Raw genomic sequence first — 567,404 nt, forward strand, 5'->3', positions numbered from 1 at the left:
TGAGCCTTCCTGGCATGCCCAATCAAAGTGCATCCTCCACAGTCTACATAGGTGCAGGGTCACTAGTACTACAACTGAGACAGTGTTCTGTCATTGGGAGGTCACCTGATGTGCTCGGCCAAATAAAATCAGAACCATAGGCAAGCTAAGGGGTACAATAAAATGCATCAGTTCAACCAATATTTTAGCAGCTATCATGTTAAGGGCAAATCATATAATTATATTTTTTAGTCAATAGAAATTATAACTTGAACTCCACATGAATTAAAGTCATGGATAGATGTTGGTTTTTACATTTCAATACTTCCCAAGCAGCAGTTTATAATTAGAAATTCTTAAAACATATCTTCTTTTCTAGAATGCACCCACTGAGAACCTACTAATCACAGAGCAATGCTCCCCAAGAATCAATCCCCCCAATTCTAGCCTCATTCAGGGAAGCCCTGAAGGCTGCAGCTTTCTATTGGACTTCAATCTAATACTCAGTAGGATAAGCAACTGGTATTTGAATTCACTACTAATGAATGTGAAAAAATGCAAAAAAGTGAATTTTGTTCTTTACAGGGAAATGAGACAACCCAGAGAGTTCTGTTTGATTATAGTGCAGGCATCTTTAAGAAGCTTTTTCTCCATAAGATCTGACAAATTTCCTAACAGTTTTTTCAAAAATATTATTTTAACTTTTAAACCAATTCAAGGCAGTAGAATGTTTTAAGTTAGATTTGTTTGATTTATGTGGTAGCTTAAGTCAGTCAAATAAAGAAGGGTTTAGCTTTGATTCCCACTTCCTTTCAAATAAGGCTATTCTCTCCTACAATCTTATTTTTGCTAGGTTGTTGATAAACTTGACATTTTTGGACATCTATTGCAAGTAAATAAATGTGAATGATTGCTGGAAAAGACTTTAAATCTGTTCAAATCACTTCAACAATTTAGACATAAATGGATCAGTAGCTATCTCTTCCTATATAAAAAGCAAAAATTATCACCATTGTCATTTCACTTATTCACACACAGCCTTCCTAGGTGATCTCATCTACACTCATGGCTGCAATGATTATCTTTGTGCAGAGGCTTCCAAATTACATCACCAACCCAGATTTACCACTAAGATCCAGATCTGTACACTGATGACTTCCTAAGTAGCTTCCTGCTATCTCAAAGGGGCCTCAAACTCAACTTGTCTAAAATCCAGTCCATGGTCTTCCACCATCATGCTTGCTGTCTTCCATTTCTGCTTGTTTCTGTTAAGGGTGCCACCACATAGTCATTTGTGTGAGTCACAAAGCTAGTGTTGACCCCACCTTCTTCCTCACTCTTTGTATCCTATCCAACTCCAGATTCCTTCGATTTTTGCTCCTAAATGTCTTTTGACATGCACTACTTCCACATTAGAGCAAAGCTCTCAAATGCTAGAATGCAAGAACCATCCAACTGGTCTGCCTATCTATCTGCTATCTCCTCTATAGAAACACTTCTTAGGAGCTTTCTATAGCTTTCAATTAACAAAGTACTTTAACAGAAACCCAGTCCCTGCCTACCTGGTCTTATCTGAAAATATTCTCCCCTGGACTTGTTCCCACTCATCCATTCCTCTTTACCACCCTCCTCAGCCCTCTCACTTTCTCTCAGTCATGTACTTGTCATGCTCTCACTACCTCCTTCCCCAGAGTTCTTTGCACATGTGTCTTCTCAGCCTTGTACCCCTTCTCATCTCATTTTGCCTGGTGAATTCCTGTTCTGCTTTTTTATCTCAATTCTGCTCTTGTTCCAGAAAGTCCTCCCTGAGCTCCTCTTCAAGTCCCTTGTTATAGGCTCTCACAGCAGAGACTGTCTTCCATAACTGAACTCTATGGTACCTGAGGACAGAAACCATATTAAGTTGAAGCTAATTTAAATTAGCTAGACATATCTCATTTCCTAGCATAGGGCTTGACAAATACTCAATAGACAATTGATCACTGAGAAAAATGAATGACCAGCCAGAATTTTTGCATAATCATTGCCTTTACATAAAAGCAGCTAAGACATTGACCTCTTAGCACATTCTATAGTATAAGATATTCTATGGTATGATAGGATTTGAACCCTAATCAAAGCTTTTGAAATTAATGTTGGCTCAACGACTTAAAATGCCATTACATTTCCTTGAGAAAGAACCATGTGAAACCCTGACATAAGCCTGACCTTTGGGAGATCTGTAATAATTTATGTTTAATTGTGTCTCCTAAAACCCTATGGAATCATCAGACACTGATGAACCTAGCAAATCCTTCCTGGGGCTTCTTAAAAAGAATCCATGCCATCCTGAAAGGAAAGTTTGAGAGCTTAGATCTGTGCGTCAACATGTCTGGCAGCTCTTACTTGAGTAATGCTTTCTCTGCACAACCACCCTCTCGTGTAAGACCGCCAAAGTGAGCACAGAAACCTTCCTGAGCCTTCTAAAGCATCCAGAGCAGGAATAGGTGGCCAGAGAATGACAACAAAGATAATAGACAGAGGATGATCTCAGGGTGAGAAGTTGCCAGTATTGATTTAAGCTTTCAGCATGAACTCACTGAGCCACATAAAAACAAATCCACTGTGCCGTACCATCACCTTGGCAACCTCACTCTAATATGAGAGCAGACATGGGGGAAGAAGACTATATTTATCTGTATCTAACTGCACAATCAAAAAAGAATATAAATTCACTGTCCCCATCCTTTTTGTAAAAAGTAGCTACTTTTTATTTCCTCTAAGTCTAAAAGTGTGCTTTGAGTAGCAAGAGGTTAGACACAGTGTGTGTGAATCTGCCTGTGTCTATGTATATGAGTGCATGTAATTTTACATGTGTCTATGTGCATGTGAAACATAATTAAGTACATCTAAATCTGAAGCATGCAGTTGAGGTTTAAAGTAAAATGTCAACAATCCTAGCAAATGAGACAGACCTCAGAAAGGAGGGTGGCAGCTGGCTGCCTCTGCAGCCACCAGAGCATCTTTACACGCTGAGTGCATTATCATGACTCAACTTTCCATAGAAGTCAGATGAGATTAAAATACTTATTTTCTAGCTTCATTGCACAATATCAAGTAGGAATGATCTATTACACCAAACAATTTATTCATATAGTTTAGGAATTAATTGAGCATCAGAGTGGAGATCTTTATCTCAGACACAGTAAAATTTTTAACTGATTTTAGAAGAAAGTTTGAGTGAATTACCGTAATCCATTAGATTTAAGAAAATATCCTTCCTGTGTGCTACGCTGAAGTCAATAACAGTGTATGCTAAAATCTATTATTTAAAGGATTATATTTATTTTTCAAGAATTAACGTCAGTTAAAAATAATATTGTACAAGCTTCACTCATCAAGAAACTATTTCAATTCTAATTTAGAACAGTTACAGAAAACCATGTTTCTAAAACAGTTTACATATAGTCTACTTGAGCTATAAAAAGCTCTAACTCTTAGCTCAATCCCCACTTCTTTTTGTTTATTTGTTTGCTTCCTGCTTTTTGTTTTGGAAATAGCGTCTCACTATATATCCCAGGCTGATCCCGAACTCATGATCTTCCTGGCTCTACCATCCATGTACTGAGATTACAAATACGCACCAATGTGCCTGGCCCTATTTCCTTGTGCCTAAACTGATAGCTACAAATGGCCCACCTAAATCCGGGTCTCTTCCTTCCAATCTAAACTATACAGGATTACCTGATAGCTCTTCCTAGAAAAATACTAATTTTATAGTCCCTTTCATAAGGATCACTAATGTTTCCCCACTGTCTTCAGTTTTTAAGAATTCAAGGCCTTCCAAGATTTAGTGCCAACATGTGACTTCCCTGCTCATTCATTAGTCTAATCACCCTCTATGCAAATCTGCTATCTGTGAACCTTCCTTCTTTTATAGTGTCTAATGTTCAAAGTGTTTTCACACCCATTTAGTCTTAATTCAAATGGTACCCTCCTATTCTACACTTAGTGGATTGTTCATGTCAGAAGTACCTTTGCTTTTCTGTGATCCTTTAGTATATTAAAACAGTAATAAACATTTATTGAGTGCCTAAATAAGTGAAAGACAAGATCCTTGTTCTTCTCAGAGATTAGTCAGGTAAAAGGTAAAAGACTAGAGGTCAATGTGCACAGTCTAGTGGGGTACATGTCATAGTAATAGTATTCAAGAAATACCAGCAGTGCACGAGGATTGAAGTCAGGTTTCAAGATAAGGAAAGGCTGGGTAGAGAAAAAGCCTAGCTAAATTTTATAGACAAGCTCTACTTTCCTAGGTGCAAAAGAGAAAAGATGATCTAGGAAGTGGGAAGGTGTGTAAAGCACAAAGGAGAACATGTGACTTTTTCATGAAGAGTTAAGCAGCTGGGCAGGACAGCACACAGTTGCCTTAAAAAGAGACGTGTGAGGCAGGAGCCACAGCACACATTTCCTAGGCGCTCAACAAGAAAGTTTGAACTTTCCTTTAAAGAAATCAGAACATGGTCGGGTGCTATGAGCTCATGCCTGTAATCCCAGCTACTCAGGAGGCAGAGATCAAGAGGATCACAGTTGAATGCCAGGTGGAGCAAGTAGTTCAAGAGACTCTATATCAAAAAACACCAACACAAAAAAGGGGTGGTGGACTGGCTCAAGTGTTAAAGCACCTGTCTAGAAAGCGTGAGGCCCTGAGTTCAAGCCCCAGTACACATAGGCTGCGTGAGGTAGCTCAAGCCTTTAAACCTATCTACTTGAGTGAAGATCAGGAAGACCATGGTTTGAGACCAACCCAGGCAAAAAGTTTTCAAAACCCCCATCTCTACCAGTGTCTGGGAATGTTGGTGCACACTTATCATCCCATCTTCATTGAGAAGCAAAAATAGGAGGATGGAGTCCAAACCAGCCTGTGCAGAAAGTGACACCTTTCTGTAACCAGAACAAAAAAGGGCTGAGGCATGGCTCAAGTGGTAGAGCACCTGCCTAGCATAAGGCCCTAAGTTCAACTCTAAGTACTGCAAAAAAAATCAGGACAAATTACAAGATGTAAAAATGGTATTTCTTAATTAAATTTTTATTTTACAAACATTGCTAGCAGCAAGCTGCAGAAAGACAAGCTGCAGCAGCGATTTGCAGGCAGTTCAACACAGGGATTTTGCCCCACTCTGGGGGTTTTGGCTATGCCTGGAAACTTTTTTTGGTTGTCACAACCAAAGGTAGCAGTACTATGGCCTCTAGTGGGTAAAGGTCAGAGAGGTTTCTGTACTCTGGTCAGTCCCATACATTAGCAAGCCAAACATGTCAACAGCACCAAGGTTGAGAAGCATCTAGCAGGAACCTGTGTATTTTCTAGGCAGGGAGAGCTGCTTGGTGGTAATGGCTGCCATGTGGAATACAGATTGAAGGCTGTAAGGATGGAGGGAAGGCTGCAGAGCTCAAAAACAAAAAATAAAACAGCAGAAACCATTTCTATGTATGACAGAGAAAAAGAGGAAAGAATGTATAGAAGAAAATTGAGGAAGATCTCACAGAGGACTAAAGAGATTGGATGGTATCAAAAACACTGTTGGAAAATGACACTGTACAAAGGAGAAAAGTGTCCCAGACAGACTGGAATGATTAACAGAGAAAAGGGCATGAATTTGTCACTATCTCTTGATTGCAAAGGAAGCTAGTATGGTGTCTATGACCCTTTGCCCTCAATTTTCTCCTTGAAGTCAAAAGCAAAGTCAACTGCGAAATGTATAAAATAAGGACAGAGGAGCATATTTTAAATTGTTACCACAGCAAGCAAGATAACGAGTTTGACCCATTTTTGTCATCAGTGACAGGCTAGGGCTGATACTCACTGTTTTCCTTACTTAAATCTTAACAGCATTTAATCCAGTTGTTAACTCCTCCTCCTCCTCAGTTTGCTTCTTCCCTAGGTTCCAGGATAGCATTCTTTAGGTTATCCCCTCCCTCAACAGCCACTGCTTCTATGTCCCTTTGCTGCTTCCTTCTCTTTCACACCTAGCCAATAGAGTTGGGATTCCCAGGGCTGAGTCTTAAGTCCTCTTTTCTATCCACACTTAGTACCATCCATATCAGAGGCCAGTGACACCCACTTTCATTATCCTGCCCAGAGCACTGTCTCACAAATTTGACCTCCACTCCCGATGGCCCACCACACACTCACTTGGGTGTCCAGTAGACATTTCAGACTTACCATGTTCAAGTCTGCAATCTTGAGTATCCCTTCATGACCCAGTTTACCTACAATGTCCCCGTCTCTGCTGATGGCAACACTTCCTTGTACTTGCTTAGGCCAAGAATCTTGATAACATCCTGACTTCTTTCTTTCTCCAATATCACATATCCAGATGGGTAATTTCAAAATAGAGCCAGAATGTGCACCCATCCAACACCTAAACTATTCCTCCCTAGGCAGGGACTCCACCAGCTCTGACCTATTTACAGCCCTAACTACTTTCTTGCTCACATCCTTGCCAGACCACAAGCTGTTGTCAACAGAACTCTTCTTGCTGAGATTAGATTTGAAATGTTCTCAACAATGCCCCCTCCTCTATACACACACAATAAAGGTGAGGAGCACTGCATTTATGAATCAGATTGATTTAGCCAGCCTAATGTCATACACTATAAATGCAGCTCTCCCTCATTATCAAAAGAGGATTTATTTTAGGACACCCCTACCAACAGATACCAAAATTGCAAATGTACAAGACATTTATCAACACTTATTTGTATATACCTATGCACATCTTTTTTGTACATTTTAAATCATCTCTAGATTACTTATATCTAACACAACGTAAATGCTAGGTAGATAGTTGTTACAGTATATGAAATAATGACAGGAAAAAAATCTCCATGTGTTCTGTACAGAAACAATTTTTTTTCAAAATATTTTTCATCTAGGGTTAGTTGGATACATGGATATGGAACCCACAAAGAGTGTTAACAGTATATATAGTTTTTATTTGGCAATTTTTAAAAACAAGTAACACTTTAAAGAAAATGTAGAAACCATCGTGATCACTTAAAAACCTGTCAGATCAGTGGTGTATTCTCTTCCTTCAAAACCCTCCAGTGTTCACTCAGAACAAAAAGCATGTCAGGCTCAAAGACACAGCTGCAATCTGTTCTTCTGAGCCATAAGGCCCTGTGCTGACTGGGTCTGTCCATGGCTTCAGCCACATAGGTGGTCACACTTCTCCTCTAATGAGCCCAACCCCCTCCTAAGTGGGGGGCCTCAGCCTCTGTACCCCTGATGCAATGTCCGTCCAGCACATCTACCTATACCTATGTGCCTCCCCCATCAATTCTTTGCTAAATGCCAGGTGCTCAATGAGCTGACCCTTCCTAGTTCAGGTTACAGCCACATTCCCACTTCCTGGCACTTCTCAATTCCACCATCCCTGCTTCTGCTCACACATATATATTTTTTAAGTCATTGCCAAAGTGTTCAGTTATTTATGAGTATGAATGCTTCTTTTCCCCATTAGACTGTAACTTTCTGAAGGACACAGATGTTAAATGTTAGTTTCACAGTACAGCCCAGCTCCCAAAACAGTTCTGGTAAGCAGAAGGCATCATGAAAGCTCCTGGAGAAAATCTGAAAACAGATAACATTAGCCACACTGCAGGACTATCGCAAGATCACAGAAAACACCTAAGACACCCTCAGCACAGCGTTTCAGAGAAATAGGAGGCAATGTCACCCAAGCAGAGGACAGAAGGCAGGAACAGTTGATCTAGGGAGAGGGACACACTGGAACAAGTCAGCAGAGTGAGGAGGAGGGGCTGTTCTCACTCTGCCATTGCTGAGTGCAGCCATATTCTGCTCTCACCTTCACTGACCCACTGGCAGCTCTGATCCCATGAGAAATTCATTGCTTCTAATTCTGAAACACCAGCGTCTGGTACATTTCCTACTGTCTAACACTAGTTTCCAAAAGATATCTGAATTAGTTGAGGATCTTTTTGAGATTAGAGATGGATTTGTTGTGATCCAAAAAAGTAAATTTATCAGCCAGGTGCGGGTGATTCACAACTGTAATCCTACCTACTCAGGAGGCAGATCAAGAGGTGTGATCAAGAGGATCATGGTTCAAGGCCAGTCCAGGAAATAGACCATAGCTCAAAAATATCCAACATAAAACAGGGCTAGTGGACTGTCTCAAGTGGTAGAGCGCCTGTCTAACCAGTGTGAGGCCGAGTTCAAACCCCAATGCCACCAAAAAATAAATAAATAAATTTATGAGTTGTGTACAGTGCCTCATGCTGTGGTCCTAACTACTTGGAAGACTGAGGTCAGGAGGACTGTGGTTTGCGACCAGCCAGGGCAAGATGTTCATGAGACCATCATCTCAAACAATAGCTGAGAATGGAGGTAGGCACCTATCATACCAAGCTATGTGGGAGGGAAAGATTAGGAGGATCTTGGATCCAGGCCAGCCTGGGCAAAAAAGTTTGTAATGCCCCATCTCAATAGAAAAAATCTGGATGTGGCAAGCAATTGTTACCCCAGCAATGGCAGGAAGGGCCAGGCTGTGCAAAATGTGAGACCCCATCTCCAAAGAACCAAAACAAAAAGGGCAGAAGATATGTCTTGAAGGATATAATGCCTGCATCACAAGTGCAAAGGCCTGAGTTCAAACTCCAGTACCACAAAAAGTACATTTATGTGATTTTGTGGTTTTTCCAACACAATGGATTGGAAAGTTGAAATACATTGAAACTGAGGTTGATTCATGTTTGAGTTAGAATAAGAAATACAACAGAAAGAAGTCATGGCTGCCTCTTGGTATAAATGGAGGATTGGCTCCAGACCTTCTGCAGATACCAAAATCCATGAGTGTTCAGATGACTTGGAAAAACGGTGTATTTGCATGAAACACATGCACATCTTCCTATAGACTTCAAATCATCTCTATATTACTTTGATACCTAATACACAGTAAATGGTATATACATAACTATCCTATTTCTTGGAAGCAAGGAGGAAGGAAAGGAGATACACAGGGGGAGAGGGAAGGAAAGAGATCTCATCCCACAATCCCTTTCAAAGGCATGGATCCAATGACCTAAAACCTCCTATTAGGCCTCATTTCTGAAAGGTTTCTACCAACTTAATAGCATCAAGCTAAGGACCAAGCCTTCAACACATGGGCCTTTTAGGACAATCAGATCCAAACTATAGCAGCCATACAAAGAATGAATTAAATTTGAAAGGAATGGATAGATTTGAGATAACAGTGAACTGCTGCATAAAGGAAGGAGAGATATGGCAGCTTATGGAAGTACAGGAAGTTGATCCACTGATGTCTTTGAATTAAAGATCCTAGGATTGGAGTAGCTGCAAAGCATAGCAAGTTCCAGCATGAGAAGATGGGAACACATGGATAAGGCCGAGTAGAGGCTAGATCTGAGGGCAATACAGAGACTAAAGACTATAAAACATCCCATCCTTCTCCTGAGGCAAGTTTTCCTTACCCTATACCAAGACCACACCATGTCTATTGAGTGATGGCTCAGAAAAAGTACTGTGTTGGGTACTGGGAAGATGAAGTGGTAATTAGCTGGAGAATACATAAAGTCCTTAAATGATAGGGAGATCTATGCCATGTAAGATACATCAAGTGCTAAAGGACTCAATGAAGCAAAAAAGGAAAAAATAGAACAAAAAAATCTTTATGGATAATTGGTGTTCTTGATGGCCCATGAAGAACAGAGAGGACTTCAACAATCCAAGTAAAGGAAGAACAGTGGACATAAGGGAAGGATGCAAACAATATAGATGAGTATAAAAGGAAAGAAAGGCATGAGTTTTTCAGCATATTTCAGCAGGATGAAAGAAGCAAAGAGAAATATTAAAAGTAGATGTAGGCTGTACTATGATTGCTTATGAAAGCTGAGATGGGTCAGGATTGGTTTGTATTATTTTAAGGAGTAATTAAAAGATTTAATGCTTTATGTGAGAATCAGTGTGACTAATGATGTAATTTAGGGGCACAATCTGGCTGAAGATAGCACAGTGGAACTGATCAAGAGATGAATCAGCTACAATGTTGCTATAGAGGTCTAAAAAAGAAGAAGTGGGGACCTGGATGAAACAGGAGCAGGTATAATATGATGCAGGTGCAATCCCAAGGGAAAGTGCAGAAATGGATCCCACAAGAACTGTAGAGGGTAGAATAGGTCATGGAAAGAGTGAAAGCTTTGGAGCCCAAGTACGGCTGCAGTCATCTCCTCGCTTGATTTGTCACACACTCTGTGATGTTGAGTTAATGATACCTCATGTCAGGGTAGTTGAGGATTGTACATCATACACGAAATCATCTAGTACCTCCCTGATAGGTGGAAGATATCATGGCATTTGCTTGGAAGTACAGAGCAGAGAAGGCTGTGAAAATCCATATGGTTTACAACTTTAGATGAGGCTTATAGTAGAGATATTTTGCCTGCCATCTTTTCTCTTCAGGGTTAGTACAACCCATCTGGGGGCTAACAGCAACAAATGTGTACCAGCACTCCACACCTACCAATGGAAGGTTCTGTGGAAGACTATAATGAGCAACTTAGTTTAGTCCTGAGGTCAAGCAGAGGCTCTCAGTGCCTACTTCCACCTCTAAATTATAGATCCTCCTTCAGAAGCTTATTTGCACAGACATGCCTGGGAGTAGTCAGCATACCCTAAAGTTACATAATGACTAGGTTTCATGGTTGCAGGGGGTGACAGGCAGACAGTACAGAGAGAGTGTGACTGGCTGACTATCCCTATCACCACAGAGTCAAAGTGATCTAGGAGAAGCAACCACCAAACAAAGTCACTCTCACCTCCCCTAAGGAAGTGCAAGGAAAAGGAGGAAGTGCAAGGAAAAGGGAGAAGTGCACACAATGGCAAATGGATTCTCCCCTCACGTGGATACAGTGTGCTTGAGAAGAAAAGTTAAAAAACACAGGAAAGGGAAAAGTAAACATTCCCTTTCCTAGAGTACTGTATTTGTTATCTGTCTTCTAGTCCCTGAACTCTTAAAAATCTTCCTCACCTAGCCAGGTTACTTGCTAAAAGACTTGAGTTGAATTTCAAACCAAGCGAAGAGCTACATGATCTTACATTTCCTTCAAGCACCATAATTTTATGACTTTGTGTCAGTGTACAATATTGATCGGGTCAGATGACTCCTCCTGAGGCCATTTCCATAAAAGTCTCCCAAGTGAGGAGTTACTCACAATTTATACGTATACTAAAACTTCGTACATGGAAAAAGTGAAGAGTGTTTCAGACAAAGGTAATATTGTGTAGAAATGTCAGTGCTCACTCATGCTGTGAAGAAAAGAGAGCAACAAAGTTAGACCCAGCAGAGGAAGAAATCTGCTGAAGAGTAAAGACTACACTACCAGACCGTGTGAACACAAAGCTAAGAATGTAATGGCATGTACACTGGGATTTCTAAGACATGGGATTTGAGAGGACTGCAATCAAAAAGAAAATATTTCAGTATGTCCCTGTCTTAGCCATAGTGGGCAGGTAGAACACAAATGTGGAGATATGCAGGAGTGATTCTAAGGAGACCAGTTGGGTGGGTCCACGCCTACATACTGTCGAATGATCCACCATTTTCTCAACCTCTGGAGTTTTTATACAAATATAATCAATTTTATATAGGCATCAGGAGGTTGAGACATGTTCAAATTGAATAGGATGCTAACTAGCAGGTGCAGTAAGGACCTGGATGGAAAGTGGTGGGGTCGGATGTGAAAGTGCTATAAACACAAGCTAACGTCCAGAGGGGACTTCTCTCCACATGAGCCTGTCTGCTTCCAGGATGGACCTTGGCAAAAGGGTCAGGTTGGCTGAAAGAAGACTCAAGGTAGGAAACAGTGAAGGAAGAAAAGGACCGGAGGCTAATATTCAGGTGCCTTGACCTGTGCCTTGTGCCTGAGCCCAGTAGGCAGAGACCACCAGGCCTATTCCACTAGTGAAGGTCACTTCCAACACTAAGCTGGGATGAACCAGAGGACGATGGCTTAGGGACCACATTTGAATAGCTGGGGTAACCGAGTCACGCTATCAGAGAAGCCCTTAGGTTATACACCAATGTGACCTTACTGCCTTCTTTCTGTGACTTCAGACAAACATGACACTTGTTTTTCTTCTCTCTCTCTCTCTCTCTCTCTCTCTCTGTCTCTGAGTGTGTGTGTGTGTGTGTGTGTGTGTGTGTGTGTGTGTGTGTGTGGTCTGGGGATGGAACATTCTAGGCCAGTCCTCTGTCTCTGAGCTACCCCCTAGCCCCAAGCTTGGCATTTGATTACTATATGAATATCAATAACTTTTAAATAGAAATCAGCATGAGGCTATAATGAAAGCTACACAAAACCTGTAAGTCACTAGGTGGCCAATATTTTAAAATTACTTCGTACATATTTTTCACAAGGAAAGAACAACATCCAATGAGCTGATATTTGTATGCATGTATGCCTACCTCCTTTTATTGAAAATCGTCTTCAGAAACTCAGGTTCGCATACATAGTAAAAGTTTAAGTTTACTCCACAAGATTCTTATATTCTCTAAAATTACATAACTCTCAAAATGTTCTGGACTGGAACATTCTCTCAATTGAACTCATAAATCCAATTTCTGGACATGGTTGATTGCCACCTGGGGATTTACATCTTAGAGAAAACTAGAAACAGCTTTGACCAGAGCTGCTCATAAGTGCATATTGTTTTTCTCTACATTCAGAAGTACAGTTTTATTTTATATTTCACTTCTGGCTTTGAGCCATGTACAGATTAGAAGAGGACTGTCAACCATGAATAGACCAGCTAATAATAATTGAAGAAGAGCACAGAGTTCCAGGCCTCACTGAGGAAGTTTGCTGCTGCATGAAACCTTGGGCGTATTAGCATTGCTTAGAGAATAAATTGCTTCCATCACAGCTGGAAGCATAAGAAATAAACTAACAGTACATAGGCTTTCAACATTAGAGACTATTAAGATGACAGAAGATATGAGAACAAAACATAATGATAGTTGTATGAAATGGCTAATGAATAAAATTGTCAAGAAGACTCAACTGTTTCAGTCAGCAAAAGTGACTTATTTACGAATTATAATCTTTGTTCTTTCTTTTTAAAGCAATAACTTCATATTTACTACAAAATGTCAAATTACTACATATGGAATTATCACTGAATGAAGTGTTACAAATGCAAAGTTTAGGTCTGTGAGAGCGCTTTACACTATATTATGACAGTTCACACAATCTGATAACTGAAGCATTTGTGATGCAATTATTTTTATACAGCAATCTTTCAGGTGCAATCTTCCAATACTTAACAGCTAACAAGGCAGATAAAATATAAGTCGTTTTGGGTTGTTGAACCTTTAACCGCTCAATACTTCAAACAAATGTCACCAACTTATACATGTCCATGTTCTGCGTACACTGTGTCACCCAAGTTCAGTCCAGAAAATGGACACCATGCAGTGTCTAGAGCCCCAGTGAACACTGTTCTAAGAGAAAGTTATATCCTTACTCTGATATCTTGAAGTTAATAGTAGTGAAGAGAAGAGCCAACGTTCTCTCTTTTCTTTCTTTAAATCATTGCTACTCTGGAAAAAATTTCTATTTCATAGCAAACACTTTGGAGAAGCTTTGGTCTGAAGCATCACCATAACATCATCTCAGGAACAGAAGAAACAGCAAAAAACCAACAAGGAAACCAGTTAGCCCTGAGGTCACGCTTGATTCTGAAACAACAGTGTGGATCCAGGAGGACACTGCCTCGCCAATCCCTCTGTCAGACTCCTTTCTCCTCATCCATCCCTCCAACAGCCTCACTTTCACACATTACCTATCCATTCCATCACGAACTTTGTCACCACTTCCTTTGGTATACAATGATGACCTGACCACATCTCAATACCTTGTCACCATCCTAATAAGCCAACCCACCACCATCTCTCATCTGATCATTGTAAATTACTCTCCTTCCAATAAGCTGCGAATCTAGTCTCCACACAGATACGAGTGATCTTTTAAACATGTGGACCAAATCTTGTTGCCACAATGCTCAAAACCTTCCAATGTCTTACCACTTGTCTATTCTGCCCATTCCAGTACAAAAACCCTGAAGGCGGTTTTAGAAGTACTATCTTACCCCAAGGGTGGGGAAATTCCTTTCCATCTCTCACCACTGCTGGCCAGGAGATCCAGAAAAGGATTCTTCAAAAATAATTGCCCTGATGATGCACACCTGTAATCCTAACATGAAGGAGGATGAGGCAGGATGATCACAAATTCAAGGACAGCCTGGGGTATAAAGAGAGACCCTGTTTCAAAAAGCCAAAAAAAAAAAAAAAAAATCTCTGTCCTAATTCCCACCTTCCAAATCTTTCACACGCCAAGTGGGTAAATGTTCCTTCATTGAATACTTTGGACTGTATTTTGGATGGTACCTCCCATGGGTGTATTCCTTAGCTTTAGTTCCATTTTTAAACATGGCAACTATGTCCTGGGTTTTTCTGTTTTCCCCAACTAACATCTTGAAGCCCTAGAGTTGTATATTGCAGAATAGTTACTAGAATAAAGCAAGTTCTCATCTTTGGATGGATGAATGGTTAGACAGATGGATGACTGGATGGGTAAACTTTCAGCTCTTCTCCATCTTCTCAGGAACAAACTGGGAATGGATGAGGTCAATTTGCTGAGCTGGCTGTGGAGTCTCATGCTCATTTCTCTACCTTTCCCTAGCCCTTGTCTTAGAACACCCTCCTATGAGGCTTCTGTCCTAGGTTCTCTATCTCCAGTGTTCCTCAGTTCCAGTGCTTCCTTCACATAGAAAGGAGAATTCTCTTTAAAAATGCAAATCTCATTATTCATTTGCTTAAAAACTTGAATGCCCAAACTTAAAGCTTACCGACAGTATCCTACACAACTTGACTCTCACTCTGGGTAATTCAGTCTGCAGAGAAATTCTTGAGGTTCTATAATTTAATGAGAGGATACCATGACTTTAGCTACATTTTTATGTATTTATTTATCTATTTTTATTGTTTTATTATTCATATGTGCATATAAGGCTTGGGTCATTTCTCCCCCCTGCCCCCACCCCCTCCCTTACCACCCACTCCACCCCCTCCCTCTCCCCCCCACCCCCTCAATACCCAGCAGAAACTATTTTGCCCTTATTTCTAATTTTGTTGTAGAGACAGTATAAGCAATAATAGGAAGGAACAAGGGTTTTTGCTGGTTGAGATAAGGATAGCTATACAGGGAGTTGACTCACGTTAATTTCCTGTGTGTGTGTGTTACCTTCTAGGTTAATTCTTTTTGATCTAACCTTTTCTCTAGTTCCTGGTCCCCTTGTCCTATTGGCCTCAGTTGCTTTAAGGTATCTGCTTTAGTTTCTCTGCGTTAAGGGCAACAAATGCTAGCTAGTTTTTTAGGTGTCTTACCTATCCTCACCCCTCCCTGTGTGCTCTCGCTTTTATCATGTGCTCAAAGTCCAATCCCATTGTTGTGTTTGCCCTTGATCTAATGTCCACATACAGGGAGAACAAATGATTTTTGGTCTTCTGGGCCAGGGTAACCTCACTCAGAATGATGTTCTCCAATTCCATCCATTTACCAGCGAATGATAACATTTCGTTCTTCTTCATGGCTGCATAAAATTCCATTGTGTATAGATACCATATTTTCTTAATCCATTCATCAGTGGTGGTGCATCTTGGCTGTTTCCATAACTTGGCTATTGTGAATAGTGCTGCAGTAAACATGGGTGTGCAGGTGCCTCTGGAGTAACCTGTGTCATAGTCTTTTGGGTATATCCCCAAGAGTGGTTTTGCTGGATCATATGGTAGATCAATGTTTAGCTTTTTAAGTGGCCTCCAAATTTTTTTCCAGAGTGGTTGTACTAGTTCACATTCCCACCAACAGTGTAAGAGGGTTCCTTTTTCCCTGCATCCTCGCCAACACCTGTTGTTCGTGGTGTTGCTGATGATGGCTTGCTAACAGGGGTGAGGTGGAATCTTAGTGTGGTTTTAATTTGCATTTCCTTTATGGCTAGAGATGGTGAGCATTTTTTCATGTGTTTTTTGGCCATTTGAATTTCTTCTTTTGAGAAAGCTCTGTTTATTTCACTTGCCCATTTCTTTATTGGTTCATTAGTTTTAGGAGAATTTAGTTTTATAAGTTCCCTATATATTCTGGTTATCAGTCCTTTGTCTGATGTGTAGCTGGCAAATATTTTCTCCCACTCTGTGGGTGTTCTCTTCAGTTTAGAGACCATTTCTTTTGATGAACAGAAGCTTTTTAGTTTTATGAGGTCCCATTTATCTATGCTATCTCTTAGTTGCTGTGCTGCTGGGGTTCCATTGAGAAAGTTCTTACCTATGCCTACTAACTCCAGAGTATTTCCTATTCTTTCCTGTATCGACTTTAGAGTTTGTTGTCTGATATTAAGATCCTTGATCCATTTTGAGTTAATATTGGTATAAGGTGATATACATGGATCTAGTTTCAGTTTTTTGCAGACTGCTAACCAGTTTTCCCAGCAGCTTTTGTTGAAGAGGCTGCTATTTCTCCATCGCATATTTTTAGCTCCTTTGTCAAAGACAAGTTGGTTATAGTTGTGTGGCTCATATCTGGGTCCTCTATTCTGTTCCACTGGTCTTCATGTCTGTGTTAGTGCCAGTATCATGCTGTTTTTATCATTATTACTTTGTAATATAGTTTGAAGTCAGGTATCATGACACCTCCAGCATTGTTCTTTTGACTGAGTATTGCCTTGGCTATTCGTGGCCTCTTGTGTTTCCATATAAATTTAACAGTAGATTTTTCAATCTCTTTAATAAATGTCATTGGAATTTTGATAGGAATTGCATTAAACATGTAGATTACTTTTGGGAGTGTAGACATTTTTACTATGTTGATTCTACCAATCCATGAGCATGGGAGATCTTTTGGGTCTTTAAAGTATAGGATCATGTCGTCTGCAAATAGGGATATTTTGACAGTTTCTTTACCTATTTGTATTCCTTTTATTCTTTCTTCTTGCCTAATTGCTCTGGCTAGGAATTCCAGTACTATGTTGAATAGGAGTGGAGATTGTGGGCATCCTTGTCTGGTTCCTGATTTTAGAGGGAATGGTTTCAGTTTTTCTCCGTTAAGTATAATGCTGGCTGTAGGTTTGTCATATATAGCTTTTATAATGTTGAGGTACTTTCCTTCTATTCCTAGTTTTCTTAGAGCTTTTATCATGAAATGGTGTTGGATCTTATCAAAGGCTTTTTCTGCATCTATTGAGATGATCAAGTGGTTTTTGTCTTTGCTTCTGTTAATGTGGTTTACTACGTTTATTGATTTTCGTAAGTTGAACCACCCCTGCATCCCTGGGATGAAGCCTACTTGGTCGTGTGAATAATCTTTTTGATGTGTTGTTGAATTCGGTTTGCCATTATTTTGTTGAGTATTTTTGCATCAATGTTCATTAAGGAGATTGGCCTATAGTTCTCCTTTTTGGAGGTGTCTTTGCTTGGTTTTGGAATAAGTGTAATACTGGCTTCATAAAATGTGTTAGGCAGTTTTCCTTCCCTTTCTATTTCATGCAACAGTTTAAGGAGGGTTGGTATCAGTTCTTCTTTAAAGGTCTGATAGAATTCAGCAGAGAATCCATCAGGTCCTGGACTTTTCTTTTTGGGGAGACTCTTGATTGCTGCTTCAATTTCATTTTGTGTTATAGATCTATTCAGGTGATTAATTTCCTCTTGGTTCAGTTTTGGATGATCATATGTATCTAGAAATATGTCCATTTCTTTAAGATTTTCAAATTTATTTGAATATAGGCTCTCAAAGTAGTCTCTGATGATTTCCTGGACTTCCATGATGTTTGTTGTTATCTCCCCTTTTTTAGCTACATTTTTAAAGTCATATCTATCACTTGACTCTCCTGTCATTCCTATGCCTTAGTCCTACAGATTAACCACCTTCATTTTTCTCTTATTACTGCCTTTTGTGAGGTACTGTGCCCTAGTTCTCTGCCTGAAAACTCTCTTCAGAGCCTTGAAGACCCAGTTAGCATTTTACTTGATTTCTGTAGACTTTTATCCCCAGCCCAGGCATAATCTGTGTCTTTATTCACACATTCATTCAGAACACATTCATTGGGTGCTAGTTTAGGGCATGTGTGATGATGCTACAGGTTGGTAATCCTCAAAGAAGAGATGTCCATTCATCTGCTAGTAGCTTATAGGCTAGTTGAGAAGAAAGAATGTAAATAAATAAAATGTAGTGAGGGCACATCACTAGGGAGACATGGGATTATGGAGTCACCTGATGAGGAATGAGAGATTAGGAAACATTTTGCAGAGGCATAATATTTGATTAATTTTTGAAGGCCAAATAAGAGTTCACCTCTAGGTAAACTAGGCATACTTGAAGAAATGGACATTTCAGGTAGGGGAAGGCAACCATGCACTGATTCAGAATGTGTCCAAGAAGTGGTAGGCTCCTAGGGACAGCCTGAGAGTTGTATAGGAGTAGGGGTGAGGTGGTCAGTGTTGTGAACATGTCCTGAAGATTCCAGGAAGCTGACTCAAAAACAAAAGGCCCAGAGCCAATGTTCTCATGGCACCTTATGCCCACCTCTAAATATGTGTACAATCAAGTCATGGGTGTTTCTTCAAATGCTTATCTTCCTTGTCCATGGCTAAAATCCTTGGAAGTTGTAAGGAAAATATCTTTTTGATTTTTGCTTTCTGGCTCAGCATTTGTGCACAACAGAATAAAGATAAGCTTTTTGCATGCCCTTCATGATGGCCAGCAAGAAACTGGCACTCCCTGGGGTCCAGTGTCCAAACTTGCCACATATGAAAATGACAATCTTTCAAAAGTTTAATGAAGGTGAGTAAAATTTTATTCATATACACAAACATATAAAGCAACTAGTACAGACTGTCACTTACTAATTGTGATAATCTGACATCATATTTCTATTTGTTTTTCTTTCTTTCCTTGTTTTAAATTTATGAAATTTTTCAGTACTCACTGATTCAAGTTTTCAAATTAATAAAAACATATAACAGTTTTTTTCAAACCCTCTAAGTAACTCTTTAAGCTACTGGAATGTGAAACTCAATTCAGAATCATAAGTAGAAACAAAATACGACATACTTTTTTCAATAATAAAACAATGGGAAGGATATACCTTTGGCTTTGGGTGGATTTTCTCTCTGTATGTTCCTGGCTCTGACAGGATGTCATTAAAGCTTCTTTTGAAGTGAAGTTATGAAAAGCAAATTTCATATACATAAAGATCTTTCTGAGATGAATAACAGTGTACATAACTTAAATCAAAGAAACATATTCAATCCCTTCTATTCAAATGATATAAAATGTGCCAGGTACAAAGAGGAACTCTATTGTGAAAATACAGCATAGCCACTTTTGATTAGAAATAAAAGTTCAAGTTAACTCTAGAAAGAAGTTAATTTTCACTTGGCCTATAGAATAGATAAACTGGCATTTAAGTCTGAGTCTCTGTGAGAATCTTGGCTTTGACAGACATAATTTGCAGTCTTTCCAAGAACACACTTTCATTTATATTTCTCCTTCAAAGTAAAAGGATTGATAGTCTGAAAATCTACCATGATAAATAATTAGAATTTCTTCATGCCTTTTCATTTTACTTTAAATTGACATTCTACCCAGTATATTTCTAGATAAAATTAGTTTTAAAATATTAGCATTCCCTGGAGAGTGCCATATTATTCTTATTTGCCAGAATGAGATGAGAAATACAAGGAAATGATATGACTGCCTCAAGTCATATAATCATTTGTACTCTTGCCATTGGCTATATCATAATTCACTCCTTAGCAATAAAATCCTGCCAGTTATTTTAACTATTTCTTGACACTAGGGAATGATGAAGCTGTAAATGTATGCATTAAATGCTCAGTGCCTTAAAAGAGTTAAAAATGCCTCTAAGGTCCTATTTTAACACCAAAGTCTGACAAAGAAAAGAATTAAAAAACATCAAAGTCAAAGCCATAGAGTTTTGCACTGTTATCTCTGATTAGTTCCAGTTATCCAAAGATTCTAATCATCTAGTTTTAATTTTGGTTCAAGATATTTTGCCTTCTCTCTTGAAGAGAAATTTCAGAAAGACAAATAAATAGCACAACACAAGGGATTCACTTCAATCTAATGTAACCTTTCATCACTGATTCTCAACACTGGCTGAATGTTACATTTGCCTGGAGGACCTTCTAAAGAAAAAAATGTAGACATCAGGTCCCCATTCTGAGAGATTCTGATTTAATTGGGTTGAATTGGATCCAGTCATTGTTATTTTCCACAAATTCTCCAGGTGATGCTTCTATGAAGCTCTGGTGGCAAAATCGTTAGTTTATAGCAAGAATATAGGATCCAATACCATGCCTTACTGAAATAAAGTACTTTCTGAAAACATTATAATTTTGTATTATACAAAGTACTTTTATTGTACTCTAAAAATCACCTCTAAAATCAACGAGAGATAGAGATAGATAGATAGAAAGAGAGAGAGAGAGAGAGAGAGAGAGAGATACACACATACATACATACACATACCCAGACATAAAATAATCCTACTCAGGGAGCTTGAGAAGTTAATAATTAAGCCCTTCCAAATCCATTTCATATAGAATTGACTATGGCTTGCTCTGGGTTTCTAGAGTGGTCTAATTCTATTCCCAGAGCAGACGATTTATTTTTAAAACGTTAACACAAAATAAAATTCATCATACTAGCTTTCTATGGCACATCAAAGACGAGTGGTAACACTATTATATGCATAATTTTTTCTTATATGTTTTATCAAAGGATACTTTTATATGAACTTGTTCTTTTTTCTAACTGATAACAAGCTTTCAACTAACTTCAGAGGAAAAGCTGAGATTAATTGCAGCCTAGTACACTGTAACTGTTGCTTTTAGCTTGTGAAGATCAGTATATAGTCAATAGATTATGAATTGTTTTTAGCCTTTCTAAATTACCATCTAAGGACATAGAGTTGTTTTTGTTCGCCACTCTACTCTTTTTTGAGTGTAAAATAAAAATTTTTTAAATACATAATATGGCTAAAAATATAGTAGTATTTGGGTGTAAAATAAAAAACTACATAACTCGGGTCTGATTAACGCTGACTTTAACAGATTGCTTATGTTTAGTATACTCAGTTCCTCAATTTATCTCCCTGTAATAGCATAGCTGTATCTCCAGGAGTCTCTTTAGGCTACTGTTTCTTAACAGTGCTCTCCTCGACTTCACAGTGGGTAGATCTAGTTTCGTTTCCCTCATGGGCTGTTTTAACATGCTAATCCTTTTTAAGTACAAATAAGGAAATATGGCCAAGTCTGCATTGTCAACTGGCCTCTAAGTGCTCCTGGAGCTCCTGCTGGCAGATGCCACTGATGCCAGGACCAAAGTCTGACAGTCAGTATTCTCAATTAGAATGACATTACTGATGAGAATCAAGACCTATGTCCATACTGGAGAACATCATTTTAAGTGAAGTTAACAAGGTACAGAAGGTCAGAAGTCACATTTTCTCTCATATGTAGAACATAGACCTGATACAAATGTAGTAATACTATGAAAAACAGGCCACACTAAGGGAGGTCACATATGAGAGGGAGAGGGCAAAAGAAGGAATTAAGAAGGTGAATGGTTGTGTGTTCTCTATATAAGAATGAATATTGAATTTTTAAACTGGTTGAAATCACCATAAGAAAGGGAGTAAGGTAGAAAGAAGAAAAATAGAGATGAACCAAATCAGATTATAATACATACAAACATGGAAGTGCCACAAGGGAAGACCCTGCGTAGCTATCTTAAACAACCAAAAATGTCATTTTTTTTCTTCTTTTCTTATACAAAATTAGAGAACAAGAGGATGGAACAGATCCTGCCTGAGGCTTTGGTACCAGTCGGAGCGGGGAGGAGGTGGGGAAACGGTGAAGGAGGGTGAATATGATATGGTGCAAATACCATGTTCATGTCTATGTAAATAGAAAAATGATACTTGTTGAAACTATCCCAGGAATCAGGAATTGGGGGAGGGAGGGATGAAGGTAAATGGTGGAGGGGATGAATTCAAGTACGATATATTTGATATATTCTAAGAACTCAGGTAAATGCCACAATGCACCCCCACCCAGCACAACAATAAAGAAGTTAAAAAAAATAAAGCTTACTATTTGATTTAAAAAAAAAATAAAAGACCTATGTCCATGAAACTATCACAGTATAAGACTACATCTAATATGCCTTAAACCACGAGCTAAAGCTAAGTGTTTTCACTGTAAAAAGTAACAGAGATTTTATGGACTGAAGTTATTAGGGAAGATGTGAATGTCATTTTGAGGAACTGAGAGAGGTTGATGATGGAAAAAGAGCATAAATCCCTGCAAGAAAAAAAAAAACTATACTCACCAGAAAAATTACATGCCTTATGGAAGTAAAAAGGAGTGGCTGACAGGTTAGACTCTATAGTACCTTAAGAATGAGATAGGAGAGTCTGGTGTCATCTCTACAGGAGAAATAAAGTGACTGAGGGTAAGCCTACAGAGACACAGAGAATGGGCCAGACAGGAGAATAATGGTGGAAGAAAACCCATTAGGTGGCAACTGCAGATGATGAAGAAAGGCATAGGAATTGGGAAGAAGAGAATTAAAGACTGATACAAAAGATTAAAGATACGAGTAATAAAAGATGACTCCTAGAGTTTGCTCAGAAAAATTTAAAAACAAACTGAGAACACTGGAAAAGAAAATTGATTCGACCATTAGAAAAGTAGAAATACTGAAATAAGATTTGATCCTTCTTTGAGTAGATGAGAAGAAAGTCAAGCAAAACTCATCATTGACAATTTTAATTCTGAGACTGTAGGAAAAATAAAGTAAAATGCAAAACTTTGGATTGCATACGAAGAATAATGGTGATATGAAAGTGATATTTAAGACCAAGAGTGACCAAGGATTTCCAGAAGTGGAAAGAAAAAACATAGGGAGAATAAAAGGAGAAGGGAGAAATGCTCCTAGTCATATGAAAGCGCTCATTCCAGAATGTCAATGTACAACTAGAGACTAAGTTCATTAACAAATGCAGACTAAGAGATTAACAGCAATAACAAATCCAGTAGTTGAATAAGTACTGAAATGATGAAATCTCTCGAGTGATAAGTAGTAGTGAGAGACCAGGACTTGCAAAGAAATTGAGTTTGGATTCCTGTTTTAGAATAAAAATGAACTCAATAAAATGAGAACCAGAAATTCATTTTCCCAAATCTGAAAAAACAGGCATCTCTAGTAGGATAAGGACCTGAGATTTGGGCTGGGCATTATGGCATACCTCTATAATCCCAGTTACTCCTTGGGAGGTGGAGGCAAGAGGATCATGAGTTTGAGTCCAGCATGGACAAAGTTAATAAGACCCTACCTCAGAAACAAAACAAAAACCAAATGAATGGAGGCGTGGGTCATGTGGTAGAGGGCTTTCCCAGCAAGTGTAAGGCCCTGGGTTCAATCCCCAGTACTGAAAAAGGGGAAAAAAGGAAAAGAGAAAGAAAAGAAAAGAGACCTAAGATTTGCTTACCTGGAGCAAAAGACCACAGCATGACACAAGTTGGCATGAGTACCAAGGTAGGAATTTTGAGGGTTTGCTGGAGGAAAGTGTGAGCTGCAATTACGGAATCCCCCACATACGCGTACTTTTGCAGGTTTTTTCCCAGGAACGCACTAGACCCCATGGGGAGGGTGGAGGAGCCTCTCAGCAGCTTACCAGGGAGCACATGGTAGTGGAAGGCAATCACGGTTGTGCCGTCTACCCAGCCCTTGCTCAACAGAGAATGGAAGTCTTAGCCTTGGGAAAGACATGGCCAGAGGACAAAATGCATCTCTCATCCCTCTTTACCCCTAGCTTCTGCTTCTGCCAGAAAAAATAAGTGAAAGAAAGCATCAATCTAGAAGACAGAGGGCTTCAAAGGTGTATACTGGACCTCTATAGGCAGGGAAAAGATTAGGAGGCAATCTGCAATTACTAGTGAAGGAGGAAGGACAGAGTCAGGTTTGAAGCCATATCTTTGACACATGAGTCAACTGTGCACCAGAAGACCAAACTTTAATGGAAAGGTGAGAGACTATCCACCCACCATGTTCCTTCATATATACTAATAATTCTCCAATCACAGCAACTAGATTCAAGAGAGAACAACTCTAAGAATCACTTAAAAGTCCCAAACCAGAAGAAGCAACAAAAATCAGGTGCACTAGAAGAAACTGAAGAGTCTCATGCCAACAGATCCAGCAAAACTCAAAAACATCCATTTCTGGACAGATTATCATAAATCATCACACTACAAGCTATTTGACCTTGGTATCTGCTGCCCTGTACAGTACTGCTGCTTCAACAACAAAGCCAAAGCCATAAATAAAACACATTCTCAAGAAACAAAGCATCCATCAATTGTGACCTCAGATCTCACCAAAATTTTGGAATCTATCATACAGGGAATTTAAAACTAACATCTTAAGACTCTACTGGGAAAAGCAGACAACTTGCAAGACAAAATCTCAGAGAGGTGGAAACTATTTAAAAATGAAAAGAAAATCATCAAAACAAAAAAAAATCTTTGACTTCCTCATAAGTAGACTCAACACAGTTGCAGAAAGAACAGACAAACTTGTTATAAGTCAATAGAAATTGACTCAAAGGGAAACTGAACACAAATTAATAATAAAGAATAGAACAGCCAATAAATGTAAATGTTTAAAGTTGTAATATTTGCATAATTAGAATATTAAAAGGGATAAAGAGATATACTGGAAAAAATAATGGCTGAAGAATTTCCAAAATTAGTTCCAAATCCAAGCATCCCAGAAGGCACCAAGAAGGATAAATATCAAAGACCTACATCTATGTATAACATAGTCCAAAAATAGAAAAGGAAAGACAAATAGAAATCCTTGAAATAATTTAAAGGAAAGAAAGAATAAGTTTATCTATAAAAGAACAAACGTTAAGATTTACATTGAACTTCTCACGAGAAACCATGCAACCAAGAAACAAATGGAAGAAATATCCAAAGTGCTAAAAAAGAAAAACTGGGATTTCCCAGTGAAGTTGCCTTCAAAATAAAAATGTTCTCAGACAAATAAAAACTGAGGCAAAATGAAAAGAAATGACAAAAGGGAGAACATTGGACTGGAGAAAATGTTTGGGATAGAGACGGAGATCTGCAGGAACAAAGAATGAGGTTCAGAAAAACCAATGAAATGAAAGTGTAATCTTTTCTTTTTCTTATTCTTAATTTCTCTAAAATAATGTTGAGAAAAGAAGACACGGTACAAACTTCAGAACTAATAAAGTCAATTGATGCTTACCTATGGATTAAGAGTAAAGTAGGAAGGAATCATCAATTCTAAATGATTCATTTAACAAAGAAAAGAAAAAAATTCAGTAAATATTAAAAGGTATTTTTATTCCTTCTTCCTGTTCTCTGTTTTAATGACCATGAGATCCAGCCTGTGCCAGTAGTTGTGAAATGAGTGTGAATATAAATGAGAAAGTTAATTTTCTGAGCATGAGGCCAACTGAGTCCTAGCATTGAAGAAAATATAGTGAAGTGTAAGGAATGAAAAAAATTCCTTCCAGATAATCCACTTTTCATTGGGAGACTTTCTTCTACTATTATTGACACCACACAGAATGCAATAGAAGTCTCTTCTTAGTGAATAAAATAATGTTTCTTGGCTGAAAACATATAAACTTATCTGTTTTAATCTTCTTATTGAGATATGGAATAACCTACAATATCTTTTTATATGACCATGCTTCATCATAAGAAGATATAATTATTGCACTGATAATTTGAAATTTTGTATGTGTGTGTGTGTGTGTGTGTGTGTATAAAGGCCTAGTATCCATTCTATTATGTATCTAAAGGAATGTTGTATCAATAAATTAAAGATGTTAGGATTTATGCATGATACACATTTCAACATAATCCTACATATGACAGAAAGTTGTGAAGCACCTGCAAGGTGCTACTTTTTACCCACACTGATTTTGATAACAAAAATTATAAACTATATTTTAAAAATGAAATGTTCTCAGTGCTGGGAGTGGAGGCTCACATCTGGAATCCCAGCTTCTTGAGGGGCCATGATAGGAGGATCATGGTTCAAGACCAGTAAGGCAAAAGCATGAAACCTTACCAGAAAAATTAAGCTGAAAGCAAAAAGCTAGGGGCATGGCTCAAGTGGTAGGGCACTTGCCTAGCAAGCCTGCAGCCCTGAGTTCAATCCCCAGTTCCACTAAAAAAAATAATAATAATTACTTAATTAATACAAACTTCTATCTTATACAAGTTGTATATAAGTTGTGTATGTCAAAAACATAGCCAAATATTAATGGCATATTGAAAGATACCTGGCTTAAAATCTAAAAACCTGGGTTATAACTTTGTTCTGCCATTATCTTATCTTGTGATTTTGATAAAGTCAATTAATTTACCTGGATTTTAAAAGCTAAAAAATAATTACAACTAAAAATTAAAATGCAAATGGAAGGATTGGCTTGGATGAGGCCCAAAGTTCACTGCAGCTCACAGGGGACAAGTTTTATGCAAACAGAAGCTCATATCATCCCAGGAATCCTATGTCACATCCCCCACTCCCTGTACAGCAGCAGTCAGATGTTAGCAGACATCTCTCATCCATGTTTTAAGGTCGACAGATGTGACCTTGACCCTTTGTATGGCGGTCCCTCAGGCCCAGAGGATAGCCTGAGCAACAAAAAAGGAAGAATTTTAATTGATTCAAGATGCAACTAAGCCAAGCTAGGTTTTTTTTAGCTTTTAATTCCTGAAAGAAATCAGAAAATTCTTTGATCTTCCAGAGATGAAATCAGAGCTGAAAACAGAAAATCTCAAAAAAGTTTCATTTTCTGAACCCCACAAGTTCAAACCCATCAATAAATGCTTTAAATATATACTACCATAACCTGATAATAGGGGTATTTGCTGTAGGATAAGATACACACAGATGCAGGTATGGTGCTACTGCCCCACAGCTGTATGTCATAAGGTTCCTCAGATTCTCAAGTGACAATGATTGGAATGAAAGCAATGGATCCGTGACTTTGCTTGAAATACAGCGCATTATTTTATGTTCTTACTCTCCTTTACATGACCTTTAAATGTTTTAGTTCTCTGAAAAGCTGTGATTTTATAATGATAAGCACATCCAGACATATAATAAATGTTAACTATTATTAAATCAGTTAAGATTGCATCCTTGCTGAGAAGTGGAATGTAGAACCTAGAAATTGTTTTAAATCTCTCTTGTATTATGGGCAGGTGGATCAGCTGCTTGTTCTTTTCTGGAGGGGCAAAGCAGGTAAAGTGTTACAATTTGAAAGATCACCACAACTGTCAACATGTAGGCACATCTTCCCACTTAATATGGAGTCAAGCATACCACAGAAATAGATAATGTAGTTTCATTTTCTCATGATGGCTGATGGATGAACTGAAAAAAAATAGTATAAAATGAATTTTTCTTTATTAATTCTTTACCTATCTTTCAAAGTTATCCTTTGAATAGTCTAGATGTGTTGGTAAAATGCTTCTTTTATTTTATCCTTGTGCCTAGTTATGGCACAAGAAATCATCAAACTGTATTCTTTCTACCTCCTGAAATAGAAACAGCACAATTTCAGATGAAATTGCTCTTGGGAGTTATCCAAACTAATACTACGATCGTGAGACTTCTGGAATCTTAGAGAAAGTTTAAGGTTAGAAACACAGCATCCTGAACCAGGCCAGTAAGCAGTGAGTGCGTCAAACTAAACAATCCTCCTTACTGAAACGAGTGTGTGAACTCTGCCCCAAATGGCTTCATCCCAGAGACAGAGAGCTAGAAAAAGGAAGAATGATTCTGAAGCAAACATGTGCTTGGTTCTTAAAAGTTGCTAGTAGGATTTCTGTGTCACCTGTCCAAAACAAACAAACAAAAAACTTCTAATAGGCCTCCCCAACTATCATGTCCCTCACAATACAAAACAGTGAGGAAACTCATTCTGTATTTTGTCTGACCAGCCTTACTTTTTAAAGCCATGATCACTTTTGTAAAAATCACATATTGCTTTAAATGGGGGGATTTTATGATATGTAAACAATGCCTCAATAAAGCTGTTAAAAATGATATAATACTTGAAGAGTGCTCAAACAATCCAGAAAAGTGCATTTTAAAAAACCCTAAAATTCCAATGACCCAGTAATTGCCCCATGTATCATTTTGTCACTGCCCTGCTTCTGCTTTTCTCTGTGTGTTACACATTCGGCAATGTGTATCTGATCTAATGGAACTTCCATTTCCACTCTACCACTTCATCAACCAGTATGTTCTAAATACAAGCCCTTGTAATATAAGGAGAATCAGGACCCAGCTGTAAGGATGAAAAACACACATAAAAGCCATGCCTCCCGGGTCAGGGAATTCTGACAGTCTATCTGACCTCTTTGCTAGGCATTTGCAGACCGCCAAAGAAGCCAGGGAAAGCCCTGTTCAGTAGTCACACACCTGACAAATGCATCACAAAGCTGGTGGACAGTCACATCACCTGGTAAAATATGCAGACCCCTGTGAAACTTCAAACTTCCCAACAGGTTTACCCTAAAAACCTTGGTCATACAGAAACAAATAAGAAACAGAACAACCCAAACCAGAATATTACACCATAGAAAAAAATGACATACTGGTTTGTTCAATTCTGAGTTGGGAGTTGTGCAGGGCCAGAAATCCACCTATTTGTCCACCTAAAATTTTATTTTTCCTCTTATCAAACTAAAAAATGTCACCAGAATATAATTATCACCCTCATTTTACTATAATCTGTCCTCTAAATTCTCCCAACATGCGTGTATCTGCCACAAGAGTCCTGGACAGGAAGAATTCTGGAAGAATTCCCATGGACATGTGCACGTTGGGACGTCCATACTGTGAGTTAACAGTGCCCCCTGCAGGTCAGAAAGAACATGACAGTGTCTGTGAGAAATTACCAAGAATGAGTAACTTGCCAGGACCACTGAGATTTTGATTCTAGGAGCACTTTTTTCATTTGTGAAACAGTCCACAGGCTCTGCATATATGCTGGTAATAGTTAGCCTGTTAACCCAATACTGTCTAAAGTTTTCTGTGGCAAATGGCAGCTTATAAATATATCTATAAGGGATATAAGGAAAAGTGACCACATGCTTAAAGAAAATTTCCATTTGGGAACAAACACTCAGAATATGTATATTAATCCCTCTCAATCCAACCTCCTCTTTCCTGTTCTATTCTTGACACACTCTGCATTTCCAGACACACCACATACACCCTTTATGGCATTCTCGCTGATATACAATGATTAATAGTGCTTGCTATTTAATCCCATATAAAGACACTGCTGCTAATTACAACTATGATCAACCTCTTCCACCCCCTCTCAGACTCCCACCAACTCTCCATGCAGATAACATTCCAGTTCATTCTTTAGGTCAGACTTGCATTGGCATCTGCCTGCCAGACATTTGGGGCTGAGTGTCCTGGAGCCACCAGTTCTTCAGGACATCCTGTTTGCTTTTCCCTCAAATACATCCTAGTAGACACATCTCTCCCACTCCTCCACCTCCTGGGCCACTAGTTTTCTTCCCTTCTCCCTACAGAATGGTTCAAAGAAGATAGAATGACCCTTCAAACTTAAATCAGATCTGCACTACTCAGCTCAACATCCTCAATATTGTTCTTATCTTGCTCTTTTACCAAGAAATGTTTGCTTGCTGGCTCTCACCAATCTGTTCTTCCTCCAGAGCTCTGAAGGATGGTGAATAACATGTTTGTTTGCCACCAGCTCCCGTGGGACCTCGCAACAGCAACTGTAGGCAACAGCAAAGTGGAGCATCCAGACCCCCCAGCCAGTGGCCGGAGTGAGAAGGGACTCCAGCTGGCCCCTGAGGGCAGGCAGGTGCTTGCCACAATAAATAAGGTGTGAACACAGGACAGAAGAAAGGAGGTGTTGTTCTGCCTCATTCAGAACACAGCCCTAATTTACACAGATAAATGGGCAGGGAGGAGATTAGTTACGGAAAGAAGAGAGGGACAAGATTACAGGCTTGGAAGTGAAAGAGGAAAAGGATGCATTCCCTGTCACACAGACCTGGGTAGATGACATACAATGTCAAGTATAGAAACAGGAGTTGGCCATTGCCAAACTCCAATCATAAAGTAATGGTAAAGGAGGCTGGCAGTGGGGCTGGGGCGGGGTGTAGCTCAGTAGCAGAGTACTTACTTGACTAGCATGTGTGAGGCCCTGAGTTCAATCACTATGCCAAAAAAAAAAAAAAAGATGTCCCGGAAGATTATAATTAGATAAAGCAATGATGAAGAGCCTCAGCAAGAGCACTAGCCCAAATCTGCAGTTTAATAGGAAACTACTTAGTAACCGTGTAATGTTCATGTTTAAAGTTGAACTTCTCTTGGCTAAATTTTGCTATGACACCTCGCAAATCTTTGCTATAGATTTGTGCTGACTGAGGTGCTCTGGTTATTGAGACCCTGGGGTGTGATCTGTGTAAGGTGCAAAATGCAGATAAGCTGGCCCAGTCCTGACCTATGGACAGACCTGCCTCTTAAGGGCTCTATAAATATCTTTGTTGTTACCACTTGAGAACCAATCAGAAAAAAAAAATATGCCTAAAACAGCAAATCCTATTATTTTGCACAAGATTATACAATGATATTCTCATGAACACCCAAAGTTCAGAATCAAAAGAGCTTAATTTTATTTTACTCTTCCCTTGTTAAATGTGACACGGTGTACTGATTACTCAACTTTCGGAGACTTTTTCTTTTTTAACTTTTTAAAAGGCATTATTTACCTCACAATTACCAGAGTAGCACCTAAATTGTACTACATAACTGTTACCAATGAAGCCTTGTGTTACCGGTACTATTAAGATTTCTGCTGTTTGATTATGAGTGATAGATCATCTTGATTTTTATGGTTTTGGGGTTTTAACTTCTTCTTTGGTAAGTCACTGGCATCGATGGTCAGGCTCAACTGAAAAGATGTAAGTAGAAGGTCAAAACTTCAGGCAATTTCTAATTGAAAGGGTGCTCTGTGGACAAGTGGCACCAGGAACTAGTTAGGATGATGGAAATTTGGCCACACCCTTGAACTTCTGAATGTGAATCTTCTTTTTTAAAGTACATTGTCTGTGGGTTCTGTGTGTGTAGATTCAACCAACTGCAGAACGAATAGTCCAAAAAAAATTGCATTTGTACCTGAGATGTACAGACTTCTGTTTTCTCATTATTCCCTAAACAACACGGTGCTACAATTATTTGCATAGCATGTACGTTGTATTAGGTATTATAAGTCGTCTAGAAATGATTTAAGGTTTGTGAGAGCATGTGCGTAAGTTACATCCAAATACTGCCCTCCATGCTGTTTTATATAAGGAATTTGAACATCTTTGGATTTTGGTATCTGTGGGCAGTGTTAGAACTAATCTAGGAATTGTTATCACCAAGTGACTCATTTGCTCCTTAAAGTTTGACAAGCTTTAATAGGGACTTCTCTTTCTTTTCTTCTTTGCTCCCATCTTTTCTCTCTTTCTTCCTCAAAACAAATAGTGACTGAGGATCTCACCAGGAAGGCAGAGCAGACATCGGCTGCCTCACCCTCCTGCATTCATTCTCTTTCTTGTGACTACAACTGCAATAGCATTTCAGCCCCTGTGATTTGCATAAAGCTGATGCCAGCCCTGGACTCAGGGAGGGATCTGGTGGTTGAGTTCAAACACCAGGCACACCAGAGTGTTCAGCTCCCTGGTCACAGCCAGAGAATCAGAGCGGGCATCTGACCAACAGGTCAATTCAGTCAGGACCAGAGAGTCTCAAGTCTTGGGATTTTCTTGGCTTTCAGTACCAGGATTTTTCTTAAAGAGCACAAATGGGAAAATAAAAGGATCCTGAGATGAAGCAACATACATTTTGTGCCATTGTAGAGCCTGAGAGGAAAGCTAACACCAAGGGTACTAGAAATGGAGAGAGAAACCTGTGAGGGTGGGAGTTGGGTCAGTCTTCAACTAAATTATCAATCCCTTACCCCCCGCTTTTTTCTTTTTTCTTGCTTAAGCCGGGTTGAGTTTTCTATCACTAAAAATAGAATGTGCTTCATGGTAGACCTAAAGGGTGAAAGAGAACATTGTCTAAATGAAAAGTTTGGCTCAAACTTGGGCATTGTCTAAAAGCAAATAGGTAATGAAGAAGGGAAGGGAGGCAAGGAGGAGGCCCAGGGAAAAAGCATCTGATGCAATCCAGAGCACAGAAGGCATGATGATAACTAGAATAATATTGACTCAGAGTTTATTAAATAGCCCAGGTCTTTTTTTGCAAATACATAAATGTATTTATTCTGTAGGCTTTTGAAATTATCTTTTTTAACAACCTATTACGAATTTTACAGCTGGTTTTCAAAGGCTCGTGCTGTCCAAACACGAATATTTGCTCAACACAAAAGGAATGAGGAATGTGGTCCCTCACCAGCTTCCGTGCAGTGATGTCCAGATGAGCACGTATAGGAGAAAGGGAGGGCAGCCACACAGGAGATCTGAGGCTTAGAGAAAAGTGTTAACAAGATGGCATTTTCATGATCTCTATCTCTTAGGTGCCAAAACAAAATGTTCATAAACACAAATCCATCTATAGCTGGGACCTATTTATTTGTCTGCTACCTGGCATAGCTTTTATGCCAGATCAAGGCAAACTTCAGATAGAAGGACATATAAACTGCGACAGTGGTTGTTAAGAGAGAGTTGTGGACAGAAAAGGAAACAGATAAAGCCAGATAACATTTGCATAAAACAATGTGAAACCTTTAAGGTAGATACAATCACTCTGACTGCACATTAGAATCCCTTGGGCACTTAGGAAAGAAGCCAGCAGCACACACCCTCCTCCCTAGAGTCTGATTTATCATGAGGGTGGAAGGCAGAGCTCTGTCTGAGCTTTTGGTTGAAAAGCCTCTGGCAGGAGAAACCACAGAGCACCATTTCAAGAGAAATGACAGTTTTGTTCTGCCACCTATCCTCTTAAAACATGAGTTAGAAAGAGAAATTCAATCAAAAATTCATGTGGAATAATTGATAGCACTTTGTTTACAGAATCACTTCAAAACATGGTCAGACCTATGAATTGTATTTTCCTCTCCAGCCATTTTCACAACAGTAGTGCATGAAGTAAGACATGACCCCCACCCCCACCTCCCCATCCCACCCCCACCCCCGCCACCGCTCCACCTCTGATCCCTGTCAGCCACAAGCACTGTGAGCCATCAAGCCACAGGGGAGTGAGGTACACTCAATCCCACCCAGCCTCTTTCTCAGTGTGAGTGTCTGGACCTTTTCATAGGAAACTGTGGAGAGCGCCAAAAGATATCAGTTCTGTTTTCAATATCCACTCTCCATTGAAGAACAAACTTGGTCGATTTCAAAGTCAGGATTACTCTTTGCACCATACAGATTTTGCCTCCAATTGTGCTGGAGAAGAGCAAAAGATCTTCAAACCTTGTTCAATTCATGTACTGCCCCAAAAGAGGATCTGTATCAGCGAAGAATAAGGAAGGAAAGGTAGGAAAAGCCACATCACTTCCACCCAGCCAAACACACAGGCAATCCTATCCCCAGAACGGGATGCTCTCAAGAGCAAACAATAGAAAATATTACATTGCTATTTTGTCATCAAATGTATCTCAAACGACTCCTCACAAAACCATTGGGAAGACTAAGTTATACAACATAAGAACAGAGCTATTCCTAGAAAGGTTCTTAGCAATGCACTTTTACTGATTCCCAGGAAAGACGGTCAAGTCCTGGCCCCTCCACTATGCCAGCCCTCAGGTGCCTCAGCTCCCAGGAAAGGTGCACAGCCACCCAAGATTTTCAGGAGGTTGCTCCAGCCCAAAACATGCCTTAACTTTACCCAACCATATAAGTGATTGCTGTTTCTGGTTTGGTATAATTCTCCCAAAAATTAACCCATCTCATTCCCTCTAATTTGAATGCATCTATAGTACATTTAATGACGGAAGTTCTAATTAATTGATTCACAAATTCAAGATAACTCCATTTGTATGCTTATGTCTAAGCATACAAATTTTTTTTCATACTTTCTAAGCAATATATTACACAGATCAAAAGTTTTTCATTTATCAATGTCTTCTCTTGTATTTCATACATTTGCAGTTATTTGCAGACAATTCTACCCCAGGCCTGGGCCCAGGGTACCACTGCCCACCTTTCTCTTAGCATGATTGTGCCTTTCTTAGAATTTCTTGCAAATGAAACCAGACAATAGAATAGAAAAGGGTTATCTGGATCTTTCACTGGATATAATGCATTCAAAATCCATCCATGTTGTGGTGGGCATCCTACTTTGTCTACATTTATTCCTGAGTAGCATCCCATGGCGTGGACACATCAGTATTTTTCCCTTCATCCACTGGTGGGAATAGCTGGGCTGTTACCAGTAGGGGGATATTATGAATAAAGGTACTGCAATCATTGAGAGGGAGTATTTGTGTGAAAATGTATTTTCATTTCTTTGGGGCAAGACATCTAAAAGCAGAATTCCTGTGTCTTGCTCTTCATGTTTAACTTTTAAGCCATTTTCAACTGATTATATCACTTTGAATTTCAACCAGCAATGTGTGAGAGAATTCCTGTTACTGCACAGCTTCCCCAACACTTGGTTGTTCTGTCTCTTTCAGTTACTCTAAGAGTTAGGCACTGAATGTGTTTCATAGTGGTTTTGATTTGCATTTCTCTAATGACTAATGACAGGGAGCATCTTCTCTTATGTTCTTTGCCATTCATATTTCTCTTTTGATGAAGTGTCTGTTCATACATTTTCCCCATTTTTAAGTGGACTTATTTTTCTTACTGTTGAGTGGTAGAAGTCTGGATTGTCGATTCAAGTCCATCACCCAATATGATACATGCTAGTCAAGTATTTTCACCCAGCTTGGAACCTGCCTTTTTCTACTTTCTAAGCAATATATTACACAGATCAAAAGTTTTTCATTTATCATTGTCTTCTCTTGTATTTCATATATTTTGTGCCCTTTCCAAACTACCTTTGCCCAACACAAACTTACAAGCATATTTTCTATATTGTGTCATATAAGCATCTTATAGTTACGCCTTCTAGTCATACTTTTTTTGTGTGAAATAGAAATATAAATCAGGTTCTTTTAAAAATTATTTTTGCATATCTATATTCAATTATTACAGCATCATTAGTTAAGAAGACTATCAATGACCTATGCATGTCATCTTATGTATAAAAGAGGTCTCTGAAGATGCAATTAATTTCAGGGTATTGAGATGAAGATATCATCCTGGATTATCCAATCAGACTCTAAAGTTAGTGGCAAGATTTATACACAGAAAAAAGATACAAAAAAGAGCAGACATGAATATGTAAAGATGAAGAGTGGAATTAGCGTCCAGGAAAATGTAGAGGCACCAGAGCTGGAAGGAGCAAACAAGGGAATCTCTCCTAGAGCTTCTGGAGGAAGCGTGAATCTGCCATCACCACCTAGGGCCCCCACAGCTGTAAACAAATACATCTCCACTGTTTTAAGCCACTCAGCAGCCCTAGGAAACCAACACAGAGTGCAGATCTTAGCCATACATCCTTAAACTTGTTACTAAGCGTATCCTTTTTGATTCTTTCATACATGGTACTAAATTAATATCAATTTCAATTTTCATTGCTACACTTGTAAATATAAAATACTTTCCCAGGTTGTTTTTAGAGCCTATGGCATTCCTAAACTCACAAGTTCTAGTTCATTTCCATAGCTCCATATGACTTTTTTTATGAAAGTGACTTATGCCTTTCTCCCCAGTCTGGTTGTCTTCCATTTATTTTCCTTTCTTTAGTACACTATTAGAATCGCAGTGAAAAGTCAAGCTGAAAACATATGAACCAACATTCTTGTCCTGTTCTCAACTTCAAGCATTACACAGACTCTCAACATTGACTGTGAAGTTAACCAAGGACATTTGCTAGATGACTTTTACCAGGCTGAGAAAGGTCCTAGTTATTCTTGATTTGATAAAAGCTTTTATTATGACAGAATGTTAGACTTTGCCCATGCCATTTCCGCATATATTGGGATGATGATCATCTGGTGGTCTTCTTCAACCTATAAATGTAATGAATTATGTGTTTGGTTTTTAATTGTTAAATAAACTGATGTTCCTAAAAGCAAACGTACTTGTGCATGATATGTTTATTATCCTTTTCATGTATTGCTGGATTCAATTTTCTAATATTTGATTAAGGAATTTTACATTAAATTAATGAGCCTATTGTTTCTTTTCTTGTAAGGCTTTGCTCAAACTTTGGTGTCATAAAATAAGTTCACCTCACAAAATGAGTTGGGAAGTGTCCCTCAATTATTTTATGAAAGAATTTGTGTATAATTGGGTTATTTCTTCCTTAAATGTTCATTATTATTCTTCAGTAAAAACATATGAGCCTATAGTTCTGATTTGTTTTGTTTTAATTGAAAATACTTCCACTACAAATATAATTTCTTTCATAGCTATACAGTAATGCAGTTTATCTTTCTTCCTGAGTAAACATCATAAGCTGTACATTTCATAATTTTTTTATTTCATTAATTTGTCAAATATGTTGACACAAAATGTTCATGATGTTCCCATCATATCTGTCTGATACCTGTAATATTTACAGTGCTGTGCTCTCTGCTCAGCTTTGATGCAGGTGTTGTGCTTTCCCTTCTTTTTCTGATAGCTTGGCTTGCGGTTTATTGATGTCATTGCTGTTCTCACAGTCAGATCTTGCTTTTTAGACTTCTCTTTCTGGGCAGTCCATTGACTTCAACTCCTATCTCCATTATTTTCTTTCTTCTGCTAACTTTGAATACAATTTGCCATTTTTTACAGATTCTTAGAATATTGGATCACTAACTTGAGATATTTATCCTTTTCAAATATAAGTATTGAATTCTATAAATTTTTATCTAATAGTTTAGATATATCACCTTACATTTCTATATATTGTATTTTCATTTTCATTCTGCTGAAAATATGTTTTCCTATTATTTCTTCTTTGTTAGTAGAGCTAACCATCTGGGGATTTTCATGGCATCTTTCTATTATCATCTTGTAGTTTTTATTTTAATCAGAAAAGATACTTAATATTCTAATCATTTTAAATTTATCAATATGTATTTTATAGTCCAGAATATGATTTGTCTTGGTGAATGTCCTGGTCCACTTGAAAAAGAATGTTTCTTCTGATTCTGCGTTATGCTATAGTAGTATCAGGTTAAGTTGGTTTATAGTATTATTCTAGTCTTCTGCATACTTGTTGACTTTGTCTATTTGTCCTATCAATTATTGAAAGGGAAGTGTTGAACTTGTTGATTTCACCTTTCAGTTCTGTCAGGTTTTGGCTTCTTCTATTTTGTAACTCTGGGTATGGTGAGTTATGAAGTATGTATTTTTATTGAATGATGGGAATTGTGAATTTTAATTTGTTGGGTGATTGATATCAGAATGTATTTTGTCACACAAATGATAGCAAGCTTTCTTTACTTGTGGATTTATTACATGCAGTTTTTTCCAAGTGCAGGCAATAAATAAAGAACTAAACAAAGAATCCAAAGAAATTTCAAAAACAAAAATTATTTCAAAAACAAATGTGGAGAAGCTCTCAGTCAGTCCTGCATTATTGTCAATTGTATTTCAATGGTTGCATGACCTGTTGAGTGCCTCTTTTCCCTTAATTTTGTGAAAATGTGCCTCCCCCAAAGCAAACTGTAACCCAAAAGTAAGGTAAAGATGAATTGCTTATTTGAAGTGAAAATTTTTAGATTGGTTGGAGGTATGTCTTTAGCAGAAGTTGGGTGGTATTATAGAAAAAATGAATAAAGCATCTGCAGATAGCACTGAACTCTATGCATCCTGAGGATCTATGGGAGTCTCCTTAGAACTATATGTCTTCAAATGCCAGGTGCCTACTGCCCATTACCTAGATAAATTTGATTCTTTCAGACTTGCTTTTATGCCACATACAGCAGGCCATAGAACTGTCTTCATCATGAGACAGACTCAGTGAATTCTTTAACTCTGTTAAGGTGACATGTTTCTGAGAACTCCATCCAAGACAATGAAGCATGAGGACTTTCCACACCAGCTAGTAGCAACTCAAATTCCTCCCAATCCTGTGTGATTTCTGATTTGTTGACTTTTCAACTCAGTGCTCTCTAGTATTTGTTGCCTTTTCTACATGTGTGGATTAGTATTCGGCAGAAGGTAGGATAAGCCTCTTCTAATCGAAGAACTTTCTCTATACCTGCTCTCTGATAACTGGTGAATTACCATGGCACCAATTTACCCTAAACTCCAGTCTCTGTCTCCTCAAATCAACATGCCTGACAGTGTCTTCCATGTTCCCCCACCTTGTACCTTGTCCTAGAAACTGCCCACAAGCATAAAGGACTATCACAGAGATGGCTGCCTTGTCCCTTTTCACCTTCCTCGCTTGCTGTCCTGTACCTAAAATCCCTGTTTCATATGTTTCACTTTGTTTTCTAGTTTTTGTTTGTTTGGTTGGTTTGTGTTTATTTTCTGTCAACCTTTTCCATTTTGCTTACAAGTCTGCAGAAGAACAGCTTAAGACCACTCATTGGTCTACCCCACTAGGCAGCAGGGCAGCAGATCAGTCTTCAGGGGCAGGTGGGAACTCCAGTCTTCAGTAGGGAACTGATTGGCAGGCACGGAGGCCCCTGTCCACCTTCACACCAGTCAGGAGCTGGTACAGTGCATTCACCCTGAAATTCCTCCTGGGTTACAGCCTTTGCAACAATGGCCTGCTCTTCCTTTTTTATTTCATAGGATCTCTGTAGCAGTAGAGATCAGGCATGATTACCCTTGGGTGTTCTCAGATGGTGTGCCTATTCACAGAACTTCCTAGACTAGCGTCCACCACATCAGACCCACCAAGTGAACTCCCTTATTGTTGCACAGGATAGCAAAGTCTACAGAATGCAAAGGAAAAACTGTGTTGCACAGAGCAATGGTAAGAAGGTTGATTCAGGACACCTCTGTGAGAGACTTGTGGTCAGGCCTGGGATCAGTCACCATCAGAAGAAGCTCTCAGAAGGCTGCCTGTATGTAGCTAGTGAAGGTTCCAGGAGGCAAGTGGCCAGCAAAAGGAGCAGAAACTCCAGCACTGGCATCTGCAAAGTTTCAATGGCAGCAATGGTATGAGCTGGCAACAGAAGTTTCACCCAGGTTTTCTTCAGATTTACAATGTAGATATTACCACCTTACTTATCTCACATGTGTTGTCAAGGTTGGTGCCACTGAAGTGGGCTCCTGCTGCAAGGACTCTTGAGTATTTCCTCCTCCTTCATCTGTAGGACCTCAAGGGCCCTGACATCATGAAAGTCTCCCTTTGAGTTATGAGGACAATCAAAAACTGGTATAGACCCCCTGGGTAGTGTGGAAAGCTGGTTTTTTTTTTTAAGTAAAACATAAGTCTGGTTTCTCATACTCCATCTTGATCAAAAATAGAAATTTGTCTCTTCTAATTAAGTGCAAACTCTCCTGGATGTTACGTAATAATGATGCTTTTTGTACCAATAGTAATTTACTAGTCATCACTCTGGAATGATTAAAGATATTTACTACCATAGTGCTTTATGTCTTATTCTGAATTTTGGACTCTATTTTGAGAAAGGAGAGTAAAGAACAACTTTAACATTCAGAAATTCATAAATAGTCCATGATAATTTTCCTGTGGAGGACAGTCTCACAGATTCCAACCTCTGACAATGTCATGCTGAGGCCATGATAAGTAATTAACAATGATTGATAATTTTGTCAAAGCATAGATGCAAATCAGGTTATTCTGTGTTAATGAATTAAATGTTTATATCCTTCCCCAAATTCATTTGCTGAAATTGTAAGCCCCAATGTGATAGTATCCAGAGATGGGGCCTTTGAGATGCCATCAGAATTAGGTAGGTCATGAAGGTGGGGCCCTTGTGGAGAAATTAATGTCCATATAAAAAGAGAAGAATAGGAGTTGTCTCTGTGGTCTCCACCATGTGGAAAACAGACATCCACAAACCAGCACTTGAGCCCTCACCAAGCTCCAGATCTGCCCACACCTTGGCCGTGGACTTATCAGCTTCTGGAATGTGAAAAGCATTTATTGTTTAGGCCATAGTTCCTTCACTCTCCAGACTAGAACAAATCTCTGCTTCCTCAGAGACTCTCCAAAGTCCAAGTTCTGTAACTTGTCCTCCTAAAGCCTCTGACACACTTGAGGTTCCCCATACCTGAGTTCTCCTCAGCTGCAGTGAGTGACAAACCTACCTACAGATGCATTCCTGGTGGTCTTTGGAAGAATGTCATTGACAAAATGCAAAAACCCAAAATGGCTCTAGTGCAGAACGTTCCAGCAATGAATGAGGAAATGTTTTAGACATATTTCTTTTGTTTTTATTCAGAATCCTTACATTTTTAAAGTGTTTAAAAATCCAAAAGTTTTATGATAGCTATTCCACTCCTTACAACTTTAGTTTCCTAAGAAATCAAAATTAGTTCTCTCAGAAAAAAAAAAACAAAAATGCTTTGGATAAAAACCTTTGAAACATTAATTTTATAACTTGGATATTTTTATGTTTAAAAAGATTAATTTTTTAAACATTTACATAGAGTTATGGCTTATATTAAGAAATAAAAATTAGAAGGTTCTTTAAAATAAATTACACAGATCAAGAAAGGTCAAAGAAATTAAGTAAAAGATACTTGGTATCACTGGCTAAATGTAAATTTATATTTGAAAACACATCATTTAAAATAGGGCATGTGCCGCCTAGATGACCAGAGGGCCAGTTTCAGTAATTTGTCAGGGCTTCGTGTGATGAAAAACAACAGTCAGTCAGTACTTAATCACCTAGTAACTAATGACAACAAAGAGCCTGATGAAGACTTCTTTGACATCCTTAAAAAAATAAATAAATAAATAAAGTAGGGCATGGCTCAAGTGATAGAGAGCTTGCCTAGCAAGCTCAAGGTCCTGAGTTCACCCCCTAGTACCATAAAACCAAAAAACCCAACAACAACAAAAAAGAGAAGGTACCTTTTAAAATAGCTATGTCTTTAAAGAAGTGCAGAAATAGAAAAAATATATTTAAAAAATTATAGGTATTCATTATTTCAGCATCTACTTTTGAGAAGTACTTCATATTTATCATCTCTAGATTTCCAAATCAGTATTGTTATCATGATTTTTAAAATGATAAAAGGAGGCATGACTCAAATAGTAGAGCACCTGCCTAGCAAGTACAAGACTCAAACCCAGTACTAACAAAAAGTAAATAAAAAATAGAGAAAGAAAAGAAAACCAAGGTTTGAGATTTTTAAAGTGAGATTCTCAAGAATAAATTAGCTAGCTGGACAGTGCTCTCAACCTCATTCCAGCTACTCAGGAGGTGTATTTAGAAGAATCAGAGTCTGAGGCCAGCCCTGGGTAAAAACACAAGACTCTATCTGAAAAATAGTTAAAGCAAAAAGGAGTGGGAGTGTGGTACAGCACCTGCCTAGCAAACTCAAGTTCAAATCCCTAAGTTCAAACCCCAGTATGGCAAATAAAAAGAAAAAAATAAGAACAAATAGCTAATAAGTGCCAAACTTTTTCACTCAGCTTCTACTAGACTGATGTCTCAGACCTTCTGCTCAGCAATATTACTTTGCCTTTTTCTATAATTATAGTGATGATGGAATAAGAAATTTATATTTAAGAGAAAGAGCCTGCTGTCATCTAACAAGGATGCTACTGATGAAACACACCATTGAGAAATCAGAAACATTAGCAAAGAAGGGAAAGTAAGACATATAAGATTGTACACTGAGGAGGGAATGTAGATTGAAACCGTGACTACAGCAGGTGATACACCTGCAGTTCAAGGATTCTGTGAGGAGCAGGACTAGATGACATGATCCTCACCAAGAGACAATTGGTGCCTATTAAGGACACAAGGAGGAAGAAAAACTGGTGAAGAAAAATGCAATCAATTAAAATATGTCAATTGTAGCAGTGGAATACAGGCAGAGGCCTTAGATGAAGAGGAATAACTGCAGTGATTAATTAATACTAGAATTGCTAAACTGCGTTCTAGAGTTATCTTTGTTCTGAAAAGTGGATCATTAAACAGTGCTCTGTCATTTGCAGGGCGAAAACTTGCTTTGGAATCATCATCCTCCTTAACAGTGGTGTTCAGCTAGCAGATGTGGGTGGATTAACAATAAGATTTACCCAAACAAAAAGTCTTTACAGTCGGTGAAATTCATTTTATCTTTACAAGTTTGTTCATTTTAATACATTCTCTCCGAATATGGGATTATTCTATTGTCATACATAAAAATTCACAGAAGTAGCTCACAGAGATGATTACTTCTCCCTACATCACCTGTCCCCTTCATACCATCATTCGCGTATTCAAATGAATAACTTGAAGAACAAGTTATTCTTCAGAAAGAACTAAGCCACATTAATACTTTATAGCACATTTGTGTTTTAGTCTACAACTTTATTGGCTTAAACACAAATTTTCTTTTGATGTAGCAACATCATGTAAAAACAATCTAATGCAACATCCAGTGTTTTATCCTTATAGCCGAATGTAATCTGACAAATTTTCAATCAACAAAAAGATTACAATAAGAATTAGGCTTACAAATCCTTCTCCAATATCCATGCCTCGCTTCTCACCCACATTTTAGGTGAGCAAAGGCCATTTCCTGATGTCTGTAAGAAAATGAAAAAATGTATTTTTCATACTGCCTGTGAACCATCTTATCAATAGCAGAATTGGCCTTGTTATGCTCTGCTGTTTTCAAAACCTGTATAAACATCTATTACGTAATTCTGCTTTCCTCAGAAAAAGAATTTAATCCCAAAAGATTCAGTGCAATAAGAATTATCCAAATAAATATGGCGTAAATAGACCTTCAAGAACAAATGGATCAGATACCTCAAGCTCTACTGTAGTTTTGAATAGATATACTAAAATGAAATTGGATTTCAGAGATAGGAATAAAGGTATGAAAAATCCCTAGAATTTATAGATTGTGTTTTTGAGTACCAAAAATTGTCTTTCACAAAAGTGTGGACTCATTCTTTAAAATAGAAAGCAGATGTGCTATTTATAAGCATTAGCATTCTTCAGGATTGGAAAGGTCAGTAATTATCATTATAAAGCGTGTACTGATGGAACACCTCAATGTAACACCTGAAACTTTGAAACTACGATGGGCAACCTCTCAAAGATATAGAAATAGGCAAGTATTTTCTGAATAGGACTTCAGCCACCAAGAAAGTAAGAATAAGCATTGACCAGATAGGCAGGATACCAGAGGCTCACATCTACAATCCTAGCTACTTGGAAGACTGAGATCAGGAGGATCACGATTTGAGGCCAACCCAGGCAAATAGTTCACAAGACCCCATCTCCAACATAACCAGACCAAAATGGACTGGAGGCATGGCTTAAGTGGTACAGCATCTGCTTTGCAAGTGCAAAGCTTTGTGTTCAAACCCCAGTCCCACCAAATAAAGAGAGACAGAGAATTGACTAAATTGGATTGCATCAAATTTAAAAGCTTCTGCACAACAAAAGTTTCATTGGATAAAGAATACCAGAATATACAAAAATAATATCCAGAACATACAAAAAGCTCAAAAAATTAAACATCAACAGGACAAATAATCCCACTAATAAATGGACAAATGATTTACAAAGGTAGTTTTCAAAAGAAGCAGTACAAATAACTATTAAATACATGAAGAAGTGTTCAGTATCCTCAGCCATAAGGAAATGCAAATCAAAACTACACTAAGATTCCATCTCACCCTAGTCAGAATGATTATCATCAATAGCACAAACAACAAGAAATGCTAGAGAGGATGCAGGGAAAAGGAAAGTCTCATGCACTTTTGGTGGGAATGTAAATTAGTCCAGTACTATGGAAATCAGTATGAAGGTCCACCAAAAAACTAAAAATAGACCTACCTCATTCATGACCCCATCACACCACTCTTGGGCATAGATCTGAAGGAATGTGAAACAACATACAAGAGGGACACCTGCACGCCTGGTTTATTTTAGCATTATTTGTAACAGCCAAGTGGTGGGATTCACTTAAGTGCCCAACAACCAATGAATGGATAAAGAAAATATGACATACATATACACAATGCAGTAGAATTCAGCCATAAAGAAATTGCACCATTTATAGGAAAATATGGAACTAGAGATTATTGGATGAAATAAGCCAAGCTCAAAAAATCCAAATAATGCATATTTTCACTCATATACAGAATCAAGGTCAAAAATCAAAAAATTAATAATGAAATGTGAGTGTGAAGAGACACTATGGAGAAGCATAAAGAAAAGATAAAGAAACACACTCTGGTACAAGGATAGCTTATTGGTCATGTAAAATTAAAGTAATAAAGAAATAGAAGGAATGTCAATTTTAAAGTATATTTAATTGGTTGATTGCATCTTAATACTATAGCCTAATACTTTTGGCCTTCTGGGAAAAAAAGATCCAAATATCTCTAAGCTTATTTATTATAGAAATTATTGCAAATAGAGTTTTTAAAGGATCTTTTCATTTTATTAGATTAAAAAGCACAAGGAAATCAGAAGAAACAAAGGAGAAAAGATGGGGTGAGAAATACAGAAGAGGACTGAACAAAGATCAGAAGCAAGAAAAGGAAAAATCAAGAGTCCCAGCTCAGGGCAGTGCAGATAGATTTTTTAAATTGAGAAACCACATTGAAGATGGAAACAAGTTGGGAGTTAAACACTTCTGATGTATAAAGATCCTATTAACATTGACAAATCAGAGCACATTCTACGAATCTGAGCTTCAAAATACCCCACAACTTCTCCCATGGGGAAAATCTCCTCAAACGTCTCATCAGAACTTGTGTTGCAGACATGTTTAACTGAGAGAAATCTCTGAATAAATCATCAATTTACAGTTCAGTAGCAATGTAACTATAACTTTTTGATATTGAGGAATTCATAATTCATACTAAAATTCTAACAGGTAAATCTGAGGTTTACCTAAACTATCAAATGTTGCTCTAAGATTATAATCAAGTCACAGACCTTGATTGAGAGCAAATCATTTAATTAACATTGGATTTGATTTTACCATTTATAAAATGAGAAGTTTAGATCTCTTGCTTTGGGCTTCCTTATATCAATTAAAACTCTGAAATAATTTCATGAATCAATATGAATTCCAGCTATAAATTGTCTTCCAGAAAATCCTTTGTGGCAAGTGATAAAACTAGTCCATTCGCATGCAAAGCTTACTCAAATCACAGCAGAAATAGCTGCACTTCAGAGATTTGGGAATGAAGCATAGGAAAGGTAACTTCCCCAAAGTCAGACAACAAATAAATGCAGGAGCTGAGATTCTAGATGAGTTCCATCTGTATTCCCATCTCTATGCTTGCTCAATCACGTCTTCTGATTTATGTCCAACTGCTGACCCAATATTCAGCCATTCAGTAACCATGCCAAAGATTAGAATAACTGTTCAACCATCACACATTCCTATTTTAAAATATGAATAGCCACCAGTGATTCAAAGAAGTTTCTATGACTTATAGCTGTTCCAAGGAGGTGAGTCCTTAAAATGTTTGCCTATTCAGTGCATGAATTTCATTCTTGTACAGGTACCTGAAAAACGCAAACATAAAAACCTGCTTAAATTAAAAATCATGTAGATATCACATGTCTTAGATCAGGAGTTTGTGGACACAAGGACTGTGGGGGTGGAGAGGGAGTTACAGATTCCAGAGACATGGATGCGGAAATGATTTTGTTCAAATGTGGTTAGTGATCTGGTAAGGGAGTTCCAAGAGTGTTGCAGGATTCACTGGTCCACAATATTAAGAAAGAAACTTGAGAGATTATGAAGGAACTCTGACTAATGAGTCATTTGTTGCTAATAGCAACTTCTCTAAGAAAAAGAAGTTTGATTATAAATGATTTTTAAATTCATTTATGGAAACTGAATAGATTCATCTAGGAGTTACACTTACACAGATGAAAACATCACCATAGGAGCATCTCAAGAGAGTAAAATGTCTTGACAGATCTGCAAAATGTGTTTTGTGGCTATCACTGAGAATCTATGGAAAAGCATACTTTCAGTGGATTTGCAAATATGATGATAAAACTAACCTTACTAAGGACTGGAGGAAAACCATGTATGTCAGATGCAAACACATCCCATGGCATTTTTTCAATCATAGGATAATGAGGTTTTTTTTTTCATTTCTGTGATCTTTGGGAATATCACAAAAATTGAAACTTTGTGTCTTTCATGCTTGTGCCTCTCAAGGTTTGAGGCAATCAGTTTCTGAAACCTTCCCTGGGATTTTCATGGAATGTGCCTGATGCATACAGTTTTTTAGAAGCACTCCTTCTTCATCCCACCCACAAACCTACTCACTCCAACTCTCTTAGCTTAGGTGATTCTAACGCAGCCAACTGCTGTCCTACTTGGCGTAGACACCAGAGAAACCATCATTCTCGATGAAGATGAGCAAGGGCTGGCTTTTGTAAAACCTGTTTAGCGAAGCTTTGCAGGCTCTCTCGCACGGGTTGGAAGCGGCATACTGTGGATTTATGCCTAAGTGGAGGTGATTTCCTTGGTGTTATTTGACACTATAAAATATCTGACAAAGACTCTAGCCAAACTTTAGTCAAGTTTCTAATTCTTCTTCTAGACCAGTGTGTACACTTCCTTATGAGTACAGTTTAGAAAATAACTCTGCCTTGGCAGTTTAGAAAAACTTCCCACACCCTATATCCTACCACATGAGACACCTGACAAACGTCTTTACTCCCCACTGTTGGAATCTGGTCTTCCAGGCCTGCCCTCAACAGGAATCCTGAGAGGTTGCTTCAGTCAGGATTCCCCCAACTTGACATCTCCTCTCAGCAGCTTTCCACCCACTGGCCTCCTCCTCCTTGCCTACAAATCTCTACGTACCTTTGGTATATTCAAAATGGGGCCCAGCACTAACCTGGGTGTCTCTTTTCCTATTGCAATAGTCTTGAATAAAATACTCTTCACAGCTTTCATTTGCATCTACTTCTAGTTTTCTTTGACAGATCCTGCTGTGACCCAAAGCCCCCATAATAGAGCTACATTAACATGGTAAAAAATAGATTTAGAAACTCAATTCTTCAAGTAAATTGTGAGACGCATTGAGTTGTGGTCGCTCTGGTCACTGTGAACCAATGGTTCACAGCTGTGGATGTCTGTGAATCAGGAGTGTCCCTAAGGCATTGTGTGGAGTTCTACCAATGCCTGGGTTTTTGCCTCCATTCTCATTTAATAATGACTCTGGGGTGTAGACAAGTCATTGGGATTCTTCAACACTTCACAGGGGATAATAATAAGCAGCAGGATGGAAAACCACAATTCCAGGGGCAGAGTCCGGGAACAGGCATTTTGTAAGTGTACCCAGAAGAGTCTGACAGACCTTCCTCGGAGAAATGGACCCACAGACTATCAGAATGAAAAGGAAACCCACAACTTTCACAGTTTCATATTCTAAGGCCTAAAGAAGTTGACCCAACTTCTACACAGATGTGCCTAAATCATTTTTGTTATTACTATTATTTGTTGTCAGTTTTCAATAATGATTATTTGCTTCAAAAAGATAAAATGAAAACATCAAGTATTTATAGAGATGTTCCAAAACTTAACACTAAAAACTGCTATTAGAACATTTTACCACAGATATACAGATGCATTTTTGGCTCTTGTATTATAGAAATGACCAAGTAACAGGGGAAAGAACATACAAGTTCTAAAGTTATGTCTCACACCTGGATTAAATCAATGAAGTTTAAGATGCGCTGCTGTGTATGCTAACACCAGGCCGGGAGTTGCCAGGGTCCTGTGAGACAGCAGGAACCACATGACCTCCAAAGTCATAAATCTCAACAAGAAACACAAGTTATGATATATCTAAACCCAGAACACAAGTTATGATATAACCAGGAAAAAAAGGAATTTTAGTGACTTCATTTTACAATTGAGTGTGGGAAACACTGAAGAACTAAAGACATCAAAACCAGCTGCAGCAGTCAGGTGGGAATTCAGGTGAGGATAGTGTGGCAGGGATCAAGAGGATGGGGCAGGAAATGGTGAGGGTGCCGCCCTGGTAAGAGCCTCTCTGGGATCTGGGATGTCCTAGCCTCTGGGACATACAGGGAACAGGCCAGGAAACTATTAGAAGGCACCTTACCAGGTGAGGAATCTCATGGAAGATAGATACCAAAAAGAAAGAACCAAAGTTAACACAAATCAGAACCAAGATTTTAAGTACCAAGATTAATAAGTATAATCAATGTAGTAAAAATTAAATACAAAAACTAAAAAGGAAAAACATCAACCTGATACTAAATTGGAACTGAAAATAAAAATATAAAATCATAACTTTAAAAAGCATTTCATAACTATTTAAATTATAACAGCTTAAAAAAGAATAAACTACCCAGGAATAAACTTAACCAAGGAAGTGACAAACATGTACACTGAAAACTACAAAATATTATTTGTTTGTTTGGTTTTTTTTCAGCAACACTGGAGTTTGAACTCAAGGTCTCATGCTTGCTAGGCTGGTGCTTTTGCCACTTGAGCCACTCAACCAGCCCCTACAAAATATTATTATAAGAAACAAAAGAAGTCAGGCATAGTGGTGCATGGCTGCAATCCCACCAAACCAGCCCAGGCAAAAAGTTAGGGAGATCCTATCTCAACAAACAAGTCAAAAGTAGTATATACCTTTGTAAACCCAGCTAGGTGAATGACAGAGATAGGCAGATTATATTCTGAGCCAAGTCCCAGGCAAGAAGCATGAGACCCTATCTGAAAAATAACTGAAGCAAAAGAACTGAGTGTGTGGCTCAAGTGGTGGAGCACCTGCTTAGCAAATGCTAAGCCATGAGTTCAAACTACAGTACTTCCACAAAAAACAATAACAAAAAAAATAAGAACCAATGGATGGGAAAACACTCCCGTTCATGAAGTAAAAGCCTTACTGTCATTAAAAGGTCAGTATTACTCAAACTAATCAACAGGTTTAATGCAATCCCTGTTGTAACCTAAAGGTATTTTTGCAGAAATGGAAAACCCCATTTTAAAATTCAGACGGCACCTCAAGGAACCCTGAATAGCCAAAAAAAACTTAAAACAAATATAGTTGGAGGTCTCACACCTCTTGATTTCCAAACTTACTACAAAGATACTATAATAAAAACAGAGTACTTCTAGAATAAAGATAGACATGTAGACAAACAGAATGAATTAGCCAGAAAATGAGAACTTGCATACATGTCAAATGACTTTGACACAGGTACCAAATACATCAGTGAGAAAAAGCAGTTCTTCAACAAATGCAGTTGGGAAAACTGGGTATCTACATACAAAAGAAGGAAGTTGGAACCTTACCTTTCACTGTATTTGAAATTAACCAAAAATTGATCAAAGACGTAAAGTTCAGAACTAAAACTAGAAAACTTTTAGGGAAAAGCTTCATGACATTAGATTTGGTAATAATTTCTTGATTATGACACCAAGAGTAAGAGCAACAAAAGTAGAAATAGATAAATCATCCTCATCAAAACTGAAAACTTTTGTGCATCAACAGGGTGGAAGTCAATCTATGGAATGGGAGAAATATTTGCAAGTCATATATCTGAAAAAGGGTTAATACTGAGAATAGTTCAAGAGCTTCTGTAACTCAATCACAAAAACCCCTAGGTTTTTAAAAATGGGCAAACATTTCTTCAGATATACGAATGGCTAACAAGAATATGAAAAGACACTTCCTGCAACTCATTAATCACTAATGAAAAACAAACCAAAACCACTGTGAGATACCACCTCACACATTAGGATGGTTACTTTCAAAAGAAATAATGTGCTCATAAGGATGAAGAGAAGTTGGAATCTTTATACACTGTTGGTAGGATGTAAAGTAATGTGATCACTATGAAATATAGTATAGACGGCCCTCAAAAATAAAAACTAGAACAAATCTGATCCAAAAATCACACTTCTAGGGATACATCCAAAAGAACTGAAAGCAAGATCCTGAAGAGATATTTGCACACATGTTCACACCAACACATAGCCAAAAGATGGAAGTAACCCAAGTGCCCATTGATGAAGGAATGGATAAACAAAATCCGCTGTGTATATCTAATGGACTGTGATCCTGCCTTAGAAAGGAAGAAAAGTCTGCCACCTGCTGTAACATGGATGAACCTTGAGGGCATTATACCAAACAAAATAAGTCAGCCACAAGAAGACTGCATGATTTCTCTTGTTGTAGTTCAGTATCCTAAAAGATCCTACATTTAATAACTTTGGGGGTGCTGTTAAAACTGGATATCTGCATGTAGAAGACTGAAACCTAGATCCTTGTGCTCCACCCTGTACAAGTATCAATTCACACTGGATCAAAGACCTTAATATAAGGCCTGAAATTGTGAAACTACTGCAGGAAAGAATAGGGAATACATTGAAACATATAGGCATAGACAATAACGTCGTAAATAGAACTCCAATAGTTTAGCAACTAAGAGACAAGATTGAAAAAATGGGACTACATGAAACTAAAAAGCTTCTGCACAGCAAAGGAAATGGTCACCAAACAGAAAAGGCAGCCCACAGAAGGAGAGAAAATCTTTGCCAGCTATACATCTGATAAGGAATTAATAACCAGAATTTATAAGAAGCTCAAAAATCTAAACTTCCAAAGAATCAATAACCCAATGAAGAAATGGGAAAGTGAACTGAACAGAAACTTTTCAAAGGAAGCAGTTCAAGTGGCCTAAAAACACATGAAGAGATGCTCGATATCCCTGGTCATAAAGGAAATGCACATCAAAACCACGTTAAGAATCCAGCTCACTCCTGTTAGAATGGTTATCATAAGAACACAGACAATAACAAATGTTGGTGAGGATGTGGGAAAAAGGAACCCTCATACACTGCTGGTAGGAATGTAAATTAATACAACCACTATGGAAAACAGTATGGAGGCTCCTCAAAAAACTAAAAATAGAACTGCCATATGATCCAGCAATTCTGCTCCTAGGGATATTCCCAACAGAATATAAGTCAGGTTACAATATAGACACCTGGACCCCTGTGTTTATTGCAGTATTATTCACAATAGCTAAGCTATGGAAACAGTCAAGATGCCCCACTACTGATGAATGGATTAAGAAAATGTGAAGGATGTGTGTATGCGTGTATGTGTGTTTGTGTGTGTGTGCATACATACAATGAAATATTATTCAGCCATAAAGAAAAGAGAATTTTTTTGCTGGCAGAGTGGCTCAAGCAGTAGGAGCACCTGCCTAGCAAGTGTAAGGCCTTGAGTTCAAACCCTAGTGCCACCAAAAAGAAGAGAGAAATTTTGTAAATGGATAGAACTGGAGAATATCATGTTAAGTGAAGTTAGCCAGGCTTAGAAAGACATAGGTCCCAGGTGTTCTCTCATATGTGGAAGACTGATCCAAATACAAATATAAGCATTATCATATATGCATATATATTTAAAGAACATGTTTCTAAAAATGAGACTGTTAGAGGAGAATAAGGGAAGAAGGAAAGAAGAAAAGAATGGTAGATAGTAATATTGAAATACATTACATATGTGTAGAAATAAAACATAATGAAATCGTAATGCTTTAAGTCAGGAAAATATTTAACTTGCTTTCATAAAACATACAGAAGAAATGAATTGTAAAAAACAGAACAAAAATAAATGAGAGCAAGCGCATGAAACACTAGAAAAATTAACAAAACAAAACGCTGGTTCTTAGAAAAGATTAATAAAGTGGATAAATTTCCAGCCAGGCTGGAAAAATCCAATAACTTGAAGTTTAATTTTTAAAAATTACCAACAGGAGGAGATATCTCCTAAACCTTTTCCTACTTTTCATATATATACTTATCCACTTAGAAGTAATGTATATTTATACTATAATAGTACATTTTATTCATTAGGTAATTCTAGTGTTCTAGCTAGAATTAATAAGGGTCAGGTTGATGATATAAATGAATAAAATTATGGTAAGAAATACATATGGAATCCTTACTCATAATTCAGTAAATTCAAAATGTATTATGTCAATTATAACTAAAACATGTTACGCAATAGTCTTTAAATGGGCAAAGCTTATGCAAAAGCCATTTTCATTCTCATTATAGTTGAGGGAAGTTCCCCTAATGCCCTAAAACTGTTCAACATAATTTCAGATTGTAATAATCCATTACTTTCTGAAGCAGTAATAAGAAACAGATGATCAAAAAGCCAGACTCATGTAGAGAAATAAGCCATATGGCATTCAAAGCCATAAAAAGCATAGCGCGCTTTCTTTCATTTGAAGAATCTGGATTTTTTTTTCAAAAAGGCATGAAAGTAGAAGGGGGCCTATTAGTCAAAAAGAACAGTGGAAGGGGGAACAAGAGAAATTAGTGGAGTCAAATATGATCAAAGTACATTATATGTGTGTATAAATATGCTATAATGAAATTTATTGATTTGTAGAATTAATATAGACTAATAAAATGTTTTAAATTATTTCACTAATCTCACTCCCTTTTCCAGATAATTTAATGCAATGAAAGTGAAATACTATTTATTTACTTATATTAAATATTCCAGAAATAGTTATACTTGATAAAAGAGTATAGTCTTCCAATAATAGATATATTTAATTTCTATAAAAATCAGTGCCAAGAACTTAAATCATCATTTTTGAGTCAATATTTATTCATTTTGGAAATGGGGTTTTGGATTATTGCCAAAGAGAAGTTTCCATGAATACAGTCACCAGCTAAGAAATATCCTTACAGAATCAAAAAAATATATTTTAAGTAACATATGTGTATGGAAAAATCAAAAAAATGGATAAAATTTATGTTGACACAATTCACCAAATATTTACACATCAAACTATGTATGTGATTGATAATGTCATTTCAGGAAATATTGTTCCCAAGAATAAAAGCAAGGCTTAAGCTAAAACAATGTCCAACTCTACCAAAAAACTCCTAAACATCATAAACACCTTCAGCAAAGTAGGAATAAAAAGTCAATTTACAAAAATCTATAGACTTTCTATGTACCAACAATAAACAGACTGAGAAAGAATATAGGAAAGTGATTCCATTTTGGAGAGCTCTAAAAAAAGTAATAAAATACCTAGGAATAAACTTAACAAAGAAGTGAAAGACCTCTACAATGAAAACTATAAACCATTGAAGAAAGAAATCAAAGAAGACTACAGAATATGGAAATATCTTCCATGTTCGTGGATTGGTAGAATCAACATAGTGAAAATGGCTATGTTACCAAAAGCAATCTACATATTCAATGCAATTCCATCAAAATTTCAATGACATTCATCACAGAGATTGAAAAATCAACCCTAAAGTTCATTAGGAAGCACAAAAGACTACAAGTAACCAAGGCAATGCTGAGCAAAAACAGCAATGCAGGAGGTATCTCACAATACCTGACTTCAAACTATGCTCTAGAGTCATGGCAATAAAAACAGCATGGTACTGGCACAAAAACAGACATGAAGACCAGTGGAACAGAAAAATACCCAGATATAAATCCATGCAGCTACGCCCACCTGACTTTTGACAAAGGTGCCAAAAACAAACAATGGAGAAAAGATGGCCTCTTCAACAAATGTTGCTGGGAAAACAGGATATCTGCATGCAGAAAACTCAAACTAGATCCATGTCTGTCACCCTGTACAAGTATAATTCAAAGCGTATTAAGGACCTTAATGTAAGACCTGAATCTATGAAGTTAGTCCAGGAAAGAGCAGGGAATACACCAGAATTAATAGGCATAGGCAATGACTTCGAAAATAGAACTCAAGTGGCTCAGCAACTAAGAGAAAGGATTGACAAATGGGACTACATGAAACTAAAAACTTCTGCACAACAAAAGAAATGGTCACCAGATTGAAGCAGCTTCTCACAGAATGGGAGAAAATGTTTGCCAGTTATACATCTTACAAGGGTTTGATAACCAGAACATACAAGGAGCTCAAAAAAACTAACCTCCCCAAAATTGAATGACACAATGAAGAAATAAGCGAAAGAACTGATCAGAGCTTTCTCAAAGGAAGAAGTCCAAATGGCTAAAAAACACATGAAGAAATGCTAAGCATCTCTGACCATAAAGAAAATGCAAATCTAAACCATGTTAAGATTCTACCTCCCTCCTTTAAAATGGCTACCATCAAGAACACAACAACAATGCTGGAAAGGATGTGGGGAAAAGAAAGCCTCTTACATTACATTGATGGGAATGTAAATTAGTACAAGCACTATGAGTAATTATGGAGGTTCCTCAAAAAACTAAAAATAGGACTGCCATATGATCCAGCAATCCCACTCCTAGGGATATTCCTGAAGGAATGTAAGTCAGGTTACAACAAAGGCACCTGTACATCCAATGGTTATTGCAGCACTATTCACAATAGCCAAGATGTGGAAACAACCAAAGGGATGCCCCACTACTGATGAATGGATTAAGAAAATGTGGTATTAATATACAACAGAATTTTATTCAGCCGTAAGAAGAATGAAATTTTGTCATTTGCAGGTAAACAGATGGAACTGAAGAACACCATCTTAAATGAAATTAGCCAGGCTCAGAAAGCCAAAGGCTGCATGCTTTCTCTAATATGTGGAATATAGGCCTAATATGAACACAAGCAATATTATGTAAAACAGGTCACACTAAGGACAGGTCACATACAAGAGAGGGAGGTAAGGAAGTTAAGATGTTCTTCCTAAACAAGGATGAATATAGAATTTTAAACCTGTTGAATTCACCATAAGAAGGGGACTATGGTAGAAAGGAGAAAAATAGAGGGGATGAACCAATTCAGGTTATAATACATATATACATAGAAATGTCACAAGGAAACTCCCTATACAGCTATCTTAAATAAACAAAAATGTCATATTTTTTTTTCACAGAAACAAAGAACAGGAGGGCAGAAAATGTCTTTTCTGAGGGGTTGGTACCTGAGGAAGTACCAACCAGTGGAGGAGGGAGGATGTGGGGAGAGGGTGTAGGAGAGTGAATATGGTGCAAATATTGTGTACACATGTATGGAAATGGAAAAACAAGAGCTTTTGAAACTATTCTAGGAATAGAGGTAGAGGGGATAAAGGAGAATGATGGAGGGGGTGAATTCAACCATGATATATTGTAAGAACTTTTGTAAATATTGCAAGGTACCCCTAGTACAACAATAATAAAAAAAGAAAAATGGAAAAAAAAATAAAAATAAAAATGCACTTCATAAACAAACAATAAATAAATAAATACAACAATTTCTAAATCTTAGAATATAGCTTAAAATAGTATATGAGACTATTTTTTATGGAAAAGTTTAGGAGCATTAGAACATTCTCTTCACATGATAATGTAAACATTGCTTAAATATTTCATGACTATTAACTGAAAGAGTGTTGAACTCAAAATTATAAGACAGAAATGTGACTCTGGATTCAGTTATGGAACTCCCAGAAAATTAAGCTTATAAGGATATTCTTCATTGTATAGTTTGGGGCCAGACAGAGCAAAGTAGTGAGTCCCTATCGCAAAACAAAAAAGTGGGGGAGGGTTGGCTTTGGTCCGACTCAAGTAAAGAAAATAAACCAGGTATTGTGCATACTTGCAATTTGAACACTCAGGGGGCTGAGGCAAAAGGGTAAAAAGTTGTTGGCCAGTCTAAGTTACATAGCAAGATCCTGTATCAAAAATAAAATAGTAATAATAATAAAAAAATGCTAGTAAGCATGCGGGATGGGGGGGACCCTTGTATACCATTGGTGGAAATCAGTACAGAGGTTCCTCAAAAGTCTAAAAATATAACTGCCATATAATCCAGCTATATTACTTTTAAGTGTAAACCCAAAGGAGTCAAAGACAGCATGCAGTAGAAATAATGCACACCATGCCCAGGTTTATTCTGCACCATTCACAATAGCCCAGTTACAGAATCATCCTAAGTGTCTGTCAGTGAATGACTGGATAATGAATGTGTGGTATACACAATGGAATATTATCTAGCATAAAGAAAATGGAATCCTGTATTTTGTGGGAAAATGGATGGAATTGGAGATCATCACGTTAAGCAAAAAGTCAAACTCAGAAAGACAATTACCATGTTTTCACTCATATGTGCATTCTTGAGAGAGAGAGAGAGCAGAAAGAGGGAGGGAGGAGAGTGGGAGAGGAAGGAGAACAGACCTAGGGGGCTATTAGAGGAGAGGAAGTGGATGCTGGAGAAGAACAAGGGAGGTAATGGAGATAGACATGATCAAAATATGTTGCATGCATGTATGAAGTTGTGACAATGAAACCCCTTACTCTATAATTAATATGTGCTAATAGAAAAGACATGTTGAATAAGTAAATGAACATATAAATTAATGAAAGTAATCAAGTACATGGTTTCATAAAAAAAATTTGTGATTCTACTTCTATTATTTACCCAAAGAATTGTAAACAGGCACTCAAACAGACAATTGCCCACCAATATACATAGTAGCACTGTTCATGATAGCCAAAAGATGGGAATCACCCATGTCCATAGGTGGGTGAATAGTTAAACAAAATGTAGTATATCAATGTAATAGATCATATTCAGCCTGAAAAAGAAATGAAATTCTGATATATTCTACAACATGGATGAATCTTGAGAATATTATGCTAAGTGAAATAATCTAGCCAGAAAAGGACAAGGGGATAGAGGGCAGGGAGGGAGGGGAGGGGAGGGGAGAGGGGGAGAGGAGAAAGGAAAGGAGAGAAGAGGAGAAAGGAGGGGGTGAGGAGAAAGAAGAGAGGGAAGAGTAGAAAGGAGAGGAGAGGGGAAAGGAGGAGGGGGAAGAGGGAAGAGGAGAGGAGAGGAAAAGAAAGGAAAAAGAACAAAGGAAAGGACAAAGGACAGAAAAGGATAAAGGACAAGAGAAAGGACAGGAAAGGAAAGGAGAGGAAAGAAAAGAAAAGAAAGGAAGAGTGAGAAGGAAGGAAGTGAGTGAGTGAGTGAGTGAGTGAGTGAGTGAAAATATGACTTACATAGTGAGACCCTGTCTCAAAATAACAAGGGTTGGGGAAGTGACTCAGTGGTAGAGCACTTAGTCAGTATGCACAAGGCACTGGATTTGATCCCCAGGAGTGCAAACAACAAAAAATTATTAAAACTTCTTCCTCTGGGAAGGTGAAGTTTCATTCACTCTCATACTTCTCCTGCTAAGGACAACTGGAAATCCTGAATATTACATATAAGGCAAACACAAAAAGACTCTGGAATATATACAGAAAGCAAATCTGTTTGGAAGCTCAGGACCTGAGGAATAGCACAGTGGTGAGTTTCTAGGATTTCTGTTTGCTCATTTATTCCAGATTTGGAACAGAATAAGCCAAAAATCCAAAAATAATAGTAAGTACAGATGACAAAAAAAAAAACCCTGAATAAATGAGGGACGAGGAAGTCTAGCAAGAGTAAACTTTTAGAAAATAATCACTTTATCCCAGTCAAACACCACAGGAAAAACTGACGCCAGCCCTCTCCAAAGTAACAAAAATCAGATGGGAATACTGGACTCCCACCTTGGGACACCCAATACTCTCAAAGCAATGATGTCACAGAAAGTAAAGTAGTGAGATGAAACTTTCCTTCCCAAAATAATAGATAACAACAAAGCCACCCTTGAAATCAATAGAGAAGACGTAGGCAGGCTTGATCTCACACCCAAAGCAGCAATGAAGAACTACATCTACTCCCCACTGGGGTGGAGTCAGAAGAGATGGGAAGCACTTCCCCCATGAGGCAGTAATGAAGCCACCTCCACCACACAGCACCAGTGAGGTTCAGTAGGGAGAGTAATGAAGCATCTGCCATGTCCATCAGGGAAATTATCAGTGGAGGACCAGCATACAGCCAGCACTCCCAACTCCATCTTTAAGTAACAAGGAGTCCCCACCACCACCACCTAGGTAACAGTGGAAGCCAACTGGGGAACTTGGAGTTCTTCCTCCACCTGATAATGATGAAGCAATGCCCCTTCCTCTAACAGAGCATTGTCAGAGGCAGACAGCTAAAACAGAAGTCTCAAACAAGATCAAGGATCTCATCATGTAATACCCAAAATGCCTATGTTCCAAACAAAAGCCATTCACTATAGAAAGAATCAGGAGGATCTGAAAATGAATCAAGAAAATCAAAAAAAAAATGCTGTTATGATTAAATTGTGCCTCTCCCTTAAAAATTTCATATTTTGAAGTCTTAATCCCCTATATATGAAGATAAGACATTTAAAGGGTAATTAAAGTAACTTGGCACTGTGTAAGTGGGCCCTCCTTCTATACAATTTATGTCCTTATGAGAGAAAATTAGGACACAGACACAGAGAAATGACTGTATGAAGGCATAGAGGGAGGACAGCCATCTACCAGATGAGGGGAGGGCCCTTAGAACAAATAACCTTGACAATACTCTGTTGTTGGATATCTAACTTCCAGAAATATAAGAAAATGAATTTCTGTTCTAGACATATTAATGCAGATGATAACAGTAAAATAACAGACATGTGTTAGAATATAATACATTTTTGTAAAGCCTCATAAAAATACTTCAGAAAGAAAGTTTAAAAAGGCTGTAAAGAAATTTACACAAGCAAAATGAGTATATGAGCAGCACATAAATTATCCATATGTATGTAATACCCAGATCAACCACTACAAAAACTGCATAAAGATAAACCCAAATAAACACTACAGATAAATCAAACTGAAACTCTAAAGAATGTTCAAATAATGAACAGAAAGACAGAAAAAGGGAAACACAGAAAAGAAAAATAGAGTGAAAAGAAAACAAAAATTAAAATGTCAGACTTAAGCATAACATATCAACATTTGCACTAATTCAAAAGATCTAAACACCAATTAAAAGACAGAGGTTGGCAGAATTAATTTAAAAATATGGCCCAGCTATGCACTTATCTATAAAAAAGTGACCTTAAGTAAAATGATATAACAAGTTGGAAATAAAAATGTGGAAAAGTTAGATCATGCAAACATCAATCCAAAGAAAGCAAGTGTGTAGAAATTTAAAAAATTAAAAAGAAAGCAAATCTGGCTTTCTTTTTTCTAGCCAAAGTGGAATCAATAGCAGAAAGAGAAATATCTAATCACTTGTGAATTAAACAACATACTTACAAATAATTCATGGGTCAGAGAAAATCTGGTGGAAAATAAAAAAACAAAACAAAACTCTGAACTAAATAAAAGCAAACACATGATATATCAAAATTAATGGTACATAGTTAAGGTAGTATAGGGAAAAAAATTTTACAACATGACATACTTACATTTTAAAAGAGGGAAATCATTAAATCAATAATCAACAGCAGCTGGGCACAGGTGGCTCATGCCTACAATACTAGCTACTTAGGAGACAGAGATAGGAAGGATCAAGGTTCAAAGCAGCCACAGGCAAATAGTTCACTAGACCTTGTCTCAAAAATACTCAACCAAAAAAGGACTGGTGGAGTGGCTCAAGCATTAAGAGTGACTGCCTAGGAAGTCTGAGGCCCAGAGTTCAAACTCCACTGCCACCACCACCACCACCACCAATAATAATAATAATAATAATAATAATAATAGTAATGACCAAACAGCTACCTCAAAAACCTAGAATAAAGAGTAAAATAAGCTGAAAATAAGAATGAAGGAAATAATAAAAACGGAGGAGATCAATGGAATTCAGGTCTAATGGAATAAAAAAAATCTGAGAACCAACAGAGAATTGATGGAAAATTTCAAGTAATACTGAGAAATGGAAGACAGAAGGGATCAAAGACAATATTAGAAATGAAAAGGATATTATTACAGACTCTACACTTATGAAAAGAACAGCAAAACCCTACAAACAACTCTACATTCTAACAAGTAAGATGAAATGGACCTCTTCCTCAGAAAACACAAACTACCCAAATTTCTCATACGAAAACACATGTGAAGAAGAAATAGAAGGAATGTACTTCAACACAGTAAAGGCTATACATGACAAATCATAGCCAGCATTGTACTACACAGGGAAAATCTAAAAGCATTCCCTTACAAATCAAGAGTAGATAAGGTTGTCTACTCTCTCAACTCTTATGCAATATAGTGCTTGAATTCTTAGCCAGAGCAATAAGACAAGATAAATAAATAAATGAGATGCAAATAAGAAAGGAAGAAGTCAAATTATCCCTATTTGCAGATGATATGATCCTATACTTTAAAAACCCTAAGAACTCCACCAGAAAACTCCTAGATCTCCTAAATGCTTTCAGCAAAGTTAGCAGGATACAAAATCAACATGAAAAACCAGTAACTTTCTACACACCAATAGCAGACATGCTGAGAAAGATATCAGGAAAGAAATCCCATTTACAATTACTTCAAAAAATACCTAGGAATAAACTTAACTAAGGAAGCAAAAGATCACTGCAATAAAAACTGTAAAATGCTGAGAAAGGAAATGGAAGAAGGCATTGGGAGACGGAAAGACTCCTAAGTTCATCAATCAGCAGAAGAAGTATTGCAAAAATAGCTATTCTACCTCACATCATCTACAGATTCAATGCAATCCCCCATCAAAGTTTTAATAACATTCTTCACAGAAATAGAAAAAACATTCCTAAAATTCATATGGAAGCAAAAAAAAAAAAAGAAAACCCTGCATAGCCAAAGCAATCCAGAGCAAAAGTAGTAACACTGTAGGTATCACAACACCTGACTTCAAACTATACTACAAAGCTATACTAACAAAAATGCATTGGACTGGCACAAAAGCAGACACAAAGACCAACAGAACAGCATAGAATACCCAGAAACAAGCCCAGGCAGGTACGAGCCCAAGCAGGTACAACCATCTGATTTTCAACAAAGGTGCCAAAAACATACATTGAAGAAAAGACATTATCAACAAATGATATCCACTGGATATCCACGTTGAGATGACTGAAACATCTGTCTTTCACCCTGTGCAAAAATCAATTCAAATGGATCAAAGGCTTAAAAGTAAGATCTGAAACTTGAGCTACTACAAGAAAGTACAAAGAAGACACCTGAAGACAAAGGCATTGGAAATGACATTCTGAACAGGACTCCAATAATTCAGGAAATAAGTGCAAGTACTGAAAAATGGGATTGTATCAAATTAAAAAGCTTCTGCACATCAAAAGAAACAATTGCTAGCATGAAGGGACAGTCTTCAAACTAGAATGGGAGAAAATCTTCATCTGTGATTGATAAGCAAAATATATAAAGAGGTAATAATCCAATTAATAAATGGGCAAATGAATTGAACAGACATGTCAAAGGAAGAAGTACAAATGGACAATAAATACATGAAGAAATGTTCAAAACCCCTAGCCAGAAGGGAAATACAAATCAAAACTATATTGAGAAAAAAAACCCTACATTGAGTTACATCGCACCACAGTCAAATGGCAGCCCTCAACACAACAAACAACAAATACCTTCAAGGATGCAAGGAGAAAGGAACCCTCATACACTGTGGGTGGGAATGTCAGTTAGTGCAGCCACAGTGCAATCAGTACAGAGGTTCCTCAAAAGGCTAAAAATAGAACTGCCATGTGATCCTGCTGGGCATATATCTGAACTAATGTTAAGTCAGCAGACATACAGGGACACCTGCACACCCATGTTTATTGCAGCACTATTCACAGTTGCCAAGTTATGGAAACAGCCAAGGTGTCCCACAACAGAAGAATGAAGAAAGAAAATGTGATACACACTCAACAGAGTATTATTCAGCCATAAAGAAGAATAAATTTATGTCATTTGTAGGAAAATGAATGAAACTGGAGATCACTGTTATTAGGTGAAATAAGCCAGGTTCAGAAGGACAAAATTATGTTTTTCTTTCATATGTGGAACCTAGACCTAATATAAATAATCTAAACCCAATATGTATGTATATATTTATACAAATGTGGGACTGCTCGGGAGAACCAGTGAAAGGAGAAGATAAAAAGGAGAGGGTGATGGAGGGATGAGTATGATCAAAGCATATTATAGCTACATGAAAATAGCACACTGAACCCACTAAAAATTGCAAAAGAGGAGTTAGAACAGATGAGAATAGGTAAGAGCAACAGAAGGAGTGAATTTGATCGAGTACAATTATCTACACATGGACATACCATAAAAAAAAAAACCCTTTTTGCAATTAATATATGCTAATAAAAATGGAAAGAGAAAAGGAAATTGAATTTATAATGTAGATCCTCTTGAAAATGAAATCTCCAGGACTAGAATATCTTACTGAAGACTTTTACCAAGCATTTAAAAAAGAATTCTGCACCAATTCCAAAAGAGGAGCACCTCTCAATTCACTTCATGAGAACAATGGTACCCACAAACATAGATGTACAAATTCTCAACAAGATATTGGAAAACTTACTTGAGCAATATATAAAGAGAAACTGTGCCCTGCAATTTAGTGAGATATTCTTCAGAGACACAAAAGCAGTTCAGTATTCAAAATTAATCAATAAAGCTGGGCATGGCGGTACCCCCCTGTAATGCCAGGACTTGGGAGTCAGAGGTAAGAAGATCACCAGTTGGACGGCGTATCTCAGAGACAAAATACAAAGGGTGGACCCTTCGCTCAAGTGGTCAAGTGCTTGCCTAGCAAGCGTAAGACCCTAGGTTCAATCCCCAGTACCACAAATAAAATAATAATCAATGGCATCCTCCACATCCCGTGTACAACAGTCTAAAGAAGAAAAGTCACATGGTCAGTGCAACCAATGCAGAAAAGAAAACCAGCTAGATTCTATATTGATTTGCGATAATAATTTTTTAACCACCCAAGGAAATACGAATGCAGGGGAACTGCCTCACCTTGGTAATGAGCTTGACAAAACCATTCGACTGATCATAATGGCTCCAGTCTGAATCCTCCCCCAACACCAGCAAGGAGTGTCTGCTCTCATCATTGCCATTATTAAACCTAGTGACTGAACATGCACCAGTGAAAACTTGGCAAGACAAACATACAGACCAGGAGGAGGAAAAAGTAATACTTCTCTTTACAAGTGATATCATTACCCATGTAGAAAATTCCAAAGACTCTATCAAAAAAATCCTCATAGAATTAAAACATGAGATCGGCAAGGTCACGGTACACAAAAGAATAAAAAAATCAATTATATTACCAGTTTCTGGCAATGGATATGTGAACACTAAAAGTAAAAAATGCAATATCCTTCAAAATCACTCAAAAAAAGAAACATGTAGGTATAAATCTTACAAAGCCAATGGAGGATGTTTATGCCAAAACTACAAAATGATCTTGAAAAAACCAAAACAGATCCAAATAAGTGACAAGACATGTGATGTTCATAGTTTAGAAATCTCAAAGAACAAATGTGCACTTACACATGTTTAAAACTATTCCATCAAAATCCAAATGAGGTTTTTACAGTACGGACGGACAAGATTATTTAATACATTTTAATGGAATGGTGGAACTACCTGGTTTTAGGATGTGTAACAGAGTCAGAGTAATTAAGACTCTGTGGCAAGGGGGTGGACATATAGACAAGAAGAATAAAATAAACCCTCAAAATATGGCCAACTTATTTTTGAGAAAATAGCAAGAGAAATTGAAAGAAAATATTTTCAATGAAGAAAAGCAAGTAGACACTTATAGCAAAAGAAAAGCACTCTTGGCGTAACTTGTAACCTCATACAAAAATTAAGTTGATCATAGAATTAAGCATAATTTACAGATTTAGAAATCTTTTAGGAAACACATCAAGAGAAAATCAGAATTTATTGCTACACAGTTGTAAGACTTGACATCAAAAGCATAACCTATGGAACAAAAATTAACTCTAAATTGTACTGAGTCAAAATGAGAAACTTTGCCCCCTTAAAGACTCTGTTTAAAAGATTTAAGAAAATGGCCTAGGGCTGTAGCTCAGTGATAGAGCAAATGCTTTCACACGCACAAGGCCCTGGGCTCCATTCCTAGCCCAGGAAAAAAAAAATTAAGAAAACAAGTTATAGACTCGGAGAAAATGTTTACAAGCCACATAGCTGATCATGGGCTTGTCGCTACATAAACTCCAAAATATAAGAACCAAAAAATGCAAACAATGTTATTAGAATGGAGCAAAAGACATGGCTAGACATTAGTCACTAGGAGAATATAAATTAAAACTCCACTGAAATGCTATGGGAGGGTCTGAATAGTTAAAATAAAACAGTGACAATGCAAAATGCTGGCAAAGATACAGAGAAACTCGATGAGAGAGTCTGTTGGGTGGGAATATAAAATGACACTGCTACTCTGGAAAATAATTTGACAGTTTCTTTAAAATCTAAACATGCAATAACCAAAATAACCTAACAATTGTACTCCAGATATATATATTCTAGAGAATAAAAAATTATGTTCATATAAAAACATGTATGCAGATTTTTTTAATTATCACTAACCCAAAACTAGAAATAGCTCAACTGTATCTCAATGAAGGAATGGCTGAACAAGCTGTGGTATATTACCATGAAATACTGTTCAGCAAGAAAAAGTAATAATTGATACTATACAATGACTTGGATGAATCATCTAAGAATTATGCTGAGTGACAAAAGGTAAGGCCAAGAGGTTATATATTATATATTTACATTTGTATAACATTCTTGAAATAACAAAATTATGAAATTGGAGAACAGATTAGAGGGCTCCAGGGTATAAAGAGAAAATAGGGCACAGGGAAATAGCTATGGCTATAAAAGGGCAACCTGGAGGATATTGGGTGGTAGAAGTAATCTACATATTGACTGTGTTATGCAAATGATACGTTTGTCATGCAAATGAAGTCCTGTTCTATACTATAGTTTTCTTGTATTTACTACTGGGAAAAAAAGTAGCTAACACCCCTCTATTGTGTTGTCTCTTACAATAAACAAATGTGAATCTTAATTATTTCATGATAAAAAATTTAATTTTAAAAAGTTTGTTGAATAAAATGAGCAAACAATCAAAATCATCCTCCCTGAAACTGTCTCAGTTCAAATTCTGTTCCCTGCAACTACCAAGGTTAATTAAATTCACTTGGATGTACAACCCAAATTTGGTCAACACTTCCATTCACCAATCTTTTATATACTATGTTCTATCAAAGTCAACCACTTTACAGATTAAAACACAGTTAATTTCAATAAAATTTTATTTTAAAACTCCTAAGTATCTGGGATTATTTTATGTTTGTTAAGAACAAAAGTGCTTAACAAATTCCATAATACCAAATAGTTTATCACTGTTATAGAATAGAAGAGTTCAACAGCTCTGTGACTAACCCAAATACTGAAATCAGAGGGAGAAGGAAGAGAAATGATGCTTCAGCAGTGAGCTGCACTTCTGGTCAGGGAAATCTGGAAGTTTCATGGGATATGTGAATGACTGCCTGTTCATGAAACAGATTTCTAACAGAAGGCAAACTCCAAAGACATTTTTTGCAAATCTTAACTCAAAGCAAAACTGAATCCATTCCTCCCTCCTTTTCCTCAAACCTGCAAAAGAGTCTCTCACTAGGGATCTTATCCTGGTAAGTGGGTGAGAGGCAGATGTGGTTATTAGAAGAACATGGTCTCAAGCAGCCTGAAATCAAAACAAAATCAGAAAGAAGAAAAGAGTGAGGGAAATCTCTGGAGAGAAAGAATTCCTGTGGCCTTGAGTCATTCTGGCCAGGGCAGCAATTTACTGACCCGATCCATCTGGAAGGTTGGGCTCGCTCATATCACCAAACAGCTTCATAAATGCCTATTCATCAGGAAAAACTGAAAAGTTATCTTCTTGGGAAACTCATACAAGCATACATGTAGGCATCAAAGAGTTCGAATCAACTTGAAACATTCATTTTCACCAGGGATATTGGCCTGAGTTCTTCTTTTCTTGTATCCTTGTCTAGCCTCTGTATTAGGGTAATACCGGCCTTGTAAGTGAGTTTGAAAGTATTTCCACCTCTTCAAGTTTTTGGAAGATTTTAAAGGGATTGACATTAGTTCTTTAAATGTTTGATAGAATTCAGCAGTAAAATCATCAGGTCTTGATTCTTTCTTTGATGAGAGACTTCGTGCTTTTTATTTGTCCAGAATTTCTATTTCTTCCTCATTCAGTCTTGATAGGTAGCATACTTCTAGTAGTTCATCCACTTCTTCATTATCCACTTTATTGGTATACAATTGTTCATAATAGTCTTATGATCCTTTGGGTTTTGGAGTATCAGTTTTAATGTCTCTTCTTTCCTCCTCAGGATTCCTAAACCTCATCCTGGACATCATTGACTCCAAATGTAGAAGACATGATAATCTACCATTAAAACATCAAGGTAGAAACAAATAATGTCCATCTGCTACATTAGTCCCTGAAAACCATAAAAACAAAAGTCATAACTTTTATGGCAGTTTTTTGTTATATGATTATTGGATGAATGAATAAATAGATAGATGGATGGAAGAATAGATAAATGTCAGAGAGATGAATTAATGGATGGATGGATGGGTGGGTGAAACTGAAATTTCTTAGACAAAATATGATGGCAAAGTGATTAGATGTCAGGACTACAAGGTAATGCTGGAATGGCATCACACAGGGGAAGATTTGCAAGCATAGAGAAAACAGACAGTTGTACAGGGAGGATGCATGAACCAAAACAGAAGCTCCCAGATGGCATCACCCTGGTCACCCAACTTAGTCTAGGAAATGAGTTTAGTCAGAGTATCAAAGACTAAGGATAATGTAAAATAGCATTTATTCTTTTTGGAAACTGATCCACCTTAGCCAAACTCATTTTAAAGATCTAGTCACTAAATCAAGTAATATATAAGAAATTTTACCCTCCTGAAGCTTAGACTTCTTAGTTAGTCAGCATCTTTTTTCCCTGACCCCAAATCTATTTGTGATTCAGATGACAATCAGAACACTTGATAAAAATGGGTTTGAGCTGGCTGCTAGTGTATGTTCCCTTGAGTTATGGTAGATGAATGCAGCTATGCATGAACCTGCTGAATGGACTGACCCCTCACTCAGTAAGTCAGGGCACTTTCTCCACAGGCTGAGCAGGAAACATGTGTTACTTCCATTTTGTCACCCCAGGTTCCTTGCTCCCCCTCTTTTCCACATTTGCTCATCAGAATACCCTGATATTTCCACATTTGTGTGCAGGTAAAATTAATTACTGTTCAGCTTTCCCATCTGTAAAACCATACCAGTTTGTTGCACAGTTTAGAGATAATGTGTATAGCTAATATAATTGCAGCTGATGATAGATGATAGTACTGTGATACGACCTGAGTTTCAGAGTCAGGGAGCAGAAAGGATTCGTGGGAAGACACAATATTCTAGCATAATCCAGTGACCAGGAGCACAAAGAAAGGTAGCCATTCAATAAGACACCAAATGCCATATGACAGGAACTTCACAGCAGAGTTGGAGGAAGTGATTATCAAGAATCTTTTATGTGGTATTGACAGGATTTTTACTTCATCCCAGAAGCAATGGGGAGCCTCTGAAGGTCTCTTAAGAAGAGTGGCAAGATTAAATCTTTGTTCGACAAAGATGGTGGGAAGGCTAGGCATGGTAGTTCCTATTTGTAATCCCACTACTGGGGAAACTGAGGCAGGAGGATCACAAGATTGAGGTTTGAGGCCAGTCTTGCCTACCCCAGTGAGAGAGAGAGAGAGAGAGATTGGGAGATATTTAGTAGAGGAAAGGGCAGAGAAATAAGGTTTTGTAATTTAAGGGTGATAGATAATGAGGATTAAGGGTAAGGCAGCAAAGCAGGTACAGATAGGAGGGAAAGAGATGACTGATGTCAACATGAAGCGTACAGGACTTGACAAGTAACTAGAAGCAGTGGGAGAGGAGATGGGAGGAAGTTAATATGATGAGTAGGAATTTATTTCAGATGGTTGTACGAGTCTGTCATAATTCCCAAAATAAGAAGCAAGTTTGAAGGAAACAAAAGGAGTGGGTTTGAGGGAGAAATATGAGCTACATGTGTCATGTTGAGTTTAAGCTCCCATGGGAAATGTCAGTGGAAATATTGAGTAAGCAAACATGTGTGTGTGTGTGTGTGTGTGTGTGTGTGTGTGTGTATTTGAAAATATAAAAAGCAATCTGAGCTAAAAATAAAGGTTTGAGAACCAGCAGCATCTAGATGATACCGTGGAAGCAGAAATGTTCAATCACAGAGAGGTGCAACAGTGCAGGAGAGACCTCTGGCAGGAGCACCAAAGGTGTTAAGGGTGAGTGGTCCACAAAAGAGACCATAGGCATAGTTAGACCTGGAGTGTAAGGGAATGCTTTCAATATATTTAATATTACAAGTGGCCTTTGTCAAAGAACTTTTAATGTGGTGGCAGGTGTAGAGGCTGGTCTGGAGTGAGCAGAAAAAATAAGAGGTAAATACAAAGAGACAGAGCCTAGCATGCTAACCTCACCCTTATTATTTGACTACTGTCAAATTTACCAGCCATATGAAGCATCATGTTCCATTCATGCTCTACAATTCAATTTTTCTAAGATACTTACCATCGCCCAAACATATCAGATCTTTTCTTACTGTTCTTATACAGCCTCCTTTCAAAATTAAGCCAAAGTGTTAATCCTTCCATCAAGTCTAACCTGCTCTACACCCTTGTATCTCCCCAAGTAGACATGGCCTCTTCTCCCTGGGTTCCACCATGGTAACTTAAGTCTACCCAGGGTGTGTGTGATTGTGATTGCAACCTAGACCTCAACTCTCAGAAGTTTCCAGCCCTTATGTGAATGTGGTAGATTTCAGAGATAGCCACAGATTTCTCCCATTCTTTTCTCAACCTTTTGCAGGTGATACTGCTGTTTCCTCCAATGTTAATCAGATTCTGGCCATGTGGCTTGATTGGGACACTTAGAAAGCATGACACAAGCAAGGCTAGAAAGCATTCACACCTGGCTCCATTAAGGATCAGATCACTGTGTAAGCCAACATGGTCCAGCTGCTGGGAAAAAGAGGCCATGTAGGGAGATGCACCTCCCCACTGATGCTGCATGACAGAATACAATCCAGACCAGATGTGGTAACTGCCAGATGTGTGCATGAAGCCATTCTGGACCAGATGATCTGAGCCAGTGCAGACCATTACTGCCCGGTCCACCCATGAATCAGTCATGAAAAGAGTAACTATTGTTTTAAGCCACTTAGTTCTGAGGTGATTTGTTACACAGCAAAAGCTGACAGGGTGAACAAAAAACCACGTGGAAATTTCACTCATTTTACAAGATTGTCACTAAAACTCAGGAAATGAGAATAGCCAGAAATGGTGAAAGTGGTATCCCTCAAGACTGCATTCTTATAGACCAGATTCTTCAATGGTACTTACTTTCCAAACTGCTCAAAGCAAAAGAAGTGAATTTTTTTATCTATAGGTTGCAAAAGAAATGAGGCAGTTTCCAAATAAATTTAAAGAAAATGGAAAGGGGAAAGATCAATGCTGAGAACACAATTGCAAGTGAAACACTGAGCTAATGATTCATAAGGCAGTTTGGGTGGAAGAAGTAGCATTCAGGAATAAGAATTCAAGGGGATAAAGATGCCCAGGCCCAGGGGGGAAGAAGAAGCCATAACTCCAAGAACAAACCAAATTTGGGGAATAGGAGCCACAGCTAGAAACAGAATCACAGATTTGAATGTGAAATAAATTTCCTCTTTAAACCTAGCAGATGGTACCCAATTTATCTCAAGCATGAAGAGATATGACAGTTTTGTCCCATGGGTAATTTTTTAAGCATGCTTAATTATCAGTACTCTTAAGTAACAAGATTATTATCACTGGTATGCCAAGATGTTTCAGAATAAATAGATTTTATTTTGGAGTTGATCATTAGATTAGCTCAAACTTAGTTAATGAATAACAAGAAAATATAGAGTTGATAATCTGCTGAAATAAAGAATAGTTATATATTGTCTCGAGATGCTAATGTATCTTAGCTCCGAAATTCAGCTAACCTCAAATGAACCACAGTTCCCAAGGATATTCTCAAGCAATCGTACTTTTTCTTGGGAATCTGAAAGCAAAATTTGTCCTAAGACATTTCCATTTGTTTTTACCCAAGGGAATCAATGATATGTTTTGTACCAAAATATACTAGAATTTAGAAATGCTTTTGTCTTAGAGAAGGTGATATGCTAACCTTTGTGTGCCACTTTCTGTGAGATAAACACTTGGGATAAATCCTTGGGAAAAGGCACAGTATAAATAATTGACAAATATAAATGTTCCTGAAAATGCAGAGGCATATGATAGTGTTATCATTCCTCTGTCTTAAGAATGATTAACTCAGCATAACTAAGAGTAACCATCATGAAGCATTTATCAAGAACCTCATGTTCTATGCAGACATTAGATTAAGGGCAAACACAACAAGGGGATCGGACTTTGATCACATGATAAAGTGAGAACACACAAGGAAGGTATGAGGATAGGTAAAACACCCAAAAAACTAGACAGCATTTGTTGCCCTCAACACAGAGAAACTAAGGCAGATATTTTAAAGCAACTGAGGCCAATAGGAGAAGGGGACCAGGAACTAGAGAAAAGGTTAGTTCAAGAAGAATTAACCTAGAAGGTAACACACATGCACAGGAAAGCAATGCGAGTCAACTCCCTGTATAGCTATCCTTATCTCAACCAGCAAAAACCCTTGGTCCTTCCTATTATTGCTTATACTCTCTCTTCAACAAAATTAGAGATAAGGGCAAAATAGTTTCTACCTAGTAGCAAGGGGCTTGGGGGGGGTAAGAGAGAGGGTAGGGGGAAGGAGGGAGAAATGACCCAAACATTGTAATGCACATATGAGTATAATAAAAAAGAAGAAAAAAAGAACCTCATGTTCATACATTCGTTCGACAAATATTTAATGAGCAATTACTTTGTTTTAGAGGCTGCCTTTAAATGCTACTCTACCATAGCAAGAAGGAAAGCATGACCACTCACCTTCCCAGAATCCAGTGGGGAGATCAAAAAATAAACACAGTACTAAGCAGGCGAGAAAATTTTTTTTATGATAAATGTGATAAATCAAAAAAACAAGACACCAGGATGGAAAAAAAAATGTTAACTAAGGTGTCTCTTCCTCAAGGACAGGACACTAACGCTGACATCAAGACAGATAGGGAAAAAGAGCGAGGGGGACAGCAATTAGGAGCCTGTGCTGGCTCTGAGAGCGGAAAATGGAGGGTGTGTGCTAACTGTGTAAAAGAACTATGGATCAAAATTTCTAAAAAGGATGATAGACCAAGGATAAAAAGCTTTTCCTAAGAGTATATGTTACAGAAGCCCAGAGACTTTCACCTTTCACTTCATACACAGAGAATCAACGGCAACTTTGTGAAATGCTTTTCTTGTTTGTAGAGTATAGAGAATACTGTGTTGATCCAAGCCTCGATATCATAGAACATTCAGCTTATTCAAAGTCAGTTTTCTACTAATAATTATCATTTTGCTACATTTCCTCATGGTATCAAGATTCCCTTTAAGCTATTATCAACAAAATCATAGAGGTGTGGGGTTTTGTTTATTAGTTTGTGTTACTGAAAGGGAATTACTCTTGATATGTCAGTAAGTAGAGAACCACAGGGCAGAACTGAGAAACTCAGAAGCTGAAGCTCGTTCACTAACCGGGAGCGACTTTCACATCTCCACCTGCCAAAAAGCCTGAAAGATGCTAAGCACTGTGTAAAGCATGGAAATCAAGACTGGCATACAAGAATGGACAGATTCCAAGAGGGAACCAGGATGTTAGGACTGAGTGATGCAAAGAATCACAGGAGGCTTGTGTGTTGGGCTGGGGTCTCTCAGTTTAATGCAAGACTCTGTAAGTCTCTTGAGCTGGAATGTAATAGGAATTCCAGGGCTTCCAGAAGATACGACAAATGTGCAAATTACATGAAAGCAAAGAATTGGGAAAGTATATTCTCTTTAAAAGACTGAACTTAACTTTTCAAACAGAGCACTTCATGAATTGATAAATGGGCGTACTGTATAAAAAAATTACTTATTTAGGATTTTTTTTTTTGCAATGGTGGGATCGAACCTATGGCCTTGCACGTGGTAAGCAAATGCTCTGCCACTGAGTGAAATCCCAACCATTTTTAACTTTTTTTTTTTGTAGTGCTAGAGAAGGAAGCAGGGCCTTGTGTATGCTAAGCAAGCCCTCTACCACTGAGCCACACCCCAGCCCACCTGCTTTAGCATTCTTTAACAAGAAAGCTGCTGCATTTGATCACACATGATACTAATGTCCTTGTGGTTTCTTCCTTCAGCCTCGCACATAAGCCTAATCAGTGGCTACCATCCCACCATCCAATATTCAATGCATCAGCCTGCGTTGGGTTTTGAGTCAAAACAAGCAGTGGTTTGAAATGTGTTTGTTCCACTTACCGCTCACACCAAAAGCATGACAATCGTCAATGGTCATATGTGTAAACTAATTTTCCCCAAATTTGGTTCTTACCCAAATTCTTTAAAATTCCTAATCATTTTGTGTTCACTGGCATTGGATGACTGAATTGTTAACATAAAGCTTCTTTTGAATTTATGGAGCTTTTTACAATTCCTACTTAATTAGATTTGAATGTAAAATATTGAATGAACTCTTTTGTTTTTATTTTTCCCCAATTTAGAATTTTTTGTGGTTAGGGGTGAGGGATGTTCATGAATACTGAAATGCTCTCAGATGTGTGATCTGTTGAAAGCAACAATTTTCTACTGTTAGGAATGTTCACATATGAGTTCTGTGTAAAGAACAGTGCTTCCCAGGAAAGCCAATAATTACTTCAGTTGAAACAAAGAAAAAGGCAAAAATAATCCATCAGCATAAGCCATTGCTGGCTTTTCTTACCACTTACAGCTAGAGCAAGCTTTCAAGTCCTTCAAAAGCAGTCCGGGAAATCTTTCTGATTTGATTGTTGTTCAGGAGACTAAACAAACACACAATCCAGAATGAGAAACAGGTTCTGCAAACAGAGCAGTTCTGCTAAATATAACACTTCACACAGTAGAAAGGCATTTACTGTCATGGTTCACTAAATGTAGAAATTTATAATCTTATAAAAGGCTGTATTAAAACATCACTTTGTCACAATAGTCTTTTCAAAAACAATTTAAATTTACTAAATTACCCCCAAAATGTCATTGAAAGAGCACTGAAAACCCAAAGACAAAATTTGTGTTTTCCTGAAGCCTGTCATCTGAAAGGATAATCATCCTCATTGTCACAATAACAATGGGACAAATTCCTAAACAAACAGATGAAGTGCTTCAAACACTCAGGCCTAAGCATCTTCCCTGGAAAAACAAATATCGCAGCTATTGGCACACAACAAACTCTCGTTGTATATTTGTTGAACTGTAAAACCCAGAGTCAATTACTCCACAGGATGAAAGGCTCTTATTATATAGTACTATCAAATGATCCAAAAACAACTTTAAAAAAAATCCAGGTATTAAACAACAGGTGGCAGAAATAAATTGGATTTGAACAGTAAAATTGCAACATTGATGATAGATTTGGAAAGAGTTCTCTGGCAAAAGAAAATTTTAGATTTGTTTCTGATAAATACACTTGACATTTCTTTTAAGTTTAAATTATTATGGCATGTTTAAATTCTTATGGTATAGGGAAAGCCTGCTCATTGTGTTGGTGCAATGACTATCCTGTAATATTTTAAATTCCCTTAACTTCTAAACAGCCACTGCCTCAGTCAAATGCTACAGGAGAAATGTACAGTGAATTGTACAACATTTATTTTGTGCTCTTTTTTCTTTTGTGTGCCTGATTAGCAAAACAGAAATGTTAGGGCCAGCGGAGCAGGTGATAATTTGAGTCCTTGTATACGATTTCACAGAAAGCCCAGATGCCCAATCTTGTGTGTTTCTAACCTGCTGACCACATTCCTCACGGGTAAATTCCCCAAATGCCTCTGAAGCCACTCTGACACCCCCTGCCACTTCTCAGCATTTGTGACTGCCTAATTTTCTGGCCATCAGGGAGGCAGAGCAATCAACCTGCAGTGCATGGTAGGGCTGATGCCATGCAGAGATAATGTCAACTTCTCAGCATCGTCACTAAGACTATAAGCTTTATAGTCCACCATGTGTTCAAGACCTTTTAAGCTCGGTGAAAACAACATGGTTGGTCATGCATAGTTAAACCCAGACATGCATTGATCTGGGAGAATTTGTCATTTAGTTCCTCTCTGCACACTCTAATTCTATTGTGCAATATCAATTAATATCCTTCTTTCGGGTCCCCCAAATATCACCATACAAATATTGTTGATTAATAATTAAATAAACACCCAATATATGTCCACCAAAGCATGTATATGTATGTAATTTGCACATCTGCTGTGATGCATGTGCGTGTGTGGCGTGTCTAATCAACACATAATCCCAGTCTCATCTCACAGACCACAGGAAGCAACCTGAGTGACTATTTTCTCAATTCTCCCAAGGATGTGGCAACAAGGACTGGGTTGGTGGGTTTTATTCAAAGGATGTTTTCAGGCCTCTGTCCTTAATTCTCTCTCAAAACCGCAATTGAGAAAGGGAAAAGATACCACATTCCATGATTAATCCTTCTTCAGTGTATAAAATGTGCTCAAATCCTAGGCCTCCATACATTCTTATATGATTATCAAAACTGCTGTAAAAATAAAACATGTAATTTTCAAAAACTGCACTGACGTTGCCTTTATATTTTTAACGGTGTAATTCACTCTGGATATGAAAAACCTCAAGTATGAGATCAAATAATTTAATTTACAGGTTTTCTTGGAAATACTTTTATTGCTGACAAAAACCAAATCCATTAAAATGGTTCACTGCTGAATGCATTTTCCAATACCAAGCACATAATTCTTGTCAAGCTTTATTCAAAGCAGTATATTTTCTTTCAAAACATCCTTATTAAAATTTTAATGAGTGGAATCCAATCCTAGAAATGTTTTGGTTAAGTGATTACAGAAACTGTCATTTTATTTTTGTTTTATTTTTCATAAAGGAAATGCATTTGAAATTTATGAGTAAGTTTATAGAAATCTAGAGCATAAAACAATGCCTAATGCCCTTTCACCAAAAATAAACACAATCTTAGGTAAATTTGTGGTTTATATCCTAAAACTGTGTTCTAATATTGCCTACAATATCCAGGGGTGAAGGGAGAAGCAAACAAAATGCCCAAAAAGAAAATATTACATCTTTATTGAGGAAATAAAAGAAAATAATTCCTATAGATAGGAAATCTGATTGCCCTAGTGATCAGACCCTTGGAGGAGGAGAAGAAGCAGCAAGAGACCAATGGCTTTTTGTATTAGCTTTACCTTTTTTTGCTGAAACACAAGGGACTTAACCACAGCACCAAAGGACTATAGCATACTGCTCACCTGCACATGCACTCAAACACATACTTGGTACTATACAAATGGTGTACTGTGTGGTAGGAAATATTTTGGTAAAAAGAAATAAGAAAAATAAAGCTTTTTGCAGAGTTATTCATCGAGGTGCAAAGTTTTTGTTTGTTTATTTTTGGTAATACTGGGATTTGAACTCAGGGCTTTGTGTTTGCTAGGCAGGTGTTTTACCACTTGAGCTATGCCTCCAGCCCCAAAGTAGAAAACTTTTAAAAGTAGAAATAAATAAAATTTAAAAAGTAAAATGGGTTATTCTTATTCTGTTGCTAGAGATGATCTGCTTTCTGTCTATTGAAAATGCATTGCTTTACAATAAACTTTACTATCATTTTCACTACAGAAAAAAAAAAACAAGCAAAACAGGGAGATGGCTGAATAGAGGCACCAGCACTTATCTCCTTCTCCACAAAGATGAATCAGACTAACAGGTTCACAGCTGCCTTCTGAAGTGAGGGACCATGAAAGAACACTGGGAATCAATAGCACAGAGACTGGAACTTTGTAAGATCCAGAGACCGGGGGGAGTGGCATAGTAAGAGACGAGATTCCTGGAGGAGAGGAGTGTCCCTTCTGCAAAGGTAAAAATGAAATAGAGTCCCAGCAAACTCCATAAGTGAGGGTGCTGCCAATCCTGGCTGCTGGAAACTTTCACAATCTTCATGTGGTTGCTGCCTAATTTGGTAAGTAACCCAAAATCTGCACAGTTGCTTGCCATGGAAAAGATCTCACATCATCTTCTAACAAGCAGCCAGCATGCTATCCATAGCCAGGTGCCATCTTGAGAAGCGAACTATTATCTGAGTTTGGGCTGCCCTAAGGGTCAGAAAACCCTAAATATTCCCATCTCTGGGGCCCCACAGACATTCCACTGTCCTGATTTGTAGGGATCTGCCTCAGGAAACCAATTTGGCTCTGCCGAGTGATTGGATGTAAGCCTACTGGGTGCTGTGTACCATAAGGGCAGGTGTTTTGACAAAGAGAGGAGTAGAGGGTGTCACCACTAAAATCCAGGAGCCCAGGACACTTGTACACTGAGAATAGGGGTGTGGCCACTCCTCTGTGAATGTGCCAGTGCCAGGACTAAAGGCAGATACCCACTTTTCCCGTTGCCCCATCACCCCCTGAACTGCGCTCAAATGCCTGCTAGTCACAGTTCCTAATGCCTCCCCTCATAGGCCCTACTTCATGGTGCTCAGGCAACTGTTACTGGCAAAGAAAGGAAGGAACATCATGGTTCCTGCTGCTGCCCTGCCCCCAGTACCCAGTAGTGTGCTGAGGGGTTTCAAGCAATTCCAAGGCCCTGGTTACTACTGAAAGATTAGGGGTGACTTAAAAAATATGCTGATCAAAAAAAAATACACAGATCTAAATCAAAATCACACTTAAGGTTCCACCTCACCCCTGTTAGAATAGCCATCATGAAAAACACCACTAACAACAGGTGTTGGAGAGGATGTGGGGAAAAAAGAACCCTCGTACACTGCTGGTGGGAATGCAAGCTAGTACAACCACTCTGGAAAAAAATTTGGAGGCTGCTTAAAAATCTAAACATTGTGCCATATGATCCAGCAATCCTACTCTTGGGGATATACCCAAAGGAACGTGACAATGGTTACTCCAAAGGCACCTGCACACTCATGTTTATTGCAGTGCTATTCACAATAGCCAAGATATGGAAACAACCAAGAAGCCCAATTACTGATGAATGGATCAAGAAAATGTGATATTTATACACAATGGAATTTTACTCAGCCATGAAGAAGAATGAAATCTTATCATTTGCAAGTGAATGGATGGAACTGGAGAACATCATCCTGAGCGAGGTTGGCCAGGCTCAGAAGACCAAAAATCCTATGTTCTCCCTCATATGCAGACTTTAGATCTATAGCAAGTGCAGCAATGTGGTTGGACTTGGGTCACATGCTAAGGGGAGAACATATATGGGAGGAATGGGGATAGGTAAGAAACCCAAAACATGAAAGTATTTGATGTCCCTACTATAGAGGAACTAATACAGGAACCTTAAAGCAGCAGAGGTCAACATGAGAAGGGATCAGGAACCAGTGTAAAGATCAGTTAGAGATGAATTAACTTGGGTTGTAACACATTTGTGCATGGAAGCAATGCTAGGAATCTCTGTATAGCTATTCTTACCTTAACTAGCAAAGACACTTTGTCTTTCTTATTATTGCTATGTCTTCTCTTCAACAAAATTAGAGATATGGGCAGAATAGATTCTGCCTGGAAATGAGGGGGGATGGGAGGAGAAGAAGGGGGCAGGGGGCAGGGGGGAGCAATGATCCAAACAATGCATGCACATGTGATTAAACAAATAATTTTTTTAAAAAGTATAAAAACTAAAGACAATAACCACCATTTTGAGACTTCACTCCCATTTTCTGTGAAGGGAAGAGGAAATGTTTCTCCTTTTCCCCCCACACCATTTCCCCCTACTTTTTCCTGCTACACTAAAATAAATCTTTGCTAAAACTTTAAAATAAATAAATAAGTAAATAAAAATTTAAAAATACGCAGATCTAGACATCACCCTGCACTTTGTATGGGTGTGAGTGCCACAGAAGGAGTGCTGTGTTCGCCACCCCTGTTTTTCTCCCATGCAGCATCTGGAATCACACAGGTCACTGTTTAGAAAGTAAGTTCTTCAAACCACTCCTCACTGTTGGGACTGCTGAAATTCAGAGACCTGTGCTAACAGCAGAGCCAGCATCAATAGCACCTAAAGAAATTCCCATCACCCAAAAAGGGGAACATAGTGATCTCCCCATTCCCACTGCTATCTGCACCACACCTGCCTGAACTGCTAGCATGTCCCACTCATGTGTAACCCACAGAGACAGTAGGTCTCTCCTACTCTGCCACTGTACACACAGTGCTCAAAGTTATTAATTACAACCAAAGAAGCTGTAGGCACATGACACTGTGGTTCCCAGCTGGAATAAAAGGCAATATTACATAACAAATCAACACCTCAAGACACATTGCCAGGCAAAAGCTGTTAGTAAGTAAGCTATCACATAAAAGTGGTAGAGATTCCTGATCCAGCAGATATGAAAATGTCAGTATAGGAACACAAGAACTATGAAAAAACAAAATATCCAACAGAACTTAATACCTTTCTCACAACAGATTCCAAAGAAATTGATATGAGTGAAATGCCTCACAAAGAATTTAAAAGAATGCTTATTAAAAAAAAGTTCAATGAGATCCAAGAGAATACAGATAAATGGTTAAATGAAACTAGAAAGACAATGCAGGATAGGAATGAGAAATTCTGCAAAGAAATAAGAGGTTTTGGAAAAGAACCAAACAAATGTCTTGGAAATGAAGAGCTTAATAAGGTAAATTTAAAAAAATTTAAGCCTTAATCATAGACTAGATCACACAGAAGAACATCTGAACTTAAGACAGTTCTTTTGAAACATCTCACTCAGTCAGAAAAGAAGTTAGAATGAGTGAAAAGAGCATTCAAGACCTACGGAACATCATTAAATGAACAAACATTGCATTCTGGAATACCCAAAGGGGAGCAGAAAAAGTTAATGGCACTGGAAGCTTATACAATTACCTAACAGTAGAAAACTTCCTCAATCCTGGGAAAGAGATTGACATCTATGTACAAAAAGCTTATAGTACCCCAAGCAGACATGACCAGAAAAGACCTTTCCCTCAGTATATTATAGTCACACTGCCAAATGTACAAGACAAATAAAAAAATTCCAAGATCTACAAGTAAAAAGCACCAAGTCACATTTAAAAGTTACCCCACTAGAATAACAGCAGAGTTCTCATAAGAAACACTACAGGCCAAGAAGGAATGGAATGATGTATTCTATGTCTTAAAAGAAAATTACCACTCAAGAATAGTGTGCACATCCAGGATGGCCTTCACAAAAGAAGGATAAATAAAAACCTTTCAAGATAATAACAAAGAGAATTCATAATACCCAGAATAGCCTTACAAAAGATACTTAAGAAGGTCATATATCCAGAAGTGAAAGAAAGACAACTACTATCACACAAGCACGCCAAAGAATCCCACTAAGAGTAGATATACCTAAAAGACAAACACACAACGCCAAGTACTGCATGTAGTCTCTCATATGTGGAAGCAAAAAAGTATCAATCTGAAGGAGGAAGGGTGGAAAGGGGAGGTTGAAGGTGGTCAGTGCACTTATGGAAATATCACACTGAAACCCATTAGTATGGACAATTAATAGATGTTAATAAAAACTTTAAATAAAAAATGGGGAACAAGGAAACAACATAGAACCTTCTTGTATCTCGCACAAAATTTGTACTCAGAGTAATGCCAAGATTTGCTTTGAAAGTAAATCATAAAGTCAGTATTGGTGAAATGCTGTTGTCAATACCACAAGAAAAAATACTTACCTTATTATAAGCACTACATAAATCATTCGCACCTCAAAACAGTAAAAAAAGTCATGCTGATTCAAGGAACACAAATTCATTGAGTGACTATATCAACTTTTTTCTTCAAGGATATTCTTCAAAGGAAAAGGCAGATTTACAGTGAAATCTTCCTATGAGTGACCTATTCTTTAAAAATTCAAATGAATTAGCTGTCTCTTCTGTTTTTTGAAATTCTGAGACTTTAAAATTAAAATATTCTGAAGCAAAAGATATAGTTACCCTGAAATTTTATGTCAATAGACACTTCTTTCTTTTTCTGTTAATTAATTAAATACATCTTTGGTCCCATATTCTTCTTCATTGTTTATCTTTACTTATTGATTTGTTAAGAAAAATTTGTGTATAAGAATTAACCTTTTGCTTATGATATGTGTCAGAAATTTTTTTTTATTTTTTATACACTGATGGTGGGAATGTAAGTTAGTGCAACTGCTATGGAAAGCAGTATGGAAACTCCTCAAAACACTAAAAGTAGAACTGCCATATGATCCAGCCATACCACTCCTAGACATCTACCCAAAGGAATATGCACACAGGATAGCCACTTGCAGATCCATGTTTATTGAAGCACTACTCACAATAGTCACAATTTGAAATCAGTTCAGATGGCCCACAACTGACAAATGGATAAAGAAAATGTGATATTTATACACAATGGAATTTTATGCAGCCATGAAGAAGAACAAAATGTTATCATTCACTGGTAAATGGATGGAATTGGAGAACATCATTCTGAATGAAGTTAGCCTGGCCCAGAAGACCAAAAATTGTATGTTCTCCCTCATATGCGGACATTAGATCAAGGGCAAACACAACAAGGGGATTGGACTTTGATCACATGATAAAGCAAGAGCACACAAGGGAGGGAGTACACCTAAAAAACTAGATAGCATTTGTTGCCCTCAACGCTTAGAAACTAAAGCAGATACTTTAAAGCAACTGAGGCCAATAGGAGAAGGGGACCAGGAACTAGAGAAAAGGTTAGATCAAGAAGAATTAACCTAGAAGGTAACACACATGCACAGGAAATTAATGTGAGTCAGCTCCCTGTATAGCTATCCTTATCTCAACAAGCAAAATCCCTTGTTCCTTCCTATTATTGCTTATACTCTCTCATCAACAAAATTAGAGATAAGGACAAAATAGTTTCTGCTGGGTAGCGAGGGGGTGGGGGGAAGAGGGAGGGGGTGAAGAGGGTAAGGGAGGGGGTGGAGGAAGGGGGGAGAAATGACCCAAACATTTTATGCACATATGAATAAAATAAAAATTAAAAAAAAGAAAATGTGGTATGTATACACAATGGAGTACTATTCAGCCACAAAGAAGAATGAAATTATATTGTTTGAAAGTAAATAGATGGAACTGGAAAACATCATGCTAAATAAAGTAAGCCAGGCTTAAATGGTCAAAGGTCACATATTTTCCATAAAAGCTAGACCTATAGAGATAAATTTACACATAAGTACATATATGACATTATATGGAGAGAGAGAGAGAGAGAAAACATCATTATATTAGTGGGTCTGTCTGAGGTGACTATGGGGAAGTAGGAGAAGGAAAGAAAATTTTAGTGAAAAATATTGAAACATCCTTATATTATGAAGAAATCAGACAAATAAGAAATTACAAATTTCTTAAGCATGTTTTTCATGAAAAAAGTGATAGGTTAAGTCAAATGCCCAAACCAAAGTTTGACAAGAGAAGTAAAAAAGGGAACGGGGAGCCCAGGGGAACAGTGGGTATCTCTTTGCAAATGTAAAAGGAGAGCATCCCTCCTGGAGAGTGAGGTGGAGAGGCTCCAGGGAGTAGTGCAAAGCTGTGGATCTGAATGATTGAGAGAGCCTCAGTGACATGTGATTATGGGACCAGGTGGGGCTGGGTGAAGCTACTGAAGTGAATTTGCAAATGGTGAAGGACATCGATGTCCTCCACAAGTTTCTTTACCAGCCTGAGTGCTAGGGACTCACTAGGGCCTTTGATCCAATGGAAGAACAGTGTATACAAATATGATCTGGCAATAGGGCAAAAATGGCAATGGTGGTGATTTGTTTGGGGTAGAGGGAGCAAGAGGAAGACAATGAAAGGAGTTAGGAATTAGAGAAAATATGTTGGAAAACTTGTTTGTCCTGGGATCCACTCCTCATCACCCTGCCCCCCGCTGTCCTCTGGGACCTGAAACTTGGTTTCAAATGTCTGTGGGCTTCAGGCAATGGGAAGCAATAGTGTGATGTCAAAGAGATATCACAGTAAGATTTAAGTTTCTCTCCCTAGCTTCCTCCACAGATTTGCAGAAAGCCAGCTATCTCCAACCAAAGATCACAGCATCTGTTGAGCATTTCCCCCCACACAGCTCTCTCTGCATCTCCAGGTCCAAGTCTGTCATTTGCTCCCTCCCTTTGTCCCTTCAGGGGTGGTAAGGTAGACTGCTCTTCCCCGTCCCATAGGCTGAAATCCTCACCCCAGGGCAAGGGTGCTAGGAAGTGCAGACTTTGGAAATGGATCTGGATAAGAGGATGGAGCCCTTACAATGGAATTAGCATCCTTGCTAAGAGGCCACAGAGAGGTCATTCCCCACTTCTGCCATGTAAGGTGACAGGGAAAAGTCAGCATTCTGTAGTTCAGAAGAAGGCCCTCATCAGAATCCGTCCATGGAAGACCTAGGACTTCTCCCCCCAGAACTGAGAGAAATTAATTTCTCTTATTTAGAAGCCACTCAATCTATGACACTGTTTTATGCATAAACTAAGACACACAAGATAATGTATTTTTTCCTGGCGTTTTTCTACACTAGGTTCAAATCTTTGTGATAGTCCCTTAACTAAACTATAAAAAGCCCAATGTATGTGCAGTTTGTTTCTGTCAGGACACAGAGAAACTGACATATGAGGTTTCCTTCATCAGTAAGCTAAGGGAGGCTTGGCTAGGACCCAAACTGAAGCCACGGTAGACAGAAAAGTGATGAGAAGGCTGAGAGGTAAAATCAATCGCGGTTGTTAAAAAATCAAACTTGGGGAGAAAGATCACCCCAGGTTTCAGATCTGAATTCCTGGGGGTTGAAATCTTCATTCTCCAAGAAAGAAATCTGACCCAAGAGATAGGGAGGTGTGAGTTGGGGTCGGTCATGAGTTTAGCTGGGGAGAGAATGTATTTGAGGAGCTCACAAGCATATACACTAGCTCAGGTCCCAAGACTGAGATGAGGTCTGAAGACATAAATCAGACTCACTGGTGTATAGACAGTGTCGGCAGCCAGGAAAGTGCCCGAGATCACCCAGGGATTTTAGAGAGAGGAGGGAGGGCCCAAGGCAATGCCAGAGCTTAGGAAGCAGGAGGAGAAACCAAGCTTGCAAAGAAAATTAAAGAAAACGCTGCAAGAAAGAGAGGGTTTCACAAGTGCATGTTCCTGACTACAAGATAAAACTGAGAAGTCCAGTCAGAGGGTAATTTGGTGCTCACAATGACTTAGCAACTCTTCATGGACAGCTGACACCCTTTTACTAAAATGCTCCCTCTTCAGGCTGTCCCTGCTTTTCTCTATTTTCTTCACAGAATTGATTGTAATACATACAGTAAGCCTCCTTATTTGCAGATCTATTCCACACAGTTTTGACCAAGCATGGACAAAAAAATAATAAATAGCTGGGCAAGGTGGTTCATGCCTATAATCCTAGCTACTTGGGAAGCAGAAATTGGGAGGATCCCAGTTTGAGGCCAAACCAGGTGAAAAGTTAGTGAGATCCCATCTCAACCAATGAAAGCTGGATGTGGTGATTCTCATAGGTCATCCCAGCTATGTGGGAAATATAAATAGGAGAATTGCAGCCCAGGCATAAATGAGAGACCCTGTCTCAAAAACAACAAACCGAGAGATTCCAAGATGGCGGCTAGAGGTAGGAAGCAGAAAGCGACCCTCCTATAGTGAAATCTTGGAGAGACGCTGGAGACACACTTTGCAGGCATAATCACCGAGAAAAGGCATAACTTTGACCCCTCCACATCTCCAGCCGGTGCAGAGAATCTCCACTTCACGTTAAACGGAGAAACGAGGAGGGTCCCCGGGGCCGCCAGTGGCCGGCGCCCATACGGCTTGGGAAGACGCGGACCAGGTGAGCTTCACGGTATTGTGGTAGCCCCACAGCCAAGCCTGGGCCAGAGCAGCATAGCCCCCTGGACAGACTGACCTCCACCCGGGAAAAAAAAAAGAGAAACTGAGTAATAAGAAATAGTTAAGACATGCTGGAAAGAGGGTGGGGCGCCCTGAGCGCTGAAGATTGGGGGAAGGGAATCCTTCCCGGGACTGTAAATAAACAAGCCGGGCGGGCCGGAGAGCCTCTGGCGGGAGCGGGGTGCGAGCCCAGCAACCAGGAGCAGGGAAGATTGTGAGAGGAGGGAAGACCCACCTTCCACATGAACTGTAAATAAACACGCAGGCCTGACAATGCGGGGCAGTGTCACCTTTCCCAGTGCTTAGAAAGGGGAAAGCCTGTGGCAGAGGCTCCTGCACAGGAGAACTCTGAGCAAACAAAGCCTGTGGGACCAGGTGAGTGCTAGCTCACCCAAGAGATCTGCATAAATAACGCCGCCAGCTACAGGCTGAGAGCAGCAGGCAAGCAAGCCACAGTTGCAGATACCACTCTCAGAACTGCCTCCAGATGCTTTTTTTCTTTTTCTCCCTACCTTTGATGAGAGAACAACCGAATTACACCTGCAAGCCGAAAAACTTACTGAAACTGTATTGCATTTGAACTGGGGACACTTGGTGGGGCTTTGTGTGTGTGTGTGTGTGTGTGTGTGTGTGTGTGTGTGTGTGTGTGTGTGAGTGTGTAGTTTTGTTCTACTTTATGCATACCCTTTGATGAGACAACTACAGAACAACATCTGAGGCACCAACTCCAGGACTAGAGATTGAGACGGACACCCAAATTATTAAGACTGAAACTGCATTGCATATAAACTTGGAAGTTTTTTTTGTTTTTTTTTTAATTTTCTATTTTCCATTTTATTTTAATTCATTTTTATATATAGATATTACTTTCATTTACTTATTTTTTATTTTTTTATCTTTGATTTTCAATCCTCTCTCTGTCTCTCTAATGTCTGTTCAGCTTACTGTCGATTAGTACACTAACACTCCCTGTTTATACCTTTGAAACTCTCTTGTCTGATACCTTGTTCTGCTTTCTCCCTCTAGTCTATATATTTGTTTTCCCCTTTTCTTTAACTTCTTGCTTTCCATCTCAGCTCACTCTTCCATTCTAAATATTACCATTGTTATTATTACAAGCTAGAAAATACTTAATTACACATAGTACAGGGACAGTAACAACACCAAGGACAATGACGGGAAGACAGAAAAAACAGGGAAACCAGTTTCCCCACAGCAAAAAATTAGTACAGGAACCAGAGGTGAATGAAGAGAACAGAAACTCAGATCCAGACTCCAACAAAATGAAGATAAACTATGCCAAAGGACCCAATGAAGCCCACAAGAATAATTTAAAAGAAGACATACTACAAGTACTCAATGAGAATTTTATAGAGATGATACTGGATAGGGTCAACCAAAATGTACAGGAGACACTCAAGAAATTCCAAGACAATAAAAATAGAGAATTTGAAAAAGCAAAAGAAGAAATAAAGGAAACCATAGAAGCACTGTATAAACACCAAAGTGAAAGAGAGAACACAATGAATAAATGGATAAATGAACTCAGGACAAAAATAGACAACAATAAAGAAGAAAACTGCCAGGATATGGAAAACCTCAGAAAAAAGAACGAAACAGAACTGCAAAACAAAATGGAAGGCCAATCCAGCAGAATAGAACAAACAGAAGACAGAATCTCAGAACTTGAAGATGAAATGGTAATTAAAGGAAAAACCGAAGAACTATTAATTAAACAACTCAAGACCTGTGAAAAGAAAATGCAAGAACTCACCAACTCCATCAAAAGACCAAACTTGAGAATCATGAGCATCGAAGAAGGAGAAGAGGTGCAAGCGAAGGGAATGCGTAATATATTTAACAAAATAATAACGGAAAAATTTCCAAATCTAGAGAAAAATATTCCCATACAGATGCAAGAGGCCTCCAGGACACCAAACAGACCAGATCAAAATAGAACTACTCCACGACATATCATCATTAAAACAACAAGTTCAGAAACTAAGGAAAGAATATTGAAGGCTGTAAGAGAGAAAAAACAAGTAACATACAAAGGTAAACCCATCAAAATCACAGCAGACTTCTCAACAGAAACATTAAAAATAAGAAGAGCGTGGGGTGAGACCTTCCGAGCACTGAATGAAAATAACTTCAACCCCAGGATACTCTACCCAGCAAAGCTATCATTCAAAATAGATGGAGCAATAAAAGTCTTCCATGATAAGCAGAAACTAAAACAATATGTGACCACAAAGCCACCATTACAAAAGATTCTGCAAGGGATCCTGCACACAGAAAGTGACACCCAACTTTACCATGAAAAGGCAGGCAGCACCAAACCACAGGATAAGAAAAGCAAGACAGAAGAGAGTAACATCAAGTTAGGCACACACAATCAAACCTTCAAATAACTAAGACAACTAAATGGCAGGAATCACCACATACCTATCAGTACTAATACTTAATGTTAATGGACTTAATTCACCCATCAAAATACACCGTTTGATAAAATGGATTAAAAAAGAAGATCCAACAACTTGTTGCTTACAGGAGACTCATATCACCGACAGAAATAAGCATATGCTTAGGATGAAAGGCTGGAAGAAGATTTACCAAGCCAATGGCCTCCAAAAACAAGCAGGAGTAGCAATACTTATCTCTGACAAAGTACACTTCAAAGCTACATTGATCAAATGAGATAAAGAAGGACATTCCATACTAATAAAAGGGGAAATAGACCAAAAGGAAATAATAATCATCAATCTGTATGCACCCAATGTCAACGCACCCAATTTCATCAAACATACCCTGAAAGACCTAAAAGCATATATAAACGCCAACACAGTGGTTGTGGGAGACTTTAACACTCCATTATCATCAATAGATACGTCATCCAAACAAAAACTCAATAAAGAAACACAAGATCTAAAATATGCAATAGATCAAGTGGACCTAGTAGATGTCTACAGAACATTTCATCCAACCTCTACACAATATACATTCTTCTCAGCAGCCCATGGAACCTTCTTCAAAATAGATCATATCCTAGGGCACAAAGCAAGCCTCAGCAAATATAAGAAAATAGAAATAATACCGTGCATACTATCTGACCACAATGCAGTAAAAGTAGAACTCAACAACAAAAGTAAAGACAAAAAACATGCAAACAGCTGGAAACTAAATAACTCATTACTTAATGAAGAGTGGATCATCGATGCAATAAAAGAGGAAATTAAAATGTTCCTGGAAGTCAATGAAAATGAAAACACAACCTACCGGAACCTATGGGAAACAGCTAAGGCAGTCCTGAGAGGAAAGTTTATAGCCATGAATGCATATATTAAAAAGATTGAAAGATCCCAAATCAATGACCTAATGATACATCTCAAACTCCTAGAAAAACAAGAACAAGCAAATCCCAAAACAAATAGAAGGAGAGAAATAATAAAAATAAGAGCTGAAATCAACGAAATAGAAACCAAAAAAACCATACAAAGAATTAATGAAACAAAAAGTTGGTTCTTTGAAAAAATAAACAAGATCGATAGACCCCTGGCAAACCTGACTAAAATGAGGAGAGAAAAAACCCAAAAAAGTAGAATTAGGAATGCAAAAGTGGAAATAACAACAAACACCATGGAAGTCCAGGAAATTATCAGAGACTACTTTGAGAACCTATATTCAAATAAATTTGAACATCTTAAAGAAATGGACAGATTTCTAGATACATATGATCATCCAAAACTGAACCAAGAGGAAATTAATCACCTGAATAGACCTATAACACAAAATGAAATTGAAGCAGCAATCAAGAGTCTCCCCAAAAAGAAAAGTCCAGGACTTGATGGATTCTCTGCTGAATTCTATCAGACCTTTAAAGAAGAACTGATACCAACCCTCCTTAAACTGTTCCATGAAATAGAAAGGGAAGGAAAACTGCCAAACACATTTTATGAAGCCAGTATTACACTTATCCCAAAACCAGGCAAAGACACCTCCAAAAAGGAGAACTATAGGCCAATCTCCTTAATGAACATTGATGCAAAAATCCTCAACAAAACAATGGCAAACCGAATTCAGCAACACATCAAAAAGATTATTCACCATGACCAAGTAGGCTTCATCCCAGGGATGCAGGGGTGGTTCAACATACGAAAATCAATAAACGTAATAAACCACATTAACAGAAGCAAAGACAAAAACCACTTGATCATCTCAATAGATGCAGAAAAAGCCTTTGATAAGATCCAACATCATTTCATGATAAAAGCTCTAAGAAAACTAGGAATAGAAGGAAAGTTCCTCAACATATAAAAGCTATATATGACAAACCTACAGCCAGCATTATACTTAACGGAGAAAAACTGAAACCATTCCCTCTAAAATCAGGAACCAGACAAGGGTGTCCACTATCTCCACTCCTATTCAACATAGTACTGGAATTCTTAGCCAGAGCAATTAGGCAAGAAGAAGGAATAAAAGGAATACAAATAGGTAAAGAAACTGTCAAAATATCCCTATTTGCAGATGACATGATCCTATACCTTAAACACCCAAAAAACTCTACTCAGAAGCTTCTAGACATCATCAATAGCTATAGCAAGGTAGCAGGATATAAAATCAACATAGAAAAATCATTAGCATTTCTATACACTAATAATGAACAAACTGAAAAAGAATATATGAAAACAATTCCATTTACAATAGCCTCAAAAAAAATCAAATACCTAGGTGTAAACCTAACAAAAGATGTGAATGACCTCTACAAGGAAAACTATACACTTCTGAAGAAAGAGATTGAGGAAGACTATAGAAAGTGGAGAGATCTCCCATGCTCATGGATTGGTAGAATCAACATAGTAAAAATGTCGATACTCCCCAAAGTAATCTACATGTTTAATGCAATTCCCATCAAAATTCCAATGACATTCATTAAAGAGATTGAAAAATCTACTGTTAAATTTATATGGAAACACAAGAGGCCATGAATAGCCAAGGCAATACTCAGTCAAAAGAACAATGCAGGAGGTATCACAATACCTGACTTCAAACTATATTACAAAGCAATAACAATAAAAACAGCATGGTACTGGCACAAAAACAGACATGAAGACCAGTGGAACAGAATAGAGGATCCAGATATGAAGCCACACAACTATAAGCAACTTATCTTTGACAAAGAAGCTAAAAATATACGATGGAGAAATAGCAGCCTCTTCAACAAAAACTGCTGGGAAAACTGGTTAGCAGTCTGCAAAAAACTGAAACTAGATCCATGTATATCACCCTATACCAAGATTAACTCAAAATGGATCAAGGATCTTGATATCAGACCCCAAACTCTTAAGTTGATACAAGAAAGAGTAGGAAATACTCTGGAGTTAGTAGGTATAGGTAAGAACTTTCTCAATGAAACCCCAGCAGCACAGCAATTAAGAGATAGCATAGATAAATGGGACCTCATAAAACTAAAAAGCTTCTGTTCATCAAAAGAAATGGTCTCTAAACTGAAGAGAACACCCACAGAGTGGGAGAAAATATTTGCCAACTACACATCAGACAAAGGACTGATAACCAGAATATACAGGGAACTTAAAAAACTAAATTCTCCCAAAACTAATGAACCAATAAAGAAATGGGCATGTGAACTAAACAGAACTTTCTCAAAAGAAGAAATTCAAATGGCCAGAAAACACATGAAAAAATGCTCACCATCTCTAGCAATAAAGGAAATGCAAATTAAAACCATGCTAAGATTCCACCTCACCCGTTAGAATAGCCATCATCAGCAACACCACCAACAACAGGTGTTGGCGAGGATGCGGGGAAAAAGGAACCCTCTTACACTGTTGGTGGGAATGTAGACTAGTACAACCACTCTGGAAAAAAATTTGGAGGCTACTTAAAAAGCTGGACATCGATCTACCATTTGATCCAGCAATACCACTCTTGGGGATATACCCAAAAGACTGTTACTCCAGAGGCACCTGCACATCCATGTTTATTATGGCACTATTCACAATAGCCAAGTTATGGAAACAGCCAAGATGTCCCACCACTGACGAATGGATTAAGAAAATGTGGTATCTATACACAATGGAATTTTATGCAGCCATGAAGAAGAATGAAATGTTATCATTTGCTGGTAAATGGATGGAATTGGAGAACATAATTCTGAGTGAGGTTAGCCTGGCCCAAAAGACCAAAAATCGTATGTTCTCCCTCATATGTGGACATTAGATCAAGGGCAAACATAACAATGGGATTGGACTTTGAGCACATGATAAAAGCTTTAGCACACAAGGGAGGGGTGAGGATAGGTAAGACACCTAAAAAACTAGCTAGCATTTTTTGCCCTTAATGCAGAGAAACTAAAGCAGATACCTTAAAGCAACTGAGGCCAATAGGAAAAGGGGACCAGGAACTAGAGAAAAGGTTAGATCAAAAAGAATTAACCTAGAAGGTAACACCCACGCACAGGAAATCAATGTGAGTCAATGCCCTGTATAGCTATCCTTATCTCAACCAGCAAAACCCCCTGTTCCTTCCTATTATTGCTTATACTCTCTCTACAACAAAATTAGAGATAAGGGCAAAATAGTTTCTGCTGGGTATTGAGGGGGGGAGAGGGAGGGGGCGGAGTGGGTGGTAAGGGAGGGGGTGGGGGCAGTGGGGAGAAATGAACCAGTCCTTGTATGCACATATGAATAATAGAAGAAAAATGAAAAGAAAAAAAAAAAAAAACAACCAAACCAAAATGGCCTTGGGATATGGCACAAAGTTGTAGAACTCCTACCTCATCAGCATGAAGCCCTGAGTTCAAATCCCAGTACTGTAAATAAATACAGAGAAATTCATAAATAAAAATTTTATATTTTCACACACAGCTTACTTTGGTAGGAAGAAGCTGTGTCATCCCGTCAGTTACAGATTATCATCAGTTGTGTTTAAGTCATTGTGTGATCTGCTGAGTGTCACTCTGTCCTTAATTTTGTGAAAACATGCCTCCCAGAGAGCAGATGGTGCCTCAAAAGGCATGACAAAAGCTAACATGCTTAATCTAAGCGATGAAGTGAAAATTTTGCACTTGTCTACGAGCAGCGCGTCTTTGGGGGGGGGTTGGGCAGCGTTATGGGGAGTGAGCCAAGCAGTCGAGTATTTGGGATTAAGAATATGAAATAAGATGCAGTGTTTGGTGCACAGTGCTAATGTGCACAACAGTCATTTTGTGACAGTAACATAGCCTACTCCATGCAGTTTCAAGCTATGGATGCTCAGACCTGCTGCGCATATGGTATTGATAAAGTTGAGTAATTCTAGAATAATGAACTCTAAAAATAACATGTGTGATTTTCTCCTCCACAACAGTCTCTCTGGAACCACAGACCTGTAAGTAATAAGGCTCTACTGTATTCATTCTACAATAAACTACTTCTGATTTGTCAGTCTCACCCCCATGAAAATGTAAAGTCTGGGATGTCAGAGTCTTAGTGACGTTTCAGGGGTTTAGCATGGTTAGTCACTGATGAAGTGAGCAAGGGACCAAAGGAGACCATGTTGTCATTGGTAGATTTTAATTCAAGCATCTTCCAAACTATTCAAATTATGAAGTGTCAGTCACCCCAGTCTCTCTGCCCTGGGTTATTGAACATTTTGCCAAAAGTGGGTACAATTACTGCATGTCAATTAACATTAAAAAATTTAAAAGAAATGATTTACTCTTTCAGGATCAGACAATCTAAGAGCCACAGAATATCAATACCAGCCAAGCATTCTCTAGTAATTTCCCTTCCATTGCCCCAACAATTGTTTTGACCATATCACTATATTATAAAGGCCAACTTCTAAATTCACTCAAATAATTTTTAAAAAATCAGTTTTAGAATTTCTCATCTTTAATATCTAGAAGATCATTGGACATAAGAATATTCTGCCTGTATCTTTTTCAAGAGTGATATAGTATAAGAATTTAAGAAAAACTTAAATGTGCCCAAAACAAGCAAACATACGACTCCTCAGTGGGCACAACAAACTGGAAATAGAAATAGCTCCACTTTTTTGGTAAAAGAAATTTTCCCAAAATAGAAACTAAAAATGTATGCGATGACAGAAGTATCTAGGCAAGTGAAATAATAATTTCTCTCATCATCACTCACCTTTGAATAAAAACAGACATTCAGTTGAATATTATCTATTCCTCATTCATTTTATAATTGAACTTCAGAAAGCTTAATAGTCTATTATTTTCATTGAAAATCAAATACATATTTCCATACCTTTTCTTGTGACCTCAATCAGACATGCTCAGTGGTGTTCTTGAGACTTGCAAATGAATCTCTATGTTGTTAACTGCATGAATTTCTATTAGCAGAACAAGAAAAGGCACGCCCGTGCTCACAGCTTCCTCTGGCTGATGATACTGTTTAGAATGCATAAGAACTCACTATTCCTATTTTTAAAAACTTACATTTCCCACTCCGCAGTCAACATAAGAAGCTGGCTTTTTCTAGTCAACAGCTTCTCCCTGCAAATTACATGAAACAGAAAACAGTGTCTCTGCAATTGGCTATAGCTACGGCAAGTATTCTGAGTATGAAAGCACTGAGTTCTGGGATGACAGACTGAACCACATTTTCTCTTGAACAATATATCTCAAGAATTAATCAGAGCAAAATTGATTCCTTTAGCATACTCTGGATAAAGAAGGGAGGAGAAAACTCAGGAATGGAGTCACAAAGACCTATACGACATGTGGGTGAACTTGCACCTAGAAATGGGAAATAGATTTGCAAGCATGTTAATTTCTCCTGCGTGAGATTTCATCACCTTCTCTCCTGTTTCAATCAGTGACAATTTTTAGGTATTAGTTATAACATAACCCCCTTGAAACAGACTACAATCATGAACATTCATTGGTTCACCTCATTTATAACCCATAATAAAGCAGAGATATAATTTAATCCATGGAAAGTCTCCATGCTTTTCATATCAGCCCTCTGTCTTTTTCCACAATGTTTTGCCCAGTCATTGCTTGATGGCAGAACATCATGGAGCAGCCATCCCTGCAGAAGCATGAACAAGATGCCTTCATGAGAGTGGGCATGAGTGTCACCCACGCCCCCTCAACCTCCCTAGTGGCTCTGCCCAGGGATTACCTTTCATGATCAAAGCAAAGGCCATCACATGCCTAACCACAGTGATTAGCTCCCATCCACACATGGGAGCATCCTGCAGGTGGGGTTTTCCCCTGTCTGAGCTGGATTACCCAGGAGCAGTTAAAGAGAATGTCACGATGTGCCACTGCATGTGCTACCCCTGCTCTGCCACAAACAGCCAGCTCACGTTGAATCTCCAAAATATCCAGGAAGTTATGGGCTCAAAACATTGGCACACTTGAACTCTGGTGCGTTTCTAAGATATCCATGTTTCAGCAGTTGCAAGTGTAGGGAGTAGAGTCATGTGTGGAGGGTGGTCTGAGAGACCTCCCGCAGAGGGAGCCCTGAGTCCAGCAGGATGTCACACCTGCTGTGACTTCTCTTCAAAAAATACCACTTCTTGGGGCTAGAAACTAAAAATGAACAAATTCTTTCTAGAGAAAAATACATGCACACTTATTTTTATCCATATCTATACTTATCTCTCTATATATGTATTCAACATAGTACTGGAATTCCTAGCCAGAGCAATTAGGCAAGAAGAAGGAATAAAAGGAATACAAATAGGTAAAGAAACTGTCAAAATATCCCTATTTGCAGATGACATGCTCCTATACCTTAAACACCCAAAAAACCGATGATGTCAGAAGCTTCTAGACATCATCAATAGCTACAGCAAGATAGCAGGATATAAAATCAACATAGAAAAATCATTAGCATTTCTATACACTAACAATGAGCAAACGGAAAAAGAATGTATGAAAACAATTCCGTTTACAATAGCCTCAAAAAAATCAAATACCTAGGTGTAAACCTAACAAAAGATGTGAATGACCTCTATAAGGAAAACTATACACTTCTGAAGAAAGAGATTGAGGAAGACTATAGAAAGTGGAGAGATCTCCCATGCTCATGGATTGGTAGAATCAACATAGTAAAAATGTCGATACTCCCCAAAGTAATCTACATGTTTAATGCAATTCCCATCAAAATTCCAATGACATTCATTAAAGAGATTGAAAAATCTACTGTTAAATTTATATGGAAACACAAGAGGCCACGAATAGCCAAGGCAATACTCAGTCAAAAGAACAATGCTGGAGGTATCACAATACCTGACTTCAAACTATATTACAAAGCAATAACAATAAAAACAGCATGGTACTGGCACAAAAACAGACATGAAGACCAGTGGAACAGAATACAGGACCCAGATATGAAGCCACACAACTATAACCAACTTGTCTTTGACAAAGGAGCTAATAATATACAATGCAGAAATAGCCTCTTCAACAAAAGCTGCTGGGAAAACTGGTTATCAGTCTACAAAAAACTGAAACTAGATCCATGTATATCACCCTATACCAATATTAACTCAAAATGGATCAAGGGTCTTAATATCAGACCACAAACTCTAAAGTCGATACAGGAAAGAGTAGGAAATACTCTGGAGTTAGTAGGTATAGGTAAGAACTTTCTCAACGAAACCCCAGCAGCACAGCAACTAAGAGATAGCATAGATAAATGGGACCTCATAAAACTAAAAAGCTAAAATGGTCTCTAAGCTGAAGAGAACACCCACAGAGTGGAAGAAAATATTTGCCAGCTACACATCAGACAAAGGACTGATAACCAGAATATATAGGGAACTTAAAAAACTAAATTCTCCCAAAACTAATGAGCAAATAAAGAAATGGGCAAGTGAATTAAACAGAACTTTCTCAAAAGAAGAAATTCAAATGGCCAAAAAACACATGAAAAAGTGCTCACCATTTCTAGCAATAAAGGAAATGCAAATTAAAACCACACTAAGATTCCACCTAACCCCTGTTAGAATAGCCATCATTAGCAACACCAACAACAACAGGTGTTGGCGAGGATGCAGGGAAAAAGGAGCCCTCTCACTGTTGGTGGGAATGTAGACTAGTACAACCACTCTGGAAAAAAATTTGGAGGCTACTTAAAAAGCTAAACATTGACCTACCATTTGATTCAGCAATACCACTCTTGGGGATATGCCCAAAAGACTGTGACACAGGTTACTCCAGAGGCACCTGCACACCCATGTTTATTTCGGCACTATTCACAATAGCCAAGTTATGGAAGCAGCCAAGATGCCTCACTACTGACCAATGGATCAAGAAAATGTGGTATCTGTCTCCCTCATATGTGGACATTAGATCAAGGGCAAACACAACAAGAGGATTGGACTTTGAGCACACGATAAAAGCGAGAGCACACAAGGGAGAGGTGAGGATAGGTAAGACACCTAAAAAATTAGCTAGCATTTGTTGCCCTTAACACAGAGAAACTAAAGCAGATACCTCAAAAGCAACTGAGGCCAATAGGAAAAGGGGACCAGGAGCTAGAGAAAAGGTGAGATCAAAAAGAATTAACCTAGAAGGTAACACACACGCACAGGAAATTAATGTGAGTCAAATCCCTGTATAGCTACCCTTATCTCAACCAGCAAAAACCCTTGTTCCTTCCTATTATTGCTTATACTGTCTCTACAACAAAATTAGAGATAAGGGCAAAATAGTTTCTGCTGGGTATTGAGGGGGTGGGGGGGAGAGGGAGGAGGTAGAGTGGGTGGTAAGGGAGGGGGTGGGGGCAGGGGGGAGAAATGACCCAAGCCTTGTATGCACATATGAATAACAAAACAATAAAAAAATAATAAAATTAAATTAAATTTAAAAAGAAAAAGAAAATGTGGTATCTATACACAATGGAATTTTATGAAGCCATGAAGAAGAACGAAATGTTACCATTCTCTGGTAAATGGATGACATTGGAGAACATAATTCTGAGTGAGGTTAGCCTGGCCCAAAAGACCAAAAATCGGATGTTCTCCCTCATATGCAGACACCAGATCAAGGGCAAACACAACAATGGGATTGGACTTTGAGCACATGATAAAAGCGAGAGCACACAGGGAGGGGTGAGGATAGGTAAGACACCTAAATAATTAACTAGCATTTGTTGCCCTTAACGCAGAGAAACTAAAGCAGATACCTTAAAAGCAATTGAGGCCAATAGGAAAAGGGGACCAGGAACTAGAGAAAAGGTGAGATCAAAAAGAATTAACCTAGAAGGTAACACACACGCACAGGAAATTAATGTGAGTCAACTCCCTGTATAGCTACCCTTATCTCAACCAGCAAAAACACTGTTCCTTCCCATTATTGCTTATACTCTCTCTTCAACAAAATTAGAGATAAGGGCAAAATAGTTTCTGCTGGGTATTGAGGGGGTGGGGGGGAGAGGGAGGGGGTGGAGTGGGTGGTAAGGGAGGGGGTGGGGGCAGGGGGGAGAAATGACCCAAGCCTTGTATGCACATATGAATAATAAAACAGTTAAAAAAAATATTTATTCAGCTACAAAGAAGAAAGAAATTCTGTCTTTTGCAGCAAAATGGATGGGACTGGAGGACATGGTGCTAATTAAAATAGGTCAGACAGAGAACAAAAAGTACTGCCTGTTCTCATTCACATGTGAAGTGAAAACATTACCTAGAATGCAGAGCAGTGATTACTACAGTTTGTAAGTTTACTCATAACACCAGCCATATCCAATCAGGTATTAACAATTCATTTTATGAAAACGTTAAGGAAGATTAGTGCTCTGTGATTCATTTTGGTAATGTTTTCTTTTAAATTTCTACTTTGGAAAAAGACAAATGTTTTCTTAAATATGCAGAATCCAGTTATATATCTGAACAGTAATATGAAACCTATTCTCAGACCTTACATGGTATCAAACTCAGAATGTTTGTACAATGATACATAGAAATAAAGTAATTAAACTTCTATGAGACTCTTAGAGAATATTTTTGTGATCTTAGAATAGGCAAAGTTCTCTCTAAAAGGAAATAAGAACACTAATGTACAGGAAAAAAGTTGAATTTTTGTGTTTCAAAAACAAAAAAAAAATAAAAATGAACAAATTCTCTCTAGAGAAAAATACATACACACTTATTTTTATCCATATCTATACTTATCTCTCTGTATAGATAGTTGTTCTTTGTATGCTTGAGGGAGGGTTCCAGGACCCTCCATCAAAATCTACTCAAGTCCGTGATACAAAATGGTGCACCCATACTCCCATACCCTTTAAATCATCTCTAGGTGATTTATAATACCTAACACAATGTAAATGGTATGTAAATAGTTGTTATACCATATTGTTTGGGGAGTAATGACAACAAAACGCCTGCAAATGTTCAGTACAAAAGCAAATAGTTTTTAGCATTTTCCATCAGCGGTCAGTTGAATCTGTGGATGTAGAGTCCATGGATACTAAGGACAAATGTACTTATGTAGAATATCTGAAAGGAAGAAAAGAAGGTCTGAAATTGGTTAGGAGATCGAATCTTTGACAGGAATAAATAAAAAACATAATTTGCCAATCTGACAGTTTGGCCAAAGATCATCTCAATCTTTATTTCTTTAAGCCAAATAACAAATGCACAGGAAATTTAAAAGCAGAATAATCTTAATTTACTCATTTCTTGAAATCAGATGACATTTAATACTGTATTATTTTAATTTTCAAAAAATTAGTAGGAGGTAGCCCCCCAAATAGTACAAATAAAACATAAAAACACTCTCTTTTAATTAACTTTTAGAATTAGATTTGTATTCTTTGAGTATGATGCTTTTCTGTTAAATACTACAAGTTTCTTGCTGCCATTGGAAGTATCGATACCAAAAAGAATACTATATTTCCATCTGCTTTTCACAGGAGAGCAGAGCAGTGGGAAGGTGAAAGAAGAACTAAAAATATCACTTCTGGATCAGTAAATACTGACTGGGAACATTCCAAATGTTAGGAAAACTGAGCTCTCTGAGTGTTGGGACTTTGTTTTAGATTTCATTGTTAATACTCAAATTTTCAGTGTTTTGTAAGATGTCTGTAGCAAGGGAAGGAAACCGAATGTCACCTTCTAAAAGGCCTCTTTGAAATAAATATTGTTGCACTGAAAGCATTTGAGGAGTGGTGCAGAAAGAGGCCTCTGAACTTCTCTCTCTTACCTGTAGCGAGGCATAAAACTTCCTGGGAGACAGATGCCTTTCCTGTACCAACAGAAGAAGATGGCTCCTGTCACCAGCAACTGACAACTGATGTAATGGATCCGTGCAAACCTACTAAAATAGCCGTCACCCTCCACGAGCTTTGTACCCTCCATAATCTTGTAGTGATGCTCCTGGAATTTACTGTTCCTAGCCCAGACCCCTTTGTCTTGTCATTTCTGTACAACATATATTTTTCTTCATCTAATAAGTCTAGAAGCTTCCTGTATTAGTCATTCTTTCAGTGTTCAGGCCCCCATAAACATGTTAAAATTAATAAAATGTATATACATATATATTTCTCCTGTAATATGTTTTGTGCTAATAGGACCCTAAACCCAGTGAAGATCCCAGTTGGAATTTATGGAAGCCCCTATACAAGTCACATCGATTTTAAATGAAACAAGACATAAAACATAAGATTACACATGAGTTTGACAAATGCCCAGAGATCCATTTTTCTCACTGACAATGGGAAGAAAAAAAGAAAGCCAAGAGGTTTTGGAAATTATCTTCTTCATTTTCCTCCTGAGTCTGGTGGAACTACACATAAGGATCCACACACATGTATACACGCACACACTCTAAGACGTCACCCATGACAGCCACGTTCAAATATAAACATGTCCAAATGGTTATGGAGTGCTGCTCTTTGGTTCAAGTTCAGCTGCCCATTGAGTCATTGTACAACAAAAATGGTCTGAGCCTTGGAGGCCGCCCCTCTACAGAAGCTGCCAGTCAGTCACCTGGGCCCTCCATACAGCAACAGCAGGACTGAAACTAAAGGGCAAAGACGCCAGTGATCACCAGAGCAGGGGACAGGCTAGAAATAGGAAAACAAGGCAAGTCTGTCTGAGAGGCAAGGGCCTGGAGCTCAGCAGGAGCTGGCATTCAGGAGAAAGTCCGTTTCTACTGGCCTCAGTAAAGTAAACTGAATAAAAACACACCTGATGGCTTGCCTAAGGGCAAAGTCAGGATGCAGTGGCAATCCAGGACCTGATACCCTAGAATTGTTACTATATATTTTTTTTTTTGGAAAACCTTATTTGTGCTTACAGCGTAAGGTACAGTAATCAAATTTCATCAACTATTTATATTTTTGTTCCTTTTTCTCAGCTCACTGTGAAGTGAGATCTCAGCTGGCAGCTCCCAAGGCTGCACATCCTTCCTAATGGGAGAATCCTTACAAACACCAGGCCTGGGCCTCCTCCAGGGGAAGGATCTGTAGAAGAGAAATCTGACCACACACAGATGCTAGGCAGATGGCAACTGGTAATTCATGCAGAGTCAGTCAAATGCATGCACTCCTGTGGAGGAATTTCAATCCCAGATCCTATCTTGCCCACAAGGTAAAAAAAACCCAACAATACCTTCTCCTTCACAATTGTTCTGAGGACTAGCACATTCAGAGTCTGGACCTCAGTGAGTCCTCAGTGAGTCCTCAAAAGGTGCTGGTACCCTCCTAAAAGAATGGCAAATCCCCTAACTGCCACCATCCCCCTACCATTCCAAGCCCTAGTATCTCTTGTATATTTCAGGAGATAGTTTTAGGTTTGGAAGCAGAGTTTGCTGCATGTAATCTGTAATATAGATCAGATTCTGATATAAAAACCTACTAGTATTCTTAAGGGAACACCTCAAAATGAAGTTTTAAACACAATGATGGTGTTACATTGAAAAAAACTGGATACAATTTGTCATTGAACTAAAAATAAAATATGACAAATAGTCATGTTTTTCAGAGCTATCCCCAGGAATTTTTTTTTTTTTCGAAAGTTTTACAAATGATTCCAATGCTGGAGAGGTAAAAAGTTCTCAGAGGTAGAAAATAAGGAATTTACCAAATTCCAAATTTGCTATACATAACAGTATAGTTTCTTCCTGGAGGGATTTAGGTAGCACCTGACAAACATTTTCCTTTAATTTCTTTTCTGATTCTGACTGTTTTCTTGGCATTCCAGACATGAGAAAAGCCTAACTCATTGGCTAACTTTGGCATTTGTGTATTTCCAGCTGAGGCTTTCTTTTTTTTTTTCTTTTATTCATATGTGCATACAATGTTTGGGTCATTTCCCTCCCTTTCCCCCACCCCCCTTGCTACCAGGCAGAAACTATTTTGGCCTTATGTCTAATTTTGTTGAAGACAGAGTATAAGCAATAATAGGAAGGACCATGGGTTTTTGCTAGCTGAGATAAGGATAGCTATACAGGGAGTTGACTCACATTGATTTCTTGTGCATGTGTGTTACCTTCTAAATTAAGTCTTTTCAAACTAACCTTTTCTCTAGTTCCTGGTCCCCTTCTCCTATTGGCCTCTGTTACTTTAACGTTTCTGCATTAGTTCCTTTGCATTGAGGACATCAAATGTTAGCTTTTTTTTTTTTTTTTTTGGGTTTCTTGCCTATCCTCATACCTCCCTTGTGTGCTCTTGCTTCATCATGTGCTCAAAGTTCAATCCCCTTGTTGTGTTTGCCCTTGATCTAATGTCCGCACATGAGGGAGAACATACGATTTTTGGTCTTCTAAGCCTGGCTAACTTCGCTCAGGATGATGTTCTCCAGTTCCATCCATTTACCTGCAAATGATAAGATTTCATTCTTCTTCATAGCTGAGTAGTATTCCATTGTGTATAAATACCACATTTTTTTAATCCATTCATTGACAGTGAGGCATATTGGCTGTTTCCATAACTTGGCTATTGTGAATAGTGATGCAATAAACATGGTGTGCAAGTTCCTTTGGAGTAACCTGTGTCATATTCCTTTGGGTATATTCCCCAGGAGTGGTATTGCTGGATCATAGTGACAGATCTACGTTTAGATTTTTAAGAAGCCCCAAATTTTTTTCCAGAGTGGTTGTACTAGTTTGCATTCCCACCAGCAGTGTACGAGGTTTCCTTTTTTCGCACATCCTCGACAACACCTGTTGTTGGTGGTGTTTTTGATGATGGCTATTCTAACAGGGGTGAGGTGGAATCTTAGTGTGGTTTTGATTTGCATTTCCTTTATTGCTAGAGATGGTGAGCATTTTTTCATGTATTTTTTGGCCACTTGAATTTCTTCTTTTGAGAAAGTTCTTTTAGTTCACTTGCCCATTTCTCTATTGGTTCATTAATTTTGGGAGAGTTTAGTTTTTTGAGTTCCCTATGTATTCTGGTTATCAGTCCTTTGTCTGATGTGTCCAGCTGAGGCTTTCTTACAACTCAATCATTTATGCTTAAAAAATGGTTTCTTTTGAAAACTAAATAAATTATTTTGTGCACTTCCTCAGAACAACATGCTGTCATTTTGTGAGCTGCAAAAGAAATAAAAATCAGATGTTAAATATAAACTTACCTTCAAGAGTTCAATAATAGACTGATAAAGGAGTTATACTTTTCGTGTATTACTGTTATACTGTGAAATAAAGAAAACTGTTTTTCTATCTTGCTAACTCCACCTTCTAAAAAAATATAGAACTATATGTTAAGTACTTCCATATTCAAATGGATTATACAAATATTACCCTGGAATTTTCTCTGCTTACATGTGTAAGGATACATTGTAAATATCCACACACCATAAAGTTAGTACGAACTTATAAGCTTTAAAACAAAATTTGATTGCTTTATTAAATGAACATATGTTATGTATAATATAATTTGTATATTATGTGTAATATTATGTATAATATAAATGGAATAATAACCGAAGTTGATATTTCAAAACTCTAGAGCACTTAAAAGTATTTCATTCATTGTCTACTAATAGTGGTAGTTAAAATGTAGACAAAAAGTGTGATGCATTTATATAAAAACACTGCAAAACGGTGTGCACACAAGTGTGCACATATATGTGTGTGTGAAATGAATAAAATAGTACAGCAGGTATTTAGGAGAACTCTAAGATCCCCTAGTCCAGGATTCATCCCACGAAGGATGGGATTTTGAATGTAATGAGATATCATGCCCTGACTGTGATACCTTACATAGGCAAAAGTAATTTTTCAGGTGTGTTTAGAATTACTAATCAGTTGAGTGAGTTAATTGAATATAGGTTTTATGGGTGATCCCGATTTAACACACAATTGGATTCCTCTGTCTCTTGCACCATCATTTTTACTCCTTTCCCATTTTGGAGGAAAAAAAGGTGGAGGGGGATGCCTGAGAAGATGCTCTCGGTATTTGAAACTTGGAATTAAGATAAATGCACACAAGAAAAATTGCTTCCCTTTTCCTTGCCAGAATATTGTCAGTCCCAGGAGCAAAAAGTCAGTGAGAAATGAGCCTGAAAATACTGTTGCCCAGACACTGAGTGAAAGAAAAGGAGACATCGTGTAGCAGCTGAGGTCCTCCAAACCCACAAGCTTTACCTCTCCAACAAGTGCTGGAACTGGGCCACTGACCCTCTGTGGTCTGATAAAATACAGGAGGTTTTTCCAATTTTCTTGTAGTTGATAAGATTTGCTTTATGTCCTAAAATATGGACTTGGAGAAAGTTACGTGGGCTTCTGAGAATCAGACTGTATTCTGTGGCTATTGGGTGGAATAGTCTGTAGGTGTCTGTTAAGTACACTGATTTATAGTGTTATTTAATTCTGAAGTTTCCTTATTGACTTTTTGTCTGGATGACCAAACAACAGGGAGAAAATACTTTAAATCAGGTGCCTTTCAGGTTTTTTCTTACTTTGGCCTTAAGGGAAGTATTTACTACCAAAAACATTTTGTTTTGGTATTAATGCCTTTGAATGTAGCATTTTCACACTACTGATAATAACAAGTATTCTTTTCGTGATCATTTTAGGGAAATGATCACAGAAAATACTTGTTTTGGTTCTCATAGTCTGTCATGGCTTTGCTGAATAGAAAATAGTATTTCCTTGTGTGTGTGTTTGTGTATGTGTCTTGCTGGAGATGGAACCCAAGGTTCTTCCACTGAATTATAACCCCAACCCCAGAAACAGCATTTTCTAAAACAAACTATCACAGGTCAGGAATGATGGCTCATTTCTGTAATCCAAGGTACTTGAGAGGTGGAGGTAGAAGGGCTTCAGTTCAAGGCCAGCCAGAGCCAAAAAAAAAAAAAAAAAAAAGTAACACCATATCACAAAGAACAAGCCAGGGATGGTGGTCCAATCCTGAAATTATTCTGGAGGCAGAGATAGAAGGATCATGGTCTGAGGAAAAAGTACAAGACACCATCTGAAAAATAACTGAAGCAAAAAGGAATGGAGGAATAGCTCACGTCAAGGCCCTCTGTTCAAACCCCCAGTACCAAAATAAATAAATCGATAGATAGATAGATAGATAGATGATAGATAAAACAGTTACATACTACATTAGGCTGTCATAAATACAATTGCCAATGTTAAAAAAAGAAATGAGATAATATATATATGTCCTGTTTTGTTTTTCACAAACTGGATTCAGCATTATTAAAATAAAATTCTGCCGAGGGAATCAAAGGGCTCTGGCCTTTCCAGTCTGCAAGTCAGGACTCAGGTACATTTCAAACAGGGGTCTGCAATTGGTCACAATGAAACAGCTATCTATACTTGGTAATCCTTACCCATCCATCCTTGTGCATGTTTTATTAATAAAACTTGCTTTTTTAAATCAAATTTTAAAATGAAATTATGAACTACTACACCATGAGTTTTAAATCATTTAAATGTATATAATTATCATGAAAAGTTATCTACCATACTCCAGACATTCCTAAGTCCTGACAGATATAACAAAAATAAGATTTTTCAGAAACCTGAAAAATCACCAAAGGTAGAAAAGGGCATTTACTTTGGAGGCAGAGTGACAAGTTCCAGGTTAGTGTGTTTACATAAATTGCCAACATCTGTTTCCAATGACAATACCCACTGTATTAAAAGCTATTAGAATTTTTAGAAACACAACAAGGGGATTGGACTTTGAGCACATGATAAAAGCGAGAGCACACAAGGGAGGGGTGAGGATAGGTAAGACACCTAAAAAACTAGCTAGCATTTGTTGCCCTTAATGCAGAGAAACTAAAGCAGATACCTTAAAGCAACTGAGGCCAATAGGAAAAGGGGAACAGGTACTAGAGAAAAGGTTAGATCAAAAAGAATTAACCTAGAAGGTAACACCCACGTACAGGAAATCAATGTGAGTCAATGCCCTGTATAGCTATCCTTATCTCAACCAGCAAAACCCCTTGTTCCTTCCTATTATTGCTTATACTCTCTCTACAACAAAATTAGAGATAAGGGCAAAATAGTTTCTGCTGGGTATTGAGGGGGGGAGCGGGAGGGGGTGGAGTGGGTGGTAAGGGAGGGGGTGGGGGCAGGGGGGAGAAATGAACCAAGCCTTGTATGCACATATGAATAATAAAAGAAAAATGAAAAAAAAAAAAAACAGAGTTGCAATTCTGCTAGGTGAAAGGAAAGAGTTCTGGAGATGGATGGTGGTGATGGTGGTACAATGTGGAAAATGCTCAATGTGATTTGAAGCGAATGCTTAAAATGCTTAAGATACAAAGTCTAATTGTGTTTACCACATTGGAGAAAAATTAAAAGCCCAAAATAGCCAAAGAAGAATCTACTCAAAAAGCCAAGGGTGGAAAGGAAAGCCAGCTGAGCCCAAGTCCAAGGTAATTTGAGAACAGGGCCAAGATCTTTTGGCTTTCTTGCTATATCAACCCTATGACTTAAATGACAGAAGCATGGCCTGGTGGTGTGTCTGCACTGAGCCCTCCAGTAATGATATCCCCAGCCAAATGCTGATGCTAAATGGAAACAAGAAAATAACCTGTATATCAGTAAACACTGCGTATACAGTTTAATCTGAACTTTATATTCCCGTGAGCCTCCCAAGAGGTGATAATCAGAGACCTACCAAGTTCATGGGGAATTAAGTTTAAGTAGTTGCTCAGGACCACACAGAAAGCCCAAAGCTTTGTTGACTTGCTTGGATTTCCAAGAAAATTTAGCACACACGAAGCTGTTATTGGGTCCTAGCCATCAGTTTCCCTGAAAGAAATGACTTTTGTGTGTGGGGGGGTGCCACTTCCATAAAAATCTGAGTGTATAAATGTAACACAGTTTAGTCTCTGTCAACAATGGAATTCCATACTAAAACAGAAGTGGCTAAAACTTTCCATAGTTGTCCTGTCCCTACCTTTTATAAGAAAAAAAACATCTAAAAATATATCACAACCTAGATTATAATGAGGGGAAAAAAAAAAAAAGATTTAGTGAGTGGGTTGATCCTCAAGCCAGCCCCATTGACACCATATGACACACCATATGACAATGACTCAGTCATTCTACAACCACCTGCACAGATTCCTTAAGTGTCCCTTAAACTGAAATCAGCATAAAATATAACCTACACAATAATTTCTTTCGTACGGAGAAAAATCTATTTATAGATACTATACCAAAATGTTAAGATGCAAATTTCATTTGTCTGGAACATTGGCCTGAAAGAGACCTGTCAGGACATGGTAATTCATAATTGGAATTGCTTAAGGAAAAAATCATTGATAATGTGGAAAGAACAAAGTTGCAAATTTTTACCATGCAATAGAAAAAGGGAAACAAAAAAAGGGAAGAAAAATCACACGGAAATGATTTCCTGGCTAAAGCAAAATAATTGCTTCTCTTTAGACTATTTATTAAAACTATGATTTTTGTACTCCGAAGAAAGAAATTGACCTGGAATTCTACTACTTTCTGTATAATCAGACTCACTAAAAAGCCAATCAAAGATTTAAAGATTTTCTTTGAACCTCCCGTAGTCTTTGAGTCTCCCCAAAATAATGAGCAAATTAGAATTTCATTGTACTGTGCCAGAAATGAGCCTTGACAGTCAGGTACCTGTCATGGGCAATACCTCTGAAGACACACAAAAAAAATTTAAAACCTACTTTTATTTTTTATACTAAAAAATCACCGCCATCAAATATCTTAAATTAAAGAAATATTAAAAACTATTTTTATCATGGATAATAACAAAAACAAATATATGTAGTGCTTACTATCAACTGGCCACTATTCTGATAATTACCTAACCCCCTATTCAGTATTTCTATCTGCATATCTGTACAACTATATGAACCAAGACACTCTTCAGTGACATTTTATCCTCTCTGTTTTATGGATATAAAAGCCAAGTTCTAGTCCTGTTAGCAGCCTCACTCTACCTCAACCCATTTTCTAACACCTCCAGTGAAGAGGGGGCTGCAGTGAGTGGCTCACACTCTGCTGTCCTGAGATCCCCTTCTCCCTGCCTGGTAATGGCCACTTCTTCCTTCCCTGTTCTCTCTGCATCCTTCACAAAACTGCTGCCTGCATTGTTCTCTTCTGATGATTTTCCCAGATAGACAGGTGCTCTGTTCAGAGCCTCCAGACAACTTCCAGCTTGCCAGGCTCGGTTTTTGCTCAATAGCACCTGGCAAGTTATGTTGACATCATTCCAAATAGAGGACCCAGGCAAATATAGATAGGAACTCTTTAAAAGCCAGTTTGTTACTGTGTACCAAAGGGGCAATCTCCATTTTGACAAGTATTCAAACATTTAAGCCAGTAAACCTAGTAAAATATAACTACAATTCCATATACAAGCCAATAAAGTTGTGAATATGAACCAGAGGCAATGCAGGAAGAATCAGAGCTGTCACTATCGAGGCTGCGTCCACCAAACTTAGGGCTTCTGCTGACATTAGCTGAGCTGCCATGAGGTTGCCTGTCACATACGTATTGAATCCATATTTCTCACAATGGAAATTCACAAACTTGCAACAGCACATTCAATAAAGTCTTTAACATCAACAAAGCATATATTTGAATATATACATTTATTTGTTTAATCATAAATGGCATATTCTCATGGAAAGCATTAATTGTAGACCGCATCTAAAATTTTAAGTTGGTTTACATGGAGGAGTTTTAACATATGGAATTTCTTCCTGACTTTTCTTCCAATGATTCTGGATAAATTTGAAGACTTACCAGGTCCCCACTGGTTACTGAGTTAAAGAGATGAATCTCAGAACAGATCCTCCAACAGATAAAACTAAGACATTTGGAAAATTTAATAAGTGAGAGTTAATGAGAAATGGCTCCTTTTAATTATTTATATTTTGATGATCCAATTTTTGTCAATTTGAAAATTTTCAAGCTACCTGCATTAGCCAATTATGTTCATGTAGTCAATTATGCATTGATATCAACTCGAACATTTCATTACATTGCCTAATACTTACATTATCGTAGGGAGAGGCAGGTGTCAAATAAGTAAAAATGTCAGTAATAAAAAATACAATGAGAAGAGAAATATTGAAAAATCTAGCAGTGACTGTCCCAGAACTCTGGGAAATAGTCTCAGGTTTTCAGCAAAGAGGTAAGTGCTCAATCAAGAGGTAAGCAGTGAGAAGGCTCTGAGCATTCTTACTTGCCTCTGCCACACTCCCTCCTGGGCTCAGAGGCAGTTTTGAAAACAGCAGCCCACCTTCCCAGTGTGAGATGCTGGACTCTAGTTCTGGAGAAGTTAGAGCAGACATTATTCCCAGAGACTTCTCAGTGATGGTCTCTTCTCACCTGTTAAAGGGGTGATCCAAAGGACACCAGGGGTATGCCTTTGTTTCACCTCCCTCAGAACTCAGGTTAGTGGTCACTCTCAAAATCATTCTACAGCCAATGAACAACCACAGCCCCCTAGGAACAAACAACAGGGCACCTGTAAGGAAAAGCTGGAAAGATGGTTTCTTTGGGAAATTAAGACATTAAAAAGTGACTGTTTAGGGCTGCCAGAGGGGCCCAAGTGGTAGAGCGCCTGCCTACCAAGTATGAAGCTCTGAGTTCAAATTTCAGGACCGCAATTTAGAAGGCCATAATGACAGGACCCAGGCTCAGAAAAGACCTGAGAAGCTGAATCTGCTCCTCTGGCTAATCTCTAGACTCAAACAGAAAGTGGAGCCTTAGGTAGAGATATAAATGGTCTAGTCAAGCACTGAAGCACCCCCAAATACAGCCAATCTACAAGAATTCAGACACCTTCCTTCCTTCCTTCCTTCCTTTCCTATCTCCTTCTTTGTTTCCTCCCACCTTGCTTTCTTCCTTTCTTTCTTTCCTGTCTTCTGTCTTTCTCTCCTCTCCTTGCTTTTCCTACCTACCTTCCTTCCTTTCTTTCATTCTGTCTGTTCTCTATCTACCTATCTCTCTATTTCTTTCCTTTTTCTCTTATTGGCACCTGACATTAAGAAAATCAGTAAAAACACAAGCTGAAGACAATCAAAAACAACAGTCTTCAGAAACTACACATAACAAAGAATAGCCTTTACAAAAATAGTTTAGAGATGTGACTAACAACTAACAAACAGCCACAGATAACAGAAAAGGAGAAAAACAAATCCTGAAGTGGAGGAATTTGACTTGCAGAGTTGTCACATTGTATATTCAAAATGTCCATGTTTCAACAAAAACTAGGAAGCATGAAAAAAAGCAAAAAGATTTGGCTAACTCACTGAAGGAATTAACAGAATCTGTCCCTGAGGAAACACAGACTTTGGGCTAACTAGAAAAAGACTTTCAAATCAGCTCTTAAGTATGCTAAAGAGCTAAAGGAAAGCATGGGAAAGCAGATAAAGGAAAGCTGAAGAACAGAGCATGAATATAACAGGCCTCAGGAACGGTTCTTGCTCAAAAGCATTGACTCCTTGCTTGGGCCCACAGGAGAAAAGCTTGTTATCCCTGCCTCCACTTTCTGTCTCCTTCATTCTGAGTCTCTCTCTCTCTCTTGCAGTCACTTGGGGTCCAGGAAGGACAGAACTAATTGATAACATCTTTACAAGGAAAGTTGAAATTACCGACCCCAAGGAAAAGATCAGCAGGACAGGACAGGACAAATCACCCCCCAGATACCTGGATCAGGAGTAATCACCTCATGGGAACCATATTGCTCCCCTCTGGTGATGACAGCAATAAAAATCTCTCTAGAATTGTGATCATGATAAACCAGGCCACACTTTCCCTGGTTCTGTTTATGCATACTGCTCACCCCTCCCCCAGTTCTTTCTCTATTTAAACCTAAAGTCCATGACTAGACCCCAAAAGTGGGCTAAGTGCTTACTTTGTCTCTCCCCATGGCATGTCCTGCTGCATTAATAAGTCTCTTTTCTCTGCCCTCCACCACTACTTGTCTCTTTATTTAGTGCAGTGGGACAAGTGGCAGGACCTGACATGTGGAGCCCTAGAGTGGGGCTGTGTAGCATATGGAAAGTATTAATAGAGAAATTATATAAAAGAACTAAGCAGACATATTGGAACTGAAAAACACAATAGAACAAATTAACAAGTCACCAGAGAGTTTTAATAGCACACTTGGATAGACAAAAGAAAGAAGACAGGCAAACTTGAAGATAAGTCAACTGAAATCATCCAGACTAAGGAGTAGAAAGGAAAAGAAATGAAAAAAAGTGAACAGAACCTGAGAGACTGGGGGACACCATCAAGCATGCCAAAATCTACATAGTGGGAATCCCAGAAGGAGAAGAAAGAATATGTGAAATGATGATCAAAAACTTCTCAAATCTTCCAAAAGACAAGAATCTAAGCTCTAAGAGACTGAACAATCTCCAGAAAAGATAAATGCAGAATGATCTACACTGAAACAAATTTTAATCAAATTTTTATGAGCCAAAGACAAAGAGATAATTTTTAAAACAGCCAGAGAAGCAACTCATCACATACAAGGAATCTACAATAATATTGACACCAGATTTCTCATCGGAATCCAGGAACCAGAAGGAAGTGAATGACTTTCCTTTGTTCAAAAAGAATTTTATGTCTAGCAGCACTATCCTTCAAAACTATCCTTCAAAAATGAAGAAGAAGCAAAGACATTCCATGTGAATAAAATAAGGGAGTTCACTTTTAGCAGATTTACCCTATTAGAAGTGCTAAAGGGAATTCTTCAGTTTGAAATGAAAGGACACTGGTCCTTAACTCAAAGCAATGCAAAGAAATAAAGAACTCCAGCAAAGATAACTATATAGGTAAATATGAAAGAGGATTTTAGAGGCCAGGCATGGTATTACATAGCTATAATCCAATCCCAGCTACTCAAGAGGCAGGGATCAGGAAGATTGCCATTTGGGACCAATCAGAGTAAAAAGTTACAAGAGCTCATCTCAACATACAAGTGCAGCATGGTGCTAGGCGCCAGTGGAGGAATAAGTAGGAGGATCATTGTCTGAGACTGGCCCAGGGAAAAAAAACAAGGCCTTATCCAGAAAAACAACTATGATACAAGAAAGGGCTGGGGGCATGGCTCAGGTGGTAGAACACTTGCCTAGAGCCTCAAGGCTCTAAGTTCAAATTCCTTACTACCAAAGAGAGAGACCAGAATTATATTTGGGGTTTAATTATTCTTTTTATTTCATGCATGTTTAAAATTAAAATGCATGAAATAATCGCTATAAACTTATGTTTGTGGACATGCAATGTACAAAGATGTATTTTGCAATAGTAACAACATAAACCAAGAGACAGATCAACTATATCATGATATACCTAAGATGTGAGTTGCAATTCCACAGAGACAAATAAAAAATTAACTAAAAATATAAACAAATAAAAATGGTACAATAAAAATCATTTAAATGGGAAATGACATAGAAGTCATGCATATAACAGATAACCAAATGACAGAAGTAAATCCCTTCTTCACAGTAATTACTTAATATGAATAGGTTGAGTCCACCAATCAAAAGGCAGAGACTGGCAGAACAGATTTACCCTTTTAAATGAATCAAAAGAATTATAACAGAGACTATGAACAACTGTGCACCTACAATCTATATAACCTAGATAAATGGACTGAATGCTAGTAAGACACAAATCACAAAGCTGCCTCAAAAGTAGAAATTCTAAAAGCAAAACAAAAAAAAGCACAAAAAGCCTGCAAGAAGAGATTGAGTCAGTAGTCAAAAGCCTCACGACAAAGAACCTGGTCATTTCACTGGCAAATGAAGCCAAATATTTAAAGATTTAACAGCACTCCTTTTCAAAAGCTTCCAGAAAATAGAGGAGGAGGGAGTCCTTCCTCACTCACTCCATGAGATCAGAACCAGCCTGCCAGGAACACAAAGCCACCACAAGAGCAGAAAACATCAGTCCAAAACCTTTATGAATACTGACGAAAATCTTCAAAAATATCAAAATGAAAAAAATAGCATAATAAAAGGGTTATTCACCATGATCAAGTGAGATCTATCCCAGGAATGCAAGGGCACTTCAGTATTTTTTTAAAAAAACAAACAAATAATATATACCACATTAATAGATTAAAGAAAAACAGCAGGATAATATCAAATGATACATAAAAAGCATTTACAAAATTCAATTCCGTTTTATGATGAAAAAAACCCTAGCAAACAAGTATTAGAAGGAAGTTTCCTGATACACTAAAAGGCAGTGCACTTGGTGGTAAAAGACTGGGACCCTGCAAAGACCCCTCTTTCCCCACTGTTCCCCAACACTGTACAGGAAGTGCTGGCCAAATTAATTGGCAAAAAAAAAAAAAAAAGAAAGATTAAAAGTCAGTCACAGTGGAAAGAAGAAAGAAGACTATTTCTACTCACAGATGGTATTATGTGGTTCTAGGAAACTCCACAGATTTCACAAAAACTACCCTTCTACAGCTATAAACCAATTCACCATTGCTGCAAGTACAAGGTGAACACTAAAAATATCAGTTCTGTTCTATACACGAGCAATAAATAATCTGAAAAGGGAAGTAAGAAAACAGTTACCTGTAATAGTACCTAAAATAATTAAAAGTCTAAGCTAAACTTAAGTAAAGGAATATACTTTGAAAACTATAGAAATTGCTGAAAGAATTAAGACCTAAATAAATGAAAAACAATCCATATTCATGACTTGAAAGCCTTAAGATATTGGAATTACAATATTTCCCCAGGTGAAATACAGATGCAATATAATCCCTATCAAATGCCCTATGGCAGTTTTTTGCAAAAATAGAAACCCCCATTCTAAATTTCATGTGGAATTTCAAGAGAACTCAAAAACAAAGAAGACATTATAAAAATAATATTTCAAATCTTATTACAGGGCTCCATTAGTTAAAATAATTTACATCTGCATGAACACAGGCAAATAGACTAATGGAACAGAGTACCAAACCCAAAATGCACAACCATATGAAGGTCAGCTGGAATTTCACATAGGTGCCAAGGTCATTACTATGAACTGAACTGTGTTCATCTGAATTCCAAATGTTGAAGCCCTAACCCTCAAAATTCATATTATAGTAGTTTTTATGTGACTGTATTTGGAGGTTGGGATTTTAGAAGTTAATTAAAATTAAATGACATTGAAGGGGGTTTCTAAGCCAATAAATTGATGGTATTATAAGAAGAGGAAGAGAAAATGAAAAAAAAGGAAAGTACATAGTATCACATAAGTGACAAGGCAGCCACCTGCAGGTCAGAAAGAGATCCCTTTTTGGTACCCAACCATGCAGGAACCCTGACCTCAGACTTCTAGCTTCAAGAGCTGTGAGAAAATAAATTCCTCTTCATGAAGCCTTATTAGAAGATCTTATCATGGTAGACTGAGCAGGCTAAGGCAACTGTACAATGGGAAAAAAAAGGTCTCTGGAACAAATGGTACAAGAACAACAGGATGTTCACATGTGAAAGAATGAATCTGGACACCCTATCTCCTACCATGTTACAAAAATTAAGTCAAACTGAATGAACCACATAAAAATATGTGCTAAAACTATAAAACTCTTAGAAGAAGGCATAGCACTGAATCTTCATGACCTTCAATTGGCAATGTATTCTGAGAAATGACATCAAGAGCATGACAAGGAAATGAAAAACTGAAAAAATAGACTTCCTAATAATTAAGTTTTGGAGCATCTGACATTGGGTAAAGGATCGTGTCAGAACAGAAGCAAATATTTCTAAGTCATGTATCTGATAAAGGTCTAGTATCTAAAATATATAAAGATCTCCCACAAATCAACAACATGCAAAACAAATTTTAAAATCGGCAAAGGACTTGAACAGGTCTTTCTCCAAAGAAGATATACAAACACATGAAATATTTTTATAGCTCAATATACCACTTCACTCTACCAGTATAATGGTAATAGGAAAGAAAGAAAGGGAGTGAGGAGGGGGAAGGGAGGGAAGGAGGAGGGAAAGAAGGGAGGGGCAAAGGAATGAGGGAGGAAGGGGGAAGGGAGGGAGGGAAGAAGAGGAAAGGAAGTTAAGAAGGAAAGATAGACCACAGGGTGAAAGTAATTGAGAACTTTCATATATTGCTGGTGAAAATGTAAAATGGTACAGCAACTGGGGAAAACAGTTTGATGATTCCTCAGAAAGTTAAACATATTTACCATGTAATCCAGAAATTTTACACACATAGATATATATAGATATATGTATATAGATATAGATATAGATATTTATATCTATCCCAAATAATTACTTAAGCATATGTTTACACAGAACTGTGCATAGCATGACTATTCACGATAGCAGCACTACTCTCTGAACATCCAAAATGTTCAGTGATGAACATAAGTGCAGTGGAATATGGCTAAGCCACAAAAAAGGAACAAAGCACTGACACATACAATACAAATGAACTTCAAACACACACATTGCACATTGTTATAAGTGCAAAAAGCCAGACACAAAAGGTACATAACACATCTACATGAGATATTCAGAATCAGTGACTCCATAGAGGCAGAAAACAGATTGGTGGGTGTCAGGATTTGAGCAGTAGTGGAGGGAAATGAGGGAGTGTGAGGTTTTCTTTGGGATGAAGAAATGTTTAGGAGCTATATAGAGATACTAGTTGCCAACATTATAAATGTTCTCAACACCACTGGATTATTTTTAAATGGCATACTTTGATACATGAATTTCACCTCAATAAAATGTGTGGTGAGTATAAGGCATACAAAGAACGTGCAGATTAAAGGGGAAGGGGGTTATTTTATGAATGGGGGACAAATAATGATTGATAAAATAACATAAGGCATGATGCACAGTGACTCACGCCTGTAATCCCAGCTATTCAAGAGGCAGAAATTGGAAAGATTATAGTTTGAGGCCAGCCAGCCAAAAGGTAGCAAAACTCCATCTCAACAAATAAACCAGACAATGGTGGCACAAACTGTAATCCCTGTAATCCACTGTAATCCCTGTAATACTGTGTAGAGTAGTCTACACAGGAGACATAGGTAGGAGGATCATGGTCCAAGGCTGACCCCAGGCAAAAATGCAAGACCCTACCTGAAAAATAACTAAGCACAAAAAGGACTAGGGGTGTGGTTCAATGGTAGACTACATACAGGACCCTGAACTCAAATCCTAGTACCACCACCAACTAAAAAATCATGTTTGAATATTTCAAGTGTGCATATGCCACATTTTCTTTATTCATGCATCATTCAATGGACACACAGATTGTCTCCATCTCTTAGCTGCTGTGCTGCTATGTAAAGATGGTCCTGTCAAATTCTAGAAGTAGAGTAGTCCAGGTTGCAGTCCGATAAGTAATGTGAGTCTTTAAACTCTGAAACAAAGGTATATTCTATGCATTTCAAAAAAGTAGGAGCCTGGAGTAGCACCAGCAGCATGGAAACAGCTGTTACTCTAGGACATGATGTCATAGAAGTATCAGATGATCGGATTCACCACACTGTGTAGACGATGGTAATGGCACTGTCATGCAGCTGAACGAGAAGTCATGGCACTAGTCAAAGGTCTCCAGAGAAACTGGACCAGTAGGAGATACATGTAAAAGCAGAGATTTATGCAGTGATTGGCTCACAAGGCTATGGATGCCGAGAAGTCCCATACTCTGCCCTCTGTCAGCTGGAGGCTCAGAAAAACAGTAGTGTGATTCAAAGACCTGAGAGCTTGTGAGCCTGAAGCTAATGGAGTGGATTCCAATCCAAGTGTGAAGGGCAGAAAATGAGGAGAGCCAAGGCAAGAAGTAGACATATGTCTCAGCTGAGCATTCAGATAAACTTCTACCTTCCTCTCCCTTTTGATCCACTTATGTCCTAAACCAACTAGGTGACAACCATACAGGGAAGGCCATCTGCTTCACTCAGTCCATGAACTCGAATGTTAATCTCTTAGAGAAACGGCCTCCCAAGACACACTCAGAAACAACATTTAACCAGTTATCTGGGCATCCAATAGACCAGTCAAGTTGGCACATAAACTCGTTGGTGTTGGACAGATGACTGAAATTAAATGAATTCTCTTTAAAGGATTAGAATAGCCACCTTGAGCAGAAATTGAAAAATGATATGGAGAAACAATTCAATTAGCTATGGCTTTGGTAAAAGGCAATGAAGACGGAGTAAAAGCTAAGACGGTGAACAGACCAGATTTGAAATATACAGTTGTGCACTCTTGTCCACAGGGGATACATTCCAAGACCCCAGGTGGACTCCAGAAAGTGCAGATAATATTGAAACTTATATCTACTAGGTGACTGGTGGGTGGGTAGGGTATACAGCATAGGTACACTGAACAAAGGGATGATTTATGATCTGGGCAGGATGGAGCAGGATGGTATAAATTTCATCACACTTCTCAGAGTAACAAGCAATTTATAACTTATGAATAATTTACTTCTGGAATTTTCCATTTAATCTTTTCAGCTCATGGTTGACTGTAGGTAACAGAAACTTTGGGAAGTGACACCACAGATAAAGGGGCACCTCTGTATTTAAAGACAGAATGAAGTGAACTTACTGAGAGATGTGGGTGTGGAGTAAAGAGAGGAGATAAGAATAACTGAAGTTATATATGCCAAGTAACTGAAAAACATAAAAATACTAGAGGCTGAAGCGAGAAACTTACAGGAGAAACAAACTCAGTAAAGTTATAAATAAAACGTCTGATTTTGTACATATTGAACTCAAGATGCCAATTACATGTTGCATAGAAAGTTACACAAAATTAAAGTTCGAAGAAGTCATAGTGAAGGTACAAAGTTGGGGGTGATGATGTTTAGAACCCAGAGACTGGATATGCTCACCTCAGAAATGAATGTGCACACAGTGAGGGCTGAGGGCTGAGCCATGAGGCTCTGCAAAGAGGAGAGAAAACCAGGCAAAGAAAACACGAAGAGCATCCAATGGGGTGGGGGAAATTAAGGAAGGAGCAGTGTTGTGGAATAAGTTGTGGCCCCTCCAAGTTCATGGGCTGAAGGCCTAACTCTGCATGGGACTATAATTGGAGATAGAGCTTTTCAGGAGACAATTAAGTGAAGTGACATCACAAAGGTGAGAACCTACCCAACAGGATGAGATTTTAAAAGAGGTAGAGATGAGAGAAAGTGTGCATACAGGGAAAAGGCCAAATAAGATGGAAGAAGGAAGCCATGTGAGGAAGTAGGGAGAGGCAGTCATCCACAAGCCCAGGGGAGAGGCCTTGGGAAAATCCAAACTTTCCTACGCCTTGATCTTTGCCTTCCAGCCTCCAGTGTAATAAGAACACCCCATCTGAGGTATTTTGTTATGACATCCCTAGCAAATTAATGCAGGTAGTAACTCAGGGCCCAGTTAAAGAAAGTATGTCAAAAGCAAGGAATTGATCACCTATCAACAATCATTGGCGTCAAGCAAGATAAACACGGAAGAGCGGCCACTGGATTGGACACAGATGTGAAGAACAGTCTTCAGTTTTCTCAAGTACAAACTAAAGATCATGAAAGTGTTTCATGGGGCTTATTAAATAGTACAATTGATGAAAAACACTAAGAAGTAGTATCTCTATAGCACTGACTTACATTTGTTTGTTTTCTAGGGGGCTTCATTGTTGTTTGTATGCTTATTTGTGGTTTTGAAGTGGAACTCATGGCCTCACCCATGCTAGGCACGTGCTCTACCACCCAGCTATGCCCTTGTCCCCCTCACCCTGAAAAGAACAACTTCAATGGACAGAAGTGTCACACACTGACTGGAGTGGGTTCAAAAGAGAACATGGTAGAAAACAGTAGGTCTCTAGAGGGCAACAGAGAATAGGGAGATGGCTGGAGAGTGAGAGGTGTTGAGCCAAGAGGAGTTCGCTTCTTAATATTGTAGAAATTGTGGAATGCCTCTATATTTGTGTGAAAGAACACTAGAAAAGGATAAATGAGTGGCTCAGGAGAGATAGGAAACAAGAGAAGAATGATGCCAGGACTTAGAAGGGCCGTGACCAGGGCACATGTGGTCTTAGAAAGGAGACCAGACAGTTCACTCCAGGTAGAAGGAAGGCAGATAGGCAGCTGACCTGGGAGTGCAAATGCATGTCAATATAGGCACACTGAGACACACAGAGAAAACACAGAGACACTGTACTTTGAAGACAATTGCCTATTTCTTGTCTTAGCATTGGGACGTTCCTATTTGGGAAGGTCAGAACACACCTTCCTGTAAGCAGTGACCCCAAGTTCAGAGTAGCATAAATTATGACCAAGGCAACAGGTAAGACTCTAAGGATATCGCCAAGTAGTAAGGTCAACATGTTAGAGCCAAGAAGGGCTTTGCTCTGTTCTTTGAAGCCACAGTTTCCTGATGCCCACCTAGAAATCCCTACTTTTAGCCAGTACCAAAATGCCACCTCATAACAGTAGCTGGGCAAAGGGCGTTCCCGAAAGAAGTGGGAACTCATCAGGGAGAGAGGGAAGTGCGGCGCCGTGCAACTGTACCAGTTTGTTCCAGGAACTCCCAGAACCAGAGTGAGAAGCTCCATTGTTCCACTGAGCAATTTTGCAAGACATTGGAAAGCATATAGTTCTAATTTGTCTGATATAGAAAAATGTAGCAGTCATCATTTTAGAGTTGCAGAAGTTAAATTTCCCCAAATTACATGGAGATCATAGTATCTGAGGGGCAATATGAAGGAGTGGTTGGATGCATAAACTCCTCAGGGCTTTTTGGTGGTACTGGGGTTTGAACTCAGGGCTTTGCACTTTCTAGGAAGGTGCTCTACCACATGAGCCACACCCCCAACCCTGAGAGTGTGAGCTCTGAAGTCAGGTCTCAGAAAGTTCTACTGCTTAGGTTCCCTACAACATCGGCCAAGCTAGCAACTTCTATGTGCTCCAATTTCCTCAGCTAAGGGCCATGAGAGTACTTCATAGAGCTTATTAAATGAGTAAATAGATGGAAAGCACTCAGAACAGTGTCTCCATAATAGTGATGTTATTATTTATAATTACATATTAGACATGCTAGATACAGAGAAAGGACTCAGTAGTACTAGTTCCTTTCTTTCCACCTTTTTGACTATTTTTAATATCAAGAAAAAACTCTCAAAACATTAATATTTTATTCTTAGATGGTGTGATGTGTTAGGCTTCATAAAAGGTTTCTTTTTATGGTGTTATTTTCCAAAGCCCATAAAGCATAGGCTTCTTCATGCATTATTCTTCCTTTTGCAGCTCAAAATTGGGATATCTTTAAACATATGCTACTTTTATAGTATAATTAATATCATGATCTCACTAAACTATTCCTGACACCACCAATAATAACTAATGATAATAATCAACTTTCCTTTATGCAGTAGATTGAATAATGGCCACCTAAAAATATCAGATCCTAATTCCTGTAATCTGTAAAAGGCATCTTTTGGTGGAAGGCTATCCTGCATTTTCTGAGGAGGCCCAATATCCAATAGCAAGTGTCCTTCTTACATGAGAGAGATAGAAAGAGATCAATAGACAGAGATGAGAAGGCAACTGAAGAGAGAGACTGAGGCAGACACTGGAGTGATGCAGCCACCAGAAAAGAGCTGGGGGATGCCAATAGCTATCAGATGCTAAATGAAGCAGAGCTGCTGGAAGAAATGCTGCCCTGCCAGCACTTTCGTTTCAGGCTTCTGGTCTGGAGAACTGTGAGAAAATTACTTTCATTTGATTTAAATAGAAGGTCTTGGTAGTTTTTGCAGCATCCCTAGAAAACTTTCCTTGAATTTCATGCACTATGTTTTACATGCATTATTTTGTTTAATTGTGATATTGACTCTTCGAACGAGGATTATCTTCTTTGATAGAAACAGAAACTAACAATATCACAGGGTTAATAAAAGTCAGAACTGGAGCTCTAACCCAAGTGGATGTTTCCAGAAGCTATCCTTACGCTCATAGTTGTATGGTCATAGTGACTTCATATGATTTTACTAAAATGATTTACTATGCCTAAAATCTAGGTCAAAATCACATTTAATAACATAATAAAAATTACAAATGAGTAGGGATTCCAGTTCTTTAGTGCTCATACACTTGGATATAAATAAGTTCTTCTTCCTTTTTTTTAATTTTTATTGTTTTATTATTCATATGTGCATACGTTCTATTTCCTTACACATTTTATTTCCTTTTTATTCTAGTAACTGGGATGACTAAGTAAAGAATAATTAATAAAGTAGAGAGTAAACAATTACAGTAAGTTCAACCTTCTCATCCACAATTTTTGAAAGATTTTTAAAGAGAAAAAACAACAGGATGCTGTTTATGTGTTCAGTTCTTCAGCCATGACACATTGAAGAAAAAATGACAGCAGGTGAGGAGCCAAGACAGAGCCAGCCTTGTTATGGTCATCACCTTCTCTTGACTCTGAAAGCAAGCAATTCAGCTGCAAAGAGGAGAGCTGGCCAAAGGTTACAGGACTTGAAAGTTTTCCATCAAGTGTTCAATATTTTTAACCTAGAACTTTAACAATTTTCCTTGTAAAGTTTTCCTGTTTCCACAGAAAATTAAGTGAACTTTTCTTACTTAGAAGGCACAGTCAATCCCTGAGCCTTCCAGATAAAGACACTATAACTCAAGATGTCAAACAATTTACTCTGTCCAGTCCCTGTAAAGCACTTATACAACACCTCACATACAGCATGTAGATGTAAGCAATCACTGGCTTTTAAATTTGTCAGTCTGTCTTTTAGGGTCTTCTTCTATCTGTAACATATTTAGTACTGTAACTTGGTGCACATTATGATTATTAATTTCTTTTTAAATTTTTTTACTTGACTTTTTTATTTTTGGTTAAACATAATGACCTATTGCACAGATGTGATTAAATTAAGGATCTTGTAGTAAAAGGTTATTCTACAGTATCTGACTGGACCCTAAATCCAATGACAAGTGTTCTTATACAAGAGAGACAGAAAGAGATTATACAGAGAGAGGAGAAGGCAACTAAAGAGGGAGAGACAGAGAGACTGAGGCAATCTTAGAGGATGAAACCCAATTTGTAACCGTGAACTCCTTCCATTTGACTGTTATTCTTAGATTCTAGTTCTTCATATAGAGCAAACTAGTGAGAGTCAAGTGATAGAAAACAGGATTCAAAATATGATCACATGTAGACATAGATTAAAAATAAAATTAAGATACTTTCACATAGCTCTGAGTAAATTATTTAATATTGGGAAGCTTTCTCTGTTCTTCCTGGATTCTTTCTACCAGTCCTATAATTACCCATAATCATTTCTGTTGTGACCTACAGCAAAGATTTGAAAAATAGAGCTAGCAAGCCACTTAACTCTGCTTTATTTTCCTTATGTTGTGATTTTCTTTTGTAGGAGAAAGAGGAAGAGCAATTCCTTAGGATGGGACCAGCCAGAGACAAGATGGGCCATCCCTTGGTTACCTTTCTGTGACAATTTTCCCATTGTCTACAAGTGCATTGAGTGCTCTGTCCCTAATGCAGGAGGACATTTCACTGAGAACCACATCAGAGGTCAGACAGGGTCAATAGGCAAAATAACTGTCCTCATGTTGAGGCCACTGAGTGCAATTTATGCTGCAGTGTCAAATCTGTGGAGACAAATTACTCGATTAACCACTAGTGATGAGGTTAATGATTGAACAACGAAAGTAAAAATAATGCATTTACTTTCTAACTCTGTAAGAGCAAAGACAAAGTGATCACTTATCATCAGTTTGCCACAAACCCATCACTAGCTCATTATCTGCCACTATCTTCTCAAAACAAACCTTTAAAAAAAAAATCTCCAGCTAGCATCCCAGCTGTCCCATGGAGCTACATGAGGATTAGAAAGAAAATGTTTTTATTTCCAAAGGGCATGATTGTGTACATGTGAAATCTAAAAATTTATAAGCAAACAATTAGAGCTTATAAGTATTCACTTAACAAGGTCACTGGATACAATATCAATATACAAACTCAATTTCGTTCTGTACACTAGAAAGAAACAAGAAGAAAAAAACTCAATGCCATTTAATAGCATAATATGTTAGAGAGATCTCCTCCAATACACTTGACCAGTGTTCCTCAAAAGTCAAATGCAGAGAAATTCTGAAAGACTGTCACAGCCAAAAGGAATTTAAAGAAATGACCCTGGCAGGATCACAGATCAAAAGAAAGCCTTCAGGTAAAAACTAAGAAAGTATATGGAGCAAGCCATGAGCTTTAGTTAGGAACAGTGTGTCAGTCCTGTTTCATTAATGCCCCATGCTAAAGTAAGATGTTTACAGTACTGTATCAAGTGCCAGTGCCACATCACTCACACACACAGAGACACCTCTCATAGAAGAATCTTGTGCAGGTCAGGGAAAAAGAAAGGTGGGAACTCTGTTCTATCCACCCAAATTTTCCATAATTTAAACCTGTTCTACAAACAGTCTATTAATGAAAATGGGAGAAGTTTGCAATTAACCAAAGTATATATGGAAATTTAGTATATGATAAAGGTGACATATTGAACAAGTGAAATTGTAAAATAAATGGTTTGGGGACAAATGTTAGCAACTTGGAGAAAGGTAAATTTTGATCCATACCACAAAAAAACTGAAAAAACTAGAAATGAATAAGAGTCCAAATGCAAAAACATGAAACTATACAACTATTAAAAGAAAATAGGGGTAAGATGGTGGATTAGAAGCTTCCTCCATGAACTAGAAGAGTCCAAGTAACAAAGGAGAGACTATATTCTTTTCTTTTTTCCTCGTAGCAGGGGTACTAGGGTTTTAACTCAAGGTCTTGAGCTTGCAAGGAAGGCACTCTACCACTTGAGCATACCTTCAGCCTCTTGATTCTTTAGTTAATGTTTGGATTGGGTCTTGTGTTTTTACCTGGGACGAGCCTCAGACCACAGTCCTCCTACCTATGCCTCAGGCATTATCTGGGATTACAAGCATGTAGCACCACATCTACAAAGACTATATTCTAGAGAGAATATAGCAAAGACTATATTCTAGAGAGAAAGTTTTGTGATGAGGAATCACAAAACTCAGGACAGCTGAAAAACACAGAGAACAAGAAAAGTCGAAAGCAGTCTGTATCTCCAATCTCAGATCCCCAGGGGTCAGGGAGAGCCAAAGCCACAAACACACAGTAAGCCATTCAAGCCTGGTGGCAACTGACTGGCAGATAGCCACAGGATAAGCCCATAGTTTCCACAAGACTTCAACCTATAAAGGGGGCACCAGTGGGCTTGGATGCTTAATGCCCCTGGAGCACAAAGTGGGGGCCTGTGGAATGAGTGGGAACCTGCAGCCCAGCAGGCTGCAGAGCTGGTTGAGAGTGCAGCCCTGAAGCCACCACTGACTCTGGACCAGCCAGCCCCAGCCAGCACAGCAAGGCCTGAGCAGCACGAACCACAGGAGGCATCAGCTGACTTCCCTCTCTCTGAGTGGTGCTGGGGATCAGGTCCCATGCCCTGGGCACATGGCCAGTGTTGGCTGCTGAGCTGCACTGCAGTCAGAAGAGAGCAACTGCACCTTGACCCTGCCACCACCCATGCCTGAATGAGCATTAAGAAACTTCACCTGAAAGAATACAGGTGACTAAACCACCAACCAACCACCTGGCCTCAGATGAATCCAACCACACAGCAGGCAGAGAGAGGAAACAATGTATTGCAGTACCTTAAGCACAGCACATTGTCTGCACTCTCTCAATGATACAAAAGGAGAAAAGAAAAACTTGCAAGCTATCTTGCACAATTTAGTATTTTTGTGATGCATTATTTGGTATCATATTGGTATAAATAGTTGTTAAGCAATTCAGTAGATACAGTAACTGAGTATGTACATTCCTATTGTTGGAAACCAAGTTCTCACACTGGGAGAACATGCACATATGGAATGGGGGGAAGCAGGGGGAAACATGTGATACTGGATTTGAGCTAAGAAGTACCAGTATAAACTCATGATTGACTGTGCGTGTGCACACACACAAGTGCACTTATATATTCAGTGGCCCAGAGTTTGGTTTCTAAATATTACTTCAAAAAACAGGATTTCTTGGCTAATTCCAGATTTATGGCAAAGAAAAGTCAAAGTATGTTTGGACTTTCTTGGACCAGAAAGCAAGGAAATGTTCAAAGACTAATGGGTATGTGACCAAAGGTCAAAGGGCAATTGAAAGGGTTCCTACGGTCAACTTTGGAACAATTCAAGCTTCAAAAATGAAGAATGAGTATCACAATGAAACCCCTTTTTACAATTAATATACACTCACAAAAAAGAACAAAGAATATAAGATCATATCTCATCTTTGCAAAAAGTTAAGAATAAAGCTCAGTCATTAAAATAAAAAATAATAATAATGACACAATTATACGACTCAGATCTTGAGTTTTAACATTTCTAACATGCATTAAGCTATAATACTGGTGAAATTTAACTGAACTATTCTGGACTAGAAACACTGATGTTTTGATGTTGTTGTTTGCCTTAGTTTTGGACATGCTGATATTTGAGAAAGGGAAGGGAAGAGGGTGTTATAATAATTTAAAAGAGGAAGTGAGCTCGTTCAAAGTACTCCACACACATCTACAGAATTATCACAATGAAACTCCCCATACCATTAATGTGTGCTAAAAAATGTTTTTTCTAAAAAAGTGTTAGCACATCACATAATTTTCCTTTAGATGATATGCAAAAAAAGAAAAGAGTAACTGAAGAAAAGCATTTGGATTACTGCAGTGCACAAATGACTTACACTGAGGGTAATTCAATAAAATAAAACACCATCACAGTAATCACATAGGAGACAGTGGTTACATCTGACATCAGACATGTTGCATGCCATGAAAAACAAGTATTGTACTGAATTTTGCCTTTCAGGAAAAAAATTAATTACCTTGTTGAAAAGTGATAATAATGACAATGGCAGATTAGAATGCACTGAACAGAAAAAAGAAAATCCATGACTGTATCTACTACTAAAATGAATGGATAAGAAACTCTTCATAAAGAAGAATGTTGATCAAAAAATGTAAAAGATTGCTATATTTAGAATATTGCTACATTGCAACCACCAGTATAGCAATAGATTAAGGCCGAGTTACCAATGGACTCTGAACTATTGAGTACCAACTGTTGGGAACAAGACACCAAGATGGCTAAGTATCACTGCTATAGTTTAGCTCTCGAATGTCCCCTCCCCCAAAGGCCCAGGTGTTAAAGGCTTAGTCCCTAGGGTGTCACTATTAGGTGGTGGTGGAACCTCACAGAAGAAAGGCCTAATGGAAGATCTTTAGGTCATGGGGGGTGCCCTTGAAGAAGACTGTGGAACCCCAGTCACTTCCCCCTCTTCCTTTTTTTGCTTCCTGGCTATGAGGTAAGCAGTTTTTCCCTATAACATGCTCCCTAGGATTCTCTTCCAACATCTTCATTAGAACTCTAAAAGCAATAGGTCTTCAAGATCATGGACTGTAGAACCTCTAAAACCTTGAGGACTGGAGGTGTGCTCAAGTGATAAAGCACTCTCATAGAAAGTGTGAGACCCTGAGTTCAAACCTGGATACTTCCAAAAAAAAAGAAAAAAGAGCAAATGCCTCTTCCAATGATAATCATAGGAAGAAATTAAACACATTCTAAAAGTGACAATTCTGATCTCAGTACATCTAGAACCTCTAAAACTTTGAGCTAAAATAGATCTTTTCTCTTTATAAGCTGATTATCTCAGGTATTTGTTATAAGAGAAGGTTGACTGCACAGTCACACACATATTATTACTATTCACAAAGTTAAAAAGTTCTTCACAATGGAAACATCTGGTGGATGTCACTTCAACCAATCGATCAAACATGACACCACTACAGCCAATCAAGAGGAAATAATGAGAAAAATCCAGATAATGCTCAGATCCTTTAAATCCATCAATGCTTTGAAAGACTAAAAAGTCAGGTGGCTGCTCTAGATTAAAGGATATTAAAGAGACAGGATAACTAACATGACCCTTATGACACCTGGTAGGAGGCAAAATTCATTTAAATGAAATTAGAGAGGCACTGAATGTGGGCTCTAAGTCAGATAATATTATTTAATCAGTATTAAATTTCTTATGTGTTTGCAGTTCTGAAAAAATATGTCTTCTTAGGAGATACATAATTATCTATGATGAAGTATCATGATATCTTCAAGTTATTTAGAAGTGGTTCCATCAAATTAGATAAAACATACATATACGTGCACATGTACACACTGTGTGTGTCTTAAGAGAGAGAGAAATGTCTTTGTGGCAAAATTAGTTAACAATTGGTGAATTTAGATAAAATGTAAAGTCATCATCCTACTATCATTTCATATTTTGGGTAGGCTTAAAATTTCAAAATAAATAGATGGGGAAAATATTAATAAACTTACACCTTGGAGAGGCAAATGACTTGTTAAAATTCACAAAATTATTTGGAAAACCAGAAATGCCACTCATTTCTGACTGCTCCCCAAGGTTCTCCTCGTAATGCCTTTAGTCAAATCTTTTTTGCAGGAGACCAAGGGTACCACCCTAGAGTAAGAGCTATGTTTCTAAACTTATTTAAATAACAGCATCCATTGCTCTTACTGCTGTAGCTAATCTAACCTTTTGCTCTTGGTGTCATAACTGAATTGTCCACCTAGAATCTGAGCCTACTTTCCAAACATACTACTCTTTTCAGTTTCATCCAGAAACTGGAGAGCTGATGCACCCTGGTGAGTCACCGAGCTCTGCCAAGCATCACTTGGTTGTACTTTTGAAGCAAAATTCAGGGTTTCTTCAGCTTGCCCTAGAGCTCTTAGGCTTCAGCAACATATAACACTTCCAGATCCTTAAAAATTAACCTCTTAGCAAGCTCTGGGTTTAATACATAAATGTCAGTTGTTCCAAAGAAGCCCTCCGTTTTATCACATAGGAGCCATGTGGCTGATGTTTGTTTTAAACAGAGAGAACAGGAGCATCAACGCAATTTAGCACAAAGGTAGCCCATGCCCTTACGATGTTAATGACAGGCCTCAGTAACATGGGAAATGGGAACACCACACTCTTGATTTTGCTTTGTACTATGTTGGTATAAGAGCCATATGGTCGTTTTTGTAAGATAATCTCTCATGACATTCTTAATTCTATTTTAAAATATTTTTTTTTCATTTTTCTTTTATTATTCATATGTGCATACAAGGCTTGGTTTATTTCTCTCCCCTGCCCCCACCCCCTCCCTTACCACCTCCTCCACCCCCTCCCGCTCCCCCCCTCAATACCCAGCAGAAACTATTTTGCCCTTATCTCTAATTTTGTTGTAGAGAGAGTATAAGCAATAATAGGAAGGAAAAGGGGTTTTGCTGGTTGAGATAAGGATAGCTATACAGGGCATTGACTCACATTGATTTCCTGTGCGTGGGTGTTACCTTCTAGGTTAATTCTTTTTAATCTAACCTTTTCTCTCCTATTCAACATAGTACTGGAATTCCTAGCCAGAGCAATTAGGCAAGAAGAAGGAATAAAAGGAATACAAATAGGTAAAGAAACTGTCAAAATATCCCTATTTGCAGACGACATGATCCTATACCTTAAAGACCCAAAAAACTCTACTCAGAAGCTTCTAGACATCATCAATAGCTATAGCAAGGTAGCAGGATATAAAATCAACATAGAAAAATCATTAGCATTTCTATACACTAACAATGAGCAAACAGAAAAAGAATGTATGAAAACAATTCCATTTACAATAGCCTCAAAAAAAATCAAATACCTAGGTGTAAACCTAACAAAAGATGTGAAAGACCTCTACAAGGAAAACTATACACTTCTGAAGAAAGAGATTGAGGAAGACTATAGAAAGTGGAGAGATCTCCCATGCTCATGGATTGGTAGAATCAACATAGTAAAAATGTCTATTTTAAAATATTTCACCCATATTTTCATTTCCCTTAACAACAAATTAGTAAAGACCCTTGGGTCTTCACTAGCTTGGTCTCTACAGTCTCAGTTTTCACTGTGTCATTTCTCAGCTATTTTCCTCCTCACCACACACACAGCTTACTATTTAGATGGTCTACCATATGTTATTCCCAAGAAGTAGCTCTCCTCAGTGTTATCATGAGAAATCATATAGCCCAGACTTCTTAGATCAAAATGTAGGTGAATATTGACTATGCCTCTGTGATTGTATGAGCCTCAGTCCCTTCACCTATAAAATTGGAAATAATAACACTTACCATAGAGCACAATAGCAAGGAATGGAGATAATACACACTACATAAAGCTAACTAGTATAAAATGAGACTTATCAGTAACATCATAATTGCTATTCTATTATGGTATTATACTAGAAATATCTATACACAAATTAGTAATAAGCAAATGAACTACCAAATGAAGACCTGGAGTGTTCATTAATCACTAATGTATCATGTACTACACTCACAAAAAGTGGCCAGACTCAAATAGAAATCATCAGTTTGCCATACTCCTCAAAAAAAATCAAAGAAAAATGAAGTTATGTCCTTTTCAAGAAAATGGATGGAACTGGAGATCATCACATTGAGCGAGACAAGCCAAGCTCAAAAAGTCAAATATCACGTTTTCACACATATGTGGAATCTAGACCTAAAATGGTGATGATGATGATGAGTCTTAAGTGTAAATGAGGGGGCGTGAATCAGTAGGAGGGGAGAAGGAGAAAGGGGAAACACTAGAGGTAAAGAGAATCAAAGTACATTTTCTATATATATATACATATATGTAGAGAGAGGGAGCGAACAGATAGCCTAATGAAACCCATCAAACATTGTTTGAAAAAGGCGGAGATAATAGAGGGAGGGAACTTGTTCAAAATACACTGTACAGATCTATGGAATTATCGTAATGAAATTACATAATAAAACTAGTAAAAAGTGGCAGATATCACTAATGAAGAGATTTGGTAGCATTTGATAATATTAGCAGGTTGATGAGTGAATATTTGGGTTTCTATCATTGATATGTTCCAGTAGACAATGATAGAAGGCACCAGTGCTGGTGCTCCTTAAGAATCAGACACCCTGTAGCACAGATGGTCATCAGAATGCAAATCTTTGGGCTTCCATAAGAGGCCCTGAAACAGTATCTCATCTCAGGGAGAGGGCTGGGAATTTACAATTCCACAAGCATTCTGGGAAATTTTTTCACATTATACTTTGGTAACAATTGCTTTCTTGTTAAACAGCCCGTACTTTCTTATGCTCTTATCTAATCCCAGCATAAATAAAATGTGTGTGTTCTGGCATCAGTTATTAGAAAGAAACCAGATGGAAAAAAGTCTAAGTGTGAAGTCATCCTCTCAAGTTAGAAAGGCTAGCTTGGCTGGAACATGGTAAGAAGTTTAGCCATGCTGATAAGTTTGCAAACTCTGAGAATATTGTCACAAAAAGACAAATGTGGGCTAAGGAGAGTGGCTTAAGGGGTAGAGCACCTGCCTAGCAAGTGCAAGGCCCTGAGTTCAAACCCCCGTACCAGCAGACTTCAGCCTCTTGTCATCACCTCTCACAGCACTCTTCTCTTTTCTTTATCACACTTCTGGCGCTTTTTAAATTACATATTGCATAACCTAATGTATTGCTCTTGATTACTGACTGCTCCCTAAGCTCAGACTATCATCTACACATACTAGGTTAGAATGTATTTGGGTCTAGTTCCAAAGCCAACAAACTGCTAAACACACAACAGATTAATAGATACCTGTTGAGTGAATAAAAGAAATGTTTTTAAACACTGAAAATTTTTATCAGTGCTTACCAACAAAATTGTTGTTTATCCTCTACATGATTTGGTAGGGTTTTCTTGTAATATCATAGATAAGAAGACCCAGAAGTGTACTAGGGAAATCATGACCTTTGGAGGCAAAGTCATGAGTTTTAATTCCAGTTCTGTGGCTTTCTTGCTAGGGGACCCATAGACAAGTTATTCAGCCACTCACTCTCTCAGTTTCTTCATCCTGGAAGCTTTTCTAAGCAGATAGGCTATAAATGACAGTTGGATAAATAGGATTATCTCTCAAATCCAGAAGGTAGGAAAAATATTGGCAGTGCAAAGGAGCAAGTGAGTTATGCTGATTGTAAGATCCCCGACAAGGTTTCATTCTTCTACTGGCTGTTCTTGCCTGCTAAAATAAGCTTTCATGCTAAATGGCAAACCAACTAGCTCATGATTTTAGAAATCCCACAGATTAGCAATAGGTACTCACAGAGTGTTCAGATTCTTGACTTTCTTAAAGGCACCCCCTGGAATTTCTCTGATTCTGTTGAATCTCAAGTCTCTGGGAACATAAAAAGGGAGGAAAAGACTATAATATGTTGGTTCCCGTCCTGTTCTGATTTTCAGAAGCTTGCAGGACAATTCTCCTTTTATTACCAATATAGAGCACAAAAGCACTTAACTGTGTTAAAGCAGATTCAGTGCACATCCCATACTGCTCATAGGTAGGTACACTGTTTTTGGCATATTACTTACTTATATACAGTGCCCTATGCTAATCCAAGGACACCAGATGTTTAAATGTAGTTAGTTAGGCAGCTTGTCAAAGTGCTGAAGACAGTTAAACCATTCACTTTAGGCTGTATTCATCTGACACCAAATAGTGCCAACATGCAATAAAGAAAGGCAATGCCCTGTACCCAGGTGTGCCTTGAAACCAAATTTAATCCTTGACTTTTCAGATAAATGAGAACATCAGTTTATAAGCTTATTTTAGCTGAATTTTTGTTATTAATGCAGGGAGCATAGAAGAGAGAGGAAATAATTTGTTTGGAAATGTGAGCCCTAAGGGAAAACATGTCAGTGAAGTTTTATAGGGTGTTAGGGTGCCACTAAAAGCCTAACACATAAACCATCATTCTACTATGGTTGAAAATTACCTCTACTTCCACTCAATTAATTTCTCAAAATAAAATTCTTTACCACCATAAAAAGTTATTTCATCTTAGAACTCTTGATTCACAAATCTTTACAAGATTACCTTTAAATCCTTTCATTTTATGCTTCTTTTGAGTTGACTTTGGCAGAATATGCAGTTTCATAGGAGCTATTATTTTCAAATAAAGTCATTAAGTAACTCAGTGACTACATCTCCTCCTTTGATGGAATGCACACTTAAAACAGCATATTGATGTTTGCTATGTCTATACTATATTTTTAAGGAAACATATAAGTTATAAGAGATGCTTCTCATAATATACAAAACATAAAGTTATATGGACCTCTACACCATAGAACCAGTAGTTTCCCTTAAGAATAGAAGCTTTAATAGTTGCAGAAAAGACTTTTTCTCTCACATTAACCATTAATCCTAATAATCCCTTTAAAGTGAGACTCCAACAACACAAGGAAACAAATATAAAAGGTGAAACCATTTTTCTCTCTTTAGATTTTGAAATTTTTTTAAAATTCACAAAAGTACCAATGAGAAAATAATAATAAACCTTATGGTATACAACCAGAACTAACTACTGTTTACATTTTTATATAGTTGCTTCTATTTTTACTGCACAAATTATATAAAAACACATTACAGATAAAGTAAACATCTTTTCAAGCACCATCTTAATGTTGGCTCTGTCTCCCTTTCTCAGATGTAACAGTTCTTATGAGTGTGAATAAATATAAGATAAAATGTAAACATAAACAAATATGCTAATAAATAATATATACAATACATAAAATGTTAAAGGTTTTTTAAATTATTTTAAAGCACTGTGTTTTATATGGTTGTCCAAACCTCTTCTTTCCCTTCCTATATCTTTTCCATGTCACTCATTATCCATACCAAAGGTCTGTGTATTTTTTTCCTAACTCCTCCACAGTGCTCCACAATGCAGAGAAAACAGTTTTTACATGGTCCCTTAAGGTCAGACATTTGGGTTGCTTCACACTTTTTGCAACATTATTTACAAACAATATTGCAATAAGCAATGTCTCCTGGTGCACAAGAAGAAACGTTTCTTTAGGGTAAACATTCAGAAGTGGAACATGCTTGGATCACAGGCATGCCTATTTTCAAATTTGCAATTTGCCAATTGCAAATTTGTTCTCAACCCGATATATTAAAGCAGTAATATAATTAATTGAAAATAATGTAAAACAATGCTGGAACTAATCGCCAAATTATAAATTTAAATTTGCCACTGAATTGATTTGAAAGTCAAGGTGCTAAGAGAGCTTCTTATCAGAATTCCCTCTTGGTCCCTTTTTACAACTATGCAGAAATAAGCTCTCCTGTCTTGAGAACAAAGCCTTGATGCTATAGCAAGTCTCCATGATCCCAAGGGTCACGGAGTGGACTGGGGCCACCCCTTGTTCTCACCTCCTGTGTACACCCGGGGAGTCTCTTCCTGAGAAGCCAAGTGCAACTGAATACCAGAGATTTTCTCCAACAAATTCCAATGCAGAGAAAACAGTTTTTGGTGCATTCTCACATGCACCAAAATTAGTGTGTTAACCCTTGGTCCTCTTTAACTAACATATTCTGCCACATAAACTTTTATAGTTAAGTACATTACAAACTGAATTCTAGGGAAACTGAAATTCATAATTTTAATTTCTATACTTTAGGATGGCAAACAAGACATGGTACAATTATTACTCTATTATCATAGAGTAAATACAAGCCATGTCATCAAATCAAAAATTAGATCATTTGAGTTCAAATGACCACCCAATTTGTATCATGCTTCTTTCTGTGTAAATTGTACCCCAAATAGAACAAATTTTCACACATACTATCTCTTATTCAAGATGGGTCACTGACAACTTCACTTATACAAAATTTGTCATTTTCATAAAACTTCCCTTACTCTAATAATGTAGCACTGTGTTTACATAATTAGAGTGTGCTATTGTTTGTATCTTGAATGTCTCCCAAAGGCCCTGAATAAAGGCTTTGCCCTCAGCTTATGGCGCGAGTAGGAGGTGGTGGAGGCTCTAGGATGTGAGACTTATTGGAAGGAAGTCCTCTGGGGCATGAAGACAAAGGGGATTGGGACCCTGGCCCTTCTTATCTCTCTCTCTCTCTCTCTCTCTCTCTCTCTCTCTCCCTCTCTCTCTCTCTCTCTCTCCCTCTCTCTCTCTCCCCCTCCACCACATGCTCTCACCATGTTGTTCTGCCTTGCCACTTGCCCAAAGCAGCAAGGCCAATCAACCATGGACTAAATCCTCTGAAACCATGAGCCAAAATAAACCTTTCCTCCTTTAAGTTGTTTATCTATCTGAGGTATATTGTCACCATGGTGGGAAGGTGACAGAGTAAAAATTGAACTATTATGTATCTTTCACAATTGCTTCCACTGTGATAGGTTTATGATGTTGACACCACACTATCGTTTATAACGGTGCTGGGGCTGTGCAAGTACACTCTACCACTTGAGCTACCTCCCCAGCCATTTTGTTTTTACTTTGTTTTTGAGATAAGGTCTGACAACTACCTTTCTGGGAGCTGGTCTCCAACTCGGAGACCCTCCTGCTTCCTGCTTGTGCCTTCCAAGTGCCTGGGATCAACTATATGCACCACCACACCCAGCTAACCACTAGTATTTAAGACAATTTCCATCCCATCCATTGTTCATTGCTACTCAATGCAGAAGCAGTTCTGGTCCTTGCACCGGGATGAAAGTTGAACACATAGAGTTTACAGGGATTATTGGAACAAGAGTCAGTCCTCTTATCTGTCTGTTTTTCTGTCTATCTCTCCTGCTTTCCCTCAGCCCAAGCTGATAAAGTTGAGGTCAGAATGTTTAAATGCTATTCAGAGTAAGCAATTTGGAATCAGTATTTCTAATAAATAGGGGTTTCTAGCTCAAACTCAATCCAGAAGGTTCTTCTCCTAAAAGTTTAAAATGGCTCCTCATTGTAGACTGAAGGTAAAGAAGAAGCATGGACAGAGAGCAACATGAACTGACTCCAAATGAATTAGCTCAGGTCAAGGTGCTCAAGGTCACGCCATGTGGTTTCTTAAGTAACAGTGCACACTAGGCACACACATGTGCATTCTAGAGAGGTATGTGGAGTCACACCACATCGATGTCTGAGCAAGGCCTGCCGAGATAGCAGCCAGGACCTATCAGGTCCTGAGCAAGGGTCCCCATGTGTTGTACAAATGCCAAAACCTCAGACATATTTTACATCAACATTAAGCAAATAGATACTTAATATACAAAAGAAATACGATTGCCTCTAGCTCTCCATGTCACAAAACAACTGCAAAATTCATTTTTAAGATTATATGAAATGACATATGTCATATATTGTGTACATTTTATTAGCAATGCAAATGGCCACAGTACAATGCCTGTAAGCCCTTAAAATACTAGTAGCCTAACCTAACCCAGGACCAAAGGCATGCTACTGAGAGAAAAAAATGGACTGTTTAAACTTGAGCCACTTCTTCACAGTGACACCCAGGTCTAATGCAAACCTCTTACTACTCTTCTGGGTTGAACACAGCCTCCAGACTTACTACCAGTGGGGGGCCTGCTCCTGACAGAATTATTATAAGAATTAATAAGAATCAAACTCATAGAGCAAAAGCAATGACCTGGAACGTCCTGCACCAGTCCCGACAGCCCCTTTCTGTTGGCATGCACTGGCTGTTTCTCACATAACTGAGAAGGAATCATTCTGGCAGAAAGCCTATCCTCATGAAAGAAAGACCGAGGTTCATTCTTGAGCCAAAGGCATTCAGCCTAAGGCAGGGTGGGGTTAGGTCACAGCAGAAGGCACACATGGAGAGAAGTGGGGGCGCTTTCCTCCTCTGCCCAGGGTGGAGGGCACAAGAGGACTCCAAGGCCCGGCCAGCGTTCATTGCCAAGGGCACACCTTGGCATGGCAGCTCTGCTCCCTCTGCCCAGCCCTGCTCAGCCATCTGACCCCAGCCCCACTGCCCCAGCCCACCATTCCCTTCTTCAGCTGCTGTCCTGATGCCCGGCCTCCTGGTCTAAGGTGTCAGGACACTGCCATTCCTGCTTCTGCCCCAGCTTTGAAGTCACAGAAAAAACTGTAGAGGTCTCTCCACACCTCTGCCTACTGCCTTTTTCAGTTTTGCAGCTCACTGGAAGACCCTCTTGGAGCTTGTTTTGCCTGATCCCCAGTACTATTCTTAGCTGGGGAATGCTCCCAGGTTTCCTTCAATCTGCGGACATGGCCTGCCTACCAAGTGCCACTCCTCCAGAGCTCAGGTCTCTTCTGCTGCTGTACGGTCCAGTACTAACCCTCAGTGATGGTTAATTTCATCTATCAATTCGGCAAGGCCAGGATACTCATGGTACCCCAGTTGGGCCAAACACAAGAGTAAATGTTGTTGCAAAGATCTTATTTCAGTATTATTAACATGTAAGTCATTTGGTTTCCAGTGAAGCAGATTATCCTCTATAATGAGGGTGGATCTTATCCCATAAGTTGAGGGCCTTAAAAGCAAAAGACTGAGGTGTACAAGAAAAAGGGATTCTGGTCCTAGGCTGGCCTTGGACTTGAGTTGCAACATCAACACACTTACCTGGGTCTCTAGTCTGCTGGTCTGCCTTGCAATATCAGACTTGCCAGCCCCACAATTGCGTGACCTAATTCCTTAAAATCTCTCTTCTACACACACACACACACACACACACACACACACACACACACACACACACACTGTGGTCCTTGGTCTAGCAAAGTCTGTGCAGAAACCACGGAGTGAAGAGAGCCCAAGAAAGGAAGCCACACTCCATGGGAACTGTTAGACTGAAAAGCACAGAGAGACAAAGAGACCGCTCACCAACACCACAAGTTTACTCAGGAGAAGAAACCTGCAGAGGCAGTCTCTAGCAAGAGACCCAGAACTCACTGCCACTTACAGACTGGGGGTTTTATAGGACAGGAAGGACCTGGTAAGGGTTAGGGGAGTTTTTCCATTGTGGCTTGTCCATTGTCCATTGCTAGTGGTAGTCAAGGAACCAGATCTTGTGTTCTAGCACAAGTGCTGGGAAACAAGAGTTTTCCTTGGGAAGACCATCTTTACTGGAACCAAAGATCTCTAGGGTCAAGCAGAGTTTAAGATGATGTAAGTGATATTAAGTTGGGACCTAATGGGAACCTTGCCTGCAGTTAGTGTAGGACAGATGCCAGCAGGCTTATGTTTTCTTTTCCTTCCCTTTTTTCTACATATTTGATACTTACCTGAATATCTCCAATAATAGCTAAAGTGCTTGTACAAAAATAAGAATTCTACACAGGCTCAAAGATTGCACTAGAACAACTTTCTAACAGTTCTCCCATGGGGTGTCTCCATTTTGTTCCTCAGTGAGATTCTTTTCAAAAAGAAAGCCAGTCAACAGATGTATTGGTCCAACCTAAGACTTCACATATGTGAGAAGAGAGAAAAGGAAGAGGAGAATGGAGAACCAGAAGAACTCATACCTCAAGTCAACTGGAGCGCAACACCACGGTTTCAAAAGCAAGTGTTAATGCGCTGATTTTAGAGCTGAGAAAACCAAGGCCCAGAACATTCCATTTCACTCAGAGCAAGTGGCCAAAGCAGGTTCTGTTTCCAATGTCCCACGTAACTTTATTCTCACTGTGAGGAAACTGAGGCCCCAATCACAGGGAGGCACACCCACCATCAGCCAACCACCACAGGCTAGAGACCACATCAGTAAACACGTCTCCTAATTCTGACATTAGTACAATTTCCACTTTGTTGGAGCCAACATGGCTATTTTTCTGGGATTTACTGTGTGTCTAGAATTTACCTTGAATTCCCTACTCTGGGGACTAAAGCAGCTTTCTGCAAGCTCAAAAGTGTCACAGACCTTCAGCTAGGCTCTGCGAGATTTCCTGTGACTGTGACCACAGTCTGTAGGGGGTAAAGGGGAAACTCTGTAACTAAGTTGTTCCTCTGTAACTGACTTGTCTCTCTGACCACCTGGGAACCAAATACTACAAAAAAAACCCTGGTTACATAAACAACCTGGGGGTATATAACTCCTCTCTCAACTCTGATCGGGGGTCAGGGCTTTGAGAAATTATCTCCCCTGAGTCTGCTAGCATAATAAAAATTCCTGCTTCCTGCAAAGTGGTCTTGATGACTTTCTTTCCCTCACCATTTTCCACAACAACCTCACTATCCTAAATGGAATTCTCACTGTCTCAGGTAGAGCAAGGAGTGTTCCATGCTAAATTCCTTCTCTATCCAAGATGACCTGCTTATAACTAGCACTCTGAGCTGACAGTGAGGCAGTCAATGGAATTATTAACCTGTCCAAAGCAAGCCAGTTTTGTCACAACTGTGCAGCTGCCTTCTTCAGGGAGTTCAGCATATCTGATGTAAAGAGAGAGTTTTAATTTAGAACATGGAGTCCTGTGCTTGGAATCACCGTCCTTTCCAGGCCTCTTCCTGGTCCTTCCAGCAGGTGTCACTAACAGGTGGCTCTCTCTTCCAGGTCAGAGAAATGATTTCAAGGGAGACATAGTTTAAATTAGTCCTCAATGTCACAGTGAGGGAAGGACAAGGCTGCAGGCTGAATGGGAGTCACCTTCACATGTGTGTGAAAATAGCCAGCATCAAAGCCTCACTAGCAGGTAATACTACACACTTACATAAAATAAGGTCTTTTACTTGTGCATAAGATGCACTAAGTGAATTTTCATACAAAACCAAAGTGCCTTGATTTTTAAGACATTGCTACCTTTGTCGTTCTCGTGAAAGCGTGTTTCAAAATGGTATTTAACTTTTCAAAGGGATTACTTAACATAATACACAGTTTTATGTTCATTATTGTCCTGATTCCCTTTCTGCATGTGGTATGTGGGTTTTCTGAATGCCTACTAGACTATCCTGGCCCATTTGTACCTGAGCCTGTAAACATCATCTGAAGTTGGAAAGATGATTATAGGATTGCTGAAGGTATGCTTTGTTAGATTTCTATCTTGCATTACATTTAACCTGATATCCTTTCTGTTTCCTATTGCTAGGTTGCTGCTCTGTTCTGAGGGAGTCAGAAACATCCCCACAACCTGCTTCTCAACCATATGCATGGTGACATTGACTAGCCAGCAGTGAGATGCACTCCTTCATACTCTGTGGACCCACCTGGGGATAAATCTGAACATGCTTATATGGCTCTCAGCCACCTTAAAGGTCTCACCTAGTCTACAGGGCATCTTAAGCTGAGCTTTTCCAACACTCTGTTTACAATGCCACACATGTGCACATGATATTCCTCCTCTGGAATGCCCTTCCGTTTCTTTTCTTCTCTTCTTCTTCTTCTTCTTTCTCCTCTTCGAGTTATTCTCCTCTTTTTTTTCTCTATCTCTCCCTACCTCATCCCCTTTCTCTCTCTCCTTGCTTCCTCTCCCTTACTCCCTCCCATGAAGATGACAAGGGGGCATGCTTGAATGAAGCACAGTCAGTGACAGCACCTCTGTGTCTGAGCCATCTGCTTGGACTCCTCTCACTGTCAGAACAGGACAGTGAGCCTCCACATCCATCTGCAAGCTGCCTCATGCTTTTGCAATGGCAGGCAGTATAGCACAGTGGCTAGAAAAGCACACGTGGATTGCCTCTCATTCAGCCACCGCTAGTCATGCCTGCCCTCTCTCAAAAGTTCATCGTCAGGGGATTCCAAGATGGCAGCTAGAGGGAGGAAGCAGAAAGCAAGCCTCCTATAGTGAAATCTTGGAGAGACGCTGGAGACACACATTGCAGGCATAATCACTGAGAAGAGGCATAACTTTGACCCTTCCACACCTCCAGCCGGTGCAGAGAATCTCCACTTCACATTAAACAGAGAAACCAGGAAGACGCAGACCAGCTTACTGTCAATTAGTACACTAAAGCTCCCTGTTTATACCTTTGAAACCTTCTTGTCTGATACCTTGTTCTGTTTTCGCCCTCCAGTCTGTGTATTTGTTTTTCCCATTTCTTTAACTTCTTGCTTTCCATCTCAGCTCACCCTTCCATTCTAAATATTACCATTGTTATTATTACAAGCTAGAAAATACTTAATTGCACACAGTACAGGGACAGTAACAACACCAGAGACAATGACGGGAAGACACAAAAAACCAGTTTCCCCACAGCAAAAAATTAGTACAGGAACCAGAGGGGAACGAAGAAAACATGTACTCAGATCCAGATTCCAACAAAATGAAGATAAACTATGCCAAAGGACCCAATGAAGGCCACAAGATTAATTTAAAAGAAGACATACTACAGGTACTCAATGAGAATTTTATAGAGATGATACTGGATAGGGTCAACCAAAATGTACAGGAGACACTCAAGAAATTCCAAGACAACAAAAATAGAGAATTTGAAAAAGCAAAAGAAGAAATAAAGGAAACCATAGAAGCACTGTATAAACACCAAAGTGAAAGAGAGAACATGATGAATAAACAGATAAATGAACTCAGGACAAAAACAGACAACATTAAAAAGGAAACCAGCCAGGATATGGAAAATCTCAGAAAAAAGAATGAAACAGAACTGCAAAATAAAACGGAAGGCCAATCCAGCAGAATAGAACAAACAGAAGACAGAATCTCAGAACTTGAAGATGAAATGGTAATTAAAGGAAAAACCAAAGAACTATTAATCAAACAACTCAAGACCTGTGAAAAGAAAATGCAAGAACTCACCGACTCCATCAAAACACCAAACTTGAGAATCACGGGCATCGAAGAAGGAGAAGAGGTGCAAGCGAAGGGAAAGCGTAATATATTTAACAAAATAATAACAGAAAAATTTCCAAATCTAGAGAAAAATATTCCCATACAGATGCAAGAGGCCTCCAGGACACCAAACAGACCACATCAAAATAGAACTACCCCACAACATATCATCATTAAAGCAACAAGTTCAGAAACTAAGGAAAGAATATTGAAGGCTGTAAGAGAGAAAAAACAAGTAACATACAAAGGTAAACCCATCAAAATCACAGCAGACTTCTCAACAGAAACATTAAAAATAAGAAGAGCGTGGGGTGAGACCTTCCGAGCACTGAATGAAAATAACTTCAACCCCAGGATACTCTACCCAGCAAAACTATCATTCAAAATAGATGGAGCAATAAAAGTCTTCCATGATAAGCAGAAACTGAAACAATATGTGACCACAAAGCCACCACTACAAAGGATTCTTCAAGGGATTCTGCACACAGAAAGTGAAACCCAACTTAACTATGAAAAGGCAGGCAGCACCAAACCACAGGATAAGAAAAAGCAAGACAGTAGAGAGTAACCTCAATTTAGGTACACACAATCAAACCTTCAAACAACTAAGACAACTAAACGCCAGGAATCACCACATACCTATCAGTACTAACGCTTAATGTTAACGGACTTAATTCACCCATCAAAAGGCACCGCTTGACGAAATTGATTAAAAAGGAAGATCCAACAATTTGTTGCTTACAGGAGACCCATGTCACTGACAGAAATAAGCATAGGCTTAGGATGAAAGGCTGGAAGAAGATTTACCAAGCCAATGGCCTCCGAAAACAGGCAGGAGTAGCAATACTTATCTTTGACAAAGTAGACTTCAAACCTTCATTGATCAAATGAGATAAAGGACATTCCATACTAATAAAAGGGGAAATAGACCAAAAGGAAATAATAATTATCAATCTGTATGCACCCAATGTCAATGCACCCAATTTCATCAAACATACCCTGAAAGACATAAAAGCATATATAAACGCCAGCACAGTGGTTGTGGGAGACTTTAACACCCCATTATCATCAAAAGATAGGTCATCCAAACAAAAAAATCAATAAAGAAATCCAAGATCTAAAATATGCAATCGATCAAATGGACCTAGTTGATGTCTACAGAACATTTCATCCAACTTCTACACAATATACATTCTTCTCAGCAGCCCATGGAACCTTCTCCAAAACAGATCATATCCTAGGGCACAAAGCAAGTCTCAGCAAATATAAGAAAATAGAAATTATACCGTGCATACTATCTGATCACAAGGCAGTAAAAGTAGAACTCAACAACAAAAGTAAAAACAAAAAATATGCAAACAGCTGGAAACTAAATAACTCATTACTTAATGAAGAATGGATCATCGATGAAATAAAAGAAGAAATTAAAAAGTTCCTTGAAAGAAATTCAAATGGCCAAAAAACACATGAAAAAATGCTCACCATCCCTAGCAATAAAGGAAATGCAAATTAAAACCACGCTAAGATTCCACCTCACCCCTGTTAGAATAGCCATCATCAGCAACACCACCAACAACAGGTGTTGGCAAGGATGTGGGGAAAAAGGAACACTTATACACTGTTGGTGGGAATGTAAACTAGTACAACCACTCTGGAAAAAAATTTGGAGGCTATTTAAAAAGCTAGACATTGATCTACCATTTGATCCAGCAATACCACTCTTGGGGATATACCCAAAACACTGTGACACAGGTTACTCCAGAGGCACCTGCACACCCATGTTTTTGCGGCACTATTCACAATAGCCAAGTTATGGAAACAGCCAAGATGCCCCACCACTGACGAATGGATTAAGAAAATGTGGTATCTATACACAATGGAATTTTATGCAGCCATGAAGAAGAACAAAATGTTATCATTCACTGGTAAATGGATGGAATTGGAGAACATTATTCTGAGTGAAGTTAGCCTGGCCCAAAAGACCAAAAATCGTATGTTCTCCCTCATATGCGGACACCAGATCAAGGGCAAACACAACAAGGGGATTCGACTTTGAGCACATGATAAAAGCGAGAGCACACAAAGGAGGGGTGAGGATAGGTAAGACACCTAAAAAATTAGTTAGCATTTGTTGCCCTTAACGCAGAGAAACTAAAGCAGATACCTTAAAAGCAACTGAGGCCAATAGGAAAAGGGGACCAGGAACTAGAGAAAAGGTTAGATCAAAAAGAATTAACATAGAAGGTAACACACACACACAGGAAATTAATGTGGGTCAACTCCCTGTATAGCTATCCTTATCTCAACCAGCAAAAACCCTTGTTCCTTCCTATTATGGCTTATACTCTCTCTACAACAAAATTAGAAATAAGGGCAAAATAGTTTCTGCTGCGTATTGAGGGGGTAGGGGGGAGAGGGAGGGGACAGAGTGGGTGGTAAGGGAGGGGTGGGGGCAGGGGGGAGAAATGACCCAAGCCTTGTATGCACATATGAATAAAAAAAAAAAGGTTCATCATCACAAACCAAGGATAATGACAGCCAATATTACTATTTTTCACATATTCTAATGAAATTCTATTTAAGGAACTTCATCTGAATTTTATATCATTTTCTCATATCAAGAAATATTTCTCTTCTTTTGAGTTTTTTCTCAACCATTTGTAAATGGTTGGAAGAAGCTGAGTGCCAGTGACTCATATCTATAATCTTAGCTACTTGGAGGCTGAGATTGGGAGGATCACAGTTCAAGGCAAGCCTGGGCAAATAACTGCAAGACCCCATCTCCACAATAACTGGAGCAAAATAGACTGGAGGTGTGGGTCAAGAAGTAGAAAGGCTACTTAGCAGTGGCAAAGCCCCTATTTCAAAACTCAGTCCCACCAAAAAAAGATGTTTGGAAGAGACCATTGTTATGTCACAGACTGAATAAAAATGGTGGCAGGACTGGGGCTGTGTTTTCTGTTTTTCACATTCCAATGTGTCTTAGAGAATGTTCCTTACCGATTTGTGGAGCTGCTTATTTCCAGGACACCTTACTCCATTCTGTGGATGGATCCCAGTTTGTTTAATCCTATACTGAAGTACACTTGAGTTGCTTCTATTCTGTACAAAAGATTCTGCTATTTCAAAATAGCTCTGCTATGAATAATCTTAAGTCATCATTTTAGACATCTACGAGCGTCTTAGGTCAAGTTCGCTAGAGGTGGGTATGTGATTTATTGGGGGAATGCTAATGACGAGAGGAAGCAGAGGGACATAGTGGAGAGAGTTAACCAAGGATGGAGTTCCCAGGAAATTGAGCTTTAGCTAATTCAAAAGTTGTCCCATCTTGAAACAAAGGAGCTGGGGCCTTTGATCTTCTATTTTGGACAGTCCTTGACTACATGGTCATAGTGGTGGGCAGAGCTTCTATGAATGAAGGTGGCTCCGATTAGGCAAGAGCAGGACTCAGAAGTCACAGGTATACACATTTGGCCACCATCCTTGCAGCTGCTGGGGCTGCACCAACAGCAAAGGGGGCCCAGGCATGGTAACAGCAGTGCCAACCACAGTTGGTTTACCTGTGGGATGGTCTTGGAGATGGGGTCGGCACTCATGCATCATGCTGTGGAAACTCACTAGTAAATATGAGAATTTATGCAAAGATCTTTAGAATAGTGGCTAACATGCTGAAATGTAGCGAAAACATTGCCAACATCAATAACATTTTAAATACTGTACTGTCATTGTCTAATTACAGCGTCCGTGCCCTCCACCCAGTACAACCAGTCAGGGAGCTCCTCAAGAGCAGGGAGTTTGTCTAAGTAGCTTTACATATGCAACAGAAAGTTTGTGTCCCTAGGATAACATTGACCAAAATAATAGCGATAATAATACTAGCACTGAACACCTGATCTTTGTAATTGGAAAAATAAGAAATACTAGACAGGTAAGCAAATAGAGTTAGTTTCTATTTAGCTGCATACAAGACACCTATATTAGCATCAGTAAAGAAAAATTGACTTTTGTAAGTGATAGTGAAAACATACTCTTTTAAAAAAACGTATTCTTTCCTTCTAATTTAAAATTAATTGCCCAGGAGAAAAGAAACACAGAGTTACCAGAATGTACATTCCTTTATGCACTACCCATGCTGGACACCATCATCTGCAGTTCTGAGCATGGGTGTCACAGAGCAGATGGGCCTGGGTGTTGGGAAATGTATCCAGTGTGATGCAGATAACTGCTGGGAATCAGGTCTCTATTCGGCCCCACTTCATTCCTGGAAACGTGCAAGGGGACTGGCAGACACTGGGTTTTGCAATAGTCTGGGCTTGTCAGCTATGTGGTGTCCTTTTTAAGAACTATATTTCTGTCTTTCAAAAGTATTAGTGAATTATTCAACATTTTTGTTTTATCCCTTATACTGCTATTTGGATGCCAGTGATAACAACTGAAAAAAACACAGTTCTCTGTTTAGCAATTTGGTTGCATTCCTTCTTTAACCACCACAAGCTGACGCTGACTTCCCCTTTTCCCACTTCATGCATGTAGCCCTGGCCTACATCGTCTTCCTTGCTTTTTTGGTGGCAATTGAAATGTTCACTCCCTCCCTGCTTCATCTCTCCTTAGTCTTCTCCTATTGCTCTGAACAGTCTGTATGGGCCTCCTTTTCTAGATGATGCTCTCTTGCCTGCCTCTGAAATGTGAGCATTCCTTCGGGCTCTGTCTTGATCCCCCTTCTCTCCTCCTTTCACCTTCTTGAGCAATTCCATCCACTTTTTTGTTTTCCAAGAAATTATAAGAAAGCAAGTAAGTGGAAAGCGTGTTAAGGGTAAAGAATCATAAGTGTTTCTAAATACATATGAACAGATATATTATATACACACACAGAGAGAGAGAAAGAGATGGAGATATTTTTGTATATACACGAATATACTAAACCTCTACCTTTCTCTTAGATTTTGTGAAAGACGTCAGATTCAAAATGGAGTGTCTCGTGTCAAGTCTAACAAAAAATAAATGAACCCAGGAGGTTATGAAGGAATCATTCTCATGCACAGTTGTCTGATAATAACTCTCATAGAAGACTGCCAGAGCCACTACCTTCCACAGAGGCAACAAAGATACCTGCCCAGCAACTGTCTGTCCAAACTGGTAATCAAGCTGCTCCTGTTATTAATCATTGCAGCCAAGGATCCTTTTAAAATGTTTCAGGCAATTTTTCTAATCTTTGCCTCTTAAAACTGCCCTTTGCCCCAACCTCTTTGGATATGCTCACAGTTCACTATGGCATATGTATCCTATTGCAATGCTCTGATTATTTTTTTAGATTGACAATATCTACCTCATCTTTTCTGTCTGGTGCTCATCTACCCATTTGACCTCAAAGTCTGAAGTAGTGTCCTTTCCCCTTTTTCCTATTCTCCACCTAGACCCAAAATTGGAATCCTTGGAACAACTTCCTCTTCCTGATCCTACACATCCACACAACTACCAGGTCCTCTGCACTGTCTCCCACCCCTTCGCCACCCAGATGAGTTCTCTGCTCACATCATGGCTACCCTGACTGCCTATTCCCTTGCACTCCTTCTGCCCCTGTCCCTCTTCCATGCAGCTCTTGGAGGGAGTACAGAAGAGCAACCATTTCTTGCATTGTTACTGATTCATTTCCAAACCCTCACAGTGGCTCTCCATTGCCAGCAGAGCCCTCTGAGATGCCATGTGATCTATAAGACCCACCTTGATTTCTTCTGCTTTCCTCCCTTCCACTCACCAACACTTCTGACCCCCTCGTTTAGCCTTGCCAGAGTGCTTCCAACTTCAGAGTACATCATGTGTTTCATTTTGCTGTCCTTTCTTGTTAGAATTCCTCTCACATCCTAGTCTAGAAAATACCCACTTGCCTTAAAAAAATTCTGCTGGATAACTATCTCTTCTACAAAACCCTGCACCTGACCAAAGAACCAGACCACACCCTGGTGTGTCTGTCCCTCCCTGGGCTGCTATTCTGTAAGCACCGTGCAGAGAGCTGGTGGCTGTGTGTCAGACACCATGCATGAGCGCTGAGCTAGGGTGTTGGCTCAACAAAAAGACAACGAGTGAGTGTGTTACGTTCTTTGGAGTTCTGATGAAACACACCTTTTCAAAAAAAAACAGTGATTTTTTTTCAACCTGCTCTTCATTTTGCCCTACTAAATACACACAGTGACAACAACACAAAGTGCATTTACATGTAACTTACACGATAAGGCTGCTCTCTTTCCTTTACCAACCTGTTACCTTTGTGCTTGCTTTTCTATAACAGTATTTTGTAACATAATTTACTCCACAGTGAAGCAGCAATGTCTTCTTATCCAAAGACCTATGGATACTAAATAGTTTTCTACAACCCCATCCATTATAGAATAATGGAGCAGGACAGAGAAATCAACAAGAATGTGACCCTAAGAGTTAAGGGATGTTCACAATAGAACTGTTTAGAGGCCCACCCTTGAATTCCTCTTGCTAAAATCACAGAAAAAGAAGGAGCTTCTTTTTCTAAATCCATTTTTACTGGAGACATGCTTAGAACTAGCATCTAGCACGTGGTTACATGACTTACACATTTGCTCATTCCATAGCAAAACCTGTTGTTTAGAGTCAGAAGCGGATTTTCACAAAACTGCTTCCCTTTGCATTCTGTGCCTGAAAACAGTCTTGTGTGTGTGAAACACCAGCCCCACACCGAATTTGCCTGCAACACGACAGCCTCACACAGAGAAATCATGCTACTGTCCCAATTCTGATGCCAGCCCCAGAAAGATTACCAGTGTTGTAGCAGCTTAAAAGAGGAACCAACCAGCTGAGTATTGGGGCCATGTTAGCTCTCATCCTCCACCTGTTTTATCATAAAAGAAGGCTTAGTTCTAATGAAGTAATCATCAAAATAATAGATAAAACAAGCTGAAGAAAGGAGAGGCCTCTTATAGGACGAAGCTTGCTCAACCTGTGTCTATAATGGTTTGGGTAACTTGTTTGCATAAGCTTACAGGACAGCTGGAGGTACACTTCACTGCAGAGCACACAAACATAATCCATGTCCCACAAAATTCCCATATTCTCACAATTCTAACATCATTAGCACAACCAATCTCATGAAAAATTCAAATCATATATTAAACAATATTATCTTCTGTTAAAAATGCTTCCTTTGAGTGGTATGTGAGGCAAGGATTTTAATATTTTTTGTCAAATGGCCCAGATATATTTAGAAATATTACCTGCTCAGAAACTCCATAAACTCCTACATGCTTTTGCATACCAGAAGCAATTAATAAACATTTGTTGACAAATGATGGGTAGATGAATGGATGGATCATCTACCCAAATGGAAAGAGGAAGAGATATGGGCTCTTTCAAGAAGAAAATACCCATTAATTAGTTAAAATAAATATAATTTGAAAATAAATAATACAGTAGCTTGTACCATGAAGTCACTAAGAAACTGTATGATAAGTAAATCAGTGAATTAATGAAGAATAATAAATGAATATATAAAAATATCATCTAATTTTTCCTCTCAGGTTAACCTAAAACCTTGCAATCATAGGAGGAGATTTTTTCAACCATGCATTTTAACTCAGATTTAAAGAATGAAGAAACATGGTTAGGAAACATTTATAGAATGAACTGTGATACGAACTGGGAATCTAGTCCTCCTGATCACAGATTCAGATCTCTGACTTTGATTAAAGTGATTTTCTATTAGGGTACATTATTGTTTGTTCTAAAACTAGAAAAAAAAGTGTTCTGTGCTGAGTTGTGTTCAGAGGAAATGCTTTCTAACAAGCAAGGGAACCCTGCACAAGCTATTGGCCAGCTATTTTATTGTAAGACTGAGATGGCAGAATGACACTAATTGCTTGATTGGGTTTGGGATGCATTTCCAGCTTCCCAACTAATTTGTAATTTCTGGCATCTAGTCTGTGCCTGGACAGACTGCAGGGTAACTCCAGGGTTTCATTTAGACTACAAATTGCATGAACTTAACACACACACACACAGAGGCAAAAAGTAAATTCCTGCTACAGTTAACCAAGAATTGAAAAATAACCATCAAGAGCAAAATGGCCATAATGAGCAAAATTAAATTTAGGCAAAGTTCTCTGAACCTCCATGTCCAGAACAAAGACACACTAATGTGGACTTCTCAACCATTTATTAAATGGTACTTTTGGCACATGCACACAAAAACATGATAGCTCCATGAACACCTTAAGAAAACAGAATTTACTGTATCTTTTCCTATCTTCCCTAATTCAACAAATATGATTGTGAACAACAAACTAATACTTCACTGTGAAGATTTCTTGCTTTAGTTGGAAGAAAGACATAAAGAGAAGCATTTATCACCAAATTTCTTATTCATCAATTTTAAATTGCCCTTTGCTGATAAAGTATGGTGCAATAGAATGAAGACTGAATTAAAAATTAAGACCTGCTGTTAACCAGTGGAATGACTTTGGCAAATCTCTTTAACTTCTGCCTACTGAAGTGTTCCCATCAGAGAAAAGATCAGCTATATCTGCAAACAATTATCTATAAAATTGTCATCAATGTGCACTAAGTTAATAATTATTATTACCAACATATTTTCATTATCATAAGGAATGTAATTATTGAACATTCTATGGAGGTATCATAGAATTTCAAGGTAAAATAAGACTAAGAAAAATAGGACTTAAGCCAAGTACTGAGTCCAAAGAATAAGCAATAAAGCCTTTGTAAAAATTATGTATATTCCTAGCCAAGAAAGTCATTGAGTGATTCACTTTTCTAGTACAAATTTCATTGTACGTTCTTATTTTGAAGAGATTGTTAGATATAATCCCATTCTACTGTAATTGAATACCCTGACCACAAATCGTCTGAAAAGATGAAGAGGATCAAGGGAAGTGGTGTTGAAAGGGTCAACTGTTTCCAAATAACTTATCTGTGTCCCAGAAAAAAACTCATGAGGATGTATGGAAATATAAAATCATTCAATACCCATGAAGGTATAATTCATGATGTTAGACTTCCAGTCAAAGATATTACTAGGTACACAAAGAGGTAAGAAATCAAAAATATGCCTCATAACAAGGAGAAAAATCAACCAATTAAAACTGACTCAGAACTGATGCTGATATCAAAACTAGTAGATAAGGACATTAAATCACTATTTCATAGATCTACAATGTAGTATGAAGACACTGATATCAGGCCAGGCGTGATTTCCAGGCTGGGAGTGTCCACCCAGCTACAACAGGAAGGACAGGTAGGCAGATCACAGTCTGAGATTGGCCCAGTCAAAAATACAATATCCTATCTGAAAAACAACTAGATCAAAAAAGGTCTGTGATATAGTATCAAGCTCAAGGTCCTGAGTTCAAACCTCAGATCATCACCACCAAAAAAAAAAACAATATTAAAATCAAATTTCTAGAAATCAAAATTATGTTTATGATAAAATGCATTGGATATATCTTGGATATATACAGCATAGTAAACATTGTAGAAAAAAAGATTAGTGTACTTGAAAGTATAGCACTAGAAATTATCCAAAATGAAACACAGAAAGAAGATGATAACTTTTAAAATTGATGAAAACCTAAGTATCTTAAGAGTCTTACTTGAAGAATAAATGAATCTGACTTGAATCTTTGAAAAATTTAAAGTGATTATTTGTAGAATTAGCATTAGTGAGGATTACCACGACTTAGCATTGTTTCACCAAAAATTAATTATTTCAAGTTAAAGAGTTTTCTCTTTAATAGAATTTGGAAATCTGACTACTGCTGTAAACATAAAATAAGTGATTTTAAGTAAATTCCCTCTCAAACATCAGGTGAAAATTCAGTCAAAAGGTGGCCAGTAGCTACAGATAAATGGATTGACTTCAAACTAGAATGTTTTGCAAGAGCTCTGGAATAGGTGGCTTCATTTCTGTCTAGCTCAAAACTCGTACTAATGAAATGGAGAACAGTGGAGAAAAAAACGTCAGATTTACAAAACCTGAAGCTTTGCAGGAAAGCTCATACTTTGCCTTTCATCGTCGTATTCTAAGTGGTCCTTGAAATCATGGCGCAAATGTAAGTATAAAAGAAGCAAATGTCCTTCCCAGTACAAATATCAACTTGTGCAAGTCTAGGATAAAAGGAAACAGCTTCAGGGCTTTATTTCAATTTTAATTAGTGTTTAATGAGGACTATGTACCAGATACTCTGTGATGTTCAGTAAAGTAAAAATAGTTGATAAAATATAAAGATAGTGAGTCAGTACCTGCCAATGAGCAATCCTACTGAGATATCATATTCCGTTATTAAATTACATTATTATTAGACTATAAAAGAAGACTCATCAACTATAGGAAAATACATTCCTGATTCGATCTGAAATGCTCGTATGTCAATAGAAGTATTGTGTTTGGTTAGGGGGAAAGGTACAAGCAAACAGGATGAAATTCAGGAGAAAAAGATTCAGAAGGTGAAAGGCAGAGAAGCCATGAGAGAGGAGAAATAATTGGAAGAAATACTGAAGGTTGTTTAACTATGAAAAGACTAGACACATACATACACACTCTTCTCAAATATTTGAAAGTAATTCTGTTTTCTGTTTGAGTGTTTATCTGAACTGCGTGGCCAACAAGTGAAAGGTATGATAAATACAGTCATCCTCTGTATCCCTGAGGACTGACTCCAGGACACCTGCAGATTCCAAAATCCACGGATGTCCAAGCCTCTCACAAAAAAATGGTGTAGTGTTTGCATATGACCTATAAACCTCCTCCCTTATATGTTAAATCACGTTTAGATTACTTAAAATACCTAAAGAAATGTAAATGCTATGTGAATAGTTATGAAAGGCGTAATGTCAAGGGAAAAAAATTTGTTCGAGTCAGTACAAATGCAATTTTTTCCAAGTATTTTCAATCTGCAGTTGGTTGAATCCTAGAATGTAGAGCCCATGGATGCAGAAGGCCTACTATAGATTATGGCCCCACAAAATTCCAGTGAAACCTTTAAATAAGCATACTTTGAAACATATTTAATGGCATGGGTAAATGTTCACAACATAACAGGCAGTTCTGAGGATGGTGTATAAAGCCACAGTTCAATTCCAATTTTGTAACTGGACATGATTACAAGCATTCTTGGGAAAACCTGTAAGAAAAGATACTAAATGCTAATAGTGGATTCTCTACAGAGCAGATATATAGCCGAATTTCGTTTTCTTTTTTATCATTTGTTATACTTTGGACAGTTTCTTCCATAAGCAGATTCTCATTGTACAACTTGAACAATGGTGTTACAATAAAAAATATGCTATGGGTTCCTCACAAAAGACAAGAAGAAAGATCAGCAGCTTTAAAGCGACAGAGTTCAGTCTAACAAACATCCTGCACTTCCACACCACAGTTGTCCAAGGAGATGAATGACCTTGGGAAGCAAGCAGTGCCGGTGGCTGTAGGGACTCCAGCAAAGACCAGAGGATAACTCAATTGGTACGTTGTAAAGAAGGGTCAATCAGTAGATGTTCTTAGGTTTAGGTTTTGGGCTTTAGCGGGGGATTGGACAATACTGGAATTTGAACTCAGTATCTCACACTTGTTAGGCAGGCAGTCTACCACTTGGGTCACTCCACCAGACCTCGTGTGTGTGTGTGTGTGTGTGTGTGTGTGTGTGTCTGTTGGATACTTTTGAGATAGGATCTCAAGAATTTTTTTTTTTTTTTTTGCCCAGGCTGACATTGAACCTTGATCCTCCTGATCTCTGCCTTATGAGCAGGTAGGATTATAGGTGTGAGTCACTGGTACCTGATCAGAAAATGTTTTCACCTTTTACAATCCTTTTAACCCAAAGAATCTATGGCCCCTTATATAGTATAACCAGGATTTGAAGCCCAAGAATCCCAAAGTCCATCTTCCCTAAATAGCTGAGTTAAGCACAGAGATGATACAAAAAAAGACATCAGCCCTATAACAATTGAGGCTTAAAAGCTGTTTGGACTTCTATAGGTTTTCTGATGGGGTACAACTTTTTCCATATTTAATTAGAATACATCAACAAATCACAGACACCAAATAAAAAAAACTCTGAGAACTTAAGTTATTTTAAAATGCAGTGGCTAAAACCCCAAAGGTATGTTAAATTGATAGATCTGATGTTTCTTGCTTTTAACAGTTTTCAGCCATTTAATTTTTTAAAATGCCTTGTCATGTCTTTGAAAGCTACAAAGTATACTCAGTGCCTATGAATTACACACATTTTTCTACTCTGTTACACACGCTGGGAGCAGGGTTTGGAGCATTACCTACTGAGGCCACACACTCTCCTACGTTCTAAGAGGACAAAAGACTGCATTGCAGCCAGTGAGTCTGTGTAGTGACATGTAGAACTTGGGCTGACTGGTGCTGAGATGGATTCAGTGACTAAAGCTGAAGTTGCCTTGGGAGTTGGATTCCCTCCACACTAGCTCACGTGGAGGAAATAAAGGCAACTTGGCTGTCTTGAACTGAGCATAAAGGAGGACCCGTGAAATTACTGAAGTCTTGACCTTAGAAAGACAAACTTATTACAGTCTTGTTCCTTCAGAAACCTAGAGTCAGAGTTTTCTGTGGTTCACTTAACATAAGTGCCCCTTACTAAATGGCATGTTCTCCGGGGAAAGTAGCACAGTTAAATGAGTTGTATCAGGAGGTTAGTCTGACTAAAAGTCTTCCCAAGGCTACAAGTATGGCTCAGTGGTAGAGCCCAGACTAGCACACTGAGGCCCTGGAATCCATTCTGGGAATCAGTGGTATTTGGTATGCATTCTGGAGGTACTTGCTGGACTAAAGCAGCATCTACCCTTCTATGCACCTCCGGGAGTTTGGCTCATTAGTCCTGATGTGTCAGCCATGACAACAGTAGCCACCATATCAACAGTGCAGCAAAAGCCCTGTTTACACTTTGCAAATACCTTGTTAGATTTGCAAGCTGCCCTACTTTACATGTGAAATAGCTCAGTAACTTGCCCAAGTACTTCCAACTTGCTCAGGCAGAAAATAGCAGAGCCAGGTTTTAAATCCAGATTGGGTTCCTTCCAAAGTTTCTACACAGCAGCTCTGTTATGCCTCCTTAGATTGTGGACAGTTTTCACTTTTTCCCTAGGCTTAGATTTCTGGGCTGTGAAGGTGTAAATCCAATGGTCTACAGGGCTTCTCCTTGGGTGAGTTCCTGGGGAGCTGACAGCCAGCTTTGGGCTTACATTGGTCATTGATTCTATATAACCTAGTTTAATAAATACTCTCATACTTCCCCAAACTTATTTCATACTCTTGGAACTCCCTCTGTCATTCCCCTTGATGGTCCCTACTATAGTCAGCTGTACTTTTGATCAATACAGAAGATTGTCTAAAAGTCATTTATTTAGAATCTTTCTCTTTTTTGAAGGTACAGGGAATTGCACTCAGTCTCACACTTAATAGGCAAGTGCTCTACTACTTGAGCCATGCCCCTAGTTTTATTTGTTTTTCCGATAGAGTCTCAAGGTAACTTTTGCTAAGCTGCCTCAAACTGCGATCATTCTACCTCTACCTCCCTGAGTAGCTGGAATTACAAGAGTGCCCTACCATGCTCAGTCCTTATTTAGATTCTTAACCCATTATAGCTTATAATTTTTCTACAGTCATCTTTTGCATAACATTCAATAATACATGTTATTCTGGGCAAGAATAACAATGCTAAGTCTTTATTCCTCCATGAAACTGGGTTGAGATCATTAAATAGGTGTTGTTGATTAAAACCTCAATAAAAATATTTGTACTCTGATTACTGTTGACTTTATTAGTGATGGTATCTTTACCTCCTTTGAATGCTCTGCTTGTGTCTTCTAAACTTATTGTTTCCTTGGCCTGTCGTGGTCTTTGCTCTCTGACAAGTGTCTGTTTCTTTTGTGAGCCCCAGGATAGAATTGCCTTTGACCCTAGACCTCCTTCTCCCATTCCTATCCCAAGGCTGGTCAGTTCCCCATCCAGAGTCAACTAGACTCCTGTTTTGTTGAGAATTGATAAATCGTGCAGGGATAACACATTGTTTGCCAAATACCTCTATCTCATCTATCTAAATTAGTTTTTCAAACTGTTAGGACAGGCTTATTTTCTGTCTCATCACTATGTATTATCTGATAAATATTCTCTGATGAATGAGAAAAAAAGAGCGAAAGTCCACAAGTAATCCTGTCCTTTTCTTCCCACAGTCAGGTGGGGACCTGTTCCTGAGGCAGAAAGGTGAGCGGACAAAAGCAGCAGAGAGAGCAGAGCTAAGTCTCTCCCAGAGTCAGGAAGCGGAAGCAGTTACTGTTGCGTGGGACAGGATGCGAGCATGATTGTTTACTTGCTGCTCTAATTTAGACAGAGAGCCAGCTGCCAAAGCCTCTGCTTTGCTTCTAATTACTTTTCCCATTTGTTTTGCTGATGAATTGGAGGAAAATACTTGGTAAGCATTTCTGATGCCAGACAGCTGAATGGCTTTCCATTGTTCAGAGGCAGGCATTGCCCTACATATTTCTTTGCTCATTAGTACTCGATCTCCCAATTATTGTGTTATATAAACAGAAAATCTGTTTAATATATTACATACATTTCTTAAATTCAGCCAAGTCGTTATTCTCTGCCACTTAAAGCAAATGTGGGGAGGGGTATTGGTCCAATCCATTTAAGAGAAGAAAAGGAAGTTTCTCAAATAGTTAGAAGGGGATGAGAGAGGAGTAATTTAGTTAAAAATCATAAAGATATTCAGGGTCACACCCCAAGTCACCAATTCCAGTGTGCCAAACAAGGAATCAGAGTTATCTGAGCACCTCACTTGTAAATCTCATCTCAAACCACATTTCTGGTATACAGTAGAACTGTTAGCTCCTGTATTAATGGGCTTACATGTGAATGGCCATTAAAAATAAAAGAGTAAATAGAAAAGTATAAAGTCAACATTTATTTCCAAAACAGATGGCTTTTGTTTGGGAAATACTGTGTTAAAAATTAATATAGATGAACTGACAGTATAGTTTAAGTAGCAGAGCACCTGCCTAGCAAGCGCGAGTCCCTCAGTTCAAACCAGTACCAGAAAAAAAATTAAAGTGGAATATTAGTTCCAAATTCTAAATAAATATGTACTACTTCTTCACATAAAATCTTTGCCCAAAATTAAGTGGGATTTAAATACATAGTCACCGTTTTCCAAACCCTCACCAATTTATTCATGATTCCACAGTGAGAGAAAACATGGAACCTACAGTTTCGTAAGTATTCAAGTGTTTGATGGCTGGATTAGGATAACTGGAGGGTGTAGCTCAGTGGTGGAGCACTTGCCTAGCATGCACTGCAGAAGGCTCTGAGTTCTACCCCAGGTACTGCAAAAATAAACAAATGAGTCTTAAGGAGAGTTAGTGTAAGGCCAACACCTGTGCCGGGAACAGGGCCTCCTTCAGCAGGATGGCCGGCCGTGGTGCCCATAGAGAATTGCTGAGTGGCAACATAAGAGCTACAGCTTTATAATCACAGAACCACGGAGGCTGTCTTATAAAACCCCTTGGTTAAGTGAGGACAATGAGAGCAGAGAAGGCATGCTGCTCACGGAACATCACGTCGGGGGAAGGAGAACCGCGGGTCTCCATTGAGGGTTACTACATTGTTCTTTCAGCTTTTGTTCTAATAAAGCTCTTATAGTCTCTGAGGACAGGGAAGAGTAGGAAGTGCATGGTGAGTCTCCAGGGATCTCACTTCGCGCTGACTAAACCATGATTTACCACACACCAAAGAGCAAGCCCACTGTCTCCACCTGAAAGATGAAGGACCCACGCTTCGTGATGCCTCCTCTCATTCTCTACAAACCACAAGCCTGCCACTTGACACGTCCTAATCACCAGTACACAGCTTTCCCTCATTTGTAAGCCGCAAATCTCCTCATTAAATCCTCAGCGAGAAAATGCCAGGCTGGATTCACCTGCAGGATGGAGTAGCGCTCAAACCAAAATGAGTTTCACACCTCTCTGCTCCACGCTCTGATAGTCCCTGGAGAGCTCCATCATGTCTGCCTAAAGGCTCAGTTTGGCATTTCATCTCAGGAATAACATTCATGTATGACATTATCAGTCCTCAGAATTAATTCTTCAATGAAGATCACAGAGAGGCATGGTCCCTGCTTATCATATTGAGGGGGTGGTTACTGATGTGTTTACTCAGGGACTGCAGAGGCTCCTGACAAGCAAGGAGGTTACTTCCACATAAACCCACTGTAAGTTGAAAATGTCATAAATCAAAATTGCACTGAATCTGCCTCACCTACCGGCCACCCTGGCTTAGCAACACAGAGGAGTGTGGATTGTGGGTTTTTCCCTCATGATCACATGGCCCACAGGAACTGCAGCTTGCTCTGCTGTGCAGCCTCACAAATAGCACGTCGCTAACTCCAAGAAAGAGCAAAACTCAAAATTCAAACAACAGCTTCTGCTGGATGCATGTGGCTCTTGTGCCACCATAAAGCCAAAAAGTCAACCCATCGTAAGTCAGAGACTGTATTTTCGTGTGTCTGCCTGCTACAAAGGTACTATGTAGAATATCTGTATAAAATAGTCTGGTAATGACATTTAACAATTATCTCTTTAAAAGAAAAAAAAAGGGTCTCATTATATTGCACAGATTGGTTTTGAACTTTAAAGCCCAAGTGATCCTCCTACCTCAACTTCCTGTAGCTGGGAAGACAGGTGCACACCATTGTACCTGGGTAACAATTATCTCACACAACCCCTTGAAAACAAGGCCTCCTGAGACTCTGGCTTGGGAGACAGAACATGTCAGCAAATAGTACAAGAAATCGGGTAGACTCGATGATATGATCGGGCCCAGGAAGAAGTATAGCCTTCTGCCCACTCTGCTGTTATGAGCATCTGATTTTTTGTTGCCTCTTACTTTAGAAGTTATTTTAGGCTAGACAGTGCTTCCTCCTTATTTTGGACCCTGGGAAACAGGCTATAAATGATGGAAACATCACATCTGTATTGGGCACAGAGACCAAGTCAGACGCTTAGACCTTGACCTTTCTGGCATTGTGACATAAGGTAATTTGTATAAATCAACTAAGCCACACTTTTCTCAACTATAAAAAGGGAGTCAGAGGGAAGGGATATCATGATGTATATAGATCACCTAAAACACCCTACATCAGAGTCTTAGACCTCATGCAACCTGGGAAAAATATTTAATATCTTATCCAAAAACAGGAGTAGGAGTTGAAGAGTTGGAGAAAATAAATTGAGGTGGTTGGTATAAACTGACTGGCATATTGTAATCAATAAGTTGTATCTACTATTAGTAGCATTACTTCAGCCTATCCCTGGGTCCTCAGGCATTCATTTTATTTATTTAACATGGTCATTCCTGAGAAACCAGGGACTGAATATTGTTTGGTGCATTAGAGCTTCAGGTCTGAGCTTCTGGAGAGACATTGAACAGGTGGCGCACATTGTATGCACTTTGGTAGACTTCAAAGGCTGGTAACAGAATTCCTATTCATTGCATAGCAATGGCCTGACTAGTGCCTGGTTCATGAATACAAGTGACCTTCAGGGAACCAAACACAAGCCGTGGTACTCATCTGGCAGAACAATTTCACCAAAGTCAGAATGCCTAATGAAAGGGCAAAAGATGTCCCTGTAAATAGCTCATGACTTTCTCCCTGGACAAAGAAGCCCATTAGCTACAAATAATCGCTCCATTTGCTTTTAAGTTATCATTCTCTGAAATTTGGAAATGAACAATACACTATAAAATTCACGGCTATCTCTGTCACCATCACTCACTTGATTTATGCTTGAAAATATTCATTTCATCATCACTTGTGATAAGCTTTGATGGTTTCCCTTCTGGCTGTTATGATGGAGCATTGAATTCTCTCCAGACTTGTGCTTACGATTTAACACTGTGCTTCCTTAACACATTGCCCATGGTGGACAGCCATGCTGCACACATAAATGGCTTCACCAGAGGTGGATGTCTGTGGGCAACATAAACATAGTGTGCATGCACTTGATAGAAGATGCTGGGCTGTAAAACAGGATTGCCTTCTTCAGAAAACTCAGGGTAGTACTTTTTACTTGGCTGTTCTTGAATTTTCCCAGAGTTTTCAGGAGTGGTTTACCAACAAAGGTAAAAGCTAATAGTGTATAGGAATCTTCCATTTTGTGAGTCAAAGTATATTTGTGGGAGGAAAAATCTTGTTGGTGTATATAACATTCTGTGTGTCTGTGTGTGCATGTATAATAAACTTGTTTACAAAAGTAATGCCTTTTGGCACTATTTGTGAAACCAAATCCCAGTGGCAAAGTGGGAAAAAATGCTATCGATCTTGGAACCCTCCAATACTCTCACCAACCATGCTCTCTGCTCCTGCCCTGTAGAGGCCACCATGATACAACAGGGAGTGCATGCACTTTCCAGTCCAACCGCCTTGCTCCTACTTAGGATAGCTACTTACAGTTATGTGATCTTGGGCTGGTTATTAATCACTCTGTGCTGCAATTTTCTCATGTATCAAATGAAAAAGGAGTTTTTTTAATAAAGAAAAATTCCAGCCAGTGAAGAGTTTTTTAAAGAACAACCAAAAATAATTGGCATTTTCTGGGTATTTTTGCTAGTGAAGACCAGTGTCTACCATTGCACTGGCTAAAACTGAGAGGCAGAGGGAGGGAAGAGAAGTGAAGGGAGAGGGAGGATCAGGGAGAGAGAGAGAGAGAGTGAGAGAGGGAGAGAGAGGAGAGAGACTAGGTTTTCTCCTCCTCACTGGGGCAGATCCATGGATGCTTTTATGCATCTCTGCACACACACAGCTCTAGCCTTGACCTGTTTGTTGTTGAACAGCTGTGCTGCACATCTGTGCCAGCCCTGTGCCACTTTTCTCCAAACTTCCTCCTCATCAGCCGTACTCAAGATTACCTTTGTTAACCTAAATATGCTAGTTTGGAAGGAAATGTACGTAATATTTATTATCTCCTGCCTTTCAAGAACAAGGAACCCAGGGACAGTTAGAAATAAATGATAGAGATCGTCTAATACCCTTACATATATGGGTATTATGAGAGAGAGAGATAAGGCTAGATAATTTGACTAGACAGTGGTTCTCAAAGTAGAGCACTCAGCAGAATCCCCTGCCTTCTTAGACACACACTGCCCAACCTCTCCAAAGAGGTTTGGTAAATTAACTGTGAAGCAGGGACCAAGAGTTTCCATTTCTAACAAGTTCCCAGGCACTCTCAATACTACTTCAGCTTTAAGAACCATGAGGAAACTAATATCTCTCGGAGATCCTGATTTCAGTTCTTTTGGCTAAATCTGCAGCAGTGGGATTTCTGGATCACCTGGCAGGTCTATACATTTCTTGTCTTTTGTCTTTTTAATAACAGCTTTCTACCGGGGATGAGGTGATATTTCCCTATGCTTTTGCTTCAAACTTCCCAGATGTGTAGTGACATTGCACATCTTTTCATATATTTTTGGAAATTTGTATTTCCTCTTTGGAAAAATGTCTACTCATGACTTTAATCTGCTTTTTAATCAGGTGATTGGTTTTTGCTATAGAGTTGTAGGAGCAAATTATGCAGTTTGGAAATTAACTCCATATCTGATACTGCCCAGAGCTGGGGAGAGGGGTAAATGAGGATTGCTAATGAACAAGCATAAACCTTTAATTATGCACCATGAGAATTTTCCAGAGATCTGCTATATGACATTGTCCCTATGCAGAGCAATATTGTATTGGACAAACCATATGTCTAAACTATTCTGTTTGTGTTCTCTTCCTCTCCTACTCTGTTTATAGGTCTCACCATTCTCTCTGTCAACCTTGTGTGAAACTGGAACTGGCTTCTAGGCTCAGAAATTTTTCACCTAGATTAATGTCTTCTGGGAAGGCGGAAGCTGAGTATTTGGGAAAAGTCCTTTATTGATTAGGCCAGCCCTAGAAAACACAGGTTGTCCAATAATTGAATCTTCACTCCTCAAACACCAGGAAGTGTTCTCCAGTTACCATGGCCACCAAAATTGCAGCCCCCAGAGAAACGAGCCACTTCCCAGCACCATTGATATAGCTGCACAGGAGTGCTCTCTCTTGGTCTCACCTCCGCCTGCCTACTGTCTCTGAGAACTTGCTTGCCTCTTAATCTCTGAACACACTGAATATTTCCTGTCTCATGAATATTCCCACTGCTCTTCTAACTTTGCCCACTTTGAATTTGTCCCCATCAACAACTTCATCTCTTCTTTTACTTACACACACACACACACACACACACACAGTGCAGGGCTGGGGGAAAAGAGAGCACTCACTGCAGGGTTTAATCCAAATGTCATGCTTTCTCTCTGAAGCCTTCAAACCTCTTCTCTCTTACACACACAAATGAGCATGTGTCTCCCAACTCCTTTAATCCAGTTTATACTTTCTATTATACTGGTATATTTGGTATTGTATTTCTGTGTGCTTCTATGATCTCTCTTATTATCTTTTAAAAGGAGTCCCCATAGCAACAAGTATTTAAAGAATTAATATTACCCAAAGAGTTTAAGTAACATGTTATATTTTAGCTTCTATTCAGACATTGGCATTTTGGAAGCTCAGCCCATTGAACAAATATAAATATTCTTCCACACTCCTAGGGGGCATGCCTGAAGATTGGCTTTCTTTGCCATTCATTTTCCCATTCTTTCTAACAAGTCATAGGAAATCATGTGTGATATCTCTCCAATTCTTCCCAATGGAGTGCATGGTTGATCAATTTGAAAATTGGTCCATTTTGTGGCCATGTAACCATGAAGTTGATTTTAAACAATTTTGTAAAACTTTATTGATAATGTGTTACCAATCTACAGTAATGGTTTGACACCTCCTTTTCCCAGCAGATGATTCAAGATAAGGAACCACAGGATGCTAGCTTCCCAGCCTGGAGCAATTCACAGTGGCCATAGCTAACAGTTGGGGTAAGTCAAACTTGGAAGCCTGTGCCATCCATTGCCTTGTGCACTGAAATACAGTAGGGGAGCAGCAGTAACTGCTAGGGGTCCTTCTGTTTCTCCATCAGGAGCTCTGATTTAATGGATCCCACTTAACTATCAGGCTTTGAGACCAGTATTTTTACCACTGATTAAGCAGGATTGATGGAGACAACTATAATTTTTATAATGATGGAGATTTACATGCAGGAGACTTTACCAAGAATTAATGGGAAAAAGTTAAATTAAGTCCTTGTCTCATACAAAATATCACAATAATGTCTAGATGGATAAAAAGTTAAAGCTAATTCAAAAAAAGTCTAAGAAAATCTCTAAGTTTTAAATGGTAAAATGCTTTATAGGCATAAAGAAATTTTTAAAACGATAAAACATTACATTAAAAGACATGTATAACATTTTAAAATGTTATACCTCACAACAAAAAAATTATAAAAAGCTAACAATCTAAGAAATGATTGTAATATATCAGAAAAGGTAAGTATTCTTAATATTTGTCTTTTATGAGATAAACATTAAAACCCAACACTCAGTTTTCCATTACTATAACAAATACTTGAGATAATCAACTCACAGAGAGAAAAGGTTTATTTTGGCTCACTGTTGTGGAGGTTTCAGTCCATGGTGGATTGGCTGTGTTGCTTCGGGCCCTGTCACAAGGCAGCACCTCATGGCAAGGAACATGTGACAAAGAAAAACATTCACCTCATGGCCAGGAATAAAAAAGGAAGGGAATCCCACTATTCCCTTTAAGAGCACACTCTTGAAGACCACCCATGAGGCCCTACCACCTCCCAACAGCTCCAAGCTGGGGACCAAGCCTTTAACACATGGGACTTGGGGTGCATTCCAGATCTAAACTGTAACAAAGGCCAAGAATGAGACATCTCACGGTAAAATAAATACAAATTAGTACTACAGAAAACCCAATATTCTCTTTAATAACCAAAAAATGCAAATACAACTTTTCATTTTGTGACGAACTATAATAAATGGCAAAACTATTTTAAGATTTTTTCTTAGTGTGTATTAATTATACAAAGGGGTTCCATTGTGATATGACTATCCATGCATGTAGTGTACTTTGATCAAATTCACTGCTCTGTTACTCTTTCTTATTCCCTCTTCCCTTTTTTAAACAATTTGAATGGGTTTCATTATTTTTATAAACATTTATAGAGTGCTTTGATCATATTCACCTCCCCTCCACCCTTTCCTGTCACCTCCCCCTTGCACAGGTCCCCATTTTGATATTGTGAAACTTTAACTAATAAATTTACTAGAAGTAAATCTAGCAGGGAATATGATAAAATGTGAACTATTACTTTTTGGTCTGTTTGGTGTTACCATAACAAAATACTGAGGCTGAGTACTTTATAAAGTTAAGACTTACTTATCTCACAGATTTTGAAAAGTTTAAAATCAGGCAGCCTCATTTAGTCACCCTCTGATGAAAGCTGTCTGACTGTGTCAAACATGGCAGTTGGAGACCAAGAAAGATCACAAAGTAAGAGAGGTGAGGTGAGACCTGGACTACTTTTTGTGACAGTCTACCTTAGTGAGTACTATACGCCCCTTGCAAGAGCTATAGTAATCCCTTCAAGAGCGGTTCTCATGACCTAATTACCTCCCATTCAGTTCTATGTCTTAAAGATCTCCCACTTGTCAGGACATAATCCTTTGGGGGACAAATCATAACCACACAATAGCAATAACCATCTCTGGCTTGAAAATCTGAAATTTGCTGCCTTTCTTTTCCAAGTTTTTTACATGAGCTTGTATAAGTAGAATATCCAAAAAGGCTTACTAAATAGAATGAGTGAAATTATATGACAAAGTCAACTTATCCAACAGTTTTATTCAACTCTTTCCACATGTCATGCCAGGTTTAACCACTAAGGATTAAAGTTTGGGGTTCATGGAATTTGTGGTCCAGTAAAGAACAGACTTCCAGAAAAGTAGTCCTTGTGGCCCAGTGCTGTGGCTCATGCCTGTAATCCTACCTACTTGGGAGAAGAAGACAGGGAAGATGAAGTGAAGAGTCAACATCAGCTTAGTCAAAAAGTTTCCAAGACCCCATCTCAACAAAAAAAACACTAAGTGTGGTGGCTCACACCTGTATGGGAAGCACAAAAAGGAGTATCATAGTCCAGCCTGGCCCAGGCATAAAATGAGACCCTATCCCAAAAATAACTAAAGCAGGACTTGGAGGAATGGCTCAAGCAATAGAACACCTGCTTTGCAAGTGGGAAGCTGAGTTCAAATCCCAGACCCACCAAAAAATAGATAGATAGATGATAGATAGATAGATAGACAGACAGACAGATAGATAAAACAAAAAGGGCTTGGGAGCATGGCTCAAGTGGTAAATCATCTGCCTGGCAAACACAAGGCCCTGAGTTCAAACCTCAGCACTGCAAAAAAAAAAAAAACAGGAGGGAAGGGAAGGGAAGGGGAGGGGAGGGAAAGAAAGTAGACGGAAAAGGAAAAGGGAGACACAAGGGAAGGCAAAGGAAAAGGAAAGGAAAGGAACAGTCTTGTAATGGCCTTGCTATGATTGATAAGAGCATGGAGGCATCATAGGAATTAAGCCAAAGGCTTTCAATGAGAAAGGAGGAGAGGGAAGGCCTCAGGCTCAGAAGCTGTAATGAGCAAACCATGGCCTGTGGGCCAAACACAGTTTAAATACCTTCCCTCTGGACCTCTCAGCCTACTTTGAGAATGAAGGATCAGAACACTCAATATGCTTCTTGCTACTTTTAAAACACCACAGATATTGATAGTTCTGTTTCTACATACTTCCAGTGGTCTTGATGATCGTTTTCTGTTTGATGAACTAGGAAATTTAGGCTATAAGAAAACATATACAGTGTTTTCTTAATCAAAAGAAAATTATTTTCCTTTGGAATGAAGCATTTTGATCAGTAAACATTTTTTCCTAATGTTTCTTAATGTAACAAACATCACTGCACAAATGCTGCAGCAGACAGGATGGCCAGAGATGGAGCCGACTCAGCAGTGAAGGAAGGGGCAGGTGGCCATGGAAGGGACAGAGCCAGGAGCACAGGCACAGCATGTAGTTATACAGAAGGATTGTGAGCTCGGTTCTCAGGTATTTAGAATTCATTTAAGAGTTTTACGTGAGAGAATAACAATCTTATTTGTGTTTTAGAAAGAGCATTCTGTTGGAATCTTTGGGGGAATTCACAAACTATACAGAACAGAAAATGAGGTCAAAGTGATGTAGGCAGGTCTGGCTTAAACAGGACGAAGTTCAAGAAAACACAATTTGGTGACCCTTTGGATTGTGGCCAATTGGAGAAAGAGGTGGAATATCGGATGACCCTAAGTTTTTTGGCATGGGTGATAGCAGTGACAACATCAAATGGTAATATATACATCTTTTTATTTGATTAACCCTTATATCCAAACTTCTAACGTTTACAGTCCCTGTCAAACAGTGGCGGGGCACCACAAACAGGTCACTACTGGTTTTTAATGAAATTAAACACTAGCCAAAGGGAAGACTTAGAAATTGGCCTGGGGTGAACAGATGTTTCCAAACATTTTCTAAAAGAATTATCAAATTTAAAAAGCTATCTTTATTCTTACTGGTAGAAAACCAGACAGGATTTAACTCCAGGATAAGAACCATCTTTATCCTTGGCTCAAGGACTTGCCTTGGGAAGAGACAAGCCATTTTCGTTAATCAAGAGGTTCAGAGACCAGCCACAGTGTGGCTCCTTAGCTATACAGTCAGGGAATCCAGCTTTTAGACATTCCTGACTGAGAGTCATCCTGGGCTGTCTATACTTGGACCCATCTGTAGGTTGCTTGGAGCCCAGCTACAAGTCAAAGATGGAAACCAAGCCATGATTTCATTGGCCTCTAATGAAAGGCAGGGGCCATACTCTGTCAGGTTCTTCATGGTTTCTTTCAACTCTTTGCACTCAGCTCCAAACATCTCAGACATCCAGATTTTATGCTTCCTTTTAGGAAGGAATTAATATATGAATCAACAGAAGAACTTCTTTACATATTTATGACCTGAAGCACATAACCTTTCTTTTGATCAAATCAATGTGTGGCAAATCTTTCTCAATCATTTGAATCACGAGCTCCCCTTCTCTGAGGAAATATCTGCCCCTTTTGATCCCATGCAAGTTAATATTATGAACCCTATGCTAAGTGCTGATGTATTAAAAAGCCATTATCAAATGCATTGTTTTTCTAATAAGGTAACTCTTAATTTCCCACCCCAGTGAGCCCTAAAAAAAAGATAGAACATGGATATATTTATAAGAAAACTAAACTATCAACAATGAACTGTCTAGAAAGTTACCAATACCTTTCATTCTGCAACCAAGGAAAAATAAAGAAGAGACTGTTCTAGGAAAACACATTTAACTGTTCTTAAAAGAGTGACACCCCCACTGAGGCCCCCCACATGGTTCTGTATACCATGCTAACTTAGCATAGATTTAGAATTTAAAATCTCTAATAAATACAAGCATCCACCAAGTTTCACAATCACAAAGACGCCTTCTTAGAGTTCATAGATTGCACTTGTAATTTCCTTCCAAACAGCTAGTGGAGAAAGTCTAATAAAAGAATGTATCAGACTCTGTGTGTTAATCAATAAATTATAGAGGCAGCCATGCCCTCCTAACCTGTCTGGTAATAAAAGTCAGCTCTAATTTTTCTCTTCTGCACAGACCAACCTAACACAACTGCATATGAGTTATCAAAAGCACAATGAGCTAATCACAAATGTAGAAAAAGTATTGCCCCTCTGGAGAAAATAGCTATTCAATTAGAGTTAAGTATTTCTAAGTCAGCTTGACTTTAGGTGGGTAACTGAACAGAAAAAAAAATCCCAAATATAAAATAAAGTATAAAGTTGAGCAAAACCATCTAAGGAGGTCATCAAAAGTACAACTAATTAGCAGTGTCACTGAGCAATGCACCTCAATCTCTCTTCCTGCCTGCAGGCTCTGCCTTGGCCCCACCCAGCAGAGGGATAAAGGCAGCTGTGAATCCTTTCATAGAGTAGCTTCAAAGGATGGATTTCAAATCCCCATAGTACACATGACTCAAACCACTCTCTTAACTTAAATCTCCATTGGATTACAACTTAAATTTAAGCTTGTTCATAGGTAGAATCAAAATAGCCAAAGGAGGCCAGGCTTCAGTGACTCACATCTGTAATCCTAATTACTTGGGAGACTGGGTTTAGAAGGATTGCAGTTCCAGGCCACCCTGGGCAAAAAGTTCGTGAGATCCCATCTTAACCAATTGCTGGGCACAGTGGCATGTACCTAGCATCCAAGCTACTTGGGAGGCTTGGATGGAGAGGATCCAGTTCCAAGCCAGCCCAGGCAAAAATGTTTGGGAGACTCCACCTAGGGTGTGTGTGTGTGTGTGTGTGTGTGTGTGTGTGTGTGTGTGTGTGTGTGTGTTGGGGGGTGGGGGAGACTGGCATTGTCTGAGCACCTGTCCAGCAATGGCAGGAAGAGTAAAATGGGAGGATCATGGTCCCATCCTGGTCAAAAAGTGAGACTCTATCTCCAAATAATGGAGCAAAAAAGTCTAGAGTTGTGAATCAAAACATAGAGCACCTGATGAACAAGCATGAAGCCCTGAGTTCAAAGCCTAGTTCTGCTAAAAAAAAAAAAAAAAAAAAGTAGCAAAGGGAACCAAAGCCAAAGCAGACATAGTCTTCTTCAAATGGAAGCAAAGGCCTCTGTATATGTTCTTTAGTTTTTTGTTTTTTGGGTTTTTTGTGGTGGAACCAGGGTTTGAACTTGGCCTCATGCTTGTGAGACAGGTGCTCTACCACTTAAGCCACTCTGCCAGCCCTGTAAGTTCTTTAGTATAGCCATCTGTGTTAGTTGTCTTTCTGTTATGCAACAAATACCTAAGATTATTAAATTATTAAGACACAAAATTTGTTTTTAGCTCACAGTTTAGAGTTTCAGTCCACCTTTGGTTGGTCCTTCTGCTTTTGGGCCTGTGGTGAGGCATACATCATGGCAAGTAATATGTGGTGAAGCAAAAACCTCACCTATGGCCAGAAAACAAAAAAGGGAAAGAGGAACAAACCAGGATCTCACAGTCCCCTTCAAGGGCACTCTCCTGATGACCTAATACTGCATACTAGGCCCCACATCTTAAAGTTTCCACCTCCCCACAATAAGACCACAGTCTGGAGACCAAGATATCAACACATAGACTTTTGGGGAACATTCTAGATCCAAACTATGGTCCCATTCCTGTGTTTACACCCCATCTTGACCAAAGTCAGCCCATTTGGATGATGGTCCTAATAGCAGCACCTGAAGAATTTTTATGACTCAGTTCTTTCCATGAACACATGTGATATGTTACAAAGCTATCGGGATTTGACTGGCAAGTATGCACACTTTTCAATACCAATTACTCCTGCCTATTATTATTTGTTCTCAAATGTCTCTTTCCAAAAGCCACAAAAAGAAAGCCAAGACAAGGGGAAAAACAGATACTAAACTATCTGAATCTGAACCACTTTACTATCTTCAGTAAAGATTCAAGTGGGAATTTGGAGTAGAAAATGTAGTAAGTTTATGAGAGAATAAGTAAAACAGAAGAATTAAGTCTTAAGTGAAGAAGGTCAATGACAGTCTAAAACATTTTTTGCCTTGGTGTAATTATGAAATGTCCCCCACAAGCTCACTCATGATTTGAACATTTGGTTCCCAGCTGCTGGCACTATTTTGAGAGGTTCTGTAAAATGTAAGAGGAGAGGCCTAGCTGAAGGAAGTAAGTCACTGGGAGTAGGTCCTTTGCAGATGTATCTGACCCTGCCTCCTCTCACCTTCCCTTTTCTCTTTCTCTCTTCTCTCTCCTCTCTCCTCTCTCTCTCTCTCTCTCTCTCTCTGCTGCCTATCATAATGTGAGCTGCTCCACTCTGCTTTCTAGATGTCATGAATTGAATATCTCTACTCCACCATGCCTTCCTTACCATGATGGACAAAACTTCTAAAACCATGAGCTTGAATAAATCCTTCCTCCTTGTTTCTGTCAGGTCACAGTAATGACAAAAGTAACACACTTGGCCACCAAACCTCCACATATAAATATAGTCATGGGCTCCATAAGGACATTTTGATTGTCAATGGGCAATAATGAAGCTGAAAAATCCCACCACCTAATATTTTTACTGTACCTTTTCTGTATTTTGATAGATTTAGATACACAAATACTTGCCATTGTGTTATAATTGCCTATATTCAGTACAAAACCCTGCAGGTTTATAGTCTATTGCTATAGGCTACCCTCAGGACACAGACATATAGTATACTATTGCACCTAAGTTTGAATAAGTATACTCTATGATGTTCACACAATGATGAAATCACTTAACACATTCCTCAGAAGATGCCTTTTGTCATTACATGACACGTCACTCTATTTGAAAATTTAGTAATTAATCAAAAAGTTAAAGAAATGAAGGCAGGAGAGTGGAAAAGGGCAAACTTATTGGAGCACGGCCCCAGAGAAAACCAGGGAAGAAGTCATAGAGGATGGGAAGAAGCTCCCAGATGGACACACCTTCCCAACTTCATGCAACACAGGATTCTAAGGCTCAACCTGAAAAGGATTCACTGTGATTAAACCATGGCTCACTAGTGTGTGGTCTAAAATGATCAGCATTCCCCCTCCAAAACCACGCTTTGTCTTAACAAAGAAGTAAAAGTTCTCATCTTCCTCATGAAAACAGACTCTAAAAGAGTTGCATAAGTCTGTTTCAACTCACCCAAATTTAAACACACAAAAATACAAGAGGTAAATATATTTTCCAGGTTATATCTCTATTTAAGTTCACATCAAAAGTCACAATGTTATGACATTTGTCATTATTCTAGTAGAAAATTCCAAATTTATTTTCAGGCAGACTCTCCAGGCTTTCACACAATTGTTGTCTTTTAAAGAAATCAAAGCCTTTATCCATTTAAATAATATTACTCAATTATCCCAATATATCTTAAACGTAGCTGGAATTGGTCTGGGAGAGTGGCTCAGTGGTACAGTTACCTGCTTACATCCATGAGGACCTGGGTTAGATCCCCACACAGCAAAAATAAATAACTAATGAATTAAAATAAAAATAACTGGAATTGTTTGTGTCAATTATAACAAAAAATAAATGCCACAAAATTTGCGACAGTATGAAAATCATTTCCACACAGTACAGGAGGGCATTCCAAAGAGGAAAGAATCCAGTTTACTTGGAACACAAGTAAAGCTAATGTGATAAATAACATGCCAAAAATTTGTATGTTATAGATCAAGACTATTAACCTATGCTATCACTGCCTTGGACTCAGAAGAACACAAGGTACTTATTTCTTGCCAATGGCTGGGTTTGTGCTGTTCCATATTCTGCTCATTTCATACAAGATAAAGTCTTAAGTTTCCTGCTTGACTTCACCAGCTCAACATTTAAAATTCTTACAAGAATGTGAAACCAGAGCTGCTATCTCTTTGATTCAGATTCTTAATACCCAGAAGAACATCTTTCATTGTCAACAGGTATTTTATCAAATTATATGGTACATGTTGAATCTAGAATGCCCGCCCACCCCCCCAAGGCCTGTGTGTTAAAGTCTTAGTCCCCAGCAGAAACCAGAAACTTTAAGGGGCGGGTTCTAGTGGGAGACCTTTTGGTCATTGAGGATGGGCCCTTGAAGGGCACAGTGAAACCCCACCTCATTCTCTCTTTCATGCCCACCATGGGGCGATCTACTTCCTCCACCACACACTTCAGCCATGATGTGCTGCCTCACCATAGGCAGAGATATAAATTCTGGACTGAAACCTACAAAACTGTGGGCCAAAATAAATGTTTACTCTTGATAAATTGATCATTTTGGGAATGTGTTACAGTAATGAAAAACTGACTAGCACATGTTGTTTTGAGGAAATCTCTACAAACTAAGAAATTATCCTAATATAGATGATAATGTGCTCTGAGTTGCCAAAACCCTAATAATATCCACAAACATCATTCTCCTTTTAGGAAACACACCCACTTTCTCTTCAGTGCCCTCCATTCCATCAACAGGAAGCATTAGCAATGTATGTTAGCCTTGTATCCTGCAGAGAAATACTTTGCCAACCATGATTTTTGTGACATGACTGAAGATGCACATACACTCAAGGTCATGTTAAATAGACTAGCAGGAAGCAAGGGGCCCATGTTCTCACATTTGCAGGAACCCTTCATCAAAGACAGCTGCCAATATATTAAATCTTGATTAGTATGCTGTCTGACACAAAATAAAACCATGAGATTCCTAAACTATAGAAAGGGTAGACTTTCTCATTCAGGCAGGGAACTGAATTTGGAGGAGGGACTCTGGGGTTTGCCCTGATTTTACTAGTACTGAGCTGTGTGACCTTAAACAAGGCATTTAACCTTTTTGTTCTCCAGCTTTCTGTTTGTAAAATAACAAGGCCAGTAGACTTAATTTTATCTAAATTCAAGGAACAGGTATTAGTTATAGAGTAGACATTAGGACTGTCTACATGTACTTTCTGGCCCAAAATGTTGTGAAATCTACGTGCTTCCAAATATTTTGTCTGAAGAATTGTTTAAAGTATATCTTTTATTTGTGAGCTATTTTCAGAAGTCTAAGCTGAGTGTAGTGGCTCACACCTATAATCCTAGCTACTTGGGAAGCAGAGGAAGATTATGATTCAGAACTAATCCAGGCAAGAAGTTGGAGATACCATCTCAACCAATAAAATCTAGGTATGGTGGTACAAGCCTGTCTTTTCAGCTCTGAGGGAAGTGTGTATAGGAGGATCCCAGTCCATACTGACTGGAGCATAAACACAAGACCCTATCTGAAAAATAACTGAAACAAAAAGGGCTGAGAGCACAGCTCAAGTGGTAAGGAGCCTGTCTAGCAAGTACAAGGTCTTGAGTTCAAACTCCATACCTCTAAAACCAAAAAAATGAAAAAGAAGAAAAGTCTTCTATTCTCCTTTTTTGACATCATGGATATTGAAACCAAGAAATCGTTCATTGTGGTTCTCCCTAAGAGGGTTCAGAGCCTCTCTGAAGGTTGGGCAAGCAATTGAGGACATACTCATAACCAAGTTTATTAGAAATAGAAAATGGGTGCTCTTGGTGGTAACCTCACAGGTTGGATCAGGAGAACCTGGGCTGCTGTCTGCATGTGGTGGGGTTCCGTGGGTCACCCTAATTGTAGCACCATTATTTACTCATACAATTTCCTTTACACATACCCCTCTGTTTAAATTTTTTTTCTTAAAAATGAAGGGAAAGGTGAAAACAAATGCACTATCATTTCCTGATAAAATGTTTCTATCAGTTCTCATTTAGTATCTTGTCATAGGATGTTTGTAAGAATGAATTGAGTTGGCCTGGCTTGGTAATCTCAGCTACTCAAGAGGTGGAGGCAGGAGGAAGGTGAGTTGGAGGCAAGTGGGGACAAACTTAGTAAGACCCTATCTTGAAAACAAAATACAAACCAAAGGCCTGGGGTGTGACTCAAGTGGAGAGAGCAAGTTCAAGGCCTTGGGTTCAATCTCCAGTACCACCAAAAACAAGGAGCAAAAAGAAAGAATTAAGGTTACACATTAAGATTTAGCATATGATTTGGCACATAGTAGGTTATAGTAGGGTTCCACTTTACATATTATTACCAACTATATCCAAAAGGCATATGCGAGTAGTAAATCCTAGGCCACCACACATGCACCAGGCTTTGTTCTTGACATCATTATGCCTTGTATGTGTTTTGGTTCAGGTGTCACTTGGTTATCCAGTAAAAGTGATGGACCAGTGAGATGCTCAGAGACAATAATCTATAGGCCACAGAGTAGGCGTGCTCATTAGCTGTTGACTCCTGAAGTAAGTAACACAGCCATTTTTACCTCTAATAGGTTTTCTTCCCCTTCTCTTTCACATTAAAAGATTTGCTTCATTATTTAAGGAAATGTACGCTTTCTTCTGGCAAAGAGAAGCAAAGGCAGAGCTGAAACCAAGTGAATGTGTGCTGAAAAGCTTCAAGGCCTAAGCCTATCCCCTGCCTCCTACTTAGTATCCTTCACAGGCCAATGGTCTGGACAACCTCTCTCACCCTTTCCTCAGGGAACAGAACTGATATAAAGAAGTGCATTTAGAGGTGAATAAAATTTCAACTCCCAGATTCTTAAAATGCAGCACAAAGTTACAGATTCGGGCATGCCATTGTCTGAAATAAATGCCATGCGTTTTGTTTCCCCATGATCTACAGCACTTCTTGGCATGACATTATATACTTGCTAGAGCAATGAAAACCACACTGGTCTCAGCTTATGTAAGAGATTCTGCTTGCTGTGAACTAAATTGTGTCCCTCCGAAATTCACATGTGGAAGCCCTACACCCCGAGTCACTGAACTGGAGATGGGGCCTTGAAGAAGGTGGCTAAGTTTAACCAAAGTCATATGATGGAGCCCTGATCTTATGAACTCGTGCCCTTAAGGGAACAGGAAGAGGCACCAGAGCATTCTCTCGGGCAGCACACCAGTGCTCAGGGAGAAGGCAAGCCAGGAAAGAGACTTTCACCAGAACCTGACTGTGGGAAATAAATTTCCGTCATTCAGCCCATCTGTGTCTTTGTTATGACAGCCCTCACTAGCTAATTCAGTTCGGGTATGAAGAACTCCTGGACAGAGCAGGATACTGGAGCCTGGTCCTCCCTTGGATGTGGCTCGAGGCTCATTACCTTCTCTGTGATGACAGAAAAGACATGTATAGGTATACACATATGGACATCAAGACATGCACATGTATGAACACAAATGCACTCATGTGCATTCTACTTTACAACATGCTTGGCTGATCATTGCTGTTTCAAAGCAGAAACCAACAAACAAGAATCGATGCACAAAGGAGAGTTATGGATGAAAAAAAGTTGTTTAGATTTTCATTTCAACATGGAGGAATATACTCAGAACTAAACAAAGAAATAGAAAAGGTGCTTGTTGTCTTTCTAAAAACATTCACTAAAGTGTTTATGGCTTAAAGATACTTAACAGCATATTGTGGTATGTTTGTGGAGAGAGAAAGAGGATTGTAATTCAATGCATGCTATAAAGATGCTTACTATCCAGAAAGGTTCCTAACATTGATTGATGCTTAATTTTTTTTCTCAAAATTATAGGATTACAAGTACATTCAGGAAATAATGTTCTACATAAGATGTTCTAAATTCATATGAATTGTCATTAACAATGTAGTTACAATTATCAGTGTACTTACATAGGCCATTTTAATCTTCATCATATTTAGATAAGGCTAGGCTTATATTGTAGAGAGAATAAAATAAAAGTGTGTGAATGCAGGTAAATTCCACACAGCAAGTCACCAATTTCCTTCACCCCATCTGTATTATAAACTCCTCTTTCATACTCAGTATGTCTTTAGATATTGCTTTGAATAATTTGTTGACAACTAGCATTCCAAAACAGATTCAATGCATTATTCAATTGTTATCCATTTTCTCCTTGTTTTAGGGAAGATAAGTTAGAAACGCCAATGTTAAGCTTTCAGGCCAAAAACTGGCACACTGGTTCTTCCATTCCACGTTGCCAAGAATAAACAATCCTTTTCACAAATAGTCCTTGGTGGCTAATTAAAGCAATTAGCACCAACTCTGCAGTCATCTATTTCACACCACACTCGACATGGTGGTAAACAGATTACCAACATATTCGATTTACATTAACAATGATCCTCTTTTCCATTAACTGTCTCTAACTCTAGGAAAACAATTTCAACTGTTTGAATATCTAATCGTTTTTCCATCAAAGGTTGGAGTTGAGGTACTCTATTACATCTTGATTAAAAACAAGGACAAGAATTTTCAGGTACAACAGTTAAATGCAGCCCCTTTAACTGTTTAGACCCAAATCTGATGGCTCTTGGATGGAAATCTTAACCCAGTTTTCACCTAGGGTAACCAGTGGAGTCACCTGGACAAATTTGAAAACTCCTGGTTCCCAAAAATCTCCCATTAATCAACTAATGCGTTGTTAACATATTGCAAGTGAAAATATTGTGTTAATAAAGAATAGTCTTCTAAATATTTTTATAGTACTAGAAAAACTCATATTTCTCATCCAGGCTCACTTTAAAACCATTTATTCTGCAATTCTCCTCCAACTTTTCAAGCAAAGTATGGTCAACTTTTGTAACGGATGTAATATTGCAGTGCCTTGCCCTGTATTTTATCCATCTATCTTCTACTGCAAGCTAGATGAAGAAAGGCTGACTTTCAGGCTGACTTCAGAATGACTGATGTGCTTTTCAGCATTTACTTAGCTGCTTATGTGACTGCTGGTGCTTCAGACCCACAGCTGTCACAGAAACATGATCCTGGCACATTGTGGCTCTGGAAATTTTAGGGGGAGGATTGATAAGAGTAGTGGCAGGGGAGTGAGAAATAAACTTCTAAAATATGATATGGGGAAAAAAGCTGATTTTAAACTCAAGTTCATAGTCATACCAATAAATCTCCATCTTTGACTAGAACATACAGGTCAGAATGAACCAGTGCCCTCCCTTCATGCACAAGCTGCTTTGAAAGATGTCTGCAGAGTAGGTGGGCATGAATTTCAATCCTGTGGTTTAATAACTGTAGGACATTGGACAAGATCTTCAAGCTTTCCTGCTTCAATTCCCCCATCTATCAAATGGATGAATCATGGTACCTATGCTATAGGCCTGGTAGGCAGATTGAATAAAATTGCCAAACTTCAGGAATCAATGTGAGCAATTACCATGTCTCCAAAACCCTACTTGGATATCAGTATCCAAGCCAGCCCTCACTTGTTCAGTCATTATTAAACTTATCCTACCAATCCAGAAATGCACTGAACTCCATGGCTCTTGCTTTCTGTGTCAGTATAATCCAGTTCACTCCAAAGAGGGATCTGGGAATCTGAAAACTCAGACAGACCATGTATTTTTCATTAGCTCATTCTTAGCAGCTTACAGTTCCTACTTTCACAGTTATCATTTTCAGAAATATTTTTTCCTACACTAATAACACTCCTGTAAACTCAACTCTTCATTAATCAGTCATGGTTAAATGCACATCCAGCACCAGATGTGCTGTGTCCAGAGCTGCTGAACCTGTGGTATTTCACCATTAATCTTTTAGCTCTTGGGGAACTTCTTCTAATTTTCCATACCATCTAAGTAACTTAATTGAATGCATTAATCAAACTTATTCTACCACACGTGTAATTTAATAGCACAACAAAGATTCTTCAATTTGAGGCTCTTTCCATATAAAAGATGATAACGGGGTTCCCCACTTACAGCTATTTGCAGCTTGCAGCCAAAGAAAACTTCTCAGATTGTGTCCCCTCTGGTTACATGTTCCATAAATAAGTTATATGTTCATTTCAATGCATTTTTTTTCAAATAAACTAGCAACTATGTCTTTGCCAAAAATAAATAAATAAACCCTCAGGATTTGGTTTGTTCTCGTTTTTTATCTTCTATCTTTTATTTGTCAGTGTTTGCAAGCTATTAATTCCAGCGTTTCTCAGACTGTGGTCCCAAGAATGTCTGTATCTGATACGCTTGATGACAGCACTGGGACCCCTCTTAGCTATCCAATCAGAAACTGGGGGAACGACATTGCCTCACCCTAACATTAACTTCTAGTGTCCATCCACAATCTCTGTCAAAGTGTCTATTTAATCGAGTTTGCTCAACTCATCATCTTGTTAGCGCTATACATTTTTAAACAGTCGGGGTTTAAATGCACCATGATTAAGAACCTTCTTGTGTTTTGAGTATCCTGTAGATGTATTATACTAAAATATTTTCTTGGCCAACTAGTTAGTATATTTGCTTATATTTCTTCTAATATTTTCCAGAACAACATTGTCTACAATTGTGGTAATGCTTTCATTTTTATCTAGCTTTTTTCTCATAAGAAAAAAACAACCTATTATCCTAAGTCTTTCCCATTTGGCAAATTACAAAACTCATTCCAGATACCCACACATTTATGACATGGCTTATTAAATAGGAAACTAGGAGAATTCTCACATCTATAGGTGCCCTTTTCTGGTCTCATGCTCCCCATGAGAGGTAACCTCTAGCCTCCATTTATTCTCTTTGTCCCTCCTTTGTTTTTCTTTCAAGTCACCACCCATAGAGAAGCGATCAGTGAACTGTGTATGTGTTTGAGCACTCTAAGGTAGGATCATTTGCACATACTCTGTAACTTGTTTTTTTTAACTTACTGTGATGTTTTCTAGAATCAGATGCTGTGTGTTCAGCAGCAGCTCATTCATATTTACTGCTCAATAGTATTTCATTTTGCAACTATACTATTTATCTATCAAGAGAATTTTTGGTTGTTCACCCAACAATATAAAATGCCTTTTGCATTGTGGCCTCCTCTCTCCTGTTCTTATTGATTTGTGGAACGCATGTATTCTGGATCCTCATCATCAATCCACTCTATGGCACACATATGCACTTTCTTTATTGGATAATAAAGAACAGCACCCGCCCAGAAAGACTTTAAATTCTCACCTCAGAGATTTGGGAGCTATCCATAAGGCAAATTTATGCCCCAAACCCACATGTGGTTAGCAATTCTCTGGACAAAATATTTTCCCTTGGTTCACTCGGTGACAAAAGAGAGACCAACAAGGATTCATACTGCCTTCGTTTAACCTTTGACCAATTCTCGGGGAGAGGGATCTCCACATAGCCGCCAGGGACCTGAGCAACCAGGGATGTGAGCAACCCAGAGAGGTGAGATCTCCACCCCAGCGCTCACTCACCTCTCAAGATCCACACTTTCTCCACTTGACATTTGAGAATAGTCCTCTTTTTTTTTTTTTTGCCACTTATACTGTAAAATTAAAGGGAAGCTTATTTTCTATGATATAAATCTTATGATGAAATTGATTCTTATGTTACAATGTCTGGCGTAATGCTTATAAAATTAAATTAATTACTAATACCACAAGGAAAATAATATGATTCACTGTGCCTCATGGGGAGCAGAGAGGGCATATAAACGATAATTTCATAGGCTAATTCTGAAGAGCTTGAAGAAGAAAGATGAAGAAAAGGGAGGGGAAGAACAAGGAGATTTCTCTATCAGAGTTCACATCCAGTTACCTAAGCAAGGTCATTTATCACAGTAAAGTAATACATGTAAGAGAGAATATTTTCCATGCTAGGAATTCCTTGCTTTACTTAGAGTTTTAGTACGTGTAAAATAAAATGGTAGGTGCACTTTTTCTCTCAGTCAATAAACAATTTCTTTAATGTCAGGCTTGTGCCCATCTAACATTATGTAAGATAATGTTCAAACATGGTGTTCCGATCCTGGCAAAAGCAGATCTAATGGTTCAAGAAAAACCCAGGGGTCTGTTTACACATACACACATGTAGTTTATATGCGTAAACACTTACATAAGCAGATAAGCATATATCTACATATATTTTAATTGAGCATTTGGACAATGAAAAGAATAATTCAGAAGCAATATTGAAAAGGATGATGGCTGAGAATTTTCTAAAACTGAAGAAAGACACCAAGATGAATTAGGCAGGGCTCCATCCCTCTGAGAACTCATAGTCTGTTTAGATCAGTGAGTAAACCTATAGCTAACTCACCTTACTTTGCAACACAACACCAAACTTCTTGCTCCTGCCCAACTGCAGCTTATACCCATTGATCAGTCTCTCCCCACCTCTCCACCACCACTTTATTCCCAACTTCCATGAGATCAACTTTTTTACATTCTACATATGGTTAAGTTGTGCAGTACGTGTCTTTCTGTGCCTGGCTGATTTCACTTCACATAGTGATCTCCAGTTCCATCCATGTTCTCCCAAATGATAAAAAGACTTCATTTTTATTTTTGAGACAGGGTCTTTCTGTGTAGCCCAGGCTGACCTTGAACTCTCAATCCTCCTGCTTCAGGCTCTCCAGTGCTGGAATTATGGGTGTGTACTACCATGCCTGGCTCTGGACTTTACCTTTCTATTATTTTTAGTGTAATTATGCACATTATGCAAATAAAGGAACAACAGCATTGAAATTCTAAGCAGTGCTTCCAAACTGAACTCTGCAGAAGCAAGTACAGGTGACCATTTATTTAAATTGCATCAGTTGGAATTTCAAAGCTTCCCTCAGAAAAGGCTACATTTGTCAAGAATTTGAAGTAATGTCATTGTGAAATCGGAATTCAATGTGAGATTCCTTGTGTTCCTCTTGCCTGGAGTTGGTTTTCCCCAAACCTGTGAATTTCTCAACAAGACATCACACATTTCTGTAGTACTTTTGCAGTTCTGGCAGTGGAACGAAGGGGTATTCAGGTTCAAAGGCAATCATCAGGTCCTTAGGTGGCGGCTCCCTGGGAAGCTGCTCTCAAGAGTAAGGCTCCCATTTCACTGCATTTTGCTTTGTGTAGGATTTTGAAGAGGGTTGAACCATTATGGAATTTACATAGACTGTTTTGCTGCATATGATAATCTGAAATTTAATCTAGTTCTCATAACTAATTTTTTCTCATAAATATTAAATAAGCTATTTTAATAATTTGTTATATGTTGTGCCATTTCCCATATAACTGAGCTTCTCTGAGATTTTGAGAGGTTTCTCTCTCTGTCTCTCTCTCTCTCTCTGGCTCATTGAAATCCTTTAATAAAAATAAAAACAACAGAGGCAGATACATGACAGTGAATTCATCATGTAAAGAAATTCATATTTAGCTTATTCTCCTGTCAAATACAGACACTCCTCTTTTGTCTTTGGGGGAAGAATTTTTAAGCTTTATCGAGCTATAATTGATATATAAACATTACAAATATAATGCATGTATTCTGATGAATTTGGATATATGCATCTACCCAGAATACCACAAACAAGGCTTAAATCATATGCATCACCTTAAAATTCTGTTTGTGTTTTTTTGTGCTTGTGCTTGTGTTTTATTTGTGATAAGAACACAAACATAAGTTCTATCCTCCCAATGTATTCAAAGCGTGCAGTATGATGTTGCTCACTGTAAGTACTATGTGGTAAAATAGATCTGTACAACTTTGTCATCATGCATTACTGAAACTCTACTCCCACTGAACAATTTCCTGCTTTCTCCTCCCCCAGACACTGATAACCACCATTCTACACATCACTTGCACAATCATGCAGTGTTTGTCCCTCTGAGACTAGTTTGTTTCATGTAACACAGAGTCTTCTGGGTCTACGTTGTTGCAAATGGTAGGATTTCCTCCTCCTTTAAACCTAAATAACACCAAAGGATGGCCACATTTGTGTGCCCATTCAAATAGCCCTGGGCATATGGTGTGACTAAGGTCAACAAGCAATTTGCAAAGAAAGAACTACATTTAAATTAAAATCTTTATATTCACTCACTTGTGTATTGATAAATCAATGAATATTGACAAATGTCCCACTTTGTGTCAGTCTTCTGTACTAACTCCTAAGAATACACGGCCAACAAAGACAAACTCCTGTGCTCTCAACATTCAGTCTGAAGGGAGAAAATAGGCAAGTCAGAGAACAGTGGACACCATGATTGTTATCTTGTGGAGTGACTGGAGCAGAGAAGAGCCCTCAAGTCCCCAGGAAGCAGGAAGGAAGTGTCCCAGAGCTGGCCTCTCAACAGGACAAGAAGCTGCAGTCTGAGTGCTATTTGTCCTCTATCTTCTAAAAGTATCATATCTATACAGTATAGAAAGAAAATGGAGCTAAGTAGGTAGACTACAAGGGAAAGACCTGACTGAGAGAAGAAAAACAAAGGAAATAAAACTCTTATGAAATTAAAACTGCACGAGAAGTTGTAAAGAACAGAACTCCTACTGTAGAAAAGTAGATCAGTAATGTGGAGTGCAATGAATTCAAAGGAAAAGAACAATGATATAAAAGTAATACAAGAAATCATAGATATGGAACAAAAAATAATGGAGGCCCTTGAAAGAAATAACCAGAATCCTTGAAGGAGAGAACAGAATCTATGGGAAAGAATGTTCAAAAACATAATAGTCTGTGTGTGGTGGTGCACAACTGTAATCCCAGACTTTAGGAGGCTGAAACAGGAAGATTGTAACTTCAAGCTTATTAATTTACATGATAAATTCACAATATATTTTATTAAAAATACTGTTTATAGAACTATATGACACAAAATTGATAATGCAAAGTTGTTATAATTTTATAATCTATATGAAACTTCAGTAAATATCCAAATACCTTTACATACTAGTTCAGAAAGGTACACTTCAAATGTTAACGTGGACCTGAGGACTAGAATTGTGGTGATTTGGGGTTTGATGTTTTTATTATTCCATAAGTATTTTTATAATAACAATACACAGGTCAAGTATCCCTGATCCAAAAATCCAAAATGCTCCACAATCCAAATCTTTTTGAGCACCAACATGATGCCAGAAGTAGAAAATTTCACACCTGACCTCAGGTGATAGGTCACAGTCAAAACACAGTTGCACTGAAAATACTGTATAAAATAAGCTTCAGCTTACAGTACAAGGTGTTAGTCATCTTTCCATTACTATAATGAAATGCCTGGACTAGTCAACACAAGAAGAGAAGCATTTATTTTAGCTCACAGTTTTGAAGGCTTCAGTCCATGGTTTCTGTGGTGCCTGTAGCCAGGCACCACATTGTGCTGAGCGCCATGCTAGAGGACGCCAGTGCTTGAGTCATGGCAGCCAGGAAGCAAAGACAATGGAGGGGACCAGTGTTCCACAATCCTCTTCAAGGGCACTCCCACAGTGCCCTAATCTAACACCTCCTGTCTCTTACAAGTTCCACTACTTCCCTAGCCCATGGTGCTTTGACCATACAGGGCTTTAACTAACATTCCAGATCCAAACTGTAGTAAGTACACATGATACATAAATGAATTTCTTGTTTAGACTTCCATCCCCTGCCCCTAAAGATATCTCATTATGCATATACAAATACTGAAAAATCTGAAATACATATGGTCCCAAGCATTTAAAATAAAGAATACACAGCTTTTATTGCTTTTTTAACCAAAGGAAGCAATCAAAGCATTTTAACATAGAAAAAGGAAAAGTGAGCAACAAATGCTTTCTGCAAAGCTGACTCTGGGCGTCCTGTCTGGCAAGACCACACATCAGGATTTGGTGATGCAGGAAATAGACAAGCCAAAGAAGCTATGAAGAGGCTCAGGCTTGGGGCTGTTTGCTTGTTTGCAAAATTCCTGATGTTTCTAGATAAAAAAAGCATAGTACAGTTCCTTCATAGCTCTTGACGGTGATTATCCAAAATCATTTTTTGCAGAGTTCCATTTTCATCCAAGCGTGTGTTGCTGGGAGCCTGGTGAGCTCAAAACCTCTGCCTCTGAGCTCCCCAAGCCCTCTGTCCCAGTTTCAGGAACATGCTTATCTGAGTGTCTCCTGCCTCAACTTGACTAGGAACACCTGGAGAGGGAGACTATCTTGTTTTCCATATATGAGCCCCACCGCAGAGAATTACCTGTATCAGATCAGTAAAGACTTGGAGAGAGAATAATTGAATGCTCTTAAAAGACACTCAAAATTGAAACGTGTACAAGTGACACTTGCAATTTCTCAAATTGTAAAGGAGTTTGTTAGCAACTATGCACAGAGGGACAGAGTCTGTACTATTGAGAACCAGAACGACAATCTGGGATCCACCTGCAATTGAAATACAAATTTCTCAAACACTTGAACCTAAGGAGAATGGATAGTTTAAATAACAAGAACTTGTGTTTTAATATTTGCTTCACTCAGTGGTTTCATTATCCTTTTTGAGATAAAACCTCTGTGTGAACCAAGATAAGCTACTGTTCTGCTATGGATAGTTTTGCTTTACAAATAATAGTATGCTTAATACATTAACTGCAATTTTTAGCTCATTCAGATAATAGATAATTCTTTCTTAATTTAATTTATTGTTTGAATTATGATTTAACAAAGCTACAATTTTTGAGCTTTAAAAGTCTAACAGTAGACACGACCTAGAGGATTTTTTAACTTTGTTTTCTGGGACATGTATAATTTTGGTAACACCCCACTCTCATCCAGCCCTCACCAAAATTCAAAGTTAAAAAAGACAAAATCTATCTTATTTTAAATTTCAAATTGATTTAAAAAAAAGCATTGTAGAAACAAATTGCTTTCTCCTTCCATTTCAAATAAGCATGAAATTTTCCCCTTTTAAATTTTTTACTTGTTTAACTAACAAAAATGAATATATTTACAATGTACAACATGATGTTTTCACATATGTATATGTTGCAAAATGTCTAAATTAAGATAATTACCAAATTACTTATTACTTCACACACACATCGTTTTTGTAGTGAGAACCTACTGTCTTAGCAATTTTCACATGCACAATACACAGTTACTAACTACAGAAACCAGACTGTTTGGTAGATCCCTGAACTTATACCTCCTGGCAGACATTTCCTGCCCTCTTACCAACAACTTCCCAGTCCAGTCCTCCCCCACAGGATACCTGATTACTACATTCTATTCTTTGCTACTATGAGTTCAACTGCTTTAGATTCTACATGTAAATGAGTAAAGTGCAGAATTTCACTTTGCATAATGTCTTTCAGGCTCATCCACATTGTGACAAAAGACAAAAGTCATGTGATCATATCCACAGATACAGAAAAGGCATTTGACAAAATTTAATGTTCTTTCATGATAAAAAAGATGTCTCAACAAGTTAGGTACAGAAGGAATGCACCTCAACATAATAAAGGCTATCTATGACAGGAAATCTACAACTCTCACATTCCAGGTGAAAAGTTGAAAGCTTTTCTTCTAAGGTCAGGAACAAGATAAGGACATCCATTCTCACCCCATCTATTCAACACAATCCTAAAAGTCCTAGCCAGAGCAATTAGGTAAGAAAAATAAACAGAAAACATAAAAATTGGAGATGAGGAGGTTAAATCATCACTGTTTGCAGATAATATGTCATATATGGAAAACCCTACAGACTCCAACAAAAAAACTATTAGATCTATGAAACAGTCTCTCAATGACATCAGTGCATTGTGATCTTTTTCTTCAAAGTTATACATATGGCTTGTCCTCAGATGATAAAATTTAGATATCTAATATAGTTGATAGTTTGTCATGAAGCTCCAGAATTGTGAAAAAGAACTAATACATCGTTGGTTGTAAGCCAGAGAGCCACAAGTTTTAGAATATAGATTTTTTTCTATACTGTAATTATTGTTGTCAATTTGCTTCTGTTAAATGATTTGTTCTTTTAAAGGACAATTGTGTTCTACAACTTCCAAATGGAGATGCCAAGCAAGAACCATACTTTCCATGGGTTTGTGGTACACAGTTGATTTCATGATGTGTCAACAAAAACTACTTGTAGCTATGCAATTCTTCTTAGGCACACTTGACTGCGTTTACTCTAACTTTCTTTCTTCTGCAGAACTCATTATCATCTAAAATACTATAATACTTAATACATTTCTTCTTTCTCTCTTTCTCTTATAAATTCTGAGCCTCTGAGGGCAGGAGTTTCTCCTCTGTTTAATTCACTGACACATCTCAAGCACCTGGAATGATTTCTGGGGGTATTGAGCTCATTTAATAAACATTTGTTGAGCAGTGTTTGGACATTGGTAGCATGTATCAACTTTAATGTAGAGAAACAGGCAACTCTACTTCATACAGCACAGGAAGGTAAAAATGGCTTTAGCTCCTATAAGTACAAATGAAATAGAATTCACAATGTAGGGTAAATTTTATAAACAAATCTAGGTTAAGCACAATGCTCAGGAAACTTATAATCTGGTTTATTAACTCCTAGCTACTAAAATATTCCTTTCAAACATCTGTTAAGAATTTTTCTAACAATTTATGACTAGTAGGAATAAAATATAAAATTTCTTTAATTATTCCCAATCCTGCAGGATCTCAAAGCATTCATTCAGAACATTATTTCTCACTTGGCAAAATAAAGAAAATGGTAGACTGAGCTGAATGAGTACTGGCCACAATTAAATCACTGCTGTGAATTAATTTAAAGTCATTTTTATCTTTCTCCTGAAATGTGAGTGAGCAAAAATTCTGCTTAACTAATATTTGGGGTTCAAGTCTATCTGGACTTTTCTAAATGACTTACTATGAAAAACATTACCCTAAACCAGCATACATTCCTTATCTTTAGGAGATCTTGCTACATGAACTTAAACTTTAGAAAGTACTTAGAATACCACCTTGCTGCTGTGCAAAGGCAAAGCTACCCTCCGGCTAAGCACATGAAAACCTCCACTGGAAAGAGACAGTGCCACAAGGCATTTTTTATCACAGGTTTGACTGGCCTGCCACTTTTCAATAAAGAAACTGTAAGTTCCCAAGCATTCTTATCAGAAGCAGCAGTCAGCTAAAAATGGAGTGATGATGTAACTTGGCATCCAAACTAGGACATGAAATGAAATCCTTTCACCGTCACCTTGAGGCGGCAGCTCCATGTTTCCCACACTGGGATAGGCAAAGTTGGCCAATGTCGCCTCTCTCTGGAGTCAGTTTATATCAAGTAATCTGAAGATAAAATAACAGGAGTGTCTACTGAAGACCAATTGTCTAACCAGGAAAAATTCATAAGTGTAAACTAACATGCTAAAAGATCTGTTTAGTCAGAATGGGTTTTGCCATTAAAGTAGAAAAAATATCAATGAAAAAATAAAGTATTTGCCATGAAGATAAATACATTGTTCTGAGAAATTATTTGTAGTATAAGAATAGCTAATTAACAAAGTCTGAATTTCCCATTGAGGACAGGTATCTTAATAGGGTTGAAATGTATTGCCAGTGTTGCCAGTGTACATCAGAAATAAGATCTAAGCAAAACAGTCATTTGTTTAATTATAGTAAAAGTAAAGTTAGGGCTGATGGCATGGCTGCCTAGCAAACACCAGGCGCTGAACTCATCCCCACCCCCCGTACCACAAATAAAAAGCTTAATAAAAGTGAATGATAAAAATAAATTACCTTTTTTTCTGTATCATTCTCTCTCTAATTATGCGTGCAAATTACATGTAAGAAAGCCTACTTTGTTTTCTTAGAGTTTTCAAATAAAGGAAATTGCAAAAAAATAGCAAGATCCAGTCATTTGTATCACACCAAAATGTCTCAAAGCTATTCAAAAGAGATCCTACATTGATTTCAACACCTTTTCAGTATTACAAAGTTGTGATTGGTGAAATTAAGCCACCCCTACCAATCAGTGTATAAATTCGTTACATTTTATACAATAGTATCCTCTAGGCCTCTGTTTCGATTCAGTAGAAATGCCTGAACTTACTTTGTGCCTGGGATTGTCTCTTTTGCTGCCTCAATGACAGCTTATCACTGACCACATCACACTGTCGAGGAATACAGGACTTCACTTCGCTGTCACCCACCATCGTCACTGTACAGGGCTGAGAAATCCCAAGTAGCATCCATTACCACGAGACCATCTAAACATATCTATAGTGAGCAGATATTTCAGCCATTCTGGGAAGATTTCTGAGCATTTTTTTAATGCCTCAAGGATAAAAAGAAATTTTGAGACAAATGTGAGGAAATGATTCAAGTTTAAATATTAAGGTGGTTAAATATGAGCTCTGGAAGCATTTGAATGTCAAGAAAGAGTAACATGTTCACAATAATTCAAGAGAGAGCAGTTGAGAGAATACAGCAGTCTGCAGGGAAAAACAATTAGCAAGCAGGGATGAAAATGATCTCTAGATCTTTGCTCCATTGCAGCGTTCTGCAAAACTAAAGTAAATCTCCCAATAAACAAATTGAGATGAAATATTTTTCCATTCAGGTACCTTTTTGCTTTGGTGGTATATGCTCTTTTCCCACACTCACCCAGCCTCTCCAGAGCCCAGGAAAGCCCTTCCTAAGCTCACAGGGTCTGCAGTGTTTGCAGACACTTTGCCAAACTCCACTGATATTTCCTGAAAAGGAAGAAATCCTTTCCAGACCTTTATATCTTATGTCACAATGATGTCAATAACTCACTGATTTTCTTTTCCAGGAGTACTGGGGTTTGAACTCAGGGCCTTGCAGTTGCTAGGAAGGAGGTTTATCACTTGAACCATGCCTCTAGCTCTTTTTGCTTCGGTTATTTGGTTATTTTGGAAATAGGGTCTCACTTGTTCCCCAGCTGGCTGGACTGTGATCCTCCTATTTTAAGCTTCCCAGCATTGCTGAGATGACCAAAGTGCACCCACACCCCCGCTTTTATATGCTGAAATAGGGTCTTGAAAACTTTTTTCCCTCTTCGGCCATGGCTGGCCTCAAGCCACAATCCTCTGGATCTCAGTCTCTTGAGTAGCTAGAATTCCAAGTACCTGGGAGCCACTGGTACCTGGTTGACATTTTGTTTTTGAAAACCAAAATATTTACTTGGAGTTTTCCCAGTAGTCTCCAGCACCTGTCCACTCCTAATGGTCACATCTGGTAGGCTCTGTGAGCCAGCAGACACTGTCACCTGTGTAGTTCATGCTCATTCCCACTTCTTTTTTTTCTCATCCTATCATTGTTCTTTGGACAAACTCTACTTTCAAATTTTTTAAATATAGTGTCTGCTTCTCTTAGAGTTGCCACCTCATTCTGCCCTCTATAAAGTGCAAGATCAGGTACTGGGTGTTATAAAAATTATAAATAAAAAAGACTCAACATAAATGGCCTTCAAATGCAACATTTGTTGACAGTAACAAAAAAACAACTTTTTAGGAAGTTTGCTTTACTAAAGGAGATGGTTTCTTGACTTACTCATACAAGATAAAGAAGCTGGGTGTGGAGCATGGTGATAAGTGTCTGTGATCCCAGCACTGAAAGGTGGAGACAGGAGGATCTCAGGTTCCCAGGTTTGATGCCAGCCTGGGATACATAATGAGACTGTCTCTGAAAACAAATGAACAAGAAAGATAAAAAAAAGAAGACAAAAGTTTTTTTGTTGTTATTTTCTAATTTTATGAATGAGGAAACCAAAACTTTGAGGGACTTAAGTGATGAGTGTGAAGCCATGTGTCCGATAAGTGGAAGGGAGGAACATGTCTCAGGTCCTCTGAAATGTCACAAAGCTCCTGAGCCAGACTCCAGCACCATCCCTGAACAGCACACTCAACTTTGAACTCTTACTAGCTCAGGGAATTATTTAACCCATTAGAAAGGAGACAAGTGAGCACCTTTATTCATTTGAGCATTGAAAAACATTTCCTTTAGCAAATTCTTCCTATTTCTACAAATCAGTATTGTCTCTAAATAAACAGAAATCTCACAATACCCCAATGATATTCATAACATGCAGGCCTTCAATTTCCTGAACAGTTCCCAGTGACTTAGCCAATGTTTTCCTGTATCTCTTACTATAAGAACTTTTTGGACAGGCATGATGGCACACACCTGCACTTCTAGCTACTCAGGAGACAGAGATGGTAAAGATCAATTCCAAGCCAGCCTGAATTAAAAAAAACAAAAAAATTTTAAAAACTTCGTGAGAACCTTTCTCAACAAAAAAGCCAGGCATGGTGTTCAGACTTGTAATCCCAGCTATAAGGATGATGGAAAGTGAGAGGATCACAGTTTGAGTCCAGTCTGGGCAAAAACAAAAGGTTAATGAGAGTTATCAACTAATAAGTTGGTGTAATAGTACACGCCTGCAATCCCAAGTTTGTCGGAGGCGTAAGCAGGTGAATCAGAGTCCAAGGACTGCCCCACTCTTACCACTAAACCTGTGAGGTGCTGCCCTCATTGGTAGAGCAAAGACTTTCCCGGGAATTAAAAGGTGTGGGTGCATTGTCCCTAGGAAGGGCCTCTTTGTAAGTGTGTGTTTTATACTCTCCCTTATTCCAGAAGGGATTTAATTTAGCTTACAGCACTAAATAAAATAAAATGCACTTGCATATATTATAAGATGAATGCAAAAGAAATAGAATCCAGATTGTCGACACAGCCAAGAGCAAGGCTCAAATCTTTTTTGCAGTAAATGAATACAGGTGACAGGAGCAACACACCGTTACCAGTGACAGCAGTCAGGGTCACAGTGTTGAGAGGCAGGTGCTAAGCACTACACAAACTTCTGGATCTGAATAAAATTGTCTCCTCCATCCAACAATATTGGGGAAGGTATTGTTTTGTAGCTGTTTCTTGTTATTGCTATTCTTTTAAGAATTTTTACTGTAGTAACACTTTACATGAGATCCATCCTGAGAGCAAGTTTTAGATGCACAGTGCAGTATTTCTCACTATAGTACAAGATTGCACAGCAGCTCACCCTGCAGAGCTGAGCCTTCCTATCACCCACCAGTGACTCCTGTCCCTCTCGTCCCTGGCACCTGCCCTTCTACTTTGCCTCTGTGCACTGGTTTTCCATACCTCACAAATGTGAGCATATCATGCAGCATTTGTCCCTCTGCGGCTGGTTTACTTCACTTAGCATAATGTCCTCATGTGTGGTGTGTGACAGGACTTCCTTTTTTAAGAGTGATGATACTGCATATGTACATGCCATATTTCCAGGAGGATGAGCACCTGGATTGACTCTGTGTCTCATCTATGGAAGAACTTGGCAATGTGGACTTCTCTTTCTGCCCCTGCTTGCCAGCTCCTGTATATGGAAGGAGACTGCTTATAAAGGTGGGGTTGAAACACAAAAAAAGGGCTGGAGGAGTGACTCAAGCAGTAGATTGTCTGGCTGGCAAATGTGAGGTGCTGAGGTTAAAGCAATACCATTAAAAAAAGGTGAGGTTGTTATATTACACAGTAATTCTAATTTTGATGTTATGAAAAGTCTTTATTCAGGTGACTTGAGCACAAAGTCCTTTCTTTGGACTGCTTGGGAATGTGGCGAGAAGGGTCCAAAAAGTTTGGGGCTCATGAGGCCTGGAGAAGCCAAGCCCAGGGGATGCCCCTGGCAGATATGATGGTGGCTCAGAAGAATGGGGAGAGAGATCCCCTTCCCCACCTTGCTGGGGCCAGTTCCAGTCTGGGGAAGATGGCAGTGCATTAAGAGGAACGGAGGTTGTGTTTTTGCCTCCTGGTTATCCTCAGTGGGTGGAAATCACACTCTGTACCTAATCTGCCTCTCTGTGGGTACACCTGGACCCAACTTCTTCTTGAAAAATCTGCCTTGACATTAAAAGCAGTTCCATGCTTTCCAGAGGCTGAACCTGGGGTGCAGGAGTGAATCAGGAATGAGGGAAATTACAGGAACTCCAAACCTCAAGGAGCTGCCCTCAGGAGGAAAGATGCTGTTGTCTGGAGGGACATGCAGAGTCCCCAGTCCTCAACTCCGTGGCCTGATTCCTTCATGAGAGAAGAGAACTCTCTGTCTTCCTGATCTCCAAGGTCCAGCATTTGGCCTACCTGGAAGAAGTCTCTGGTATACCATCAAACCCTCTCCTCGTGGCCTCTCCCTGCTGACCACCAAGCCCATCTTTGGCTCCCTAACCAGCCACACAGTCATTCATTCAGCACACCATCCCAGGCCTTACTCCCAAGGCCTGAGGGCATGAAAAAGAGTTGAGCCTGGCCTCCAGCCCTCACTCTGCTTTAGTCCTTCAGTGCGACCCTAGCCAAGACCCTGTTCCACTCCAGACCATAGTTTCCTCATCTGAAATTGGGAGATTTTTTTCTTTTTCTGTTTTTTTTAATCTTAGTGTGTGTGTGTGTGTGTGTGTGTGTGTGTGTGTGTGTGTATGTTTACAAGTTCTCACTATGTAGCCCAAATTGGCCTCCAACTCACTCACAATCCTCCTGCCTCAGTCTCCCAAGTGCTTGGATTACAGGTGTGGACCACCAAGCCTGGAAAGAGATTTTTCTTGGGCAGTGGTTCTCAAAGTGTGGTCCTGGGGCCAGCAGCATCAACAAGACTGCTCAGGGCAGCCTCTATCTCATACTGGCTTTTGGCCTCTGGCTATCAGTTGACTAGCAGACTATTCCAAACCTGATCTGACCTATGCCCAGAGGGAGTCCAATATGTCTGTGTGGACATTGGCTGGCATCCTGTTTTCAGCCGGGCCACATGCCCAGTGCAGGATGAAGCCTAGGGCCATCCCAGTGGCCACATCAAGGCCACACTGGCACCGCAGCAAGGGCCCTCTTGGTCTGGCTGTGTAGTACTACTTCTTGCAGGCCTTTCTGGACAATGCCCCCTCCCCAATTCTTTATGACCCAGAGTTCCTAAGGATCCCACAGCTGGGATCGGGGGAAGGCTGGATTCCCCAGCAATATCTAATTATCCCCCAGGCCTGGCCAGCTCCTGCCTTCCTTTAACAGTTTAAGGAAATTCCATTCTGAATTTTGCATTCCCACCACAAAACTACACCATTTTCTGTTCCCATCAACAGTGTTCAAGAAGTCTGTGTTTTTCCATATCCTTATCAACTCTTGGTTATGATGCAAAGTAATAGCTTGTAATGGTTTTGAACAAAATAACAATTAAAAAATGGGCAAAGAAATTGGATAGACATTTCTTCAGGGAAAACATACAAATGGCTAAAAAGAATATAAAAGGAATTACTCACACAAAAGTGCAAATCAAACTACAACGCGCTGCTTTCTGGAAGACAAATCAAAGGCAGTGGGGGTTGAGTTACTTTCCAGAGGATGGAGCCAGTCCACATTTAAAGCTTGGATTTGAACTCAGCTCTGACAGCACCATTTTAATTACTAAACACTATGGCAGAGTGAAAAAATGGCTTTTGAGTTAGACAAATTTAAGTTTGCATTTCTATTGAGCCATGTACAAAATGGCCAAGGAAAATCATTGACTTCTCTTTCTCCAAATATATATTCCTCATAGTTCTCATAATGATGGTTTGATCCCCAGTGGACCACACACAGTGATAGGCCCATGTGATTATAACCAAGTGAGTTTCCCACAGTCTTCCACTGCAGCACGGCCCACTCCTTACGTGTTTGTGGTGATGCCATGGTTAGCCATATTTTTCACAGTGTATTTTACTGTACCTTTTGAGATTTTGCTGTGTTAGAAACACAAATACTTCCTTCCCAGTTTACTACCTTTTGTACTCCAATTATATTGCTGTAGGATCACCCATAAAAAATTCACTTTCCCTCTGTTTTATGGGGTCTTCATACCTGAAAACTCCTTGTCAAGCGTAACTTACATAAAATCAATGATACACTTTATTCCTTTGCCCGCGTAAGGGAACATGCAGTACAGGTTCATAGCCTAAGCCCAATAAGCCACACTGTGTGGGGAGAGGATCATGAGAAGCCTATGAGAGCTTGACATAAACACAGTTGTGCCTAATAATCGGCAGCCTGAGTTTGGCACAGCCCCAGCTGCAGAAGAGTGCAAAAATGCAGCTCAGCTGCTTTTCCTAAGTTGTTTAACACAGGTTTATCCTGTTGCAATGTCACGCCCCTCCCTGAGAACTGTTGCTCCACCTCCTTGTTTACCACTGGATATAAAAGACTTGCTGAAGGAGGATGAGAGATTTTTTGATGGGGGATTGATGGAAGGTTTTTTGATGGGGGATGGATTGATTGGTGGGATACTTGAGAGAATGATGCTGTGGGTGGGTTGCTGAGTACACTGTATCCTGGGCGTGTGGTGGGCTGTGCCACACTCTGTGATGTTTGCTCAATGATGAAATTGACGGTCAATGCATGACTACACATAGCTACATCCTTGACTTCCTAAGACACAATGCAACACAAGAGAAACAGCACAGCCTCTGCCATATAAGAGGCTCTACCAATGCTAAACTGTAAACTAGTTTCTTCAGGGAAGGATTTCTAGCCAAGTTCATGGATGTCAGATGTTTCAAAGCCAGGTGACTTGTGCAGGTAGTGTGACCTGCATCAGACCAGACTACTTCCTAGTGTCTCTTTGTTCCTATGATTCGTAGCCCCAGGATGCACCCTCACTGCCTGCACTCAGTGTCAAGGGCAGTAAGTCACTGAACCTCTCCTGTGGTTTCTACACCATGGCCTGACTTGACACTCTTTGATCTCTGTATGAACAAAAGTGTGGCCATTGAAACTGTGTAGTGAAACATCATCTTGGGAGTCAGACAGTCATTCATCAATGTCAGAAACAAAATTCCATGTATGTGCCTGCCCTGAAAATGGTGAATTTCCATCTGGCAAGACGCTAATGAACAAAGGAAAGTTGTATGTTTAATGAAGCAATTTCCTTTGGGAAATTGACAGCCATGCCTTAGGGCCATTGCAGTTCTGGCTGCATTGTTGTGCCTTCCAAAAAAGACAAAATCCCCAAACAAACAAGTATTCAAGTGCTCAAATGCACAAAGCACAACTGTTCCTCTTCCTTTTGCTGATTCCACAGAATGGAATTGAGTTTCAATCAGACAAGATAGCTACACTGAGGTGTAGCTATCTAATTGCTCTTTATCTTGTTCTTTTTTGCAAACTACTGCACTCTTGCTGCCAAAGAAAGCAAAGTAAATGAAAGGCAGACCTATTAGTGAGGGAAAAGTCTTGTGAAAAATAAAACACATTTCAGAATCATTAAGGACAATGGTGTAAGAACACTGAATGGAGTGCCAATATTTTTTTCTAGGTCACATTTATGTGTGCCTAATTTGTATTACAGAAAACAAACGGTAACATGGGAAAGTAAGAAAATGAGAAAAACACCGGGTAGACCCAAGAGCAGGTAGAGAACCATCGCCCTACAGTGGCTGAGGTCACTGTGAAGAGGATAGAAGGCTCCCTCGGGCTCCGTAGGCCTGAGTGGGGATGAAATGCAGGATTTCTTTTTTGTAACAATATTTTAATCAATATCCTAAGATTTGTAAATCCAGTTGCTCTTCTTTTTCTACTTTATCAATGCATTGATTTTGGCTATTAGTAACGGACAATCCAAACCATTCTCATGCAGGTAAGAAATGATTTAGTCCTACAAGGAGCACAGGGTGGCCGTCCACGAGCAGCAGCCAATGTGCATTCTCATCCTCAGCTTGTGGCCTTCACAGTCATCGGGACAAAAATGGTTTTTGTTTTTTCATTACCAGAAGGAATGAGGAAGAAGAAATGTGACAGCTGAATCTGTCTCTGCCTTCTAAAAATATGTCCTTGATCCCTGCTCTTCCATGACGTCTCCTAATTGTGTTTTTTCCCTGAAAGCAGAGCTGGAGGCAAAGACGTGGCTGCAGGGAGTTTGGTTGGGAATGTGGTGATCCCAGGAATCAGGGTGAGGAGTGAGGTGAGCTGGGAAGGAGGAAACGCCCTGGACTTCTGAGGAGGCCCCCCACTGTGTCTCAGAACTGTGCACCTGGTGACTACAGAAGCCAGCTTCACCCCCTGGCTCTTGTCCCACTTAGTCACAGGTTTCTCATGAGTATTAAATTCTGGGGGTTCAGCTTCCAACACATGAACTTTGGGGGATGCATTCAAACCATAGTACAGACTTTGCTAAGTCTCCCCCCACCCTCCCCGCCCAGTTTGCTACCATGAGATCATGGTACTCCAGTCATATTGCTGCAGGACCACCCATAAAAAATACATTTTCTCCCTGTTTTATGGGGTCTTCATACATGAAAGTTCCTTGTCAAGTGTAACTTACATGAACTTAATGCTACACTTCATCCTGTTACTCTCTTTGTTTTAGGGGTCTCAGACTTGAACCTTGCGATGAGTAAGGAAAGGAATTACATTGACTCCTCTATACTGCTGGCTAAACTCTCTAACCAAGGGAAAGCAAAGTGCTATCAGCAATTCTCTTACGTGCATTGCTTTTGATATGTGACAGAGGAAGAACGACCTGCTTAAAAGGAGCAGGGGTATTGAAGAGTTGGTGCGTGGGAAGAGAAACAAGTCCTGGGATTCTCTCAAGCAGACCCCAACACCGCAGCCACAGGCAGCCCTGTGGGGCCAGAAGAAGGGTGACCACCTGGGAACTCAGTCAGGGAAGGAGGGGTGGAGTGCAAGAGTTCCATTCTGGCCCTGGACCCAGCAGCAGTGCTCTCTGTGTGAGTGAAAGGTTGGAGGAGCCAGAGTTACAGTTCACATTGGAGGTTGGGTGAAAGACGTAGAAGCTATCCACAACTCAACTACTTGCTTTCCAGCATTTTTTTCTTTTCTTTTCTAAAAAGATGGCAGCCACCCACAGGGAACCAAGAAATACCAACTGTAGCTAAAATTTAATAGTTTCTCTTTTCATGGATTTTCATATATTGTCCTAAAAGGGCACATTTTTCCCTTGCTTACCAGTCACATTTGTTTCAGTTATACTCTTTAATAGAAAGAATTCTTCCGAAAAATATGTCAAATATCTCCTTTATGTGTTGTAAAACTCCAATAGAGACGCATCTGCTTGAGGTATCTTCCTTTATAGCTTTCACTGTAACAACTTATTAGACCCCAAGGACTGTGGATTTCTACTTCTTTGTAAATGTCTTTGGATATTCCTCCATTGGCCATTTGCTTGAACGCTGACATTGATGCTATAACTTTAAAAACTGGATGGTTTTAAATCTTTAGGACCATGAACTTGTCAGTAAAGTTAAAAAGCTCACAGACTACAGATAAACTTTTTCTGAATTTGGGGGAATGTTCCTGAAAAAACCAATTTTTCCTATAAATCAGTTTCTTTGTATGACTTTTTTGCAGATACAACTTGGATGTATGACAGATATATTGTGAACAGAATATAATTGTTTTTAAGCTACTTTAATGCTATGTTTATGTGTAATACTCAGTAAATTTTATGATATTCTAAAAATGGCTTTGTAAAGTGAGGTTTCCTTTCATTTCTATTTTCCTAATCTTACTTCTGGCTGCTATTTGTAAAATAGGTGTGATTTATAAATCAGACTTATTTGGTATAATCATGCTACAAATCACATGAGAATAAATGTATCTTTTTTGAGAATGTCTACATAACATTTTATTTATTCTTATTAGCTGAAAATTTTTTAATGTGTATCCTGACATTTTATAAATATTCTGGATATTTTGTGAGCAGAATATTAAATAATCCTTAAATTCAAAGAAATTAATTTAGTTAGCAACTACGGAAAACAGAGTCTAATTTTTACTTGCCAGTTGACTATTTGGAGGAGAGAGTTCAGACACCAAACACCCCCCTTACCACAGAATAAGGTGCAAATTCAGACAGTACACTCTCTGTCCTCTTGCTGCCAGCTCCCCTCTGATGCTAAAGAACTTCTTACTCCCTCCCACGGACATGAGATAAGACCAAGTGTCCCATACAGCCAAACCAACAAAGAGAACTCTGCAGTCAGCAGACACTGGTGCCAGGGTGAACCTCCTCCAGCAGCTATCCTACCACAGCCCCTGGACAGATATGCTGAACAGAAGCACTGGGGTGACAGGGGGAGCCAAGGTCACAAAGCCAGCAGTAACAAGGAAAGAGGTAGGATTGGATTTACAGTTACAGAAAGTTTATTTTTTCTGATAACTAGAGAAATAGGTTGGAAAATAAAATGAAATTGGTAGCAGGAAGTAAAGTAAGAGACCCCTGGAATAAGGCAGGAGAAAAATGTCCCCAAACATATCAGCAAGGAGGCACAAAGAGGGTGAGATGGAAGAATTCTGTGCTTGAATTGAATGGGGCGGGGTGCAGAGAAGAGAAGTGGGAAGGACCAAGTGGGGTGGTCCTCTCACAGCCCACGGCTGCATGGTGGGACTTCACAAGCTGGAAGTATCTGCCGTGGGATGTGCAGGCTGCTCTCCACTGGCCTGCCCCATCACAGAACAAGGCCTGCTGCGACACCATATCTGTTAGGTAAAGTAGCTAATCGTGAGCACAGGACAGGCAGAAGGCCAGAAGAAAGCCTGTCTCAGGAAGGAGAGGAGCAGTTCCAAGGCAGCCTGCTGTCATGTCACCGGTAGAGGGTGTGCAGCCCTTGGAGAGCAGGCCACAGGCCCACAGCTGCTGTGAATGCACTTTGCAGCCAATGAGATGTCATAGTCACTGCTAATAATGTGCACAGTAGGCAGAGGTGAGTGGCTGGCTTTGTATGGGCTTGCCTGAGCCCTACAGAAGCCCATTTAGACCACAGGAGACTTGAGAAATCTTTGTCTGAAAGCTCGTGGTTTCCCCATCAATTCTTCTTCTCATGTGGACGCCCATCCTATCCTGTGAGTGCTCTTAGCTCTCTGCCATCCTCCACAATAGATCGATCACCTTCCGCATAGCTCCTTCTCTGTGAGCCTCTTCCAACTCGCTCATCTCCTGGAGGGGCCACTCCTCTAACTCTTGCAGGCTCCACCTCTACTCACCAGACAAACTCCGCTATTACTAATCTCTGGGCGTTTGATATCTTTTGTATCCAACCATTTACAGATCTTCCTCAACTTATGATGAGATTACTTCTGGATCAACTCATGGTGTGTTAAAAATATTGCAAGTCAAAAATGCATGCAATACATCTAACCTACCAAACATCACAGCTTATCAACATGAAACCCCATATCTTCTTGGTGGTTTCTTTTGTGATCCTGTGGCTGACGGGGAACTGTGGTTCCTGATGGCTCTCAGCATGCAAGAGCAGTGGACCACATATCACTAAGCCTAGGAAACAATCAGAACTCTAAATTCGAAGTACAGTTTCTACTAGACCTAGGGGCTCATGCCTGTACTCCCAACACTCAGGAGGCTGAAGCAGGAAGACTGCAAGTACGAGGCCAGTTTGGGCTACACAGTGACAGCCTGTGTCAAGAAAAAAAGTATGATTTCTACCAAAAGTACATCACACTTACACCATAATAAAGTTGAAAAATCTCAAACTGAGCCTTTATGTCAGGGACTGTCTATAAAATGGTGAACTTTTTTAAGGCTTTTCTGCACCAAGATGCTTACAGCAGTGCCTTGAAAATATCAGGCCTCCCATACATACTTGATGGACTGGCAACATTCTCGTCACTCACATTGTACTCTGCTAGTCAGTCACAAAAAGTACAGGACATGTGCCACACTAGCATGTCATTGTGTTTACCATTCTCATTGATGAGAAATGCCAGAGCTAGAAGAAAAAGCTGTGTTCTTATTAGTAATGCTTGGAGAATAAGTACACTAAGTAAACTTATTGAAAATCCTAATTATTTTGGTAATCTTGTATTTCTAACATTACTCATACAAGTAGCACTTATAGAATGGAGGAGCATATTCAAAGGCTCAGAGCTCCCTTCACTATCCAGCACCTGATCACTGAAGTAAGGGAACATTTTCTACTTCACATTCCTGGGCGCCACATCTCATCAGCTGCAGAGTGGTCAGAATGTCGTGCTACCCAGCACTTCCCAGCATGAATTATGAGTCCTGGGAGAGATGGGACAACTGAAGAACACCTTGATTGGCATACAGTCCAGGTTTCTTTAATAATGCACTTTAAGAACATTTGCCTTTTGCAAGTATGGATGGTACTCAAACAAAACTAATCAGCAGGCAAATTTCAAACATAGGTAAATCATAGATCATTTTCTAGGTATTAGCTTACTTTATGGGCTTTTATTTCCCCCAAAATAAGGCTTCAGTGGAGCCACTAAACATTTAAACAACCTTGGAGTCTGTTACTTAGTTCAGTCAGTAACTAATGGCACAGCATTGACGTAGTCACTTCAATCTATGAGCTTTAGCCTTGGCTGTAAAAGAAGGATTGTCTAAAATTACCACAAATCTCTTAAAAATCTAAAATGGATCCTGTGACTTAAAAATTGCATAAGGAAACATGGGATTTTGATAGCCCATGCGTATCTCAACTGTAGCTCTAACTCCAATGTCCAATCAAATAAGTGCCTTAATGTCCATTCCTCCCACTTAGAAAAGCTCCAGGCCAGCAGGGCTAAGTCCCATCATCTCTGTGGCCCCAGGGAGAGTGAACAGCTGTCTGTACATATAGACTCACACACCTGGCTCTTTTATCTTTCTTCCTTGCCTTTTTGTGTAGCTATAACAAAATACCAAGGTTGAATACTTTATAAAGCAAAAAAAGTATGCTTAGCTCATAGTCCTGGAGATTCAGAAGGCTGGATCTGGCCTCAGCTATGCTCTGGTAAGAGCCTCAGAGTGGATGGCAGCATAGTGGAAGTATTTGCAGAAAAAGAAAACTGCTCATGCTGAGATGGGTTTGGGGGGTTGCAGGTCACAACAGCACATTTCTCAGGCTGCTCTCGTGAGTGAAAGCATAGAAGGAGATTGTACTTCCTCAACAAATGTCTTAAATGTGGGCGCAGGTGGCTCATGCCTGTAATCCTGCCTACTCAGGAGGCAGAGATTAGGAGGATCTCGGTTCAAACGTAGACTGGCAAATAGTTCATGAGACCCTATCTCAAAAAAAACCCATCACTAAAAAGGGGCTGCTGGAGTGGCTCAAGGTGCAGGCCCTGAGTTCAAATCCCAGTTACACACACACACACACATAAAAGAAAAGATACATCTTAATCTCTCTTGCAGACTTAGTTGCCTCTCACCAGGCCCTACTTCTTAGTTTCCCCAACTCTCCCAGCCACACTGGGGACCAAGCCTCCAGCACATGAACCTTTGAGAAACAAACCATATCCCAACCATGGCACTTCTCCAACCTGGTCATGTCCCATTTCGGATCAGGGCTTGTTGAACCCCAGAAAAATGCAATTCATTGAAATGTCCTTGACACCTGCCCTCACCTCCCACTCTTATGCCTCCACGTCCTCAAGGAAATCACTGGGGAGCAGGAAAACACGGGTGTGACTGTGCAAAGAGAGGTGGAAGGGGAGGAAGACAGGTCCACACACCACACATAAAGCCTTTTTTTATTAATCCTTAGTCTTTGTTATTCTCCTGAGCCATTCATTAACTCACAGTCTAGCTTCTAAAACAGCAGATTCATGGGATGCTAAATAATACTTTAAAACACAATAAGGCTTACCCTAAAATAAACAAACCTTGAAGTAATCTACAAAGCTAATGAATCTGGTGTGGTATCTTCCAACATTTTTATTGCATTGAGCTGTTAAAGGAAACTAGGACTTTTTGGGAAAGGAAAAGGACTGTATTGGAAGTGTTTCCATTTGTCATCCTTTCAGAATGCTTCACCAGAAATAAGTTAGAAAGTACTACTAGATTTTTAGAACCATGAAATAGCTCATAGTTTTATTGGGGATTTTTAGCTATTTTCCTATAGTTCAAGCAGAATTCTGTCACCCTCATGAATGGCACAATGACCATGATCTTTGACTGGCCTCTCTCCATGCCAAAGAATATTAAATACATTTTGAATGAGACACTAACTAGACTAGAACTTTCATACTTATAAGACAGCACCATTGTAATATAGATTGGAGGAAATGTTTTTTATCAAGAAAGAAACTGTTAGTGAGATACTAGAAAACAAGTATTTACAATAAGCACAGAGTAGGAACAAGACAGGGTTTGCCTGAGAATTCTAAACACTGTCCCCAAATACCTTATAGTGCTGCTTGTGCCAAAGAATATGGTATTTTTCTTTGCAGGCTTGTTTTAAATTCATGGATCATTTTACAACTGAATACACTAAAACTGAGCAAACTAAAAGCACATTAAAAATCATTGGATAGCACTGGTCCACTGCAGGATCCAGAAACATTTGTATCACAACTCATGGTAACAGAGAAATGAATGAATATTAAACAATATCACTAATGCAAGATACTACATATATGCTTCTCTTCATGGCAATTCTTAAAATTGTCTCCTACTGCAGAGTGGCTTGCTTACAAGAATATAAAATCCAAGGATTTATTTGAAGAATATAGTTTGTAAACCAAATAAGGAGGACACCATTAGTCTGAAGTTGTTTGTGTATGAAGGGCTCTTACGTAGCACACTGAAACTTGGAAACATTTCTTATAACTGACTTACAAAAAAAGGACTCCATCACAAAGGCCACAAGACCTCCCATCAGAATACTCATAACCGGTAGAGAGCCAATCAGGTGCTCTCTCCACGTTGCTCACGGGAGAGCAACACTCCCTAGATCTCTCCCAGTTGTGCTACCCAATTCACGGATTGTTCTTTGCTCCAATAAATTTTATTAAACAGATACTGTCTAAAGTTTTTCTTTTAACAGAGTAAGGTGAAAAGAGAGCGCGTGTCATCCCTAAGTAGGGCCTAGGGAGGATGGGTGCAGGTTATATGCAAATACCACAACATTGTATGCAAGAAACTTGATTATTCATGAATTTTGGTAAATGTGGAGGTGTCCTGTACAAATGCAGAGGGACCACTGTATTTTATTTGGTCCTCAAAAAAGATCTATGATGTAGGCACCTAAGATATTTTACTTAATGTACATAAAACCAGATTTCTATATGAGGATTTTATATTTGATAACTATTTCAAAATGTAGAACAAATCTTCGAATGGGTGATAACTGGTTAACAGAGTCTTAAAGAAGGAAAAAGAATTTGTCAGTACTGGGCTTGAACTCAGGGCTTTGCACTTGCTCCACAGGTGCTCTACTGCTGAGCCATGCTTCCAGCTCTCATTATTTTGGAGATAGTGTCTCAGCCAGGACCAAAATATTCCTATTTATGCTTCCCACCATAGTTGGGATAACAGGCACACACCACCATGCCCACGCTATAAGTGGAGATGTGGTCTCACAAACTTTTTGCCTGAGCTGACCTCAAACCACGATCCTCCCAATTTTAGTCTCTCAAGTAACTAGCATTACAGGGTTGGGCCACCAGGCCTGGCTTTGTTTTGGATTTTTGAAACAAGATCTCACTATATAGTTCAGGCTTGCCTCAACCAGCCTTAGACCAAGTCAGCCTCGAACTCAAGGTCCTTCTGACTTAGCCTCTCAGGTGCTTGGGATTACAGGCATGTACCACAATACCCAGCTAAAATTTGGCATTCCTAAGAGTCAAAAATAAAAGCTATGCCTTGTACCATGCAATAAGTATATTTGTAGAAGGATTTTCAATGATGGAGCACTTAGTTAATTTAAAATAAAATTCTCCATGCAAGCAAGAAGGTTTCTCTAACATTCATTTAAAAATCAACAAAGGAGAGCTAGTGGAATGGCCCAAGCAGTAAAGCACCTGCCTAGCAAGCATGAGGTACTGAGTTCAATCCCCAGTATCACCAAAAAAATTAACACAGGAGCCAGGGGTAGTGGTACGTGCCTATACTCCCAGCCACTTGAGCGTATGAGGCAGGAGGATTGCAAGTTCAAAACCAGCTTGGGATCTTGTTTCCAAAAGAGAAAATAATAAGGCAAGGATGTAGCTCAGTGGTAAAGTGTCTGCCTAGTATGTACAAGACACTGGTTTGAATCCCTAGCAATGCCAAAAATAAATGCGTAAACAAATAAATTTTTAAAAATCAGCACAATTGTAGATGACATCACTGTCTATGCAAAAAAAAATGGAAGCGTGAATCACAGTGTTCCTGAGGCCAACAACAATTATAACAAGTTTCAGAATATGAGGATAATATACAAAATTGATTCCTATATACCAGAAATGGACAAGTGGAATTTAAAATAAAAACAGTACCATTGACACTAGTACCTCCCAAAAAAGAAATCCTCAGCTTAACTTTAATAGCGTGTGTGTGTGTGTGTGTGTGTGTGTGTGTGTGTGTATGATATCTACATGAGAAAAACCATAAAACTCTGAAGAAGAAAACCAAGGAACTAAATAAGTGGAGAGATATCTGTGTTCATGGAGAGAAAGGCGCAAAATTGTCAAGATGTCAGTTCCTTCCAGCATGTTCTATTGAGTCAACACAATCTCAATCAAAGTCACAGGAAGTTATTTTGTGGATGTTAATTAACTGACGCTAAAGACCACATGGAAAAATAGGAGTCCTGGAATAATCAGCACAATATGAAAGCAGAAGGAACAGGTTACAGTACTAACACTATATAGAGATTTAAAATTTACTACAGTTACAGTAGTCAAGTCAGAGTGATATTGTTAAAAATGAGAGACAAAAAGATCAAAAAAATATAATAGAGATCTTAGAAATGACTGACACAAATCTAGTCAACTTATCTTTGACAATGGGGTGAAGGCAGCATAACAGAAAAGATAGTGTTTTCAACGAAGCAGGCTGGAACAACTAGCTATCCACATGCTAAGAAAAATCTAGAACTCAGAGGGCCACATGAACATGAAATGAAATGAAAGCCTATGAAAAAAAAAAAAAACTCCTAGCGAGTAATATCTCTTCTCAGAGAAGATATGGATGACTTCGAGTCTGGCAATGACTTTTTAGATAGAACACCAGAGGAAATATCAATGAAAGGAAGAGTTGATAAACTGGATTTCACTAACATTAAGAACATCTAATTTTGGAAGATACTGTCGATAGAATGAAAGACACAAATTAGAAGAAATATTTGCAATAGATATTTCTGATAAAGGATTCAAAATATACAAAATACATTTCAAATTCAACAATAAAAAATGCACAAAGGACCTGAACAGACATCTCAGCAGAGATAATATACAGACGTCAAATAAGTATATGAAAAGATGTCAATGCCGTGTCCTTAAGTAACTCACGTTAAAACAATGAGATGCCACTCTATCCCTAGTAGAATGCCCAAGTCCAAAACACTGACAACACTGAAAGTCCCAGAAAATATCGAGTAGCAGGAGCTCATTCATTGCTAGTGGGAATGCGAAATGGTAGATGGACTTGGGGTGGTTTGATAATTTCTTGCAAATTCTTACCATTCAATCAACAGTCCTACTCCTTAATATTTAGCAAAATGAGTTGAAAACTCGCATTCACAAGAAAATCTGATCCAATTGTTTATAGAAGGCTTATTCATAAAATGACTAAACTTGGAAGCAACCAAGGTGTTCAAGTCAACGAACATTGACAATAATCCAGACAATGGAATACTGATATGGAAATGAGCTCTCAAGCCACAAAAGGCATGAGGGAAATTTAAATGTGTATTACTCAGTGGAAGAAGCCAATCTAGCAAGCCAATGGACTGTTATTCCAACTTCATTAGAGTCTGCAAAACGCAAAAAGACGCAGTAAAAAAGTCAGCAGTTGCCAAGGATTAGGGGAAAGGAAGAACCAATGGGGGAGGCACAGAGACTTTCCTGGCAGTGAAACTAGTCTGTGTGATAGCATTGGTGTGGGGTCATGTCATACCAAGGGTTCAAAACCCAGAGGATGTACAGCACCAAGGTCAGGCTCTGATTTAAGCAATGGAGTTTGGTTAAGGATGGTGTGCAACGCAGGCTCATCACTTGTAACCAGTGCATCACCCTGGTAAGGTTGTTGACAGTGGAGAGGTTCTGCAGGAGAACATGTGTGATGTAAGGCACCTGCAGTTTCCATTCAATTTCAAACCTAAAACCACTTTAAATTATAAAGTCCATTTAAAAAGTCAACCTAATCAAATAAATTTCCTGAATTTTATTTATTTTTCTTAATTATGCATTCCAGACTTTACACCAATTTCTGGTTATAATGTGTTCGATAAATTATTACTTTACTTTCATAATCTGTGTTTAGTAAAACTATGATAACTTATTTTGTAGTGGTGGGGAAAATCCCTAAGTAGTCAATGAACAGTTTATCAGCTGTCTACTGTGTACTACTGATGTGTGTATGTGCTGTGGATACAAAGATGACCAGGATAAGATCTCTGTCCTGAAGGATTTATCCTCTAGTGGAAAAAGACAGAAAAGTAATCATGAATAATAAATGTTTATGTATAAATAAATAAATAAGCACTGGCATAATAACAAATGTGTTTCAAGAATCCTTTCTTCTGTGTTCACTACAACCCTCCAATACCTTGTGGCTAGTTTTAGAGCAATTGTCTCCTCCAGTGATAATCTAGATCCCGTCCTCTACTTTGTTCTGGAACAGTGCCAGTCACTTAGTAGGTACTCAGTCATTATCTGTGTCATGAGGGTGACAAGTGCTTTAGAATCAAATCTGGGAGGAAGTCTAAGACTGAGAAGGGAAGCTCCCATTATAGTCTTTCTTGGTACCTAAAACATATTCACCAACATTCTGAAGAATGCAGGTAAATAGCATATTTTTTCTTCTCTTTTCCTGTCTGTCCCACCCCAAAGGAGCCCTGTAAAGCAGTTGAAAGCTAAGGACCCTCACTTAGCTACCTATAATAGACAAGGAACAGAAAGATTTTTTACTGAAATGTACCTGAATATACTAAGTTGGATGGGTATTGTTTTAGGAAAATAAGAACCAAGTAAAAGATTGGCACATCATGGTGTTTATCATAAATAGAAATCCAGTTTAATGGCACTTCATTTTCAGAAAAGGAGGAACATGAATGAGGAAGGAACAAAGTGCAGTGGAATAAAAATAAAGGAAGAAACAAAAGAAGGAATACAGAGAGTTTGCTGAGCTACATCAAAATTTAAGTACATACCTGCCAAGGAATATTTCATTTGATGTTTGTAAGTATCTTGAACACCTATGTCATGGTTAAATCAAACGGCCTTGACCAACAGTGTATCTTTCAGGCTAAGGAAACCAACAGGGCTGGTTAATTCTCATCATTGTATGATATTTCACTACTGGTACACTTCTGGGCAACAGAATGTCCTCTTTCTGAATAGGCAACAGAATTTCTTCTCTGTAAGTTTTTCACTATTGGGATTACTTTAGAATATAAAGCTCCTAGATTTTTTATTCTAAAAATAGAAGTTTGTTAGGGAAGAGTAGAGTTAAGCAGATAAATGAGTCCAGATCAATCAGGTTTTAAATCAATTACTAAGAATAAGAATTGAAGAAAATCAAAGTAAATATAGAGGACATAACTGAAAATATGCTGTTCTTCCAACACCCTAAATTCATTCTTGTGTATGGCCTAAATAAATTGGCATTTTTGTCCTTTCAAAATGATGGAAATAATTTGGTTACCATGGGTAGGGCCTAAGGAGGGAGTCTGAGGGTTGGGTTAACAATCTGTAATTCTGTAGGGATTAGTAGCTCGACAAAATCAATACGTAATATTTGTGTGGTTATCTGAACATTTTAATGAGAGAGAGTCAAAAAACAAAAGGCAACAACCTTAGGCATTTTGCCAAGAAATTTTAAGCAAGTATTCTTCCCAAATAGAAGACAAAAATTCCAGACAAAACCCTCTGGTATTTTCAAGGTTGACACCTAATAAATCAAGCAGAAATAGTATTTTCTACTCTGATCATTAAATCCTCCCAGGGAAATTTAGAGACAGTGTTAATTCAAGCATGCAGTTGTGGAGGCTCAAAATTATATTAGTTGGCAAATTAGAACTGTAGAACTCTGGGAATATAAAAGGCAAATATCAGAACCTCCCAGAAAGCCCACGTTAAAAGCACTGAAGTAAAAGAAGCATAATGTGGGTATTAGGAGAGGTTGGTCAAAGGATACAAAATTCCAGTTCAGTGAGTTAAGAGAGCTGTCATAAAACCGGGGGACGATAGTTAACCATGATGGATTGTAGTCTTGAAAATTACTAAGAGAGTACAGTTTAAGTGTCCTGTCACACACAGAAAGAATGTCTGTGAGATATGCATATGTTAATTAGCTCTATTTAGCCATTTCACAATGTCCACACACATCATGTATGTGGAATGACTATTTTATGGGTAAGACATAAGCAGTTGCTCTCTAAGTTTCAAGGAGAATAGAAAAAACAGTAAATGATTTTAAAATAAGGCAAAAGAGTATCTGTTTTCAATTGATACATCGAGAAGAATTTCTTTTCCTCTGGAAGGCAGGTTCAGCAATCCTTGCTCAGTCATGAGCCTGGGAAGACTCGCCCACCCCAGTGTGGGTGCAACTCCCACCACCCATATATATGGACTGCAGGCCTGGGACCCTTTCGCTTGGGCTCCGTCCTCCAGGCACACGGGTGACAGGGACCCCAGCAAAGGCCATAATGCTAGCTTCAGAGTTTGCATTGTGCAGTGGGCAAATGCACCCAGGCCTGTGAGGGCCCCTGGGCCATCTCTACCCACAGGGCTTTCCAGCTGTGTTGCTGCACACTGGGAGCACATGAGCTTTGTAAAGCTCGGCTCACTCATCTTGTCACTAAGTCTATATGGGTCCTCTCATTGCCTTTAAATTCCTGTAGAGCAGAAATTATTTCCTGTGACTCTGCCCCTCCCACCAGACTCCTCTCTGTTAGAACATCTTTAAGATATTGGGGTGTCACAAGAGATATGGCACAACTCAGAAACCAATAGGCAAGGCAAAATTTACATCTGCAGAAGGGTGTGTGCACCCAACAAAGAGTCTGGTAAGCAAGCACACCACACACTGGGCGGGAAGTCCACTGGGGTTTTACCTCTAATGCAATGCGGCCCCTCGTGTGGACTATGCAGATTTTGGGTTCACAGTCTGTGCAGTCGGCTATTTGGACAGGGAACAGGTTGGGAGCAGGCTTTGAAGCAAAGAAGTTTAAAAGTTCAGGGAAGCAATAACTGCTTTAGGTTATCAGAACCAGGGCATCTAGCAGAATTTTACCCAGCTGAGGATAACAACCCTTTGTTCTTAATAGACAGTTTTATCAGGTTAAGCAGAGCCCATGAAGCAAGCATATGGAAGTGAGTTAGTGAAATGGTTGTCACTGATTATATCCTTTGACAGGAAAGACCCAACTTAAGCTGATTCTCACATCTCCATGGAGGCTCGGCTCAGTGGCCCCTTCAGCCAAAGCACCTGTCCTCCACAGTCTAGCAAGTGCCACCTTCCACTGCACACTACATCTGCTGCATCCTCACAAGAGCATAGCAACCACCCTCCCAACCTGCTTATTCCTCTTGACTCTTCAATGGCGTAAAAGTCACTTCCTCAGACAAGCCTTTTTAGGTCCCCCCGACTGAAACAGTCCACCCTGTAATGCATTCTGTAACAGAATGGCTTGGTGCTGCAAGGGTTGTGTGCAGCTAGATAATAGATAGATGACTTAGTGATTGCTAGATGATGATAGATAGATAGACAGATAGATAGATAGATGATAAATAGATGATGGTATGTATTTTGTACATAAAATACATACAATGTGGTGAGCATCTCTTCTTGCCTGAATACTGAAGTCCACAGAGGTGGGAACAGAACTTGTCTTAGCCACCTTTGTGTGGCAACATCAGCACTGTGCCATCAGGAGAACTACAGAAACTTCAAGCTCATAAATATGCCAATATAAAAGAAATGGGAGACTTCCTCAAAAGCCACACTGAAATGCAGCTGAAATGAAATAAGCAAGTCAAATAGGCCTATAACCACGTAAGAAATCAAATTTGTAATTTAGAAATTCCCCAGAAGGAAATTTCCAGGCCCTGTGGTTTCACAGGAGAATTCTAGCAACATTTTTAAAAGAATATAGCTAGGTGCCAATAGTTCACACCTGTAATCCTAGCTACACAAGAGTCAGAGATCAGGAACATCACGGTTCGAAAACAGCCAGGAAAATAGTTCAGAAGACCCTATCCTGAAAAAACAAAAATAAAAAAGGGCTGGAGGAGTGGCTCAAGTGGTAGAGCACCAGCCTAGAAAGTGTGTGGTCCTGAGTTCAAACTCCAGCACTGCTAAAAAAAAGAAAAGAAACACTAACATTATATAATCTCTTCCAGTAAAAATAAAACTAGAGAACACATCCCAACTCATTCTATGAGGCATTTCCTGATAACAAACTACACAAAGATAGTACAAAAAGAGGAAACTGCATATCTATATATCTCATTAACTTAGACAAACACCGAAAATAATGTTAAGACATAGTCTTCACTATGTAGCCAGCCCCCAAGCACTAGGATCACAGGCATGCACAACCACACCTAGAAAACGTTCTTTTTTAGTCATTTAATTTTTTAAATGTTTTAAACTCATGTGACATGTTAAACATAAAAAAAAGATGCATCATTTTTTAATTCTAGGACTCAACTATGATCAGAGCTCATATTTTTATTATAATCTTCCAGATGCTTTTCTATGAGCACAAACTTTTTTGGGACAGTACAAAGGTTTGAACTCAGGGCCTTCACTTGCTAGGCAAGCACTCTGCCACTTAAGATATACACTAGCCCATAACATTTAAAAAGCCAAAATTCTCAATGCAATATACTTTAAATGGTTGGATTCTGAAAAGAAGAAAGGACATTAGTGAAAAAACTAGTGAAACCCAGATTCAGAGTAATGGGTCATTGTTTATCTCTTAGTTTTGATGATTGTACTGTTATTATGTAAGATGTCAACATTAGGGAAAACTGGGCAAGTGTAGATAAGCTTTTGCACCCTTCTGTAAACTTAATATTATTCCAAAATAACAAAAAAACTTTTTAAAATTGATCATTCTGGCTGGGCATGCTGCTGAAGCTTATAAAGGTCAGCCTAGGCTTTAGAGCAAGTTCAAGGCCAGCCTATGAAGATTCTGTATCAAAAAGCCACAAAAGGAAAAAAGGGACTATTCTGTATTGTATTATTGTTTTATAACCTTTATCATTTACTCAATAGTTTATCCAGAAATTTTTCTATTTCCTAAAACAAATTATTTTGTGATTGCATCACATTGATTTGTTTTATGAATGAATCACAGCAGGCTCTCCTGTTGGAGATTTGCGGTGTTTCTGATTCTTACCCTGTTATGAGATGCTTACTTCATGCACTTGTTCATTTCCCTGGGACACATGAGCAAACTGGAGGCTGGGCAAAGCTGCTGGCAAGGGAACAGGTCCAGAGAAGTGCACGTGTCACTGTTCCAAAGCACCTGCTAAGTGTGAATTTGTCCTGCCCATCACACCAGGAGATGGTATTGACTGTTTTCAATCCCTTATTTTCAAAGGTTTTCAAAACTTGCGGCAACAAATTCTCACTAAAGACTCTTAGGCCCACTCCAGCTCCTCCCTGATGTTAAGTACAACTGAAGCACATGTGTGTGTGTGTGTGTGTGTCTCAGCATGCTTTTCCAACAGAAAAAAAGCTTGGCAAAATATTAACAAATCAAGTCCTCCAAAGTCCTTTTGATGAGTGACCCACAAAGGTCTGTATGAAAGGCTTAGACCCCAGGGTGGTGTTACTGAAAGGTGCTATGGGCCTTTAAGAGGCAAAGCCTTATGGGAGGACCTTCTGAAGTAACTGCCTCAGGCATTCTGTTGTAGTAACACTGGCTAACTGACACATACACCATGAACAAATGAGATTTATTTCAAGCATACAGAGCTGGTTTAGCATTCAGAATCAACCATTATAACCAATCACCTTAACACACTAAAGAAAGAAAATTATATGTGTAATCATTTGACTCCAAAAAAGCATTGGACAAAATCCAATACTTATTCCTGATATAAACTCTAAAGCAAACTACAATAGAAAGAAACTTCCTCAAGCTAACAAGGAACATGTACAAAAATCCTCTCCTCGACACTATGGCTAAAAGAAGCCTGGATGATTCCTCCTGAGATCTAGAAGGAAGTGATTTACCCTGAGACAGTAAGCAAGAGCACCACAACTCACTCAACGTGGTACCAGAAGCTCTAGCCAGTGCAATAAAGTAGGAAAAGAAACAAAATGAGTGCAGATTGGAGAGAAAAAGTAAATCTGTCCTGTGTGTAAGTAACATGATTGTCTACTTAGAAAATCCCAAAGAATGGTCAAAGAGAAAACTCCCTACAGTAATATTCCCTCAGCAAGCCCAAAGTATACAAGACAGGCAAACATACATTCATTGTGTTTCTATATGTTGACAACTTGTGGAAACCAAAATTAAAAACACAATTGCATTTATACCATTTATGATCACACTAAAGAAAATGAAGTACTTACCCCCACCCAGCACAACAATATGAAAAAGAAAGCTAAAGCAAAAAAAAAACAGAAGAAGAAAATTAATTTATACTTAAGTATAAATCTGACAAAATACATGCAGGATCAGAATCTTGAAAATTATAAAATGTTGATGGAATAAGTCAGTCAATCCCTAAATAAATGAAAGACGTGCCATGTTGTGAACTGGAGGACTCAGCATAATGAGAATCTCTTTTCCCCAAGTTGATCTAAAAGCTGAACGCAGCTCCATCAAAACTTGGCAGATATAGAGAAGTTTATTCTAGATTTTATGTGCAAAGATACAGAACTTAAACACCTTTTTAAAAGAGAATAAAGTAAAAAGAAAGAAGCTATGTGGTGGCTCACGCCTATAATCACAGCTACTCAGGGGGCAGAGATTTAGAGGATAATGGTTCGAGGCCAGCCTGGACAAAAAGTTAGCAAGACCCCATTTCAACCAAAAAGCCAATCATGGTGGTGTGCATCTGTCATTCCAGTTAGGCAGGAAGCCAAAGGTAGGAGGATCATGGTCTTAGGCCAACCCAGGGAAAAACTCAACAGCCTACCTGAAAAACAGCTAAAAACAAAAAAGGGCTGGTGTTGTCTGAGTGGTAGTGTGTCAGGCTCTGAGTGCACAATCCAAGTACCACCAAGAAGGAGGAGGAAGAGGAGGGAGAAGGGGAAGAGGAAGAGGAAGAAGAAGAACCAGTTAGGTATCAATTATCAAAACCGTGTGGTTTTGGACAAGGGACAAACATACAGGCAAATGAAACAGAATGTAGAAATAAAAAATAGTCCCATACAAATGTATCCAAATGACTTTTTTTCTTTTCTTCTTTATTTTATCGTTTTTACATTTACTTACATGTTTATACATTGTTTGTCCCACCTCCTTCCTCAGTGCCCCACCCCGCCCCCCGCTTCTGGGCCCAAATGACTGTTTATATTCTAATAATTTTGTAATGAGGTGGTACACGCCTATAATCCCAGTTCTTGGAAGGTTGAGGCAGAATGATCTCAAGTTCAAGGCCATCCAGGGCTACATAGCAAGACTCTGTCTCAAAATAAACAAAAAGAATAAGAAGTCGTGGTAACATTAAATGTCAGTTATATGGGTGAGCTGTATCCTCTATAGTTGCATTGTTGATGAGAATATAAAATATTACAATTCTGGAGGGTGTGGTTTTTTTCACAAAACACTCTCTACTTACTACTTATCATTGGCCTGGCAACTGTTCTATTTGGCATTTATGCTAGAGAAATGAAAATGGATACACACAAAAATACTTGCACATAAGTATTTACTTTAGTCGCTTTATTCATCATACCCCAAACGGGTAACAGACAACTGCACTTCAGTGACTAGATGATGAAACAAACTGTCTTACAGCCATACCGTGGAATACTACTCAGCAATGAAAAGAAACAAGGTACTGATCCATGCCACAACTTGGCTGGATCTTAAGGGAAATCCACTAAGTAGAAGTGTCCATGTAAAAATGTTACATGCTGTGAGATTCCATTCATAAGACTTTCTTGAAGGTGAATAACAGATTAACACTTGCTAGAAGTTGGGGAGGAGGGGTGCCTATGGCTATAATAGGTAAGCATAATGAGTCCTACTTGGAAAATCTCCCCATCTCAAAATCCTGAAATTAATTATACCTCCCTTTTTAAAATATAAAAACATTCACGGGTTGCACTTTTTTCTAACAATAAAAGGTGAGATTGTGTTTAAATCACCTTAATCCAAAATATCAAGAAGAAGGATAAGAACCAGGGGATGTCTGCCTAGGGGTCTGACCTCAGCCTCCACCGGAGTTATTTAGCCTCCTCTGAACTGGAGACAGTAACAGCAGCTTTGTAAGCATCCTCTTGCTGCCAGTACAGAGTGTATTGAGAAGGAGCAGCGAGGTGATTCCCAGCATGAGTATTTTGTTCACGGAGGGCTCAGACAGCAGCTCCTACCTCAGGGGCTCCTCAAGCCCCATGATAGTGTCTGCTAAACTACTATGTGACAAGTAACAAGACACACGTAGGAGTCTCACATGCATGCTGTCAGAGTGCAGCAGTGAGTCTTACAGGAACATTTGCCTCTTTTTTCTGAATCTTGCCCCGTAAAGAACACTGAAATAGAATGAAGACTGAAGAAGTTGCATTTTCTTTCTTCTAGTCCATGGTTCAGAGATGGAGAATTAAAAGGGGTTGCCTTAAGTGAGTCTGTCTGGTCACGGACCTGAGCCCTGGCAGTGAAAGCTGGGATTGCTCCAATCGGGCTTGGGCAGGCTGTGGGCTGACACCTGAACCCTGGGGTGCCATTCCATCCAGTGTCCATCCGGTCCCAGCAGAGCACAGCATCACTGCCTGGGGCCATGGTTCCCTCTCCCACAGTAGCAAAAAGAGCTGAAAAGTTTGCGTGAGGATCGGGTGAAGCGTGGATTATAGGTAACTATGACCAAGTAGCCACAGATTTCACAAGGAATCGAGGCTCTAGGCAAAGAACATGGAGAGCTGTGACCTTGAGCCCCTCCTAGGGTCCCTTCCTCAAGCAGCAGCATCTGTCATTGTAGCTTGGTTCACACAACAAAAACTTGGGCTTTTAAAAGCTTGTCAGTCCAAATTAACCTCCCTAAAACTACCTGGGAAAGGGTGGGGCTTGTTTTCATAATTATGACATAAAAGTAAGCAGAATCTATTTTATTTAAGAATTTCAGTTGATTTAAAACTACCTGTGGTCTCTTTCAAGTTCATCCATATTTCATTATAAATTCAAAGACTTAACTAGTTTAAAGACAATAGATATAGTTAGCCAAAAGACTGAAAAAAATCACAATTTTAAAAAAATCATGAATACTTTTGAAATAGTTTTAAATTTTTTGTACCAGTATTAATTATATCTAGCTACACACTGTAGTTTATTTGGATACTAGTTCTGCAATACAAGGGGATAAATTACTTCAAGGAATGTCTGATTTATAGTATTTACACAAAGGAAATCTTTCAAGTTATGTCCTGTGACATTCTGGGCAGGTTTGAGATTTAAGCACATTACAGTGTACTTGAGGAAAGTGAGCTATCGGACAATTATTTTAAGCTCAAGAGAACATTTAGCCATGCTGTTTCCTAGCTGCCATGAGTTGAACAGCTCAACTCCACCACACCCTTCTGCCTTGATGGACTGCCTCACCAAGGCTAGAGACATGGAACAGCCTTCCTCGAACAAAATCCCCTGAAACTCTGCAGAACTTTTTGGCAATTCAAGGGTTTGAACTCAGGGCCTCCAGCTTGCTATGCAGGTGCTCTACCACTTGAGCCATGCTCGCAACTCTCTTTTGCTTTAGATATTTTTCAGTTAGGGTCTCATGTTTTTGTCCAAGGCTGGTCTCAAATCTGGATCTTCTTAACTACTCCTCCCACATAGCTGAATTTGGATATCTGCCACCACACTCAGTTTATTTGATTGTGATGGGGTCTTGCTAACTTTTTGCCTGGGCTTGTCTTAAACTGCAATCCTCCTAATCTCTGCCTCCCAAGTAGCAAAGATTACAGGTATGAACCACTACACCTTGCCTAGAATTTTAAATTTAAGCAAAAACCATCTCCCATCTTTCAAACAATTGCCAAAGATACCTCAGATACAGAATTTAGTTGAACACTACATCCAGACCCTGGCTGGACCCTGGCAGTACTCTCAATTAAAATCTTTCATACTCCAGAGGAAGCCTTGTGAGTTTCACCAAAACTACAGAAAATGCTCCTGCAATACAAAGATGACACAATTCCAGAGAGAGGACTTAGTGGTAAAGCTAATGATGGTGCTTCTCTATTTGCCAGACCTAGCATGCTAGATGAGATCTTGAAGCTATGAGAAGATCGCTCATCCCAGAACCCAGTATTCTTTTAAAACTATATATTGTAGCCTAATGCAGTCTGCATAGAAAGAAAACAGTCACCACTACTGGTAAAAGCTAATAAACACAGCAAATGCATGAATAAGTATTATAGTTCAATAGTTTTTTTCTGTCTGTCTAAATCATGGTAGGAAAACATTTTCTGCAAGGACCATAAAAATTTTAGGTTTTATTGGCCATTTTGTCTCTGTCACAACTATTTAACTCAGTCACTGTGGTGCAAAAGCAGCAACAGACAATATGCAAAAGTTGGATGTCAATATGTTCCAATAAACTTTATTTACAAAAAAAGACAGCATTTAAGCAGTGCTGTTTGTAAATCTTATTTACTTACCCTGCTAGTTAACTAACTCCATGTCTATGAGCTCTGATTCCAATTGTGCATGGAAAATATTTAAAAAGGAAAATTCTTAAATGTTCCAAAAATCAAAACTTGAATTTGCCACACCCTAAGCGCTATGCTGCAGTCACAAGAATGAAGTAATGTGCAGGCATAAAAACCATGTCATGGTCTCCTATTGCACAGATCCTCACTGCGTCTCCAGTACGCAGTGTTTAATCATTGTTCACAGTTAGGTCTATGATGGTTGGGTCTGTACTGAACACATACAGACTTTTATTTTCTAGCATTATTCTCTAAACAATGCAATATAACTATTTCCTTGGCATTTACATTGTATTAGCTATTATGAGTAATCAGGGATAAAGTTTATGGGAGGACATAGATATGAAGATGTTATACCTTTTTTTATAAGGGACAAGAATATTCACAGATTTCTGGTATTTGTGAGGATCCTGAAATCAATCTGCAGATACTGACAGATACATACCTGTGAGCACTTCTCTTCAAGTCAGTTCCCAAGACTCCAAGATATTTGAGGAATGATGGCATACCTCAACAGAATTTAAGTTTTACCACTGAACAGGCATTAGGACATGTGGTTCCTCAACTGACCCAAGGCGGGGTATTTGTAAAGAGTGGAGGCAGCCGTAAGAGAATGAATGGAGTGTCACCTATTGGCACCCAGGCATGACAGCACAGCACCCCAGTGGCCTCTTCAGGACTAAGTCATCCCCCAGCTGGCAGGAGCCTTCCTTGTCACTGTGCTTCCTGCCCTGACTGATATCCGGACCTTTCCATATAAGATGTCCTCAAGGCCCTGTTTACAAGAGTTCCACCCAGGAGGACTCAGGAATTACGTGTTTCTTTTTCTAAAGCTTTGGATAAAAGTGGGGATTGAATTGGGAACCGCAGGCAGAACTGTGTCACCTGGTCACATCCCTGGTCAGATCTTTTTCAGGAGCTCCTGTTTCCTCTCATGTTGAGTACTGACTTACCCTAGGAAATATGGAGGCTGATAATGTGTGTTGAATTTAGCTATGAAAATGCTTTAGAAAAACCTGACATAGAACAAACTTGCTTTATCAGCTCAAGGTCAACTGCACTGATACCAATGTACCTGTCTCTCCTATGCCCTCCCTTACGTCCCTTCTTCTCTCAGAGAACTATTGTCAGGTCAAGACAGGTAGTACAGTTCACACTTATTAAAAATAGTCCAGACCCTGCTTAGAATAACATAAAGTATTTCCTTCAGCATAACTCATCCATTGCAATTTACACACAGTAACCACAACTTTCCAGCGGTGTAAAATAGAAGACATAGCAACATCTTCCTGATTATGAACCGTGTAGATATTTATACTCATAATTTACTCAAGAATTTTGAGCATAATTGGAGGCCACAAGTGTACTAAAGCACAGAGATCCAGCTGAGCACATTAGCTTCCCAGCAAACATGGCGGAAGAACCAAAGTTTCTTCTTCCTGTACTGTCTACACAGATGCCCTTCTTTAAAAAAAAAAACAGGCCCTGGAATACACAATTTGTCTTTGCTGATAAATGGGCAACTTACACAGAAAACTATTTCTTGGCTGGGGACGAGAGCTGCAATCATTTGGCAGTTTTTAACTTTTTGCTGTGGCAGAGGAAAAAATGCAAAGTCTATACAGAGGAAATGCCAGAATTAGTACACACAAAGAGACACACGCTCACACACACACATGGAAAGCTTTAATCTTTGTAGAAGAAAAGGGTTTGGAACAGTTGCAAAGATTTTCATACAAAAGTACCATTGGTCTTATTTTGCCAAGGAATATTGAGAAAAACACCCTAGGTCACATAGTATTCTCTGGGTGATAAAATGCCTCAAACAGACTGTGATAAAAATGTAAACAGATCTGCTCTGTCTTAATTACTTGAAAGAAGAAAGTTACTGACAAAATAGCTAACAGTGATAGCAGACACTGTGTATATACACCACAACAACACTCTTAAAATCTTTTAACCTTTAGCTGGGTACTGATGGCTCACACCTGTAATCCTAGTTCTCAGGAGGCAGACATCAGGAGTACTGCAGTTCAAAGCCACCCCAGGCAAATAGTTCGTGAGACCCTATCTCAAAAAACCCATCACGAAAATGGTTGGTGGAGTGGCTCCAGGTGTAGGCCCCAAGTTAAAACCCTAATACCACACACACACAAAAAAACTTAACTTTCTAAGAAATTCTTTATAGACTCTGTCCTTGTCAAAGTATTTTTAAATTTTCTTTCTAAATTTTAACCACTATTTCCAATGGATTACTTCTCTACAACATACAAATAAATCACTTTGTCTACACAAGCTGGAGCTCATGTTTTCTCTGAGTACATATTAGATGATCCTGTCTGACCCAAGTTACCATGGATCCTCAAAGTCTGATAAGAGAAAAGCAATTTGCATTTAGAATATTCAACCTAAGCACACCAAATTCTCCAGCCGTGCCTCAGATCCTGCCCAGCTTCAGCAAAGAACAAGCCATAGGAGAAAGATGCTAAATCTAGGATGGAGAGGTTTACTTTTACAATATTTTTCTGCTTTCCTCATTATTTTATACAGTCTTGAAAATCTCAAAAACAAAGTAAAAGATCAGAAGGTCCAGGCCTGGTGGCTCCCACCTATAACCCTAGCTACTTGGGAAACATTGATAGGGAGATCAAAGTCCAAAAATGGCCCCAGGCAAAAATTTGAGACACAACCTGAAAAATAATTAAAGCAAAAAAGGGCATGGCTCAAGTGGTAGAGTGCTTGCATAGAAAGCACATGGCCCTGAGTTCAAACCCCAGCATTGCAGTCAGAGGAAGAGGAAGAGGAGAAAGAAGGAGATTAGAAGAATAGATTCTTATAATCTTGACTATATTTTCCCTCCAATTTCCCCTCTTTACACCAGAAATAAGTACAGCACTTCTGTATTTCAACTCAGCTAAGACAGGCTGTTGTATACACAACACCATCAAGAACCCAACCCTCATAACTCCACCCACAATCTCATGCCAGCTGGGTTCTTTAGAGGCACCCACACCTCCTCAGTGAGGATCACTGTCCTCCCCCTTCATTTTCTCAATGCTGCCACTTCATTGTAAATGACTGTTCCTGCCGTCAGTAATACTCACGCTGTAACAAAGCACTAAGGCATGGGTCCTGTTTACAGGGAGGGGGAAACCTTGACTTGGATTGCAGATGGAAGTTACTGTGATGATCACGTCTACATTCCCAACAGATACTTTCCACTTTACAAAGGCTGCCCACAAACAGTGGAAAAACAAGATGAGAGACAGAGCAGTCCGCAAACTGGGTAGCTGAGGTGCTTCAGAAAGACCAATGTGCCTGCTGAGCTCTGGAGAAACATGGCATGGTGTCTGCCAACATTTGCTGCCTCTAGCCAGGGCCTTTAGCCCTTCCCAGCAGGGAGCATTTGACCACATACTACTGAACAGTAAACAGGAATGGTACAATCATTAATCAGAGCACAGATTTATCCTGCAAAGGGATTTCTCCTGACCATGTAAAATCTAACAGAGAATGGTTTCCAGAAAAATCAAATTCCTCTTTCCATTGTCCCTTTAAGTTTATCTGAAGCCACCATATTAGTCAACGCTCTCTAAAGGAATAAAAGCAATGGAATTTCTTGGATGGGCTCATATAATTGAAGCTGGGTAATCCAACACTTTCCATCAGCATGCCCAAGAGGCAGAGAACCTGTGGCAGACTAGAAGCTGGAAAGTTAGGGGCTCATATAGGTTGCCCAGAGATGGCCCAGACCACCCTCAACTGGCTGGGAACTGCCCATGCTCCTCCTCACTCATTCATTAGTGGGTAGGAATCTCCTGGGTCTGCCCTCTCCATGGGTTAGTGTAGGTTTGTTAGGACCCGGAATCCTATTCCCCCGAGAGACAGAGAGCCAGGCGTGAATGCAATCAACAAAGCAGAGTTTATTGGACTGGCTAGCCAGGGTCGAGCTCCCACACGGACACGCAGGACCGGTTAGGAAAGCAAGACCCTGAGCCTCTTAGGGGGAAATCTTATATAGACTGCAGTGGCGTGCATATTTTTGTTATCAACATTAGACAAGCAGGCAGAGCACATCCTGCACGTACTTCACATCTTGCTCGTACCTCACATCTTGCTCGTATCTCACATCTTGCTCGTATCTCACATCTTGCATTCCTCACATTCTATATGCCCTAACTGAGCCCTGCCTCATTGCTTATCTTATCTACATGGGATGTTTGGTACTGGTTTCTCCAACAAGGGGGTTGGGGCCCGCTGAGACCTCATATTCCTTTCATTCCCCCCTTTCTTATGGCCTAAATTGAGGAATCATCCTCGAGAGGATGAAGAGCCTGATATTGTTGGCGGAGGACCAGAAGTTGGATAGTATTAATTCGACTTTTGACAAAAGTCATAAGTCGGTTTAGAATCCAGGGTCCTATGGTAACAAGCAGTAGGATGATTATTATTGGCCCTGCCAGTGCAGATAAAAGGGTAGCCAACCATGGGGACTGGTTAAACCAAGACTCGAACCAGCTTTCCCCTGCCTCTTTTTCTCGTTTTCTTTGTTCCAGGCTCTTTCGGAGTTTAGACATGGAGTCACGAACAACTCCGGTATGGTCAGCGTAAAAACAACATTCTTCCCCTAGAGCAACACATAGTCCCCCTTTTTGGAGGAACAACAAGTCCAGACCTCGTCGGTTTTGAAGTACTACCTCAGACAGAGAAGTGAGGGATTTTTCTAGGTGGCTAATGGAGGTTTCTATTCTCTCTATATCTTCGTCTATGGCTGCGCGCAGCGAAGACATCCCTTTATGTTGAGTAGCCAGGGAGGCTATGCCGGTCCCTGCCCCAGCCACCCCTAGGCTAAGTAGGGTAGCAATGGTTAGTGTAGAAATAGGCTCTCTCTTCTTTCTCTCACCTGTTCCTATATTCCAGTATGAATATAGACTTTCCTCCGAATGATAGAGGATGCGGGGCAGCACAACCACTATAACACAGAATTCTTTAGAGCTGTTAAACACCTTAGTTGATAGGCATGGGGTGAGTCCGGACCGCGAGCATAGCCACCACCCATTGTCCTTTGGAATTACCCATTTAATAGCATTTCCCCAGGTAGAACTGGCGTTAATAACAGTACATAAGTCCCGTCTGTTCTTTGGCACTTTTCCTAAGCAGGTTCCTTGGCCGTTTACCTGCTGTATGGTCAGACCTCTCTTACGGTCTCCCCAGGAACATTGAGTAGGGTTTTCCTCAGATGAGGTATCGTGAGTGGTGTTTAGCCCTATTGCCTCATAGAATGGGGGCCTCACATCATAACATAACCAACAGGAGTTAGTCATGTTAGGGTTGGTGTGGTTTAACGTCAGGAAGGCAGCACCCACTAGCTCCCAGAGGGGGTCTTTAGATGCGGTCATGAGACTGGGCCTCACCAGGGGAGGGCTGGTTTCTGATGGTCTTGGAGTTGTAACATTAGCCCGAGCTATGGTTGAGGGAAGGTAGTGAGTTGTGGAAGGTTGGGGAGATGGCTTTACATTGGGCGGCCTAAGTACCTTATTGGGGCCTACTGCTGTGGACGGTGGCCCTATGGGCTCAATTTTTAATCTGACCACTATGGTCGAGCCAGCATGTCCACCATATTTATAAAATACAAGTCCCCATACCTTACCTTGTATCCACCCAGGGGTGTCCTTCTTGCCAGTTTCAGTGAAAGTGACCTTGATTCTATCTAGATCCGTGGGCTGGCATTTATGGGTGGGTATTGGAATTCTGTGCCCCCTTAATATCCCATTTACAAAGGCAAATTTGACTAGGTCTGATTTTGATATCCCCCATTTCCATTCACTATCATTGGATGTGACACATGCCCATGACCTACAGAAGGAGTATTGTATCCCCCCACATTCCTGGTTCTTTTTGTGGCCGGGGCAGGCATAAAACCCATAACGTCGGGCTGACTCCGGGGCAGTAGACTTGTAGGCAGGATTGATGTCTCTGAAGCAGAACTGAAGCTCCGGCCACCAAGTTCCTATGGGGGCAGTGCGAGTAGTCTCGTTGAGGGTGGTATGAGTCTCCCCATCGGTGAGTATCCAGGTTTGCTTATAGGGCTGGTGAGGGTTGGTTTCTGCGAGGCTCCCGCTCTGGGCATTGAGCAAGATCAGAGCGATCAGCCACCCCATCCGTGGCTGCTCCTGAAGGCTCTGCATGTTCCCGGGGCCACAAAAGCTTTAGCTTTAATGGGTTGTCTGGGTGCCGCCGTACAGTCCACTCCTTGACCCCTTCTTGTTTTTGATGATTGGCTCGACGCACGTGGGAGTGGTGGATCCAAGGTCCGATGCCATCAACCTTGAGGGCGGTAGGGGTAGTAAACAGTACAACATAAGGTCCTTTCCATCTAGGCTCTAGGGTTTTGGACTGATGCCTTTTAACCCATACCATGTCACCCGGGACTATGCCATGTTCCGGAGCCGGGTCCCTCTTAACAGCATGGTATGCTTGAATTAAGGGCCAAATCCGTTGTTGCACTTTAGCTAAAGCCTGCAACATGGTCAGGTAATTTGGGGCCAGATCACCTAGTTCTGGGCTTAAGGTCCTCTGAATGATGGGGGGTGGAGCCCCATACAGGATCTCAAAGGGAGTTAGCCCATGGACATAGGGGGAGTTCCGGACTCGGAAGATGGCCAAGGGAAGGAGCGTCACCCAATCACCGCCAGTCTCCAGGGCCAATTTGGCTAAAGTCTCCTTTAGTGTCCTATTCATCCTTTCTACTTGCCCTGAGCTCTGGGGGTTATATTCACAATGTAGCTTCCAATTGGCCCCCATAGTCTGGGCTAGTCCCTGCAGGACCTTACTAACAAAAGCCGGACCGTTATCTGACCCAATTGCCTCGGGCACCCCATATCTGGGTATGATTTCCTCTAGCAAAGCCTTTGCCACTACCTGACTCGTCTCCTTCTTTGTAGGAAAAGCCTCCACCCAGCCTGAAAAGGTATCTATGAATACCAGCAAATATTTGTACCCAAACTTTCCCGGTTTTACCTCAGTAAAATCCACTTCCCAACTTCTTCCCGGAGCCCTCCCCCGTTCCCGAGTACCTGTATGGTGCCCCTCCCTTCGTCCTGGTTTCATGATTGTGCAGCTGGCACAATCTTCCACAATTTGGCGGACTGCTATGGTCTGGTTCGGAAATCGGAGCTGCGCAGATGTCAACAAGTCTAGTAATTTTCTCCGCCCCAAATGGGTGGACTTATGTAAGTTAGCCAACAGGAATCGTCCGAGTTTTTCAGGCAGAATTAACTTGCCTTCCAAGTCGCTTTTCCATCCGTCTTCCCCTTCTCTAAAGGGGGAGTGGGCTCTCATCCAAGTGAAATCCTCTGTGGAGTATTCTGGTCGGGGGGGGTAGCGGAGGGAGCTCTGGGACCGGTACGTCTATCGCCGCAACCGTGGAAGGTTGCCCTGTCTCCATGGGAGGACTCACCATTGCTACTCTCTTTGCTTCTTGATCTGCTCTGTTGTTACCGACAGCTTCCGGCGTCTTGGCAGACTGGTGGCCTGGGACATACATCACTGCCACTGCCTTCGGTTTTTCCACTGCCATTAATAGACGCTGGACTTCGGCTAGGTTCTTTAGATGTTTTCCTTCTGCTGTGCGGAATCCTCTTTCGCGATAGATGGCCCCGTGGACATGGATGGTACCGAAAGCATAGCGGCTATCGGTGTAGATATTGACTCGCTTTCCTTTTGCCCTCTCCAGGGCCTCTGCCAAGGCAATTAATTCCGCTTTTTGGGCTGATGTTCCGGGTGGGAGGGCGCTGCTCCATACCGTATTTCCTTCTTGGTCGACTACAGCTGCCCCTGCCCTTCGGGCTCCATCTTGGAAAAAACTGCTTCCATCCGTGTACCAGTTTAATTTGCAGCCGGACAGGGGGGTATCCTTTAGGTCAGCCCGTACCTGTGTAACTTTGGAGAGGAATTCTTTGCAGTTATGGACAGGTGTCTGCAGTTCCGGGTTAGGCAACAAGGTGGCAGGGTTCAGGATTACGGGATCTGTGAATGTGATCCGAGGGGAATCCAACAAGAGCCCCTGGTAGTGGGTGAGCCTGGCATTCGTCATCCATTTCCCAGGGGGTTGTTTAAGGATTCCCTCCACCGGGTGAGGGGCCGTTACCCAGAGGGCCTGTCCAAAGGTTAGTTTATCGGCTTCTCTCACCAGCACGGCAATGGCCGCTATGATGCGGAGGCAGGGGGGCCATCCTGCCGCTACTGCGTCTAATTTCTTGGAAAAGTATGCCACTGGTCTCTTCCAGGGACCTAGCTGTTGGGTCAAGACTCCTTTGGCTACCCCCTTTTTCTCATCTACAAACAGAGTGAATGGTCTTGTAGGATCTGGCAAGGCTAAGGCAGGGGCCTGCAAAAGAGCGTCTTTTAGCTGATCAAAGGCCTGTTGTTCTCTCTCTCCCCAACTCCAATCTGGAGCTTCTTTGGTGGCCTCATATAGGGGTCTGGCTATTTCCGCAAATCCTGGAATCCAGAGTCTACAGAACCCCGCGGAGCCCAGGAATTCTCTCACCCCCCTAGTGGATGTCGGGGATGGGATAGCCAGAATAGTCTGTTTCATGGCATCAGTCAGCCATCTTGCCCCATCTGCAATCCGATAACCCAAATATGTCACTGACCTTTTACAGATGTGAGTTTTCTTGGCACTTGCCCGATACCCCAGCTCACCTAATTCCGTTAGCAGGTGTTCAGTAGCCTTGATGCACTCCTCTCGGGTTTCTGCCGCTAACAGTAAGTCATCAACATACTGTAATAGAGTGACTCGTGGGTGGCTCCGACGAAAAGGTTCCAGGTCCTGGCTCAGGGCCTCATTAAACAGGGTGGGAGAGTTTTTAAATCCTTGCGGCAGTCTGGTCCAAGTGAGCTGTCCGGATTGGCCCCCATCTTCTTGCCATTCGAAAGCAAATAGCGGCTGACTAATTTCTGACAATGGAATGCTGAAGAAAGCATCTTTCAAATCAAGGGTTGTATACCATACTTGCGAGGGGGGTAGGTGGCTGAGCAAGGTATAGGGATTCGGAACGGTGGGATGAATGTCCTCCGTCCGCTCGTTTACCTTTCGTAGGTCTTGCACAGGCCTATAGTCCCCGCTTCCCGGCTTTCGGACGGGGAGCAGAGGAGTATTCCAGGCAGACTGACAAGGTCGCAGTACTCCTTCCTTTATTAGCCTGTGGATATGAGGGGCTATGCCTCTTCGGGCCTCCTCAGGCATAGGATACTGTTTCACCCGAATGGGGAGAGCAGAAGCCTTCAATTGTATAACTACGGGCGGGAGGTGTTTGGCGAGGCCGGTTCCCGCAGTCTCCGCCCAGGCCGTGGGAAATCTTTTTACCCAATGAGTCATGTCCCCTCCTGGTTCCTGTTGACTCTCAAACAGACGATGCTCGTCAGCCAATGATAGGGACAAGACATGAATCGGGCTCCCTTCTCGATCAGTCACAATTATTCCATCTGGTTCAAAATGGATATGGGCCCCTATTTTGGTGAGTAGGTCCCGTCCGAGCAGGGGAGCGGGGCTCTCAGGGACGACCAAGAAGGAGTGTGTGACCTGGTGTTTTCCTAAGTTCACCTTTCTTTTGGTAGTCCATGTACATAACTGCGTACCGGTGGCCCCCTGAACAACACTTGTTCGTGCCTTGTTCAAAGGTCCATGTGCCTTGTTTAAAACCGAATATTGGGCGCCGGTATCCACCATGAACCCCATCGGCTTCCCCTCCACATGCATTGTTACCCAGGACTCGGGGAGGGGGTCTGAGCCCCGTCTCCTTCAGTCCTCTTCTCCGGCTAGGAGGACTCTGGCCTGCTCTACTGCTCGTTCCCTTTCCCTGTTTTCCCCCGGTCTCCTTCCAAACCCTCTTCTTCCCTTTAACTTAGGACATTCTCTCTTCCAATGCCCCGTTTCCTTACAGTAAAAACAGTGTTCCTTATCCGGGGTCCTGGCGTGGCCCCCTCCTCTGGGTTGGTCCCGGACACCAGCTAGGAAAATACGAGCCATTTCTCTCTGTTGCTTTCGGTTTTCCTTAGCCTGGAACTCCCGGTCCTCCTTTCTCAATTTCTCCTGGGCTTCCCTGTCTTCCTTTCTCTGTCTTTCCTCCCTTTCTTCTGGAGTTTCCCTAGCGGTAAAGACCTTTTCTGCTACCTGTAGCATTTCCCTTATAGTCATCTCCCCTAAGTTTTCCTGTTTATTGAGTTTTCTCCTAATGTCTGGGGCTGCCTGATTAATGAATGAGAGTACCACAGCAGACCGGTGGAGGTCCGCCTCAGGGTCAATCGGGGTGTACTGACGGTATGCCTCATGGAGGCGCTCTAAGAAACCGGCTGGGCTTTCGTTTTCCCCTTGAATGACTGCTTTTACTTTTGCAAAATTGGTGGGCCTTCTAGCGGCCGCTCGGAGACCGGCCATAAGAGTCTGGCGGTAGATCCGAAGACGCTCCCTACCTTCTGCGGTCCCGAAATCCCAATCAGGGCGGCGTAGGGGAAAAGCCTCGTCTATGGCCGGTTGGAGAGTTGTGGGTCTCCCATTATCCCCCAAGACGTTCTTCCTCGCTTCGTTGAGGATGCGCTCTCGTTCCTCCGTCGTAAAAAGAGTATTGAGCAGCTGATGACAATCATCCCAAGTGGGGCGGTGTGTATGCATGATGGACTCCAGGAGATCTATGAGACACTTGGGGTCTTCAGAAAAGGGCGGGTTCTGCGTCCTCCAGTTATATAGATCACTGGAGGAGAAGGGCCAGTACTGAAACTGTTGCCCTCCTCCCGGTCCCCCTTGGCCCACCATCCGGACTGGAAGTGTAGGGACAGTTTCCTCCCCCTGTGTTGATGAGGGGGGCCCGTCTTCCCCCTCCCTTTCCCGGATCCCTCGGGGGCGAAGTCTTTGACCCATTCCTCCTCCTGCTGCCAGTCCTGTTGAGGAGGATGAGGAAATTTCCTCCTCCGGGGCACTGGCTTGGCCAGGGGGAGTCACGTATGGAGGCGGCCGATCTTCCTCTGCCCCTGCGAGGGATGGGTAAAGGGGGGAACTCTCTGGTAAGACCGGAGATGGTGAAGGAGATGCCCTAATTTGAGGACCGGTCAAGGTGGGAAGAGGAAGTTTTTCCTCCTCCTTTATGACCAAGGCGGGCGTGACTGGGGTTTTAGCCCCGGGGGCCGAACTGGAGGGGTGGGTCAGAAAAACTGTTAACCAAGGGGGAGGGTTCCTCACCAGATCCTCCCAAACCAAAATGTAAGGAACTTGGTCTGGATGGCCTCGATTGTCTGGCTGAAAAATGACTGCTTTAACCTTAGTGATCAGGTCTAGGGAGAGGGAACCTTGAATGGGCCACCCGACTCCAAAGGTGGGCCACTCTGCAGAACAAAAGGTGTCGAACTTACCTTTCTTGATGACCAGACCCGCATTTAAGGCCCTTTCTTTAACTTCTGGAAAGTGAGAAAGGATCAGAGACTTTGGGGTTGTTTGTCCCTGTCCCATTGTGGAAGGAGACTCAAACACCAAGAGAGATAGAACAAAAAGGGTAAAGGCAACAATAATTCCACACACACACAACACTCTCCAGCACTCGCTCGGACCGGTCCTTCTCTCACACTGGTGCGCACCCCATTCAACCTCCTCACCGTCCAACTGGGATATCAGGCCGAAAGGCGTCCACTTGACGGGTGGTCGGTCGACTAGCTCAATTAGTTCTTCACCTGGCGCCAGGGTTCCTAAAATGCTCGAGCCCAAATGAGAGGAAAGCGTCTCCCAATAGGACCCTGTGGTCCTCCTTGCAAGATTCCCAGAATGAATCTCCCTGGGGATTGGCCGAATCCCCGCCACGGCCCAAATGGAACACTCAAGTTCCTCCAAATGAGGGTCTGGGATCCCCTCCCAACGCCTAGGACTTGGGATCGCCCCTGCTTTCTCGCAGGCAGGTTCTGTCTCTCGAGAAAATGAAATCTCGGTGGGACCTCCAAATGTTAGGACCCGGAATCCTATTCCCCCGAGAGACAGAGAGCCAGGCGTGAATGCAATCAACAAAGCAGAGTTTATTGGACTGGCTAGCCAGGGTCGAGCTCCCACACGGACACGCAGGACCGGTTAGGAAAGCAAGACCCTGAGCCTCTTAGGGGGAAATCTTATATAGACTGCAGTGGCGTGCATATTTTTGTTATCAACATTAGACAAGCAGGCAGAGCACATCCTGCACGTACTTCACATCTTGCTCGTACCTCACATCTTGCTCGTATCTCACATCTTGCTCGTATCTCACATCTTGCATTCCTCACATTCTATATGCCCTAACTGAGCCCTGCCTCATTGCTTATCTTATCTACATGGGATGTTTGGTACTGGTTTCTCCAACAAGGGGGTTGGGGCCCGCTGAGACCTCATATTCCTTTCAGGTTTTAAAAGCAACTGAAAAAGGAAAGCATGCTTTCTCTTCCAGCGGACTCTACCTGTGCCCCACCATGCTGCCTTTGTATTTCCCTTTCCTTAACTTTTAATAAACCCCATTTACACCCACATACTCTGCTTGGATTTTTCCACACTGGAATGCAAGAACCAAGGTCTTCTGAAAACACTGTTTTGTCATCAACAAACCCAGTAGCTCAGTCCAAGAAGCTGGAAGCCTCAGAACAAGAGCGACTGAGCATGCAGCCCCGTCTGACGTTCTCTGGAGAGTAGCTGGTGTGAGTCTCTGTTGAACATCTGATGTCCACAGGGGATTCAGTAGCAATAGAGTCCACGCACTTGCTCAGGAAGAATGGCATGTGCCCTGGTTGGCTGACATCCTCCTCCCTTTGCTCCATCTGGACCCCCAGGCTGTTAGGTGGCACCCACATCCAGAGAATGTTTTCCCCCTCAGTTGGGGTCTTATATGCCAATTGTCTCTGGAAACACCCAGACAGACACATCCAGTGTGGGACTTATTTTCTCCTAGGCAACTCTCAATCCAATCAGGTTAGCAATCAAGATTAACCTTTGCAGCCATGAAGTGCTATCAGTATTTTTTTGGCTCTTTATTTGCTTTTATAGAAGGTTATTTTGAATAGTGATCACTCATTTTCCTCTTGAATTACACATGATTTCCCAAGTGGGAGACAACAGATACCAGGCAGGAAACTTAACAAAGTATGTCCTTAAGGAAGGAGAAAAGATCCAGGAAATGCAATAATCCCTCTATTCCTATCAAGTAGTTGGAAAAGGAGAATGCATTTCAAATGTTTACACACTGATATAATTTCATTTGGAACTGCTTTTTAATTACAAAAGAAGGTGTCTTTTGGTGTTTCCATTGTGATCCATAGCTTCACACAATCATCCTTAAATTCAATGAAGTCTTGGAGCCTACATGCCTCACACTAAAAGGTCTGTTAGTAATCTTCCTTTTTGCCTGAAGCAACCCAAATAAAAAGAAGAGAAGAAGAGAGAACAATCCAGCTGTGGTCAAGTTAGGAGGATTCTTTTTGTGTGTGTGTGTGGTACTGGGGTTTGAACTCAGTTTCACCTGGAGCCAAGGGTTTTTCGAAATAGGGTCTCCCCAACTTTTTTTCCCAGGCTTGCTTCGATCAGTGATCAGGAGGATTCTTTTTAAAGGAAGGGAAAATGGAAAAGTGCCTAAAGGAAAATAAAACTTGCTAAGAAAATTTTAACAGCTAAAGCACAGCAAAGGTGATTCCAAAAGCATATATGCAATTAGTTAGCAACGCAGAATACAATTCAGTGTCACCACCTGTCATCCTCTTATTCCACATTGGCTCTCCAGGCTTGTTCATGCTGCATACCTGCTCTTTTGTGTCCTTTGACCTTCACCTCATCATTCCAACTGCCGACCTCCCCACCTCCTCCCAGGCAACCACAGGTTCATTCTCTGTTTTTGAGTATTTGAGCTTATCATTTTATTGTATTAGGTCTGGCTCATTTCACTTAACATAATGTCCTAGGTCTGTCCGTGTTTTGGCTAATGGCTACAGGATTTCTCCCCCTTTTCTTTTTCACTATTTACTTCATTTATTGCAGTTCTGGGGATCAAATCCTGAGCCTTGTGTGTGCTAAGCAAGCACTCTTCCACTAAGCTACGTCCCTAGCCCTTCCCTTTCTATTATGCTGTGGAGGAGGGGAGAGAATGGGTAGCTATGTAAGAAGATGATGCTAAAATGGTAGTAACCATTTTCCCATACATGTATCTTATGATATCATGTTGCATACCTTAAATATGCACAATAAAATTTATTTTAAAAAACAAACAAGGCTGAAAGCTTATGATCCAAAGCTTCTCTGTATTTCAGCCCTGCTCCCACACACACAGATGACTAGCATGAATTCCCTTTATTTGACTTTACAAAAATCACTCTCAACCTGTTGCAGCATGCAGCACAGATGTGACAGAGGAATGGAGCAAGGCCCACTTCCCTGACAATGAGCTGGCTCATCCAGGCCTTCAAAGTCATGTCTTCTGACAAGTCATTTTTGGGGAATGTGTTGAAGGAAGTAAGGGAAGGCAATTTCCGTTCATTCAGCAAACTTTTATGAAGTGCTTACTCAGCACAAGTTCCCAGAGAACACAAGAATACAAAACACTGAGTGATGGAAGTGCCTCCAGAAAGAATCTAAGGACTGTCACCCCGAAATGTGGCACCCTGATGTGCTGGTTATTTTTCATTCAAGGAACCTAGAGACAGCAGATACTGGAAGAGGCTTTACTCTGATATCTCCTTGACTGCTTAAAGCCTGGACCCTCCATCACAGAAAACAATTATCCCTACCCCACATGCAGCAAGAATTAATGACCCAGTTTTCAGCAGTTGAAGAACCATAACCCAGTTTTCCAGAATGCCTATACCCATGTCCAAAGAGGCCAAAAACTGCTTGAGGTTCTTAGATTCATGCAGCTACTCTTGAGCCTGCCACTCTCCCAGTTTTAGAGTGTACTTTCACTTTGCTTTGCATTAATAACCTGCTGTTGCTTAAGTCTCTTCTGTTTCAACTTCAAATTCTTTCTCTGATGAGACCAAGAACCTTCCAGCCGCTGAGCTAGTAAACTGGATCTCTTGCACATGCATGTAATGAATCTATGTATCTTTTCCCTTATTTAATCTGACTATTGTCAGTCAATTCATTCTAGCAAGACTGCTGAGAGAGAGGGAAGTCGCTGCCTTCGAGCTCACTCCTAACATGTGCAAAGTCTGAACCAAACCAAACTGCTAAGTGAAATATATTCTGTCCTCCTATGTTGACAATTATAGCTCCATACAATGAGATGGGAAAGCAGTAGAGTCGTGAAGATGATGGACTAGCATGGCATTCTCCAACTGTTCCATGATTGTGGGCTAGAGTGACAATGTGCTGATGTGCTGATGGTGGTGATTGTGTAAGAAAATGAAGGCAGGCATAACTCATAACTGTTACTATGTTTATTCCATGAAATTTGTGTTGCCTTCCTGTCAATAAAATCACAAACTAAGTGTTCACCATCAAAATATTCCATATGATTTTGCTCTATTGAGAGTCATGCCAAATTAGGTCATCTTCTCAGTCTCTGGTTCTTAGGAAGTTGTTTTCGGTTTGGAGAAATTTTGTTCTGCTTAGGTAGCAGCAACTGTCAATATAATTCGTCAGGGCAACATTTAGATTCACTGAAATTAGCTTATCTGTATAAAATTCTAAGGACATGTTACAAATGAAAAATTATCATTATCCTAGAAAATGCTATATTTTAAAATTCATCATATGAATTGGTATTACATCTATTATAAATCTCACCATCTCTTAAATACCTGGATCCATTCAATATTTCTTAATATTTTTCAAATTTTTCTTTACTGGACTATTTCATAGTCTCAAAAAAGAACAGTATGTTACTGAGTTTATCAAAATAATCTCTATATAATTAAAAAACATCAGTAATATTCAGAAAATAGTTTTTAGAGGAAGAGGAGCAGAAGCTTTCTCCATTGGAACCCATGAATAAAAATTGGGATAACAAAGAGACTACATAGAAGAGAGCAAAAGAGAAGAAGAGCACTGAGAACCACAAAAGAGGGACAGGACACCTGAAAAATACACTGAAAAAGTGCTGTGACAGTAAATTAAGAGTTTGTGTTTTCAGTTCAAGCTCTCCTAGGGGAAGGGGAAGCCAAAGCCTCTACCTAAAGGTAAGCCACGCAGAGCTTTAGGACTGGCAGATCTAGCTGTGGGACAAAAACTACAAACCCTAGTGCCAGTGCAGGTATTTGATGGGACAGTGATTTCCCCAGCATGATATGCCACCATCGGACAAGACAACCTTTCATTCCCCATACCTCAGAGAGCTGTGGCAAGGTACCATCTTGACATTGGGGGGGGGGGGCGGTAATCTTGAGAAAAAGGAGCAATTGTTTCTCAGGTTTCTTGAGACACCTGGCTGCATGAATGAGAGGGGATGGCCATGAGAGGCTAGTAGAGAGGGAAAGGCTTTGACTTGGGGTGATCTGAGAAGTCAAAGGGAGCTGGGGAAAGGAACAGTGAAATATTGGTGATTCCACTTCATTATCTATGGAAAATTTCCAAAACAAACCACCTAGCCTTCACCAGCAGACAGATCAAATTTCTGAAGTTTATTGTAGGCAGGTGAGTTTTGAGACTGAGCAATCCAGGGAATTTGAAAATTCACAGCTCAGAGAGCTCTAGGATTCCCAGCCACAGTGTCCGTACAGGAGTCTGCAACCAGAAGTGGCCATAGAGAGGGAGAGGGTTGTATGAAGACAATCTGATGGTATCCAATTCTGCCACAGCAGTTCCATTGCATAAGATCAATTTCAAAAGCAAAGCACCAAGACCCCTCTGACTGAGAGCTCAAGTTAGAGCAGCTGCCTGCCTGCCTGCAAGCTGCCAATGGGCAGACTATCAAACTTTTGAGACTGTGGAACCCTGGGGACTTATAGATCACAGCTCAAGGAGTTCCAGGTTTCTGAACAACAGTGTCTGTATAGGAGACTACCACCAGAGGCAGATGTACAAAGGGAGATATTTTGACCGGAGAAATATGAAAAGTAGCCAAAGACCCAAAGGTCGACAGCCTCGCCTTTTGCAGCTCCAGTAGCTCCAGTAACTGAGGCCCTGCTCACTAAGGACACACTCCTAGAACGAGTGGCTCCTGCCTGCACCACTAGCTAAAGGTGTAACTCCACCCTCCTGAAGCTTCTCCCAAAACAATCTGGGCAAGAAGAACTAACTCCAACAAAGCCTAGGGAATGCCAATACTTCTCTCCGAAGAAAAATTGAAGCTTTTTTTCTTTTTCTTTTTTCTCTTCATTAAATTTGTTTTTCTTTGGTGGAAATGTCAGAAATGAAAACCTTAATAAACCAAATAAAATCTACAGTGAATAGTATTATCAGCAGGCAAGATCAAACAAACAAAAAAAAAGAATATCAGAGATAGAGGACAAGATTGAGGAGTTAGTGCAAGTGAACAATCACAAAGAAAAGAAATGAATACATGTGATTACAACATACACAAATTCTGGGACATAAAAAAAGACCAAACCTAAGAATTCACAGTGTGGACGGAGCTGGAAGACCAAAGTAAAGGCATGGGAAACCAATTCAATGAAATTATAGCAGACAATTTACCAACTCTGTGTAATGATATAAATACCCATGTACAGGAGGCATCTCAAACCCCAAATAGACATGACCTTAAAAGATCAACCACAGTCATATTATAACAAAAATGCCAAAACTAGAGACAAAGAAAGGATACTGAAAGCTGAAGGGAAAAAATGCCAACTTATATACAGAGGTAAACACATAAGAATCACCTCAGACCTCTCAGCACAAACTCTAAAAGCCAGGAAACCATGGAGCAATAAAATTCAAGCTCTGAGAGAGAATAACTGCCAATCAAGAACAAATATACTCAGTAAAGCCATCCTTCATTCTTGATGGAGAAATAAAGACCTTTTATTTTTCTTTCCCTTTTTTAATTTTCATTTTCCTTCTAACCCCTCCTTTAAAAAAATTAAAAATTAAATTAAATAATTAAAAATTAAATCAATTTCAACAGGTTTCATTCTTCTATTTTCATATATGAATACAAAATATATCTACCATATTCACCTTCATTCAACTTTTCCTTATGCCTACCCCATCCCACTGATATCCATCTCAGGAAAATACCTTTTTTAATCCTCCTTCCCTTGATTTTTTTAAGTGTATATTGATAGTCCAAGGGGGTTTTACCTTGATACTTCAGACCTGTATGTATCATGCTTTCATCAAATTAACCCCTATTAGTTACTCATTCTCTATCATCATGCTCCACTAATATTCAACAGTTTATAGTACAGTACCTTATATTCATGTATAGATGGGTTGTTTCACTTTGTTTCATTCTCTAACATTTTCTTTTCCTCTCCTATCTCCCTTAGCCCCGTCAGACAGACTCACTGTAAAATTTTGTTCTCTCTATATATATATGTGTGTAAGCCTGGCTTACTTTGCTTACATGAAGTTCTCCAGTTCCATCCATTTACTTGCAAACAACATAATTTCATTCTTCTTTCTAGATGAATAAAACTCCATTATGTATAAATACCACATTTTCTCAATCCATTCATCAGTCATGGGTTATCAGGGCTGTTTCCAAAGCTTGGCCATTGTGAATAGTGGTGCAATAAACATGGGTATGCAAGTGACGTTATCATATCCTGGAGCACATTTCTCTGGATATATGTCCAGGAATGTATCACTGAATCATATGCTAGCTCTATTTTTAGTTTTTTGAGGGACCTCCATATTGCTTTTCATAGCAGTTGCACTAATTTACATTCCCACCGACAGTGTAGAAGTGTTCCTTTTCCCTACATCCTTGCCAGCATTCATTGTTGTTATTGTTATTGAAGATATCATTCTGGCTGGGTAGAGGTGGAATCTCAATGTAGTTTTGATTTACATTCCCTTTATGGCCAAGAATGTTGAGCATTTCTTCAAATGTTTATTGGCATTTTTATTTGTTCTTTTGAGAATTGTCTGTTCAGTTCATTTGCCCATTTATTCAGTGGGTTATTGATTCTTTAAGAAGTTAATCACTCCCTCCCATTCTTTAGGCTATCTCTCCAAGTCTGGTGACCATTTACTTTGCTGTGCAGAAGCTTTTTAGTTTCATGTAGTCCCATTTGTCAATACTTTCTCTTAATTGCTGAGCTATTGAAGTCCTGTTACTAAAGTTATCACCTATACCTACATGGTCCAGTGTGTTCCCTATGTTTTCCTGGATTGATTTCACCATTTCAGATTTTATGGTAAGATCTTTAATCCACTTTGAATTGATGCCAGTACAAGGTGAGAGAAAGGGATCTAGTTTCAGTCTTCTACAGGTGGTAATCCAGTATTCCCAGGACCATTTGTTGAAGAGGCTATCTTTTCTCCATTGCACATTTTGGGCACCTTTGTAAAAAATCAAATGGCTATAGTTGTATGGGTTTGTGTCAGAGTCCTCTATTCTATTTCATTGGTCTTCATGTCTGTTTTTGTACAATAGTGTACTGTTTTTATTGCTATTGCTCTGTAGTATAGTTTGAAGTTCAAGTATTGTGATACTTCCAATATTGCTCTTTTGACTTAGGACTTCATTGGCTATTCCAGGTCTTTTGTGTTTCCATATGAACTTTAACATTGACTTTTCTATCTTGGTGAAGAATGTTATTGGAATTTTTTACAGTGATTGCACTGAACATATAGAATACCTTGGGTAGTACAGTCATTTTCATAATATTGATTCTGCTAATCCATGAGCATGGGATATCCTCCTATCTTCTGATGTCTTCATTGATTTCTTTCTGTAATGACTTGTAATTTTCATTGTATAGGTCAGTCACCTTCTATTCATTACTAGATATTTTTAATTTTTGAAGCTATTCTGAATGGTATTGTTTTCCTGATTTCTTTCTAACTGTTCATTGTTTGTCTCTAGAAAGGCTACTGATTTTTACGTATTGATTTTGTATCCTGCTACTTTACTGAACATGTTCATGAGATCCAAGAGTATTTTGGTTGGGTGTTTAGGGTCAAGAAATAAGGACCTTCCTGGATAAGAACAAGCTAAAGTGGTTCATATCCACCAAGTCTGTATTATAAAAGATACTTACAAGAATAAAAAGAGGAAGAACAATCACAAGTAAGAAGTCAGAAGAAAGAGTTTTATTGATGAATCTATGAGAGTTAGGAAAGCATCAAAATATCAAGTATTATCAATTCAGTATACCAGCAAAACCTAAAGAACAATCAACACAAGACTCAACCTGGTTTAAAAAAAAGCAATAGAAACCCAGGAATCAGTAAATATCTCTCAATCATAATCCTTAATGTAAATAGACTTAACTCTCCAATCAAAAGATACAAATTGTCTGATTAGATCAAAAAGAAAGATCCAACAATATGTTGTCTACATACACAAAACACATCTCACAACCAAAGACACATATAAACTAAAAGTGAAAGGTTGAAAAAAGATATACTAGGCATGGGGAAACCAAAAGCAAGCAGAAATAACCATTTTCATATCAGACAAAGCAGATTTTAAGCAAAAATCAGTCAGAAGAAATAAAGGTTATTACATACTAATAAAGGGAACAATACAATAAGAAGATATAACAAGTTTAAAGTGCCCCCAAGTTCATAAAACAAGCACTTCTGAGCTTAAATGAACCGATAGGTCCAGATACAATAATAGTGGGAAATCTCAACCTATACACTGTCATCAATAGACAGAACATCAAGACAAACATTTAACAAAGATATCTACCATGGACAAAATGGATTTAAAAGACATGCTCAGAGTATTCCATTCTATAGCAGCAGATTGCACATTTTTCTCAGCAATACATAAGACTTTCTCCAAAATAAATCACATTCTGTGTCATAAAGCAAATCTCAACAATACAAAAAGTTGAAATAATTCCTTACATCCTAAAAGACCACAATGGAATAAAATTAGAAATCATGGCAATGAAAATCACAAAAACCATCAAACTCATGGAAATTGGACAACACGCTTTTGTACAATCAATGGTTCATTACGGAAATTAGGAAAGAAATTTAAAAATTCCTAGATTCAAATGAAAATGAGGACAGGACTTACCAGAACCTGCAGGACACAACAAAGGCAGTCTTAAGAAAGAAATTTATAGCCATGAGTGCCTGCATCAGAAAATCAGTGATCCCAAATAAATAATCTGATTGCACCTCAGAATCTTAGAAAAATAAGAACAAGGCAATCCCAAAAGAAGTAGACAGAAATAAATTATAAAAATTAGGGTATAAATCAGTGAACTGGAGACCAAAAGAAGGAATCAATGAAACAAAAAGTTGGTTCTTTGAAAAAATAAACAAGATCGACAAACCTTTAGCCAAATTAACCAAAAGAAGAAAAGAGAAGACCCCAGTAAATAAAATCAGAGATGACAAGGAGGATATTTCAAGACATCAATGAAATTCAGAAGGTCTTATGGGAATACTTTGAAAACCTATACTCCATCGGATTGGAAAACTGAGAAGAAATAGACAAATTTCTTGACATATATGGCCCACCAAAACTGAGTCAAGAGGATCTAAACAACATAACCAGATGTATAACAAGTAATGAGATTGAGACAATTATAAAGAACTTTCCAACAAGGAAAAGTTCAGGTCCAGATGAATTCACTGCTGAGTTATACCAGACTTTTAAAGAAGAACTAATACCAATCCTCCTCAAACTATTCCATAAAACACAAAAAAAGGAATACTACCAAACTCATCCTACAAAGCCACTATTATCCTAATACCAAAACCAGACAAAGTCACATTAAAACAAAGCAAGTTATAGGCCAATATCCCTGATGAGCATCGATGTGAAATCCTCAGTGAAATGCTTGCTAACACAATCCAATGACACATTGAAAAAATCATAAGCCATGGTAAAGCAGTTTCATCCCACTGATGCAAGGATAGTACAACATACTCAAATCAATAAATGTAATAAAACACATAAACAGAATCAAGAACAAAAACCACATCATGATATCAATAGATGCAGGAAAACCCTTTCATGATAAAAGTGCTGAAGAAACTAAGAATAGTAGAAACATTCTTCAATATTATAATCACTATATATGATAAACCATATAGCCAACATCATACTAAATAGGAAAAACTGACACCATTTCCTCTAAAATCAGAAATGAGACAAGGGTGTCAACTTTCCCTAATCTTATCAATATAGTGCTGGAGTTCCTAGCCAGAGTAATAAGACAGGAGAAAGAAAAAGAGATTTGAATAGGGAAGGAAAAAGTGAAGTTGTCCCTATTTGCAGATGAAATGACCTTTGACCTGAAAGACCCTAAAATCTCCACCAAAAACTTAGACCTCGTAAACACATCAGCAAAGCAGCAGGATACAAAATCAGTAATCAAAAATCAGTAACCAGTTACTCTGGACACAGAAATCAGGAAGATAGTGGTTTGAGGCCACCCTGGGCAAAAAAGTTAGTGAAACCCCATCTCAATCAACAAGCCTGTAGTGGTGGTGTGCACCTGTGATCCCAGCTATGTGGGATGCTGTAGGTAGAAGATCACAGTCTGAGGCCAGACCTGAGCAAAAACATAAGCAAGGTCCCACCTGAAAAAAATAACAAAATCAAGGGACTGGGGACAAGGCTCAAGTGGTAGACCACTAACCTAGAATACACGAGTTAAAACCCCAGTACTGCCCCGACCTCCAAAAAAAGAAATTAGTTTTGGAATCATTTGCATATAAACTTTGATAGTCCTTTTTCTAATTTCTTATATTTTCACATGTTACTCTAGATGCATTGCATAAAATGTATGTCAACTTAGATAAAAATCTTTAAGGAGGTATAGGTTTTTTATGTGTAGTTTCTTTTCTTCATTATGAACAGAAAAGTATTTTCATCTTTGATTCTCCCTCCTCTCAGCTTTTTTGTACTGCTGGAGACCATTCTAATTTGTTTTATCTTTTAAATCTATCATGCATGTTCAGACATTTTGGCCTCAAATTTCAAAATCATTTTTTCTATACTATGAAACTCTCCATTTTCTACAAACGTGTGATGGCTAACATCAAAAAGCATCATTATGTTTGGCTGAGTAGTGAGTATTTGTATTTTTAGAGTATCATATCAGTGTTGTATATTGGATATAACATCTATTAGAACAAATTATTATTGTTCAGTGTTTTCAATTCTAGTAATTATATCATACGTACTTTTCTTTGTTATCTTTTATATTCTTTTCAGTCAATCAAGAACCTAAGTGTTTTCCTCAGAAATGACCTTACTGCCCATAACTAGTCTTGAAGGTTGTCTATAAAACATGTGATAGTGGTAACAAGCGTACATTATGATTGAACTTAAAATAAGGTCTAGCTTCTATAGGTTTGCTTTTCACCCAATGAAAATTGGCAGTCGTTAATCCAATCAGCTTGTTTTCTGGAAGCAAGCTTCCTGACTTCAGGGAAGGAAAGTCTCCCTCTGGGGTCAGCTCCCCAGCTCTGTTCATCTTAGCAGTTGATTCTGGGAATCAATGTTTATCATCCTCTGACAGCTTCCAGAGCTGTATTTGCTGCTTCTGAGTTAGGAATTTGATGTGAGTGCTTTTGTCGTTTGTTCTCATTAGTTTGATCAGTATTTCAACCTGTCAAACTAAATAACAATCAGAGACCTCCAAAGAACAATGGCATTTATTTGGTAACAACAGAACCTAGCAATGGAAACACACACGCTGTGTGTGTGTTCAAGGAGTTTGAAGCAAAAAGGAGGTTTTATTAACAAATAAAAAGAAGACTTACTTAAGCTACTTAGATACAAAATTCATTGGTCTTGCACACCTGAAGCAGGAATTGACTCCAGCCCTTTGGTAAAGGTGTTCTTGCTGGGCTTGGGTTCTAGTGATTGTATATTATCTGAATTGTTTCAGTCATAAGGAATGTGACAGATAAATGTTGTTGTAGAAATCTGTGCCCATTTGAGTGAAGGCATGCAAAACATGGGTGCATGTGAAATGAGAAACAATTTTTTTGTATGGTTTTAGAAAGTCTGAGAAATTACTTATGTCAGACAGATAGACATGACCTTTCCCCCTTCATAACTTCCCATCTCTAATTTTGTGTGGATTAGTTCATCTTAGTATTAGCAACTTTCACAAACCTTCATTTAGTAAAGAATATAGTCCTGTGGGTCTCATCAGACCAGATCGAATTGTGAATTTCATGAAAAAAAATTTTGTTCATTTTCATTGTTAAACTACTAGTAAAAATCTAAATAAATTGCAATATTCAATTGATTTTTTGTTATTTTGATCAGTAATTAAATTTTACAAATGTGTAAATACACTCTTTGAAAAATTCTTTAGTCTCTCTTCTTTCATTTCTTTCTTCTTTTCTTGGGGGGAGGTGCTGGAGATTAAAAACCAGGGCCTTTAGGATGGTAAGCGCTGGCTTTCTCACTCAGCTGCACCTCTAGCTCCTTCTTATCTTTCTGAGGAAAAATGTTTTTTTTTTAACAATTTAAACCATCTATTAAAATTAAACTTGAATTCCAGTTATAATCAATTTCAAATTTATTAAAATTAAACTGAAATCTTTTACTACCCATGAACATTTGATTAAATCTTAAACACATCCATGTTTGTGATTGCATATTTACCTATGAAAACAATCTGTATCATACTTCAGACATATGGCTAAATGCACATATGAAAACACAAATATTGTGAATTTAAAGATAAACTGAGTTGTCTAAGATTCCCTAGTCACCATGTGTTAACTATCACAAATGTCATGCTAATTCATGAGTACTCCCAGATCGTGGATTGGTTCATGAAGAGAAGCCAAAAAATGGTTGTCCAGGAATTCTGAGAACTAATACCTTGCAAGAGTGAGGATGGCTTTCCTGCTATCTGAGTGGAGGGATGTGACGAATTCATGCAGTTTGTTTTCCCTTCCCTGCTATTTCCACAGTTCAAATCTTCCGTTAGCTTCCAAGCAGAGTTATCAGGGGTGTAATCCACAAATCTTGGCAACATGTGGGGAGAATGTCATCTTTTGAGGACAAACAGCAAGTGAGCACTTCCTAGAGTGGGGACAGAGTGGGCAATGAGAGAAAATGTTAGGGTGACCAGATCCCAGGGACGGAGGCACCCCTGGTTGTTGTTTTTGTGTGCCCAGCATTGTTTGAGGGAGGCACCCCATCTACCCAAGGTCTTATGATTCTCTCCCCTTAGCCTCTAAGATCCAAAAACAACTCCACCGCCCATCTTTCTGTTTCTCGTGACGTACACTTCACATCTCTCCTTGGAAATTCTTCTAAATGGCTGCCTCCTCATTCTGGGGATACAGTTTAAACGTCCTTTTCTCGGCAGGCTGGTGCTGATGATGCTCCTTGTTTTGGGACTTACTTAGCCCTTCCAACATTACCCATGTGCCCTCATGCACCATTTCCTCAGAATCTGCACCCTGTATTTGCTTATTCATTCTTTATTAGCCACGCTCTCATGTCGAGAATAGAAACCATGGGGAAGGGCCATGAAACACCTGGACTAGTACAAAATTGCAGCCATGAATATTGGAGGGAAGGAAATAAAGGAAACTGAAAAACTCTCCACAGGCAAGAGTTATTAACAGATCAATTCTCCATTTAAAAATATGTCTTGAGATGACCATTCATTAGTTTGACATTTTTAATAGCTATTATTCTGCCAGAAACTAAAAAGGATAGAAAAGGAAAGCAGTAACAACACAAAATTATATTGTGCTGGTAATTATAGTGGACTGAACGTCAAAAGAGCGAAATTCCCCACCCACTTCTGTTTTCTAGACAGACATCTGAGCACTGGATTTAACCTGGTCTCCATTCCCTGCCCTGTGGAATGTGAATTAGCTAACGTACATGTGCCTGGGGGGCCTAACAGATCTTAGTAAATCCTGCTAAAGTCAGCCACTTCCAAACACTCAGAGGTGCTGCAGCTTGACAGTCTATCTAAGACTTCACACACATTTCTCAAACCTCTCTACCAACCATTTTTCTCTAGGAAAAGGAGAAAGCTCAAATTTTTTAACAATTAGTGTAGAATTTGGCCACCCTTGTTGGTATTCATATTTTATAAATAAAATGCTCTGTTATATATCAAAATTTATCAAAAGCTGAGTCCTTGTCAGGAATCTTTTGCCACTGACAAGTGTAAGGTGTATAAGTTTACACAGTCAGCTCTAAATCTGTGTGTCCTGCAACTCTAGTTGTCACCAACCACAGAAATAATCCGGAAAAAACTGCAAAATATGCATAGCTTTTTCTTGTCATTCTTCCCTAAACAATATGGTACAGCATCTCTCCCACAGCGTTAGAGTTCTATTACATATGGTAAGTCATCAAGAGACGTCTTGCACTATACCATGAAATGTGCATGGATTATATGCAAATACAATCTTTGGACTTTGGTATCTGCAGGCATCCTTAAATCATTCCCTGGAAGATACAGAGGGACGACTTACTTACACCAGCAATAAGTTAATTTTAACTTTCATTTCCTGGCCCCACATTGCTGCTTCTGATTTAGTCTAACAAGACGATAGACCAGTAGGAAGAATACAAAATTGACCATAGCTCATAGTTGATTTGGTTTACAGACCTTCAAGAAAAAAGAAGTATGATGAAAGTGCAGTAAATAGTATTTGTTCTAACCACAAATAATGTTTGATGTGCTCTTCAGAGCACACAAATAAAATTAATTCTTCCCTTAGAAATTTGTCACAGAGGGATGAGACAAATGTACACTGACTTATTCATATATTCAAATGACACCCTTGCTGTATGATACAGTGCTTGAACTTTCTACTCCGTGTAATACTAACATGTTGTGATAAGATTTAAGTCACCTTCAATTTGAAGATTTATAGCATGTTGCTTATAAAAGTTTTTTGTTTGTTTGTTCTTTTACAAAATGACTTGTTGCTTGCAAATTTCAAAGTCTGGGTATTGGATAAGCCTGGGCTTGAAGCCAGCATGATGATCAAGAGTAGTTTTGAAGCACCCTAACGCTGAGTGCTTTAGGTCACTGTCCTCAGCCAACATCCACTGTTATTCTGTAGGAAAAGACTTAAACACCTCAGCAGCCACTTCCTGCATTGAGACAGAGATATTACTTGATATTTACAGATGGCAGTGTTCTGTCATGGCTCCAGGTACTCCAGAATGTGTGGTGAAGAGCATTTCCTGGAAGCTGAGAGTTCTGTCTGCTGCTTCCTAACCTTGTGACTTTGGTTTTACTCATCTATAAAATGGAACAAAGAATAATTCTTATCATAAGGGTCCTTTTGAGGTTTAAATGAGACTGTTCATGAATGCTTCACACACCATAGCTAGTGATCAATAAATGTCAGCTGCTATTTTTATTGCTACCTCTGATAAATATTAAGGGTATGCCACAGAGTAATTGTATATGTATAAATGTACACCTATAGATACTTAAACATACATAAATGTGCATAAGTATATATGTGTGTGTATGTATGCATATGTTTATTGTGGATTTACAATAAAAAGCTAAGATTTCAAGGTTGGCAGTGGACTTGCCCACATCAGAGTTGAAATAAAAGCTGAGGTTTCTGGTGTACCATTTCCAGTGCTCTTGTATCTACACTTGATGAATGTACCTAAATTATTGTCACCTACACAGGCACCTACTGAGTTTACTGGCTGACAAGAGATGCTCCAAAAATGCTTACTGAAAAGAAATTTAGTATATTACAAAAAAAGAAACATAAGTCACATCTCTTGCTGGGTTACAATGGCTTCTTTTATACCTAACATTTGAAGTGTGTTGATGCACACACTCTCAGTTAGTATTCATTTTGGAAGCCTTGACATGTTTATGCGCTCCACAGAGCAAGAGGAGGCTAGAGAATCTTGGATGACAGGATTAGCTGGGAACAAGGGAAACAAAGGCAGAGCCTCTCTGAGAACAAGACACCGAGTAACTAGGGCCCTGCTTTTAAAAGTTCAGTTTCTAGACTGGAGGTCATAGCGTGCATGAGGTGCTGGTTTCATTCCCCAATGCTGTAAAAAAAAAAAGTGCAAATTCAAAAAAAGTTCAATTTGTATACAAACTCAAAGGCTTATGCCCATTGAATGAAATGAGCTGGAAGAAGCTAATGAGATCAAACCTTGTCACCCCAACCTTCTCATTTCTCAAATGAGAAAATGAAGGCCAGGAGGAAAACAAAACAGGATTGACATATAATTTGAGTACCCAAAAATTTACTCATTGAAAATGTCCAATAAAATGGTTTCTAACATTGACATCATTGTGAAACCATGGACACAATCTAGTTTTAGAATACTTTTACCACCCGAAAAAGAACATCCAAGTTCATTAGCAGCCATTCCTCATTGTCCATTTCCTCTCACCTCTGACAATCACTAACCTTCCTTGTTACTTGGTCGTCTATTCCGGTCATTTACATAAACGAAACAGCACAGCATGTGGTGGTTTGTGACTGACTTCTTTCACTTAGCAAATGTTTCCAAGGATAATTCATGTGGTTGTTTACCACATAAGATTTCCTCTTCTCCTCTAGGTTTTTAGAAAGCTTTGTGAAGAATTATTATTAATTATTCTTTGAATGTGTAGTAGAATTCTCCAGAGAAACCAACTGGGCCTGGAGTATAACTATGGGAATTTAAAAATATTACTAATTTAATCTCTTTACTGGCTGTATACCTACTCAGATTTTTTTCTTCCTTTCTTTTCTTTCTTCCCATCTTTTTTTGTTCCTTTTCTGATTGGTGGTGCTGGGGATCCAACTCAAGGCTATACCCCCAGCTCTTATTTATATTGTCTAATTCTACTTCTGTTTCAGAAGTTTATGTCTTTCTAGGAATTCATCCATTTCTAATTTGCTCAAAGTATTTCCTTAGAATACTTTTCATTTCTGTGGTCAGAAGAAAAGTAACATCCCCTCTATCATTCCTGAATTTAGTAGCTCCTCTCTACCCTTTTCTCTTGGTTAGTCTAGTAAAGCGTTATCAATTTCATTGATCTTTTGCTTTTATTCATTTTCCCTGCTTTTCTATTCTCAATGTCATTTACTTCAGCTCCACACTTTATTACTTCCTTTCTTCTGCTACTTTGGGTTTAGTTTGCTCTTTCGTTTCTAGTTATTAAAAGTGTAAGTTCAGGCTATTGATTTAAGATCTTTACTCTTTTTTAGTATAGGCATTTACAACTCCACATGTTCTTCTAACCATGACTAGACCTCCATATTGTCTGTGTTCCTTTGTTAACATTTCACTTTCATTCATTTCAAAGTATTTTCTAACATCTACTGGGATTTCTTCTTTGGCGTATTACTTATTTAGGTGTATTTTGTTCAACTTCCACAGAATTTTCTTCTATTATGGATTCCAAATTCCATTCCAGATGGTACTCTGCACTATTTAAATAACTTATTGAGGCTTGTTTTGTAGACTAACATATGGCTATCCCCATGCTATAGTTTGGATCTAAGTGACTCCCAAAGGTCACGTGTCAAAGGCTTGCTCCTCAGGATGTCATTTTGGTCCAAACTCAGTGCCACCAAAAAAAAAAAATATATATATATATATATATATAATAAAATATAAATATATATACTAAAATATTATATATAATAAAAATATATAATATATTATATATAATATGCAATATTATATATAGATTAATATATTATATTATATATATAGATATATATATTATATATAGCTGTATGGAAGGATTATTCTCTTCTTAGGGGGTAGTACTGGGATTTGACCTTATGGCTTCATACCTGCTAGGTAGGCATTCTACCACTTGAGTCATGCCTCCAGCCCTAAGGCAGGATTTGCAGCTGCAATTTTACTTTTGTTTCTTTGTGTGTCTGATATCTTTTTTCCTTCCTCTGTTCCACCAAACTGCTTTCTTTTTTGTTAAATCAAAATTCTGTGGTGTGCCATTTTAATTCCCTTGTTGGTTCATTTGCTACATTTTTTGGAGCTATTTTCTTAGTAGTTACTCTGGGAGTTACAGTTTATATCTCAAGGTGAAACAAACCAGTTTCAATGGTATGCAAAAGTGTTTCCCCTAGACCTCTGGTCCTCTGTATTACTGTTGACATCTCTACACATTATATGCCCATCAGCATAGCTGGATAATTTCTGTTTTATCTAATCTTTTAAATTGAACAAGATCACCCGAAAGCAGGTTATAAAGACACGAGATGTTGCTAGTCAAGCCATAAAATGGGTCTAGAGCCAAGATAAGTGGCCCCACTTGGAGATTACCATCCATTCCTGCCTTTCTTTGTCTTCTACTGTAAACAGACTTCCTGACACAGGTCCCGTGCTGCTCCCACCTAAACAGCCTCAATCCCTAACCCCCAGTGTGAGTTCACCTATTAGCAACCAGCACATTCACTATAACCCAATTCCCTGCTCTGCCATGTAAGAATCCTATAATTTTACTGTTTGAGGCCCAAAATTTTGAGTGTGAACTCATCTGAGACTGCCAGTGTCAAATAAAATCCAAGTCATCCTGCTTCTCTGAGTGTCACTTGATTTCTCATCAGACAATTTTTCTACAACATTTCTGGAGGCCACAGCAAGATTCCAACCATTCTGGCCCCTTGAGCCACCTGCTGGCAGCTGGGCTGCACCAGAGTAAGAAGGAACTCAGGAATGAACAAGGCAGTGCATCACCCAAACGTATTCCAGGTCCTCCTTCACCCTGGAGTTCCAGCCCTCTGAGTGGTCTTGCCCCAACTGGGCTCCAAAGAGAAGTGGACCAACTCACCCAGCAATTTCATCCAGACATGGTAAGCCCCTGGGGGGGAAGTCAGCCCTCAGTCAGGTCCCATCCCACTGGGCAGAAGGGGAGTCTGATCAACTCCCAGAAACCTCTGAAAGGAATTCCTCAGTTCAGCAACTTCCCCAAAAGGAATTGAGGAGGAAAAACTGTAATAACTTCTGGTGTGAAATTGTATGAATGAGTGGCCTGATTCATCCTTGCTTCAAGCTCAAGTTTCTGGTTCCATCGCTGAAAAGCTATGGAGTCCGAGTGGGTCGGACCTGCGGTTCCGTGGTGATCCTCATATAGCTTAGGGTGTCGTCAGGGTAACCTGATTCAGAGTCACAAGGCTGACCCCACCATTGATGCTAAGAGGCACCTAAGTTCCTTCAGGACATGGCCAGGCAGATATCTGAGTGATCTCTTCTCTTGAAGGGTCACCCATCCTTGTCTTTGTGCCACCAATGCAGGGTGGGGAATACATAGGGTGGAAATAGAGGACACCTCTAACTTCCATGGGAGGAAGTTCCTCAAAACCCACACTCCAGAGTGTGTGCTTAAACATTTTAAGAATGGATTCTTAGGAGATTATGGGATCAAAATGTCTCCCATAAAGCTGTGCACACTGTGTGAGTTGGAGTGGCCCACTTTTGGGATCAACTGGCTCCCTGAAGGTACCCTAGAATTGCCCACTGTTAGGGCCATTTATCTGGTCATAATAGGAACCCCAGGACTTCCAGATCAGTTCCCCTATATCAACTCCTGGCTTTAGGTGTCTCAGACCATGCCCTCTTGGGTCTGATTCTGTGCCAACAAAAAGGGACAGTTTTTGTGGCCCAGGTAATGAAGCCCAAAGATCAAAACTGACCAAACCTGTTCTGCAAGGAGATCTAGAATATGAACCACCTGTGCCCCCATTGTACCTTCCCAGCACACCACCACTATCAGAGCAGCCAGTGCCACCTCTCCCATCCCAGGCAGTCCCCCACCTTCAGTGAGTCCCCCTCAGCCCCGTCAGCAGTCTTCCAGTCCCAACAATGTCTAACATTCATCCCCGGCCTGGAGTCTGAGTCCACAACCCCTGAGCCTCTTCCTCCACTCGTCTAGATGCCAGCCCCTCAGGCCAGAGCCCTCCAAATGCTGCTCTGTGAGACACAAGGGCCCCAGCAGATTGGCGCCGATGGCACAGTCCAGCCCTGATGCTTTATCCTATTACCAACCTTTCGGTACAACTGATCTCTTAAATTGAAAGACCCACACACCACCATATTCAGAAAAGCCCAGGCCATGTTCAACCTCCTAGAATCCATATTTCAGACCCATCAACTCACTTGGCAAGACTGCCAACAGATCCTCCTGACAATTTTCAACACAGAAGAGGGACAGTGAATTCTGACATAAACTCACAGCTGGCTCCAAGGGCAGGCCCCAGCAGGAACCCTAGATGCAGAAGCTTGAGCAAGAGAGGCAGCCCATGATGTTCGGCCTACCTGGGACTTCAATACAGCAGAAGGGTGAGGAGTCCTCACTCAGTATTGCACCACCATCCTACACAGGCTCAGGACTGGAGCTAAGATACCTACCAACATGACCAAAACTGCAGCAGTTATCCAGAGCCAGAGGAAACCCTCATTTTTATGAGAGACTCTGTGAGGCCTTCTGGGTATGCACCCTCTTTGATCCAGAAATGCCAGAAAATCAGCATTCATGGTTTCCTGTGCTGACATTCACAGGAAACTTCAGAAACGTGAAGGTCTCACTGGAATGAACGCAACCCAGCTGTTAGAAGTGGCAAATAAAGTCTTTGTAAACCAGGAACATGAGGAAAAACAAGAAATTGATAAAAGAATGAAAGCCAAGGTGTCCTTATTGTCTCCAGCACTGGGGAAGCCAGACCCAACCAAGCAGTCAGCTCCACTGTGGAAGGGGAGACCCAATGGGAGAACCCGACTCTGATGAGACCAATGTGCCTATTGCAAGGAGATTGGCCACTGGAAGAATGAATGCTCCCACCACAAGGGACCAACTTCAGAGCCTAACAAAATTACTCCAGGAAAGAAGACAGGATGACAACCCAAACCAGAGGCATAGGACCTCATTGGTCTAGCAGAAATTGAGTCAGACTAGGGAAGACCGGGTTCCTTACTACTAGGCCCCTGAGAGCCCATGGTCAAAATGAAAGTTGGAGGTCAACCAATTATCTTCATGGTGGATACCAGAGCTGAGCATTCTGTGGTCACTAAACCTGAGGCCCCACTCAGGGACACAATAGTCAGATCCACCAGTACTCAAACTGCCCAACAGTTCTGTTGACCCCAGACATGCCACCTAGAAGGGCATGTGGTGACTCACAAATTCCTGTACCTGCCAGAATGCCCAATTCCTCTGCTGGGAAGGGGTTTACTATCAAATCTTGGAGTACAAATCACCTTCACCCAGGGAGGACCCACAAGGCTTACAGTGAGATAACCAAACACCCTCATCATAGCAGTGACTATACATACCTACAGAAGGTGAATGGCAGCTATACTACCAGGAAAAGGGGGACCCAACAAAGCCCACCTGCCTGCTGGAGGAGTTTCCTGATGTCTGGGCTGAAAAAGGGCCTCCCGTCCTGGCTCACAACCCTGCTCCCATAATGGTAGATTTCAAACCTGGGACTCTCCCTATTAGAGGCAATATCCAATGCCATGGAATTCAGACCCACCTACAGTGGCTGAAGGATGCAGGGATATTGATCAAATGCCAATCGCCATGGAACACCCCACTGTTACCCATCAAGAAGGCAGAGGGAAATGTCCAGGACCTATGGGCAGTCAACAATGCTTTTACCACATTGCACCTGGTAGTTCCTAACCCTATACTCTCCCGAGCCTTCTACCACTGCAAGCAAGTTGGTTCACCTGTCTGGACCTAAAGGATGCTTTCTTCTGCCTCTGCCTGGCCCCAGTTAGTCATCCTCTGTTAGCCTTTGAATGGGCAGACCCCCATATTGAAAAAAGACAAAAATGGCCTGGACCAGGGATTCAAAAACTCACCTACCTTGTTCGGGGAAGCCCTAATTGCAGATTTACTGACTTTCCTGGAAGAAAACCCAAGCAGCACCTTGCTCCAATACATGGATGATCTGTTCCTGGCAAGCCACAATCGAGAGAAATGCTGGGAAGGTACAAAGACATTGCTAACCTGACTCTCTGAGGCAGGCTACAAAGTTTCCTGGAAAAAAGCCCAAGTTTGCCAGCTAGAGGTCCAGTACCTCTGCTTTGTCATTTCAGAAGTACAACACACTCTAGGTCTGGAGAGGAAACAGGCCATCTGCTCTATTCCACAGCCAAAGACCCAACAGGAAGTCCAAGAATTCTTGGGAGCAGCAGGATTCTGTTGCATCTGGATACCTAGATATTCAAACCACTTTATGAGGCCACAGCAGGCTCCAGAAAGGACCCTCTAAACTGGGGACCAGACCAAGAAAGGGCCATCCAGGAGATAAAGAGACTTTTAACCAGTGCCCCTGCACTAGGGTTACCAGATATGACACGACCACTCAATCTCTTCATCTGTGAGAAAAATCACACAGCTCTGGGGGTCCTCACCCAAATGGTGGGTCTATGGCAGTGGCCTGTGGCATACCTGTCAGAGCACCTAGACCCAGAGGCCTCAGGGTGGCCTCTGTGTCTTCAGGCCTGATCAGTAACCCTAATCAGGGAGGCTGACAAGCTCACCCTGGAACAGGACATTAATGTTGAGGTCCTCCATGCAGTCGTGGCCCTAATGAATGGGCAGGGACATAAATGGCAGACCAATGGCCCATTACCAAGGACTACTATGTAAGAATCCTAGAGTCAGAGGATTGAAACTGTATGAACTTTAAATCCTGCCACTTTCCTGCCAGCAGAGGAAGGGCCCCCAGGTCGTGACTGTGAAGAGGTGATGGATGAAGTGTACCCCAGCAGACCGGACCTAATGGACGCCCCCATCTCGGATCCAGAGCTGGACTCTTTATGGATGGAAGTAGCTTTGTCCGGGGAGGACAGCAAAAGGCAGGTTTGCAGTCACCACTGCTAATGTCATCATACAGGCTGAAGCCCTACCACAAGGATGGTCCTCACAATGAGCTGAACTTTGCGCACCGGTCCAGGTGTTACGATATGAAAAGGGAAAGCAGGTGAACATCTGCACTGATTCAAAGTATGCTTTCGCCACCTTACACATGTATGGAACAATGTACAATGAAAGAGGACTGCTGACAGCAGGGGGAAAAGAGATTTTTAAAAAAAGAAGAAATCCTCCAACTGCTGGAAGCAGTCTGGGACAATCTCAGGCGGCTGTTATCCACTTCGGAGACCACCAGAGGGGCACAGACTACATCAGCAGAGGAAAGTACCTCGCTGGCCAGGCCGCAAAGAGAGCAGCAGAAGAGCTAAGCTCCCCTGGAGTGCTGGCGCAAACCACCCAACTTCTGCTGGCTCCAGAGTTACCTCCCACCCCAAATTAAACCAAGGAGGAAGAACCATGGGCAAAAAAGAAAAAAGGAATGAAAGAAAAGGGAGGCTGGTGGAAGTTGCCTGACCAGAGACTTTTTGTCTCCAGTGCTGTAGCAGCCCCTCTGGTAAAACAACAATGTGAGCTAATGCACTTGGGGAAAATGGCCCCGGAAAAACTGCTGGACAAATACTATTTCATTCCCAAGCACCCCACCCCGTGTGCCCAAATAAGTGTTAGTTGCATTATATGTGCACAAAACAATGCAAGCTAAGGACCTAAGCCAAGCCCTGGGATACAAGCAACAGGCACCATCCCTTTAAAGGACCTGGAAGTGAACTTTACAGAGGTCAAGCCCTTCCGAGGATACTGGTACTCCCAGTTCTTGTCTGCCCTTACTCAGGGTGGGTTCCCAAACACACACAGAAAAGGCACGAGAGGTAATAAAGGTCCTCTTGAGAGAAATTATCCCCAGATATGCGTTTCCCCTTTCTATCAGATCAGACAACAGACCAGCCTTTGTGGCAGAAATAGTCCAGGGTTTGGCTTAAATTTTGAAAATAAAATGGATGGTCCACACAGCACACAGGCCTCAGAGTTCAGGGAAAGTAGAGAATCAAGACCACCTGAGCCAAACTCTGCCAAGAAACACAATCCCCCTGGATAAACGTGCTACCATTGGCCCTGCTCGGGGCATGCTGTACCCCTAGACCCTCCAGTTACTCACCCTTTGAGATTCTCTATTGCAGACCCCTCCCATATTATAAACAGCCTTCGAGGGGACCTCAGGCAAATCAGAAATCTAGACATGTCCCGGTGTCTCCAGGCCAGGAAAAAACCTATGCCACGTCTCCTGGGAAGTCTTAGAAAGGACCGCAATCCCCATGGGTAACTGGGCCCATCCCCACCAACCCTGGGATATGATATGTGTAAAAGATTGGGAAAAAAGAACCACTTCAACCCAATTGGACAGGTCCCCATCTAGTGATATTAGCAACTCCCATGCTGTTAAAGTTGCAGGTATCACTCCCAGGACTCATCACTCCCAGATAAAGAAGGCAGCAGCCCCCACAGACCCTAATGACTGGCAGGTTCTCCATGATCTGGCTAACCCCCTCAAATTGAGGTTCCAGAGGACGTCACAACAGCCCGCAATCACCTGAGAAAGCTCCAGCCCTGCTCCAGCCACCTCCCAGAAGCTGGTTGGTCAACACACAGTGGAAGACTGAGGATTCATCCACCAAGACACAAATGTATTCCCCTTTCTGCCACCCTTACCCCATCTTGCTGATTAGCATTGTTGCAACACTGTTCACACTAGGACTTGCTGTCACTGCTCCCCAGGATTGGAATGTAGGCCAGAAATTACTGCTGGCCTCCTGTTATCTCCTTATAGTAGGAAGCCTTACTGCTGTTTGGCACTATCTATAGCCCAGACCCCAGTCTCAGGCATGAGGTCTCTGATGTGCTTTTGCTTCTGACTATATTACATTTTAAGGTTGTCCCATCTAGAGGCCAGGATAACTGCTCAGCTTGCATAAAACTTCTCTCCTTCCAGGGAAAACTGCAGTATGCCTTCACCTATTACCATACCTGTCACCTGCATGCAGCACATCAATTTCTGAATGTACCACAGGAAGGACAACTTACTATAAAGGAAAACTGACAGGCCTGGCAGGGTCCTGCAAGAACAGAGGCACTATAGGGCAGACAGTTTGCTGGAAGAAAGGCAGGAACCTCTTAAAGGCATGGAACAATGAAATGACAGGAAGAGGAAATAAACATCACTATGTCTGGGCACCCTCTCTGACCACCCCATCCCCATGTCAGTCTACAAAGGGAAAAGCCACAGATACAGAGAGGCCATCCAAGGACAATTACCTAAACAGCTGTGAGCTTATAACAGACATTGATCTGCTACCACCATGACCCCCATTAAGGCTTCCTTCCAGGACAGAGAACCTTAACTTGGAACCCAAACTGTTAACAGGCTGTTAAATGCAACTCACCACCTCCTTAATCTTCAAAGCCACCATTGGCAGGTGATTGTTGGCTCTGCCTGTCCTCAGGTCCCCTCCATTATGTAGTGGCCTCAGTAAGTCCCCTTAACCAGAACATGAATGATGCTACTGCCAACTCTACTAGCACAAAACCCAAAGTAAACAATATATAGCTATCTCAGAGGGCCCCTACTTGTATCTACAACTCAGGAGGAAATTATCCAGTGGGGAACCTGGCTGCTAGCCAAGTGCCCAAATCTAAAACTGCCATTAGATGTACAGTTGACAGACCATGGTGCAGCAGACCAGGAACTTTCTTTGTATGCAGGACCTTTGCTTATCAGTGCTTACCAGCTAACAGGAAGGGCATTTGCACTTTAGCATTCCTCATCCCCCAGATAAACACAGTGTCTAACAATCAGACCCTCCCTGTACCTTTGACAGCCCACACACGGACAAAGAGAGCTATCCAATTCATACCTTTACTAATTGTATTAGGGATAATGGCTGGAATGGGAACAGGCATAGGAGGAATTGCCTCATTAGCCTCCTATTACAATCAATTATCTGTGGACCTAACAAATGACATAGAACAAGTAGCTAGGTCCATAGCAGCCATGCAAGACCAACTGGACTCCCTAGCATCAGTGGTCCTCCAAAATCGGAGAGGGTTGGACTTACTCACTGCTGAAAAGGGGGACTCTGCCTCTTTCTAAATGAAAAATGTTGCTTTTATGTGAATCAGTTGAGAAAATTCAGAGACATGGCCCAAGAGTTACAGGACTGAGTTGCACATAGGAGACAGAAATTAGCAAATTCCTGGAACAGATGAGTAGCATCAGGAATTGGGCCTCATGGCTTCTCCCCTTGACTGGTCCTCTTTTGGCTTCTAATGCCCATTTTATTTGGCCCTTGCATTCTCAATGCCATTACTTGCTTCATTAGCTCACAAATGGAGGCAATAAAGTTACAGCTCCCAGTGACCCAATACAGACCCTTGGGACAAGAGGAATCTGACAGAATCCCAGGAACCTAGGGATGATGCTTGTCCACAAGTAGGAAAAGCATCTAAAGGGGGGAATGAACAGGAAGATCACCTAAAGCACCCTAAATGACATGAGCAGTTGCTAGTTAAGCCATAAAATGGGTCCAGGGCCAAGATAAAAGGCCCCACGTGGAGATAACTGCACATTCCTGCCTTTCTTTGTCTCTTTCTGTAAACAGACTTCCCAACACAGGTCCCCCACTGCTCCCACCTAAACAGCCCCAATTCTTAACCCCCAATGTGAGCCCACCTATTAGCAACCAGCACGTTCACCATAACCTGATTCCCTGCACTGCCCTATAAGAACCCTATAATTTCACCACTTGGGGCCCAGAATTTTGAGTGTGAGCTCATCTGGAACCATGGGCATAAAATAAAGTCTGAGTTCTCCTACTTCTCTGAGTGTTGCTTGGTTTCTCATCAGACAATATTTCCTCATCAAAATCAGATGGAAGAAGAAAGAAGTTACAGACAGAAATATACTTAAGTTTTTACCTATGTAATGTGCTTCACATAGATCTGAGTCACTGGTTAGTATCCTTTCATTCAGCCAGAAAAGCATCCCTGTAGCATATCTAGAGAGCAGGTCTGTAGTGCTGAATCCTTTCAGTGTTTGTCTCCCTGGAAATGTCTTAATTTGTCTCACTTTCAAAGGCTAATTTTGTAGCACAGAATTCTTGGCTGTCTTTTTTTCTTTCCCCACTTTGGACATGCTGTCCCACTGCCTTTTGGCTTCCATAGTTTCCAATGATAAAACAGCTGAAATTCTTGTTGAGGCTCCTTTGTATGTGATTCTTTCTGTTTAAGATTCTTTACTGGTGGCTTTTCATAGTTGTGTTGTGGTGTGTCTACAGGTAGATCTCTTTGAGTTTATCCTCTTTAACATTGATGAACTTACTCAGTTTATTTAATTGTCTCAATCAAATTTTGGAAGTTGGCAACCACTATTTATTTATTATTTCTATCTCTTTTTTTGTCACTCTCCTTTAAGGACCCCCATCATCTGTATGTGGGATGTTTGTGTGTATTCCTTAGTTTTAGGCTATATTCATTTCTTTTCCTTTCTGCTTCTCAAACTAATTTAGATAATTTCCATTGATTTGTCTTCAAATTCATTTTTCATTTCAATGCTATATGTTTCAACTCCAGAAATTCTATCTAGTTCTTTAAAATAACTGTTATCTCTATTGCTATTCTCACTATTTGCTAATACACCATTCCTAAACTAATTCTTTAGGCATGGTTTCCTTTAGTTCTTTGAACAGATTTGTAATACCTAATTTAAAGTCTTTATCTAGGTGGTCCAACATCTGAGCTTCCTTATAGACAGCTTCTACCAATTGCTCTTTGTTCCTCCTTAAATGAGCCATACTTTTATGTTTCTCTCTCTCTCTCCCTCTCTCTCTTTCCCCTTTCCTCATCTACTCTCTCTTTGTGAAAATGGCAAATCTGTAAATCAAAAACCCATTTGGTTTTCCTATTGTTTCTGTTTGTATATTTAGTGATATTCTTAGACTAATTTTGAAAATCTATACTCTTTATTGTATGAGAACTGAGCTTTCTGCTCAGTTGACTTATCATTAGCTAATCAGTAGTCAGGACTCCCTTAAATGCCTGGAGCCAATAAATCTCAGGGGCTATGAGTATGTGTGTGTTTGTATGTGTGCATGTGTGTGCGTGCGTGCATGTGTGTGTGTGTGTCCTGAGGCATGCCTTTAGTACTGAGCTTTTGTTGTGCCTTTGCTTTCACTTTCTATGTTACAGGACCTCAAAGTCGCCTATAATTGAACTTTTCAGTATTTCCTGACATGTGCATGCTTCTAGATTCCTTAGGACTTGTCAAGTTCTCAACCCCTGCTATAGACAGCTCAATTCCCAAATTTTCCTTTTAAGTTTTTTTGACCAGTCTCTTAAGTGTCCTAACTGGTATCTGGGCCTTGGGAAGCTTTGACATTAACTAATTTCTGTCCATCATTTTCAACCATGTCCTGGAGATAATACTTCAGACCTGTGAATGAGAATGTTCCAGAGTTTCCAGGTAAGTCAAATGGTGACAAAGACTGGTCTTTATAGCCTATCCAAACCTTTTCTTTCCTCTGTTTGTGTCTCTGGTTGTGAGGCTGCTAGTTTTTCAGGCTACTGTGGAGCTAGGAAGAAAGGACAAGGAACTGAGCAAACCACATCATCAGGAAGCTCACTGTTCTCACTGAGAGTCAGACCTGCTTATTGTGTAGATGTTCCTTGGATTGCTACAAGTCTTTGGTTAATTCCCAGATTTCTGGGGGAAAATGGATTTTGTCAGTTTTTCAGTTTTTATGGAGATGTGGATTTTTGGAAGTCCTTTCTCTGACATTCCAAAAGTGCTGCCTCTGGCCATAAGAATTTAACTGAGTTGTTCAAGATCATAAAGCTAGTTGATAATTGACTTTTTATAAGTTTTATAAGCTTGATGTCAGGTTTGGTGACATTTCTGCTATATTTGGAGTAAATAAATTATAAAACGTTAACTCCATTATGTTTGACTTAATATATAAATGAAACTTCTGGAGAAAAGAGAACTCATGAGAAAATTCATAATGTCAATAAAAACCAAGCTCTGAATTTTCAGATAATAACAGCTTCCTCAGCATTCAAAATAAGCCATGAAGAATTAAAAAGAGAAAAGAAAAAGGAACCTTTGATTACAAGATAGGATTGACCTTTCATATGTGGATATGTGTACACAAACACACACACTAACTACAAAACACAGAATTGCAGCACAGGCAGCAACCTCCATTGTGTATGTGTTATTCGTCTGACCAAAACAGTGAATGGGAACACATACAACTGGCATTAAATGTACATTTCCTGGTGGAGTCATATCAAAGCTCTGATACGTTACTCCCTTCATTCATCCCACCAAACATCTATGAATGGTTTTCTCCATGCCAAGAGTTCACACAGGAAGAAACGCTTACTGCTCTTCAGGATTTGTGCTGGACACACAGAAGCAGATGAGGGTTCCTGGCCAACCATACATCATTGCTAATAAAACACATGCAGTAGTTACCATTGCTCCAAAAAGCAGCTCAAAGGCTGGCAAAGCTTTCTGATGTCACAGCCCTGCACTAGCATTTGGCTCCTGCTAGTGCATCAACTCTCATTCCATCTCATGACTGGATTGTCCTACAGGTAACATCCCCTCTGTGGCTTTGTTACTTAGCGGACTTTATCCTGGTTTGAGGGTTCTGTTATTTTGTTATATCTGCTCAGATTGAAGTTCCATCCTCTGGGCAGCCTTCTCCTCCCCATCTATCCAAGAAATATGAGCCTCCATGCCAGTCACCATGCCTAGCTTCTTCCAGGATGCCTCTTTGCCCCCAAGATACATGTTTCAACATTTAAGTACAGATATTTTATACTAAAAAAAACTTACCACTGCCACACTTTCATTCTTTCAACAAGCTTTAATTGAATAGCCATTGTCAATATGACAGAGTCTTTGCCTTCCTAGAGCTAATCATACAAGAAAATGGAGGCTTCAAGGATCTGGCTTGGCTGCAGGGATCTCCACACAGAACCCCAGGTCCTGACTTCCATTTCAAGGGAGAGCTTCTTCTCATGTTTCTGCTTGTTGTGGAATGTGCCTGGCTTTCTCCCTTGCACTGGTCACTGAATCTACCAAACAGCTTGTTATAATCTCCATCTCTTCATCAGGTCATGACGGGCCCTCAGCAGGCTCTGAGGAAGAACCTTGCTTAGTTTAAAATGAAGGTGGACTTTTTTTGGCTGGGGGCGGTGATACAACTCTTTTACATCTTGACTGTGGTTGTGATCACAAGACAGCATGCACTTATTAGCATTCATAGAATGTACCTTTAAAATGGAGGATTTAATGGATGCAAATTATACCACAATAAGCTTTTTAAAATAAATAAATGAAATCAAGGTGGCCACACATTTCTGACCCAGCACTCATGCCTTTAGTGAGACAGATACCTTCACAGTAAATTAAAGTGGAGCAGATGAGTGTGTTACAGTTAGAGACTGTGGTGTCTTGGGCAGTGTCTTGCTCGCTGCTGGCAGATGGAGCTGACCAAGAGGGCAGCTCTGTATGAGCAAGACATAAAAATTTAACAATGACCCCTGTTGCACACCACACCATCTTCCCATGAAAGGAAGGAGCCTGTTCCCACCGCAGTGACACCAGCAGCCAGCCTGACAACAGAAACTTGGAACACTGTAGACAATGACACACACTGACTATCATGCTGCTATCAGTCTCAGTCTGGAAGCCAAAACCAACAGCAGAACTGAAGAGTGTTGTAAAACCATAGGCTTTCAAAAATATGCCTGAAGTAAAGATGTGTCTAGCCAAATCCATAAAGTGATACTAGAAACACTGTGTTCCTGATAAATCTCCATACCACAGAGAATGAATGCTAGGAAAAACTTCAAAACAAAGTCATCTGTAGCAGTGCAAGACCACAGATTCTGAGGGACAGAGTCACACTAATTTGTGTGTTCACAGGCAGTCATCCAATCAGGACCATTATAAAGAATACACTTTCCTAGTTGCACAACTGGTAATAAACACGTAAGTAAGGAATAATGACACAGTCTACTTTGTGCATTATGATCCTTACAAGGCCTGTGTTGGGGACATATGACATGCAAAGGCCCTGAGGACACCAGGTCAGGTCAGGAACTGTCCCTCAGACTGTTGCTAAATCATCCTGGGAACAGGGATGGGAAAAAAATCCATTAAGTATGTCTCTCACTTTGAGGGCCATCCTAGAGCATACAGGGGGGACAAAGAGACAGAGAGAAACCCAGAGTGACAGAGACAGAGAGATAGAGACACAGAAAGAGAGAAACCCAGGGAAAGACAGAGAGACTGAGATCCACATGGAGAGAGAGACAGAAAGAAAGAAACAGACACAGGAAGAGAGACTGAAACAGAGAGATAAGGAGAAAGAGAAACAGAGACAGAGAGATACACAGCAAGACAGGAAGGGGGAAACAGAAGGTATGAGAGAGAAACAGAAAGAGAGAGAGAAACCCAGGATGAAGTGACAGAGAAGCTGGAGAAACGGCCATGGGGCAGGAGCAAGAAAAGAAGGAGGACCAGGAGGTGAGCAGGAAAGCGAGGCCACATGATGGGTGAGGAAGAGGAGAGCATGGGGTGGAGGAAAAGGAGAGGAAGACAAGGCTCTAGAGGGCTTCCTCCTGGGCCACCCTTCCTTCCTGCTGGCTTTCTGAGAAAGCTTGGGTGTCAGAGAGCCTGCTGACTATTTCAGGATGGGATTTGCTTTTTCAGGAGGAAGGTCTTGGTACAGAATATAGGATGGGAGAGCCTGGAAGGCTGGGAGCCTGGGGACCAGGGCAGAGCTGCTGGGGGGTGCTGGCACAGTGGGCACAGTGGACAGCAGTGGGAAGTGGCAGAAACCATGGTGTCCAGTTCAGCCCTAAGGACTCCAGGTCTCTCTAGGAGGGGTCAGCTCATAGTAGGAGAGGCTGAGGAATATAAACTGTGGATTGATCTTACTTTGCTGCCAGGCTATATGACCTGGCAACTTCAAGGCCATGTGAAGTCTGTGTAGAAGACTGACCATGGGACTGGGACATGGTGATGTCTCTCTGTCATACAACATGAAGTGCCAGTTACAAATTTAGAATCACTACAGCACCAGGTAGATCAGGGAGGCAACTAGAAGGGACACCACAAGAGTGCCTGGACAGCTGAATATGGTGGCACACACCTGTAATCCCAACTCTTGGGAAGCTAATGCAAAAGGATCTCAAGTTCAAGGTCAGCCTGGGCTATATATAGCAAGACTCTGCCTTAAAGAGAAAAAAATAAGGGAGAGGTCAAAAGTGGAAGGTTTCGAGGACCAGTAGTAGAGAAATTTGACACTGCATTTACTGCACACAAATGCACCTGCTGTGACCTGTGTAATTTACATATATTTACCTATAGGTTTCACATCCACAGATTCAACCAACCATGGTTAGCAGTTTAAAAATATTAAAAGTAAAATTGTGTCTCTACTAAAACTAAACATGTACAGACTCTTCTCTTATCATTATTCCCTAAACAAGACAGCCCAGCAACTTCTTCATAGCACTGATATCGAATGATGTTTTCTAAGTAATCTGGAGGTGATTTAAAGAGTACAGGAGGAGCAGCATAGATTATATGAAAATAATACACCATTTTATCTAAGGGACTTGAGCATGTGTAGATTTTGGTATTTACTGGGAGTCCAGGAGCCAATCCCCCTCCATACTGAGGGATGGCTGTATCTATTCTTAAATTTTACAACATAGTGATGCTATAGAATTCCGAAGATGAGATGTATCCTAGAATGTGAAGAGAATGGGCTAAAATAGCTTGGAGTAATGATTATTGTAAAGTTCAGGATGCAAGTTTGGCAGTAGAGACATGCAAACTCACATACTTAAAAACAAACTGCAGCCGACATTTGATTACTCACTACACTCAGACACTGTCCTACACCTCCATACATCCTGTGTTTAACCCTCACAGCACAGAGGTCAGTGTGGTAGTCCCTCCTTGTCCACAGGGTAATGTTCTAGACCCTAGAGGGTACCTCATATCACAAATAGCGCCAAATTCTATGCTACTATGTTTTTTTTCCTATATCTACATACTTATGGTAACGTTTCATTTATAAATTAAGCACAGTAAGAGATTAACAATGAGGCAGAATAGATCAGGGAAATTGAGGCACAGGAAATAGCAGCCAGAAATTTACAAATAAGCACTATAACTGATGAATAGCTCGATTCATAACATATAGATACTGCTTTCTCTGCTTCAAGCCTTATATTTCCTAAACAAACTGCAACAATTAGTAAAAAAAGGGGGAGGGGGAAAAAGAGCAGTTCTCTCTTTCTGACCTTGCCCACTTGCCCAAAAATAATTAGTGCGCTGTGAGAATAAAGTAAGGACATCTTAAAGAAAGACACTTCTTCTGGGAAAGAACTCTTGGGAAAATGACTCCTATGGACATAAAGTGTCTACAAAGAAATACTTATTGCAAGATGCTCAAGGGAGCATCTGGCAGGACCTACCCTTTGCTTATGTGACACCCGTGTCACAGTGACCCAAATTTAATGGGCAGGCCAATCTTTGAATCTTTGGGCCCAACTGATAAGACAGTGTAACAGCAAAAGCAACTAATTATGCCAGGTGTCAGAACAAAGGGAAACACTTTTCCTAAGGTGAATTCAAGCCAAACGCCCAACCCACTTTTTCACCATAAATACCCCTGATGTTAGAGCACGCATTGCACCTATTATCAGATGTGCCTGCACCCATGTCTGGGCTCTGTATATATTTCCATTTTTCTTTTGCTTAGCTTTACTAAGCATCAATGTGGTGTCTACCTCAATGTGTCCTAAAATGCTTTTTTGAAACATCACAAACTCAGTACCCAAGGCCAGGTAGAGGCCTTCTCCCTTTTGAAGACCTCCTCCATGGAGTGTCACTGGTTCTGGTAACAACACTAATGAATAATCAAATAGAACAATGATAACAACATACTATAATTAAAAGTTACCAGATGACAGTGGTCTTTCTCAAATTTTCTTTTTTAAAATTGACATACATTAATAGCACAAGGGAGTTTCATTGTGGTAATTCCATAGACACACACAGAGTACTTGGAACAAGTTCACCCCCCCTATTATATCTCCTTAGTTCCTCCTGTCTCCTCCCTGCCTTGTTTGCTGGGTTTCATTATGCTGTCAGTCTGTCTGTCTAGCTCTCTATGTAATGAACTTTGCTCCTCTTCACCCCCAGTACCCTCTCCTTCCTCTCATCCCCCCAGACTGTTCCCTTGTACACTCAAGTCCCATCTTGTTTATTATTGTTGTTGTTATTAGTACGAGGGGATGTAGCTGGCTAGGTAGGTGGTGTCACCTTTCTCCCCTCACGGCTCAGTGTGCATCCACCTGGCTGTGTACTGGGTCAAAGAGGACTAGACGGTCCCAGCATCTGTGGTCAAGGGCACCGCTCCCCTCCAGAGCCTCCACATAAGCTGTCATGCTCTTCCCGGGATGGCGTGGGATGATGCCATGCTTCTGTGGTGGGAGGAAGTGAGGCTGATGAGGTGGGCGTGACACATATCAGCATGAGGACCAGCTGAACACAAGCTCCGCAGTACTGCAAAGGTCAATCTGATAACTCAGATGGTCTGTAAGTGACCAGGCAGCGTGTTACAGTGTGGATTCCCAGGCCCATGTCAGTGTGTCTGTGACCACCATGTAGGGCAAAACAAATATGGGGCTGAGGCCCATCAGCTGCTTCATCTGGGGACCCTCTGGGAGAAGAGAGTCACTGCATTAAGCTTCCCAAGGTAGGAAGATTAAAATATTTACAACTTTAGATTGATTAGACTTTTAAAGAACGATGTACACCTTCTCATGTAAATTAAAAGAGATTAAAAAAGATAACTTAAAAGTCTGTGAATTGGGCTAGGCAGAGTAACTCAGGCCCATCCTTGTTAGTTAAGATCATTCAGGCAAAAAGTTATTGAGACACCATCTTGACAAATAAGCCAAACACAGTAGTACACACCTGTGATCTCAACTATTCAGGAGGCAGTAGGTAGGAGGATGGCAGTCTGAGGCCAACCCTGGGCAAAAGCAAGACTATTCAAAAAATAACTACAGCAAAAAAAGGACTGAGCTGTGGTTCAAGTGGTAGAGGGCCTGCCTGGCAAGTGCAATGCCTTGAGTTCAAAAATCACGTACTGCCAAAAGTAAGAGCAAGTCTGAATAGAGTAGATGCAAGAGAATGGACCTTGGTTATTCTCAGAATCACCTTGACAAAAAAAAAAAAAAAGTTGGCTATTAATACTATTTTACCCCCATATTGTTTTAAAAAGTTTACACAAAATGTCAAAAAATTATTCATTATTGTAATACATCTTCACACCCAAGAGTAAGATACACAATGTATTGTTTAAGACATGGTGAAAGATCACTTTGCATGGAATTCATTCAAGCAAAAGGTTTCTGCGTCATTGGTTTCAAAGTGATTTATTTCCTTCCTGAATTAAATATGTTCCTAAGAATAATGTCAGTTTTGATGGGTTATTCCCCTACTCGTGACACTGGACATGTGTTTGTGCATAGTTAGTTATTTAGGTAGCCTGCTTACTAATTGGTATCCATACTTTCACAAAGACATTGGTGTAAATTCCCAGGCTGAGCTGATAACTCAAATAACAAGGCTCAGCAATTTAAGGTGAAAACAAAACTAATAAAATTGTGTGTCCTCATTAGAGAAAAAGATATACAGAGAATAAAGTCAGTGGATCTAAAATTTATTAATTTTATCACGAAATTAATCAGCCAAGAAAAATACCCAAACTGACAACACACTGTCCCATTTGTTGCTGTTCAAATGGATAACATCATCCCTATTTTCAAATCCCTGTGCAACAGTGTCCCCTGACAAAGACTCTTCTTGACATATTTTAGTCAGGATCTCCTAAGTTCTCTTCTTGAAGAGTCTTGTCTTTGGCCTGCCAGTCCAGTTGTAGTAAGAATCTTGCTAAGTCAACTTAACAAGAGTCCTCCACCCTTGGTATCTGATTTCCCTGCCCTGGCAAGAATCCTGTCCTCACCAAGTTGATTTAGAAAGAATCACCTATTTCTAATGTCTCCTCTCGTAACTTTCCATCCACCAACCTCTCCCTCTGCTCATCAGCTATAAATTTCCAGCTGCACCTGCTGTTTTCAGAATTGAGACCAATCTCTTTCACCTGTTGCAATCATCGTGCCAATGATTAAAAAGTCCTGTCCTGAATAAAATCTTCCTTGTCATTTTCACAAGTGTCAGAATCATTTTTTCTTAACACGCCTCAGCCGTGTTTGGATAAGTGTCACCCCAACGCCCATATTTTAAGGGTTTGAGCCTCAGTCTGTGGCACTATTCATAGGTGATAGAATATTTAAGAAAAGGAGCAGAGGTGAAGGTCTTAGGGCATGGGGGTGTGATCCTGAAGGGGGAAGTGGGAATCCAGCTCCTTCTTATCTCTCTTTCACTTCTCAGCTTCCATGAGGTAAATGTTTTTGTTCCACCACATGCTCCCACCATGGAGTGCTGCCTCATTGCATGCCCAAAAGCAACAGGGCCAACCAACTATGGACTGAAAGCTCAAAAATGTAAGGCAAAATAAACTCCTCCTCTTCTTAAGTTGATTATCTCAGATAACAGAAAGCTAGCACTCCCCTTTTTATTTCATTCTGGTTTTAATATTGTTGATTAACCCAAGAAGAAATACAGACATAAACATAATATGTGACCACTTTACACCTTCTAGCTTGCAACTTAAAGTATTTCACTACGAGTTTACACAAGTTCTGACCAAACCTTTACCGTTTTCACGTTAAAGTAAGTGTATGCAGTAATATATGCATGAAGTACTTGATTCCTTTATGACATCTTACAGCCATTGACCCATTATTTACATATGTATTGAAACATACGCCTCCATGTACATATCCATATCTATTGAACCACAGTCTCTGAAACCTGGGTGAAATAGCACTGCTTCTGGGCTGGGGACATGGTAGAACACTAGTTTAAAATTCGATCCCCAGAATGGTAAACAAACAAGAATCACTGCTTCCTCTCAAAGTGGAAAAACAGTTTGGATTTTTCAGCATTTCCTCAATACAGTGACCATCAGCTAGCCACTTAATCACTCTGAGCCTGCTTACACATTCTTAAGATAGTGATAACATCATAATCTACCTATACGATCACTGGGAGGCTTCAAAGTGTTGGTTCATGTACCTGGGATGACATTTGGAACACAAAAATTCCCAAAAAAAAATTATCATCCACTAACACAAAGAAGTGTTCACATATATCTTCCCACTTTACATTCTGGTCTCGAGTTTCTGATTGACTTTTATCCCATCAATTTAGCCTTTAGCAAATGCAGAGGGTTCTTAGTGTCTGCTTAGATAGGTCAAAGTTATTCTTTAGCATGTTTGGGGAAAAACACAAAAGGAACAGAAATCTAGAACCAGAGATGACAGCCATCAAGGTGGGTGCTTTGGGAGGGTGGCCTTGAGGCTGCTCTGCCCAGCAACTGGAGGGCTGCATTCCAGCCCTGAATGAGACTTGGCTCTGCAGAATCCCTGTATCACACTACGGACCTGGTATCCAAATCCTCCTAGCTCTCCTCTATCCATTAAAGAGAGAAAGGCTGACAGTGTACAACTGAGCAGTTACTAAGAATGGGTCCTCCTCCAGGCACTTATGCAGACTGTGTGCTTCACACTCACAGCTTCTCAAGTTAGACATTCTTGTTAAAGGGGGAGAAACAAATTCCAGGATAGTGAGTGTCTTTCCTGAGACAGCAGAGCTGGAAAGCCCAGGAGCTGAGATCCAGACTCGGGCCTGGGAGTCTTCAAAATCCAGCTGTCCTTTTCTGCTCTGCAGTCTCCCATGCTTTCACTTGCAAATGAAATAAAATGATAATTCTTAAAATAGCTCTTAGATCTTCTTTTTGCATTCCAATTGCTGCCAGAAGCTATATTCTATTTATGATTCAGGTCTTGCAAGAATCTTTTACCAGCAGTATGTTGTCTTACTTGCTAAGGGACATACTGGATTTTGTTAGTACCAGTTCTAAGATTTTGGAGCAGTAAAACCCAACAACCTTAGAAAAACATTTCTATTGCTGACTAGTTTTTGCTGCATCTGGACTGTATTTTCCATTTCAGGGATATCACCCAGCCCTGGCTCTGATATGATTCTAAAAGATGATATCCACTTGTAACAGAAAACAAAGGAAAATACTAAAATAAATAACCACTAATAAAAGAGAGGCAGACAAAAAAGATACTTCTGTAATTAGACTATAGAGAAAGATGAACGTTTTCTGTTTCTATGGTATAGTGTCTCACCAGTACACCTATCTAGGTGATGAATTCCCACCCCGCTTCTCCTCCACATCTTTCAGAGATGAACATAGATGTTTTAGAAAAAGAGGCCATCGATAGCCAAAGGCAAATGACTTATGTAAGGAAACTTCTGTGAGTTTCCAGGGAGTCTGGGAAGAAGCTGTCATCTAATCCAACCAGGCAGGGAAGGGGGAGGGGGTGGTGTTAAACAGCGAGGAAATCAAAACGAGTACAGTAATGGGGGAGCCTAGTGAACTTGAAGCCAGCAGTGGCAACCTGCCCATTCTCTGGAGAAAGCCATGTACCCCAAGAAGGCAGTCCTGGCAGCAGAAATAAAGGAGTAGCAGAAACAGAGCAATGATGGCCCTGACAAATACATGTGCCAATGAATTCTGTCTCTTGCACTCTTCTTTACAAGGCATTTGTCATTGGCAACCAGAGGTTACCGAATAATAGCTGTCAGCATCCTTTGTTCACATGAGACAAGTGGCAATGCAACTTGGATCAACCATGATCACACACAAACACAAGGCAGGGGTGACATCACTCGGCAGTTGTGGGGTGGAAAGTGGCATCTTCACCCTTGCCTTTCCCAACATTGTCCCTATCACATTGTTATCACTAGGGAGTTTGTTAGAAATGCAGAATCTCAGGCCCTCCTGTGGCTTATGGACACAAAAGGTGATTTTTTAACAAGCTCCTCCAATGATTTGCATGCACAGTATATCTCTGAGACAATTACCTTAGTACATAATTTAGAGTGTCATTAAAATGAAAATAGTGGGAGGCTGGGCTGTTACTCAGCACAGAACAATTGCCTAGCATGCGTGAGACCCTGAACTCCATCCCTAGATCTGCCAAAAAAAAAAAATAATAAAAGAAAAACAAGAAAGGAAGAGAGGAAGGGAAAGAGGGAGGGAAAGAAAGAGTGACAATCTTGTTCTAGGGGAACACGTGCATAACTACTAGTTTGGGCTGCCTTTGTAAAGTACTGAAGACTGAGTACTTATAAGCAACATAAAAGTACTCCCTGTGTCTACACATAGTGGAAGCCTGAGGGTCTCGTTTATAAGGACACTAATCTCATTTATGAGGCCTTTCCCTCATGACCTAATCACCTCCCATCACATGGCAGGTTAGAATTTCAACACAGGAATTAGGGAAATGGGAGGGAAGATAGCAAACATTCAGTCTCTAGCCCACTGATTAAATAAAATGCTTATGTTATACATGTATGGTCTGGAAAGCAGTCCTTTATAAACAAGGGGTTTCCTTTTGTGGTGAAAGCTGTAGGACAGGGGAAAGAGGGAGAGGAAGATGACTCATCTTGTTAGGCGTGCTTTGTGTGACTTGTGCAAATGCTTGGGCACGTGAGTATGTATAGACTCATGCTGTATTCAACACGGCAAGTGCATTAAAGAATGAGTGCATTTGTGGCTGTCACAGAAGGATCATGGACTCAAGTGACCTTGGCTGGAAAGTCACAGCCAGTTGGGACCTCAAAACACATCCAGACACAGCAGTATTTTCAGGTGCATCAGTTTCTCTATGACTACCTATTGGTGCACTTTAAATATTTTTCTGATCCTCGCTTTTCTTCTACTCCTCCTTACTTATAAGTGGAAAGCATCACCTCTGCTCAGTGGCATATAATCACCTTCACACAAAACATGTTTCTTAGGAACTTCTTCCTCCAGAGAAAAGAAAAGGGCCAAGGAAGTTGTTATCAAAGGGGAAAAAACGATGGCCCTGTCTGCTGCTCTCATGTGGGCTTAGAAACTCTTTGTTCCTGGCTACTAAATTGGCTTTTTAGATATTGTCCTCTGGCATCATGATCCACTCCAGACCATCCACTGTCGACCTTTGCAAGGCCGTTTCTGCCAGGTCACCTGCCCCTTCCCCTCCCTGTCCCATTCCACGCATCTTTAGCCATCCCCTCTTTCAACTAGTTCCAGTCATCAGTTAGTGCCCAACTCACCACAATGTGCTGCAGAGCACAGCAGGGTGGGCTCATCTCTGCCCACTCATATCTGGGGTCTCAGGAAGACAGAGAGGCTGAGCTCACAGGACTGCCTACCTATGACCTCAGGGGTCTGCAGTCTTACAAGGGGCCCAGGACAGGAACCAGTGTTCCAGGAAGGAACAGAACTTCTGTCTGTGGGCCACCTTGGACTTCCCTCTTATTCTAGGGTTAAAGTGGTCACAGCACCCAGGTTCCTAAGGAAGGGTTTAGTTCCAGTGTTCAAGAGTACCAAAAAATCAGCCACCATGTTTCAAAGTCACCAAGAAAGAGAAGGAGGCTGAACCCTGACAATGTCTGCATGTCTTCTTTATTCCCTTTCCTCTGCCTCAGGTTTCACACCCTTTTTAGGGGGTTGACCCACATTCTCCATGGATTACCAGCTCCTCACAGAGCCTAATTCTGTTCCTCACCCTCACTCTCCCTATAGTGCCAGGATCATAGTAGTCAAATGTTTGTTGAATACATTGTCCCCCGAAAGAATATTGACAGATGATTCAAATATTTGTTGAATAAATTGTCCCTCACAAGACTGTTGACAGATGCTCCTCAATCTTTTCTTGTACATATTGAATTCTGCTGTACAATCTATCTAGTGCCCAAAAACTCCTTTACAGCATGTTAAATAAAAGGAAGAATTGCAGTCTATAAGGCATACATAAGTTCTAGCTGACGTCTCCATCTATACTACCTATCATTAGCCAGGACTACCCAACAACAACTTTCTGGAGCTAGAGTAATGTTACCCCAGAAAACCCACTGTAATGGTTGATGGATGCCCTGATTATGTCAGACAAATTCCCTCCTGAGCATTCCCTCTGTATTCAGTTTAAGATGGACAACCTGAGGTTTTAATATTAATAAAGCAAATTGACTTACAAAAAGGGTACAGAACTCTTCGGTCTGTGCCTGATGGTTCCAGCAATAGACAACATGCCTGCAAAATTTGCATTTAAAGTGCAGAATTGCATGATTATGGTTGTGTTAGTCAGATTTCCATCACTGTGACAAAGTGCCAAAGCAATCAACTTATAACGAGGTATCATTTATTTTGGCTCATGGTTTCTGAAACCATGGTTTTATTCCATGGTCTTTTGGCCCCATTGCTCTGGGCCTGTGGCATCACACTACATCATGGTGGGAGCACAGTACATCAGGATGGTGCTCACTTCATGGCAGCCAGGCAGCAAAGAGAGAAGAGAAGGTACCAAGGTCCCAATATCTCCTTCAAGATGACACCCCCGTGACCTAACTGTCTCCGGCTCCTAAAGGTCCACCACCTCGAAACAGCACCATCAGCTGAGAACCAACCTTCAACACAAGGGCCTTTGGGAGACATTTAGCATTCAAACCATAACAATAGGTCTAGTTTATCCTTGCGTTAAAAGGTGTCAGGATAGTTTTAAAATTAGTGTAGTTTAATTGAAGATCAACTGGAGTTTGATTCCAATTTCTTTTTCCAAAAAAATGAGTTTTTCAGCCACAGGCAGTTGGTGCTCAGGATGAGCTGGCATCATAGGCTGTGCACAGTTCCAACACCACAGAGCAAAGTGCTTCCTTATGCTCACGTTGATGTATGCACAGCCAGTAACTACCGGACATGGCAGAACATCTCTAGGTGGCTGAGTCCAATAACACTTAATGCCTTTTCTAATAGAAAGTGAAGTGGCTCAGAATATCTGTCCCTAGGGAGGAAACAGAACAGAAGCTGAATAACTTGTCCTGGTTATGTGATTTTGCTTAAGCCTTTAGAGTGTTCACATGATCCCTATAAAACTGTACAGAGTGCACCTCCACTGTGTGGAGTCAGCAGTCAAAAAGATAACACCTGGTAATCCAGGTGTTTCCTACATATGCATTACCATAACTAAAGCATATAGAAATAATGCCTGACTGTCTTTGACAGAGGACAGAGGATAAACTAATAGAATGCCATTACTGAAATGCAATGTACGTCTGAATTTTGGCAAAGGCAATATCTATGCATCAGAAGAAATTCCACAGGGAATAGGAATTCTGAACCAAAATGGCTTAAGTAACTGGCTAGCCATGCTCCTGCTACTACCTCACTAGGAAACAGTTGATTTTAGAAAGGTTTAGAAGTGATCTTATGAGAAAAGAATTGGTCAAATGGAATCAAAACATTTAAAATTATGTTCTGTAGACAAATTAGGAGGCTCAATTCTTGAAATCTCAAGATAGTGATGGTCCATTTCTTCTGGAAGATACATAGGTTGTGATTATTTTCTCTCTCAAAAAAATCAAATTGGAAAATGTGAATTAAAAAATTAAGTAATTTTGCTTTTTCTGTCAACTCTTGAAAAGACATTTCAATGAGATAGCACTTTCATATTTGTTAAATTGTGAAAACTCCATGTAAAACTACTAAACAATCAAATTACATATGCTACAAGTCAAAATTGAATTACTTCTTGACAAATATGCTTTTTTATTGTTTTTGTGAATTTCTGATCAGCTCAACATAATTTCAGAATCTCATTTGTGGATTTTGTATGCTTTAGTTCACATTTGCTCCAAGGACAATGAAAAAGTCATTGTGAGAAGCAAAATAACCCAAGGACCTCTTCACAGATTCATAAGCACTAAGTAGAAAGCAGAACAGTCAGTCAGCCCAGCTCAGAGACCCCAGCACAGTCAGTCAGCCCTTCCATCTCCTTGCACGTTAGTGTCACTCCTAATTGCATCAACTTTACATGGAAACCATGATATTGGCGTCTAGTAATAAAAGATGAAGAAATGCCTGAGCATGCAATGAACATTATGCTGGCTCATCAGAAGTGACTTATTAGGAAGCAAAGAAAGTTTGTTTTCTTTTTCCCTGTAGTTGAAGCCATCAGTCTGCATTGCTATAAATTTCAGAACATAGAATGATGCATTGGGAAAAGCCATATAATATTTCCTACCTGAAACAATTGAAAAATCAAAATGACCCCCTTTTAGGAAGAAAAGTATGTTACTATTAAAATTTAAATATATTCATATATACCTGTCTCTTTGAAATTATTTAAGTGCCCTTTAATCCAAGGTTTCCATGATCACAGAATTACAAGTGAACAACCAAGACACATTTCAAACATCAGCAGCTATCATTTCTCCCAGGAAAATGGTCTCCAGTGAAAGCCCTGGTTTCACCATGAAGACCTGTCATGGAATTAAACATTTGAAATAGCACAAGCTGCTTTCACTTATGCCATGCCCTTGATCATGGCACTTCACACTCTCTAACACTTGTTCTCATGCTAACCCCAGATTCTACTGTTTTGGTTTTCTTCAAACAATACAATGCTCTTTGTTTGTACCAACCAAAGGAGGAGAATGACCAACCAGCACACTTAATGAGGACATGCAAGTTTAATGCCTAATTCAAAAGTACAAAATGAGGTATGATTATAATTTGATTCATACAAAAGCTGTTATAATAAATGAATGTAAATTATACCACATTTCTTTGAACATGGAGCTATCTGCCCATCACTTTTAGATTAATCACCCTTAACACTTTCCTACCCTCCCTGTCCAGTAATATAAATTTGAGGAACTCAATAATCACATGAAAATGGTTTTTCATCTACACTGGACTCAGTACTTCTTTATATCACTCACATAGTGATATTTTCGTTCACTCAATGTAGGAGGCTTATTCTTGATTGATACATATGTTGATTTTTCTAGATTTGTCCCACTCTGGATCTCCAGCTTTTCTGTTTTCCAGGAAAGGTAATATTGAGATTAAAAGCACAGCTTTTTTTTTTTTTTTGAAAGTGAGAACAAGTTTTATTTCCACCATTTTTTTATTATTTTATTATTCATATGTGCATACAAGGCTTGGGTCATTTCTCCCCCCTGCCCCAACCCCCTCCCTTACCACCCACTCCGCCCCTTCCCTCTCCCCCCCACCCCCTCAATACCCAGCAGAAACTATTTTGCCCTTATCTCTAATTTTGTTGTAGAGAGAGTATAAGCAATAATAGGAAGGAACAAGTGTTTTTGCTGGTTGAGATAAGGGTAGCTATACAGGGAGTTGACTCATTAATTTCCTGTGCGCATGTTACCTTCTAGGTTAATTCTTTTTGATGTAACCTTTTCTCTAGTTCCTGGTCCCCTTTTCCTATTGGCCTCAGTTGAAAGGCACAGCTTATGAGCAAAATGAGATGGGGCACAGCACAAGTCTTCAAGGTCAGTAGTGCCAGGGTGAACACTGGATAAAGTCGACATTTATAGATTGATAAAATAAAAAATAAAAAAAAAGGAAACCCAGAAGCTTGGTTTGGTCTCAGATGATTTACCCAAAATCAGATGTCTTGGTAGAATGAGAATAATACAGGTTACATACTCTGATTTGTGGCCACCCATGATACCATGCTGTATAACTGACAATGCCTCTAATAAATAAATAAGACTGAGCTGGGGTGTCCTTCAGTAACAAAGCACAGTCTACTATGCCAAGGCCCTGGTTCATCCCCAGCACCACAAAATAAATAAGCTAATAAACAATAATAAATAAGACAAAGGAAGCTATGAGTATTATCTTCTATTTTGTACTCTCTTTGCTTCCATGTGTCCTAGATTTCCCACCAAACACATACCAGACTGAAATGGCAAGGAATACCTTTAGGAAAAAGAACACATAAAGCAGTTGGGAGTTTAGAAGGAAGAACAAGTATTGAGAACCTAAAGGGAATTTGTGTTTATTTACCTTTGGATTCAATCATCATATTCATTACTCTTTGTAGGGATTTAGCTTGACATGACTGCAACCATCTTGAGTCATAGTCATCATGATTTGATTACCTCAGAGTCAGCCTGGTCAGGTTTTACTGCCTAGCTTCCCAGCAAACTATAAACATACAAAACCATTGGAGAGGTAGGTGTAGCTTCACAGCCAGAGATGTGCCTGACTCTTTTATAATAGCTTATTAAAACCAGACACACTCCAGTCAGGATGAAGTCACTTTTGTCACTTTATGGATTACATAAATACACCCCTCCTTCTAACCCAGATTTTGGGGTCCACATACTCTTGTTTCCATCAGTAAGTCACCCAGTAACTTGTGCTGTGTGCAATCCTAGATCTGTCTGCCTCTTTCCTTGGTCTCATAATACGGGTCCTCAGACAGTAGGACTGGGTTGTTCCAGGGCATTTGTATTGCCTGAAATTTCATATATTTGTAAAATACTCTCCTAGCAAATTCTTTAATTTTTTTTTGTGACAAAGTCTTGCTATTGAGCCCAGGCTGGCCTCCTGCCTTAGCCTTTTGCTTTTTCAAACTGTCTCTAATGCATTGAAATCTATGATATTATTCAAGGATAATTAAATGTAATATTTTTAAAGAAGAAACAGTACAACTGTATGAGTAAAGAAAACAAAATGGTTCAATTAGACAAAAGTGGGAACAGCTCACAAGTTAAACTTTTTCATGCTAATTTTTATTAATAGATATATTTGGACAAACTCCATTTTGAAAGAAAAACAAAAGGAAATGTGTATAGACAAACTGGAGAGGGAAGATACAGAAAGGGGATTCTTTACCAACTAACTGCACTTGGAATTAAATAACAAGTATGGTATTTAACTGTACTATGTGGTTTGTGGAGGTAAAGCTTGCCCTAGATCTCAAAGGATAGATATTCAAGGAAACATTAAAGCTACTTTTAAAAACTGCCTTTAAATTCTTATTTCATTTGCTATTGCTTGGGTGGAAAGTTCTACCATGTTTAGAGGGAAAGGAGAAAGCCGTTCTTTTCCAAGGCCTGGTTCTGAGCACCAGTCTTTTTTAAATCACCTCTCCTTACCCAGTACCGAATGGTGGCACCATTATCTTTTTTCTTTCTTTCTTTTTTTCTTTTTAGGGGGCAAGGAGGGCTTCACACAACCACTCTACCACTTGATTCATGCACCCAGTCCTTTTTGCTTTAGTTTGAAATAAGGTTATACTTTTTGCCAGTCTGGCCTCCAGTGGAGATCCTCCCATCTCCACCTCCTGAGTAGCTGGGATTACAGGTATGAACCATTGTGCCTGGCTCCACTGTTATTTTTTCTGTGAGGCAAAGGGACTCTCAGATTCTTCTCTTGCTTTACCTATGGATCAAATATGAGTTAAGGTTCTATTCTGTTTGATGTGTCCTGGGCCTCAAAGTTTAGAACAGGTGTCAAGGTGAGGGCTTGGAGCACTGGTAGGGAGCTCTTCCTCCTGCTACAGTGCTGAGAACCAACTTTCCAGGGGCCCAGGGTAAAGAAGCCACCAACAAGTGACTACAGGGAAGCAGGTGACCTTGGACAGTGCTGGATGCCAGGAATGCTCCAGGAAGAGTGAGAGCATGTGTGGGTCAGAGGAGCTCCAGCCCCACTTTGATCATGGCCACCTACAGAACTTTGGGCCTCAGGTGTCTCAGCACCACCCCCTTGGGCAGGATCTCTGGGTCGCTTGGTCACCAAATCCTGCTGGATCTACACAGCCTCTTGCACTTAGAATGTAACTGATTTTGCCTTGCTTCTGGTGGGCAGACTCCTACCTCTCCTCTCTTCTCAACTGCTCTGCCTGTCCAGCCTTCTAAGCCCACTCTAACTTGATCCCACCTTGAGTCTCAGTGAGGCCCTCCTCAGCCCAGATCTTAGCAGTGCTGCTCCTGCTTGTCATTCAGACATGATGGCCATTACTGTTGCCTCAGTGGGCCAGGGGACCACCCTACCCAAATAGACCAATCCTCCCACTCTGACCATGTTCTCACAGCCTACCACACCACCACAGCCTGTCCCACTACCTGTCTCTGCCTTAGAGTGGAAGCTCTGCTGAGCCCAGCAAGGAACAGGTGCAAAGCAGAGTCAGTGAAATGTCACAATAAAGATAACACCTGCCTCCTGCAGGAGGGTGGTGGAGAGAGCTGCTGAGGAGCTATGCAGGTGTCTTACTGTACTTAGTCAACTACCAGTTGCACAAGAAACACCTGCTAAGGGAAGCTATGATCTCTTTTCTTCTGAGAAGGGGGGGGTCTCCCCTATAGCCCAGGCCAGCCTAGAGCCTCAGGCTGCTGCGTGCTGGGATTCCAGGTGCCCACTGTGTCACGTTATCAAAGGAGTGTTTGGAGTTCCTTCACCTGATAAATGCTTAGAGTGCCTCCTATATTCCCAGTTCTGTCATGAGCAGGGGATAGTTAACTAAGACAGAATGTTCTTTATTTCCAGAAGCTTATAATGTGACAGGGAAATATTAAGTAAGTAAACACAGGTGATTAAAGTTGTCAAAGAGCAAGCACACATTACATCTTAATAACTGGATAACAATCCTGTAAAATTTTGCAAGGACCTTTTAAAAAAGTAAAACATTGTATCAAGAGCAAGTACAGCATGCTTTGAAACAGAGCAGAAGGACCTAGGACCTAACCTTTTTTGGAGGGAGAGGGGGACGTTTGACAAGGTCTCACTAAGTAGCCCTGGCTGACCTTGAACAGATGATTCTCCTCCCTCAGCTTCCTGACTGCTGGGATTGTAGGTGTGTACCACATACCAAGCTTCAAGACCTGACCTGTTAAAACAGATTTATATACCCCTCCCTGATGTCTCAGATCCTGAGGGTGGCCTGCTCAGATGTATAAACAGACTCCCAGCAGGACGCCTGGCTTCTTCTCGGTTCATCTGCAATAGCTCGCTGTGCATTGACCCTGGCTTTTCTTCTCTGCTGTTCCCAAGAGATCGTAGCTCACAAGTGGCTTCCTTTCCCAACTTGCTTCTGTGTATTTTCCAGATCTCCATGCTTCCTGGTCCTTTCTAGACCAGTGCTTGTACCTCCCCAGGGATCTCGGGCTCCTACAGCTGTGCATGCTCAAAATAAAAGAGACCCTTCAAGTTTCCCTTCTTCCCCACACATATCTCCCAAGGGAAAGAGGAGAACATTCCTGCAGTGCTTAGCTCAGGTTCCCGAGAATCACAAGCTAGACTCTGAAAACAATTTAGAATTGATACGCTATGGTTTTTGTTTTTTGATTTTTTAAATTGTGCTGGGTAAGGGTACGTTGTGGCATTTGTAAAGGTTCTTACAATGTATCGAACATATCATACTTGAATTCATCCCTTCTACCATTCTTCTTCATCCCCCTCCCCATTCAAGAAATAGTTTCAACAGCTATCTTTTTTCCATTTACATTCATCTGTACGCAGTATTTCCACCATACTCACCCTCTTACATACTTTTCCCACCTCCTCCCCTTTCCTACTGGTATGACTTCCCTAACGCCCTGACAAGGCAGGACCTGTTCCTCCCTCCTGTTGTCAAATTTTGTAAAAGAAAGGAAAAACAAATGACATTTTTGCTTGTTTAATTTAGTTACATAGGGAATTGCTTTGTGACACTTCCAGGTATATATGTATGATCACCTGATTTGGTTATTTCCTCTATTTTTCTTCTTTCTACTTTAGTACCTTTCTTATGGTTGTTTCAACCAGTTTAAAAGTTCTATATTCACTCTTGTATAGGAAGTACTTCAACCATATTCACCTTAACTTCCATTACCCTCCTCCTCTCGTGTGTGACCTCCCCTTGGCTGTCCTGTGTTTCATAAAATTGCTACATTCGTATTAGGTCTACATTCCACATATGAGAGAACATGCAGCCTTTGGCTTTCTAAACCTGGCTAACTTCACTTAACTTCACTTAAGATGAAGTTCATCCATTTACCTGCAAATGACAAAATTTCATCCTTCATTGTAGCTAAATAGAATTCCATTGTGTATAGATACCACATTTTCTTAATCCATTCATCAGTAGTGGGGCATCTTAGCTGTTTCCATAGCTTGGCTATTGTGAATAATGTTGCTATTTTTAGTTTTTTGAGGAGCCCCCATACTGTTTTCTATAGTGGTTGTTCTAATTTACATTCCTACCAGAAGTATATGAGGGTTCCTTACCCCCCCACATCCTCACCAACATTTTTTGTTGGTGGTGTTCTTAATGCTAGCTATTCTAACAGGAGTGAGGTGGAATCTTAGTGTGGTTTTGATTTGCATTTCCTTTATGGCCAGGGATGTTGAGCATTTCTTCATGTGTTTTTTAGCCATTTGGATTTCTTCCATTGAGAAAGTTCTGTTCGATTCTTTTGCCCATTTTTTCACTGGGTCATTGATTTTTGGGGAGTTTAGTTTTTGAACTCCCTATGTATTCTGATTATCAATTCCTTGTCAGAGTATAGCTAGAAAAGATTTTTCTCCCATTCTGTGGGTGACTTCTTCAATTTAGGGACCATTTCTTTTGTTGTGCAGAAGCTTTTTAGTTTCATGCAGTCCCATTTATCAATTCTCTCTCTTAGTTGCTGAGCCATTGAGTTGAATTGAGGAAGTCATTGCCTATGCCTATTAATTCCAGTGTATTCCTTACTCTTTCCTGTACTAGGATGAGTTATGGTTTTCATGGGTATGAAACTTGGTTCAGAACCATGATATTTGTAGCTAGGAGAACTAGGGACTGTTCCTGCATTGCAATCAGCAGGAACTTGAAAGAATATCCCTCTGTCTATTACCAAAGCTGCTTTCTAACACACAGTTATGGCTTTGGGCCACAGCTAGATCTCAGTAGGAAAACCATGACATCAAAATGTGTATATGCCCTGTACTGGAAAAACCACAGGTAAGAACATTGTCACAACATCTACCAACCCTACCCAGCAGGTGAATGGTTTGATCCCTGTATATCTATTCCACCCCATAAAAACTTGAGGTTGAGGAAAAAAAAGATTTTCTCAACAAAAGCAGCTCTTTAGCCTTGAGAGAAACTAATTGAACATTTTTGTAACTATGCTTGAGAGAGACAGAGAGAGAGAAAAAAATCTTAAAATTGAGCATTTACACCTCCAGGCTTTAACTGATAGAATAATATTGGTACTAATAGCAATGGCTAATGTTGAAATAGTTCTTAGCACATGGTAAGCACTGTTTTATAAACCATAACAATCATGCCAGAGGATTGAAGTTGGTGCCCCAAGGACAGGCAACTGGTGAATGGGAAAAGGTGAATCAAGAGCAGGCAGTGTGGCCTGTGGCAGGAATCCTGCCTGCCAGCCTCTGCTCTGTCTCAGCTAGATTCCTGAACCCTAAAGACATTTTAGACACAACTCAAACTTGCCAAGATGCTTTCTCTTAGACAGAGAAGTACTCAGACGTCATATTCACAACTGTAAGGTCCAAACTGGCCAGCGCTATGGGGGAGAGGGCCATGAAATCCTTCAGGACGGCACCCTGTGCAAACAACTGCTCAGAGCTTAAAGGTCATAAAAGCAAAAGTCATACTGCAATGGTGGGAGAAAGCCAGGGGCTGTGACAGACAATCCAATGTGCCTGTGATGACTCTGGCCTTTCTGCCGCCCTGGCCAGATCTTGCTTTTTCAAATCCATCAGAAGACAAAAAGTAGAAAAGGTACACAAGAAGTTTGGCATCACGTCTCACCCTGTAAGGGTGGACAACTCTCAAAGTGGAGTGTGTGTGTAGATTCCCCCTTGCAGGGTCAGCCAGTTTCCTGATTTCTGCACAGCTTACTTAGTACTGACCTTGTTCTACTCAACAATGACAAATGGAAATGTAACAGACAATATAAAGCCCTCCAGTGCTTAATAATCATCATGGCTGATCTTAGGCATCAGATTTCTTCTCTTTTCTCTTTTTGCAGTGTTAGGGATTGAACCCAGGGTCTCATGCCTGCTAAGCAAGTGAGCTGCACCCTTAACTCCATAGATTGCTTTGGATAACTTCCATTCTCACTATAATCTCACAGACGCCCAAGTGACCAGGGTTCAGCAATACTTTGTAAATCTGCTTTGTCACTGTTAGAAGGAAGAATATTCTTTTTACCAAGTTTCATTTTCTCTTCTTTCATGCTCAAAAAGTACAGAGAGTAATGTTAAAAGAAAAATGTGATGAGAAATAAAACATATACAAAAAGGGAAGTAAGAATTTTGAAAAAATAGATTAGAAACATTGATTTCTACTTTAACCTTTAATTGAGAATAGCAATCAGCCACTTGAGCTCCTTAATGAATAAAAGTAAGATATAAATAAATAAAATAATTTTTACTACAATTAATACTGGGCAGTTTAAAAGTAAAAGAATTGATGGCACCATTTTCTTGGACTAGAGATGTGAAAGCACACATTAAGGATTCTCATGGAAGCTGAATGAAATCCCTATGTCTTTAGCTGTCTTGGAACATTTTTAAAGTAAATTCTCAAAATGACAACAGATTTAAAACTTCGCTGTCTTTATAGAGATGGCCAGAATTAGACCATGGATCCATCTTCTTCTTTTTGACAGGACAAGGTGGCCAGGAAGGGGACTGTTCCTGTGGAAACTGTCCTGATCCTGATCCAGGTAAGCCATCTCACTGTGTGGCCAGCCCTGCCGACACCAAGGCATCCATCAAGAGATCTGTGTGTTTCTTCTGCCCTCATAGCCTCATGGGTCACGCACCCCATCACCATGCAGGGATCTCAGGTCTTTCCTTTCTCCCTTACCTCATTTTCCCTGGAGATTTCTGCTAGGGATCTATTTTCCTGTGTAAGCCTACAGGTACATGTCGCACACCCTTTCTAGAAGAGTGACCCTCAGCATAGGGGAGGCAGTAAGTGAGTCACATTTAACACAGGTGACACTGCAGCTCAGAATGGAAGGTGCTGATTGGCTTGTTTCTGCATTCACCATGCCTTCTGTGGGTGAGCCCTAAGATGCTGCTTGTCTTCTGTCCCATGGGGACTCAGTCTGTCAAGAAGACAATTACTACTCCTAACTCCATGTGGTACATTCCCTGACTTGGATGAGGCAGGAAAGGCATCTCATGCTGACTGGGATAGAGAAAGGAGATGGGAAGGCTTCCAGGAGGGGAGCCCCAGCTGACTTTGCAGCATAAGTGGGACGGCCAAGTGTGTGGGAAACTGAGGTGGACCATTCCAGGTAGGAAGAGGGGTGTACATAGCTCTAGTCCTCCTACTGGATCTTCAGAAACACCACCACTTACATTCTGATTGTACCAGGCACTGGACTCCCATAGGTGTTGATTTAATAAGAGAATTAGGTCAGCGCTGTGTGCCTGGAAGGATGAAATGGATACCCTTCATTAGAGCCTTAGCTGATCAACGCCAAAGGCAACTCATGGCAAAGGCCAGGAAGTGGGAAGCTGTTGGGGAATCTCTCCTTGGAGGCCTCTAGGGTTCTCTGCAAACCATGCAAGTAGGCAGTTGCCTCATCTGAGTAGTCATCAGCCTCACACTACAGCTGACCTGAGTATATGGCCTTGAGATCTTGCCCTGGGCTGGGGTGGGGCTCAGTGGTAGAACACTTGCCTAGTGTGCAGGAGACCCTGGGTATGAGGAAAGAAAGAAGGAAGGAAGAAATGAAGAAAGAAAGAAAGGAAGGAAGGAAGGAAGGAAGAAAGAAAGAAAAGGAGGGGGAGTGGGCGAGAGGAAGGGAAAGACAAGGACAAAAAAAAAGAAGAGAACAGAAAAGAAATAAACATGTATGTCCTTATACTTAGAAGTTCTTTGCACAGAATCTCACAGGCATCTAACACACTCTGTGACCATTAGCACTTTGAAGCACTGAGGTTAGATAAGGGCTTTGGGTTCTAGTTAGCGGACTTGGGAATTTTTTAAAGATATCTTTCCCTTGAATCATGTTCACATTTTTGTTTTTTTTTTCCAAATCTAAACATAAAACAGAATTGCATAGTTTCAGATTTATTATTATTATTTTATAATCATCATTATTATTCCTCAGATGAAGAATCACTGTAGAGGACCAACAATGTTATTCAAATCCACAGAAGGAGTGGGAGGACAAGATGTGTTGTAAACATGACAGATTTTCAGGGCAGAGTCAGAAGTCTAGAGCTTAGCAATAGAACCCTGGGTATTTGTGTCGTCCTCAGTTGCCTGAAAGAAATGTACACTTAAATGCTATCATTAGCTGGTACAGTGGCTGTATCTGAAGTCCCAGCCACTCAGGAGGCTGAGGCAGGGGAATGCTTGAGCCTAGAGTTCAAGGTCAGCCTGGGCAGCACACTGATACCCTTTCTCAAAAACAAAATCAATTAAATAAGTAAATAATGAATGAATGCTTTCATTTGCATGTGAAAGGTCCTTGGTCACTCACACATGAGCAGGGCTGAGCAGTAATGAGGACTGTGTGTTATGATCCTCCATGTGTCCCCAGAAGCAGTTTCTGGGACTCCAAAGCAGAAAAGACAGAACACACTGGGGTGAGTAAGTCAGATAGGCACCTGTTAGTTTTTATAAACATTTAAATAACTCAAACATGACTCACATCAATAAATTTAACATCTCCTGAATAAAACAAACTTTATAAAAACCGTTTGTGAAAAATGCCATTAAATTACAGGAAAAACTTTTCAAAAACCTGTAGTGGCTTAACACCCAACATCTTCACACTGTCCCAATGTTCCTCTCTCCCTTTGGAGCCGAAGCTCGTCCTTTCCTGACTGAGGACCTCTGGACAGCAGCCACTGGCTCCAGGTGCCTCAGTGGGGTCACCTCGGCACCAGCTCCAGGCTGCTAGCTAAAACTACTGGTGACCTCTCCTCCCCTCCCCTTCCCTCCCCTCCCCTTTCCTTCTTCTTCCTATACTACTTTTATTCCCTCTGCTACACAGAAGACACACTCCCTCTTAGAGTTCTAATATGGTGTTCCCTTAAAAGTTCACATGTTGAATGAAGGATTGGTCCCCTGCTGGTGGACCCAATCCATGAGAGGTGATTGGTTCATGAGGGCTCTGACCTAGTCAACAGATCAACCCACTGCTGGGTTCACAATTGAATACGTGACTGGGAGGTGGTGGGAACTTTGAAGGTAGGGCCTGACTGGAGGAAGTGGATTGCTGCGGTGTGCCTTTGAAGGGCATATCTTGTCCCAGGTCTCTCTCTGTCTCTGTCTGTCTGTCTGTTTCTCTCTGTCTGCCCCCTTCCACCATGAGCTCTTTATCCTGACGCTCTGCCTCACCACAGGCCCAGAAGCAATGGACTGGAACCTCTGAAGGCATGAGCCAAAATAAATCCTTCCTGAAGTTGTTTTCTCAGGCATTTTGTCACAGTGAAGGAAAACAACTAGTACACTGAAGATAAGCATACAAAAATCAAGTTCTTGGAGGCGAAATTTGCTCTCTACTACATCACCTTCTGCGAGATTTAAGCACTCTCTTGAAGTACAGGAGATACTCTTTTCCAGTACTACTCCCAGTTCCTTGGTAGATGCTCTTCTCTGTCTTTTTTTTCTTTATTCTCCAGGATCACCATGTTGCACAGTTGCATGGAGCCACCACTCCAGCACACTTTGGAATTGTACAGTGCTCAGCCTACACAACTGTACATGTCTATACTGTCTCTTGTTCTTGCTTTTGTTTCCTTGACTGTGGGGCTTTCCAGAGTTCTAGTCTATGCAACCTTTTCTGTTTGTAAGGAAGTCTCACTTCTTTGACTTAATTAACACACACTCTTTCTCCAAGGTCTCTCAGAACTGCATCTCCTGCCTCTGTCTCCCTCCTCAGCTTGCCATATTTCTGAGCCTCTAACCTCTCCAGAGAAAACTCAAAAAATTTCCTCTACTCTTTTTTTCTTTTTCTTCCTCCCCTGTCACTTAATTTCTCCACCTACATTACTCATCCAGCTGACAAGCATCTCTTTCTACTCCATAAAGGAAAACCAGAATTGGTTCTTCTTACACCACACTCTACAGCAGGGATTGCAATACCATTTAGTGCAGGAAATGCTGTCCATTTCTACTCATTTGCTCAGCTTCTTCCATCAGGGTGTCAGGAAGCTCTGAGGTCACCAACAACAGCCCTGGCTTCATTGAGCCCCCCAAATGTGCAGTTCCCCTGCACGTTTGCTCCTGAAAGGAAGGTTCCCATACCTCCACATGCATCACATCTGCCCGTTGACCTTAGCTGCTGCTTTCCCCTCCCTGTGCTTACATTCCATCCTACCTGGGCTCCTCCTTCTAGCCCACCCCAGTGCCTCTCTCGGACAGTCAGTCAGACAGACAGACATATGCACTGGCCAGCCTACAGGGCCCAGGCTGCAGTGGCTCAAGGCAGGTGCTTGCTGTAGTCCACGCTGACTTACTACTGAGGTCACTCAATTGCAGTAAAGGCAGCCAGTCTTCTGATTCCCTTTCTTCCCCTGACAGGACAGGTACCACTCAGTCTGAACTTGGATGGAGCTCAGTGGGGATCCGCAGTCTCTTCTTTAAGGCCACAGTTCAGGAGAAGATGAGTGTGGAGGGGTTGTTCAAAGCCAGGGAACCACATCCATTGTAAAAAAGTCATAAGAAAGTCTGTTTCAAAGATCAAAGTAACTTCTGGGGGTCAGCTTTACAAGCAGAAATCCAGCTGAAAGAATGGCAGGAGTCCTATTGCCTTCAAAACAACATGAAACTTTTTATCAGCCTCAGTTTTTCACAACTGGGCCAGTCATTTCCCACCTGCCACTTCACTCTCTCCCTGAGTTTTGTACTATGGGAGGGCAGGGAAAGCCTTGTGCTTGCTAGGCTGGTGCTCACCTTTGAGCTGTATCCCCAGTCCCACATACTTCTGGGTTTAAAATTTTGGGGGAGCAGGGCATGGTGGCTCAAATCTATAATCCCAGATACTCAGGAGAAGAGACTGAGATCAGGAGGATGGAGTTTCCAGGCTAGCTCCATCAAAAAGCTCACAGGATCCCAGGTTAACAGAAAAAGCTGGGCAGGTGGACACACCTGTCACCCCAGCTACTGCAAGAACCATAATTAGACGGACCCTGGTCCAGGTAGCTCCAGCGAAAAGTGAGGCTGTATCTCAAAATAACCAGAGCAAAAAGGGCTGGAGTCATAGCTCAAGTGGTAGAGCACCTGTTTAGCAAGCATGAGGCCCTGAATTCAAATGCCAGTACCACAAAAAAGAGAAAAAAAAAAACCAAACTTGGTGAAATCCTTAATCATTAAAATAGCCCTGCTGAGTGTGGTGGTACACATGTGCAATGCAGGCACTTGTTGGTGAAGACAGGAGGATAGACAGTTTAAGTCTGGGCTACATAGCAAGACCCTGTCTCCAAAACAAAAAATATGTATATATATATATATATATATATATGTATATAGATAGATACATACATATATAAAAACCTGGGGTAATTAGCATAAACATTTCCTTAAACATTTATCATTTCTTTGTGTTGGGAACCTTTGAACTCTTCTAATTCTGTATAAAATACATAATAAATTGTTGGAAACCATAGCCTCCCACTGTGCTACAAACACTAGAACCTATTCCGCCTGTGTAACTGTACTTTGGGACCCATTATCCAACTATCCAACCTCTTTTCCTTCCTCCTCCTCCCTCCCTTTCCTATCTTCTAATGACCACTAGTCTACTCTCAGCTTTCATGAAATGAAGTTAGATTTCATGTATGAAACATGAACATGGGCTACTTTCTGTGCCTGGCTTACTTCACTCAACATAATATTGTCCAGTTCCTTCTATGTTGCCGCAAGTCACAGGACTTCTTTCCTTTTTGTGGTTGAATAGTACTCCATTGTGTGCACGAACCACATGGGTGCATCCATTCTCTTGTGACATACACTGCAGTTGACTCCACATCTTGGGCACTGAGAGCATCGCATTTGTCAGTCAGGGACTGACATTTGGAAAGTACAACCTAACGGCCCCAAGTAAAGTGGGACAAATCACAGCCAGCTCAGCACTGCTGCTTCTGCTCCTGATTGTTAAAGTAAAATAGTCTTCCTTACAGAAATTTGCAGTTTGTAATTTCTCATTCTGAAAGGTGTTTTTTACTATACACAGCATGAAGAGTAAGGTTTTTCTACATGGTAGAATCTATTAGATAAATCTTGGTTGATATCTTTATAGAAGAAATCAAATTAAAATTTGGGGGGGGTGGAGATAGTTTTGCATTTTTCTAAACTTAAAACCCTGAACAACCACAATCGGGCTTTCAAAACACTGAAGTTTTCTTGTCCATGGTTTAGGAAAATATTTTCTGTATTCAGGATAAGATTTGAAAAACAGATCAAGACAAAGGAAATCAAGGAAACTATAAAACACTACTTGTTGCATTTACTAAGCACTCTGGCCATTTGCAGAGCTAAGTGCGATTTACATTGTCCCCATGTTATGGTGACAAGAACCATACACTGAAGCGTGGCTGACCAAAAGCGACAGATGCTGCTGTTCAGAAGCAAGGCGCCCAGCCCTGCTCACCTTAGCGTTCAAGGGTCAATGGGCTTTCTCTTTGTCAGAGCTCTCATCTTAATGAGGTCAGTTGTGGTCTTTCTTGAAATTGCTTACATAAAAATAAAATCCTTTGTCAAAGATATTTAGCCCCAAAGGCGCAGAGGACCAATTTTTTTAAGCTTAACATCTATTTCTCAGTTTTGACACCATTTCTCAAATAGAGGTCACAAACTAAAAGTCCTGAGCTAAAAGCAACATACAAATAGGCATGGTTAGAATTGGATATTTTTGCTTTTCTGGGTTTTTTTTCTTTTTTAATTTTTTGGTGAGACTGAGGTTTGAACTCAGGGCTTAGCACTCGCAAAGCAGGTGGCTCTATCACTTAAGCCATGCCTCCAATCCACTGTGCACTAGGTTATTTTGGAGATGAGGTCTCACAAACTATTTGCCCAGGCTGCCCTCAAATCACAATCCTCCCAAACTCAGTCTCCCAAGTAGCTAGGTTTACAGGCATGAGCTGCCAGTGCCTGACTTGCCTTTCCATTTTTAAAAACTTGCTGCTAATATTTAAAGGAATTTCATTTGGGACGTCCACATTTTCTTGAAAACTACGCCAACGTCATTGACAATAGGCCTAGGTTCCCAGGCATCTATCAGCTAAATAGCTGGTGGCCTCACTTGTGAGACACATCTCTGTCTTCATCACCATCCTCCACACTCCCAGCAGCCCTCACACACTCCACGTTCAAGGCCAGCGGCTCCCCATCACTCTACTCACTTGGGGCTTTGTCACAAGTGAGACGTCCCTCCGATACCAACCAGGTTCCTCACGGTGTTTGAGTTTGTAACTCATTGCACACATGATAGTGGCAGCTAAAACTTCATAGTGCTTACCAAGGCTAGATAATTTCTCATGTATTTACAATGCATTAACTCATTTAATCTTTATACTAACCAGAGAATGAAGCCTATCAGAGTGCCCATTTCACAGATTAATAAACTGAGACAGTACAACCTTGACCACTTGCCAAGGCAACAGTGATTTGGAGTGTGGTGACACCCAACTGTCAGGCAGACGTGTCTCAGAGCCCAAGAATGCAATCGTGAAGCTTTATTTTTGCACAAAGGGAAAGGATCATCCCAAGAGACTGTGTCTTTTCAATACTTTCATTACCTTCAGAAGTATGTGCCTAATGCTTCTTTAAATACCTAGAAAGCAAAAATTTGGATTAAGACCAGGCCACAGGTAGCATTTTGTTTCACTTTGTGGTGCTTGGAGACACAAGCTGTCCTTTCTCTAAAGCTTTGCTGCTTTCTGCCAGAAAATTGTCACCATAAAACAACAAACAGTGGGTCTGAATTTGAAGGCACCTCAAGAGCTGTCTGCATAGCCATGAACATTGGGCTCAAGAATCTGTCCTTTCAGTTTTTTTAAAGTAAGACTTGATATTTGCATACACATAAAATTAACCAATTGCTTTGCAATGATGAAAATGTATGGACCACATATGCCATTTTTCTGCAAGGTGGGCTTTTCATTTCCAAGCTACATCGTGATTCTATGTCTAGGACCGAAAACTCTTTAGTGACGATTGCCTCACACACTGGTATCACCAAGCTCTAGAAGAGGTGAGAACTATTTCCCTTTACCCAAGAATAACTAGGAAGCTCGGAGGGCCATTCTGCCTCCCACAACCAGGGGATCCCTCAAATCTTCATCACCTTTCAGCACTTTCCTTTTATTCCTCTTGAGGAATAAAGCTTGCAAATTATAATAAAAGATTTGCTCTTCTAGGTCTCTAGTTATCTAACAGTTAATATATAACTTAATTTAAAGATTAAATTATATGGGTTACTTTCCTCATATTAAAGACAAGGAGCTCAAATGTGAACTCGGGTTGGTTTGACTCCCAAATTCTGGTTTATGCTATATTCCATAATACCTCCTAGATGCTGATTAGTTTAAGCAGTTGCTCCACAAGGCTTTTAAGCACCAAGAGCCATTTGCTGGTCTGTTTTGGGGACAGACAATGCCTCAAGAGCTGAGGATGAGGACATCTCACTCCTAGGCCAGTACATAACCAATCAACTTAAATTCATTCATTCCAAATATGGACACACACTGACCCAATTAAGAGTCCCAAGAATTTGGGAGAACAGGATAAAAAGGAGTAAGTTGAGAGCCTATTGCAGGAAAATTAGTGAGGAAGAATGAAAATACAGATTCTCAAGGACACCAGAAAAAACAGTGATGCCAGCTCATCATGGCTCACACTTTCAAAGCTAACAGAGCAGAAGCATGAAGTTGATTGCAAAGTGAAAAACCTCTTCCCAGTAGACAAGCAGAGAGAGCATCCAGACTCCTAAGTTAGAAGAAGAGTGCTCGGGCCCAGCCAAGAAGCAACAGTACAAAGCTGAACAGGGTTTGGGGGAGCCTTGTGAACTTACAGGACCGTGGTCTGCTGTGGTACCTGAGGAAGGAACGTGCTCCAGCATCAAGTGCATGCAGCGGGTGGTTCTCTTAGGGCAAAGACACCGGCTGGGGCAGGGCAGCACCAGCAGGCACCAGCTGGCCAGGAGAAAGCAAGTGGTCCAGCAAAGCAGGCTGTGTTCCATCGCTCCATCCACTGCTGGACAGGCAAAGCCACAGGCAGCACGCAGCAACTGCAGCAATACAGCCTGGTGATGTTGGTGATTGTAATGGCTAAGCTGGGTTGAGCTGAGCTTGGGAACCCTGGTTGAAAGAGGCTCCCAGGGAGCCAGCACCCCTGGGCCAATCCAGGAGGAGGGAGATCACATTACAGGGTTGAGGGCAGGGCACTTCTAGCAGGGCCTGGACTCCCAGTGACAGGACAAGCTTATGATTACAAAAGTTTCTGTAGGCAGCAAAAGGCAAATAAAAACTTTCCCAAAGTTGCTTCCACTGCACTTTTATGTAAGCCCCGGCCTCTTAGCCCCTAGCTGTCCTTTTGAAGCTCAAGTTGATTAATTATTTATTGAATCCATGCAGAACAGCTTTTCTCCTTTTTATCTGGTAAGACTATGGACGCCTAAAGGGCAGCCCGTTATAATTAGTTGATCTAAGTGTACATATTTCTCCCTTACCCTAAACCATGCTATGGTTTTGTTTCTTTCTCTATCTGCTACTACTGAACCCCAACACGTTTCACTCACATTGGATTCAAACCGGTTACTTCTCATTTCTTCTTTAACTACTTATGGTTTAAAATCAGATGCTTAAAACCATGAGCTCATGTCCTTGCTTGTGGAGGAGACGACTGATGGGCTCACACCGTGCAAGTATGTGAAGGAGAACAGATGCAGTCTCCGCTGGCCAGGTATGGAAGTGTGTGAAAACAGCAGACCATGATCAAATATGCCTTGCAGTTACACCCCTACATTTTGATCTTTCTGTAATCAGGTACTGTTTTTTGTTCTTTTTTTTTTAATCTTTAAAGACTGTTTTCAAACAATTCTCTTTTAAACAATATAAAAGTACTACAAAAACAAATTAAAACTTGGGTGGACAATCCCAGATGACCAGATTGAGAAACGCTTCTAGTGAATGGATGGCTGGTTTTGTCAAATTTTATCAACTTTATGCGGAAAAATAAATTCCTCCTTCTTTCTGCAGTGGTTTTTCAGGCTCTTTACACTCTACTGTGGGTGCATACTGCCCTCTTTTGGCAAAATGTTCACTTTTGGAAATTAAGAAAAATTTGAAGAAACAAATTAATCTTTGTGAATAGAATGATTTTAAAATAAACTTTGCTTAACATAATTCACATCTTTTGCTGCCTAAGTATTCCAATAACCCAAACCACAAACTTCATCCTATCAGTTCCATGCTCACAACTCCTGCACTCTTGCCAGTGTCTGATTGGGAGAACTTGGAGCAGACCTGCAGGTTTGAGCCTTTTGTTTTCAGTTCAAAGTACAAAAAAAAAAAATTATCTGTATTCACAAAGCCCCTTTCCAGAAGGAAAGATGAAAATCTTTCCACTTTAGAAACCTAAATGGATGTTCAATAAAAACCATGCTGACTACTGGCAGAGAGCACAGGACTAAGAGCCACAGGGCCCAAGCCAGCATACACCCACAGCAAGGCTGCTGTGACCTGTGTGTTCTCAGAGTGCCTTAGACAACTCTGGCTGAGAAGCACTACATGCTCTAGATAAGATATTCCAAACATTTTTTAAATGCATGCATGTGCTCTGACTGAGGAAATAATAAGAAGTGTACAAGGGTCTGAAAAGCAAAGGGAAAAGAGTAGGCCACAGGCTCAGCCTGGGGAAATAGGGAAGGCTGGTCAGCTGGAGAGGACTTGTGTAAGGAAGAGAAATTAACTTCAGTGGTTGGAGTCACAGAGGTACAGAAAGAGAAGCAGCCCTTTCCCAATCCAACTGGTGAATCTTCACTGGAAATCTCCAGCATAAACCCAGAGCTGTAGCTTAAGGAGAAAGAAATAATCCCCACTCCTAGCAATGCCCACTCTACTCACCCTAGAAAATGCAAGGAAAACTGCCTTCAAAATTTGCTCTGGGAAGGCAGAGAGTAAAATTTCCCTGGAAGTGTGACATCTACATGTTTTCAAAATGGCCTTCACATGGATTTTCAGACCACTTCACTTAGATGGTCCTAGAGGCTTTTTTGGGTTTTGTGGTAGTGGAGGTTGAACTCAGGACCTCACACTTGCTAGGAAGGCACTGAACCACTTGAACTACTCTACCAGTCCTTTTACGCACTGGTTATTTTTTATAGGGTCTGCTTTATGCCCCACTGGCTTGAACCATGATCCTCCTATCTGTGCTTCTCCATATAGCTGGGATGACAGGAACACACCACTGTATCCAGCCATTGGTTGAGATGGGGGTCTTCCAAACTTTTTGTCTGAGCTGACCTTGAACTGTGATCCTCCTGAACTTTGCCTCCCAACTAGCTAGTATTAGAGACTTGAGTCACAGTGCCCAGCCTTGAAAACCTTAAGCAGAGGATTTAAAAGCAGTCACAATGGGGAACAACCCAGGCAAATGATAATCCTTATGGATCAAGTTTTACAATATAGGCTCAGTCCAAACTCACAAAATACAAAAGAAATAGTTAAAAATGCCACTCATCAGAAACATCGTGAGCAGAAGCCTTCCTTAGAGTTCAGATAATGGAATCAGACACGAGAATAAAATAATTTGGTTCACTTTTCATAGAGAATTGAACATTTTTAATAAAAGCAAACACTTAAAAACAACCAGGCCAGTCTTAAAAGGCAGAACTTGAGATGAAAATGGAACAGATGGTAAAACTCAACGTAAGGGTTTAACACATTTAAAGCAAACTTAGAGAGAATGAGTGATCAGAAGATACATTTGAAGAAATTAATCTAAACTTCAATGCTGAGATAAAAGTTGAGACAGTATTTGTAAGAAAAAAGAAGTGGCCAAGAATTTCCAGAATTGGCAGATCAACTCACACAGCTGTAAGATCAATAAATGCCAGGTAGGAAAAAATGAAAAGAAATCAACTCCTAGGCATGTTATATGAAACTAAAAAGGATTAACAATGCCAAGACAAAAGTTTAAAGCAGAGATAAAAGGCAGCTGACCTTCAAAGGAATGGCTGCCAGTTCCTGTAGTAGCTACAATGAAAGCCAGAATTAGAGAAATCATAATCCCTTTAGAGAAAATATCGCCAACCAAAAATTAATATAATCTATGAACTATCTTTCAAGAACAAAGACAAAATAAAATATTTTCAGTCAGACAAAACTAAGAGTTAGCAACCTATATAGTCTTTCACAAAAAGAAATTCAGACTGATGCACTTTAGGGAAAAGAATATTGTGATGGTCTAAGATGAAGGAAGGACTAATGATCAAAAGCAAGTACAATTGAGAGTAGATCTAATTTAGCATTGGTCAGACAAGTAATGGCCATGGTGCAGTACATAGGAGCTTAAATTTTTAGAATTGAGAACACACAATATGCTAGCGTATTATTTTAACATGTTAACTTCAGAGTTGAAAGTTTTTTTTCTATTTTATCATTTTTACATTTACTTACATGTTTATACATTGTGCTCTCTCCCTGCCCCCACTTAGAGGCAGAACCTGTTCTGCCCTCTTGTTCTCTGATTTTGTTGAAGAGAAAGCATAGGAGATAATAAGAAAGGCATATTGTTTTTGCTAGTTTGAGATAAAGATAGCTACATAGATTCCTAGTGTTGCTTCTATGAACATGTGTATTGCAACCCACATTGGTTAATCTCTACCAGACCTCTTCTCTGCTTCCTGGTCCCCTTCCCACAGTGACCTCTACCAGTTTAAGATTATTTTATTTGCTCCTCTACAGTGAGCACATCAACCACATTCAAATTTCAAATTTCCTTTCCTTTCCCTATTTCTCCTGTGTGCATTCTCCCCTTAGTATGAGACCATTGTCCAATAACATCACTGCATTTGTTTTGGGTCTATAATCCACATTATGAGGGAGAACATGCAATTTTTGGCCTTCTGAGTCTGGCTAACTTCGCTTAAGATGATGTTTTCTAGTTCTATCCATTTACTTGTGAATGGCAAAATTCCATTGTGTATAAATACATTTTGTCAATAGTGGGGCATCCTGGCTGTTTCCATAGCTTGGCTATTATAAATAGTGCTGCAATAAACATGGGTGTACAAGTACTTTTGTAATAACCTGAGTCGCATTCCTTAGATATATCCCTAGGAGGGGTATTGCTGGATCATATGGCAGATCTATGTTTAGTTTTTTAAGGAGCCTCCATATTGTTTTCCAAAGTGGTTGTACTAGCTTACTTACATTCCCACAAGCAGTGTATGAGGATTCCTTTTTCCCTGCATCCTCACCAACATTTGTTGGTGGTGGTGTTTTTGATGATAGCCACTCCAACAGGGGTGAGGTAGAATCTTAATGTGGTTTTGATTTGCATTTCCTTTATGGCCAGGAATGGTGAGCATTTTTTCATATATATATATATATATATATATGGTTTTTTTTTTTTTTTGGCCATTTGGATTTCTTCCTTTGAAAAAGTTGTTTAATTCAGTTGCCCACTTCTTTATGGGTTCATTGACTTTGGGGGTGTTTAGTTTTTTGAGCACCCTGTATATTCTGGTTATCAGTCCTTTGATGTATAGCTAGTAAATATTTTCTCCCATTCTCTGGGTGGTCTCTTCAACTTAGAGACCATTTCTTTTGTTGTGCAGAAGCTTTTAATTTCATGTAGTCCATTTGTCCATCCTTTTTTAGTTGCTGGGCTGCTAAAGTACTACTGAGGAAGTCCTTCCCTATACCTACTGCTTCCAAGGTATTCCCTGCTCTTTTCTATACTAACTGCAAGGTTTCGGGTCTGATATTAAGGTTCTTAATCCACTTTGAGTTTATACTAGTACAAGGTGACAGGCATGGACCTAGTTTCAGTTTTCTGCAAGCAGTTAGCCACTTTTCCCAGCAACATTTGTTAATGAGGCTGTCTTTTCTCCATCATATGTTTTTGGCGCCTTTTGTCAAAAATAAGGTGGGCATAGCTGTGTAGATTTATATCTGGGTCCTCTATTCTGTTTCACTGGTCTTCATATCTGTTTTACTGGTCTTCATATCTGTTTTTGGGCCAGTACCACGTTGTTTTAATTACTATGGCTCTGTAATATAGTTTGAAGTTGGGTATTGTGCTACCTTCAGCATTGCACTTTTTGCTCAGTATTTTCTTGGCTATTCGCAATCTTTTGTGTTTCCAAATGACCTTTAGTGTAGATTTTTCAATCTCTGTAATGAATGTCATTGGGATTTTGATGGCCATTGTGTCGAACATGTAGATTGCTTTTGGTAGTATAGCCATTTTTACTATGTTGATTCTGCCAATCCATGAGCGTGGGAGATCTTTTCACCTTCTGTAGTCTTCTTCGATCTCTTTCTTCAGTGGTTTGTAGTTCTCCTTGTAGAGGTCATATACATCTATCATTAAGTTTACTCCTAGGTATTTGATTTTTTTTGAGGCTGTTGTAAGTGGAATTGTTTTCATATATTCTTTCTCAATTTGTTCATTGCTAGGGTATAGAAAGGCTACTGATCTTTGTAAGTTAATTTTGTGTAATGCTATATTGCTGAAGCTGTTTATGGTGTCTAGAAGTCTTGGGGTGGAGGTTTTTGGGTCTTTGAGGTATAGGATGTTGTCTGCAAATAGGGATATGTTGACTATTTCTTTACCTATTTATATTCCTTTTATTTCTTCTTCTTGTCTTATTGCTTTGGCTAGGATTTCCAGGACTATGTTGAACAGGAATGGGGAGAGTGGGCACCCTTCTCTCTCCTGAGTTTAGGGGAAATGGTTTCAGTTTTTCCCCAGTATGATGTTGGTTATAGGTTTGTCATATATTGCCTTTACAATGTTGAAGCACATTCCTTTTATTCCTAGTTTTCTTACAGCTTTTATCATGAAGTGGTGTTGAATCTTATCAAAGGCTTTTTCTGCATCTATTGAGATGGTCATGTGGTTTTTGTCTTTGCTTCTATTAATGTGCTGTATTACATTTATTGATTTGCATATATTGAACCATCCTGCATCCCTGGGATGAAGCTGACTTGGTCATGGTGAGTGATCATTCTGATATGTTATTGGATTTGGCTTGCCATTATTTTATTGAGGATTTTTACATCAATGTTCATTAAGGAGATTGGCCTATAGTTCTCCTTTTTGGATGTGTCTTTGTCTGGTTTTGGGATGAGTGGAATGCTGGTTTCATAAAATGAGTTAGGCAGTGCTCCTCCCCTTTCTACTTTGTGGTAAAGTATAAGGAGAGTTGATATTAGTTCTTCATTGAAGGTCTTGTAGAATTCGGCTGAGAAGTCATCAGGTCCTGGACTTTTCTTTTTTGGGAGACTTTATTGCTGCTTCAATTTCATTACATGTTATAGATTTGTTTAGGTGGTTAAGATCCTGTTGATTCAGTTTTTGATGGTCATAATTATCTAGAAATTTGTCCATTTCTTCGAGATTTTCCAATTTATTGGAATATAGGCTCTCAAAGTAGTCTCTGATGACTCCCTGCATTTCCTCGGCATTTGTTATTATCTCCCCTTTTGTGTTTCTGATTTTACTAATCTGGGTCTTTTCTCTCCTTATTATAATCAAGATTTGCCAGGGTGTTTTCGATCTTGTTTATTTTTTCAAAACCAGCTTTTTGTTTCATTGATTCTTTGCATGGTTTTTTTGGTCTCTATTTCATTAATTTTGGCCCTTATTTTTATTACTTCTCTCCTTCTGATTGCTTTGAGTTTTGCTTGTTTTTGTTTTTCTAGGAGTTTGAGATGTAGCATTAGGTTGTTTATTTGAGATCTTTCTGTCCTTTTAATATATGCTCTCATTGCTATAAACTTTCCTCTTAGGACTGCCTTTGCTGTGTCCCATAGGTTCTGGTATGTGGTGTTTTCATTTTCATTAGCTTCCTCTCTTATTTCTAGTATGACCCACTGATCTTTGAGCAATGTGTTATTCAGCCTCCAATTATCTGTGTTTTCTGCTGTTGTTTTTTGTTGTTGAGTTCTAGTTTTAATGCAGTGATCAAATAGAATGCAGGGGGTTATTTCTATTTTCTTATATTTGCTGAGACTTGCTTTGTGCCCTAAGGTATGATCTATTTTGGAGAAAGTCCCATGGGCTGCTGAGAAGAATGTATATTGTGGTGTTGTTAGATGAATTATTCTCTAGATATCAGTTTGGTCCATTTTCTTTATGGTGTCATTTAGTTCTAGGATTTGTATTTTTTTGTTTGGATGACCTATCTTTAAATGATAGAGGGATATTAAAGTCTCCCACCACCACTGTATTGGAGTCTACATGTGTTTTTAAGTCCTTTACTGTATGTTTGATGAAACTGAGTGCACTAACACTGGGTACATATAGGTTGGTAATTGTTATTTCCTTTTGATGCACTGCACCTTTTAGTAATATAAAGTGTCCTTCTTTATCTCGTTTCACTAATAGAAGTTTGAAGTCTACTTTGTCTGATTTAAGTATTGCTATTCCTGCCTGTTTTGGGGGGTCATTGGCTTGGTAAATCTTCCAGCCTTTTACCCTGAGCCAGTGTTTATTTCTGTCAATAAGACAGGTCCCTTGTAAGCAACAGATTGTCAGATCTTCCTTTTTAAACCAGTTTGCCAAACGATGTCTTTTCATTGGGGAGTTGAGCCCATTGACGTTAAGTGTTAATATTGATAGGTATATGGTGATTCCTGCCATTTAGTTGTTTAAGAATTTGTGTGCAGTCACATCAAGACTACTCTGACTGCTTGTCTTTTCTTCTCCTGTGGTTTGATGCTTCCTATCCTCCCATGGTTTTGTTTGCTTTTATCTTGTGTGCAAAATTCCTTGCAGAATCTTCTGTAGTGGTGGCTTGGTGGTCATACACTGTTTTAGTTTCTGTTTATCGTGGAAGATTTTTATTGCTCTGTCAATTTTGAATGATAGTTTTGCTGAGCAGTTTCCTAGGGCTGAATTTATTTCATTCAGTGCCCAAAATACCTCACTCCATGCCCTCCATGCCTTCTTGAGAAATTTGCTGTTACTATGATGGGTTTACCTTTATATATTATTTTTCTCTCTTATATCCTTCAATAAACTTTCTCTGTTTTCTGTACTTGTTTTAATGATAGTATGCCATGGGGAGGTTCTATTTTGGTCAAGGTCTCTTTGTTGTCCTGGAGGCTTCCTCCAGTCACAGGTTTGATGCCAGACCAGTTGTTTACATATTGTAGAGAAAACACCTTGATGATAATATTTATAAACAGTTAAGAGTTGGGGGGGTAATGGTTATTAGGCTAGTTACAGATTTTGGGGAATTGATAAAGGTGGCACTAAAAAGGGGCATGGGAAAAGGGGTGGGGAGGAAAGAGATATAGGGGCTGCTGGGTTTTGTGGCACTTATGTGTGTTTGGGTGTATTTCTGTTGCTGTAGTGAAGGGTGTTTGTGTCAGGGATTGTAGGGGGCTGGGATTGTGTACAGTTGTACAGTACGCTATTCAGAAGGTGGTGAGTGTGTAGGAAGGAAGGGTAGTGTAGTGACAGGTTGGGGAAAGATAGGAGGGGAAAGGGGAGGTGAGGACAGGAGGAGAGAGTGGATGAGAAGAGGCAGAAAGAGTAGTTGGGAGGGAGAACAAGAGATTCTAGTACAGGAGGAGGGAAAGTGAAGAGGATAAGAATAGGGATAAGAGAATAGTGATGATGAAGTTAATAATACAGGAATAAAAAAGAAAAAAAAAACAGGTTCAGGAACCACAAAATTTCAGGCTATTGGTAAAAGTTCTGGAGTTATTCCTTAGGTGTCCAATCCTGGTACTGACATACAAGCGGAAGCTCTGATGTGGTTCCACCAGGTTACAGGCATGTGAATGGTATTTTGTCCTTCTGTCCACAAGATTAGTTGGAATTGTGAGGTGAGGTAAGGCTGCCAGCTTGTGCAGGGTGGTCAGAACTGTTGTTTTCACCAGGCTGCAGCTGTCTTGCCCTTCAGCTGAAGCTGTTTTGTCAGCTCCTCCCCCCAGCAAGGTGGGGCAATTCAGTTTTGAATGCTGCCCTCTATCCCAGAGAACAGCTCCAGGATCCACCTCTTGCCCCACTTTGGGAGGCTAGCCTGTCGCCCCACACCTGCTCTCAGCTTTTGTGCTTTTTCTGATGTCTGCTGAGTGCTGGTGGCTCCTTTGAGAGGTTGGTTTGTCACCTCACTCCCTCTCTCAGCCTTTATGCCTCTCCTGATCTCTGCTGGGAGCTGGTGGCTCCTTTGGGAACTTGTTGCACCGCCCTGCTCTCGGCCTTTGCTGCTTTGTGCATGAGCAACTGAGAGTTTGACACTGAGAGTTCAGCTCCTTGCCCCATCCCTGTTCCCCAGGGAAGGTTCAGCATTCCACCCTTACCTCCACTGTCAGTGTTACAGTTTGCTATTTATGTTTTCCAGTTTTTCTTGGGGGGAGGTGTCAGTCTGCCCAGGGCCTGCACTGGATTATTTTCTAGGGAGGGAGTAATGCATGGTGCATGATGCTCACCTGTTCCCTCTGCAGTTTCACACAGGCATCTTTGGAGCCAGCTGGTGGAAATAAATGGTGCTGCCTTTCTCAGTGCAGCACAATGTAGGTAGGGAGGCTTTCCACAAGCTAGGGGTCCAGGATATCACTGAGTTTGATTCTGATTGATGCTCTGTCTTCTGATTGTTGGGAGAAGAAAAGAAGAAAAAAAAGAGAGAAGCAGCAGGGGACTTTTTTCCCAGGGCTGGAGACTAGACACACTTTGATGGCTGTGCTAGGCAGGATTTTCACAGCTGTTAGGTGCAATAAAAGGCTGATTTAAGGGTCAGTCTGAATTTTATCTGCACCTAATGTGATGGCAGTTATTATTTTGGCTAGGAGCAATCACAATTACTGAAGTATAGCTCCAGTATCTCAAGGAGGTTTCTGGTGTCATGGGGTGGTTATTTTGGCTAGGAGCAATCAGAATGACCCAAGTGTAGCTCCAATATCTGGAGGAGGTTTCTGGTGTCATGGGGCTTAGAAGTTCTGATTCCCTACCTTAGCTGCCATTTTTCTGAAGGGTTTTTAAGTGTTTTGTATCTCATGTAAGAGGACAGAAAGTAACTAACTTTAAACTTTGATAAATTAGGTGAATGCATAAAAATGTCCAGAATAATCACTGAGAGTAGCAAAAATATGTATAACTTCTAAACTAACAGTAGAAAGAAACCAGGGACACAATAATCAATTCAAAAAAGGGAAAATATATTATAGCCCAAAATGTCACTTAATAGTAATATTTAAAACAATGTACATCAATGGAATGCATCAAGTAAAATTGAGAGATTAAATTCTGAAGAAACTCAGCTATGTGCTGTTTATATGAAACATATCCAAAACATAAGGATATAAGAAAGGTTGTAAATACAAACATACATTAGGTGACATTAACCAAAAAGAAACTTCTATGTGACAAAGTTGACTTGAGGCAAAGAACTTCACCTGAGGATAAAGATGACTCCTACGTAATGTTGAAGGTTCAAGTCACCTAATGGATACAGCAATCCTAAGACTACCACATCAAAATACGGAGCAAAAACTTGAAGAACTACAAGAAAGAGTTGACATTCCTTCATCAAACTGATTTTGCCAAATCTCTTTCAGCAACTCATGTACGTGATCATACACACAAAAGTTTACTTAAGCTATGAGAGATTTGAGCAACACAATTTAAAAACATTAATACATCACAATGAATAATTGCAGATCAATTGCTTTTAAGCATATATGATCTTAATGTATCTTTTAAGATACACTAAACCATTTATGAAAAATGGCCATATGAGCTGATAAAATAAAAAATGCTGCTCTTTCCTCATCATTTCTATTCAGCATTATCCTGGAGGTCCCAACCTCATCTGGCAAAATAAAAGATTAAATCCAAAAGAAAAAAAGTAAAACTGTCTAAAATTTATTTAAAGATGTGATTCTCTATGTAGAAAACCTAGACAAATTGTAAGAGACAGTGTTGGATACAAGTAATGCAAAAAGCAACAAAAAAGTAAAATATAAGTTTAATAAATGGAATATAACAGCATTGAAAACCTGAAAATAACTATCATTAAACTAACAAAAGATGTTACATCTCAGAGCCATTTTGTATTAACCACTAGTACATTTAATAATACTTAAAAGGAGAAAAGTTCTGTATTCATGGATTCATACCATAAGCATGGTAATTCCTGAACAAAATAACCTGTAAATTTAATGTGATGCCTGAGGAAAAACCAAAAGGGTTGTGTGTGTGCAACCCTGATACTAAAATACTGATAATAAAACTTACATGAATGTCTACAGGCCCAAGAAGAGCAAAGAAATGCCTGGACTGTAAATTGAACACATTTATGTTAGTAGGTCAAGAATTACTGTAAATCTACAGTAAATAAAACTAGTTTTAGCACAGGGATGTATACACTGACTAATAAAATAGAAAAGGAATCTAGAATCAGAGCACAAATATATAAAAGCTTGGTTTTTGACAACAGCAACAAACATTACAGAAGAAAAAAAGACTGCTCAAAACTTCCGAAACAAGTAACAAAATTTAAAAATTTTGTTTTTTAAATATAGCACAACCACAATTTCTCACCATTCACAATGACCAATCCCGTATGTTGCAGATTCAAATGTGAAAGACAAAAATCATGGAAATTCTGTAAGAAAACATTATTTTCATGTAGGAAGGTAAGATGAATTTGAAAACTGAAATTAAAAATGGCAATTTGTTAAAAGATATCCTACCAACAAAAGCCACAAGCTGAGAAGATATTTGCAACACATATTATCGACAATGGATCAGTATTAATATATAGGAACACCTATAATTGACCTTTAAAATGAAACTACCGAGGGCTGAGGATGTGGCTCAGTGGTAGAGCACAGTCTTAGGTTTGATCCTCAGTAACATAAAAAAAAAATAAATTTACAAAATACTTAAAATAAGCCTCTTTTACAGAAAATCTAAAACCAAGTAACACTTGAAAAGATTAAAAAGAAAACTTCAAACAAGTAACAAAGTCCCTAGCAGATAGCTTACATTACCAAACAGGGAAAAATCACTGTCAAGTGCATACATGTGAGAAAGTGAGGCATCTGGAACACTGCATCTTCAGCATTGCTGAATGGAACACACTGTTCACTATCTTATGAAACAAATCTGCATCATCTAGGTGAATATAACTCTGCTCCCAGATGTACACTCTTAAAAAAAAAACTTTCACACATGGAGTATTCACAAAGGACTACAGTAAGTCCACCTTATTCATGGATTTATTACATGCGATTTTGGTCAAGCGCACTAAGAAAAAGAAGGAAAAAGGAAGGGAGGGAGGGGAAGTAAAAATCAAAAGGAAAAGTTTTAATTCCTGCACACACCTTACACAGCTCAGTGGATGAACTCCGTCAGTCCAACATACAGATAATAACATTATCTGTCATCAGTTGTATTTAAATTGTGTGTATCTACTAAGTGTGTCCCTGCCCTTAATTTTGTGTAAATCTGCCTCTCAAAACCCAAATAGTGCCCTCAAAATCCAGATAGAAATGAATGTGCTTAACTGGAGTGATAAAGTGAACATTTTAGATTTGTTGGAAGGTGGAGTGTGTTTAGCAGAAATGGCACCCACAGAACAGAACTGAATGTGATTGGGTTTTTCTCAACAGTGGGCTCCTTGGACCCAGATAGCCATGGTTATCAAGGCTGTACTGTACTTTAAGGAATAAAAACATGTCCATCAGAGAATAAACTGTAACTGTGACTGTAACATTATGTACAATATGATCAATTTGGGGAAGACATGAACAAGTGAGCTGCAGAAGCTCACTTGATCTCAGCAAGTATGAAGTCAAATAGTATGTGGCTGTATAAACAGAAACATGTAGTAAAACAGCAGCAAAAAAGCAAGATCATAATACACACAGAAAGGTGACAGAGAGGAGGGACTAAATGACATTGAGAAGGGGCACACAGGTACATACATGTGTGATATTTCTATTTTACTTAATTTTATAAATACAGTTCATATTAACTGAATATCAAAATAATTTTCATAGAAAATTCTGTATCCTTCACAAATGACAAGAGTCAAAAGGAACTGAGATGTTCAAACACAAACAACTGTGTCTCAGCACATATATGTACTGAGATTGTGTTCATTTAAAACTAAGAGAGAAAGAAAAGGCAGGCCACTACATGATGCTCAATTACATGTGACTGTTTATTTTAAATGATTTACCAATGATTTAACAGGCTTTGCTTCACTTTCATCTCAAACAGCTAGAAATCAACACACTTGTCATATCTTATTTTAACCACTGTGTATGCTATTTTGATAACATTTTTCTTTATTAATATCAGAACCAAATATATTGACCAAAACGTATAGATTTAAATTAGCTTCTTGGTAGCCATATGACAGATTCTTGGGATTTATCTGATGTTAGATGATATTTCAGGCCTATTACCAGCTATATGCATGACAGGCAAAATACACCACTCTAGACCTGCTTTCTTCTCTACAGATTAAAGACCTAGATTAGATGATAACTAATGTTTTATCTGTCTATACAATTCCATGATGATACTCCTCCTCATCACTTTCATTTACTTTTAATTCATTTGCTACTTTTCTACCTATAGACCATAATTTTCCATATCCAAGAATGGAAATTCATTAAAAAATAGACACAAACAAAAATATTCTTATTCCAATATATCTGCATTAACAGATAAGAAGGCTTTCACTTGAGTTTCCATTTAATTCTACCTCTTTATTTAAAATCAGTGATAAAGTCACACTTATAAAATAAAAGCATTTAAGAACACAAAAGATACATTTTGATGACAAAAAAAATATGCAATGATCATAAAATCTACCGTACACTTTGCCAAGGTGAATAGAATGAAAGACAATATGAAAATGTCAATCTTCAAATGCATCCCTAACAAAGGCTCCTAAATAGTAAGGCCATCACTGAAGAATATATATTTCTACAAATCTGGATATAGTGTCAAAAAATTAGGGGTGAGGAGGCAGATAAGATTAAAACTGATCCTAGGTTTAACATGAAAATATGTGGGTGCCAGGAATTCAAGATTAAACTTAATTCATAACAAAATGAATACTTATAACAAATGACAAAGGTATGGAACTATTTTCTTAGAAACAAAATGGTCATATCTTAATAATAGTTTAATGGTCGCATAGAAAAATTGTAGACATCCACATTATGCCTCCCACCCTGGCCACAGGTGTAAAACAAACACCTTCCATGAAATTATCTTTCACATTACTAAAATATCCTCAATTATTTGGGAAATTTTTATGTTTAGACTATTCCAAACAATTGCTTTGTATGTGTGAAATTATTAGAACTGAGATATCTGAAACAATATTTGAATCTTCAAGAGACAAAAATCCCTCTCACTATACAATGATTAAAGGAGTTTCCTTAAGCAAACCTGAGCAACTACTGTAATGGTAATGCTGGTGGGAATAAGTGATACTTTAAAAATATATAATCCATCTAACACTAAGCAGCAAGTATGTTACATTGTACACTTTCTTAACAAGGAATGACTGTTTTCAGGCCTTACTAAGGAAGGATAAAACTAATAGTGGCATTTACTACCTGTTTTATTACTGAGAAGCTACATAGCGTAAGTATGTAATAGTAAGCAAAAAATGAAAACCGTCATAATTTTACCAAAGAAACAGAAAAACAGAGGAAGAAGTTAAATGAGCATGGTGTCGGTCCCAAAGATTGCACTATGACTCTGAACCAGATTTCAATACAAAGGAATCTACATACAGTTTCAGTGATTACCTATGTATCTAGAAAGATCCAAAGCAAATGTAGGCAAGCTCAGCCCTACCTTGTCAAAGATAAATATTCAGATAGAGCAGAAGTCCCATTTGCTAAAGTGCATCAGCTGATCATATCGCTTTGGCCCTGCTACTTAGAGCTATCCAAGCAAGTGGTGGTCATTTGCGCTTATCCATTCACTCACTGTCTGTGGTCAGAGACAGAAAGGACAATGGACTTCTTTTTAAATCAAATACTTTCTACAGTGAACTATAGAAAAAAAACAGCCCTAAATACACTAACTTTTGAGTTCTAGAGAGTTAAGACAGTCTCATGATTTTTAAATACTGAAAATGTAAAGGGTCCATACAAATTAGGAGTTGTATTAAGTATATTATACTTTTCTACTTTAATATTTGCTTGCTGTGCTCTTAAAATCTCTATGAGAGAAGCAGGTATTTTCCCCATATCTTTTGGCAATAAATTCAACAGCAAAAGTTGCAGGGTTGTAAAATTTCATGAAATCTGTGTTTTAAAGCTAAATTATTCAATTTTTTGTATTATTATTGCACTCATATATTGCCCGGAATATATCTACAGCAACTCAGCAATAGTGATGGCAACAAAAAATAAGGTAAATAAGCCTACAAAGCATTTGATTTCCTTATTAGATAATAAAGTTCTCATAAAGGAAATACAAAGAACTGCAGTTCAAATCAGATTGTATTTGCTTAACAATTTTTTAAACCTTATACAAAATTAAATCTAACCTTTACCACTACAAATCTGTAAGGAACCAGAAAGGGACTTACTGTACACAAAGTCTTAACTATTGCTGCTTTCCACTTTGAAATCACTCTGAGTTAAAACAGTGTTTTCCCAATAGTTAAAGAAAAATAGATTTTAAAAAAGAGATTCTTTTTAATCACTAAATACATCATTTTTGTTACTAATGGAAACAGGTTATACTTTTTTCTACTATAATTCACTCTGATGAAAGAAATAATTCTCTCTTTTAATTCCTAGTAAACGCTACATTTTCAAGACTAAAGGAACTATCAGTAGGCATCCTTTCTTCTTGATTTAAATTATTTGTCTCTAAAATACGTCAAGTAAGCTTTTAAAGATTCAGGGAGGGGCAGCTTCATGATTTTCTCCCTCAGTAAGTTTTGAGGAGGCTCGTCTGACTTCAAGGCTTCACTGTGATCTTTCTCTTCCTCTTCTTTGCTATCTTCTTCCATTTTTTCATCCTCCTCACTGTCTAGGGGCTGAGGAATAAGCTGGTTACCCACAAATACGTAAGTGTTAATTCTCTGTTTAACTCTCTTTCTTCTTCTCTTGGGTGGCGCCCGTTGAGGAATCCCCTTGGCCTGCATCTCATCATTTATGAAATTTCTAAGTGTGCGTCGAATGTAGATTCGAGCCAAGTCCTGTAGATTCCTGACAGCACACGGGGCTAAAACAGACAGACACACACACACACCAAAAAGGAAATATTATACAACATTCATGTCATTACAAATATGTTTCTCAGTGAATTTTAGAAAACACACAAACTATAAAAACTGACTTTTGGGGTACTTTTTACATGATAAGCACCATTGTAGGTACTGAGGAGACCGGACAGCACAGAAGTTAAAAGGTACAGGTTTGTGTTGCTAGGTATCTGCATAAAGATTTTCTAGAAGAACAAGTGAAAAAAAAAAAGATCTAGCTCAAGTTAGATGTCTTAGAGATATTTTGGTTATTAACTAATTAATTAATTCAATGATTAATAATTGACCCTCTAGCAAGTATTGAGCCCTGGGTTATAGACATGAAGACATATTTTTTCCCTACCTCAACTCACCCTGATCTTTATTTTCCCAATTTTGACTTCATGTAGCATCATGATTACTACAAAATTTCAACATTGGTCTCTAAATTTTCCCAGTTGTAAATTCCGTCTTTAAAATGAAATGGTGTATTTCTTGTGAACAAAAACTCTGTGAGGCCACTTCCTTAATCCACCTGTTGGCCAGCAGTGTTTAATGGCATAAAATTGATATGCCGCAAATACCCACTGATTAAGTGATAGGCAGATCAGTGGAGGGATGGATTAATTTGTTGCCAATCCCCTTCCCATGTAAGAGAATTGTCAAAGAGGATGGTGGTCTGGCTTCCGTTGCTTTGCTGTCACTTTTTATTATTCCATTGGATTATTTCTAATCTGTTATGCATCTGTCATGCCTGAATTGATTTAAACTCCTTGGAACATACTGATATTTTGGCTTGATTTCTTACTAAGAATGATTTCTCTATTATAACTTTAAGGTTTTATTTGTAATTTATAATAAATTACTCTTGTAGTCAAGCAAAAAAAAATGAATTTAGGGTAAGTAAGGATGACATGATTAGAGACAAAAACAGGAGAATGAATTTACCCTGCACATCCTTTTATACTGATTGACGCTTAATTCATTTGAAAAGGACTATTTTTAAAAACTCAAAAAGCAGCCCTTGAACAGCTACCTGACTGAACTCTAAAGCTATTACAACACACACATACACACACCCCTTCTTTTTTTGCCATAAAACTACAAGTAGCACTGATTCGTGGCAAAGGGCCACACCAGAGGGCTGGTTCTGTTTTTTTTTTTTTTTTCCTGTACTGGGGTTTGAACTCAGGGCTTTGTGCTTGCTAGTTCCACTGCTTGTGCCACACCTCCACCTCCAGCCCTTTTTTTGCTTTGGCTATTTTGGAGACAGCATCTTGCTTTTTTGCCTGGGCAGGCCTGGATGATGATTCCTCTTTTGTGCTTCCCCACATAGCTGGGATCACTACATCCAGCTTTTGGTTGAGATGGGGGTCTCGTGAACATTTTGCCCAGGCTGGCCCTGACCCACGATGCTCCCAATCTCAGTCTCCCAAGCAGGATTACAGGTGTGGGCCACTGGTGCCCAGCTATCATGGGATTTTAAAAAAATTACTTATGTTTACTTACATCAAATATATCTGAAAGAGTTGGGTTATATCTCCTGTTTGCTTCGCTCCTGTCTCCCACAGACATATAAACACATACAAACTCTAGAACCACATACTCTCCCTTGTAGCCTTATCCCAATATTTCACCCATAGAGAAATAAATTTTCATTGTTCCACCTGAAATTGATTTTACCTAGTTTTCATTCCTGTGAAAATAGAACTATTATAAAGGATCCTTCTCAATTTTTTTTTAAAAAGCAAAATAACCCTGTTCAAGTTTTTCATTTACATTTTTTTAAATCTCTTCATTCTTGGTATTCTTTTTTGGATGTCCCCTTTCTAAACACTGTGATTGTAACATCTACAATTCTACCTTCTTTAGTTATTTGCATATGATCCATCTCTGCCTTTAGACTGTGAGCTCCTCAAAGGAAGGGCAGAAGGAGCATTGTAGGGATGGTCCATGTGTAGTGTGCATCAACTACCCCAGACCCATGGTTTCTTGGGCTTTTCTCAACAACCACAGTGGTCAGAGCTATGACCAGTCACCTATGAGACACACCTTGCAGTAGCAGACAAGGTTTTTCATTTAACTTTAGGGTATGAGAGTTTTAAGCCTAATTCAATGATCTTTTAGCACATACCAGGCAACCCACTACAAAACCTTTGCCTTACGTTTTCTTTTTCCAATCCTCTACTGAAACAGAAAAAACTCCAAAGATCCACATTGGGCATGTTCAGCTACAAACCATTTTTACTACTGGTCTGAACCTGTCTCCCAACTACATGGAGTACAAATTCAAACAAAAAAGAATTTGAGTTCAAATCCTGCTTCAACCACTGATTAGTTTTGTGAACAAGGCTCTCTAACAACAAATGTGAGATACTGTTCCTTATATATTAAAAGATGCAAAATGCTGCTTCCTCTGCCTCCTTGTAAAGTTGTTCACTTAGTGGCTTAACATGCATACAATATTGATTAAGCAACAGGCTGGGCACTTAAGAACCCATTTAGTTACATGAGTGATTTAAGTCTGCACTCAGGAAGCTGACTTTTGGAGAGGGGGCAGGAAAATAAAAAACACGAAGAAAAATGGGATATGAAAAAAAAACATCAATTACATAATAGAGACTATGGGGGTACAGTTCCTTTCATTTGGGTTGATCACAAAGGTTTCCCAGAGGAGGCCATATCTAAATCACAGTCTAATGAGATGAGGTAGCAGCCATGAAAATCTCTTGAGCCAGGCCTAGCATGTAAATGAGCTTTGCATGTTCAAGACTAAAAGAAAGCTGAAATCTGGAGAAGCAGGTCATATGAGACATGACCACATCCACAAGGGAAAAACAGGACATATGGAGAGAAACAGACAACTTTCACATATACTTTGAAGACAGGATAGATATGAATTGGCTTTGAAGCATGAGGAGAAAGAAAAAGTGCCTGGCTTGAGCAACTGGGCAGGTGCTGGTGTTAGTTACTGATATGACAAAGATGGGGGGGGGGAGAAGACACGATGAAAAAATGAACAAAAGAAACTTTGAAAACTGTGTTTTGTATGTGTTAATTCTGAGGTGTTCATTACTATCCAAAATTTCAGGAATAAGGACAACTGCAGTGTTATGCTAGGGACCATTTGCAATGTTTTATACATGTTTCTCTCTTGATGCTTAGAGGTTATATAAATTGCTTAGTCGTAAGTGACCCACATGGAGCCTGAATGCTGCCATTGGCTGCAGAATTTATGATTTCTTTTCAACCATGAGGATCATGACTCTGGGGCACAAAGTACAAGGTGCCTGTGGTGACATGCAATGACCAGGAAATGGAGAAGAGTGAGTGACAGGGAGTACAGACAGAGGAAGGAGGGGCCTAAGCCTGAGAGAGTTCTGCAAAGGCAGAGGGTAGAGAATATATGTATAAAAAATAGTGCTGGAAATTATAAAGGACCTAAGAGATAGAAACTATATTAGTCTTTTATCTGGCTTTGTTCTTGACTTTCTCTTTCTATACTAATATTCTGTCAATAACTCAATTATGCTCTCCCATGGTCAACACTGTCTGCTATTCCAGGGATGAATCTTTCAAACCTACACCATCAGAACTTCATCAAAGCCAACAGGATCCATCATGGAAAAAGATTCAGACTTGACTTTAAAGGCTTAAAGCACTGAGAAGTCTTAAAATAACTTGCCCATGAGCCTCATTTAAAAGTTCTTTTGAATGACACAAACATTCAGTTAATTCTCAGCCTTCCTACTCAAATATCCCTTATATTCTCTATTGCTCAGCACTCCCTTGTTTATGATACTTTGAGCTATGAGATACGGATTTAGTGGATTAGACAATACTAATCCTGACTGCTGTAAAATTTATTTTACATTTCAAGTTTTCACCTCATAATATAGTTAAGGTTATCTCTAACATACACATTTAAGCTCCATTGTTTTCCAAAAAGTACTATGAGGTTTTATAGTAACCTAGGTGTCAGGAATTTCATTTTTATTAATAAACATTCAAAGGAATGTTTTATTTAGGTTGAGCCATATAAAAGTAATGTTTTTGGCTTGATGTATAAAAGGACTAATTTTGTATAGATCAATGTGATATATTTCCACTATTTATGAAGTCTCTTCTGCACTTGAATTTAAACATTTCCTTTATTTTTAGAATTTTGTCTACACACATACATAAATACTTTTAAGTTGAATAAAAATGAGAGAAAAAATTATTAACTCCATTTTAATGAGCTGCTTAATATGAGCTATTTTATTGCTGCAACATACACTTGGCATAGAATTTACATGATGTATTATTTCTTTAGGGTGTTTTGTACTAGCATTCTTTTCTAGTTTAACTTCCTATAATTGATAGCATCACATCCTCTGAACGGAAAGCTATTTGACGTACTTTAACAGAAAAGGAAACTCGTTCTTATTCTCTATACATTGCATAAAATTTCAGCAAATACCAATTCTCTGAATGTGATTTGGTTTTTAGAAACTCTCAGAATCCCTAACTCACTTTTAAAAACTGCTGCTTGCAATTGATGATGTTTTTCTTTTTATTATAGAAACTTCAAGTATACAGAGTCAATAGCAAAATGAACCCTATACACGTGGCATTCAACTTCAAAAAGTATCTTTCATGATTAATCCCACTTCATTAGTGCCCCCCCATCCTCTTCCCACCCCCATTCCAAAGTTATTTTAATGAAAACTATGTAAGTATTTCAGGGGTATGGTGGACTTGTTTTGTTAATTTGGCCATCAACACCCCATTTTATCCTATTTCACTGACTTTATTTCTATTTTAAATTCACACTTAAAAATATTCAACCCACTTGAAGCATGACTCAAGTGGTGGAGCGCCTGCTTAGTAAGCATGAAGCCCTGAGTTCAAACTCTAGTCTGGTGGAAATAAAAGGAAAACACTCAACCCAATCAATGACGGTCTTACTGTCTACTATGGATCTATCTGTGTTGATATTGTTAAAATAGAAATTGCTTCTTTATACACAACCATCCATGTCATTCATAAATTATATTATGAAATCGTACCTCTGAGACTCTTGGCAGAAATTATACTAGGAAAACAGTCAGATTTTTTTTTAAAAGCGTAACTACTAATGGAATTCTAAAGCTTTTAACAGTATCAGTTATAAAGTAAAACACTTAAATGGATATTGCATAAAAATCCATATACACACGTACCCAAAAAAAAAAACAAAGAAGAAGCAAACAAACCAAAACCCAAAAAAATCCACAGTTTACTCTGGAAGTGTGTTTGTAAATTATACACATGATCCTTATGATTAAGACCACTGTCAAAGTCAAACTTTGTCAAAAGGCTTTTTCACTGCATCTTGTTATCCTTTCTGGTTATGATAAGTTAAACAAAAGTGTCATCAACTCTAATTGTAATGTTTGAAAAACAGGAGGGGCCTGGGGGAGTGGCTCAAGTGGTAGAGCACCTGCCTATCAAGCATGAGGCCTTGAGTTCAAACCCCAGCACTGCAAAAAAAGAAAAATAGGAGGGAAAAAGTACTTTCACTTTGCTATTTATTTTTCCTTCTCTTAGCAAGGAATTTAAGTGGGTAGCCAATAACTGTAGTATACCATGGTCTTTATAATACACAACATATATGGAATAAATAGGAACAGTCTACTGAGAGCAGACTCCATGTAGACAATCATAATGTACATAGATACAAGTGACGGCCACTTGACTCTGGTGCTATCCCAGAGCAGTCAGCACACATCCCTTTTATGACTGTTCTAGAAAGAAGTTTAAATTTAACTTTTCAGCCCAGTAACTTCACACTTCTAACAGAATGAGTCTCCCTTTTGATAATTTTTTTATCATTCTTATTTTATTTGTAGTTTTCCCATTGTATGTGGATTTTTTTTTGCTTTGACTCAAATACTTTTGGTTAAGCAGTATAAGTATACAAAAAGCATATTTTTAAAAATGGTTGAGAATATTTCCTAAATTACTAAGTATGAATTCAAAACTTAAGTATTTAAATTTAAGTATACAAAAATTTTAAAGTATGGTTCAAAATGTTTCTATCTAAGTGCTTAATCTCTTTCTAAATAGGATGCAAAGAAAAGTATGAAGTCAGAATTTATGAACTGTACAAATCCTTAAGAGCAGTCACCCCATCTCCTTAGTACCCTCCAGGTTTCAGGTGAGGAAACCTTCAAGTCACTGGCACTACCAGAGAAGAACACTCACCACAGAGTTACCAGGGCCTCTTTGCAATGCCTTGCTCATTCCTTCCCAAAGCAGGGCATGGCTGTATGGTATGAGTGTATAAGCAGCAGCCAGTCACCTGGCATATCTCCCTGATTCATGCAGGTTGACTAGACTCACCACATATTTAAAGAGTAGGTCCCCATGAACAGAGGTTGGCCAGTGCTACCTGTAATTAGGTGGGTAAGTTTAAATGGTGTAGAACTAAACTTTTTCCCTTCCATTAACTTTGCTTGGCAATAAAGCTGGTATTTTCAACCCTAGCTGGCTGACCTCCAACTCCATCTCTCATTTGGTAAGAACTTGGACAAGGAAAAACCTGATATAATTTACTGACCTTCCCAAAACTTCAAAACCACTTTTTATTATGCAATTATTACAGGCCACACATTAAGCCAAAAGCACTTAACAAATATTATTTCATATAATTTTTCAAAGCCATTTCAAATGGTCCCAAAGTTACACAGCTCAAAAAGAGGATAAAATGAATACTGATGAGTAATTTCTTTGTAAGGCCAGATTCCAATAAAGTAAAAGCAAACAACATCAAAATCAAAATTCTTGGCAAAGAATTTTACTTAATAGTTAACTTAACGATTAATACACTATGTTATATTACAAACTTACTCTCTCTTCAAAAACCTACTCACTCTACAACTATTACTTTCTCCTCTTCCTTCTCAAGGTCTGATTAGCCCCAATAAGGTGACCACTTCCTTCTCGTGGGTCCTCAACACCCCGTAGACCTTGGTTGTCTTCCTCTGTTTTATCTCCAAATTTGGTGGCTCCCACAGGTGTAACCCTAACACTTCTTCTCTATCTCCACTGTCCCCCTATGTGGTCCTATCCATTCTCATCTGAGCATAGCTTAAAGTGCCATCAATACATTGGCAATTCTCAATTCATACTTCTGCTGTGTAACAGGTTTGCTCTCACATGAACATCTGACATTTATATGCTAACAGGCAACTCAAACATGTCCAAAAGAAAGTACCTGCTCTTTCTACACCTATTTCCCAATTATGCCACAACCATCTTACAAACAAAAGTAATGGTACCACCACTCAACTAGTAACTCTAGTAGAAACTGATTCCTCTTTTTCTTCTACACACTCACATTCCCTACAAAGTCTGTTTTACTTTCTTCAATTAATTTTCTCTCTACCAACATCAGCTTGCTCCCTGACTATAAAAAATGGCTCATAACTGGCCTATTTCACCTTTTTCCCAATGATAATCCATTCTCCACAGCCCAGTCAATGAACTTCCACCACACGGTGACTTATTCTTGGTCTAAAAACATCAAACTCTTTTTTAGTCTACAGCCTCTTATATTGACTACCTGTGTGTGGAAAATGCTACCACTAAATCGTGATGTGGCGAGTTCTCTTACAGCACTTCAGTCATAATTCAGATGCTGTCTCAGAAGAAATGCAGATGCTCATCCCCACGACCAGTTACTCTCTACCACATCACAAATTGTAATTACTAAATTCTGTTTGCATTTGTCACCCCTTCTGTTTCCATGAAGGAAGCTTTATTTTTTTTAATAGTGAATAAATCCATAATGAATCCATACTTAGTATATTACTGCCTATTTGTTTAATTGCTCCTAATTATATAGCCTATTAAAGCCCAAGTAGATGAGTTAAACACTGTAAGTGACAATCCAATTAGAAAAGTTCAAAGACCTACTTACGGAGTCCCACAGAATCTGGTTTCCCATTATCATTCTTACTTGGCTGTACAAGTGGAGCAAATGAAACAGCAAGGATATTTTTACTCTCCCAAGTGTTTTGTCCAGTTCGCATAATCTGTGTTAACTACAATGAAAAAAGAGGTAATGTGATTACCTTACAGTTAAAATTTTGTCAAGGGAGTAACTGCCAATGAGAGGTATATTCATACTACTTATACTTAAATGTAACCAAATTACATTAAGATTTATTATAAATTAATATAGAAGGATTAAAAAATATCTGCCATTTAAGATGGATATTTCAGTTCCTGCCTAGCAAGCATGAAGCCCTAAGTTCAAACCCCAGTATTGTCAAAAAAAAAAAAAAAAAAGATAAGATATTTAATGCAAATGGGTCAGTCAAATGTGGCCAGCAAGTCTCCATGTTAGCTTTGAGGTCTGATCGCTTCTACAGGTACAATCCATCCATGCCATTGCCTCACCAAATAAATGTCTGAAATAGGGTCAGTCATCTGGTTAGAGCACTGTACTAACAAAACAGTACTGGAGTTTAAGCTCAGGGCCTCACACTTACTAGGCAGGTGCTCTACCACTATGAGGCACGCCACCGGTTCTTTTTGCTTTTGTTATTATTCAACTAGGTTTGGTGTATTTTTGCCAGGCTGGCCTGGACCACAGTCTTCCTATTTACACCTCCAGCATAGCTGGGTATGGCACATATATGTCACCATGCCTAGCTTCATTGGTTGAGATGGGAGTTCCACTAACTTTTTGCCTGGGCTAGCATCAAACCACAATCCTCCCAATCACCACCTCCCAAGTCAATGCACCCAGCCAACAAAGCCATATTTTAATAATTATACCAAGAAGTTGACTTTATACTCTTCCATGATAGTAGATTCTAACTCTAAGCCCAACTTGGTATTTCACAAACAAATATAGCCACAAAAAGACCAAGAGTTTTATCAACTCAGCAAACACCCATCAATAGTTGTAGGGGAAAAAAAATTAGTTCAGTACACAATTTGTTCAAGATTAATTAATACCCACAATTCATGTTATAAAAAGCAGTTCATTATTGTATCTGACATTTGTATAATTATATAGCGTAAATTTTTTATAAAATATTGATACAAGAAATAGGCCAGGCTAAGTGGTACACACCTATGATCCCAGTACTCAAGAAAATGAGGCAGGAGGATGGGGAGTTCAACAACAGCCTGAGCTATACAGCAGTACCTGATCCCCCCCAAAAACAAAATTAAATTAAAAAATGGGAAACATATCATTGAAGAAAAATAAAAGAACAAAAAATATTGTTTAACTGAAGTTTTAAGTTGGAGATTTTTTTCTTTTTTTTTTGGTGATACTGGGATTTGAAGTCAGAGCCTCACACGTGCTAGGCAGGCACTCTACACTTGAGCCACTCCACCAGGCTTTTATGTTGGGTATTTTCAAGATAGGGTCTCCAGAACTATTTGCCTGGGGTCAACACTATCTTCCTGATCTCTGCCTCCTGAGTAGCTAGGATTACAGGCGCGAGGCACCAGAGCGCAGCTTTAAATGGAAATTTAAACCTTGGAAGTATTCAAGATAACATTTTTCTAGGAACTTTTTTTTATGATGTGGGGGCTCATACATGCTAGGAAAGACTCTACCACTGAGCTACATCCCCAACCCTTGCAGGAATTTTATTTTATTTATTTATTTTTTTTTTTGCAGTACTGGGGCTTGAACTCAGGATCTACACCTTGAGCCACTCTACCAGCCCTTTTTTGTGAAGGGTTTTTTCGAGATAGGGTCTCATGGAACTATTTGCCCTGGCTGTCTTCAAACTGCAATCCTCCTCATTTCTGCCTCCTGAGTAGCTAGGATTACAGGCATGAGCCACTGGCGCTGCTGCAGGAATACTTTTTAATGGATATTTCTATATTCTGTCTTTAAGGTAACTGATAAACAATTTGCTGCAAAGTTCATGGTGATATTCACTTAACCACAAATGACATGTTGTTATGTTAAAGGCTTCCTGAGACATAAACTCCGTAACTATCGTGGTAGGTCCCAGTGGTCTTAGATAATCTAACTCTATTGCACAAACCAGAAGGTGTTTTAAACAGCTCAGACTTAGGTTAATGTGAAGATTAAAGGTATTTCTCTGAGATGCATTTTTATAACTACTAAAGGTAATCTGCCTTTGAAAGGTTCTCCTTTGAGAAATTCATATTCATATATTTATACCTAATAATTCCAAAAAAGATAAATTTAATAATGCTTACAAATAAGCTGAAGAATATTTTCCAGTGTGTCTAGATAGTACTGAATGGAGATTTTAAGATTCACTTATTTTATTAATGGAGTTAAACAGCTCAAAAAAGTACAAAGCAGATTTCTCTTCAGTATGTTCAAAGAACTGAAGAATACTGCAAAATCACTAGCACAGGCAGTCACAATTAGCTGAACACCTTCCAGGTGAGGAAGCAAGGGAGCAGCTTGCAGGAGGCTTCACACAGAGTAGCTGACCATGACTGAATGCCTTAGTCTTCTCTAATCACTGTAGGATTGTTTCTTCATCTGCTTTGCTTAAATAATTAGGAGTCTATTTCACCAGGTGCTGGTGACTCATATCTATATAATCCTAGCTACTTGGGAGGCTGAAATCGAGAGAATGGTGGTTCAAGGCCACCCTGGCAAATTGTTCTCGAGACTCCACCTCCAAAATTACCAGAGCAAAATGGACTGGAGGTGTGGCTCAATCAAGCAGTAGAAGCGCTTGCTTTGCAAGTGCTAAGCCCTGAGTTCATACTTCGGTTCCACTATAAACAAAACAAAACAAAACAAAAAAATACCCCTTTGTTTCATGTTTTCTCTATACCCATCATTGTGAAGAGTGTTTCTTCTTTAAAAATAAAAATATTACCTTTCGCTTTCACTGAATAACAATTCCTGTTGTTAAAATTATGGGCTTCCTTCCTATGATTCTAAGTGAAAGGACAGTAGAAGGTACCTGATCCTCTATAGGCATAACCAGTATGCCTCCAACTTTTAGTAAGATTTTCATGTAGTTTTCATGGTCTTTCTGGACTCCAGCACCACAATAAATTCGATCATACTGATGGCTGTCAGACGCTATCTGGAGGCAATTACCAACCACAAATGCAGGTTCACAGAACTCAAATCTGTATAGAAAAACAAACATTTTTATTCCTTTAAACAAAATGCTAAATCTAAAAAAATTACCATAATCTAGTCCTTGAAATAGTGATGCTACCAAAACTCATTATAAGGATAAAAGTGATTATGAAATTTGATTTAAATATATGTATGAAGTTTAACACTGATCAAATGTATTGTTTTTCATCAGTGATACGGGGTACATGCTTTTAAAATGACCTATTTTGGGTCATACTGAAACCTCACTTATGGCATAAAGAAATGAACATGATCAAAAGCCCTTCCTAACACCAATTTTGTGATGTCCCCAAAATGATGGATAATGATAAGAATCATAAGCGTCAACTATAAGAAATGGCTTCACTTTCCACTTGGTTTCTCCAAAAAAGTTGAGGGCCCAACAGAAATGAGAAGGCCTCATGCAAATACTGTGCTTTGTGACATTTGTGCTGAGAATAACTGTAGCAGAGCTTTGTCAAGAGGTAATAGTGTCCTGACCATAAACTCTGCAATCACTAAGATAGGAGGTTTTCCTAATAAATTTTGGCTGAGCAACATTGTAGGATTGGGACAGAGAACAGAATGAATACTGTTTTTAATTACAACTGCTTTGGCCTCTGTGATCACCCTAAGCAACAGAGAAGCGATGTGCTTTCAAAGTTTATCCAGGCCACTTATTCCTGGTTACAGGTTTGGCTCATGATACACACTTAGGCTTCCACAAACTATTCTATTTAGACTTCTATTTTATTTTTTAAATTTTATAAACAAAACTGAAGATAGACTAATACATAACATATAACTAAACTCCAATGTACATGTAATCTTTTAAACTAAGTTTTGTCCTTTAAGTTGATTATAGTCAATATGATCACAGAAAAATCATGCTATTACTTGAGAATAAAGTAATTTACACTAAAAGTTTTGGCATGCAGTAAAAAATAACAGATTTGAATCACATCATTTTTACCTTGCATAACATATCCTGTCCTTTAGTAATTAACAGTGGACTTATTACACAGTAAGTTTCCATTAAAAAATCACTAAAACACAAATACATTATGAACACATATTCAAAGAAGAGTTCACCAGAACTGTGCCCTGTCCTTATTATATTTCTGGTAGAGGGGAGTCAGGGAAGTGGGAAGGGTTGAGGGATCTGGGAGGAATAAGCAGTGTAAGCTCTCATCTACATCCTTACGCTTCTTTTACTATAATGGCCATCTCACTGCTCACATTTTGCTCCTTACTGCAGAGAATAAGTTCAAACTTCCAGTCATGCCATATGGGGTCTTTATAATTGCTATGATTTGGATATGGTGTGGATGTGTCCCCCCAAAGGTTCATGTCCTGCAAGTTTGGACCCTATCTGGCAATGTTAAGAAGTGGTGAAAACGTTAAGAGGTGGGCCATGGAGGGAGGGGATCAGATCATGGGGAAACCACCCTCAGAAGGGACCAATGTCCATCGCAGGGGGTGGGTTCGGGACCAAAGGACTACATCAGTGTTATAAAGCAAGGCTGCTCCATGTCTGGCCTCTTCCAGACGTACTAACCGCTCTCCAACAAGCTCCTACCTTGTGATGCCACCTGCTATGTTAGGATGCAGCCTAAGGCCCCCATCAGATGTTGCTGCACAAGCTTAAAGTTTCAGCTTCCAAAACTGTGAGCCATAATAAACCTCTCTTCCTTATAAATTATCCAGTCTCAGGTATTCTGTTGTGGCAACACACAATAGACTAATTACCCATTTAGACATTTCCTTACTTTACCCCAACCTGTACAGACTATGCTGTAGTCAGTTTGAAATACTTCCTTCTAATTCCCTATGGGAACCATCACAAATTGTTTTGAAAGCCTGTGTCTGTGTATGTGCTGAAATACCCTTTCCTAGCCTTCTTCCCTTAATAAATTTATGCTAACCCTCAAGATACAGTTCAAATATCAATGTCACAATGAAATCTTAACTCTTTTAATAAAAGTATAAACTTACCTAAGTTAGTAGTCATACTGAATTTCTCATACAACACTATGGCACAATCTCTATTGTCTCAAATATACTGAAAATACTATCTTTTGCTTTTAAGTAATTAGATACCTCTACCAAATGCTTATTACATTTTATTATTAAGCCATGTGATTCCTGGTTCAATAATTTTATCAAATTTGCAATAGGCACTCTTAAAAAAAATTATTGCAGGGGGTTTGGGGGTGGGATGTAGCTCTGTGGTAGAGTGCTTGCCTAGCAAGTACAGGTCCTTGAGTTCGATTCCCAGCACTGCCCAAACAAAAATTGAGTTATTTTCAGTAAATTCTATCTAAAAACTTCATTCTTATCTATGTTCATTTTTAATGTATTAATTTTATAATAATTTAAATTAGTCTCATAATATTCAGGATGAATTTGAGAAGGGAATTTAAGCAATCAAAAAATCTGAATTACCAACTTTCTTTTATCATCAAATCTGTTGAATGAACGCAAAAATATATTTACAGTTTTTTGTTTGTTTGTTTGTTTTTGATACTGGAGATTGAAACCAGGGCCTCCTGGTTCCACTCTACCACTTGAGATCTGCCCTCAGCCCTTTCGTTTGTATGTTGTTTTTAACATTGCCTAAACTAGCCTACAACTCTCAATGATCCTCCAGTCCCTGCTTTTCCTGGTAACAGGGATTTCAGGCATGTGCCACCATCCAGCTTATTTACAGATTTAAAAGCTTCCTACTGACTAAAATACAAGGTAGCTAGCTTACAGAACTATTGCCAAGGAAAACACCATTACAGGCAAACAACTGACAATTAAAACTGCATCTCGTATTAATGATTTTTATATATTTTCATTACAATAAAATAAATTAGAAAGAACTTAGTGCCTAACTTTAAGTTCAAATGTGTCTCTCTACATAAGTTACCTATCAGTAGTAACTACATATTCATTCAGCCAAATACTATTTTCTGAGCATCAGCTTTTGGTACCGAATGGAAATTAAATCGGAAATAATCATGTCTACATCCAGTGGAAGAGACATGCATCAAATAATCACATTCAAAAAAGTATAACTTACAACTGTGATAAGTGCTTTAAAGGAAAGGAATATGACTCCTTAAGATTAAGGATAAAAAGAAACGGAAAGACCTGGGGATCAGAGTAAGCTATGTTGAGAAATCACAACCTGTGATTGAAAGGTAAGAACCGCACTATCCAAGATGGTGGCCACATGAGAATATTAAACCTTTAAAATATGGGTAGTCCAAAGTGAGCTGTGTTCCAAGCATAAAATTCACTTAAGTTTTCGAAAACTTAAGTACAAAAAAATGCAAAATATCTAAATATTTATTTTATATTTTTAAATTAATATATGTACATACTGTTTTGAGGCAGGATAGATCAGGAAAAAAGGCATGGAAAATAGGAGCCAGGAATTCAGAGGTAAACATTGCATTAGTGAATAGCTTGATTAAAAACACAAAGGTACTATTTTCTTTGCTATAAGCACCACAATTCCTCACTAAACTGCAACACATAGTTTAAAAAAAAAAAAAGCATCTCTCTCTCTATGCTACTCTGGGGACTGAACAATATTATCTTAAAAGAAAACAAACAAACAAACAAAAAACCACTTATCTTGGGAACAAAAACTTGGTAAAATGACTCCTTCACTCACAGAAGTGTTTGCTAAGGAAAAATATTTATCTTAAGGTTCATTTATCTAATGAACCCATCCTTTGTTTAAAGGGATGCTCAAGAGGAACACATCTGTGTCACCATGACCCATATTTAGTAAACTGATCAGACTTGTTATCTGGACACAACTGATAATGTCAAAACAGTGTAACACCAAGACTGACTAAAGCAGACCCCGTGCTCTAAACAAAGACAAGTACTTAAACTAAGGGGAGTTTAACCAAACTCCAACTCACTTTCTCACCATAAATATCACTGGTGATTAGAGCACTTGGCATGCCTCTTCTCAGGTGCCCACACCCACATCTGGGTGTGTGCTGTCCTTTTGTTTGCTTACAACTTCCTTGGTCTCTACCTAAATGTGTCCTAAAATTCTTTTTGGGACAACATCACAAACTGGTACCCAAGGGCCAGGTAGAAGCCTCCTCCCTTTGGAGACCTCTTTGGTTCCAGTAATAGTATCAACAGTTACATAAAAGGAAAATACTAAACAACTGCCCTTCTATTTATTATAGATAAATAAGTGCTTCAAATACTCTCTCTTTAACACACTCTTCCCTTTAAAACATTTTCCTGGTGTTTCTGCTATCCCTTTGAATATTTCTTTTGAATTTGATTGTATGTCCATCACCTATAATGGTCCTTAAAATGAACTTATTAAGTAAACCATAAAAGAACCATAAATGCTTGTCTTAACTTTTGTACCTACCAATTTTGAGTATGAACTCAAATTTAACACATTAAACCTGATAATCAAAAAAACTCAAGGCTAGAAAACAAATTTTCCCAGGAATAAAATAACAGAAGAATTACAGGTCTATGGCATTCTCTACAGCAGTATGATGGTTCATGTTTTACTAAATTGATTAGTATTAACGACTATAGCTTCTTGTTACAAAATTCAGAATTTTCAACATGCCAAAAAAAGGCAAAACTCAAATAATGAAAAATACAAAACCCTTGCCTTTAAAGAATAAACCATCATATATTTAAAGATCCCAAATAAAACACCCTTACTGTTCTAGTAAACAACTTGAATGTTTTGCTTTCGAATGGAGATCTAAAAAAGTATTTCAACCTGAAGAGTATTATAAGGATCACTGCAGAGAAAAATCAAACCACCAATAAATAATTTCTACTAATACAAATGAAATACATACTTCTAACAAATGCATATAGCTTTTTGGGGAAGGGGGTAGTGGACTGATCCAAGCCTCAAGCTTGCTAAGCCAAAGCTTACAAGCCAAGCCCCATGCCACAAATGCACATAGTTTTCACACTTCTATTTTTGTTACACTTTCATTTTACATATCAATTTCCTTCAATAGAATACACAGATGTGAAAGCTTACTTGAAATTAAGACAACATTCCAAAATGACCAGACTATTTCTAAATATGAAAATCACAAAAACTGAAAGACATATAACTGGGAGAAAATGTTGGCACTAAAAATATCTAAGAGAAGTTCTATGCCAAATTATACTACCAAAACACTGTAACACTAGTAGTGTAAGAAAAACTTCTACATCTAGGGATTATTTATTATACTTATAACTATGGCTTAATCTTTTCTACCCATAATCCATGGTTCTTTCACAATTAAGAAAAAAGTTCTCAAATTCCAGTTACATTTTTTAAATCTATAAATGGACTATAAGTTTTCCTAACAAAGTAGTTATACATGAGCTTTAGACTTCTTGACTAGGTACACATTTGTGAATCTTAAATGTTTTGTATTCTAATACTGCTACAGCTTATTTTTGTGACAGCATTTAATGTCAATAAATTCACACCAATTAGGTTACAAATGACCAAAATTCTACTGCTGATATTCTTTCAAAAAGTATGCAATTATATTATTTCAGGTAAATGTTTACAAATATGCCAATTCACATGCATAATGAATAAACGATTCATTCAAGACACAAATGACAGCTAGTAATATTATCAGAGTGAATTGTAACTCCTATTGATCCTTCCAAGGAGAGTAGAAAATAAAGCATAATTCTTCCTTAGATTTTTACTATCTTACTTAAGTTTCTATAGTACTATAGAGATAAAGGATATATTTTAAACCACAATACAATTCTGTATAATCTGGAAGACTGTAGAAAAAAAAAATCTAGGACTTCTCAGTTTACAAAATGTTACTATAGTATTTATAAATTTACAAATAAATCAAGTTTAAAAAGTGAAAAAGGAGGTCCAAATTCCATTTTGTTTCACATAAGTCACATACTAAGTGAAACCTGAGAAGGAAAAAAACGGTAGTAAGTCTACCAAAATGGTAATTCACATGTGGTTATTTCAGAATGGTTCAGATATTCTCTCCTAGTTTTTAGACTTAAACTGGGTATTAATTAAATTTTTATGTTTGTAGGTAAGATGAAAATTTGTGCTAACTTTTATTTAGAATAATTCCAAAACCAAAAATAAAATCCTAAAATGTGTGTAATATCCTCAAATTCATTAAGCTTATATACTTCTATTGATTTAAACCTGAAAATCCAATGACTGTTTTTCAGATACTTATGAGGAGGGAAAAATGTCTGGCATACTCTTATTAAAATGTACACTGAAAATCATTTATGAGACAATACAGAGCACACAGATGTCTTGGCTTAGAACATGAACACTTGCCCAAAGAAAGACCAGGATTCTAATCACTTACCTTAGCAGTAGTTTTCTTTACAGCTGCATGTTGCAATGTCTTCATCTTGAGACGTACAGATGATTTCGTTCACAGCAGGGACCTTGCCAACTTGCCCATATAATTCTTTTGATAAGCTGCTAGGAGATCAGGGTGACCTAGCCTTGCCCTGTAGCTTCCCTCTTAGACGGATAGTCTAGGTCTAGGAGCTGACTGAGAGTAGAAAAAACAACATTCCCCTTCAATACACTGTGAAGTGGGGGCTGACAATCTGCACACCTAGTTTATCAGGTGCCACAGGACACTGTCATTGAAATCTTAGACAATTATTCCAATGGAATAAAAGGAATTTCAGGGACATGGGAATGAATCCTACCTTGTTCTCACACCTCCATCCAAAACAACCTGCCAAATGAATCACAAAGCCTTCTTTTTCTTAAAACACTCAGTCTTCACTTTTAAGAGCTATAATAACTAAAACAAAACTTCAGACCTTTCCTTTGGGGGAAAAGACCAAGGGAAATGTTAAACTCTTGATCTCCAAATGTTTATTAGCACCATTCAAAACACCCTGACAATCGATAATTAAGTTACTGAATTAAAATAAAGACTTTTACCTTTTCCAGTGTTTTCTCTTCCAATAGCAAACTCATTTCAGAATAATTTAAACATTATTCAAAGCAGTGTTGAGAGTAAATGCAGTAATTCTTCATTTAAGAAAGCACTAGAGAAATCCACAGGATCAAAAACATTCTCTACATATACTCTAGGAAATGTTACAGGGAAGTCACATATAGGCAAGACTTCAAATATTTCAACAATAATTTCTTCTAAAATGTGTGTGAAGCCATCAAATATTCTCCCATGTCATTTCTTATGGATGTTAATATATACAACTGATAACCCTGATGATTATTTGTAAGGATTCTCCATCCCAATATTTGAGTATTTGTCATGATTAAAAATGTGTTTATCGACTGGGTTTACAGGCTCAAGCCTATAATCCTGGCTACTTAGAAGGCAGAGATCAGGAGGATCGTGGCTGGAGGCCAACCAGAGCAAAAAGCTCATGAGACCCCCAATCTCAACAAATGGCTGGGCGTGGTGGCTCACACCTGTCATCCCAGCTAGTCAAGGAAGCACAAATGGGAAGGACTGAGGTTCAGGCTGCCCCAGGCATAAAGCAATTCTATCTCAAAAATAACCAATGCAGCTGGCTCCAGTGGTTCACACCTGTAATCTGAGACTGCGAGGGCTGCAGCTTGAGACCAACCTGAACAAATACTTTGCGAAACCACCACCTCCAAAATAACCAGAGAAAACAGATTACAGCTGTGGCTCAAGCAATAGCATACCTGCTCTGCCTCAGCCTGTTTTACAAGTGCAAAACCTTGAGTTCAAACCCCAGTCCCACCAAAAATAGTAATAATACCAAGAACAACCACCAATGCAAAAAGGGCTGATGGAATGGCTCAAGTGGTAGAGTACCTGCGTAGCAAGCATGAGGCTCTGAGTTCAAACTCCAGTACTACCAAAAAATAAGATGTGTTTATGGGCTATGGGGTGTTGTGGCTCAGTGGTAGAATGTTTGCCTGGCAAGCACAGACCCTGGGTTCTATTCCCGGCATCAAAAACTACAAATTTACAACTTGCAACAATTTTCATCAAGTTTCTTCTAAACATTATTAGAATGTCAAAATGTACATCTGAAAAATATTTTGAAATAATAATGAATGTATAATGAATCATATATAGCAAAACTTCAAGTATGTCATCATTTTCTTAGCGATGAAACAGCGGACTACTATAGTGATAAAAGTTGGCAGAATACAGAAGCACTGAATTTTCAAATGCAAATCACATGTGGAAAACATACCCTTAACTTAAGATAAAATTAAAATACAAGCTGCTGACATAAGCAAGTATAGTCTATAAAAACATAAAAAATGAGGAGTGTACTCTTTCATTCATCCTCACCCCCAATAGCAATTCAAGCCACACTGTCATTAATGATGAGGATAGGTGTGCTCTTTGATGTAATAAACACCAAAGTGCATTTAGCCACATGAACAGCATTCCTTAACTCTAATCTGAAGAAAATAAAAGATAAAAACACAAAAGTACTCCTTCAGATTTCCTTATTAGGCTAAATTGCTAGGCTGTAATTCATTATTAGCAGCTTATTACTTAGGAACAAATATTAGAATAAATCAATTTTACATAGTTAAGAGTCAAACCAGAACTAAGAAAAAAACTTGTAGACTCAGCCTCTGTATCGAACCCTCATGTTCCCACCTGGGAAATGTAAATACAAATATTGTCTCTAGGATTATGAATAAAGCATTATGAACAAACAGTTAATAATATTTAATGAGTAGACAATGTACATTAGGAATTTCTTCTTCAGCTCACTACTGTCTTCATTACTATATCATGACTAATTTACATGGCCAACTATATACAAACAGTGGTCCTCCATGCATACTACATACATGTATATATAAACTACATACAGGTATGTATATATATATAGAAGCTACTACATCCATACTCCTATAAATAAATGCTTTACTATATACTAGCTTATTTTGCAAATATTTACAGGATGAAAGTTTGTAATTAAAGTTCCTTCAGGTCAAGTAACTACAGCTGGACAGATTACTTTGTTTACTGCCCATGCACAAATATTAATTCATATAATCTGAGCCTCCCAATCTCCTCCTTCCCTCACAAAAGCTAGACATCTAAAATCCTGGAAATCCTCAAAAAAATAAATCCCAAAGACTTAACCAGATCAGAGTGAGCTTTAGAAAAGGATGTTTGGGAGACTATGTGTGAAGAGTATCACAGAGATCAGCAAATGAGGGTTAGCAGCCAAAACTCATCACAGCTTGTTTATGTTGTTGTAAATCAAGTATTACAGGAACACCTCCATGTCCACTCATTTTCTTGGGAGACTATGGCCACTTTTTTACTAAAAGGCAAAATCTATGGTTTCAACAGAAATCTTTTAGCCCAAGAAGCCTAAAAGATTTACTATCTGGTCATTTACAGAAAACATTTGTCAATTTTTTAGAGGATCTTGAAATCAGGTCAGTTTTATTTTATAAAATAATTTCAGTGGATTGAAGAATGTCATAAGTACCAAAGGAATAAATCATACATAAGAGATCTACCTTCTTCCATTTCCCAGTATAGTGAATTCAGAGTAGCAACTCTAGAGTATTTAATTTGCTGATATAGGACTAAGACAGAGACAACTGACAAGTACATTCATTGTAATGATTCTTTTATCTAGAATACTTTCTAGACACAAGACCCAAGCTCTCTACACAAGAATGCATTCGTATTTTAAAAGACCATCTTACATTACATAGACAGTAATGATCTGATTATAGACTACTCAACTCCATCTACCGTACTAGGGGGTTCACTTTGATCTCCAATAGGTGATATATGTAAGAAAACTTTTAAAGTGCATTTTAAATTACAACATGACAATACCTTTGAAAGAAGGACTGATTAAAGAGATCCAAATCAAGGGATAAATAAGACCAGACAAACATTAGGTTTAAGCTACTTATTTTTTCCATCTTAATCAAGAAAAATCTAATAGTAAGGAATACTTAAATTAACAATTAATTTTCTTCAGTTATACTTTATATTTTATTGGTAAAATATATATTTCTATGATCTATACACAAATATGTTGAAACTACTTAGATGAAATATAATGAAACTATTCAGGGGATTTTTAACATTTTGCACAGAAAATTTTCAAGAATTTTTAACTTTAAGAATTAACCTAGAAGGTAACAAACATACACAGGAAATTAATGTGAGTCAACTCCCTGTATAGCTATTGTTATCTCAACTAGCAAAAACCCTTGTTCCTTCCTATTATTGCTTATACTCTCTCTTCACCAAAATTAGAGATAAGGGCAAAATAGTTTCTGCCGGGTATCGAGGGGATGGGGGGGAAAGGGAGGAGGCAGAGTGGGTGGTAAGGGAGGGGGTGGGGGCAGGGGGAAGAAATGACCCAAGCATTATATGCACATATGAATAATAAAACAATAAAAATTTAAAAAAATTATTCCAAGGAAAAAAAAATTTTTAACTTTAATAAGTAGAAATATTATCCCCAAATATCAAGAAAAATTGTAAAGGAGTTATCAAAACACAAGTATGACAGAAAGAAAAATATATCTTTATAGTTTGTTACTACATCCAAATTATGTAAAAAGGAACAAAAAAGAGCCCACTAAATGCCACCACATCCACTTTGATTACTTAACTTCCAACCACTACTTTATGCAAAATGAAACATTTTCCTAGTATCTCATACTCTTTGTATACAATAAATGTTTGTAATCTGAAAACATAACAGTAATATTTCACACCACTGCTTAAAAATTAGGATAAAAATTTTCCTGAATTGTCTTCAGACCAGTTTAATATAATAATCTGTTTCAAAAATAAGTGGTAACACTTCAAAAGTAACTGTGTTATAAGGGCTGGTTAATTATTGTAGCTAAGGTTAAGAAGACCATTAAAAATTACAAAGAAACATTTAGTTCAGTCATACCACTGTATTTTATGAATCATCATTTCATGAATTAAATAATCTTTATAACACCATAAAATAAAACTCAAGAAATACAAGGCAAGGACATTTGATTTTATAATTATAGGAAACAATTGAAAATTTTTATTATTGCATATTAGCTATACAAAGTGAGGGGTTTCATTGTGCTATTTCTGTAAAGCATATAATGTACTTTGATCCTATTCATCCTCTTAAATTTTAGTTGAGACAATATATAGTCTTCAAACTTCTGTTATACAGTAATATTTAAATTATATTGACATAGAATCCTTCAAATCATGCCATATTTTACTGTTTCCCAGAATTATATCCACTTGTCAGCTATAAACTTGAATACTTGCTCCAGTGACTAAAGGCTCTTCCTAAACTGTTCTGCCTCACTAATGATCCAAAACTGAATTACCTGTCTTCGTGTATTAATAGAAGAAATGCATTAATAATATATAACAGATCTTAAATACTTGCTTTTATTAATACATTTATATTTTCTAAGTTCAAATGTATTCAAAAAGCCCTTATCTGTATATTAAGTTTCAAACAAAAAAGGACATATTTCACAGAAATTCAATAAATTTAACAAAATTCCAATAATTAAAAATGTTCACATCTTAAACACCATGGGACAGAAAGAAATGATAAAAAACAAAAAAGGATACTAAAACTGAATCCCAATTTCCATCTAATAATTTGGAATAAAAAGTCTGTCAATTGTGTTTTTCTTAGAAATAGAATATGAACACAGTAAACAAATGAAAATGATTAAAATGGGAATTAAATGTTAGTTGTTCATAAAAACAAGTACAAATAAAGCAAAGGAAGTTGTTCAATAATTGATGCAGAAAATTCAAGTGGCTTACTTAACTCTAATGAGTCAATTACAGATAAATGTAAAACCTGAGCATTTCCCACTTCAATCCTCACCTTGCCTGCAACTGAGGATTTTGTTGCAGGACATCAGTTTTCAGTTCTTCATTCAGTTCAATGCTGCCCGCCAGAGGACCCATACAAAATGGCAACAGCAGAGGGAAATGAAAAAGTGCAAAGTGAAGGAAAAGAGGAATCAAGAAACGGAGGAAAAAGGAAAATATCCCCTCTAAGATATTTACAAGTCTTCTCAGCTGCCCTCTTGGCACTGTTCTCCAAGGCAGTTTTCCCTAGAAGAAAGCCTCCAATTTTAGTCTAGACTCTCTCGCAAGGTAAGTGAGGGCCCATTCCCAACAAGCCAAGCTGGAAATCTGAATGCTTTTGTACTGAAGTCAACTCTGCTGTAAATTTGTTTCCTATCTTTTTTTTTTTTTTGAAAAGGCTTTTTCTCTGTGAAAATATGACAAGCTGTGCAGAAAAACAAGAGATGTCAAAGACTTAGAAATTTTATATGATTTCACATTTCATGGACTATAAGCTAAGAGTCCTTGCTCTATGGTATTAGCAGGGAAGATTTTTAGTGAGATTAAATACCAAACTGACTTGCCCTGCCAGCCCAAGATCAAAGCCCATGTAATATTTCTTCTAAGGGGAAGTAGGCATTCAAAATGATGGCTCCATAAAACAAGTTTCTCAAACCAAATCCCACATTGATATACCAACATATTTCTGTAAGAATTTCTTCTGGATACATTACAAAGTAATTGAATACAAATTATGGTACAAATAAAGAGGATAGAACTACAACATTACTATCCAAAAGATTTAAAACCAGTTCCAGAAAAGTACTGTGATCACAAGTATCTTTCTATTTTATGTCCAGAAAAAGATACTTATCTGTGCAATGAATGGAACATTGCTAATAAAATGAGTAGCACAAAATTACTAAATAAATGTTATTTATAATTTACCGTAGAATTACATGGATAAAAAATAGCATAATGTTAAGTTTTTCTCATTTTATAGCACATGAATTTTTGCTGCATTCAACTGAGTAAAAGAGTATCAATAAGAAACTAAGTGTTCAAGAACAGACATATTTCACTTATCTATTTATTAAGCACATCAAACCAAAACTACAAGATATGAATACTTACTTATCAAAGCTATCACTATTTTTGATGAAGCTCTCCAGCTTTTCCTTGGCATATTCCACCACATCTGAATGAAGCTCAATTCCATGATTTATTCCAAAAGGACCTGCAATCGTAGCAGCATTTTAATAAAAGTATTAATGGTGCCCTTGTATGAGCTCTTCTAATTTCTGCTTGGTTATCTATCATAGAAGTACTTAAAGAGGGCTGGAAATATGGAAACATCTGCTAGCTATGGATTGTAAAGTTGGTGGAAGTCTACTTATATTGTTTTAATGTTAAGAAAGGGAAAACACAAAACTGAAAACGGTTCACCTGCATTTTATCTTTTTTTAAAAAAAAGCTATTGTATAAAAGATTGAAGGTTTCCAAAGAGAGTCAAAAAAGAATCATATACCACATGAAATTTAAGTGTTTTTGTTTTTTTTTTCCTTTGGAAGCACTAGGGTTTGAACTCAGGGTCTTACACTTGCTGCGCAGGCGCTCTACTGCATGAGCCATTCCACCAGCCCTAAGTTCTTTGTCATTATTTTCATTTATTACTTGCTCATAGTTTGGTAATCCTCAGATGCCTAAAATCATGGGCTGAGGTAGAAACCATAAAAATGTTTCAGAACATCCTTTCAACAGGTAAATGCTAAATTCTTCCAGGGTCAAGGCTGCATCCTGTGCATTTTGGAGTTTCCCATATCTAACAGACTGTGACCACCAGCCACTCACTGCAGAACCAGTGCTCCAGCATACTTCCCATTCCCACAGGGTATTTCTTTTTATATGTGACCACGGATGGAGTGGCCTCTCAGGACAAGGGCAAGAGAGGAGGGTTTTCCTGGCCCCCTCTGACCACCATTTGGTATCGGCATGGTACTTTCCCCACTCTGGTACCTGCTCACTGAGAATATAAGGACTCACCATATCCTAGGCCTTCCTACAACCTGCCTGTGCTCCACATAAAAATAACACATGCACATCTAGTTATGCTAGATCCTTTTCAACTTCTAAAATTGAGCCAAATGGATTTTTTTTTTCACTGTAATTTGATATCGGGCTCCTAGAAAAGTGTGTATGCCTTACCTATTTTCTGTATCTTTAGGAAATACTTGACTGGGGGTGCCCCCTACTAAATGACATTAAAAATACAGTGCATATTGGAGTTGTTTCTACTAACTACTAATAAAGTAACAAAAAAAAAGTCACAAATTCTCATGTTTGGATGTTCAAAAGGTAGATGGAAAAGGAAACAGCCATGCAGGAAATACCCAACTATGAAAATTTAAACAAAATGTTCAGATACAATCTTCAACCCAAATTAGATAAGGATATACTTTAAACTACTATGCTGCCATAACTTTCTATTTGGTCTTATTTTTTGTGAGTTTAAAAATATATTCAGACTAGAAGATTAAACAAACAGGTATTTGATTCATCAAATCACAAGGATAATTAGCTTCCTCTGAAATGTTTTAATATTTTAAAAATGAAACAATCTTAAATGTGTTGGGTTTTGGGGGGGGGTTTGTTTTGTTTTGTTTTGTGGTACTGGGGCTTGAACTCAGAGCCTCACATTTGCTAGACAGGCACCCTAACACTTGGGCCACTAACTCCACCTTCCCAGTGTGCTTCTTTTTTGTTACCTGACTTACAAACTGGTAAGCCTTCATAAGAAAACTGGAACAACAGTCCAAAATCATGTAAGACCTCATATAATTCCTTATTACTAGTACAGATAAACAACATAACTAAATATTCACTTAAAAGAAGTACCAAATATATTAAACTTAGAAAAACATACATACTGTTTAAGATGATATTGAATCTGAGTATTCTGGAAACTTGAATTTCCATAGGGGTCAGCACATACAATGTTAGAAAAAATACCAAAATTTTCCTCATTTAAAAAAGTTCAAAATAAACTAAATCACTTAAAAACAAGAACACAGTAGGAAAATACTGTTCTATGAAATGAATCTGATTTTCTTTTATCCTTTTAAGGTATTCCACTGAATGTCAAATGTAACAGAGACTTTTATATTTTCATTATCCATTAATAATTTAGTTATACTATCAACCATTTTTATAAAAAAAAAAGAAGCCAGGCACAGGCGGCTCACATCTGTATTCCTGAGTCGGAGGTCAGGAGGATCATGGTTCAAGGACAGCCTGGGCAAATAGTTCTCAAGTCCCTATCTCGAAACTAACCAACACAAAAAAGAGGCTGGCAGAGTGACTCAAGTGGTAGAGTCCCTGCCTAAGCAAGTGTGAGGCCCTGAGGTCAAACCCCAGTACCACCCCCACACACACCAAAAAAAAAAAAAAAAAATTAGGGCTTCATAGGCAGATCAATAAGAAAGGTCAATATTGCTAGCATTTCATAATTCCTCGAGGTCCAAATACACCAAGTAAGAACCTGAACCATCAAGGCTTCCATCCCGTATTTCAAACAGCCTTATTTACAGTGGGCATCTGATGAATCTCAGAGTTCCAGATCAAATGGAACCAGACAGGCTATTCCTCACTCAAAGATGCCACTGGTCTCTTTTTCCTGTTTATTGTATAAAGTGTCAACTTTTAGAAATAAGGTTTAAAGTTTAAGAAAATTTCTTAATGCTTTTTCACATAACTTGTTTTATCGTATCTCCTTGACACAAGATGGTTAATAACAAAAGATAAAAAATTTCAGTAACATCAGGTAGAAAGATCACAAGTTTCAGGCTGGCTGGGGCTAAATAGCAAGACTTTGACTCCAAAAAATTTTTTTCAGTAATACACAAAGGACTTGTTTCATAAACAATATAAACAGACAAAGAGAACACATTATTATGTAGTGTACATTATCATTTATGTTTTCTTAAATGGATGGAATTATTTAATTTTAAAATAACATGGAGGAATATCTTTAATTACCATTAATTACTTAATAATGTGGACTCATTTAACATGTTGAAAATAAATTAAAAATATAAAGTGCATTAATAAAAGGCAGAATTTAAATAGCAATGTCACTAGTATCTCATTTATTTAGAATATGATATACAACTAGAACACATCAAGTATACCATAAAATATAGTGCAGTGTTGATTATTACAACTCAAATTTGACATGTGAATAAAATAGAACAATAAGAACATAAGACACAGAAAACTGAAAAAGCATACATAGCTGCTTCTGAAGAAGGGGAGTGAGCAGTCTACAGTGGAAAAGAACATTTTTATCATTGTACACTACCAGAAGTATGTTGTAACCATATGCAATCAAAAATCAATAGGCTACTGAAAATGAAAAAGAGCATGAATATTTAGATAGACAAAGTAAACAAGCTGAAAAGTATAAATTGTCCACGGAAAAAAATGAAACAGTATTCAAAAAATGACGTTAACACGTCAGATGAAGCAGAAATTTGACTTTGTATTCAACAGAATCCAATGTTATTTTATATTCACCAATGAAGATTTTTCTATGAAATAATAAAAGTTTAGTTTTTATACCATGTACTTTAAAGAAGAAAATGCTAATGGTTAAACCGTTAACAGCTAAACATTACAGAGAAAACAGAAACAAAGAAGTTAATGTTTATTAAAACAAATACAGTTATTAAGAAAGCCTACTTATTGTGAGCAATAAATATAATAAAGTCTAGAGACTTTATCTTTTGTAATAATTGAATCTAATCTAGCTTCTTTATTCACCAGTCAGCAACTAAAGCTTACATATAAAGGACAGTAACTAGTAGGCTCACTTATAAATTGTTTATGTAATTAACAGTATTTACTTATATTTACATCAACTTCATGTGACATCCAACAGTTTGACAATGTGACATGGATGGATGAAGCCTCCTGGCACAGACTAAGAAAACCTGAAAGCTTCACAGTATACCTGAATGCAATTCCCTATGCCTTTAATATTTTGTGTAAAGCTAATTCATAGAACACAGGCAACATAACTGGAAGAACTCAGAAGAGAAAATAATTCAAGATCTATTATTTTAGTTGAGGGCTCTAAAGCCAAAACACTATGATGTGTGGTAAGAAGGAGGATCTAAGGTGAGATGTCCTAATTTCCAATCCTGTTTCTCCCTCTTTACTGGCATAATCTAAGACTAATAGGTCCCTGTCTGAAAACTTTCTTACTATAAAAGGAACCCTTGAGAAGACCACATGTATTATGTAAAAGTGTTTCATGCAATAATGAGTATAAGAAAGGTAACAAACTATTGTTAGAAATGATGATGTGCCCTCTCCCCACAAAAAGAACTGGTTATTTACAGGTTAAACTTTTATCTGATCAAAACTATCAATGTCTGGGTCCTATTGCAGATGGGCTAAAGGAAATCTCTGGGGTGTGGCCCAGGCACAAGAAGGTAAATCCACCCTGAGCTGAGGTTCACAGCATTACCACAGCCTCCTAATTATTATGCAAAAAGTCAAGCTAAATGATTTTTAAAATCTGTTTTTGAGTATCCAAATCTCTGTTGTCACTGGTAAAGTAATTTCTACAGTTAGCCTATATATAAGTTAGCAGCACTTTGTCTAACCTTAAGTATTTACCACAAGGGGGAGTAGGTGAATCAGTTATTTATTGTCTATGAAACTAGTATAAAACCAATGGGATTAAAACATACATGTAAAAACATCTTTCAATAAACTTCAATGATACTTTATTACTTTTTAGTCATATACAACAGGTTTCTTTTGGAATATTTTTAAGTAACAAAGTATTCATGGACAATAATGGATAAAAAGCAGACAAATTTCATTCTTTCCATGAATACCCTGTAGTATAATGGAGAACATAAAATAGTTCAAAGATAGACAAAGGAAAGAAAAAAAAATCAGCAAAAAGCTAAGCAATTATTAACTAGGCAATTGAGAGAAATTGCTATAATGCATTGCCACTTATTAAAATACATTTAATTTCGTACGGCTTCCCACATTCTATATAACACTGAAAAAAAGCAGACAAATTATCGGGCCAGGAGTGGTGGCTCACATCTGTAATTTCAGTCACCTGAGAGGTAGAGATAGGAGAATGGCAGTCCCAGGCCAGAGTCAAAAGCAGGAGATCGAAAAAATAAGCTACAGCAGAAAATGGGTGGGGGCATGGCTCATGTAGTAGAGTACTCGCCCAGCAAACCTGAGGTCCTGAGTTTTAAAAAAATTCCAACTTTTCCAGAGTCTTGCCATTTTACCTTAACTGTTCTGAAGTTAACAAGGTTAGAGATTTGCTCTCTGCTCTCTAGGTTTGGAAAAGGCCTCATTCAAACAAGTCCCAGAATTTACCAAAGCAAACTACAATGCCTCAGGCCCCTTTCAGTCCATGCATAAATAAGTACTAACTCTTTTATTACACGTAATTCTCAAAACTGCGTTTACAAAAGATCCAAAAGTATTGTTTCAAACAGTTACAGAGAATGGACCTACAGCCCTAAGTAAACTGTGTGTGAAGTGTCAAGTATCAAGAGCAGATGAGACAACAGTTCATTTACATATTTTTACTTAAGGGCCAATACTATTTGAGTCTAGTATGTCCAGAGCAACTTACACTCTACCTCATATATATACAGGAATGTTACAGTGGAAAGTTAGTTTCTCCAAGGCAAATTCAATAAACAGGAAAAAAAGTATTCAATTGTAATACAGATGGTATAAAAGCTAACTTAAGCAGCTTCAGATCTTGGTCCAAATTCTTTTTTAATGAAATCATTTTCCCCAGAAGCCATTTTCATTGGCTTTTACTTCAATTCGTATTTACTTTTGAAATACCTAAAGATATCTAGGGCCAGCATAGTGATTCACATGGATTCTCAGTATTTATTGAACTAAATAAAGAACAGCAACAAGAGCAACAGTATGTTTCTATCGCTAGTTTATAAATACCACACACAATTTACAGGGTAGGGAATGTATCTTATGCACTGCTGTATCCTCAGCAACTGGCACAGGTCTAAGATAATAAATACTTCTTTAAAGAATGACAAAGCACATAAATTTAGCTACGGTTTCAAATTTAAAATGTTCACAACTAAGACTGAGGCAAGTGACATATACAAAGCATAAAAGGCATATTTTATTTTAAAATAAAATACATTAGCAAAACAATCTATGTTACAACTATTTTAACTGATTATTAAGGGATAAGGACTTCCACAGAAATAAACCTTATAAATAAATACATTCCACTCAAAATGAATTTGTTATTTTCAGCTATTTGATAAAAAAATGCAATAAATGTTTTTCTATTATTGCTAAAGAAATTTTTCTTCTGCCTTCAGGCCAACACTCATTTCTATAAACATCCATCTTGTGTGTATTAAAAACCGAGGTGTCCTCAGAGCTCTAAAAACTGGGGAACAACTTGTGGGAATAGCAGGGGAGGCAACTAGGTAAGATGGAAGATAGGAAAGAAGGAAAATATTTTTGAAGTGTGTCTTGTGATACTTTGGGAATTTTGAGTGCTATGAATGTATGTTACCTATTCCACAATATAAAAGACTAACATTCAAGTTTCTATGTTAAGTAATACAGAAGAAAACTGTACCTTTCACTAGGTAAGGAAATACAAGAGAAAGAAGAGAATTTGTTGAAATTTTTGTCTTATGTGGAACAGAAGATTGGATTAGGGACAAAATAAACTTTTGGGATGTGCACACTAATGAAGAATTATGGCATAAGCATAATAAAAACATTCAGAAAGGTTTAATAATTTTCTGAAAATAACATACAGCCAATTCTCATTATTTGTGGTAGTTACGTTCTGTAAAGTCCAGTAAACACTAGTTAGCAAACACTTGAACCACTGTAGCTAGGGAAAACATGTATCTCAGATTATAATCTTAAATCCTAAAAACTCATCCTCGTAGTCTATTTTACAAAGAGAAAATGAACTGAAAAGTTAATGACTTGCCTGAGGCAGCCTCATAAACTGGTGTCAGATGTGAGATTCAAGCCCTGTCAGTGGTCCCAGTACAATATGGAGCTTCTTTTGTAGTGCTCTGGCTTCCTTGGTTTTCCACCCTCTGCTCACTCTGTATGACAGCTGAGCCAAAAAGGCAGAAAGCTTGACCTTGTCCTCCTTCAGCTAGAAACACACAGAGCAGGAGACTGGATTGTTTTGCTCCTCTCCACAAGGTCTGCAAATGATCTCAAAAACAATGCAGTAATTTGGGGATTACAAATGAACTTAGTCAAATAGGCAAATTCCAAAACAGAATTTGCAAATAATACTAAGGATCAGCTGTATTTTCTGTATAGATGATCCAGGTTGGAGAGACATTAATCACAAAGATAAAAAGTAAAGATGCTCAGCAAATCTAGAACACTTACAATGCTGAAGGAATTTCCTCAGACTGACTCAGAGTGGAAGGAAATATAACCAGAAAAAATTACTTTGAAAACTCTGCAAAACTTCTAAACCCCACATTACTTCCTAAAATTTATTTTATTGCTATTTGTTACTACTGTTACTGTAATAATCAGCAGTAATATTATCCATAAACAAAGAGGTAGTAGAAGTACAAAATGGTTGAGAGTAATGGCTTCTACCTTACCACCACCAGTGGAAAGTCAGGGGGAAAAAAGAATTCTAAAAAGAACAGAACAATGGTAACAACTCAAAACTGGATAAAAGGATGGAAAAACAGATGCACAACAGCCTAAGGAGGACTAAAAAATAGTTTAAATGGTTGGGAGCCTTACTGATCCTAGGACGTGATTAGCCTAAAAGAAAATGTTTTCAAAAAAGATTTATCAGAGCCCAACATAAATTACATATGAAGAACTTTATAATTCCTAGAAAGAAAATGACAAAATCTTTTTTTAAAAAAAATTGAAAAGTAGAACAGAGGACAGAAGGAAAATTCAAGTTAGGCTTGAATTTGACTCAGAGAGAAACTTGACACCAGCAGAATATATTTTATCTCACCAAGAAAGTAGGAGGGAGCCAAGAGATCACATCACTTTAAAAGACCTTATAAAAGGGACGGTGGTGTGACTCAAGTGATAGAGCACATGCATACCTGTCTAGCAAGAGAAGACCTGAGTTCAATCTCCAAGATCAACACCCAAAACAAAGCAAAGGTTCTAGCATGCAGAACCTTGAAAATATATAGCTAAGTAAAAGAAGCTAATGCAAAAGAACCCACATATTACATGACTCCATTTATATGAAAGGTCCAGAAAAGGCAAATCTACAGAAACAAAAAAACAAAAAAACAAAAAAAAAAAGAAAAAAAAACCCACCCTTTAAAGAGCCTAAAAGAAAATCCTATGTCTAATGAAGGCTTACATCCAAAATATATAAAGAATATTTACCACTTAAAAGTCTCAATAACCCAATTAAAAAATAGGGAAAAGATTTGCACAGACATTTCACCCAAGTTATACAGAAGGCCAAGATGATCCACTTTATTAATTAAGGAAGTACCAAATTAAAACTACAATGAGGTTAACAGTTCACATCCACCTAGATAGCTATTAAAAACCAAACAGAGTTGGGGCCACAGTGTATGCATGCTTAGCAAACACAAGGCAGGGAGTGGGGACCACCAACTGTTAGTGAGGATGTGGAAAACTGGAACTTCATACACACAATGTTGGTGGGAATGTAAAACAGTGCAGTAACTATAGAAAACAGTTTGTCAACTTCTTAAAAATTTAAATACAAGGCTAAAGGCATGGCTCAAGTGGTAGAAAGACTGCCTAGCATACATGAAGCCCTGAGTTCAAACACCAGTACTATTAAAAAAAAAAAAAAAAGTAAATGCAAATTTACCATATAGCTCAGCAATTCTAATCCAACCAAGAGAAAAAAAATGTATGTCCACACAAGGATTTGTACTTTAATACTCACAGCGGCATTATTAATAGCCACAAAAATGATAAATCAACATACCCATTAACTGATGAATGGATAAACAAAACATGGTTTATCTACCCAATGAGATATTATTCCACCATTAAAAAAAAGTTCTTACACATGGTCTAGCACACAGTACCTTGAAAATATATAGCTGAGTGAAAGAAGCTAATGCAAAAGAACCCACATATTACATGACTCCATTTATGTGAAAGGTCCAGAAAAGGCAAATCTATAGAGACAAGGCAGCATATAATTGGTTGCTAGGGACTAGGGTGGGAAAAGAGAGTGGATGCAATTGGGCATGAGGAATCTTTTTGTTTTAGTGTAACTATTTTCAAATTGGAATGTGGTAATGTTCACACAGCTCTACAAATTTATTCAAAATCACTTTATTGTACATTTAAGATGGATAAACTTTATGGTAGATAAATCACACCACATTAAAGCAAGAGGGAGAGAGAAGGGGAGTGTGTGAATGCACACGAAATCAAGCGAAAGAGAAAGCATAAGTACCTGAAGTCAACAAGCAATATAGGGTAGCTGTGGTAAGAGAAAAAAGAAAGAAAAAGAGTGTAGCTACCAAACAGGATGGTAGCACATAGCTTAACTAATCAGATACTTTGGACAATTCAGCAGCTAGAGGTATCTATGCAAGTTGGCAGTAAGTTTCCTGCTTGTCAACTATTTCACCTTTAGAACTGAATGTTGTAGCACCAAGGCACTGACATCCACAGTGCTGGAATGATTCTGGAAGTCTCCTCACAGAAAGTAGAGAATTCAGCAAGAGACTGAGAAAGTATTAAGTTGGATCAATCTACATATCATAGGTTTTATAAAGAACCTGTAATTTTTATATTATGGATTATAACAAAACAAAATGGAGATGAATCCCTAAGCACAAAGGAACAAAACAGAGAAGAATCATCACTACCTACATCAGAAAGAGATTATCAGAATAACTTGTCTTCATGCTTCTGATATTTAATTCAATTCTGGGTAGTGAAGTACAGAACTTGACAGGCCACTTCTCTTGCACACTATTTTTCAACAGATTCCCTAAGAATGAGAAAACAGGACTAACAGAGAAGAATCAATTAAGTATTAGACTCTTTGTGAAAATGCTTAGTTCTGGGAAGATACCTAATGAGAAGTCAGTGGAACACTAAGAATTTATCTTCAATTTGAAACTCAAAATGAGGTCTCCAATGAGACATTTTAGGATTTATAGTGATATATTCTCCATGTTTGGGGTAAAATTAAATTTATGGATGATTGTTTCAAGTGTACTTTAACCATAAGTAATTTCTTGAAGGAACACTCACCTTCCCCTCCCTGAGCAACAGCACTGATTATGGCCCATCCTCTACATTTGTGTTTGTGCAGTGAAGCGCTAATTCTCCAAGGCACATCCTCCTTAACTGTGTTGCCCAAACCAGAGATGCCCTGCTTTCAGCCTGGGTTCCTCCAGTGTACTTTTGAGTATGTCCTTAGATAGGACCCACTGCCTACAGTGAGCACTTGACATCCCCACCTTAGGACTAAGAGAAAAAAGGCTGAGAGTTATGATGCTATAGTTTCTTAATAAGGAGAGGCCTTCTGTTAATAAGATAACTGTGAGACAGTGGAGCCAAACTGGATTCACCGTACTCACATAATGTATGTATCATTCTTTGGATTCGGTTCTAAGTGATTTTTACGGATGTGTTCCCTACCCCTTTTGATTTAAAACACAAACCAAAAGTGAAGAGAGGGGAAAAAAGATCAAGCTTCCTCAGAAACTTGACTCAAGACTAGATATAATCATAGTATTACAGATTGCTTTTTCTGCCTTTCCTTTTTAAAAGTATTTTGATCTTTCTCACCAAATCAGAAGAAGAATTTATATCTTGGTCTTAACTGTGCTGGATCTCATGTAAATAAATCTTGAAATAGTATCCAGGAGCCATAGTCACATATTTAAACTATAGATCCGTGAATCCCTGGACTGTAACAGAAGGAAAATACATAGTGCATTGTGGATCATTTACACAAGAGTCTGTTTCTGCCACATACATGCTGCCCTTTGGTTTTGGATTAAAAGATAAAATACTTGAGTCTGCCTAAAAGTGGCATCTGGCCATAGGAATCTAATTTCTTAAGAGACTGGGATGAGGCAATAGTCTTTCAAGGTTGCTTATTATAACACATACCTTACGCTGCCTTTGGCTAGACTGACCTCCCTCCACAACAGTCAGCTGACAGGTGCTGAAGAAGTAGATGACAGGATAAACAAGCCCTCTGAGAATGGCCAGACATGGTAATAAGACCTGGACTCCAGCCTAAGGTTGCCTTAACTGGTCAAGAAATGTACCAGTTCAAGGACAGCAACTTCCAATTTTAAAAGGCAGTAGCTCGCTCTCCCTACTCATCCCTTTATGCTTCTTAGGTTTGGAGACTGTCTCAAACCCTTGAGATTCTCTTTCCAATGAGACCATGGTAACAGAAGTGGTAAGTATGAGGAAGCTCCAACTTGCTGAGAAAATCCTATGTGAGGATGGTAAAGAGCACCAAATTTAAATGCAAGGCTCTAAATTTCTCATTATTAATAAAAGTTAATAACTTAACACCATTTTGAATAGTTATATATCAAGGACTAATCCAGTTGTGGAATGATACCCTAATATTTTTTATGAAATGTGACACAGGTTACATGATTATGAGAGTAAGGAGTAAGCTAGTATATGGGGAAAAAGGGGATTTCAGGGCTGAAAATCACAAAATGTGACCCCACAGTTAACTGTCCACAATGGGATGTAGTCATCTACTAGAGGACAAGTCATTCTCTATTTAAAATCCTTCAATGATTCCCCAATACTTTAGAATGAATTTAAAAGCAGTCTTATCCATATAACTGGCACATACCTCGACTATAGCACCTATTACACTAGATGAGGGCAAGAATTTATGTCATGCACCATAATGTTTTACTTTAATGCTCCCACACAGAAGTTTTAGGGGTTGAACTTAGTATAACTTCATGATGGTTCATCTCACATCCAACATGTCTTATAGAACAGGATTCCTCCATCCATGCAATTCCCACCTATATTCCATTATTTCCAGATGTTACTTCCTAGCTATGTAACTTCAGGTAAGTTATTTTAACCTCTTTTTGCCTTAGTTTACTCATCTATATAACAAGATTAATAATGACATGTACAGTGCCTTAAACAATGCCTAGCACTCACCCTAAACACCTATGAAAATCTTCAAGGGAAGTAATCTTGGTTCCTTTTGATCACTGTTGTATGCACATACCAAGAACAATGCCTGGCAGAGCAGAGGGAGAATAAATATGCTGAAATCTTAATGAACATAGACCTTTCTGTGTTTTTCTCCATCTCTTCCTATGCCTCACCCTCTCAATCCCACATTCCTGTGCCTCTAACAAAAACTGGCACAATTTTCTTCCCACTTAAAATGGGACACTGAGAACTGGAGATGTGGCTCAAATGGTAAAGAGCGTGCCTAGCACACCCAAGGCCCTACATTCAATCCCCCATAGTGCAAAAATAATAAAGTAGGTAAATAAATAAATAAATAAATAGATGGGACACTGACATAACTATCAAACATTATACGCCAGCAGACAAAACACTTTCCCTGAAATTGATTAAATAATAATTAAATAACAATCCTAGGTTTCTTGCCTACCAGTTGCTCAATTTTAAGTACAGACAATGACCAAGAGTTGGAGGACTAGAACTATTATAAGTTGAGAATTGTGCTGGAGCTAACTGTCAGCATCACAGCCAGGAATATGAAGATTACTACCACTTTGTACTTTCAAATTTAAGAAAGAAAGATAACTACATCCAAATATACTATGCACAGAATTTCAAACCTTGTAAATCATGAACAGCAATACAAACTCAGCTTACTTTTCAAAATAGAATTTTACAAAAATAAAATTACCTAAAATTAAGCCCACCATTGTACTTAAATATCCGGTTCCACTTCCCAGGTTAAGAAAAGATAATCCTGGTTGAAGTTTCAATGCTTCCATAACTTCTGAATAAATGCACGGTGCTGACAAGTGTATGTTTCCATGCTTCCAGGCTAAGTCTTTGTAAGCATTGTCTCTGTAGCCTTCCAAATAGTAATCTCCACGATCAATCGCTCTGAAGGCTTGCTCTACTCTTTCAGTGCGGATATACTGAGCTTCTTTAAGGTTATCAATTAAGTCATCATTATCTTCCCCAGCACTCACAGCTCCTCCCATGATAGTATTCAAATCAAATCATCAATTTTTAAATGTAATAAAATTAGCAGAAATGGCATCCAATAATGTAGTGTGGTTAACTTTCTTTTTAATATTGCACTTGATTTCCAAAAATAAATTAAACCTGGAAGGAAAGAATAAAAATAAATAAGTTTAACGCTCAAGAGGAAGTAATTCCAGCTTATCAAATATGTCATTATAATTAACTACCATTCATTTCAAGAATGCATTCCAATCCAAGCATAATATTAAATGACTTAGCATAGTATAATTCTTACAATAACCACAAAAAGTAGCTTACATATGATCTCATCTACACAATGAGAAAACTAGGAGATGTTAAGTTCTCTCACTGGAAACTGGAAGAAGTTCAGTTGCCTAGTATTATAGGCCTATTAGTGACCTACATCTCCATTAATTGCAATTAAATGCAATTTAAAATCCAATCATTCAACTTAGCCACATTTCAAGTGCGTAACATGGCTGCCATGTTGGACAATGCTGGTCTCAAAAGTGCCAGTTCTTAGTCCCAGGTCCTTCAGATTCAGAAACCATACTCTTAATCACTAACCCCCATGACTTCTGTATAGTACAGTACCTTACTGATGTAAAATTCCTGAGCTTAACTTTTTAACGTTAACAATTCTAAAATGTACTATATAAATTTAAAATGTTAACATAGAGGGCTTGAGGTGTAGTTCAAGTGGTAGCACTCCTGCCTCACAAGTACAAAGCTAAGTTCAAACCCTAGTACCAACAACAACAAAAAAAGTTAATACAGAATAATATACTGCCTAAACACTAATTACAAAATGCAAAAAAAAAAAAAAAAAAACCAGCCAGGGGTAGTGGTACAAGCCTGTAATCCCAGCACTTGGGAGGATGAAGCAGGAAGATGGGGAGTTTGAAGCCAATCAAGGCTTCATAGCAAGATCCCTGTTTTAAAACAAAGTAAAGCAAAGAAAAACAAATAAAAACCCAATAAATAAAAATAGTAAATAAACTCAGAATTTAATACATACACACACACACACTACTTTATTTGGTAAACTCTGTCTTAATAATGAGGCCACAAGCTTTATTAAGAACTTTGACAGTGTAAGCCTAAAACAAATATTATATACATATAGACACAAACAATATACTTCTTTAACAGATAAAATTCAGCATCTTTGAATGGAAACCTAAGTAGGTCTTGATAAACTAACAAATTTCAAAACACTCACTATACAATTTAAGCCTTAAACAGCCAATATGTAAGTTCACATATCAATTTCTGAATTAATAATCAGGAGAGGAAGGAATTGAGTAATGAAATACTCATGGCCAATACAAGAGTTATGACAGCCAACTGTGGGCAAGGATACACCCCATTCTTAGTTTTAAAGAAGAACAGCAATCAGGGCCTGTAGTGTCCTCAGACCCCAGGCACCACGCTGCTCCAGTGTAGCTGAGGCAGCTCCTCACCAAAGCCTGTGGCATTATCATGTGTGGCCTTAGTTTTATACTATGATCTCCTAGGGGAATTTTAATGGAGTAGAGGAAATACTGTGAACTCACATTTCATTCATACGTAATTTATTGAAGTTTACTTACAAGATTGGATGGCTTTGCTCTACTCCCCACCTCCAACACAAAAAGAAATAAAAAATATAAGGGCTTACAGGAGCCTTCTCTGAAACCAGTGTATTTTGTCCAATGAAGAGATGTTTAATCCACTATTCCTTCAACATATCTTAGCTTTGGTAACCTTTTTGACTTGCTGAGTGTAATTCTGGCACTGCAACATTTTTAAATGACATGATCTCATTGTGAGATTTTTTAATGATAAGCCTTCTAAGCATAAGTCAATTTCTCATCTGGTCTTCAAAGAATGAATCTCTTCCCAAAATGGAAATAAATATGGCTATATTAGTCTGGGAACAGTCTCTCAGTATCCAGTGTGGGACTTGTCAAATGATTTTTTAAATGAATAATTCTGATTACACATAAATGGCTTTACTGTAAATGTCACAATTTATGAGTTTGAAAAGTTATTTCCCCTGTGTTGGTTCTAAGGCATAAAAAGAACCTGACCCTTCTTAGTTCCTCTTGAAATATGTCCTGTTCAAAATTATAACAAAACTAACAGTGTTCTTACTACACAGCTGACATTCTTGGTGAGAAAGAGGCAACAGGAACAATCAAATACATAAGAACTACCAATTTACAAAATATGCTGGCTATACGTAATATCACTGAAATAATCACAGTAAGCCTGTGAGGAAGGAAGGTACCAGCATGCCCACTTCTAACTGTGTGAAAGGGTGGGCCACTATACTGCACAGAATACCTGAGGAACCCAGAGTGAGATGTGGATTGAGGGATAGAAGACAGCTTCCTTGAAGACATACATTGTATGAGTTAGCTAAGGAGTGAGGGAAGGAATTGTAGCCTGAGGATACAGTTGGCACTGAAGCACAAAAGCAAATGATACTCTTGAGAAATTACCTGTAGTTGGGTATTTGCCAGAACATAATAACTTTTACACTGTAGGACAGAAATTTTCAGTATTTTTTATCTCTCATTCCCCCTCCCCGCTACACCCTTTGAGAGTTTCACCAAACTTATAGACCCTACTAATAAAAAACTGAAGCCTGGTGCTGGTGGCTCGCACCTGTAATCCTAGTTATTCAAAGAGACAGAGATCAGGAGGATCATGGTTTGAAGCAGCCCAGGCAAATAGTTTGTGAGGCCCTATCTCAAAAATACCTAACACAAAAGGGCTGGTGGAGTGGCTCAAGGTGTAGGCCCTGAGTTCAAACCCTAGTATCAGAAAAAAAAAAACCCTGAAAAAATCAGAAAGTTTGCATGCAACTTCAGAAGCCTTCTGAGTTCCTAGAGATCCCAGGAGTCCACTCTAATGTAAGAACTATTGAGGGGGGATTATGGAGGGGGTGAATCTAATTAAGATACAGTGTAAGCACAAATGTAGATATCAAGATGAAATCCCCTGTACAACTTTTAAATGCTAATAAAAATTATTTTTTTTAAAAAAGAACATCTACTATAAGCAATAGTTCATTGGAAAGAACAACAAAAGGACGGCTTCTGTAATCTGTAAACGAAAGACCTGCTTTAGACTTAGAGCAACAGGCCTGAGTCCAAGTACTTAGAAGGCTGGAAAAGGCATTATACAAGAAGCAGTGCAAGAAGGTGAAACCTGACATGCCAGATTTCTTTTTCTATGAACTAGAAGATAGACCGCTAATGCCATCTGAATAGAAAAGAAAGCTACAAAGATACCCAGGAGAGAAGCAGTTGAGGAACAGTTTCCTGGAACTGGAGCACAGAAGTCCACATATGTGGTCACAATTTCACAGTCAACCATGGTCTGAAAATATTAAATTGAGAATTCCGAAAATAAATAATTCGTAAGTTTGAAATTGCATGCCTTTCCAAATAGCACAATGAAATCTCACACCATCACGGCCCATCCCACCTGGGATGTGAATCATCCCTCTGTCCAGCATATTCCACACTGCATATGCAACCTGCTCATCAATCTCTTAGTAACCATGCTAGTTATCAGGTCAACTGTTGCCCCATGGGCAGTACTTGTGTTGTAGGAACCCTAATATATTAGCCTAAGACTATGTCACAATGCCCACATCATTCACCTCCTTCATCATAGATACTGTATCATCTCACATAAGGCTACATACAGTATAAAAAGATAATTTAAGAAAACAATGCCAGAACATCATTATAACTGGTCTAAATTATTATTGTTGTTAATATCTTGCTATACCTAATTTATTAAGTTGAAATTTATCCTAAGTATGTATGTGCAACAAAAATATAGTATATAAATAGGGTGAACATTCTTATTCAAAATCCTTAAGAGCCAGGAAGTGTTTCACATTGCAGATTTTTTCATATTTTGGAATATTTGCATATACACAGAGATACTGGGGATGGGTTCCAAGTCTAAACATGAAATTCATTTTGTTTATATGCACCTAGTACATTTAACCTGAAGGTAATTTTATACAATATTTTTAGTGTGCCGACTTTTTTAAGATAAGAGTCTTGTTATATAACCCAGGCTGTCCTCAAACTCTTGATCCTTCTGTCTCAACCTCCTGAGTGCTGGGATTATAGTCATATTCCACTATATCTAGCATATGTGTGCCTGCTTTTTGACTGTGACCCATCACATGAGGTCATGTTTGGAATTTTTCACTTGTAGTACTATACTGATAATCAAAGCACTTCAGATTTTGGAACATTTTGAATTTCAGATTTTTTTGTTTAAAGACACTCAGTGTATAGGGTTCAGTACTATCCAAAGTTCCAGGTATCCTCAGTCTTGGATAAGGAAGGACTATTAAACAATCTACTAAAATGAGTGCTTATATGATACAAATTAGCTCTTACACTTGGTATACAGGGAAATGATAGGAAAATAATGAAATGTGGTTCACACTACACATTCATATTTTGAAGTGATCAGGAAGGAGCAAGCTTCATATTAAAGAAATATCCTCAGCAATTTACACAGACTTTAAGCAACAGCTAAAACTATACAGAGTGCTTTCCTAGAAAGCAATCAGTACTGGTACAGTGGCTTCACAAGATTTGGGGACAAGCTGTGAATGCAAATTAATAACGAAGTCTATATCAAGATTCAGATTTTTTTAATTTTTGATTAAAAAAAAGTAGAGCCACATGGAATGAATTGTCCTCCAGAGCCTAAACCTTGATGTTCTAAGATGAATGCTAGGATTTAAGGCTGAGAAGACCTAAGTGTGATGCTACGTGCAAACCCAGTAGAAATTTAGCTGTCCTAGAGATTTTATGAGAATTGCTACTGGTTTTGTGCCACACTGGTTATAGGTTTTGAGTAGTAAACCTAACCCTGACTTTTGTAAATCATGAGATGTTTTCAGGTATTATAGTAGAAAAACCCAAACTTCTGAGAGCCTTCAAAATATCTTAGGGGAGGGCTGAAGGTGTGGCTCCAGAGGTACAGGGCTTGCATCATAAGTGCAAAGTCCTGAGTTCGAACTCCAATACCACCAAAAAAAAAAGTTCGTAGAGGATCCCAGACTGCATCTGAAGAAGAGCTGGCATAAACAAACAATTATAAAATCAGACAAGTTAACTATGGTAAACTAATAAAAGGACACCTATCTTAAACACGTTGGTAGGGATGAAGAGACTAGATTTTCCTAGAGAGGAAGCCTTGCTATAAATATAGGAAGCAGAAGAAAAGGCATTCAGTGATGTGGAAATGTACAAAGACAAGGAGAAAAGAGGCAATACACCCACTCAGGGCACCACAAACTGTACAGCAGAACTAAAGTACAGAGATATAAAGTAGCCCATGGTGAGCTCATGAACAAAAAGGAGGCAGGTAGAATCACAGGCCATAAACACTGAGCTTGGATTTCCTCCTGAAGTCAATGGAAGCCAGTGAAGGCATTTAAATAATGAAAACGTGCATTCCTAATCCTAGACTCACTGATTCTGCTTCTGGGTTCATATCCACAAATGGCCCTGTTCCATGAAGGGCTTGGCTGCCGCCTAATTTGGCCTGGAGCCTGCTACCAAAACCATTTGCCAAGGGGTCCAGGAAGAATCATGCTTAGTAGTCTCAGCAGTAGTCCTCAAAGTTATACTCTTAACTGGGTTCTAGCCCTCTCAGTTGTGGTCCCAGCCTAGTACTGCTCCTACAAAGACAGAGTGAAACTTGTACCACCTGTGCCACCAGGACAGGCTTGTCAGTCTTTATCCCAAAAAGATTTTTGAGGGAATGTTGTCTTAGCTCTAGCCCCTCTGCCATAGCCTGGGGAATTACCCTGCCTGTGCAGGGCACACTGGGAGATACCCAAACATGCTTGCCTGTCCCACAGCAGTTCCTGAAAGGGCCCCCAAATGTCAGTTCTAGTTCCTCTCAGCTGTAGTCTTGGGACAATCCTACCCATACAGGGACCTGCTTAGAGTCTGGCCCACTGGAGCCCCCAGGCTAAGCCTACCAATCAGTATCACAGCAGATTCTAATTAGCCCTAAGGCTCAGTTTCAGCCCTTCCCCGCTGTGGTTTGGGAGCAGTTCTACCCAGTCTAGAGAATGAATCCCTGTGGCAGGCTTCTCATCCTCTGTCCTTCAGTGTATCTTTAAAAGGCCCTGGATCTTACTCCTGGTCCTTCTTGACAATGAACTGAGAGCAATTCTGCCTGCCTGGAGACCCAGAGGGAGACACAGCCAGTAGTACCCCTGAAAGCTGATGCTCTGAAATTGTGGATCTTGAAACAACCCTATAAATTGACTCCAGTCCTCAAATACAGTCTGAGAGCAAGAACCCACTGGAAGGCATACCTGTCAGTGATCCCAGAGACAGCCCATCTTGGTCTTGGCTGTAGACCTGTAGACCTGAATAATCATGTCTCAGTTCCAGCCCATCTCAGGCATATACTGTGTAGCAAATGACCTCCATCCAGTGATCCAATGGGAGCCACCCAAAGGAAGGCACACTCATAAGTGCTCCTATTAACAGGCCCATTGTCTGCAAACCCTGAAGCAGACCTCTTAGTGCCAGCCTCATATACCAAGTTCCTGAAGATAGTCCAGTCCACCCATGGACCAGATAGGACCAATGCCCACTAGAGCCCTGGAATAGGTCCACCAACTGTGGTCTCCAGCAACAACCACATGACCAGGATCCAACCCCACTCAACCATGATTCCAGAGGCAATTCCATTAGCCCAGACAAAACTGAAAAACCTCAATACATAGTTTCAATAGCAGATCTGATCTTACAGAATTAAGAATTATCAAACTTAAAGAAATTAGCCAATTAGAGGAACAAAATGGAAAAAGAATAAAGAAACCTTAAAAGATCTACGTGGCACCATCAAACATACTAATATACAAATTATGGGAGTGCGGGAAACAGAAAAAAAAGATAAAACGTTTCACAGAAAACTTAGAGAAATAATGTCTGAAAATTCCCCCGATCTTGGGAATGACATGACCATACACATTCAAGACACTCAATGGACCCCAAGCAAGATCAGCTTAAAAAACAAAGACTAGAGACACATTAAAGTCAAGTCATCCAGTCAAAGACAGAATCTTGAAAGTACCAAGAGAGAAGAAAATACATATAAAAGATCACCCATAAGGCTATCATGGACTTCAACAGAAATCTTTCAAGTCAGGAGGGAGTGAATGATATATTAAAAGTGCTTAAAAAAGAAAACTGCCAACTAAGAATACTATGCTCTGCAAAGCTTTCCTTCAAAAAATAATTAGGAGACAAGTATATCATGTTTTTGATCATGGGCAAAACTGAGAAAGGAAAAAAAGGACATAAAAATAATCAAGAGGGGTCTATTAAAGATACAGAAGGGGATATAGTGATGAAAAAAGGAGGGATAACAGAGGGTAAGAGGGGGTGAATATGATCCAAGTATATTTCATTAATATATGAAAATGTCACCATGAAACCCATTACTTTGTACAATTAATATATGCTAATAAAAAACAGATAAAAGCATTCTAAGACAAAGTTTGAGAGACTTAATCTCAAGACTAAACTAAAAGAAATTCTAAAGGTAGTTAAACTTGAAACAAAACAAACATAAGTAACAATATGAAAACATGAAAGTATACAGCTCACTGGTAAAGGTAAATATACAGTCAAATTCGGAATACTCTACTGTTGTAAAGGTGGTGTGTAAATCACTCAACTGTACTGTAAGAGTTCAAAGATGAATGCATTAAGAACAATTACAGATATAAACCAAAGGTTAACAGATACAAAATATAAATAGATAACAACAGCAAAATGTGGGGAGAAGGAATGAAATTATAGTCTTTATATACATCTGAAGTTAAGGGACTACTGGCTTAAATTAGAACATTATTAATTTAACCATAAAGGTTTTTTTGCTTTTGTTTTTAAGCCATACTGGGGTTTGAACTCAAGTCCTCACACTTGCTAGGCAGGTGCTCTTCTACTCAAGAAACTTACTCTAGTTTTTGCTTTAGTCATTTTCAGGTGGAGTCTCTTGGTTTTTGCCTAGGCCAGCCTAGACCACAATCCTCCTACTTCACACCTTCCAAGTAGCTGGGATAACGGGCTCACCCACCACATCCAGATTTTTTGAGATGTGGTCTCACTGCCAATTTTTTGCCATGGCTGGCCTGGAACCATAATCCTACTAATCTCTGCCTCCCAAATTGCTGGGATTACAAGCATGAGTCTGTAAGATGTTTTTCCTAAGCCTCATGGTAACCAAAGAAAAACCTCTAATAGGTTCATAAAAGATCCGAAGGAAACCACTAAAAACTACATACCACAAAGACAGCAAGATTGGAAGAGTACTACAAAACAAGTTTTTTAAAAAGCACAATTGTCAATAGCAAGTTCTTACCTACCAGTAATTACTTTAAATGTAAATAGATTAAATCCTCCAATCAGAAGTGGATAAAAAACAAGAGTAGCTGAACAGATCCCACTCCAGGCCCTGGGATGGAACTTGGGTCCTACTCAAGTACTAGGCAAGCTCTCTACCACTGAGTTACACCCTCAGCCAGACTAAATGGATTTAAAAACTAAAATCCAACAATAGAAGATTCACGTTCCTTAAGGACACACAGTTTGAAGAGATGGAAAAGATATTGCAGGCAAATGGTAACCAAAAGAGCAAAGATACACATACCTTTAGAGAAAATAAATTTAAAGCTAAAAACTGTATTTAAGAAAGGGGCGGAGGATAGAAAAGGTAAATTAAATTATGATAAAGGGATCAATTCATCAAGAGAACAGTGTAAAATACATATACACTCAATATTAAAGCACCTAAATATACACAGGAAATATTATATATAATAAGGAACTTCAACATTTCAATTTCAACAATGAACAGATCATCCAAACAGAAAATTAAAAGAAAATTAGTGAATCTTCCACCTCACCCCTGTTAGAATAGCCATCATCAGCAACACCACCAACAACAGGTGTTGGCGAGGATGCGGGGAAAAAGGAACCCTCTTACACTGTTGGTGGGAATGTAGACTAGTACAACCACTCTGGAAAAAAATTTGGAGGCTACTTAAAAAGCTGGACATCGATCTACCATTTGATCCAGCAATACCACTCTTGGGGATATACCCAAAAGACTGTTACTCCAGAGGCACCTGCACATCCATGTTTATTGCGGCACTATTCACAATAGCCAAGTTATGGAAACAGCCAAGATGCCCCAGCACTGACGAATGGATTAAGAAAATGTGGTATCTATACACAATGGAATTTTATGCAGCCATGAAGAAGAACGAAATGTTATCATTTGCTGGTAAATGGATGGAATTGGAGAACATCATTCTGAGTGAGGTTAGCCTGGCTCAAAAAACCAAAAATCGTATGTTCTCCCTCATATGTGGACATTAGATCAAGGGCAAACACAACAAGGGGATTGGACTATGAGCACATGATAAAAGCGAGAGCACACAAGGGAGGGGTGAGGATAGGTAAGACACCTAAAAAACTAGCTAGCATTTGTTGCCCTTAATGCAGAGAAACTAAAGCAGATACCTTAAAGCAACTGAGGCCAATAGGAAAAGGGGACCAGGAACTAGAGAAAAGGTTAGATCAAAAAGAATTAACCTAGAAGGTAACACCCACGCACAGGAAATCAATGTGAGTCAATGCCCTGTATAGCTATCCTTATCTCAACCAGCAAAACCCCTTGTTCCTTCCTATTATTGCTTATACTCTCTCTACAACAAAATTAGAGATAAGGGCAAAATAGTTTCTGCTGGGTATTGAGGGGGGGAGCGGGAGGGGGTGGAGTGGGTGGTAAGGGAGGGGGTGGGGGCAGGGGGGAGAAATGAACCAAGCCTTGTATGCACATATGAATAATAAAAGAAAAATGAAAAAAAAAAAATTAGTGAATCTTAGCCCAAATGGACTTAACAAATGTATGTGGAATATTCCACCCAACAGCACTAGATTACACATTCTTCTCAAACATACACGGAACACTCTTCAGGATATATCACGCTAGTCCACAAATAAGTCTTACAAGTTTAAGGAGTGTGAAATCATACCAAGTATCTTTTCTGAGCATAAGGAATGAAAGCAGAAATCAACAGGGGAAATTTTGAAAACTGACAAGTACTTGTAAGATAAACAATATGCTCCTGAACAACAAAGAGGTCGAAGAAGAAATTAAAAGGGAAATTTAAAAACTATCTTAAAACATATGAAACTGGAACTATAACAAATCAAAACCTATGGAATGTATCAAAAGTAGTTTAAAGAGGGAACTTTACAGTAATAAATGCCTTCATCAGGAAAGAGGACTGCAAATAAACAACATTATACCTTAAAGTTGAACTAGGAAAAGAATAAACTAGGCTCAGAATTAACATAAGGAAGGAAATAATAAAGATCAGAGGAAAATAAAGAACAGAAAAGCAACTGAAGCCAGGCATGGTGTTACACACCTGTAATCCCAGTACTTAGAAAGTTGAGGAAAAAGGATTATGCAAGATTAAGGCTAGCATGGACTATATGGCAAGACCCTGAGTCCCACAAAAAAACAAACAAAAACTATCACTTCACATCTGCTAAAATGATTGTTAATTATCAAAAATGACAAAAGGATAGTAAGTATTAACAGAGTGTGAAGAAAAAGAAACCCATGTGCATTGTTGGTAGAAATGTAAAATAATATTGCCACTATAGAAAAAAGTGTAAAGGATCTTCAGAAAACTAAAAATAAAATTACAGTATGATCCACTAATACCACTTATGGGTATATAATCAAAGAAAACGGACTCAATATGCTGAAGAGTTTTCTGTACCCTCCTACTCACTGCAGTATTATGCACACACAGGTAAGATACAGAATCAACTTAGGTGTACACAATCAGATGAACAAAGAAAAGGTAATGTACATACAAAGAAATACTATTCAGCTTTAAAAAAGGGTATCATCTGCAACCTGGAGGAACCTGGAGAACATTATGAGACAGGAGAAGAAATGGGGAAGTATGGAAATGAACACCTCATCTATGATGACAAAAGGTAAACTTTGTCAAAAAGAATGAATACAAAAAGAACTAGCTAGGAGTATATTAAGCAATATGGAGGCAACTACCTTACAAAATAGCTAAAGTATTAAGTTATCTCTAGAGTAGAAGAATGAGGATGGAACCAGGTAAAAGGAGAAACTGCTGTCCTTTGGACTCCAGGCTCATGGTATTCTTAGTTTCTGAACTAAACTATGTGCGTGAACTGTTGGAACAAAACTGGTAAGTGAAGGTGAAAATAAAGACTGTAGATAGACTACATGAAGTCTTATCAAGATAATATGGAGAATCACTTCCTAAAGAATAAAAATACATTTAACAAAATAAGATAGTCTAGGGCAGAAAAATCAAGGAACAAATAGAAAGTTGTCATATAAATAGTAATTTACATCACAGAGGTTCAAAGATACAGTTCATTTTATAATAATCATTATTACTGAAATTAGGTGGGAACAATTACTATAAATTAATTTCATAATATTGGTTGATTATAAAAATATGTTCCTTTGTAGAAAATTTGAAAAAAAATAAAAATTTTCATAATGCTAGCCATTTTTATTAACTTCCTAAGCATTACATACCTTTTTAAAACACAATATGGGATCATACTGTACATATTGTTAAGGACATTCTCTTAATAAATCTCAAGCACTTTTTCATACCATTAAATTACTTTTCTAAAACCCGGAGGCATGACATTCCATCACACAGATAAGTGGTCAGGATGCAACAACTGCCAAACTACAAGATAATGGAACTTTGAACTGATTATATAGTCAATGTATACTTGAGGGGCTTGTAAATGAAAGTCTATATTAAAGTGGCTATTTTGATAATTCAATAATAATCCTCTAACTTGAAATATACATATTTTATAAACATAAAGCAACCAGTATTTAAAAATCAGCACCATGAAAGTGCCATGTTAATTGTGAAATAATTCCATCACAATCAAGGTAAAGTGCCAAACACATATGAAGACACCTTGTTTCCACAGATAACTTTGCTGGATGGTTCTGCACAAAATCTCCAGAATGTTATTTCCTCATCTGTGAAATGAAGAGGCAATTTTACATTCTATATTTCCTAAGTGTTCTAAGTCTCTCGATACTCTAATTTCCCTGCTATTTCAGCATAGTCAAATCTGCATTTGAGAACGTCAAGATTCAGTTGCCTACAATTGGCTGCCCATGCCTCAGCATTTCTGTTACTTTGATAACAATTTTTACTGCCCTACTCCTGCCATTTTCTCTTCTAGAAGAAAATAACTTAGGAATGTTCAAGTCCTACATTACACATTAATGCAAAAAAGGAATATGAGAAAACAGGTAAAGAGGAAAAGAAAAAGTGGCAAAATAAAGGACTGAAATAAGCATGTAGGTCTGTTTGAAAAGAAAGTCATATTTACTAACACAACACAATCTCAATTCTTGGTATTTTCACTCTGTTGGGGAGTGGCTAAAAACAAAACAAAACAAAGAATGCATTCACATATGCACACCTGAAAGATCTGTGAAATGTTCCAAATGTTTCTTGCATTATGACAATTTTTATTTGTAGGTTAAACTCAGGCCCCCTTCAATATCACAGGGTCTTTTACACTGTTTATGAATGCCTTGTGGAGGGTAAAGTGCTCACAAGTCAAAGGAGCTGGGAAGTAGACAGATGGCAGACAGATGTCCCAAGGTGAGTGGGAGGACAGCAGACTAAATGCTGACTCACTCTCCTTCCCTCCAAGCACCCAGGGAGGCAGCCAATAGCTCTCTGCTGCTCCTTTCCCCACAAAAGGGCAGGAAAAGCTCACCCAAGCTTTTCTGGGGCAAAGGAGACAGTGATCCAAAGGAGAATACTATTGAAATGAACAAGAATGGTCCTCATGTCTAGAAAGCCCTTGTCATGGGAGTCAAAGACCAAGACTATTTTGAGTATGGAGAAGGCTGGAGGAGTGGGGGGAAGAATCTCAATGAGAAGGAAGACACAAAAAATACATAGATAAAAAATTATGAAAGAAAGAATAGGCTATTTCTGTACTCTCTTGCCAAAAACTGCCAAAAACACCCACTTATTCTACGATAAATACAAACTTTTTTTTTTCTGTAGTATCATGTAGGAGTTATTTCCTATGCACCTCCTACACTACCTAGCACTGGGCTCTAAACTTTACTGTAGCCTATGAAGAGACACTAACCCCACTTTAGTGATAGGAGGACACCACAGCTGAGGAGCTCCTCATGAGCAGCTCACAGCTCTTACACGACTGCACAACTCCAGTCTGCCAAGCTATGAAACTCTTCAGTAAAGCAAGACATATTCCTATAATTCAAAGCTGAACTTTTCACTAACTTTCAGCTGTGACATGTTCAATTCTGATCTTTCGTCCCTTGAAATCTACCATTTCCTATTTTTAGTACTCTTAGCTAGAAAGGAAGAATGAAATGGCAGGGGTGGGGAGGGCAGTAATCTGATGTCATTTACTTGCCAGGCATCCTCAAAGTTTTCCTCAAAGTTATTTAATCTGTGATTTTCCATTTTCTTATTTGCAAAATGGGATTAATAATCACATCACAAATTGAAGATTAAACAGTATCCTGCATATAAAGCTACCATACAAATGTCCAATACATATAAACTTTACTTCTGTGACAAACATGGCACATTCTGAACTTTTATGCTAAGCACAAAAGACAAAAAAGCACTAGCTCTCAAATCTATTGAGGTTGTCACCTAATGACCTCAAGAAGAAATTACAGAGCAGAGATACAAATCCTGAAGTTAGAAGTAACAAGATGAAAAGACAACAAAGTAGATAGAAGAGCCAGTGGAATACACACGTTCACACTAAATTGACTGAAAAGGACAATGCAGAATCTCTTGCCATGTTCTGGGTCATAAACTAGACTGAGGGACTAAATTAGGAATAGATGCCCTTTTGTGTTCACTAGGAGTCTTGGAAGAATGGAGTAATCAAAAACTTGATCATCTCTGACAGTTTAAGTTTCATCTCACTAGCTAACTTTTGCTCTTGCTATTTTTTTCCCTCTAACAGAACACTTGTTATGTAATTTAGCAAAACATAACTGTCTGGTACAGTTTTCTCTGGTTCTACAGATATTTTCCTTCTAAATTGTAAACTCTCTGAACACAAAAATAACATATATATTACAGTCAAGGGCAGAGATGTAGGAGCTCAGTGGTACAGCACTTATCTATCATGGGCAAGGCCCTGAATTCCAATTCCAGCACCACAAAAGTGGTAACAATTCATCACAGTCATATGGTCTTGGCAAGCATTTAAGAATAACAGTTGACTACTGCCAGGTGCTGGTGAGTCACGCCTATAGTCCTAGCTACTCAGGAGTCAGAGATCAGAGGATCGAGGTTCAAAGCCAGTCCAGCCAAACAATTGATCAGACCCTATCTGGAAAAAACACATCACAAAAAAGGGCTGGTGGAATGACTCAAGATGTAGGCCCTGAGTTCAAGCCCTTAGTACCACAAAGAAAAAAAAAAGTTAACTGTTAGAATAAGGTCTAGTTTGTACTTTGGGAAGTCCCTTCAAATATGAATATGCCCAACAGCTAAAACAAAGAGAAGCACATTTTTTTCCTCTCTATTGCCTTAAACTCTAGTCTTCTCTCATCAGACAACTGACAAGTCACTATCTCAAAATAATTCCAGACTGTCTCCTTCCTCTACCCTCGAATTCAATACTACAAATGATTTAAAGAAAAGAAAGTTCTCTTGGAAGCATCCACATTACACATTTTGATATCTGGCAGATTTTAAGACATTTCTATTCACAGATGCAGCCTCCACCTTCCCCCTCATCCTTTCAATTTTCCTGTTCTTGTTGGCTTGAGAACAGTGTGAACACAAAAATGAGAGAAACAGTAGGCAGCAGCTCTTTGGCAGTTTAAGGTATAGGACTTGAGCTGATGAAGGAATCCAAAACTATACAGGGCAAAATGACAGTTCAAGCTGTAGTTTATTATTCTGAAAGTTATAGGACTTTCAGTACCTCCCAAAAGTATCTCTTTCTCTTCCTTTTACTCCAATATTTCATATATGGCCTCTTCAAACCTGTATTAGTACATATTTATATCGCTAAACACAACTCTTAATAGCATACTACAAACACTCTGTATATGGTACACTACAGTTTTGTTTCAACTAACAAAATCAATCCTCAGATGATAACTGCCTCAGATTAGAGGATACTTGTTTAACAATCTCTTAATTTTTCAAGGAATATAAGAAATACTATATTAACCACTCTGAACCCGTTTTTTTAAAATATCATTATAGCTGCTGCCAAAAAAAAACCTTCAAAAAACAAAATAGTTGTTTAAGTTTTCTAACTCAGTAAATGTCTAAACCAAAATAGGTCCAATAAGTGACAATGTTAAGACACATTGAGCTCAACAGGGAAGTATGAAATAAAAACAATTTCAGCTTCTGGGGCAGGTTTTTGTTTTGTTTTGTTTTTTTGTTTTGTGTGTGTCTGTGTGTGTGTGTGTGTGAGTGAGTGATTTATTTTTCGCAATACTGGGATCTGAACTCAGAACCTAGCACTTGTAGGCAGGTGATCTACCATCTGAGCCATGCCTCCAGCCCAGGGTCAGGCTTTTATGAAGTGGGGTTTGTTTTATTTGAAATGCTATGAATTCACAAAGAACACTCAATGTCTAAAAATAGTCCAAAACAAAAATGTATAATTGGGATTCATCACTTCAGATGATCTGTATCCGTGTCTTTCCACTGGTATGTAATAAAATAAACCAAAACATGAGCCAAAACCAAAAATATTCTCTCCATACAGTAACACAGTGTAGAACACAGTGAATGGCACTGTTGTGTATATAAGTATGAATATATATATATGTTTTGTTTTGCTTTTTAAAGACAGGGTCCAGGGTGGTCTCAAACTTGAGATCCTCCTGCCTCAGCTTCCTGAATTGCATGGGCCACCACACTAATTTCACATTATATGCTTTTGCAGCTTTTTACTTAACTTGCAAAATAAGATCATTAAACTATGTGTGGTGGGTCACACACCTAATAATCCAACTGCTTTGTAATCCAAGCACTGAGGGAGTAAGGGAGGAGGGCTGAGACAGGAGGACCTTGAGTTCCAGGTCAGCCTAGGCTATCAAGTTGTAGGCAAGCCTGGGCTGCATAGTGAGACCCTATTTCAAACAAACAAATGAAAAATAATGATGAAATAATTTAGTCAAATTATCTTGATGACTCCAACTTCAAAAAAATAACCTAAATTTAGCATGGTAGTACAGGCCTGGAATCCCAGCACTCAGGAGGCTGAGGCAGGAGGACTGTAAATGCAATGACAGCCTGGGCTACATAGTAAATCTGAAGTAAGGCCCAGTCTCCAAAAGCAAAAAAAAAAAACAAAAAATCTAAGTTTATTTACTATCCTATAAATATGATAATTACAATGATTTGGACCTTATATAATGGCATCTTTCCCAAGACCAGGATGTTAATTTTATCTATGGATGAACACAAATAAAAATCATATACAACAAAATACCTGGTTATGTACCATCCTTAAATTATTAAAGTGCTTTAATACCTACCCATATTATTTCATAAACACCACAGAAATAGAGGCAGCATGGTATTATCTGTACCACAAAAAATGAAGAAAATACTTGATCTAGATTTTTCTGTGTAATATGAAAATATTTCAAAGTTACTCATAGATTTTATGTCATGTATTACTAATATTCACATTATCAGAAATTAGAAACCATAACAATTAGAAATCTGAGACCTCTGAGCAAAGTACATTAAGTAAACAGTAATACAGATTCATTTCATGACTGGAACAAAATTAATAATTCTATCTTTAGTTTTGCTGATGATTCAAAGAAAGTTTAAGAAGTTCTGAAAAATGAACTGTCATTATCAGATCATAATGCTTTAGGCTCTAAAGTATGTGCTAAGAGGGTCACTTTAAATTTAAATGAATAATCTGTTTTCAGTGGTTTATGGGATCCAGACAGTAAAACGCATCTGGTGAACACTATCCAAAATAAATAACCAAAATTTTTATCAAAGCTTTTTAAACTCTAGCTCAGTACCTCTCACCAGGCTGCATTAACAACTTCTTTACCACTAAATTGAGAAGGAGGACACTGGCTCACTAACATCAAAAACTTTGAAGGATGCTTTCAATTCACAGAGATAGTCTTTGTTCTAGAAAATTAGTATCTTAAATAGTGCTGTATTTTTAGGAAAAATGTTGAAAATTTACTTTCAATTTTGTTAAAATGATTTCATAAAACCATCTTGGTAACATAAGGAATTATTTCATATTAATTGGTCTTCAAATTAATAGTAGCCAAAGTATGTGACTATAACTGTTTAATAGTATGTTTTAAAATACTAAATGTGCTTTCACAAAAACGTTACTTAACAATAGTAAGTGTCACCAGGCGCTGGTGACTCATGCCTGTAATTCTAGCTACTCAGGAGACAGATCAGGAGGATCTCGGTTTGAAGCCAGCCCAGGCATGCAGTTTGAGGGACTGTATCTGAAAAATATCCAACACAAGAAAGGATTGGCCTAGTGGCTCAGGTGGTAGCATGTGTTGTGGTCCTGAGTTCAAACTCTAGCATTGCCAAAACAAAACAAAAAGTATTGCTTTACATTTGGATAAATTTTTAAGTGTTCTGCATAAAGACTTGATTTGATGATTTCCTCATTCAATAAACAAAACTGGTCTATTTATGTCTTAGGAAATGTTAAGTACAAAGAATTCAGAGACCATACTGCAAACTCTCAATTTAAAGAACTTTCCTATAATGTGCAAAAGAAATCACTACATCTCATAAATTAAGAGACTGGGAGCATGGCTCAAGTAGTAGAGTGCTTTCCTACCAAACATGAGGCTCTGAGTTCAAACCCCAGTACTGTAAAAAAAAAAAAAAAAAAAAAAAAGGGGGGGGAAGAAAAGGAGAAAGAAGGAAAAAGAAAGAAAAAGGAAAATCACGTTGTAAGGGCTGGGTACATGGCTCAGGTGTAGAGTACCTAGCAAGCATGAGTTCAAACTCCAATAATGCCAAAAAAAACCACCTAAAACTAAAATAAAGAAATTGAGCACCAAGAGCCTCATTCAAAATCACTTTGAAGTAAGGAGAGAAAGTCAACTATAAAATATAAAACTCAAATTTTGCCAAGTAATTATACATGACATTCCAGGATAAGAAAAAACATTAAAACACCAGAACATATGAATATAAGGCCAAAAAGACCTAATGTCCTCCTTTGTTTAATTTCTTAAAATTAAGTGGCCTATAACACTTCTATTAAATAAAAGAATTTTTTATATTTTCACTTCAATTATTCATAGCAACTAATATTACTGAAACCTGTTATGACAGCTTATTGAAAAGTGTAAGGAAAAAAATACCAAAAGAAAAGCAGGGAAGGAAGAGACAGAGGGAAGGAGAAAGGAAGGGAGGAGGGAAGGAAAGAAAGGAGGCAGGGAAAAAAAGAAAAGGACAAGACAAGAGAAGAGAAGGGAGGGGAGTGGAGGGGAGGGGAGAAAAGAAGGTGGGAAATTGGAAGGATCAAGTTCGAGACCAACCTGGACAAATAGTTCATGAGACCTTATCTCTAAAATAACCAGAGAAAAATAATGAACTGGATGTGGGACTCAAGTGGTAGAGCATCTGCTTTGCAACAACCACCAAAAAAAAAGGAAAAGAGAAGAAAATTCACTATGGAAATAAATACACTTTGCAGGTAAAAAAGTGGTATGACTAAAATAAGATGAAGGTGGAAGTACAGCAACAGGAAACTTAAAAAAGCCAAAAACACTACTGAGAAGGCACTTCAGTCAACAGGAGCAAACTACAACAAATCAAAAGTTTCCAAAGAAATGCCAAATTAAACCTAAACCAACAAATTCATTTATATGATTATTCCAAACAAGTTATTGTTTAAGGATCTTATGTAGTCTTATAAAAAGTATAAAGTGAAGAAAAATACAGATTAACAGGAAATTTAGATTAAATAAAAACTAAGTACACATAATGTATCAGTCAGCAGGCTCTATTCAATTAAAACTCAAGTCACCCACCTGTCTCTAAGCAACCAAAACAATACAAAAATAACTGTCTCATTTGAGGCAGTCAGACATTCTAAACAGAAAGCAAAGGGTTAACACATGAATGATACACTGAGAAATTTGACAACATAAAAGTAAGTATTCTATCTGGCAAAGCACATGATAAAAATGAGATTACAACCAATTAACCATCTGTGGGAGGGGGGAAGCTACAGTATGTGGTAGAGGGTTAATAACCTCATTTATAAGAAGTACTTACAAATAAACATTCCTTCACTAAAAAAAAACAGCAGAGACCACAAATGAGAGTAGTTGCAACACACATTTGTCTAACCTCAGTAGCAATTTAAAATACATAAAATTAGATCATTTTTGGCCTATGTTTCAAAAACTGGGCTTTTTTTTGAAACACTGGAGGTGTGGCTCAAGTGATACCGTACCTGCTTTGCAAGCATGAAGCAGAGTTCAAACCCTAGTCCCACCAAAAAAAAAGTATGAAAACTTATTGAAAAACATACTTCGCATTTTTATTAAATTACTGTTAACAATAATCTCCCTACCTCCTGTACCAAAGTATCAACTCTTCCACTTTCATTGCAGACTCTGGCATCTCTACAGCAGCTCTCCCACTCTTACCATCATCAGTTATCTTCAATGTCCGGGAAACAATCTATGCAATCCCCAAAGATAACAACCATGACTTCTTTAGTTCTGAGGACCCACTCATCCAATTGTCTGGTCTCTATAAATCCTTACTTTCTTCTCCAAGCTTCTTACATCTAGCTGCTCACTTTTTTCTATCACTAAATTCAGTGTGGCTACTACTCTAGCTAAAGATTACCAAACACTTCCTGTAAAAGGCCAGACAGTAAATATTTTAGAATTTGCAGGCAACACGTTTTCTGTCACAACTACTGAACCCTACTAATGAAAGGGCAAAAATAGTCACAGACAGCATGCAATTAAAAAGCATGGCTGTGTTCCAGTAACATGTCTTATGGATATGGAAATTGGAGTTTGATATAATTTTTATGCCATAAAGTATTTTCCTTTGTTATTTTTTCCAAACATTTAAAACCAAAACCACCAATCTTAGTTCACAGACTATAGAAAAACAGGTAGCAGGCCACATGGCCTGTAGGTCACAATTAGTTACTACATACAAACGTCACTTTGCTTCCAAACCCATAATCCCATGAATACTGCTTCACTTACTATTGCATTACCCTCAACCCCTCGTTCTAACTTCCTGTTCTCACTCATCTTCCAAACGCCTGATCCTAGAACAACCCCAATCACCTCTCTTCTCTATGAGGTATTACTGAAGAAAATCTATTGCTGACCCTGGGACCCCTCGAGATTCATTTTCAAGTGTTCCACAATGCCTCTATGCCTTTAGATTCACCTCTGACTACCAGAATCAGCAAGCTCATCACCTCCTCAACCACTCAAGATGCATTTCTCTCACTTCACAAAAGGTCTTGCTTCATCCTCCACATAAAAACAGATCAGGAGACAAAAAGCAACTTCCTAGGCAGTAACACTAACCCCACCCCACTTGAAAACATCACAACATGGCTACATCTATATTCATATCCTCTGAAGTATACTGAGTTCAACCTTTGGTTGGAATTCATCAAACCAATTCTGTGTACCTTTTAACGATATATTTATTAGATGCCTGGCACTCAACCAAATGTTTTACAATTATCACTTAATTATTCCTCACAAAAAGTCTAGAAGGCGTGTTGCGGGGGGTAGCAGTTATACTCAGTGGTACAGTGCTTGCCTAGTATTATGTATTAGGCCTTGGATTCAATCACCAGCACCACGAAAAAAACTACAAAGTAGGTTTTATTTCTTTCCCAAAGAAAGAAATTCAAAATTGGGCTTAAACTCTGATCTAATTCCAAAGCCACACAATTCCACTCATAGCTGTTATTTCATTTTTTCCCATTTTCAATGCTTCACTGTCTAATGTAAGCCCTGCATACCATTTCAAAAGCCCCTCCAACCACCTTTCTTCCCACAGCCTTTGCTGAAGATCCCTGGACCACATTATACTTTCTCATGCCTCCATACCTTTGCAAACACAGTAAGTCTCCTCCTGCATACTCTTCATTCATTAAGATACCATAATGAGTCCCCTCCTTTGTAAGCCCACTCTCAGAATTCTTATTGCCCTGTCTACTCAGGCTGCCATAACAAAATACCACAGATTGGTTGGCTTAAACAACATACTTTCTGGCAGTTCTGACAGCTAGAAATCCAAGATGAAGCTGCAAGCGTGGTCAGTTTTTGACGAGGCCTTTCTTACTGGCTTATAGGTGGCACTATCTTGTCGTGTCATTTGTACCCATGCACATGAAAGCATGAGTGAGCTCTCTGATGTTTCTCCATTTAAAGATGACACTAACCATTGAGTCAAGGCCCCAACTTTATGGCCTCATTTAACCTTACTTACTTCCTTAGAAGCTCTCTCTCCAAAGACTGCCACACTAGGAGTCAAGGTTTCAATATAACAATTTAGGAGAGACACAATTCAGTCTCTAACTATGCTTTCAATGATCACAAACATTTTGAGTGTATCTCTGTATCACCTCTCCACACATTCTATTTCCTACTCACTAGACCCTGGCTTCTTCTAGGTAAGGCTCTACATGTTATTTCCCTGTTTTCTGGCAGTTAGCAGAAGGCATAGAGAGACCATTCAAGACCCCTGCTAATGAGCAATTTGATTTAAAATATAGAAAGGACCAGAAGATATTTCAATGGAGAAGAGAAAAATACTCTTAAGGAGCTTACAATATGATTAGTGGTAAGAAAAAATAGAAGGGGGGAAAAGGCTTCAAGGGTTCAAAATCAGAGGAAATTAAGGAATGTAAAAGCCAGACAGGATAACTTTGTAATACAAAGCATTACTGAATTACAGATTAAACTTTTAAGTAATTTTCAGTAGTATGGATAATACTGTATTCTAAGTTGGGAAGCAAAGAAGACAGCAGTGGATATACTAGAGTACCTGGTAAAGGCTGGAAGAGTTGATACTTCAGTGCCCTCAGGCTATCAAGTGGGGAGATCATTATTGTACACACATAAACACATAACAGAAGCAAAGAAATTCAACAGATTTTCTTCTGAATTATTCACCCAATATTAAACCACAGTAAATTTCACAGAGCAAATATTTTAAAGATTTTTTTATAAATTCTGTAAGTATAAAGAATATACAAACTTTATTTTATTTTTTTTTTTGCAGTACTGGGGCTCAAACCCAAAGCCTCATGGATGCTAGGCAAACACTTAACCACTGAGCTACATCCCCAACCACCAAGAGCACATTTTAATGTGCTCTAAAAGTCAGCCAGAAAACCTAGGCTGTATAATTGTAGCCAACCTTGGTATGTATACTACAGTTTCTAAATCATTCCCTTGACCTATAAATTTAGCATGAAATTACATCTTTAAAGGAAGTCAAGAAAAATAATCATAAAGAAAAACACCCAACCCATGCTTAGTTGTGCGTGCCTCTAATCCCAGCTACTGAGGAGACTGGGAGAATCAGTTTGAAGTCAACCAGGGCAAAAAGTTAGTGAGACCCCCCATCTCAATCAATTACCTGAACATGGTGTTGTGTGCCTGTCATCCCAGCTACACCAGAGGATGCAGGCAGGAAGATTACAGTTCATGGTCGCCCCCTCTCCCTCCACAAGAAAAGGGGGGGTACTAGGGGAGTGGCTCAAGTGAGAGTACCTGCTTAGTAAGTGTGAAGCCATAAATTCAAACCCCTGTGTGGCAAAAAAAAAAAAAAAAAAATCCTAAAATTATCTAGTTTTCCCTATAATACAAAACTATTCTTTCAGGGCATACTGACAGAATTCATGGCTTTAGCATCTTGATTATCTTTTCAATGTATCATAAAATAAATGCCACAAAAACTGGCATTTGCTGATATAAAATGCCTTCTTTTTTGACTGCTGTTTAATAACAGAACAACAAAAATCTTATATTAAAGTAAGTCATGAGAAGCTGGATATGGTGGCAGGAGTCTATAAGCCCAGTACTGGGAAGACTGAGGCAGGAAGAGGCTGAAGCCAGCCAGGGCTACACAATGAGACTTGTCTCAAAACACCAAATAAATAAATAAACAAACAAGTAAATAAGCTGGGAAACTGTATAGTACTCTCTAAAGCTATAGACATTGTAGTTTAAAACAATGTCCAAATATTCAATGCAGGATTGATTCCATTTTTACATTTGAATGTGAGGAACAGGAGGCAAACAGAAAATAGCTGTGATTGGCTGAATGGGAACAATCAATACAATGGTAGAAACTAGCCTCTAAATCAAAAGGAGACTATTGTGATTTCACCAAGATACAAGTTTCTTCGTGGCAAAGAATACAAAAGCTATGGGGATATGCTTCAAGAAATGCCTCGATAGCAGGTCTGCAAACTCAAGGTCAGCCTGGATTATACAGAAAGTTCCAGGACAGCATAGTCTACAAAGGCAAGAGCCTGTCTTAAAGTGATTTAAAAGAAACCTAGAACAGCACTATGCTACCCCAATTTCACCTGTATCAATTTCAATTAGTGGTAATATTTAGCAGATTATGCTGGAGAGACGGGAATGAGGTTGCTTCCTGATCTATAGTACTGCTTGGTTTCACTAGTACCAGATACTCCTTTTTCTTTTTTAGCTTAAGTTAGGGGGATTACCTTACCATCTGTCAAAATTTTAAATACTTGTCTCCCACATTTCCGTGTTAAGAGAGCTGCCCATTCTGTTCTCAGAAAAGTTAGATGCCCACAGTGACTAAGAGTACTGAGGGCAGCAGCTACCAATTCTGCATTTTCAAATTCTTGCCAGAAAACTCATCCTATACTCAAACTTCTAGACAAGAAGAAACCTTAAAAGGGTTTTGTCTGCTCAAAGACAGCTTGAACAGGGCCTGTTAAATGAAGCACATGTTCTTTCTGGTGCCTTTGGTTTTCCCCTTTGGACCTCTATAATTATTAACACACCTGCAAGGGGGGAAATAAAACCATTAACAAACTCCATAAATTCATGCAGGCATGAGAGGCAGGCCAAAAATAGAAATCCACAAAGGAGTAAAGTGGCTGGGAAACTGGCAAAGACAACCTTTTGAAACAAATGCCAGGGATAAACAAGAGTAATGGTTAGTTTTTTCTTGTCCATGACATTTCAAGTTGAAAGAGGAAAATGTCAAAAAAGCATGTTGGAAAAAAAAAAAAAGCAAGAGAGAGGAGAGACCCCACTGAGAATACAGAGAGAAAAATCAAAACAAACAGGCACTAAGGAATTCAATAAGCCTACTTAGAAGAAAAACAATTTTGGAATAAACCAACAGTAAATGAACCACATACATGCTACTGAGGGAGGCTAGAAGTAGGAAAAGTTGGGGGCTCATGTAGGTTGCCTGGGGATGGGTCAAACCACCCTCACCTGGCTGGGAGCTGCCCATGCCCTCGACTTGTTCATTATCAGGTGGGAACCTCCTGCACCTGCCCTCCAATGAGGTAGTGTAGGTTTTAAAGGCACCTGAAAAAGAAAAGCGCTCTCTCTCTGCCAGAGTACTCCACCTGCACCCATTGTGTCCCCTTCTTCTTCCGTTCCCTCACCTGGCAGAATGGGTGACTCCCCTTCTCAATAAAGGTATTCCACCTCACCCCATCCATGTGTTCTCTTGGATTCTTCCATTTGGAGCACAAAAACCAAGATCTTCTGATAACAGACTGCACCAGCACTATTAACACTACTATACTAAAACCTAGTACAATGAACACCAAGGAAGAGTGGAGAGTGCCAGAAGACAGAGAGAGAGAGAGAGAGAGAGAGAGAGAGAGAGAGAGAGAGAGAGAGAGAGTGTGTGTGTGTGTGTGTGTGTGTGTGTGTGTGTGTGTGTGTATGTGTATGTTACTGGCCCTTTTTTGTCTTGGGTATTCTTGAGATAGGGTCTCTCAAACTATTTGCCAAGACAGGCTTGGAAACTTGATCCTTCTGAGCTCTGCCTCCTGAGTGGCTAGGACAGGCGCCTGGCACTAGAAGGCAGTCTGTCACATTCATAGATGTGTTTGATTTTAGTGCATGCTGAGTGGGAACATACATGTTTTAAAGGAACATTTAAAGATAAAACACATTTAAAGATAGCAGTTTTAGCCAAGAGCCGGTGCCTCACACCTGTAATCCTACCTACATGGGAAGCTGAGATGGGGAGGATCAAGATACCAGGCGAGCCTGGGGGAAATAGTTCCCCAAACTACATCTCCAAAAAAAATAATAAAAGCAAAATGGACTAGAGGTGTGGCTCAAGTGGCAGAGCGACTGCTACGCAAGTGCAAAGCCCTGAGTTGAAACACCAGTCCCACCAAAAAAAAAAAGCAGTTTTTAGGAATTAGTGTTATCTAATGACATTACTGTAACCTCTTTTTCTTTTACAAGTAGGCAAGCCTAAGGTAGAAATACATTATTACATACTTCAGTGATCTCAGAGATGGTCCTTTCCTACCAAGAACAATGAATCTGTAACTTCAAGTACAAAGCTCTTTCCCTAAAACTGGAAACACTTCTTGTACAAACCAAAAAGAATTCTGGCTTCCATCTACCAGAACAGCAATTTAAAACAGCTAGTAAGGGTGGGCATGGTTGAGCTACTGGGGAGGTTGGACTCAAGAGGGAGCATCATTTTCAAAATAAGATTTAAAATTCCCCTATGGGTAGTATTTTTTTGGGTTTTTTTTTTTTTTTTGGCAGTACTGGGGTTTAAATTCAGGGCCTCAGACTTGCTAGGCAGGTACTCTACCACTTGACCCACTCTGACAGCCCTTCTTTATATTGGGTATTTTCAAGGTAGGGTCTCTCGAACTATCTCCCCAGGCTGGCCTCAAACCACGATCCTCCCGATCTCTGCCTCCTGAGAACCTAGGATTATAGGCATGAGCCAATGGTACACAGCTTTTTTTCTTTTACATTTTCTAAAAATGAATGGGAAGATGCAGTAGCCAAAACAAATACTAAGGCATTTAGAAACAGGACTTGATTTTAGTAATGTTCCTTATTAAGAGAAAGCACTAAAAAGTATGAAAACAAACAAGCTGATGGTGACCCATGACAAATAAACTTTGGGGTAACAATGAGAAAAAGGCCTAGAATCAAACATACTTATTGGAAGAGGTTGAACAGACCAAAGTACATTGTGGACACACATTGAGACACCCCTCTGAACATCAACTTAAATATTAATAATGAAAACTAGGACTGTAAGATAGGTACATTGTGGGGGGATATTACTGGGGGGGGAGGGTGAAGAGATTTAAGGTGACAGTATATGGTAGATGGACTTCATATACCTGTATGAAACAGAACTAAGAAACCTCTTGCAATGGCTTTAAGTGGGGCTGGAAGGGGTTGAGGGAGAAGAGATGATGAGACAATGTAAATAATGTACAATATAAGGGTAATCAGAATGGTCACTATGAATTTCCCCCCATATAATGAATATATCCTAATAAAAAATTTATTTAAAAAAACATATTTATTAAGGTCTGAACTTAAAGCCTTGGCGATTGGGCCAATAACTGTACTAGTAACTTAACTTGGTTCTAAGAATCAAATGAAATATGCAAAACAAAAAGAAACTGTTATACCTATCTGAAAAATGCCTCTTTAAACACCAAATATTGGAAACCAAATAATGAAAGCCTGCAGTATCCCAGTTCTACAGTCTTACAGAATATCCACCATAATTCAACACTTTTTTTTTTTTCTTTTTGCAGTACTGGGGCTTGAACTCTGAACTTTCACCTTGGGCCACTCTGCCAGCCCTTTTCTGTGGTGGGTATTTTTGAGGTAGGGTCTCATGAACTATTTGCCCAGGCTGGCTTCAAACCATGATCCTCCTAATCTCTGCCTCCTGAGTAACTAGGATTACAGATGTGAGCCACCAGCACCCAGCTCAACCGTTTCTTAATGACTCAAAGAGTCATCATAAAGAACAGGAGTATGTTAGGAATACCTTAGGGACCACAGACAGTATAAATATTCCAAAATTTAGAACTTTGTCTTGCTCCAGTCATTTCTTTTTGATATAACCAGATGGTTCAAATCTTCTTTATTTTTCATAGTACTATGTTGGGCCTAACAGCCTGCCTATAGCAGTTACTTTCCTTGTTATTCCTGGGGTTGGTTTTTTAAGATCAAGTCTTGCTATGCTCCAGACTGTCCTCAACTCACCATGTAGTCCAGGCTAACAAACTTCTGATGTTCCTACCTCAAATGGACAACCTGAGTTAGGTCTCTCACTTTCAACCAAATAACTAGTCTCATAATCTCTGAAAAGTAGTATACAGCTTACAATATTACCTTTATTATTATTAGTACAACTATCACTAATTGTGTACTTGCTGCATATAAAGCAGCAACCTGAGTTAGGTCTCTCACTTTCAACTAAATAACTGGTCTCATAATCTCTGAAAAGTAGTATACAGCTCACAATATTACCTTTATTATTATTAGTACAACTATCACTAATTGTGTACTTGCTGCATATAAAGCTCTAGTGTTTTAAGTACAATAACTCATTTAAATCGTTTTAAATGAGCATACCTCATATCAAATCCTATATCCTTCAATACCATATTCCACTGAGTCCAGTGTCATTTTACAGTAGAGAAAGCGGATTCAGGAAAATGCAGTCACTCTGAGTCTCAGTTCCTGTATCTATAAAATAGGCACAAAAAATGCCTGCCTGTTTGACGGGATGAAAGTTAGATGACAATGTTACAGCACTGAAGGGTCTCAGTGTGCTGAGTGCACAATTCTAGGACGCACTACTCACACAGAAGCAGAGAGAATTCTCCAGAAACAGGGAACACCACAAATGTCTGTATGTATGTGTGTGCCTCTGTAACTATATACACACACAGATAATTAGTGTGAAGTACATTCATTTTATTAAGTGCTATCAAGATACAATAAAACCAGTAGAAACAGAAGTCCTTAACAGGAAAAAGCAAGTAATTTTTTTGCCATAAACAACAGTTCAACTAATAAGCCCATGTTGGGCGTAACAGCCTGAAATCAACTTCATGACTGGTTAAAATACACAAATAATTACAAAAATCACCATAGAAACACCTAAACATTTACATTTCTAATTTCTCTGCTTCATGAAAGAATAAAGGATTCAAATCACTATTTCCAGGGGAAAAAAATCAATTCCATCAAAATGGCTGAGAAGTATTTCTTTCAGGATGTGATTTACAGTATTTACTAATTCATCAGACCACTGCAGGCATTTTGAAACTAAAATTTAAAGACTACTTGTATGTGTTCCCAAATTTTTCCTTATATTTGTGTATGAAGACTGACTAGGATTAAAATCCACTCTAGTCAACAAGAGATAGTGAATAATGAGCTGGGCATGGTGGTACATGCCCATAATCCCAGCACTCAGGCTGTGTCAAGAGGATGGAGAGTTTGAGGCCAGCAAGACTCTCAAACACACACACACACACACACACACACACACACACACACACGAGACAAGGAAAACATGAGAATTGAGAGTACCAAGATTTAGGAGTCACAGGCATAAACCAAACCCTCCTTCCAAATATAAAGCAAAGACTTTGGCATTTGGTTTTGAACTACAGCGTTTCTTCATATTTTCTTCAACTAAACTTAAGGCCCAGTATTTTGAAGATGAACTACCAAAATACAACACCTATCCCAAGAAAGCTCTGCACATATCCACTTCAATGACAGTAATGCATTGACTGACTCATTGATCCATCCACCAGCATGCCTCTTTCCATGATGAATCCTTACTACCATTCTGGAGGGTTGGGGGGTGATAGCAAAGACAAATAAATGACCTTTTATCTATTATGTTTACAATGTCTATTAAAGTATAAATGATCAAAAGAGAATCACAGTGGTTCAGAAAGGGGTCGGTATTTAAGGACCAAATATAGGCAGCATACACATACCACTACAAAAAGAAACTGGTATAACCAGCAAACACTTAAAACCTAACTTTTGATGGCTATCAAAAAAGATTCACAAACTCTATGCATGATAAAATGACTAGAAAATGATAAAGCTAATACATCACTATTCAACAAATTATACATTACTAATTAATTTAAAAGACATTAGATGTAATCTTATAAACCAGACACAGAAGCTAAGTAGCTTCTGTTAGAGTTTACACAATAACATTCTGTATTTATAACATATTGGTCTGAAGGAATCAAAGCACTATTTCATTACCTTTGTCCCATCTTCACTGTATTCACTTGCTATTCAATAATATTCTTTCACCATTCTTCCCATTTACTAGTTATTCAAGAGCATTCTGACATTCTTATGATGCATAAATATTGTTTTTATTTATACATAAAACTCTGAAAAACTGTCAAAAAAACAATTACTCAAACAACATGTGAAGAGCAGACATGGATGGGATAGGCCTGTTGAAAGAGGAGGAATTTGTTTAACTTCATTTATTTCAGTAGTTTAAATCTTACCTTTGAACATCATTAACTAAAATGACAAAACAGATTGTATTTTAGGTCATGCCATTTTCTTCCAGATGATACCCAGGGACACCAGCTCATCTCATATAGGCTGAATAAGTCAGTTTTTCATTACCATGTAACAAAATATCACAGGCAGACTAATTTTAAAAAGAACAAAACTTTATTTAGCTCTGTTTTGGAGATTCAAGTGCCTGACACTAGCATTACTCAGTTCTAATAAGAACCCTCTTGGTTGTATCTCATAATGGAGAACAGCAAAGAAGGGAGCCGCCAGTGTTAGAGTAATTACATCCCCCAAACAGGAAGTCTGAATGCTGGGTGGGTCAGGCTCACTTTCATAACATCTTCTTGCAAAAACTACCCTTTTTGAGAACTACCATGGAGTCACATGAAAACTACCATAGCGCTTTTCCAGTGCCTGCCCCATTTGACCCAAGGACTTCCCACTAGGCACCTCTTAAAAACTCTATCATCTCCCACATTGTTACACTAGAGACCAAGCTTCCAACACATGGACCTTGACAATTTTCCACATACTGTTTCATTTCTAAGCAGAGAGGACCCTGCAACCCAGCATCACTACCCTCCCTTCTCTTCTAATTCAATTGTCAACTATAAATTCTAGCAAGTGTCTTCAGATGACTGCATACTTTTCTCCATTTATTTACCCATTAATCATCAGGTAAGAAAAGGAAAGAAGAAACATCTGCTAAGGTTCAGAAACCCATATCCCTAGTATGGTACTTGCACCTGCTGAATACTTTGAACCGATGATAAACACACTGGAAGAACCTCAGAAGCAAAAGCAGTTTTTTCTGAACCTCCTATCCTCTTTTCTCCAGCCCCCTTTTTTCCCCCAGGCAGGTCAAAGAAACAAGTATTCTTCTTCGGCCATGAAGAAATTCTGACCTGCCTCATCTAATAGTAGATCAAAGCCCCTCATTCCAGATGAGCAAGTCAGAAGCAGGGCAGAGAGGCCAAGAAGAATCTGAACAAACAGGTTTTGCTAGGTTTGAGAATAAGAGGTCAGAAGGAAACTTTGTCTCTGAAGCTCTTCCAGTGTCTTATCAATTCAACTAATCAATATTAGAACATACCTTTTTTTTCTGGCCTAGTAACACTTCGACATAGCTGTCTATTCTTCATCAAACATAACATAAAAATACTTTTCCCTGGGTCTTTGGGTCTTCGTTTCCGAAGCCTCCTGTGTAACATAAACTTTTGATTAAATGAATCTGCTATGCTTTTCTCCTATTAACTTGTCTTTATTATATGTAAAGAAAGGTATCACACTTTTTCCCCCCTACACATCCATTCAGTTTTCAATCTGGATTCTTCCCTACAGAGACAGATCATCTACTTCTTTTTCCTTTTTTTTTTTTCTTGGAGGTACTAAGAATTGATCCTAGGGCCTCACTCATGGATCATCTACTTTTATTTCTCTTCAATACACTGTCTCAATGGTTGTAACAGTAAAAAGAAATACATAAACTATAGTTGTAGCTATATAGGACATATTTTTGAGAATGCAAATATTAGTAAAAGAAAAAAGTAGTTATTTATCCATTGATATGGAGTATTAGTGATATTCTTTCAGGTGAAAAATGCCAGTGACAAGCTGCAGTGTGTCTTGCCTTTTGCTAAATGGAAAGAAAAATTTATTCACATTTACTTTTATGTGTACAAAATGATAGTTTCAGCAATTTTCTTTTTGGGGGATGGTACTGGGGTTTGAACTCAAGGCCTCAAGTTTTCTAGGCTGCTGCTCTACCACTTGAACCACTCTACCAACACAACAGTTTCTTTTAGATCATTCTAGACATTAGTGGTTAACTGCCAGCACTGCCAGGTTAACTGCCAGGAGACTGAGGAAGAGACTATGTTACCTACTTTTTAAAATCAATTAATTAATTTAAACTTGATTAAAACTTCAAAGATGTATTTGTGATTGCTTTAAACTAAAAGTTGAGGGCAGGTGGAGTGACAAAATGATTAGTTTGAGAACCCGTCTCACTCTATGATAATAAATTTTAACAAAAAAGCAAATGTCTTTTGCATTACCAACCTATCGCATTGTATTTTAATTAATAAATATTTATTAAGTAGCTTAACTGTAACACAATATAGGATGCATGCAAAGGCAGATATGAGAAATACAAAATTGTAACTCCTGCATGTTAACTATTAACACTGACAGCCCATCAAAATATGTCTGAAACTTCCTATGACCTCTTCAGGCATAGGAGAGTTAATATATAATGTGTGTGAGGGCTTCCTGATATCACCGAAAGGAATAAAACAATGCAGTACAGATGTGATTTTACTCCATGTTTCACATCTATATAAACACTGAAGAAACTGTAATTTCAGTTTATGAGAATATTGCAGTTCATTGGGAAGCTTCCAACTTAACTGCATGGAAAAGAATTCAAATGCTAAAACATTAAGTTAAAAAAAATCTTATATACAATACCAAGAAATCAGCTGCATGCATAAACTGATTTTATATGAACTTACCATAATTACCTAATAATCTAAAAATAAAAGAACTCACAAGATAGCCTAGAAGAAAATCCGTTTGTTAGAGACACAATTAAACCAAACAGATCTGAGAGAGAGAGTATACAGAGAGAAAGCAAGAGAGAGACCTTGCAGCTAAAATGAAATGCTACTTAAATGCCACCAAATGGGGCAGTTTAGCGGTGATGGTTTCTAAACTCACTCACCCATATTTCATTCATTGAGAAACAAAAGAAACAGTATATGGCTTCTGCTTCTAAGCATCTTATAATCCAACTGAAACTGTTAAGAGTACAAAAGCATTTTACACAGAGGACTTACTCTTAAAGTCAGAGCTGAAAGAAGGAAAAAAGTCCATGCAAAATAAAAAAAAAGTAAGATAAAATTTAAGTTTACATTCTTCTGGGGACAAATGCTGAAGCTTAAGTTTTGACCACAACATAAAAAAAGTTTTTAAAAGGGCACTGGGTCCAATTTATGCAGACACAATGCAGAGGAAGTGAAATACTATTCCAGTCAATGAGGAAACACTGGACAGAGGCACAGTGGTCAAGAACACAGACTTCCAAGAAGAATGCTTAAAACTCAAATCCTAGTGCTTCCAACTACTAGCAACTCCTCCAAGCTCAAGAAGTCTCAACTTCTTCACCAATCTGCCAACATAAATTATGAGGACCAAATGAGAATGAAGCATTCAGACAGTTACTGACATTAGAAACAGCAAGTGTTTTGCACTTTTTGTTTTGTCATTAGGCAGAGAAGATGACCAGGGCTGCATTTAGGACAATTAATAGCAGTATGATAATGAATGGCAAAACCTAGCGATTAAAGAGGTCTCAGTTGTGTACAGTTAATGGAAGAATGAAAAGGAAGGAAGGAGAATCAGGAACTACAAAGCAATAATGTTTGTGTTTTTTGTTTTGTTTTGTTTTTTTGAGGTACTTCTGAGAAAAGTAGAGTGAAAAACCAAGGATGACTTTTAGACTTTGAGCCTAGGTAACTAAGAAAATGTTAAGATCATTAATATAAACAAGCAAATGAGGAAGAATAAGTCTGCAAAGGTACTGATTCAAAATAACAAAATACAGCATGTAAGAGAGTTTATCAAGGAGAACAACAGCTAAAAAAGCAAATCTGAAGATAAGGAAAGAAAATGAGGCTGGTAATCCAGAAAAGGAGAGTGGGGGAGACCAGTTGAAAACCCTGGTCTGTAGGGGATCAAGAAAAGAGAAAGCACAATCCTAAAAGGAAGATCAGAACCAAACCTAAGGTAACACCTAAAATTAAGGAAGTGAGAGCATAAACAACAGCTGTAAGATAGAAGGCTCAGAGAAAATAGATCTTCACAACACTTCACATTCTAGTTCTTCAAATGTTCATTATAACTTCAAATTATGAACTGAACTGACTTATAATAATGAGTTTATTGTAAAGTTTTACTGAAAATTGTTAATTATTCCAACTCAATCCCCAGTAGGACACAGCTAAAACAGGATAATTAGATTATTTTTCAGTATCTCAAAGCTGAAAGAATTCTAAGTTAATTTCTCTTCTTTGCTTTCAATCCACACATGTGATTCTAGTGATTGCCCACTCTTTAAATCAATTCCTCTCCCTTCCTTTACTCTGACAGCCAATTTTCAGGTTTCCCTCACCCCTTTATTTTGCCTTCTTTTTTTTTTTTAATGGCAGTTTAATCTCTCCCTAGAAAAACAGGTCCTTTTTATGCAATTCCAAAAACACTGCTGTATACAAATTAGTTTTCAAAGCCCCAAACATAACCAAGTACTTCCATACTTTAGGCATGTAAAAAGTTTTCTGTGTTTTTAAACTCCAGATCATCCCTGGTTTTTTGGTTGTTTTTTAACCACAGGACCAAAATAGCTGATTTATTTCTGGATACTCATGACTATATGGCCCCAAAAGGATTTTCTGGTTAAATTGGAAAATAAGTTTCTATTTTTTTCCACCAGCAATAAGACCATTCTTAATAAGAATACACACACACATACACACAGCCTATTACCCAGACCCTCTACCCTTAGTAACTAAAAGTTAACAGTCCTTAACATATTCTATTAAAGAGATCTTTCTGAGGCTAAGATATTTTTGTGTCACACAACTATAAAATTCACATTCTGTGCTGTCCGGGAGATAATCAAAGAGATACACCACTAAGATATAACTCCAATTATCATCCTTAATGGCCAATAAAAGTGCAAATTTTTTGCTATATATGGGTGGCTTCTCAAATACATAGTATAAGTAATTGTTAACTTCAGTACTTGCCCTGTTTCTTTAAACTACATAGTTGTCACATCTTCTAAGATTAATATGGCATATTATGACACATACCCTACTGATAACATTTTTAAAAGACAAAATACCAAAAATGAAATAAAGAAGCAAAGTTTAATCTTTTTTAGACTTTTTAAAAGCCCTTTTCATATTCTTTTTCAGTTTACAAAACGTTCAACTAGGTACATAAAAATAATGTTTAATAAAAAAGCAATACAATCCCCCCACTTTCTTGGTTAAGGGCAAGATCAAGGACTGCAATATTTTAATATACCATCAGAAACCTCATCTAAAACATTGTTTCTGACGATTAATCCTGTGGACTGTTTTCAATGCCTGCAATCATTTCACATTGCTACTTTATAGTGAATATTTCAAAGAAAGAAAATTATCTATGATCAACAATTTTGTAAGGCAGTTTGCATTAATGGAAAGCAGCAAGGCAGAGCAAAAAAAACACAGTTCTTGGATTAATAAGCACATGTGAGTTTAAGCATTCACCACTACCAAAAAAGCAGTGGTCTCTCGGCATTTTAATCTCTCAGATCCTCTGTTTATTAATCTATAGAATGGGGAGAATGCTACTCATGTTATTATGTGAAATCTGTAAGAGCATATTATTACTGGAAACAATAACTAAAATGCCACGGATGCTTGTGATCCTTTTTTAAACCCAGTTCCCAAATAAAATGCTAAACAATTTAGCTTAAGATGTCAGTCTATTGAAGTTTAGAACCAGACGGTTGCTTGTGATTAATTTACTGGGTTCAGTTTTCCCTGGAAGCAAGCACCAAGATGAGCACAACAGTACATTTTTAATAAACACAAGTTAGTTATTAAATCAACAAAGCCTCCAGCTCTTCTGAACACAAAAAATACAAGGGGTAACAAGGATCTGCTACCTTTCTGATTTAATCCTCGTCCTTCCACTTCCCACTTAACTCCCTATGGTTCACTTATCAAAATACTTAATCCCTGTACTGTTTTTTCTGTCTTAACAAATTTCCTGGACCACTGGTTATCTACCTTACCTCTTTTTCATAAGTCGGCCACTTCATATTTAAGGAACTGTTTTCATCAGACCATATGGTATTTACATCACTCAAAAATAAAAAGTAAATTGTTTAACGATTTTAGTAACCTCCTTTATGAAGTCATCCAGCCTCATGTAAACTACTATTAAGCTCTGTGTAAACACATTACTCAACCTGTTTCATATGAAAGTATCACATCTGGCCTTGGACATTCTGAAAGTTTCACCAAATAAAGTTACAAAATATTGGCTTGCAGACCTTTTCAAAAGCGATTGCTGATTGAAAAACTGAAAACCATGTTCAGCAGTAAAGAAATACATAGCTATGCAGTTTTCTTAAATGAATGAGGTAATTTTTAAAAAAATAATGGATATCCATGGATTATTGGCCAATAAAACAATATGCTATATATGATCCCAATTTTGTTTCTGAAGCATACTCCTCAAAAAAAACGCACAGAAAAGCATCCTCACACAGAAGTCTGGCTGCCCTGGGGTAGTAAAAGGAGCAAATCTTGGGGCCGAGGGGCAGGGAGGAAAGAGGGCAGGCGTCCTCATTGTTTGGCAGCTTCGTGTTTTCTGAAAGAGCACGCAGTACTTTTGTAACTAAAAAGATAGTATTAAAAGTATACCTCCTCCTCCTCCGGAGGTAAATTCTTCTGAGTTTTAAAAACACAGTATGACTCCTCAATTTAAAAGAAGAGCACGTAGGGAAACAAAGTAAGTTGAAGACCACCGTGGATTTGCAGCCTTACTCCCCCTGCTTCTGCCCGTAGGTCCTCCGCCGGTACAAAAGGCGACAGGACGGCCACCGCACTTACCAACACAGGAGCAGACGCTCAAACAACAACAAAGAAAGTAAGACATGTCAGCGTCTGCTCCCGCTCCCGAATCCCTCCCAGCCCCCAAGGATTCCCCAGCCTAGGTCGCCTTCTGCCTCCAAAACCAAAACACAAAGTCAGCGGACGCGTCGGAAAAGGGCCCAAAGTGCCCGCGGGGTCTGACGACACTGGCGTCGGGCACTCTGCGGTCCCCAAAGCCCAGGGGCGAGCCGCAGGACCCGCCTCCTGGGGGACCCCGGCCCAGCCGCCCCTTAGTTCCCCGGCTCGCGACCTTCAGGCCCCGGCGGGCTCCCTTCCACTCCCCTCCGCCGGTCCTCCAGACCCCAACCCCAAATGCAGCCCCAGACACGCCGATCCCACCACCCCGAACCCGCGGCCGGCGGCGTTACCTGTGGCGCGGCGGTCGGTCCGGCCCGCCTCAGCGACGCGGGAGCCAGGCACTAGGACTCGGCTAGCTCCGCGGCAGCCGGCCGCCGCCACCACCACCACAACACCGCCAACGCCGCTGCTGAGGGGAGGGGCGGGGCCCGACCCGCGACTGGAGCAGCAGGACGGTCCCGGCCTCCAGAACCGCCTGGGGGCCGAGCATGCGCAGAGCGCCTCAGGAGAGCCAGACACTTGGCTAGGACGCCGAAGTCAACAAGACTTGGGGACGCCCCCATTTGGCTCCGCCTGTGTCGTGCTCGCTCCGCCCCAAGCCCAAACAACGCGAGATTTTACTAGGCCTGGGAAGACTACAGTAGAAAGAGATCCCGCGAGAGTGAGACCTTTGCCGCCCCGCCCCCTTCCCCACGTTTGGGCGCTACGTAGTGCGCTGGCCGCTCTGTGGTTCCGGAGATGTTGAGGGCAGGGGCCTCGTGTCTCCACGTCTCCGCCGTGTTCAGGACTAGGGCCTGCGGGGTAGCCGAGCATTTTCCACGGTGCCTTCTTGGACTTGGAAACGATCCCCCGAGGGTAACTCTGCTGAGGCTTTTGTAGAGGGTTGCACTGCTGTTTAAAAATGTCCACTGTTGCCGTGGGCGATGGACAGCTACTGGAGGCTGAAGCAGAAGAATGGCGAGTTGGAGGCCAACCTGGACTACATAGGGAGACCCTGTCGCAAGGGCAATAAGTGTCCACTTAATGTCCAGAATGACCTCCTCCCCCCTACCCCGCTCCCGCCGCCATAAGGCGGTAGTAAACGCTTCCCGGGCCTATGCGCTCAGGTTTGAGCCCAGAGCCCGGCGTGCGGCGCCTAACCCGGGACACCAGCTTGTAACATTGCACGGTGAAATGTGCGCCGCCTTCAACAGATGGAAGACACTGCCGACCAAGTTTCTCTTGGCGTGTTTAAACATTCCTACTTACCGGTAGGAAAGTTCGTTGAGGAGAGGGGAACGACTAGGGGTCAGACAGGGACGGAAAGTACCACCACTAACCATCCTAAGAAGTAAACCTGTCATTGGTACTTTTAAGACCCTTAGTAAGCTATACAATTTGCATTTGCGGGTTGTAGTCTACATAAGAGGCATCATGTGTTTCCGAAATGCTGTCATTTTTGCCCCGTTGTAATGCTTTCCAACTCACTAAGTCTGTGTTCCCCGTCAAATCACTAGTAAGTTGAAGCATGATTGTTTTGCGTTGCCTGAATTGGTACTCGGTTTTGATTTTCAGCTTCGTTAACAATGATGGAAGGCTGCCTTTACTGGTTCCCTAAAGTAAATTAGAATTCGAACACACACACACACACACACACACGTTCTGTGTGTATTCAAACTCTATTATAATATATATATATGCTACATATATGCGCGGAACTGGGGATCAAAAAATTAGAACACCTTTCATACCCACTTTACTCCTTCCCACCACAACTGGTTGTGTGCAATAGTATTTAGAAAGAACATGCTAGCAAGGTCAAAGCTTCAAGTCATGAAATAACCAAAACAAAATTGGCCTGCCACAATTTAACAACTTCACTTTATTTGGGTTTAAAGTGTGAGCGCATATACAGTGGAATTTCAGCTATGAACTGTGCACGATCTATTCATCTGCCTTCTGGAAGTAGAACTACTGGCCACAGATTATCCCCATCTTTGGCTCTCTTGCCTGGGCCCAGGGAACTCCTGTGTTGGGATCATATAACAGTTTTACAGGATAGTTTTCTGCTATTCCAAGCAGAAATTTTCATACAGGAAATACATCCTACAATAAATAATTACAAATGATAATCTAAGTTAGGAGACTGGTTTTTGTTTCTTAAAAAACAAGGTCTTGGCTGAGGTGTAGCTCAGTAGTAGAGTGCTTGTCTAGCATGCGAGGCCCTGGGTTCAACCCCAACACCAAAAAGAAAAGTCATAAATAAAAAAAATAAAAGACAAGTCTTATCCCTGTAGTCCAGGCAAACTTGGACACTGCAGCCTCAGCCTCCTGAGTGCTGGAAGTGCCACCACACCTGACCTAAATTAGGAAGGTAGCTAAAATCATTAAGGATGTTTTGGTTTTCCGATTTTCTCGCCTTTATTTCTTCATATATTTACTTTCTCCTTTCTGCTATAGAAATTTTTCAGAACTAGACTTTTTTTCTCATGAATTTAAGTTGAGCATAGGTCATTTTTTCAGTAAGACTCTTGTGTGAGTAGTTGAAATACACATCACACTAGCAATTCTGTGTCCTGTGATGGTGCCACCCACTTCCACATTCAGACCACCTGATTATGTCTCCATTTAGCACCATTTACTCCTTGTAGATTTGTAATCCAAGAAGGCTGGGTACATCCTCCATGTGTTCACTATTTCCACAGCCTTGTTCAGTGTCTGCTACAGTGTTAACCCTGTATTTGTTGAATGGGTAATTTAGAATGTACATTATTCCACCATGTAGAATTATTTAGAGGTTCATTTAGACTTTAATTTGGATAGCCAGAAGATAATTTATTTCTAGAGTTCTTGGTCTATTGTTGCAGCAAGATCCTGGCAACAGAACAATGGTAACACTTGCTATAATAATTCTTCATACTAAGTTACTTGAATTCTTTTATTAAGTAGAAAACAGCCAAAGTGTAATATAGCTGTTTGGCAGTCTGTTAAAAATACTGTGTAGGCAGAAGCCTTGTTATATCATAAATGCTCCATTACTTAAATGCATAAGGCATTCAACAAACGTTTATTAAACTGATCATCATCCTAGGAGTTCACATTTCCCACAGGCATGACGTTTGGTATTGTTGCCAGGTTTTCTTCAGCTTCAGAATTGGAGGTCTCCGTGTGTTGCCTGGATTATCTTAAAACATCTAGCTCTCATCCTGGGCACTGGTGGCTCACGCCTGTAATCCTAGCTACTTGGGAGCCTGATTGTGGTTTGAGGCCAGCCCAGGCAAATAGTTCATGAGATCCCCATCCCATCTTCAAAATAGCCAGAGCAAAATGAACTGCAGGTATGGCTTAAGTCATAGAGCCCCTGCTTTACAAGTGCAAAGCCATGAGTTTAAACCCCTAGCCCCACCAGAAAAAGAAAAAAATCATCTAGCTCTTTGCTAACACTTATGTTCCCTTGGTTATATTTGATGGAACCAAGTCTAGTCTGTGAGGCCTAAAAGAACTTCCTCCTTATGTATCTCACTCAATCTGCAATGTCTGGGCAAACCCCAGAACTAAAATCCTACTAAATATGGAACGGGTTTATTCCACAATTTTATTTCTTTACACGAGTTCAGTTAAGTTTGTCACTTCTACCTCTCTCACACACACACAGACATACACACAAATACTTCTTTGAAAGTTGCCTTCATTATACTTAATATTCTGCATTAGAAAAAAAAATAAGTCAGAAGCCTGTGGCTCACGTCTATAATCCTAGCTACCCAGGAGGCAGAGATTAGGAGGATCATGGTTAGAAGCCAGCCCTGGGCAAATAGTTCTGGAGACCCTACCTCAAAAATACCCAACACAAAACAGGGCTGGCAGAGTAGCTCAAGTAGTAGAGCACCTGCCTAGCAATGGTGAGGCCCTGAGTTTTTAAGCCCCAGTACTCCAAAAAAAGAAAAACAAGTCAGCATTTCCTTGTTGATTTTAAGAAAGAAATTTAGAGCTGGAGGTGTAGCTCAAGCCTCAGAGCGCCTACCTAGCAAGCATGAAGCCCTGAGTTCAAAAAAGAGAAAAACAAATCAAGTTTGTTGGGAAGACAGATGGTAATTATCTTAGTCCATTAGGGCTTGTCCAAGAAACTACTGGAAACTAGGTAGCTTGTGAAGAAGAAATTTATTTTTCATGGTTTTGGAGACTGGGCAGTCCAAGATCAAGGCAGATTTGGCCACTGGTGAGGGCTTATTTTCTGGTTCATAGGTGGCAGCTTCTTGCTGTGTCTCCACACAATGGAAAGGGGCAGAATAGCTTTCCCCTAAAGACTTCTCAATGGACCTACCTCCTTCCTAATACCAGCACATTGGTGATTAGGTTTTAACATAGGAGTTTAAGGGGGCACAGACATTCAGACCATAGCAGTGACATTTGCTGCCCTACAACTAGTTTGAAAATGAAGGAGAAAGCTTAAGATCCTGGATTCCAGAAAAGTAATAACTGTTACATCTATTTATAACGTGAGGAAATTAACAGAAGTCTTGTAGCTGACAAAAACAAAAGGGGATCTTCTAATTTACGGATAATCTTTGTCTGTTACATTTTTTTATTACAAATATCTCTTTGGTACTGTGTTCCACTGTTGTCATTTACTTGATTACTTCACGTATTGAGAAAACTTGTAGTCAAAACTCCAGATCAAGAGCTCTGTTCTCAAGAAGTGAAAAAAACAGCAAAGACTTTTAAACCAGTGGTTCTCAAAGTATGGTCTGGTATCAGGGCACATTCTTGGGACTGCATGCCCATGTCAACAAGCCCTCTAGGTGATTGTTACATGCTAAAGGTTAAGAACCATTGGTTCAAACATACATGTCAGCTATATTCCTATTTTTAAATAAAATACACAATTCACAGATAGGAAAACAGGTAGAAAAATAAGCTTCCTTTGCAAAAATGCCCATTGTAAGTAATGTCAATGTCTATAATAGTTCTTGTCTCAGGAAATTGCAGACATTGTTCATGGGCCTACTCCAGAATTTATATGAGCCTTTCCTAATTCATTGAGCCACAATGTGTTGCTGCATTGCTACTGTTCTGGTTCAGAATCAACAATGCTATTTGTGCTTTTGGATACAACCAAAAGGACTGTGCAAGCAGTCCTTTCTTAGTGGAAGATTATCCTAAATTCTGCACCACTGCTGCTATAGTGGGCCTTAACCTTTAGAAGCTCTTCTTAATTTTGTCTTTTGAAACTGCTCCACCAGAATACCAAGTTAATAGTAGATTCAGTAAGTTTCATAGCATTTTATAGCTCTTCTTTATTACCTAAAACTTCGTAATACTTTCAGAAATGGACAAACTTTATGTAAAGTTGTTCTAAATAGTCTTTAAAACGACTGGACTCTCAATGTCACTTATGAGACACTAACAAATGAGCATGCACATACTTCTCTGTGTTTTTCTGTGGCCTACCACTTCCCTCCACAGCAAATTAAGAAAAACATGAAAGTTAATTTTTAGCGTTGTTTTTAGCTTCTTAAATTCAGTACTATTGAAATCTAAGTAGTGGACGGTATGTCCAATTGAGAAGAAAATTATACTTTCCCAAAGCCATTTGATCCTATTAAGCAAATACTTCAGAAATTCCTGCCCTGTTTAATATTAAAAATGAAACTTGTTTGTATCCAAATAAAAATTAATCCAAATATAAACTATACAATAACTTGGAACGTGATAAATATACATAATATATTCCTCTTTAGTCATCTAACAATCTATAAAAGTATTAAAGACATTTAAATAATTAGCTGTCTTAGGCCTTATTTCTCACTTGGTAAAGATTGACTTAAAATACCATTTTTTATAAAGGACCATAGCTGCTACAGATCCTACATCAATTCTTTCCTTTTCTTCTGAGAATACGTTATGCTAAAAAAATATATACAGAATAACCCCTTTGCTCACCTAACATTAGAAGGCGTTTGCCTAGTATTATACATACAATGTGATATTAAATTAGCCAAGTGATAGTTAAAATGATGTATAATATCCATTCTCTTAATAAGATATCAATGTGGGTTCTGTGAAGATTAAGAAAGAAAAGTACCAGCCTTATTAAGGAAAAGGTTTCACTAATAAAATGACCTGGGAAGGGTGGTGCATGTCTTTAGTCTCAGTAATGATTCAGTGTTTGGATTATCTAACATGCTATATTTATGTTTGCGAATTTTGATACTGTAAATCTAAGAAGTTCATGAATATATGTTAAATTCATCTCTGATACAGCTCCCGGCTTAATGATCTTATATGCAAGTGATGCAAGGAAGAAAGTTGCCTATGGTGTATAGTAAGGGTACAAATAAATGCTCAGGCTTCATAGAAGTGCTCCATAGCAGAAGTCAAATGTGAGTCAAGATTTGAAATTTAGAACTTTTGAATTACAGGGATGAGGAGAGTGTTCATTTTAGTGACAGAGAACATGGAAGAATAATGCTAACAGATAATTCACACACTTCAAAGTGCAGATATTAGTCTGATTTAGTTAAAACATAGAATTCAAAAAGGAGAATGTACCTTTTGTAGAATGCTTGCTTCGCATGTGTGAAGCCCTGGGGTCATTTATCCCTAGCACTGAAAAAAGAAAAAAGGATAAATAGGAGCTATGCCTATAAAAGTAGAAAGGTAGATTGTGACTAGATTTTGAAGGTCATTAAATTGGATACAGCAGGCAACAATAAAACTTTTATGTAGGTATATCTGATTCTATTGCCTTATATTAGAAACTAAAAATTATGCTGTATGTAACTAATATTGAGATCAAACCATTTCAGCGTCTGCCTCAGTGATTCATAGTATAATTGAAGTTACTGTGTGTATATATTCATATTTTTAAATGATGAAATGAAGATGGCAAATTCCTTGGTCAGTAAGTCTGTCTTTCTTGGTCAGATACTGACCAGACACTGAAACAATCACTCATATTTATACATTTGTCCTGCTCTAAAGAGGTTAGTGAACAAAATAGCTATAAAGAATTGAGTAAAACAAACTGATATTCAAATAGATTGCTTTTAAAAATTCCACTGGATTGAATAGTTTGGTAAGTAGTGTTAAAAATAGGAACATGACAGCAAGTCCAGTATTAGAGCAGAAGAGAGACTTAAATAAAAAATCGTAATATAAAACCTCAGCCTAAATAATCAACAGCATTTGTTTTAGCAAAAAAAGTGCTAGATAAACCAAAATATAATTTAAATTCTGTATCCTTTCAAGCAAAGTTTTATAGTCTGGTCCAAACCAAATTTTCCAGAACAATGTTTAGTGTTAATTCAATTTGAAGGTCATGGCTAAGTGACAGTTGCAGTCCAGAAGCACCAGTGTTTGGATCTCACTGCTTCTACTGCCTTACTGTCAAGACTAGCTATAAATCAGTGTGTAACAGAGTAACTTGTATGTTAACTTTTCTTATAACCTCAGTAACTGGTGCCCTCAAGCTGTGTAGGTGCCCTCTGTGGTGTCATCCAGGCCTTTTCCATCTGCAAGGTCCTATGACACAGCCTTTACTTTATCTGCAATGTTGGTACCATGTCAGAAAGACCCTATGATCAAGGAAATCATAAGATGCTTCGTATATGAAGTCAGCTTGACTTTAGGAATATTTTTATTTAGACAGTTCTTTAAAATTCAGTCTAGGCCTGGAAGTGTGATTCATGTGGTAGAGCATAAGCATGAGGCCCTCAGTTCAAGTATGCAAAAAAAAATACTTGCAAGTGAATTAAGTAATGATGTTCTGTTATTAGAGACAATTTGGATCTTCAGGTAGGGAATAGCATGATTGTCTTAGGCAGGACTTTTGTTTTTGTTTTTAGCTTCCCTCAGTTTCTAATTAAAAGGCTGAAGAATATCTCTGAAATATTCGTTCCTATTTTTATTCTATACCTTTTACTTTTCCCTTAATGTATTTTTGTAGGATGGAAAGTGTTTCATTTTTAAGCCTCTAAAATTTTAAAACAAGATCACCTAAGTAAAATGATAGTTTTTCAAAGCTGTATGTGCTCATTTGGAGCTCAGTTTTTCTGCCAGAAGTACAAAAACAACTATAAAACTCCTAGGTGGGAGCATTCCTGTTTTGATGCTCTACAATTACAAGTACTGATCAATCTCGGTAACCCCCTTTTTTACTTGGTAAGGCTCTAAAACTCTTTAGTCCCATTGTTCTAGTCTTAAACTGACAATTTCATTACAAATGGCTCCTAGGTGGCATGCAACATATACTGCAATCCTTCTCCCTCTCACACAGTTTGGACATGGCATGGATATGCTCACCACGCTGTGTCCCTTCGCCAAGAGGAACAAGGCTTTGTTAGTGTGGAGCCTTCCAGTTGTCCTGATACACTTGCTCATGTTAATGTGGTCAAGCAGCCACCAGTCCTTGATAAAGCCAGGTTCCTTATTAAGGACTGGTGGCTGCTTCTCACCCTTACATAGTTCTTTTGCCATTGGAATCTTAGTGGGATGCTACCCTTGAATGAGTCAGACTCTTTGTTAGAGGTCCTATGCTGCTTGAAGACTTTCCCAAGCCATCCTGCAGAAGAAGGGGGTTGTAACTTCCCTTGTGCCTCCTCAGCCAGCATTGGAGTCAGGTGACCTGCTGGGGTGAGGCCAGGACCAGCAGTGCCACAGCAAGTGACAAGACCTCAGAAATGGATGCATGGTTCACCTAGGAGGCAGGACTTTTAGATTTTGGGTTTCTAACTTCATTTCCTCATGCCCCAAATAGAGAATAGAACATTCTGGTCACAGCCTTTGGCACATGACTAGCAGTACCTCCTCAGTGATCTGACAGTATGTAGGTCCCCAATCATCCAGGAGATAGGAGATCTGACAGCGTAACACAAATTAAAATTTCTCATTGGCTCCATAGAATATAAGTCTAAGGTCAAAAGTAATTTACTATGAAAAGTAGGATATTCTTAGATTCTCAAATTTTCTAAGGTAAGATTTATACCCTCTATAAACAAGCTATATGATCTTATCTAAAATTGCCTGATCTGCTGAGGTTTTTGATCTGTCACTCACAAATACTCTTGGGAAGCTTTCTGTTGGTCAGATGTTCGCAACACCTGTGCGAATTAGGATATAATCTTTATGGGGGGGATATTGTAGTGTCAGTTCTGATTAGACTTAATGTTGTATATTATTTACATTGCTCCTGTCATCTCTCCCCGTCAATCCCCTGCCCACCCCACTTAAAGCAATTGAAAGAGGTTTCTTAGTTCTTTTTATATAGGTATATAAAGTCTATCTACCATATATTATCACCTTAAACTCCTTCCTTCACCCTCCCCCCTCTCACTAGTAATCTCTCCACACACACTGTACCTATTTTACAGTACTGGTTTTCATTATTAATATTTAAGTTAATGTTCAAAGGGGATGTCTAAACATATGGTCCATTCAACACCTTCCTTTACTCTCCTTACCCCTTTACTTCACACACCCCATCTTTCAACAGCTTTGAATACATAGCCATATATCCTCTACCTTCACATCTTATGTTATGTGATATTACTGATGCTGTATCATTCTCTTCTTTCTCTTTCTCCGAGTTCTATAGAGTAGTTACAAACATGTTCTACATCTGAGTTTGTATATGATCATGCTGTGTTTGTATATATGTTTATCTTTGGATCTATTTTCCACATATGAGAGAATACATGTGACTTTTGTGTTTCTGATTCTGGCTTACTTCACTTAACATGATATACTCCAATTGCATCAATTTACCTTCAAACAACATATCATTATTCATTATGACTGAGTAATATTCCCATTGTGTATATATACCACAATTTCTTGATCCATTCATCAGTTGTAGGGCATCTGGGTTGTTTCCAGAGCTTGGCTATTGTGAATAGTGTTGCAATGAACATCAGTGTGCAGCTATCTCTACTGTATCCTGTCTTACATTCCATTGGATAGATGCCCTGGAGTGATATCACTGGATTCTATGGCAGTTCTTTCTCTAGTTCTTTGAGGAATGTCCATACTGCTTTCTATAGTGGTTGTACTAGCTTGCATTCCTACCAGCATTGTATAAGGGTTCCTGTTTCACCACATCCTATCCAGTATTTGTTGCTGTTATTGCCCTTGATTATGACCATTCTAACTGGGGTGAGATGAAATCTAAGTGTTGTTTTGATTTGCATCTCTTTTATAACCAGGAACATTGAATACTTCTTCATGTATTTACTGGCCATTTGTACCTCTACCTTTGAGAATTCCCTGTTTAATTCATGTGCCCATTTCTTCATGGGGGAGGGGATTCTTTGGGGGCTTAGTTTTTTGAGTTCCCTGTAGATTCTGGATGTTAGTCCCTTATTGGATGAGTAACTGGCAAAGATTTTCTCCCAGTCTGTGAGCTGTCTCTTGAGTCTGGTGACTGTTTCCTTTGCTGTGCAGAAGCTCTTTAGTTTGATGCAGTCCATTTGTTCATTGTTTAGATGCTGAGCCTTTATGAGTTCTGTTTAGGAAGTCATTCCCTAAACCTGTCTGTTCCAGTGTATTTCCTACTGCTTCCAGGAATTGTTTCAAAGTTTCAGGCCTATATTAAGGTCTTTGATCCACTTTGAGTTGATTTTGGTACAGGGTGAAAGACAGGGATCTAGTTTCAGTCTTCTACATGTGGATATCCAATTTTCCCAGCAGCATTTGTTGAAGAGGCTGTCTTTTCTCCATCATGTGTTTTGGGCTCCTTTGTCAAAGATCAGTTGGCTAGAGATGCATGGGTTTATGTCTGGATCTTGTATTCTGATCCATTTGTCTTCCTGCCTGTTTTTGTGCCAATACCATGCTGTTTTTATCGTTATGGCTTTGTAGTATAGTTTGAAGTCGGGTATTGTGATGCCTGTAGCATTGGACTTTTTGCTCAGAATTCCTTTGGCTATTCGAGATCTTTTGTGTTTCCATGTATTTCACAATTTATTTTGCTTTTTTTTTTTTTTTGGTTGTACTCAGGCTTGAACTCAGGGCCTTCACCTGGAGCCACCCCACTAGCCCTATTTTTGTAAAGGGTCTTTCAAGATAGGATCTCCTGGAACTATTTGCCTGGAATGGCTTCAAACTGCAATCCTCCTGATTTCTGCCTCCTGTGTATCCAGGATTACAGACGTGACCCTCTGGTGCCTGGTATGATTGCTTTTTCTATTTCTGCGCAGAATGTCATCGAATTTTTATAGGGATTGCATTAAACATGTAGATTGCTTTTGGTAATATGGCCATTTTCACAATGTTGATTCTACCAGTCCATGAGCATGGAAGGTCTTTCCATCTTCTGATATCTTCTTTGATTTCTCTTTTCAGTGGGTTTTAGTTCTCATTTAAAAAGTCTTTGGTTTCTTTTGTTAAATTTATTCCAAGGTACTTTATTGTTGATGAGGCTATTGTAAATAGGATTATGTCCCTGAATTCTTTCTCAGTCTGTGTGTTGTGGGTATATAGGAAAGCTACTGATTTCTGTATGTTAATTTTGTATCCTGATGCATGGGTTTATGTTGCCAAAAGAGTGTATGATTTCTAGTAGTTTTTTGGCAGAGTTTTTGGGGTCTCTTAAGTACAGGTTCATGTCATCTGCAAATAGGGATAGTTTGACTTCTTCCTTCCCCATTTAAATCCCTTTTGTTTCTTGCTATTGTCTTATTGCCCTGGCTAGGAATTCCAAAATGATATTGAGTAGGAGTGGAGAAAGTGGACAACCCTGTCTTGTTGCTGACTTTAAGGGGAACAGTTTCAATTGTTCTCCATTTAGTACGATGTTGGTTCTAGGTTTGTCATATATACACTTATGTTGAGGAATATTCCTTCTAGTCCTAGTTTCTGCAGAGCTTTTAACCTGAGTTTTGGATTTTATCAAAGGCTTTTTCTGCGTCTGTTGAGAGAATCATGTGGTTTTTGTCCTTTCTGTTATAGGATAATTTTGCTGGGTAGACTAGTCTAGGTTGACTGTTGCTTTCTTTTAAGGCCTGAATTATGTCTTTCCATGACCTTTTTACATTTATATTGGTCTCAGCCCACAGGAAGGGAGCATGAGATCTCCCAGAGCTGGAACCGCCTTGAGGCCCAAATTGGCAAGGAGTGGCTTGCTTAACTCCATGACAGGGAAAGTTTTTCAGGAAGATAGGAGGAGATAGGTATGGTAAGCAGTGCAAGAAGTCTGCTTACGTAGGGAAGGAGGAGGTTTGGGAGAGGAATTGGCTGATTTAGAAACTGGTTTACAGGCTGATAGAATCTGCGCAGGGGAACAGAAAGTACAGAGGGAGGGTTCAAGGGCAAGAAGCACATGTTTTGGCTTGCAAGTGGTTCAGAGAGCCAGATTTAGATGGACATATGAAAAGCTTGGATATAATGGAATCTCTCCCCATTGTCCCGATTGCTCACAGTAGTTATATGTCCCATAAAAGGTTGGGATCTAAAGACCCGAAAAGGGGCCAGTGACCTTGGTTGTCTAAAGGATAAGTGGGCCAGATTTGAATGCAAAAGCAGATCAAATTTTTGGTTTTATATCTGGGGTCAAACCCAAGGTGTCTAAATTATTGAGGAGGCATCTCAGTGGGGAGTCAGATGGCAAAGAGGATGTAGAGGCACCCATTGTGAGGGATCTGGTCCTGTAATGGGGGAGGAGGGTATTATGAATCATGGGGCACCCCTGTGCAACTCAAATACCCGACAACAACACAAGGCCCACGAGAATCAGTCGTCACTGAGTTCTAGTGGCGTGCTGGGCTGAATGGCCTAGGGCTTTGGGTCACCTGGGCCCAGGCTTTTTGAAGAGGGGTCTCTGAGACCCACGACAAAATGGATCCAAGCCCAACAAGGAAGGGAATCCCTCTGCCACCTGAGCCACCCAGAGATGCCAAACAGGGGGAGTGTTGAAAGCCCGGAGAGACCACAAAGGGAGCCTGAGAAGGGTATGTGGACTCACCAAAGAATGTCCGATGTTGGATGCAAGCAGAGCGATTGGGAGGATGAGTCCTGGCCAGTCATGTCCTCAGGGTGGTCGTGGGATGAGTTGGAATGGGGGGCCCACCAGGATTAGTGGGGAGCCCCCATCTGAGTCATGGCACCAAAATGTTGGAAATGTAGGCCCCAAAAGTGACCATGTGGAGGGAGTGATCTGGCCAAGAGATTCTTTATTGTCGGGTGGGAGAGGGAGAGAGCCGAGAGAGAGAGAGAGAGAGAGAGAGAGAGAGAGAGAGAGAGAGTGGGGCAGGGGCTTAAATACCCCTCAGTGAGACTCAGCATGATCTGATTGGTTAGGATCTTATGGTTCATGCTGATTGGAGGTTGGGGCAGAAGGAGAATTCAAGCTAGACTTGAGGCACGACCGTGACCCAGGAAAACAGAAGTTTAAGGGTGCAGTAAGAACCGAAACCTATCAGCGCCATTATTGCCAACAAAAACTGCTGTTCCAATGGGTTTGCCTTCATATGTGACTTGTCTTTTCTCTTTTGCAGCTTTCAGAATTCTTTCTTTGTTCTGTGTGCTGAGTGTTTTGATTATGATGTGTCTGAGGTATTTCTTTTTTGGTCCTGGAGGTTTGGTGTTCTGTAAGCTTTCTGCATCTGTGTGGCTCTCTCTTCAGGTAAGGAAAGGTTTCAGCTATTCTATGAATAGGTTGTCAATGCCTTTAGTTTGTATCTCCTCTCCTTCTTCTATACCCATGATTCATAGGTTTGGTCTTTTCATGGTGTCCCAGATATATGTTCTATTCATATTTTCTTAGCACTCTTTCATGATCTTTTACTGTTTGGTCTAATTCCTCTACTTTGTCTTCCTTTCCCGATACTGTTATTGTCAACTTGCTCCACTCTGCCAATCTTTTGATTAAGATTTTTATTTGGGATATTTATTTGTTTATTTTGGATTGATTATTTTTCAGGGTTTCCAAATCTTTATTGATTTCCTCTTTCATATCCTGGATAATCTTAATTTCATTCATCTGTTGTATTCTCTTTGGGCTCATTTAATTGTTTATTCACATCCTCTTTGAGGTCTAATAGGAGCCTTTGTGTTTCTTCTTTGAGGTCGATAATCATTTTTACTTTTTGTTTTTGAATTCATTATTTAATAACTTTTCCTTTCTGCAGGTGTTTAGATCCTTTGTGATGGAATTGACTTTTGAGCGAGTGTGGTTGTCTTACTGTTTCACTCTGCATTGAGATTTACACATCTAGAGTTGGTTTTGATTAGGGTTTTAATCCCTTGTGCCCTTGTGGTTGGGGTTTTGAGTTTTTTCCCCTGGAGCTCCAGCAGTTTTCCTCAGAGAGGGATATGCTGGAAACGTTACCTCTTGCAAGGTCCTTGTTGTGGTGCAGATTACCTCTTTTCTCCCCTCAGGGAGGGGGCTGGAATTCCTGTTCTTTGATGGCAGTGAAGGGACTTTCCTACAATCACAGTGAGGAGTGCTGGGTCTCAAACATATACTTAAGGTTACCATCCATCCTGTTTTTCTAAAGGTAGTCCCAGTTTATGAATGGTTATCCTGATGTAACTATTAGGTGTGTCCCTTTTCATTCCCAAAAGTATCTAGGTTTAGATGATAAATTATTTGGTCTCCTGATATATAACTCATTCAACTGTATCAGTCTGCATAAGCTAGATTATACTGCTCCTAACAAATAACACATAATTGCAGTAACTTTGCACTGTAATTGCTTATCAGGTAACATTCTAGGGCAACTGTACTCCATGGATTGGCTAGCATTTCAGATGGTGCAGTATTGACACAGGTTTTCTACATTTGTTATAACAGAGAGCTCATGCATTTTTATTCCAGAAGACAAATGAGCCAGCCTGGAGGAAGCACACAGCACTTCTGCCCACAACTGGCTACCCATATTATCCAGTGGCTCAGTCTGTCTACAAGAGGACAGGGAATTTTCCCATTTCCTGGGAAGAATAATATGAGCATAAAAATCTCAATGCTAGATACTCAAACAAGAAGCTAAGTACTGCTGGGTCTGGAGACCTAAGGCAGGTGAGGGGTATCCCATCCCCCATGGAGGGCAATATCATTCCTGCATCCTGAGGAGATGGAGGCCTGCATTTCTGCATCCAAAAGGAGAGATACAGATCTGCCACAGGGCTGATGAGCAAAATGCTCTCAAGATTGTTCCCTTCCCCCAATAAAGGTGCTAACCAAACCAGTTCACCTGAGACAGCCCAAGAATCCATGGCCAATGAGAAAAACCTGCCTAACCCAGAGTTAAAACGTCCATAAAAACCCCAGCCTTCACCTGTGCAGTGAGCTACCGGCTTCTGGGCTCCGCTGCAGTACCTTAGCTGTAGCCTTTCCTTTCTCTCTACTAAATCCTACTTTATATACCGGCTTTGACATTCAGCTGCCTCATGAGCCAGTTCTCTGGCCTGTGAAGGCAAGGACCCTCAACACCAGCACGTAACAGTACCAAATGGATGATTTATTATTTGGCTTATGAAACAAAAATTTACTTCTGATAGAGTAATAATATTGCCATTTTGTGAATCAGCGGCAAAATGGCAGCCCTGCCCCTTAACACAAATTCCTGCACTCTAAGACTGCCCCACCCCTACCAGAGGCTACCATGCATGCGCTAACTTCCCTAACCTCTCCCTTCTATAAAAGCCACACCTGGCCCAGAGTCTGTGCTGCACCATCTTTCCCCGGCCAGCCTGGTGGTTCGAGCCTGCCATTAAACTGCTCTTGGACATGAGACTTTTCTCGTGAGCTTTCTTTGTGAGCTGCATTTTTCCTAACAACTCCTATATGGGCAGAAAAGTTCTTTGCCTCTCACTAGCTTCATGTTTAGTCACAATCATGGTACAAGTGTAAGGACTCTCACTTAAAAACTGTTCTTAATCAAGATGAAGAGTGGGGCTGTTGGAGTGGCTCAAATGGTAGAGCTCCTGCTTAGCAAGCCTGAGGCTGAGTTCAAACCCCCGCACTGCCCCCCCAAAAGATAATAGTAAAAGTTTAGTTTTTCTTGGTTTTGTTTTGTTTTTTGTGACAGGGTCTCACAGTATAGCCCAGAATGGCATTGAACTCATGATCTTCCTGCCTCATCACTCCCAGGTGTTGGGATTATAGATGTGCACCACCATGCTTAGCTAAGACTTTAAAGTTTTGTCACTAAACAAGAAGAAAATCAATAGCCGACAAGAAGACAAAATTCAAAATATGTTTCAGGATCCTTTTAATCTATTAACATTAACAATTAAAAGTAGAAGTTACAGGCTGAGGCTGTAGCTCAGTGGTAGAGTGCCTGCCTAGCATACATAAAGCCCTGGTCTCAATCCCTAGCACTGGAAAAAATTATAAAACACATATTTCACAAATATACATATATTTTACAGCCCAAGAGCTAAAATATTTTTCAGGAATAAAAAATGAAAAAGTTAGGCATGATGAGACTCACCTCTAATCCCAAAACTTGAAAGGCAGAGGCAGGAGGATCTTGAGTTCAAAGACAGTCTGAACTACATGACAACACTTAATCAAAAATCAAGAGCTCCCCAGTACCATCAAAAACAAAACAAAACAAAATAAAAGCCCAGGGGCTGATGACCTTTCTACAAAGGTCAGAGACCAGTTTCATTAGATAGCAACATACCATTAAAAAAAATAACACTGTGAATGTAGCTTAATGGTATAGCACTTGCCTAACATGTGTGAGCCTCTGGGTTTAAAATCCAACACCAAAAAAAAATTTAAAAAGTATAGTCAGGTGCCAGTGGCTCACTCCTGTAATCCTAGCTACTCAGGAGGCAGAGATCAGGAGGATCAAGTTTCAAAGCTAGACTGACCAAATAGTTCAAGAGACCTTATCTTAATACCCAATGCACACACAGAAAAAAATAATGGTAGAGTGACTCAAGTGTAGAGCGCCTGCCTAGCATGTGTGAGGCTCTGATTCCAAACCCCAATACCACCAAAAAAAAAAAACTATATTTAATTTCTTAGCATATGTTGTGAAAATTAACCATTTGTGTGACTGTAGAAAGCTTATGTTTCTATAGAGAACTACAGCATGCCCTTGTAGATTAGTAGATTCTAGTCTTGTTCATTGTCTTCTAGCTATTTTTCACCTGTGCAACCTGTGTGGTTTTGTTGCCTATCTGCAAATTGAACTAGATTTTGCTGTTCCATTTTGTCAATCCTTACCAAATTTTAAATTCTGCCTTCCTTTCATGTCTGGCTACAACTCTTCAAGCTAACATTTCTAAATTTTTTTCTGCCATTATCTTGACCTAATTAAAACCTGATTGTCCACATTCCTACTGTGACCCTAGGTTTTCCTGAAGTTGGCTTTTCCCTTAAACCTAAAGAATCCCTGGGAGCTTGTGGAATAAATTTATTTCAATTTCAAAGGACTTATCCCAGAAGATCTGCTATGATAGACACCTACAAAGTTCACTGGAAATACAGATCTGCCTTGCTCTGCATCAAGAAATAGTCATGGAAAAGTCTTACCAAAACCCCTGATGCCTGTGTCATCACCACAACATTCAGCCTACACTCCAAGAATTGGTTTGCAATGGCATTTGGATTTTCACTCTTAGCTTTATATGTCCTCTGAAGACACTTCAAACCCCATATCTATACTCACAAAGTGGACTGACAGGCAGCCTCTCTGTGCCCATGCTCTGGCTCCCACACATTGCCCTTTGCCTCTAAAGCCCTACCTGTCCTGTTGTATTGGAATTGGATTCAGTCTCTCTCCGTTATTGCCAGAGTCTTGAATTTGTTTAACTTGTCTGCTGCATTTTTTCTTTGGCCACCCCTAACTTAAACAATACCTATGAGAAAATCCATAAACTCATGCAGTTTCATTAATGTTCTATTAGCATACATTTTGTGAAAATTAACCATTTGTTGGTTTCCTTAAATAGTGAACTAAGATATCAGTATGTAAAAGAATATGCCTAAACTCTTTTCTCTGGGATGAAATTTAATATGTTTGGAATTATAACAAACTTATGAAATGCAAACTTAAAGGATTGTCCAATGACTATCTGTTATAATATAACAAAAGAAAATAATTTAGTCATTGTCTACACCAAGTACTTACTAAACACTGGAATAATTGGAGCTATAAAGAAGACAAGAACACATATCACAAAGAAGCCTTAGCTCAAATGGCACTTCAGAGTGCCTGAAAATGCATGTCTAAAATCTTCCCACTGGGTGTGGTGGTGTATGCCTATAATCTCAGGCAGTTCAAGGACATCCTGGGGCTACACTGGGAGACCATGTCTCAAAAACAAAAACTTCAAACAAAAAGAAACACTTCCTATCTGTATGTGGTAAAATAAAATAGCAAATAACAAAATTTTATTGGCATATCAAGATACTTAAAAGTTTTCTACCTTGCTATTAAGAAAAATACGGAGAAGCCTGGCATGATGGTGCCTGTAATCCCAGTACTCAGGAAACAGAGACAGGGTAGAATTCCAGGCCAGCATGAACTATTTAGCAAGTTCAGGCCAGCCTGGGCTACATAGACAGACACTGCCTCAAAAAAAAAGAAAAGCAGGTTTAAAGAGAGTAAGTGTCCCTTTTTAAGCCATTTTGTAATATGGGCAGAATCATGTTAATCATGTAAAACCAAACTAAGAGGACTTAAGAAAGAAATTAATATTCACTGTGACAAACTCAAAAGAAATTTTGCCAAAGGTGTCACCTTTGTCGAGGGGTCAACTGGAGTGGAAGAGTCCACAATCTGTCCCTTATTCACTTTACTCACAATTCATTTCTCTTTTTTTGGTGGAGACAGCAGAAACCCAAGCAGGAGAGGAGTCATGATACCCAGTTCTGAAACAGAGTGGCAAAATTTGCAATGAATAAGAAGTGTCTTATTGTTGGGTTTGGAGACATAAAGAGCAGGTGAGTGAGTATCCCATCCCCCAGGGAGAGCACTACGATCCCTGCATCCTGAGAAGGAGTTGTAAATCTGAACCCTGAAGAGGAGATACAGGGTCTTACAGATCTGCCACAGGGCTGATGAGCAAAAATGCTCTCAAGATTATTCCCCTCCCCCAATAAGGGGCAAGCAGACCAGTTCATCTAAGAAAGGCCACAAATCCATGGCCAATGAGAAGAGCCCACCTAACCCTTACCCAAACCCAGAGTTTAAATGTCCATAAAATCCCAGCCTTCACCTGACCAGGGACCACCAGTTTCTGGGGTCCACTGCACTGCTCTAGCTGTAGCCTTTGCTTTCTCTCTAATAAATCCTACTTCGTATACCGGCTTTGGCTCACAAGTCAACCAGCTGCCTCACCAACTAGTTCTCTGGCCTGTGAAGGCAAGAACCCTCCACACCAGCCCACATTTCACATTGGCTCCTAACATTATGGCTGTTATCAGGAGTAAATCTCCCCAGGGAAATGAGGGTAGAATATGAAATGTGGGCTTTGAGGAGGCCATTCATGAAATAACAGGTCTAGATTGCAAAAGGAATATAGAGGATTTGGAAGATTATTTTTTCAACCAAAGAATGAAACCATCCTAGTGTCTGACGTGGTGAGCTTTTGTGTCCCTTTATGCAACAAGGAGATAACACCCTTCATAACTGAGGAGCACTTAATTCTTAATGAATTACTTTACTTAAATCTCCATCAGAAATCACTGTATATTTGCTTTGGTAACAAAGGCAGCAATGTCTCATCCCTGTCACAATCAACAGTGTGAAGACATTCCTTGCTAGGAGAAATGGATGAACTCAAATCTTGTCAGTACACACCCAAAGCTTAAATATGCAGCAGCTGGAAACGAACTGTACAAAGGAATTAGAAGCAGCCACCTTCTTATCATTATAATAATATAAGCATGTGGTACAGGACCTAAAAAGAATATAATAGTCCTGTTTGAATCTACCCCATCCGTATGTCCTCGCCCCAGACTCAACAACTTTTTTTGTGTTTGTATTGGACTGGGGTTTGAACTCAAGATTTTGCTCTTGCAAAGCAAGTGCTTTACCACTTGAGCCACTTCTCCAGTCCATTTTGCTTTTGTTATTTTGGAGATGGGGATCTCAGGAAGTATTTGCCAGGGCTGGCCTCGAACCTTAATCCTCCCAATCTCAGCTTCCCAAGTAGCTAGGATTACAGGTGTAAGGCACCAGTGCCCAGTGTTTTTTAAATTTATTATCTGTTTGTTGTTTATTTTGGAGACAGAGTCTTACTGTGTTACCCAGGCTGACCTTGAACTTGTAATCCTCAGATGTCAGCCTCCCGAGAACTGGAACTACAGTTATATACCACCTTACCCTTCTAGAATCAACAACTTTTGTCATTTATGCTTTTAGGTCATATGATTACATATATATGTACAAATATGGTACTTGTGCCATTATTGACTTACCTACTTGATTTATCAACTTTTAAAAATTAACTTCAGGCTGTTAGATTTAATGCCCCTACCAGTTTAATCAGCATTTTGATTTCTTATTTTTAATTTGGTAACTTTAGTATTTACCATTGCAACTCAAAATCATATCCCAAAATGTTCTTTTTAAGTAATATTCACTAAGACTCTTCTGACTGTACACTTTGAAAATTGAAAATTCATACTCCTTTCTTCACTTTGTTCTCCCTTTCCATCTCCCATTTTATTTTATCATTTTTACATTTACTTACATGTATATAGATTATTTGACCACTTTTGTAAGCTGTGATTTCATTTTTGTGTATCAGAGTTGATCACATTTTAGCTCTAAAATATAGAGCTGAAGGGTTCCGATCTGTGTATCTTCATTTCCTTTTCTTATTTTTTTATACTGCCAAAAACTTCCCAGACTGTGTTGATTACAAGTGGTTAAAGTGCATATCCTTATGACTTTGAGTCTAAAGTTATCTATAGGACTTCTTGTTAATTTTCTATTAAATCAAACACTTCTCAAAAGAGAAAATTCTCTTGACAGTTTTCATCATGAATTCTGTTGAAGGCCATTTTTGCATCTAATGATATAATCACATGCTTTTTCTTTCTTTTCTTTTATCTTGGTGGCAGTTCTGGGTATTGAACTTAGGGTCTCACAACTTGCTAGGCAAGTACTCTACCACTTGAGCCATGCCTCCAGTCCCGATTTTTTCTTTTTTAGCCTGTTAATATTATGAATTATATTAGTTGGGCTTAAAATATTGAGCCAGTTTTGTACTCTGGAATAAACACAGTTTAGCTATGGTGCATAAGTTGCTGAGTTCTCTTTACTGATATTTTAAGAAATTTTATGTATATCTCTGTGAAAGATCTTGGTCTGTAGATTTCTTTTTTGTGATGCCTTTGTCTGGTTTTGGTTTTGGTATTGGGTAATTGGCTTTGTAGAATGAGTTAGAATACATTTCCTCCTCTTTGACCTTTTGAAAAAGTTTGTGTACAATTGGTATTAAATCTTTAAACCAAAACTTAGTAAAAATTCTTCAATGAAACCATCCGGGTCTAGAGATTTTATTTTGTAGGTTTTAATTGATGATTCAATTTAGCTAATAATTATAGAGCTATTCAGTTAATCTGTTTCATGTTAGGTGAGTTGTGTGAGTTTGTGCCACCAAAAAAACCAAAAAACCCAAAACACCACACTTTTGTTTCACTTTTCTCAATTTTTGCTTTCAATTTCATTGATTTCCATCCATAAGTCTTTATTTCATTCTGCTTCCTTTGAATTTATTTTGCTCTTTTTCTAGTAGTTGGAGATGTGAGCTTAGATTATTATTTGGAACTTGCCAAGCACTTTATTCCTGAAAGTTTCCTTGATAGAGCTATATCTCAGATTTTTTGTGGGGGGTGATGAGAATGGGTTTGAACTCAGGGCTTTGCTCTTGCAAAGCCACAACACTTGAGCCATAATTTCAGTCCATTTTGCTCTAGTTATTTTGCAGATGGGGTCTTGTACGCTGTTTGCCCCTGCTGGCCTCAACCACAATCCTGATCTCAACCTTGCAAGTACTGAGGATTACAGGAAAGAGCCACTGGCAGCACTCCCACAAATTTTGATATACAGTTATTCCTGCTATCTGCAGAGGACTGTTTCTAGGACCCTCTGAATACCAAATCCACAGATACATAAGGTCTGCATATAAAATTGTGTTATTTGCATCTAAACTACATTCATTGTCTCACATACCTTAAATCTTCTTTAGACTACTTATAAAGCTCAATACAATATAAATATGATGTAAGTAGCCATTGTACTGTACTGTTTAATAAACAATAGCAAGAAAAAGTCTGTATTACAAATTTCCTTCCATGATTGCATGAATTCATGGGTGCAAAATGCACAGATACAAAGGGATGAGTATTTTTCTTGTTTTGTTTTGTTTTGGATGGGACTGGGGTTTGAACTCAGGGCTTTGAGCTTGCAAAGCAGGAGCTCTACCTCTGGAGTCATATTCCTCCAGTAGATTAGTTTCATTTTCTTCAGTTTAAGGTATTTTTTAATTGCTTCTTTATGTTTCCTCCTTGATCTGTAGAATATTTTGAAGTGAATTGTTTACCTTCTAAGTTTGGAGAATTTTCCTGTTATCCTTCTGCTATTCATTTCTAGTTTTAGAAATGAATAGCATTTGTACTTAGAGAATATATTCTCTGTATGATTTCTGTGTGTTAAATTTATATAATCCACTCTTGAGGGGAAATCCTTGTCTGTGGACCTGTGAAACTTTAACGAATTATCTGTTCTGAAAATACAATGATATAAAATGTCAGTTAATGAAATTCCTATTCCAAATGGGAGAAAATGAAAACAAAAAAGGAGTTGTCTTCTAGCAGCAATTTTGAAATCCAAACAGGCAAACTCCATTAGGTTTGGGAATAATGGGAAGTGTTCACTAACTCACCCTGTGGATTCCCAGCTCTGCCCTCTGGGCTCCTAGTTCAGCATTCTGAACTCCTGGGTCACTCCTAGAGTCACCCTCTCCTTTTTCATGTAAGACAGTAGATCTTCTCAGCTTGTTTCCTGCTTATAGAACTTTGAGAGTATGGCAGCCTTGAGAGTTTTTCTTCATTTGTTCTGCCCTGTCGGTTCAGTGCAGTGTTGCTGATGAAATAACATTTTTCAGAGACTTGTGGGTCTCCCATGTATGGTTTGGGGATTCACTCCACTAGATGCTTCTTCACAGATATTTCCTGAATAACCGCACATCTTCTTAGTTTATGTTTCCGTGGCTAAGGACATCCCTGAGTCAAAAGCCTAATCTCTTTGAAGAGCCATATATGATTAAAAACTCTAACATATAGATCCATTGAGGCACTTAGAATGGTTGGTCAGCTACACTGTTGGCTTTCTCTCAGAGTATATGTTACTAACAGTGAATCTCCCAATTTTAGCATCTTTTTATCAAACATAGATACAATGAGAATTTCCCAAATCAAAAAGCCCTGATTCCTTTTTGCTTAACAATTCTTCCTTCAGTTTATCTTTTTTCTTATGTATTTTACTTACAAGTAGAAAGAAGAAACCAGGCATCACCTTGAAAAGCTCCTCAATTTAAATATCCGAGTTTTTGTTGTTTGCTTTTTGCTTTTTTGTGTGTGTATGTGTGCTGGGAATGGAACCCAGGGCCTTACACATGCTAGGCAAAAACACTCCATCACTGAACTACATTCTCAGCCCTCATTTCTTACAAGTTCTACTTTTCACATAATGCTAAAAGACAACTGAGCTAAGCTTACTATCAGTATAGAACAAAAATCCCTTTCCTTCTGAACCCTCACAGCTGTGCCTTTTACATCTTTTTTTTTAGTCTGTTACCACTGAGTATGATATTAGTGGTGGGTTTGTCACAAATGCCCTTTATCACATTGAGGAAGTTCTCTTCTAATTTTCTGGGGTTTTTTTAACAAGTAAAGTGTTGGATTTTTGTAAATTTTTTTTCTGTATAAAATATGATGCATACGTGGCTTTCTTTGCTTTAACCTGCTAATGTGGCATATTAGAGTGATGGATTTTCTTAGATGACCACACTTGCATTCCAGGGATAAATCTCTCCTTGTCCTCTTGTATAATCCTTTTACTATATTGGAGAATTCTGTTTGAGACATTTTTGTTGAGGATTTTTACATCTTTATTCATAAAAGATATTTGTGCCTAGTTTTATTTTCTTGTGGTATGGTGTCTTTGCTTGACATTGGTGTCTGTGCAATACTGGCCTCATAAAATAAGTTTGGAAGTATTTCCTCTTTTTTTGGAGGGGGGAGTTTGAGAAGGATTGGTGTTAGTACTTTAAACATTTTGTAAAATTCAACAATGAGACCATCTCCTCTTGAGCCTTCTTTATTTGGAGGTTTTTAATTACTAGCTCAACCTACTTACTTGTTATAGGTCTACTTGTAGTTTTTTGGGGGCATGGGATGATGAGGAGCAAAGCCAAGGCATCATCTATGCTGGGCAAGTGTTCTGCCACTGAGCTATATCCCCAATTCTATTCAGATTTTTTATTTCTCTTGAGTCAGCTTAGGTAATTTGTGTATTTCTAGGAAATTTTCCACTTTATTGAGGTTATCTAGTTTATTAGTGTGTAATTGTTCATAGTGTTCTCTTATAATCCTTTTTTATTTTTATAAAATCATAGGAATGTTTCTGATTTCATTTCTTATTTTAGTTGTTTGCATCTTCTTGCTTTTTAAATTATAATTCTGCTAATGCTTTCCAATTACATTGATCACTTCAAAGAACAAACTTTTGGTTTTGTTGATTCTATTGTTTTCTGTTCTCAACTTATTGTTGCTAAAGTCTTTTTGTTGTGTTTTGGGTATTTTTGGTGGGACTAGGGTTTGAATTCAGGGCTTCACACTAAGCAGGTGCTTTACTGCTGAGTCATACCTCTAGTCCATTTTGCTATGGCTATTTGGAGATGGGGTCTTGAGAACTGTTTGCTTGGGCCGGCCTTAAACCATGATCTTCCCAATCTCAGCCTCCCAAGTAGCTAAGATTATGGGCATGAGCCACTGGTGCCTGGCATTAAAATCTTTATTATTCCCCTTTTTCTTTGAGATTTGGGTTTAACTTGTTTATTGTATCAGTCGGAGACTCCAGAATAATAGAATGTATGTATGTATCTATCTATCTATATAGAGATATATATCCTATTTTATATAACATATCTCCTATTCTGTGCATACATAGCTCCTATCATATACATGATAAACCACACACACACACACACACACACACATATATATATATATATATATATATATATATCCATTTATATATATAGAGAAAGAAAGGGTGGGGTAGAGACAGAGAGGAATTAACTCATAGTGATGAGCGCTATAACAAAGGCAGGCAGACAGTCTGAATCCTCAGGGAGGATTCTGTGTTATAGTCTTATTCCTTCTCTTCTAAGAAACCTAAATTATTTTCCTTCAGGTCTTCAACTGGTAAAATGTGATCTACCTCCATGACCAAGGATTATCTATCTTCTTTACTTCAAGTCAACTGATGACACCCTCACATTAACATCTCAGTTAGTGTTTACTTGAGTAAATAAAATTGATACAGAACATTAACAATCACTTGGTTCCATATACATCTCCTTACATTACTTGATTTCTAAATAAAGATAATAACAAAGTCATACTTCTGTCTAACATGACACAATTATTCATGTCGCCAAAATCACACTAACCCTCTTCTAAGACAAGGATGCAGAGTTCTTAGGTGATGTTTGCTCTTCTTGATATGCTATAACTTAGACACTGTGGAGTTGTTAACAATAGTTAAGTAAAATTATATAGAGCAAATACATCTTGTATTACATGATAAGGGAATAAGAATGGGAAAGACGAAGAAAATGTTTGCAGTACTATAAATGAATTATTATAAATGAATGTATACACATATTCATTTATAAGAAAACAGTGGCTTATACCTGTAATCCTAGCTACTCAGAAGACAGAGATCAGGAGGATCTCAGTTTGAAGCAAGCAGAGGCAGATAGTTCATGAGACCCTACCTTGAAAATACCCAACACAAAACAGGCTGATAGAATGGCTCAAGCAGTAGAGCACTGGCCTTGCAAGCATGAGGCCCTGAGTTCAAACCCTACTACTGCCAAAAATTAAAATTTAAAAAAAGTAAAAGGACTATTATTGTACTTGTTTCTATAATTGGTCACATGGTCATAGCTGGTATTTCCTACCACCCATTCCATGTTTCCTTTGCCCTCAGCAAGTACCTAGGCTGGCCACGTTCTTTGTCAGGTGAAGTGACCCCCAGCCTTCATTTCTGCAAAGTCTAAGCTATTTGTAGTTCTGCTAATTGTTGTTTTTTTGTTTTGTTTTATTTGGTTTGGTTTTTGCAGTGCTGGGGTTTGAACTCAGGGCCTACACCTTGAGCCACTCCACCAGAATTGTTTTTGTGATCATTTTTTTCAAGGTAGGGTTTAGCAAACTATTTGCCTAGGCTGGCTTCGAACTTCAATCCTCCTGATCTTTCCCTCCTGAGTAGCTAGGATTACTGGCATGAGCCACCGGTGCCTGGCTGGGTTGTTGTTTTTTTTTTTTGCAGTGCATGGTGGTGCTAAACAATGCCTAAGGGATCTCCTGTGTTGCAGCCACACTGTTCCCTACCTCTTTGTGCAGGTGCAACTTAGTTTCTCCTGGGTGATAATGATAGTCACTGCAGCCAGCACAGCAGCTCCCTGGTTTACCTGGCAATCTAGAAACATGAGAAACCCACAGTGGCTGAGGAAAGTCTTACTATTCATTTTCATTTAATTTATTGTACTCTTCAGAACCAGAATTTCTGTTTGTTTTCCTTTAAAAATAACTTCTCTTTGTTAACATTCTCTGTCCATATATCATTCTTTTGGTTTCCTTTGGTTCTTTAGCATATTTAAGAAGTTGACTTAAAATTATTATCTATTAAGTCCAAATCTGTACTTCCTCAAGGACCATTTCTTTTACTTTCTTCTGTGAATGGGTGTTACTTCTTTGTTTCTGAATATGCTCAGATTTCTTATTGAAATCTAGACATTTTAGCTGGGGATGTATGTAGCTCAGTGGTGAGTGTTTGCCTAGCATGCATGAGGCCCTCGGGTGAGTCAAGAGCAAATGAAAATGCTACCTAGCTTTCCCACCATTTTAAAAGTTTTAAAGTTGCCTTTTCCATCATTTAATGTTCACTTGGGTACAACTTGGTACCCAAGTTTACTTGGTAAAGTTGATTCTGACAATTTCTGCTTGATTTTTTGTTTTTTGTGGATGTGTAAGGGGAGTAATAACAGCAGTAACTCCATTTTGGGTGAGGGAGGCACTTTAGAAGCAGCCATGTAAAGCGGCATGGGAAACAAGAGTCTTCTCAAGAGAAATGAAACAACAGGCTTCTCAGAGAAGTAACAAGTCCCTTACCAAGATAACAGAATGCAGCTGCAAAATATGATGGTGGGCCCCAAGGCCATGACAAGCTGACCAGACCAGAACAGAACATTCTATTCAATAAAGGAGGAGATGAGCAGGTGGCCACTGCTTACTACAAGCCACCTTTTGTCTACAGGCAGGTGGCCAGGTTCAGTGGGACATTAATTAGGCACTAACCAATCACAAATGCAGTGTCAAGAAAGACAGTTGAACCTAAGCCAGGAAGAGCCCTATATGTCTTCTTAGAGTTCAGCTATGTTATGGCTTTAGCCTTCCTAAGTCCCTCCCATATTAGGAGCATTTAATGTCCTATCAATGAACTTTGCACTTGCTTTACTCTTAACTCCTGGTCTTCAGTCATCGACTTTACCAGAATGTGAACTTGGGATCAACAATCCAGTATCAGAGGGAAAGGCACTTGGAGCTACCTCTTCTGCCATTTTTTCTGACCTATAGCTATTAAAAAAAAAAGTTTCAGGATCACAAACAGGTTGGCAAACTACTCTGTAACCAACAGCCTATATTTGTAAATAAAGTTAAAAGGAAAAAATGTTTATGTCATTGGTTGTAGTGAACAGCCCAGGGAAAGCCACTGAAGCCACCACTTCCTTCTTTACTGTCCTTTGTCACCACAGCACCTCCACTTATATCACACTGCTTGTAGTTGCAGACATGTATGATGGTGAATTCTTTACCATCTTTGAACTTTCTATAAAAAGAATACTACCTTTTCTGACTCTTTTTGGACTGCTTCTTCACCACTTTCACAATCATTTGTTTACTTTCTTAACTGAATTGAATTTTTTGTGGGCATACATTTTCTTATTCACCTTTCATGTCATAATGTCAAACACATCATCAACAAATGTCAAGTGAACCACAAACTGTGTTTAATAAGTACTTGTGAAAAATATATATATGAATTAAAAATAGTTTCTGGGTCTGGGTCTGAAAAACACTGACAATCTGCTGCTTTCTCTTTGAAAAACTGTTTTTTTAGGCAGCATCAGTCCCAGGAAGGGTAAATAAAGACCATGAGCAAAAAATAATCATGGCTAGAAAAACAGTCCTTTGTCCCACCAGTTCAGTAAGTAGAGGCCCAAAGTCATTTCCAAATATATTCCTGGGGTAGGTGTCACTGAGATCACCTTCTGCCACTCTGGACCACTCTGTTCTGTTCTCTTGACCTTAGCCATAGCCACTCCTCTTGCTCCTACAGATTAGAGATGTGTCACTTCTCCCTGTCACTATCTATGTTGTCCCAAGAGTCCATGCTTCCCATTAATTGCTAACCCAGACACTCTGGTGGCTATGGATTCAGGCACCTAATAGATCTTGTGTCTTAGTCTGTCCAAGTTGCTGTAGCAGAATATTAAAGACCACCTAGCTTCTAAATGAAAATTCACTTCTCGAGGTTCTGGAGGCTAGAACATCTGAGATGAAGGCACCAGTAGATAGTCTTAGTGAGATCCACTTCCTATTCATACAGCTGTCCTCCCACTCTCTCCTCACATGGTGGAAGGGACCAGGGAGCTCTCTGGAGATCCTTTATAAGGACACTAATCCCATTCATTGGAGCTCTGTTCCCACACCTAATCACCTCCCAAAGGCCCCACTTCTGAACACCATCACATGAAATTGTAGCAGGGAGGAGGGACAGAAAACAAGCAAGCAAGTCTGTGTTATGATAATGTAGTAAGGGGGAAGAGGATGGCATAACAGGGAGACAAAACTTAAAGAATCTAAATGTGAAGAAGGTCACATAGCACTGGGAGTGAAGTAGACAATAGAGTTGCATACAACTATATATGGGTTAAACTTTTCTTTTTGCTTCTGTAACCTGCTTTCAAGGGTATATAAGGTGAGACCCCTTTGTTCTTGGGGCTCAGCCTTTGGATGTGAATCTGCTGAGCTGCTGCCCACAAGCTAATAAATATTGGTTCCTGAAAAGCCTTGGTGTCCCATTTCCCTGCTTGAATATCCCATAACATTTCTGGGGGCCCTTCCAGGATTCGGAGTTGGTGTTTTCACCTCCTTATCACCAGGACTCAACATCCCTGGCTCACCGGGAGAGTGTTCCACCAGGTGCCAGCAGACCTGTTGATATGACATAGGGACTTGCCTCTCCCAGCACTCCAGAGAGCAAGTCTCAGTTGCACAAAGGAACCTGGAGAAGGCTCAGGAACCAACTGGGAGTCCCACCCATCAGACTGGTAAGAACCAGGGTTTAAATAATAGACCTGCCTTTGGTAGGCAGAAGGGGAGCCTGATCACTTCCCAGAGACCCCCCAAGTATCCCTGTCTGGGGTGAAACTGGATCTCTTAGGTTTAGGGAGCAGGGCAAAAGTGTGTGAGACACCTCCGGGAATTAGGGAAGTTAAACATCTACCGGGTTTTCTCACCAGCAAGATAGACCAGGATGGGGAACAACACAAGTAAAAGTAAAGAACTTTAGGTAAAATGCAAGAAACCTCCAGTACTGGGGGGGAGGGGTTTTGAGCTTTTCCTGGGAAATAGCCACAACCTAGGTTAAGAGATGGGTAATGAAAATTCAGTTCCAAAGAGGGAGACTCACAAGAGAACAGATGCATCATCCACCATTCCACCGGATAGCCCTCTGGGTATGGTTTTAAAAGGTTTTTTTTTTTTTTTTTTTGAGAATGCACTCTAATTGTGTGTGTGTGTGTGTGTGTGTGTGTGTGTGTGTGTGTGTGTAAACATCCTCAAAATGGTTCTTAAACTTCTGTTATAAGGTTAATATGATATTCACGGTAACAAAAAACCAGAGTGTTTGTGTTAAAGATCTCTGTTATTAATTGCTTAAGCTTTTTACATATGAATATATAAACATCTTGAGGATGGTTCTTATTACAGAGTCAATGTAAAAATTGTTACTTTTACTCTGTTCTACTGCTACTTTAAAGAAAACCAGTTTTCAAACTTATTTCAATCAAGTCTTATTAGGATGCAGGCATTCAGGGGTTAACACTCTGTCTCAGACCAAAGGAGAAAAAAAAAAAAAACGAAAGAAAAGGTGTCTACAGCCTGCAGCAGGAATCTTGAAATTTAGGTAGTTAAAAAATGACCTTAGACTGTTACATTCTGTCATAAATAAAATATGGGATTTAATTCTCTCTTATAATACATGGATCTATTAACAAATGGGCTTTCTATAAATTGTTTTTATACAAAAATAATTATAAGGTTGCTTTTTTTCTGGTTGTTTTCAGGCAAATATAAGGCTCTACATGAAAAAGTTTTATGAGTTATTTTCAACAAGTAACAAAAAATATATAAAAGGTATTAAGGATATGTTTTTTAAAAATAAAAGCTTAAGAAAAAACTTTTAAATGTTTTTTAAAAAAAGGATAAAGACAAACTCCCCCAGGGGATACAAAATAAGTTGTCATAAAGGTATGCAGTAAGTTGTCATAAAAAGATGGAGCTTATAAATGCTTATGAAAGTGATTAAGTTGACTAAAATCTAAAAATTACAGTAAAAGTTTTGTGAGGTCAAAATTTAATGTATTGATGTTAAACTAAAAATTCTCTAAGCTCATAACAATAAGGCTATCTTAAAAATATTATATTATTCCTGATAACATTTAAAAATGTCTTTAAAAAGGTTTTTGTTTTATCAAGATAACTGTCAGGAATTTTTGGTGCTACAGGTTAATCCAAAAATTTATCAAGACAACAAGAGTTTATTAAAACACAGAAAGGCAATAGACAGCTGAGCACCAGTAGTGCTGCTGCACTGATATGAGGGTTGAGACAGATTTACTTATGTAAAGGAAAGAAAAGAAAAACAAGAAAACTCAAAAAGGCACATTACACTGGAGGTCAAGGCCTCCAGTTTTTATTGGAGTCAACAGAGTAGAGAGGTTAATCCTACTTCTTATACATGTCAGGCAGAGGGAATTTTTGGCCTGGGATGGCTAGATTGGGCCTGTTATTTTAGGGGGGCTCCATTGACTACAGGTTGATGGGATCCTACTGTATGTCATCAACCATCTGTTAATGTCAACAGTCTGGGATGTGATGCCTTAACAACCTCTGAGCCATGATCTTTGGCCATTAGGTTTCCTAACTCCACTTAGTGCCCATAAGTATTTACCTGTGTTCCCTTGTGATTCTTGTCAGGGTTTTGACTACTGAGGTAACTGAGTCATAACTAAATAAAAGTTCATTTAAAAGTTGGTTTATGTAAAACTTTCTAGATGACCTCATCATTATGTTAAACAACTATTGTCTTGGGTGATTCTAATACAGTCGGTACCCTGTATGTGTCTGTGACTGGGCTATTTGGTGTTACTGACACTGTTCTCCCCTCCCCTCCAACTGGTGAGAAAATCTAAGGTTTTACTTCAAGAGCAACAACTAAACTAATATGTAGATATAGCCTCTATAGAGTTGTGATGCTGTTGCTTGTTTCTGTATATTAAATATATTTATGTTTTTCAAGTATATCAAGCCTTCTAAAATAAAAAATTTAGGTAAACACGATAACAAAAAGTTAATGGTATTGGTACACTCTCTGTTAGTTACTAAATTGTCCATCAAAATTTTAATCATGGTTCTTTAAGTTTTTGTCATTACAGTTCTGATCCTTCTGGGACATTTACAATCAAGGGTCAGGTCTGGTTAGTACTTGGATGGGAGAAAGATCTTCAGAGGAGACTGCTCAGAGACAAGCAGTTTGGAGACAAGGGGGGCATGTCATCAAAGTTCAAATGGAGTCACTGGTGCCAGACCTCTCAAAAATAACCAGACTCAGAGGATTGAGGAAATGGTTCTTGTGGCTATCTGATATTAAAGCCCTTCCAAGCACAAACTCATATTTTTTTAGATAGGGTCTTCTACTTATATAAAGACAAAATGACTATTTTTACTGGCTCTAGACATGTCTTTTGATGCTCAAAGATGGTGTTTTAAACTTTTTTTTTAAGCAATGTGTTTTCTTGGGCATATATACTGATAATATATTGTTGCATGGTAATTCTACTCAGTAAAAAAAAAAAAAAAACACAAAACCCAGGAGATACTCTCTGAGTAAAAGAATGAAGTGTCCAACCAAGAAAACCCCTTTGGAAGGGACCTTTTGTTTTTATTTTGTCTATACCCACTACAGTTAAAGTAGCAGAAATTGCTTCCTGGATCTACCACAACCAAGTAAAGCCAGCCTCTCCTGAGTGGAAGTGCATCCCTGACCCAACCTCACCATGCAAGATTACCCTCTGGACTCTTACCTTTTGGGTTGCCCCTTGCAAAATTTCCCCCATATACTAAATGTTATGAGAGCCATTGTTGGGACATCCGCACAGCCATACTTTGTATCATACAACATCCAACAGGTCAGGTGTCACAACGGCTCTTCAACACTCCAGGTTTGCGACGTTGCCAGTAAGTGATACTGGAAGTCCCAGAGTAAGGGAACAATGCAGGCTACATTTGTAATGAAAAGTGGGACAAAGAGTCTTGTCTTGGGAGCATACTTCATGTTACCCTGCCTGATTCCCTTGGTATTGTGGTCCATTAGGACCATTATGGAGGCCACTATAGAAAGAAAAACTGCCATGTAGTGATGCTATGAAAATACAAACCCTTAAATCAAGATGATCCTCTTTGACCCTAGGTGGGTCCAAGCATCAAAGGGGAGGAAAATGTAGCTGGGAGGAGGGCCAGAAAAGAAGCAAGCAAGTCTGTGTTCTGATAATGTAGTAGAGGGGAGAGGATAGCATAGCAGGGAGATAAAACTTAAAGAATCTAAATGTGAAGAAGGTCACGTAGCACTGGGGGTGAAGTAGACAATAGAATTGCATGTAACCATAGATGGGTTAGACCTTGCTTTTTGCTTCTGCAACCTGCTTGCAAGGGTATATAAGGTGTGACCCCTTTGTTCTCGGGGCTCAGCCTTTGGATGTGAATCTGCTGAGCCACTGCCAGCACCCTAATAAATATTGCTTCCTGAAAAGCGTTGGTGTCCCTTTTCCCCACTTGAATATTCCATAACAAAATTACAAGATTTCAACATACAAGGTTTAGGAGGACACATACACACAGTGTATTGCATGTGGACTGAGGTATTAACTCTAGTCCATGCATTTTATAGAATGTGCTAGCTTAAGAAGTGTTATTGAATCCAAGTGGAAATGGTCTTGACAGCTCAGATTTTTATGGAATCTAGCATTTAAAATGCTCTCTAGTGTTCTAACTCTTGAATGTGAGAAGACTTGAGTCTACTGGTATACCCACTCTTACAGCTGGCAGTTTCAACAAAACCAGCAGTTCTTTCAACAAAACCAGCAGTTCTTTCAACCATTCTTCACCCCCTGGCTCACTGGCCAAAGAACACACCACAATCAATAATTGCTTTTCTGATTCTTGTGGTACTTATTTTCTTACTCTAAAATTAGGTTAACTATCTGCTGTGCTTTGGGTATGGTTTGTCCCCACCAAAACTCATGGTGAAATTTGATTGCCAATGTAATGGTATTGAGAGGCAGTGTCCTTAAGAGGTGTCTGGGTCACAGGAGCTTTGTCCTTAGAAAGATTTAATGTAGTTACCCCAAGAGTGGGTTAGTTATCATAAAAGTGGTTGTTGCAAACTAACTCACTCACTGGGCACTGGTGGCTCAAGCTTGTAATCCTAGTTACTTAGGAGGGTCACAGTTCAAAGCCAGCCCTGGGCTCAAAAAAACTCAATGCAAAACAGGGCTGGCAGAATTGTTCAAGTGGTAGAGTACCTTCCTAGCAAGCATGAGGCCCTAAATTCAAACCCCAGTATTGCCAGAAAAAAAAAAAAAGTGACTTGTTCCATTGTTCCTTCCTCTCTTTATCTTACCTGCTGTGCTTGTCCTTCCATTTTTTCCACCATACAAGAACATGAAGCCCTGACCAGTGGCCACCCAATCTTGAACTTCTCAGCTTCCAAAATGATGAGCTAAATAAACCTCTTTAATTTGTAAATTACTCAGTCTCAGGTGTTCTATGTAGCAAAATAAAATGGACTAGGCCACTGCAATTTATTAATTATCATCTTTTGACCTTGTCATTCTCTTCCAATAATGGATATAGAGACCATTCACTTAGGTCACTATTGCTGCTCTCCTATTTTTATTCCTTTGTATCTATTTTTTTCTAATATTTCTTCTCCTCCCTCCCCTCCTTCCTCTTCTTCTCCTTGTTCTTCTTTTAGGTGGGAGGAACTGAGGTTTGAACTGAGGGCTTCACACCTGCAAAGGAGGCACTCTACCTCTTGAGCCACATCTCTAGTCCATTTTGCTGTGATTACTTTGGAGGTGGGGTCCTGAGAACTATTTCCCTGGGCTGGCCTCAACCTTTATCCTTCTTATCTCTGCTTCCCAAATAGCTAGGGTCACAGGTATGAGCCACCAGTGCCCAGTTTTCTCTTATTCTTGACAGGGTTTGCTATGCAGTGCAGGCTGGCCTTGAACTCCTAATCTTGCCTCAAATCTCTTAAACGCTGGGATTATAGGCAGGTACCACTAGCCTGTCTGTCTTATCTTCAGAAAAATCTGCATATGCCTACATTTCCTATTCTATCAAGCATGTCTACTCTTTTAATTTTTTTTTTTTGGCTTTGTACTTTGTTGGGCAGGTGCTCTATGCCTTGAGCCACTTCACCACCAAATATATCCTCTCTTGATTCCCACGCTGTAAGATGATGGCATTTACTTCCCTACCTTCTCTCCACCTGTCTCTTCCCACTCTCCAATCTCTATAAGCTTTCAAAGTCAATGTCATTTTATTATTTAGAATAAAAATTGTGATTAAATAAGAAGGGTTCTTCAACCTGAGACTTCAGACAATAAAAAGTACCTAATGAGAAGGATTACTATGGAACGAGAATATGTAGTTTATGGTGGCAAGTCTGCATAACTTTATGCAACAAATTATGTATAACATACTAATGTACTTATATGGTCTTTCCTAAATTAACTCTCCGTGTTTATTTAGAACTAGTGAAAATGTTAGCCAGCTAGGTTTATCTGGTATAGATTTTCATTCTGTAGAGGCTCTGTTGACCTTCTGCTGGGTTTTTGTCTCATGTGTATCTGCCATATTCTTGTAGGTGAACCTTGAGTGCTTACAGAAAGTAGTTCCCAGGTTCTGCCTCTCTTTTGGCCCCAGATTTCAGTTTCTATGCTAGATTCCATTCGATCTGTGTGAATGTCTTGCTTCCACAGGGGAGTGGATAAACTACTGGATTTATACAATCCAGGAGGGATTATATTATGTGTAGGTGCTCTCCTGAATTTTAATTCTTACAATTCTGGTAGACATACAGCCTAATACATGTTATGTACTTTACATTTTACTATTCCTTATTCCCTCTTCTCATCTGAAACAGTACTTTCTCAAAGAGGTTTTCTTTCTTGTCCCAGCCCCAGGCCCATTTCATTTTCTTCATAGCTGTCATCATTATGTGAAATGATGTTACATAGGTGTTTGTGATTCTCATTCCATTGGATTGCAAGCTCCATGTGACCTCTCTCTCTCTCTCTTTCTCTCTCCCTCTCTCTCTTTCAGACTCTCCCTCCAGCCCTGTTAGAATCTAAACCCCGATTCTAAGTATGCTTCATGAGTACCCCGAGATCAAGGTCCGAGCCCTTCACCATCTTGTTGTATAAGGATTCCTAGTTGTCCACCCTGACCTGTGAAAATGCCTGCAGAAGTGCAGTTAGGGACTCTAGTGACATTGGGAATGGGCAAGGAGACAAATTCAGTATTACAATTTAGCATTTTTGCACTAAAAATTAAGTGAACAAGGCAAAATACTTTGTTTTCCATTCAACCTTAAATTTAAAGTTGAGCCATAGATACAATTTTTACTGTTATCTAGTTTTTGTAGAGAACTCAAAAGGGAAAGAAGTATAAAATATGCATCAGATATGTTCAGATTCTCAATGTGGATAGAACTAGAGGACACTTTATGCTAAGTGAAATGAGCCAGGCATACATAGGAAGACAAACGCTGCATGATCTCACTCACATGTGGCATCTAAAAAAGTCAAACTTAGAAGTAGAGAGTAGAATGGGGGCTGTGGAGGGCTGGGAGAAGGAGGTGGAAAGCTGATGTTCCAAGGGTAGAGTTTTAGTTATGTAAGATAAGTAAGTTCTGAAGATCTAATTACTGCAAAGTCTCTGTAGTTAACAATTGTATATTGTATACTTGAATTTGCTAAGAGGGTAGATCTTATGTTAATTATTCTTATTCCATACATGAAAACATAATAATAATAATAATAATAATAATAATAATAATAACAGGGGTAGGAGGAAACTCTGAAAGATGATGGATATATCTATGACCTTGATGGTGGTGATGGTTTCATGGGTATGTTCTTGTCTCCAAATTCATCATGTTGTACACATACTTTACTAAGTTGTTCTAAAATAATAAAAGTCTTATTGGGCATAGTGGCACAAGCCTGTAATTCTAGTACATGGGGGACAGAAACAGGGGGACTCTAAGTTTGAGACCAGCCTGGGCTACATAGTGAAATCCTATCTCAAACAACAACAACAATAATAAAGATTTTGATACTGAGAAGATAAACCAAATTTATTAAGGATTATATTTGGAAAATAAAAACAGAATGTACAAAAAATGATCCCCCCATACACACCTGTGACTGCATTCATGATTCATGGGTGTGTGCTCTAGGGACCCAATGAGGTCACTTCCTCCACTCAAGAGGTATAATAAAGTTTTTAAAAATTAAATGGTATTGTCATATTCTAAAAGTAAAAGACCAGAGCACTTCTATAAGGAAAGCTAAGAGGTTATGAAATAGTTTCTCCCAACTTTAAGAAAAAAAGACAAAAATATATCAAGTTGCAAGCTTACTGAGCACTAGAGCAAGATGCGAAGCCCAAACAACATCTCAAGCTTTTGTTTTTGTTCTCTCCTTTGGAATTCATGAGACCGGAATACTAGTACCACATGTTCCCTGGCAGTTCAAGACCAGATTTGCAGAGGTAAAGGAAGTATTGTCATGTGACCCAAGCTGTAGGGTTCAAGGGTATCTAGGGGTTTCCTGGCACACTTAGGAAATGGTATTTTTGTTCTACAACTCAGATAATGCTGTTGAGGATTACAGATTAGAAATATGAGTCTACTCTAATTAAATTCCAATCAAACTCATAACTTTTAAGTACATGTAATTCAATTGAACAAACTGCCTGGGATTTTCCATTCTTTGTAATATCAGAACTAAGTAATAGTTTTTCTGGTTTTTCTCATGCAAATATGTTCTTTGAATAGGAGTAGTTTCCTTTATTTAACATTTCTGTCCTAATCTATGACATCACATTAGAGACTTTAATTCTTTCATTGTTTTATAAATTACTGAGAAGAATTTGAGTGGTTCAAGCAATCCTGGTGCATATATTCCAAACAAAATATCATTGTCTGGGTGTGAGCATGGCATCTTTGCAATGAATACAATTTTGTACACTGGGGTTTTTGTTCAGTGCTTTTTCAATGTCCCATGGGAAAAAAAAAGTCCAATGATGTTTAATTACTTACATTAAAAATAAGGAAAAATTTATGATGCACCTTGCTGTTCAAGTAAGTATTCTTTTAGCCATGATAAATGAAAGTCTGCGTTTTCATAAATTGACTAATTTATTTTTTATTTATTTTGTTTTATTTATTAATTTTTTGGTGCTGGGGATTGAACCTAGGGCCTCATGAACATGCCAGGCAAGTACTTTACCACTGAGCTACATCCCCAACCCTATTTTCTTTTTTTGAGTTGATTAGTGGGAGAGTTATTTGCAAAGAAATTTTATCCAAGGTTTAATTTATAACCATATGCTTATATAAGTATTAGAATATCTGACAATTTTTAAAAAACAGTACCATAACTAAATGTCAGGTGTCATGGAAACCATGGTTTTCCAAAGATGAAAATCACAGGAAACAAGACTGTTGAATTCTAGGAAGTTACTGTCTGTAGTAGAACAATGGCCTTTTAAGTTTTGACATTCCTTTTAAGTCATGCCTTTTCCTGATAAGCCTGAAGGCAGTAGGTGGTTATATACAATGAATTCTGGTTATGTTGATAGTATCATGAAAGTTCTGGCCTTTTCAAAATGCTCAAGTTTACCAAGCTACAGCCCAGCACCCTACTTTGGTCGTAGCTGAAAATAAGAAGGAAGATACTTGTGAAAAACAAGCTGTTTGTTTTCATTTGTTTTTTTGGCTGTACTGAGGATTGAGCTCAGGACCTCCTGGTTTTTTTGTTTTTTCTTTCAAGTATTTTTTTTTCCCAAAGAAAGGAATGTCATTTAATTCTTTTTAATTGTCTCTGTCCTCAAATATACCATAACCAAAACATGAAGGAATTTATAACTAGTAAGGAGGTGAAACCAGCATTCCCTGATTAGAAGGATTAATTCTCAAAAACAACAGATGGTAAGGAATGGATATAGAAGAAGGGGGTCTAGAGGAACCAGAGTCACACACTGTGGGAGCGAAAAGAGAAGTTGTTACCCTCATTTAAAATAAACAGAAGTGGAAGTAGAAAGGGGGGAGAAGCCTCAGTAAAAGGAGCAGAGACAGTGAGTGGTGGCAGCTGAACAAACGTTAACACCCGATTAGTGGCAGGTGTTAAATTAAATAGCATAAGGTCTGTAACATGCAGAATCATTTAGGTTGTGAGTTATTTCATTAATGGTGATGTTCACAACCTCAGCTTGAGCACTGCAGATTCAAGATGATCCCAGAGCAAAGTCACTGGCCTGGTTATGGGTGAGGATACCAGGCATAAGCTTTCCTGTCTGAACTATCTTTATTTATTCATTTTTTTTTAGCAAAGTTTTGCTATGTAGGCCACGCTGGCTTCAAACTCTGGTTCCCCCTACCTCAACCTCCTAAGTGCTGGCATCATAGGTATATGCCACCATGCCTAGCTTCCACACCTTAAAAAAATTTAAAAGCTTTATTAGCATAAATTAACTGTACAAAGGGGTTTCATTGTGATATTTACAGAAAAATATGCATTGATCAAATTAACCCCATCTATATTATTCTCTCTTAACCACTCTCCCTCCTTTTTAACAGTTTTGGTGGATTTCATTAAGCTATTTTCATATATACATACATATATATACATACACATTTATACATATATACATATATGTATAACTTTTAGAATATTCACACACACATACCTGTCACCCTCTCGTTTTCTCCACCTCTCACCCACTGGTACCCCACCCCTCAGACATTCTTCTGCCTCAGTCTCATCCCATTCCAGCCCATCTTTTTAGCAGGGCTACCACTACAATCCTAAGGCCTCCATACCTAGCCCATTTCTTGGAGAACACATTCCTAAATTCTTAATCATGGGAACCCACTACTCTTTGGAACTGTAAGATTGAGGTGAAATTGGGCAGTCCTTGGAAATTTCAGTTAATGAAAGACCAGTAGCCCTAAAAGATTTCTAGGAATTTCAGGACCTGTTCTGCCTCCACATTTGAGTTTCCACAAGTGCCACCTGGGTGCTACCAAGTTGCCCCATGTGTGAAACCTGGCTCCATGATGAGTTTCCACAAAAACATAAATGACCTACTCACACACATGTGTCAACCAGATGGTCTGCAGTTCTTTCTTGGGAAGAAAGCTATACTGTGTGAACTAGGTACATGGTTCTCTCCTTATTTCTCTGCCTCACATTTTCCCTCATCTCCTCGTTGGACAAAACAAATCTCTCATAGCACTGTCTCAGAAAAAAAAATTGTTTTTGTTTTTGACTTCCAATTAGGTTCAGCCCATGGGAAGCATTGAAGAAATGACAGGAGCCTGACAGAAGGCAAGGTCTATGAGTGAGGGGTCGCCCTATCCCCTGCTCCTGAGAGTAGGCTGCATTCCTTGCTGCTGCCCCCTCTGAGTTCTGGTCATTGTACCATTGCTCCTTCAGCGTAGGCTGTCCAAACCTCCCTGGCTGGTGACATTATCCCTTCCTTGTGTCTTGAAGCCCTGATCCACCTTTGAAAATAGTCTGTCAATGCTCCTTAAATTATCTAACTTGGAGCTGAGGGGACAGCATGTGTGAGGCCCTGGGTCCCCTGACTGGAGTGACTGACTTCCGGTAAGGGGTCATGGTTCCTGCTTCTGTGTCCTTGTGACCGCTCCACTTGATAACTCACAGTGGCCCATATTATGCTTCCACTCTCATCAAATGTCCCACCTTTTTCTGAACCTAATAGTATTTTCACTTCATGACTGCATGTATGGGGCCCTTCAGCCAAATGACCTCCTTTTCTCCTTTTCTGCCTAACACCAATCTCTTTACTTCGAATCCCTCTCAAATGTCACTTCTCGGAAGTCTTTGCTCTTGTCACCTCCCTGGAAGAACTTGGAATCTGTACTTCCCTGTGGTAATTATCCAGTGGCATGCCTGTGAGCCCTCACAGGAATTATGTACTCATTAATTCATTCACACAAGTATTTATTGATTTTCTTCTGTGATCAGGCACTGTTCAAAATCCATGGGACTACAGCACCGACAAAGTTTCTGAGTTAAGTATTTTTCAGTGCAGGAGAGAAACAATAAATCCATGAGCAAAGAATTTATGTATGCAGTAGGGATAAATATTCTGAAGGCAATGCACTGACTGAAATACAACTTGTGCAGAATGAGAAGTCTCCAAATGCAAGCAGTTGTTGCCCAAAGAGATGGCGTTACAACAGAGGATGCAGGGAGGGGAACATTTGAGGGTAATTCTTATACTCAGTGATGCAAAAGTCCCAACTGAGGGCTGGGGATATCACCTCAGTGGCATAGGGCCCTGGCTTCAACATCCCCAGTACCACACAAAAAAAAAAAAAATAAATAAGGGAAGAAAAAGTTCCAACTGAGAAGCATGCTTAGCACATCTAAGGAAGAGCAACAAACCTCGTGGGCTGGGAGAACCAAGGATATACCGACGCAGGAGTCCTGCATTCCAGGATCATACATGGACGCCCCCAGGCTGTGAACAGGGAGTCCCTGACTCACCCTGACTTTTGTTATCCCCAGTACTTTGCCCAGTACCTGCTAAACACATGATTAAGCTGTAGTAGTTCCCCTTTAAATCTGTGATTCTTTTTCTTCGTTGGGCAATATAGCTTTCCTAAGTGTTACAGAAATAACTTTGGCTTTTTAAAAGATGTAACACCAGACAGTATGGTTGGCATCCAAGATGACAAGGCCAGGGAGTGACAATCTCCAGCCAACCCTGTGCCCTCCTGGCATTCTGCCTCTGTGGCTTCATGATGTGGAAAGTTCCACTGGACTCTCACTCCCTGGGAAAACCCTCAAACACTACAGAGCATGCAGGCAAAGATGACCTTTCACCCATCAGGCTTATTTTTCACAATTTTGACCAATTAGTTCTACTTTCCTAAATCAATTTTGACTGAACTTAAACAATGACAGCAAGAAAAAATGATTTGCACTAGAAAAATAAACACTAATAATCCATGTACTTACTAATCTTCTTGCTAAAAATGTGTTTATGAAGTGCTTTATGATATTATCCTTCATGAATCAAAAGAAGAAACTGATTGTAAAAGATAGAAAACATACATTTGTAAAATTTCACATTTCTCCTATTGGGATCTTTTATTAAATAAGTAGCACATCAAGAAGGCAAGTTATGATTTAAAATAAAACAAATTGGTCACAGAAAGCCAAACCTATACCTTAATTAAATGTAACCTGTAAGCACAACTTCCTGCCTGGTGTGAATGTTGACTCAGAGCAGATGGTCACCTTGATTTGGTAACATCACAGGGATTTACCCAACCACTGTGACTGCAATCTAGTCAAAGCTACTGATGAGAAACCTTTAATCTCAGGAACTCCGTTTGGCTAAACACCAGCCATTGTTTCCTGTCCTGTGGAGGAAAAGAAGGAATGCACAAATCCTAGATAAAGTAATTGCTCAGACAATAGCTTACTTACACATTAAAAGATTCAGAGAGAGAGAATCATCTTTAATAAATCAACATGAATTTTGAGATGCTATGGTTCAATCCATGGAAGAAGGCAACCATCTATAAGCCAGGAAGAGAGCCCTCATCAGAAGCCTATCCTGGGGACACAATGACTTCCAACTTCTAGCCTCAAAATTGTGAAAAAAAAAAAAAAAAAAAAAAAGGGACTGAGGGCATAGCTCAGAGTGAACGTGCTTGCCTAGCATGTGCAAGGTCCTGGGTTTAATCCCTAGTTCCACACAGCCACACAAAAAACCTGTGAGAAAGTAAGTTTCTGTTGTTTAAGCCACCCAGTCTATGGCATTTGTTATGGTTACCCAAGCTAACAAATACTTTGCTAATGGTATCCTCTAATGGAAAACACAGAATGGGAGAAAATATTTGTAAATTATATCTGATAAGGGATTACTATCCAAAATATACACCAAGAAAAAACAGAACTCATCAACAAAAAACAAACAACCCAGCCAGTTGCCAGTGGAGGCTGAAATCTGGAGGCTCATGGTTCAGGTAAGCTGGGGGGAAAAAAAGTTCACTAGAAGCCAGGGGCTGGCGGCTCACCTATAATCCTAGCTACAGAAGGCAGAGATGGGAGGATTGAGGTTTGAAACCAGCCCAGGCAAATAGTACAAGAGAGCCTATCTTGATAAAATTTATCACATAAAAGGGCTGGTGGAGTGGTTCAAGGTATAGGCCCTGAGTTCAAACCACAGAACTGAAAAAAAAAAAAGTTACTAGACCCTCTACAACAACAACAACAAAACTGGGTGTGGTGGTACACACCTGTCATTCTAGCTGCAGCAGGCAGCGTAAAATAGGACGATTTTTGGCCAGGCCAGCCTTGGCAAAAAGCAAGAACCTATCTCAAAAGTAACCAAAGAAAAAGTGCTGGGAGCATAGCTAGAGCAGTAGAGTGCCTGAGTTCAAACCCCAGCACCATTAAAAAAAATTAGAAAATGAGCAAAAGGCTTGAATAGGCAGTTTTCCAAAGAAGATAATGAACTAATAAACATGAGAAAATGCTCAGTGTAACTAATAATTAGGGAAATGCAAATCAAAACTACATTGAGATACCACCACTCTCTAACCATTTAGATACTGTAGTGGCTCACAGCTGTAATCCCAGCTACTTGGGAGGCAGAGACCAGGAGGGTCAAGGTTTGAGGCCAACCTTGGCAAAAATTAGGGAGATACCGTATCACTGAAAAAGCTGAGTGTGGTGGCATCCAGGGTACTCAGAAGGTATAAATAAGAGGACTGTGGTCCAGGCTGGCTTAAGCAGAAATGTGAGACCCTATTTAAAAAAATGAGAAAATGAGTAATGCAAAACGGGCTCAAGTGGGTAGATGGCCTACCCCAAACACGAGGCGTGAGTTAAAAACACAAGATTGCCAAAAATACAGTTATCATAAAAAAAACGAAATTAACAAACAAAACAGAAAATGACATGTGTTGACAAGGACATAGAGAAATGGGAGCCCTCAGGCGTTGTTAACAGAGATGTCAAATGGCGCAACCACTGAGAAAAACAGTATAGCAATTTCCAGAAAATTTAACATAGAATTTTATTCATCTCTCAGAAACTATATGATCCAACAATTCCACTTCTGTGTAAAATACCCCAGAAATGGGAAGTAGGGACTCAGATGCTTGTACTCCCCTGTTCATAATAGCATTATTCCCAGCGGGAAAAGATGGGAACAATCCAAATGCCTATCAAAGTGGATGAATGGAGAACAAAACGTGGTGTGAACATGTGATGAGATAGTATTCAGCCCTGTGAAGGAATGAAAGTCTAATGCATGCTACTGTACAGATCAACCTTGAAGACATCCTACGTGAACTAGCCAGAAATAAAAGGACAACTCTGTATGCTCCCACTTGCATGGCGTGTCGAGAGTAGTCAAACTCAGAAAGACAGAAAATAGAAAGGTAGTTATGGGGCATGGGGAGTTATTCCTTAATGGGTATAGAGTTTCAATGTGAGAAGTTGAAATTTTTCTGGAGATGGGTGATGGAGATGGGTGATGGAGATGGGTGATGGAGATGGGTGATGGTGATAGGTGATGGTGATGGGTGATGGTGATGGGTGATGGAGATGGGTGATGGTGATGGGTGATGGTGATGGGTGATGGCAATGGGTGATGGTGATGAGTGATGGAGATGGGTGATGGCGATGGGTGATGGCGATGGGTGATGGTGATAGGCTGATGGCGATGGGTGATGGAGATGGGTGATGGTGATGGGTGATGATGATGGGTGATGGGCATGGTTGCACAGCTAGGTGAATGCCTTTAATACCAATGAATTGGCCACTTAAAAATAATGAAAATGCTAAATTTATAATTATATTTTACAATCAAAATTATAAATATAAAAATATGTGTGATTAAATACCTAGTCAAGCTTTCAGTGACAGATAGTGACTTGGAAAGAAATAAATTTCAATTTATTAATAATGAAGAATAAAAATGACTTCTAAAGATGTCGACACCCACCATTATTTGAATAGAAGACTGCTTATTTCCCGAAAAACATTCATTTCCTTAACCACCATGCAGCGACCAGGGGGCAGCTCAATGACAGAGTGCTTGCCTGGCATGGACAGAGCCCTGCAAAAACAAAACAAAACCAAAAAGTACCCTGCCATTTCAAAAAGTGACAAATGATGCTTTGCCACAGTATCACTGATACAAAGTGAGATTTTTAAATTTTATTTATTTATGTATATATTTCGAAAGCCTCCCATTACTGGGCAAGCACTCACCATTTGTGCCACACCCCAGCCCAAAGTCATTGTTTTAAAGTAAGCCACTGCACTAGGTCCCAGCAGACCAAACTGAATTTCAATCCAAAACTATGTTGTTACAAGCTGACATTCCAAGAAAGAAGGAAAGAGAAACCAAACAAAATTCCCAAACCTGTTTCTATAACTGGCATGACCATGACATTCCTCTGCTCTAAATCCTTACAGAAAAGTAACCTGGTATCAGCCAGTTCTTTTCCTATTGTTCCTCTCCCTGACCTCACTTTATTATTATTATTACTATTATTATTGCAGTACTGGGGCTTGAACTCATGGCCTTCACCTTGAGCCACTCCACCAGCCCTATTTTTGTGATTTTTTTTTTTTTCTGAGATAGGTTCTCACAGACTATTTGCCTGGGCTGCTTCAAACCAAAATCCTCCTGATCTCTGTCTCCTGCGTAGCTAGGACTACAGGTGTGAGCCACCGGCGCCCGGCCTTCAAATGACCAATCCTCTTGTTTTTTGTTTCTGCTTTTTTCAGTCTTTCTCTATCTTTAAAACCAACTTTTTCTTCTCAGCCCATAAGAACAGTTATTCTACTTTATAGAATTAAGTATTGTCTGAGTCTAGAAGCAAACATTGAGCCAATTAAGATCATTAAACTGGCTGGACCTGGTGGTGTGTGCCTGTAATTCCAGCACTTGGGAAGTTGAATCAGGAAGACCATGAGTTTGAGGATAGTACTACATACTGAGGTTTTGTCTCAAAGAAACAAACAAAATAAAAAAAAAAGAAAAAGAAAACAAAGCAAGAGCTTTATTTTTCTTTTGAGGGTCTCACTACATAGGTTGACCTTGAACTCTTAATCCTCCTGCTATAGTCTTCTAAGTACTGAGATTACAAATAAATAGCCATCATTTTATCCTTTTATGTATGCAATAAGTGTAATAACAGAAGCATAGTTAATTAATATTGACAACCTTCAAAAATCCTTTTATGATCTACATGACTTCCTCATTTTACTTTTTACTTCCTTTGTCCACTTTAGGTTTTTTAAAAAGGCAGATTCTTCCAAATAGTATTTGTTTGTGTGTGTGTGTGTGTGTGTGTGTGTGTGTGTGTGTGCACTGCAAGAATATTTAATGAGTAGCACTCACTTTACTCAGAAAACACCAGGTAAAATTGCAGTTAGGAAAATAACAAAGCTTTAGTAAGGAAGCCAGGTGCTGATGGCTCATGCCTGTAATCCTAGGAATTTGGAAGGCTGAGATCAGGAGGATCAAGGTTCAAGGCCAGAGATGCAAACAGTTTGGTAAAGCCCATCTCTGAAACAACCACACCAAAATGAGCTGGAGGTGGGTTCAAGCGGTCCTGAGTTCAAATCCCAGTCCCCCCTAAAAAGAAAAAGTGCCGTTCAGTGTTCTAAAGTTGTATAATGTTAATCTATGTATCCGTAATTGAAATTTGAGCTGACTGTGATTTAAGACAATTTTAGAGATGAATGTAACATTGAGTTAATTTCAAACATGTATCATATAGCTGTGTTGTGAATTATATATGGTTAAAGCAAAGAAAATTAAAAATTTAAAATAAACACAGTATAAGGTGAATCATTTCACAAATTCTGGGATATACTATGGACTAGCTAATTTATCAGAAAGCTAAGTACTCTAAAAATCTGAAATGAAGCATTTAGTGTATAACCCAGACATTACTCTTCACAGACATCATACTGTGGAACATGTGAGAAATACACTCACTTGTCCAAACTCAAAGAATGGACTCAGAGACACGCGGAGAGTTCAGTGTAAGTGAGACTTTAACTGCAAAAACTTGCAAGGTCAGGTGCCAGGTGAGCAGAGGCACTGGAAGCGATAACTGCAAGCATTATACTGTTCAGTGTGCAGGTCCCTCCCCCAGTTCCTCATTGGCTGAGTACTGTAGGGTGTACATTCTTCACCTATGTCATCTAAATTTTCTATTGGGTTATTTAAAAATATGTCTCTTTTAGGATTTAAGTGGTATCTGCCCTTTTTTGTGGCGGGAAGGTCCCTCTGTGATATGTGCTTTTTGGCACATACACAGTTTTTACCATTTCCTCATTCTATCGTGATTTACCCATCTCAGTTTACGTTTTCTTATCAGTTGGTCTCCCCCAGCATCCACAAGCTGATACGCAGGGTTAGATGCCTTCCCTTGAAAATGGACCACCCTTGACTTTATTTCCAACAGAACAAAATGTTGGAATTAGTAAAGGGAAATTGGTTTCATTCTTTTAAATTGTGCCAATGGAAGAATTTGGGGAATCTTTCCTATACTTGCCAACCCATGTAACTTGAAGTAAAATGCCTGGCATTGTTTTCCTTTCACCATACCTGTCACAGGAACGAAACAATCAAAACATAAATTCCAGACCTTCACTGAGAACATCCAAAACTACATCACATTGATAATGAGCTAGATTTTTAAAAACACAAGTACACACATTTTCTAAGCAGAAGTAAGAAAATGGAATTTGTAAAAATGGGATTGTTGCATAGTGGTAGAGTGGAAGCAGGGGTGAGACCTGGGAATCAATACCCAGCACTGAAAAACCTAAACCAACCAAACAGAAAAAACATACATGAACAAAAATAAAATCACTGTCCTGTTTGTGTGAGTGTTGCAAAATTCTCATCAAAATACCTCTGCAATCAGAGATGTAGCTCAGCCGTAGATACTCATGTAGCAGACACAATGCTAGATGTACTTTCCAGCACTGCAAGAAAACAACAACAACAACAAAAACCCCCAAAGCAATCCTGTAATTTGGCAAAGGAGCTATATAGATCTCTAAGCTATACTTAGAGCTGGGTGCAGGTTACTCACATCTGTAATTCTAGCTATTCAGGAGGCAGAGATCAGAGATTCTTGGCTAGAGGCCAGCCTGGGCACATTGTTCCTGAGACCCAGTCTCAAAAATCTCCAACACAAACCAGGGCTGGTGAAATGATTCAAGTGGTAGAGTGCCTGCCTAGCAATCATGAAGCCCTGAGTTCAAACACCAGTACAGCAAAGGAAAGAAAAAAAAAAAAGGTACTTAGAAACTGCTTTTGCTAAAAAGCACTGACTCTTCACCTGGGCCACAGGTGACCAAAAGCAGATGAAAGCCTGGCATCCCTGCCTTCATTTTGCATCTGTTTTGTTTGCCTTAAAACTTGGGTTGGGGGGGCGCATCTTAAGTGGTAGGGTACCTGCCTAACAAGTGCAGGTACTTGTACCCTGAGTACAAGCCCTAGTGCTGCCAAAAAAAATAAAAGTAAAAATGCTTCTGGGCTGGAGGTGTGGCTCAAGTGGTAGAACACCTGTCTAGCAAGTGAGAAGCCCTGAGTTCAAACCCCAGTACTGCCAAAAAAAAAAAAAAAAAAAAAAACTAAAACAAAACAAAACAAAAAAACTTGGGTCAGACTCTCGCTCTTACCTCTTCATATAAGCATGCCAATCTCTCAAGGATTGTCTGTTTAAAAACTAGTGACAAAGGCTGTACTGCTAAAAATCAATAAACAAATAATAAATAAATTTTAAAAAGGGAAAAAATTTCTTATTTTCCACACCTAATTCCAGGCCCCATTTCAGATTGTTCAAAGGCCAAACACAAATCTTTTTCTTAGAAATTTGTAAAAGGACAGGGGTGGTTGTACATGTCTGTAATTCCAGCACTCTAAAGGCTTAGGCCAGATAATCACAAGTTTGAGGCCAACTTGGGCTACACAGTGAGATCCCGTCTCAAAAAGCAATAAGGACTTCTTCAGGCCACTGTGCAGAACCAGAACGGAATAATGATCAACCAGACCACACTTTGACTAGGGCTGCTTAATTACGCAGCCGCTTTCCCTTCCCCAGTTCTTCCTCTATTCAAACCTAAGCCTCACGTCTGAAGATGAGTTGAAGTGCTTCCTTTGCCTCTTCCCCACGTGACTACGTTGATTAAAATCCTTTCCCACCTTTTTGTCATTACTTCCTTTGCTTCCTTTGGGGTGCGTAGCTGGACCTCACATGTTGGAACACCACCCATTCCTCCCCAGCAAGGTCTCTGATCTCAGACCCCAGGTACAGCAAGAGCAAATAAGCAATCGGGGATGGCATTTCAAAAGCCAGGCTTCAGCCCCACTGTTTGCAAAGCAGGCAGTCTCCAAACAGAAAGAAGCTACTGATTTGGTATTTTGCCCACGGTCTGGCACCACTAAGGTTAACTGGACACTTGTCAGAAGATGTGTTTTCAAGTACCAGCTAAGCATTGCTTTCCTTGTGACCTTCTGAAAGTCACACAGATTCTCTGGGCCTTGTTTTTAAACTATAAATTCTCATGTAGTTCTAACTTTATATTTGAATCGGTTATAGAATTAAGGCCCATGCTTTTCTTCTTGTTATTGAAATGGCTCTTCCAAGGAATCCGTGTCACCAGGAGAAACCAACATCATCTGCAGAGGATACCATCGTGACTTGCAATAGTTCAAGCCAGACTTTTAGTATGAGTTAAATCCAGTGCCATTAATCAGATCCTTTTTCTCTTCTTCTCTCTCTAGACTCATATACTTTATCATAGTATTAAAATGTTATGTGGTATCGTAAATAGATTTTGTAACTAAATTCTTTCATGTAAGGTCACTCAGTATACTCACTTTATTAGCAAATTAATCTTAATATTTATATGTACAAGTTATTAAAATTTCATTACTAATCATTTCCAAAGACAGTATTAATTAATAAGCATTCACTATTCAACATTATGATACCCATATTTGAAGTGCAATTTCTCTTGCTTAAATTACTTTTCAGTGCCACCAATACTGTCTTGAAACATGGGAAATTTATATAAATGGCACATAAAAGATGGTAGACTTAGGATAAGCCCTATTCAGGTTCACGTTCAGATAGGTCAGTGCATTTGGAATGTATTAGTTGGTCTCAGAGCTGTTACTGTAGGCAGATCACTACATTTATTCCTGTTTTGTTGCCTGTCAGTACACTTAGTGTAAGGCTTGTAAACCATCAGCAAACACAGAACTCCTGGCTTTCAAGTTGGTATTTTTCTTCTCTCAAGGTGCCTGACAACTCTTCTATCACTTTTCTTGCTATGTAGAGTTAAGTGAATGTTGGGGTGGTCTAACCAATTACTCTTTTGTTGTTGGTAGGCGTTCGTTGTTTTGAGACAGAGTATTGCTTTGTAGAGTTTGAGTTGGCCTCAAACTCTAGCCTCGGCCTCCTGAATGCTAGGATTATAGGTATGGACCAAACTTCCTTTTCTTGCACAGTACTGGGGATTGAACCCAGGGGCTCTCACATGCTAGGCAAATGCTCTGCCCCAGTACTACATAGCCAGCCCTTTTTTAAGTGGGACTGGGATTTGAACTCAGGGCTTTGTGCTTGCAAAGCAGGCACTCTACTGCTTGAGCCACACCTCCAGTCCATTTTTGCTCTGGTTATTTTGGAGATGGGGGGGGGTCTCAGGAACTATTTTTCTGGCTGGCCACAAACTGCAATTCTCTGAATCTCAGCCTCCCTAGTAGCTAGGGTTACAGACATGAGCCACCCATGCCTGGCTATAGCCAGTGCTTTTTGATTCTATTTTGAGACAGGGTCTCACTAAGTCACTCAGGCTGGTCCTGAGACCTTCCTGCAAGTAGTTGGTGTTAGTGGAAAGTCAGCACAGCTGTCTACTTTGGTCCTGGCATCTGATGAGAGAATTCAGGCAAGAGGTGAAAGTACAGTGAAATGATAGCAAAGTTAATTAGGATCAAGAGACTGAAAGTGGGACACCTCTAGAGTGAGAGTAAGTACGAGAATGCCAATTTTGTTTGCCCTGGCACAAGTTTTTATTGATGTGGAAGAGGCTTGGAGCTCTTCTCTAGAAGAGTCAAGGTCTCCAGGCCGGGGTAGGTCTACAGATTTACATTGAATGATTTGTTGGGTCCACCTGACTCCTAGGGTATGGTTTTCTGGTCTGGGTCTTTGTTAAAGACCTATTTTTCCAGGAACTGTTTAATGCCAACCCATGTTAGGGTGGGTTGGAGACTCAAAAACATCTTGTGACATCCCATGACGTTGGTGGGCTATTTTGATCTCAACAGAGGCTGTTAAGAGTTGGAAAGTTTAATTGCCATATTTTTTTTTCTCAGAGATGTTGAGGAATCATGCATTTTAGGTTTCCTTTGCATATCCCCATCAATCATGGCCCAATTTCTCCTTAACACCTGGGATTATAGATATGCCCTGCAGCACCAGCTCTGACTATATTTATTCTTTTTCTTTCCTTCTTTTTTAAACTAGAAATTCAAATGACATTTCCTTAAAACTAAATAGTGCCCCCCCCAAAAAAAACCCCACAGAAATCCCTACCTTCACCAGCCTAGGGTAAACATGGTAGCCATTAACAAGATTGGAGTATTTATTCTGAAAGGGCATCTATAGAAGGCAAGAAAGGCTTCTGCCCAAATGCTGAAATGCATGAGAGTTCTGGGCACATTCAAAATTCCCTGCCACTGTTAGCTCCTGTCTGTGAACGACCCTTGATCTTTGATCTCTCCTCTTGGGGAAAGCTTTAATGGTGGGGAAAACCATATTCCTAGTGTTTCCTGGCTCTCTTTGGCTACTCTGACCACTGAGAGGTGCCCAAATAATTGAAATAACAGTGGAACATTCATTTTCCTTTTCTACTGGAGGGGGGCTGTCTGATGAAAAACATTGTCACTTTTCTCTAGGTTCCATGTTCAAGTTTGTTTATTTATTATGCAATGCTTACAGGACAGGTAGAGAATACAATATTCCTACCCAAATATATTTCTTTGCTATTTTGAATTGATTATTCTGAGAAACTGAAGACTCTACAGTAATAGGAATGACTCTGAAAAGAAATTCACATCTATCTACATCAGGAAGCAACGGAGGCATTTCTGTCTGTTATCAGCCCCCCAACTAGTTTTGGCCCAGGAGGGATAGCTCCACAGGAAGAAGACGTGGGGGTTCTGACATCTGGCCTTGCAGAGATGGCCTCAAGTAGCTGTTACATGGGAGATTTCCTCTGTATCACAAGACAACCCTGGCCAACCGTACACATCATCCTTCCAGTCTTTCTCAGAATGAGCCATATCCCTTTGCCCTTGAAGCCCAAGCCCAGTCCATTTAATCTTATAAGGTCAGACATATATATCTAGTCTATGAGTTTAATGCTCCCATGTCTGAAGCATGTAATACAACTTCTATGTTCTTTTTCTCATTATCTGTCTATTGTCACTTTATTTCATAGACTAAAATTACTGAACTCACAGAGGAATAAAAAGAGTACATTTTAAACTTCCCCACTAATACATAGGTCAAATGTAAGACTTTGAAGACTTTCTGTAAGTTAGAATAATTTTCTATGTTCTATCGGTAAAAGGTATTTTCTGTTTTCCACTTCTCCATTTCAGTTAGCTTATTTGAATGTCACATGCCCTTGAAAGAACTCAGAAGTAGAGGTCTGGTCTCCAGGTGCCTACCACAGGCTGTGTACTTACACTGACTATAGAAAGAGGAGCCAAAGTAAACCTACGCCATATATATCTCAGCCCAGGCAGGCTCTGAGCCTGGTCTGTATTTTGAATGTGGAGACCATGGAGTGAGAGAAAAAGGGAATAACAGAAAGAAGCAGAGTGCTTCTGATGTAAGAAGGTATCAGGAGTTGCTTGCCTCAAGTTGTAGGATCTGAATGTGATGGAAGAGATAAGTTGTTATCAGAGCTTGTCTCAGAAGACCCTGGTGGATAAGCTCTCAGGTCCTTGTGTCTCAGAACAAAGCATTGGACAGAGACAGAATACAAAGCAGTAGAGTTTTATTGACAAGAAAGGAAGGCTGGTGGCCTGACTCAAGAAAGTTTAGACACCACAAAAGAAGTAGCAGTGGGCTCTGTGACATCTGGCCAGATCTTTTCGTTTAAAGAGCAATTTACAGATTGTAATGGCAAACAGAGGGAAAAATCGGGGTGGCTAGGGTGATTGACAGGTTTGATTGACAAGGTCTTGTTATATACTATGGGATGTTCTGTGTATGCACTTATGTTGATTCCAGGTTTTTAACTGTATTTATGAGATGCGACCAATATTCATAAGGTCTTAAGTAGAGGGTTTTACTTGATTGGTCAGATTGAGGACAGATTTCCCTTTACTGGGCATGCACCAAGTTGGGTTTGAATGGGCCAAGAGACTCCCTTGTGTTTTGGGGAACTTACATCTGCAAAGGAATTTACAGTTGAAAAGAAATTTACTGCTGGCAGAGTGGCTCAAGTGGTAGAGCACCTGCCTAGCAAGTGTGGGGCCCTGAGTTCAAACCCAACTACCACCAAAAAATAAGTAATTAAAAAAAAAAAAAAGAACTTAAACTGAGGGGATGTCCAAAGCTGTTACTAGGCAGGGACAAGGAAGAATTCAGCATGGGATAGTGACTTTTTGCTGAGGAGAACAGAGTCCTATGGTGGGTTTTTCCTTTTTCTGTTACTAGCCTGCCTCAAAGTGAGCAGGCTCTGCTTCTTGATAGGCCCAAAGGCTGGCACCTTGCATTTCCATGATGCAATGCTTCTAGGGAGAAACTCAAAATGGAGTAGGTTTGATTCAGAACACTTAAGCAATGGGCTGGAGGCCACGTTAATGAGATCTCAGATCCACTGGCAACTCAACCTTTGAACTGAGCTGCATGCATGCTCACCCTGTAACAGATACTTAGAAGCTGATTTTGCTGAAAGCAATGCTCTTCACTTGAACCTGCAAATACTCTGCTCCTTTTGTATCTGCCCTTGCTCTGAGACATTCTCTCCTGCAACCTTATAGTCATAGGACTGTAGGACAGGACTGATGGATAAACATCTCATGACAGGATTTGAAGCTCCTACCTGGCACCAACAACTTTCTTATCCTACCTGACCCCTCCCACAAATCTTGAAATGATGAGCAATAGGGCGCCATCTTTGATCACGCTTTGACCAGGAAGGTTTAATTGTATGTGACTTTCATCCCCAATTCTTCCTCTATTTAAACCTAAAGCTCCTGTATGCACCCCCAGTGCATTAATAAATCTTTCTCTGCCCTTCCCCACAACTTGTTCCTTTAATTCATGTATTGGAGTGAGTGGTTGGAGCTGACATATTGGAATCCCAAGAGACAACTCTGGACTAGAACTCAGTTACAACCCTGCCACTGGCCAGATTCAGGTTGACCTTTGAAATAATGTTAACTGCTGACAGTTGTAACAATGTTAACTGACAGCAGACCCCTTCTCCCCACTACCCAGACACCACACTACATCCAATCCCTTTCTTACAAAACAGCTTAGATTTTGCCAGCACCAATCATAATTTCTGACTCATAGGGGCACAACTTCCAATCCTCTTGGGGCTTAAAACTAGAAACACAGTTTTCATTTTGTAAAACTTTGGAGCACATTTTCAAGATTGTTTGAATCTTTCTTTCCATATTGCAATTCTTTATTAGCCCCAAATAAATGCATTATTTGTCATGGATTTGGGGTGCCACATGTTGGTAAAAGAATTTGCTGAGATGATGCATAGGAGAGAGCAAAGAATTATTAGGACACTGTTAAAAGGGGCTAGAATGACATGTGGCTATGAAAGGAACATAGTACTCCAAGACAGAGTTTAGAGTAAGTTTTATAAGTCAAGTTAGGCTACTTTTGACTGGTCGTCTCCACTTTTGTGGACCTTACTAATTGGTGTCTCTTCCTGTAATCATGGTTTGACTTTCTCACATACAGACATCTCTGTTCTATCTGGGCCTCTCAGGGGCTGGATCCATGCCCACATTCCATCTGTTTCTTGGTATTCCTTAGTCTGCCATGTTTCCTTAAAATGGAGGCCTTTTCCATGATCTTCTTTGTTCTCAAGTAGGTTGATTTTATTCTAAGTCAACAAATGTCACAGATCTGCCCCTATCTAACCACTTCCTGTAGTGAAAGATATCCTGCAGATGACTGGTGCCCAAGGTATTAAATAGCAAAACAAAACCAAAACTAACAACAAACAAATGAGGGGAAACTGTAATCAGAGTTCTAGGTGGGCCAGAACCAACTCCAGTGGTTCCATCATGTCAAGTCCAGAGACTCACCCCAATATGCCAAAGGAAGAGTCCAGTATTGGTGAAAGGAGAGAAAAAAAATTTATGACACAGCACAGGCATGCTGTCAGAAGAGGCAAAGTAAGCATTGCAATCTTTGGGGTACTGGCATGAACTTTAAGCCTAAATAGAGCAAGAACTGGGGTAAGGTGAGAGGTGTGCATAATTAAACAGTTGTGGTAGCCATCAAAGATGTGACCCAGTCAGGATTGGTCAGGCAGAGCCTGGTAGTGATATGTCACCCTGTGGACATTTGCAAATCCAAGTGAGGAATCAGTGCTTTGAGAAAAAGCAGTTTCTAAGTACCTGTTATAGATCCAGCACCAGAGAAATGGAAGTGACTGACACCAGTCACATGACCAGGGTAATTACCCCAGAAAAGGCAGGATGTGAAGCTGGACTCTGACAGAGATAAGTAAAGCCTCTTATAGATGGTGCTGTACCTGGTACTTGTGTGCAGGAAACTGGTTGACAGTACACTTGTCACCTATGGAGACTTCAAACTACTAGTTTCTGAGTATGTGTTCATTCCAACTTGTAGAGGAAGACTGAGCATGGGATAATTGTCTGAAATTAAATGAGCTGTTCAACTAGATGGTGACTTGGAAATCTGTACATCCAATCCTCAACATCTTCCTTAATCTCTGGAAACATACTATATTTTTAAAATCTTATTTCCCTTACTCCCCCAGTTATGAATAATGGTACATTTAGTTCCTAGAAAAAAATTAAAAATTTAATCAACATTTTCTAAAGTAAATGAATCCTGAAGTTCAAGTCAGTTAGTATCCTTTATTAAGAAACCAGAAGTCATTATATTTTCCTTAAGAAAATATAAATATAAATATAAAATATAAATATAAATATAAAAAAATATAATTTATATAATTATATATATATATATATAATATAAAATATAAATATATTTTATATATATTTTTATATTTATATATAAAATATAAATATAAATAGGCTAGGCATAGCCCTTGCCTAGCATATGTGAGGTCTTCTTTTGATCTCAGTGCTGAGCACACAGGATTCTTAACAAAACTTTTTCCCCCTTACTATGATTTTCACAACAATTTCTTGTTTAAAATTCAGTTTTTTTGAATTAGTGTACATTCATAACACAAGTGGATTTCATTGTGATAATTTTTTACATGTGTACAGTGTACATTATACATCTATTCCTCCCCTCCCTTTTCAGTCTTTGGTGGGTTTCTTTATGCTGTCTTCATATGAACGTATGTAGCGTCCTTCTATCCTCTTCAGCCCTCAGATCCTTTCCTTTCACATTCACGTCTCATTATTATTATTACTGTCATCATCAACATCATTGTTATAAGCTCCACAAATCAGAGAGAACAAGTGGTATTTGGCTTTCTGAGCTTGTCTTTTTGTTCAGCATGATGACCTCCAGTTCCATCCACTTTCCTACAAATGACATAATTTCATTTTTCTTTCTGACCGAGTTTGAGTGAAAGGCCTAAACCTCTGGTTTCAGGAATAAGTGGCAGGGCAAAACCACTGGCTTCATGGCCAGGAAGCAAAGAGAATGAAGAGGAAGGCAGGGTCTGAATATCTTCTTCAAGGGCAAACCTCCAGTGACCTAAGGAGCTCCCACTAGGCCCCACCACCTAAAGGCTTTGTAGCCAGAGTCCTAGGCCTTTAGCCTGACTCCAGGTATTCTAACATTCTGCTGGCACCAGTGTATCAACTAAAGAACAAGTAAAGGGGAGGCGGAGAAATGGCATTTACTATTGCAACGTGGCACAGGAAGAGGGAGAGTAAACATTCCAGCCCATCTGTGGGGTACTTTAGGTTTAAGTAGAAGAAGAATTGGGGTAGGGGACAGAAGGTGTGCATATTTAAGCACTGTTAGCTACAAGCAAGATCCAGCTGATCAATATCTCAGGATTGGTCAGGTAGGACCTTGTCACTGGTGTCTGGGGTGTAAATTAGGGACCCTTGTCAAAGATGTTTATCTGTCAGTCCTGTCCTCAGAATCCAGGGTGACTTCAGGAGGAAATGGCTCAGAGCAAAGTAGACAGATACAAGATGGAGGCAGAGATGCTGAGTTTTTGATCAACATTTAATTACTCTTTGGACATTAGCAGGCTCATGTGAACAGTTAGTGCTTTAGTAAAAGCAGTTTCTAAGTACCTGTTACAGCTCCATCACCTCGCAACCATACCACCCCGAGGGCCACACCTCCAACCTATGGCCCGTGGGGGGACACTCATCCAAACCATAGCAGCACTATCATTGTTGATTTTCCTAGGGTGAGGGTAGGATCTCTGTATGTTGCCCAGGTTGCTTAAAACTTGCAATCTTCCTGCTTCAGTCTCCCACAGGCTCCACCAAGGCCAGCTGATTTTTTTCCTTTTACTTGTCAATTGACTGTCTCCCTCACAGGAAAATAAACTGCACAAGAGTAGGTTCCTAATCCACCTCACTCATCCATGCACATTCAGAATCTAGAGCAGTGCATGCAATACTAGAAGTTAGATTAATAGTTGCTAAATTAGTGGAAAAATAACATGCTGATTTCATGTAACCCCCCATCACAGCATGTGACAGTGTACATCTCATCCTACTTCAAAGCAGATTTTGGTCAAGGCTCACCTATATATATATTATACCCTTCCTAACCTGTGAAACCCACTTACTAAATAGAGGAAAGTGGAGGTAAGACAAGATAAGGAGGTATAACTCAGTGGTAGACCACTTGCCTAGCATGTGTAAGACCCTGGGTAGATGCCCAGCACTGAAGAAAAGAAAAAGAAAAAAACAAAAACAAAAACCAAAATAAAACAGAGAAAGTGGTACAGGTTATCTGAGGTGACTTTTTTTTTTTTTTTTGGATGGGACTGGGTTTGAACTCAGGGCTTTGGTCTTGCAAAGCAGTTGCTCTACCACTTGTGCCATACCTCTAGTCCATTTTGTTCTGGTTGTTTTAGAGGTGGGGGGGTCTGGTGAACTATTCACCAGTGCTGTCTTTGAACTGATCCTCCTGATCTCATCCTCCCAAGTAGCCAGGATTACAGGTGTGGGCTGCCAGCACCCAGTTAGTCATCTGGTTTTTATAAGCAATGCTCTTGTTATTGGATTTTTCTCTGAAGAGCCAATCATACTCCATCTCCTAGCTGAGTAGGAGAGGGAGGCAGCAAGGAAATCAAAATATCTTTATCACTGGTAGAGTTAAATTGGAGAATAGGGATTGCATTTGGGGCAGGAAAATAATGTTCCTAATAATAACATTCTGAACTGAAATTATCCACCCAAGACTGCTGGCTCCAATCTCCTTCTACCACATTGTGGAGTCCCAGCCTGCCCAATGCGTCCACCTTGAGGAAGAGAGAAGCAGGAAGCCATGAAGCAGGGAGCAAAGAGCCAAGCACCAAGGTCCAAGTGAACATCCTAAGCAGTTCATAACAACGGACTGATGAAAGTTAAATGCCAACTTCTCCTGCTCAGATAATCGATGCACATATGGAAAGCTGTGTGTAAGACTGAAAGAGTTTCTCAGATATAGTTCTTGGAACTGAGGATTTAGCTCAGTGATGGAGTACTTGCCTCGCATGTATGAACCCTGGGTTCAATTCCTGGCACCACCTCCTCACCCTCCCCCCCAAATTAAAAAGAAGCAGATATGCTTTCCTTCTAGCAAATAGAGCAGAAATTCCCACTTAGGAACATTTGCAAGCATACTAGCACCCTCCTCATACTCATTTGTAAACTTTATTCTCCAATTTCTAACAGTGTTAACTTTGCTACTATAATACCTCTGTTGTTCTTAGAGTTTGGTACCATCCCACGTGCTACTGCATGAGTTACCTTGTCCAAGTCTTCCAGAGAGGCAATTGACCCCCAACCTGTACTGTAGCTTTGGAGGAGAGAAGCTCAACCCTGAATCAAGGCCATGGCTTCAAATCTGTGCCTCTGCCTGCACCTCGTGATATTTACACAATTGCCCTGTGTGACTGCTTGCCTCTTACAGGCAATAGAGTATTTTAAATCTAGAACCACAAATTAAGTCAATATTACTGAAAATGAACTGTAGCAATATCAACATAGGTGCTAACAAGCCAGACTGCTTCCACAGTGCCTGAGCCAATATCGATGTGCACTCTTGCCTTATGCACAGAAGTGCTGTTTTATTTCACACCAGTGATCTGAATAAAAAAATAATTTCCAAGACTTAGTGTTCCTTAGCATCAGGAAAGCATACTCCAAATACTAGTTCCTGCTGGGGGTGTGGTTAAAGCATGAGGCCCTGAGTTCAAACCCCAAGACCTCCCCCAAAAAAATCAAAAGAAATTTCAAAACCAAATACTGGTTCCCATTCCTCCTTTGTGCTTACCCTGGAAGTCTTTTCATTTGTATTTCACATGTTCTAGTAAAGCATTTCCAGACCATGTTCTGTGTAACACTAGAGCTCAGTAAGATACTACTACATGTGCCAGGAAAGAAAAGTTTTACACTGGGCAGGGTGGCGGATGCTTCTAGTCCTAGCTACTCAGGAAGCTTGGCAGTACAGAGACAGCCTATCTTAAAAAAAAAAAAATCAGGGAAGAAGAAAAAGAAAAAACAACAAGCAAAACAAAAAAAACTTAAAAAAATTTATGGTCAATCATTTTCAGAAAACGTGGTTAAAACAAACAATTTTAATAAATTTTTGTTTCTGTTTTCCTTTTTGAGGCATGTCTTTTCTGCTCACTCATTGTCTGGGCTTTTCATTTCTTGCCTGACCTGAACAAGGACCTAAATTAACGTATTCAAAACCAGTAGCATTATCTGTCTAATCTATCTATCTATTTATCTATCTATCTGTCTATCTATCTATCTATCTATCTTGAAGGTGAAAGGGCAACTGTTGGGGGCACCAACAGGAAGGGGAAGGGAGAAAGGAGAAGATTGTTGGGGTGGATATGATTAAAGCATGAATTACATGAATGTGTGAAAATAGCATAATAAAACCCATTAGAATTTGTAAAATAAAGGTGGGGGAGGGTGAGAGGTGAAAAGAAAAAATAATAGAGAGGGTGAATTTGATCAAAATACACAATATATCACAATGAAACCCCTTTGTACAAGCAATATATGCTAATAAAGATATTAAGTCCACTTACATTAAAGTTGAGTCAGAGACCGTTGCTATCTTATGTTAATCTTCAATTTATAAAATCTAAGACATAAATAATTTAAGCAATTTTTCTAAGATCACTCAAGTAGTAGTAATTGCAGTACTGGATTCACAGTAGTTGGTACAATTCTACAGCCCATCCATTCCCTGTGCTCTTCTCTTCCACAATGTGTGCCCTCTGTACTGAGTGACTTAACGTACTGTCTCTATCAGACATTTCATTATTGGAAACCACAATCACATACAGTGTAGATCTTCTCAAATAAGAATTATAGAAAATATTATTCCAGCATTAATGTTCTCTTCTCAGGATTTGGTGATTTGTTTTTACAAAGTCCTTGAGAAATTAAAACTTTCTGGAAACAAAATGGAAACATTGTGAATGAATTTAATGTAGTAACAGTTAATAATTCTGCTAGGGAACAGAAACACTTCTAAATATGAAAAATAGTGCAGTCATAGACCTGATGTGTTCTAGGGCCATGGGAAAAACTGTAAGAGTGTGTGTGTGTGATGAAAGATCAATTTAAAATGGAAAATAGGCTGTGGGTGAGCCTTGATCAGGACAATTGCAGGTATAAAGAGTGGGCATAAAGTCATGACTTGAGCCCTGAGAGAAGCCTCCAGTAGTCAAAGGATCATATATATATATATATATATATATATATATATATATATATATACATATATATATACTACATATATATATGTAGTATATATATATATGATATACATACACACACATCTATGTCATAATAATAAACACATACATAAACACACACACATACATTTGTGTGTCTGGTGCTAGACAAGCACAGCCCTGAAGGGTTGTATATTGATTCAAGAGTAAGGCTCTGTGTCACCCAGAGGAAAATCCCTGACCAGTGGGGCTGTGAAGAGCCACAGCCTGGCTCGTGGTTAAGCCCAAGGTTGTAGTCGGTCTGGCAGCTCAGATCCACATGCCAGTCCACACCTCTGTAGTTGTTGAACCTGCTAGTTGACTTATTTAAGCTTCCTTTCCTCATGTCTGTTCTAATGATACTAATTCTAACCACATAGGTTCTCATAAGGAAAATTTGAGATAATATCTAGAATGTGCTGAGCCCATTGCTTGGCACTTGGTAATGTTACCAGTGGGTGAGGCTGTTCCTTGGTTTTTCTGGTGCAACACCTAAGAATAAGACACTACAGGGAAAGAATGGCAATGGGTAGGAAGATATCAAGGAATGAGTTACTAGCAAAATGAACATACACCTCCAGAGGGGAGGTGGGCAATTTGGATAAAGATCGACCACCACACAGTTGGCAGACTTTGGGGTTTCATTATCCATCCATTAGGCAGGGTTACTAAAGGGCATAAAACTAGTGCCCTTCCCTAGGGCCCTCTCTAAATGGTTTGGTGACTGTGCAGTGCCTGCCCAGGTGTGGGAAATTACACATCTGTGGGAAGTGACCATTTCGAGATGGTGAAGGTGGGCATCTGCACATCTGGTCCTTTTGGTTTTCCTGGTTTAGCTGTGCCAGTGGAAGTTGCATGCATATCTTTGATATGGGAAGTGTGCTGGATAAGGAGGATATAGGAACATTATCGTAATCATTGGTCCATGGTGTAGACCATCTGGAGTTTTATGATTCTGACCCTGCAATGGGGAATGGACTCTTGTAGCCCAGGCCTTCCTCATTCCTGCTCATGTCTACCTCACTGCTTATACTAACAGTAAAAAGTCTATAATGGTAACAATAAGAAAATGATCATTTGGAGTCAGCCTGGAGTTCAAGATAAGTTAGAACTTCCAAACAAAAGAAGGTAACTCATCCTGGAAATGCTAACAATTACTTGCTTGGGATGATCTACAAAGGAAGTTACCTAAAAACCTGATTGCAGGACAGGCTCTATTTCAGTTCCGCTGACTGCCTCTGCTCCCTCTCAGTGGGAGGCTCACTCAGGCTAAGTCACCCTTCACTTTCAGACTGGATAAAACACTAAGTGATGAGAGTAATAGCTGTCCAAGTGGTGGCAGAGAGGACAGATGTCAAGATCCAGAAAAGAAGGAGTTAACTGGGATGCAGAGTGAGCCTGACAAACTTGGCCTTGCTTATGCTCTATGGCCCACTGCTCCTGAGTCCTGCAAAGGGGACAGGCTAGGTGAAAGGCTGTCTCTGTGGTTTGCAAAGTCTTGTACCACACAGTACTTTGTCTCATGTTTCTTGCTTCATTTTGCCTTTTTCCTCACTTCTCAGAAAAGCTTTAGAAACTTTGTGTTTGGGGAAGGGAAGACGGAGGGACCCGAGATTGAACCCAGGATCTCATCCATGCTAGGCAAGCATTCTACCACTTAAGCCACACCCCCAATCGTTTTCTTTACGACTTTAGAGGTAGGGTATCACTAACTTTGGGCTGGCCTTGAACTCATGATCCTCAGGCCTCTGCCTCCTGAATAGTTGAGATTTACAGGTGTGCACCACCTACCCAGCTAAGAATTAGAAACTCAGTCCTTGCATCTGGCTCTACCTTCTAGAAGATCTGGGTGAAGAAGAATATTTCTTTTAAATCTGAGATTTACTCATATTGAAAAGTTAAACTTTTACTTTTATCTCTATAAACAAGTTCCCATATAAACAGCAATGTCATGATTTGTCTAGGGCTTGTCTACCTCTTCATAATAAAAGACTCACATTTTCATGATACCAGGTATTTACATAATAACTTTGGGGCCAAGACAGTTCTTTTCCACAAACTCCAGTATTACTATAGGGAACACTAATCTCACACTGTCTGGGCACTTTTTTTGAGACAGGGTCTTGCTATGAAGCCCAGGCTGGTATTGAACCTTTGATTCTTCTGTCTCAATTTCCTGAGTGCTGGGATTATAGGAGCGTACCACCACAGCTGGTCAGGGCAATGATTATTCTTGAAAAAATACTGCAAGGAGGGTTTTTGTTTGGTTTTCTGCTTTTTCTACTAGTTTTTTATGTCCTAGTACATTGTGACTATTAGCACAAGACTTGAGGAAATACTGAATGATGTTCTGCCCATGTTAAAGATGTGACCTATGTCATTGTTTTGTAGATTTGAAGTTTTGAGTGTTAGTGGCTAAAATCCTGGTTCTTTGTAGGTAGAAATAGCTGAAAGCCTAGAGTACAGTAGTTTATATATTGTCTATAATGAGTGTTTGTTTTAGTCTGTTGTTTCTATAACTGAATGCTACACATTGGTAATTTATAAATAATAAATGTTTATTCAGCTCACGGATCTGGAGGTTGGGAGGCCATTCTGGTAAGGCCTTTTGCTGCAGAGTTTGGAGGCAGCAGCTGGTACTCACATGGCAGAGGAGCATGTACAAGAGACAAAGCCAAAACAGCTTTTACAAAAGATCCACTCCTGAGATAACCTAGTAACCTATGCTTGCATTAATTTTTCTGCAAGGCCTCTGCCTGATTACCTCTCCAGTTCCCCTGGTCCACTTAACACTCACAATGCAGAGTACATTTCAGCATGAGTCTCGAGGAGATGTTTAAACCACAGCTGTGCTCTTTTTTACTTCATGGTTATTGATCTCCTGCCTGGTTTTCTTTTTTTTTCGGGGGTGGAGTACTGGGACTGGAGTTTGAACTCAGGGTTTCACATTTGCAAAGCAGCCACTCTATCACTTCTGCTACACCTCCAGTCCATTGTGCTATGGTTATTTTGGTGACGTGTTCCAAGAACTATTTCCCCAGGCTGGCCCTAGGACCACAGTCTCCTGATCTCAATCTGCTAACTTGCTGGGATTACAGGCATAAGCCACCAGCACCCAGCATCCTTCCTAGTTCTTTTTTGTTAAACAGTGCTTGAGATGAAACCTACAATCTCACGTGTACGTGTACATGTCAAGTGCTCTACCATTGGTGTACACCCCTAGCTCCATTCCCTGCCGTTTACCAGGCTTTGCGATAGAGACAGGGGATTAAACGATGAACTGGATAAGTATGCTCCCTGCCTCTGTGAACTTGTGGTCTATTGGAGAAGATGGAGATAAAAACAGACAGACTGAAGATGGAGGAGTGACTCAAGGGGTAGAGGGTCTGCCTAGCAAGTGTGAGGCTCTGAGTTCAAACCCCTGCGCAGCCAAAAGAAACCATATGAGACATATTTACAAAATGACTAATAGTCATGCTGGTGATGAAGTGTGGGGGGAGGGAATCGAGGAAGAGGAGAACCGATGCGGTGGAGGATAGTGAAGATGGAGGATGCTTCTAAGAAGGTGGAAAGGAGCTGGCTGTACATGGCTGGGTGTGGAGTCCTGTAGCAGAGCCATGGGGCCTGTGTAGGCCCCAATTCAGGCCACAATCAAAGGACAGTGGGTGTACAGGTGGGCATCAGCCAGGATCTTAATTTATGTGTGGTGAGAACCTACATGTACATTTTATTGTCTTGGAATTTTTTTGTTTGATTTGGTTTGGTTTTTGATACAGCGTCTTGCTATATAGCTCAGATTAGCCTGGGACACTCAATGTTCTCCAGGCTAGCCTCAAACTCACAATTATCTTCCCTTAGCCTTCCAAGGGCTGGGATTCTGGGCATGTTACCACCAGGTCTGGCTACAGAGGGAAGTGACATGATCGAAAGTAGATATGGAGAATTGTATGGTCTGGAGATATGGCTCAAGTAATAGAGGTGCTTGCCTGGCATCACTAGCACTACATTTTTTTTTTTTTTACTCTGGTTTCTTTTCTCTTGAGACAAGGTCTTTCTCTGTGCCCAGGATGGTCTTGAACTTTTTTTTTTTTGGTACTGGGGTTTGAAGTAAGAGCCTTGCACTTGCTAGGTAAGTCCTCAGCTTCCTGAGTGCTGGAATTACAGGCATGCCTCACCATACCCTGCTTTTCCTCTGTGTGGAAACTGATTGGAGTGGGGGAGAAAGACCGGTTAGTAAGTTGTTGCAGTGACTATAAGCATATGGCGAGAAGAAGAACAAGTGCCCTAAATCAGTGAACAGTAGGGGAAGAGAGATAGGTAGATGAGTCCAGATATATTTTAAGGGTAGGATGTACAGGATTCACTAATGATTGGATAAAAGCAATCACTAGGTTTCTAACTTGACAAGTTAGGAGGATGGTGATGAGAAGAGTTGAGGAATAAGTTGTGTGCTTAGAGGAAAAAATTAATTATTCCATTTTGGGTGTTTATGGAGATATTTAAAAGGAACTGTCCAATAAGCAGTTGACCATCTGAGTGTGGACTTCAGAGGATTGTTCTGGGGTAGAATGATAAATTTCAGAGTCATTCGGTATAGCTGGTATGTCTGAAGAGACATAAACTAAGATTAAATTGTAGGCATAAAGGGAATGTCCCCGCTCCCTCTCAAGGTCCCCTGGAATAAACTGAGAAAGATTATTCTATCAACAAGCTAGCTGGAGCCTCCTCTTTACCTGCATAGGACTTGTGGGTAGGTGAGGAGAAGCTCTTCCGGTTATTCCTGCCCCATAGTCATTTTTGCTGTCCTCAGAGTGGCAGTAACAAACAGCAGTGGGGGGGTGCCACCTGGGACCCAGGGACACAGGGATCTGCAGTGCTTGGCAGAGGCAGGTGGTACAAGCCTCTTCCAGAGACCAGGGCCTGCACTTTCTCTACTTTCTGGCTCTTGACAATTCTGACTTTCTTCCACCTCTGCTCTCACCCTCTCTCGCTTTCTCCTTCTTTCATCCTCGTTGCCTCTGCCTTTTCTGCTCCCATCGCTTTTACTCTGGCTGTCACCACTGTCACTGCTAGTGTTCATTGCTGTGCCTCCACTGCTACCCATGGTGTGTTGCTGCCTTGGTCACTGGTGCCAGCTCCACTGCAGCTCCTGCTCCTGCCAGTTCCACTATGTCACCACCAGTGCCAGCTCTGCTACTGCTGTTAGGGTGATGACTGCCACTCCTGATGTTGCTGCTGCCACTTGTTCTCTTTTTTTTTGTTACCAGCTCAGGCGTTCTATCAATGACGAAAAACTAGGCAACAAAAGACCACGTGAGAGAAGTCTTCTATTGTGCTTAATTTTGCAACACTAGGGGGCAGCACAGGAGGAGGTCTCCCACTGACTCACAAAGTGAGCCAAACAGCCTGTTTATATAGCCAGAAAAGGGGGTGCAACAAGGGTGTCTGCACCAATCATGGCACAATCTCTGTCACCAGTCAGTTATGCAAATGAGGGATGTGTTTGCATCTGTCACAGGCCTTCTGCTGGGCCACCAGGGGAAGTGCTTCCCCAATGGCCTGGGTGAAAATGGCTGCAGGGTCACCTAGAATTCACTGAGGCTTGTGTTAGCAAACATTCTAGCCCAAGCTGCATTTGGAGCCACAGCCATGCTGTGGCCTCAAGCTGTGGTTGTTACATAACTACTTCAGGGTGTCCACGGAGTGCTCAAAGCAGCCAGTGCTGGCAGGAGGGTGGTAATCTGGCTACTTGGCTGATAGGCCTTTGCTCAAGGCAGGCAGAGAGCAGGGAAGGATCTGACAACGGTCAGTTAGGGAGTCAAGTCACCACAACCTCCAACATCTTAGCTTACCTAAAGGAAAAAGAAACATTAAAAAGTGTGCTTACAATAAAGTTCTATCAGTAACATTAACAGTGTTTTAACCGTGCTCTAAAACAATGCTCATCTCCAGTTCCAGTGCCCCAGGGAGAGGCGGGTCCCTGCCATCTGTCTCAAATACAAAGGAGAAAAGCCATACCAACTGTTAATGTGCAGAAGGAGGAAACACAACACAGGGAAAATCGCAGGATGTAACTATCCACCCCTTGACATTATTCACAAACTTATTCATCACCTTTTCTACAGGGACAACGTGTGCAGCCAACCGGGGCTGTCTTGTGACACAGATGAAATCTCCCAGGTATAAGTCACCTGTGGAATCTGTCTGGGTTACGTGTCAGATTCCTCCATGTTTTCTTTCGATGGAAAGATCCTTCCCAGGCAACAAGGGAATGCCTCTGCTTGCATCTGCTATTTACTTGCTAATGTAGGCAGACAGAAATTTCCTTTGGAGAAGGACAGTTTTTCAGAGCTATGCCTATGACTGCAGAGTCTGCAGTTTCTCAAATAACTAATTCAAAATAGCCGAAGAAATATATCTGGGGCAGGATATTATAGTCTTCCACGAAATCATTTATGTGTGCCAGGTGTGGTGGTGCACATCTGGAATCCCAGCCCAGCCCTCAGGAGGTCAGTTCAAGTCCCTTCTGACCAACAAAGTGATCACCCGTCTCTAAAAAAAAAAAAAACATCTGTGAGGGGTGTGCAAAAGAGAAAAGGCATTGGGAAAGTAACCCTCGAGAAAGCCTGAGAAGTAGATTAAAGAGAATCCAAACCAAGGTAGGAGGAAAAAACCAGGGAGAAGTGAAGACCTAGGAGTTGAGGACACAGCAGTGATGGACAAGGTGAGCAGCTGTGCTTGGAGCTGCTGAAAGGCTAAGTTAGATGGGAGCAGAGAAGCCTGCATTGGATAGAGTGACAAGGAGGCCAGTGAACTTGAACATGACCCGGTAGTGTAAGCTAGGCTAGGGCTACATTAGACTCACTCAGCATGACTGAGAGTGGAGCAAACCCAGTTGGTGAGCATTTAGACAGCAATCATTTGAGTGATGACTGGACAAAGGGTCAAGGGATGGTACTCTGGTAAAGAATAACCTAGAAGACTAGAGATTCAGGAGTGTTAGAAGATAGTGTCTAGAGGAGACAGTCTCCAAAAAGCACAGGTGACAATACTGTCCCTTAAGACAAGTGTCTTAGGCTGTCCTAATAAGTTACCACAGAGAAAGTGGCTTAACCAATGGGAAGTTATCTAGCAGTTCTGGAGGCCATAAGTTCCAAAACAAGATGGTCAGCATTCCCTTCTCAGGCAAGCAGGGATGGATGTGTATCAGGCCTCATCCCTCAGCTTGTAGATGGCCATCTACTCTGTGCCTTCACATCGTCTTCCCTCTATGTGTCTCTGTACAAATTTCCTCGTCTTGTGAGGACACCATGCATTCTGGATTAGGGCTTATTCTAAAGACCTCAATTTAATTTTATCAATCCAAAGACCCTGTCTCCAAATATGGTCACATTCTCAGGTAGGGGACTGAGACTTCAACATCTGAATCTAAGGGGCCACAATATGGCCCATCACAAGGAAAAACACCTCTTGTCCTGTAATAAACTGGGGAAACCATTGAGGCAGGCCCAGGTAGGTGTATAGACTGGAGGCACAAAGGTAGAAAAGTGCTTCATTTCATGGGTCTAGCACCTTAGGAAAACAAGTACGGGTAGAAGATTGAAAAAGAGAAAGCAGCTTGAAACCCTGGCCTGGAAGAGTGGGAACATTTCCTTACCAAAGAAGCGTGCTAGGATTCCTGGGCAGTCGTAAGGGCTCATTTCAACATTGTGGCCTTGAATTTGAAGTGAAACCACTGGGCTTGGTTTGCAATTTCCTGTGGCAGCTGCTTCAGAAGGCAGGAGGAAACAGTGGAGTAGCAGACAAGTGTCACAAAGCACTAGAGTGAAAATCACAGGCAATTTTGAGAGAAGTTGAAAATAACACACACATTTGGAGAGAATGCTAACTGCTGCCGATTACACCTCTTCTCCTGTTTTTCTGTGTGCGTGAACAAATCAACAGTATTAAATCTTTTCTTAGAACAGAGTCTCTCTGAGGTTCCTGTCACATCCCTGGGTTTCAAAACAGCTGACCTGACAAGCAGAGCCTTGTAGACTTCAGGGGTTTTCGCAAAGAAGTCCTCGGGGAGACAAAGATTTGTCTGTGGCCAGAAGACCAAGCCAAATTCTTCTCTGGCAAGGGGCTATAGTTCAGTTATTTTTATATTTCCTGATAACTGGGAGCCAGGAAAGGTTACAACTTTTGCATTTGTAGCTTAAAATGAACATTTATTTATTCACTGAACCATGCATGCTGAGAGCTCAGTGGGTTTAGGCGTAGTTCTCAGAGCAGAGAACAAGAAAAGCTCTGCATATAGATTTTGATAGCGTAGATGGAAAGGAATATGTAAATAAGCCACATTTAAATTTAAGTTGCAGATAGTACTGCAAAGAAGAATAAGGGATAGTGAAGGATTAGACAGGGGCAAGGGTTTAGACAGGGGCATTGCCTAACCCATGAGGGTGCGTTTAGGCAGAGCATGACAGAGCAAAGGAGCACACCAAAGCCTCAGAGTGTCCCCAGATAGCACACTGGGTGGTGATAAACCTGTACTTCCTAAAACACTGTACTTTGCAAACAAAGTTTGGGTAACCATTGCTTTGACTATAAACATTGTAACAAGGTTATCAAATTATTAGTGAACTCACAACTATTGTTTCTACTGTCTCAAATGGTTTCCCTATTATTTGAAATCTTAGTGGCTGATTAAGGGTCATGAAAGAAGTTCATAGAAACCTTCGAGCTATTTGGATTCTCAACCTTCTTTTCTTTCCTGTCCTTTTCTTTTTTTTCTTTTTTTTGGGAAGAAGGGTGGGTGTTTGGAGATCAAACCCAGGACCCCACACATGGCCAGCCAAGTGCTGGAACCACTGAGCTACACCCCAGTTCCAGGAGTCTCAATTTTTATGGATACTGGAGAAACACTAAAATAGTGCTTCCTGCATCATGACAATTGCTAGATGAGATTTAGGATGTGTACATGCTTATTATACTGTACAAGACATTGCCACATCACCAAATTATCACATGAACTTCTTCCAAATATAAATTCACCTTTCTGTCAAGCCTCTGTGGCATAGTAGCTAAACCGTTTTGGTATGAAAAGCAGTGGAGACATTTATGGCGGGAAATAGAACAAATTCTAGAAGGAAGCATCCCGGGCATATGGCATAAGCATAGATTTGTATATTTATGCCCAGGAGTTTACACTTGCACCTAGTGAAGAAATCTAGAAATGCATACGAGGGCAGGTTTTCATTAAGATAAGTAGGTTTCAAGTATGTTACTCCACTTAGGTGACACCTTCCATCGTGCAGCCTTTTCAGTTTGAATTTGTCACATGGTTGAAAATGTGCTATGATTCAACTTCTATGATGAACAGTGCCCCCCAGAAACAATGAGCTGTGGTGGCATCTCAGAATCTGAGTGGGCCCTCAGTCTCCCTTCAATCCGGAAATGGCTGAGAAGACCAACTGTTCAGTGAGAGTTGCCCTTGGGGGTTGTGAGGTGACACCATGCAGTTGATCTTTCAACCACTACTTCAGTGTTTTTCTTTACAGAACACAAAAGAGTTCCATGTCTTGGGACTAGGGATGCAGTTCAGTGGCAGAGCACTTGCCTAGCATGTGACAGACCCTGCATTTTATCCCAGCACCACCAAAAAAGAAAAAAGTTTCATGCCTTCTTCTCCCATGCCTGGTCAACAGTTGAAACACGTAGCAAGTATGTACCATTGGCTGTTATTTAGCAAAGGTGCATAGAGTCAGCTTTACCATTAAATGTGTTTAAGAATAGGAGAATGGAGCACACTTTGCCTGGCATCAGCCAGGCCCTGGGTTCGATGTCCACCACCACCAAAAAGAAAAATTGAGAATCCTGAAGTGGGCATTAAGGCTCCCTTATTTAACTCAAGGTAAGAAAAGGATCACAGAAACATCCTAGAAGCCTTTGCTTTCTTTTGTTTTTATAACACTTTTAATGTGATATAATTCAACATGCTGCAACATTTGCCCTTTTAAAGTGTTTTATAGTCTATAGTCACAGTACATTGTAATTTAAAATATTTTATAATCCCCCAAAGGAAACTTCATTATTATACTATTTTCTTATTTATAAGTATGTCTTTCTGTTTGATTTTTTTTTTTTTTCAGTGCTGAGGATCAAACCCAGGGCCTCGAGTATGCCAGGTGAGTGTTCTGCCACTGAGTTGTTTCCCTGGTCCTCAATTCATTCTGTTAGTATTACAAAATGTCTTCTATTTTTAGTAACTATTTTGTTTTCAAAATAGGGTCTCGCCAGAACAGTTCTGGCTATGTATTTCAGGCTGGCCTCAAATTCATGATCCTCCTGCCTCAGCCTTCCAAGTGCTGGGATTACAAGTGTGTGCCACCATACCTGGATCTCTAGTAACTACTTTTATCTGAAGTTTACTTTGTCTGATGCTTATATAGCTACTTCATCTTGATTTTGGTTACTGTTTTTGTATTATATCTTTCTCTATCAGTTTACTGTCAACCATTTGTGTCTTTGAACTTTAAGCATGTCTTTCATTGGAAGGCACATAGTTGGAGCGTGTTTTTAAAAAACACCTATTTTGCCCATCTTGGAATGTTTAGTCAATTTGCATTGCATATTGTTACCCATAATGTAAGACTTGCTTTTCAGTGCCTACTTTTATAGGAGAAATTCCCTATTCTACCATTTAAATTTATTTCTTTTTCCCCCCTTTTTTTTTTCTTTTTTTGTGGTACTGGGGCTTGAATTCTGGGTCTTGTGCTTGCTACTCATGCTGTCTACCACTTCAGCCACTCCTCCAGTCCTTTTCTGTGTTGGGCATTTTTAAGATGGGATCCCATGAACTCTTTTCTCAGATTGGCTTCAAACCATGGTCCTCCTGATCTCTGCCTCCGCAGCAGGTAGGATTACAGGCGTCAGCCAATATCTCCTGGCTTCTTGTTTATTTTATTATATTTTTTGGAGTTATTTTCTTAGTAGTTGTCATCAGGATTACAATTAGCATCCTAATTTTAAAACTCTGTATTTCAGTAGCATACAAAAACTGTTCCAAAAATGACACTTTCTTCCGCCCTACTTGATGCTGTCACTTTCATTTTAAATCCATCAATATGTTTTTAAGATTACTGCCACATTTTAAAATTCTTGTCTTATACAGCTGTCTTTTAAATAAGACAGGAGAAGAAAAGAGTTACATGCAAGAAGCACATTTGTGTTAGCTTTTATGTTTGCTTACATGGTACCTGCATGAGCATACTTTATTTCTTCATGAAGATTTGAGTTACTATCTAATATCCTTTACTTCAGCCCAAAGGGCTCCTGTTAGTATTTCCTGTACACCAGGGTTCTAATGATGAGCTCTTTGTTTTTATGGGAATATCTTAGTTTTGCCTAGATTTGAAAAATGAGCTGGCTAAATATAGAATTCTTGGTGAACAGTTGTTCCTTTCAGCACTTTGAATATGTCGTTCCACTGTCTTCTGGCTTTTGTGTTTTTAGATCTTACTATGTTGTTGGGGTTGGCCTTGAACTCCTGGACTCAAAGCAATCCTCCTCCCTTAAGCCTCCCCAGTAGCTAGAAGTACAGATATGTGTGCACTTCTGTGTCCAGCTGCTTCCATAGTTGTTTTTTTTCCCCACTCACTATGTAAAGGTGGCTTCCAACCTATCATCCTCTCAGAGCCTCTGCCTCCCAAGTTGTGGGATTACAGACATGTACCACCAGGCGAGGCTCAGTTCCCACAATTTTGAATGAGACATCTGTTGTTAATCTTCTTGTGAATTACTTCTACATGATGCGTCTTTTTTTTTTATTTTGCTACTTTCAAAATTCTCTTCTTGTGTTTGTCTCTTGACAGTTTAAATATGATGAACTGAAGTATAAATCTCTGAATTTATCCTTCTTGGAGTTGGTTGAGATCCTTACATGTTTGGATGAATGTTTCATAAATTTATGAAAATTTTAGCCTTTATTTCTTCAACTTTGTGTCTTTGTTTTCCCTTCTGTCTTTCAGGAATTCCACTGTATGTTAAAATGCCCGATGGTGATCCACAGGTTTTGGAAGCTATTTTCATTGTTCTTCATTCTTTTTCTTTCTCTGACTGGAGAAACTCTGTTTATGAGTCTTCCTCTGCCATTCAGAGCTGCTGTTGAGTCTTTCTAGCTAATTTTTTATTTTAAATACTATACTTTTTACATTGCAGAATTTGGTGCATTTTTACCATTTCTCTCTTTTATTGATACTCTTTATCTGATAAGGCAATATTGTCACTTGTTACTTCTTCAAGAACTGTATCCTTTAGTTCTTTGACATATCTGACTTAAAATTGTTTGGTAGTAAAGTACAACATCTAAGCTTCCTTGAGATAATTTTAATTGCAGTTTTTATTTCTGCTTCAGCCAGTTTTTCTTGTTTCTTTGCATGTTTCATCATTTTTTCATTGAAAAGTAAACATTTAAAATATTATAATGCAGATAAATAGTGAAAAAACAAATTCAATGAACATAAAAGTCACAAATACAGTAGACATTACTCCAATTATATCAATTACCAACTTAATTGTGAAGAGTCTTTATATACTAAGTAAGAAATGGAGATAACTGGACTGGGTATAAAAAAGAGGCACAATTATATGTTGTCTTTAAGAAACCTACTTATAGGACAGAGAAAAGACAGCCTTGCAAACACTAAGCCAAAGAAAGTTGGTGTAGCTATATTTTCAGAATGGAGAGCAACATAAACAAGCAGTCAATTATCCAAGAAGTCAGAAAGTCTTTGGGGGTGCAGTTCAGTGACAGAACAATTGCCTGGCAGGTTCAAGGCCCTGGGTTCCATCTCCAGCACCACACATGTACAGACACACAGAGACATAAAATTTTTAATGTATATGTCTAACAACAAAGTGTTAAAATACATGAGACCAAAATTTATAGAACTATAAGGAGAAATAGACAAATTCACCATTATATTTGGAAATTCAGTAAGGTTATTTTGCACCCAAAGAGATCTATCCACCAACTGCACATGGTTGACATTTAAAGATACTTTATCTGCTGAGCATGGTGATACATGTTTATAATTCCCACATTCAGGAGCCTGAGACAGAAGGATCGTGGGTTCAAAGCTAGCCTGGACTACACATGGTGAGACTGTCTTAAAAAAAACCAAAAACCAAAAAAAAAAAAAAAGCAGAAAAAGAATTTTCAACATCAGCATAATACACATCATTTTCAAATTCACATAGAATTCAACCATATACCATAATGGTAATAGACCATATTCTGGGACATAAACATTTTAAAAAATTTCAAATAATGAAACTGACATAACTAACTGGGAATAGTGGCTCTTGCCTATAACCCTAGCACTCAGGAGGTGAAGGCAGGAAGATTGGGGTTTTGAGGCAGCCTGGGTTACAATAGTGGGACCCTGTTTCAAAGATAAAAATATTATATGCTCTCACACCATAATAGAATTAAAGTAGAAATCAATGACAGAAAGGCAAGTGGAAAACCTCATGTTTTTAGACTAACTGATGCACATTTAGTAACACATATGCCAAACAATCACAAGAGAAAATAAAATATTTGAACAAAATGATAATACAACTTATTAAAATTTGAGGAATGCAATTAATATAATACAGGAAATTTTTCCATATTCAGTAAATGGATTAAAAATAAAGATCTAAAATCAATAATCTAAGCACTAAACTATTGGAAACTAGAACCAAAAGAATAAAAAGTTAAAGCAAGCAGAAAAAAGAAAATAATATTGGAGCGCAATGAAACTGAAAACAGATTCCGAGTACAAAGCTTCCACTGACCTAGGACACATTTCCTTCTTGGCACTGACATGAGACAGTCTGTTCAGTGTTGCCAACCAGGAAAGTTTTCTGAGTTTCCTTGTCCTGGGTTTTTATTTGACTTTGTTAATAGTCATAGATGATTGAGTGATTAGCCCACAGTTGAACTCAGTCTACAATTCTACCCAGTCGTAGTTCAGCTGACATCATGTGACCCAATGCACCCACCACGAGTCGACTTGCTAGCATAAACCATTAGCTACAGTCTGGGCCACCACCATGAATAATCATGACACTCTTTTGTTTCAAAATTTTCTCCCTCTCTCTCTCTTTTTTTTTTTTTCAGTACTGGGAATTGAACTAATGGCTTCTCACTTGAGTCATAGCCCCCAATCTTGCTCCAGAAATTTTAAGGCTTTCAAGAATACACATCTACTAGGAGCTGGGGCAAAGAGTGGATGTCTCCTTGGGTAAGGTCAAACTCTTTACTACATAACTGTGATAACTGAAATTTGAATTGTTAAACTGTTGTTACTGAATTCATGCATATTGGAACCATGCAAAGTGAAAAATGCACATGTTTACACATGAATAAACTGTTTATATAAAATAAAAAGCTATTTCTTATTTAGGAAAATACTTTGTCAGAATGTACCAATAAAACTTTTTAAAAAGCATGATATTGGATCCAGTGTTCTCTCTCATACTAAGACTCACTCAAACACTAACATCAAGTATATTCAAACACTGAAAATAACCTAAATTTGGTAATATTTATGTTTAAGGGAGTTTAATGCAATGATTTTAATCTATCAAATTGACAAATGGTTTTTATAGTCCTAACTAAAAGGTATATAAATTATATATGTACCAAAATCAAAATTACATTTCAGAAAGCACACTAAAAATTGTACAGCAGTTATCTTTAATCTGAAGTAAAAGCAAATTGCTAACAACTTTGCTTTTCTATATATTTTTTTCTACATGCATGAATTTTTTTTAACTCAAAACTTAAAACAAATATTAAAGAGTTAGTAGGTAGTGTGGGCTTGTTATGTTTTTTGGGGAGTACAAACTGAAAACTGAAAAGCGATTTGAAAAAAAATAAGGTAGTTAGAGAAACAGGATTTAGAAAGGACGTTTGGAGCTGCATTCCCTTTGAGATCTTTAAGGCCATGGAGCCACCCTGAAGTGATGTGCAAACTTGTCCAGACATTTGTTTTGGTGGTGGAGACAGTGCCAAACTCAAAAGGCATGCGAACTTATAAAACGTGTAAGAACCACTTAATCAGAGGAAGTTCACAGAAGGAACATGACAGATGAACATGTAAGCATAAGAAGGAAGGATAATATTTTGATGGGGAGAAAAGTCCTAAGTGATTTTCTCAATAGGAAAAGGAGCCAGTATAGGACGCTTAAAAAGTTGTATCACCTTTGGACCCAAAAGACTTGAGTTCAGAGTCAAGTCCCATTACTTATGAGAATTGTGACATGAGCAAAGTTATTCAGCCTCTCAGCTGTGGTGTGAAAATTTGTATATTGAAACTGGGGCCTTTGGGAGAGTGACTAAACTGAGGGCAGAGCCCCTGGGGACGAGAATAGCCCTTGCAGGAGACTAGAGGGAGCTTGTTGCCTTTTTCCTCTCATGAGGAATGCGACAAGAAGCAGAGAGCCTCACCTGACATTGAATCTATGGCACCTTCCTCTTGGACTTCCAGCCTCCAGAACTGTGAGCAATAAATTTCTGTTGTTCATGAATTACCCAGTCCAAGGTATTTTGTTGTAGCAACCCATACAGACTAAGACACTCCTAGAGTCTCTTGTTGAGCCTGCAAGTCTAGAATATTGCTTAAAGCTGGCTGGAGTGTTGCTGAATGCTACACCAAGTCGTTTATGTAAAACCATTTTACTGATGTATGGACTCTAGTCAGCAGGTAGGCTTACCCACTTGAAGGAAGCTGAGGCCTTCCTATGGTGAGAACCTGAAAACATTTTGAAAATACTTGATAAGTGGTCTGGAACAAGGAAAATTGAAGCTACTAGTCTCTATCTCATTGAAATGTAAGTCACCAGCGTCACAGGCTGGTGACTTATGCCTATAATCCTAGCTACTCAGGAGGCAGAGATCAGGGAAGTTGAGGTTTGAAGCCAACCTTGGGTAAATAGTTTGTGAGACCTTGTTTCAAAAATACCCAACACAAAAAAGGGCTGGTAGAGTAGTTCAAGTGGTAAAAGCACTTGCCTTAGCATGCATGAGGTCCTGAGTTCAAACCTCAGTGCCACCAAAAAAATAAAAAGAAATGCAATAATTAGATTATTATTACATGTTATTCCTATCTGCCTCTCTCCTTGATGTATTGACATGTTTTTTTTTAATCCACATATGCTTGAAGGAGTAAGTATGCAGAACATAGCTGACCCCATTTCTCCAGGGGGAGTTTGAGGGTGTAACTCAGTGATGGAGTACTTGCCTGCATGCATGAGGCCTTGAGTTCAATTTCTAGCATGTGTCACAAAAGGAAAACAATTTAAACAAATTTAAAAACGCATAAAAATAAGACTTTGGGATTGGGGATGTAGCTCAGTGGTGAAAAGCTACCTATCATATGTGGGCCCATGGTTCAATCCCCAGCACTACAAAAGGGAAAATGAAGAAAAGAAATTAAAACTAAATAAAAATAAACCTTTGGGGTGGGGCTGTAGCTTGGTGATAGAGCACTTGCCTAGCATGTGTGAGGCTCTGGGTTCCATCCCTACCTCAATTCCAATAACAACAGCAATAAGGAAGCACAATTTCTCCAAAGGGCTCCGGAATGCGCATCAAACTGAGTGTTCACAGAATGATACTTGAGGGATTCGACACCAAGGCAAAAAGTGTAAAACCAGAATCTGGTCCTCATCTGTTTTACAAATGCTTGTCGAGCAGGTTGCTTAGTGTTAGAGTATCCTTAACACACACAAGCACACATCCCTGTCTGGGCCCAGGCTCATGGGAGTGAGTACCTTAGGTACTTTTCCTGGCTGGTATGCTTAGCTGCTTTCCTGTAACAGGATCTACATATGGAACTTCTGGAAAATTCTTGTTTAAAAGTTTGAACTCCAAAAACTACACCATCTGGTTGGTGGTGTACCTCTGGCACACCACTGAGGCTGCATGGAGAAGCAGGATGGCCCTGGGCGGCATTCTCTGTGGTGGCAGTGCTCACTCAAGGTACCCCAAGGACGCTTAGATGGACATCCACCCTGAGTATTTAGAAATGATGGCATTAGGTATAGGAGATGCCACCCAAATTTTCTATGGCATTCTTGGTTTACCTGGACCTCGTGGAGATTAAAAGCAGAGCTACAGCTCATCTGCCTAGCGGGTTCTGACATGGAAGGGGGAGGCGGGAGATGGTGACTACACTTGTCTCTGCTTTTCCCAATCATGACAGGATGAGAGAAATCTTGACAGCATCTTGAAAATTTCAAGGGGATCCAGCTTTGCCGATGTCTTCTGCTCTGGCCATAGTGGACTCCGATTCTACAGCAGTCTGTTATCGACTTACTGATGGATTTATCCAGCCAGAGCCTTGGAGTATTTCCCTTAGAAGATGACATCTGACATCTATACTTCTTGACACTGTGTTCACAAAAGATAGGATTTGAAACCGATCAGCCTGCTTCATCTTTTATCTCAGACAATTAGTGCTGACTTAGTTGATCCCATTTCTGAAGTTTTCTTTCTGAATAAAATTTTCCCAGAAAAAAGAGTTTGTATTGTTCAAAAGTTGTATTTGAACAACAGGGCAGTTGCTCTAGAACTTTCTTATCAGTTTAATTGCAATTGGATTTCAGGTTTATGCTGACAATGTATTCAGAGGAGTGGAACCCAGGTGCTTCCTCTGTTGTACCATGGTGGCTACCACTGTGAGGTCTGTGTTGAAGCCACCATCTCCTTCCCTGCCTCCACCCTCTGAGTGCCCTTTGGGCATTACAGTCATCTTGGAACCACCTTTAACATCTGGAGAGTTCACTTCTGCAGCTTTTTATCTCTAGTAGAAAGCCAGGGATTTCTTTCAATTAGATTGCTTTCTTATTGCACTTACTGTTACTTGCCTCTTTGAATTACTTTAAATCGTCAAGAGTATAAATTTACATGTCTGGAATAATAGGGACCAGAGGAATTAGTACTAGGCCTTCCTTTTCACCTCAGCTTTTTTTTTTTTGGTGACACTGGGGTTTGAGCTCAAGGCCTCATGCTTACTAGGTAGGCACTTTTACCACTTGAGCCACTCCACCGGCAAAAACACATTGACCTGTTTTCCTCCTTTTTGCACTACTGGGGATTAAACTCATATTTTTGCTCTGCTGGGCAAGCTTTCTTCCACTTGAGCCATGTCCCAGGTTCCTTTCCATTCTTACCACCACCATCCTTATTATATCAGACATAGGATATTACAAGAGAGTAGAGGACAGTATCAGTCCTAAAAATCTCTTTATTAACTGGACCCAGTTATTCCACTTTTGTTAATATTCCCCAATTAAGTTGTCCAAAGCATGAAAGATTATAATAGCATTTTTCAAGTGGCATTTCTTCTGATAACCCAAATTATGAACCACTAAAATTTAGGTCAGGAGTTAGCACCCTTTTTTTTTTTTAAAAAACTCATTTTGTTTTTCTTCTTTTATGTTGTACTGTCGATCTTGAGCCTGAGGGTCAGCAAACTGACTTCAGATTTCTCCAAAAATCCACATTTCTTTGCCTCTAATTCTTACATGTCCAAAGATAGGGAACCAAAGACATGCCTTTATGAGAGTGTAAGCACATTTTCTTTAAAGGACCAGACAGTACCTATTTTAGGTTTTGCAGGCATACTGTCTGTAGTAAATACTGCTGTTTGTAGCATGAAAGCAGTCATGGGCAATAGGTAAATAAATGGACAAGACCATGTTCCAATAAAACTTTATTTACAAATGTGGGGCCAGGCCAGTTTGTCACCTCTTGGTCTAGGTAGTCAATAAACAGATATCTCTACAAATGGTACATTATATACTCATTAAAATGGGTAATGAATATTTTGAAACATATGAGAAAATATTATAGGAAAAACACTGCAAAGTACAAAAGTGTATGAATGCATTAGTTTATTACCACAAATAACACCAGTACTATAATACAATACTGTGACACAGAGGTTATAGTGGGTTAGCAGGGCAGTAAATGCGTGACTTTGTCTTTCCTCAATATTTCAGGTTTTTTTTGTGTTGCTTTTATAATGAAATGTTTTAAAATAGTATCTGGACAAAAAATAGAAACTGTAACATTAGATTACTTAAAACGAGATCACTGCCACCTTGTGGCTCAGATTGCAAATTTCAGGGATAGTGCCCAAAGGAAACAACATCCTTCGGTAAGTTTATTTATTTTTTATTTTTTTATTCACATGTGCATACAATGTTCTGGTCATTTCTCCCCCCCTTCCCCCGCCCCCTCCCTTACCCCCCATCTCCTCTCTAACTCCCCCCACCCCCTCGCTACCAGGCAGAAACTGTTTTGCCCTTATCTCTAATTTTGTTGTAGAGAGAATATAAGCAATAATAGGAAGGAACAAGGGTTTTTGCTAGTTGAGATAAGGATAGCTATACAGGGAGTTGACTCACATTGCTTTCTTGTACATGTGTGTTACCTTCTAAATTAATACTTCTCGAACTAACCATTTCTCTAGTTCCTGGTTCCCTTCTCCTATTGGCCTCTGTCACTTTAAAGTATCTGCATTAGTTTCTCTGTGTTGAGGGCAACAAACGCTCTCTAGTTTTTTGGGTGTCTTACCTATCCTGATACCTCCCTTGTGTGCTCTCGCTTTATCATGTGATCAAAGTCCAATCCCCTTGTTGTGTTTGCCCTTGATCTAATGTCCACATATGAGGGAGAACATACGATTTTTGGTCTTTTGGGCCAGGCTAACCTCACTCAGAATGATGTTCTCCAATTCCATCCATTTACCAGCGAATGATAACATTTCGTTCTTTTTCAGGGCTGCATAAAATTCCATTGTGTATAAATACCACATTTTCTTAATCCGTTTGTTGGTAGTGGAGCATCTTGGCTGTTTCCATAACTTGGCTATTGTGAATAGTGCCGCAATAAACATGGGTGTGCAGGTGCCTCTGGAGTAGCCTGTGTCACAGTCTTTTGGGTATATCCCCAAGAGTGGTATTGCTGGATCAAATGGTAGGTCAATGTTTAGCTTTTTAAGAAGCCTCCAAATTTTTTTACAGAGTGGTTTTACTAGTTTGCATTCCCACCAGCAGTGTAAAAGGTTCTTTTTTCCGCACATCCTCACCAACACCTGTTGTTAGTGGTGTTGTTAATGATGGCTATTCTAACAGGGGTGAGGTGGAATCTTAGTGTGGTTTTAATTTACATTTCCTTTATGGCTAGAGATGGTGAGCATTTTTCCATGTGTTTCTTGGCCATTTGAATTTCTTCTTTTGAGAAAGTTCTGTTTATTTCACTGGCCCATTTCTTTATTGGTTCATTAATTTTGGGAGAATTTAGTTTTTTAAGTTCCCTATATATTTTGGTTATCAGTCCTTTGTCTGATGTGTAGCTGGCAAATATTTTCTCCCACTCTGTGGGTGGTCTCTTCAGTTTAGAGACCATTTCTTTTGTTGAGCAGAAGCTTTTTAGTTTTATGAAGTCCCATTTATCTATGCTATCTCTTAGCTGCTGTGCTGCTGGGGTTCCATTGAGAAAGTCCTTGCCTATACCTATTAGTTCCAAAGTATTTCCTACTCTTTCCTGTACCAACTTTAGAGTTTGGGGTCTGATATAAAGATCCTTGATCCATTTTGAGTTAATATTGGTATAGGGTGATAAACATGGATCTAGTTTCAGTTTTTTGCAGACTGCTAACCAGTTTTCCCAGCAGTTTTTGTTGAAGAGGCTGCTATTTCTCCATCGTATATTTTTAGCTCCTTTGTCAAAGATAAGTTGCTCATAGTTGTGTGGCTTCATATCTGGATCCTCTATTCTGTTCCACTGGTCTTCATGTCTGTTTTTGTGCCAGTACCATGCTGTTTTTATTGCTACTGCTTTGTAATATAGTTTGAAGTTGGGTATTGTGATACCTCCAGCATTGTTCTTTTTACTGAGTATTGCCTTGGCTATTCGTGACCTCTTCTGTTTCCAAATAAATTTAATGGTTGATTTTTCAATCTCTTTGATGAATGTCATTGGGATTTTGATGGGAATTGCATTAAACATGTAGATTACTTTTGGGAGTATAGACATTTTTACTATGTTGATTCTACCAATCCATGAGCATGGGAGATTTCTCCACTTTCTATAGTCTTCCTCAATCTCTTTCTTCAGAAGTTTATAGTTTTCCTTGTAGAGGTCTTTCACATCCTTTGTTAAGTTTACACCTAGGTATTTGATTTTTTTGAAGCTATTGTAAATGGAATTGTTTTCACATATTCTTTCTCAGTTTGTTCATTACTAGTGTTTAAAAGTGCTAATGATTTTTCTATGTTGATTTTATATCCTGCTACCTTGCTATAGCTATTGATGGTATCTTAGGAGCTTTTGAGTAGAGTTTTTTGGGTCTTTAAGGTATAGGACCATATCATCTGCAAATAGGGACACTTTCTTTACCTATTTGTATTCCTTTTTTCTTTCTTCTTGCCTAATTGCTCCGGCTAGGAATTCCAGTACTATGTTGAATAGGAATGGAGATAGTGGGCATCCTTGTCTCATTCCTGATTTTACAGGGAATTGTTTCAGTTTTTCTCCATTAAGTATACTGCTGGCTGTAGGTTTGTCATATACAGCTTTTATAATGTTGAGGTACTTTCCTTCTATTCCTAGTTTTCTTAGAGTTTTTATCATGAAATGGTGTTGGATCTTATCAAAGGCTTTTTCTGCATCTATTGAGATGATCAAGTGGTTTTTGTCTTTGCTTCTGTTAATGTGGTTTATTACATATATTGATTTTCGTATGTTGAACCACCCCTGCATCCCTGGGATAAAGCCTACTTGGTTGTGGTGAATGATCTTTTTGATGTGTTGGTGAATTCAGTTTGCCATTATTTTATTGAGATTTTTGCATCAATGTTCATTAAGGAGATTAGCCTATAGTTCTCCTTTCTGGAGGAGTCTTTGCCTGGTTTTGGGATAAGTGTAATACTGGCTTCATAAAATGTGTTAAACAGTTTTCCTTCCCTTTCTATTTTGTGGAACAGTTCAAGGAGGGTTGGTATCAGTTCTTCTTTAAAGGTCTGACAGAATTCAGCAGAGAATCCATCAGGTCCTGGACTTTTCTTTTTTGGGAGACTCTTGATTGCTGCTTCAATTTCATTTTGTGTTATAGATCTATTCAGGTGATTAATGTCCTCTTGGTTCAGTTTTGGGTGATCATAAGTATCTAGAAATCTGTCCATTTTTTCAGGATTTTCAAATTTATTTGAATATATGTTCTCAAATTAGTCTCTGATGATTTCCTGGACTTCCATGGTGTTTGTTGTTATCTCCCCTTTTGCATTCCTGATTTTAGTGATTTGTGTTTTTTCTCTCCTCATTTTAGTCAGGTTTGTTAGGAGTCTATCAATTGTGTTTATTTTTTCAAAGAACCAACTTTTTGTTTCATTAATTCTTTGTATGGTTTTTTTGGTTTCTATTTCATTGATTTCAGCTCTTACTTTTATTATTTCTCTCCTATTTGTTTTGGGACTTGCTTGTTCTTGTTTTTCTAGGAGTTTGAGATGTATCATTAGGTCATTCATTTGGGATGTTTCAATCTTTTTAATATATGCACTCATGGCTATAAACTTTCCTCTCAGGACTGCCTTTGCTGTGTCCCACAGGTTCTGGTAGGTTGTGTTTTCATTCTCATTGACTTCCAGGAACTTTTTAATTTCCTCTTATTTCATCAATGCTCCATTGTTCATTAAGTAATGAGTTATTTAATTTCCAGCTGTTTGCATGTTTTTTGTCTTGATTTTTGTTGTTGAGTTCTAGTTTTATTGCGTTGTGATCAGATAGAATGCATGGTATAATTTCTATTTTCTTATATTTTCTGAGGCTTGCTTTGTGCCCCAGGCTATGATCTATTTTGGAGAAGATTCCGTGAGCTGCTGAGAAGAATGTATATTGTGTAGAAGTTGGATGAAATGTTCTTTAGACATCAACTAGATCCATTTGATCTATGGTATGTTTTAGATCTAGGATTTCTTTATTGATTTTTTTGTTTGGATGACCTATCTATTGATGATAGTGGGTGTTAAAGTCTCCCACAACCACTGTGTTGGAGTTAATATATGCTTTTAGGTCCTTCGGGGTATGTTTGATGAAATTGGGTGCATTGACATTGGGTGCATGTAGGTTGATAATTGTTATTTCCTTTTGGTCTATTTCTCCTTTCGTTAGTATGGAATGTCCTTCTTTATCTCATTTGATCAATGTAGGTTTGAAGTCTACTTTGTCAGTGATAAGTATTGCTATTCCTGCCTGTTTTCGGGGGCCATTGGCTTGGTAAATCTTCTTCCAGCCTTTCATCCTAAGCCTATGCTTGTTTCTGTCAGTGCAATGGGTCTCCTGTAAGCAACAAATTGTTGGATCTTCCTTTTTAATCCATTTCGTCAAGTGATGCCTTTTGATGGGTGAATTAAGTCCATTAACATTAAGTGTTAGTACTGATAGGTATGTGGTGATTCCTGTCATTTAGTTGTCTTAGTTGTTTGAAGGTTTGATTGTGTGTACCTAAGTTGAGGTTACTCTCTACTTTCTTGCTTTTTCTTTTCCTGTGGTTTGGTGCTGCCTCTCTTTTCATGGTTAAGTTGGGTTTCACTTTCTGTGTGCAGAATCCCTTGAAGAATCTTTTGTAGTGGTGGCTTTGTGGTCACATATTGTTTTAGTTTCTGCTTATCATGGAAGACTTTTATTGCTCCATCTATTTTGAATGATAGTTTTGCTGGGTAGAGTATCCTGGGGTTGAAGTTATTTTCATTCAGTGCCCGGAAGATCTCATCCCAAGCTCTTCTTGCTTTTAATGTTTCTGTTGAGAACTCTGCTGTGATTTTGATGGGTTTACCTTTGTATGTTGTTTTTTTTTCTCTTACAGCCTTCAATATTCTTTCTCTAATCTCTGTACTTGTTGTTTTTATGATAATATGTTGTGGGGTAGTTCTATTTTGGTCACGTCTATTTGGTGTTCTGGAGGCTTTCTGTACCTGTATGGGCATAGATTTCTCTAGATTTGGGAAATTTTCTGTTATTATTTTGTTGAATACATTACTCATTCCTTTTGCTTGCACCTCTTCTCCTTCTTCAATGCCCATGATTCTCAGGTTTGGTCTTTTGATGGAGTCGGTGAGTTACTGAATTTTCTTTTCACAGGTCTTGAGTTGTTTAACTAATAGTTCTTCGGGTTTTCCTCTAACTACCATTTCATCTTTGAGTGCTGAGATTCTGTCTTCTGCTTGTTCTCGTCTGCTGGATTGGCCTTCCATTTTGTTTTGTATTTCTCTTTCATTCTTTTTTCTGTGGTTTTCCATATCCTGAGTTTCTTCCTCTTTAATTTTGTCTATTTTCATCCTGAGTTCATTTATCTCTTTATTTATCATGTTCTTTGTTTCACTTTGGTGTTTATACAGTGCTTCTATAGTTTCTTTTATTTGTTCTTGTGCTTTCTCAAAGTTTCTATTTTTGTTGTCTTTGAATTTCTTGAGTGTCTCTTGTACATTTTGGCTGACCATATCCACTATCATCTCTATAAAATTCTCATTGATTACTTGCAGGATTTCTTCTTTCAGATTGTTCTTGTGGGCTTCATTGGGTTCTTTGGCACAGTTTATCTTCATATTGTTGGAGTCTGGATCTGGGTATCTATTTTTTTCATTTCCCTCTGGTTCCTCTACTAATTTATTATTGGAGGTAAAGTGGTTTCCCTCTTATTTCCATCTTCCCATCATTGCCCTTCCTATTGTTACTGTTTCTGTACTGTGTGTAATTCAGCATTGTCTAGCTTGCAATAATAACAATTGTTATATCTAGAGTGGAAGGGTGAGCGGAGAGGGAAAGCAAAGAAGGTAAAGAAAATGGGAAATACACACACACACACACACACACACACACACACAAATAGAGCCAAAGAAATAAACAGGGAGAGATAGTGTACTATTTCTAAACAGCTAAACAGGCATTAGAGAGACATAGAGAGGATTAAAAAAAAAATCTCCAAGTTCGAATGAAATAAAGTTTCAGTCTTAATTTTGGTGTTTGTCCTTCAGCTTCCACTCCTGATGTTGTTGCCTGCAAAGTAGTTCTGTCATTGTCTCATCAAAGGGGAAAAAACAAAAAACAAAAACAAGAAAACAAACAAACAAAAAATATCCCAAGTTCAAATGCAATACAGTTTCAGTTAGTCCTTCAGCAACCAGTCTTAGTTCTGTCGTTGTCTCATCAAAGCAAGAGAGAGAGAGAAAAAAAAAGAGTTTGGAGACAGCTTTGTGACTGTCTATCTGAAGCTGCTACTCACCAGCCACCTACTGTCAGCCATCTGCTGTTGCACGCTTTATTTATTGCAGATCTCAGGAATGGGCTTTACACTCACCTAGTCCCACAGGCTTTGTTTATTTAGAGTTTCCCTGGACTCATGCCCCTTTTGTTTTCTCCAGTATTCAGCCCTACCCACAATTGCAGTCTTTTTTTTTTATTTAGAGTTCGCGTGGGGAGGTGCCCCATCCGCACTCTCTGGTGGAGCATGCCACACTTTAGTCGCTGTTACAAGCTTTCCCCTCTCCAAGCACACTGGGGGAGGTGGTGCAACTCCTGCCTTCTCTGGCTGGCTTGTTTATTTATCCCACTCTCTGGAGCTCACGGCACCCCGCGCTCTTTGCTAGTGTCTTTTTTTTTTTTCAGCTGTTTGTTTATTTTTCAGTTTTTTTTTCTCTTTTTTCCCTGGGTGGGGGTAAGTCTGTCCAGGGGGCTATGCTGATTTGGCCCAGGGTTGTCTGTGGGAGTACCAGGTGCCACTTAGCTCACATGGTGGTCTGCTTCTCCCAAGCAGGTTAGGAGCTGGTGTCTGGTGGTGCAGGAGCCCTCCTGGTTTCTCCATTTAACATGGAGTGGGGATGCTATGCGCAGGCTGGGGATGTGGAGGTGTCGGAGTTTTGCCTCTTCTTGATGGTTTTTCCTGCAAGGTGTATCTCCAGCGTCTCTCCAAGATTTTTACTTTAGGAAACACGCTTTCTGCTTCCTCCCTCTAGTTGCCATCTTGGAATCCCTTCCTTTGGTAATTTTATAAACCCAACTTTATGAAGCCATAAGCAGTGGTATATTTCTGTCACATTTGAGTTAAAAAGATGTCCGTTTTTTGTGAGATGGCTGACATTAAAGAAGTTAAGTGAAGAATACCTTATATTTATGAAATGACCAGTCTGTAATATTTTTGAAGTGGATTTCAAAGTACTGTCCATGGGGCAACCCCCTCCTCATGCTCTCCCCGCCGTGCACCCCTAGAACCTACCTCACTTTCCCGGGCTCTTAAGTCTCTGCCTCTACAGGGCCTCTGCCAACTGCCCTGCAGAGGCTGCCACTCCCCCACTGTGCTCCCAGGACTCATCCCAGTACCTCTAGCCATGGCTGGCTTTCATTAAATTAAAGACAAAGTGGGTTGGTTAAGATCATTTCCACCCTTCCTTCATTTTCCAAACTAGAGACGGCACTAAAATCAGAAATCAAAATCAAGGTCTCAAACATGCTACTCTGAATGACAGCACAGCCTAAGAAGCCTCCCTCCCCACCCTGGAGCAAACAAACGGACAGTATTCCTAGGGTCTCAGCATTCGTAGACACTTTGAGTAAGCCACCTTCAGGTGGTGGTGCACAACTAGTGCTGTACCACACCTGTGTTCCCACAGTCACCACGTTGTTCCCCTCCAGGAGTCCCCAGGAAGACTAGCTTCAAAACTCTTATTTTCATTCCTGTCTCACTGCCTCCCTCCTCTTTGATGGTATTTCCTGAAATCAGCTCCCATGTCATCTTTGACTCATTCCCTTTTCAGCATCTGGTTCTGGGAGGACCTACATTAAGTAGGTCCTAGCACCTGAGAAGCACAGACAGAAGGATCATGAGTTCCAGGCCAGCCTGCGATACATAGGGAGATTCTGTCTCAAAAAAAAAAAAAAAGAGTAATTGACTTATTTTAAAATTACTAGGATTGTATACTTGATGCTCTCTCTGTCTTACTTTACCTCATTCATGTAAGACTGACCTTGAAGTAAAGATCATTTTTTTTGGTGGCACTAGGATTTGAACTCAAGGCTCTGCAGGCACTCCACCTTTTGAGTCTCATCTCCAGCCCTAAAGAACAAATCTAAACATGTCTGTCTTTCCTACCACAATGATGAGCAGAAGACTTGTCTGAGTGATCTGACTTGCTAGATTCTTTGTGAAATGAACAGAAGACATCCTATAGGAGCCATACAGTAAAACCTGAGATTTCTAAAATGCCACCAGCCAATTCTCTGACTATTTATTTTGATGAACACACACACTTCTCCTGAACTGGTCCACATTAGTAGCAAATGAGGCACACTAAGTATTTTAGTCACATTCACACTCCTCAAATGAGCTGTTTTCTTCCAAGCCCACATAGCATATCATTGGTTTCAAAGATATTTTCACTCTTTAATAACAATAATAATGTTTCAGCAGAGGAACTTGTAATTTAGAGTTTAATGACCCTAGAGACTCATTTCTTTCTTGAAACATGGAACCAAAACATTTCCATCTCATCCTACAGCATTTTTATAGCTAATTTTCTCCACCACTGAATTTACAGAAAAGTCTCTTAATTTGGAATCTGACATTCCATGAGATGTGCTGTGTCTTAAATATATTGGTAGATATTTAAAATTGTGTATTTTCTGGGCTGGGGTTGTGGCTCAAGTGGTAGAACGCCTGACTCACAAGTGTGAGACACTGAGTTCAAACCCCAGTACTGAAAAAAAAAATGTATTTTCTGGGCTATACAGAATATGGACGTTGATCTTTTAAAGAATAAAAATACAGGAATTTAAAGGAATAAGAACTAGCTATTTTTAGGTGGCTAGGAGTCATGCTGAACATGTTAAGAAATATTTAATAAAAAGCATTTGATAACTTTCATGTCACAATGGCATGTTTGAAAGCAAATACGGTCTGTAAGTAAGTTCTGGGTCACAAGAAAGCGTAACCTCAGAGAGCTGCCAGTCCTAGATGTAACACACTCACCTGTCTGCGCTTGAGTCTCTCTGAGTTCTCCCATGCTCAAGTCCACAGGAATTCTGGCTTGTAGGTGTCATGGATGCTATCTGCCAACATGGCTTCCAGGCACAGCCACATCTGTGCTCTCCCTCCCCCTCACTGCATCGTCCCATCGCATCTCACTTACAGAGCTCAAGTTCAAAGACAAACTTATGAAGAATTCCAAACCAGTGACAGCAGCACAGCTCTCCCTTTGGAGGGCCAGGACACTTGCAATCACACAGCTCATTCCCCCAGGAAGCCAACTCCCATCACACCATTCATGCACCATGCTCTCTCCACCTCTGTTGCCTGGTTATGACTGCTTATGGGTTTCCTCTTCCATTTAGAATACCCTCTGCTTCCTTCTCCATGTGGCTAATTCCACTTTCACTAACGGACCAATGTGGTGACTGCCCTGAGATCACCCTTGATATATGCAGATAGACTCGTCCTTTCTCCCAATTGCATTTGGAATTTTGTTCATGGTGACCTTTATCATTTATAATGCAGTGCTGTATATAAGTCATTAAGTCATGGAGTCCTGGTGGTACTGGGTTAGAACTCAGGGATTCACGCTTGCTAGGCAAGTGCTGTACTTGAACCATGACTCCAGTTCTTTTTTCTCTGGTTATTTTTGAGATAGGGTCTCTCTTTTTGCCCAACCCAACCTGGATCTCAATCCTCCTGTTTCATGCTTTTTGCTGTAGATGGATGACAGGTGCATGTCACTACACCCAATTATTGGTTGAGATGGAGGGGTCACATGAAGATTTTGCCTGGACTGGCTTCAAACTGTGATCCTCTCCATCTCAGCTTCCTAAGCAGCTAGGATTGCAGGCTTGAACCACCACACCTGGTCTTTTTATTTCCTGCAGACCTAAGGATGGAACCCAGGGCCTTGAACATGCTAGGCAGTGGCTCTGCCACTGAGCTACGTGGGCTGTATTTGTTTATCATGATTTTCCCCCCTTCTCCTTTGACATACCCACTGCACATAGTAGGTAGTCAAATGTTGCTTGATTAATAAGCTAAGGTTTTTAAATGACAAGAAAAGCTACTTAACATGAGTATAAACCTTACCAGTGGGTGAAGCGTCCCTTGGTTTTTTGGGAGGTGCAGCAAAAGAATCACAGAGTGGGAAATTAGGAAAGAATGATTTCTTAGCAAAGTGAAAATACACCTTAAAATGTGAGGTGGGTGGATTGGATAAGGACCAACTGTATGAAAGCTGGCAGGCCTTGGGGTTTTTATTACATGATAGGGTGGTTACTAGGTGGTATGAAATTGAACCCCCCTTTTGCCTTCTCTAAATGGTTTGGTGACTGCACAGAGGCTGCCCAGGTGTGGGAAATCCTAAGCTTGCACTTTTGAGAAGGTTTGGGCAGGCACCTCACATTTGGTTTGCTTTGCCTTTCCTGGGCTAGTGACACCAGTGGAGGGTCATTTGGCTTCCACTGCACCTCTCAAGGCGTAGATGAGGCCTTGACGTGGGGGCATGCTTCACAAGGAGGGTGTGGACTCTTGATCATATCACAGGTCCAGCATGTGGCCATCTGGGTTTTATGAATCTGCTTGTGAAGGAGAATGAAACCTCACAGCCCCAGGGCATTTCCTGCGTCTGTTCTGTTGTACCTAGCAGTACATAAATTACAGTTAGAGGAGTAGAGAGGATTTAAATGTTCCCATCACAAAGAAATGGTAAGTGTTTGAGATGACGGATATGTCAGTTACCCTGATCGGAGCCTTACACACTGGAACGCCACAGGGTACCCCATAGATATATACAATTACTATGTGTCCATTAAAAATGAAATATGCTACAGACCTTTCCATCCTCAACATAAAAACTGCGAGCTTGCGATCATTTGAGTCTAATAGTCCTAATCTTCGCTTTGATTCGATCCATGTTTATCAGGCTGTATCGCAGGCACGGGGTACAGAAGGGAGGGACATAGCAACACGCTTTCCTGGGGCTCGGGTTTGTAATGGGGCAGGGGTGAGCTGGTGGTGAGGACACGGTCGTCCTGCCAGCATCCAGGTGAGTACCTGGAAGCAGGGACGTTTTAAATGCTCCAGGGAGAGCGGAAGGTCTAGGGAGAAACGTTAAGGAAAAAAAATGAAATCTATCTATTATCTATCTATCTATCTATCTATCTATCTATCTATCTATCTATCTATCTGTCATCTTTTTGAGATAGGGTATTGCCCAGACTGGCCTTGAACTCCAGGTCCCCCTGCCTTACCTCCCCATTGGGGATGGGGCTTCACATTAGTGGTAGTGAAGGGGACTGAGCCATTAGGCAGTGGCGTCCCGCAGGGAGGCAGTGGGAGAGGGAAGAGCCATTTTTACTTTGGCTGCACATTCCTACTCTGGGTAAAAATATTTTCTTTTTTCTTTTCTGTTTATATGCTTGTCCTCACGTGGCCCTACAGTGAAGCTCTGGCTCAGGGTCTTGAGATCCGTGTCCCCTCTGTCATCTGTCTGCCCCAATGGAAACCCTCCAAGGCAGTTTTGGCGACCGCTGCGGCACTGCATGTCATCGCAAGTCCTTGTGACCAAAGAGAGCTCACGTCGGGCTCGTGGCCCTGGCCTCGGGTTCAGGGTCCTCCGCAGCATCTCCTGCATGTGGCCCGCCCAGTTCCCCTGCAGAGACAAGGTCTCCACCCTGCCTCTTGTTTCCCAGCACTGCTGGGTTTCTTTTTTTTTCTTTTTCTTTTTCTTTGTTGATGGTGGTGGTACTGGGGTTTGAACTAGGGCCTTACCCTTGTCAGGCAGGCATTATTTGCCCAGACTGGCTTCTAACCGTGATCCCCCTAATCTCTGCCTCCGGAATAGCTGAGATTATAGGTGTGAGCCTCCAGCACCATTCCCTTCTGTCTCTCTCCCTTCCATCTTCTCTTCTTTCTTTTTCTCTTGTGTTTTCTGGCACTTTTGAGGGACTTGTGTTTGGAAAGTGATTGGAGCCTGGTCTCAATCCACTATCAAAATCCAGTCTTTCTTCATCTGTCCTCTGTTTACAATATTGTTAAAGGTGCACCCTCACGCCAGACAGCCTGAGTTAGAATATCAGCTTTTTCACATATTATCTGTTTGGTCTTGGATGGATTGTTTTACCTTTTCTGCACTCAGCTTCTGTTTGTAAAATGGAATAAAACTAGTACTCACTTCTGTGAGCCTGGTCTATGGATTAAAGTTAATTAGCATGTGTAAGTCACTCAGAACATTATTCAGTACACTTCATGACTGTTTTATGTAGCACATTCTTAAAATTCAATGAGTTCCGTCTTTCTTTTTTCTTTTATTATTCATATGTGCATACAAGGCTTGGTTCATTTCTCCCCCCTGCCCCCACCCCCTCCCTTACCACCCACTCTGCCCCCTCCCTCTCTCCCCCACCCCCTCAATACCCAGCAGAAACTATTTTGCCCTTATCTCTAATTTTGTTGTAGAGAGAGTATAAGCAATAATAGGAAGGAACAGGGTTTTTGCTGGTTGAGATAAGGATAGCTATACAGGGCATTGACTCACATTGATTTGAGTTCCGTCTTTTAGTATTATCATTTAAAATCTGTTTAAATTCATAGATCATTCATTTTATTTACTGATTTCAAAGTTGGAAAATCATTATTTGTATATAGATGCATGATGTATTATTAACAAGTGAAACAAGTGTATAATGATTACAGAATGAACAAGTAAACTGCAGAGCATTTAATGGTAAATTAAAAGACAAATGTGGAAAAAGCAGATTCATGAAAATTTTTAAATGAAAAAGAAAAAAAATAAAATACCTAACAATATTTACTCATTGATTTTATAAATTCTTTTTTTTATTTTTAGCAGTACTGGAGTTTGAACTCAGGGCCTCATTCTTGCTAGACAGGTGCTCTACCATTTGAGTCACTCTGCCAGCTAGAAATAATTTTTGAATATTTAAAAGATCAGAATCAGAGAAGTCAAACTTTATTTTTGAGACAGGGCCTCACTATGTAGTACAGATACTTTGAGCTCTCCAGACTCCAGCCTCTGCTTGCCAAGTCCTGGGATTATAGGCAGGTTGTACCTTGCCTGACTTTCACCATTTTTTATTATTTTATTTTTAATTAGAGTACATTAATAATAGGAAGAGATTTCATTGTGGTAATTCCACAATGTGCCTTGAATGTGCTCACACCCTCCATTATCTTTCTTTTCACTGCTCCTTCATGAAATGAATCCTTTACTCTCAAACTGTCAAGTTGTTTTGTTTGGTGGTAATGGAGCTGGGGTTTTGAACTGAGGGTCTTGTGTTCTCTAGGCAGGTGCTCTACTGCTTGAGCTACACCTCCCTTCTACCTTTGCAATTTTTTTTTTAAACTTGGTAGACAGTTAATTTGAAGAGTGAAGACACAGAAAAGAGAATTATAACATCCTTAACAACCAGGTCAGTGTTAAGATGCCTCTAAGCCGCTCCAGGCACAAGGCAGACAATGCTTGCTTTCAAGTCCCAGAGTCCGTAATTGTTAGTGGGACCTCACCCTGTCAAAAGAAAACAATTCCAAGTCGGGCTGTTTGGCTTAAATGAAGCAGCTCTTTGTGTCGCCTTTTATGAAGGCTGTCCAACCCACCTGTATTACCACACCACAGAGTCAGAGTTTCTAACAAGATTTTGCCAACGATGAACAAAGCTTTATTGCAGCTTAGATTACAGGGCTCCAAAGATGCTTGGAAAAGGTGGATTGTATTAAACAATGAGCACGGTTATGTTAAATGAAAATAGAAATTAGGTTTTTTTTTTTTTTTTAGGGCATGTTCTGCGCTAAGATGGGTGAAATATTTTAGAGAGTTTTACTTCTTTCTTGTGTGATTTAAGATCAGAAAAACAAACAAGGTTTTTTTTAATATATATAAATGTGGGCAAAACAAAGAGAGCTAGAAATTTGGTTTGTATGTATGATTTAGATAGCATACACTGTTTTATGAGTGACATTTTGGAGATGTTATAATTTTAAACATCTGCACTAAAAATACTTTTAAAAGTGTCCTCATATTTAATACTAGTGTTTAGGGAAAAAGCACATTTACATACTGTTGCTTTTTTTGTTTTGTTTTGTTTTGTTTTCAGTACTGGGGTTTGAACTCAGGGCCTCAGGATTGCTAGGCAGGCACTCAAACACTTGAGCCACTCCACCAGCCCTTTTTTATGTTGTGTATTTTTGAGACAGGGTCTTGCTTTCATTTTGTCTGGGCTGGTCTTGAACCTTGATCTTCCTAATGTCTGTTTCCTGAGTAAGTAGAATTACATTCGTGAGATACCTGTTCCTGGCCTCATACTGTTGCCTTTTGAAAATTAGTTTGTAATGTAACTTACCAACTGTGAAAATACTGTTAATCTTATCAGTCATTAACGTGTTGCATAATCCTTATGTTTTAAACATGTGAACAAGATGTTTAACTTTCTTTTTCTTGTCCTTTTAGCACAACAAACTTTATACAATAATACTGACAAAACCTGATTTGTATACCATTTAGAATTACATTTGGAATGACATGCTGCATTCCTTAATAATGTCCCTCTGATCTTTTCTTTTAGTTAACAAATTAAAAGAAAAAAAAATGAAACGTGACAGCTGACAAACATGAAAGAGTCTATTTACTAACAACTAGTTTACAGATAGAGTTAAAATAATGAGATGAGGAGACTTTTGGAAGACACAGAGGACTTGTTTACATTTTGACTGCAATTTAATAATTTGCTGATTTCATTATAATCACAGCAATATTGCATTTTAATCACATGTGTAAATTTGGTTAGCTAAATTAATGCATTTGAATTGCAATTTGATTTTTCTAATACGTAACCAATTCTTCTTCTGTCCCTTCTCCAATAAGGATAGTCATCAGTTGAGCATGGCTTTGAATCAATTGTTTTTGGAGAACTCCCCAGCTGCATGCTGCGCCTTGCTTCCTAAAGGCATCATCGTTCATGCAAACGTGGAGTTATGAAGAATGCTTCATAGAATAACATATCATAAATTGGAATCAAGCCTTGTGTAGCATAAACCTGCAATGCTCTTTGTGTGACTGGACCCACGATTGCTGGAGCATGCAATTGCCCTGCCAAAGTATACCTTTCCTTCCCTAGGCTGAGGCTGCCTTGCTGCTAGTGGGCCTGTACTGGTCCTGCCTGTTGCAAGCTGGGACACCCAGGACTCCTCACAAAACCCTTCAGGATCTGAAAACACACTGTTGCAAGTCTTACTGTGCCCACCATTGGTTAAGCATTAACTCAATTTTAGTTAGAAAAAAACTATAAGTTACAAAACATGATAATCTCTGTGCCATCTAAAAATAGTATAAGCAATACATGAGTGGCAGAGAAGTCAAACTATACAGAGTGACCTGAAGGGGAGAGCAAACTCTTCACCTTTATTCCCATCTCACTCTGTCTACAAAGCGTGGGATGTCTGGAGGCCCTTCTGGGACAATTTTCTTCACGGCTTTTGTGTAGAGAGAGAGGGTGGATGCCGCTGGAATGTTGGGGTCACGGGGAGTGGGATAATGGGCTACGCCCTCTTGCTTCATCGTGCTCTGGGCCTTGGATGCAGACGGCTCCAGGGAGCTGAACTGAAATAGCAGTAGGGTCTGACTAGGGGTGTTGGTTGGCTGGAGGGAGAATGTGACCCAGTCCACTGGCAGTCATCAGTCTGGACAAAGTCTTGCAGTAGGGACCGTGTGAAGCCTCTGCAGATGTGCTGTATCAAAAGAGCATCCCATGGATCCAGGAGCCAAGCTGAACAAGAGAGAAACCTCCATGGGGACTCACTGGGGTAACAGAGGAAATAAGATTAACTCATTTTACCATCAACAGACAGTTGTTTCAGAGAAGTTGATGTCTGTAGTAAAAAGTGTTATATTTATTTACATTTGAGGTATCACTTTCATTAATAAACTTGTCTTACTTGAAATTATTAGTCATCCTCACAGTAGTATCTCATTTTTACAGATGAAGAAACCAAGGCGTTAATTGCTGAATTTCCCCCAATTTATTCAGCTAGTAGGTGCTGGCCCTTGCTTTTATGCTTGGATCCCCTGAATTGTTTTGTGCTGCTGAAACATTTATGAAGAATAGAGGATTTATTTCTCATAGAGGCTGGGGAGTACAAGGTGAAGGGTGTCTGCATCTGGCTAGGCCTTCTTGTTATATCATCCTATGGCAGAAGACTCAAGGGCCAGAAAAGGAGGGAGGGAGAGAGGGAGAAGGAGAGGGGGAGAGAGAGAGAGAGAGAGAGAGAGAGAGAAACTCAATTTTTGAGACAGGGTCTCACTGTATAGTCCAAGCTGGCCTTGAATTTATGATCCTCCTTTTTTTCCGAGTGCTGGGATTATAGTGTACCTCACACCCAGTCCAAACTCACTTTATAACAAACCCACCCTCACAATAAGAAATCCACTCCTATTACTGTGTTAGCAACCCACTCAAGACCAAATCATCCCACAAAGGCCCCACTTATAGACAATCTTGCACTGGGAGTTAAGTTTCCAACACATGAACTTTGGAGGCCACTTCACACCCTAGCGGTCACCAGTGCAGCAGGCTGGTGGGATAGTTTGTGAAGGAGTGAGATGACCAATATCCCTGTAAGACAGACTATGTCAGTGGATGAGTCTTGGAGTGAGGCTGGGTGGTGGGCTGCTGCCCGGTGGAGCACCGGCAAGCCACTTCTTGGGGTGCACACTGATCCGTAGAGAAGGGAGCGCTGTGTGAGTCAGCCACTGCGTGTCGGGCTGGATCAGTTTGTGCCAGGAATCAGCACATAAGGAACAAGTGCCATTGCGGTCCTCTTCCGATTATGCTTAGATAATCTCAAAGGTCCATCCGTCTTCTGCATGAAGCACATACAAAATGAAATGGGAGTGTTGTATCACCAACCTGACAGCTTTCAAGTCTTCCATGTGGCACAAAGCTCCGCCATTGCCTCTGTGGTTGTGTCATCATTGACTTTCCATCTGATAGGGAGAGTTTTAGGGGTTTCTCCTTGACCTCTCTCATCATAGTGAACTTTGCCCCCAGGGTCAGAACATAGTGTGGGTGTATTCAGTGGCTGAGTCTGTCTATTCCAACGAAACAGTTAGCAAAAGTAGGAAATTAGTTAAGTTTGGTCCATGTACCCACTAATCATCTTATCACCATAAGCCCCTACTTTTACTGCTATGCCACGGTAGTATTTTGGGTCCCCCAGAGATAGTGTCAGTTTCAAGCCAGTGCATAGTGATCCCCAAAGGCTTAGGTACTCCCTTTTCCCAGGTCATAGCAACTTCCTCCAGTGGCCTCAGGTTGCTGTAGGAAACTGTAGGAAAGAATGTCTGTGGCACTGGTGCTAGCACATCAGGCTCTTCTTCAAGAGCTTTGCTCAGGGCACTATGGGTGGGAATGACTCAAGAACGGGGCTGAGAGGACCCATTCCAGTATAATTTCCACTTGCCAAAATCTTATATAAAACTAATAACATTTAATATCCAGACCATATTAAAATTTCTCTACTTGTCCATAAAAGTACTTCGTAATTCTTTTTATTTTTAAAAAACAAGAATCAATCAAGTATCAGTTCTTGGATTTGGTTGCCCTGTCTCTTTTAATCTAGATCAGCATCCCTTCCTCTCTCTCTCCCTCCCTCCCTCCTTCCCTCACCATCTCCCTTCTTCTCTCACCTCCCTTCCTTCCTCCTTCTTTCCTCCCTCTCTCCCTCAGACAATTTGTCTGTTTCCTTCTGATTAAATTCAGGTTAAATACTTAGAGGGAAAACATCAAATACACAATGGAGTGTATGTGTGTGTGTGTGTGTGTGTGTGTGTGTGTGTGTGTGTGTGTGTGTGTGTGTGTATGGTGTGTGGTGAAATCCAGGGTTTTGCACATGTTAGGCAAATGCTCTACCATTGCGCTTCATCCTCAGCCTTAATGTGTATTTTTGATTCTAGCAATTCTATATATCAAAATTATCTAGATGAAGTGACAAAATACACAGATAGTTCCTGACTTCAAAGGGTTCAACTTGTGAGTTTTGACTTTAGTATAGTGCAAAACGATAGCATCGGAAGAAACTGTACTTGGAATTTTGAATTTTGCTCTTTTCCTGGGCTAACCATGTGGTCTGACCTTCTCTCTGGATGGTGGAAAGGGGACAGAGGTAGTGAGCTACAGCTCACAATCAGCCCTGCCATCACAGGGACGGCTGCCAAACTGAAGTGTCTGTCACTCAACACATTGAGGGGGTACTCAATGTGTTTTCAACTTGGAATATTTTCAACTGACAATGGGTTTACCAGGCTATAACCTCCACTGTAAGTCAAGAAGAGTCTGTGTAACCAAGCATGATCCTAATTGATAGAGGATTCTAGAAAGATTAGGTGAATTGCCTCATGTCCTATGAGTCCTAAACAGCACAGCCAGGACTCAAACCTAAGAAATAGTCTTCTTCAAAATCTCATAGAATGTTCTGTGATAATGAATAAATAGTGTCTAAGTATTTATGCCAATTTGTACCAATTCATTGATTTAGTTACCCTTCCCCTTTTCTTGGGATGAAGTCTCTCTATGCAGCCGGTAATGGCTTTAAACTCTAGATCCTCTTCTTCAGCTTCCGGGGCACTGGAATTACAGGCGTGCACCACCACACCCAGCTGAGTTAGCCCACTTTCAGTAATTCCATTGGTAAAAATTGTGGTACCCGAGTGAACTAGTGAAGAAATGATGTTACTCTATCTAAAAGTTGAAACAGGATAAGACAGTTTTTTCTTTCAACAGTCTATCAGAGATTTCTTTAAGGTTTTAAACTAGGACTTGTTTTTTTGTTTGTTTTAATGGTCCTGAGGATTGAACTAGAGTATTGAGCACAACAAGTGCCCTAACTCTGAATTAACCCCACCCCCCAGGGCCTCTGTTTTAACCTTGGCAGTGAACCTGATCAGTTTCTATGATCTGGTTTATGAAGGAATGCTGGTCCAGGGCTGAGCACTGGGGGTCACTGAGCCTGGCTGGGGACCTCACCTTGCTCTGTAGGATGGAGAGGCAGAAGCTGGCCAGCACAGGCTGAGCAAGTAAAGCAGAACAAGATGGGGACACTGTGGTGGTTCTTTTTCTTTGAAATCACCTGATCTCCATGTCATTTACAGTTTTTGGCAAGATAGATTTTTACTGATCTATAAGCTTTTATTTTATATTTTAAACAACAGTGTCTAAAGAATCTGGAAAAACCACATGTTAAAAAACATAAATCTAGCCCAAAATGCTAACAGAAATTTGATGTCAACCTTCCTGGGTCGGTTGTCATCTTTTTCATTTAAACACTTGCTTCTAAGAATCTTAGGTATTTGATGATGTCTTGTAATTAATATAGTAAATTAGCATAATTACAATAATTATTACATAATTAATTAAACTTTGTGTTTTGTTTCCCACTTAAAAATATATTGGTGAGTCAAGTAATGATTAAAAATTATACCATTAGGACTTTGATTTAATTAGCATTCTCTTCAGTTGAAAGGCACAATTGCTCGGTAATAAGAATTATAAATTGAAATCATTTAGGCATTTCAAAGAAGAGGTGGGTCACTTGGGTCCTATATGTATTAGGAGCTCCTAAAAGGAGAGCTGTTCAGAACAGGAATTAGGAGGGAGATCCTGTATGCTACCCATCCAGTTCTCAGCTACAGACAGTTTAACACAGTCCTAAGGCAGAATGACTCCGGGCTCACTGAGGCCTGTGAAGAGGAGCACATGGGAGTCAGGGAAGAGGGTGCCAGACGCTGGGAGCCACAGGGATCGGTGTGGCTGGAAGGATGTGTGTGAGAAACATCTCTAACGGCAGCAGCAGGATTGGGACAGGATGTATGTCATCAAATCACCACAGGTTCAGAACCTGGGGGAGGTCTGATTGTCCCTGGCACTGGGGGATCAAATGACAGATCAGCTTAGCCTGGGGGCACTTTAAAGATGGAAGGGGACCACGCCATCTCGTTTTAAAAATTGTATGTATATACACATACATACGCATACATATGTATATGTACATGTGTATACATTTATTATTGTTTTGAGACACTCTCACTATGTAGCCCAGCCTCACCTTGAATTCTTGATCCACCTGCCTCAGTCCCTCTGAGTACTGGGATTACAGAATGTAATCTGGCTCAAAACATTGACTATTTTCGAAGTATCAGTTTTCTGACCAAAACAGCAGTGTAACTAGAGTGATGCACTCACAATTATGTTTAAATGATTTTTGTATATAAATTCTTTCTAAAAGCAAAAAATAGTGTATTGTTGTACATGTTAAAGGGAAATTTTAAAGTAAGGGCTAGGGATGTATCTCAGTGGAACAGTGAGACTGGAAAAAAAAGAAACTACTCCTTGGTGATTGTCTGATCACTAACATAACACAGCAGGAGCATGGGTCTTTGGATATAGGGGGCCTCTGGGATCCAGAACACACTCCCTAACCCGATACTGAAATCTGTGGCTGCTCCAGTCCCTTACAGAAAGTGGCAGATACAGTGTTTGCATGTGACCACCACATCCTCTTTCCACTGAATCTGCAGGTGACTCACAACCTCCCGCAACGCAGGGCCGGGTCCGTACTTGCTCTGTTACGTTGTTTAGGAAATTATTGCAAGAAAAAGCAGTGTGCATGCTCGGTACAGACATGACTAACAGATATTCTTGATGCACAGTCAATGGAAATCATGGGTGGGAAGCCCACTGTTGTGGAGGGCTTTCTGTGTTCAAATACTTGAATCAGTGTTTTAGACTTTTAAAAAAATACCACGTCACTGGCATTTTTCTGAAATTATTTTATTTGTTTTTGGTGATTCTGTGGTTTGAACACAGGGCCTCATGCTTGCTAAGCAGGCACTCTACCACTTGAGCCACTCTGCTAGCTATAGCTATTATTTTAAGGTTTTGTTTTTTATAGTAAGATGAGCATTTATTATGAAGCTACCGTGAATGTAGCATTATTTTTTAAAATAGGAAATATTTTTAATTCTTTTTTGTGAGACAAGAATTTTGCTCTGTACCCCAGGCTGGCCTCAAACTTTCCATCCTTTCAAGTGCTTGGGTTGCAGGTTGCACCTCCTGTGATTTCTTTTTTATTTATTTATTTTCTTTGTGGGACTGGAGTTTGAACTCAAGGCTTTGCACTTGTGAAGCAGACAGTGTACTGGTTAAGCCACACTTCCGTTCATTTTGCTCTGGTCATTTTGGAGGTGGGGTGTCACAATCTATCTGTCCAAGCTAGCTTGGAACTTCAGTCCTCTGGACCTCTGCCTTCCAAGTGGCTAAGCTAACAGGTGTGAGCCATCAGCACCAGGCTCTGACTTTTTTTTTTTCTGGTTGGTGTTGTTATTGTTTCTGTTTTATTTTTTTGCAGTGCTGGAGTTTGAACTCAAGGCCTTATACTTACAAGGCTGGCACTCTACCACTTTTACCACTCTCCCAGCCCTTTTTGCTTTATTTTTTAGCAAAAACTAAAGCCTTTACTTTTTGCCCCAGCTTTGATTCTCCTACTTACTTACACATTCCACGTAAATGGGATTAAAGTTGTGTGTCACCACAATTTGATTGGGGGGGGTCTCAATAAGTTTTTGCCCAAGCTGGTCTTGAGTCTTGATCCTGCCAATCTCTGCCTCCCAAGTAGCTGGGATTATAGGCATGAGCCCTCACACTCAGCCTTACTTAAAGTTTTTGAAAATAATTGCTTGGAAGTAGAGATGTAGCTCAAATAGAGTGCTTGCCTATCATGCACAAGACTCTGAGTTCAATCCGCAGCACTGTAAAACAAATTTTTTTTGGTCGTATTGGGGTTTGAACTCAGGGCTTCATGCTTGCTAGGCAGGAGCCGTACCACTTGAACCACTTTGCCAGTCCTCTTTTGTGTTGGGTATTCTTGAACTGGGACTGCAGGTGTGTGCCACCACTCATAATGACTTGGATTTTGAGGCTCTATATTCATTTCAGTCATTCATTATCAATCCAACACAAGAAGCGATTTCTTCCACAATTCCCATCATTCCTGTTGGGTTGGAGTGATGATGCGAACATGGAAAGGATTGAAAGTTATGAATGAATCCAAACACTATTAAGTAAGGTATGTGCTAACCTCGTGCCTTTTCATCACTATTTCAAATAGTGATGGGCGGACCATGAGTGAGGTTCCAGGTCTGACTCCTCCAAGTGTCCCTATGCTGGTGGTCAGGTGACCTCTCCCTTCTGCTATCATCTGGCTCCCTCCAAACCACGGTAGCCCATGTCCTTGGCAAAAAGCCAAGGCGTGGCTCACATCAGTCCTAAGGAGGCAGGTAGGGGCAGGCTCACCCTCTGGAGAATAGCCTCAAGGGACAGGAGAGCAAGACCCTGGAATGATGTAGAGAGGGCAGGCAGGGGAGGGCCTAAGGGCAAACCACAGCCTACGCCCTCCTTGCCAAGGTCCAAGGAAATGGCTGAGTTTCACTGCAGACCTCAAAACAATGGGGAGGTCATTTGAGGTCTCTCTCTGACGTGATAGGAATAAGGCTGATCAGGTAGCAAAGAGTAATTCTCTCAATTCTTTTGCACTCTTCCAGTTCTGTGAAGGAAGATGGCTCAGCCTGGAGCTATGGGATACCCGAGAACTATCCCTTTCAATAAGAAGGAGCAGCCTTGGACTTGGAGCTTCTTATGGCAAGGATGCAAGGTACAAAAGAGCAGGATTTTGTTTCCTTGAATTGATTTTTCTACTGAGCTTCTGTTTTTTACTATTAATTAATTATTATTATTAATTATTGCAGTGCTGGTGATGAAACCTCGGGCCTCATGCATACTACGCAAGCACTCTAACACTGAGCTAGGCTTCACCTCCTTATCTTCTGCTTCTGACTAGTAAAACCATCATGCCGCTTAGGGTGGCAGTGACAACATAGCCTTCCTTTTTGAAATGAGTCACTGGAAAGAAAAGAATGTTAAATAAATACCAGTATTTACTGTGTGTGAAAACCTGTGAAGATGGAGCTGGTGGCTGATGCCTATAATCTTATCTACTTGGGAGGCTGAGATTGGACATGGTTAGAGACCAGCCCAGGCAAATAGTTTTTGAGATCCCCCCATCTCCAAAATAACCAGAGCAAATGGACTGGAGATGTGGTTCAACCTGTAGAGTGCCTGCTTTGCAAGTGTGAAGCCCTGGGTTCAAATTCTGGTTCCCACCAAAAAAAAAAAAAAAAAGGATTTGCAATCTAGTGTTTGCTGTGACAATGCAAAAGTCCAGGGACCGAGCTGGCTGGAGGTCACTCTCACATCTACACCTCGACTCACTTGCCCTCTTCCTTCTTCCCTCCTAGGGTGTTTCACAGGAAATCCAAGACAGTGTATCATTTCCTCCTATATATGGTAGTATTGTTGATACCAATTTAACAGTTGGATAATATTCCACCAAATTTATTTTTATGTTTTTTTTTTCCAGTGGTACTGGGGTTTGAACACAGGGCCTCATACTTGCTAGGCAGGCACTCTATCACTCGAGCCACTCCACTAACCCCCAAACTTACTTTTAAACTTGCATTTAAACATTCTCTTACAACCTGGGAGATTTTTCTTTCCTTCCTCCCTCCCTTGTCTTCTTCCTCTTCCTCTCCTCTTCTTCTTTCTTCTCCTTCCTTGGTGGTGCTGGACAGTGAACCCAGGGCTTCAGGCAGCATGGACAGACAAGCGCTCTACACAAGCTGCATCCACAGCCCTCCTAGGTGGTGTATTTCTAACTTCATTACTAAGCACAAATTGTTTTCTGTATATACATTATACATTTCTGTATATGTTTAAAAGTAATATACACATACTTTTTATACACATTATATATATACAGAATATATTGCAAAAATTAAATGATAAGATCAAAAGTTATGAACCCTTTTTCTTTTTCTTTCTTTCTTTTTTTTTTTTTTTTGCAGTATGGGGAATTGAACCCACTTGAACCATCTCCAGCTCTTTTGTTTGTATTTTGTTTTTGAGATAGGGTCTCAATAACTTTGTCCTGGTTGGCCTTGAACTTGTGATTCCATCTCTGCCTCCAGTATGAACTTTTTAAGGATACCTGATGCATAGTAGGACTATGCATTTTCTCCGTATTTAGGATGAATACCTGGTATTCATGAATACTCTGTTTCCACAAGCAACATGAGCCAGGAATTTAGTCTGTTTCATTCATTGCTTCCTCTCCAACAGCAAGGCTGACAACCCACACATAAAAATGTTCAATAAATAGTTGTGAATAAATGAATGGTGCACTTTTCACATGGCTCCTGCTGTACCCATTTGTTGGCTGGACAGATGTTCAATTCCTTGACAACCCTAAGTGGCAGAGTTTGTGCCACACACAGAGACTAATAGTGATGACATTACCTCCACCTGTGAGACATGGGGCTCATGCCAGCCCACCGACTCCAGCTGCATTGAGACCAGCATGGAAATGCAGCAGGAGCTTCCAGAACATGTTGGCTTAATGGCTGGGGAGTGGCTCTCATGGCAGAGTACCTGCCTAGCAAGTGCAAGGCCCTGAGTTCAAACTCCAGTACCACTAGAAAAAAAAAGTCCTGTTGTGGTTTGAATATGAAATGTTCCTGCAGGCTCATGTGTGGAACGCTTGGTCTTCAGTTAGCATTCTTTTGGGAGGATCTGGAAACTTGAGGAGGTGGGGCCTACTTGGAGGAGGTAGGTCACTGGGAGTGTGCTTTTGGAGGCTATAACTGGTCCCCCATCCTTTCCTGTCTACCATCACGTGAGCAGTGTCCTCCATAGGCTTCCATTGCTGTGATGTTCTGCCTCACCATGGGCCCAGAATCAATGGAGCCAAGGACTATGAATCAAAACCTCTGAGACTGTGAGGAAAATAAACTCTTCCTCCTTTAAGTCATTTATGTCAGAGAAAAGTAACTAATACGGATCAAGTGCAGCAATTCTACATTTTGCGCCTCTCAAAATATCAAATTCATTTGTACATTTTATGTTTTTTTCAAACTATTTTCCTAGGAACATATTTTTATTGCCTTTTACTATAGTATGTGTTCAAGGTAGGGGAAAAAACCAAACCAAACCAAAACAAAGCAAATTAATCCTTCATCAAAGATGGTATTAAGGAGCAGTTCTCTGCCCTATGTGGGTACAAGAAGAAAATACTAGAAATTTCCCCTTGTTTCCATATTTCCTAACTAAAGCAGCTGAGCTGCAATGGTGTAGTTTGTACAGATCCCGTGTCTCCTGGAGGCCTGTGTGTCTCACATTTCAAGCACAGCTGCCGGGCCTCCCAAGAGCAGAGTGGGGATACACAGCGTTGGGACCAAGAGTGTCACCTCCTCCCTATTTGCCCTCAGTGTGTGGTAATGTTTTACAGTATGGGTGGGTGTAATTAAATGTATTTGCAGATTACATTATCTGGTATTAATTAAACCACCACTGCAAAATGAACAAGAGATTAAAAAAAGATTCAAGAGTTGAGAGTCCTTCCTGATTTGGTGACAAATATCTTTTGACAATGGCACCAATATAAACATATGCTAAAAATAAGAAAATGGCAGAGCTGTCACTCTTATACCTCAGCTAAGCTCTTATCATAGCAGTCATATACATAAACATGATAACATCATCAGTCATGTCATAACACAGAAAAAATCCTAATCAGATCTAACAATGAATCACACAAAATTGAAATTATCGATTTGAAAAATATATCTGTATGCAGTAATGAGTCTTGAGAGATTTGCTAATTATAATATACCCTAGCTATCATAGAGAGTCAAATATTTACAAAGCAGGCATCCAGACACAAAGATAAGTTTCTACCTTCTTGTAGATGTGTAAATTAAGACAGAGGATCCCTTGAAATCTCCTAGTGCTACACATTGTTTGTTAAAAAAGTCAAAGTCCCACCAAAATAAATGATAACCATTAACAGTGTTTTCTACACAGACACTGTGATCTTTTTCAGTAGCCCTCTGAGGCTGGCTGGTCTGTGATTACAGGGGTGCACTGCTCCTCTCTCCTGAGCTTGGGCTCTTGCTGTTCTCAGGGCTGGTCTGCAGTTCACAACGTTAAAGACCCAGTGTCATGGTCACCTGGCTTCCTGCTGATGAACCACCTTTCTTCCCACTGTGCGGTTCCCAGTAAATGACAGAGCAATTTGAAATGCCATGTCTGGGGTCTTCAACAACACTCAGTATTTCACAAGTGTAAAACATTTCATTGAGTTAGATGAGAAGATGATTAGGAGCCTCTTTTTTGGTGTGTGTCTCCTGCTTAATAACTAAAGACAAAATGCTGCATTGTACTGGGGAATAGCAGACACCCCAGGAAGCCTGAGGATGAGGAAGTGGGTGAATTGCTTGAGACAGGAGGGAGGGAGGAGGGACCATGGGCAGAGACTGTGGTCCTGCCTCAGGATGAGGGTTTCAGAAAGAAATGGTTGTAAGATTGGGGTTCGAGGTAGATGATTTGGGGTTTGAGGAAGTGGGTATTTGCTAAGGGACTGAAGCCTTCAGGACGCAGGGGAAATTTTATAATTGGATATTGTAATAAATCTTATCAAATGAGACACAGGCTAAAACTATGGAATTTATAAAGAAGCAGCAGTTACTCGTACTTGCCAGGAGAGGGAGGTGTTTGGTCATTTTGTGATTTGAAAAATGTTCTTTTTTAAATAGTTGTACTGTGGTACAAATACTTAATATGAAATTTATCCTTTTAACAAAATTTAAGTATAGAATATGTGTTTGTGGGCTCTGGGTATAATTTTTTCCAGCAGATATCTAGAATTTACTCATCTTACTTAACCTTATGTCCATTGATTAAACAGGTCCTCAGCCCCTAAGACTACTCCAGTCTTGATTTTATGAGTTTGACTATTTTAGATACTGATGTCTTGTCAGTGGAATCATTCAGTACTTGTCTTAATGGATCTGGCTTCTTTCACTTAATATGATGTCTTCCAGATCTTTCATATTGTTGCATATCACAGAATTTCTTTTTAAAGACTGACTAGTACTCCATTGTATGTCACATTTTCTTTATTCACTCATCTATTAGCAGACATTTACATTGTTTCCAATTTTTGGCTATTGTGAATAATGATGTTGTAATGAACCAAAATTATAATTTCATTTTTTTTGGATATACCATATACCCAGAAGTGGAATTTCTGGATCATATGGCAGTCGTACTTTTAACTCTTTGAAGAACTGTCATGTTGGTTTCCTTAGCAGCCACACCATTTTACCATTCTGTATCCTGCCTACAGTGTGCCAAGACTCCAAATTCTTCTCATTCTCTCTCCTCTCTCTCTCTCTCTCTCTCTCTCAATCTCTCTCTCTCTCTTTCTCTCTCTCCTTCTCTCTCTCTCTCACTAACAGCCATCCTGATGGGTACCTCATGGTGGTTTTGATCATTTCCCTAGCGTTAGGGACAATGAACATTTTTTCATATACCTATGGACATTTGCATATCCTTTTTGGAGAAAAATCTATTCAAGTCATTTGCCTGTTTTAAAATCAAGTCATTAGTATTTTTGTTACTGAGTCATATGAGTTCCTTATATATTTTGGATATTGACTCCTCATATAGAAGGTCTTTTCACTCTGTTGATTGGTCACTCTGCTGTGCAGAAGCTTTTTAGTTTGATGTGGTACAACTTGCTTGTTTCATTTTTGTTGCCTGTGCTCTCTGAAGCATTCATAGAAATCAATGTCAAGACCAGTGTCACGATGGAGTTAGTGCTTTGGGTCTGACACGTCAGCCTTTACCCATTTTGAGTTGACTTTTGTGTATAGGACAAGGATCCAGTTTCCCCGGCACCATTTATTGGACAGACTGTCCTTTCCTGGGACTGTAGTCTTGACACCCTTGTGGGAAATTTACTATAAATGAATGGATTTATTTATGGGCTCCTTAGTGTGTTCCATTGTCTAGTGTGTTTGTTTTTTCTTTTGTTTCAGCAGTGGGGATCGAACCCAAGGCCTCATGCATGCTAGGCAAACATTTAACCACTGCACTACATCTCCAGCCCCTGTCTGTCTTCATGCCAGTAACATTGTTTTGTTTTTCCCTCTATACTGTTTTGGTTACTGTAGCTTCATAATATATTAAGAAATTAGGAATTGTGCTTCCAGCTTTGTTCTTCTTTTCAGGACTGATTTGGTTATTCTAGGTCTTCTGTGGCCTCCTATGAATTTTAGGATTTTTTCTACTATTTTTTAGGATTTTTGAGATTTTGCTAAGGATTCTATTGGTTTCCTATGGAATATGGACATTTTCATAATATTAAGTCTATGACTCCAACAAACACTTGATGCTTCTGTTTGTGTCCTCTTTAATGTCTTATTGCTTTCATCCGTGTTTTGTAGTTTTCAGAATGTAAATCTTTCATCTCCTTAGTTAATTTTTTCCTAAGTGCTTTATTCTTTTCAATGCTATTTTGAATGGGATTGTTTACCTAATTTCTCTATAATTTGCTGTTTGTAAATAGAAAAAACTGATTTTTATATTTTGATATTTTTATCCTATGACTTTATTGAATTCATTTTTTAGTCATAAGTCTTTTTGATAGGAAAACACATAATTTTTCTTAACATTTATACACATTGGGGAGCACAGAAAATAAGCTGGTTAGAATAGAGTAAATTGATTGGGTGCAGTAGTGCATACCTGTAATCTCAGAAGGATGGGGGCACTGGGGCAGCAGGAAAGTTAGAGGCCAGCGTGGACTACATCGGGAGACTGTCTTAAATGTGATCAAAGAACTCATTATATGCACGTATGGAAATCACAATGAAACCCCTTTGTATAATTCAGGCTAACAGAGAAAGAAGAGTAAGTTATACTCTGAGGAAAGAAGGGTTTGGGCGGGCTCACTAAGCAGTTAGTAGGAGGCCAGCATTACAACTGACCAAAGCAGTATGGAGTTGCTGGAGCCAGCCACCATATCAACAAACTTGGGCATTGGCACACGCCTGCAATTCCAGCTTCTGAAGCCTGTCTGGGCAATTTTGTGAGATGGTTTCAAAATAAAACAGAGCTGGGGATGTGACTCAGTGTTGGAGCACTTGCCTAAAAGTGCTGGGTTCAATCCCTGGTACCCGGAAAAAAAAGGCAGTTTCCCCCAAATCAGGAGAGTTACAGTGACCAGCTGGCATAAGGAAGTCCCTTGCAGTTTTATATAATTTTGGTGAGACTGGAATTTGAACTCAGGGCTTTGGACTTGCAAAGCAGGCACTCTACCCTTTGAGCTATACCTCCAGCCCATTCTTATCTGGTTATTTTGGAAATGGGGTCTCATGAACTATTTGTCTTCAAACCTCGATCCTTCTGATCTCGGCCTCCCAAATAGCTAGGATTACAGGCATAAGAGACTGACTTTGAGTAAGAAGTACAGAAATATGAAGCCATGGAGGCAGGGACCACATCAACAAGGCCTGTAGATACTCACCTTGATGTTGGCTGTCTTCAATTGTCACAGCAGCCCTTCCTTCTCTCTCTGGTGCAGGCTTGGGAAAGGGGGATAGGGACAGCTTCCTCAGAAGCTGAGTAAGTCCTTATGGATGGTGCAAGTCATATTCTGATCCTCCAGAGCAAGTTCAGATAGGGCAGAGACAGTAAACTTTAAGTCATCTGTGATTTTCCTAATACTACATAATTTCAGGGAAATACCCCCTGAAATATCCAGGGGGTATATGTTGCAACATGGGCTGTTTTTTTCAAGGGGTGAATCATAATTTTATTTTGATGGAGCTTTTGTGAGTTTTCCACATATATATAAGATCATGTTATCTGCCAACAGGAATAATTTTACTTCCTTTTTTTCCAATTTGGATGTGTTTCTTTTTTTTTTTTCTTTTCTTTTTTCTTTTTATTCCCCAAGCTGGCCTCAAACTCATGATTCTCTTGCCTCATCCCCCATCAAATGCTGGGATTAACAGGTGTGTGCCTCCATGCCCAGCTCCTTTTAAATCTTTTTCTTATCTAATTGCTATGGCTAGACTCTCCAGTACTATGTTAAATAGAAGTGGCACAGTTGGTATCCTTGTTTTGTTCCTGATATTATAAAAAATTTAAGTTTTTATTATTAAGTATGATGTTGTTTATGGGCTTTTCATATATGGCTTATATCATGTTGAGGCACTTTTCTTCTACTCTGAGTTTGTTAAGGTTTTTTTCTTAAGAAGGTACCGAATTTTGTGAAACAATTTTTCTGCATGTATTAGGACAATCATATAATTTTCGCCTTTAATTTACTGGTGTTTTTCTCATTAGAATTTCATCTGCATATACTGAGATGATCATGATTTTTATCCTTTATTCTATTAATCTGGTATAACACATTAGTTGATTTTGACATACCGAACTAACCCAACAGCCTGAATCTCACTTTATCATATGATCCTTTAATTTTGTGTTGTGTTGTTTTACCAATATTTTGTTGGGGATATTTGCATCTAGGTTCATCAGGGACAGTCTTTTTGTGTGTCTGGATTTGGTGTCAGGGTAATGTCAGCCTCATGACATGAGTTTGGAAGAGTTCTTTTATTTTCAGGTTTTTAGAAGAATTTGGAGAGGACTAGCATTCTTTATTTTTAGATGCTTGGTATAATTCATCAGTGAAGTCATCTGGTCCTGGGCTTTTCTGTGTTGAGAGGGCTTTGACTACTGATTCACTCTCCATGTTAGTTATACGTCTTTTTAGGATTTCTATTTATTCATGATTTAGTGCAGGCACGTTATAAGTTTTGAAAAATTTATCTGTTTCTTCTAGGTTATTCAGTTTGTGGTCACATGATTACAGTCTCTTGTGGTCCTTTTCCTTTGTGGCATTGGTTGTAACTAACTTCTTTCTTTTCCAACTTTATTTATTCAGGTCTTCTTTATTTTTTTCTTGGTCTAAGCATTTGCCAATTTTGTTTATTTCTTTTAAAAAATCACAATTGTTAATTTTATTGTTTTTTTCTATTGTTTTTCTATTTTGTGTATTTTTTTCAATCTTTGTTATTAACTTCCTTGTGTTAATTTTGGACTTGGTTTGTTCTTTTTTCTGCCTCCCTGAGTTGTAAAGTTAGGTTGGTTATTTGCGATGCATGGCTTCCTTCCCCTTTCTTTTCCTCCTCCTTCTCATCCTTTCTTCTTCAACAAGGTCTTTCAATGTGCCTCAGGCTGATCTTGTCCTTGTGATACCCTTGCCTCAGCCTACTGAGTGCTGGGAGTACAAACATGCCCAACATGCTGCTCGATCTTCCTTCTTCTAACACACACTTTTATCACTATAAAGTTCCTCTTCGTACTGCTTTTGCTGCATTCTGTATGTTTTGCTATGTGCTAATTTTGTTTCCATTTGTCTCAAGGTATTTTCCAATGTCCTTTCTTCTCTTTCTCTCTCTCTCACCTTCCTTTTGTGGTACCAAGGCTTGAAGTCAGGGCCTCACACTTGCTATGCAAGGCTCTACCACTTGTGCTTTGTTCTTTATGCACTCGATCTTAGTCAAAAGACTGAGAAGCACTTCCTTTTCGCTTTTAGTGTTTTCAGATAGGGTCTTGCATTTTTGCCCAGGTCAGCCTCTGTGATCTATCTACCTTTGCCTCCTGAGTAGTTAGGATTACAGGCACGTGCCACCACACTCAGTCCTTTAATTTCTTTTCTAATTTCTCCTTTGAGCCAATGTTTGTGCAAGTATGTGCTAACTTCCACATTTTTGTGAAGTTTCCAGTTTTATTTCTGCTTCTAATTTCTGCTTTTGCTCCATTATGGTCAGGGAAATTGCTTGATTATACTTTTAATCTTTTAAAATTTGTTGAGATTCTTTTATGACCTAATGTGCAATCTATCTTGGAGAAGATCGGTGGGCACTTGAAAAGAATGTGCTTCTGCTGCTGTGCTGAATGCTCCATATGTCTAGTAGGTCCATTTGGTTTATGCTGCTATTCCAGTCCTGTTTCCTTATTGATCTTCTGTCTGAATGTTCTACCCCATATTAAAAATGAGATTCAGTACTCAAAGTCTCCTGCTATACTGTATTGCTGCCTCTGATGTTAGGTGCATATGGATTTATAATTATGCCTTCCTGATAGATTGACCTTTGAAAAATCATTATGTAATGTCTTTATTTACATCTTTTGTGATGTTTTTGGCTTAAAGTCTATTATTTCTGATGTAAGTACAACCTGTTCTGCTCTCTTTTGGTTACCTTTTGTGTGGAATGTCTTGTTCATACCTTTACTTTCAGCCTACACATGTCCTTAAAATGAGTTTCTTGTATGCAGCATATAGTGGTCATGCTCCCCTCTCTCCCCACTGCCCATTTAGCCTCTCTCTGTCTTTTGATTGGGAGCATTTAATACATTTACATGAAGTGATTACTCAAAGTGAAGGATTCACAATTACCATTTGTTGGTTGTTTTCTTTTAGTCTTATGGTTCTTTTGTTTGTCTTTTCTTCCTTTGCATTTTGTTGATTTTTAAATGCTTATGTGTTTTGATTCCATTCTGTTTTCCTTTCACATAAGTATTATAGGTAAGTTTTTTTATCATGATGCTTACATAAGATATAACAGTCTAATTTAATTTGATAGCAAATGAAGTTCAATAACATGCAAGATTTATACACTTCAATTCCCCCTTTATGTAATTGATATCACTTTTTGTGTCTGCTCATGTTAGGTATTGTTAAATATATTTTACTTATAATTATTTTAATAGTTTTGTCTTTTAATATTGTATTTCAAGTAAACATGATTTACTCATCACCATTATGGTAATACAGTATTTTGTATGAACTTTTTCCAGTTAGTTCTAAATTTTCTTGTGCTGTCACATTGCTGTTTAGCATCCTTTCATTTCATCTTGAGGAATGCCCTTGGCATTTCTTGTAAGAGAGATCTAGTGGTGATGAACTCCTTTGGGTTTTGTCTGTCTGATAGAGTAACTCTTCTCCTCCTCCTCCTCCTCCTTCTTCTTCTTCCTCTTCTTCCTCCTCCTCTTCCTTCTCCTTATCTTCCTCCTCTACCAAGTCCTCCTCCTTTTCTTCTTCCTCCTCTTTCTTCTTGCTTTTGTTTCTTTGAGACAGGATCTCACTATATTCCAGGCTGGCCTCAAACTTGCTATGTAGCCCAGGTTGGCAGTTTTATCCCTTCAGCACTTTGAGTATATCCCCACTCCCTCTGGCCTATAAGACTTCTGCTGAAAAATCAGCTGCTAGTTGCACAGAGGTTCTTTTGTATACAACCACTGACTTTTCTCTTACTGATTTCAAATTTTTCTGTGTCTTTGAATTTGATAATTTGATTATAACGTGTGTTGGTATGTATTTTTTGGGGGGTCTACTTGATTTGGTGACTTCTTAGATCTAGATGTCTATTTCATTCTACAAATTTAGAAAGTTCTTAGCACTATTTCTTTGAATAAGATTTCTGGTCCCTTCTTTCTCTCTTTCCCATCTGGAACTTCCTTATTTTTATATTGATTACTTTTTTTTTTCATTTTTCTTTTATTATTCATATGTGCATACAAAGCTTGGTTCATTTCTCCCCCCTGTTATATTGATTACTTGCTGATATCCCACAAGTCTCTTAAGTTTTCTTTACTTCTTGTTGATCTTTTTAAATTTTTGTTCCTCTGACTAAATTATTTTCAAAGGCTTGTTTTTAAGCTTACTGGTCCTTTTTTCTGCTTGATGTAGACTACTGTTAAGCCCTTCTAATGAATTTTCCAGTTCAGTTATTTTGTTCTTCAGTTCCCTAATTTCTGCTCCAATAGTTTTATATTTCCTGTTTTTCTTTAATTGAAATTCTCACATTGTTCATGGATTGTTCTTTTACCTTTAATGAGCATCTTTATGACAACCACTAACTTTCCCTTTGTTTGGTACACCTGTATCTGGTTCTTCATTTTCTTTGACTATCTATGTTGGTGCCTACACATTACATAAAGAAGACACATCTTCTGGTTTTTATGGACTGGCCTTGTATAGGAGATGACTCCCACCAATTAGGCTAGATAGAGATTCTGGGGCCACCTACCAAATCTTTCTTTCTCTAGGGAAAAGCAGGCAGCTGGGATTTTTGTCTGCTCACTCTGAGATGAGCAGAAGAGGGAGCTATGGGTTTTGCCACCTCAAGCTGCTATCCTGATTCTCCACTAAGCTACTAGTTTGCAGTGGACCTACCTTAGTCCAAGATCTCAAGGTAGAGGTCATTCTGTTGGAGAACCTCCTCAGGACATGGGGACCAAACCCTTTCTCTTCAAATCAGGAATAAGGAGTCCTCTTTGTTTTTTTCTTTTTCTTTTTTTGTTAGTGCTAGAGATTGAACCTAGGGCTACCTCTCAGCTACATCCTGAGCCCTGCCATTTTCTAAGTTCATGGATCTGCATTGGAGGTAAGGACTGCAGTAAATGGGTGTCCCAAATGTCCCTACCACCATTGGTGAGTCTGGTTATCTCTGGTGTAGAAGCTCTTCACTAAATTTCTGGATTTCTCACAATAGGAATTTATTGCTGAATTGGCGCATTTGTGGAGGAGGACTATGAGCTAGCACTGCTACTCTGCCATCTTGCTGATGTGATTCCTTTACATTGTTAATGTTTTGACTGTACTCAGACATGATGACAAAGCAGCCTTGCTTTTGTCTTGTTTGATCATGGTTGCTGAATGGTCACGTCTAATGCTGGTGTCTTGAGAAATGGCTTGTGTTCAACAAGAGAACACCCAGGTCTCCATGTGAAGTCAGGATGGCTCCAGGGTCCTTGGGTCTTTCCCAAAACTCTTGCATTTATGCTGAATAATTGAAAAGTATCATCTTTGTTCTGTGTTTATAAAAGACTACTTGGATTGCCGGGTGGACTCTACAATATTGCCTTTGTATATTTAGAATGACTTAAAGTTATATATTTATCTTTCATAAAAATGGATTTAAATTCTCTTTTCTGCTGGTCAGATTTTGTCAAGGCATTTTGCCTTATATCTTAATGCATATGACAGAATATGACTGCAAAAATGGCAACCCAGATTTTTACATATTGTTTGCTTAATGCATCTATTAAAAATTCACAGTTTAAAAAGAAAAAATAACATGTAGCCTATGCTATGATTTGGATCTAAAATGACCCTTAGAGGCTCATGCTTGGTCCCCAATGCAGATGTGCTCAGAGGTGATCAGACAATGAGGGCACAAACCTCATCCATGGGTTAACTGATGGATTCATAGTTGAATGGATTATTGGGACATGATAGAAACTGAGGACATTGGCCCCAGTTGGGAGAAGGAAGGCACTGGGCCTGACTTTGAAGGGAGTATCTTGTCCTAGGGCTCTCTCTGTCTCCCTGCTCCCTGTCTACAATGAGGTGAGCCATTTTGCTTCATCACCTGTCCCCACCATGATCTTCTGACTCACCACAGGCCCAGAAGCACAAGAGCCAACTGGTCCTGGGTTGAAACCTTTGAAACTGTAAGTCAAAATGAACCTTTCCCACTTTAAGTTGATTTCCTCAGGTATTTTGTCATGGCAGTGAAATACTGACTAACACATCTTATTTGAATAATTTTACTTTAGTTTCTGGGCATCTTCAGTGAACTTAATTATATTAGCCTAAATGGATAAAAAGGAAGGAACAAGTACTCTGATAAGCCACTTGAATTTATGCTCTAGATGTGAAAGAGAAACTCACATTTTGGCTAGTCACTATTTTTTTAATTATCATATTATTGTTGTACTGGGGGTACCTTGTGAAATTTACAAAAGTTCCTTTTGGACTCAGTGCCTCACACTTGCTAAGCAGGTGCTCTATATGCTCTTAAAGCTTGAGCTACTCTGCCAGCCCTGACAAAAGTTTTTACAATATATCATAGTTGAATTTACCCTCTCCATCATTCTCCTTTATCTCCTCTTCCTCCATTCCTGGAAGAGTTTCAACAGGTCTCATTTTCCCATTTTCATACATGAATATGTAATATAGCTACCACATTCACCTTCCTTCACCCTTTCCTTATATCCTCTTCCCATTCCCTGGTACCAATCCTCACAAAAGACTTGTTTTACCTTCCAGTTCTCTGTTTTTGAAAGAAGACATTTTTGTTTAATACAGCTATATAGGGTGTTTCATTTTGACATTTCCATATGTATATATATATCATAACCTGAATTGGTTCATCCCCTCTATTTTTCTCCTTTTTACCTTAGTCCTTGTCCTATGGTGATAGATTTAAAAATTCTATGTTCATGCTTGTATAGAAAGTGTGTCAACCATATTCACCTTTTTAAACTTCCTTCTTTTACCCTCCATCTCCTGTTATATTTTAATGAAAGTTTGAGCCCCTCAGTCAGAAAACCCATCACTACATATTCAAGCAAATGAAAAAAGCTGGTTAGACGTTTCAAGGCTAGGACTGGAGGTATGGCTCTAGTGGTAGACCCCTGCTTTACAAATGGGAAACCCTGAGTTCAAACCCCAGTCCCACCAAAAAAAAATTACAGAGGAAGTTTCAAGGCTAGTACAGTTGTCTACCTTTCTGAAGTGGAAGGCACATTAAAGAAATGTGGTTTGTACCAGGCTGCAGGTCACAGACCTGTCCTGTCAATCTTGGGGGCAGGATGTCAAATAGACCCAGGTGAAGATCCTCTTCTGACTTTGCTAAAATTTTATGCTATTCTGCAACTGTAAATATTCCTTTTTGGTATTTGTCGCTTTAAAATGTTATTATTAAATATTTAAAAAAATAGTAAAAATATAAAAGGAACCTTTTACCTGGATTTTACAGACATTTTATATTTTTATAAGAAAAAAATATTCTCAGACATTTTTCATAGAAATTAGAGTTGTGATTTTCTTGACAGGAAGTGAGAAGGAAAATATTTTATTTGATGCCAGTTGGATGGGATGTGCCAATACAATTTAGCACCATTGATGACATTTGAGTATTTCTGTCATATTTTTGACATATTGATGTGACTTTTAGTTGCCTGTTCTTTTGCTACTGACCAATACATTGCAGTGTGGTACTCAGGATTTGAGATGTCTGGAATATGAACAATTTTATGAAATATGGTTTGCAAAAAGAAATGTATATTTTGTGAAAATAGTTTTGCAAGGGCAGATGCCTAAGTAAATGTTCCTAAAATGCATCTTTTTCACATTTGTCACCATCCCTGTTCTTGCTTGGCCTTGCTTTCTTCTCTTCTCAGTCTTCTTTCTCTACACTGATTTTAAAACAAGCTAGAAAGCCAGGAATGCAAAACTAGTTTTGATGGCTTTGTGACCTTCAGACACTAGCTCTGGTCTGTCTTCTCAGTCTTTAGCCACCCCTCACAGCATGTATCCTATCATGTGGCTGTTTGTCCTTATTCAAAAACACCACATTTTATGTCTCTGTGCCCTTCTTGCTAAATTGTGTTTTCATTTATTTCTTTTTTTCTTTTTTTGCATGGTACTAGTGTTTGAATTCAGGGCTTTACACTTGCTAGGCAGGTGCACTCCCACTTGAGCCACTCTGTCAGCCCTGCTTTGTGTTGGATATTTTCAAGATAGAGTCTCAAGAGCTGTTTTCCCAGGCTAGCTTGGATTTATAATCCTCCTGATCTCTGACTCTTGAGTAGCTAGGATTATAGGTGTGAGCCATTGGTGCTTGGTTTAAATTGTGTTTTCTATATGCAACATCTTTTCTTGTCTTCTTTACTTTGCACAATGTACATATTCTTCAAGACCCAAGTCAATGTGCTTGTCTCTTCAGGAAGAATGAATCATACACTCTTCCGTGGAACCACTGCTGTGAGTTCAAACCTTACAGCATTTAACAAATCTTGTGCACTTGTGTGTGTACCTAACTCCTCCAAGAATGGCTGGTTTTATTAAAATAGTAGATGCTTGGAGCCCAGGGTTCAAATTCCAGCATTGCTACCTTCAGCCCTGTAGACTCAGGTACCATCCAGTCTATGCAGTAGGAAAACTCAAGTTTTTCTTGGGTTGCTGCTGTATAAGAAGCAATCAAAAGATGCACTGTTTTTTCTCCATTCATACAGCTGAATCATGATTTTTTTTAAGGTTCTATTCATCCTTCCTTCTTTATATCCCAGTACCTAGTACAGTCTAGCATGTAGTAAACTTCAAATAGCTATTCGATGAAAGATAGAATACATAAGTGGAAATTAAACATAAGTATGGACAAAGAAAGCAACTAAATGTTTATATATACCAATGTAAATCTATTATATAATATAACATTTTAATATAAAATGTAAATATTTTATGTTAAAATATAAATATTTATAAATATAAATTAATGAATCTATTAAAAGCATACAGTCTGTAACTGGACTTGAGCTACAGCTTGTCATTTTGTAGTAGCGTATTTTCAACTTGACTTCTGATTAAGGAGAGAAACCAAATTCAACTCCTTGATTTACTTGTGAAAAATAATTTTCAGGCCAAATCCACTGGCTTCTATCCTTCAAACTCAGAATTTATAATTCAGAGGACTTCAATCATTTGAAATTTGGTTAAATAGAAAATCAAACCTAATTCAGACCATTAATTATACAGCTTCTAATGTTCTATTCAGCTCTGACAGCAATATTCTCTGGAAGAAAGCTGCAACGATCATAAAACAGTTCTTCCTGTTGGCTGGGAGATTTCAACTTCTTTGGGATTTTACCCAATTTTATGTTTATTAAACCATATTTTCCCACTTGTTAGGAGTAAGGTGCATTGGGAAATTGCCAGATTGGCTTTGGCTACTTTGCTTTTATCATCACCAAATAGAAGCCAGCGCTGTGAACCAGGAAGAATGTCATTTTGCCTGCCCAGTGCCTGTTCCTTCTTCTGGTCACGTCACCCTCATTCTGCTTTAGGATTTAACTCCCCCACACTCTTTCAGTCTTGTAGAGCTACAGCCCAAGGTGTTAGTACCTTTCTTGTGCAACCATGGTGGCCTACGTAGGCTATCTGGATGCTCTCTATCCAGATATGTAGGTCTCCAACCATAACTGCTACCCATACCTCCAGGGCTGCCCTTGGATCCAGTCAGCTCAAAGCCTACTTCTGCACTTTCCTTTATATTCTGGGAACCACCTGAAGTCCTGCAAGTAAGTTTACTTGTTATGAAGGGTAGTTCCTATTGCTTATAACTGGAGAATACTAGCTAACATGTGCAGGGAAATCTGTTTCTAAGGGAAATGGTTTTAATCTCAGCATTGTCTTAAGCAATGTCAAGCAGCTTCACTCAGTTGGCTGCACAATCATGACTGTGTAACGACAGATGGCTCCTGCGTGACCAGAAGTGGCTGCCAGCCCTCCTGAGCCTCAGCTTTCTCATCTGTAAAAACGATGACTATAAAGCTACTAGATACACTATTTTACAGGCTTGCTGTGACAGCAAATTTTAAAAAAAAAGAATGGAAGTCCTTTTCAAATCACAAAGTACTCTAGAAAGTTATTTATTCCTCATTTACATTTTTGTTTTTTTGATGTAGCCCAGGCTGGCCTGGAACTTGCAATCTTCCTGCCTCAGCCTCTGGAGTGCTGGATTACAGACTTGTATCATCATGCCCAGCTCACCTTTTCTTGTAACAAATATCTCCGGCCACACACTCATTCTGCAAAATAATTCTTCTATCTTGGGGTTGTCTTAGTGTTCACAATGTGTATGTCAAAGAAATAGTCAAATCTTTGCTGAATCTGGAAATCATGTATCTGAACATTGACAATGTTCTAGCAGGTGCAATGGCTTTTTGTTTTGCCCTGGTTACCTGTAATCTCTGGTCTTGCAAATTACTTTGTTTCAATGGATGTACATACAGAAGGGTATATAGTTAAGAGATATTTCAGGGAAATTCCTCAGAGAAAATACAATAAAATAATAGAGAATAAAATGTAATTTTAACTCATAGCACCTGGCCAACACTGTCAGTTGTTAAACTATGAGCTCAGTCCTCTTGTCATTCTACAGTCCAGTGGAGACGTGATCTTGTCAACTGGAGCACCGGCCCCAAGTCCAGGTGCTTTCTCATTTGTTATTGTCATGTCTCTAGGAGAGTGGCTTACCTCTCCAAACCCTTTCCTCGTCTGTCCGATGTTGTAAGAACCAAATGAGATCATGGATTCTTTCTGAAGGACAAAGCTAATATTTGTCCACCAGAAATTATTGTTTACTTACAATCAAATATCTACTTAATACCACACACTTCCTGATTATTGACAGCTAAAAGAGACTTCTTGCTTGCTTGCTTTTTTTTTTCTCTCTATGGTGGGGATCTCTTTTTTTCTCTCTCTCATCCACCAACACCCTCATAGGCACACCCAGAATTATGTTTGACCAAATATCTGGGCACCCCATGACCCAGTCAAGTTGACACACAAGGTCAACCATCATACCACACAAGTCATCACTGGGCTTGGTATTTCCAGGGCTGGGTTAACCCTATCCCATCGTCTGGATGCCTCGCCCACATCACTTACTATTCTTGTTGCACAGAAGAAATGGAGTTGCAAGGCTGGCACCTGCCTTGCTGAAACACAGCACTGAAGACAGCTCAGACCCAGCTCCCCGTAAACTCCAGTTACAAGTCTCGCTTACCACATGAATATGCTTTTCTGTAAAATGTCCCTGGGTTTCTTATGAAAGGAAAGGACACAAAGTTGCATAGTTAAGAAACCAGGTTTTGTTTTTTCTTTGGTTGACTGGTTTTGTTTTAGCATTTTTTCAGCCGGCTTCAAGCTTGAGATGAATAATTCTTTGGTAAATTTTCAGTGTCTTTTAGGAACCTTCAGCTTTCTGTCACTCAAGCAGGATAACAGGAATTGTGTCAGTAAAGTCATGCAGGTTGGTGAATAGCTTTCCTCCAACATCTCAGGGCTCAGGACCTAGGGAAATCCCTTGCTGAGGAAATGGTACTGCTATTCATATTCAGATATAAACACAAAAGTTTTATTTCCTAGGACTGTAAGCTTTGGTTCTTCTTTGTGACAGCTCAACAGAGTGTCTGTTATGCATCCAGTCCAAATATTGACTATTATCTCTTGGCTAAGCACAGCTTCCTCTCTGGTTGTTTTTCTTCTACTATCATAAAGAATAGCTCAATATAAATGGTTTTATGAAACAAAAAAGGAAAAATAATTATTTAACCCCTGAGAATAATTTTTAAAAGACTGTGTACAATGAACATCTCCATATGAATCACATTAAATTCTATTGTTACCATTTGAATTGAAAACACAATTCATAGGTTTTTTTCTGTCTGCATGGAAATAAAAGGAAAAGTTTGAAATGGAGGCACAAAGCTTCTGAGGAGATAATGCCCATCTGCTGGGCATGGGCCAGTCACCTGCCCTCATGGGAAGTTGCACTCTTTAGTTTCTGCCACAGCAACATGAATGAAGATGGAGTGGATGGAACTGGATGGAGCTTGAAGAGCAGACAGCAGCAGGGAAGCAGGGCCAGGAGGGATGATGAGGGGAGGCCAGTGCCAGTTCTGTCTCTGGAAAGACCTCAGAAGGGAGAGGTAGCAGGTGAGGAAGGAGCTGAGGCTAAAAGCATGAGAAGCACCTAGAATCAGAGCAGGTACTCCAATTCCAATTTTTGACAAAGGCATCAAAAGCATTCATTGTAGAAATGACAATCTTCAACAAACGGTGTTGGGAAAAATGGATATCCATATGTATAAGATTCCTCCCTTCTTGTTCCATGAACACTCCTTTCCCACAAGTACACTAGAAAAAATGTCTTTCCTCCTAAAAATGAGACACACTTCACCCAAACTCAGAGCCACCAGGCTCAGAAAAGGGCAAGGATGAGATATGACATCCAATTGGAAGACCTGTCTCTGGAGCAACTGAACAGCTTTAGAGAAAATGCCTGGTGCTGAGGGCCTTGGAGCTCATCCCTCCCCCTACCACCATTCACGAGTCCTACTCAGACACAGAGTTTCCAATAAGTTTCTAGTGACTCATACTTAATTATGAATTACTTAATGGTGATCACTAGTCATTTCAGGAAAGTCAATGATTTAAAAAGAAAAAAGCAAATAAGCAATATAGAAAAAAGAAGAAACTCAGCTGGAAAAAATGATAATGAAGGCATTAGAATACAATAATAATCATTAAATCTTTACCCTCACAGATATTTTGTTCAAGAAAAAAATATCAGAAGGCTATGAAAAAGGTCACCAAGAGAGAACAAGAATAATAGTGACGTGTATTAGAACTGAAAACAAACAAACAAACAAAAAACCCAGTAGAAGAAGATGTGGTGTTGCACTCCTGTAATCCCAGTACTAGGAGACTAGTGAAGGAGTCACATGAGTTCAAGGTGATCCAGCGCTACTTAGAGACCCTGCATCAACAAAACAAAACAAAACAACAAAAAAACTCAGTTGAGATGATCATCTCAATAGATACAGAAACACCCCTTCATGATAAAATCCTTTATGCAATTAGTAATAGAGGGACTATAACTCAACATAGCAAAGGCTGTATATGACGAACCTATGCAGCAGCACACTAAATGGGGAAAAGCTGAAACCATTTCTCCTAAAGTCAGAAATGAGACAAAGGTGTCCACTCTCCCCACTCTTACTCAACATAGTAGTGGAATTCTAGCCAGAACAAGAAGACAAGAGAAAGAAATAGAAGGGATATTAACAGAAAAGGAAGAAGTCAAATGATCCCTGTTTATAAATGATATGATCCTATGTTTAAAGGATCCTAAAGACACCACCAAAAAAACTCTGAGATCTAATAAACACTTTTGGCAAAGCAGCAGGATTCAAACTCAACATATAAAATCCAATAGTTTTTCTTCATACCAACAAAGAATAGGCTGAGAAGGAAATCAGGAAAACAATTCCATTCACAATGGCTCCCCACCCCCAAATTGCCCAGGAACAAACTTAACTAAGGAGGTGTAAGACCTCTACAATGAAAACAATAAACATTGAAAAAAGAAACTGAAGAAAATATAAGAAGATGCCAAGACCTTTCATGGTCATGAATTAGCAGAATTAATATTGTGAGAATGGCTATGCTACCAAAAGCAATCTACAGATTCAATGCAATCCCCATCAAGATTCCAATGTCATTCTTCACAGAAATAGAAAAATCAATCCTAAAATTCATTTGGAAGCACAAAAGATGCTGAGTAGCCAAAGTAATCCTGAGTAAAAGGAGCAATGTTGGAGGTATCACAATACTGAAGTTCAAATTATATTACAGAGCTATTGTAACAAAACAGGATGGTACTGGTATAAAAACAGACATGTAGATCAATGGAATAGAATAGAAGACTCAAAAAAAATCTTTCACAGCTACAACCATCTGATTTTTGACAAAGGTGCCAAAAACATTCAATGTAGAAATGACAGTCTCTTCAACAAATAGTTTTGGGAAAAATGGATATCCACATGTGTAAGACTGAAATAGACCCTTATCTCTCACCTTGTACAAAAATCACCTCCAAATGGATCAAAGTTACTTTAAGATCATTAACTTTGAAAATACTAGAGGAAAACAAACAGAAAGCCCCTTGAAGATATAGGCATAGGTAATGCTTCTCTAAATAGAATCCCAATTACTCAGAAAATAGGAACAAGATTTGAAAGTAGGATTGCATCAAATTAAAAAGCTTCTGCACAGCAAAGGAAACAATTAGCAGAATCGAAAAGAAAGCCTAGAGAATGGAAGAATATCTTTGCCAGTTATTCCTCAGATAAAGGATCAATATCCAGAATATATAAAGTACTCCAAAAATTACATGCCAAAAGAATAAATCGTCCAATTAATAAATGGGCAAATGAATTGAACAATTTTCACAAGAAAAGTACAAATGGCTAATAAATACATGAAGGGATGTTCAACAACCTTAGCATAAAGGAAATGCAAATCAAAACAACACTGAGATTCACCCCAGTCAGAACAGCCATCATCAAGAAATAAACAACAACAAATGCTGGTGAGGATGTGGGGAGAAAGGGAGCCCTATGCACTGTTGGTGGGATTATAAATTAGTGCAACCACTATGGAGACCAGTATGGAGGTTTCTTAAAAAAACAAAACAAAACCAAGGGTAGAACTAACATATGATCCTGCCATACCACTTCGAGCATACATATCTGAAGAAATACAAGTCAACATATAGTTGAGACACTTGTAAACCCATTTTTATAGCAATAATAGCCAAAATATGGAATCAGCCTAGGTGTTCACCAACACATGAATGAATAAAGAAAATGTGGTATGTATTCCACCATAAAGAAGAATGGAATTATGTTATTTGCAGGAAAATGGATGGAACTTGAGATCACTATATTAAGTGAAATAAGTGACTGAGAAAGACAAATACCACGTTTTCTCTCATATATGGAATCTAGTCCTTAAAAATGAATGTCAGGAATGGAAAACAGGCTGTGTTTGGGGGTGGGTACCAGCCAGAGGGTGAAGGGAGAGGTGGTGTGTGGGGATGAACATGGTTGAAGTGATCGAAATAGAACTCTGAAACCTGTTGAAATTGTTTTAAGAAGGTGGGAAGGAGGTGAATTTGATCAGGATAGGTCGTATGCATATGTGAAAATATCACAATGAAACTACTTTGTACAACTGATATATGCAAATAAAAATGGAAAAAAATTCAGTTGAGGATTCAGAATAGATAATGCTTACCAGAAGAAATGAAAATAAAAGGCAAAAAAGTGAAAAATGGGAAGGATAAGAACAAATTAATAGTCCGTGAGATTTAAGATCTTTTAATTTCACTGAAAGAGAAAAGCAAAATATCAAGGAGAGAAAATATTTTTTAAATGCATGTTTTTTTTTTTTTAGATCCTAATCACATTAGTTTCTGGGTTATATGGCTCCGTTTCCCCAACCTGAATCCCCAAGACAAAGGACAATAGAGAACCGAGCCTAGTATCAGTGCAGGAGTAGAATAATCCTTTGGGCCAAGGGACAGAGGCTGAGAATGCTCTCAGGCACCTCCATCCCTAGGGTGGAGAGAGACAGTAGAGACATGGCTTCCAAGTGACAAAGGGAGAAATTGTACCTGCGGGGCACAGCAGAGCTGTTCTCCAAAAGTTTATGAGTTATGTGTGTTCTCTCAGCATGAAGGCATGTGTCAGAACAGAGCAAGAGGCAGGTGCCAGAGGCAGGCCCTGTGATGCACAAAGAGAGAACTTGGTCCCAGGGGGCAGAGCCAGGTAGAGCAGCCAGGTTCCACTGAAGGCTGAGCATGGGGACATCAGGGAGCAAAAACCTGGAGGAAGTAGATGTGTGGTCACTGTGGAAACCCATGCTCAAAGGCACTTAAACAATACTGATGAGAAACTTAAGAAGAATTTGTGATAGGTACATAGAAGTCAAGTTAATGAGAAAAAATGAGTCAATTAATAACACTGCACAGAAAAGAAGATGTATACATTCGACCCTCTGTATCTGTGTGTTTGCATCCAGGAATTCAACCAAATACAGATTGAAAGTGTTCAAAAACTAAAAAGTGCAAGTATACTGAACTTGTGCCAACTTTTCTGGTTATTATTTCTGAAACTGTACAGACAGGAGGATGTGGCGAATATGTGCAGAAACTGTACCGTTTTATAACAGAGACTTGAGCATCGGAGGCTTTGGGTATCTGAGAGGGGTCCTGGAACCAATCCCCTTATATACTGAGGGACAACTGTCTTTACTGCACTGCTTGGTTCAGCATTGAAAAGTTAGATTATCAATAGCATTTATAGTAAGGAAATGTGATGAATGTCAATCGGAATGAAACCGGGGAAAAATAGGACAGACAGGATAGAGCTCTTGAATTCCCATCCGCCATGTTCCATGTAAGTAGAGCATATGTAAACACTTCAACAAACAAATTTCAGGTACTGTCTTAAACTGGAAGTATAAAGGTAAATGCTCAGCAAACAGTTAAATGAACTGAGTGCAGTGGCCTCTGGGAAGGATGCCCAGGAGAGGAAAAGAGGCAGGACAAGGGAAACTCTTTGACCTTTTCTTTCTTTTGTTGAAACAAGGTCTCACTGTGAAGCCCCTACTGGCCTTGAACTCATGATTTTCCTGCCTCAGCCTCCCAAGGGCTGAGATTACAGGTATAAAACCACGCTCACCATCTTTTTTGACTTTTTAATATCATGTAAATGTAATCCTTTAATAGTTCAAAGATTAATTTAATTTTTTGAATTCATTTGTTGCTGGGGTTCAAATCCAGAAGCTTGTTCATGCTAAGTATGTCCTGCCACTGAGCCACACCTCCAGCCTTCCAAATTAATTTTAAATAAATATGGGTTTGAGTATAACAATAGACAAGGACTTACACTTGGTCTATAATTTTTCTGTGTTTCCCACCCTTTTCTAAACACTTCCATATGTTTTAAAGTCAGGAATCTATGGTAAAATAGTCCCCAGGGGCCGGAGCATGCTCCATGGTGGTACACACATGATGCCCTGGTTGGATATAGTCACCGACCTCAACTGTAGCTGTGTGTGAGTCAGGGGATCAGTGGGGATCACCTGACATCTCCCATGAGAATCATCATAGGAAGGTTTAATAAAGGGCCCCTTTCAAAGGAGAGGGTTTGGCTGTAGGAGGCCACCAGAGCCTACTCAGAGGGAAAGTCTTAATACAGCCAGCAGTGCGAAGGAGAGCTGGGTCCCCAGTGAAGAGACTCTTCCGTAGGGCTGGCAGTGAACTCAGCTACATTCTGGTGCTCCACCTTCCTCAGATCTCCTGCCCTGGCTCAGGGAGGTTGAAGTTACCCGGAGCCAGGTAACAGACAAAAGAAGTCATACCCTACCACCTCCAAGTTCTGCTCAGGGCCTGTGAGTGGGAACCAGGCTCTGACATCTGTGTACACACCTGCACCTGTCCAGGCCTCTAGACATTGGCCCTTGTGCAGCTGGCATCATTTCCTGAATTTACAGAGGCTGTCTGCCTTACTCACCTCTACTGATCTTTTGCTGCTGGCAGCATCATTTATCATGCACTATGTGCCTGGGAGGCAGGTGGCATGAGAGAGGAATCCCTTCCCACTGCTGCATACCAGCTTTGGGATTGGTGGTTGAATCTCTCCCAGACTCATTTTCTTCTTCTGAGAATTGGGCAAATATTCTATGAGAATTAAATAAGAAAATACATATGAAGTGTGAAAGTTGATACCAAGATAAAATCACTCTTATCAGATCCAAACAAAATTAGCCAGAAAGTTTTGCTAGTGTGTATGTGTGGATGTCATGTCTGCCTATTTGAGATAAATACTTTTTAAGGACTTTCTGAAGATCCCAAAGAGGTTTCTTCTCTTTCTTTGTGCAGCACATACTTTGCACATTTTGCACATGTGCACAGATTTCTGTAACAAAGTCCATGTTTAACGGACTGAAACAATTCAGAATGGATGCTCTGGACAGAGCACTCACTCAGCAACAGTACCTCCACCAATGAGCTGACGCTAACTCCTGCCTTGGGTCTCCAAGAGCAATGAACTTTGTATATAAATATATAATTTATATATAGATTTCTTCCTTCTTGCCTTGAAGAGCTTCCCCTTGCCTCAACCTCCTTGAAATGTGCCCACAGTTTACCAGAACATGCATACTTCATACTTCATTGCAGTGCTTTGTCAATTCCAAATAAATGCCGTTATTCTTGGGAGGATCTCTTTCTCTCTGATTATTGAGAAAAGCAACAAGTCCAATGTCCTGTAAGTGGTATCTCCCTTTATTTCAAGCAGAGAGGGTACAATATTGAGAGAATGTTTAATGGGAGTGGTGAATGGACTTGATGAACTCCAAGAATCTAAGGATAAGTAGTTTCATAGTAGAGAAACCCCAGAAGTTTTAGAGAGGAGTCAAAGTGACATGAGAAGAAAGGCTTGGCTTCTTTTGTATTGCAGGTAGTAGAATCATTGCTTTGCAAACTTGGTTTCCTCATTTACAACTAGGACAGATCCTGATAGTAAATGTGTGTCTTTTCTGAGACAGTAAAGAGCAAAGGAACAGGAGTGATAAGAACTGTCCCTTAGCTAATCTTCAGAGAAGTGAGTTGTGGGAAAGGCAATAAACAGAAGAAAGAAAGTGAGCTTAATTGTTTGAAGATCTAGAAAAATGTTGTTTTAGGAGGCCAGTTGGCAAGGGGCCCACGTGTGACTTTCTGACATGAAACTATCCACAGTTCATTTTGAGGATCCCATTGGCACCCAATGGTCTTGGGCACATCCAGTGTTCTGAATGCATCTCTGTGGGTGATGTCTTCTGAGTGCTCTCTGATCTGCTCACTGACACATGTCACCTGCTGTGCTCACACTTCTAGCAGTCACTTCCACCATTCCCTGGCTCTGTGCTGATGTGCTTGCATCTAGCCACTGTCTGCTGACCTCTTTTCTCCCTTTGAGCAACGAGTTCTGTGAGCTAGGGTGAGATGTAAGGACTGCTTGGTCAGTGAATACATTCACTATATATTTCTCTTTGCCCATAAGTAGTAAGTAGAGTTGTCTGTAAAGAGAATGCAATGGTGAACATTATGTTCTCAGCATCTCTGAATTGTCTAAAGCTTTTCTTGTCACTCAGTTATCACAGCTGTGTTAGTGTTTGAAACCTTCAATCCTGCCCTTCAGCAAGTGTTAAGATTATGCTGAGTACTGTGAGGCTGGAAAGAGAGAAGGGATAGACAGAAAGGTCCCCATCCTCTTGAGGACTATTGTCATATTTATAAAAATGGCTGTAGGATTTTGCATGTATGACCACCCAAAAGTGAAAGATGGCCATCTTCCAACATTAAGACACCAAGATAGTTCCTGAAAAGTGCTCAAAAGGAGCCAAGAGAGAGAGACTGCACCTCCATACCTTGCTTATTTGGGCTCCCTTAAACATCCATGGGGAGTGCATCATGCAGTAGTTCATGTTAATTTTCTGAGGGACAGCTAAGAACATTGTAGAGAGCTTTCTCACTTCACTTTATCCCGACCTAACTGGGGGTGACTGGAGATGCAGAAAGGACAAACAATAGAAAACAGATATGCAGAAGGTTGGGGATAGGTGTGCTGGGTGCTCAGATGGAGACACACAACAGCCTCATTGCTTCTTTTCTCTAATAACTCTTTTACTTTGCTTCTTTTCTTTTCTTTAAAGTCTCTTTCCTTAGACTCACACTGTCCCATGGTTTCTCTTTAGTTTTCTTAAACTCTTGGCCCTCAGACTTGCACTGTCCCATGTTCTCTCTTAAAGTTTCGGTGCTCAGACTTGCATCGTGTTTCCTCTAATCTCTAGCATAACTCAGCAGCAGCAGTGTCATAAGCAGCCTGCAGGCAATCAAAATCCCCCAACTCCCCCCCACACATCCTCCTTCAGTGAGTCTTTTATATCCAGTGGTAAACAAGGAGGTGGAGCAACAGTTCTCTGGGAGGGGTGTGACATCGCAACAAGAGAAACCTGCGTTCCTAATTTGTTCCTACTTCTCTGAGCGTAAACAACTTAGGAAAAGCAGCTGTGCTGCATTTTGCCTTCTTGCTCTCTTCTGAGGCTGGGGCTGTGCCAAACTCAGCCTGTAGATCATTGAGCACAATTGTGCTTATGTCAAGTTCTCATAGCCTTCTCATAATCTGCTCCCCAGAAACATATTTCCTTAAAGTATTTATGTTGGTTTGGGGATGTGGCTCAGTGGTAGAGTGCTTGCCTAGCATGTGCAAGACCCTGGGTCCCATCACCAGCATCATGTAAACAAACAAACAAAAAAACAATGTTGAAGTGATTGGCAGTCATGGCTTTTTGGGTTTTTCAGAGTGAGATCTAAGGTATCTTAAATTCAAACCATTGTTTTTCATTAGTGTTCTGTTTATGTCATTTGTGTATTAAGATGTATTTCTTTGATTTGGAGCAGTAGACTAATATTTGGTCTTTAAGTCTAACAGGCTACAGAGTTTGGGAAACGCTGTATATTTTTCAAGCTAAAACAGATGGAAATAGCGAAGTGCACTTGCTTCTGGACTGACACACAGTGTTTAACCACTTAATCCTATTATCAAATTGAGTTGGGGAATTTGGTTTAAATAGTACCAGGTCAGAATTTCTAGTAGAGATTAGAATGATGAGTGTGTGCAGATTATCTTCTGGCATCTCTGACTCTAAGACAAATACCTATCTTTTTCCAATTTTGTCATGTACTTCTGGTAAACCAATGGGTTGTGTGTATGTTTGTATGTGGTGTGTGTGCTATATGTGCATGCATGTAGTGTGTGATATGTATATTTTATGTATGCTGTATGTGTGATGTGGTATATGGTGTTTGTGTATGTGTGTATGTGGCATATATATGGTGTGTATATGTGTGCACATTAAATATATCCTTGACTCCTGAGTAGCTTTTTTTCGTCTTGGCTGAATGAATACAAATCTTACCCCAATACAAGCTTCAGTTAGTTGACTAGTACTCATTTTTATCACAGTTTTAGGAAGAACAATGAAACATACATGTTCACAGATTTGGGTATTGATTCTATAGTAGTTTTTGAAGTCAGGGCCTACATGCTGCTAGGCAAACACTCTACTGCTTGAGCCACTTCTCCATCCCTGTACCAACATCTTTGCGGTAAACATTTCCTTAATTATGTCAGAATAAGAATATAAACTTAAGGACATATTAAACATGCAGTTTTTGGCTTTATAGAAAAAATAGGAAAGAATAAAAGTTAATAAGTTAAAATGGATGGAATAGTAAAAGTTAGAACATGAGAAAGAGAGCAATACACTAGAATTCATAAATTGAAATAAGTGCAACTTACAGAGACATCAAATATTTGATCTAGAAAAAATCTGAACAATAAAATTTATTTTCTATGTTATCCTGAAGTAATCATAATTAAACTTTTTCAAACATTCAAAATGAGTCAACACTTCTAAAAGGTGTTTTGACATTCTGAGCTCTTTTATAAAGGAAAAAAATGCCTGTTTTCAACACATTTAAATTTTTAAGGAAGCCAAAATATAACTTATTACTAATTTTGGGAAAGTTTGCTGATTTTTGAACTGGCAGTTTCATGTCAAGCATTTTTGATCTTTTAAAAAAAAATCAAACAGCTAGAGTATTTATGGATAAAAGACAGCAATAAATTCAGATGGTTTTTTTTTGCCATTGTCACTAATATTCATGATATTCAAATGACCAAAAATGTTTTCACAAAGTAGAGGGAAATGTTTTTAAACTCTCATGCAGTACTTGAGTAAGTAGACTCAAGTTTTGTGAATACTTCAGAGTATCTTTATGATAGATGTTACTTTTTCTGAATGCATGGATGAGTGTGAATCCTCTGTTTTATACACTGCTTCTCATTTCTAATGGCACCTCATCTATTCTAGCTGTGGAAGGTTGGGATTCTTTCCATAATATACAAGGTTCAAAGCCATGGGAGGGACCCTCTCCTGCTTGGTGCAGAGAAGCTGTGTTGGAATTCGCAGTTTCTTCTGGGGCTGGCTCCCCCAAGCTGAGACTCTGTGGTGTTAAGTGAAAAGACTACCTAGTAATTATCCAGTTTGGAGGGAATAAAGATAGCCGGTTCAGATGATGTATGTCTTGAGACAAACAGCCTCAGAATGTCAGAACAAAGTCCCATAGTCTGGGTGGCTTAACCAACAGAAATGTATTTCTTCACAACTCTGGAGGCTGGAGATCCAAGGTCAAGACAGATTTAGTTCTTTCTGTGGCCTTCTGATGGTCAACTTCTCCCTATCTCTTCACATGGGCTGCCCACTGTGGGTGTCTTTGCCCTAGTCTCTTCTTACAAGGACATGGGTCACATTGGGTTAGGGCCACCAATATGACCTCATTTTAAATTAATCACTTCCTTAAAAGTTCTGTTTCCAAAGCCAGTCCCTTTAAGAGGTACTGAGGGACATAGGACATTTGAGGGGGGGCAGAACTCAACTCACAACAGCTAGTTTCAGTAATTTGAATTAGCTTGACAAATTTCATGTCAGTGCAGAATCTCAGCCCTTCTTACTTGACTTGATATTCTTTCATTGTTTAAAATGTTCTCAGTTCCTTTTAAGTATCCCAACACACAGGGCAGCCATATATTTAAGGGTCTTAGAGAGAAAACTCAGAGTAACAAATGTTTGCAGAGATTTGAAACTTTCACTGCCTCAGGGACTGACACTGGATGTGGCAAACTCAGAAAAAGCAACTTGGGACTGAGGGTAGGGGCAGGATCCCTCCTTTGCCTTCTGGACCACCCTGCTCTGTTGAAGCTTGAGCTTCTCCCTCTCTCTGTGCTGGGTTGGCTCGCATGCAGGCAGTAGCTTTTATCCTTTGAGCTCATTTCCTCACTGACCCTAAGCTCCCTCCCACTGACACATAGGAAAGACCTAGTTGGCGTGTGTTACAGTTTGGACCTGAAATGTCCCCCAAAGGCCCAGGTATTGAAGACTTGGCTTTCAGCTTGCAGTGCTATTGAGAGGTGGTAGAACTTTTAGAAGGTGGGGCCTAATGGGAGGAAGTTAGGTCATTTGAGGTGTGACCTTAAAGGGGATCCAGGGATCCAGGCCCTTTCCTCCTTCTCTGTTTTTGCTTTCTGGCCATAATGAGGTGAGCAGTTTTCTCTGCCATGTGCTTCTGCCATTATGTTCTATCTCACTACAGGGCCAAAGAAACAGAGCTAAGAAACCATTGACTGAAACTTTTGAAACCATGAGACAAAATGAACCTTGCATCTCTTAAGTTGATTTTCTCCAGTATTTTGTCACAGTAATGGAAAGCTGACTAACACACCATGTTTCAGTGTTTTATCTGTCCTTTCGTTGTTCTCTAACCCAAATTCAGAAATTAAAGCACAAAACCACTTGCTCTGTGTCCTTAGCACCCTTTAGGCATTTTTTGTTCTGCTTTTTCAAAATGCTTCTCCAGATGGCTGAGCAATAAATATTGTTTGATGATTAGATTTTCATCATTTTCTTTCTGCTTCATCTCCATAATATTGGGAGAATATAGTCTCATTATTTTCCATCTAGAGTTAACTGTCCTTCAAGGAAAGGGTATAATCCATGTCTCTCAGTGCTATGAGATTTTACAACTTCTATTGGAAATGCAAGTTCACTGCACATTATTGTGTTGAATTATCATCTGCAGCCATGTGAGAACTGTCTTTGATATCTCCCTTCCCTCACACATTGCTATGGACCACCCCTCTCCATTATCTTCAGTCCACCCATTCTTTTCACTCCTGTTCACTGCCTTACCAAGATGCATTCCATGACTTCTTCACCTGTCTTTCTAGTTGGACTTAACATGTTATTTTCTTATATATTGCAGGTGATTATTTTTTACATGTCTGATTTTCTTGCTAGAGTCTGGACAAGGAGCCATGTAGTGTGGACCTCTCCTCACAAAGACTATAAACCCTCAAAACTTTCTGTTAGATTAAAAATAAGTTTGTGAAAATCTGAGGAAACTATATTCCCCAGTGTCATTTTCTTGAATTATGTAAGTATCACCTCTCTAGAGAAACAGTCATTTTTGCATGTCATGTGTTTCCTGAAAAATTGAGTTATCTAGCAAGAAAATCATACCTGATTATGGCAATGTGATGACCTGGCAGCAATCATACAATACAGAACTGGTTGGCTAGAGATGCCATCCTTCCTGCTAGAAGAGAGTACAATGAAAACACAAAGAACAGGAAGGAGCCCAAAGCATTGACTGTTCACTACAGTGTGGTGTTTTTAAAGGCTATCACTTGTGACTTTGGATTTAGTTTCTAGCTTTTAAAATTCTTTACATATTAAGCAGCTCTTCTGTGACTGAAATATTTTTTTCTACTAAACAAATTTTTCCTTCTCCCACCCAAGAGGGACAGTGTGACAGTCATAATCAGGATGATCTTGGCCTTTGAATTCCATTAGGGCCACATTTAGGACTTGGCTAGCACAGGAAGCTGGCTGCTGCCCACTGCTCTCTAACCAGCATTAGTTTGGCAGAGTTGCCAGGTGCCTGATTGTGTAGAGAAATGGGATGGGATCACTCAGTGTGACAGTCAGGAGAGATTTCACAGATCACAAGTGTTTGGAGAGACAAGTCAAAGCCAAACCATGGAAACATGGCTGCTGTGGTTCCACGGCACGGGAGTGGTCTGCTAGCTGGAGTCCAAGGTCACACGGCATCACCGCTCCTCTGGACCAGAGCCCAGTGAAGGGAAATGCCTCGAGCTCGACTACTGGTGTGGGAATCTCTTCTGAAAATTTCAAACTGTGTTCTTTACCTGTTCAGTCTGTAAGCACAGGGAAATTGGAATTTAACATGACTTGGTGGATAATAAGCCTTTAAATAATGACATTTTTACAGTCCGTCCTCAAAGGGGTACAATGCCAACTTTGTTGTGAGGCAGATGGTAGGGAAAAAGGTGGATGTGAATCCGATCATTTAGCAGGCAAATTAATTTATGTGACAATAACCAGCCTCCAAATTGGGTTTATTGACTCATTACATTTTCTCCCTATGAAATTTAGTAAAATGCCAAACTCTACATTTTAGAGGAGCTGAAGGTTATTTTCCTCTTTTAAAAGGGGCACATTCAGCCTTAGTCTGTTTCTATATGAACAATATTCCCATAGCTTCAAGGAACACAGTGATTGTTCTGGAATTTAAGATAACGCATTTGTAGTAAAATTATTCTCCCCTGGGTAGTCCTCAATTAATCTTCAAAATCATCAACTACTTAATTTCCAGGTCACTTTTTCTTTGTAACCCTCATAATCTTCAAAACAAAAATGATATAAAAGAAAGAAAGGCATGAAGAAAAAGGAGAATGAATTGAAGTTGTTAATGCTATTTGAACTGCTCCTTGAGTTGGAACAATCTACTCGCTTTTGAAAGGCCTTATTGTTTAATCTCTGAGTTCAGCTGGGCAGAAAGGAAAGACTTTTGCTGTAGGAAATCAAGAAGGGAAATGAGACACAGACGTCGTGTCTTGATGGGGATGGTTAGAGTACAGTGGATTCTTATAGCCATAACTTACAGTCCTTCTCAAGTCTCTGGTGCATAATGTCAGGCATACACATGTCCTTTCCAAAGCTGGCCGGCCAGGGAACGCTGCTCTATGTGTGACAACTGCAAGCTTCGTAAGCAGGTGACACCCACCCCGAAACAATCTCCTGGACTGGCTCACCACCACCTTTTCAAAGTCACGTCCACTCACACTAGAAGCTTCTGCTTATCTCCATAAAGCAAGAAAATCCAATGGAGGTTTCCTTTTTGTTTGACAAAGGAAACAAAAAGTAGTTTTGTAGTAACCATGACAAGGTAGTTGGTGTAGTAACCATGTCTTAAGTTTATTTATTTACTTGAGCTCAGAGTCTTACGGTTGCTGGGCAGTCTCATGGCTTGCTGAGTCATTCTGCCAGGCCTTTTTTCGGTTGGTTAGTTTTTGAGATAGGGCCTCTCCTCTGGAATTATTTGCCCGGCTGGCTTCAAACTTCAATCCTGATCTCTGCCTCTTGAGTAGCTAGGATTACAGGCATGAGCCTTTAAATGTATTTTTTTTAGTAAATACATTCTTTTTTTCCCAATTGAGTTATTCTTGGATTTTAACCTCATTTTCTTTCTCATTTTTTGTGTTGTCTTTAATTTTTCTGAAATGTTTGCAGGCAGCTTATCTCTTAGTTTTTTAGTGTATTTTTCCTAAAAACAGGGATAGCATCTTATACAAGCACAGTCCACTTGTGAAACAATAAATTTAACCTAGACACTATTTGTATCCAACCCGTTATCTGTATCTCAGTTTTGTTGGTTGGCCCGAGAGTCCTGAGTGGCATCTCATTTCTAGTGCAGGGTCCAGTGTAGGCTCAGGGGCTCCAGTAGAAATACAACTGAACTGTGTAAATGGATGTACACCAAGGAGGGCTGCTCCCCTTCCTCCTTGGAACATTCTAGATATTTGTTTATTTATGAACACCAGGATGTGAATACAGTTGTCTCCCCCTTGTCTCTGGAGAATGTGTTTTTGTTTTTGTTTTTGTTTTTTTTTTTCTTTTATTATTCATATGTGCATACAAGGCTTGGTTCATTTCTCCCCCCTGCCCCCACCCCCTCCCTTACCACCCACTCCGCCCCCTCCCTCTCCCCCCCACCCCCTCAATACCCAGCAGAAACTATTTTGCCCTTATTTCTAATTTTGTTGTAGAGAGAGTATAAGCAATAATAGGAAGGAACAAGGGTTTTTGCTGGTTGAGATAAGGATAGCTATACAGGGCATTGACTCACATTGATTTCCTGTGCATGGGTGTTACCTTCTAGGTTAATTCTTTTTGATCTAACCTTTTCTCTAGTTCCTGGTCCCCTTTTCCTATTGGCCTCAGTTGCTTTTAAGGTATCTGCTTTAGTTTCTCTGCGTTAAGGGCAACAAATGCTAGCTAGTTTTTTAGGTGTCTTACCTATCCTCACCCCTTCCTTGTGTGCTCTCGCTTTTATCATGTGCTCATAGTCCAATCCCTTTGTTGTGTTTGCCCTTGATCTAATGTCCGCATATGAGGGAGAACATACAATTTTTGGTCTTTTGGGCCAGGCTAACCTCACTCAGAATGATGTTCTCCAATTCCATCCATTTACCAGCGAATGATAACATTTCGTTCTTCTTCATGGCTGCATAAAGTTCCATTGTGTATAGATACCACATTTTCTTGATCCATTCGTCAGTAGTGGGGCATCTTGGCTGTTTCTAAGACCTCCGGTGGATGCCTGAAACCACAGGTAGAACAAACCATGGCTATACCACACTGTGTTTTCTTATACATACAGAGTGATTATAAAGTTTAATTTATAAAGTAGGCACAGTAAGAGATTAAAAACAATAATACTTATAAATAATAAAAGAGAACAATCATATTATAGAAGTTACAATATTATATTAAAATTATGTAACAATTATCTCTCATGGAAGAATCAAGATAGTGTTTTCAGACTGCACTTATCTGCAGGCCACTGAGCTACAAATAAGGGGGAATACTGCATGCTGATATCATCTGATTTGTTTTTCTAATAAATAAGCCGATATTATAGTGATTGTTCTGTTACATTATTCACAGAACAACACGTGGTATCTTTGAATGGCATCACTGCCTAAGCTCTCAGTCTTTTCATAGCTGCATAGTATTCCAAAGTATAGATACATTCCATTTGTGTATTTATAGCTTTGTGTCTCTTTCTCTGGGGTGGACATAGGGGCTACATCTTCCTTTTTTGTGAATAAAACACTCTGACGTCACCATTCCTTGTATCTTTTCCAGAGAAAATCTGGCAGAGGCCACAGGTAAGGAAGTGTAACAAAGCAGAACAAGAATTAACAATCAGGAGTTTATTTGGAAAGCAATTGATCAAATTATTGCTATCAAATGGGGTGCTCTCTCTGCGGTCCATCCAATTCATCTTCTGCTTTTGCTCAGTGAACCTTGCTTCTTGCTGGCCCAGGGTCTCAACAGTGGTCTCTTAGCCCTCTGCTTTTCCAGCCTTGGCTTTGTCTGGGGCCTCACCTTCCCAGGAGAGTGATCTTCCTGCAGTAGTGATCGCAGTGTCTTGTGCTCACAGCCCTGAGTTGTTCTCAGCAGCTGAATACTGATGAATGCTGAGTTCCGTGTTTGACTGTCAAGACCCTTCAGCCCAATCTGTTGGATCCAGAGGAAGCTCTGTTCTGACTTGACTCAATCTCTGGCCAGCTGTGAAGTCAAGGGTGCCAGCACCCATCTGCCCCAGCCTCAGTGTCCCCTTCTATGCAGGGTGGATCTTGACTGTATCACCTATATGGTTCCTCTCCGTGGGGCGATGCAGACCATCTCAGCTTTCATCAAAGAGCTCAGAGTTCCATGGGCTGTGCCAGCTCTCAGATCAGCAGGATCTTTCATCTCACTTCCTCACAGTTGAAGATCTTTTGAGGGATTTTGCTTCAGTTTTAAACATATGAGTACTGATGTTTATTGAAATCTGAAAGCCGGATGGGTCCTGGCTCATTCTTGCATCCTGGCAACACTTTGCAGCCAGTGACATTTACCAGCAAGGGCTGTTTTAATCAAAGCTTTCCTCTGAAATGCAACCCACGGTTTCTGGGTGATAAAGACCATCTCCCCGCAGGGTGGCTGCACAGCGCTGTCACGCTAAGCTCTCTGAGTACCTCTAAGAGGAGCTAGAACTCCTTCCTTGGAACAAACTTGCACCGAGTGCTCTTTGCAGACACTATCCTAAAAGCAGCAGTGACCTGGCTGATACCTCCACCCTCCTGTGGCTTGGAGTAGAGCAGCAGACAAGCCTGGCTGCCCTGATGTGTCAGAATGGGTCATTACAGAAGCAAGGACAACTCGGGGATTCACAGAATGGAAGGGGGAATCACAGTGGAGAAAGGGGATATTTTATTCTTTTTGAGACAGGGGTCTCACTTTGTAGCCTTAGCTGGCCTTAAATTTGTGATTCTCTTGCTTCAGTCTTCTGAGTGCTGGGATTATAGGCATGAACCACCACCCTTGGCTAAGGAGAGGATTTTGTGTTGCATAGATTGTCGTTGCTGGTAGCAGTTAGACGAGTTCTTGAGGGGAAGCTAGAGCTGTGGCTTAGAGCTAAGCACATGTGGACTTCACTTTCCTCACCTCTCTCACCAGGTGTTATCGTTAGCTAAGTTTCAGTCATAAAACACCCCATTAAGGGACAGACATCATGCCTCCCTGGGGCATATGTCCCAGGCATTCAAGTTCTGGGAGATCTACGGAGGCAGAGATTCAAATGGAAACTTCTTGCAGCCACCAAGTCAGGCTCAGCCCAGCCATATCCAGTAAAACCCCAGTTACCACGGTTGGAGCTTTAGGGGGGCTAAACCTGCACTCCTTGGCTCCTCTGTTGGGGACAGTCAGGGAAGACATACCTCTTCTTCAGAACAGTAGTTGAAGCATCGACAGAAGCCTGAAGCCAGGTGTGTGCATTCTGGGGGCACAAGACTCCCACAGGAATATCACCAGGGCATGAAGGGCTCTCCTGTGGGCTTTGCCTCCCTAGGAAGGCTTGAGGCTGCTCCCTGATAGAGGGAGTTGTCAGCTTCATGTTTTCTCCATCCTCCCTTCCCCCAGTTTTCATTCCTTTCAGCCACAGCAGGAAGTCTTACTGCATGCCTGAGAGCAGCATATCCCGGGCTGTGTCACACGGCCTTCCTCAGGACTGTAGGAGTGTGACAGATGCAAGGCAGCACACAGCTCTCATTGCTCCACTATCTAAATAGCCCTGGGAAGCTAACATAACACAAGCCATGCCGCCAGCTCCGCTCCCACCAAATACAGACATGCACAGGTGTGTCCATGCATACCACACACTCACATGCACACAAACATTTGCACACATGCATATACATGTACATTCAACACAGGTGCATACGCGTGCACACACGACACATGCATGCATAAGCAAATAACTTGATATCACAGTTAACTGGAAAAAAAGATGTCCAAAGAACCCAGCAATTAATACAACCTATAAGCACACTGTTGGCACCAACCCCAGACTGTCCAGGGCCAAGACAAGGTGACATCTGACGGGAGAAAATAAATCCAGTGCATCTTCTTTCAACCTCACCCAATATCAGTCACCCAATATAAGTCATGGTATGACTTAGCTTAACCCTAAGCATTTACCCACCAGGCTCAGCATAGCTGGGAGGAAGCTCATTGATGTGTACTATTTCATCTAACTATTTGAATTTTTTTCTTGCAAAATGTAGATGTTTGCATGTAGCTACCACTGCAGAAGCTAGATTTTATCGAGGTACCTTTCTTCCCATCCACAGAATCAAGCCTCTATTTCCAGTTCCTGGTTGTGCTGATGACCCTGGCTTACTAGGGGGGGATCCAGGGGCAGGTCTCTGATCAATGCCATGGCCTCCACACCTTCTCCCGAGTGCCAGCGTCTGCACTGCAGTGGTGGTCATGCTGTTTCTGGCTGCTAGGTTGCTAGGGGATGTTGTCTGCAGTCCTAAGCAGGACTTGTCCCCTGGAGAGTGGATCTTGGCAAGTGAAAGAACTGAGCTGAGGTGGCTGAAGCCCAAGCCCTGAGGCTCCTCTGGAAAGCGGTCCCTTGCCTGGGATCCTCCTCAGAGCCCTTCCCTCTTCTTTGTGAAGTTCCAGGCTTTGGGTATCTCCTGCCACTTTCATAACTATATTCATGCTTCTTTGGCCATGTGATTTTCTAAAGCATAGACATTCACACCTACTACCACTCTATTCTTGGCTGTCTACTTCTGAGACACCCCTATTCTTCCACTCAGCAAATCCTTAAGCACCCAGAAACCTCCTTGCCATAAGCCAGTCTTCTGAACCTCGTCTGTTCTTCTACATAGAATTCATATATAAATACTTGTTTGAAGTCATAGCTTCAAAACTTAAAAAACTCATGCAGCTTCTTTCCTGCTGATGAGGTGTCACTAAGAAATTGCTGAGAGAATATTTCACAACAGATGCCACCTAACAGGTCACCACACGTCCATTACCATTAGGTCTCTGCATTCCCTGCTGCACATAACTGAGGAGACACTATCAAAGAGTAGGAGCTTTGGAAGAAGATGACCTGGGACAGAATGTGGCCATTCTACTTATGAACTCCTTGCTCTGAACCTCAGGCTCAGAAGGAAGCAGAGAAAGAAGGAAGGAAGGGGGAGGGAAAGAGGAAAAGAAAGGGGGAAGGAGGGAAGGAAGGAAGGAGGGAAAGAAAGAGGGAAGGAAGGAGGGAAGGAAAGGGAGAAGGAGGGAAGGAAGGAAGGAAGGAAAGGAGAGAAAGAGGGAAGGAAGGAGGGAAAGAAAGAGGGAAGGAAAGGGGGAAGGAGGGAAGGAAGGAAAGAAAGGAGGGAAAGAGGAAATGAAGGAAGGAGGGAAGGAAAGAGGGAATGAAGGAAGGAAGGAAAGGAAGGAGGGAAGGAAGTAAGGAGGGAGAGAAGAGGAAAGGAATGAGGGAAGGGAAGGAAGGAACGGGGGAGGAGGGAAGGAAGGAAGGAAGGAAGAAAAGGAGGAAGAAGGGAGAAATCTAGCATGAATCTCACCAGAGGATGCTCAGTCTGACTGCATTTCTCCTTCCAGCCCAGCTTCCTGTGTCTTCCATGGCTCCCTGTGGATCTGTGGCTTCTTGACTCCTTGGCATGTGGCATTGCTCCCCTGTCTGTCTTGTACTGGACTTTTCCTCTTCCACACTTGGCCTAGAACTGAGCTTTAGGAGTTGCACAAGTGAAAATTATCCAAGAAATCCTCATAGCATTGAAGTTTAATAGTAAATAGATTCTCAAGTAGTAAAAGTTGGGGATGTTAGGATGCTTGGGATAGAATGATGTTCTTTAGTAATTCTGTATAAAATCGCAATTCTAGATGCATGAAATAAAAATGACAGAATACATATAATTTTTTTATGTGTAAGAAAGTATCCAAGATTGGAATCATTCAATTGAAATTCCAGCACTTCTGGAGAAAACAGTGTCAAGGCCTAAGGCAGGTGCCTGACTCCTTTTCCCTCACTGGAGCAGAATTCAGCTTTTGTCCAGAGTGGGAGGTACACACAGCATGAACATAAGGGTCCCATGCACTTGCTGGTTGCACCTGTGGCTTGGAAGTCTGGTTGGTCTCCTGTCGGGGTTGGGATGCCAACATGGCTCCATTTTCATAGTCAACAGAGGCCACAGCCACCTGCAGAATGCAGAAGGGAGCGCCTAAGCCCGGCAGTGTTAGTCAAGGAGGATGTTTTCTCTTTCTGTAAACATTTAGCAGACTCTTTGATTCTGCTTCAGTAGTTAACATTTAATCAAAATTGTCAATGAGGATAAAAATCGTCCTTTGGAATTAAAACTAAGGACTTCTCAGAGCCAGCCATGGTAGCTGCAGATGCAGTCCCCAGGGACCTGGAGGCTGAGGCAGAAGGATTGTTTGAGCCCCGGAGTTCCAGGTCAGCTTTGTTAACATAATGAACCCTCAGTTGCCCTTTAAAAAGCCTACTTGCCCCCTCCAAAAAACCCCCCAAGGGTTTGTTTCAGAGAGTGGTATTATGTTGGAACACCTGGCCTGACTCACTGCTGGTGAGGGCAATGCTTTGCAGAGGTGTGGTAAGCCCAGGCCCTCCACTTGAGACTCCTGAAGTGTTTCTTGAAGTGACTGTTGTGCTGAGTTGTGTCCCCAAGTTCATATGTTGATGCCCAACCCCAGTAGTTCAGGATATGGCTCTATTTGGAGATAAGGTTTTTAAAAAATGAATTAAGATAAAATGAGGTCATTCCCATGGACCCTAATCTACTGTGACTGGAGTTCTTATAATAAAGGGAGATTAGGACACAGGCAGAGACAAATCAGATCTGTGTTTGCATAGAGAGACGATCGTGTGAACACTATTGAGAAGGCATTCATCTGAAAGTCGAGGAGAGAGGCCTCAGAAGAAACCAAAACTGCAGACATTTTGATCTTGGACTTCCAGCCTGCAGATTTATAAGAAAACAAATTTCAGCTGCTTAAGCCACCCAGATGATGGAACTCTGCTATGGCAACCCTAGGTACGTCATGGGCCAACACATACATTGCGTTTTTCACTGTTGTCCTCAGTGAGCAACAGGCTGTGAAGTATTTACCCTGATTTGATCACATAATCTCCTCTTTCCCTGGAAACCAAGGAGAAAATGCGTCAGCTCTATTTCCAAATCCTTTTCTTGTACCAGGTGTTACATTTTTTGAGAATAATAATGGATGTCATAATTCTGGGTGAATTCCAAACTTTAAAAGAAAATACACTATACTCAATCAATCCATTATTCTTTTTATTTTTGAAAAAATCCATAATGCATACATTCCACTAAATTAGAGAATGAAATGATTTTAAAGTTGGAATGACAATCATCCAACTTATTGAAGGAAAACACTTTTCAACAGAGTGTTTTAAGAATCTTCATGGAAAATTTACCAAGATGAAGCCATCCAGTCTTCATAAATTGGGACACACATTTGCTTTGCTCAAATTGCTTTTGCAATTGCTTCAGACAAGGATAATTTTACAAGAGTTTTAAATACATGCTTGAAGGACTATTTTAGTTTCTGGATGAGTCAGCAATCAGCCTGGCTATACTTCAAAATTCATTCTTCCTACAGGGGTGCTGGGAGATTCTGAGACTATGAAATTACAATGACCTCTGCTGTTAGTTGAAACGTGTATGTCTGGGTGACACTGTCAATTGTCTCAGGGAACATCTCCATTCAAAAGAAAGGATTGAGATGTAGCTCAGAGCACATGCCTACTGTGTGTGAGGCCCTAGGTTTGGAAAATATGTAAAAAACCTAATAACATACCTGTGATCCCAGGCAGGAGGATCTAAACTACATAACAAAACCTTGTCTAAAAAAGTCCTAAACACTTCCCCAAAGAGCAGCAACTATGTCCCCTCATGTTATATGGATCCATGAAACTAACTAGCTATCACAGTCATTCATTGTCTAAATATCTCTAATGAATGACAAAAAGCCTAAAAATTTTATTAAAGAAAGTAAATTGACAGTTATGCTTCAAAATTTTCCTTAAATGTACATTCATCTGAACAAAGTCACAAACTTTTAAAAGTTTTGTACATATTTATTTTAAAGCAATTTTTTGTTTGCTTACTTCTGAACAGGTAAAAGTAAGTCTGTCATCGCTGGTAGCAGATCCACATTTCAGGCAAAGGATGTGACCTGAATTTTGACTCTAATTCTTGCCCAGGGGTTATTGCCGGCTTCTTGTCATATAATTAAAATAAAGGCCATGGAACAAATGAAGTGAATGTTAGTTAAAACATGTGAGCACAAAATGCTACCATGTCTACATGGTCTGAGATCTTAAGCAGATTCAGGGTACATGAGAGCTTACTTGAATATCTTCAATACCTTCTGACATGTATGAACTATCTCATAATACAAAACAGAAAGGCACGTCTTCCTACATTTATGTATTCCCTACTTTTGTTGGTCTCATGATAACTTCCAGCTCCATCCCTGGAGGGTCCCTTGGGCTGGAGGACTGCTCTCAGTGCAAGCAATTAGGAAGAGAAGGGACAGAAAATGGTTAATGACCAGGTACCACGTTATAGTTAGATTAGTTAGTTCTGTTGCACGGTAGGGTGACTATAGACAGAAATATGTATTAAAATATTTAAAAAGAGAAAAATAGCTAGAAGAAAAGATTTTGAATGCTTGCATTATAAGTGATAAATGTTTGAGGAGATAGGTTTACCCCAATTAGAACATAAAACAATAGATACACTTATTGAAATGTCACATGGTACCCCATACATTTGTATAATTTTCATGTATCTGCTAAAAATAAATTTTAAAAGAGCAATCTTTTAAAATCAGTGTGTTACCCCCATGATTATTGTTCATCTTGGAAGGTACTTACTGTGTGCTAGAAATCAAACAGGGCCTTGGGCATGCTAGACAAGCATTCTACACCAAGCCACATCCCAGACCCTTGGTTTTTCAGAGTTGGGGTCTTACCACAAAACCCAGGCTGGCCTCAAACTCAAGAGCCTTCTGCCTCACCCTCTGAGTGCTGAAAAATGGATTTCTTTTTGGAAGTTTTAGTGTAACAGGATAACGTATAGATAAGGGCAGGGTAGAAAAAAAGAGAGAAACGTTTCCTGTTGCCCACACAGGAGATGGGAGTAAAGACTCCTGGAAAATGGATTTTTGATAACTGGGCATCTCCTAGTGTGTCAGGAAGCTCATGTGGAATTTTGAAAGTTTAAAAGAGAGAGTCCTTTTGTTATGGGGACCTTGAACAGAGACATGGGACTCTAAGGCGAGGAAGCAACTCTTTATTGTGGCAGTACAGACATAGCGGTCTTGTGTTCAAATGCTGAGCCCCGAGAACAGAGGGATTTCACCTTATATACCCTTGAAAGCAGATTACAGAGGTAATAAAATTAAAAAACAAGGTTTAGGTGACTTCACCCTAGTGCTAAATACCCTTATACCACTAGTGCTATGTGACCTTCTTCACGTTTGGATTCCTTAGGTTTTATCTCTCTGCTATGCCATCCCTTCCCCACTGCTACATTATCAGAACTCAGTACTTTGGTTCTGGGGTAGGAAAATCCAGAAAAGCCACTGTCAGGAAGTACACATCACTTGTTATAGGCAAAGGTAAATTATTATTTAAAAATGTTGAAAACAAATGTTAAGATGTGAAGTAAAGTAATTGCTTAATAAATAAGAAGTTTGGGAAACGTTTTTGTAAGAAGCTCCACATTTAAAGCTCTGATGAGTCTAGGTAAAAATATTTAAAACTTATCTCAGAAATAATGATCAAGAACCTATTATATATGAGGAACTTTGGATAATACATTGTTAAAATAAGCAGCCTACATTGAGGAAGTTTAGAAAGTACCATTGATTTAAAAGTAACATTTTGAAAAAATGAGACATAAACTCACTGACAATATGTGTTACTTATGAAACAAAAATTTTAATATGAGAAAAAGCATGCACCTTAGATTTAAAATGTGATGCTTGGAGACTTCCCTTAGTTTCCATGCACCACTTCATTGAGAGGAGAAGAGCTCCAACTCCAGCCACATGTGGGACAAGAAGTGGTAAGGACAGTCTTCCTCTTCATCCCAAATAAACTACCAGTGCTTCCATGTCAGTTGTGCATTCTTTTTGTCTTCAGTCCCTGTCTCTTAAGCCCGAATAACTCTGATATCAGCCATCGTGATTAAAGTGAGAGCTCTCATTCCAGCCCACCTAGGGATCCAGCTGTAGATTTTAATAAAGTACCTCCCTGAAACTATGACAGCTCCTGCAGTGTACATGATGCTAACCTCACTGTGCAGATGAACAAGCAGGTCTCAGAGACATTAAGTGACTTGCTCAGGATCCTAGAATAGAAGGAATCTGTTTGGAAATAACTGGTTCAAAGTCCTTTCTCTTCCTGGTGTCTTTGCTCAATACAGTCCAGTTGTAAAAATATTGATGCCTTCTATTTCTTTATCTTGCATAATTGCCATGGCTAGTGTCACTGGGGATTGGTGAGGATCCAAGGAATTCCCTGAGAGCAGAGTTCCTCTATTTGGCTTGCTTGGCCTGTGTAGGTCCTTGTCTCTGATGCAGGAAAGAATTTCAGGCTGAACCACGAGGTGAAAAACTTGCAGAGTTTTATTTAGCAAGCAGAGCAGAAAGGAAAGCATCAGGCAGCGTGCATTCAAGGTACAGGGTGGGCATTGAGAGGAAGGTGAGTTTTCTAACATGAGGGATATATGTGCTAGAGTAAAGTCAGGACAACGTTTAGCATCACCAGTCCTTTAGATAAGCACTTCTGCGTTTGCGACACCCAGGGACAAGAAGTGTTGATTAGTTTTACTAACTGCCTTGTTGCAACTTAGACACCTGTTTTTCTCCTACAAGGAGTCATTTTACCACATGTCTTTCTCAGACATGTATTTTTCTTCAGAATACGCTCATTCAGTTTTCAGGGCATATTAGCCATCTGGGCAAGGTCAGAGGGGTGTGGCTGGTTCCCAGGCACGTGCTGCAGCTTGGTGGGGGAATGTGAGCCTAAGGAAAAAGGCACATGTGTGCTTTACATATTGATACGGCATCTATTCATGGCTTCTGGCTCCTGGCATCATCTTAGAGCTCTTGGTGCATAATCTATCCTGCCTGAGCTACAATTTGATGCACAATGTTGACTAGAAGTGGGGGATAGACACCCCCTGAATCTTCATCTTACCATTGAGTATGGCGTTAGCCATGGGTGTGTCATAGATTCTGTTATCAGATGGAGGAAATCCTTTCAACTCCTAGTTAATCAAATACTTTTATCAGGAAAGGGCATTGCATTTGGTCCAATGCTTTTTTGCATTAATGGAGATCGTCGTGCAGCTTTTGCTCACTATTCAGTTTATGTGGTGTAGTATACTAATTGATTTTCAGTTGGTAAACAAACCTTGCATTACTAGAATGAATTCCAATTCAGTCATGGTGCATTATTCTTTTTATGTTTCTAGTTCCATCTTGCTGATGTTCTGTTGATATTTTCCATATCTACTTTCACAGGATATGATATATCAATTTGTAGTTTTTTCCGTGATGTCTTTGATGATTTTGAGGTTAGGGTAATTACTGGTCTTATAGCATGAATTGAAAAGTATTCCTTTGTCTTCTTTTGTGGGGAGGACAGTTTATGAAGAACTGGCATTAATTCTTTTCTAAACATTTTGTAGAACTCATCAGGGAAACCATTTGGGCCTGGGAATTACTTTGAAGGCAATTTTTTTTAAATTAATAATTCAGTCTCTTTACTTATTATAGGCCTATTTGGATTTTCTGTTTCTTTTTGAGTGCGTTTGAATAGTGTTTCTAAGAATCTGTGTGCTTTATTTATGTTCCTAATTCATTTTATTTTGAGACAGAGTCTTTCTATATAGCCCAGGCTGGCTTTGAACTTGAGATCCTCTCTCTCAGTCTCTGGAGTGCTGGGATTACAAGCGTGAGTCACCACATGGTTGTTTACACGATTCCTTTATAAAGTTTCTCCTCTTTCTCTAAAATTAGAAGAAACATCTCCTCTTCCATCTCTGATTCAATCTTTGTATTTTGAATCCAAACTGAATCTCCTATTGACAGCATTTAGTTGTTTTCTTGTTTTTAAATCTTGTCTGATAATCTCCGCCTTTTGATTGATTATTTAATCCATTGACATTTAGCGTTATATCAACTGACAAATGCCATTTTGCTTTCTGTTTTTTATGCTTCAAGTTTTCTCTTCTTCTGTCACTTTTCTGTTTTTTGTTTGTTTTGCATTGAGTGAATATTTCATGATATGACATTTTTCATTTCTTTTTATTTTATTTTATTTTTTTAGTACTGGGCATAGAGTGCAGGGCCTCACACATGCTAAGCATGTGCTCTACCACTGAACCACACCCCTCTCCACACCCTGTTTTTATTTCTTTAATTTTTTTCCCATTAATTTTTGAGTTGTTTCCTTAGTGGCTACTCCAGGGCTTATGATAGATACCTTAACCAATGAGGCCCAGCTTCATATTGCCTTGACTCAGTTCCCATAAGCTATAGATGTGTGGCTCTCTTCCTTCCTACTACTTCTTGTGGTATCATTGCTATGCATATTACATCTATAAATGTTACACACTCAAAAACATGTTGCTCTAAATGATTAGTTATACAAGTTTTATCTTTTTTTTTCTTCCTTTGAGACAGGGTTACCCAGTGTAGCTCAGGCTGTCCTCAAACTTGAACTCCACCTGCTTCTACCTCCTGAGAGCTGGGATACAGGCACACACCATCAAGCCCAGTCTTGATCTTAGTTTTTTTTATGTGTATTATAATTGTTATTTGCTCTTGGCCTAAAGAACTTTCTCAAGTATTTCTTTCTTTGTTTTTTTATTTTTATTTTTGGGCAGTTCTGGGATTTGAACTCAGGGTCTTGTGCTTGCTTGGCAGACTCTATCATGTGAGCCACTGTACCAACCTTCTTCAGTCTTTCTCATAAAGTAGATCTACTGGCAACCATTCTCTTTGTCTTTGATATTTTGCCTTCATTTCTATGGGAGGCTTTGTGGGATACAGTTTTCTTTGTCCCTCCTTACAACACACTTTTTTTCTAGCTTTAATCATTTCTTTTAAAAATTTTTGGTTATTTGTTTATTTGAGAGATGGGGTCTTGCTATGCAGTCTCCCGATCCTCTTCCTCCACCTCCAGAGTAGCTGAGTATTTCAGGTATGCAATTACCACTTCCAATTTAAGTTTTTTTTATGTTTTTTTTTTTCTTTGTGGTACTGGGAATCAAACCCAGGGCCTCATGCATGCTAGGCAAACACTCAACCACTGAGCTACATCCCCAGCCTGCTTAAATTTTTAATTGACAAAAATTGAAATTTCCTGTTAAATTTCACACCTGGCCACTCTTACAGGTAGTGTGTGTGTCTGCTTGTGTTTAAATGTGTATGAATCAGATTTTTGGTTTCTTTGCATTTTTCATAATATTTTTGCTGGAAACTAAACACTTCGATAATATGTTGTAGCAACTCTGATCACTGGCTGCTCTGCACCCTGGGCTGGTCATTGTGGTTTTTGTTTCATTTGTTTAGTGAGTGGCTGTGTAAGAGGTACTTAAACTGCTTTTGCTGAGAAGCACTGACTCTCTTTGGGCCACAAATTACCTAAAAGAAAGAGAGAGAGAGAGAGAGAGAGAGAGAGAGAGAGAGAGAGAGAGAGAGAGAGAGAATAAAACCTGTGCTAACATAAGGGAGGGGAAAAACCCAGGAGGTTCTCCATCACCAATAATCAGTGAGTGGGATCACTCCCAGGCTAGGTATGATTAATATTCCTATTTCTAATCTGAGTGTAATGGAGGGCAGAATCACCCCAAGGCTTTGTCCCACAATTTACAGCCTCAAAAGGATAGCATTGGCAGGAAATGTGTTGACAATAAGCTTCATGAGGTCTTGGGAGTTCCATGGTCTATTTTCCTGTATTCTAGCCTGCCTCATTTCAAGTCTCCTCCTTAATTGCTTTTCACCACAACCTCCAGTGCTTTTGAGGGCACCCTTAACTTGAACCAGCCCGCACTCTGTTGTAAATAAGCTCAGTTCCTTTGGGAAGAGCTCTAGTTTGCCTCTGACCCTGGGTCAAATCTCACAGCTCTGGCTCTGGAGCTGGTGCGAGGAGAGGTCAAACTATCGGAGGGAAATTTCTGCCTTGGGACCTGGGGGCTTGGCAAGGGTGGTAGTGATTTAGGGTCTTCTCAGATCACTCTCCAGGTATGGCTATGTTCTGTGAGATAGTCCCAGGCAGCGTGGGCCCCAGTGTTCTCATCATGTCCCACATCTCACAAGCTGGGACTCAGAGAAGAAAGCCCTCATCTCTTTGATGCACCCTTCTAGAAATTAGCTTCTGCCACAGGTTGCTAGGGGCAGGGTAAAAAATGCTGGCATCTTGCAGGGTCACCTTAGCCTTCCTACAATTGGTACAGGGAGAAAGAACCCACCTGGACTGGAGTTCCCTTACAGTGGAAGAAGAGACAAGGGGAGCAAGTCGGTCATGGTTCAAATACCATAGATTGTTGTCGCTGTTGAGTTTTAACAATCACTGTTTCTTCACTTGTCCTTACGTTTAGCGAACCATTTCTAGAGACTTTAAATGGTTGAATATTTATGATTTGCACCAATTCCACTGTAGAATAGGTCTATGGAGAGCATCAGATTTTTTTGCTCAAACTGAAAACCAGTTCATAGCCCTTTACAGTTTTCACTAAATCAGTATTTATGGATAGATTATAATTCATTTTAGGTAACTATTACAGGATAAGTTGTCTGTCACCACCAAAGTCATATTTGAAGTCCTAACCCCAAGCACCTTAGAATTAAGGCATTTAAAGAAGCTATTAAATTAAAATAGAGTTATTAGGGTGAACCCTAATATGATTGGTGTCTCTTTAAGAAGAAACACAAGGGATGTGTATGCATAGAGAAATGGTCATCTGAGGACATAGGGAGAAGGTGGCTACGTACAAGCCAAGGAGAAAGAATGGAGAAACCAAACCTCCAGACACCTTGACCTTGGACTTCCAGTCTCTGGGATGGTAATAACTTACCATCATCGACATTTCTGTTGATGAGCACTAGCCTATGGTGCTCTGTCATGGAAGTCCTGGGAAACAAATATAAGGTGATAATTTTACCTTTTTGCATCAGTGTTTTTGTCTAAGAAGCCTAAAAAAAAAAAAAAAGACAGCAACTAAAAAAAACCAAATGAAACAAACAGACAAATTCTGGCATGTTCCTCCCAATCTCCAATGAACTTTGAAGTGGTGAGAGGCTTTCTACTTTCAGATGTGGCTTTTTATGAGTCTTTTCCCACAAACCCTCAAAAAAGCTACACTCATTTAGCTCAGTTTTCTTTAAATTTGGGGGTACTATTAAATTTTGAAGGTTTTGTTAACTCACTGTCTCCCTAGACCATGTTATACTTCTATGGGTTGAGAATTCAAATCCCTAGTGTCTTGTCTTTCTTTCCTGATCTAATACTGTTTCTTTATTATTATTATTGTTATGTTAGAGGTACAATGTGACATTTACAAAAGTTCTTACAATAGTTGAATTAGTCCCCTCCATCATTCTCCTTTATCCCTCCTCCCCCCATTCCTGGAATAGTTTGAACAGGTTCTATTTTCATGATGTTCTTACATGTTTTCTTTTCCTTCCTTCCTTCCTTCCTTCCTTCCTTCCTTCCTTCCTTCCTTCCTTCCTTCCTTCCTTCCTTCCTTCCTTCCTTCCTTCCTTCCTTCCTTCCTTCCTTCCTCTCTCTGCCATACTGGGGATTGAATCCAGACCCTTGTGCAAGCTAGGAAAGTGTGTTGCCACCTGAGACAGTACCTCAGCCTATCCCTTTTCATTTGTATGAGGATTCCTGCATAGTTTTAGTTACTTTTAGGCTTTGTTACTTGTTTACTTTGTTAGTTTCATAAAGAAGATGTTGACTTCTGCCATTCTGCTATTCTTTACTTCATTTTGCCATCTTCAGAGGATTCTTTCAGTTGAAGGAAAGATGGAAAAAATTTGAAGTTCCATCAGTTTACTTAAGACCTATCCTAGAGAACTGGTGGAGTAGATTAAGTGGTAGAGCACCTGCTTAGTAAGTGTGAAGCCCAGAGTTCAAACTCAAGTACCACCAAAAAACAAAACAAAACAAAACAAAAAACCAAAAAACCTGTCCTAGGATACTTGGATTCTATCTTCAGGTGAACCCAGCATGCTCTAAAACTAAGCTTCTGTGTCTCTGACAGTGGTCTGGGTGCAAGCGTTGTAAGAATGACAAGGCCTGTAAGAGAGGTACAAGGGCTCTGTCCCACTTGGCAACATGGCCTTGAGCAATGTGCAGCCTTGTGAATAAACACCCTTCTGACCAGACCGTGACACAATCCTCTGTGCCTCAAGTTTATTATTGGAATTAACAATCCAAGGATGGCATTGATGTTATACAAAACATGTGTGCCATTTCTTTCAATACCATAGTTTTGGGGATTTCCACATAGCGTATTGAAGGATTATTTTAAGAGGTGAGGTTTGTGATTAAGCCTCCTAATAGTGCCTCTTTACTAAGCCAATTTGGTATTTACACATGCCCAGAGAGAAGACAAGTTACTGAAATTGCATTACCACCTTCAGATAGCTGTTTAAAGGGCTTATTTAATATTAATGCAGTGTGCAATTACCTTTGAGTTCCTGCCAAGAGTGCCGGGAGAACACAGGCTATGAATGTCCCAGTGTGCCTGAAAATTATTTTAATTTACAGAACCTGACTCAAGCTGCTGTTTGTAGATTTAAATTTGAGGGCAGATTCTGCAAAAGGAGGAGGGCATTTGCAAAAGTATGCAAATATACATCAGAATGAGGCCCTAGGTTGAAGTGTTCGAGATCATGTGACCCAAGGGCAGCCATTCCACAGTCAGACAGGACAAGGTGCTGCGGGAGACTGCAGATGGCTTCGCAGAGAGCTCAGCTGGCCTCGGGGAAAGGGAGGCCTGTTGCCTCCACAGCCTCCGTGGAGCCCTGCTCACAGCTTTGCCTTGGTCTTGGTTCCTGGGCTTCTCAATTTTTCTCCTAATCGCTATCATTCTATTAAGCTACAACATTCAGCTTTCTTTGCTCTTCCATCTCCTTCCAGATCATACCCTGGGGACCTTATCTTTCCTCCCAAATCATATTTTCCTAAACTAAGAGCCATCTATTCTAAAATAAATGATGCATCTTCCTTTGTGTTTTAAATAATATGTTTTCCTTAACATTATATCATTTTATTTCATATTTAATGAAATGTTTTTATATTAAAATTTTGTTAGAATTACGGAATATTACTAGACTGAAAGAAGGCAGCTTAACATCTAAATTATAAATAAGCAAAGCCTGAATTTAAAACTGAATTGGAACTGTTGTGTCTTTGTTAATTATCTTTATTCATCAGATAGCATTTTGCATTGGGTCAGCAGAGTGTCAGTTTTCTCTGAAGTACTGCCGTCTCTTGGTTAATTCACACAATAATAATTTGTTCTAGCATAATTTAAAAACAAGCACCATTAGCAGGGCTCCAGTGACTCACACCTGTAATCCTAGCTACTCAGGAGGCAGAGATCAGGAGAATCGTGGCTCAGAGACAGTACCAGGCAAATAGTTTGTGAGATCCTATCTCAAAAATAACCAACATAAGAAAGAGCTGGCAGAGTGGCTTAAGTGGTAGAGAGCCTGCCTAGCAAACATGGGGCCATTTGTTCAAACCCCAGTACCACCAAGAAAATGAAGCAAAAAAAAAAACACTACAAGAAAGTTCTTTTAGAATTAACCTAGAAGGTAACACACATGCACAGGAAATCAATGAGTCAATGCCCTGTATAGCTATCCTTATCTCAACCAGCAAAACCCTTGTTCCTTCCTATTATTGCTTATACTCTCTCTACAACAAAATTAGAAATAAGGTCAAAATAGTTTCTGCTGGGTATTGAGGGGGTGGGGGGAGAGGGAGGGGGCTGAGTGGGTGGTAAGGGAGGGGGTGGGGGCAGCGGGGAGAAATGACCCAAGCCTTGTAGGCACATATGAATAATAAAAGAAAAAAAAATAAAAAAAGAAAGTTCTTTTATTCTTGATATTCTTGGGACTAGAAATAACTACGTTCTTTATAGAATTATGAATTTTTTTCCAAAATAGTAGTCTCCCTGATGAAACTCTAAATATGAAATTGAGTGCCAGTAATCAAGCACAATTATTTTATTAGGATTTGCTATGGTTTGGATGAGTTTGGCCCTCACGCATCCCGCCATGGTTTCCAGTGTGGAGATGTTGGGAGGTGGAAGTTTTGAGGTACAGAGTATGTTAGTCAACCTTCATTACCGTAACAAAATACATGAGAAGAAAGATTTATTTTGGCTCATAATTATGGAGGTTTCAGTCCTTGGTTGATTGGTCCAGTTGATTTTGGTCCTGTGGTGAGGCAGCACAGCATGGTGGGAGTGTAGGGTGATGCAAGCTGCTCACCTTATGGTGGCTGGGAGCAGGCAGAGAAGAGAGTGGCACCCCACAGTCTCTGTGAGTACATGTCTACATTGATCCAAAGCCTTGCATTAGAGCCCTCTTAAAGTCTTGATGATCAAAGTTTTAACACATGGGCCTTTGGGGAACATCCTAGGTTCCCCAAAGATCTAGAGCCTAATGGAAGGCCCATAGGTCACTGCAGGCAGAAAGATTAAGGTAGGTTGTGTGAGGGTCCAGAGTTTTTGTGACAGTGACTTGCTACCAAATCCTGAGCAGTAGTCCTGAGTCTTGGTCTTACTTCCTCTGGCCACTGCTTGCTCCCTCCTCCACACTTTCATTATTGCCATCTGCCATGTAGTCCTGGACAGAGCCTCTGCCATGCCTTTCAGACTTTCGGCCTCCAAACTGTGAGCCAAACCAAACTCTTTTCTTTATAAACTCAGCCTGTCTCAGGTATTTTATTATTGTAACAAAAAATGAACTAATGCTGAGGCATTTTGTCTTTATGGAGTTGTGGCCACAGCTGACAAGAATTAAGCAAGCACTTGATAGATGTCATATTACATCTAACCGTCAAAATGTATGATACCGGTAACTAGTGGTGTGTATACCATTATTTCCATTTCCCAGAAAAAGGGAAGCAAGTTACAGAGACATAATGTCCCAAGTAACGGGCAGAGTGGCCATCAAAGTCAAGGTTTCAGCCCTGTCTATCTGCAGAGTTCAAGTTCATGCAAGGGCAAAAGCAGCTGTTGCAAGGGCCTGTCACCTCAGCAGAGGTCCAATAGTCATTTTGCCATGTGTATGAATATCCAGTGTGGCTTCTCTTCCTGTGGTAGGGACAACCAGCATCTCCTAGTGACTGACAGATGCCTGCAGAACACACCCACGAAACCCCCATGCCATGGGTCCCACAGAGGCACACGGGCAAGGGGAAGAGCCTGTACCCACAAATTAATGTCTCATTTATGGGAAGAACTGAAGTCATTGCAAAGACACTTCGCTGCTGTTATTTTACTTAGCCTTCATCACAAGGCAGCAAGGGAACTTTATTCCTGTTTCCTACATGAGAAAATAAAACCCAGCCATGCATTCGAGTTGCAGAGCCACCTGTGGCAGAACTGGGTCCTGATTCCTATCCTCAGACTCAGTGCCCCACACTCGTTCCACCAATCAAATGAATAATATTGCACCTTGATTCTGATTGGTAAAATGAAAGTGAGCAGAAGCCTGGGGGAGAGATGCTAAAGGGTAGTATTACTGTTAAAAAACAAAACAAAACTCCCAAACATTGTGGCTCAAAATCACAATCACTTTGTGTACTCCAACTCTATGCCTGATTCCCATGAGGCTGTGCTCGCCTACTCCTTGTGATGGCTCTGGGACTGGGATGTCCAAGATGCCCACATAGCAGTCCTCCTCAGCCAAGATGGCTTCAACAGCTGGGGCTGTTGGGGCTGCTTAACTTGTCATGTGTCTAGAAACTTGAGATCTCATATTGACTGTTTCTTGGTTCATCTCTGCTATTCTCTTTGTCTGTCCCTGTGTGTGTCTGTCTATGTGTGATTCTCTTTCTCTCCCTGTATCCTGTACACATGGTTTTGCCCCATGGTCTCTTCATATGGTCTTTCTAGTAGTCTGGCAAGGCTTTTTACATGGATGCTCAGGACTCAAGAGTTGAAAAATGGAAGCTTCTAGAACTTGAGTTTATTCACAGAACTGGCACTACATGTTTCCTACTGTTGTGGTCTGTGTTTTGTCATTATTACAAAATACCTGGGTCTGGGATTTATTTAGCTCATAGTTTTCATGGGTGAAAAGTCCAAGATTGGGTGGCCCCATCTGCGTGGCCTCCAGCAAGGGGCCCCTTTTTTGCGTCACAGCATGGTAAAAGACTAAGAAGGCTTGCAGGGTGCAGCAGAGATCACATGGCCAGAGAGTGGGAAGGGGCCAGTGCTGCTTGTTTTTGTTTTGTTTTCTTTTTATAGCAACTCGCTATTTTGACAACCCACTTCACAAGGCAGGCACAAATCCCTTCTGAAGGCTGCACCTCCAGTGACCTAATTACCTCCCTCTAGGTACCACCTCTTAAAAGTCCCATTGCCTCTCACATTACCACACTGGGGACTAAGGATCAGCACATGAGCCCTTGGAGGACACTCAAACTACATCCAAACCTGACACATTCTTTTTTTTTTTTTTTAGTGGTACTGAAGTTTGAACTCAGGACCTCACACTTGCTAGGCAGGAGCTCTGCCACTTTAGCCACTCCACCAGCCCCGTTTTGGTTGGGTGTTTTTCAAGTTAGGGTCTGGCTTCAAACCCAGAGCCTCTTGATCTCTGCCTCCTGAGTAGCTAGGATTACAAACTGAGCCACCAGCACACCAGACATTCTTTTATTTAAAAGGAGTCACAGCATCAGCCTGGACTGAAGGGCAGGCATGAAATCTAAGAAGTGTGAGTCAGGGGAGAGAGGTACCAATATGGCAGACTACTAAGATTTTGATCCTGAGCCATTCAGAGTTCTCCACGTGCATTCTGCATCTGCCCTCCAACAGCCTCCCCAAAGCACTGTTCACTATGACATAGGCTGAAGCAAGAAACCCATCATCACCTTGTCAAAGTTAGGTCCAGGTGCACAGCCCTGTCAATCTGAACACCTGGAAATCAGAATCCCAGGACTCTGTCCAACACACTTTGCACACATAGGTGAGGCATTGGCAAAAAACCAAAAGGACTCCGCTGTCAGAAAGGTGAAACAGGAGGCCACGGCAGTCACTGATGGACTAACCTGCTGAGCAGTCCAGCTTTGCCTCGCTCACACTAACCATGCCGCAGTTGGGCGAAATCATCTTACCCAAAGCCTATTTTATCATAAAGCTTTGAATGTCTTGTATAATTTATAGAATGGCTGTATGCCACACAGCACACTGTACGGTACCAGTTACTCATCGTCCTGACTCCAGGCTCATTGGGAGCTGCAGCCCAATGCTGCTTCCCAGCATGGGGAGAAGATCAGACTGCACATTGCTAGCCTGGGAAAAGATCAAAACTCCAAATTCTAAGTATGGTTTCTACTGAATGTGTACAGCTTTTGCAAAAGTCTTATTTTGGGCTCTGTTTACCATCCCTGAAGACATCCACTGGATCTGAGTGCTAAGTATGAAAAGCACACAGCCTTGGGATGTTTTATGCCTTTTGCAGGCTCTGCAGAACAAATGTAGAGATAGGAAAGAAAGGAACTTGGTGAATTTGAGGTTCCTGAAAGAGTCCTATGGGGTGAGTTGCCCCCTGGGGCTACATGGTGATGGTGAACTGTAACCATAAGGAATGTTGGGGAGTGCTGTGTTCCCACAGAGGGAGCACTCCATTCAGCGGGAAGGTTCTGGCTCCTTTCCATCCCAGAGGACAGGTGAGCTCCTTTTGAGGATGGGAGAGGAGAATGTAACCTCGGGTTACCTCCTATGGGGGATCCACCAGCCTGCAGAGGGCGCTGTCAGGTCTGCACTTGCCATGAAATAAACATTGTTTGCTTCTCCCTGGAGCAGGATTTGCAGCCCTACCTGGCCCACACCTAGCAACTGCATCAGACAGCAACATTATGCTGACTTCTGCAGGCCTGACCCTGTGTCTGCTAGGACACAGAAATTATTCACTCAGTCCACGAAAAGAAAAAAGAACACTAATCACTTAGTAATTTTTTCAAACCACAGTGTGTAGTGTGGGACAAAATGATCTGATTTATGCCCTACAGAGATCTTGTTGGCTTCTGAGACAGGAACAGAATGTAGCGCTCAAAACCAGAAGGACCCTCACAGCCCAGCCAAGAGTGAATGCAGGTGAACCTGAGATGTACTGAGACTGAACGTGTGATGGATAATGGGGAGAAGCCTCTGTCTCCCTGCATTTTTAGTGTTCATGTGGCATGGAAAGTGCTGGGAGGAAGTGAGGTAGAAAGCTGGGAGGAGATCCAGCACAGGATCCTATTAGAACAATGTTTGGGATTGCTTGAGTTTGAAATGCCTGTTGGTCAAGTGTCAGTGTCAGGAAGTAGCTGAATCTCAAGGTTACATACGGAGGGGAGGCCTGCACTGAGGAGTCCTCAGCAACAGGGGTACCTTTGCTTTCAGTTCTGCATGAAACATGGGGCATTTGAGGAGAGTAATGGTTCTGAGGTGAGGGAGTGTGAGGCCAGAGTCATGCAAGACTGGGGAAATGCCACTGTCACTATGAGCCATAGTGGAAATCAGTTGCTGTATGAACTTCACACTTTGCTCTCAGCTGGAACAGCCTGGCAGAAGCCAGGCACATGGCTGGAAAAGCAGTGATTTTGTTAATCAAGGGCTCAAGGGAATGGTGTGACCTGTGACTTTACAGTGATTTATTTCAGGTTGGGGAATAGCTTAGGAGGACACACCACTGGCCTAGTATGTGAAAGATTCTATCCCTAGCACTGCAAATTAAAAAAAGACTTATTTCACTCATTTGTAATTTATTGCTAATGCATAATGTTACAATTGTTATTTATTTCTTACAAAATAAAATTTGAGAAAACAGAAAAAATGTGTATGTTAATAGTCATAAAAAATTGACTTTAGTGTTGATGCTGCTTAACTAAAAGATAACAGTACAAAAATATATTGGGGAAAACACCCAATGTTTAAGAGAAAAGAAACATATGTAAAACTGCGGATAAGCATATCTTTTTATTAATAAAGAAAAATTTGGATCCACTTGAGAGAATGAACAAAGGAAGAAGCAAAATGTCCCAAAGTTTTTGTCATTGTGAAATTGTCAGGCTGGTTTGTAAGTTTTTTTGCAGTGCTGAGAACCAAGCAATCACATGCAGACCCTCACACATGCTACCTGAGAACTCTAGCACTGAGCTCCACTCCAACCTCAGAAGGCTTTTCAGTCGTAAAAATTATACAGTAAGAGGATAAAGGATGAAGCATCTTTTTTTTTTTTTAATGATACACAGTGGACTAAGACCATCACAATCACTGGCAGGAAAATATCTACAAATAGAATGTCCTCCTCTTATTAGATTGGTGTTAATCATTACCCAGGCGCCGAATGTCAGTTGGGAGAATTGCTGAGGGAAGACTTTCAGACCATTTCTCTCATTTGAGACATTCTGGGACTAAGAAATGTGTGGAATTGAATTAAATGCTGGTAGAGCTTGTTATTTGCTAGTCTCTGTTACAAAGATGTTTACCAGCATGTTGGTTTCAATCCCAGCAAGAGGGAGGGAGGAAAGGGAAGTGGTGTTTACCCAGGGTGTGTGGTGCTCAGGATTCCAGGGGACCTGGAACCCTAATCCTGCCATCCAGGGGCTAACTTGGCTTCATCATCTCACCGCAGTTCCCCTGACAGACAGAATGGCTCTTACTGGATGAGGACATAGCTGAACAAGAAGGAGGCTGGAGGGAAGCTACCTGAGATCTCCTGTCACTGTGGTACAGGGATCCTGCCCAGACTTGGCTCCAGGGAGCAGCTGAAGCTCCAGGTTTGGGATGTGCTTTGGGATGGAGGAGCATCCATAACAAGGTGTTAAGCATCTGCCTGTGTAGCCAGATCAGGCACGTGGAGGGACATGGAAAGACAGCTGTGGAAGTGACACACTTCTCCTAAGAGTTTCAGTCCAACAGGAGAGGATAGAATAATTATGCAGCTAAAATGCAGTGTGGCAAATACCATAACAAGAAATACACTGGCATGTGCTCCTCTCCCCTATCAACTCACTCCAATATTGAGTCTAGAAAATTTCCTGGTCCCCTTAATGTCTTGATTAGTGGGAATATTGGTTAACAAATGGGCCAAGAGCCAACCTTGACAAAATCAATAGGTCTATATATGCATAGTTGGTGGGTCATTTCGGGGTAGGTCTGATTCTTCTTGCTCTAAATACTTACCCTAATCTTGCAAGTTTGAGGTGTTTTCCAAACCTTTTCAAGGAACACAAGGAATTGCTGAAATTAAACTTAGTAACTGTGCATCTTATTTACATGCTTGATTAAAAAGAGAAGCTAGGAAGACACATTTAATTTAATTTAATTTTTATTTTATTTTGAGGCAGGGGTCTTGCTTTGGAGCCTAGGCTGGCCTCCAACTCTCAATACTCCTGCTTCAGCCATGATTATAGGCATGTTCTCCCAATGCCTAGCTAAGATGCATTTGCCTGTACATTTCAATTATTCTTGTCTGTGCTAGCTTCTTTTGTTCCTGAAGAGGCTTATCTGCCTTTCCAAAAAATGTATTTCAAAATTATTTTAGACTGGGTTCATTCAGTATTACTCCCAATGTTTTAAAAAGCAGAATCAATATGAAATTTTAAAATGAATCTTGAGGGCTGGGTACGTGACTCGGTGGCAGACACTTGCCTAGCTTGCATGAGGCACTAGGCTCTATCCCCAGCACTGGGCACACCCAAAAATTAATTTTGAAAGACAGAATAAGCTTATGGTAGTAAAATTAAAAAGTCTAGCTTAACTATAATTTCATTAACCAGAGATGACTACTGATATTTTGTTATAATTTGACATCATTTTATAGCTTATTTTAAAGGGTATATTAATGCATAAAATTATTAACTAAAAGGTTCTATTTTACTGTATATTTTCCTGGTAAGCAGTAACACATGAATATCTTTACACATCTCCTTATTTTTTTGGTATTGTTTTGGTTTTTGAGATGGGGAATGGCTGTGTAGCTCAGGCTGGCCTTGATCTCCCCGGCTGATGTGATAAACCTGCCTCAACCTGTGGAGAGCTGGGACTACAGGTGGGTGCCATCACACCTGGTTCATTATTTTATTAGGTCTGATTTTTAGAAATGAAGTTCCTGGGCGGCCAGGATTACAAGTCTGTAATCCTAGTACTTGGGAGGCTGAGGCGGGATGATCTCAAGTTTGAGGCCATTCTGGTTACATAGCAAGACCCTGTCTCAAAAATAAAGAATAATAATTCTGGGTCAAACGTGCTAATATATTTAAGGCTTTTAATACACACTGTGAATCTGCCCCAGAAATGTAGCAATTTATGCTTCTGAGAGCAGTGTGGTAGAAAGCTGCTTTCCCAAACCCTTGTGTTTGTTTTGTTTTTAGTGGCATATATTTAATCGTACATAGTAAAGGGTTTCATATGTCCATATAATGTACTTTGATCATATTTACCACCTCCATTCCTATTTCTTAGCACTTCTCCTTCCCCTCTTCCTCCCTCCCGCCTCCTTTTCCCTTCCTCTTCCATCTCCCTAGTTCTTCCCTTTTCATGACCTTGGTTGTTCTGTTTCACTTTGCTTTGTTTTTTTTCCCCCCTACAAATGAGAAACTTACCACATTGTCTTTGTGGGCCTGGCTTATTTCATTTAACATGATCTCCAGTTCTATTCCTTGTTAATACTGTAGTATTTCTTTACCCCATCTTTACCAATTTTATAAATAAAAGCAATTCACTTTTAATTAACAAATTGAATTTTAGTACATTAATATTTTAAGGTATAATATTTTGATTTTTAAAGGAGCTTTATGCAGATGAGCACAAAACAGGGAAAAATGAAACATGCTTTCTAGGCTCTGAACAAGCTGGGTTTAATGAATCACTAGATGGAAAGCTGTTTGAATTTCCTGTCACTATGGTGAGTGAAGGCAGTTAGGGGACCCTCTGCCATGGGCAATCCCTAACACTGGACCCACTTAACAAGGAGTGTTAGGAGAGGCCTGGGGAAGGGGGAAAGAAACTGAGTAGATGTAGAAATACTAGGATAGAACCTCAATGGGAAATCATCATAGGTAATTAATTACAATGCTGGAATAATAACTCAGGAGTTAAAAGGGAAAAGCGAACTGGAGCCTATGGTTTAGGCCTTTCAGAGGTAGGAAGCTGCCTATCTTCTTTGGGGACCTGAACCCTGGAAATCTGGGACTAAAAGGCCCACTGATGACTTGTTAATATTTGCTTATTTACATGCTTATTTGCATGTATGGAATTATCACAATGATATCCCTTCATATTATTAATGTATGCTAACTCAAAAATAAATAAATAAAAACTGCTATTGCGTGGGTGGAGGTATAGCTTGTGGTAGAGTGCTTGCCTAGCATGGGAAGGTCCTGAGTTCCATCCCCAGCATAGCACACAAGTGCACACAGGCACACACATGGCATTATGTATGTAAGCAACCTCATACTGCTGTAGATACAGATCTACGAATGAGCACCTAATAGCATATCTGTGAGTCTGTCGGTTGCTCGGTAGGGAGGAGTGATGGGGACACACAAAGAGCGGCTGCAGGCTGCATCTCTTGAAGCAGAACAGCTGAGCAAGAGGGTGGGGAACAGTGTGCTTCCATTAGGAAGGGATAAGCAACATCAACAGAGACAGTGGTGGCTTTCACAGATTTCCAGGTGGGAAACAAAAACACCCTGGCCAAGAGTGAAATAGCTTTACCAATGCCTCAATACTCCTGTCATCATTTGCATCCACCAATAACAACATTGGCCTCACATCTGTACCAGGTATTTGTAGGTCCTCTTTAAAGCATGGTTGTTTCCTCTTTCTCCTAAAAACAGCCCTGTGGGGTTGGCAGGCTGTGACTGTTACCTATTATCCTTTAATTAAACACATCAGGCTCGGTTAACACCTTCCTCTGAGGTATTCACTGTGTACAGTGCGAAAGCACATGTTTTTCATTCTTGTGGCATTTTTAAATCAAAAGACCCTGGTCTATTGGACACCCCTCAAACACAGAATGATTAGTTGCACGGTGGCTCATCCTCTCTGCGGTCACACGTTACATGTAAAGCCCTCTATATCAGCCTTCGAAATGAAAAGGCTCGTGATTGTTTTGTAGTTTGGGGGAAAAAAGGAGAAATCTCTCCAGCAGAAGGCTGAAACAAATGTAAATAATATCTGAATGCTTAATTGTATTTTTGGCAGACGATAAATTGGTAAAAGGAAGACATGACTGGCTTCGGCCTCTTGCTGTCACTCAATGTCATCTCCTTGTCTCTTATCCGAGAAACAGCAAGGTTGAGAAACTCAAGACATCATTAATTTTGACTAGCACCACAACACTTTAGAAATCAAATTTATGATAGTCTAATTAAAACATAAATCTTATTTTTTCTCTCCATAGATAATGACATAAAACCAAGTTTCTTACTCATGACATAAATAAAAAGAAATTTAACATTTGTTAAAGTTTGTACCTACTAAAATTAGACCACTGTTCACCTTTAAGAAATTTCAAACCCACTATAGTTTTTCCTCCCGTTAATTTGGTATTCTACCTAGACGAGTTCCCTTATATCATCTTGGAGAAGTGGCAGAAGAGTGTAGAATGAAGATGTTGATTTGAATTATTCATTCATAAAGAAGGTTGCATGTGGTTCAGGCCAAATAGAAAATTCTACTAATGTGGAATTATTAGATTACACAGTTTAGCAGTTCCAGAATAATTCCCTTGGTGGGACTTTTCTTATGTTTGTTCCAATATATTTTTGAAAGCAAACACTAACCTTCTGCATTTTGTTTTGCTCTGATTTATTTATATAATGCCTTGACCAGATGCAGTCTGTTAAAGAACACGAGCTTCTATCATCAGTGCTGGTGTTCAAAAGAAGTCTCCTTAGGAGAGATACAGGACACGACAGCATGGCAACAAGGTAAATACTATTTCCCTAGGAAGATTGTAATAATATGTCTTTAGAAGAAGAAAATATCCAAGAAATCATCTAACCTAGCCTCTTATTTTATTATTGTAGGAAGCTCAGCCAGAGAATTTAAATGGCATGACTAATGTTAGTTGTAGGTGTCAGACTAGAATATGTATCCATTGAGGTCAATTCAGTACCTTTTTCATCCATCCATCCATCCATCCAGCCAGCCAGCCATCTCTATACCAATATCTATGTAATTGTAGCTCTCTTTCTGTGTGTGGTGTGTGTGTGTGTGTGTGTGTGTGTGTGTGTGTGTGTGTGTGTGGTGTTTTGGCATGTAGTTTCCAGAAGTATCTTGACCCCTAAAAGTGTTTAAATTTAGAAGGTATAAAACATGCCTTACTAAAGAATTTAATTGAATTATTCTGAATTCACAATTCTGAATCAGAAGAGAAGACAGAATTATATTAATCATTTGAACAAGTCTAGCACCTATAGAAGTCATGATTTACTTACTGTTAATTTAATATATTGTTGCAAAATCACCTTATCTGCCTAAGAAGTGAGGTTACAGTGGCAAGGCAAATGAATAACTACTTGTAGGAAAAATTCTTCCATAAAATATTTGGATTATTGTAAGGTAACAATAGTTAATAAACCTCAGCTGTCCCATATTTCTCTCCTGGCCTAAGTAAAACTCTGCAAATATTTTCTTTCTTTAGAACTTGTAGATAAGAAATTTACTTCTCAGATCTAGTTCCTAATGACAATAGGATAATAAAAAAGTACTAATAGTCAACATGCCAAGCACTGTTTTAATTGCACAATCAATTAATTTAGGAACAACAGAGCCTATGTTGCTTCTAAAATTCTGACTCAAAGCCAAGACCCTAACAAAGGTGAGGAAAAACTGATAAGGCATCTAACTGGCAAGATTCGGAGATCTGATACTGTAGAACACCTGTTTCCATATTGTACAAAGGAGGGAGGAATGAGGAACGCTGATTAATTCAAGAACGTAGAGCACGCCATCCCTCCACAACTCACCTATGCATTATCTCTTTCACTCCTACAAAAGCTGAGGAGAAAGATCCACTATGTTCACAGACAATGCACTCACCCTTTGCATGAGAACCGCCTCACATCAACCTCGAGAAGTCAATACTGTCTCGTCCTGTTTTAAGAAGACAGTCATACAGCCAGAGTCTGTCCCACTTCTGTACCCACCTCCTGAGTTCACCTTGCTCGCTCCTTCCACCTTCTATAACATCTTTAGACACCTGCTATGCAGGATGGTGCACATTCTTGTTTAATCTGGTTGTAGTCAGAGTATGTTACTTGCAGCCCAATGCAACCTAACTGATACAACTTGATACTTGTTTACAAAACAAATAAGTTAAGTGACAAAACTTAACTATAGAAATGAAAAGTGGGGGTAGAAAGAGAAAGAGAGTGCAAGAAGGAAAGTTATAATGACAGAAAGAAATCTGTAAGTATATGTCAGGGAAAGAAAATATCAAGAGTGACTGCTTAATAGAAGTCAGTATAAGTATTTATTTTGGAAAATGTATAACACTAGACTCTAAAATTACAGGAGTATGACACTAAGGATTATGGAGAGAAAGTGTGACTGAATTATTAATGACATTTTAATCTCTTTAAGAATGTTTTTACAGGGCTGGGGGAAGAATGATCACCTAGCATATATGAGGCCCTAGGTTTAATCCCTAGAACCACAAAACAAAAACCCAGACTGACTGACCAACCAATCAACCAACCACTCCATTTACATTTGACATGTCTTCACATTTTTCTTAATTAAAAAACCTGCTTACCACCGTGAAGAGCTGTATACTTTTTTCTTTCATGGTATTAGGATTTTGAACCCAGGGCTTTGCAGTTGCTAAGCAGGCACCCTGCTGCTTACCAGCTCCTTACAGTCTGGTTATTTTGGAAATGGGGGTCTCACTTTTTTCTAGGCCAGCCTGGACCATGACCCTCCTATTTTAGGTCTCCCGCATTTTAGGTCTCATGGCACCACACCCAGCTTTTCTTTTCTTGTTGAAATGGGGTCTAACAAACTTTTTATTCTCCCCAGGCTGGCCTGGAACCATGATCTTCTCCATCTCAGTCTCCCAACTAGGAAGGATTACAGGTATAAACCACTGGTGCCTGGCTAGGAGTGGTATACTTTTAACAGCAAGGAGAGGTGACTCATACATATTATTATCATTTAAGTATTTTCTTCTAAGTTCTCCTAGCAGTTTTATTAATTTATGCACCTAAAGAATGGATGTTTTTCCCAAGCAACCTCTTGAAGAAGGGAATTTGGGCTATAATAAAACTCCAATTTCTTAATAGGCATTTAAGTATTTACCGAAGTTTGTCACATTGAGAGCAAGAGAGCAAGTACTATAAATCACAAAATAACAGACCCCTCACTAGTTCACATTTTTAAGCTACCTTGATTATTTTAATGCTAAGATGAACTTTTGGAAGCTGACTTATTTCTACAATGGCTTTAAACAAGTTTATCAAATAGTTTTTTTTTCCCTACCAAAATATGTCTTTTAGATCAAGAAAGAACTGGACAAAAGCTTTTTTACTTTAGAGAAGAAATATTTTTTTGTATACTAATTTCACACTGGGAAAATAAACATCAACAGGTGACTAGCTGTTTTTATGGCATTAGTTTGTCACCATGCTGCTTATGCTTCAGTCAGGGTGATTTAGGTGACAGTCAACATTAGGACTGCCCAGTGTGGTCTAAACAGTAGTTTACACATTCTGAAAGTGTACAGGGGGTTGTAACAGTTTTCTAGGACTGCCATATACCAAGATACTAAGACCAAGGTAGCTTAAGCAGCTGATACTTACTGCAGGCAGAATGGCTGATCTCAAGGTTTGGCAGGCTTGGTTCCTCCTGAGGGCTATAAGGAAGGATCTGTTTGTGACCTCTCTCCTTGACGTGTATTGATTAATTTTCTAGTGCTGTGACAAAATACCTGACATAAACCTCTTCAAGAAGAAAGGATTGATGTTTGGATCATAGTTTCACGTTTTTAGTCCATGGTCACTTGGTCCCATGCACTCATATAGAACACCATGGTGGCAGGAGTATATGGTAGAGAGGTGTCTTCACCGCATTGCTGAAAGAAAGCAGAGAGAGGGGAAGAAGCCAAGGAGAAGTTTTGCCTACCTCCAGTGCCCTACCTCCTCTATCTGGACCCCATCTCCTAGCTTCTACAACCTCCCATAACAGGTATTCAAAATGTGAGTCTGTAGGGAGCATCTCATTCAAACGTAACAGCATGTACATGGCTGCCTCAAGTTCCCAGTTCCCAGGACAGTCCCCTGGTACTGTCAAACCTCGATATCCACCTTATCTGAATCCACACATCCATCCAAACTAAGGATGGAAAGTGTTGGGGGTGGGAGAGATGGCACCTGTACTGAACATACGGACTTTCCTTTCCTGTCACCATTTCCTAGACAATACACCTAACAACTATTTGGGTATCATAAGGAATCCCGAAATGATTTAAAGCAAATAGAGTATTCTGGGTTCTGTGCAAATGCTATGTCATTTTATAATGGCTTGAGCATCCAGAGAGTTTGGTGCCTGAGGGAGGTCCTGAAACCAATCTACACTGGTTGCAAAGAGACACCTGTAACTGTGCATTTGTCTGTCTGTGTCTCAATTTCATCTTTTTGAAAGAACACATGTTATATGGGACTAGGACCCACCCTAATGGCCTTATTTTAACTTAAATACCTCTTTTAAAACTCTATGCTCAAATAGAGTCACTCTGGGGTACTAGGAGTTAGAACTGTAGCATATGAACTTTTGTGGACAGAATTCAACTTGTAACAGTGCTATAGTATCTTTGCTGTAAATAACTTGCGCATAGGAAAAGTCCAAAACAATGTCACCAAAATACAGTACATTGGCAATGCTAAATCCCAATTTGATTTCATGAAAAGAAAACATTGTTGAATTAGTCTAGATATAATTCAATGACTAAGAACTTACCCCAAATACCAGATAAACTATAGCAGTTGCTCAGTTAATTCAATACCACAGATGTTTTTCTATCTAGGGTGTGCTTAAGTGCTCTGCTGATGTGCACCTCTTCATTATAGAATGGAACACTGTGCACATCCCCAGATGATCCAAGGGTACCTAGAGGTCTATCCTAAACCTTGGTAATGGTTTCAGCAAACGAGCTCCCCTTCTACTGCTCATTCTCTCTCAGTGACATAAGACAGACACCGGGGTCATTCTAAAGACAATCCTCACATCATCACATCCTACTTGTTCCATGAAGAGATATCTTCACTCTCACTTGTCTGTCTTCCACTTTCATGGTGTTTTACTCCATGTGTTCACCCTCACCAACGGGAGCAATGAAGACTCCTACTCTAGCAGTTTACAAGCACATCTTTGCCCATTGATTAGCACATAAAATACAAAATATTCCAAACAACACGCGCCATCTACATGTAGCCTCTGCTTCTCCCTTTTGATCCTGGAAAGCAGAAATTAAAAGAGATGCTAGATTACTTTTAAAGTCATTTATGACAAAATGAATATTGAATGACTTTATAGGTTTTTTTTTTTGTTTTTTGGTACTGCAGTTTGAACTCAAAGCTTTGTGCTTACTAGGCAGGCACACTACCACTTGAGCCATGCCTCCAACTCTTTCTGCTCTGGTTATTTTAGAGATAGAGTTTTACTTTTTTCCTAAGCTTGTCTGGAGGTTGATCCTCCTATTTTAGGCTTTCTGCCATCACTGGAATGACAGGCACACACCACCATGACCAACTTTTTTCCACTGAGATGGGGTCTTATAAACTGTTTTACCCTCGCTGGTCTGGAACCTTAATCCTTTCAATATTAGCCACCCAAGTAGCTAGGGTTATAGGCGTGAGCCACGGTGCGTGACTGCTATATAGATTTGAAATATTACAGAAGGTATACTTAGCTGTAAAGTGTTAGGAATACATCTATCACAGTAAGTACAATTAAACAAAGCAGTAAAGTTGGTCTTTCATAATATAATAGTGATTATTGATTTGAGAAAATAAATATGTCATTATTAAATTTTAAGAATTCATTTAACAATAGTAGGAATTTATGACATCTACAATGATTTTTATCTTTTAAAAAATTATCAATTTTAAAATACAGAGTACAGTTTGACACAAGGGCTTATTTTTGAACACATTCAACAAAGCTTTTGAATAGCAGTCCATAAAAGAAATGCAAATCAAAAGGACACTGAGATTTAATCTCACCCGGGTCAGAATGGCAGTCATCAGGAAAAGCAAGAAATGCTGCTGAGGATGCAAGGAGGACAGGCGGCAGGGAGGAATCTTCAGACACTGTTGATGGGAATGTAAATCAGTGCAGCCACTACGGAAATCTATGCGGAGATTCCACAAGAAGCTAAAAATAGAACTACATATGATCCCACTGTATCATCGCTGGGACATATATCCGAAAAAAACGACAATTGTATCGTCAGTGTACAATAGAGATACTGCACACCCATGTTTAACGCAGCACTATTCACAGTAGCCAAGTTATGGAAACAGGATAGGTGCCCAAAAAATGCTGAATGGATAAAGAAAATGTGATACATATAATGGAGTATTATTCAGCCATAAAGAATGAAATTATATCATTTGCAGGAAAATGGATGGAACTGGTGATTATTATGCTGAGCAAGATAGGCCAGGCTCAGAACAACAAAGTCACGTGGTACTGCTCGTGTTCGGAATCTAGACCTAAAAACAACATGACATGATTGTGAAAGGGGGATTGTTTTGGGGACAAACCAGTAGGAAGGGAGAAAGGGGAAGAAGAGAATGATGGAGGATGAATATGCATGCAAATAGCAGGATGAGATCCACTAAGAACTGTAAAGGAGGGGGAAAGGGAGCTTACCATAGTTATGCAGATGGGATGAATTTGCTTAAAGGACGTTGTATGCGTGTATGTGAATATCACAATGAAACCCTTTGTACAATACATCTTTGCTAATAAAGAGGTTTTTAGAAAGGAATCTGTTCCTGCTAGCCATTCTGAGATCCAACAGTGTGGCTACCTTTGATTCTCTGCTAAGACTTTTTTTTTTCCGGTGGGACTGGGGTTGGAACTCAAGACTTCACTCTTGCAAAGCAGGTGCTCCACCACTGGAGTTCACCTCCAGTCCATGTTTACCTCTTCTTGTGTGAGTATATAAGCATTTCCTACCTCTAGATGGTACTAATAAGTTATATCATGAAACCCATTAAGCCAAGGAACATTATCCTGTCTTGGCAATAAATAAGCATGTATATAAATTGAATAATCCTAAAATTCTTAGAGACTAAGAAAATTTAACTGCTACCAGTACTTTCCATGTTCTCAAAATTATATTCTTATAGAAAGCAACTCATACACAATATGTATCTGTTGCAGTGCGCTGAATAAAAACATTTAATTTTCTTGTGTGATGCATCCTCACCACCATTTTTTAATTTTTAAGGAACAGAAGCATAAAGAGTGCAAGCTTTCTGTTTCTGCCTGGCTTCTCCTGCTGTGTAAGTCGCACATGTACTTACAGTAAGCCACCTTCATCCCTGAGACTCCTCCACCACCTGGAAGGACCACAATTTGTTTATCTGCCCACCTGGTGAGTTCTGATTGTTTCTGGTTTGGCACGAAATAAAGCTATTGTGTTCCTCCTAGTATCAGTCTTTTTATGGCTACACACTTAAAATAATTTTTTTTGTTAGAGTATATTCATTATACAGGGGCATTCATTGTGACTATTCCAAATAGGCTTATATTGTACATTGGTTAGATCACCCCCACGTCTCTCCCCTTCAGCCCTCTTGCTGCCTAATTTAAAGCAATTGCAAGAGTTTTCTTTGTTCTATTTCATATAAGTATATGAAGTCTGTCAACCATACACCCCCATCTTAATCTTCTTCGTTCACCCTCCTCTACTCACAAGATACCCACCCCTTAACTGCATGCACACACTGTACCTATTTTACAGTCCTGTTTTTGTTATTAATATTTAAGTTGATGTTTAAAGGGGTATCTCAATGTAGTGCTGCTTTACTTTGGTCCATTCAATTCCATCCATTACTCTCCTTTACCTCTTCACTTCCCACCCCCCATTTTTCAGCAGTTTTCAATACATATCCTCATATCCTCTACCTTCACTGACGTTGTGTTTTACCATATTGTTGATGCTCTGTTATTCCCATTCCCTTCCCCTCCTTTCACTGCTCATGGGTCAGTACTTGGGAGTGGGAAGGCCAGCCAGGCACACGGACATCCTTCGCTCTGAGCCAGTCCTCCCTGTTACAATGTGGGAAGCGGATTCTTCAGGGTGTGACTTGGCAATGATCATGAACTGAAGTGCTCCTAAGAGATTTTTCTAGGCTAACATCATGACCCTAACAATATTGCGAAAAGACTTTTGGATTCAATTAGAATCTATTTGGCTCCTAAAGTTATGGATTTTCTGAAATAAAACGAGAATTAATGCTGCCTGTAACATTTATAGATTTCAAATAATCCTTTCAATAAGTTAATTATAATGAGATGCCATGAACAGGAAATTACACTAGTGATTGTAATAAACCCATATTAAAGGATCCAAAATAAAACCGATTCAGTGAAGTAATGCCGCAATGACGAAGGCAGCATGAAACATTGGTAGTCAACAGAAGTTAAAGCAGGTTTAAAGAGGATCCCTGACGCTGTCATTCAAGGACGGTTCTTTGTAGATAATGTCTGTGCCTCTTGCCAGTTCCTTCCTCTAAGCCTATAATCAGGTTTAGGTCTTTTCCATCTGAAAACGAGAAGCCAAGCAAAAAGCACTTCTTTGAGCCTGCACCTCTCTACTGCCTTGCCAGGAGGGTGGGAGCAGCCCTCAGAAGGCCCTCTTCAAAGGACGGATTTCGCTCGTTGTCATGTTCCACCTCTGTATTCACTTTCTTCCAATTGAAAAGCTCTGCTTCCTGGAATCCCGTGATCCTGGCTTTCTCCTGGGGCTTCTCTTGCATTTCGAGGGCTCTTCGCCCTTTCTGGGGTCTCTCCTTCCCACCCCTCTTTCACATACTCTTGCTTTAAAGGCTTTGTAAGGACCTGAGTGAACTGCAGACACAGGAGCCACCTTTAAGTGGCTGAATTAGGAGAAGGCAACTGTTTCCTCTTTTGCCACAGCCCAGGCCAAGACACAAGTTTGATGAAGACTAGATTTCACCCTCTTATTGTACGGGCACCATTGTGTTCCAGTGTGCAACCTGCACAGCTAGCTGTACAGTGATCTCACTGGGCTGCATCTTCATGCCTTTGACTTTGTTTGATCTTTGCTTATTCTCAATGATTTGGGAAATGCAATTAAAAATGCTTAGCTGTAGCGGGGCTTTCCCACTTTGACATACCACCCTTCATTCTTTTCTGATAAATGAAATCGACATATCTAATTAAAACAAAGAGTCACATACAAGTTTCATGTTTTCTGAGAAGGGCACAAAAGCAGCAGCAATATGACTCCTGGATCTAATTACAGGTTTTGTTCCTTCAGAAGAGTTCTTTTCAGAAAAGTTTTTTTACTGACAAGTTTTTTTTTTTCAACTTAGCTTACCCAGTGATTACAAATTCATAGCAATAGAAAAATTATCGAGGGACTGTCAGGAGACAATGGTTGCCGATAAATCATGTATACATTTCAAGATGATCATTTCTTAAAGTCTGTTCACATATTTATATTTCTTGACATTCAGTGCATTTTATATATTTGTTTGCTAATGTAGTTGTTTGAAAGAAGAATTTGCAAGAAGAAATACAAACGTTAAAGAAGGAAAACACCATTGTTCTTTCCGGATGGCGTCAGACTAAATAAGCATGGCAGAGTGCTTTGTCTCCTCCACAAAGTCCAGCAAGCACTGCTTCTGATGCAAACTGAGCACATCACAGGCCTGCATTCTTCTCCGCTTTTCTGTGGCGCCAGAAGAGAAAGTTCATCGCTGAAAATTAAAACTGAAACTGAAACTTATTACTCTTTTTTTTTTTTTTTGGTAGCACTTGGGATTGAACTCAGGGCCCCACACTTGCTAGGCAGGCACTCTTACCACTTGAGCCACTCTACCAGTCCCTTTATTACTCTGACTTTTGAAAAAACATGAATGGTTTATGATGTATCAAAAAATACTTACACATATGTATACAAAGAGGCTTTTTTTTCTTCTTTCCCATGACAGTGTCTGCTATGTAGCCCAGGCTGGTTTCCAATTGGAGATCCTCCCATCTCATCTTCCTGAGAGCTGGGGCCATAGGTGTATGCTACCATGCCCAGTCTGTTATAGGCTTATACAGGGGATAAGAAAGAATAACAGAGGGGGTGAGTTTGATCAAAGTACACTGTAGGCATGTATGGAACTATCACAACAAAACCCCTCTGTACAATTAATATACACTAATAAAAAATAAAGTGACTTAAGAGGAGGATATGTGCATTTCATATCTTTGTAAAGAGGCAGGGAATGTGAATCAGAGGAAGGAAGATGCTCATTATTCTTTTCTAATACCTAGACAGCCACACATAACTTCCTAGTGAGCATACACTGTATATCACAACATATCTTCTTTAAAATGCCTTAAACATTAAAAACCAGTGAAACTTGCCCATGGGACCTGGAGTTTTGTTTAGTTTCTCCCCCTTTGAGTCCACAGTGTTGTAAAGATGGACTAGATGAGCTGGGGGGTTTGAAGACCTGGCTTGATTGCAGGTCAATCTCTTAGAAGTTGTACAAGCCTGGCTTGTCAGCTGCTCAGATCTGCAAGGGAGGAAGTCAGTGGAACATGGCCAGCAGGTGGGACTGCTTTGAGTGGTGACCAGAGATTTGGGGAAGTGAGAATTTTGAGTGAGCGATGGCCAGGAGAACACAGTACCTCTGCGAATCCTAATATATGTCTGAGAAGGTACTGGAATGACCTAGGAGATACATGGAGACAAGTTAAATCACAGATTCTTTTCACAACCCCATGATTCACAAGCTAGAACTTGGGGACATTTGGAATATTTATAAATAAGGCTGCCCAGAGCTATTGCTTTATCTTGTAGAAGAAGATAATGTAGTAAAACAAACTTCATAGGTCAAATATCAGTTTTGTTAACTTGCAGACCTCATTCCTAAGTGTCACAGATATGTCACCATATTTACTGTAGACACCAGGAACTTTCTGGCCACTGTGCTTCTTCCTTCTTTTTCCTCCTTTTGCCAGCCCAGTTCACAAACCCCTTCTCCAGTTTCTTTCCCTCGGGATCTGCAGCTGTACCCAGACTACAGCTTTCCCCCCCTCCATCTTGCACGTTGCATCTTTAATTCTTCTGTGCTGGTTCCTGCGCTTAGGATGCCCACCTACCATTCTTAGGATGCCCCCTACAATCCCAATCCCAGCTTACTTGGTTCTGCTCCACTAGGCCTTCTTCCAGGTCACGAGGCATCTTGTATGCTCTCAGAGCAGCACACGGTTTTCCCTTTTCCTTAGTATTTGATGTTCTGCTTTGCAATACAGGGATTTAGGAACAGGGCTTCTTGGTGCTTGCGGTGCTGGTCAGGTGGATGCTGGGTTTGCTTAGGCCCCTCACTACCAGGGTAAAGGACCCCCTCCCCTCAGATGCCAGGAGCAGTTGGCATTGGGTCCTCTCCTGGAGGTTGTCACTTTGGCAAGGTCAGGGCCACTGCACAGGGCTGCTAGGACTTGAGAACTCATCTGTCTGGGGTGGGTGGCCTTGTGAAGACCATTCTCACCTGGATCAGGGTAGATGGCGCTGTAGGCTCTCCCAGCTTGAGAGCCTCACTGGACTTTGTGGTCATGGTATGACAGTTCAGCTCATCCGTCTTTCCCATTCTGCTTCCTTTTCACCTGTAGCACTTGATCCCAAGGGTGGCCCCCTTTCCCTACCTCCATGTACTGTGCACCTGAAGGTCTCCAGACTTCCTGGGATCTCACCTCTCCCTAATTGGAGGATTTGTGCAGCACTTGGTATGAGGTCCTGGGAGTGCATGTTGAAGGCAACAGGGATCAGGGCTTGGGCCTCCTGTCTAAGTAGAGCCTAGTGCTAACAGGAGTCCAGATCAGGGATGGGGAGCCCCTTGCAGGCTTGGGGCATGACAGGCCAAGACTGCATGCCCAGGACCGGGGGCCCTCTGCCCACCATACAGTTTCTTCTCTTTTGCTCTCCTTTTTGGGTCCCCTTTGGTTCCCAATCCTGGACCCTGTCCCATCCTCCTGGTTGATCAGCGCAGCATGCACTCAGAAGGTACGATGATGTCACCAGTGAGTTTTTGTGACAGAAGGAAGGCACCATTATGGTGGGACCTATGCATGATGCTGGGCTCAGCAAACCCATACTGGTTGAAGCTGGTCCATGGGCCACCAATGCCCTCCAAATTCACTTCCACTGCGTTTCCGTAGTGAAGCTCCTGGCTAATAATTTATAATTTCTATGGCAACCTCAGAAGTAGCCAAATATGATCAAGCTGGGGGGGGGGAAGACTTGGAGGTGGCATGGCCCATCCAGAAAAGGTCACAACCTTCTCCCACCTCTGCCCTTCTCACCGCCTGGAAACTTCTCCCCTCCTTGTGTTGCAGGAGGGCTCAGACAGAAACAGTGCACCAAAACTTTTGGGAAGCAAGTTTATTAGGCAAGCCGGCAGCGACTCAGAGGCCACATGTCCAAAGGCTGAGCCCTGAGAACAAAGGGGGCTTTCCTTATATACACTGAAAACAGGTTACAGAAATTGAGGGGGAGGGATGCAGCTTGTCCCATACATAATCACATGTCATTGGCCGAACCTTTGGGTGAAGGTGACCCTTCTCTGGTCTCCAGGTAACATTCCCCAACTCCGGTTTTTCTTTGTTTTACTGCAGCACTCATTAATCTCTTTTCCTCCTCCCTGCCTTTCCATTACCTTCCCCCCTTTGATGCTTAGACCCATTTCTGGGTCAAAGAGCATCATCTTGATAAAGACTGCAGTACCAGGGGATTAAGCAGGGTGATATCTGGCTTGCTCTTAAGACAAGGAACATTGTCCCTATTAAGGTCTTGAACTCACCTAGGGTTGAGAACCAGCCTCTAGTAGGTCATTGGGACTTTATCCCTTTTTAGGTCTGTGCAGGGATATGGGCAAGCTTTTTTATCTTGTCTGTAATCTATTTAATTACCTTTTTCTCATCATCAATCTGCAAATAGCAGTTGTTCTTATTGCAATTATTCCAGGCTATTGTAGTCAGCAGGTGAGGTTGGGGCTCCGTGTGATTGGGAGCTCCCCACCATTGAATCTCCTGTGTAGTGTCATTGTAAAACTTTTCTCCCAAGCAGATCAAGTCCCCTACTGGGGTGGAGAATTGGCCTTTTGGACAGGAGATGCAGTATTTCCCAATAATAGAGGTTTAAAGAGCCAAATGCTCTCCCGGTGGCTGGAGGAGTGATTTCATTAAAGGGCTCTTGTGGGTTTAGCTCTTTGGCCTCCCATGGCCAGTGGTCTCTCATATTTGTTCCTCCACAAACATAACAGGAAGTTACATTTAGAGTTTGTGTTATGGACTCAGCTAGTGAGAGGTTTTTGGTAGTAACTGAGATGGGACACTCACTTTGTATCTCCTCATAAAAGGAGTGAAAAGCCAGATATAAGGAGCTCTTGTGAGTGATCATGATGAGTTGAAAATGCAGCAAAGTACCAGGGTCTGTTTCCTTTTTGTAGATTAAAATGTCAACCTTTTCCCCAACTTTCCAGCTTATTTCATTGTGGTTGAAAATAGTGAAATTTATAGGGTTACAGGCACCAAGAGTGCAGTCAGGGGTTGCTTTCCTTTTCGTAAGAGTGTCAGTTCCGTGTGCGGTATCCTGACTCCCCTTTTAGCCAAGTTGTCCGCCTTTTACAACCCCAGTAAGGGCAGTAGAGTTGTTCATAGTATGCACAACTGGATGTTTGGATGTCCCACTGTCATCTTGTGTGTATATATACTTGTCATTTAGCCTGTAGGTCCTTTTCCAGGCTAATCCTCCCCTCCACACACAGTTGTCCTAAGGCCTGGTGTTTTTAGCTATTGCAGCACACACATCAAAGTATATGGACTCAGTTTTGTTGGGGTCACTAACCTGAGTGTGGTTAATGAGCTTCCCACTGCTGGTGAAGATTTGAACCTCTAGCTATAGCTCTTGAGGGCAGTAGATGTAGTTAAAACAGATACACTGACCATCATGAAAGCACATTGAATAGGTGGTATGGCTGTGGGTGCATGACTCAACAATGTTGTTTGCACAAGAATAATAAGTATGGAAAACCCGAGTTTTGATAATAGCACTCCCTGCTTGGGTAGTGTGCAGACATGAGTCACAGTCCAAAGCCTGGGGGTTCCCAGGTAGACAGCTGACCAAGAATAGCAAGAAGAATACACAGAAAGAACTTATCCTCAAAGGTGAGATGGCTGTCTCCTCAGGCTTCTGTGTAGACTAGTCAGCTTCCAGAGTGACTAGAGCAGGGCTGATGTCACATCACTCATGGTCTCCTGTTGTCTCTTGGGGAGTAGGGTCCTGTTGGGGAAAGGTGCTAGTGTTTTGAAGGGTGATCTTGTATGGTGAGGCTGGGTCAAGGATGCACTCCCATTTGAGGCAAGCTGGCTTCACTCAGCTATGGTGGATCCAGGGAATGATCTCTGCTACCTTAACTGTGGTGGGGGTGGACAAAACAACAAAAGTCGCCTGCCTCCAGTAGGGCTTTAACAGTTGAATATTCCATTCCTTTACTCAAATAGCATCCCCTGGCTTATAAGGGTGCATGGGAGTTGTCAGGATAATAGGGAGTCTCTCTCTTACTTTTTCATTGATTTTTGAGAGAGTCAACAGAAGGCCTGTATCTGTTGTCTCAGGGTAAGGTCACCCATTTTCTTAAGGTCCCCTTGCAGGCCCTTGACTAAAGGGGGTAGATGCCAAAAAAGAACGTTAAAAGGGGAGAGACCCATCCATTTGGTGGGGCGTGACATCATCCTAAGCAAGGGTGTGGACAGTAATCTCATCATAAGTGGGTCTCCTGGCATAGTTTTTTTAGTTGTAATTTTTAGAGTCCTGTTTAGATGTTTATTTTTCTGGGGGCAGTAGGCTGTGTGTAGCTTTTAAGTTATTTTTAATTTCAACTGTACCACCTCAGTCACAAAGGCTGGCCCATTGTCTGACCCAATAGACACAGGTATTCCAAATTGAGGGATGATTTTCTTTAATAGGCACCTGGCCACTTTTTGGGTTTTTTCAGTCTGAGTGGGGAAAGTTTTTATCCACCCTGAGAAGGTGTAGACAAACACCAGGAAATATCAGGGATTGTTTGTGGCACACAGATTGTACCTTTCACATACTGTCTTACTTATGCTGGAGAGCTTGGGGACATAAAAATGCTGGGCCAAGGTTGTCTCAGGACTTATTTGTCCTGAGTGAGTTCCTTCGTGGAACTGTTTGACAAATGTGGGAGCCAGTGACTCAGGTGTGGCAATTTGGCCATCAGTAAACTTCCACCATCTGTCCAGTAGAAAATTTCCTCTTTCAGTCTTAAACCAAACCTGTTCTTGTGAAGTATACCATGGATCCCATTCAGATAAGGGACACAGGAACAAGGCAGCTGCCAGTGGGGCTGTGGTTTGCCCTCCTGTGAGGGCTGCTAGTGTGGCTTTCCTATCAGCCTTTCAATTTCCTGAACAGCTGTTGTCTCCCCCTTCTGGTGCCCTCAGCAGTGCATGACAGCTGCTCACTTAGGGGCCCATACAGCTTTTAGTAATTTTAGAATTTTTGTCCATATTTAACATTTTTTCTCCTGAGTTAGAAGTCAGGACTGGCAGTGCTCATATTTTTAATGACCAGTCACTACTGCATATCTGGCAAAACATGTGTCTTTTCAGACAAAGCTGTTGCCATCCATGAAATATTTGATGTCTGGATGACTAATGGGCTCGTTGGTCAAGCCTGGCCAGCTGGAGAACACCTCATCCATAATCTCTAAACAGTCATGTCTGGTGGGCCTGAATCAACCCATAATAGGGTTGCTGGATTTAGAATCTTAACAATCTCCAGCTGGACAAGCAGGTTTTTACATAACATGCATATCTTGACCATTTGGGAGTTTGTTAATTAATAATTTTTTTTTATATTTCATGAGAGTCAAAACAGAGTGGGGAACTCTCAGACTGTGAGTTTTTGTCTCAAAGTAAGTTTGTCTGCTTCAGCCACCAAGACGGCAGTGACTGCCAGGGTGCACAGGCAGGGTGGCCAGCCTCGGGAAACTGCATCAAATTGCTTTGATAAATAGGCCACCAGGCGGTGCCAGGAACTAGCTGCTGGGCCAAGACTCCTACAGCTGTCCCTGGTCTCTCACGTACATGTAGAAAGAAGGGCTTTATCATATCTGGCAGGCTCAGCACAGGGGCATTTGTGAGTGCCCTCTTAATTTTTTTTTAAAAGCCTTTTTTTGTTTCTTTACCCATACCATTGGTTCCCACTCTCCCCACTTTGTGGCTTTATAAAGGGGTTTTGCTGAGAGAGTAATTGGGGATCCAGATCTGGCAGAAACCTGCAGCTCCTAGAAATTCTCTAATCTGTACAGGGGCACAAAAGGGGGCAGGGACTCCTCAGGGTCCCCCACTAATATGGGTTTCTCTGGTTTTTTATATGTTTTTTCTGTACTTGGAAGTTGCTGCCACCCTAGCTACCATAACCTTATATGCTTTTTTTAGGTGGGACTTTAGCCACATAGGCTGACTGAGGACTGCATCCTGCCAGCAGTCAATATAAGGGAACTATCTGGGTGTTTCAGGTTCCCCTACAACCACTTTAAAAACTTTATTGAATATAACCTCATCTAATGCCTCCTCTGAGGGCCATCCTACACCTAAAATAGGTTGGTCTATTTCACAGAAGGTCCTAAGCTTGCCAGGAGTCAGCTTGACCCCATAATCTCCATTAAATCAACTTTTAAAGTTTTAGGGGGTGTTCTTACTCTGACTTTCTCTCATTCCTCCTATTTGTCAGACGTCTAGACAGAGACAAAGATGGAAGGGATGAGGGCTGTGGAGAGGAGGTGAGGGGTCCTCTTCTCTGGCACACAGGGGAAAACAAATAATACCACTCATTTTGTCCATCTCCAGTCAATCCTCTTGTGGGGATTTAGGCATCTCTTAGCCGTAGTGAGTTTGTACAAGCCCTGGACCCTAGAGCATATGAGTTCACCACAGACCTGCAGATCAGGACTCCACACTCACTTCATAATCAGGCTACGTCTCAGGCTTGCACTTTCACACGCTCTCACACAGCACAGTACTTCCGCCCTGCTCTCTGAACCTGTAAGACATGGTATTACCCCCCAAAAGGGTGGTTATTTGGGTGCCTTTTGAGAGTTGATTGGACTCCCCTTCTGCCTCCTGAGGCAGGCCTGAATTTGAACCTGGGCTCTAACCAGTCTGATGAGTGGTGCTACCAGGTTGGTTCCTGAGCCTTACCAGGTTCCTTTGTGTAATCAAACTCACCTCCTAGGCTGGCCAGGTGAGAGGCTCCCTCCCCCAGATCAACATGGTCCAGTGGCGCCATGTTGCCCTCCAGGCAGGCCAGGGATGCTGAGGTGGTGACAAGGAGGTGAAAACCCCACCCTCCAAATCCCAAATGATGTCCCCAGAAATGTTGCAGGAGGGGTCAGACAGAGACTGAGAGGACACCAAAGCTTTTGGGAAGCAAGTTTATTAAGCAGGTCGGCAGCGACTCAGCTGACTCATATCCAAAAGCTGAGCCCTGAGAACAAAGGTGCTTTCTTATCTACCATTTAGAGCAGGTTACAGAAATGGCGGGGGGTACAGTTTGTCCCATACATAATCACATGTCGTTTCATTGGCCACTCTAACCTCTGGGTTGAGGTGACCCTTCTCTGGTCTCCAGATAACATTCCCCAACTCTGGTTTTTCTTTGTTTTACTGTAGACTCATTAATCTCTTTTTTCCCTCTCTGCCTTTCTGCCACACTACTTTTTGTATATGTGTGGGGGTGTGGTGGGGTTGGGGGGCTTGAGAGGGGGGGAAGACTTTGTGTTGCAACAAATATGGAAGTTAGTCCTGTGCCTTATGTAGTGGGGACTCTTGAGTTGATGGAGTAAGAACCCGCAGTGCCTCCTCACTGGATGCTTCCCATGGTGCTCACAGGGGACTGTGACCTCCTGTTACTGAAAGCCTTAATTCCAATTGGATCATTATGGGAAATAATAATAATAAAAACCTTTATTTTTCATTGACAAAAAATGATGGGGTACAATGTGACGTTTTGATGAATGCATACATCGTAGAAAGGTTCAGTAAACCTAATTAACATACACAACTATCGCCAATTATCTTTCTTTCCCACCCCCCCCCATGGTGAGAATGTTAAAAATCTTATTTGGGGTACTGGGCTCTGAACTCAGGGCCTCACAGGTGCTCTACCATTTGAGCTACTCTTCCCAACCCCCAAACCTTCTTTTAGCAATGTTGAAACTTACAGCACATTCTTGTTGTCTGTGATCACCTCTAGGTCACTAGATCTCTAAAACTCATTCCTCCTGTCGATCCAATATCTTGTTGTGGTTTTAATTTCCATTTCTTTGATGATTCGAGATGTTGAGAATCTTTATCTATGTGTTGACCATTTGTGTCTGCAGAAGGGATGGTCTCCTTAGTAAATAGTGTTGGGACCTCTGGATGTCCACATCAGGAGGAAATGGGACACAAAGCTGACACAAAAAACATACAAAAATACACACAAAAATCAGCTTAAGATGGATAAAGGGCTTAAATATAAGACCCAAATCTGTAATGCAACTAGAAGAAAACATAGAAGAGCCTCATGACAACGTGCTAGACAGGACTCACAAAACACAGGGAACAAAAGCAAAACTGAGCTGGGTGTGGTGACAGGCACCTGCAATCCCAGTGCTCAGGTGTTTGAGGCCAGCCTGGGATACATTGAGACCCTGACTCAAAAAAAAAAAACAAAAAACCAAACTTAAACAAATGGCATTGTGTTAAACTAACACTAAAAAATGTCTGTAGAAAAGGAAAAAAAAAAACAGTGAAGAGGCAATGCATGCATTGGGAAATATTACTTGCAAAGTACACAAAGTAGTACTATTCAAAGTATAGAAGGAACTCACCTCAATAGCAAAACAACTCAACTGAAAACTGGGCAAAGAATACGAAATCTGACATTTCTCAAGAGAACATGGATTTTTTATAAAGGAAAGAAAACCTACTTTAGCTCCATGTTGGTGATGTTTCAGGCCCAAGTTTGCTGCTGAGCAAAACCCCCAAGTGTTCCCTTTCTCTGTGAATCTGCACCCTGTTTTGAGTGGCATCTAGCTTCAATTTTGAGAAATTCCTTTGACATAAAGTCATGACCAGCTCTGTCTAGGCATCCATGGTGGCTGCCACACTGCAGACTAAGTGCCTCAGGCCCAGCAGAAGCATGAATCCTCCGCCCATCTGAAGCCAACTGGCTTGGTGTCCTCCCAGGTGCCAGGCTTCAGCCCTGAGACAGGTGCAAGGAGATTCTGGGAGGAAGATCAGCAGTCCACAGCATCATCACCCTGACTCATTCCAGAGGCTACCTGAGACTGGGCAACTTAGGAAGCAGAGAAACTTAACTTCCTCACTGTTCTGGAGGTTGGGAAATCCACGGTCAAGGCTGATACTTGATTTGTTGATCCTGAGTTCATGTCCTGGCATAGTTGATGATTGCAGATGTTGGACCAGGAGTAAAGAATAAAGCAAGCACAAAGTCTATTGAAAGGACGGCAAAGCACCCTCACGGGTGGGACTTATTGAAAGAGCTAAACCAAACAATGGCTGAAGTCTAGGAGACGATACAGGACATTAGCTGGCTTAGGTCTAACTATTCTACCTTGAAACTGTATTTGCAATTGGTTGGCACAGAGTTAGCTTCTCGCTGAACTCGACCACCTGACTGTCCCTCTTATCAAACTGAGCACTCCAGGAAGGTCTGATCAGCTCATCCTGGCCTTGAACGTCTGTTCAACTCATCCTGGCCTTGGGGCCTGCTACCCATATTATGCAGCCACATTTTGTTATTTTGGTAAGGGGTTTGTTATTTCTCTGAGAAGCCTCATGAAGCAGAGGACAAGTGGTCTCTCCATGAAAGAGGGAGGGGTTCACAGTACCTAATCACCTCTTATAGCCCCCCTGCTCATACTATCACACTGATGGCACAGCTTGAAGGGGACACATTCAACCACAATAAATTCCAGACTCATAGTGGGAACTCCAGATAGACAGGGAAGTACAAATCAAAACAACAACCCTTGCTGGCACCAATGGCTCAGGCCTGTAATCCTAGCTACTCAGGAGGCAGAGATCAGGAGGATCAAGGTTCGAAGTTAGCCCAGGCAAATAGTCCAAGAGACCCTATTTTGAAAAAAACCTAACACAAAAAAATGGCCAGTGGAGTAGCTCAAGAAGAAGAGTGCCTGCCTCGCAAGTGTGACACCCTGAGTTCAAACTTCAGTACCACAAAAAAACAAACGAACAAACAAACAAAAACCAAAGAAAACGATATCCCAGTTAGAATGGCGGCCATCAAGAAGAACAAACAATAACAAATGCTGGCAAGGATGCAGGGGAAAAAGGAACCCTTCTACACTGTTGGTGGGAATGTAAATTAGTACAACCACTAGGGAAAGCAGTATGGAGATTCCACAAGAAACTAAAAATAAAACTGCCCTGTGATCCTGTGATACCACTCTTGACATATAACCCAAGGAATGTAAGTTAAGATACAATAGAGGCACTTGCACACCCATTTTTATTGTAGCGGTGTTCACAATAGACAACCTGTAGAAACAGTTCAGATGCTTATAACTGATGAAAACATTAAGAAAATTGGTATGTATACCCAGTGGAGTATTACTGAGCCCTAAAGAAGAATGAAACTATGTCATTTGCAGGAAGGATGGAACTGATCATTTTTAAGCAAAATTAGCCAGACTCAGAAAGACACACATCACATGTGTTCTTTAACATGTGGAATCTAGAAAAAAACATAAAAGTAGAAGGGGAACTATTAGGAAAGATGAAGGTGAGAGGGGGCAGGGGGAACAAGAGGGTAGTAGGGAGTGAATATCATCAAAATATGTTTATTTACATGTATAAAAATGTCACAATGAAACCCATTATTTTGAACAAGTAATATACACTAATACAAACATGAAAAAAAAATTCCTGATGGATCTGCTAGAACCACCATGATAACATGACTGAGTTGTGAGTGAGAGTTAAGGGTTGAGGTGATTCCTACCTCTCTCCCTTCCAGTTTCCATGTGGAAGTTGTAAACCCCAGCATTTTAGGATGACTGGGTTTGGAGATAGGGTCTTTAAAGAGGCAAACTGAGGTCATATGGCTAACTTAATAGGAAGGGATCAGGTACAGACACACACAGAGGGAAGACAGGAAGACATAGGGAGAAGGTGGTTGTCTGTAAGACAAGGAGAGGCCTCTGAAGAAACCTAACTGGCTGACTCCTATATTTTAGACTTCCAGCCTCCAGAACACTAGGGAATAAAACTGTGCTGTCTAAGCCTAAGCTGTGGCACAGAGGATTAGGCACATGAAAAAGCAGCATCAGGGACATACTGTTTCTGTCCTGCAGTGAGAGACTGTGTGGTGCAGGATGACCCCACTGTAGGTCTAGGTGAGAGACAGAGGGAGAAGTGGTCCCTCCTGGTTTGGGAGGACACCTTGCTGGGGGACTGCACCTGTAATGAGTTATTCACAGTGAGGTTAGGTGAACTTGGCAAAGCTTGGGGACTCACCACATTACAGCTGTGTGTTATACTTTCATCTGATTGTTTCTTTGTATTCTCAAAACTAATAATGGCAAATTTTATTAAGGGCATTTTTTAGAAAAAGCACTAATCATCTGAGAGACAAGTAAAGGATATTACTGAGACAGGTTGTTCTAGATCTACCAGAAAGAAAAGTGAATATCAACTGATTATAATCTACTAATCTGGGCTTCTGACAAATTAAACCAAAGAATAAATCAGACTGATTTTCAAATAGGATATTGTGTAGGTTTGACTGAAAGAGAATTGTTGGAGCAGAAAAGATAGAAGACAAATAAAATGATTTGTTGGAAGGTGGAGAAATTGGGTTGTTACTACCATCTATGAATAACGTGTAAATTCCCCTTCCTACTTTGATGAGGTTCTATCCATAGATCCTGTAAACCAACCCTTTCTCTAAAGAGTAAAACAGGGACCCACATCGACTCAGCTTTCTTCACAAGGTGTCCTAATAAAATCAGGTGTTTGAGGAATCAAATATAGAAATGCTCTCAAAATTACGAAGACACATTCAGAATAATGATACCCACTCTGGTAAGCAATGAGCTTTGAAATTAAGAGCATCTTGGGATATGTGTATAATTCAGTCATGGGAACAGGCTAAAAGAGGCTATTGGAAAGTTGATTTACTCATTGTTTGGTGTCAGATCCAAATGTAATTGCAGGAGAGAATTAGCATTAGATTAGTGCATGGCAATTTTGAAAAACTGTGTCTTGGCCAATTTGTTTTTCTCAATCTATATAACATTAGTTATCATGAGTCAGGCTGTAATATTTTTCAAGCTCTGCCTACTCAGTGCCAAAATCCTTTAGCTGAGAAGTAAAAACTGTATTCATAGAGATGCAGATGTTCTTTAGCTCTAAGACACTAAATATTTCACTGGAGTATGTCACAGCTTTTGTGAATGTGAATCACAAGTTTACACAAGTTTTGGGTGGAAAAGCCTGATGACTTGTGGGATTCTATGGGTAGAGTGAAAAGGATAACAATCCTGTCATTGGGTTGCCTGGGTACCTGGCCCCTTTGACCACCCAAATTCAGAGGATGGACTTAAGCAGTGGCCAGGAAGGGTGCAGAGAGGTCTTCACAACTTACTCCACAACTCTGCCACTAGGAGCCCCATGAAGCTGGTAGTAGGAAGTGTTCCCAGAGCTGGGGAAGGGTGTCAGCAGAGCAGGAGTTAAAACTGGAGAATGATGTCAGGGCAAGCCCACAGAGGGGAACTCCGGCCAGTGCTACAGGGGACAGCCTGCACGCAAACAGGTGAAGGTGTCTGGAGGAGGGGACACAGGTCTCCAAGCCACTGCCCTTCCCTCTGGCAGAAACAACAGCAGAGTGGTGAAGGTGTGGTTAGAACAGAAAAGCACCCTGGAGAGGGGAGCACACAATTCTTTTTTGGGGAGGTACTAGGTTTTGAACTCAGGTGTTCTCTTTTGCTAGAGACTTGAGTCACACCTGCAGCCCTTTTAATTTCGTTATTTTTCAGATGGGCAGGTATGTGCACGTTCCCCAGATGACTGGTGTTAGGCCTCAGGGCCCCAGTTGCGCCCTTTGCGTCAGCTCCACAGCTGTGGAGCCCAGGGAATGCTCAGGGCCGGGGCCTCTCCGCTCTTCAGGTCCACCATGTGGAATTGGGACTCCCGAGTCTCTGTCCTGTCTGCCCTCCCTTCCGGTCCACACACGGAAATTTAGAAAGGTCTGGAAACAATCCACAACTACTGATCGGTGGGAAGGGACGGTGTGCAAGAGAAAACATTCATCCTAAGGTCAATGTGAGCTCAGGCCTCTTGCAGCTGTTCTAGCTGTGGGGCGGGGAGGGGCGGGGCTTGGGTTAAGGGGCGGGGCCTCGTGCAGGGCCTGCAGGGTCCCTGCTGGTGCTGAGCGCTGGTCACTGTATGAGCTGGCGCAGAGGCTCGTGCGACCCACTGTGCGTCTCCATTGTGCAGCCTTCCTGTCCCCAGGCCGCCCAGCACCCAGTCAGAATGGAGAGCTGGGGCTCAAACTCCATGCTTTTGTCTTCTCCCTTCCCAATGGCTTCAGGATTCATATTTTCTAGAACTTTTTTCCCCCCTCTGGCGCCGGAGATGGAATCGACGGCCTCTAAGGGCCCCACCTCTGGCCCCACCGCCAGCGCCCCCCCACCCAGTGGCGTTATTTAGGTGTCACTCAGCTGGTCCTCCGGGACGCAGGACAGTCCAGGGAGAGGTCTGGCCCGTGCACATCAGGCTTCAGCTAAGTCCAGCATAAGCCTGTTATCAAGTGTTGGGGTGGCTGGGAGGCCAGACACCTGCTCGTTCCCCAGCTGACCGGTGTTAGGACCAGGGCAGAGCGAGTGCAGAGGGCCTGCGTCCAGGGACACGGGGTTTTTCAGCAAACTGAATCATGCAAACTTCAGACTGAATCATGCAAACTTCGGCCATACACAGTACATTTAATGCGTCGACAATTGTAGCCATCCATTTTGGGGAAGAAAGAAAATGCTTACAGTTTTAAAAACTAATGAAAAGAATAGTTTTAAAAATAGTGATATTTAAAAATTGTAGCAGCCAGGCACTAGTGGCTTACGTCTATAATCCCAGCTACTCAGGAGGCAGAGATCAGGAAGATCCCGTTGGAGGCCAACCTGGTCATATAGTTTGTGAGACCCTATCTCAAAAATAACCAACACACACACACACACACACACACACACACATGACTGGCAGAGTGGCTCAAGTGGTAGGGTGCCTGCCTAGCAAGTGTGAGTTCAAGCCCCAGTACTGCCAAATAATAATAATTATTATAGTAATTGCAGCAAAAGAGACAGTTTAAGAACTTTCACCTGGCTCTGCCCGGGATAAATAAGCCTCAGATTCATGCTCTGAATCAACTTGGTCCAGTAGTAGAGACATTAGGTGCCTGTCTCCCCTTGCAGTCTTGCTTGTTGCTCAGGTAAGGACCTCCACGTGCATTTCTTAGCGAGGTCATTATTACCTGCAAGAAATGGCTTCCTCTGGAGTTGGTAAGGCCATGTGACTATTCTAGCCAGCGACAAGGAAGTATAAGTGCTGTATAAGTACTACATGTGGTGTCTGGGATGGCTGGTTAAAGGGATGTCACCAAGATCTAAAAGACCCTTTTTTGTTCTTTGGTCTTTTTTCCTTTTCGTTGTATGGGATGCTGGAGATCTCACCTGGATGCTGTGACAACCTCAACGATAAAGTTCAGTGATAAGATGATGGATTCAAAGAAAGATGGGACAAGACTCGCATTGGACTGCCTACCACCCAACTTCTTGTAGGGAAAGAGAAGGAGAGATACAGAGAGATAGATATGTAACTTTCTATCTTATTGGAGTTTTACTGTTCAGGTGAACCAAATCTATTTAATACAATTGAATATATTACTATTTATCTCTATTAAACTAGGAAACTCTAACATAGTTATGTCATTAAGATGCTTTAACTATATCAAAGTGACAAATACCTAAAACTCAAACACCAAGAGATCAAATTTTAACTTGAGTGATAGCTGTGAATGGATTTCCTAGTTTGTTCTTTGGCTGTATATGACTCTGAATGCATTTTAGAGAATATTCAATCTTAGTGTATTTTATAAATTAAAAAAATAATAACGGGCTTCTAATTTTTCTCTTCAGTGAATGAGAAAAATGGTCAGGTTTTGTGTGACTGGAATATCTGACTCATAGTTGGCTTTATTCAGGAAATTCTGCTGCCTTGTCCTTAATGTTAAAATTTAGGACATTTTGGCTTTCAAGATGGAGGTTCAGTAAGGGAAGACACCAAACATCTTTGAGATCCAGCCCCATGAAGTCTTAGAGATGGTTTTAATTAGCATGGGCAAGATGAGGAAGGAATATCTTTTAGCTCATTCTTATTTTTTGAAGTCTTGAGCAGTCCCCACACTGTCCCCTTTATTAGGCAGCCCCCTTCAGGGTGAAACAGCAAAGTCACTCCCTAGGTCCTCACAAAGCACATTAAAAATATATTTAGTCACTGTCCCAAGATAATGCTGTAAACGTCCGCAGTTTTCTCCAGCACAGCATTTAGACCAGGAGGTGAGCTGCAGGACACTGCTCTCTGAGTGAAGTTACCTGCGGACTCACCACCAGGCTTGACCAGTTTCCTTGCAGTGGGGTCACCCTTTTACTCACATGTAGCAGGTGCTCCATTAATAGTGACACCAAGTGTAAATAGCGGATCAAACCTAGCCACAACTTCAGCAGAAGTGTTCACAGGTCTTGGGTGATAATAACACAGGCCTCTCTCACGGACTGCCTGTTGGTTAAGATAGCGCTTGTGAAGCACAGACTCCAGCCCCATGTGGGTAGCATTCGAATCCAAGCCCTGCTACTCAGAAACCTCAGTGTGCCCACCATAGGTTAAATGTTTGTGCACACACCCCTCAACTCCTATGCTGGTCTTAACCCCCAAGCTGATGGTGTTAGAACATCGGGCCCTTGTGAGGTGATTAGATCATGAGGTTGCAACCCTTGCTGAATGGGATGGGTGCCTTATAAAAGAGGCCCAGAGATCTGTCCTGTCCTCTTCAGCCATTCAAAGACCAGGCAAAGGCAGCTATCTACTTACAAGGAAGCAGGTCCTGTCCAGACACTAAACCTGCCAGTGCCTTGACCTTGGACTTTTAAGCCTACAGATGGTAAGAAATACATTTCTGTCACTTATGACTCACCTAGTCTGTGGCAGTTTGTGTCAAGCAGCCCCAAAATGGACTAAAAGAATGCCTTAGTTTCCCCGTCTGTCATTAGGGAGAGTGTTAGTATCTGCCTCATGGGAGTGAGTTTTTCTAAGTTGAAATATTTATGTTGGAATTGGCACCTCTGCATTTCCACGTCAATGAATCAGTTTTGAGTTCTTGATTTATTTTTGTGTATAAGGAACATAATACAACAAAACAAGACAACGAAACTTTAATCAACTTAAGACTGGGAACGTGCTTAAGTGATAGACTGCCCCTGAGCTCAAGCTCTAGTATCACAAAATAATAAATAGACAAATGAATAAAGATAGAAAGAAAGAAGAAAAATTAAAAGATCTGGCAACTTAAAAAATATGGCCCAAATGACATGACTGATAACCAGAATATACAGGGAACTTAAAAAACTAAATTCTCCCAAAACTAATGAACCAATAAAGAAATGGGCAAGTGAACTAAACAGAACTTTCTCAAAAGAAGAAATTCAAATGGCCAGAAAACACATGAAAAAATGCTCACCATCTCTAGCAATAAAGGAAATGCAAATTAAAACCACGCTAAGATTCCACCTCACCCCTGTTAGAAAAGCCATCATCAGCAACACCACCAACAACAGGTGTTGGCGAGGATGCAGGGAAAAAGGAACCCTCTTACACTGTTGGTGGGAATGTAGACTAGTACAACCACTCTGGAAAAAAATTTGGAGGCTACTTAAAAATCTGGACATCGATCTACCATTTGATCCAGCAATACCAGTCTTGGGGATATACCCAAAAGACTGTGACACAGGTTACTCCAGAGGCACCTGCACATCCATGTTTATTGCAGCACTATTCACAATAGCCAAGTTATGGAAACAGCCAAGATGCCCCACCACTGACGAATGGATTAAGAAAATATGGTATCTATACACAATGGAATTTTATGCAGCCATGAAGAAGAATGAAATGTTATCATTCACTGGTAAATGGATGGAATTGGAGAACATCATTCTGAGTGAGGTTAGCCTGGCCCAAAAGACCAAAAATCGTATGTTCTCCCTCATATGTGGACATTAGATCAAGGGCAAACACAACAAGGGGATTGGACTATGAGCACATGATAAAAGCGAGAGCACACAAGGGAGGGGTGAGGATAGGTAAGACACCTAAAAAACTAGCTAGCATTTGTTGCCCTTAATGCAGAGAAACTAAAGCAGATACCTTAAAGCAACTGAGGCCAATAGGAAAAGGGGAACAGGTACTAGAGAAAAGGTGAGATCAAAAAGAATTAACCTAGAAGGTAACACCCACGCACAGGAAATCAATGTGAGTCAATGCCCTGTATAGCTATCCTTATCTCAACCAGCAAAACCCCTTGTTCCTTCCTATTATTGCTTATACTCTCTCTACAACAAAATTAGAGATAAGGGCAAAATAGTTTCTGCTGGGTATTGAGGGGGGGAGGAGCGGGAGGGGGTGGAGTGGGTGGTAAGGGAGGGGGTGGGGGCAGGGGGGAGAAATGAACCAAGCCTTGTATGCACATATGAATAATAAAAGAAAAATGAAAAAAAAGCTCTAGTATCACAAAATAATAAATAGACAAATGAATAAAGATAGAAAGAAAGAAGAAAAATTAAAAGATCTGGCAACTTAAAAAATATGGCTCAAATGACATGAAGTAGCCTTGCACAGATGAACTGCATCCCATCGTGGAATCACGGGATGGAACACGCTGTCCGTGTAAACCAAGCCAAGTCATCCTGTGGCTTCTTTGTAATGTAATTTATCATTACATTAAGAATATAATGATAAATGGTTTTTGGGTTTTTTTTTAGCAGTACTGGGATTTGAACTCAGGGCCTCAAACTTTCTAGGCAGGTACTCTACCACTTGACCCACTCCAACAGTGATAAATGGCATTTATGTGAAAATAATGACAAATTTCCAATTTGTCACAAATTATTTATTCTTTGTTCAGCAGAAACTGCCACCCCTTG

At 39.5% G+C, this 567,404-nt stretch overlaps 1 protein-coding gene, 2 non-coding genes and 1 pseudogene across 17 annotated transcripts; 1 reads left to right on the top strand and 3 right to left on the bottom strand.

The window, feature by feature from the left end:
• Positions 1–37,352: 37,352 nt before the first annotated feature.
• LOC141421650 (small ribosomal subunit protein uS2-like) lies at positions 37,353–40,417 on the bottom strand (annotated as a pseudogene).
• An 89,762-nt stretch (positions 40,418–130,179) lies between these two features.
• Pcmtd1 (protein-L-isoaspartate (D-aspartate) O-methyltransferase domain containing 1) lies at positions 130,180–376,362 on the bottom strand. 15 transcript variants are annotated; one of them, XM_074068527.1, is made up of 8 exons: positions 339,059–339,198; positions 333,152–333,325; positions 326,251–326,353; positions 319,645–319,836; positions 314,865–315,003; positions 313,122–313,293; positions 310,118–310,241; positions 299,092–302,153 (listed from the first exon to the last, which is right to left on the bottom strand). In XM_074068527.1, exons 6-8 carry the CDS (start codon positions 313,173–313,175, stop codon positions 301,786–301,788), a joined length of 546 nt encoding a protein of 181 aa, XP_073924628.1. In that variant the 5' UTR covers positions 313,176–313,293; positions 314,865–315,003; positions 319,645–319,836; positions 326,251–326,353; positions 333,152–333,325; positions 339,059–339,198; the 3' UTR covers positions 299,092–301,785. The 15 variants fall into 15 exon arrangements, 13 of the variants coding, with proteins under 13 accessions (XP_073924624.1, XP_073924622.1, XP_073924623.1 ...); XM_074068523.1 differs by lacking the exons at positions 299,092–302,153; positions 314,865–315,003; positions 319,645–319,836; positions 333,152–333,325 and adding exons at positions 130,180–130,202; positions 376,190–376,328 and having other exon boundaries at positions 339,059–339,489; XM_074068522.1 differs by lacking the exons at positions 299,092–302,153; positions 314,865–315,003; positions 319,645–319,836; positions 333,152–333,325 and adding exons at positions 238,396–238,879; positions 376,190–376,328 and having other exon boundaries at positions 339,059–339,489.
• Positions 376,363–428,515: 52,153 nt separating this feature from the next.
• Positions 428,516–428,649, top strand: LOC141422281 (small nucleolar RNA SNORA51). Its single transcript, XR_012446874.1, has one exon. It is a non-coding gene; the product is annotated as a small nucleolar RNA SNORA51 (small nucleolar RNA).
• A 26,800-nt stretch (positions 428,650–455,449) lies between these two features.
• LOC141422260 (small nucleolar RNA SNORA38) lies at positions 455,450–455,583 on the bottom strand. Its single transcript, XR_012446856.1, has one exon. It is a non-coding gene; the product is annotated as a small nucleolar RNA SNORA38 (small nucleolar RNA).
• Between the last annotated feature and the right edge of the window lie 111,821 nt (positions 455,584–567,404).

Source organism: Castor canadensis, chromosome 3 (genome assembly GCF_047511655.1).
Source record: "Castor canadensis chromosome 3, mCasCan1.hap1v2, whole genome shotgun sequence".
Classification (NCBI taxonomy): domain Eukaryota; kingdom Metazoa; phylum Chordata; class Mammalia; order Rodentia; family Castoridae; genus Castor; species Castor canadensis.

Excerpts from the sequence above, each read along its gene's own strand:
- Pcmtd1 (XM_074068521.1), bottom strand. The coding sequence starts at position 225,264 with ATGGGACAGGGACAAACAACCCCAAAGTCTCTGATCCTTTCTCACTTT.